Here is a 576,716-nt window from a genome sequence, read left to right on the forward strand (position 1 = left end):
CATTTCTATGCAGTGTTGCAGATGAAGCAGGATCCTAGTTCTATATATGCCTGAGGAGGTGACAGTTGAACTTCAAGATGTGATTCCTGGGGAAAGCTTTGATTCAGTATTCTGTTGTGTGGAAATACAGTGACTGAATGAGCCTGACAAGAGGCATGCTAATACTGAGTTTACAGAATTTTACATTGTAGCATGAAATATTTAAACTGCTTTATAGAAAAAAAAAAAAGGTATGAAGCCATGACGATTGGTGATTCTCATGTTTAACCTCCAGGAAGGGAGGTAGCTTTTTTTGACTAATTTTCCTTTGCTAATCAAGTGACTGCATTCCTACAACCTCTTCCAGTCAAGCGCTTTACCTTGACGGCACTGTTTTCTGCTGTACTGTATTCCGCAGGAGAGGAGTTAATTTCAAGCAGAGACTCAAGTGGTCCAGAAGAACAGACTGTAATTCTTATAGGAATCTCACATCAAGCTTTCGGACATAAAATGAGTTTTATCATAGAATTCAAAATAAAAATCTGTTTGTTGTGGAAAGGAGCAAAGCATTGTGATGTGATGTTGCTTGCGGTTTATATATAGATAGGTGTGTGTATATGAAAATAACCATTGTCATTTTTTTGTGAGGAAAAATTTTTTTTTTTTTTAGAGTGCCTTTTCATTGGCAGGGTTAGGGCTTAAGCACTCTGTGCAACTTTCTTTAAATTAGTCCCTTTACTTTCTAACTCTTCTTACTCTCTTACCTATTGGCGGGGTCCTTTTACAAAGGTGCGTATGCACCTACACACGTCCAATGCACGTCAAGTTGGAACAACCGCCCGGGTATGGTGTACCCCGGGCAGTAAATCCATTTTTGATGCGTGCCCAAAACACACAGTAGAAAATATTTTCCATTTTCTACCGCGTAGTGCTTACTTGGCAGTGATCGGCAGTTTACGTGCGCTGGTCGCTTACTACCCAGTTAGCGTGTGAGACCTTACCACTAATTCAGTGGGTGGCGGTAAGGTCTCAGGCAGAAAATGGACGCACGCTGGTTTTTAATTTTGCCACGTGTCCATTTTTGGCTACAAAAAAAATGCCTTTTTTCCAGGCGCACTGAAAAATTGACCTGCACATGTCCAAAACACACGCCTACAACAGTGCAGGCCACTTTTCGATGCGCCTAAGTAAAAATCCCTTCTATGTTCCAGCTTTGCTTATACCCTACACTGTCACTTAAAATGTTCTATCACATAGTGTGTTGATATTGTAAGTAGTATACTATGCCCTACTTTGTATTATTTGAATATGCTGTAATTGTCTATTGCTTATGTTTGATTTATTCTTACTGTACACCTCCTTGAGTGAATTCTTTCAAAAAGGTGGTAAATAAATCCTAATACATAAATAAGCATTTTCCCCACAGACACAATGTGAGAGCAACTTTAGTTAACAGGCCGCTAGGTTTGTAGCTGAAGAGATGGAAGGTGAAGTTTTATTCATTTGAATTTAGCTCAAGGCGATTTACATCCAGGTACATAGAGCTGAGAGTTGGAGAGGCCTGTTTACTAAACAGTTTTCTCCCATTTGTGTCTATGGGAAAAACACAACCCCCTTGGAGGTAATATGCAGCCCACAGTGGCCAACATATATTTTAAACACCAGCCACCATGGGTTTTTATGCCTGAATGTTCAGCACAGGGCAGCTATAAAGCCACCAGCTCTTATGAGTACTGGTGCTATTCAGATTGGCACTGAGATAAAGTTAGGACAACATTTTTCTGATCCTAATTGTATCTGGATAGTTCTTGGCTAGTGAACTGAATATCACCACTATGGGTAACTGCCAGCTGATTGGTTTTGCCTTGGCAATAATTAGATAGCACTGGGGCAAGGTCAGTGATTGTTTTTGGCAGCATTATCCACTTAATGTCACCAAAAATTACCAATTGGCCTCAGTTTATTCAGATTTGCTATACCACCTTTGCTAACTAGGGGGTCCTTATAAAAAGGCCCGCTTACATTTTTAGCATGCACTAAATGCTAGAGATATCCTTAGGAATATATGGGCATTTCTAATGTTTAGCGCATGCTAAAAACACTAGTGTACCATTGTCAAAGGACCCCCAGCACATCAAAGCAGACTTTGTGCTCTCGATCTGGGTAGTAGCACCTGCTGTCCAGATAAATATCAGGTCCTGGGTTTGTACCTGAAGAAATGGAGGGGTTAAGTGACTTTCCCAAGGTCAGAAGGAGCAGTAGCCCACTACTCTAACCACTAGCTTGTTCTGGTCTTTCTACTCTTGATTCCCTAACTTATACGTTTAAGTATCCTGTGCCTCCTGACAAGTGAGAGAAGCAAACATTTCAGGGAGAAAAGATAATCTGTGAAGGCATTGATCCAGTGTTTCCTATAGGAAAGTGGAGGAGCCTTTTCACAAAGTGATATGTCCACACTCATATATATCAGGGGATATAAGTTACTGGACATATCCTTTAACTGGGTAGATACGTGTTTGTTTGTTTTTTTAATTTAAAGATTATCTGTTATGGGTGTGTTTTATTGATTTATTTTTTATACTATTTAGAAACTTATTCTCCACGCATGGAGAAATTTAATTGCGTAGCTTTACATTTTTAAGCAGTCGGGTATTGTTGAAATTACTATGAATTTTTCCACAGAGGCATTTAAAGTTGGTGGGAGTGAAGTGTTTTATATTTTTAACTATATTGTTGATTTGTTTACGTACACAAATTTATTAACTGGTTAATGAAGTCCTGCAGAACAAAAAAGCTGTAATGTAACTAACAAAGCCTGTTTGCCCTGCAGAACGCCCATATTTTTGCTTTTAGGATATGAGAAAGGATTCTGTGTTACGAAGATGTATGTTGTAGTAGATTATAGTTGTAGCAATGGGCAGTAGCAGTTGGGGCTATGCACCTGAGTTTCTAGAGAGAAAGGTGGAGGTTTTCTTTCTTTGCACCTTTCTCTCTTCCTAATCTACTTTTGTACTTGCCCTGCTGAGTACAGATGGAAGAAGCAGAACTGTCAGTACCCAAGATGCACTGGGGTGGCCATTCAAAAAAAAAAAAAAAGCCTAATTTACCAAAAGCCCCTTTCCGTTGGGTAATACAGGCAAACTTTGGTAGCTCCTCACTGTTATACTGCCCAGTGTGGTTAACTCAGATGCCAAACACAATCTATTACTGACTTTTAGATTGGCAAAGAGGTGTGGTAGCCGTGTTAGTCCACTTTTAAAGGCAATTAATAGAAATAAAACATGGAAAAGAAAATAAGATGATACCTTTTTTATTGGACATAACTTAATACGTTTCTTGATTAGCTTTCGAAGGTTGCCCTTCTTCGTCAGATCGGAAATAAGCAAATGTTGGTAGATGACAGTATATATTAGTAAAACATCAAAGCATTTCAGTGGCAGTCTAACAGGATGGGGGTGGATAGGTGAGAGACAGGGAGCTATGCATGGAGACAGGAGGGTGACAAACAAAGCAGTACATTTTTATGGTTTATAATGGGCTAGAAAACCCAGACCTTATGGCACACATCCTTGCAATATATCCAGCTGCAAACTATGCCAAAACATTTCACAGGACGCCACAGTCAGTCAATCACAAAGAAAAAATATTCAACATAAAGGAATCCTTTACATGCTCATCTTTCAATGTGGTATATACATCAGTGTAAAAAATGTGATGAAGGGTGCTATATTGGAGAAACAAGCCAGATGCTAAAGACAAGATTTAATTTACATAGACATCATATGAAAAATACCAGTACAAACAAAGATGTCACGCCTGTGGGGCAGCACTTTACAAAACACTGTACCAGTGATTTCATAGTAAGAATCCTGAAAGGTAACTTTAAAACAATATAGAAACGTAAGACCTCTGAAGTCAGAATGATTAAATATTTTGACACCCACCAGACAGGACTTAACAAAGATCTGGGTTTTCTAGCCCATTATAAACCATAAAAATGTACTGCTTTGTTTGTCACCCTCCTGTCTCTATGCATATCTCCCTGTCTCTCACCTATCCACCCCCATCCTGTTAGACTGCCACTGAAATGCTTTGATGTTTTACTTATACATACTGTCATCTACTGACATTTGCTTATTTCCGATCTGACGAAGAAGGGCAACCTTGGAAAGCTAATCAAGAAATGTATTAAGTTATGTCCAATAAAAAAAGGTGGTATCTTATTTTCTTTTCCATGTTTTATTTTATTGATTACCTTTAGATTGGCAAAGAAACTTGGGTGTTTATGAATGGGATGTGTAAGAATTGAATGATTTATTTATTTATTTATAATGTAAGATTATCTTGTGATTTATATTTTTTGTTTTATAAATCAGAAATTTGATACCTCCATGTTGTGTTAACTCTGAGAGGGGGAGGGACTTTCTGAACTGGATAGGATTATAGCTTCCTGCTTTCAGGAAGGTGAGAATGACTCAGAGGCATTACCTATCTTGTAAGTTTTGATGAGCAAGCGTGCTGGTTCTTCATGAACTGTAGCCAAGGGTTTCTTTTACTAAGCCATGGTACTAATTCCCAGCACAGCAAATGTGATGAAGCCCATAAGAAAGGAATAGGCTTTGGTCACATTTGCCATACAGGAATCACTTCTACGGCTTAATAAAAGGGGGCCCAAGTTATTAATTTGATACTGTGTTTTAAAAGATTAGATATACCTCCTCTGAATTTTTTACACTTGTTTTACATATGGTACTTGAGTCATTAAAAATGTATGCAGAGAAAACTGTGTCTTTTGTATTGGTTTTCAACATATTTTACATCTACAAATGTTTGAATTCACTAATGAAAAATAGCATGAAATTGAGCTCAGTCCAGCCATCGATTGCTCCCTACCCTAATTCCCCTGCTGCCCCACATACCTGAATAAATAACTTGGTTTACAATAATCTGGGAATCATTAGTGAGGACTGATGAAACCGCATGATTGTTGAGTAACACTGGGAAATTGAAAGGGGAGGAGCATGAGAGAGGTGTCAGGCTCCCTGTGCTACTGTCCTGCTGCTGGAGATGGGAGCGGGAGAAAGGCCGGTAGGGAGACGAAAATGGGGAGTGGAGAACTGAGTTGGGGTGAGAGACCCCAGATGGGAAGAGCCTACATCTATATCAGTTTTCAGCCCCGTGGTTGTTCCTTTTCCTCTCTCCCCCCCCCCCCCCCTTATTCTGGCTAAAAGATTAAAAGCCCTCCCCCTCCCCACTTTTTAAGTGAACCCATGGGTCAGGTTGCCTACCCCATCCCCAGCTCCACATCAACACTTCTGGGGGCAATGAGGACAGGAGCAGTCCCCACTCAGTCCTGCTCCATAGGCTGATGGTTTTCAAAATGGCACCAGTTGACCCCTAGTGGTGGTTTCGTGGCACTACTGTGAGGGATCAGATCGGCAAATAAGGGTGCATTTCCAGGCATGTTGTGCTTTTTTTTTTTCCCCAACATGACTCCTTACTTTAGTACATAGGACTCTACTTGAGTAAAACAAGGAGACATAACCAGGGTACATAAACTAAATAGTTTTGTGAATAGCTGTGCTTTCGGCTGCCAGTGCGATACTGCCAACAGCCCGTTCAAACCGAATGGGCTGTGTCTGCATTGCTGTGCGGCTTTTGTAAAGGGCAGGGATAATTAGATTATGTTAAAGCTGGTAAAACATTTCATGGTTTTATATGGTATACCAGATTTTAAGAAACCGTTCTGAATTCTTGATAACATTGCATTTGGTGAATGGCAAACATAGCAATTAGAGACACACCTTTGTGTATGGTAGTGGGGGAGGGGTGAAACTTTGCAGCACACATGGTTACTAGGGCACACCCTTGTGTAACATGAAAGGAAGGAACTCCACTCAGTGTCCAGTCACAAGCATGATTTTGTGATGTGACTGTCCATAATATTCTTCTTGCACAGTTTGTTAAATATATCATCTAAATGGACTCAAATACTTATTACCTCATGTGCAAAGGTGGGGGCTACTACAGACTGATCTACTTGGAGTGGAGGAGTAGCCTAGTGATTAGTGCAGCGGACTTTGATCCTGGGGAACAGGGTTCGATTCCCACTGCAGTTCCTTGTGACTGTGGGCAAGTCACTTAACCCTCCATTGCCCCAGGTACAAAATAAGTACTTGAATATATGTAAACCGCTTTGAATGTAGTTGCAAAATACCACAGAAAGGCAGTATATCAAGTCTCATTTCCCCTTAATACAACATCTGCCCAGCACCATCCATTACCTATACATTGTCTTCCCTTGCAACTCTCTTTTTTTCTTTTTTATCTAAAGGACCTCAGAAGCTCAATATGTGAGATGGCCGCAATTCATTTGTCCACCCAGAGAGAGGTGCTGGCAGAGTTGCCAAGAGTGTCCTGTCATCAAAGAGTGAGATTTTTAAATACCCTGTCTAGGATATAAATTTTAGAACAAAAATAAGCATATTGTTTTGCAAAAGAAAGAAACAACAGAAAATATTTGTGTTTCTTTGGTGCCTCTGAAATTATATTGACAGTTTGGAGACAATATCAGGATTATTTTCAAAGGACTTTGCCTCAGTAGCTAAGCACTTACCTGGATAAATTCTCCAGTCTAAAAACTGCTCTCCACTCAGGTGCTGATGCACAAAAGTCCCCATAATAAAGCCATTGCTTTTAGATTCCCGGTATAAGTTAACAAGTTTGAAATAGTGGGAGATGCTCAAAGGAAGTCTCATGCAAACGAGCTGTTCGCAATTACAGCAAGCAGCTCAGTAGGGAAAGCGCCAGCGCATGCATAGAACAGCCACCCGTTAAGCAGTGCATGCGTAGGACAGTCACTCACTAAGTGTTGATGCTATTTGCATCTCCAGAACAGAGTGCGCTATGGATGTGTTTCCACAGCGTTCCACTGCTACACATGACTTTCATACAGGCATATAAGCAATAAACCACCTGGGCTGTGAAAGTTTTTTTGTGGGGTTCCACACCAACTTTCATGCCCTGAAAGTTATTGTTTATGTGTGCATATATAAAAGCCATGTATATCTTCTTTTCAAAAGTACAGGTGCTGTGGGAATGCCTCTACAACACGCTTTTTTGTTCCATGACAGCTTCTTCACAGTGCTGTTACTATTTCCATATGACAGCAGACTGCTCCACCAAGAAGCCACCGTCATGCTACAACATCTCCTGACCATCCGTAAAAATTTCCTCGTTAAAGGTAGGCACTCCTTCCAGTGAATTGCTCAGAAATGGCTGTGCATTGCTCAGAATGCACATTTAAATACTAATCAGCTCGTTGTAATACATTTGCATACAATTCTCGTTGACTGCTACCATAAATGGTAAAAAACATGCAGGTCCCCTTTGTACATTACTCGCTGAATAATGTCGATGCTAAACTGGATAAACTGGTCATAATCGGATGTTCTGAGCTGAGTAAGCTTTGTGCATTGGGGCCTCAGTGGCTATAAGTAAGAATGAGCCTTTGCAGAATGTGTATCTTTTGCTGCAGGAAAAAGGGACGGGGCTGAGGGAGGCAAATTTCACAAAGGGATTTGGTTCTGAAATTCCTTCTTGCATTATGTTGGCATACTTTGCATCTGTACAGGGCCAAATGTAAGATGTTGGTGCTCACAGGCAAGACAAAGAGTAATAGGGAGGGGAGGTTTCTCTCCCAGAGATCATAGAGCACAGTCCTAATGCAAGCAGAAGAGCTTGTCAAGTGGCTGGCAGGACAGAAAACTGTCTAATATAAATGCCAGTGTTTTGCTGGCTACTGAACACTCCCAAGCCTCTCCCCTCTCCCCCCACCTACTGGGGTTTGGAACCTCTGTCTATCTTTCCTTCCCTCACTCCCAAGCAGGTTTGATAACAGGAGATGGCATGAGTCTCTCTGTCCCATTATGTGGGTTGAAGCCAGTAGTCGGATCTTGTCGCCCTATCAATTTCATTGTTGTGGGTGTACCAAGATGGCAGCAGCTGCAGTGGGAAGCAATAAAAGCTCCTTGGGTGGAGTGGGTGAAGACCAGCTTCAGCCTTGTGACATCATGCCGTCTTCTGTTATCAAACCTCTTTGCTCCTTCCCCACAGATTTTGCATCTCTGCCTTCTCCCATGGCCCTTCAAACTGTTGGCTGCCTCTGCCTGGCTCTGTGGCCTTCCCTCTGCCGCACCCTGCCCATATGGAAATAAGAAGTTGAATCGGAGGGGGTGGAACTGACTACAGGAAGTTCCTGAGGCCCGCTAGAGGCAGCATGTGTTAATCACTGTGATGATCTTAGATAAGGTGACAGCAAAAGCTAGAAGGGTGCTTGAGTGCATAGGGAGAGGAATGACCTGTAAGAAAAAGGAGGTAATGATGCCCCTGTCTAGTGAGACCTAATTTAGAATACTGTGTACAATTCTGGAGACCATACCTTCAAAAAGATATAAACAGGATGGAGTCAGTCCAGAGAGCAGCTACTAAAATGGTCAATGGTCTTCGTCATAAAGCATATGAGGAAAGGGAAATGGGACTTGATATACTGCCTTTCTGTGGTATTTTGCAACTACATTCAAAGCGGTTTACATATATACAGGTACTTATTTTGTACCCGAGGCAATGGAGGGTTAAGTGACTTGCCCACAGTCACAAGGGGCTGCAGTGGGAATCGAACCCAGTTCCCCAGGATCAAAGTCCGCTGCACTAACCACTAGGCTACTCCTCCTCCTCTGCTGTCTACTTATCTCCCTACTCGCTCCGTCCATTTGCAGACCCAACAATGTCTGATCATTCCCTCATGTAAAGAAATCACATGCCAGAATCAGGTGCTGTATCTTCTCAGTACAGAGCCCTGAGCTCTGGAACCAGCTTCCCAAGCAATTATGATCCCAGTCATCCCTTGCCCAATTCAAAACAGACTTGAAGACTCATCTTTTTCAAACAGCATACCTATGAGGCAGTAGTTTTGACAGCCTTGAGAACATCCCTTTCCTTATGTGTGCTCCTATATCACCTTGCTTTCCTTTTTTGATTATTGTAGGTTTCCTCCCTCTCCTTCTAATATCCCGTCTGTCATTTCCTCTGTTTTCTCTTCCTTTGTATAGCCTGTAAGTTGCCCAGCTGGTATTACTGATGGGTGGAGTACCAAGTTCTGAATAAACTTGAAACTTGATATATGGCTTAAATACACAGACTCTTTCAATAGAAAGGAAGCTCTGGAACAAGGGGGCATAGGATGAAAGAGAAAAGGGATAGACTCAGAAATAACCTGAGGAAATATTTCTTCACAGAAAGGGTGGTGAATTAATAGCAAAGCATAAATTGGTATTAAATCCAGAAAAAACGATAACATCGTGGATAACGGGCTCTAGACCTGCTCCAACTTTAATACCTATTTTGTTTGGTATACAAATACCTATGGCACAATCATTTAGATACCTAGGTATTATTATTGACTCATCCTTATCCTTTAATGAGCAAATATCCGATGTAATAAAGAAATCTTTTTATCAACTACGTAAATTACGCTCGATTAGAAATTCATTAGATAAATCATCCCTGCGTACTCTAACTTATGCCTATACTTTATCATGTTTAGATTATTGTAACATAGTGTATGCAGGTCTCTCAAAACTCAATCTAAAACGTATACAGATGATACAAAATACAGCAGCTCGTATCATCTGTAGAGCGTCAAAATATGACAGGATTACTCCACTACTATATTAATTGCATTGGCTTCCAATGGAAGCAAGGTTAAAATTTAAAGTTTTGACATTAACACACAAAGCTTTTTATTCACTCAGTCCCTCATATCTATCTAACTTTATTATCTCTTATACACCAACTCAGACACTTCGGTCGTTGACAGATAATAGACTTGTAATTCTTTCTCCATCCAAAGCTAGATGGGAATCAACACGAGCATCGGTATTTTTCTTCCTAGCTCCGTCCCTTTGGAATTGTCTTCCTAAAGAACTTAGGCTTGAGGATTCTTACACTCATTTTCGCAAAGCTTTAAAAACATATCTTTTTCAAGAGTTAGTTAAGCATTTAAAACAGAAATAATGGAAAACCCAAATAAACAAAAAAAAACCTTTTAGCTTTATGTTTTTACTAATGTTTTTATAGTTATAGCTTTATGAAATCTGCATACATGTTGTCTTTTTGTAGTGCTTTCCTATCACCAATGGATTTCAGAGTGTGTTTTCTACTGTTTTAATATTATTTTATATTGTAAACCATTCTGATTTACCTTGTAATAAGTGACGGTCTAGTAAATGAATAAACGATAGAATGACCTCCCGGTGGAAGTGGTGGAGACGAAAACAGTATCTGAATTCAAGAGAGCTTGCGACAAGTACATAGGATCTCTAAGGGAGTGATAGGGAGAATAGATGGCATGGATGGGCAGACTGGATAGACCATATGGTCTTTATTTGCCTACATTTTTCTCTGTTTCTATGGAAAGTGCTATGGAAAGTGCTATTTGGCGTTTGTGATAATGATGGATTTCCTGACGTTATGCTATTGTATTTTAAATTTTTGCTGGTATTTATGTTTTTGAATCACAGAAGACAAACACAAATAGGAATGGAGGTGTGACAGACCCCGAATGATTTCCAGAGGACTGTGTCATGAGGAGCTAGCTAAACTAAAGGTGGACAAAACAATGAGGCCAGACAGCATACATCTGAGGATATTGAAGGAACTTAAGGTGGTTCTGGCAGCCCTGTTGGCTGACCTTTTAATGCTTCCCTAGAATTGGGAGTGGTCCCAGAGAACTGGAGAAGGAAAGATGTGGTCTCTCTCCACAAAAGCAGAAATAAGGAAGAGGTTGGGAACTACAGGACCATAAGTCTGACTTCTGTGGTAAAATTAATTGAAACACTTATAAAACAGAGAATAGTGAAGTTTCTGGAATCCAATAGATTATAGGACCTGAGGCAATATGGTTTCAGTAGAGGCAGGTCTTGTCAGACAAATCTGATTAATTTCTTTGAGTACCCAGAGAGTTAGATTGAGAGAGAGAGAACTAGATGTGGTGCATTTAGATTTTAGCAAAGCCTTTGACATGGTTCTGTATAGCCAACTAATAAATAAACTGAGTGCCCTCGGTATGGGCCCTAAAGTGACTGACTGGATTAAGAACTGGTTGAGTGGAAGGCGACAGAGGGTAATGGTAAATTGAGCTCACTCTGAGGAAAGGGACGTTACCAGTGGTGTGTTGCAAGGTTTGATTCTTGGCCCGGTTCTTTTCAATATGTTTGTAAACGACAGTGCTGAAGGGCTGTCTTGTAAGGTTTGCTTCTTTGCAGATGATACCAAAATCTGCAATAGGGTACACAGGCGGTCGGTGGCCCAACTATTTGGGGAGGCTAAAGGGGGTGGGGTTAGGGGTGGTGCCTGGGGTGGGGTTTACATCCATAATTGTCTGACAACACACAGAAAAAAAAATTGAGTACCGGCACCTTTTCCATTGTCTGCTAAAATTGACCCATGGTCCCCAAGTTTTAATGAAGGAGCTCAGGCTCTACACACCAATTCTGCCTTCTCATAGATTCCGTGTGACTAGTTGCAGGGGACCTGGCTATTGTGGGGTGGGTCCCTCAGTGATCACCCCACCCCTGAAGGCTGGCCTGGTATTTGAGTACCGGCACCTTTTTCGCTAGAAAAAGTACACTGGATATTAGATATGTATCATATGTCAAAGAATAAAGCATATATTAACCAATGTATACTATTCGAAAATATTATCAATTATTAAACACTGCTATTTCCATCCATTTCGAGCACTTACAGTGGTGGAAATAAGTATTTGATCCCTTGCTGATTTTGTAAGTGTGCCCACTGACAAAGACATGAGCAGCCCATAATTGAAGGGTAGGTTATTGGTAACAGTGAGAGATAGCACATCACAAATTAAATCCGGAAAATCACATTGTGGAAAGTATATGAATTTATTTGCATTCTGCAGAGGGAAATAAGTATTTAATCCCTCTGGCAAACAAGACCTAATACTTGGTGGCAAAACCCTTGTTGGCAAGCACAGCGGTCAGACGTCTTCTGTAGTTGATGATGAGGTTTGCACACATGTCAGGAGGAATTTTGGTCCACTCCTCTTTGCAGATCATCTCTAAATCATTAAGCATTCTGGGCTGTCGCTTGGCAACTCGCAGCTTCAGCTCCCTCCATAAGTTTTCAATGGGATTAAGGTCTGGTGACTGGCTAGGCCACTCCATGACCCTAATGTGCTTCTTCCTGAGCCACTCCTTTGTTGCCTTGGCTGTATGTTTTGGGTCATTGTCGTGCTGGAAGACCCAGCCACGACCCATTTTTAAGGCCCTGGCGGAGGGAAGGAGGTTGTCACTCAGAATTGTACGGTACATGGCCCCATCCATTCTCCCATTGATGCGGTGAAGTAGTCCTGTGCCCTTAGCAGAGAAACACCCCCAAAACATAACATTTCCACCTCCATGCTTGACAGTGGGGACGGTGTTCTTTGGGTCATAGGCAGCATTTCTCTTCCTCCAAACACGGCGAGTTGAGTTCATGCCAAAGAGCTCAATTTTTGTCTCATCTGACCACAGCACCTTCTCCCAATCACTCTCGGCATCATCCAGGTGTTCACTGGCAAACTTCAGACGGGCCGTCACATGTGCCTTCCGGAGCAGGGGGACCTTGCGGGCACTGCAGGATTGCAATCCGTTATGTCGTAATGTGTTACCAATGGTTTTCGTGGTGACAGTGGTCCCAGCTGCCTTGAGATCATTGACAAGTTCCCCCCTTGTAGTTGTAGGCTGATTTCTAACCTTCCTCATGATCAAGGATACCCCACGAGGTGAGATTTTGCGTGGAGCCCCAGATCTTTGTCGATTGACAGTCATTTTGTACTTCTTCCATTTTCTTACTATGGCACCAACAGTTGTCTCCTTCTCGCCCAGCGTCTTACTGATGGTTTTGTAGCCCATTCCAGCCTTGTGCAGGTGTATGATCTTGTCCCTGACATCCTTAGACAGCTCCTTGCTCTTGGCCATTTTGTAGAGGTTAGAGTCTGACTGATTCACTGAGTCTGTGGACAGGTGTCTTTCATACAGGTGACCATTGCCAACAGCTGTCTGTCATGCAGGTAACGAGTTGATTTGGAGCATCTACCTGGTCTGTAGGGGCCAGATCTCTTACTGGTTGGTGGGGGATCAAATACTTATTTCCCTCTGCAGAATGCAAATAAATTCATATACTTTCCACAATGTGATTTTCCGGATTTAATTTGTGATGTGCTATCTCTCACTGTTACCAATAACCTACCCTTCAATTATGGGCTGCTCATGTCTTTGTCAGTGGGCACACTTACAAAATTAGCAAGGGATCAAATACTTATTTCCACCACTGTACCAGCACTAAACCACATACACATCTATGGAACAATTCAACATCAGATCCTCCAAAATCTTCTAAAACCATGTCTGATGTTATGACAAACTAAAATTAAATTAAAGTGTTGATGTCACCTCAGTAAGGCCAACACATAATCCCCTCAACTGCAAACACTATGCACAAACCTGTGCAAAAACACACTCAGAACCTTACTGTACCATAACAGCACTAACTCCGAGGATCATAATATTACAATTCCTCATGTACAGCCACAAAAAAAACCCCTTAAGGGTGGTAGTGTTCACAATGAGCTCCTTTTATTAACGACCAGATAGAGATAAGAGCTTTCAATTTTGGCACAGTGTAAAGTCATCACAAGAACAAAATATAAGAAAACCAATGGACTGCATTAGGGACTTATAGCCCATTTAGTTATGTTTAAACAAAAGAGATCCGCATGAAACAAAATATTTATTTTTATTTTGACTTATAAAACTCTCTCTCTCTCTGCCCCAATCCAACATTGCCCCACTGTCTTGCCCCCCACCACTATCCAACATGTCGCCCCATCTATCTCTCCTCCCTTCATCATCCACTGCATCATCACCCCTCTGTCTTTCCTCCCTCACCAACATAGGCGGTCGGTGGCCCAACTGTTTGGGGAGGCTAAAGGGGGCGGGGTTAGGGGCGGGGCCAGGGGTGGAGCTTAAATCAATAATTGTCTGATAACATTTTAAAACAAAAATTAACACCATTTGTACTGAAATAAAAATATAAACACACGAAGGTATTAAACTAATATTATATATATATATATATATATATATATATATATATATATAATAGACTCCAAGAAGAAAATACTTATTTACTACCGGTCTAAACAGCCACCAACTCAATGAGAACTTTAACGGACTGCTCGACCTATTAAAGCTTTCTCTGAAGAGGTTCTGAGCATATTTCAGCTTCTTTTCAAGTTCATTTTTCTAATTTTTTTTTCACCCTATTTCCCTGTTACCTTCATCAACCGCCTGCTGGTCGCCATCTTGAATGAACAGAACCTTCCTTGATTGATGACACCACCAGTCGTAGACAGCCAAACACCGAACTCGTCGATTTCACCTACACAAACAGGAAAAAAAGCGAAGCTGGAGACAACAGCATGCTCCAGCATTCCCTCACATGGCTTCGCCCTCTTCTGACGTGTTTCCACAAGGGCGGAGCCATGCGAGGAAACGCTGGAGCCTGCCGCTGCTTGCAATGCCGGCGCCGCCCGCTCGAGGATTACACTATTTTAAGGTAGGGCGAGGGCAGGACGGGAACGAGGGCCATCGGGCTGACGTCAGATGATTGACGACGGTGACGGGGGAGCGGGGGTCTGGGGATCGGTTGGGCTGGGGAGGCTTAGCCTCCCCAAGCCTCTTATACCGGGCGCCTATGCTCACCAGTCACTTTCCAAGTTCTGTTCATTTCCTATTTCACAAAGGTAATCAATAGAAATAAAACAAAATAAAACATGAAAAGGAAAATAAGATCATACCTTTTTTATTGGACATAACTTAGTACATTTCTTGATTAGCTTTCGAAGGTTGCCCTTCTTCGTCAGATCGGAAATAATAATAATTTTCTTTTTCATGTTTTATTTTGTTTTATTTCTATGGATTACCTTTAAAAGATGACTAACACGGCTACCACACCTCTCTACTATTTCACAAAAAAAGTCTTGCTAAAAGAAACATCTATATATTTTCATAACCAGGTGACCAGGCAGTACCATATGTTAATGCATTGCTAAATCTCCTCCTAGGACTCTCGTTTACTACCACCCTCTCTTGTTTAGCAAAGCAATGAGTCCCAAATACTCCTCTCACTCCCCCCCCCCCCAACAACACATACCCGCTTGCTTGATTCGCTACCTCCCTCCCTGGCTCGGTCGGTGACTGACTAAAAAGAGCCGCGTGCTGCAACACTCAGGCTCACAGTCACAGTCCCAGGCTCTGCCACTGGAACAGATGGTGCAGAAAGTGTGTCACAGGGAGAGGTTCCAACAGAGCCGGAACTGCTGGGGAAGGAGCTGCCTTAGGGAGATAGCGAGCAGACAGCTGGTAAGAAAAGAAGTGAGCAGGCTCAGCAGGGGGTGAGCGCCGGTGGAAGATGCAATTTTGTTCCTGGCTGCCCCAGGGCGGAATTCAAGGAGGAGGCACGTGAGGAAGGTCACGGTTGGGTTGTGGAGGCTTAGCCTCCCCAAGCCTCTTATATGAGGTGCCTATGATAGGGTAGACACCCCTGATGGTGTGCATAGCATGAGGAAGGACCTAATGAAGCTTGAAGAATGGTTCAGAATTTGGCAGCTAAGGTTTAATGCAAAAAAAAAAAAGTAGGGTCATGCATTTGGACTACAAAAACCTGGGCATGATTGTATGTGATCATCTTAAGGTGGTCAAACAGGTAGAAAAAGGCAACAGCAAGAGTTAGAAGGATGTTTGGTGCATAGGGAGAGGAATGACCAGTAGGAAGGTAGAGGTGGAGATACAGAGAAGAGATTCTGGATGGCTGAGGCAAGGACAGGGGTAGGGAAGAGAGAGAGAGGAGATGCTACACAGCAGGCAGAGAGACAGGAGATTCTGGATGGGGGGAGACGAGATGCTGCATGGTTGGATGAGGGGGAGAGAGAGATACAGAGAGGAGATGCCGCATGGATGGCAGGAGAGAGAGAGAGAGAGAGAGAGAGAGAGAGAGACACACACACACACACACACAGGAGATGCTGTATGGATGGGGGAGAAAGAAACACAGGGAGAGATGCTGTATGGATGGGGATAGAGAGATGCTGCTTGACAGGGGGAAAAGAGGAAAGTGTTAGTGAAAGACTAGGGAATAAGAGAAGCAGAATAGGAGAGCCTGGAGGAGGGAAATCGATGGAAACTGCAGGTATATATATTTATAAATGATTTAGAGATGGGAGTAACTAGCAAGGTAATTATTCAAAGTCGTTAATTTGCGAGAGGATTGTGAAAAATTACAGAAGGACCTTACGAGACTGTTAGACTAGGCTTCTAAATGGCAGATGACGTTTAATGTGAGCAAGTGTAAGGTGATGCATGTGGGAAAAACCCCCCGAATTATAGCTACGTCATGCAAGGTTCCACATTAGGAGTTACGTACCAAGAAAGGGATCTGGGTGTCATCGTCGATAATACACTGAAACCTTCTGCTCAGTGTGCTGCTGCAACTAGGAAAGTGAATAGAATGTTGGGTATTATTAGGAAAGGTATAAAAAACAGATGTGAGGATGTTATAATGCCGTTGTATCGTTCCATGGTGCGACTGCACCTTGAGTATTGTGTCCAATTCTGGGCGCCGCATCTCAAGAAAGATATAGTGGAATTGGAAAAGGTGCAGCGAAGGGTGACAAAAATGATAGTGAGGATGGGACGACTTCCCTAAGAAGAAAGACTACGGAGGCTAGGGCTTTTCAGCTTGGAGAAGAGACGGCTGAGGGGAGACATGATAGAGGTATATAAAATAATGAGTGGAGTGGAACAGGTGGATGTGAAGCGTCTGTTCATGCTTTCCAAAAATAGTAGGACTAGGGGGCATGCGATTAAATTACAGTGTAGTACATTTAAAACAAATAGGAGAAATATTTTCTTCACCCAATGCGTAATTAAACTCTGGAATTCATTGCCGGAGAACGTGGTGAAGGCGGTTAGCTTGGCAGAGTTTAAGAAGGGTTTGGACGGTTTCCTAAAGGACAAGTCCATAGACCGCTACTAAATGGACTTGGAAAAAATCCACAATTTCGGGAATAACATGTATAGAATGTTTGTACATTTGGGAAGCTGCCAGGTGCCCTTGACCTGGATTGGCTGCTGTCGGGGACAGGATGCTGGGCTTGATGGGCCTTTGGTCTTTTCCCAGTATGGAATTACTTATGTAGTTATATTGGTTACCTATCTCTGCTCAGATAAAAGTTAAGATTCTGGCCCCCAGCTCTGGAACTCATTACCCTTTTTCTCTTTTGCAGGAAACTTCTTACTCCAGCTTGAAGAAATTGCTCAAAACCTGGCTCTTTTAAGAAACCTAGCCCACAACTACACAGTAACTTTGCTCCTCTACTGTTTCTTTCATTCCTTGCCGCTTCCTCCCCTACTCCTCTTTCCTCATTGCTTTCTCTCCCTCCTATCCTTCGTCCCTCTGCTTGCACATACATTAAGTTGTACATCAATATGTTTAAATAAATACATACTAACACTATAATGTTCCAAAGTGACAGCGACAAGGTTACATGGTGATTTGGTGATCAGTATCTGAGACAGTGTTTGTCCAAATTCTCTTTCAAATCTTAATGTAATGCCACGTTATGTGCAAGGAGTAAAAGATGGTGAGGTGTCTTAAATTAATCAGGTGGAGTTCAATGCTATTCAGGCATGGAGGGCAGGGCTGCCTGAATGTTAACTTGGTGAGTCATTGGGTGAATCAAATATCCCAGTGTTGAAACTGAGACATTGGAGGTGCTGGAAGTTTTCAGCCTGCATTCCAGTCAAGCAGGGACACTATGGGGTATTTTATTTGAGGTTGGCTGATACAGAAAACATGCTTTGATTGAAGTTTTATATGCACTATGGCAGAATGTGATTCTTATGTATTTATTTATTATATTTGTATCCCGCACTTTCCCACTAAAAGCAGGCTCAATGCGGCTTACATAGTAATAGGTAACACAGAATTTTGTTATGTAAAGTAGGAAATTAAGTATAACATAATAGAAGGATGGATGGGTAGTAAATGGATATGGATGGGTAGGTAGGTAGAGACAGGTGATAGAGAGAGGAGGGTAAGGTGGGAGATAGATTCTGGGTCAATGTCGTTTTCTCTTCAGTATATGTAAGGTAGATGGGTTCATGAGATTAATCTGGGTCTTTTGGGTAGGCTTGTTTGAATAGATGGGTTTTTAGTGCTTTTCTGAATGGTAGGTGGTCATGGATTGCTCGGATAGGTCTAGGGAGAGCGTTCCATAGACGGCTGCCCAGGAAGGAGAAATTGGATCCATAATAAGTTTTGTACTTGAGACCTTTACAGCTGGGGTAGTGCAGGTTGAGGTACGTTCGTGAGGATACAGATATGTTTCTTGCTGGAAGGTCGAACAGATTTATCATATAGTTCGGAGATTTTCCATGTATTATCTTGTGGATTAAAGTCTGGGCTTTGAAATTGATACATTCTTTGATTGGGAGCCAGTGCAGTCTTGCACGGAGAGGAGTTGCACTCTCAAAACGTGATCTGCCAAAGATGGGTCTTGCTGCTGTATTTTGGGCGGTCTGAAGTTTTTTTTAGGATATAGGCGTTGCAGCCTAAGAAAATACTGTTGCAGTAATCAGCATGGGTAAGTACCGTGGATTGCACTAAATTCTGGAATGTTTTCCATTGTGTTTACATTGTTTTCCAATGTGTTTACATTGCATAATATAGATGTATGCTCATTGCATTGATTTGTAATTAAAGGGCTTTGCATGTGTTTTACTTGTAGTTTATTGAGTAATAAGGGAATCATTTTGTTTGTTTGTTCTTTTTCTAAATTTTATTATATATTACTGATCTATTTTATCTTTCCATGTGTAACCTGGCTCTCACCCGTGTGCTAGCTCTGGCCCCAGGCCCCCAAAAAACAGCAAACACTTCACAGTTTTCACTCACTCTCAGTCCATTCTTATCACACACCTCATTTCCAGTCCAATTACAGTTCAGCTGGGGTGGGTCAATGGTCCAGAATAGCGATCCGTGGATTTGGGAGATACTTTTCCAGTTCTGGGTTCCACTCAGCACTTCAGTCCAGGAACCACACTGCACTCCAAAGGATTTACTAACAAATTCAACTTTATTGTAACTTCTGCAACAGGCAGTTTGCAATTTCAATAATTCTTCACTTAAGTCACGTATATAAATTCTTATTGGGTTATAAGAATCCAGGGGAACGGTACAATATAGGGGGTGAAGTACTTCATGAAAGAAGAGCGGGACTTGGGGGTGAATGTGTCTGATGACGTTAAGGTCTCCAAACAGGTAGAAAAAGCAATGGTCAAAGCCAAAAGGATGCTTGGCTTCAAAAGGAAAGGGATGACCAGCAGGGAAAAAAAAGAGGTGATAGTGCCCTTGTATAAGTCTCTGGTGAGGCCCCATTTAGAGTACTGTGTACAATTCTGGAGACTGCACCTATAGAAGGATATAAACAGGATGGAGTTGGTCCAGAGGGCAGCTATGAAATTGGTAAGTGGTCTCAGTCATAAAACATATAGGGACAGGCTTAGCAACCTCAACATATATGCGCTGGAAGAGAGACGGGAGAGAGGGGATATGATAGAGATGTTTAAATACCTCAGTGGTGAGCTTTTTTCAAATGGAAAACTCTGGAATGAGGGGGCATACGATGAAGTTAAGTGGAAACAGGCTTAGGAAGAATCTAAGAAAATACTCTTTCACAGAAAGGATGGTGGATTTGTGGAATGGCCTCCTGGTGGAGGTCGTGGAGATGGGGGACTGTATCAGAGTTTAAGAAAGCATGGGACAGGCATGCGGGATCCCTTAGGAAAGAAAGAGTTGGTGGTTACTGAGGATGGGCAGACTGGATGGGCCTTTTGGCCCTCATCTGCCGTTATGTTTCTAGGTTTCCGGTCCCCTTTAATACATCCATTCCAAGCCAAACAGATAGAAAATGTGACAGCAAAAGTTAGAAGGATGCTTGAGTGCATAGGGAGAGAAATGGACAGTAGGAAAAAGGAGGTGATGACATCTCTGTATAAAACTCTGATGAGACCTCATTTAGAATACTGCGTACAATTCTGGAGAATGCATCTTCAAAGAGGTAAAAACAAGATGGAGTCGGTCCAGAGGATGGCTACTAAAATGGTCAGTGGTCTTTGTCAAAAAGCATATGGGAACAGACTTAAAAATCTCAATAGTATACTTTGGAAGAAAGGCGGGAAAGGGGAGATATGCAGAGACGTTTAAATGCCTCTGTGCATAAAAGCACAGGAGGCGAGTCTTGTTCTACAGAAAGGAAGTCCTGGAATGAGGAAGCATAGGATGAGGGTGAAAGGGGACAGACTCAGAAGTAACTTGAGAACATACTTATTCACAAAAAGGGTGGTGAATTTTGTGGAATGGTCTGCTGGTGGAGATGGTAGAGACGAAAACTGTATCTGAATTCAAGAAAGCTTGGGACAAGTATATAGGATTTCTAGGGGAGAGGAAGGGATAGTAGATGGCATGGATAGACAGACTGGATAGGCCATATGCCTTAATTTTTCTCTGTTTATTTGTTTCAAGCAGGTGGCTTTAAGCATGGAAGATAACTGTAATTTTAGGGGAAGAAGTGAAGGACTCCTATCCCGAGGACTGTGTGGGCAGTGTGGCCACACAAGACGCAAGGGAGATGAGGGCACAAAAATTCTTCCCTGTTCATTGTCTCCCCTGCAATGGGCATTTTTAGGGGCACTAGGGGACATGCCACACAGGATGTGACTCTAAGGACGATGGCCCTACATATGTATATGCAGAGACGTTGTAAAAGCTGTTTTCTGATGCAAATCTTAGCATGACTGATCTGTCCATGTGAATGTTTTGTGCAATACTGAGTTAATTGGGTCAGTTTGTTAGTCAATAATAATTGTTAAGTCAGTCTGCAGGAAATCTCAGGCTCACCTTCCTGGGCAGACTCAATTTGATTGTGCTTCTTTTCTGTGTGTAAAAAAGAGTTACATAATCACAAAATGAGCAACAATAGTACCAGCGGCAACTACTTCCAATAAGAAAGAAATTAGGGAAAGAGGCAACAGTAGTTTACTTTGGGGGTAGGAAAGAGGGGGTGATGTGATGGCTTGACTCTTGAGGAGCGAATCTATAATCTGCGTGCCCCTTGCACTTGTAATTATGCATTATTCTTTTTGTTATGTATCCTATACTGTTTATTGTAAGCCACACTGAACTCAAACTTGTTTGGGATAATGTGGGATATTAATGTCACAAACAAATAAATAAATAAATAATTGTATGTAGCTGTAAAGAGGAGGCACTAGAACAAGCTAAAACATATGAAAAAAGCCATGCATGGCAGACTAAGGTCCACTGCGTATGGCATCCGGTCTCTGACAGTGGCCAGTTTGGGTCACAAACACTCAGTAAAACTTGGAGAGGAAAAGAGGGATGAGATACTAAAAGGAGAACAGAGGACAGGATGAATGAAGAGTGACAAGTGAAATGATCAAGCTTGGGATGAAAGAAGAAAAGATGAACCTGAAGAAATGAAAGAGAGGGAGGGACGAAACAAAACCCTAGAAAGAAAGGAATGAGAGACTATAGGAGAAGAGTACAAGAAGGATGGAGGAAAGACTGGAAAGAAGGAGGAGGCAAGACAGGATGATTGAAAGAAAAGGAGAAAGGAAGGGAAGAGTAGAGGGAGAACAGGCACATGGGAGAGCAGAGCAGTCACTGGAGGCAGAGCTGCCGAGAGACTGGGTCGGGCCCGGGGCAAGGCCGCCCCCGGGGCCCTGCCACCGCTCCCCCCCCCCAAGGCCGCCACGTTGCTGCCCCCTTCACCCGCCACCGGGCCGGGCCCTCTGCATTAAAATCACAGCGCCTCTTACCTCCGTGTGAAAACGCTGCAGGCAGCAGCAGATCGCCTCCCTTCGTGCCTTCTTCCCTCCCTGTGTCCCACCCTCACGAAAGTTATGTCAGACGAGGGTGGGACACAGGGAGGGAGGGAAGGAGGCCCGAAGGGAGGCAATTTGCTGCTGCCTGCAGTGCTTTCACACAGAGGTGAGAGGCGCTGTGATTTCAAAGCAGGGGGTCCAGCCCGATGGCAGACAGTCGATGACAGAGCCGAGGGTAGGCGTGTGGGACTGTGGCGCCGGGCCCCCCTTGGAGGTCCGGGCCCGGGGAATTTGTCCCCCCTGCCGCCACCCCCCCCCCCCCTCTCGGCGGCCCTGACTAGAGGCACTGGTTCTGACTTGAGAGCAGGGTAGAAAGAGAGAAAAGATTATTCTGATGCACATCATAACATTCAAAAAGAAAATGAAGGTGCCCTAGATTTGCCACAGAACCTCAAGCGTTGCTGCAGAGAATCAAGGGTCTTTCCTGCAGTTGTTTAATATTGAGAGAAGCAGAACTGAAGAGAACAACATACTGCCAAGAATCATGAGTATCCCACAACCAGCAGAGCCCTAAAGGATTCAGCCTCCTAAGGAGTCATGCCTCAGTTATGGCTGGCACTAAGTGATGGTACATAAGTATTGCCATACTGGGAAAGACCAAAGGTCCATCAAGCCCAGCATCCTGTTTCCAACAGTGGCCAATCCAGATCACAAATACCTGGCAAGATCCCAAAAAAGTACAAAACATTTTATACTGCTTATCCCAGAAATAGTGGATTTTCCCCAAGTCCATTTAATAATGGTCTATGGACTTTTCCTTTAGGAAGCCGTCCAAACCTTTTAAAAACTCCGCTAAGCTAACCGCCTTTACCACATTCTTTGGCAATGAATTCCAGAGTTTAATTACACGTTGAGTGAAGAAACTGTTCTCTGATTCGTTTAAAATTTACTACATTGTAGCTTCATCGCATGCCCCCTAGTCCTATTATTTTTGGAACGCGTGAACAGACGCTTCCTCTATCATAAATCCCCTCAGCCGCCTTTTCTCCAAGCTGAAGAGCCCTAGCTGCTTTAGCCTTTCCTCATAGGGAAGTTGTCCCATCCCCTTTATCATTTTCGTCGCCCTTCTCTGCACCTTTTCTAATTCCACTATTTTTATTTATTTATTTGTGGCATTCATACCCCGCTCTTTCCCGCTCGATAGCAGGTTCAGTGTGGCTTACAAAGTATGGTACAAAGTATCACGGAGATAATACAGGTATGGAAACAATGTATCACAGAGATGACATAATTACATAGAGTAGGTTCAGTGCGGCTTACAAAGTATGGTACAAAGTATCACAGAGATGATACAAAGTATGGAACAAAGTGTCGCAGAGATGACATAATTACATAGAGTAGGACAATAATAAGAGATGTGGGGAAGGGATTGGAGTGTGGGTAATACTAGTGGTGTGGAATTATGTGTGGAATTATGTTTGAGAATTAGGACGGGTCATTTGGGTAGGCTTGTTTGAAGAGGTAAGTCTTCAGCATCTGAGAACCCCCTCCCCCTCTCACCCCCTTTCTCCCATCTGAGCCCCCTCCCCCCGACCTGACCTGCCTACCAGCTCCATCGACAGATGACAACCCTCTTCTCCTGCCACCACCCTGCCTTAAAAAAAAAAAATCTGTGAAGCGGCGTCGCAGGCAGCGCCTCGCGTCTGCCCTGCTTGTAAAAGAAGCAAATTTCCTCCTCCTCGGGCCTTCCCTCACTGTGTCCCGCCCTCGCAGAAATAGGAAGTTACCTCAGAGGAGGGTGGGACATAGTGAGGAAAGGCCCGACGACGAGGCAGGATCAATTACGTTATGCGGATGTGTGGTCCATTAATACACGGAGTGCAGGACGACATTCAAGATGTGGTCATTGTTCTATCTGTTTCATGTTGATGGAAAATACTTGTTTTAGGTCATCTACAGGCAAGATATATAGTCTCAGACATGAAACGACATGTGAGTCTAGAAGTGTCATATACATATTCCGCTGTCCCTGTAATCTGCTATATGTTGGACATACTACACGTCAATTCAAAACTAGAGTCATCGAACAATGGCACTGTATAACTAATTCCAAATGGGAAGCACCCATGACTCACAACTGTAGCAAGGCTCATCATCAGTTTGACCAATTACAATGTATGGTCATTGATCAAATTAAAATGGGAATGAGAGGGGGGGGGGGATCTTAAAAATATCCTTTGGCGAAAACAACAACAATGGATATTTTTATTAAAAACAGTGGAACCAGGTCTCAACAAAAGCACTGAATGGAATGCGTATTACTAGCTTTGAAGGACCACCTTTAAAGGTGTGGTTAGAATATCACATTCTCTATTGGGATTGGTCTGTTTCATTGGCGTCCCATGATTTAAATTCTCAAGTACCGTACATTCCCTTGCACCATTTTGTGGGATTTACGTTTGGACTCAGTTCCTGTTGTTTGAAGTTATAGGAGTGCCCTTCCTGAAGCAGCTAAACAACTGGCAAAACAAGGCGCACTTGTTGAAGGGCAGAAAGTGTTTCTTTGTAAACTTTACAAATCGTGGCCAAAAAGTGGAGCGAAGGAGGACCGCCGTTTCCCCATTCTTGTGAGCTGGCTTTCTGAGAAATAGAATTGCCAAAGAGTTTGAATATTAATACACTAGTAAAAAAGGCCCTTTTCAGAAAGATATGAAACGGGTGCTAGCAAGGTTGTCCTCTAATAGCAATTATGTTTTTAAGGGACCTGTTAGGAGAGAGTATGTGAGAGAGAGAGAGAGAGAGAGAGAGAGTGAGTGTGTGATTGAGAGACAGTGTGTGATTGAGAGGCAGAATGTGTGTGTGTGTCTGTCGGTGTGAGTGAGAGTGTAGTGTGTGTCCCGTGTGCACCAATTATGCTCTGTCCCCTGCATTTATCCCTGTGCCCTGCCCCCTCCATCCATCCATGTGCAGCATCTCTCCCCTGCCTCCTCCATCCATTCAAGTGCAGCAATCCTCCTCTTTCCTTTGCCCTCCCTCCTCCACCTCCCTCCTAGTTCAGGCCCACCTCCCTCCCAGTTCCAGGCCCCCCTCCCTCCCCTCTCTCTCCTTTCCATCCCCCCTCCCTCCGAGGTCCAGGGCCATTCCTCCCTCTGAGTTCCAGGGCCGTCCCCCCCTCCATCCCTCCGAGTTTCAGGGTCCCCCCTCCCTCCCAGTTCCAGGATCGTCGTCCCTCTCTTCCTTCCTCCCTCCCTCCCTCCCTTCCAGTTCCAGGCCCCCTCCCTCTGATTTTTAAAACTCATCTTTACTTACCATGTCGGGGTTACGGCGGCCGGCAGCAGCGTTAAACAGCATGCAGGCTCAGCCCTTCTCTGTCTCTCAGCTCTGGTCCCGCCCTCATTTCCTGTTTCTGCAAGGGCGGGACCAGAGCTGAGAGACAGAGGGAGAGGTCCTGAAACTGGAAGGAAGGGAGGGAGGAAGGAAGGGACGACGATCCTGGAACTGGGAGGGAGGGGGGACCCTGGAACTGGGAGGGAGGGAGGGAGGGACGATGACCCTGGAACTTGGAGGGAGGGAGGGAGGGACGGAGAACGTTGGGGCGAGGCCTCTGGGCCCACCAGTCCAACAGCCACATGGTCGAACCCCCTCCCCCCGATCCACCGGCCTTGTGCTCCTGCCGTCATGTGACATGGGGGTGTGTGGCAGTGGTGGCACCTCCTGTGCTAGCCTCCAGCGTTCCCTGCGGGGGGGGGGGCGGATCAGTTGTGAGGCATTTTTTTCTCCTTTTGCGAGGGTTCTGTTGCTGTCGTCATACTGCGTATGGTGATGTCAGGCTGGGTTACGAAGCCTAGCAGACCAACTCCGAAGAAGTCACGGACACAGGCAGCAAGAGCAATAGAATGTTGGAGGTGAGAATTATTATATAGGATTACTTTCAAGTAAATAAAGCTTCACATTAATTCTATTCTTTGAATGCTGATACTTTGTTTTCCACAAATTTCATGGCTGGAAACAAAATAAAGACCAGATTAAAGCAATGCAGAAATATCCAGATAAAATCCTTTATCCACTTTAGCAAACTAACGCAATGGTCTCCTTGTTCTGCTTTCTTACAGAGTAAGTCGTTTTCATAAGAAATTGAAAGTGAAGGTAATCTGGACCGTGTCATTTTGGCTTTGCTTATACAGTAACCGCAGCCTGCAACAAACCAGGAAGTTCCCAAGTTTCAGTCTATTACTCAGCAATGCATAACAGATGTTGAAAATAGAAATAAACAAGATGACAGGAGCATGTGTTTCCCCAAGGGAGTGCATGGTTGGGGGAGGAGAAGATGAGTGAAAGAATGGAGAGGCTATGAGTGGTGGAAGGGCTGACTGAGAGGATGAGGGATTATGTGAATTAGGCAGCTGAGTGCAGGAAGTAGAGAGTTGCATGGGGGCAGAAATTTCACCCATCCCCACTGGAATCTAACCCATACCCACTCGTACCCGTTAAAATCCATTCCATCCTCACAATTAATCTCCTCCTTCCCCACCTGTACCTGAAAGAGTCAATATTATTACCTACTCTCATGCAACTCTCTGTTTTCTTCCAACTCCAACAGCCTTCCATGTTTTTGGGGGGGCAGTATTCAATATCCATCCTCCTAGAGGCAGTAAGTACTCCTGTATTAATTTTTTTTTGTGCAGGTCTCTAATGCTAATGGCAACATTAGCGCTAGACCTGTGTCGCATTAAATCTGGGCTTAGCACATGGGAAAGTCCCACATTAGAACACACCAAGCTCAGATTTTACCAAAATTTAGTAAAAGGGCAATGGGTCAGACCAGTGCTCTAACCACTAGGTTTCTCCTAGAAAAGGAGAGCTGAACATGTTCATGTTAGCGTACATGCACTATTTTTGTAGCATTTACATGTCGTAGAGCGCTCTGGCGGACAGATTATGTAGCTTCGATGTAGCATTTGCTGTTTATTGTTTATTATTTTATAATTCACGAAACTGCTTCTCCTATAATACAAATCAAAATGGTTTACAATACTAAGGTAATAATACTATGAGGTGGCAAGAGGTAAGTGCGAAATGGATAAAGATTTCTCTCTTCTGTAGTAGCAGCCAACCAATGGTACTGCTAAACATTCTCAAACTAAGCATTTGGGAAGGCCAATAAAGTAAATATATTTTCAGTCTTTTTTATACATTTAAAAATTAGTCTCAGATTGGAGGGTAAGGGTAATACATTCCACAGAGCAGGGGCAAGATATAAAAAGCCGATAGTCTAGTGGAATCTAATTTGGAAGAGGCCAACAGTGGAATTGATATACAATTCTGGTCCTGGGAGTGTAAGCTTCTTGTAGGAGTATAAGGGATTAATAAATCATAGAAACAGAGTGGGAATCCCCAACTTCAGGCACAGGCAGCTCCTTGTGACTCTGGGCAAGTCACTTAACCCTCCATTGCCCCATGTAAGCCGCATTGAGCCTGCCATGAGTGAGAAAAAGCGCAGGGTACAAATGTAACAAAAAAAAAATAAACTAAGGCCTTGTGAGTCATGTGGAGTACCTTAAATTTAATGCGATAAGTAACTGGAAGCCAATGGATATCTTGGAGTAGAGGGGTGAGGAGATTGAAATTCTGGGAATTATGCACCAAATTAACAACAGTATTGAATATGGTAGACTGATGTAAATTGCATTACAATAGTCTGCAAAAATAATACGAACTGAAAACTCTAATGTAAGTAAAGCAGATGTATTTAAAAAAGCATGAATGGCACGGATTGAGCATAAAGTCATACAACAAGATTTACAACTGATACCTGGGCAGAAAAGGAAAGCTGGGAGTCAAGGAAACAACCTAATATTTTAAGTGAGGAGTTGAGAAGAAGTGTATTACTCATGACTATAGGAGCAACAACATCTGGAGCAAAAGGTTTTCCAGTAATCCACACAGCCTTGGATTTTAGGAGATTTAAATTCATGTGATAAGACTCAAGACAAAAAGAAGTTGCAGCATTGGCTGAAGTAAGATCTGGGCTAGAAAGATTGGTATAGGAGATATAAGTGGTGCAGGCAGGACTGATTTTTGGTGGTGCCAGAGGCTAATATGGAGAGGCACTAGGCAGTGCAGATGTTGACACAGCCTTTGGTTCTCTTCTCTCTAGCCAGACTACCTGCCACTAAATGGGTAGGCCTGACTCCAAAGTGATGGGACCATGGACCATCCATGGCTACACACCCTTGGTTTTGATGTTATAAATACTGTTTCACTCCGCACTGAAACCTATGAAGGATAATAAACATTTTTTTTGACTGGGCAGCTAGGTGGGGAAGGGGGAAGGAGTCTGCAACAATCATTAGGTAGGAGTTTTCAAACAACCTGTCCTGGCTAGCCTGATTTTTTTTTTTTTTTTTTGTAACCTGAGACTCAAATAGAAAGTAAGGGAAGAAGCAAGCTTTTTTTCCAGTTGTGTAGTTGGGATGAAAATGAAAGAGCATGCAGCTTGTTCCACACATCTTAGAAAAAGAGTATGAGTCAGCAAACATGTAATGGCCAATATTAAAAAGGATTTTTGCAGTTAACTTTGAAGTTAACTAAATATATTTTTAAAATCCAGAGGCCGCTAATGTTTGACTGCATACCTTGATATCCAGCAAAAAGTTATGTGTTTAAGCAGTGGGATGCCAAAAGACATTCCAGGAATTATATAGATAACACTGATATTTAACACTATCCTGATAACTTTGTCTATTTAGTAGGACCACAGGCATAGTTGCCCTAACTTAAACAAGTAACTTATCCACAGAAATACCAAGTCTCACTCATTAGGAGTGTGTGATGTCCATTTGAAGGCTCTCACTCACACACTTTTTGAGACCCTTCTCATCAGCGCATCAGTTCCAGTGTACTCATCCTAACCCCTACTTTCATTAGGCAGTAGCATAGTTAGATTGCAGATTTTGGGTGGCCCTACAGAAAAAGTGGGTGGGTACAAAATGTTCTCTCCCCCCCCCCCCCCACACACACACTGGATGGTACCCAGAAATCTGCAGCTCAGCTTGGTAGTAGCTCCATGAGCCGCCAACATCGGTACCTGTGCATGCTTGTTTTTGGGACATGCACAGTTTTAAGTGCATGCATTGTTTATTCTATTTAATATACCGTTTTACTTGTAGTCAAATCAAAATGGTTTACAGTATGCAAATAAACAATGCAAACAATGTATAATATAAAAAAACACAAAAAATAAACACAAAACGTAGAACTCCTTTGTTTGATAGTAAAGCACACATACCCAAGACCAGACAATCACGCAGGCATACCATTCACTCACATCAAATGCTAACATATTAAAAATCCAGACATCATCTGCATATATTAAATAGTTATCTCTTCTCATTGCATTAAAAAAGGAACATGGACAGGTACCGGTGTTTGCAGTTCATGGAAATGCAGCCAATGCCAAGTTGGGCTACAGAGTTCTGGGCCCCATCCGGAGAGATATTCAGCTGGCAGGGCTTTGGGATCCCCACCACAAGGGTGTGCCACTGGTAGGTGGGCCTGCCCACCCCATGGCTATTCCACTGAGCTGTATGTGTGCTAAGAAATGTACACTGACTCCAAGAGATTGTATCAGAAGAGCTAGAGGGCTTAGGAACAGATTGAGTACAATATAGGACGGAACCCTGGAGAACTCCACAGGGTAGAAGAACTTTCCCTGAAAAGAACAGTAAAAGGAAATATAAAAAGATCTGTCAAAGAAAGGAACAAAGCCATTATAGAACCATTTCAGAGTTCAGTGTCATATAGGCATAACATTAGCAATGTATGGTCTATCAAACCAAAAGCAGCCATAAAGTCCATTGAAGTTATTAGTGTAATGTTTCCTGCTCTGATCACTTTAGTCTTCTTTAGAGGTGATAAGTTTGTTTTGCATATGTCTTGATACAAATGAACCTCATTCTGCTGCTTTCCAGTGTTTCACAAACATACAAAGTACCAGATATAGATTAAAAACAAAACATGAAGCATGCTTATCAATTACACAGGGCTAAAATATTTGTGTGCATTAAGTTTATTTTTTTTTTGTAAAATCATTAAAAAACATGTATAGAGATCCAGATTTACACCATTGAGAGAAAAAGCAACATTAAAACTGTACAGTCTTCCATGTTATTGCACTCACATTTGTATTATACAAGGTATTTAGAACAGTTGATAAAAGAAGTCATATAAATATGTAATTCTACAGTATAATACAATATTGTATCAAATCAACATGCATACTGCCTGCTCATACAGAATGCTTCAAACTCGCATTTATTCTATTAGAAAATAAAATCTGCATACATTGCAAGACCTTTTTGTGAAAGTTTCTAGCATCCCTTGGAATAAACATTGATTGTAAACAGTTATTATCAGTCCCAATGTCAGTAGGAATGATGAAGGCAGAGATAGTGCTTGCTTCCAGAAAGAGGAATTATCAGCATGCATGCATGCAAGATGACCAGTCTAACCCAGTATTTACCTGTCTACATTTCTGTTCTATTAGCTGCATAATGTAATCTAGGTACTAGCAATTGAATCTATCTGTCATTTTATGCAGGGGCTGCAGACACGCCTCATACTAATTGCAAAATTAAGATCTGCAACAAGAACTGGGAAAACACCCCACTTCCCCATATGCACTGGCTTATCTGATATAATATCACACATTCAAACAAAATGGATTTGAAACAAATTAAATGATGTCATTGAAAATTATCTTCCTGTTTCTCTTCCTCTCCCCTCTGCCCACAGATAACTAAGACGTCTTAATATTTTGTGTTCGTAACAAGATAATGCTAAACTGCCAATGTAGAGTTCCTAAAGTTTTGTGCTGTTTACAGAGAACCTTAGACATAAAATACCCTGCTAGGAATCACTCTCTATGTTCTGCTTATCTGCACGCTGGCTGCAAATTTCAATTTACCAAAATCGCTCCTTTAGTTAAGAGGGAATAGGCTTAGGAGTACCCTAAAGAAGTATTATTTCACAGAAAGGGCGGTGGAGGAGTGGAATGGCCTCCCGGTGGAGGTGGTGGAGTTGAGGACTGTTCTAGAATTTAAAAAGGCATGGGATAAGCATGTAGGATCGCTTAGGAACAGGAAGAATAAGGGGTTACAGAGGATGGGCAGACTGGATGGGTCATATGGCCTTTTCTGCTGTCATGCGTCTATGTTTCTAAAAGACAAGAGCCAGAATTGTGTTTCCTGTGCTAGGTAAAGAATGACTTGTCCCCATGGGCTCTGTCCCCATCTCTATGGGCCCCGTCTCCATCCCCACCCTGCCCCTGCACACTCTGTCCTTGTCCCCATGGGCTCTGTCCTCATCTGCAGAAGACTCAAACATTTATGATTTTATATTTAAATCTTTTTATTAAAGTATAAAAAGGAGCAATATTCTGTGCAACTGTTTATAAATCACAAACAGAAAACAATAAGAATGAGCAACCATAATAATCCCCCCCAACCCTTCCAACCCTAACAATAGCCAACTTCTACTACCCCAAGGAACCCTAATCCACCCTGTTAAAATGTCCAGGAGTACAAAATACAATCTGCTCTGTATGCCCTAGCGGGGGAGAAATATGCCCTATGATGCACTGTTATGATTTTTTAATCTGTGGATGAATTATAACTCATCACTACTACTACTACTTAACATTTCTAAAGCGCTACTAGGGTTATGCAGCGCTGTACAATTTAACATAGAGGGACAGTCCCTGCTCAAAGAGCTTACAATCTAAAAGACAAGTGAACGATCAGTCCAATAGGGGCAGTCAAATTGGGGCCATCTGGATTTGCTGAACGGTAGGAGTTAGGTGCCGAATGCAGCATTGAAGAGGTGGGTTTTAAGCAAAGACTTGAAGATGGGCAGGGAGGGGGCTTGGCGTAAGGGCTCAGGAAGGTTGTTCCAAGCATAGGGTGCAGCGAGGCAGAATAAGCAGAGCCTGGAGTTGGCGGTGGTGGAGAAGGGTACTGAGAGGAGGGATTTGTCCTGTGAACGGAGGTTACGGGCAGGAACGTAAGGGGAGATGAGGGTAGAAAGGTAGTGAGGGGCAGCAGACTGAGTGCATTTGTAGGTATGAAGGAGAAGCTTGAATTGAATGCGGTATCTGATTGGAAGCCAGTGAAGTGACCTGAGGAGAGGGGTGATATGAGTATATCGGTTCTGGCGGAATATAAGACGTGCAGCAGAGTTCTGAACAGATTAAAGGGGGGATAGATAGCTAAGTGGGAGGCCGGTGAGGAGTAAGTTGCAGTAGTCAAGGCGAGAGGTAATGAGAGCGTGGACGAGAGTTCGGGTGGTGTGTTCAGAGAGGAAAGGGCAAATTTTTCTGATGTTAAAGAGGAAGAAGCGACAGGTATTGGCTATCTGCTGGATATGCGCAGAGGAGAGGGAGGAGTCAAAGATGACTCCGAGGTTGCGGGCAGATGAGACGGGGAGGATGAGGGTGTTATCGACTGAGATAGAAAGTGGAGGAAGAGAAGTGGGTTTTGGTGGAAAGACGATGAGCTCGGTCTTGGACATGTTCAGTTTCAGGTGGCGGTTGGACATCCAGGCAGCAATCTCATGTAAGCAGGCTGATACCTTTGCCTGGGTCGCTGCGGTGATGTCTGGTGTGGAGAGATACAGCTGGGTGTCATCAGCATAGAGATGATACTGGAAACCATGAGATGAGATCAGGGAGCCCAGGGAAGAGGTGTAGATTGAGAAGAGAAGGGGTCCAAGGACAGATCCCTGGGGAACACCAACAGATAGGGGGATGGGAGTGGAGGAAGATCCATGAGAATGAACTCTGAAGGTGCGGTGGGAGAGATAGGAGGAGAACCAGGAGAGGACAGAGCCCTGGAACCCAAATGAGGACAGGGTGGCAAGAAGTAATTCATGATTGACAGTGTCAAAAGCGGCGGATAGATCGAGGAGGATGAGGATGGAGCAGTGACCTCTGGATTTGGCAAGGAATAGGTCGTTACAGACTTTAGAGAGTGCCGTTTCTGTCGAGTGTAGAGGGCGAAAACCGGATTGAAGTGGATCGAGGATGGCATGAGAGGAGAGAAAATCAAGGCAGCGGCTGTGAACGGCACGCTCAAGTATTTTGGAGAGGAAGGGTAGGAGGCAGATGAGGCGGTAGTTGGAGGGACAGGTAGGGTCAAGTGATGGTTTTTTGAGGAGAGGTGTGACTACGGCGTGCTTGAAGGTGTCAGGGACAGTTGCAGTGGAGAGAGAGAGGTTGAGGATATGACAGATGGAGGGGGTGACAGTATGAGAGATGATGTTAAGTAAGTTGGTGGGGATGGGATCAGAAGAGCAGGTGGTGCATTTCGAGGAGGAAAGAAGGCGAGCGGTTTCCTCCTCGGTGATGACAGGAAAGGAGGAGAAAGAGGCCTGGGTTGGTTGGTTGAGGGAGAGGGTTGAAGGGTGAAGAGGAGGAGATGGCTTGGTAGAGAACTCAAGGTTGATCTTTTGCACCTTGTCGCAGAAATAATCAGCCAGTGATTGAGGAGAGAGCGAGGGGGGTGGGAGCGGAGGGCACTTTGAGGAGGGAGTTAAGGGTGGCGAAGAGACGACGGGGGTTGGAGCTGAGAGAATTGGTCAGTTGGGTGTAATAGTCCTGTTTGGCAAGGAATAGGGAGGACAGGAAGGAGGATAGCATGAATTTGTAGTGGAGGAAGTCTGAAAGGGTGCGAGATTTCCTCCAGAGGCGTTCAGCAGATCGGCGCAGGAGCGAAGGTAACGGATGCAAGGGGTCAGCCAAGGCTGGGGATTAGTACGCTTAGTGGGACGGGAGGTGGATGGTGCGAGGGTGTCCAGAGCAGAGGAGAGAGTGGCATTGTAAGCGGAGACAGCCTTGTCGACAGACTCAGAGGACATGATGGAGGGGAGGAGATTAGAAATACTAGAGGATAGGGTGGGAGGGTCAATAGCCTGGAGATTCCTGGAGGTAGTGGTTAAGGTTGGATGGGGCTGAGGGGGGTGGGTGAAGAAGTGTGAAGGTGATTAGGTGATGATCGGAGAGAGGAAGGGCTGAAGCGAGGAAATTGGAGGGAGAGCCGGAAGAGGAGAGGACGGAGGGAGAGCCGGCACTTATCAGCAATCTTAGGATTCAGTCTAGCTCTGCAGTCCTTCCTGCAATCGGAGATGTGCTGATAGTGGGAATGTAAAGACATGGGGGAAGCCACTGCTTGCCCTGGGATTGGTAGCATGGAATGCTGCTACTATTTGGGTTTCTATACTAAAGTGAAAGGGCAAACAAAAATGTATGTACATACATACTCTCCTTTAATTTAAGTCAATAAATATTGGAGAGAAATGTAAACAACTGTAGCAGACTCCCAAAAGAAATAAATTACAGACATTTTTTTTTATTAAATGTACCAAGAAGGCAAGTTGGCATCAGACTTATAGAAGAACAAGCTGTAAGACCTTTTGTAGCACTCAGCTATTTCTGGGCACAGCTGATGTGAAAACGTCAATCATTTGCCAACATGTCTCTCTCAATCATTTTTTAACTTTTTATTAAATACACAACAAAAATAATAATATCCAAAAATATATAGCAAAAACGTGACTACTTATAGTCTTTGAGCAAGACTTAAATTCAGTTATGAAATTGTATTTTAAAAATGCTCAAAAACTATTTCTAGGGGCACGAGTTTGGATATATCCAGATGCTACGAGGTCAACCCAGGATAAACGGAGAAAATTTCTAGTACTGAGAGAAGAAGTTAAGACATTGGGAGCCAGTTTTTTGCTGGCTTACCCGTGCAAATGCCTGATAAAGTACTTGGACAATAAGTATATTTTCTATGAACCGGAACAATTGAAGAGATTTATCGATTTAAAGAAAATTGCCAAATGACTTTTGGGGTTGAGGGTAGAGTTGTAGTTCTAAATTACCTGTGGTTTCGTCCAGGTCCTAATTTCTAAAGTGAACAAATAAGCTGAAAGTTCTCCTCAACTTAATTGACTCCCCCCTTTGTTTCATTTTGTGGTCTAAGAATAGGAATATATTTTTCTTTAAAAGAGATGTTCTTCTTTTCCATTAATGTTATAATATCTCTGTATTACTTATGCAAGGTTATCTTGTATTAAAGTCTGAAATTATAAATTAAAAAAAAAGGTGACTACTTATCTTCAAAAGTGTCCACTGCATTGTGTGCTAGGCTAGCAACCAAACATAATACACCCAAATGCCTTTTTGAAGTAATAGCGTTTCGGTCAAAGTCCTCCATCTGGGGTTAATCACAAGCAGTCGCTAGGATTTCCAAAATTGCAGAACAGGGATAACCAGCAAAAAGTGTTCTACCCTCAGCTAGGTACTTGTGACCTGGATTGGCCACTGTTGGAAGTAGGATGCTGGGCTAGATGGACTATTGGTCTGACTCAGTATGGCTATTTTTACATGTGCAATGATTTACACCTGTTAGAGAGAAGGGGTGAGTGACTGCACCTATATTGTAGGTGTGATTTATGCCCCTTACCTTAGTCTCTTTTAAAGAAAAGTAGGCAACTATGTGTCTTTATCAATAGCGCTTAAGTAGAAGCATTCAAACCCTCTTATCCAAGGCACCTTATATAAGATAATTACCCTCTCTATGAATAATGTTAAAAAAGTATATACATTTGATAAACATCTGAAACTCTTGAAACGGGTTCACTAATCTAGAAGGTAGGTAGTACCAGCGTGCCCACAAATTTCTTTAATAATGGAGTAATTTTAAGAAATCTCAACCTCCACTTAGCTGTGTAAACCAGGCCCACCCACTTTGGGCTCAGGCCCACCCAGTAGCAGCACACCTATGCTGATTCCCTAGACCCACCAGCTGAAAACTACCAACTACTGTCCCTCCAGCATACCTTGTAAATAGCAGATGGCATGCAGGTGAGACAAGGAGAGACCAAATCACCTGTGAGACAGGGAGGGGTTCTTCTGCCCACCCATCTTGAGTCCAGGCCCACCCAAAGTTAGGTGTCTGGCTACGCCCCTGCACCAGGGCAGTAGTAAGGTAAGGGGAGGGGAAAATGTGACAGGGGGCAGAGCGAGGGTGTGAAAGGGGGCAGGGCAGGTGTGAAAGGGGGCGGGCAGGGTATGTGGTGGGGGCGGGCATGTCTTCCTTTTTGGGGGACAAAATATGGTAGCCCTATTGCTGTCCCCCTCCCTAAATGTGAAACCAGGAAGTAAAACCAGGCTCCATGTCAGCTCCCGGTATTTGGCCATTCTGAACCTAGCAGCAAGCAGGTCTTCATATATAAATTCTGAGCCTTCCTGAAAAAGAAAAGTACCTACTGTACCTATTAGGACACCTGCAAGCCTGAAGGTTATTGAAGTGGTGTACATTCAGGCACAGTAGGTATTTTTCAGGTCCTGGAGGGATCACATTTACAAAAAGAGAATTATGGTGGGGTTTGAACATGTCTCTTGCTTTACAGTCCACTACACTAACCATTAGGCTACTACTCTGTTCTGCAGGGACATCTGTGTGGCCATATTTTTGAAAATGATGCCAGGCAGATGTTTATGTCCCTGGCTTTTTGTCATTTAAAAGCTGGACATTTTACTTTGGAAAATGGCTATTCATTTCAGACATTTTCAGTGCAAAAACATCCATTTCACAGCCAAAAATGAACAGGAAATCTAGATGCAGTGGCATAGCCACAGGTGGGCCTCGGCTCAGGCCCACACAACAGTAGCACACGTTTAGCGGTAGCTGTTGGGGATCCCAAGCTCCACCAGCTGAAGACTTCCCCCTGATGGTAACAAAAACTCTGATCTCCATGATACTGGCAACTGCGCATGCTCAGTTTCAACGCATGCCTGCTGCAGACTGCCAAGGTAGACAGAACCATTTTCCTGCCAGCTGAGATATAGTTTTGATGTGTGTGTGTGGGGGGAGAGCAGTTGGTGCCCACCCACTTCTTGCCTAGGCCCACCCAAAATCTATTGTCTGGCTACGCCCGTCTAGATGTTTTTCTTGTTTGATTATGGCTGTGAGATGGATGGTTTGTTTGAATGTTATAAGCAGGACTTTTATATTGGACTTAAGATTTTTTTTTTCAAATGCCCTTCTACGGTTCTCTGGAAGGAGTGTAAGTAAAATACGAGGATACTTTTCACAAATACGAGGATACTTTTCACAAGTACACAGTTACCCAGCTAAATTATTTCCAAAGGTTACTCATGAGTCCATCTCCTTTCACGTTCATCCTATGCCCTCTGGTTCCAGAGCTTCCTTTCAATTGACAAGGCCTGCCTCCTGTGCATTTATGCCACAAAGGTATTTATGAAATGGCTCTCCCTGTCCTGCATGGCACCGAACTTTCTACAAAATACTAGTGTTCTTTTAAACACACAGACGTAAATGTCCATCTTCCTACCTAAATGACCTGTATAAATTTGACCTCTGTGTTTTAAGAAGTGTGTTTATGAAAGAAAGAGAGAAAAATATACATAGTAATATAACAGAGGAAGACAGAGAGACAAACCTGCTTATTTTCGAAGGAGAAGGGCGGCCATCTCCTAATGGCGGCCAAGTCGGTATAATCGAAAGCCAATTTTGGCCACCCTCAACTGCTTTCCATCGCAGGGCCGGCCAAATTTCAAGAGGGCGTGCCGGCAGTGTACCGAAGGCGGGACGGGGCGTGGTTAACAGATGGCCAGCCTCGGCCGATAATGGAAAAAAGAAGGCCGGCCCTGACGAGCATTTGGTCGACTTTACTTGGTCCATTTATTTTCAGGACCAAGCCTCAAAGAGGTGCCCGAACTGACCAGATGACCACTGCAGGGAATCGGGGATGACTTCCCCGTACTCCCCCAGTGGTCACCAACCCCCTTGCACCCTAAAAAAAAAAATTTAGAAACATTTTTGCCAGCCTCAAATGTCATACCCAGCTCCATGACAGCAGTATGCTGGTCCCTGGAGCAGTTTTAGTGGGCACTGCAGTGCACTTCAGGCAGCCAGACCCAGGCCCGCCCACCCACCCCTACCTGTTACACTTGTGGTGGTAAATGGGAACCCTCCAAGACCCACCCAAAACCCACTGAACCCACATATAGGTAGCGCTATAGAAATGATTTATAGTAGTAGTAGTAATATAGGTGCCCCCCTTCACCCATAAGGGCTATGGTAGTGGTGTACAGTTGTGGGTAGTGGGATTTGGGGGGGATTTGGGGGTCTCATCACCCAAGGGAAGGGAATTATGTACCTGGGAGCAATTTATGAAGTCCACTGCACTGCCCCCTAGGGTGCCCGGTTGGTGTGAGGAGGACCAGTGCACTACAAATGCTGGCTCCTCCCATGACCAAATGGCTTGCATTTGGCCGGGTTTGAGATGGCCGGCCTCGGTTTCCATTATCGGCGAAAACCAATGCCAGCCATCTCTAAGGGCGGCCATCTCTGGGGTCAACCCAAATGTTGAGATTTGGCCGGCCCCGACCGTATTATCGAAACGAAAGATGGCTGCCCATCTTGTTTCGATAATACGGTTGGGGACGCCTCTTTACAGTGCTGGCCTTAGAGATGGGTGCCGCCGTTCGATTATGCCCCTCAAAGTGACCCATCTGGCCTGCCCCGTATTCCTGTCCACACTCCAAAGGCATATACCAGATGTTAGCTGAAAGAGCTCAACTCCTTGTAGGACTTTACTCCTTAACCAAGTCAGTTTGTGTTTGATTCACCACTGGTTCTCTACCATCCTGGTAGACGATCATAAAAGATCTCTTAATTAATTCAACACCGCATCCTAGGCCCAAACCCATCAGCATCCCATATATTACCTCCATGTTTTACAATAATCTAGAAGATAGTTATCAAACTAGTGAGACTTTTGCATGAAAATGTGGTCTTAAAAATTACCAGAAGCGTTCAGATTGGCAGGTGTTGCTGAAGTTATTCTCCACATCTTCGCATGTTCTTGGATCATCACCACTATCAGGACAAAAACACAGATTTCACTCTAACACAGGCTGCAGAAGGGTCCCTTTTGCCAAGGCAAAATAACCCTTAATAAACCATATTCATTGGTTGCAGGAGCCATGTTGCGAGAAGTCCCACTGATGTTTTGCCCATCTTGATCCACGATTGTGATTAGGGATGAAAATTTTCAACTCCGGGTTTCTATCACAACATAGAAAAAAGTTCTCTTACCAACCAAGTGAATTTGATCTGTGTAATACTGATATTTTGATTTTGAAATTATGATCCCAAATTACAATTTCCCTCGATGATTGCTCTGGCGCATCAAACATGGAGCTCTCCTGTACCACAGTCTGGGATTTACTTTTGAAGATACAAACATGCACCACCAAAGTAGTCAAATCCAAAACATTTTAAGTTAAATATTCTTAAAACCATTGGAATATTGTTCTTTTACACTGGGTAGCAGGATCATCAGACAAGGTGGGTAAGGTGGGTTGCTACCGCAGAGGTACAAATTACATGAGGTCCTTTGTGATCCAAAGTTTCCTTGCAACAGAAGCATCTCTGTCCAGCACTAAACTCAGCTCATAAAAATAAATGCAATTTCAGCCTATGGCAATAAAAAGGCAGGTTCAAAAACTGCTTCTCAAAAGCTGCTGCTTAATGGCCAGCAGCAGGAAAAATTACACGTCATTTCAAACAGCAGTTCGGTGTTTCCGGATCAACAACTGAACTGGTCCCTCCGGGACAGATTTGATAATATTCCAGGCATCATAGTGCATAAGGCCTAGCAAAGGCTTTCCTCCAATGGCAAGAATTTCATCCCCAGCTTCTATTGTCCCAGCATGTTCTGCGGCACCACCTGAAGGTAAAACAGTTAACAGGAAATATTTAAAAAGCAGCACAGCATACAAATCAACACAGGAATATTACTGTACAGATACTGTAAGTCTATTGTACCCTGGTGACATTTATTTAAAAAAATATTAAGGCAGACCTTGTAAGAAACACAGTCTTTATTAATAGATTAAAAGCTCCCAGAATTTCAACATAAAATGCCCGACATGGCCATGTTTCGCCAGTATAAAAACGGCTACGTCGGGGCAGTAGGTCACCAGCTGATGTAAAATTCAAAAATCAGCCTGGCTGGTGCAGCTGTTAAAAAATAGCAAGCAAGATTCTGGGATCAGCCTCTCATAAAGATGCTGTGAATACAGCTATGTTTTAACAGCAGCACCAGCCAGGCTCATTTTGGAATTTTACATCAGCTGGTGACCTACTGCCCCTGACGTAGCCGTTTTTATACTGGTGAAACATGGCCATGTCGGGCATTTTATGTTGAAATTCTGGGAGCTTTTAAACTATTAATAAAGAGTGTGTTTCTTACAAGGTCTGCCTTGTTTTATCTTCCATATTGGATTTGGTGGATTGCCTGCCTTGCTGTTTTTTAACTTTTGAATACAAAAAATATTTACAATATCTTCCGTTCATCCTTCAGCAGGCTGATATTTGGCTCATGATGGTTCCTGTGTGCGTGTAAAATCTCTTACAACAGTAGTACTAGTAAAAATGTTTTAAATAATACAAGTAGCAGAAGTTTTTTAAACATTTCAAAGTTCCATCTACTCAGTCTTTCATGATAACCTTTTTTTAAATCATTTTTATTGAGTTTACAAGAAAATTTAAATCAATATAACATACAACAAAACCAAATGCATTACATATAGATAAATGTGACAATTTAAGTATAAATATAAAAATCTAATCGCTAGGAGTTGCTGATGTTTTGATGTAATGATCAAAAGGAGCCCAATGCTTCTTAAAAGTAGGTAATTGATGAAATTTAAAAGCTGCAGATTCTTCATAGTTTCTAATAGTACAAAGATGACTCCACCATTCACAAAAGTTCAAATGCAAATTATTTTTCCAATGAAATACTATAAGATGAGTGGCTAGAGCCATCATTAACCTTAATTTAGGGGTTCCCAAACTTATTCTGAGGGAACTCCAATATTTACCAATATTGCCCTGCGTAAAGAGATCTCCATTTCAGGTTTTTGTCTGCATGTTTTTTTGTAGTCCCCTATTTTGTATCAGATGAAGTTCCATATTCTGAGGTAAAGGATTCTACTAGCATAGAGGTGGGCAACCTCAGACCTTCAGGGCCGCAACCCAGTCGGGTTTTCAGGATTTCCCAATAAATATGCATGAGATTTATTTGCATGCATTGTCTCCATTGCATACAAATAGATCTCATATTCACAAATTCAGAGAACCATCGATCTGTGCTGGTACATATTTAATGTTTAAAAGTATGATGCCCAATTATGTGTTTTTGAATATCATTCTGGGAAGGATAATACTGGGGTAATCATGATTGCTGAGTTTACTTATTCATAGCCTGGGAAACTCCTAGTCGCCTCAACAGTAATTGAGACGGAGTGCAAGGCTGAAGATTTGCCTAGGGTAAATGCCTTTGTACCAGTCCTGTTTGCAAGCATCACAAAATTAAAATATATCATAACTTATTGCTAAATTGTTATTTATTTTGTAAACATTAAATACTTTTCTGTTCCAGAAATATTTTAGAATGTGTATAATTATATTGTATAATAGCATTTTCATTAAGTCATTTTGTACCAAATTTTTTGGGATTACGCAAGTTATAAAATGCTTATCATTGTGATTGTGCTGTAAGAACTTGAGGAAAGAGGCTTTCACAAACAGGGGGTGAAATCATAACAACAGTTCTTACAGTTCCACGTATTTCATTTTTTCCAGTAACTTCTTTACGGAATTGGCTGGCAATACCACAGCAGAATCACATGAAACAAAGTTAATTCTAATATGCTAACAAGATGTTGAAATCCACAAAGCTTTGAAAAGAGCTGATGCAAGCACATGACATCACCAAAAAAATACCTCATTTTTTTTATTTGTCTCCAATCTACACCTACACACACACACACACCTCCCCCTTCACTCACATCTTACAAACTCACAATGTAAGCACCCCTTTACTTTTAAAGAAGTGTGAGAATACAAGACAAAAATGTGTGAAGGCCAGTTATTTTTTTCATGGGAAAATGCTCGCATGAGCTCTGAAAAGAAGTTCAGCTGGCAGTGTTTGAAATATAAAACCAGGAGCTAGAATTACTAAAATATGCTAACACCATTAATGCACGTTACTGGTGACCAGTGAGCTCATTTTCAAAAGAGAAAAACGTCCAAAAAGTGGCATAAATCTGTGTTTGGACGTTTTTCTCACAAAAACATCCAAATTGATATTTGCAAAACCAATTTTTAGATGTTTTTCTATGAAGCCCATCAGAAGTGCGTTCAAATCACAAGGGGGTGTCAGGGGTATGTTAAGGACGGGAGCTGGGCATTTCCAACACTTGGATGTTTTTCAGCCATAATGGAACAAAACAAAATCATCCAGGACTAAAACTAAGATTTGTTTTTATAACGAATAAGGTACAAACCACTGGAGGGAATCAGGGATGACCTCCCCTTACTCCCCTCAGTGGTCACTCCCTCCAAAAATGTGATTTAAAACATTATTTGCCAGCCTCAGATGTTATAGCCAGGTTCATTAGAGAAGCATGCAGGTTCCTCAAGTAGTCTACAGGTGGGTGCAGTGCACTACAGACCGGTGGACCCAGACCCATACCTCCCCCCTACCTGTTACACTTGTGGAGGAAATTGTGAGCCCTCCAAAACTCGCTAGAAACCCACTGTACCCCCGTATAGGTGTTCCCTTCACCCATAAGGGCTACGGTAGTGGTGCACACTTAGGGGTATTGGTTTTTTGGGGAGCTCAGCAGAAAAGATAAGAGAGCAATGGTGAGATGTGTTCCTGGGAGCATTTTATGAAGTCCACTGCAGTGCCCCCTAGGGTACCCTATTACTTTCCTGGGAAGTCTACTAAAATTGCTGCTGGCTCCTCCTACATCCCAATGGCTTGATTTTCTGGTTTTTGCATTTGGACCTTTTTAAAAAAAAAAATGGGCCAAAAACCAAAATGTCCAAATCACAAAACAGTACTTTTGAAAATGATCTTCTTTCCTATTCAGATTTTGGGCGTTTTTTGCAAAGTGTCCAAAGTCAGAGTGAGACGTCATATCGAAAATGCCCCTCCATGTCCCACTGCATCAAATGGGACCTGCAGTAAAATAACTCACGTTAATGGCATTAGAGCACACTAATAGGGAAATGCACAATAGTAACTCTAGCTGTTTGTGAGTGTAAACCTTGATCGCTCTGTCACTTATTGACCCCCTAAGGCCCTTCGAGAACTACTCCATTCCCCAGTTTTGACATGTCTAGATTATTACTTTACCAACACAACTATATAAGTGCCAATTTGTTTATCTGCTTTTCATCTCATATACTTCTAATTATCATAAAGCTAAAAAACTCAATCATACCACTCCTACTCACTCAACACACATTCTTGACCATCTGTTCATTCAATTATTCATAAGTACATACATAAGTAATGCCATACTGGGAAAAGACCAAGGGTCCATCGAGCCCAGCATCCTGTCCACGACAGCGGCCAATCCAGGCCAAGGGCACCTGGCAAGCTTCCCAAACGTACAAACATTCTATACATGTTATTCCTGGAATTTTGGAGTTTTCCAAGTCCGTTTAGTAGCGGTTTATGGACTTGTCCTTTAGGAAACCGTCCAACCCCTTTTTAAACTCTGCTAAGTTAACCGCCTTCACCACTTTCTCCTGCAACGAATTCCAGAGTTTAATTACACGTTGGGTGAAGAAAACTTTTCTCCGATTTGTTTTAAATTTACTACACTGTAGTTTCATCGCATGCCCCCTAGTCCTAGTATTTTTGGAAAGCGTGAACAGACGCTTCACATCCACCTGTTCCACTCCACTCATTATTTTATATACCTCTATCATGTCTCCCCTTAGCCGTCTCTTCTCCAAGCTGTATAGCCCTAGCCTCCTTAGTCTTTCTTCATAGGGAAGTCGTCCCATCCCCGCTATCATTTTAGTCGCCCTTCGCTGCACCTTTTCCAATTCTACTATATCTTTCTTGAGATGCGGCGACCAGAATTGAACACAATACTCAAGGTGTGGTCGCACCATGGAGCGATACAACGGCATTATAACATCCTCACACCTGTTTTCCATACCTTTCCTGATAATACCCAACATTCTATTCGCTTTCTTAGCCACAGCAGCACACTGAGCAGAAGGTTTCAGTGTGTTATCGACGACGACACCCAGATCCCTTTCTTGGTCCGTAACTCCTAATGTGGAACCTTGCATGACGTAGCTATAATTCGGGTTCTTTTTTCCCACATGCATCACCTTGCACTTGCTCACATTAAACATCATCTGCCATTTAGCCGCCCAGTCTCCCAGTCTCGTAAGGTCCTCTTGTAATTTTTCACAATCCTGTCACGATTTAACGACTTTGAATAACTTTGTGTCATCAGCAAATTTAATTACCTCGCTAGTTACTCCCATCTCTAAATCATTTATAAATATATTAAAAAGCAGCGGTCCTAGCACGGACCCCTGAGGAACCCCACTAACTACCCTTCTCCATTGTGAATACTGCCCATTTAACCCCACTCTCTGTTTCCTATCCTTCAACCAGTTTTTAATCCACAATAGGACATTTCCTCCTATCCCATGACCCTCCAATTTCCTCTGTAGCCTTTCATGAGGTACCTTGTCAAACGCCTTTTGAAAATCCAGATACACAATATCAACCGACTCCCCTTTGTCCACATGTTTGTTCACTCCTTCAAAGAATTGAAGTAAATTGGTCAGGCAAGATTTCCCCACACAAAAGCCATGCTGACTTGGTCTCAGTAATCCATGTCCTCGGATGTGCTCTGTAATTTTGTTTTTGATAATAGCCTCTACCATTTTCCCCGGCACCGACGTCAGACTCACCTGTCTATAATTTCCCGGATCTCCCCTGGAGCCTTTTTTAAAAATGGGCGTTACATTGGCCACCCTCCAATCTTCCGGTACCACGCTCGATTTTAAGGATAAGTTTCATATCACTAGCAGTAGCTCCGCAAGCTCGTTTTTCAGTTCTATCAGTACTCTAGGATGAATACCATCCGGTCCAGGAGATTTGCTACTCTTCAGTTTGCCGAACTGCCCCATTACGTCCTCCAGGTTTACCGTGAAGTCAGTAAGTTTCTCCGACTCGTCCGCTTGAAATACCATTTCCGACACCGGTATCCCACCCAAATCTTCCTCGGTGAAGACCGAAGCAAAGAATTCATTCAGTCTCTCCGCTACGTCTTTGTCTTCCTTGATTGCCCCTTTTATCCCTCGGTCATCCAGCGGTCCAACCGATTCTTTTGCCGGCTTCCTGCTTTTAATATACCGGAAAAAATTTTTACTATGTTTTTTTGCCTCTAATGCTATCTTTTTTCATACTCCCTCTTGGCCTTCTTAATCTGCACCTTGCATTTGCTTTGACACTCCTTATGCTGTTTCTTGTTATTTTCAGACAGTTCCTTCTTCCATTTTCTGAAGGCGTTTCTTTTAGCCCTAATAGCTTCCTTCACCTCACTTTTCAACCAGGCCGGGTGTCTTTTGGATTTCCGTCTTTCTTTTCTAATTCGCGGAATATGTATGGCCTGGGCCTCCAGGATGGTATTTTTGAACAGCGTCCACGCCTGTTGTACAGTTTTTACTCTCTCAGTTGCCCCCCTAAGTTTTTTTTTTACCGTTCTTCTCATTTTATCATAGTCTCCTTTTTTAAAGTTAAATGCTAACGTATTTGACTTTCTGTGTACAGTTACTTCAAAGTTGATGTCAAAACTGATCATATTATGGTCACTGTTATCAAGCGGCCCCAGTACCATAACGTCCCTCACCAGATCATGCGCTCCACTAAGGACCAAGTCTAGAATTTTTCCTTCTCTCGTCGGCTCCTGCACCAGTTGCTCCATAAAGCTGTCCTTGATTTCATCAAGGAATTGTATCTCTGTAGCGTGTCCCGATGTTACATTTACCCAGTCTATATTTGGATAATTGAAGTCACCCATTATTATCACATTGCCCATTTTACTCATAAACAATTATCCAACTATTACATCTTCAATATTATATCATACTGGGTTGTACCAAACCGCTGTGAACAATGTTAAATCAAATACTTTTATATTTCTAAACCCTACCAAACATGAAATTGATACAAAATCACTGCTGTCTCTATTTGTGGCGTTATCACTTCTCGTTATTTGTCCATTTCCGTATGGACTAAAGTAAATGTGGGTATGAGAACTCAAAGATCCACTCGAACATATATATATCAAGTCCGTAAATTGATTTTTATGTGCCCTCTTCTGCTGTTCACCAATCACAGCTATTAAGGTAATCAACCTGCCAACAGACTTGTATGGTTCTTGTCTTATAAATATCCCATATCGCTTCTCTTGATCTTTACGACCGTACACGGTGCCGTGTTTCACTCTACAAGAGCGTCATCAGGGGTCTCTGGTCGCTCCTACCGAGCATCATCAGAAATCTGTGTAGTTGAAATGTAATTGTTATAAAATCTCTTTCAGTCATACACACATACATCCTTTTCATACTGGCCGAATTACCAGCGAGCCTGAACATTTAACTCATAAATTCTACTCAAAAAACAATTTTTACACAACTCTAATTCACTTTACTGACCTTAACGGGTGACTGGGACATCCAACATGAATGCTCTGCGAAGCAGGGCATTCACAAAAAAATGCCCACACATGCGCATAGCTGCATGCCGGGAAACTCCATTTAAATACCCTCGTCTATCACAGGCTTACCCATTCTATTTCTTTATTCAACCCATAGGGGGCCACAGTGTTCCACTGAAAGATCATACATTGCTCTTTTCTCATCAGTAACAGTGGAATATTGCCCCCCCCCCCCCCCCCTCGGTACAGAAATTGTTTGCAATACCACAAACTGCAAATCCTGTGTACAGTGACCTGAGTGTTGCCAATGGGAGACCAGAGGAGCCTCATCATGGAGCAAACGAATATTGCTTAAATGTTCTGCTATCCAGACTTTAACCTTGTGTGTGGTCTGGCTGATGTACCACAACCCACAGGGGCAGGTGATCCCATAAACTTGCTGTGTTGCAATCTGTACGATTCCTTAACTGGAACACTCGTCTTTGTGTATGTGGAATGCTCACATCCTTAATCTGCAAAACGTGTGTACAATATACACAATGCCCGCATCTATAATGCCCTCATCTTATATGCAGGAGATGAGAATGAGAGAGGGCATTATAGATGCGGGCATTGTGTATATGCTTCATACAGTTCCAGGGTTCTACTAGAGGGGCTTCCCTCTTTTGAATCCTCAAGTTACTTATATGCTCGGTTATTCGTTGCTTTATCTTCCTCGTTGTATAGCCTATATACCATTTTCCACACAGACTTACTGTACCATAGACTACTTGACATGATTCACAATCTGTGTTGGATAAAATCGTATAAGGTTTTCCCATTACAGGGTGTTGCACTTGCTGTGTTTGCCATATGTATTTACAATAGCCACACCGTAAACATGGTCTGTGTCCTCCTTCGGTTAAAGCAGTCATAAAGCAGTCATTTTACTATCATCTCTTGAACCCTGTTGTAATAGTTCCCCAGTATTTTTTGCTCTTGTATATGCAAATAACGGATCTTCTTTGAAATTGAGTAAAGATAATATCGACTAATGTTTTTTAATTATGTTTTTTACTTGTCCTGTACGGGAGGAATATGGCAACACACAAGTAAGCATATCCTGCTGATCTTTTTGTTTCATTTTCGGTTGTAGTAGCCATTGTTGATGTGTATTCAAAGCTCTTTTTTGTGCACCGACCCCTGAGGAACCCCACTGCTCACCATAGGAGCCAACTTTTCACAATTATTGGGGGTGCTAAGCCCAATGGAAATAACCCCTCCCTGGACACATACAAGGAATTTTCTCAATATTGGGGGTGCTCAAGCACCCACAGCACCCACAGAGTCGGCTCCAATGCTGCTCACCATCCTTTCCTCCGAGCGGATTCCATTTACCACCACCCTCTGCCACCTGTCGGTCAATCAGTTTTCTATCCAGTTCACCACTTTCGGTCCTAAGTTCAGCCTTTTCTGCTTATTCACGAGCCTTCTGTGGGGGACCGTATCAAAGGCTTTGCTGAAATCCAAGTAGATTACATCTAGTGCACGGCCTTCATCCATTTCTTTTGTCACCCAAAGAAGTCAATGAGATTCGTTTGGCAGGATTTTCCTTTGGTAAAGCCATGTTGCCTCAGGTCCTGTAACCTGTTCTCTTCTAGAAAGTTAACTATCCTTTCTTTCAGCAGTGACTCCATTACTTTTCCTACCACCGACGTGAGACTTACTGGTCTGTAGTTTCCCATGTCTTCCCTGTCTCCACTTTTGTGAAGAGGGACCACATCCGCTCGTCTCCAATCTCGCGGAACCTCTCCCGTCTCTAAAGATCTATTAAATAAATCTTTAAGAGGTCCTGCCAGGACCTCCCTGAGCTCCCTCAGTATCCTGGGATGTATCCCATCTGGCCCCATAGCTTTGTCCACCTTCAGATTCTCTAGCTGTTTATAAACTCTTTCTTCCGTAAACAGCGCAGTATCCACTTCATTCCCAAATATTCCTTCAGCAGCCAACCACGGTCCTTCTCCAGGATTTTCCTCCGTGAACAACGAAGAGAAGTAATTGTTTAGCACATTCGCTTTATCCTCCTCACTTTCCACATAATTATTCTCATTATCTTTCAGTCTCGCAATTCCATTCCTATCTTTTCTCCCCTCTCCAATACATCTGAAAAAGGTCTTGTCACCTCTCTACATCTTTAGCCATTTTTTCTTCCACTTGTGCTTTTGCTAGCCTATTTCCCTCGTCGCTTCTTTGAGTTTAATCCTATAATCTTTTCCGTGATCCTCTCATTACGTTCTTTTGTATTTCTTGAACAAAGCCTCATTTGCTCTTATTTTTTCAGCTACTTGGTTGGAAAACCATATAGGCTTCCTGTTTCTCTTAGTTTTTACTTTCCTTGCGTAAAGATCAGTCACCATATTTAAAGCAGCCTTCAGCTTTGACCACTGGTGTTCTACTTCTCCTACGCCTTCCCACTTCAACAGCTCCTTTTTCAGGTATTCCCCCATGTTATCAAAATCAGTACGTCTGAAATCCAGTACTTTGAGTTCTGTGCGTCCACACTGCACCTTCGCCCTTATATCAAACCATATGGTGTGATGATCACTATTGCATAGGTGGGCACCCACCCGGATATTAGAAACACTTCCTCCATTCGTGAGCACTAGATCCAGCATCGACCCTTCCCTCGTGGGTTCCATCACCATTTGTCTGTGCAAGGCACTTTGACAGGCATCCACAATCTCCTGACTTCTTTCTGATTCCGCAGACGGGACATTCCAATCCACATCAGACAAGTTGAAATCTCTCAACAGTAGCATCTCCCCTTTCACACCAATCTTTTGAATATCCTCTATCAGATCCTTGTCTAGCTTCTCTATTTGTGCCGGAGGTCTGTAGATGACCCCCGTGTGGCTACAGGTTCCATCTTCTCTTTCCAGGACAATCCATAAAGCTTCTTCCTTTCCCCAGGTGCCCCGCATTTCAGCCGCTCTGATATTGTCTCTCACATACAGCGTCACTCCTCCATCCGTTCGTCCCTCTCTAAAAAGATTATAGCCCGGTATAGTCACATCCCATTCATGGGAATCATTGAACCACGTCTCTGTAATAGCAACAATATCCAAGTTATCTTCAAACATCAGGGCTTGCAAGTCTTGAACCTTTTTACTTAGACTACAAGCATTTGTGCTCATTGCTTTCCATCTGCATAGAGAGTTTAGGTGGTTTTCTGTATTTAGATGACCTTTCCCTCTGCCATCAAATTTATTCTGGGGGTGACTTTCCGAATTCCCTTGTTTCCTTTTGTCACCTCCGCCTTCTAGTTTAAATGTCTAGAAACACACTGTCTGAATTTCTCCCCAAGGATCCCTTTTCCTGCCACCGAAAGATGTAGCCCATCATTATTGTACAGCCAGTTATTTTTCCACGTATTACCCCACGCCCCTATGTGACTAAAACCTTCTTCTTTACACCAAGACTCAAGCCACTTATTGAACTCCACTGTTTTGCATAGTCTTTCTTCTCCCTTCCCCCACATGGGAATTACTTCAGAAAAAGCCACAGTCCGAACCAAAGATTCTACTCCCTCCCCAAGCTTCTGGAACGCGCTCTGTGCTGTAAATTTGCTATTGTTGGCCAGGTCATTTGTCCCCAGGTGAATTACAACATCAATATTCGAAGCCTCACTCTCTTCTCGGATCACTTTCAGAATTTGGTCAGTACATCTGGCAGCTGAAGATCCTGGAAGGCATTTCATTAGGTTGGAACCCTTGAACTGTGTTCCTATGTTAATGCCTCTGATAATGGAGTCTCCGAGCAGTAAGAGTTTTCTGCTTTTCACCAATCTGTCATTTTTGTGGGGATGATTCTTGGGTTTTGCTATTTTCATAGCATATTTTCATATGTTTCATGAAACATATTAGTACCCAGTGCTTTTTTTGTAGGAAAAAAGGTACCGGTATTCATTATGGGTGGGGTCACCATCTATGACTCTGCCCCACATGGTAGCCACACCCCTTATATCAGCCGTGGCGCATATAAGCAGTATCATTAAAAATACTATACCAGTATAGGAGCAAAAAATAACTTGTGATTTTTTTCATTATAAATAATTTCTATAAGCTGTTACAGCTCTAGTATACCCAGTGCAAAATATGACAGCAGATGTAAATTCTCAAATTGGACATCTCCCAAATACTAAAATGAAAATAAAATTATTTTTTCTACATTTGTTGTCTGGTGACTGTTTTTCTGAACATGTTGGTCCCAGTCTCTGATTCTGAGGCTCTTTATCTGATCCCTTAACTCCGTTCCCAGGGCTTCCTTTCCATTTATTTTTTGCCCTACATCCATAGGTAAAAGCTGGGTTCTCTGCGGACTTGACTGGAGGAGGTATAGAGTGGATCCAGCTTTTGCCTATCATCCATGTGCAGATTTTCTCCTCTTTTCCCTCACCTTGTCAGTATGCATCTCCTTCCTCCCTCCATCACGTCCAGCATTTTTCCTCTCCTCCTCCATCAATGTCCAGCATTTCTCCTCTCTCCTCCCCTCCATCCATATTCATCTCACTTCTTCTCTCTTCCCTCCCCTCCATCCATGTCCAGCATTTCAATTCTCTCCTTCCCTCCATCTCCAAAATTTCTCCTCTCTCCCCTAAATCTATGTGCATCTCTGTCTTCCCTCCCCTCCATCCATGTCCAGTATTTCTCCTCTCTCCCTTCCCCTCCAACCGTGTGCATCTCTTTCCTTTCCTCCAGCATTTCTCATCTCTCCCCTCCATCCATGTGCATCTCCTTCCTGTCTTCCCTCCACTCCATCCATGTCCAGCATTTCTCCTGCCCTTCTCTCCATCCATCCATGTCCAGAAACTCTGCTCTCTCCCCTGCCCTCTCTTCCCATGTCCAGATTCTCCTCTGCCCTCCCATCTGTGGCCAATGATTATCCTCTCTCCCCTGCCCTCTCCTCCATGTCCAGCGATTCTCCTCTTCCCCTGCCCTCCATGTCCAGCAATTCTCCTCTGCCCTCCCCTTCCATCTATGTCCAGTGATTTCTCCTCTCTCCCCTGCCCTCCCCTCTATGTCCAGCGATTCTCCTTTGCCCCCTATCCTCCCCTCCATATCCAGTAACTCGCCCCAGGCCTCCACCTGCCCCCCCCTTTAAGCCCCTGTCGAGTTCCAGCACCCCAGCCCCACCTGCCCACCCTTAGCTTCCCAACAGCCCCCCCCCCCGTGATGCGTTTAAATCTTTTATTATTTTTTTTACATGAAGTCGCAGCGCCGGCATTAGTGAGAGGACCAGGCTCGCCTCCTCCTGCCTTCCCTTCATTCCCTTTCAGTGTCCCGCCTTCCTGTGACATAGTTTCCTGTTTCCGCGAGGGCGGGACATTGTAACGTCAATTTTTAAAAAAGGTTCCAGAGGAGATCCGGGAAATTATAGACCGGTGAGTCTGACGTCGGTGCCGGGCAAAATGGTAGAGACTATTATTAAGAACAAAATTACAGAGCATATTCAAAAGAATGGATTAATGAGACAAAGTCAATATGGATTTAGTGAAGGGAAATCTTGCCTCACCAATCTACTACATTTCTTTGAAGGGGTGAACAAACATGTGGATAAAGGTGAGCTGGTTGATGTGTATCTGGATTTTCAAAAGGCGTTTGACAAAGTACCTCATGAAAGACTCCAGAGGAAATTGGAGAGTCATGGAATAGGAGGTAGTGTTCTATTGTGGATTAAAAACTGGTTGAAAGATAGAAAACAGAGAATAGGGTTAAATGGTCAGTGTTCTCAATGGAGAAGGGTAGTTAGTGGGATTCCCCAGGGGTCTGTGCTCGGACCGCTGCTTTTTAACATATTTATAAATGGCCTAGAGATGTGAGTAACTAGTGAGGTAATTAAATTTGCTGATGACACAAAGTTATTCAAAGTCGTTAAATCACAGGAGGATTGTGAAAAATTACAAGAGGACCTTACGAGACTGGGCGTCTAAATGGCTGATGACATTTAATGTGAGCAAGTGCAAAGTGATGCATGTGGGAAACAGGAACCCGAATTATAGCTACGCCATGCAAGGTTCCACGTTAGGAGTCACGGACCAAGAAAGGGATCTAGGTGTCGTCGTTGATGATATGTTGAAACCTTCTGCTCAGTGTGCTGCTGCGGCTAAGAAAACAAATAGAATGTTAGGTATTATTAGGAAAGGAATGGAAAACAAAATGAGGATGTTATAATGCCTTTGTATCGCTCCATGGTGTGACTGCACCTCGAATATTGTGTTCAATTCTGGTCGCTGCGTCTCAAAAAAAGATATAGTGGAACTAGAAAAGGCGCAGAGAAGGGCGACGAAAATGATAACAGGGATGGGATGACTTCCCTATGAGGAAAGGCTAAAGCGGGTAGGGCTCTTCAGCTTGGAGAAAAGGCGGCTGAGGGGAGATATGATAGACGTCTATAAAATAATTTGTGGAGTGAAACGGGTAGATTTGAAGCATCCGTTTACGCTTTCCAAAAATACTAGAACTAGGGGGAATGCGATGAAGCTACAAAGCAGTAAATTTAAAATGAATCAGAGAAAATATTTCTTTACTCAACATGTAATTCAACTCTGGAATTTGTTGCCAGAAAATGTGGTAAAGGCGGTTAACTTAGCAGAGTTTTAAAAAGGTTTGGACTGCTTCCTAAAGGAAAAGTCCATAGACCATTATTAAATTGGACCTGGGGAAAATCTACTATTTCTGGGATAAGCAGCATAAAATGTTTTGCACTTTTTTTGGGATCTTGCCAGGTATTTGTGACCTGGATTGGCCACTGTTGGAAACAGGATGCTGGGCTTGATGGACCTTTGGTCTGTCCCAGTATGGCAATACTTATGTACTTATGTAGTATTGGTGATCCCTGTGGAACCCTGCACTCAGAGATCCAGGAAGCTGATGTTTGGTTGGACATCTTTACAATGCAGGATCTGGTCTTTAGGAAGCCATTGAACTATGTTGCCACTGCACTGCTGATTCCTATGTTATCGAGCAGTGTCATAGTGTGGTGTGGTTGAATGCACATGATATGTCAAATTGTAGTAGCAATACATTTTTTCCTTGGCATATTATGCTTCTGAATTTCGTTATCAGGGTGGTTATGACTCGTCTCAGTGCTGTGTTGTGGTCTGAAACCTGATTGGGATTTATGAAGAATTGAGAATTTTGTCAAGTATTCCATTAGTTGCTGTGTTACTAGACCTTCCACCATTTTGGTCAGTAGTAGTATTGAAGCTACTGGTCTATAATTTGTGATATCATTGATCTTGCTGGTAGTGTTTTTGGGGATAGGTGTGAGTACTATGTTGCCTTTGTCTGCTGGAAATTGGCCTCTTTCAAACATGTATGTGATGTGCTTGGTGAGGTAATCGATGAACCAGTCTGGTGGGTTTTTCATCATGTACTTCGGGCATTTGTCAAGTAGGCAATATGCATGCACGCATTTTGTCAATAGCGTCTTTACTGTGTCTAGTTGGGGTGGTTTTAACGTGGTCCATAATCTGTATGTTATGATGTGGTTGTGTGATTCGGAGTCCTGTAGGTAGTCTATGATGTTTAGTTGTGCTTTTGCAAGGCTTGATCTTGTGTTTATTTTGTTTTTGAAGTATTGTGCAAGCTCGTCTGCAGTTGGTGGTGTTTCAGGTGTTGCCAATTTGTTCTGGGTTTTCAGTAGTTTGCTCATGAGTTTGAATATTTTCTTCATATTGGTCTGGTCGAAGTTCGTATATGTACTGTAGTGTTCTGCTTTCACTTTCTTTATGCTGTTTGTGCTCTTCTCCATATGGTTTTGTTTGTGTCTGTTTTGTTTCTGGCCCATACTCTATTGAGTTTCCTACAGGGACGTGGTTGTTTTGTGATTTTTGTTTTGAGTGGTGCTATTTTGTTTAGTGTGTTTTCACTTGTTTTGTCCTAGTTTCTCATGAAGTGTTTATCCTCGGGTGGTATGTCATTGAGTTCATTTATTTTTGTTGCCCAGAATGAGTGGTTGTCTACTTTTCCTCTGGTTGTGAATATGTATTAGGTTCTTGGCTCTCTTTTTTGCCACTGTCTTTCCATTGTACTGTGAAAGTGAGCTTGTTGTGGTCTCTTCATGGTACCTCTTCTCATGTGTGGTTTGTAAATATGTGGTTGTTATTTGTTGAGAGTCTGTGGGCTAGTATGTCTAATTGATGTCCTTTTGTGTGTGATGAGACTCCTTGTGTTGTTGTGAAGTTCCATTGCTTTGTAAAGTTCATTAGTGTTCTGGTGTTTATATCACCTATTTAATAGGACATTTGGGTGATTGGTGCAAATGTTTGATACAAAGTCCGTGAAATCATCTTGGGCATTTGTCCAGCTTCCTGGAGGGCAGTAGAATAAAGTGATGCATAGTTAGTGTTTTGTCTGTGATTTTGCATACCAGGATTTCGATAGTTGAGGAAGGAACTGCCAATAAAATGCTTGAAACTGCAGGGGAGGGGGGAGGAGTATGGAGGAAGAAATGGTGGTAACTGTGGCAGCAGGGGTGAAGGAGAGCCTTGAACAAAAACTGAGATCCCCATTTTTGGCTTTTTTTTTTGCCCCAAAATCTCAGTTTATATTCAAGTACACATAGAGGCATATTTTCAAAGCACTTTGGGAGGCTAAGTTCCATAGGTTTCTATGGAACTTTGGGAGGCTAAGTGCTTTGAAAATGAGCCTCATGGTAAGTCCAAAATCCCTTCCCTCCCCCTGTTATTTTTGAATCTACTCCCTGTGAGCTTCCTATCATAATTTCTCATTACAGTACTTATTATACACTGAAAGATGCTTCTTGGGCATTCTTTAAACTTTTGAGGTACCTGAATGTCTATCATATTTATCCTCTCTTCTAGGGGAAGCAACTTAGATTCTTAAATCTCATTTCATAGCTCTACTAGACTCTGCAGTAGTATGGTATCCATTCACCAATAGTCTCTAAAAAGAGGCATCATCACCTAATTTTTCTACTGGCATGCCTCTTGCATCCTTATCATCCTCCTGGATTTGACTAGCACCTTCTCATACTGTTTTACTACATTTAGAGCACCCATAGCAAGAAAGTACCAGATTTTTATTCCTTTTAATTCTAGCCACCAGATGGCAGTGCTGTATCACTGAAGGTGACACTAGTTTATAAAATTTCTAAGCTAGGGAACATATCTTTCTGTGTTAAGTTTTGAAAATTGATTTGGGTTCATTCTTCTTTGGTTTAGTACCGACAACCACCCCCTAACCTTTATTTAAATTTAAAAAGCATGTGCATGCTGGAGTCCATATACTGCTATACATTTTCTTCTATATTTGTTTTCCAAGTATTTTTCTATTCTTGGCAAAATTTCCAGAAATGCAGGTGTGTATGATCGGAATGTTGTTACAGACATTTTGTTCTTCAAACAGGCAACTCAAAATTACTAAGCAGCTGAATTTGCAAACCTCTACTAAACAAAAATACACTATTTTTGGTAAGGTGAGAACAAAATGATCATTCCCCATCATCACAGAATTAGAAAACTCTATTAAAAGCTTAAGTCTGCAGCTTTTCAGCTGTTTCCTGCTTGGCCTTTCTCCAACCTGCAATCTGTCTCCCTCCAATTCTAGGAGGACAGAAGTTCAGCCCAGAGCCTTCCATGGTCATCACAGCACAGCCAGAAAAACAGGAAATGAGGGTGTTGCAGGGGGAACAAGCTGTAAGGATAATCTCATCTAAATAACCTCTCCAGCAGAGAAGTGCATGGTCATGTAGAACAGTTAGGGAACTGGCTAACCTGATGAACTGCTTCTGCAAAATATTTCACTGCTACTACTTGAAGTTTAAATTTAAGCTGAGGGAGTTTAGTGACAGTCTGTCTGAACATCAGTGAAATCTGATACAAAATGAAACCAGCAAAGAGGTTGATTAGAGTTGCTACCCTAATAAAGCTAAGTAGACATTTTAAGGCACATACTGCAGGGATCAAAATTGAGTGCAGCATAAATTTCAGCAGCAGCTGGTACATTGATATGCATCTCTGAAGGAGAGAGAAAACAGTTAATATTCAGCCCGTGACAGTCTCTGTTTTTTTTTTTTTTTTTTTAATGCTGACCACTGTAGGCTGAATTAGCCTGGATATTGAATGCCAGGCCACGTCTGGGCATTGAATGTCTGGGGTAAATTGGGCATATGCTATGTACCAGGTTTTATGCAGGTCCTGGTTTAATATACTGTCCGGGACAGGCACAAAGGTATCTGGCCAGGTCCTGACTCCTCTCACATGATTCTGATCTCCCCTTCTCCCCCCCCCCCCCCCCCGAACAGAGCCCTCTTTCTGATGTTTCCTCCCTCCCTCCCATTCCTGGGAACATCAACAGACCCCCTATCTTCCTCTCATTCTCGGGAACATCAACAGACTTCTCCCTTGGATCCCCCTCCCTCCCAGAACATCAACAGACTCCTCCTCCTTTGGATGCCCCCTTCCTCCCTCCCTCTCAGAAATTAGCAGACCCCTCCTTCAAATCCTCCTTCCTCCCTCCGAGAACATCAACAACCCCTCCAAAATCTCTCCTCTTTCTCTCTCCCCTCCCCTCCAAGAACATCAACAGATCAACCCCCAGGATCCCCTGGGCCCACATACCCAATTCCAGGTGGCCTAGTACAGAATGGACAGGAGAGATGCACACATGCTCCTGCCCATTGCAGCTGCCCCTTCAAAATTGATGCCATAACCCCTAGCAGTAGTCTACCGTGAGACTGCCTCTAGAGGTTATGGCAGTCATTTTGAAATTGTACCTCCTGCCCGTTTTCCACTAGACCACCAGGAATCAGATAGGTAGGCTCGGGAGGATCCTGGAAAGGGGAAAGGGGATTCTGTTGATGTTCCAGGTGGAGGGATGGAACATAACATAAGAATAGCCATACTGGGTCAGACCAATGGTACCCAAATAATAGCAGCATTCCATGCTACCAATCTCGGGGCAAGCAGTGCCTTCCCTATGTCTGTCTCAATAGTAGACTATGGACTTTTCCTCCAGGAACTTGTCCAAACCTCTTTTAAACCCAGATATGCTAACTAGAGAATGACAATGGGATGGAGACCCATGGTAAAGGGGATGAGAACAGAGCCTCTGGGGATGGGGCAGAGACTGAGGTGACGGGGACAAACTTTATCCCTGTGTCATTCTCTACTTTGAAGACTTTTAATGAACTAGACTGTTATTTATGTTTGAGCAATGCAGGCAAAAATATTTTGATTTCTTGGAAAAACAAGCAAACATGCTAGCCACAACTGGCAAAATTTGCATGTGGGATCCTGTCCATTCCTGCTACTAGCACATCTTCTATTGCGGGGATGACTATGGAAGACAGGAAAGCTAGAATGAATCCTGAGATTGTTTTTGACTTATTCATCCACAGATTTATTTATTTATTTATTTATTTATTACACTTATAACCCGCCTATCCAAACATCTAGACAAGGTACAATAAAACATTCATTAAAAAAAACCACGAACACCCCTCCGAGAGATACCACCTTGCAGTGGTGGAGGGGCTTCTGTGTTTCAATGACTCAGGGGGCTATGGTGAAGGGTTACCCATATCAGACAGGCCTCTGAGGAGAACCCAAAGAGTGTCCCAAACTAGGGAGAGTGGAAAGATAGCGACCTGAAGCTCGTAGGCTCAACGGCCCAGCTGTCCTCTGAAGTTCTGTCTCTGTTTACTTGAAATTTCCTCTCTGCAACTGCAGTTACCTTAACTGAGAAGAAGGGGACAATCGGGGGTCAGCCGCCAATGGCCAGAGTTTTGTCCCTTGTACAGCAAGTGTGGGACCGCTGTGCGACGAGCTGCCCACAGATGACTAGGTTGGTGAGTCCTTTGATTAGTGCCGGCGAAGAAACATCGAGCTCTTGGACCTGGAAACAACTTCATCGCTCCTGAGTCATTTAACCACCATGTCCAAAGGAGTGGAAGAGTGAGTTAGGAGTCCATGCTGAAACGGAAGTCGTTTACAGCTGAACCCGAGTCGGCAGTGCCACTCCTAAACCCAGAAGAGCTATCAGCTTGGAGTTTTTGGCTCCTGTGGAGGTTACATTGAATATCATCTGGAAGGCGCTCCAGGACCTAATGGTGGTAGTAAATAACTTTGCTTCAGACATAATCTTATTAGTGAGTTACATGGATAACCTAATCAAACCCTTTGAGAAAGAAAAATTGATACAGCAAATGAAGTTCTACAGGAGTAGAAAACGGTTAAGATTTTGAAAATGATAATAGACCAGAAATTTGAACAAAATTATTATTACAGATGATTAATATTGAGATTGTTATTTTCCCAGAGTTCCGGGTATGACTCCTAAAGATTTCCTCAGAAATATTTCCTGAAAATTTTGTTATTTTCCTTTGTAATGATTCCTTTTAGTAATATAAATTCAAAAGGAGTGAAGCCTGTGAAACTGGGATTACCTTAATCAGTGGGAATTGGATTAGAGACTCAAGTGTTCTCATTGTTAAATAATTTCTGGTTTTAAAAGAGAAAAAATGAAATTAGGTGTACTATTTCTATTAATATTGGACAATAAGTATGTTTCCAATGAAATAAATTGAATATACACCATTTTGGGTTTGAAGAAGCCAACCAGATGATCAATGTGGAATAATGATTCAGATAAATAATAACTGGGGATAATCAGGTTAATACCATGTTTTTTCTGTTTACTGTTGTTTAATTGATCTCCTTGTCTTGTTTCACTCTCCCTATTTTGTGGTCTAAGGACGAGTATAGAATTACCTGATTGAAATAATTCTTGTGTATTACTTTCTCTGTATTCCTGGCAAGTTATTTTATTGCTTGTAAATTTAAATTCTTATAAATAAATTTTTTAAAAACCCACGAACAATACACAATCTTACAAATCACAAACTATAAAACCTCAGAACCCCCATCAGCCAAATGCCCTAGAAAATAGCCAAGTTTTTAGCAATTTCTTGAACTGGGGAACAGATGCTGACTGGCACATAACCAATGATAACGAATTCCACAAACGAGGACCAGCAATAAAAAAAAAAAACTCAACTACGAATTTCCTCCAAATGTACCAGATGAAAGATGGAACCACCAGTAAATTCTGTTTTTTTTTTTTTTGTTACATTTGTACCCCGCGCTTTCCCACTCATGGCAGGCTCAATGCGGCGGGCAATGGAGGGTTAAGTGACTTGCCCAGAGTCACAAGGAGCTGCCTGTGCTGGGAATTGAACTCAGTTCCTCAGTTCCCCAGGACCAAAGTCCACCACCCTAACCACTAGGCCACTTCTCCACTGTAACGCCTGAGAAGGACAATAAGACTGCAAACTGCGCACTAAGGCCTCAGGAGCAACACCCTGCCACACTTGAAACACCAATAACAAAAGTTTAAATTCAATACACTGCACCACAGGCAACCAATGCAACAACTTCAACTGAGACGTAACATGCGCCTTCCAACCCAAACTCAAAAGAATCTGTGCAACCTACAAGGCCCGCAAAGTTGTACAAAGCATTACAATAATCAAAAGAAGGGGACACATAACTCTGCATCACAGTACAAAAATTCAAGTCTAGATATCATCCGCACTTTAAAGAAAATAACCTTAACCATAGAAGGCACCTGTGGTTTAAAAGACAGCCTTCTGTCCAAAATCACCTCTAAACTGCAAAGCGAGAAAATCACTGGCACAAAAACAGAACCAACTCAAATCCAGAAACAGGACATGGTTCTCCTAAACGGGACAACCACTAAATTTGCGTCTTCACTACGTTCAACAAAAGACCATTTGTATGAATCCAAAGTTGCACTCTCTGAAAGGAAGTCTTCAACAATGCAATAACATCATCTTTCTGAGAAGGAACAGGAAAAAAAAATTGAAGATCGTCCACATAAAGACGGTAACTAACCCCCAGGTCAACCAGCACCTGACACACAAAATTGCTGATAAGCAGGAGCCTTGTGGCACTCCGGAAACCACAGGTACCCACCGTGAAACAGAAGTATGCTGAGCCACCTGTCATTGTTGGATACGTGCTGTTAATATGTGTTGTAGCTTGAGGCCTATCCACTGGAATGGTGGTGGGCCAAGTTACTGGGCTTTGGCCAGCTGAGCAGCCCTGACTAGGCCTGAAAGCCCACCAATGGCCTTATAGATGGGAACCTGCAAAAGCAGGCCTGCATGATGGGTCTTAACAAAATCTGGTAGAACTGTTAAATTGAACATAACACCTAAGATGTAGAAATAATGGACAAAAATGGATGAAGTTTGGTTTTTAAAATGAAGTCTGTGTTTCTATGAGATGGCACTCAGATCATAAGATGATATGAAAGATGATATGAAACTGAAATGCTAGTATTGAGATATTTTTGTATCAAGAGAGAGAAAAACAAGTGTTGACAAAAGCGGAAATGTCACAATCAGGTGCAGATATTTTTGTAACAAGAAAAAAACATGTTGTTGACAATAACGGAAATCTTGCAATAGCTAAAACGGAAAGAAGAGGTGGGTACAGATGGGCATCTGCCGGAAAGGAAAGTGTGAATCAGAGGTTGGGCAATATTAAGGAAAAAAAGGGGTCTTGCCATTGACTTGCATGTAGACCTGCGCCTATAAAAGGGAAGAGATTTTGGCAGATCATTGGAACTTTCCCCAACACATCCTCAGAGCCAGAACTCTGTGCAGTTGAACCTAGAATCTGTCTGATGAATGTACCAAATTGAAGATTTGATTTTGGCTATTTCGGACAGAAGAGGGGATAGTGATGCCGATAGATCCCTCCCTTACAAAGTGGGTGATCTGGTGCACCGGCGTTATTATACGCACAAGACCTGGCGAGATCCCATCTACATTGGGCCCTTCAAGATAGAGGCTTTGTCAGCTACAGCTGCCAAGCTTGAGGACCATACATCCTGGGTCCATCTGAAAGATATACGAGCCTATCCGAATACCGAATCAGGCCTCCTTGATGTTTCCAGTTCAGCAGCCACTGGAGATACCTGCCCCACCGCGGACCCCATCTCCACCGCCACTGAGCCCAAGACCACCGACACCGCACCCAGCATCACTGTGTAATCACTTGGATCAACTAGACCAGAGACTTAATCAACTAGTTACACAAGACCAACCATCTCCCGAATCGCACCTATTAGATCTTGCTGATATCACCATCCATACGATTGCTGAGTCACCTGAGTCACCACCTGAACAACCACCAGTACTTGAACCTGCCTTTGAGTGGCCATCCTCACCACCACCTTCCAGTGTCCCTGAATTTCCACTTCCCTACGTTGATCTTCGTATCCGTCTCATCCGAATCCGCAACTTTGCAGGAGATTTGGATCTGGGTGAACCAGAGTCTGAGCACTTTTTAACTCTGCAGAATTTGTACAGCAACATCAGTGAGCTGCTCGACATTTTACACTTGTATTTCCCGAATCAGGCCAGATAAATGCCACGCCAAGTCCGGCCACAGTCCACTCCAGAAGAAAACATCCCCTTACAGACTATTCCCTTACAGAAAGTTCCAATCCCCTTACCACCTTCTTCAGCCACTCCAGTTGGTATACTCCTCCGCAGGGAATCAACCCTTCGCAGGGAACCAACCTCAGAGAACCTTACTGCCCTTGCCGACATCAAGGAACCAGATCCACAAAAAACTGAACTTTATCCTGTTGACAAGTGTGACTCTGAGCAGTTATCTGAAACCAATACCCATTGGTCCAACGACTTCGACAAAACTTATCTGGAAGACGACACCATTCCAGACGACACGGACGCAAACAGCACCGTTGCAAGTGTTGTTTCAGCAGCAGTAGTTACGGTGTTACATCAGTACACCCTCTTCTTCTGCTTTCCATCTGCTCGATTGTTTGCTGTTGGACTTGTGTGTTTTATCTTACTTTGTATAGGTTTGGTGTTGTTTCTCACTACCCTGTTTACCTATACTGCTGACAGACACCTCGTTGATCTTTGGATCACACTCAGTGCCTTTCCCACTGGCAACGTAACTTTGCCCGTTGGAAACGCCACGGTACTTGCAACTACTTCTGTACTTGCAACTACCCCTGCAGTACTTGCAACTACTTCTGTATTTGCAACTACTCCGGTTCCACCACCTACTACAGCAGCCTACACAGTGCCCCAACAGTATACCACATTCACGCGCTTGTTTGGACACAGATCCCTCCAAACGATCAAAAAGATCAGTCCCCTTGCCACCAGTTATCCCACCTCCTGGGCAGACACATCTGCCACAACAGACTTTTCAACTGGCAATCCTACAGTGCCTATTATAGGCGCAGGTCTACATGCAAGTCAATGGCAAGACCTCTTTTTTTCCTTAATATTTCCCAACCTCTGATTCACACTTTCCTTTCCGGCAGATGCCCATCTGTACCCACCTCTTCTTTCCGTTTTAGCTATTGCAAGATTTCCGTTATTGTCAACAACATGTTTTTTTCTTGTTACAAAAATATCTGCACCTGATTGTGACATTTCCGCTTTTGTCAACACTTGTTTTTCTCTCTCTTGATACAAAAATATCTCAATACTAGCATTTCAGTTTCATATCATCTTTCATATCATCTTATGATCTGAGTGCCATCTCATAGAAACACAGACTTCATTTTAAAAACCAAACTTCATCCATTTTTGTCCATTATTTCTACATCTTAGGTGTTATGTTCAATTTAACAGTTCTACCAGATTTTGTTAAGACCCATCATGCAGGCCTGCTTTTGCAGGTTCCCATCTATAAGGCCATTGGTGGGCTTTCAGGCCTAGTCAGGGCTGCTCAGCTGGCCAAAGCCCAGTAACTTGGCCCACCACCATTCCAGTGGATAGGCCTCAAGCTACAACACATATTAACATTGCCAATTTGGCTTTTAAGCATAATACGGAAACATTACTTCTTACAATGACTGATGAAATTCGTCTTGGTTTTGAACAGGGGCAGCAGTATTTGTTGATATCATTGGATGTTGCAGCTGCTTTAGATACGGTCAATCATGCTATGCTGTTAGAACGACTTTGTTCTTTTGGGATGGCAGGTAAGATTCTGGCCTGTCAAAAAGTCTCTAATGCTAACCGCTGTTACTACATCTTCCGGCAAAGGGCTCCAGAGCTTAAATATTCGTTGAGTGTAACAATATTTACTCGTATTTATTTTAAAAGATTTTCCATGTAACCTCAATGAGTGTCCCCCTAGTCTTTGTACTTTTTGAAAAAGTAAAATATTGATTCACTTCTACTCATTCTACACCCCTCAGGATTTTGTAGACCTCAATCATATCTCCCCTCAGCCAACTCTTTTTCAAGCTGAAGAGCTGTAACCTCTTTAGCCTTTCCTCATATGAGAGGAGTTCCATCCCCTTTACCATTTTGGTTGCTTTAACTTGAACCTTTTCTAATTCTGCTATATCTTTTTTGAGACACGGTGACCAGAACTGAATGCAGGTCGCACCATGGAGTGACACAGAGAAATTATAATATTCTCAGTCTTATTTACCATCTTTTCCCTAATAATTCCTAGAATCCTGTTTGCTTTTTTGGCCACCGACACACACTGGGCAGAAGATTTCAGCGTATTGTCTACAACGTAACCTACATCTTTTTCCTGGGTGCTTACCCCCCAAGGTGGACCCTAGCATCACGTAACTAAGATTTGGATTGTTCTTCCCAATGTGCATCACTTTGCATTTGTCCACATTAAATTTCATCTGATATTTGGAAGCCCAGTCTTCCAATTTCCTAAGGTCTTCCTGCAATTTTTCACAGACTGCATTATGTTTTAACAACCTTGAAAAGATTTGTGTTATCTGCAAATTTAATCACCTTACTTGCCGTTCTGATTTTCAGATAATTTATAAATATGTACAGATGCATGCGGTACTCCACTATCCACCCTCCTCCATTGAGAGAAATTGCCATTTATCTTTATTCTCTGTTTTCCGTCCAATAACCTATTCCTAATCTACAGCAGAACATTGCTTCCTCTCCCATGTCTTTTTATTTTTCTCAGAAGTCTCTCATGAGGAACTTTGTCAAAAGCTTTCTGAAAATCTAGATACATCAACTGGCTCATCTTTTATCGACATGTTTATTCACTCCTTCAAAGAAATGAAGCAAATTAGTGAGGCAAGACTTCCCTTTGCTGAAAGCATGCTGACTCTGTCCCATTAAACTATGTTTATTAATGTCTTCCATTGTTTTATTCTTTATAATAGTTTCCATTATTTTCACCAGGCACTGACTCAGGCTTACTGGTCTGTAATTTCCCGAATCACCCCTAGAAACCTTTTAAAAAATCAGCGTTACATTAGCCACCCTCCAATCTTCAAGTACTATGCATGATTTTAACAACAGGTTACAGATTACTAACAGCAGATCAGCAATTTCATATACGAGTTCTTTCAGTACTATTGAATGTATGCCATCCAGTTCAGGTGATTTACTACTCTCTAATTTGTCGACCTGGCTCAATACGTTTTCAGGTTCACTGAGATTTCTTTCAGTTCCTCCACATCATCACCCTTGGAAACCATTTCTGGTACAGGTAGATATGCATTTTTGTCTTGGTGGTGACTGTTTCCTTGTCTGTGCTCACCTCGCCCTCTGGTGGCCTGAACCGATGGCTGCTATGAACTGTCACATGTTCCAGACTTCAGCCCAGTCCGGTCCGGATCTTCCAGGCTGCCAGACTTGCTTTTCTTGTTTGTGCCTGAACAGCACCTGTAACTGCCTGGTGATTCCTGCAGCTGAATGTCAGCTGCTGATGGGCTTTATTAGCCACCTGGAAACTTCTGTGTTTGCCTTTGCATCATCTAAGGTCCCTGGTATGTGGGTGTGCTTTGTGCACTTCTGCGTAGTCCAGTTCTAGTCTGAGTTCCTTGTTTGGTTCTAGTTTGTTTGTGTGTAGTTAGCTTTGGTTTTATTGCTTAGTTTCTAGTCTTGTTTCTGGTCTGCATTTCCTTGTCTTGTGTCTGTGTTTCTTTCTCAGTGGCTGCTTGGCAGCTTTTAGTCCTGACTCTTTTGTGTGTTTCCTGTTGGTATCCAGTTCCTGCCCCGTCCTTTAAGTCCTGCCAGCTGCCTGCAGCCAGGGGCTCAACTCCTGGGGAACGGCGGTCAAGCGCAGGTAAAGTCTAGCTGTTCCTGCTCTGCCTGTTCCAGCTTGTTTGCCTCTGCTGTAACTCCAGTCCAGGGTTCCAGTTCTGTTCTGCCGTGTCTCTGGTTTGGGGGTGGAACTTGTAGTCTGTGACATCTTTCACTGTATATGTATGTTAAAACAGTGAACACTAAAGAAGATATAACATTATCTGGGGTTTTATGAAACAGCCATAAATGCACCACATCTTCATTATTTCTTTGAAATGTCCCACTCTGGTGTGTAGGCAGTTGAGGCATTGTATAACCTCAAAAGTTTCTCTCATATGTTGGCACCAAAGTATGTGGCCTAGTGGTTAGGGTGGTGGACTTTGGTCCTGGGGAACTGAGGAACTGAGTTCAATTCCCACTTCAGGCACAGGCAGCTCCTTGTGACTCTGGGCAAGTCACTTAACCCTCCATTGCCCCATGTAAGCCGCATTGAGCCTGCCATGTGTGGGAAAGCGCGGGGTACAAATGTAACAAAAAAAACCAAACAAACAAACAAACAAAAAAAAAATATATATATATATATGACTATGGTTCAGTGAAGTGCATTGCAGAATATCTTAGCTGTAAAGTTCAACGTTTCCTTTCGAAGAAAAGGGGGAAAAAGCTTCAGCAGAAAGCCCAACCAACCACCCGAAAACAACATTGAAAAACAACGTGGATGGAAAGAAATCAACAGGCTGTTTAATCTTCACGGGCTCCAACCCCCCCCCCCCCTTCTAACTCCAAAACTGTAATGTAAAAATGCTGACTTCACAGAACTGACAAAGTGGATCCCCAAACACGAAAACAGTTTTTACTTAACTCAGGCACATTTAGCCTTAGTATAATGGGATCACCAAGCCAGCTGAGGCATTGCCACCTTTGTCACTGTTCATCAGCATTTGATAGGGAGGTTGCAGATACTGAATGTCCATTTTGTTCATATTGGGTATTACTTTTAACATTTTGTTCCTATCTGTAATTGTGCCTTCTTAGGTGTGGAATTGAGAGTTCGAATACTGGTAAGAAAACATCTACATAAGCAGATATATATATATATATATATATATATATATATATATATATATATATATATATATATAATACAAGATGATCATGCAGGGGATGGGAAACGAAAGGATTTTGGATTTAGCTCATGCCTTTTCAGTAGTAGCTCAAGGCGAGTTACATTCAAGTATATTAGGTATTTCTCTGTCCTTAGGGGGCTTACTATCTAAGGGTTCAATATTCAGTGGCACTTATCCGGCATCTACCTGGATCAGTGCCACTCGCTGGGGCCATACCTATATTTTTACAGCGCTGCGTACATCTAGTAGCGCTATAGAAATGATAAGTAGTAGTAGTAGTAGTATTTTCCAGTCGCATATTCTACATACTGCCAGTACAAATCTTCACTAATTGTCCCTGCATTGTCCAGTTAGTGCCAAGGTGGTCTGGGGTAGAGCTAGAAGTTATACAGATATCACTGACATTCAGCAGCAGTCAATCTATACCTGAATATCTAGTACTTGTAACCGGGTATCAGCCACCACTGAATATTCTGGTAACATAGAAGATGATGGCAGATAAAGACCTGTACGGTCCCATCCAGCCTGCCCAACAAGATAAAACTCTTTGTATGTGATACTTTATATGTATACCTGTCCTTGATTTGTCCTTGCCATTTTCAGGGCACAGACTGTAGAAGTCTGCACAACAGTGGCTTAGCTTCCCAATTACCAGTGTTGCCACCCAATCGCCACTAAGCTTCTGTGGATCCATTCCTTCTAAACAGGATTCCTTTGTGTTCATCTCTACCACCCCCTGCGGGAGAGCATTCCAAGATCTACCACCCTCTCCGTGAAAAAATACTTCCTGACATTATTCCTGAGTCTGCCCCCCTTCAACCTCAATTCATGTCCTCTAGTTCTACAGGCTTCCTGCCTCCAGAAAAGGTTTATTTGCGGATTAATACCTTTCAAATATTTGAATGTCTATATCATATCACCCCTCTTTCTCCTTTCATCCAGGGTATACAGGTTCAGGTCCTTAAGTCTCTCCTCATACATCTTGCAACGTAAATCCCATACCATTTTTGTAACATTTCTTTGCACCACTTCAAGTGTTTTTAGATCCTTAGCAAGATACAGTCTCCAAAACTGAACACAATGGGGCCTTATTAATGACTTGTAGTATAACTTTAAACACCATGGCATTGTAAAGTAACACTGACCATTGGGGGGGGGGGAGGGGAATCTGTATCTGAGGGAATGCAAGGTGACTTGGTTCAAGATCAGAAGGGGCATCATTGGGATTTGAACAAGTGTTGGTTTCTTTCTTCAAGGGATGACTTGTTAAATAGAATAGCTTGAAAGCATCTGAATGGAAAGCTAAATGTTTTCAATTCAGTGTGGGATGGAGAACATTTTTAAAAACTTGTATGATATGGGTGTACTTGTACACATACATGAAAAATCTCAAGTTCAGAAGCAGGGCTCTTGCAAGGGGAGCGAAAGCAGGGTGACCACTTTGGGCACCAAACCATGGAGTTGCTATGCTGCCCTCTGGAATTTGCAAACACTGGAATTTATAAAGGAAAGTGAGGTGCCAAATGCAGGGCCGGCAGAACCTGAGACAACTTTTGCATCAGCCTCCTTCACTCAACCTACGCCTGTGATCAGGTCTTTCTCTCTCTCCACTCCCCCACAATACGATATTTATCCCTCTTTTTCAAGTACTTAAGCCTCACCCAGCGCATCCCAGGATGCACCAGGCAGGGCGCCACCATTTTGAAGGTGGCACTCACAGGAGGAGGGAGTGCTACTCCCTCCTCCTGCTTCAAAAGGTACAGGGGGGGCTTTAGACTACCAGGGCTTGGGGTGGCACTAGGCCATCAGGGCAGGTGGGGGTGGTACCCACTGGGTCACCAGGGAAACTGGTTTTCCACAGGAGGGCTGTGGGCAGGGCATGTAAGCATGCAAATGCATACTGGTCAGGGCTCCCCGTTCCTCCCTAATGCTCCATAAACCCTAACGCCAGCTCTGAGCTGGAGCAGCACCAATGTTTGGCACGCTGTCCGTTGAACATTGGGGAGGAATACCTAATGCCCTGTTTAGCATGCATTTGCATGCTACTTGTACTCAGAGCCAGTGAACTCGTTGTTACATACACTTGCCGGCTCTGATCATAGGGTGAAGGCAAGCACAGAGGGACCTACAGAGACCTCTCATCTGAGATAATCCCTTGGTTGTATTATGCCTGCCTTCCTTGTGTTACCTTTGCAGCATGCTTGATTCCATGAGACTCCAGTGGATTGGGAGGCTCAAACCCAAACATCTTGTGTTGAACTGAATAGTGCTATGGCCTTAGCTACAGGGCTGGCCCTCCACCAAAATGTTCAAACTCCTTTACTTAAGGCATAGAAAATAAACCTTGACTGTAGGTGCCCAAGTAGTCTAGTTCTCAAGGTTGATGTTGCTATAGCTCAGTGGAAGCTGATTCTGAACAAGCCGGAAACCTAAAGGACGAAGAAAAAAATGGCATGCCAAATATGTCATTCAACACGCTTTTAACCTACCTTTAAATATCCTTTTGATAAATAGAGGTCTGTCACCATAAATAGAGGCCTTTCCTCCATCAAGGCTGAAGCCCAACCCAGCAGAAGTCTTCAACAGGTCCACACAAATGGCATCATTTAGGTCCACATTAACACCTGAAAAATGATGATGTGCAAAACAGCAAAACAAAACATATATTTATATTTGTAATGTACATCATTCTCTTTGTAATGCAACCAATGCTTCAATTTTCTGTTTCAAAAATGTTTTATGAAATTTGAATAAAGCATAGCTTTAAGCAATGTTTATTAAAAAAAAAAAAAAAAAAAAAACCTTTCTCAAGGAGTGTTGAGGAAAAGTCTACCTAAATATCCCAGTTTTACTCACAAGAAATCTGTGCACCTTTAATCCTAATCACAGTATATTTGCTTTGGCAATAGCTATTCTATCAACTCTGACTACTGGACACATTTCCCTTCTTTACTCTGGATTTAGCAGTCAAAATAAATAAAAAAAATGTTTGCCTCCCAAAGTTTCCAAGAAATCAAGAAATAATGGATTACATACAATGATTATTTAAACATGTATTTAATAGTGTGTAATAGTTGTTAATAGTCTTCTAGAGAAGAAGAATGAAGTTGAAACTGCATTTCATGAGATTCTGACTAATCCAAAACAAATACATCATGAGTTAAGTAATTTAGCAAACATTTAAATCCCACCAATCTTATACAATCTTTCTTGAGCCAACTGTCCAACTATCTGTAGACTACTATAATACCTGTTTTTATTTCCATGGTAACATCTTTTCCAAATGTCAAGCATTTTCTTCCCATAGCAGCAGAGTCTAGCTTGGAAGAGGTTCTTTCTCCATCTTTCCCTTTTTTGATTACGACGACTGCATGTCTGTGCAGCTTAGCCTGATGCAGAGCATTCAAAGCATTGCCATGTACAGATCCAGCAAGAGGGGTGCCATTAATAGACAAAATACAGTCCCCTTTCTTAATGGTTCCTTCTTGAGATGCAACACCTTTTGAAAACACCCTATGGACCTATAGTGCAAAAATGAAAACAAATTTTTACCTTAAGAAAATCTGCATTCTCTCTCATAAGTACCTGGTTTATCTCCCAACTAGTTTTGCTTCTCATGTACAGTGCACAGCTGGGGGACAAAATTGCCCACATTCCCTGAAGGGCAAGATTTATGCTGTAAGACAGCACTCATATGTAATCTTCCCTTCGTAAGTTCCCTTCATAGCAAAACTTATTTTGTTTTAAGTATGTTTACCTAAAAGGCCCATTTAAGAAAAAAACTAGCCGTTAAGCCCGTTAAAACGGGCGAGATTTGTAATTCTCACCTCCATGTCCAGTAAACCTCGCTCCCCTCCCCCGATCCATGTCCAGCATCCATGCTCTCTCCCCTGCCCTCCCCCCCCATGTCCAGCAGCCCTCCTATATCCCCTTGCCTCCCCCCGTCCACCAACCCTGCTCTCTCCCCTGCCCTCCCCCCATATCCAGCAACCCTCCTCATTCCCTTGGCCTCCCCCCACCCTGCTCTCTCCCATGCCCTCCCCCCCATGTCCAGCAACCCTCCTCTCTGCCCTGCTCTCTCCCCATCTCCAGCAACCCTCTTCTCTCCCCCCTGCCCTCCCCCCCATGTCCAGCTACCCTCCTTGCTGCCGCTCCCTCCCCCCCCCGTGCCAGGCCCCCTGCACTGACATGAGAGCGCCTCTCACCTCCGTGTGAAAGTTTTGCAAGCAGCAGCAGATTGCCCTGCTGCTGCCTGCAGCGCTTCCACACGGAGGTGAGAGGCGCTGTCATGTCAGTGCAGGGGGCCGGATATGGAGGGGGTGGGAGCGGCGGCAGCGATGACAACGACGTCGGGGATGGGGGGGGAGGGTGGAGGTTGGTGTGCCGGCGGTGTTCCTTTCCTTCGTCTCCAGGCTCTCCAGTGGCAGCTGCAGGCCGGCAGCGTCCGTTTCCCTCTCTGTTCCGCCCTCTGATGTCATCACGTCTTGACGCGAGGGGGGAATAGAGAGGGAAGTCTCTACTGCGCATTTGCGGGTGAGTTGGTCACTTGTCATTTATATGTTTGATATTTCCTTTTTCATAGATTCCAGAGGCATAGAGATGAATGTCCCTATTCGCAAAGGTGCATTAGGCACTAACATGTGAAAATGCGTTGCAACTTAATAGGCCACACAAATAATGGGCACTGTGGTAAATAACATCCATTAATGAATGGGAGTGAAAGTCATTAGTGCAAGGTCCCTAGCAGAAGGAAATCCAGAACTAGTGTCCTTGATCCCTCCTTCTCAAAGTCTATGCTAAAAGCAGGTCTATGATGTCTCTTAAGTCTGTTGTTATAAATTGCTATTTTGCTTCTGTGATGTGTTGCTTTTCTTGTGTTCATGTCGATTTAATTAATTCACAATACTTTCCTTTTGGCCAGATAGTTTCATCCTGCTGCTCTTCTTCAGCTTTCAGTTCAACTGCAGCCAGCTGTAAGCATTCAATTGCAACTACATGGAAAATTTCCCCTCATTTTCATATCCTCCAACCAGCTCTGCCCAATCATTGCAGTAACAGTCCTTGGCCAGGGCCTGCAAATTATAGCTCCCTCCAGAACATAGCTAATGTGGACCTAATCTCCAACCACTAGGTATTGCCACTGGCTCCTCTCACTTACCCTCAGGGGCTGTAAACACTGCCTTCTAAAGTATTTCTAACCTTACTACTGAAAGACATGAGTGCCTGCCCATGTTCTCTCCACCTCCAAAATGGCTGCTGTGGCTGCCATTTGTTGGCAGAGAGGACATGGACAGGAGTTACTGGGCATCACTTCTGGCCTGACCACCCACAAGATCACCAGTGGAAGAATGGTACACCCAGGGAGGGAGTTGTTCATTCAGGCGACCCTCAGGGGGAGGAATGCTGGCTTCGGCCTAACCCCTGGTAAGCCTTTCCTCAGCTGAGAGGTGCCCAGCTCTACCACCGGCTGCCTTTCAGGTGCTGTGGAGGACTTGCAGCTCATCTGCATATCCTTACAGCCTTCTCTGGGGTGACACCCAGGTCCACTCCGATCCACTCAGGGCCTCCGCTCTAGGTGCCGCACGCCGGGGCATTTTTCTCTTTACATCTAATCTTCTTCCCAGTTGCTAAAGTACCTCAGTCATTTATGGCCCCTTTTCACATTCTCTTCCTAGCCCTGTCCCTTCCTCATCTTTTCCCTCACCCCCTACCTCTCTCCGCTACAGGAACTCACTGCCCATCCATCGACTTCATCACCTCACCTTCTCTCCTACCCTCTTCCTCCCTCTTAGCTTTTAATCTCCGCCTCTTTCTTCCGTCCATTTTGCCTTCCCCATTCCACCTAAATACCTCTCGCCTTTGACGCCTTCGTGGCCACACCTCTCCTACTCTCCTCTGCTCTCTTTTACTCCTTCTCTTACTCTCAGCCAGTGACATCAATCCCAATCCTGGCCCCCCTCACCAACTATTATCCCAACTCTACAGATCTCACCGCGACCTCTCTAATCTCATCTCTATTTCTCTACTCCCCTCCTCTTCTCTGCCCTTCTCTTGCGCCCTATGGAATGCCTGTTCTATCTGTAACAAACTCGCCTATATTCAGGACCTCTTTATCTCGCGTCACCTCCATTGCTCGCCATAACAGAAACCTGGCTCTGCCCTGATGACTCTGCTTCAGTCACAGCCCTGTGCCATGGCGGTTATCTATTTTCACATACTCCTCGCCCTGCTGGCCGTGGGGTCGGTGTTGGACTACTTCTCTCTCCCTCCTCCAGATTTCAACCCTTTCTTCCACCTCAATCTCACTGTTTTTCCTCCTTTGAAGTCCACTCTATCCGCCTTTTCTCTCCTCTGCCTCTTCGAATAGAGGTCATTTATCATCCCCCTGATAAGTCCCTTTCATTCTCTCTCAGTGACTTTGACGCCTGGCTTGCCTTCTTCCATGATCCTTCCTCCCCCTCTCTCATCCTTGGTGACTTTAATATTCCTGCTAATGATCCTTCCAACTCTTATATTTCCAAGTTACTCGCTTTAACATCCTTCTTTAATCTCCAACTATGCTCCACCTCCCCCACTCATCAAATGGTCACTGTCTTGATCTCATCTTCTCCTCCAACTATTCACCCTCTAGTTTCCTTGCCTCTGATCTTCCCTCCTCTGATCACCATCTTATAACTTTCACACTTAAATCTCCTCCCTCCCAGTCCCGTCCTATTTTATCTAATTTATCTAGGAATCTTCACGATATTGACCCTTCATCTCTATCCTCCCATGTTTCAAACCTCCTCTCTACTGTGGCACCATCCACGTCTGTCAACGAGGCTGTTTCTTCATACAACAATACTCTATCCTCTGCCTTAGACACTCTTGCACCTTTGATGACCCGCCCTATAAGGCGTACAAAACCCCAACCTCGGCTGACTTCTAATATCTGCTACCTACGTTCCTGTACCCGCTCCGCCGAACGCCTCTGGCGGAAATCTCGGGCCCTTGCTGATTTCTTACACTTTAAGTTCATGCTGACCTCCTTCCAATCTGCTCTTTTACGTGCCAAACAGGATTATTATATCCAACTGACCAACTCTCTTGGCTCTAATCCTCGACTTCTCTTCACCACATTGAACTCTCTCCTCAAGGTGCCCCCTCCCCCAACTCCCCCTTCATTATCTCCTCAGACCCTTGCTGAATTCTTTCACAAGGTTCAAAAGATAAACCTTGCTTTCTCTCCCTCACCACCTCTCCCTCCACTAGTCCGTTCCCCTCTCTCTCCTTCCCCTCATTCCCTTTCCTCCTTTCCTGAAGTTACTATTGAGGAAACTACACTTCTCCTTTCTTCCTCAAAATGTACCACCTGTTCCTCTGATCCCATTCCCACCCACCTTCTTAATGCCATCTCTCCTGCTCTTATTCCTTTTATCTGTCACATTCTCAACCTCTCACTTTCCACTGCGACTGTCCCTGCTGCCTTTAAACATGCTGTGATCACACCTCTCCTTAAGAAGCCTTCACTCGATCCTACTTGTCCCTCTAATTACCAACCCATCTCCCTCCTTCCTTTTCTCTCCAAATTACTTGAGCGTGCTGTTCACCGCCGCTGCCTTGAGTTTCTCTCCTCACATGCTATTCTTGACCCACTACAATCTGGTTATCGCCCTCTCCACTCAACCGAAACTGCGCTTACTAAAGTCTACAATGACCTATTACTGGCTAAATCCAGAGGTCAATATTCCATCCTCATTCTTCTTGATCTTTCCGCTGCTTTTGACACTGTCGATCACAGCATACTTCTCGATACCCTGTCCTCACTTGGATTCCAGGGCTCTGTCCTTTCCTGGTTCTCTTCCTACCTCTCCCTTCGCACCTTTAGTGTTCACTCTGGTGGATCCTCTTCTACTTCTATCCCTCTGCCTGTCGGCGTACCTCAGGGTTCTGTTCTTGGTCCCCTCCTCTTTTCTATCTACACTTCTTCCCTTGGTTCATTAATCTCATCCCATGGTTTTTCCTACCATCTCTATGCTGATGACTCCCAAATCTACCTTTCTACCCCTGATATCTCACCTTGCATCCAAACCAAAGTTTCTGCGTGCTTGTCTGACATTGCTGTCTGGATGTCTCAACGCCACCTGAAATTAAATATGACCAAAACCGAGCTTCTCATTTTCCCCCCCAAACCCACCTCCTCGCTCCCCCCGTTTTCTATTTCTGTTGATGGCTCTCTCATTCTCCCTGTCTCCTCAGCTCGAAACCTTGGGGTCATCTTTGACTCTTCTCTCTCCTTCTCTGATCATATCCAGCAGATTGCCAAGACATGTCGTTTCTTTCTTTACAACATCCGTAAAATCCGCCCCTTTCTTTCCAAGCACTCTACCAAAACCCTCATCCACACCCTTGTCACCTCTCGTTTAGACTACTGCAATCTGCTTCTTGCTGGCCTCCCACTTAGTCACCTCTCCCCTCTCCAGTCGGTTCAAAACTCTGCTGCCCGTCTCGTCTTCCGCCAGGGTCGCTTTACTCATACTACCCCTGTCCTCAAGACCCTTCACTGGCTCCCTATCCATTTTCGCATCCTGTTCAAACTTCATCTACTAACCTATAAATGTAATCACTCTGCTGCTCCCCAGTATCTCTCCACACTCGTCCTTCCCTACACCCCTTCCCGTGCACTCCGCTCCATGGATAAACCCTTTTTATCTGTTCCCTTCTCCACTACTGCCAACTCCAGACTTTGCACCTTCTGTCTCGCTGCACCCTACGCCTGGAATAAATTTCCTGAGCCCCTACGTCTTGCCCCATCCTTGGCCACCTTTAAATCTAGACTGAAAGCCCACCTATTTAACATTGCTTTTGACTCGTAACCACTCGCCTCCACCTACCCTCCTCTCTTCCTTCCCGTTCACATTAATTGATTTGATTTGCTTACTTTATTTATTTTTTTTGTCTATTAGATTGTAAGCTCTTTGAGCAGGGACTGTCTTTCTTCTATGTTTGTGCAGCGCTGCGTACGCCTTGTAGCGCTATAGAAATGCTAAATAGTAGTAGTAGTACTATGTGCAGGGGGAGGTAAGGGAGAGAGGATGAAACTGAGCAACAAATTTCAGCCATAGATTTGGTTTCAGCTGAAACTGAAGAAACCAATTTTGGTCACCCTCTAACTTAGATTCTGAGCCTTCAGGAACAGAAAATACCTGCTGTACCTGAATGCTTCGATAGCTGGCAGATGGGATACAAAAAATATCTCTGGAAACGTTTATTTTAAAATTTCCCTCCCTTTTTTTGTCCCATTTGGTATCTATGGGGCCCTTTTACTGAGCTGCGGTAAAAAGTGGCTGCAGAAGTGTAGGCACGTGTATTAGGCACGCGCCGGGCCAGTTTTTACCGCATCTGCAAAAAAGGGTTTTTTAAAAAAATGTGATGGGAAAAGGGCATGCGGTAAAACTGAAACCAGTGCGCATCTAAAACTGGCCTGAGCCCTTAATGAAACCCATTGATCTAGTGGTAAGGGTTCTCACACTACAGGCGCGGTGACCAGTCAGTGCATGCCAACTGCCAATTACCGCTAGAAACAGCGCCCGTGGGAGGAAAGATATTCAGCAGTGCTACCCAGTTAAGTGCCACCGAATATCAACTGCCAGCTAGTTCATCAGAATTTTATCCGGCAGGAACCTCTCCTGCCCGGTTAAACCCCTTCGAATACCGGGCCTCGTATTTTCAAAATGGCCATATTCCTTTTCTTTGTTAAAAACTGTATTAAACAGGACTCACAGTCTCTGACCACTCTTTTGGATTTATGAGATTGTATAGACTTATTTAAAGACTATTTATAGGTTGTAAAGAAACTGTACCTAAATGGTTGCAAACATTACAAAATACAGTGGCAAGACTAGTATTCAAATCATCCAAGTCTGATAGAATTACTTGTCGAATTACTTTGGCTACCTGTCGAAGCTACAGCAATCTTCAAATAATGAACACTGGTCTTCCTAATATTTTAAGGTCAGGTGTCGGAATATATGTCTAATCTTATTAATTTTTTTGTAAGGAAGCGTGATTATCTCTCTTGGCAGTTAGATTTGCAATTCCCAAATTCAAGAAATGTGGTTTATAAAACTGCTTTTTCATTAACAGTAGCACATCAGGCATCAAAGCGGTGGAATACTTTGCCTATTAAGATTAGAATAAAAGCACATTATAAGTTGTTTCACAAACTGAAAACTTCTATTACTTAAAAATTAACTGATGCTTTATTGACGTAGTTTATTGTATATTCCTTTCCTAGTTCCTCTTTTGTTAGCCATATGGACTTCACTGAGGTATGTGGCAAGTTACAAATGTAATATTTAGTTGATGTGCTGTAGCCATCACCAAGTCATTAGGGTTTCTTTTTATTGTTATGTGTATGGTGACAATATTCTCTGCAAAGATTCCAGACAAGATCAATCAATTAAATCCAACTAACAAACGAAGCAATTTCTATTTGTTAGAATTTGGACACATGTCACCAGAAAAGAAGCTGTTCTGCTTAGTATCTGTACTCTAACTTTATGTTTTCAAAAAGGTAATAAATAGAAATAAAACAAAACAAATAAAAGAAAATGAGATGATTCCTTTTTCATTGGACTAACTTAATCCATATTTTAATGAGCTTCTTGAGATCAGACTGGTTAGCTTCAAAAACTCATCAAAATATGCATTGTTAGTCCAATAAAAAAGGTATCATCTCATTTTCTTTTTGTTTTATTTCTACTTATTACCTTTAAAAGTGGACTAACACAGTACCCTGCCATGTTTTCAAAAATAAATGCCAGTTATCAGTAACCACACAACATTAAACTGGTTTTGTTTCAGCAATGATTTTTGGAGAACTGGCAAATTAGAATGGACTGCCATGACTCCTGTTAAATGAGCTCTTGATCTAATTTCCACCCTGTGTTTGCAGCCATTTCCCAGAGGCAAATTCTTGGTCTTTACTTACAGTAACTGATTTCTGTTCCAGGTCTGTTCCTCCTGCAATACTGAAGCCCAGCCCTGAGCCTTCTTCTTTATTTAGGACCACAAAGAAAACATCTTCTTTACTCTGTTGAGATAAGGAATATTCCCAGATCAACAACATTACAGACACACTTGAGAGTAAGAAAGATTTTGTTTTTGGTGTCATCTACCTATAGATCTCACAGGGTAAAACATCAGGTGGTACAGAAAGAAAATCAGAGAATCTAAAACAACATTGTTAAGATGGTTTTGGGTTTGGAAGCTGAACTTCAATGCAAAGTATAAAATTATACAGGTACGACAAAAAAAATATCCAGTAGCCACTCATCAATTTGGAGGACAATTCAAAATCATCAAACAGAAAAGAAATGTTTAAATATTTTGTAACTGGTTTCAAGAAAGCAGATAGCTAGAAATTCAAGGATAAGAGAGGACATGATATGGAATTAAGAGGGAAAAAGTAACAAAAGAAATATGATGAAAACAATCTATTTTTGTGAGAGGTGGTAAATACCTCTAACATTCAGGTAATAGCAAATAAAACCATGAGAGAAAGCATGCTTGGGCCACTAGATTAGCCAGATACCCAATTCTGGGTGGACCTGAGCAATGGCACACCTGTGATGTGGCTGGTGGGGATCCCTAAGCCCCGCAAGCTGAAGGCTCCTGGCATTTCTCTCCCTCCCTCCTTTGTGTCCTATTAAACACTTCATTTTTTTGCCAGCAGAGAGCAGTGGTTCATATATGCTGCTGCATCGGCCCTAGAGCCTTCCTGTTTCTGCATAGGCAAGACCAAAACTCAGAGAAGGCCTTTCCACCAACATAATAGGCTCTCTTGCAATAAAATTGGATTAAGCTCTGAGAAAAATAATCAGCAATACTGTGGCGCAGGAAATGAAATCCTAGCAACTGCAGTGGATTCCTAGTGTTAGAGTTTAGTAAGGCTTTTAGCAAATAAAAGAATGCCCTAATATCATATGTTCAGGTATGACAGAGTGCTGCAGACTGTATATTAGATGAATTTCATGCTGATTACACCCCACATGCTCTCGTCACTTCTCCTGTGCAAATGAAAAATCTTTTTGAGGCTGATTACTATGCAAGCCTTCTAGATTATCTTTTTTATTTGAATTACCATGTACAGTATGAAGGCAATCTTGTTTCTAAGTGAGTCCTTTTATTATCTGTGCGGAGGGCAGTATTGCTACATAGATGCTTTCTGCTATTAAATATTATCATCTTCCATTTCTTCACAGAACAAAAATACTTAGATTGTCAGCTCACATCTTGTCAACCACACAGGCTGATTTCAGTCCTGGTTATGCACCACTACATGCATGGAGGTGCTGTTCTTGTTTACCTAAGGAATGGAAATCCAGGCAAGCAACAGGTTAAAACCAGGACTGGATCAGCTTGTTCGACCAGGGCTGCACTGACAACTCTGGGAATAAGTACAGACACCAGCTGCTTGGGTCAGGCTGATGTCTGTTCCCACAGGGCTTAGGGGTGAAGAGTCATAACCATCAGTCAATGGTGATACCTTGTGGCTGAATTCAGGACTCAGGATTGCAGGTTATAGAAGAAGCCTTGGTGCATGACCCCTAACTGAAAAATTGAAACTGCAGGACTGAGCCAATACCAATAATTGGCTTTTTAATAAGCAATTATTGGCACTAATTGGACTTAATTGGCATTTATGTGCATAAATTTAGTCATGGGATCCATGCCTAAAATTTACGTGCAATCTGAAAAAGGGGGAGCAGAAATAAGAGGGTTATAGATATAATAGGGGTATTCCTAAAATTAATGTGCATTGTTATAGAATAATAGGGATATGCATCTAATGTAGGTACATATATTTGCACCACGTTTCAGTTGGTGCAAATGGCCACATCTAAAGTTAGGTGTGACTCCCGGGCGTAAGTGCTATTCTGTAAACTACGCTAAAGTTTAAGTGCGGTTTATAGAATAGCGTCTTTTTTGGCACTGATTTGTTAGATGTAATATAGAGAATCTAGCCCCATATGTTTTTTACATGTACTACCATAATCCAGTACATACATATACATGTTTTTCTTCATACTTCATATTATTAATAAATAGCATTGCATTAAAAAAAAACTATGACATTTTAATATAGCTAGGAAAAACAAATAATTTGCATGTATTGAAAATTTTAACCTAAACTTGTCATGTTTCACTGTAAATTGTGCATCACTCACCTCTGCTTGCACCTTGGCCTCCTGAATCAAAGCAATGATATCAGATTTTGACCTAACTGTTGACAGAATGGACTGTAATCTTTGCTGGTCTAAGGTTGAAACCATCAATTGATCCAAACTGGAAATAAAAGATAAAAACAAATAATTTCATCACATTTTCCATAATTCATATGACAGATGTACATATTTCAGATTATTTGTTTTTGTCAACTCTATTCTTAGATAATTCACTCGTCCTGCATCCCCATTACGCTGGTTTTCGTCAAAGTCATAGTACCTAATCCTTCTTAACTACTATACACAACAAAATCAGGTGTGCTATTATTGATCTGAATTTGATCTAGCTGCCCATGATTTAATTCTCCATCTTCATGACCATAGGGTTTCTGGTACTGTTCACACTTGGTTTAAATATCATCAGGAAGATCCTTCTAATTTACCATCACCACCTTTTCTATTACCTACACTTCTTCTTGTGGTATTCCACAAGGTTCTATTATCTTGGCCCTCACATTTTTTCAACATATTCCTCACACCACTTCCTTTCTTGATCCAATCCCTCCATTGTGGTCTACATTGTTATATTGATGACATTCAGATCCTTTTCACTCTACTCTTTTCTTAATCTGATATATCTCCTCTAGACAACTGTCTCCAACTGGTTGCCATCTGGCTTTTTCTCGATTCCTCAAAATATGAGTCAATTTTCTTCCCAAACCTGCACTTAGTTTGTTCCTCTGCACCTGTCATTCAGGGCTATCCCATACCCATATGTGTATTGTTGTGCATCATGGTGTTACTTCTGACCACAATCTTACATTTAAACTACAAATTGACTTGTTGTTTGTTCATCTTTTCTTGATCTTGATTACATCTGCTCAGTTAAATCCTCTCTCCTTCTTTTCCTCATCAAATTCTTATTACACTCACTTATGTCCAGGTTAGATTACTGCAAATCTCTCTATATCAGTTTGCCTCTCACCACTCTGTAAGTGTCTTTAGTTAGTTCAATCCACTGCAGTCAAACTTTACAAAACACCCATTGTACATAAGTACATAAGCATTGCCACACGGGGACAGACCAAGGGTCCATCAAGCCCAGCATCCCGCTTCCAACAGTGGCCAATTCAGGTCACAAATACCTGGCAAGATCCTAAAAAAAAAAAATCAATACATTTTATGCTGCTTATCCCAAAAATAATCTCTGATTTGTGGAAACAAGAACAGCATGCAGTGCTATTGCTTATTATGGGGACTTCTCATCCAGTCACAAAGGCAATTACAATCACAATGAGTGGGTGGAAGCCACTGGTTTGTAGTTCGAGACTTCACTTCTGCTCTTTTACATAGTCTTTGGGATTGGCGATAGTACTATTCTACCTCTCTCCGTTGGGAATAGGCCATTGGTTAGCATGAATGATATGTGGGAGTGAATTTGAGTTGTAAAGTGTGCTGGGGCATCTTTCATTAGGAAGTTGGGGCAGGTATCTAACATGCAGTAGACCCTGAAGAGCTTCTTCACAGAGTGAGCGACTACTTCAAGTGTGGGTGGAGTTAATGACATCCCGACTCTGTCTGCTATATTCCTGTTTGCTTTTCTTCTAGTTCTTTGATGTAAAGTTCTAGGTATCTACTGTTTTGTGTTAGTCCCTTTCTTAGGTCAATGATCTTTTTTTTTCCGAAGTATTGTGCTAAATTGATCGCAGATAGGGGCGTCTCAGTTTTTTATGTCACAGGGTTTGTCTCTATATTGTTCACTAGCCCATATAAGTTCTTTACGTTTCTATAGCCTGTTCCCACCTGCTCTCTGTAGTAATCAGGAGGGCAAAAGTAGGGGTTGAATAAAGGAAATTACATGATGCTTCACCTGCCAACTAGCCTTCTCAGTAGTAACCCCCACTCTCTGGAATGCACTCCCATAAAATTCTTGCATGAGGTAAAACCTCTCTCTATTTCAGGAAGCAAATGAAAGCCTAAGGGAGTCTTTTACTAAAGACTAGCTCAAGTTATCTGCAGCAGGGCCCATAGGAATAAAATGGGAACTGCTGCAGACAACTTAAGCTAACCTTTAGTAATAGTAAAAGACCCCCTAAATTTTCTACCAAGCCTTCAATGAAAGAATCAACTAACTAGCTAGTCACACCCACAAGGACTAACATCAGCTGCATTTACTGCAAGAGAACTTGCTTATCACACATACAGCTTTTTTGACTTGTGCTTAACACAACCTTCCTATCAGAAACAGATCAACGTCATCACGAACATATCTCAATTTACACGTTCCCAACTGCAAAGGTATCAAATACAAAACCTACTATGCATCAAGTTTCTCCTTTTTGGGTAGTCAACTTTGGAATGCTCTACCAAGACCCATCCGAGCAATTAACAACTATTTACCATTCAGGAAAATGTTAAAGTCCCATTTTTTTCAAGCAAGCTTACCCTAATGGACCAACTTAATTTTATCAGCCCATCTACAATACTCCTGCTCTGACGATGACACTGACTTTGACACCAATTATACCTCTCACCTTATTTTCAAATCCCTTATACTCAATTTCCAATCTTTTCACCATATCCCTCCCAATCTCCTTCCATTTTACCTTTCCTATCCTTTCCTTGTCTACCTTCCCTATTCAAATTCATATATTCTTGGGCATTGCTGCCACTGTGTTTATCACAGTTTATAATACTCTTCTTACATGTCCTTTGTAATGCTTTTAACTATGTAAGCAACTATGCTTATCACAGTTTATAATATTCCTTTTACATGTTCTTTGTAATTCTTTTTTACTATGTAAGCTGCATTGAGCCTGCTGTATGTGGGAAAGCGCGGGGTACAAATCTAATAAATAAATAAATAAGACTCTCTCTACTTTAGGAAGCAGGACAAAGTTTGGCTCTTCAATCATGCCATTAATGGAAGAACTAACTAGCTTGTTAGTCTCACTCACACAAGGAGTGACATGGGCTGCACATACTACCAGAGGCGTAGCCAGGTTTTGATCTCAGGGGGAGCAGACTTTTATAAAATAGGCGCCGGTTGGTGTCAGCTAGACAGCAGTGTCTGTGTTGTTGCTCAGGGGCTGTGGCGGGCAATGATTAATACAGACTGTCTCGGTTACGTCCTGGCTACAAGGAAACAGTAAGTTACATCAGGAGGCAGGATGCAGAAGAGGTCCCTGGACTGGCCAGAGCAGGCAACCTGTCTTCTTAACTTCAAATAAAAATATTCAAATTGTGACCATCATCTCAGGATTAGCACACCCAGTCCTTCCACTGCTAGACACCTTGTTTAAATCAAGATGGACTTTTGTTTGTGTGGTGACTCTACAGGATGTGAAGAACACTAGTCTTGAGCATTTTTATTTTGGGTGACTTGCCCTAGAGCCTACTTTCAAATAGGGCTAGACACTTTGTGAAATAACACAAACCCCTGCAAAAAGACACCCAAAACCTATACTGTAAACTTACCACACCATAACAGCCCTAACCCATCTATGAAAAGACAGTGCTAGAAATATTACAATGGGACCTAGAGAAGTGTGTCCCTAGGTGGTCCTGGAGTACCCCCTTGCCATTCAGGTTTTCAGGCTATCCACAATGAATCTACATGAAAAAGATTTGCATGCAATGGAGGCAGTATATGCAAATCAATGCCATGCATATTTATTGTGGATATCCTGAAAACCTGACTGGCAAGGGGGTACTCCAGAACTGCCCTAGAACACAAAACTTACCACACCATAACAGCCCTAACCCACCTATCAGAAGACAGTGTGTGTGTATATATATATATATATATATATATATATATATATATATATATATATATATGCAGAATAGGGAGCCACAAAAAAAACCCCAACAACAACAAAAATTGAAATAGAGGCACCCCCCCCCCCCCCAAGGAAGCCAGATTAAACAGTGCAATACTGGTCAAAAAAAGAGACAGAAATGCATTTTCTCCTGTACATTTTACAAAGCAGGTACATCTCAGTCCTTACAAAGTATTAAATAAAAATAAATTTTTTTCTACCTTTGTAGTCTGGGAATTTGGCTGGTTCCAATCTTTTTTTCCATGTTCCATGAGTCAGCCTTACAAATTCTTTTCCAGGTTGCCTTTCTATTTCTTCTCTTGCCTCTTGTCTTCTTCCTTTCCTTCTCTACATCTGTCTTCAAGTGCATCATCCTTTTTTCCTCTGCACCCCTATTTGTCCTGTCCAGTATGTCCCTTGTCCCTATCCTGCCCCCAAGTTTAGCATCTGCCCTTTCTGTGTCCCCATCTCCCCCCCCCCCCCTTTTTCAGTACAAGCCTACCTGGTCTCCTCATCTCCTCCTTTCTAGCATCTGCCGTCCTGGTGTCCCCACCTCTCCCTTTTTCTAACATTGTCCTGTGTCCCCATCTTCCCAGCATTACCCCTGTTACCATATTCCCCCTTTTCCAGCATTACCTCTTTGTCCCCATCTCACCCCTTTTTCACCATTGTCCCCATATCCCCCCTTCCAGTGGTTCCCCTCTGTGTCCCTATCTCCTCCTCCCCTTTTCAGTAGTGTCCCTATCTCCTTCCCTTTCCAGTAGTGCCCCTTTGTGTCCCTATCTCCTCCCCCTTTCCAGTAGTGCCTTCTCTGTGTCCCTATCTCCTCCTCCCCTTTGTGTCCCTATCTACTCCCCCCCTTTCCAGTAGTGCCCCTGTGTCCCTATCTCCTCCTCTCCCTTTCCAGTACTGCCCTCTTTGTGTCCCTATCTCCTCCTTGCTTGTTTTGAACCGAATGGTGCGCGGGGGGTGGAAATAGATTACTCAAATTGGCTTCACCCTCTCTTCTGCCCATCTCTCCCGTCTGTATGGTCACTTTTTACTTCCCAAAGCGTTCTCGCTCCGGCACCAGCGATTCACAATCAGCCTTCCAGCGTCGGGGCTTCTCATCCTCAGGCGCGTCCCGCCTACTCTAAGCAACTTCCTGTTTTCTGCAGAGGTGGGACGCGCCTGAGGAGAAGCCCTGATGCTGGCAGGCTGACTGTGAATTGCTGGTGCCGGAGGGAGAACACTTCAGGAAGTAAAAGTGACCTCGCAGACAGGAGAGCGCGGGCAGAAGAAGAGATAGCAAAAGATTAAAGACTCGGGAGAGAGCAGAAAAAAATATTTATTGGGTTAAAGCGCATAGGCGCCATTTTTTTAAACAGCTGTTTAGGGGAGCGACCGCTCCCCCTGCGCCCCACCTGGCTACGCTTCTGCATACTACTACTACTTATTTCTAAAGCGCTACTAGATGTACGCAGCACTGTACACTTGAACATGAAGAGACAGTCCCTGCACCACAGAGCTTACAATCTAATTAACATAATGCAGCAGGACATGTTTACCCACTCCTATCCTACTTGACATAATATTTAACCATCTCTCTGGCCTCATGTGCAACTCTCTTTAAATTAGTCATCTTACTTTCTAACTCCTCTTACCTATCTATATGTTCCATCTTTGCTTATACCTTTCACTATCAATTAAAATGTTCTATTACATATTGTGTTGACATTGTAAGTAGTATACCAAGAGGGGCATAATCGAAAGGGAAGCCCAAGTTTTCCTGAGGATGTTCTCACAGGACATCCCCAGACAGGAGCGGGGAAACCCGTATTATCGAAACAAGATGGACACCCATCTTTCGTTTCGATAATACAGTCGGGGACACCAAAATCGCAAAATTTAGGTCGACCTTAGAGATGGTCGTCCCCAATTTTCGGCGATAATGGAAACCGAGGATGACCATCTCAGAAATGACCAAATCCAAGCCATTTGGTCATGGGAAGAGCCAGCATTCGTAGTACACTGGTCCCCCCTCACATGCCAGGACACCAACCGGGCACCCTAGGGGCACTGTAGTGGACTTCACAAATTGCTCCCAGGTGCATAGCTCCCTTACCGTGTGTGCTGAGCCCCCCCAACCCCCCCCAGAACCCACTACCCACAACTGTACACCACTACCATGGGTGAAGGGGGCACCTAGATGTGGGTACAGTGGGTTTCTGGTGGGTTTTGGAGGGCTCACATTTACCACCACAAGTGTAACAGGTGGGGGGGATGGGCCTGGGTCTGCCTGTCTGAAGTGCACTGCTCCCACTTAAACTGCTCCAGGGACCTGCTGCGATGGACCTGAGTATGACATTTGAGGCGGGCATAGAGGCTGGCAAAAATATTTTTAAAGAATTTTTTGAGGGTGGGAGGGGGTTAGTGAACACTGGGGGAGTGTCATCCCCGATTCCCTCTGGTGGTCATCTGGTCATTTAGGGCATATTTTTGTGGCTTGGTCATAAAAAAAAAAAAAGGACCAGCTAAAGTCATCCAAGTGTTCATCAGGGACACCCTTCTTTTTCCATAATCGGTCGAGGACGCCAATGTGTTAGGCACGTCCTAGACCCGCCTTCGCTATGCCTCCGACACGTCTCCATGAACTTTGGTCGTCCCCGTGACAGAAAGTAGTTGAGGAAGGCCAAAATTGGCTTTCGATTATGCCGATTTGGGCGACCCTATGAGAAGGACGCTCATCTTGCGATTTGTGTCGAAAGATGGGCATCCTTCTCTTTCAAAAATAAGCCTGTAAGCCATACTCTGTATTGTTATTTAAATATTTTTACTGCTGTAATTGCCTTCAAAAAGGCAGTAAGTAAATCCTAATAAATATATTAAAATCAAATTGAACGCCCCCCCCCCCCCCAAAAAAAAAAAACATTCAAAGAAAGTTTATAAGGTTCTAAAACGGAATTTCTAGAGCATGGCTGCCCTTAAAATAGAAAGGCTTATCAGAATTCTCCTCTATTGGGCTGGAGAAACCCTGTTGAATTTCCATCTGTTCAAGGCCTGCTTTTAGGCTACATCCTCTTCCTGTGGGCATCTAGGGAGTAGCTTACATTTTTTTTCCAAAGGAATTGCTTTTGTTCGTTCTCCTTCCAGCTGACAGGTAAGTCTCTTGAATCAGATTGACATATTAAGGAGCAATTCTGGCTGAGAAGTACATTATATTACATATAAGTCATATATTCTCTAACTACCTTCACAGTTCAGTGTGGATAACAAAACTACGCGACTAGAAACAAAATCTAGGATTTACAAAATGACAATCAAGTCAATTTCCATTAATCATATTCCTACTATAAATCTGATAAAACATATTTTCGGAATAAAAACATTTTAAACGTTTTTCTAAATATAAAATAGTTTCTTAAAAACCTAATTGACAATGAGAATTAAGTTCCAAACTCAAGTGGCCTGGTAAGACAGCAAGGCTGACAAGAAATTAGAAGACTTGATCTTCATAGTTGCCAGAAAACCTAATATTAGTTTATTCCTTAGGGCATGCAAATTTCTTCCATGTGAACAGAGCCATCTATTCTGGTGCGTCAGCATGCAATAATATAAATATCAAGCTACACATTTAAACTGAATTCTAGTACTACATATGTCAGGCTTTCCCCCAGTCTTAAAGGTATATCCCCTAATTCTATAATCTCAGAGCCTAAATGTAATTGCCATCTTCGAGTTAAGATTATAAAATACTAGCATTTATGTATGTTAACATTCATGCGCATAAGTGCTGGTTGGGAACTAAAGGATAGATTCTATATATGGTGCCAAAAAAGTGCTATCATATAAGCTACGCTTAAAGTTAGGCACAGTTTATAGAATAGTGCTTATGCCAGTGAATTGCGTCCAAGTTTAGGTGCGGCCATTTGCACCAACTGAAATGTGGTGTAAATGTATGCACCAACATTAGGTGCATATCACTTTTATTCTATAACAATGTCCATTAATTTTAGGAATACCCCTGTTCTGTCTATGACTTGTCCATTTCTGTGCCCCCTTTTTTAAATCCCATGTTAAATTTAGGCATGGATCGCAAGCCTAAATGTATGCATGTAAAGTTCAATGGCTTGTTAAAAAGCTAATTATTGGCACTAATTAGCTGATATTCTACCAGCTTAGCGCACAACCCGCATAGCACACAATTGCAAGTGGGTGTACACATGGGTAGAACATGAGGGGAGGTCCCACTCTGAGGTGCATATCTTATACTATTTGATAATCTTCATGCTAACATTTATGCACACAAACGCCAACTTATGCCCTATTCTATAATGGAATATGGGCACCCAGATGCTGTTATACAATTCATGTGGAGTACCTTGCACCCAAATTTGGGAAACCTTTATAGAATTGCCCCCATAGTTATCAGAAACTCTATTTTCCCTCTTAAAACAACAGAGAACCTCTCTTTCCTTTTTGCTACTACTTTCTTAGCCCTCCTATCAAGATTAGCCAGACTTAGGTCCTGCTTCATATCACAGTAGATACCGGTCACCTGAAAATTCACCCCCACGATGATGGAACATGGATAAAAAAGTGAGGAATGCCAACAGATGATAGAACCACAGAATATCACATCAATCATTCTTTATTGGGGATTACAGGCTATGGAGACAACTAATAGTCTAAATTGGAAGTAAATCCATGGCATTTACTTCTAATTTGGATTATTAGTTGTCTCCATAGCCTGAAATCTCCAATAAAGACTGATTGATATAATATACTGTGTTTCCATCATCTGTTGGCATTCCTCGCTTTTTTGTTCACGTGTAAAATCCAGCCATTAGAAAGGACCTTTGCAGGTGTCAACATCCGCATAGCTTGCAAGTTACAGCAGGAATCTTAGTCTTTGCTCGCCTTCCCTGGGAAAGAGAGGACCCTTTTCTTCCTCCACCCAAGAAAAGAAACCTCTCCTGGATAACCACAAGCACAGCTGCCCTTTCAGAAGCACTCCCATCCCATCCCACCCCAGAAAACTCCTCCCAAGCCTACCTTCACATTTCCTAGTGGTTGCTCCTGTCCAGGAAGTGATGTCATTGCTCCATTCTCCTGCCTGTGAAAGTATTTTCTCTCACCTTCCCCCAATCCACCACATATCCTGTTTCTCTCACACTGTATCTCTCTCTCTTACTCTGCCATCCTTTGTTCAGCATCTTTTGTCCCCTCTCATTGCCACCTTACCCAGACTGTAGTTGTAATCAGCAAAGATGGTTGGAACTGGCTTTGTGCGCATGCTGCTGATTCCGCTGCCAGCTTGCCTCTACCTTCTTCTGAAAGAGAAAGCTGTATCAGAGGAGGATAGAGGTGGGGGATGGTAGCGGAAGTAGCAGCATGCATACAGTGCCAGTCCCATTCATCTTTGCCTTTACTTGCTGCAGGCCTGGCAAAGGTGGTGACAGGAGGAAACAAATGATGGACAGCAGGGTAAGAGAGAAAGGGAGTCCCTGAGGCAATGTTGGGGCATGTGTGCCCAAGGCAATCCTGGGGTGGGTGATAGGGAGAGCCCGAGGCAATGCTGGGGTGGGTGATGGGAGAAGCTGATGCAATGGTAGGGTAGGGTGGGGTGGGGATGGGTTGAGTCTGAGGCAATGCTGGGGTGGGGGAAAGAGAAACAGGGCAATAATGAATGGGAGGGAGGGAAGAGAGAGACAGGGAATTCTATTCAGGGTATTTATATCCCACTAAAATCAATAAAGAGCGGGTTACGTAAGTATACAGCATAAATTGGAAAGTTAGGAAAACTTACAAAAATTAGTCATTATAAATAACTAGAAATCATACGAACATGTACAGGTATGGAATTCCACAACTTACTAGCCCAAAAGAAAAACATTGTCATGGATCCTTTTATAACAAATTTTTCTAACAAATGAGAATCCCAACAACAAAGTAGAAAAGAAGGGTTAGAAAGCGACAGAGAGAGACAGGGAAATGCTGCATTGAAGAGAAAGGGAAAAAGGCAGGGGCATTGCTGGATGGGGTAAGAGAGAGAGGCAGGGGCACTGCTGGATAGGGTAAGAGAGAGAGGGGCAGGGGCATTGCTGGATAGGGTAAGAGAGAGAGGGGCAGGGACATTGATGGATAAGTTAAGAGAGAGAGGGGCAGGGGCACTGTTGGATGGGATAAAGAGAGGGGCAGGGGCAATGCTGGAAGACGCATAGGGAGAAAGAGAGAGACAGGGGACATCCTGGATGGTGGAGTGGGGTAGGCAATACTGCGTGGGGAGAGAGAGAGAAAGATAGAGTAATGTTGGATAGAGAAAAAGAGACACACAAAGGCAAAGCTGAATGGGGGAGAGAGAAAGACAAAGCAATGCTGAATGGTGAGAGGGATGGGGAAGAGAGAGAGAGACAAACAAACACAGTTAATGCTGCATGCCAGGGTCAGACAGTGCCAGAAAGAAAGAGGCAATGCTGGGTTGTTGGTGGTGGTGGTGGTGGGGGGGGGGGGGGGGGGCGAAGACAGCATTCCTCCCCCTGAGGGTCGCCTGATCCTAGCCAAAAAGCACCTGGAAACCTGGGCATACTGGTTTTGCATTAAGATAGTTTTCTTCTGGTTAACTATAAAGTTCTAATCAAGTTATGTATTGGGAGAGTTACTCTAGTATACCTCCTAGAATTTCTCTCCTCTCCTGGGTGTGATTGTTTTTATACTTACCGAGATATTTCTACAGGTGTATACAGAGAGCAGCATCTAAATTTTGCTCACAGACTGCAGCGTGAAAAAAAAATATGGTTCTGCAATACTAAGTTTACTAAATACCAACACACCAGAGTTACAAATTATTATGAGCACAATAAGTATATTTCAACAGGCTGCTTCATCTAAAACACCTTTAACTATAGACTGACATCTAAACAATGAGCGTATATGTGTTAACATAGTAATAAAGTGCTTAATTCAGCCTCTATTATGCAATCTTTATATTTCATTGTTCATAATGCAATGGACACCTGTAAAAAGTAATCATATAACAAACTCTACATCCTCTACTTGTTAGAGATGCCATCTATCTACTGGAATACTTCATAAGACTGTGACCTCAAACAACCTTATTGGACAGAATTATGGAACCTCATGAAATCAATTCTTTCAATTAATGTTCCTATATCATTTTATATTATCATATTTTGCTCTACTATCATGGTAGACAAACTTAATGGTGATGGCGATAAAAACTGTTCTTCACTGGAAATCAAATTCAAGCCTCTCAATATTTTACTGGTGAAATTACATGCGTTCTATATGAGGGTCTCCCAAGGCTAGCCCTGGAGTACCCCTTGCCAGTCAGGTATTCAGGATATTCACAATAAATATGCATAAAAGATTTGCATATAATAGAGACAGTGTAGATATCCTGAAAACTTGACTGGCAAGGGGTACTACTCAACTGGACTTGGACAACACTGTTCTATAATAAATTTTGAACACAGAATAGCAGAAACACAATCTGTCGGATTCTATACATCGCATCTTAATTTCTATGCAGAAATTGAAGCGTATTCTACAGCAATATGCATAACTTAATTGGTTAACTAGATAATCAGAACTGTCAACTAGATGTTAACAAGCAATTATCAGCACTAATTAGCATTAAGATTTATGTACACAACTCGCTATGTGTATTCTGTAATGTGGTAAGCGTAAATTCTAAGTTGCATAGTGGAAAAGGGGCATGGGCATGGGCGGGGCATGGGTGCATGTTATAGAATATGCACAATTTAGGCATCAGGATTTAAGCCAAGTAAAACATGGTGTAAATGGCCACAACTAAATCTAGTCGTATGGAGAAGCGCTCAGCATATTCTATATACTGCATGGAAATTTAAGTGTATTCTATAAAATTTAGGCATACTTTAGAGAATACGCCTAGGCGTATTTTTTTCCATGCGGAATTTTCAGGTGCCATATATAGAATCTAGCCCAATACCCTAAAAAAATATAATACCATCTGATCACCGATGATAGACTGGTCCGCCAACTAATAGTCAATAATTTTAATCTCTCCTTTAGTACGAACATAGAGATTAGATTACATTAAAATTATTAACCTACCAATTTAAGCCTATGTTATCTCATTTACGTATCACATCTAACAGTATGTTACCTTGCCTGGTACTCGCAGTTCACTTTATTATATAACAACATATTACAGTACCTGTATATCATTCTATAAACACATATATTATATTATTTTGCAATTTTACAATTTCAATACAAATCATTTGACCTTAAAAAAACCCCAATAAAAACAGAATTCAAGTTTCATCTTTCCAAGCAGGAAATAATGCACAAATTCTAACAATGGCCCCTTGGGTTTGGAAATAACTTTATAAATTGATTGCAAGGATTTGCATAGCTTACTCCATGCATTTATTTACTATAGTAAATAGAGAGTAAATGTGGTAGATAAGCCCCACTCAGTGCATCCAAGGATGTACCACGTGAGGTGGGGTGTGGTACCACCATTTTGCAGATGATGGCACTCAGAGGCAGGTGTGAGTGGGCATCTCCCCTGCCTTGTATGAGGTATGGGGATAGGGGGTGAGCTTCCACTAGACCATCAGGGCAATTTGCGACTGAGGGGAGGGGAGAGATTCAGAGGCCAATCGACCATCAGGGCATTTCTTTTTATTTGTGGAAGAGGGTCAGGTTGGGAGGGGGTTGGTCATAGGGGGGGGGGGGTCAGGGAGAGAGCCGCTAGACACCAGAGATATGTTTTTTGGGGGGTTGAGGGAGATGGAAAAAGTGTTAGGTTGGGAGTATGGGGCTGATGAATGCCATGGCATGGTTATTTGTTTATTTGTTACATTTGTACCCCACATTTTCCCACCTATTTGCAGGCTCAATGTGGCTTACATAGTACCGTAAAGGCGTTCGCCAGTCGGTTATTTATTATTTATTTTTTAAATTGCAACCCTTCTGTTAGTGTATGAGTCATTCACAACTCAGACACTGACAGGAATGTTGACATTTTACACCAAGTTGCAGATTACTAACATGATTTTGATGTGGCAATTTGCATGCTCATCAGTTTGAGCATGCTATGGCAATTTTTTGCCGTTAAGTTCACGGTAGATGGAAGAGTGAGCATTATCCCCTTTAATTTATTTGCATTGTACAATACACTACATGCTTATATACTACAATTACCAACTGTCTGGTTCATTGAGGATGGCAATAAGACCAGTCATTTCTTGGATGTCACAGTAATTCAACAAAAGAAATTAAACCTCCAGAAATATTGAAAATAATAAAGTTTCTAGCTTCTGATGGAACCTCATATCATCTGAAATAGATCTGATATCTGGAGGTAATACATTCCAAACGTTTGCTGCTTGATAAGCAAAATCTGATGTGAAAATCCATTTGTATTTTATGCTTTTTGCCAATGGAACATGAACCAGTGGCCTAGCCAGAAGGCAATTTTTGGGTGGGCCAACAGGTTGGATGGATGGGCACTTTTTTGAAAGTGAAAAAACAGCAACCTGATGCACCCATGCTCTATCTATACCCCACTCCATGCTCGACTTCTACCTCACTCCCCATAACTTCAATGAGGGTAGCAGTATAGGCTTCAGTGGCTGAAGGCCAATTGAGAGCTAAGGGAAGTACAATAGACTGCACTCCTCAGCCCCATTGAGCCATGGTCCTCCAAACACACATATGGTATTGAAGCCGAACACATTTGCATCCAGAGAACCTCCTGTCCCTCCACCAACAATGGATACAGAGCAGAGCAAGGACATTTCCCCATAAAACTCACCATACAAAGAAATTTTGTACAAATGTAATAATAATAATAATAATAATAATAATAATAGTGTAATAGTGTAATCTCAATAACGGACATATTATAAATTAATTAATTAAAAGAAAATCTATAAAACAAAACATATTATACATTAATTAAAAGAAAATCTATAAAACAAAAGTCATTCAGAACCTAGAGCAAATCTACCATGTCAGCACTAACTTCCAAAACAAGGATCCTACCAATGAAAAGGCAGTGCCTTAAATATTGTAGTGGGGTCCTAAAATACAAATACATTTATCAGGAAAGGTGAACAAGCCAAATTATTACACATTGCTAAATAGAAACTTCATGCTAACAGAATACCTCAGTCACACACACAGAACACAAATGCCAAATACAGAATAAATGACCACAAACTCTAGAAACACAAATTAAACAGAAACCCCTAGAAAACAAACCTTGCATGTAGTACAACACCAGAGAAACAAGAAAAAACGGCATTTCCTCCTGTGCAAAATATAAAGATGGCACATGCCAGGGATGGTGTTAGGGGTTGCAACTAGGGCAATTGTGCTTGGTTTCCTGGCCAGAGAAAGCCCAAAGCCTGCTGGAAGCTGAAGGCGCAGCCTAGTAATGGACTTTGGGGTCCTTTCCTAGATTTCTGCCTTGGACCCCAGCCATGTTACAGCATATTATATTCACAACATTGAAAATAAAATAATTTTTTGTTCCTTTTTGAGGTCTGTTCATTTTATTTTTCAAATCATATTGGTCCCAATCTCTGGTTTCTGCTTCCCTCTGTCTTCTATTAACTCACTTGCCAGGGTCTCCTGTCTATTTGACATTTCTTCTTTATCCATGTCCATCATCCATCTCCGTTTTCCTATATTTCCTTGTCCAGTATCTCCCCTGTGTTCATATCCCCTAATCCATCATCATTCCTCTGTGCACCTATTTACCCCATGTCCAGCATCTCCCTTCTGTATCTCCCTTGTCTGGTATCTCCCCCCTCTGTGTTCATATACCCCCATCCAGTGCCCATTATTGTATCTCTATTCCATATCCCCCCCTTGTCAGGCATTGCCCCTCTGTGCCCATATGCCATCCCCATACAGAATCTTGCATTTGTGTCCCTGTCCTCATGCTCCCTTCTGTATCTGTACACCTCCCTATGTCCCCTTTCTCCCTCCTCCACACCAATGTGTCCCTCTCTTCTCTGACCATACCCCAACCAGCTTCTCTTCCTCTCTCTTCCCTTCCCTTTATCCATCTGGCTCTTTCTCCCACTATGAGCTCAGCATTTGACCCCTCTTCCTTTATTCCCTTGTCTAGCATCTCTCTCCCTTCCCTGTAACCCCTCCCACTCCCATAGGTCCAGCACCTTTCTCCCTTTGCGCCAGCCCTCCTTGCAGGTCCACATCTCTCTCCTTTCCCTTCAGCCAATCCCTGCATATCCAGCAACTCTATCCCTTCCCTCCAGCTCCCCCTACATGTCCAGCACCTCTTTCCGTTTCATCCAGCCCCCCCCCCCCCATTCCTACATGTTCAAGTACCTCTCTCCCTTTCATCCAGCTCCCCGCTACATGTCCAGTACCTCACCCCTTCACTTCAACGTTCTGCATATCCAGCACCTCCCTTTTCCCTCCAACCCCCCTGCATATGCAGCACCTCTCCCCTTCCCTTAACCCCCTGCAAACCCAGCACCTCTCTCCCTTCCCTCCTATCTCCCCCTTCTCAAGTCCAGTATTTCTCTCTCCCTTCCCTCCAACCCCCTGCCCCTCGCTAGCCCAGCACCTTTCCCTTCCCTTCAGGCCCCTCCCTTCCCAGGGCCAGCACCTCTACATCTTCCTTAACTCCCCCCCCAACATATTTTCCTTAATCGTCTGCAAGTCTAGCACCTCTCCCTTCCCTTCAGCCTCTTCCCCTTGCAGGGCCAGCATCCCATTGTCTTCCTCACCCTCTCCCATCTCTGTCGCAGCGCTTAATGCTATTGGCACTGCCAGTGGCAGCAACTCACAGATGCGGCATCCTGCTCCTGCACCTCAAGTCTCCCACCCCCGTGGCAGCGCTTGCACTTTGCTATCGGCGCTGCCTGGCAGCAACTCACAGCCTTCCCTCTGCTGCGTCCCGCCCTGCGTAAACAGGAAGTTGCATCAGTGTGGCAGAGGGAAGGCCCTGGAGCAGGATGTCAGCAACGCGTCTGTGAGTTGCTTCCAGGCAGCGCTGATAGCAAAGTGCAAGGCACTGCGGCAGGGGTGGGAGAGGGTAAGGATTGGAAGACACGGAGGTGTTGGAACTGCAGGAGGGATTGTGCTTCTGGGTGGGCTTGAGGCAAAACTGGGTAGGCCTGGGCCCACCCATAGCTACGCCCCTGAAATAAAATATCAACTTTTCTCTATAATGAGACATTCTATGCTGAAGGGAAGACTAACAGTTGTAGAAGATGGAGCTAAGCCACGAATTATTCTGAATACCAAGATGCATAATTTAAAAGATATATGCACCTCTATCAGTGGATAATGCAATTTTTGTAAAAGAGGAGTCACCTAGTTGAAATTATGAACACCACATAATAATCTGGCTGCAGGGTCTGCAAATGCTTTATCAATCTTGCAAAACATCCAGCATATAGAATATTATAGTAGTGTAACTGTGATTAGATAAATGCCTAGCTAATAATCTTAAAATGATCAAACAGAAAACATCATCTTACTCTATGCAGTTATCAGTTTCCACAACATTTTCCTTATTAATAGATTGACATGTATTATCCAAAGATAAAAATGGATCTAAACTTTGTCGATTTATGAAAGGTGGTATAGCAAATACATTATAATAAATAGCTTGCTTACTATTTTTTGTTACAAATGTTCAGAATTCAGATAGGTGAGTGACAGAGTTCTAGCAACATCTGAAAAGTATTTTAAAACCAATTTAAAAAGGAACAAGAGGCCATATTTCATTTACTTTAATATTCATATAAACTTAATCTTAGCTTACCTGATTGACCAATTTTTTTCGAAGCATTTCTCATCCAGTATGTTGTCATATGTCATCTCATCATCTGAGGTTGACCCTGGTGTGCCAGAGTCATACGTGCAGAAACTATTCTCCCTTGAATCCAGTTTGCTCACTTTGGAAAGGCTTGACAGTGCACATTTACTGAGATTCGGAAAATTTTCAGTTGAAGAACCTGCAGACCTTCTAGGTTTAATTTCTATCTCAGTTTTGAAATGCGTGGTTACCTTAGGTTCAACTGAGAAGTCCTCATCACACAGCTTGTCAAGGTCTGGCATGCTCAGGGCTCTTAACTCTCTCAATTTAGAGCGTGATAAAGCTGATTGCCTACCATGACCTCCTGATGGTTTGCTTCTTCTGGTAGGAGGTGTGCATAATACTTTGTCCTGAATATTCTCTGAGCCATTTTTCTCTTTCTGAATTGTAGAAACTTCTTTGTTTTGGTCTGTTACATTCTGCTCAGAACATGTTAAGGTGATGCTTGAGGGTGATTTCTGCAGTTGTGATGATAATAATGCAGTTTCATTGTGGCTGTCACTGCATGAGCTTAAGCTTCGTCGCAGTGATCGTGCTGTATCAGGAATGCTAGTTGCTCCTGATGACACTGAACCAGAAGATCGTCTACCAACTGGAGGCTTAGCTGTAATACAAAAGGAATGTATATCGATAGCTTTAATAATAGGCTTATCAAAACTTGCCAAGTTTTCAAATGATTTGATTCTCTGCTTTACAGAGAAAGAAGAAGTAGGTTCATATGGCCAGTTTAACTCATAATAATAGTTTCTTTTAGTACTTTTTGATTTATCTGTGCCAAGATAATTCTTTTCATTTTTAGAAGGATGTTCTTCGTGATCTGATTTCTGAACTTGTTTGGAAAATTCTATTTGTCGCATTCCATCTTCTCTGGTCTGACAACTAATCAAACTGACATGACCCATTTTGAACTTTCCTGCTCGGGCGTTACATACAGAGGAACATGCATCAACTCTACTACTGTCAATATTTTGAACAGGGTTTTCCAGACACCTCATTGCACTATATTCTACTTTGTAATTACATGACAATTGTACAGGCATTGAATGTGTTCTTGTTACTGGTCTTAGAGCACGGTTAGGTGTTTCAGTTGTAGTGATGGCAGTTTCTAAGTGCCCAGTTATTTGACAGATCTTTTTATTTGCTTCTTCTGTCTTTTCTGTTGATGGTATCAATGATGTTGTAGATAATTTCACCTCTATAAAAGTGCGCTGCAGGTCCTGACCGTCTGGTTGCTCATTAGTTATGGGAAATGTTGAAGGCAGTAAAGAGGATTTGGTTGTATCTGCTCTTTGAGAAAAAAGTAAGCTTGAATCATCTCCACTAGAACTATGTTTTGGTATTAAAGACAGATCATTGAGATTTTCAGTTGTTTTATTTGTGCACTCAGATTTCTGTATTTCACTATAAGAAGTGGCTATTTTAGATTGATGCTCCTTTACTTTGTAATTATCCATATCTGTAATAGCTATTTTTTCTGAAAAGATTCCTGTTTCTATTTCATTTTGCTTGTCACATCTCCATGTATATGTTGCTGGTCTTCTATTGCCACCTAATTCTCTTTGTTTTCCATTTTTTTCACTTTCTACAAAACCGGTGCTCAGTGTCAGTAGAGACATTTTTTCAGGAACATTCATGGATGATGTTTTGTTTTTTTCACTGGCAAGTATTTTAGACAGAGGTGAGCTGGTTTTAACTGATTCTGTGGGTTTTTTAAAGTTTTGTGTTGGCATTCTCTTTGTATGAAGTTTGGGAGATGGCTGTGGGGAAATGGAAAGACTTTTATGTTCAAAAGTTTCAGCATTTGTAGTATTCACTTCGGAAATTTCTGTATTTGGTCTGGTCATACTTTTAATACATAAGTCTTCAAGTACTGAGCCTGATTTGTATCTATGAGCATTTTCAGGAAGTGTTTCAGTGGCAAGTCTTGGAGATATGTCCCTCATATCATAATACAAATTATACTGTGAGACTGGACAATGAGACACTGTAACTGTATTATCATAATTTAAAGTGGAACTTTTGGTTTTGGAATTAGAGTTTCCTGAGACAGCATGGGAAGTTGTAATTTCATTTTTGTCATGAAAATTGAGTGTATTAGTCCTATTAATTTCACTTGAATTAATCTGCAGTGCAGACTTAGGTGTTGTGATTGCATTTATTAATGGGATATCTACTTCATTTCTTCCTGTGTTATAAGTGTTGATGAAATTAACTTTTTCATTCTTGCTTGGATCCAAATTAAGTTTGTCATGAGGTCTAAATACTAGATTGCAAGAATCCACTAGATTATGTTTAGAGTTAGCTTTTTTTTCTTCCATTTGTTTCCCAAGGAGATCTGTCATGTATAGAGGTATTTCGCTGCTGTGTAAAGATGCACCTTCGGTGGAAGGCTCATTAATGTCCATTTTGTTTTCATCAATTTCTAATTCTGTCCTCTGTTCTATACTTAAGGCACCACTGTCCTGACAACTGTGTGATTCAGAATATCTGTCAATATTCGTTGGGTTTTCTTGTGTATCTTTATATAACACAGAATCAGATGATAGGGAATGTAAAAGAGGTAAATCAACATTATTTTCTTCCTTTCCTTGATGTGTCAAGTTTTGCAATGAACAGGAATACTCTTCTGGTGCACAACAATGTTTTTCTTCATTTCTTGTTGAAGAGCAAACCTCAGCAAAACATTCTGTCTGTAAACCTTTGGACTCAGAGCATGATGGGGACATATGATCAGGGAGTACAGGAAATTCAAGCTGCTGCCCTTCAATGTGTGGCAGATTATTATTTGCACAACAAATTTCAATTTGTTCTTCATCTGAATCTGTACCATTCTTATCACATAAAGGTGAATTACTTTGAAGACATGGCAACTGCAAACTGTCACTAGTGAAATCTGAAGGACTGTCTACTAGTGATTCAGAATCTGAATAGGAGTCCTCTGTAGTGCCATACATAGATTTGGGATACGGCTCGATTCTTTTTTCTTTCTCATGGTTTTCTAGAGGCGTATTTTCTTCATTCAAGCTGCTAAAATTCCTTGAATAATTATTTAAGCAGTTTTTATTCACCGTAAAAATTTTGCCAGCACTAAGAGAATCTAAAACAGAAAATTCCCAAATCCCCTCAGTGCAAGATGGCAAGGGAGTACATTTCGTATTGTTTTTATGGAACTCATTTTTTATTGCAGAATCAACCACAGAACCCTTCAAACAACTTTCCTCTGTGATCACATTGTTGCATCCTTCCTTATTTTCACCTCCATCTGATTCATTCACTTTTAGTGAAACCTGATAATTCTTATCCTCAGAATAATTTAATTCATTCATAAAATCATCAGTATCAGTGACTGGAACAACATTATGCTCCTCTTGACGTAAGGCATGACTGAGTTCTAAGGCATCTGTTACTAGGACCTCTCTGGTTTCAGCAACAGGTGAAGGCACCAAGTCAGGCAACACTATTACATCCTCTGTGGAGTTAGTTTTTCCATTTTCCAAGGCCTCTTCACATTTTCCACTATGTATTTCCTCAGCAGCTACTGTTCTACTGCAATACGTTCCTGGAGGCATAATGCTTGATAACCTATTCACAGCTGGAAACAGAAGTTAAGAAAAATTATGCAACCATCAATGTTCCATTATTCAAATAAAAATCTAAGGGACCCTTTTACTAAAGCTTAGTGCACGCTAACAGAATTAGCATATGCTAAATGCTAACAAGCTCATAGGTATAAAATAAGCTTTTTACATTTTGCATGTGCTAATTTTATTAGTGCACGCTAAGCTTTAGTAAATGGGCCCCTAAGTTTTTATAAAATGATAATTAAAAAAGTATTTTTTCAAATTTATTTTTACTATTGTATACATGGATACATTTTCAGTAAATGCACCTAATTGCAAAGATAGCACAAAATTTCACAAACAAAATAAACTCTGCACAATTTTTAAATGCAAAAAACATATGCAAATTGAGTCTGAATATCAGATTGTTTCATGGCTGGATTTACCCACTGCAAAACAGGGTGTAAATTTACAAGCTGCATGTAACTTTTGAAAATACAATTTACATGTATACTATCAAAAAGCCTTCCCCTAGAGTGCCTTTTTGTGTGGCCAAATTTAGGCGTGCTATGAACTTATATGCATAATTTAGGAGGCGGAAAGTACATTCAGTATCACTTTTACTAAAGTGTGGTAAAGTTTTACATTTGAAAAGACAACAGAAGTATGGGAAGACCAAAAAAAAAAAACTGAAAAAAAAGGAAACCTTTGAGTAAAAGAATGACAAATGATAAGTTTATTGTAAAAAATAAAATTACATTTGTAACTGGGAGGTTAAATAATCCTCAAAGGTACTTTTACTAAGCTGTGGGAAAAAGGGACCTACAGTAGTGGTGGGGGCTGTTTTTTACAAGCGCCAGGTCCATTTTTACTGCAGTGGGTAAAAAGCCCCCCACAAAAGTGGCCATGTGGCACAAACAACTCTTACCGAATGGCCATGTGGCAGGGAGCACTTACCGTCACCCACGGAGGTGGTGGTAAGAGCTCCTGAAGTAACCAGGCAGTGCACGGCGAAACCCAGTTACCGTTGGATTAGCGTCACACTATAAAAACCTTTTTCTGGCTCGCCGGAAATGGCACACACTCAAGCCAGAACTACCACCGGTGGCTGCATTGGGCTGGTGGTAGTCCTGAGTTAACATGTGGTAAGCTCATCCTGGACTTACCGACACTTTGTAAAAGGGCCCCTATGAATTTTAATGCTTTCACTGCTAAATGCTCCGAAAAGGTTTAGTATATACAGATACTTGTTTTTATCAATGTGACTCCTGAAGCAGGTGGTTGCACCAAAACAGGACATTGTGCCAAGCTCTTCTTCTGAACTCTCACCGTTTTTTGGGGATTTGTTTTATGCAGACCTGTTGGTCTACATTTTATTGCTTTTTTTTTTGTTTCTTTTTACAATAAACTTGCTATTTTTCATTCTTTGACTCCAAGGTTTCCTTTTTTCAATTTTTGTTGGTCCTCCCTACTTATTTATTATGACATTTATAACCCACATTTTTCCACACAATTTCAAGTTAAATATGGCTAACAAGCTAAAAAGAAGTCATTACAAAATATGAAATAATATTCATAAACTCACACTTATCAAGAAGGATAGAACCATAAATACAAAAAAAATTCAATAATAAAGCATACTGGAGAGAATGGAAGGGGGGAGGACCAAATACCAGGATCAACTGACAGAAATTTTTTGAAAAGGGAAGATTTCAAAAACTTACAAAAAAACAACAACAAGTAATCATGTTGGGATGTTATATTTTTTGGCAAGGAATTCCACCGTGAAAAAGTAGCTGAATAGGGCCTCAAACTACTTACTTACAGGTAAGAAAAAGAAGAGAAGAGGTACTTCTGTTTTCTTTTCTCATTTTTTCATAGGGGATTTTTTTCTCCTCTTTGGTGCTTTCTCAAAGTTTTACATTTACCACACAATAACCCCCAGATTATATATATATATATATATACAGTATATATATATATATATATATATATATATATATATATATATATATCACGTCAAGATTTCCACTTGGAAACTGAAGTGTATTCCATAACAATGTGCAGAAATTAATTAGGGGTCCTTTCACTAAGGTGCGCTGAAAAAATGGCCTGTGCTGGTGTAGCTGCATGTATTTGAGGCACACAGGACCATTTTTCAGCGCACCTGCAAAAACATTCTTTTTTTGGCTGAAAACGGACATGTGGAAAAATAAAAATTGGCGCACATCCATTTTGGGCCTGAGACCTTACTGCCACCCATTGACCTAGTGGTAAGGTCTCATGTGTTAACCGAGTGGTAACGGTCTACACGTGTATAATGCTGATTACCACCTGGTTACCGCCACGTGCCAGATAATTTCTGGCACGCTTAGTGGACGCACGTAAAAAATGAAATTACCACCTGGGCCACACGATAGTCAGGGAGTAGTTCAAAACTGACATGAGTAAGATACGTGTAGGTGCCTATACGGCTTAGTAAAAGGGCCCCTAAGTTAACAAGTTAATCAGTGCTGTTAATTGGATGTTAAAAAGCAATTATCAGCACTAACTAGCATTAAGATTTAGTTGCACAACTCGCTAATGCTCCAGTTTACTAAGCCATGCTAGCGGCTGTCCATGCGCTAGTGCCGACACAGCCTATTCATTTTGAATGGGCTGTGTCAGCATTACTGCACGGAGAGCTGTTAGCGCGGCTTCCTGTACCATGGTACACCTAAACTCTAAGTCACGTAGTTGAAAAGGGGGAGTGGCCATGGGCAGGGCGTGGATGTTTCTACTATCTATGTGCATTATTAGAGAATACACCTGCTCTGCACCTAATTTAGGAGTTGGGATTTCTGCTGTGTAAAACGTGGCCTAAATGGACACAACAAATTTGATCACGCTCAGCGTATTCTACAAACTGTGCAGAACTTTAAGCCAATTCTATAAAAATTAGGTGTACTTTAGAGAATATGCCTAGGCATATTTTTTTTCCATGCCCAAATTGGTGTGGTGAATGTAATGCATGTGCTGTGTTGGAGGTGGTCCTAGAAGCTTCTCATAACTACTACCACCACACGCACACAAGAAAATTCTACCGCATGGTAAGTGCAGTGATAAATAGCACAGATACACTTACTGCCTCCTACTTAGAAGGCTGTGAGTGTATCCTTGCTATCTGCATTGGTGACGGAAGCACACAGTAAGTTACAGTGTGTTAACTGCAAGGTGAGTCCACAGCCCATTCTGCATCAATTAGCTCATGCTGTCATGCCAGCATGGTAATGGTTACCTCAGCATCACATTAACAGTTACTGTGGGCCAATTCATACAATACTTGCCTGCCACACTTTAGTTAAAAAAAAAACTTTTAATCATATACAATCAACTTAAGTTTACAGTGGGCAATTTTATAATGCTTTTTTCCCCATGTGTAAAGCCTATTTCACATGCAAAAAAAAAAGGGGGTTTATGAAATTGCACAATCACGAATTAAAAGGAGGTGGGAGACTAACTGCTTTCATTGTTTATTAATGTGAGTGATAAGAATTTTATTATAATAATAAATATATGCATGGTGTGTGTCTACTTTTAGGCAATCTGCTGGTAGGTGTTCTTAGGTGAAATCAGGCTGGAACACAGTCGTATTTTATAAAATATGCATGTATACGAATAGAGTACACACACATTTACGCCATCTTCAGAGCTAGGGTAAATCTATGTGTGGGCATTTGTGCCCTACTGGGGCTGGATCTGGAAGCCTAATTAATAAAGGTGCATAGACACCTATATCACCTTTATAAACTAGACCTAAAATAGTTGCCTTTTCAGACTTCTCACAGAGGCATCCTGTAAAAAAAAAAAATCAAGTCCTAAACATTATATATATACACACACACTAAACTTGCATTAAAACTTGAACATGTATCCCATATTAACTGACAGAGAAGGACTTCATGCTTTTTAATGTATATAATGCTACTGAATGTGTTCTCCTAAAGCACTATTTTCTTGGTTTGCCTTTCTCTGAGCTACAGTAGAAATCCTGGCTCAGTGAGAAACCCCTTCAGTCACTGAAAAAGAATAATAAAACAGGAGTCCTAAAATAAATGAAGGATAAACAGCAATGATTTTTTAACATTTTGAAGTCTATTAACTAAACTGCATCAGTTATTTAATGTGGTAATTACCATCGTGCTATCAGCGTGCTGCCACATTAAACTGTTATCGTGCACTAATTACTGCTTTAAAGAACTAACATGAAAATTGACATTTAGGAGTATATAATGTTCAGGGACTGCACTTTGCAATTAGCATGAAGGCTGTGTGTTCACTGTTAATGTGGCAAATGACATTCAGATTCCGTGATCATATAACATCTGTCTGGGACCTAACTTTGTGTCTCACTGACAATGTAAAGCAGATGACATAGCAGCAACTTAAAGTTACATACGAGTAAAACTGAAGTATTGTGTAACATAGTCCTTAAAATGTCCAAATGGGTTGTGCCTCCTTAGGTATATCTTTCTTGCCAGCCCTCCACCCCCACCAGCTTTTATCTATAAATCTGGGAGCTTGTCAATTCTGTTTTTGGTTTAGTGTCCCACATCTCAATGGTATCAAAGATAAAGCTCTCTTGAAGCTGTTGTTAGTTTGCCAAATGCTTCCATTCCTTCCAAAAAGTTTAATACAGAAAGCTGCAGGTCATCCAAAACACAACAGCTGGGGCAATTTTTAGAATCTCTAGGTAAGAAAGGGCATCTAAAATCTTTTATCTCTGATAAACTGTCTATGATTTAAGATCTATTAGCTGGGCAGTTCACATACTATGTTAGATTAAATAATGGCTAACGGATTCTGATGATCTTTCCTAAAGCAAGTGTGTTTTCCAGGTTTTCTTATTTTCTGATAGGGAAGTGTGGAGGAGGGGCATTCTTCAGTCATAAGCTTATCTAGAGAAAAGTTGATAGCTATAAAATGCCCAGTTTAATTCTTGATGGGAACATCTAGTAACATAGTAAATGACAGCAGATAAAGACCTGTACAGTCCATCCAGTCTGCCCAACAATATAAACTTATTATACACGGTATGCGATACTTTATATGCATACCCAAGTTTGATTTATCCTTGCCATTTTCAGGGCACAGACAGTAGAAGTCTGTCCAGCGCTATTCTTGTACTAAAATTTCTGAAGTTTGGATGGCTTCCTAAAGGACTTGGAGGAAAATCCACTATTTCTGGGATAAGCAGTATAAAATGTTTTGTACTTTTTTGGGATCTTGCCAGGTATTTGTGACCTGGATTGGCCACTGTTGGAAACAGGAAGCTAGGCTTGATGGACCTTTGGTCTGTCCCAGTGTGGCAATACTTATGTACTTAAGTTAATGTCAAAGCCTCTTAAAATGTACACTCCAGCCCATCCATATCTATTCAGTCACGATCAAGGCACAGACTGTAGAAGTCTGCCCAGCACTGGCTTTGCTTCTCAATTACCAGTGTTGCCACCCACCCAAACTCTGCTAAGATTCCATGGATCCATTCCTTCTAAACAGGATTCCTCTGCAATTATCCCATGCGTGTTTGAATTCCATTACCGTTTTCATCTCCACTACCTCCTGCGGGAGGGCATTCCATGTATCCACCACCCTCTCTGTGAAAAAATACTTCCTGACATTACTCCTGAGTCTGCCCCCCTTCAACCTCAATTCATGTCCACTAATTCTACCGCCTTCCCTTCTCCGGAAAAGGTTTGTTTGTGGATTAATACCTTTCAAATATTTGAACGTCTGTATCATGTCACCCCTGTTTCTCCTTTCCCCCAATGTATACATGTTCAGGTCGGCAAGTCTCTTCTCATATGCTTTGCAAAGCAAATCCCATACCATTTTTGTAGCTTTTCTTTGCACCGTTTCCAGTCTTTACATCTTTAGCAAGATACGGCTTCCAAAACTGAACACAATACTCCAAGTGGGGCATCATCAATGACTTTTAGAGGGGCATCAACACCTCCTTTCTTCTGCTGATTATACCCCTTCTCTATGCAGCCTAGCATCCTTCTGGCAACGGCCGCCGCATTGTTTCTTCACCTTCAGATCCTCAGACACCATCACCCCAAGGTCTCTCTCCCGAGTCGAGCTTACTAATCTCTCCCCTCCTATCTGGTATCTCTCTTTTGGGTTTCTGCACCCCAAGTACACCACTCTGCACTTCTTGGCATTAAATTGTAATTACAACCAAAATTCATAAACCTGAGTAGTATTTTACTTAAATTAAGAATTTAGAAAACTGTATTTGGGATATAATTGTGATGGGTGCTCAGTTTTTGGTGCATTACACCGACCAAAGTCATCTCATTTGAAATATCACCAATCCACCATCATAGCACCATTCCTACCTACCTACCTATATTGATTATCTCTCATATCTCTAATTTTCTATTTCAATATTAGGTAATTGAATTTTATAAACCGTTCCACTTAGCTTTAAATGATGTGCTATTCCTGGTGTTATGGTGTACTGCTCCCGGGCAATAATGAATTAAGTGTAATGCTTTTCATTACTTGAAAGTCCCTCATTCCATTGTGAGAATATCTCTGTGAGATGAGAACATAAGAATCATATAGTCACAGAAATATGAGTCACAATGGACAGTCACAACTGAATGAGGAATTTTCAAGTATTGAAAAGAGTTACACTTAATTCATCATTGACCGGGAGCAATACACCATAACACCAGGAATAGCACATCATTTAAAGCTAAGTGGAACGGTTTATAAAATTCAACTACCTAATACTGAAATAGAAAATTAGTTTGTGAATGAAGAGAAATGAGAGATAATCAGTACAGGTAGGTAGGAATGGACAGTGGTGCTATGATGGTGGATTGGTGATATTGCAAATGAGATGACTTTGGTCAGTGCAATGCGCCAGACACTGAGCATTCATCACAATTATATCACAAATTTAGTTTTGGGGTTTTTTTTTTACTTTTATTTATAAATTTTTAAACAATGAACAAATGGATATAGAAACAAATCATTAAAGTACCATAAAAATCTCATGAATATAATAACACTGCCGATGACACAACAAAATTTAGTTTTTTTTAATTGTTAATTTAAGTAAAATACTATTGAGGTTTCTGAATTTTGGTTGCAGTTCAAACAATAGAAACTGAATAATTCTATAACCCAGTATATTTAATTGAAGATTAAATTTTAACTGCCAAACCTGCGACCATTTTTCTAATGTTTGGAGATCCCTTCTCATTGTTTCTACTCCCTCCAGGGTATCCACTCTACTGGCTATCTTTGTGTCATCCGCAAAAAGGCAAACCTTTCCTTCCAACCCTTCAGCAATATCTCTCACAAATATGTTAAACAAAATCAGCCCCAGCACCGACTCCTGAGGAACTCCACTGCTCACCTTCCTTTCCTCTGAGCGGGTTCTGTTTACCACCACCCTCTGCCACCTGTCGGTCAACCAGTTTCTTATCCAGTTCACCACTTTTGGTCCTAAGTTCAGCCCTCTCAGCTTATTCACGCGTCTTCTGTGGGGGAAATCCAATTAGATTACATATAGCGCACATCCTTAATCCAGTGCTTTGGTCAACCAGTTAAAGAAGTCAATAAGATTCGTTTGGCAGGATTTTCCTTTGGTAAGCCATGTTGCCTCGGATCCTGTAACCCGTTGGCTTCTAGAAAGTTAACTATTCTTTCTTTCAGCAGCGACTCCATTATTTTTCCTACCACTGCACAGGTCTTAATTGTATAAATTTGAAAAAACACTTTTGTACAACATTATTTACTTGAGAATGAAAAGTAAGAAGGGAGTCCAAAATGACTCCCAGAACTTTCGAGGTTCCTTCAAAAGCAAGAGAGATATTTCCCTCAAGTAAAACAGGAGGAGGAAAAGACGGACTTGGTGTTCCAAACCACAAGAGCCTGGTCTTAGAAGAATTAAGCTTCAACCAAAATCTATCAGCCATTAGCCCATGATTGAATCTTAGTCTCTCAAACATCACTTCTTGAATTTCTAACACATGTATTTGAATTCACCTCCTGAAGAATAAATATATCGTCTGCATAAGAATAGAAATATTCACCCTTATTCAACACCACTGAACTAATAAATATATTGAAAATCAAAGGGGACAGTGGTGCTCCTTGGGGGACACCACATTTAGAGAACCAAAATTAAGGAAGATTACCTCATACCTTCACTGCATATGAACAAATTTGACGAAAAATCTGAAACCATTTTAGCACACTTCCCTCTATCCTTAAAATGCATTGGGATGTTTTAGATTTTTTTTTATTCACCGATTTATTTTATCACTTGAATTGTGCTTTTACATTTGATTATATTTGTATTGTGTATTGAACTGTGTGTGTTTGCCAAATTAAACTACTTTTGCTAGGAAAAGTATAAACCCGGTAGACAATACTTCTTGAGAAATGACAGAGAAGAGATCTTACCTGATACTTTTTTGCACACCTCAAGTGTTATTGCTGTGGGTAAGTTCTGGACAAACGTGCAGATTTCCTGATGTGACATCCCATCGATTGGAGTATTATTAATAGATACAATCTCATCTCCCACAGCCAATTTTCCCATAGATTCCTAAGAAATGTTATATTTATAATCAGTTAACATTGCATTCCCAAGTACTTCCTCACAGAAGCAAAGTATTGTACAAGACAATACTGAAAACACAAGAACAAACAATACAAACAGCATATCTTGTATATAAAAATCAAGTGTCATAATTCTTTATGTTTTATTTTTTTATTGTTTTATATATTTTATTCTTATGTGTTTGGTTTGTTATGTTGACTGCTACTTGCTTATACTCAGACATAAATATAATAAATGAAAGTGAATTTTGTATATATCTTATGTTGTCAATATTTTAAAGTTGAAAGAAATCCTTTGTCAAGTTTGATGAAAAATTAGACGATCTTACATACATGTGAAAGGGTGCATACTAGGGCAACATAGAGAATTAAATGGTAAGAAACCGCCGTAGATCTGCCTGATCAATTTTGTTTGGATTCTTCAGAATGTTAGAAAATGGGGTGTACAGATATTTGTTCGAAACTAATAGAAGAGAGGCATGAGTAGATCATAATTACTGTTACATATTACACTTAAGGACAAGCCAGACAGTAAGTTGGATATCAACTGGTCAGAAGCAGTCGAAACAAGACCGAGAAGTGTGGAAGATGTGTCTGTCTTATGTGCCAATCGGCTGTAGAAGACATAATAAATTCCAATTAAAATAATATATTCCACAGGGATCTGCAATAAGACTACTTTTGTTTCTTACTTCTGGTAATGATTTGGAGAAAGAAAGAAAGAAAGCAGCAGCAGCAGCAGCAGCAGCAATATTGTGCTAACATGATAAACATGCCAGGTGGTATGGAGAAATGAATAAGATTTGACAAACTGGAAAAAAACAGTGAGGGGTAGGGAAGCTGGGTAAAAACGGGAGGAGGAGGAACTTGAAACCCCAAAACTGCAGAATTATCAACTATTGTGTTAGGACCTGAAGGGTTATAGGATTGGTGACTCCCTTCTGAGGGGCACAGAGACATGTATCTCATGCATACTACTACTACAAATCATTTCTATAGTGCTACCAGTCGTACGCAGTGCTTCACAACTGAACATGAAGAAAAAAGACAGTCCCTGCTCAAAAGAGCTTACAATCTAAATCAGGACAGACAGACAGAACAAATAAAGGATAAGGGTAGGACAGACAGATAGGACACATAGGGAAAAGGGACTATTGAAGAGAGGAAGACAATATAAAGGTTACAAGCAGGTGACAAGTTAGGAATTAAAAGCAGCATCAAACAGGTAGGCCTTTAGCCCACATTTGAAGGTGGCCAAGGATGGAGCTTGACGTAATGGCTCAGGAAGTCTGTTCCAGGCATAAGGTGCGGCGAGATAAAAGGAACGGAGTCTGGAGTTAGCGATGGAGGAGAAGGGTGCAATTAGGAGAGATTTGCCTAGTGAATGGAGTTCCTGGGAAGGAGTGTAGGGAGAGATGAGGGTGGAGAGGTAGTGAGGGGCAGCAGAGTGAATGCACTTATAGGTTAATAAGAGGAGCTTGAACTGTATACGGAAACGGATAGGGAGCCAGTGAAGTGACTTCAGAAGAGGGCTGATATGGGCATAGCGACTTTGGCGAAATATTAATCATGCAGCAGAATTTTGAACAGATTGAAGAGGAGAGAGATGGCTGAGTAGAAGACCTGTGAGAAGCAAGTTGCAGTAGTACAAGCGAGAGGTGATGAGAGTGTGGATGAGGGTTCTGGTAGCGTGCTCAGAAAGGAGAGGGCAAATTTTGGCGATATTATAGAGGAAGAAACGACAGGTTTTAGCAATCTGTTGAATATGTGCAGAGAAGGAGAGGGAGGAGTCAAAGACATAATGTCCTGGAAGGTGTGCTGACTGATGGGTGTTAGGATCCAAGACAGCATGGAACGAGACTCATCATGCCTACCGACTATTATCCAATGCTGCTCATCCATGTTGGCATGAATGCTATTGCCAGATATACCCTATCCAAACATATCAAAAGTGATTTCATGGCTCTGGGAGACAGGGTAAAGCAGGCACGTACATAGATGGCCCTTGTCTCAATCCTCCTAGTTGATAGAAACATAGTTATATGGTTTATGACAGCAGATATAGTAACATGGTATATGACAGCAGATAAAGATCCAAACTAAAACAGGAGGAGGCAAACTACCCTACATAGAGCACAGAACAGAGTTAGTAGAAGTAGAGATGAGCCACGGCTATCCAACAAAAATGAAAAGAGGCACTAGAGGTAAAACGTTGGTAATAATTTCATTAAAATTATGGTATAATCTACCAGTAAACATAAAATTGCAACAAATCCAAAATGGAAACTACTGTATACAGTCCACTACAGAGTACCACTATCCTGCGTGTGGACCCAACATGGAATCGTGTTTCGGCATAATGCCTGCTTCAGGGGTCACAGACTAAGGTAAAATCAATGAAAGGCACCTCTGTAGTCACAGAAGTGAACATCAAGAGCTCCAAAAGGCTTAGCTTCTGAGCAGTTATGCTGGAAACATGGTTCTGTGTTGGGATCCATATGCAGGATTGTGGTACTCTCTGGTGGACTGTATATGGCAGTTTCCATTTTGGATTTATTGTAATCTCATGATTACTGGTGGATTATACCATATTTTTGAAGTTTATTACATTATTACCAACGTTTTACTTCTAGTGCCTCTTTTCATTTTTGTTGGATACACATGGCTCATCCCTACTTCTACTAACTCAGTCCATCTAAAATGTCTAATAAGGCAGCCACTCCATGCAGGTTACACTGGTTACTACTACTACTTAACATTTCTGGTTAATGATCAAATATTGGCATCATAAATAGGGCAGTCGGCAATTTGCCACAATACTAATCAGTTATTTTTGGTTGAAGCATAAACAGAGCACAAGCAAAGGTAGAGATTGTATTGTACAGATGAATGCATAGTTTCATAGATGGTGACAAGAACATTTCATCTTCCCTGATCATGAGGTGATATTCTAAGGGCTGCTGAATACAGATGGTATCCACTTATTAAAAAAGGGGAAAGCATTTTCCAGGACACGAAAATTCTTGAGAAGGGCTTTAAACTAGGTGGTATTATCAACATATCAGAGGTTGTTAATGTTCTTTCTTCTATTTTGAATCCACATTCATCAACTTTCAAGCCAGCTTCTATCATGATTATTTGGCATACAAGTTAAACAAATATGGTGGAAATATACAGCCTCATCTTACTCCTTCGTCAACTGTAAACCAAACTGTTTCTCAATGTTCGGTCTTGCCTGCTGCATCTTGACCAGAGTAAAGATTACTTACTAGAGTAATAAGATGTTCAGGAATACCCATTTTCCTAATGACTTTCCACATTTTAGCACAATCAACACAATCATAGGCCTTATTGTAGTTGATAAGCACGTGTGCTTCCTTTGACATTTTCAGTTATCCAGTGGACATCGGCATTTACGTCACTTGCTCCCCAATCTTTCCTGAATCTTGCTTGTAGATTTATTTAGTTTCCTTCCCAGGTATGGCCCCAGCCTTCAATGAAAAACTTTCAGCATTATTTTGCTGTCATGTGATTCTAAAAAGATCGTATGATAGTTTGCACATTTTATTAGTTCTCCTTTCCTGGCAATTGGCATATAGAATGATCTTTTTCAATCTGCTGGCTATTTTGCAGTTTTCTATATTTGTTGGCAGTTTGATAAGCATACCTCAATCTTCCAAATCTTGTGGTAAACCAATTCCAATCCCATCTACTCTTGTGGCCTCTCTTTTGGACAGTGACATTAAGGTTGTTCTGACTACTACGTCTTCCAAAACTATGAGTTCTTGTGTGTAATCAATATCTCTTATAAGTACGTAAGTACATAAGTATTGCCACAATGGGACAGACCAAAGGTTCATCAAGTCCAGTATCCTGTTTCCAACAGTGGCCAATCCAGATCACAAATACCTGGCAAGATCCCAGAAAAGCTCAATATATTTTATATGCTTATCCCAGAAATAAGCAGTGGATTTTCCCAAGTCAATTTTATAATGGTTTATGGACTTTTCCTCTAGGAAGCTTTCCAGACCCTTTTAAAACCCCACTAAGCTAACCGCCTTTACTACAGTCTCTGGCAACAAATTCCAGAGTTTAATTACACGTTGAGTGAAGAAATATTTTCTCTGATTCATATTAAATTTATTACTTTGAAGCTTCATCGCATGCCCCCTTAGTCCTAGTATTTTTGGAAAGAATAAACAACGATTCACATCTACCACTTCCACTCCACTCATTATTTTGTAGACCTCTATCATATCTCCCCTAAGCCGTCTCTTCTCCAAGCTGAAGAGCCCTAGACGCTTCAGCCTTTCCTCATAGGGAAGTCATCCCTTTACCTTTATCATTTCCGTCGTCCTTCTCTGTACCTTTCCTAATTCCACTATATCTTTTTTGAGATGCGGCGACCAGAATTGAACACAATATTCGAGGTGTGGTTGCACCATGGACCGATACAAAGGCATTATAATGTCCTCACTTTTGTTTTTCAATCCTTTCCTAATAATACCTAACATTCCATTTGCTTTCTTAGCCACTGCAGCACACTGAGCAGAGCATTTCAACATATCATCAACAACAACGCAGAGATCCCTTTCTTGGTCAGTGACTCCCAACGTGGAACCTTGCATTACATAGCTATAGTTCAGGTTCCTCTTTCTCACATGCATAACTTTGCTCTTGCTCACATTAAACATCATCTGCCATTTAGACGCTCAGTCTCCCAAGGTCCTCTTGTAATTTTTCACAATCTATTCACGATTTAACAACTTTGAATAACTTTCAGGCTTATTTTCGAAAGAGGACGCCCATCTTTCGACACAAATTGCAAGATGGGCATCCTTCTCACAGGGTTGCCCAAATCAGCATAATCAAAAACCGATTTTGGGCGTCCTCAACTGTTTTCCATCGCAAGGACAACCAAAGTTCACAGGGGCGTGTCGGAGGCATAGCAAAGGCAGGATTGGGGCGTGCTTAACACATGGGCATCCTCGACCGATAATGGAAAAAAGAAGGGCGTCCCTGACGAACACTTGGACGACTTTACCTGGTCCTTTTTTTTTCACGACCAAGCCACAAAAATGTGCCCTAAATGACTAGATGACCAACGGAGGGAATCGGGGATGACCTCCCCTTACTCCCCCAGTGGTCACTAATCCCCTCCCACCCTCAAAATAATTCTTTAAAAATATATTTTGCCAGCCTCAAATGTCATACTCAGGTCCATCGCAGCAGTATGCAGATCCCTGGAGCAGTTTTAGTGGGTGCAATGCACTTCAGACAGGCGGACCCAGGCCCATACCCCTCTACCTGTTACACTTGTGGTCGTAAATGTGAGCCCTCCAAAACCCACCACAAACCCACTGTACCCACATCTAGGTGCCCCCCTTCACCCATAAGGGCTATGGTAGTGGTGTACAGTTGTGGGTAGTGGGTTTTTTGGGGGGGGGGGCTCAGCACACACGGTAAGGGAGCTATGAACCTGGGAGCAATTTCTTAAGTCCACTACAGTGCCCCCTAGGGTGCCAGGTTGGTGTCCTGGCATGTGAGGGGGAGCAGTGCACTACGAATGTTGGCTCTTCCCATGACCAAATGGCTTGGATTTGGTCGTTTCTGAGATGGTCGTCCTCGGTTTCCATTATCGCCGAAAATCGGGGACGACCGTCTCTAAGATCGACCTAAATTTCCAAGATTTGGGCGTCCCCGACCATATTAACAAAACAAAAGATGGGCATCCATCTCATTTTGATAATACGGGTTTCCCCGCCCCTTCACGGGACGTCCTGCGAGGACGTCCTCAGAAAAACTTGGGTGTCCCTTTCGATTATGCCTCTCCTTGTGTCATCAGCAAATTTAATTACCTAATTACTCCCATCTCTAAATCATTTATAAATATGTTAACAAGCAGCGGTCCCAGCACAGACCCCTGAGGAAGCCCACTATCTACCCTTCTCCATTGAGAATGCTGACCATTTAAACCTACTCTCTGTTTTCTATCCTCTAACCAGTTTTTAATCCACAATAGGCCACTACCTATGGTGTAGTCTATATCAGTGTCTCTACTGTACAGGTTTTCTGTATATCCCTTCTACCTTTGCATGATCTACAATCCTCCAATTAGTACAGGGGTGGGCAACTTTTATATACAGAGGGTCGCATGAATGTCATTACTATTCCTAGCGGGCTACAACACTATGTAATGTCAGAACTAGAGATTCATAGACCTTCTGTGGTAAATAAATAAGTAAAATGTTTACTAAAAATGAAAGAAACAAACTGCTAGAGTCGCTATTCTGAAAATATTTGCAAAGTACAATATTTAAAATTTCCAAAACTTTTCCCGTGATCTTGTGGGCCACATTCAGCCCCGAAGCTGCACAATGCCCACTCCTGAATTAGTAGTTGTCCATTGTCACCTTACAACTTGTAAATTCATGGTTGGAAGTTTTGATTTCAGATTTCTTGAAAAATAGTCCTTGTACTTCCAAATTTGTTTGCATCTTCAGTTTCTTTACAGAGTTTGTTGTAGTATTGGTTCTCATCTCTTCCAGCCAGTTTCTGGAAATCCCTATTTAGTTCTTTCACAAGATCTTTATTACTCTTCTTTTTTTGAGTCTTTCCTTTTCTCTGTTATTTCCACCATTTGCTCAGATAATAATTTGGACTTCTTTGACTTTCTGATCTTGACTAAATTCTTCTGTGATTTGTCTTTGATGATATCTTATTTCTGTCCATAGTTTTTCTGGCTCTCTATTGAATAAATTTAGCATTGCTTAACAAATATTTCTGCTTGGTGCTCATTGAGAAAGGTAGGACCACAGAAAATGGACACAAATAGAAATGACCTTGAACAATTTGTGAGGAGCCAGCTACATTATAGACGAAGTAATGGGGCCAGATGGGAACATCTATTAAGAAAACTAGGGGATGTTCTGGTTTCTCCACTGTCTGACATGGACTGGAGAACTGCAGACAACACAAAAGGAAAAGTAAGCAGGAGATCAGGAATTACAGGCCAGTTAGTCTGATTATGGTGGTGGGTAAAATTAATAGAATAATTCCTAAAACAAAGGTAGCACAGTTTCAGGAATACCTGGATTACAGGATTTGGGGCAGCATTTTTTTTTAACCAGAAGTAGATCTTATCAGGCAAATTTCATTAATTTCTTTGACTGAGTGACTAGAGAGTTGGAGCAGAAAAGAGCATGAGAAATGGTGTGCTTGGATTTCAGCAAGGCGATTGACAGGATTCTATGATGGAAACATAAATAAGTGACCAGATACAGGACCTAAAATTTTTGTGGTAGAAACTAGATGAATGGGAAGTGACAAAGGTAGTGATAAATGGAGTGTGCTACAAGCATCTGTCCTTGGCGAGCCTCTTCCAACAAAAAGGAGGTTCTGGAATTACAGATAACAGGATAGAGGCAAGAAGGGTAGACCTTCCAAGGTTAAGAAAAAGAAAAGATTTTTTTCAAAATTGCCTTCATTGATACAAAGCCCCCCAAATACTTTGTACCAATTTTCAAAGGAAAGCATGTACTTACTTTCCTTTGGAAATTGTTCTGGGGAAACAGTACTTATAAACTTGTACCCATTGCTTTTCTCTGGGTACATTTTCTACACAGATTTGAAAATACAATCTACACCAGTGGTTCTCAAACCTGGTCCTAGAGGCATCCCAGCCAGTCAGGTTTTCAGGATACCCACAATGAATATCCATGAGAGAGATTTTACATGCACTGCCTCCACTTCTATCTCATGAATATTTATTGTGCACATCCTGAAAACCTGACTGGCTGAACCACATTTAGGAACCACTGATGTACACATTATTTGCCTCCCTGACTTAAATATGTCTACTTTCATGCCTACTCGTATTTTGTGGCTAAAAATAAACTTATTAATTCCCATTGATACTTTCTTGCCAGGTAGGTCATTTCCAGACACCCAATGCATTGGGGAAAATTTTTTGGCTTATTTTCAGGTCATTTTCAACCTTTTTCCCATTTTCTTTTTGCTTCAAAATTTAATGTATGTTAAATTGATTTAGCATGCACTATATTTTTAAAGGCATGCTAACAAACCAAATGTATGCTAGCACATGCATACCCCTACCAACTAACTTTGTAAAACTTGACCTCCCCATCGTGAAATTGTTGAATATTTTGTCATTAAACTAGAACTATAAACCTGAAAAGAAACGGACAAGGATTTAGAAGAACAGGATAATAGTAGCTAAAGAAATATAGTTACAGTCTAGGAAAGTTGCTAACCACTACATAATTTGAAAGCAGGAAACCATTATTTTTCTGTTCTGGAGAACTGGCTAGGGATGCAGTGTGTTTGGAATGCCGAATAGCTTGTACATAATCTGACATTTAAGGACAATTTTAGAAGCCATTTGGATACATAAAACTTTAGATTATGCACAAAAACAGCTTGCAATAAAACTGCCCAGACTACATGTGGATACAGGTTTTTTACACACAGCTTACCAATGTCAAAGGCTTTACTGGTGGTGGAACTGGGACAGGGTTTAGACATAAATGCAAACGTTTGCATTTTCAATTTTTGAGAAAACATCATGCCTATCAAACAGCAGGTATACAGTGGGGGAAATAAGTATTTGATCCCTTGCTGATTTTGTAAGTTTGCCCACTGACAAAGACATGAGCAGCCCATAATTGAAGGGTAGGTTATTGGTAACAGTGAGAGATAGCACATCACAAATTAAATCCGGAAAATCACATTGTGGAAAGTATATGAATTTATTTGCATTCTGCAGAGGGAAATAAGTATTTAATCCCTCTGGCAAACAAGACCTAATACTTGGTGGCAAAACCCTTGTTGGCAAGCACAGCGGTCAGACGTCTTCTGTAGTTGATGATGAGGTTTGCACACATGTCAGGAGGAATTTTGGTCCACTCCTCTTTGCAGATCATCTCTAAATCATTAAGAGTTCTGGGCTGTCGCTTGGCAACTCGCAGCTTCAGCTCCCTCCATAAGTTTTCAATGGGATTAAGGTCTGGTGACTGGCTAGGCCACTCCATGACCCTAATGTGCTTCTTCCTGAGCCACTCCTTTGTTGCCTTGGCTGTATGTTTTGGGTCATTGTCGTGCTGGAAGACCCAGCCACGACCCATTTTTAAGGCCCTGGCGGAGGGAAGGAGGTTGTCACTCAGAATTGTACGGTACATGGCCCCATCCATTCTCCCATTGATGCGGTGAAGTAGTCCTGTGCCCTTAGCAGAGAAACACCCCCAAAACATAACATTTCCACCTCCATGCTTGACAGTGGGGACGGTGTTCTTTGGGTCATAGGCAGCATTTCTCTTCCTCCAAACACGGCGAGTTGAGTTCATGCCAAAGAGCTCAATTTTTGTCTCATCTGACCACAGCACCTTCTCCCAATCACTCTCGGCATCATCCAGGTGTTCACTGGCAAACTTCAGACGGGCCGTCACATGTGCCTTCCGGAGCAGGGGGACCTTGCGGGCACTGCAGGATTGCAATCCGTTATGTCGTAATGTGTTACCAATGGTTTTCGTGGTGACAGTGGTCCCAGCTGCCTTGAGATCATTGACAAGTTCCCCCCTTGTAGTTGTAGGCTGATTTCTAACCTTCCTCATGATCAAGGATACCCCACGAGGTGAGATTTTGCGTGGAGCCCCAGATCTTTGTCGATTGACAGTCATTTTGTACTTCTTCCATTTTCTTACTATGGCACCAACAGTTGTCTCCTTCTCGCCCAGCGTCTTACTGATGGTTTTGTAGCCCATTCCAGCCTTGTGCAGGTGTATGATCTTGTTCCTGACATCCTTAGACAGCTCCTTGCTCTTGGCCATTTTGTAGAGGTTAGAGTCTGACTGATTCACTGAGTCTGTGGACAGGTGTCTTTCATACAGGTGACCATTGCTGACAGCTGTCTGTCATGCAGGTAACGAGTTGATTTGGAGCATCTACCTGGTCTGTAGGGGCCAGATCTCTTACTGGTTGGTGGGGGATCAAATACTTATTTCCCTCTGCAGAATGCAAATAAATTCATATACTTTCCACAATGTGATTTTCTGGATTTAATTTGTGATGTGCTATCTCTCACTGTTACCAATAACCTACCCTTCAATTATGGGCTGCTCATGTCTTTGTCAGTGGGCAAACTTACAAAATCAGCAAGGGATCAAATACTTATTTCCCCCACTGTAAGTGTGTGAGTGTAGCTTTGGAGGGGCAATTTTCAGGGAGAAACTATGTGCATATATTTTCTTTGAAAACAGGTGAAATATATACTAGCTACACAAAATGGATTGTTACAAAATTACCCTCCAAGAAGGCAATTTTGAAAGCTACCTCATGGACCACTTAACTACTGTCTACCCATACATAAAAGATCCAAGCTGCAGAAAAATATGGATCGGTTTACTCACATCTAGCAGTGGAGTTAGGCAGGAATTTAAAGGAATGCACATGCACTTTTGAACTTTCAAAAGCTCACATGTTTTGGCCAGATTATGTACCCACTTTAAAAGTGGATGCAAGTGTTTGTGTACCCTTTTTCTCTATGAGCAATTTTAAAACTGAAAGTACACATGTACTTTCACTTTTCAAAACTAGTGCAAAGTCCGTGGGTAAGAAGCATGTGGACTTTGCAGCCATGTGGTAATATGCAAACTGAATTTAATATGGTATTTATATTCCACTTAACTGGCAATCTAATACAAGGCAAATTACATCAATTCAATAGTATTTTTGAGTCTGCAAAGTATAAATGACAGAATTAGGTATAAAAAAAATGACAATTTCATTTGTGTATTAGGTGATGATGCCCTTAAATACTCATTTGCCTGTCCCTGTGTTTTACACGTCATCCATTAAATTAGTTGAAACAAGAAAGAGTATATTGTCACAAAAACACTTGAATATTCAAATTACCCTTTCAGCAGCTCCACCCCGCTGTAAATCTGCTATCACAACTGCTAAGGGAATGGTTTTGATTTCCAGATTCATGCCATATGATTCATTTTCAGTACGAGTCAGATTAACTATTTCAAGAGTGCTTGACTTTGCACTCTCCACTTCCTCAGACTTTTTGTTGCAAGAACATGTCTTTATGATAGGCTTGTTGGGATAACAATGTTCCTCAGTCTTTTGCTTAGGGAGAGTAGGACATTCAGTGCTCATCATGCCCTTTACTCTTGTCAAAGCTTTGTGTTCTAATTTAGGAGATTTTTTTACTTCGAGTTGGCCCTCCAGGTGCTCTCTTACTCCTAAACAAGTGGGGTGAACCTCAGCCATTCCTAAAGAATCAAGTGGTTTGATGGGGGTAAAGGGCAAGTCTATCATTTGTTCCAGAGAACTGTCTTCAGACTCCATTGAGCTACCAAATGAAGGTGTAGCAGCTTTACTGCCAATTATTCTAGGTAGCTCACTGTCCTGACTTTCACTGTCCACCTCAACAGAAGATGTTGCAATGATGATGCCAGAGTCCTTGTCAGTATTTCTCCCAATGATGTTCTTAGGACTGGGTTTATGGCAGAGGTTATCTTCCTGCTTGATGAAATCTTCATCATTGCTAGCATCATCATCATCATCATAGCAAATAATCTTCCTCTGCCGCAGAAAGGGACCACGGACAGAATTAGGATTCCCATTAAGACTAATCTGATGGGAACATTGTACTTGCTTGTTGACAAGACCTGATGTCTTTCCATTGATTAGTGGTGAAGAGCTGCCTGATTTCATTTCACCAGCTTCTTTTGCATCTAGAAAAGAATTCATTACAATTGTAATTCAATTCAATGATTACATCTAATATAAGCAGATATTATATTTAATAACTAATGTGACACATTCACCCCCTAATTCTATAAAAATCACCAAAAATTGCATGCACAATTTTGGGCACACAATTAAATGAGCTCATTAGCACCAATAATTGGCTTTTTAACAAACAATTATAGGCTTTAATTAGATTTAATTGGAAGCGCCTAAATTTTATACGTGACGTGAAAAAGGGGGCACGGAAATGGGAGGATCATGGGTGTTCCTTACATTTACATGTGTTGCTATAGAATGAGGGGGAATACACGCCTAATTTAGGCATATACATTTGCACCATGTTTCAGTTGGTGCAAATGGCCCCACCTACAGTTAGGCACGATTCCTGAGCATAAGCGTAATTCTATAAACTGTGCCTAACTTTAAGCACAGTTTCATATATAGAATTCAACCATCAGTGTCCACTGTCCAACATTAAGGGCCAGATTCTATATATATATAGAAACACAGAAACATGATGGCAGATAAAGGCTATATGACCCATCCAGTCTGCCCATCCTCTGTAAGCCCTAACTCTTACTTTTCCTAAGCGATCCCACATGCTTATCCCATGCCTTTTTTAATTCAGAAACAGTCCTCGACTCCACAACCTCCACCAGGAGGCCATTCCACGCCTCCACCACCCTTTCTGTGAAATAGCACTTCCTTAGATTACTCCTAAGCCTATTCCTTCTTAACTTCATCATATGCCCCCTCATTCCAGAACTCTCCATCAGTTGAAAAAGGCTCTCTTCCTGTACATAAATGCCCTTGAGATATTTAAACGTCTCTATCATGTCTCCTCTCTCCCTCCTCTCTTCCAGCATATACATGTTGAGGTTCATAAGCCTGTCCCTATATGGCGCTTAAAAATTCTGAGCAAAGCTAAGCGTATTCTATAAAATGTAGGTGCAGTATATAGAATATGCTTAGTTTATACTATAGCACCTAAATCTACACATGGCCATGTACACCAATAAAAACCTGTTGTAAATCAGTGCATGTAGATTTAGGTGCACTGACCCATATTCTGTAATTATATGTGGAAATTTTGGAATGCCCACAAAACACCCATAAATACGCCCCTTTTAAGTTACACACATTTATTTTAAACTTCACGATTGCAATTTAGGCACAGTTCTTTATAGAATACGCTTAGTGATTTTCATACACAAAACTGTAATTATTGCCAATTAGTGCTCGTTATTGCTTGTTAAGTGCTGTTAAAAATGCTGATTACCTTGTTCTGCCAATTAAGATATGCATGTATGTCCGCACGGAATCTAGGCGCCATATATAGAATCTGGAGGTAAACGCAGACTGCTGGAAAACATGGGCTCTGTGCAATATAGACTATATCTAGAATCACTTCTGCAACTAGCTATGAGATTGTAAACTATGAATAGAACAAAAAAAGACTAGAAAACAAATATATTTCTTACTTTATAGAAGTTCCTTATATAACTGAAAAGCACAGTCTTCCCACATAGGGGCAAAAAATGTGCAATCAAGAAAAAGGCTAATCTGATTAATCTCTGAAACCAGTTTGATTATGATTCCTCTCAAACTTCTTCCAGTACTCAGGGTTAGTAGCAGTTAGGTGGCCCTCACAAAAATATTCCTCTAAGCTTTTTGCATTCAGTTACCATTTCCTGGAAGCGATTAACTTATGGTCTACTCTGGTGAAATCGGCAATGATAGGAACATAGCCTCCACTTAAAGCTGCAGTCAGGGTCCTTGCCTCTTTGGTTGCTGAAGCTTACTTGGAGTGCTGGGTGGAACAATGCAGTCATCCAAAGAGCTGCTGCTACTTTTCTGGCACAGCTGCTCTTCATCAATGGAGCCTGTTACCATCGAGTCAGAAAACGATGACTGATTTGGAACATCTTGTGTAAAGTACTGGGATAGCTCAGCTTCAGAGCCCAGGGAACTTTGCTGAATAATGGTAGCAAAAGAAAAGACATTGGACTTATTCATATATATATACCAAGAGTGATTCAACTGCTTTAAAAAAAAAAAAAAATAAATAAAATGTTGCATTGAAAAATTCAACATATATTTCATTATTTCATTTGGTGACTCAAATCCCATTTAAAGGGAAAGCCTCATAAGACACAAAGCATCCATTTAGGTGTCTGAGGAATTTTGATAATTGTTTGATACAGTTAGTTATACCTTCTAAGGTGATAATAACGGCTTCGGATTATCTGGCTCATTATCAATGTGTAGAATAACCTCCTTGTTAACTGCAAGGCACAAGCCCTGCCCATTCCCTGTGCAAAATGGTATTTTCCATGTTTATGCACTCATTATTGGCCACAGGATGCAGAAAGGGTTTCAGCGCTGATGCTAACGTGCCCAGGATACATCAGCGCAGAAAGGAGGCTTTTAGTTAATCGACAACAATGTAGGTAATTTTTTTAGTGATGTGTTGATGTCTACTAGGTGAGCACACCACCAGAAATGTAGCACCAGGTCTGCAGTGCCATAGAAAGCTAAGGAGAATCCCCAACCCCTCTGCCTCAGTTTCAACATCATTGGTGTCTTCAGACAAACCTATCCTCTAACTTAAATAAAAATCCCTGGTGTATAGTGGCATTCCCGCAGCCAACGTGATCTCCAGCCCCCCCCCCCAAAAAAAAAATCTCTGGTGTCAAGAAGCACTCTGAACTGACCCCTCCACACTCAACTTAAAAATACCTCATGTCCAGCAGCACCCATTCTTCCCTTCAGGGAGAACCTCCAAGGGGAAGAAGAATGCACATTCACACTTTATTTGATAGTCTGGGAGGAGACCACCAAATAAGGGAAAAATTCCCTTATTTGACAGTCAGACCCCGTGCAGTGCATCCCAGAGATTTTTTTTAAAGTGTGTGTGTGTGGGGGGGGGGGGGGGGGTGGAGGGCGGAGTGGATTTTTGGACGGTGGAGGGTGCTACTAGACACCAGGGATTTTTGTTTTAAATCAGAAGGGGGGCAGGAGAAGGGATCGGGTCAGGTTGCTGCTAGGGAATTTTTTTTTAAGTCAGAGGGAGAGGGGTTGGGGGAGGGCAGAAATAAGGGGAACTGCTAGACTACCAGTGATTTGTTGCAGGAAATGCAGACAGAGGCTTGCTTTATTTACTTTTTTAAATGTCACTCTTCCTGTCAGTGTGTGATTACTGCCATGTTTTAACATGCCAGTAATTTGCACACTCACTGTTTGTAGTTAATTTTATGGTAGAAGCCATGCGCCGAGCAATTGGTACACGACCCTCTGTGGTTTTCTGCATCAGTCCCTATATTAGCACAGAGTTAACACAGCTTAGTAAATAGGGCCTTAATTGTTTTGGTGATGTATTTGACAAAATAAGTTGAGGAGTGTGGTAGCCGTGTTAGTCCACTCTTAAGGTTATCAATAGAAATCAAACAAAATAAAACATGGAAAAGAAAATAAGATGATACCTTTTTTTATACCTTAATACATTTCTTGATTAGCTTTCGAAGGTTGCCCTTCTTCGTCAGATCGGAAATAAGCAAATGTGCTAGCTGACAGTGTATATAAGTGAAAACATTCAAGCATTACTATGACAGGGTGGGAGGATGGGGGTGGGTAGGAGGTACGCATATAAGTTGAAATCGTAGATAATCACAGCCATCTCCTCTGAAAGGAAATAGCTTGCAGAACTGAAGTAATCTTTGATAGGGCTTCCCATACCTGTTCTGGTGACCCCACAAGTCAGTCAAGTATTCAGGATATCCACAATGAATATGCATGAGATATATGGGGGCCACCAAGACAATTTTGGGAGGTCTTGGACTATAATGTTGCAAAAGGTTTCTCTGCCAGCATTAATTTGGTAGCATTATTGGTGAGTAGAATGACTTTTACCTTATGCCCTCAAACAGTATTTCTTGTGCACAATGATGTGCTACATAAAATGGAAGCAAGCAAAGCAAAAATTAACCCCCCCCCAACAACCCCCCCCCCAAAAAACAAAAACAGTAGCAAGACTTGAGAAATGCCAGGACCCCCCCCCCCCCCCAAAAAAAAAATATATATATATATGAATGATACATAGGGCATGTAAAAAACGAAAAAAAAGGAGGGGGGCAATTTTCAAATGCGATTCTGTGCACAATAAATCTCTCAGAAGGTGAAATGTATTCATATCTGTTAATTTCCTTTCCTCAAATCAGTGGCATAGCCAGAAGGCAATTTTTGGATGGGCCAACAGGTTGAATGGGTGGGCACTAGACAGTGGTGTGCGGGTAAATGGGTAAATGTTGGCTCTCTCCCCAGTCCACCTCTGAGCCTCCCCTCAAAATTGCAGAGCTGGCTATAGCCGGGGAGAGAGCCTTGGGGGGAGGCAATGCATTACTCTCTCCAGGAAAAAAAAATTAAATGATCCCAGGTTCCAATCTAATTCTCTTCTCTCCCCTCCCTCTATCCATCCATACCCAGCAATTCTCTTCTCTCCCCTGTCCCCTGCATCCATCCATACAGGGCTGTGCCTAGGGTCTCTGGCGCCCCCCTGCAGACTATCAGTTGCCCCCCCCCCCCCCCCGTGAAAATGATCGCTCACCACTTGCTACACTGACTGGAATTGTCAGCAATATTCTTAGAAACAAATTGCTATACATTGCAAAATAAGATAGCAGATGTAAATTCTCAAAGTGGACATATTCCAAACGCTAAAATGAAAATAAAATGATTTTTTTCTACCTTTGTCTGGTGACTTTCTTTTTCCGATCATGCTGGCCCAGTATCTGAGTCTGCTGCTATCTGTCCTCTTAACTCCATTTCCAGGGCTTCCTTTTCATTTATTTCTTTACTTTCCTCCTTTCTTCTTCATTTCTTGCTCTATATCCATTTCCAGCAATTTCTTCTCTCTCCCTGGGTCCTGTCCTCCCATCCACGTCCATCCTTGTCCCTCTCTGCCCTTCCCTCCTCCATCCATAGCCAGCAATCCTCCTCTCTCCCCTCCATTTCCAGCAAATTGTCCTCTCCCTGGGCCCCCATGTCCATCCTTGTCCCTCTCTGCCCTTCCCTGCTGCATCCATAGCTAGCAATCCTCCTCTCTCCCCTCCCCTTCCAGCAATTTGTTCTCTCCCTGGGCACTGCTGCTGCCCTCCCATCCATGCCTCTCTGCCCTCCCATCCATGTCCTCCCATCCATGCCTGTCTCTCTGCCCTCCCATCCATGCCTCTCTGCTCTTTCCTCCGCGCCCTGGGTCCTTTAAATCTTTTACTTCCGGTCGCAGCAGCGTCAGTGAAAGTGGAGCGCTGCCGACGTCTCCCTTCCCTTCGCGCTCTTGGTTCCCTCAGTGTCCGCCTTCTTCTGATGTCAGAAGAAGGCGGGACACTGAGGGAACCAATGAGTGCAAGGGAAGGGAGACGTCGGCAGCGCTTTCACTGACGCTGCTGCGACCAGGTAAAAGATTTAAAGACCTCGGCGGCGCGGGGCGAGGGTAAGCACCGCAGCGGCGCCCTCCAGAGTGGGCGCCCCCCTGCTGCGCTTACCCCGCTTACCGCATCGGCACGGCCCTGCATCCATACCCAGCAATTCTCCTCTCTCCCCTACCCCCTCCATCCATCCCCAGCAATTCTCTTCTCGCCCCTAACCCCTCCATCCATCCATCCCCAGCAATTCTCTTCTCTCCCCTGCCCCCCCTCTATCCATCCATACCCAGCAATTCTCTTCTCTCTCCTGCCCCCCTCCAGCCATCCATACCCAGCAATTCTCTTCTCTCCCCTGCCCCCCCCCAGCCACCATACCCAGCAATTCTCTTCAATCCCCTGCCTCCCTCCATCCCCAGCAATTCTCTTCTCTCCCCTGCCCCCCTCCAGCCACCCATTCCCAGCGATTATCTTCTCTCCCCTGCCCCCCCCAGCCATCCATACCCAGCAATTCTCTTCTCTCCCCTGCCCCCCTCCATCCATCCATAAACAGCAAATCTCTTCTCTCTCCTGTCCCCTCCATCCATCCATACCCAGCAATTCTCTTCTCTCCCCTGCCCTCCCCTCCCACTCCCATCCATGTTCAGTGATTCTCCTTCACCCCCATCCTCCCCTCCCATTCCATCTGCCCACCCCTCTTCTCCCCCTAACATCCCCCTTTTTCTTCCTGCCACAGCACCCTGCGTGGTTTAAATCTTTTTTTATTACCTCCATCAAAGCAGCCACGTCATTGAAAGCCCTGCCTGCCTCTAGCCTTCCCTTCCTGAGTTCGTTCCCTCAGAGTCCCGCCCTTGCGGAAAGAGGAAATGACGCCAGAAGGTGGGACTCTGAGGGAACGAACTCACGAAGGGAAAGCTCGAAGGGCAGGGCTTTCAATGACGCAGCCGCTTCGACGGAGGTAAAAAAGATTTAAACCCCGGGTGAGGGGATGTTGGGTGGGCGGGTGGGCCTGGAGGGAAAGTGGCTGGGCCTGGGCCATTCAGGCCCACCCATGGCTACGCCCCTGCCTCAAATCCTGCTATACTAGTCTAGACCAATGGGTTGCATCTTCCTATCAGCAAATGGAGATAGAGAATGGAAGTCTTTCAGTGACATTACCTGTACAAGTTGGTGCAATATGGAATTCTCCAGTAAAGCAAAGCCAAAGCAGAAGAAAATTACAACTAGATCTCACTACTTGAGACTTCTTGTGGAACACACTTGCAAACTCCAATAATAAAAATACACCGTAAGGCACTAAGGAAGAGAAAATTCCACCAAATCTTCCAGGGCCTGGACTGGTATAGCAGGTTTCAAGGAAAGGCAAGTGAAATGTATTCATACCTGTTAATTTCCTTATCATCCTGCTACCAGTACAGACCAATGGCTTGAAGAAAAGCCATATCCTACTGTGTAGGGGAAGACAAGGGCCCCTGAATCACAGCTCTGCCAAGCAGCATCACCTCTGGCCCAGCAAATTGCAACCAGAAACACAGTTTTCAGACTAGAATCCTTCAAGGATACCTGGTTGTAAGGGCTCAAAGAGAAATTCCACCAAAGTTGAGGCACTACTGAGGCAAAACAGTTGGGGAGGGGGGGAGAAATATGTTTGATCTTGTGCCAAAAACACATAATATCTGTATGTGTCACCACGAGCACCCCCCCCCTCCCTACACACAAACATTATCCTAGAAACAAGAAAAAATTGCCATCTGGACTTCAAAGGCGTTTAGACCTAACCCTTGTTCCAAAACCTCTTGCAGAAAGGCAAGAAGAGTAAACAACTCTGCCCACCACAGTGAGAGCTTGCACTCAGCCCTACAATTCAAAAATCTGCCAGACCAAGACATACGCCAGGGATGTGGACTGCGCCTGTGGGCTTTCAGCAGCATGGCAATGACTGAGGCCAAGGAACTTTTGTTCTTCAAGTAACACCTCTAAAGAGCCATGCAGTAAGCTAGAAAGGATCCCAAACCTCTATGCCCCTGCCTCAGTGTGTCCTGTCCCCATAGAAGAGGCAAAGAAGGCTTCACCAGCAGACAAATCAGATCTAGGTACTAAGGGTAATAGGGCCAGTCCAGAGCTACAAGAATGAGACGAAACAAATGCTATGGAGGACCTAGCTGACAGAAGGCCAGGGTGGGAACACACAGAGAGGCTTTCTTTGCAGCCATGGCTGTATCACGGCATGGATGCCAGCTGAACCGAACTCCTTCTGGCACTGTAAAATAGGGCACACTTCACATTCTGAGGTGACACCATCAGGTGGCAGCATGGAGGACCCCAGTGTTCCAACAGGAACTGAAAGGCCGAGGCACTCAGCTCCTATTATAAAAGTGAACTGTGAACTGAAGAGTTGCATGTTATAGTAGCTCTTATATCAGTGATGTTACTGAATGACTTCAGCTCTCTACCTCCATCTGCAGGTAGCGGAATGTAGCCCTTTCGTGTGGACTAGTCTAGCAGGATGATAAAAAAAAATTGTGGTTTTGAGAACTGTCTGCCACATATATGGATACAATTATGCGTGTATAATCACAACACACAGAACTGTATGTATTGGGAGATGTCCCTAGGAGTGGGGTGGAGAATGCACTCATAAACATGCAGCCCAATTTAAGTCAGTCTGCATACAATTCTGATCATATTTTAGAAAAGGATCTACCAACATAAACCCTTTTCTAAAATACATGCAGGAATACACGTGTATTTCCCAGTCTGTTCAGACGTGGCCGTTTTACAATGATGTACATTGATATACTGAACGGAGGAACCGCAGCACTGACGTGTATACTTGCCAGTTTACAATCCTACACACGGGCATGTTGCTAATTAAAAACAGAGGCTGCAATCCTTAATTATATACAATTTAGCAACAGGAGGGGCAGAACAAGGGCTGGGTGAAATGAGCAGTTTTGCAAAACGTGTACATGTGCAGGAGCTGCTGTAAATTCTGAAACTGAAATATCAAGACATACATATGTGTCCCACTTCTGAAATGGAGAATACATGTATAGATTTTGGTCCTGCCTCAGCTCAACCCTGGTCATCCCCTCCCCTTTGCAATCTATACCTAGTGCACCTTTCTGAAATCTGGTCTTATAGGTACATTTATGTATTCATTGGGATTTACTAACCGCCTTTATGAAGAGATTCACTCAAGGTGGTGTACAACAGGTACAGTTTAACATAAAACTTACAATTTTGTTAACAACATAACAATAGTAAAATAACCAAGAATAAACCAACTATAATAAATGAGGTAAACCTGAAAACAGTAAATTGAAACCTAATAATATAACTGCCACGAAATAGTATCAAAAATATACACATTTAACAGAACTGGAATTCAAATACCAGAAATATAATACAATGTTAGCATAATACTAATGATACACCTAATAAGCATTTATTAGAACATTCAACAGATATGATGCTAAAGATTTTCTATATGCAACATACGTGTGTACATGCTGGTATTCAAATAGGGCATCCAAAAGTGTGTGTGAATACACACTGAAAAATACCCACATCAACAGGAGGTGCAGATTTCTGTGCACATTTTTGCCAACTGAATTGATAAAGACTGTGGGTAAAAAGTAGCCACAGAATTTACACTTATGCACACTTTTTGAAGTTACCCCAAAGAGAGAATTTTGTGAAACCTCCTTATAAGGAGGAGACTCAAGACAGCTGTGATCACAAATATATCAGTGGCACTCCACACACGTTTAAACAGCAGGACAGTTTTTCGAGAATATATGAGATTACTGACTGGATCTAAACTAAACTTTTACAGATGATGAATATGGTTGTCTTTAAGCTCTGTGAACTTTGAATTACCCATCTGGAGGTGATGTTCCCAGCTAATTGAGAACACATGCTAAGGAAGTGAGCACTATGGCTCTCTGTGCCTCAATGGGCCTTTTAAGACTTAAAATGCTGAACTTCATCAATCCCAGTTCACCTTATTTACTTTCATAAGATTGAAAATACTCATTCCAACAATCGTAAAAGATGACAAATGATAAATGAGTTAAAGCAAACAATTTCCAGAAAAGTATGTACAGCCAATGGGCTGTGCACAGGGACAATCAATAATGGGACAAAATCAACTCCCAAACTAGTCATATTTCTCAAAATATTTGCTTGACAGCTTTTTGTGTATTTTTATTTCCTCTTTTGATTTTATTCTTATGCTTCTTATTTTGTTTGTTCTAACATACTACAATATAGCAAATGACAACTGAAAAAGCCCTTTTCGTCCATTCAGTCTCCTCAGACTGGGAATCTTCTACCACTTTGGCATTTCCAAATGCCTAAGCCAACACCAATGATCTCTCCCCAGACCTCTCAATCCTACTCCCCATCACTATCAACACACTCTACAGTTGTCCCACATATGCCATTCTCTTTCATTTTCCTACTCTTCCTTATCAGCCTGAACAATTTCAAGTGTATAGAAATTTTTGCACATGCCTCCTATGCTGACCAATCAAACACTTTATTTGGAAATAAAGGTTTAAACAAACAAAAACAAATATTTTCTTTTATTAAACAATAAAAACAAATTAGCTGGAATTCAAGAATACCACTTTCCATGCTTGTCTGTGATCTAATTCTCTAGTCAGCCAATCAAAAAAATTTTTGATCAGATTTATTCAACACATTTTTATTTTGATAAAAAAGCCAAGCTACCTTGTTTCCTCATAAGAACATAAGAGTAGCCATACTGGGTCAGACCAATGGTCCATATAGCCCAGTATCCTGTTTTCCAAACAATGGCCAAGCCAGGTCACAAGTACCTGGCAGAAACCCAAATCGTGGCAACACTCCATACTACAGATCCCAGGGCAAGCAGTTGCTTCCCATGTCTGTCTCAATAGCAGACTATGGACTTTTCCTCCAGGAATGTGTCCAAACCTTTTTTAAACTCAGATATGCTAACTGCTGTTATCACATCCTCCGGCAAAGAGTTGCAGAGTTTAACTATTTGTTGAGTGAAAAAATATTTCCTCCTATTTGTTTTAAAAGTATTTCCATGTAACTTCCTCGAGTGTCCCCTAGTCTTTGTACTTTTGGAACGTGTAAAAAATCGATTTACTTCTACTCGTTCTACACCACTCAGGATTTTGTAGACTTCAATCAAATCTCCCCTCAGCCTCTCTTTTCCAAGCTGAAGAGCCCTAACCTCTTTAGCCTTTCCTCATGCGAGAGGAGTTCCATCCCCTTTATCATTTTGGAAGGTCTTCTTTGAACCTTTTCTAATTCCGCTATATCTTTTTTGAGATACGGTGACCAAAACTGAACGCAATACTCAAGGGGGGTCTTTTACTAAAGATTAGCTCGAGTTATCTGCAGCAGGGCCCATTTTATTTCTATGGGCCCTGCTGCAGATAACTTGAGCTAATCTTTAGTAAAAGACCCCCTAGGTGCGGATGCACCATGGAGCGATACAAAGGCATTATAGTACTTTCGGTCTTATTCACCATCCCTTTCCTAATAATTCCTAACATCCTGTTTGCTTTTTTTGTTTATTTATTTTTTGCTTTTTTCTGTTTTGGTGAATTCCAGATATACTGTAGACCCAATATAATATGGTTCAATGTAATGTTTGATCGCTTATAATTTGGTCAAGGGTTGGATCCCCATCTGTTTTCTTTTGTTATTAAGAATTATTATTTTTTTATAAAACTTTTTTTAAACCGTTGTATTTTTTTCTTCCAATTGTGCATTGATAATGGTTACCATGATGCCAGCGCTGGATGGTAGATTCATGGTATCTGCTGTCACTGCATGTAATTATAAATGGGTAGAAGTGGCATACATCCTTTCCTTTAGCAGAATCTTCACTCATTTTCCCACCACTGAAGAGTAACTGGGCTAAAATTCTGAAACTCCTCTCTAATGCCACTCTTAAAAAAAGGGATAATTCACCCTTCTCCAGTTCCAATGGAGACACTCCTATCTCCAAATATCAGATGAATACATCCATCAGTAGACTCACCAGAACCTCGGTGAGCTCCATTAATATCCCCGAATGTATCCCAACCAACCTCATAGCTTTGCCTACTTTCAGGTCAGCAATTGCCACATAAAACCCATTTTTCTGGTCTGGCATCTAATTTGCTGCCATATGGCAGTTCTTCTCGAACAAATAGGAGGAAATATTTTTTCACTCACTGAATAGTTAAACTTTGGAACTCATTGCCAGAGGATGTGGTAACAGCGGTTAGCGTACCTGAGTTTAAAAAGGTTTGGGCAAATTCCTGGAGGACAAGTCCTTAGTCTGTTATTGAGTCAGTCATGGGGAAGCCACTGCTCACTCTGGGATTGGTAACATGGAATTTTGCTACTATTTGGGTTTATGCCTGGTACTTGTGACCTGGATTAACCACTGTTGGAAACAGGATACTGGGCTTTATGGACCATTGGTCTGACCCAGTATGGCTGTTCTTAACCCATCTCCCTCCACAAACTTCTCCTTTTCTCTTCTCAGTCTTACATTTTTCCTTCCTCTTTTCACTCAAAAGATTGGTTGAGGTTTGTGGCATTGAGCCATTTATTTCTTCTTTTTCATTTGTTAATTTCTCTTTTCACTAACATACCAGAAAAGTGTCTTTGTCAATTCACTCTACTGTCTTAGTTGTCTTTGCTCCTGCTTAAGGCTTTACCATTCTGACTACAGTCCCTGCATCTCTCAGCTTTACCAGATATGCTTCCCTGTGTTCTCTCCCTTGTAATTTTTGAATGCTAATCTTTTTGCCCTTACATGTTCAACCACCCTCTTGGAAGGCCAGACTAGTTTCATTGCTCTGCCACTTCTATGTACTTTCTTAGCAAAGATTTGTTTCTCTTACCATGTTTCCTTTTGGTTTAGAGCCTGATATTGTTCAAGCTAAAGAACTTTCCATCCTTCCAGCACTTTCTTAAGTTATTCCATCATTTTGTACTCCTGAGGTCCAAGAGTATACCAAAGCATTTGACAATCACTGAAATTCAGATGACCACAAACCTAGCAACAGAACCATTATTGCTAGTTACAGTATCATCCTATCCCTTATGGATTTCATAACCAAGAGCCCCTTGAAGAAGTCCAAGATTTCACGGTTTCTAACCCAGAACTTCCCAAACTGTGGGCCAAGCCACTAAGTGAGTCATGATCTGCGCGGGATCTTCATAGGCGCATCTGTGCCTCGGGGGGGGGGGGGGGGCTCAATTTTATTTGGCCTCAATCATGGAGTCAGAGCCACAAAAAGATTGATAAGCACTGTTCTGATTCTACATATGGGATGCTCCAAACTACATTTTGCAGATTAAAATCTTCAACCAGCAACTCCTTCAGATTATTATCCAACTTTGTCTGTCAAAGAGGTCTGCATACCACTATTGTACCAAAAGGGTTTTGAGATGAATACTTACCAGAAAGCAGATTATATATATATATATATATATATATATATATATATATAGTTTCCATTCTCTTACCCGGCTTACTGGTTCTAAGAAGCGTTTCATAGTCCAGCTGAGTGATGCTGACCCATTTCCTTGTCTTGGTTTCACAGTAGGGGATGGAGTTTTGAGTGGTATTCCTGTGGACAAAAACACTAGCTCAATAATTATATCCCCTGCATGCCCAGCTACATTTTCCTATAGGTCCAGATAAAGAGGAAACTCAATATGGATGGCAAAAAACAAGCTAATGTCAGACCCCAAATTAGAGGTTCTTAAGGTGTTTAGGGCCCATAATTGAAACTGGACATTTCACTGATCCTATATGGTGTAAGACTGTCTTTAAAAGGAGTGGGTCAAAAGCCCAGTACTTACTTTGAATCATGCACTGCCCCTGGAAATTCACATTTCAAACATCACTCAGGATTCATGTGATGTGCTTAAGACTCTTTTATTAGAAGCAATCTTATTTTTAATATGCTGATGTCAGACTTGAGTTCTTGTACCAAGTAGAGCGCTGCAGAGCCCAGTACTCAGACCAGGTTCTGCTTGGCGGCTGGACAACCCCGGGTTTCACCTGCGCTGACCACTGTTCCCCAGAGGTTGAGCCCCTAGGTGTGGGCAGCCTGCAGGACTTATGGGATGGAGCTGGAAGCGGAGTGATGAATGTATCAGCCAGGCAGGCAGCAGGTCAAGAGAGTAATCCAGGTACAAGCGGCAGTCAGTAGGCAGGCATTAGGCAAGAGATTATCCAGGTACAGGCAAGTCAGTAGGCAGGTGGCAGGGAAGAGAGTAATCCAGGTAGAGGCGAAAGTCAGTAGGAAGGCGGCAGGCAAGAGAGTAATCCAGGTACAAGCGAAGGTCAGTAGGCAGGCGGCAGGCAAGAGAATAATCCAGGTACAGGCGAAGGTCAGTAGGCAGGCGGCAGGCAAGAGAGTAATCCAGGTGCAGGCGAAGGTCAGAAGGCAGGCGGCAGGCAAGAGAGTAATCCAGGTGCAGGCGAAGGTCAGTAGGCAGGCGGCAGGCAAGAGAGTAATCCAGGTACAGGCGAAATTCAGTAGGCAGGCGGAAGGCAAGAGAATAATCCAGATGCAGGCGAAAGTCAGTAGGCAGGCAAGAGAGTAATCCAGGTACAGGAAAGTCAGTAGGCAGGCAGCAGGCAAGAGAGTAATCCAGGGACAGGCGAAAGTCAGTAAACAGGTGGCAGGCAAGAGAGTAATCCAGGTATAGGTGAAAGTCAGTAGGCAGGCGGCAGGCAGAAGAGTAATCCAGGTACAGGCAAAGTCAGAAACGAGGGACCAGTAGATAAGAAGCAGACTACAGAGTTAGAAACACCTACCAAAGTAGAAGCCAAAGCATGGAGTCCAGGGAGAGCTCAGCTGGCGTCTGACATCAGCAGGGAGAAGGGGCACAGCCACAGGACAAGAGCAGGGGAAGGAGGAACCAGAAGATCAATAGGAGAGAAGCAAGGGAAGCCAGACAGAGGAAGAACAGACCCAGGTGGGTGGAAGCAAAGCAATCAAGGAGCCTGGAAGCCAGGCAGAGAGAGAGAGCAGAAACAGGTGCATGGAGGCAAAGCAATTAAGGAGCCTGCAACCACTGCTTTCTGAACAAACCCAGAGAAGACTACACACACATGGCTCAGGCAGTGCCAGTCAAGTGTGCGTGTCGATGGGACTCCACGCAGCCAGAGGATGCCGCTTGCGTTGAGGTAGGGGACATGACAGCTGACTTGCATTATTCATGTCTCATAGTAACTACTATATTGCATAAAAGACTACCCATAAGTTACAGTTAATTCAAACTGCAGTGGCCCGAGGAACATCCAACAACTGATTTAGGAGTCATCTGGCCTGCAATACAAGAACTACATTGGCTTCCAATATATTGCTGTGGCCAATTTAAGGTCCTTAAACTGGCCTTGAATGCACTCCAGAATTAGGGAAGGGTGGCACAAAATATTCATTTCATTTTGTTTCTCATATTGTTTGCAGCATTGTTTATTTAGTGTTGTGTCATTAGTCTCCATTTTCATTTAGGGGCCAAAGTCATTAAGAGAGCACACTCTTTTGGAAGAGTGCACATTATCTGTGTATGCGCACCATGCATGCAGGACTAATGTGCATTGGTGATAGAAGTTTGTGGAAGTCTGTGAAGTTTGCCATAGTGCCTATTGTCACTGGTGCCCACCCAGTGCTCTGCATGCCACCAGTGGGTAAGCAGTAAAGGTAATGGGATTTGATATGGTGACTTTCTGTGATACAATCAAAGCAGTTTATATTTACTACATGCAGTGCTCACCTAGTGAACTGGGCTCTTTGTAATTTGGGGCTAACAGATTGAGCAGCCGCTTTAAACCCCACATTTTTCACAACCAGCAGGGGGCTGGTCAACCAAATCATTTTACCTATGTACTGTGTAACCAGTTTTCATGCAGCCTGTATCTTCGCATGGGACAGTGCGGTAGTACATTATCCTATATGCTCCATTGTAGCCTGCTTCTGTAAACCTTGTATACTTGGCTGCTCTTATGAAATCCTTTGATGTCATTGAGTCACTGGTGGTGTGTCAGAAGATGATGGTGTACTAGAAGTAGCTCCAGCAGTAATATATATAGCATTAGCATCTGCATTAATAGGACTCTCCTCATTAGACACCGGCTAGTTAATCTTCTCAGCTACCATAGACAAGTTATCATCAGAACTTTTCATTTCTAATCCTTCCATATCATCATCATCTGATTCAAAGATTGTTTTCCAACACAGACTGGGTATGTGTTGTGATGTGATGTATGCGACCGCAGTTATACCAGCATACCTGTGTAACTGCAGTTGTATAAATACAGCAGGGGCATACGTAACTGACAATTTTCTGTAAGTTGCATGGGTATGTGGCAGCTCCCCAATGCCCCTCTCATGCTCCGCCTACACGAACAGCCCCTTGTTTTTATGTACATACCACTTTCAAGTACTGTTACAAAACAGTGTTTTGTCTCCCTGCTATCACTTATGCACTTAAGTAAACAATTACCTGCAAAACTGCTAGGATTCTGTACATTTACATAATTAAGTGGCACATAAATGTGAGCACCAAATTGTAGAATTGCCCTTCCCGTGCCCTAATGTTCCAGTGATACTTGGTAAAAATATATTTTTCAAAATGGTTTATGTGTAGTGATTAGCAAGCAGGGGTACCATTTGCAATAACGCCATCTCATCCTCAATCCAGAAAAGTCCAAGCTTCTATTTTTCACTAACCACATCTAATGATTTCCATTCATCCATCTGTCTCTGCAACACCCCATCCCACAGCATTCAATCACCCATATTCTTGGTGTACTTATTGACACTAGACTTTCGCTTCAGTCACAAATAGGAGAGGTAGTACAATGCTCCTTATATAGATTACGACTTATCCGTTCAGTCCAATCTCTCTTATATCCCTCAGCATTAAATATCCTAGTACATTCACTCATCATATCACACATATCACAAATCGACTATTGTAATTCTTTGTACTAAGGCTCAAAGATCTACACCGTCTACAACTAATACAAAATATGGCCATTCGCATTATTCATAAAGCCAAGAAATTCAATCACATTACACCTCTTTTGAAGGCATCCCACTGGCTCCCTGTTACTCATAGAATTTTGTATAAGTTACTTTTACTGGTTTTCAAAACCTTAGTTTCCAAGGAACCGCTCTACTTATATTGATTTTTGTTGCAATATCTTCCTACTCACACCCTCTGCTCACAGGATCAGAATTTGTTTATCATGCCAAGTTACAAACAAATTTTCCATGAACACACTCGTGCTTCAATCTTCTCTGTCCAAGGACCATATCTCTAGAATTTCTCACCCAATTTTCTATGGCTTCAGACCTCATTACTAATTTTCAATACTGACCTTAAAATGTTCCTATTCCAAGGTGCATTCAACTAGTCTCTTCATTCTTAAAAGCACTCTACTCTTCCCTAGATCTACAAAGAGCATCCCTATTGTTTGTTCCTTCCCCATCTTTTTTTTAAATATATGGAGTTCCTCCTGCCGTCCCTCACTTTCTATGATTGTCTACGTGCATTCACTACTTTTTTGGTCTCTTTCCACTATATATTTATGAAATTGTATGCCGCCTAGATGGTACTCCCGACTAGTAAATCCTAATACACTTGAAACTTGAACTAAGCTAACAGTGTAACTATTAAGAATTTTTCTAGCTAGCTTCTTACACTAGAAGTCAGAAAATGCACTGTGACATCAGAGATTATGAAGAGTAATATTCTGGAAAGAAATTAACTTGGCAGAAAAAGCGACAGTGTTCAGAGTCTCCCTTACTCACTGGAGTCTCAGGTGCTGGGAAGAGTAAAAGACAAGGTGAGTCACAGCACCATTTTTCAAACTTCCACGATCCAGTCAGGGTTTAAGAAGCAGAAGACTGAGATCTTGTTGAGAGTGGACCCTCACCAAGCCAACCCTGCTGACGGCAAACGAAAGGAAAGCTGTTATGTCATGCTTGGCATGGGATTGGTAGCATGGATTCTTGCTAGTATTTGGGATTCTGCAGGTACTTGTGACCTGGATTGGCCGCTGCTGGAAGGATACTGGGTTAGATGGACCACTGGTCTGACCCAGTATGGCTATTCTTATGTTCTTATGTAAAGAGAGTACTAACTCTATGGTAAAGGAGGATCCTTTATGCCATCCTTCCTTCTTTCTTTGTACTCAGTTGGAAAGATGTGAGTGCAATCATCCCCTTTTTTTGTTCTGTATCTTTCCCTCCCATTCTCAACCATAAGGTTCCAAAATAATTTACAGAGTCATCAGTACTAATATGACATTTACTCAATATCTGGCCTCTTATGTTCCCAAGGCCTTTGTGTACAGTGCTCCACCACCAACCCACTGCATTAATTTGGTCAACAAGACTGACCTGGTTATGTGACCACCTGCATTTTAGATAGGATTTCTAGTTTTTAATGTACTTTTAAGCTGACTCATAGGGCAACCTTCATATCTACCAGCAGTAACAAAATATGGGAAAGTAAGATACACAAAATGGTCTGGGATTCTTTAGCTCTACTGAAAAGGGAAGCATGGCGATTCTTCCATGACAGTTCTAAAGTAACTTGCCAAACTAAAGATGTGTTGCCTTTAAGATTACAATTTGATGAAATGTCAGAAATATTTTGTTTTATGGTGTTAAATATTTTAGCAATTTCAGGCTGTTTCCATTCTGTTACCTTATTCAGTAGTATGCTTGTAAGTATTAAGTTTCTCATGTCTAACATATATCTAGAGCAAAGTAACCGAGGTTGATGGATCAAGAACTCAGCAGACCTGCGTAACATTTTCATCATGCATCAACTAACTGCATATCAGGACAGGCTCATATATTTTGTTATTAATCTTAAGAAAAATGACTGATCATGTAGAGAAGGGTGGCTGTGCAAATTTTTCTTTTATTCTTGAAGCATTTCAGATTGAAAAGAGTTACAAAATAGTATCAAGGTGAGAGCTGAGTGATGCTCTTACCATGATTTCTACTACAATATCCCCTGGATTCTATATATGGCACCCAAAATGAGGCACCGATATTTGGGTGCCGATCCAAGGTGTGTGCCCAACTAAATTGGCTAACGAGCCAATTAGTGCCAGTAACTGGATGCTAATTGGCACTAATTTGAATTTGGTTGCACATCTTGTTATGCGCTATTCTATATGTGCCCAAATTCCATAGTGCACAACTCAAAAGGGGCATGGCCAAGGGAGATGCATGGGCACGTCAGGGGCATTCCTAAAATTTATGCGTAGTTACAGAATACTGGGGATGTATGCCCAAACTGTGTGCCAGAAATTACACCTAGTTTTAGCAGGAATAATTTCTGGTGTTGAAGTTGGCACTCAATGCTATTCTATAAAGGGCACTCAATTTTTGAGTGCCCATTAAAGAATAGCATTGAACACCAATTTTTTCAGTGCCGATTTTTGAGCATCATTTATAGAATTTCCCCTATATGCATCTCTATGTTAAGGTGCGTGTAACCATCAGAGAATAATGAAATACTTGGCCTACATATTGGGGATGAACTAGAAATAAAGGAAAATTGCAGTGGCTGTAAATGAGGACTTCTTATGAGGATTGAATAGGAGATGAGAGAAGGAACATAAGAAAACGAGATCAAACTTGTAAGATAGTACGGTGCAATGTTGCAAACTATGTAGGTAGTATTGCACCTGCATACCTTGTAGCCAACTGTCAAAGGGAAATAATGCAGGTAAGTTTGCTGTTGAAAATAGTCTGTGCTCTCTTATTTCTCCAAGTGGTACGACACAGGAAAAATATCAGATATGCATCTGAAAATCGAAAATGTATATGCATTGTTATGCCCCTGACCTAGACATACCCACAGCACGTACTTGCATCCACTTTATTTGCTCTTCGGCAGACAAAATATTTTCCAGTCTTTGGTTAGGGTATTTCTTGCAGAGAAAATATTTTCTAAACAGACTCTGGTTAGGGTATCTTTCAAGGAGAAAATTAAATTTATGTTTATTAACTTAGGAAGATTTTATTGCTACTATGGTAATTATTATTTGTTGTAACCCACTTTGATCACCTTCTCAGTAAGGGGGTAATTTTATAACTGAACATTTGAAAAAAAAATAGAATGGAAAAGAAATACAAATTTTGACAGTAAAGGGATTTCAAAAAGGAAGTGAGAAAAAGATTAGAATATTAAACAAAACAAAACCATTCCAGCGCTGGATCATGTCTTGCTTGCCGGGAGGGGAAGAAATATGTCCACTGAATGTATAGGGGTAGATTCAAGAAAGAGTGCCAAAATTTAGGTGCCAGGATAACGCACGCTAAGTTTGAATTCTGTCATGCCATTTCCACATAGAACTGCCATTATAGAACACTAGCCTAAGCCCGCATTTCGTGCTACTTACGCCATGTCCAAGCCAGGTGTAAATGCTCAAGCCTAACTGTTGGCAGTTAGGTATGTAACGCCTAATATTCTATTACCTGCACAACTAACTCCTAGGCATGCCCTGACCTGCCCATGCCCCTCCTACATCCATGCCCCCTTTAAAATTGTGCACAATAGAATTTGCAAGCACAGCTTCTAGAATAGTGACTAAGTACAGTTGTGTGCAAATTGAAATTGGTGCCAATTAGCATCAATTAATGCAGATTAAACTCAATAATTGGCTGTTCCATTCAACAGCCAATTATTAAATTAAGTTGTGCACACAACAAACCTTATTCTATAGACTGTGCATGCAAATGTGCATGCTTAGCCTAAATTTGGGTATGCAAGTTTATAGAATTAGGGGGATAACATCCAATCCCATAAACAAAAATTAAAGGAATAAGAACATACACAGCTTGAAGAACTCTGTACCTACCTAAGACATGAGGTGAACCAGCATCCTTGCTCTCCCGATGAGCTGTATGAGAAATCGCTTCATCCATTTCATGCTCAGAAACCTGATGTTCAAAGGAGAAGAGAGAGAGATTGTTTGTAAATTGAAAACTCTCATACACAATCTCAACTGAAAATTTTAATTCAGTTTAAAAGAACTCGGTTTAAAGAATGTTATTTTAACAAATGCTGAAAGGTAAAAAAATTAAAAGTAACGGAATTCTCAGAAATCAGAAGACTTACCATGCTATTATACTCTGACATAACATGTCAATGACTCCCTGATTCTATAAAGGTCACCAAAAATTGTGTGCGCAAATTTAGGCACGTTCCCGATTAGCAAGTGCAATTCAATTGAACAAGCTAATTAATGCCAATAACTGGCACTAATTAGATTTAATTGGGACCAATGCGCATAAAGGTAGGCACAGGATCCATGCCTAAAATTTACGCATGGTCCAAAAAAAAGGGTGCGTGGAAATAGGAAGGTCATTGGCGTTTTGGGGTGGAACAAAGGCATCGCTTCCAGTTCCACACGTAATTACAGACTAATGGTGCTCTGTGTGTAAATTTAGGCATCAGCATTTCACTGGTGCAAATGGCCACACCTAAATTTATATGCGACTCTCCACTTAAGCATGTATTCTATAAACTGCGCTGAACTTCAGGTGTGACTTAAAGAATACCATTTATGCAGATATATAGAATCTAGCCCTAAATGATTTTCTATGGTATCATCTGGGTGTATATTTTTATTTATTTTTTGATTTTGCTCACACCTTTTTCAGTAGTAGCTCAAAGTGAGTTACATTCAGGTACACTAGATATATCTCTGTCCCAGGAGGGCTCACAATCTAAGTTTGTACCTGAGACAATGGAGGGTTAAGTGACTTGCCCAAGATCACAAGGTGCAGCAGTGAGATTTGAACCGACCACCTCTGGATTGCAAGACTGGTGCTCTAACCACTAGGCCACTCCTCCACTATATGTTGCCTCTAGAACAGATAAGTTATTTGAATTGAATTATCCTTTGTTAGAACAGAAGATCAGTAAAGACCTAGATTACTGGAATGAAATAGTAGCAAGTTGGATGGGGAGAATAGCACTGTTAAAAATGATGATAATTCCAAGCTTTGTGTTTCTGTTCACGGCTTTGCTGATAGCTATTCGTCAGTCTTGGTGGAAGAATCTGGAGAAGAAGTTGATATCCTTTGTTTGAGGAGGTAAAAAAGCAAAAATTGAATGGAAATGGTTGGCTTTGGGGTACTGAGGGAAAGGGGTTTGGATTTCACTGGTCTTATAAGATAATATAAAGTAGCTAAGGCTCTAAGACCATATTATTTCAGGTCACAAGACATACATTGGGTGAGATGGAGAAATTTATATTGCTCCTTTTGTCTGTGTTTGAAATTTGTTCAGGGATAGAATGGGCAGAATGGGAAGCAGGAGCATATTTTTCTAAGCCCCTTAATCAGGGAATGGATTTCAGGATTTGGTACAAGATAGGGTCCTGATGTCTGTGCATCAATTGGAGTGAGTCGGGGGTATTCACCTTCGGCACTTTATGATGGGAGAAGCCAAATACGGGCTCATCCTCTCGAGTTAGAAGTTATCATCTTGATGGTGTGGCAGGGATAGGAGACTACTCTCTTGGGTTTATAAGTGTTTGAGACAAATGGGAGTTGGTTCAGCATCATCCCCATAGTGCAGCATGATAAGAGTGGTTACAGTGTTAGTTGCAGGAGGATGACTGGAAAGTAATATATCGGGGAATTTCACAGTTGCAGTTGTCTGGAGGCACATGATGATTAAATTGATTTATAGAGCCTACTCCACTTCAGTAAGGGAGGTGAAACCCTTAAGAGGCCTGTGGCAGTGCTGGTGGGAGAGTTGTAATGAGATTGGTAACTTTTTCCATATGTGGTGAGATTGTCGGGTGATTAGATCCTTTTGGGAACAGGGAGCAGATAAAATGAGAAAGGTGTGGAAAGTGGGAGAGTGATGGACCCAGGGAGGTTTTTGTTGGGGTTTGGGGAGGAAGGTTGGAAAGAGGAATTCTGTGGCCTGATCTTGGAGAGAAGCGCAGGGCTCTAAGTATGATGAATGAATGGAGAAAGTGTGGACTGTGATGGGATACGATAAGCTTACATTTATGCTGCATAACAGATGGGCCCCTTTTTTTATTGGAAGCTGCTTAATTCTATTAGGCAGGGTATAAATTAAAAATAAATAAATAAATATATTCAATATTTACATACTTTGTAAGCCTTATATTCTACTTTATGCTTTCAAGTGGTAGAAGAGGTATAGAACATACATACATAGTACATACAAAGTAAAGATGGGATTGTATACCTCAGATGCTTGGAAGTCAATAGCAGGAGTGTCACAGGGTTGTTCCCCCCGCCCCTCCAATCCTCTAACATTTTGATGTCTACAGTTTTTTTGACTACTTTGAGGTGAGCTTATACTCGTATGCAGTCAACATAGCTATTATGATTCCCTCTTTATTATCATTTGAGGACAGTTTGGCAGACATGGGTGTTTTCAAAAGTCATAATGCTGGGCTAATTAGTTCAGACTGAAATTAAATACTGAAAAGACTACCCAGCCCATATTCAAAGCATTTTAAGCAGGCAGGCTTAAACTGCATAGGGCTGGCTGATTGCAGCACAGCATTTAACTGGTTAACGCCACTGAATATTCGAGGTTAGCACCTGGGCCAAAACCAGCTAACTTGTGGGCATTCTGGGAGCAGTATATTCAGCCTCTGACCGAATAAGATAACCACTTAAACTGGGCTGCATAAATAGAAGTCCTATCTTTAAGCGGTTCAGCTTATGCGGTCAGGAGCTGAATATTGCACTTAACCACATAAACTTTAATGGTGAACCTAAAACGGCCTCTGATAAGGAGGGCCATCTGCAAGGCCAGGGGCCTAATTATATCATCTAGAGGACAAGCATTCTTGTGCCAAGCTAATGACAATGACCATCTGGTTAGCTAAGTGATCCTAGCGGACCAAAACTTTACATCTACTGTCCACGTGCACACCTCGTGCCAGCAGTCTTTCTCAGCCCAGTTTGTCCAATCAGAGAACTGTTCTATTGTTCTACACATGATATGACATCCTCTATGCATGGTTGTAATCCGCTGTCACATTGGATACATTGGGATATAAATAATAATATTATTACTACTATTATTATTAATGCCATAGAGCAGTGGCTTCCAAACCTGGTCCTGGAGGCACCCCAACCAGTCATGTTTTCCGGCTATCCACAATGAATATTGATAAGAGAAATTTGTATGCAGTAGAGGCAGTGCATGCAGATCTCTCTCATGAATATTCATTGTGGATATCATGAAAAACTGAAAGGCTGGGGTGCCTCCAAGACCAGGTTTGGGAACCAGTGCCATAGAGTACACAGCTTTGAAGGGCTTTGGAAGTATACATGTATTTCATATTTTGGAAAACACACTCACCAAATGTCTAAACTCAATCAAAAATACAAAGTGAGACGCCAACTCACTGCAATTTAACACCACGACGGAATGGTGGGGGGAAAGACCTCAGATGACTGTGGTATCAATAATGTCTCAATAGCAAAATGTCATAACATTCAAACTACAGTTCACAGCTTCTATCGTTGGTCAGAAGCTATGAACTGTGGTTTGAATGTTATGACATTTTGCTATTGAGACTGATTAAGGGTACATGAAGGAATGTATACAACAGATCCCGGTCTACCTTAAAAAGCACAATAACCCTGATTTACCTTAACAGGAACTTAGCTAAGGAAGTCATTACAGAGGTCAGTTCTCAAAAAATAAGCTTAAAACCCAGGCCCAGAGTTCAGCAAAGAGGCCCAGACTAGGAGGAAGAAGCTCTAAGGAACATGCTCAAACTGTTTGTGTGTTATTTTGAACATTTTTCCTTTTGAAGCCAAAGTAAGCCAGGCAATCCATATGTTTTTGTTCTTGAATAACGAGCTGTGTGTGTTCAGAAACTGGTCTCAAATTGCTTGTTTTCATAAAGTGCTTCATCCCACTTCCAGAACTGATCGCTCATACTATCACTGTGGGGGGATTTATCTATACATCTCTGAACTTAACACCTGAAAAATAACAAATTGAGTTTTATAGTTAAGCTCATTAATAAATTCTCCTTGGATGTGTAATTTTGTACAATCAGCCACTTACATGTGTACGTGGTGTAACTTGTATGAAAAACTTGGCAGACAAGGCTCTTGAGTAATGTCGCTCTTTTTGAGCATGCTTTCTGTAACCTTGCCCATTTTAAAAAGGGACTCAAGCCATATTTTTTGAGCATGCTTTCCTAGAGCCTTAAATAGCCTTAAGAATTGCACAATAGCACAATATTCGGATACAATCTGGCTGGTACAGACGTATTTATTGGATTTTATTTTGCTGAGAATTATTATTAAATCTGTTCCTATTCATATTTGTTTAGTGATTTTAATTTGTTATCTATTTTAAGGCATCTTAATCTGTGGTAGCAATTACTGCGGCTTAACACAGGAGTTTACTATTGGGCTCATTTTCGAAAGAGAAGGACGCCCATCTTTCGACATAAATCCAAAGATAGACGTCCTTCTCACAGGGTCGTCCAAATCGGTATAATCGAAACCCGATTTTGGACGTCCCCAACTGCTTTCCGTTGCAGGGATGGCCAAAGTTCAAGGGGGTGTAGCAAAGGCGGGACATGGGCATGCCTAACACTAGGACGTCCTTGACCCATAATCGAAAGAAACAAGGACGTCCCTAAAGAACACTTGGATAACTTTACCTGGTCGTGTTTTTCTTAAGACCAAGGCACAAAAAGGTGCCTGAAATGACCAAATGACCACCCGAGAGAATCAGGGATGACCTCCCCTCACTCCCCCAATGGTCACTAACCCCCTCCCACCCTCAAAATACATCTTTCAAAATATTGATTGCCAGCCTCAGATGTCATACTCGGGTCAATCACTGCAGTATGCAGGTCCCTGGAGCAGTTTTAGTGGGTGCAGTGCACTTTAGGCAGGCGGGACTCAGGCCCACCCCCCTCCTACCTGTTACATTTGTGGAGAAAACAGTGAGCCCTCCAAAACCCACCACAAACCCACTGTACCCACATCTAGGTGCCCCCCCTTCACCCGTAAGGGCTATGGTAGTGGTGTACAGTTGTGGGTAGTGGGTTTTAGGGGGGGTTGGGGGGCTCAGCACACAAGGTAAGGGAGCTATGTACCTGGGAACAATTTATGAAGACCACTGCAGTGCCCCCTAGGGTACCTGGTTGGTCTCCTGGCATGTCAGGGTGACCAGTGCACTACAAATGCTGGCTCCTCCCATGACCAAATGGCTTGCATTTGGTCGTTTCTGAGATGTACATCCTTGTTTCGATTATCGCCGAAAATCAGAAATGACCAAGTCTAGGGACGACCATCTCTAAGGACGACCAAATTTCAGGATTTGGGCATCCCTGACCGTATTATCGAAACAAAAGATGGGTCCATCTTGTTTCGAAAACACGGGTTTCCCCGCCCCTGGATGGGGATGTTTTGCGAGGATGTCCAAATTGAAATGAGGACGTCCCTTTTGATTATGCCCCTCCACGTGGTAGCTGCAAATTTAATGCAGCACCAATTGGGGGAAGTCCCAGTATTTTCCACTGCAAATCATGCATTACCTGCTGCCCATTATCATGGAAGAACTTAGCCCCTCCTATTTAGCAGGCAGTAAGTGATCCTGCATTAATTCTGTGTTAGTCAGTTAGGATGCGCAAAGTGCAGTATGTTAACTATGAAACACCTCAAAAGAAACAGAAGAACAGGAACCCCCGCAATCACACAGATGCGTCAAATATAGTGAAGGTAACAAACAAGATGGAAGCTAGAGGATGTCCAAAATTTTAAAAGTTTATTAGATCCTTTATCTATCTATCGATCGATCGATAAATATATAGATGGATGGAAAAGGACACTATGAGGAGTCTGAAGATAGGATCAGTGTGGAATCTGATCTATAGGTGACCTCTATTAAAAGCAGAAACTATATAGCTTAGCCCAGCTCTTGAGACTCTAGAGGTCAGCATCACATGAGGAGTCAAGGGCCCTGACAATGAGTCATGTGCTGTTTAGCCATATACTGTTTATGGTTATGTGCTGTTTAGAAATGGGCTATAAAAATACCTGAGGGACCTCTATTCAGTGGCATCATCCGCGGATGCACGTGAGGTTTGCTCCCAAGCAAAATCTTGTAGGAAAGTGTGCAGTTCAAAAGGGGTATGTTTGTGGGCAGGGAAGCTGATGAATCAGAGAAACTGAATGAATTCTCTATAAACCTGGAGGATGTAATGGGGCAGTTCTACAAATTGAAGAGTAGCAAATCTCCTGGACCAGATGGTATTCATCCCAGAGTACTGATAGAACTGAAAAATGAACTTGCGGAGTTGTTGGTAATATGTAATTTATCCTTAAAATTGAGCATGGTACCAGAAGATTGGAGGGTGGCCAATTTAACGCCAATTTTTAAAAAAGGTTCCAGAGGCAATCCGGGAAATTATAGACTGGTGAGCCTGACGTAGGTGCTGGGAAAATGGTGGAGACTATTATAAAGAACAAAATTACAGAGCATATTCAAAAGCATGGATTAATGAGACAAAGTCAACATAGATTTAGTGAAGGGAAATCTTCGCTTACCAATCTATTACATTTCTTCGAAGGGGTGAACAAACATGTGGATAAAGGTGAGCCAGTTGATATTGTGTATCTGGATTTTCAGAAGGTGTTTGACAAAGTACCTCATGAAAGACTCCAGAGGAAATTGGAAAGTCATGTGATTGCTACTGCTTTGTTATTTTTTGAGGTCCGGTTGTGGACTCTATGTGCTGCCCTTCCTAAGGCAGCCAATAATTGGGCAAAACGAGGCGCACTTGTTGAAGGGTGACACGGGATGGTGTCATGAATTTATGTTGAATAATTGGATTATCTCTCCGACTACACTGTGAACAGCCTAACTTCCAAAGGATACTATAGTCTGATGGTGTCATGAACTTATGCTGAATAGTTGGATGACTGTTCGGATCACTGCTGTGATCAGCCTGACTTTCAAAGGACACCATAGCGTGGAGCCAAGCACTAAGGATAAGTGAATTAATACATTCCTATATTTCACTATATAAGGTTTTTTGTGAGGACAACAAGGAAATAACCATTCTTCTTTAATGTAGAATAGCTTGGTTGCAAGCCAAAGACCCTAGGTGGGGATGGAAGGTAGAGGCTTGATGTATTAGTGTGAGTATGGGGGGTTATCCTTATCTAATATATGTTGAATCGTGGGTAGCTCTTCCGGGTTTTTCCCAGTATTGTTGGTTTTGTAGTTTGATGTCTCACTTTGCTAATTAAAATATATAGTGAAGGAAAAAGGTTTTTTTTAGATCATTCGTTTTTCTCATGTATACATGAGTTTTTTGTATTTGTTTTTTTTTCCTCTCTGTTTTTCCTTTCACTGGGACCTATGATAGTACTCTACTCCTGACTTTAATAGTGGATTGAGCAATACTTTAAGTATTTTCCCTATTAGGAGCTTTGAGGTTCCCTGTTGATTAATTTAAAACTAAGGATTTTCGTGGGTTTAATCCTTTAACAGCAAAGAGAGACATCTACAAAACTTTTGTTTCAAACTCTCTTTTTTTAAGTGGTATTTTATGAGATGCCATTTATGTGCATATGTGGCCACCTATGTGGGGGAATTACTTTATAAAATGACCTCTTATACGATTCACTTCTGTAATAGGGTAGTGGTAATAACTTTCTCCCTTTTTAGAAGCTTCCATGCAAGACAGGACCCCCAGTGGTAACTTGCAAGTATGGCCATTATTGTTGTTTGAACACAACAAAGGACAAGTTTGAATTTGCAACTCACCTTTGGGTTGGGATGACGGCTGATGATGAGGCCAATGGGTCCTGGGCCACACTCACTCAGGATAGCATATGCTTCACTCAAAGCTGCATGCCTCAGACTCACTGAATCTGCTTCCAAGATCTGATCTCCCCGACTACAGACACAAATAAACCAACTTTTATTATTTGCACTAGACCATTGATCAATTTGAAAAGTATTTGCTTCAAATTTAAAATGCCTTGAAGGGTTCTATTTGTTGATAATTTAAAGAAAGCATCAGAAGCAATGAGCATTTTGGCATACATGTCCATGATAGAATTCACAGTTCAACCAAAGGGGTCAGTTTTCAGGATGCGTGAAAAACAACACTTTTATTTTGAGAATATGTTTGAAAATAGTAAGTTCTGTTCTAATGGCATAATATTTCACAGAAAAGACAGAAAATTGTGGCTGGCCTATTCCACAGAATTTTATCAGGATTAAAAATAAACAAGGCAATAATGCAGTAGAATGGACAAATTTTGCAACTTTTAGCCTGTTTTATAAACAAAGAATTCTTACACAGTTCTAAGCAGAAAACATACTCATCAACATAAATATGCTCCATAAGCTTCTACAAAGACAAAAATCCTATGAGCTGATAGTCAAAGCAAGCTATGTGTTTGCCAGTGGGTGGCAAATGCAATTTAACTTGCTTATCCACAGATTTTCACAAGTTATAGGGATATTTTGCCAGTTGTAATTTAACTGTCAGTCAGATTTTATCTGTATAATTAGGGGCCAGGTTAGGTGAGGAGCATGTGTGATGCTAGCAATTATATATCCAATATTCAAAAAAAGCTGAGCTCCTAAGTTAGGTTCCTAAAGCTGTGCCTTATTTTCAGTCAAATTTAGGAGTCAAAGTTTTCAGCTTAAACGTTAAGGGGTCCTTTTACTATGGCGCTAACAGATTTAGTGCATGCTAAATAATAAGATGCCCATAAGTGTCAAGCCTCTTAAGACTTGTTAACTGTAAAGTCTCAATATCTTGAAATATAACCTTGGCACACCAGCACACACCTGAAGTCTCTATTTTTCTGAAGTTTCCTTTATTGAATAAACACAGATAATTTACTCACAGTCAGATGTTCAGAAGTGTTGCCCCAGGGCACAGAGACAACGTAATTCTGAGAGCTGTATCAGTGGTTGGAGGTAGAAATCTGAAGAGAGGCAGCTTTATTGCAGAGGTGAGAAAATAGTTGAACAGGTAGAAGTGGCTCAGAGCTGGGTGACTGGAGAGTGCAATATCTCATTAGGAAGATATATTCAAAGTAAAAAACCAAGTTCATTCCAGGGAGTTTAGCAGGACAAGTGCTGTCTGAAGCAAGATGGAGAATGCCTCATGGCGAGGGAGAGGCTAAGGAGGGCTCACACAGGCCCAGGGAGGAGGGAGTAAATAGACCAATGGGGACAGAGCCTGCCATCGGGTAGCAAGGGGTGGTCCTAGAGGACAGCCCTCGATTGGAGGGAAAGGTCGTACCTGGCTGACCTCTCAGGACAGAGATAATAAGAATGACCAGGAAATGATAGCAAGTAGACAAAGGAGTCAAGCTTGGCTGACAAAGAGAGGAGGTCTAGGCAGCAGCACAAACCAATAGTAACAGTTCTTATACAAACAGGCATGTGTGGCTTCATTGCTGTGAACTACATTACACACAATGCATTGCTCACGTATCTTTGCAGTGAGAACTGCAGCAATGAAAATCCTTAGAAGTGAGAACAACAGTAAAGGCATTACACACATTTTAGGGTTACATTATAAACTAGTGCAAGGCTGTCAAAGGACAGAACAATAAGAATATAATGAGTATCTTATCATTTAGCATACGCTAATCATTAGTGTGTGCTAATTCAGTGTTTCAGGCTATCCACAATGAATATTTGCATATAATGGGGGCAGTGTATGCAAATCAAGTACATGCATATTCATTATGGATATCCTGAAAACCTGATTGGCAAGAGGTACTGCAGGACTGGACTTGGGAAACACTGAGCTAAATCTGTTAGCACGCCTTAGTAAAAGGACCCCTAAAGTGTACAAGTTTAGATCTGCCATTCATTTGCCTAGAGTTAGGAGCCTAATTTATCTGAAAATTAGTGGTAAGCTCGTAAGATTTTTTTTCCCTATCTTACATTTGCCCCTATTATCACCCAGTTTTTATGCTCCTGAATTTAGGAGTTTAGTGAAATTCTGAATATAAAGTCATAGTAAATTTTTGGAGAGGTCAATTTAGGAGCATAGCTCTCAAAGTTAGAGGCATAAATCTTTTGAATTTCAGGTCCTATGTAGCAGTGAAATTCAGACACTAACAGATAAGTTATTGTTTTGTTTTATCCTGCAGAACAGCACAGACAGATCTAATGAACAGTGCTAGAAGAGTCATCACTGACTACATACATTCAGTATTGTTATTTATATGGAAAGTGGTGCTGAATATATGCATTGATTTAAGCACTGGTGCTGGCACTTTGTTTGCGTTTGTGATGAACTTAAGCACATTCTTGGCCAATTCATTAATTCCTCTAAAACATACCATAAAAAGAAATGACACAAGTATGGAAAGACAGGGTGAATCTCTCCAACCATCAAAGAGCTAAGAATGAAACACCCCTATCTCACTGGGAAACGTGAAGCTCACACCGTGAATGCTGAAAGACTGTAACCTACCAGAGATCTAAAAAAAAAAACGAAACCGGGCAAGAGGTACAAATCTGTAAGTTTTAAATTAAGGATTGCAGAAACCAGTGGAAGAACACAAAACCTTTCTGAAAACACTGCTTGGTGGTCACGTGGGGTGCCTCGTCTCCTCTTTCTTCATCTGCAGACATCTGGTAGCATTCAGAAAGGGAACAGTGTCTAAGGATGTCATTAAAGGACATTCTCTTGTATTGGAAACATATTTTCCACAGTGAGATTTTGCATATAACCTTTTGATTTTGTATTTATTTACTTTGGTAGTGATTATATGAAATGTAATTTATATCAAAGGGTACTTGCAGAATGCAGACCAAGAAGATTATTATAGGTGATAGTATTTCAACAACCCATGTCCAATATTGGAGTAGACGTGCTAAGTTTGTATATCATGTGAACAAAGTTTCTACTGTCTGAAGTTTTGAGAGGGAACAATTCTGTTTCTAATTTGGAAGACAAAGTGTATTTTTTAAACTTGTATTCTTTATTCAATTTCAGTGGAAAACACTAGGTGATCAGTTTAGATGACAGTGTTACAAAATGCTCACCCCAAATCCACATTTCCCCTTTCCCCAACCCCCTCCCCCGCTCTCCCACCTCACCCACGTACAAACAAAGTAAACAAAAAGCAATCCTCAAAGGCCCAACTTTTATAGTACCCAACAATGTCAGCATCCAGTATGATAATAAACGGTAATGCTGTAAATCATAATTTCATAGGAAATAATGCACAACCTGCTCATATGGGGGGGGGGGGGGGGGGGAGGTTTACCCAGAAAGTTCTATTGCACTGCGGTTACTCTTCATGATAAATAATCTATTCTCCTTTAACTCAGAAACATGGTCAGAACTGAAAACACTCCACACCTTGGTGTATTCATGCCAACGACCACGAATTTCCAAAGTTAGCTTGTCATATATTTGGAGTTCTCTTATGATCCCTTGTCACAAGGCCAACAATGGACCTGATTTATCTTTCCAACCTCTGGCAATTCCTAGTTTTGCAGCCAGTATGCGTGGATGAGACATCCCTTTGGGTGGCCCGGAATTGATGAACCAAGTTGGTTAACAGACCTAACAGGTACGCTTGTTTGTTCAAAGTCCAATCCTCACCAGTGCAAGCTTATATTTTGTTCCATACCACTCACCCATACTTGTGGATTTTTGGGCAGTCTCACCATAAATGTTTGACTGTACCTTTCTTTCCACATTGTTTCCAGCATAAACCCTTACCACCATCTCTCCAATAATTTCTTTTGTAATTGATTATAAATAGTAACAGTTCAGCTGTAGAGGTAGACGGTTGATCAGGTTTGGACACGTGCTGAAGTTGTCCTTCATCTGAAGAGTATACTTCTATAGGTTCTGGTGAAGAGTAGCCCCACTGAGTATTTTGTGGGCGAGGTGAAGTCAAAGTACCTCGAGGACACTGGGGATAACATGTGAGGAACTGGCATAGGTGTAAAAATAAATTGTGGCTGAAGTGGAGCCAAAGATAGAGAAGGTTGTTGAAGTCCCTTTTGAAATAACTGAAGTAGTAAGGAGGCAACATCCTGAACTGGTTAGGAAGAAGTTGGAGCAGCAGACTGATATACAGGCTGTTCTTGTAAATGCTTTGTTTTTGATAGTTTCTTTGACTTTTTGGGGGGTTGGTTGAAGTGGCTGAGTGACTCTGACTCATGGTGAAAGAGTGGTATCATGGGAACGTTTTTGCGCTGTTGTGTGAGGTGAACTCCGTTAAGCAGAGGAGAACCCTTATTTTATCATCCTCACTTTAATATTCCCTTATCTCTCTTGTTTGTCCTGTTTGTCTGTCCTAATTAGATTGTAAGCTCTGTCGAGCAGGGACTGTCTCTTCATGTTCAAGTGTACAGTGCTGCGTACGTCAAGTAGCGCTTTAGAAATGATAAGTAGTAGATCTGACTATGGTTCGGTGACGGTGGTGGAACTGCTATAGGTTGCTTATGCGATACAGTGTGCTGGTCAGCAAATGGAGTTTTCCTATTAATAGATTTTGGGGTCACAGTGCTTGTAGTCAGAGTCTTTTGAAGCATACCCTGAGGGGCTACCTCGGTGGTGCCAGCAACCGTAGGTACTCCAGAAGAGTCCACTGGTCACAAGTGAACAGAATATGTTCCTCTACTCCCTCTGGTATCAAGATATGGCCCTTTGGGTTGGCACTGGTTAACTCCATGGTGAAGAGTATACAAAAATTGCACAGTTTTTCCAAGAGAGGCAACGTCCGTTGTGGTACATAAGGAGATTCTGACGTAGCACTGAGTGGGAAGAACAGAAACATTGGTAGTGGCTATTCTAGAATCAAGCTAAGGAGAGCACGTCCGGATATGCATCTTGCAGAGATGCCTAACCATCTGTTTCTGCATTATCCTGTGACACGGAGAAATAGTTAAAATTTAATGCAAAGACGTGCAGAGTGATACACTTGTGGAGCAGAAATCCAAATTTGCTGTATATAATAGGGAGAGAGAGGCTGATTTACACACTGGGTGAGGGACCTAAGGGTGGGAACAAAAACTGTTAGAATTATACATAAAGGATCCCTATATAGGAAGAGGATGGAATCAAAACAAAACCTAAATAACCTTAGCACTTTAAACAGGGGATAAAGAGGTGTAACTCTGGTCACCTTGTTGGGCAGACTGAATGGACCACACAGGTCTTTATCTGCCATTATTTACTATGTTACTATGTTCTGTTTATAAATTGTCATGGAAAGGGTTAGTGGATGTCTTGCATGCCCTTCTGCGGGAGGTAATGGGGACAAAAGCAGTGACAGAATTCATAAAAAGCATGGGATAAACACAGAGGATCTCTATATGGCAAGAGGATGCAATAAAATTATAGAACATTTCCACTTAAAGCAAAAGCTTAAATGACTTTCACACTTTAAAAATTGTTTTGGGGGGAAGGGTTGTGACCTGCATGGAGTGGCAAGTAAATGTTAGCAACCTATCTGGGCAGACTGCATGTGTCATGCTGTTCTTTCTCTGCCATCATTTAATTATATTACTATAGTGCTGCTTCTGGGTTCCTGAAGGTTCACTAGATTTCAAGTACCAAACCAAAATGAGGAACCAAAATCTACATGCTTCACTCTCTTGTTTTTCAACAGCTTTTAATTCAGTACATGCTGCCTTGGAAGAGGGACTGCCAAAGAAATTTATTTTTAGCATAGTTTACTTATTAAGTTAATTTCATTAATGATATGATTCACTGTTCAGAGCATTTGGCTAGCTATAGTAAACTTGTCATTAGGATAGCAGGCACATGCTGATGTTTTGGACTTTCTTTATTTCTCCCAATTTGTCTCTATTTATTTATTTTTCATCTTACTCTGGTGAGAGGAAAACAAAAAGTCAACAAGCTCTGTGGCACACTGCATTGCCAATCTGGCAGACTGCATAGACCATAAGGTCTTTTTATCATCTACTGTATTCTATGTTTCTTTCTTATTACATTTATACAACTTAGATGACTATAGCAGGCAAACAAAGTTTTAAATTGGGTGTACAAGATGATGTGGGGGGTTTTCCCCTCTCATCTCTCATACTCTAACAGAACAAAGTCCTGGTATGAGTCTGAACTCTATGGATCAACTCATTGTTTAAAGATTTTTAAGATTTCCATGTAGTCAGTATCTCTGCCATAAGTCTTAATACATTGTACATAAGACAATATTACAACTAGCAGAGTATTATATAATAAATGAAAACCATCATAAAAACAAAACATATGGAGTCACATGAAAGAATGCAATGCTCTTCCACATAACTTGGAAAAAGATAGTCTCTATGCACCATAAAAACCAATGTAGCTGTAGGGTAAACAAGCAAGCAGGGAGATACAGGACAAAGTGCCTCCCTTCACTTAATTAGAAAAGCCTTTCTTTCACAGAGCAGGGGGGCTAAGGGAGAAAACTATGCATTAGAGCTGTGTCCCAATGGCTGACAGCACAGCTTCTAACTTTAAAGAAATGAGGAAGTTTTGCTTACTGATGCAAATTTGAAGAATGCCGAACTTGTGCACCAATCATGGTAAGCAAAACAGACACGCATGTGTACAAGGTTCTGTGCTGAGGGCAGGTACTACTATGTGCATGACTGAGCAAAATACAAGTTTCAGCACATATCCATGCGTGAGCTGGAATGTTATTCTGCGGATAAATATCAGCCTCATAGAAACTTCTTCCACATAAAATATTTGTGTGCAGAACAGCGCAGTACATGCATAGATACAAATTTTTTGCTTGGACCTGTGCACGGAATGTCACTTTTCATTCTGTCTTAAAAGTTGCTCTCCCCAAAAAGAAAAAAATGCGGAGTACTTATAGTCCACTACTCTCCCTAAAACTAGGTTCAGAGCAGGTTAACAAAAATGCTATTAGATCCTCACAGACACTTCTACAGCAGAATAAATTAATCCTCTTCAGTGCTCACGTTCAAGTTCTAGCATTGTGCTTACTATAAAGTCTTCTGCATACTTCTCTGCATTGGGGCCAAATAGCTACTAGCCTCATTACTACTGTGTCTAGTGTCTAATGCAGGGGTGCTCAGCCCAGTCCTTGGGACACACCCAGCCAGTCAGGTTTTCAGGACACCCACAGATGTTCAGGGGAAGCCAAAACTTGCCACTGCTTACCTGTTGTGTTGACTCTGTATCACAATACCACCAGCATTAGCCCTCCCCAGCTGCTCCTTCTCCTGTGTGCCCTGCACTTTAAAATTGTTTGCAACTCTTTACGTTTGTATAATTGTACTATAGTGGTGCTATGAGGTTGTGATGAATAGTGTATATTATTTAACTACTTTAATAAAGATATCTATATATATAAAAGGCAACCCCAACGTTCTGAAGCCTCCATGGAAGTTGAGGCGCCCGAGATATCCGGTGTGCCCTGGAGTGTCTGCACTGCCCTTGCGTCAAAACGTCATGACATCGAGAGTGGAGCTATTGACACTCGAGGGCCGAAACGGCCCACAGCGAACAAGGCAAGTAGCTTCGAGGGACGGAGGGAGGGGGCCCCTTGCTAGCGCCCGTTTCATTCCGCTCAGAAACGGGCATTTTTTCCTAGTTTAAACATAAAATTGTTTTTAGAGCAATGGGAGCATCTCATTTTGCTGCTACTGCTCTGCCTATCTTATTTGGTTGCCGACACTGTGTGCTCCTCCGAGTCAGAGACTAATAACCATTCATGTCTAAATGTGCCACTTTTTTATGTTTGCATTGCTATACTGGGACAGTATGAAGGTCCATCAAGCCCAATATCCTGTTTCCAACAGTGGCCAATCCAAGTCACAAATACCTGGCAAAATCCAAGAACAGTAAAACAGATTTTATTCTGCTTCTCCTAGAAATAAGAGGGGATTTTTTCCCAAGTCTACCTTAATAATGGCTTATGGACTAATAGAAAATTATCCAAACCTTTTTTAAACCCTGCTAACTGCTTTTACCACATTCTCCGGCAATGAATTCCTGAGTTTAATTGAATGTTGAGTGAAGAAATATTTTCTCCGGTTTTAAATTTACTACTTAGTAGCTTCACTGTGTGTCCTAGTATTTTTGGAAAGAATAAACAAGCTATTTACCTCTACCCATTCCACTCCACTCAGTATTTTATAGACCCCTATTATATTTCCCCTCAGCCTAAGCGCATAACTTGCAGTATTCTGTAAGTTGTTTCAATGATTTTTATTGATGATTCCACATGGTAAACACTTCCATATTATTCAGTATTTATCTGGCAACAAACAATTCCATCTTATACATAGTAACCTTAAACTTCTATCATCAAAGTTTTTATTAATCTTTTCTCCCCTTTCCCTTCCCTCCCTTCTTCTAAAATACCTTTGAACATAATCCTTGTACAGTTAAAGATCAAGTGTGTAACGATAAACAATAAACTCAAACATTAAATTCCAATAATTATGTCTCGTGTATTACTCTGTGTAATATTGCCCTATCTATATTCCAACAGTGTGTGTTGATGATTCCACTTGATATACTCTTCCATAAGATTACACTAACTGATAATACACAAGTCCCTCCTATATGCAAGGAGTATTGCCCTAGCCAGTGCTATTCCCCACTTCCCTCCCACCTCCCTCCCCCCCATCTCTTATAGATCCCTCTCCTTGCTTCATGGTCTATCTTACTCTGCCTCTCCACGTAATTTAACTTCCAGAGTGTGGGATGTTGTCTGTTGCCCCATTTGACCTTCTGTGGTGATCCTCCCTATCTGTACTTTCCCCAACTAACCTCACCTGATCAAGGATTACTGAGACTCCCCCCTCCTTTCCTCTTGTACAGTATTCTGTAAGTTATGCATGTAGCTGACAGCCCATGTGATGACTCCCCTGCACTTAATGCTCTGTTACATAAAGGGTGTATGATTTACATAAAATTGACTAACTGTAAATTGGCATGGGAACTGGAGGTAGAGCTGGGGGCAGTGCCTAGGACTACCCATACAAACAGGAATTCTGCAGCCCCTGGGGAGGGGAGGTAGAGAGAAGGGGAATGCTGGATGTGGGGGGGAGGGAGTGGGGTTGGGAGGAAGGAAGAGAAAGGAGATGTTGGACTTGGGGAGCGGGGGGGGGGGGGTCCACTAACTTTTAAGGTTGCTGGGGGCACCAGAAAACCTAGCAACAGCCCTGTAACTAACTTTTTTATTTCCTCTAAATCCTTCTCACTCTTTTCCCCTCCCATCAGCCTTTTCCAGAGTCTTGCTGCTGGCACTGTCTAAAGAACTTCTGCTCTGTTTTCTTTTAGGACGGTGTTGCTCTCAGTGAGTTTCAGTTAAACAGCGTTCAAACTTCCACGCTATTCTTGCGAGACTATGTGAACAATCAAGAAGTTTGGATACCACACAGATCAAGCTCAGCAAAAGCCACACTGACGTTGGAAGGAAACAACAGCTGTCCCAGAGGCAGTTCCTGCCGCAAGACTCTGGGGAAAGTCCAGATGTGAATATTACTACTACTACTACTACTATTTAACATTTCTAGAGCGCTACAAAGTGTACGCAGCGCTGTACAAACACAGAAGAAAGACAGTCCCTGCTCAAAGAGCTTACAATCTAATAGACAAAAAGTAAATACACTGTATTTATTCATGTAAACAGCCTGCAGTTCTAAGATCTGAAATTTGCTACCTACTGCAGGCATTATAAAGGTTATTTATTTGCTTCTGTAAAGTACAATACATTTTTAAAAATTGGCATATTCTATAAACATTTTTCTTGTGCAGACAGCCAAAGACGACATTAGAAATATACTTAAGCAGGGTCACTTGCAGAGTAATACTTTCTTCAAGCTGGTTTTACTTTTTCCAAACAGAAAATCTCATTTGAATTATCTATACATCTACTCTCATATAACTTCTCCAACAGTTGATCTAAATTTTCCTAGGAGCCAGTTCTTTACAGTGTATTAGCTTTTTAATATACTTGTGTTTTATAGGTACTAGAATGCACCTTAAAACCTATGAAAATGATTATATTTTAGCATGATCACTCTCATTCTGGTGATCAATTTGAGGAGATAGCATTCATGTATTTTGCCTTAAGGTTTTATGAGATAAAATACATCAAGATATTTTGTTTGCAGTTTAGAACTGACCTTAGTCTACCATCCATCATGGCCACGGACCCTGGAGCAAGACTGTGAATGTAAATTCCTGGAAGGCTGTTTTCTAGTGTAAGACAACAGACACCAATCCCTAATCCAACGCCTGGTTCTGTGAAAATGAACAGAAAAAACATCTTTACCATTTTTGGTGATTATTAATGTTTCTTTGCAAGTAAAGTCTGTTTTACACACAGAAAATTATTTTTATGAAACTGTGTGAAGGTATACTGTACATACATGCATTAACATAATTGCCAAGATGGTGTGCACTTATACATGCACCACATATAAGTATTCCAGGAGACATAGCTTGGACGGAGCACAGCAGAGTTGCTATGTATGCACATATTTTATAAAACATGCCAAGTACATGTGTAAAATACACAGTCATTTACACCTGCCTTGGAGAAGATAAAAATGCCTGTGTCAGCATTTGCATATTATTGGGATTGGATCTGGGTACTTTTTTGGATTTCTCACATAGGTGTCTTCTTTAAAAAATTGAGCCCACTGATGGAACTGCCTTTATAGAATTAGCGCTTACCGCGCATCATCCTGCCACCTGATTTTAGGCGCCATATATGGAATTCCCACCATAATCATTTCCAGAGGCACAGTTTGGAAAGAGCATAGGTGGAGTTGTGATGTACATACATATTTATCTTTGGAGCAGCTACAGATTTGTATGTGTGAATCCACATGCTATTAGGACTGGTTCTGGGTGCTTACTTCATTAAGGGGTCCTTTTACCAAGCAGTGGTAAGTATTGTGTGCTCACTGCAGTTTAAAGGGAGCTTACTGCTAGGCGTGTGAGATGTCCCGTGGTATAATCCTGCTGTGCACAAGTTACCAACAGGCTAAAAAATAAATTTTATTTTTTGGCTGAGGGTGTGATCGGGAGGATGGAGAGTGAGCGTGTCTATGCTAATAGGTTAATGCAGCCATATTCCTGCGCTCTTATTAACGTGTGAGCCCTTACCAATACAAAATGGGTGGCGGTAAGAGCCCACGCACTAATAGCAACATAAGCGCATGGCCATTAATGCCAGCAATAGAAAATCGGCCATTTTGCAGCCAGGGCTAAAAGCAGGTGGGAAAGACCCACATAAGGGCGCTCTACAACCACTTTCTGCTGCAGCTTTGTAAAAGGGGCCCCCTAAGTGTGTTGCTTTTTAAAATAGGTGACTTTTTGGCCTTTTCACGTGGAGGGGCATAATCGAACAGGGATGACTATCTCTAAGGGCACCCATCTCTAAGGACGTCCCGGCGAAGGGGCAGGAAAACCTGTATTATTGAAACAAGATGAGCGTCCATCTTTTGTTTCGATAATATGGTCTGGAATGCCCAAATCTCAACATTTAGGTCGACCTTAGAGATGGTCGACCTAAATGTTGAGATGGTCGACCTTAGAGATGGTAGTCCCTGATTTTCGGCCATAATGGAAACCGAGGACGCCCATCTCAAAAACGACCAAATCCAAGCCCTTTGATCATGGGAGGAGCCAGCATTCTTAGTGCACTGGTCCCCCTCACATGCCAGGACACCAACCGGGCACCCTAGGGGGCACTGTAGTGGACTTCAGAAATTGCTCCCAGGTGCATAGCTCCCTTACCTTGGGTGCTGAGCCCCCCCAAACCCACTCCCCACAACTGTACACCACTACCATAGCCTAAAGGGTGAAGGGGGGCACATACAAGTAGGTACAGTGGGTTTCAGAGGGCTCACATTTACCACAAGTGTAAGAGGTGGGGGGGGCCTGGGTCTGCCTGACTGAAGTGCACTGCACCCACTAAAACTGCTCCAGGGACCTGCATACTGCTGTCATGGAGCTGGGTATGACATTTCAGGCTGGCATAGAGTCTGGCAAAAAAATCTTTTAAAGTGTTTTAGGGTGCGAGGGGGTTGGTGACCACTGGGGGAGTAAGGGGAGGTCATCCCCGATTCCCTCCGGTGGTCATCTGGTCAGTTCAGGCACCTTTTCACGGCTTTTTCTCAAGAAAAAATGGACCAAGTAAAGCCAGCCAAGTGCTCGTCAGGGACGCCTTTCTTTTTTCCATTGGCCGAGGACGCCCATCTCCTAATTACGCCGCAGTCCTGCCTTCGCTACGGTGCCGTGAACTTTGGTCATCCCCGTTACAGGAAGCAGTTGAGGATGCCCAAAATCGGCTTTCGATTATGCCGATTTGGGAGACCCTGAGAGGATGCCCATCTCCCGATTTGTGTCAGAAGATGGGCGCCCTTCTCTTTCGAAAATAAGCCTGATAGGCACCCCTTTTATACATTTCCCCCAATAAGGAGCCAGATTTAAATTTAATATCAAGAGTAAATAGATTTTAAAAAAGGGAACTATATCTTTCATAAACTTTCCAAGAATTTCAATAAATAGAGAATATAAACACAAGTGAGATGTACATTACTAATGGATTACTGAATGTAACTTGGCTAAAATCCTTGGCAGTGTAGCTAGCACATTATCAGCTACACAACAGATTGCTAATAATGCATGACACTGGTAAATTATCGTTAAATGGGCTTCTGGAGAAAAAGGGAAAGAAGGCAAGGAGGTAGGAAATAAATTTAACTGTCTATAAATAGAAAACTTACATCAATAACAAAATAAATTACAAGCAACCCAAACTGTTTTCTATTGTCAAGATTTATTTTTAATATTTTACCACCTAAAACTGCTAACAGGCAGATGATCAGAAGACTTGTGTTATTCCAAACAGCGCTCTAAAAATAGCGCCGGAACAGCACAGGGCTATACCATCCCTATGATCAGAGCTAATAGCATGCAAATTGAAGCACACTATTAGCTCTGATCATAGGGGTGAAGTGCGGGAGGACTATGCCCGAGAATGTACTCGGGCACAATCCTCCCACACTTGTTTGACAGGTCCGGCTTTTGACAGCCCGGACCTGTCAAACATTCCAAGGGACTACCCCTCCACACCCTCCTGCGACCACGACCTGCTCAGGCCCCCCCTCCCCTGGACACCAACACAAGAGGCTGGAGGTCCACTGGACCGCCAGTCCTAACACCAGCCCCCAACAGAAAAGAGTGCTGGAGGTCACCGGACCTTCAGCACATAACCTGGTGGTCTAGCGATGACCGACTGCAATCCCCCTGAACCCCTACTACCTTGAATGGAGAAGGGACGTGATCCTAGTCCCTCCTCCTATGAGCGCCACCTTCAAAATGGCGGTGTCCAGGGCTGGGCAGGGCTTCCATTCCATATAAGGGAGTTCTCCCTTATATGGAATGGAAGCCCCAGTGACCTCCAGCACATTTTTCTGTGGGAGGAGGGTGTTAAGGGGCTGAAGGTCCACCGGACCTCCAGTCCCTCGTGTCGGTGTCCAGGGGGTGGTGTGGGGGTCCACTGGAACCCTGGCTGACACAGCAGCATCCTGTCACCCGGCTGCTGTGCTGCCTCCCCTCCTGCCTGAATGCCAGCTCCAATCTGGCATAAGGTTTTGAGCGGTAGAACACTGTTGTTCAGCGCACTCTACCGTTAATCATGGGGGCGCCAGAAAGAAAGAGTGCACCAGCATACATTAGCATGCTACTTGCGTTGATCTGCTGCACGCTCTTTCGTTCCGGTGCTATGGGCAGCTGATCATAAGGCGCAGATAAATGCAGACGCTAGTCCAGTGCTAACAGCCTCTAGCACCCACATTTACCTTTGATCATATGCCCCAGAGAGAACTAATGCGTTTCCTAGCAATACCACTGATGACACACATTATTAGACATCTCTTGGTGTAGTACAGGTGTGTTGAATTAGCAGTATTTTACTTACATATGCACTTTCTCCATGCCTGCTGTGAATACTTAATTCAATACTTATTAAAATGTGTTAGGAAATGGGCTTAGTAAATTTTAACACAGAACATTCCTACACGCTAAGCCCATTTCTAATGCGACAGTGTTTAATGCATTTTATAAAATTATTTTTTTCAGGTCATGTGCTAATATTCACATCATCGCATATTACCTGAAAGAAAGATATCAAGGGGGCGCTTACCGCCTGCTATTTAGGAGGTGCTATGTGTTCCCACATTAATTTTGTGCTATATAGTTAACACGCACTAATATGAACACACTAGCTGGATACTGCTTCCCCACATATGACGCATCCCCTCACGAAAAAATAACAACAAAAAACCCCCCTTGTGATTAATGCATGCTTAAGGGCAAAATACCACAAAATGCTTTAATGTGTTTTAAGCCTTTTTTTTTTTACCCCGTGTTAATCACATTAGTGCTAAACACAGTTTTGTGGAGGAGTAGATTAATGGTTAGTGCAACGGACTGAGATCCTGGGAAACTGGGTTCAATTCCCACTGCAACTGCTTGTGACCCTGGGCAAGTCACTTAAACCTTCATTGCCCTGGTACAAAAAAATTTAGATTGTGAGCCCGCTAGGGATAGAGAAAGTACCTGCATATAATGGGTTCAGTGCTGTGTTACCTCTAGCGCTATAGAAATCTCTTCAAGATAGCCTATCCTAACGATTCAACCTAACCAAAGCTTGCCCACATGATTCTTGACAATTGTTATACGTTGACCGTGTTTCCCATTATCCTTTTTGCTACCACATCTCCATTCCTCTCCATCTTCCTACGCCTACCTCCCAACTCTCATTTCCTTCTGGACTCAATCCCTCCTATGCTCAATTTACTTATCCGTTAACCCCATTAATTGTACTACAAACTGTATATTCTTCTTACGAATTTGTAATTCTTTATATTGTTACTATGTAAGCCGCATTGAGCCTGCCATGTGTGGGAAAGCACAGGGTACAAATGTAATAAATAAATAATTATTATTATTATTAATAGTAGTCCCCTTAAAGTGCAGAGAAATACAATGATTGTAATTCACTTCAAATCATGGGGCCTTTTTACAGTGCGGCAACTTTTTGCACTTACTGTGCTTTAGCAGCAAAAATTAATGCACAGGAAGTGCAAGGGTCTTCTGCAGTTACTGAACTGAAATGCTCTTAGCTGTGCAACTAGTGTGGATGCTATTAGTGGCTCCTCTTAAAAAGGCAGTAAGGCCCCGATGCTCAGAAACAAATATGGGGGCTATTTATTTATTTATTAGGATTTATTTACCGCCTTTTTGAAAGAATAGAACAAACATGAGCAATAAGAAATTACAGCAGTAAAAATATTCAAGTAACAATACAAAATATGGCATGGTATACTACTTACAATGACACCACCATATGTAATAGAACATTATAACTGGTAGTGAAGGGTAAGGCAAAGTTGTAACATATAGATGAGTAAGAAAGTAGGAAGAATTTGAAAGTAAGGTGACTGATTTGAAGAAAGTTGCACATGAGGTCTCAGTTAGGCTAGGAGTGGCTATCCCCCAAACTATTCCCTCCTCTGACCACTTACATCCCACCTATCTGGATATCTCCATTCATTATTCTGTTATACCACAGCTTGTATTCTCTCTGCAATACCTTGTAACCCTATTACTATGTAAGCCGCACTGAACCTGCGGGAAAGCGCGGGGTACAAATGTAACAAATAAATAAACAAACATGTCCAGCTGCAGTATGTGCAGCCTGAGTCAATTCTTGTGTGTGTGAGTGAGACTATCAGGTTAGTTACTTCTTCCATTAAAGGCTTGGTTGAAGAGCCAAGCTTTCACCTGCTTCCTGAAGTACAGATAGTCTTGTGTTAAGCGGAGCCTTTCAGGCAATGCATTCGACAGTGTGGGGGCTAATCTGGAGGAGGCTTGCTTGCGGGTATCACATCGTGTAATGTCTTTTGGAGTGGGTGTAGTTAGTGAAAGTCCTTGGGAGGACCTTAGTGTCCTTGGCAGTGTGTGGAGGATCATCCTATTCTTCAGATACTCGGGGCCATTTCCTTTCAGGGCTTTGAAGATCAGACATAAGAGTTTTAAATTTAGCCATGTATTGTACTGGTAGCCAATGAAGTTTTTGCAAAAATGGTGTGATGTGATCATGTCGCTTGCAACCTTCTATGAGTCTTGCTTCTGCATTCTGAATCAACTGGAGCTGGACCATTCTATAATGCATTACAGTAATCCAGTCTTGATGCTACCATGGCATGCACAACTGGGGTAAGATTTACCTTCTCAATGTAAGGAGAGAAGCAGCGTAGCTGTCGTAAATAGTAGAAGCAGCACTTGAAGGTTGCTTGGATTTGGGGAATCAGAGTAAGTGTTGAATCTAACTGTATTCCAAGGTTCCTGACTTATGATTTGAAGGGGGAGTTCATACTTCCCAAAAGGGATTTTGATGTCAGGTATGTATCCACTTGTGTTAGGGACCCAGAGAAGCTCGGTTTTACTTGGGTTCAGGCAAAGTTTGTTGTGTTTAGCCCATTCTTGAATTGATGTTAGACAAGTTATCAGTTTATTCAAGGCCGTAGGTAAGTCAGGATCAATGGGTATGAGTAGCTGCACATCATCTGCATAGATGTAGAACTGAGTGTCCATTGACGAATCAGCTCAGCTAGTGGCTTGAGGTAGATATTGAACAGAATAGGTGACAGTATCGATCCTTGTGGTACCCCGCAGGTCAGTGTCCATGGTGGTGATGAGTTGCTGCCAAACATTATGGATTGTTGCCTGTCTGATAGATAGGGTCTGAACCAGGCAAGTACTGTACCATTGATACTACTACTACTACTACTATTTAGCATTTCTATAGTGCTACAAGGCATACGCAGCGCTGCACAAACATAGAAGAAAGACAGTCCCTGCTCAAAGAGCTTACAATCTAATAGACAAAAAATAAATAAAGTAAGCAAATCAAATCAATTAATGTGAACGGGAAGGAAGAGAGGAGGGTAGGTGGAGGCGAGTGGTTACAAGTGGTTACGAGTCAAAAGCAATGTTAAAGAGGTGGGCTTTCAGTCTAGATTTAAAGGTGGCCAAGGATGGGGCAAGACGTAGGGGCTCAGGAAGTTTATTCCAGGCGTAGGGTGCAGCGAGACAGAAGGCGCCAAGTCTGGAGTTGGCAGTGGTGGAGAAGGGAACAGATAAGAAGGATTTATCCATGGAGCGGAGTGCACGGGAAGGGGTGTAGGGAAGGACGAGTGTGGAGAGATACTGGGGAGCAGCAGAGTGAATACATTTATAGGTTAGTAGAAGAAGTTTGAACAGGATGCGAAAACGGATAGGGAGCCAGTGAAGGGTCTTGAGGAGAGGGGTAGTATGAGTAAAGCGACCCTGGCGGAAGATGAGACGGGCAGCAGAGTTTTGAACCGACTGGAGAGGGGAGAGGTGACTAAGTGGGAGGCCAGCAAGAAGCAGATTGCAGTAGTCTAAACGAGAGGTGACAAGGGTGTGGATGAGGGTTTTGGTAGAGTGCTCGGAAAGAAAGGGGCGGATTTTACGGATGTTGTAAAGAAAGAAACGACAGGTCTTGGCGGTCTGCTATCTGTTTCTGTCAGTCATGCTAGCAAGATATCATGATCCACAGTGTCAAAAGCTGCTGAGAAATCTAGCAGTAGTAACATCGAGGTGAGTCCCTTGTCTCGGTTTCTGTGAAGATCAACTAGCAGGGATATGAGGACCGTTTCTGTTCCATAACCGGGTCTGAATCCACATGGATCTAGCCAGTTACTCTTTTCTAACCATTCATTAAGTTGAACACAGACTGTTTCATTCTATGAGTTTCCCTAGAAACGGGATGTTGGATACTGGCCTGTAACTTTCAAGTTTGTCCTGATCAAGGTTGTTTTTCTTCAGCAGAGGGCGAAACACTGCCCTTTTTAATGCTGTTGGTAGTTGCCCATTAGAAAGAGAGGTGTTCACAATTTTTGTGGCGCCTTCTATAAGGCCCATACTTGCCTGCTGCACTATCTTTGATGGGCAGGGATCGAGGGAGCAGGTAGTTGGTCGAAGGTCTCTTAGAAGTTTGTCAAGGCTCTCCTCTGTCATTAGGTTAAAAGTGTTCCCCTGTCTCTATTAGGAAGGGGCGAGTTTGTGCATCCCTGGTTGACTGGTTGAGCACTGGGTGGGATTGCCTGTAAATCCTGGTGAAGACTTTTAATTTTGTTGGCAAAGTATGCAGCAAAATCATTGCAGTTCAGTTTAGACTGGGGAGGCTGGTGTTGTGGGGGTTGCACTAACAGCTAGAGGATGTTAGTGCTGGATTAGCACCCACGTTCTCTGGGCACAATGCTCAGAGGCCCCTACTGCGGGAAATACCAGGCTCACCCCAGATCAGCACAAATAGCATTCTAATGCAGTCAAAGAAATTTAAATTAGGTCTTTTTCTATTCCCTGCAATGCTCAGAGAACAGCGCCTTGAAGAAGGGCACCCTTACCATAGAAAACCTAACGCTAGCTTGGAGCTAGTGTTAGTGTTTTTGAAAAGAGGATTCATGCTGTGGTTGGACAAATGTACTACTCCAGGGCTCGAGAAGAGGCTCTGCAACTCGGGACAGAGGCTGGGCCATGGTAGCAGCAGCTTTGGGTGGCCGAGGCTTTGGAGATCATACTGCTGGTGGATGTAGCGGTGGCAGTGGAGAGGTGGTTTGCTTAGGCTGGCTTCGAAAGTCTCCTCCCCCCTCCCCCCAAAATTTCAATGTCATGGTGTTTTTATTTCTTTTCCATTTTTCCACTCCTCTGCCTCCCAGGCCAATGTACATTACTGGTAGGGCTTTATACTGCCAATCCCAACGTGCAATATTGTACATCTCCATTTTGAAACACCTGTCTGTGCACCCTTTTGGTCTCACTAGTTTCACAAATTTGGGTAGTGGCAAGGGGCAAAAAAAGTTAACTTCTTGCACAGAAATGTGCCAGGCACGGGGGTGGAAACTAATGGATGTCTTTCTCCTCCTGGACGTCCCATGCTAATGCTTTTGCGGGAGTGGAGGAGCGAATGCACCAGGCAGCAGACTCCTTCTTTATTTCCTAATGTTTGATGCTAATAGCACGCATATCATTTGCATACTATTAGCATAGAGCATTAGGAAGTAATTCTTCGGGACTGTTGTGATGGTCTTTTCTGGTGCTGTTTTGTACAGCACTGAAGTTTTGAGCATCTGCACCTAAGTGCTGCCATGTTAACTGCACGTGATACCGTAGCACATGGTAAGTACCTTGTAGTAACTGCACTGTGTGGTCCACACCCATTCTGTACTCATAGCCCATCCAATTCCTGCCACCTTCTTAACCTTCTTTTCAGATGTTATTAATTTATTCTGTATTGAAAGTAGTAGTGGACATGAGTTTTAAGTGCTATGATTATAAATTTGTTTTGAGAGAATGAGTACTGACACTTGTTCTGTGACAGTCTCTTACGTAGATATGAGCACTTTCATTCTTATTTACTACTACTACTTAACATTTCTAGCGCTACTAGGGTTACGCAGCGCTGTACAAATTAATGAATAAGGGCGGTCCCTGCTCAGAAGAATATGTTATTCAAGAGTATGTGCAAATTTCCTTAGACGTAATTGCTGTGCGTTTATATTTTTATTCTTTTAGTGTTCTTGCCCTCAGCTTGGTTAGGAATAGTTTCCTGTTGATTTGTGGGTTGTACTTTGAGATCCGCAGACACTATCACCCGAGATCTCTCTCCTGGCCATGCACATCAGCCCCTCTCCTCCTACTGTATACAGCTCCTTTGAATTTCTGAACCTATATCACTCTGTATTTTTTGCATTAAAGCTTATCACTACTACATTTCTTTGCATTAAAGTTTTCTGTTCACAAACTTTACATTAAAGTTTCTGTTTATATGTTTTATGCATGTATGCCATGCTATAATTTTATGAAAGACCTTTCCTGCATGTCAAACAATCTTTATACATGGAAAATCTTTACAAAATTACCCCTTAATACCAATTTTTACTAATGGCAAGCACTACTGAGCATTTACATATACAATAAATATAGCAAGGAACTGCTCTTAACCTTTATTAAGTGTCACATCCATGACGATTCTGTCTTTGGGTCCAGGACCTCGGCGACATGAGGAGGAGGAGGAATCTGCTTCTTCTGGGCATGGTAGAGGGATTCCTCCACAAATGCTTGAACTTGGGGAACTGGATCGACTCATTAAGATGGGAGTAGCACATGGGGTGAGACTTGGACTCCGCAACCTGGTGCGTACAGTTAGAGTTACCACACCTCTCCTAAGTTGCTGTAAAAATAAAAATGTGATTACTTTGACCCACCTTTCAAAAACAACATTCAATATAGAAGAAAAACCATAATAATGAGTATAAATTAGCAAAATATCATTATAAAGGCAGCAATGGTAAGATTATCAATCAAAGTGATTTGTAGTTCCTTTCTAATCACGTGATTCTGTTACCTTAAAGGTCTGGATGGCTTCTTGATGAGTTAGTCCTTGCAAAGATTCTCCATTTACATCTAAGATTTCATCTCCTGGGAATCAATGCAAAATCATTTTAGCATTTAAATATCTTTGAAGTATCTAATACATAAACACTTTTACAGTCTAATAATACAAATATTGTGTTGTCAGTACTTTCTTTTTCATAGTGAAATATGGACACTGCATTCAGATCAAAAGAAGACACTGAACTGTTTCTACATGCAGTGCATCCTTAAATCTCAAGGAAGGATAAAAACACATTTGCTAGAGTCCCAGGACAAGCTCAAGTTTCCATTATCTTTACTCAGCTGAAAAAATACCTCCAATGACTTGGACATATAGATAACACGACCAACAGCAGAATTCTTAAAGACATCCAATTTTGAGACCCAGTCTCTAGAAAAAAAAAGACCAATCGGTCATTCATCCCTGCAATTCAGTGGTGTGTGGAAGCAAGGCCCTTGACCCTGACACCTGGGAGCATCTGCCTAAAGTTACAGCCACTAGAAACCTGAACTCCACAGAGGACTTCAAAAATATGAGGAAAGACTTACATGGAACAAGAAACACAAGAAAATTTACAGAAAGAAACATCAAAGCTTCAATACAGCTGTATCTGTTTTCTGTTGCAGTCACTGTAGCACAGACTGCCATTCGTGTGATATATGCCCTTTATGGTCCTTCCTAAAGGCTGAGATATTGAAGTAGCCAAGATGACTTTTTGTTATAACATTATACATTATGCATAACTGCATAATATAATTAAATTTTGCACTATAAAACCTATAGTATAAGTCAAAGCACAGAGGAGGTAATTTTATAAATGGGCGCATGCAAGTGCCACCCTACGCCCAAATGTACTATGTGCTATTCTATAAAGTACTGCATAAGTGCTATGGTGCATAACTGCAAGGGACACAAGGGTGTGGCACCTAGTGAAGAAAGCAACTTATAGAATACTATACCGTCAGTTGCATGCATTGCATGGTGCACTTAAGCATGCCCATTTATGGAGGGGGTGTATCAAGATGGCGGTCTGACTCATGAGAGGTTTGGACGAATTAATCCAAAATGCCCCACACGAAGAGGAAGGGCTTAGTAAGATCTCAACCGCCAACAACCCTTACCTCTTCTCCTATACAGCTGACGCTCGACCGCTTCACATCGAGTCTGGCGCGTACGACTAGCATAGTGCTTCCTGCTGAGGATGTCAATGGAGGAGCACCGACGCCTCAAGGACTAGAAACATCTCTATCCTCGCCAGAACTCAACCCACCACCTTGTCCAGCTTCTGAGAGAAGTGAGCTGGAGGAACTGACAATATCAGAAGTCGGTAATGCTGCTCCCGTGGTTGGCGGCGACTTACCCCGAGAAGCTGAGTTTACTATCCTCGAGCAGAAAGCTCCCCAGGTGGTAACATTGGAACTAATTTGGGAAGCTATTACTTTATTTTTTGTCTATTAGATTGTAAGCTCTTTGAGCAGGGACTGTCTTTCTTCTATGTTTGTGCAGCGCTGCATACACCTTGTAGCGCTATAGAAATGCTAAATAGTAGTAGTAGTAAGCTATTCAGGAGCTGACTTGGGCAACAAAGAAATCATCTCAGGAAACTTCTTCAATAGTAAGCAAACTTGACTCTTTAAACAATGCATTTGAAAAATTTAAGAGTGATTCAATACTTCAAATGACTCAAATTCAGACGGACGTAACAAAATTAAAGGCGTCTACAACAGCATTGATCAAAGACAATACAATAATTGCAAGGAAAATTGAACAAATCGAAAATCACAATAGAAATTTGAACTTGAGGGTTTTGAATTTCCCAGTTGTCTCAGGGATATCTGCGCTGGAACTTTTCAAGAAATATTTGGTAGAAATTCTTCATTATTCACATAACTTGATACCTCCAATTAACAAAATTTATTATTTACCGAATTCTTTGAAAATGACGGAAGACAAACAGGAGACAGAGATACTGATACAAGCTCAAGAAGCAGCGCATGGAATACTCGATGTATCAGCACTCTTGGAGCAATCACTATCTGATATAAAATCCTGAAGCACAGTCTACTACTACTACTACTACTATTTAGCATTTCTATAGCGTTGCAAGGCGTACGCAGCGCTGCACATAGAAGAAAGACAGTCCCTGCTCAAAGAGCTTACAATCTAATAGACAAAAAAAAAAAAAGTAAGCAAATCAAATCAATTAATGTGTATAGGAAGGAGGAGAGGAGGGTAGGTGGAGGTGAGTGGTTACGAGTCAAAAGCAATGTTAAATAGGTGGGCTTTCAGTCTAGATTTAAAGGTGGCCAAGGATAGGGAAAGACGTAGGGGCTCAGGAAGTTTATTCCAGGCGTAGGGTGCAGCGAGACAGAAGGCGCGAAGTCTGGAGCTGGCAGTAGTGGAGAAGGGAACAGATAAGAAGGATTTATCCATGGAGCGGAGTGCACGGGAAGGGGTGTAGGGAAGGACGAGTGTGGAGAGATAGTGGGGAGCAGCAGAGTGAGTACATTTATAGGTTAGTAGAAGAAGTTTGAACAGGATGCGAAAACGGATAGGGAGCCAGTGAAGTGACTTGAGGAGAGGGGTAGTATGAGTAAAGCGACCCTGGCGGAAGACGAGACGGGCAGCAGAGTTTTGAACCGATTGGAGAGGAGAGAGGTGACTAAGTGGGAGGCCAGCAAGAAGCAGATTGCAGTAGTCTAAATGAGAGGTGACAAGGGTGTGGATGAGGGTTTTGGTAGAGTGCTCAGAAAGAAAGGGGCGGATTTTACGGATGTTGTAAAGAAAGAAATGACAGGTCTTGGCGGTCTGCTGGATATGAGCAGAGAAAGAGAGAGAAGAGTCAAAGATAACCCCAAGGTTTCGAGCTGAGGAGACAGGGAGAATGAGAGAGCCATCAACAGAAATAGAAAATGGGGGGAGTGGGGAGGTGGGTTTGGGGGGAAAAATGAAAAGCTCGGTTTTGGTCATATTTAATTTCAGGTGGCGTTGAGACATCCAGTCAGCAATGTCAGACAAGCATGCTGAAACTTTGGTTTGGATGCAAGGTGAGATATCAGGGGTAGAAAGGTAGATTTGGGAGTCATCAGCATAGAGATGGTAGGAAAAGCCATGGGATGAGATTAATGAACCAAGTGAAGAAGTGTAGATAGAAAAGAGGAGGGAACCAAGAACAGAACCCTGAGGTACGCCGACAGGCAGAGGGATAGAAGTAGAAGAGGATCCACCAGAATGAACACTGAAGGTGCGGAGGGAGAGGTAGGAAGAGAACCAGGAAAGGACAGAGCCCTGGAATCCAAGTGAGGACAGGGTATCGAGGAGTATGCTGTGATCGACAGTGTCAAAAGCAGCGGAAAGATCAAGAAGAATGAGGATGGAATAGAGACCTCTGGATTTAGCCAGTAATAGGTCATTGGAGATTTCAGTAAGCGCAGTTTCGGTTGAGTGGAGAGGGCGAAAACCAGATTGTAGTGGGTCAAGAATAGCATGTGAGGAGAGAAAATCAAGACAGCGGTGGTGAACAGCACGCTCAAGTAATTTGGAGAGAAAAGGGAGGAGGGAGATGGGTCGGTAATTAGAGGGACAAGTAGGGTCGAGTGAAGGCTTCTTAAGGAGAGGTGTGACCACAGCATGTTTAAAGGCAGTAGGGACAGTTGCAGTGGAAAGTGAGTGGTTGAGAATGTGACAGATAAAAGGAATAAGAGCAGGTGACATGGCAATAAGAAGGTGGGTGGGAATGAGATCAGAGGAACAGGTGGTACATTTTGAGGAAGAAAGGAGAAGTGTAGTTTCCTCTCTAGTAACTTCAGGAAAGGAGAAAAAGGAATGAGGGGAAGGAGAGAGAGGGGAACGGACTAGTGGAGGGAGAGGTGGCGAGGTAGAGTCTCATTCATTCTTGAGCAAGATTTGAACTCATTGATGAAAATTTACTTTAAAAATCCTTTGAATCTTTTCTGTGGGGCTAGGATCTGGATATACCCAGATGTGACTAAAACAACCCAAGACAAGCGAAAGTTATTCCTAGCTCTAAGAGAAGAAACTAAATCTGTAGGAGCAAAGTTTCTTTTAGCATATCCGTGCATATCTGTTTTTCCTTTCCTCCAGGGTATACATGTTCAGGTCAGCAAGTCTCTCCTCATACGTCTTGTAGCGCAAATCCCATACCATTCTCGTAGCTTTTCTTTGCACCGCTTCGATTCTTTTTACATCCTTAGCAAGATATGGCCTCCAAAACTGAACACAATACTCCAGATGGGGCCTCACCAACGACTTATACAGGGGCATCAACACTCCCTTTCTTCTGCTGGTCACACCTCTCTCTTTACAGCCCAACAACCTTCTAGATACAGCCACCGCCTTGTCACACTGTTTCGTCACCTTCAAATCCTCAGATACTATCACCCCAAGATCTCTCTCCCCGTCCGTACCTATCAGACTCTCGCCGCCTAACACATACGTCTCCCGTGGATTACTATTCCCTAAGTGCATCACTTTGCATTTCTTGGCATTGAATTTTAATTGATAATATTATACAATTAGGGACTCAATAGAGCTGCTGGAGCACTCGTATTGTCAATCACTAAATAGCCCCAGTCTTATTGAATACAAAATATCTTTATTAAACACGTGTGCTTCAAAACCTGCTCACGTGTATTTAAAACCTTTATTCACAAACAATATTCTCTTATATCTTTCATGCTCATTCACACCTTATAGTACCTGCATAGAAAATCTATAACAAGGAGGATTTATATATACATGACTTTCTTGAATATCATTACACACTGTGTCAAAGTTCATGATATCTCGTCTCTCAAAGAGGCATCACAGAATTAGAAATAAGAAACCTTTGCATATGTCCATTCACTCTGCTCTTCCGGTTTCCGGTTTCACATGAAGTTTCATGAAAGTTCAAGACAAACCCCAACACACTTCTCTGGGGGTAAACAACTCCACTTGCAATAGATTTCAGGCACTACATTAGCGGGATGAGACTTTTCAATCTCATAACTGCTGTTACTCTAGTCCTTAAGCAAGCATCGGCTCCTCTATGCAGGACCGCATTTCGTTCTCTTCATCAGGAGGAACCACCATATCCCTTTAACCAATTCTGTTTGGCAGCGTGCCAACAAAAGACTTTCTCAGGCCGGGACCCAACTGCCGTGGCTCTGAACTAACTCAATTTTAATTGCCAAACCTTAGACCATTCTTCTAGCTTCTTCAGATCCTTTTTCATGTTTTCCACTCCCTCCGGGGTGTCCACTCTGTTACAGATCTTAGTATTGTATTGTGTATTATATGAATAATAAGTATGTTTTCTTTGAACCTGATCAACTCAAATTCTTTTTGGATCAGAAAAAATTAACCAATTAGTATCTGATGTTTGGTTGAGCTAATATAGTATTAAAATGCTAGAGACCAGGCCATTTTTCTTCTAGAAGGTAAAAGGGAAACCACACAGAGTCAGCTCAGGGCTATGCCATACAGCTAAGCTGAAGAGCAGCCCAAACAGTAATCAACAGATTCAGCAAGGAAAGGGTAAAAGGGAAACCACACAGAGAGGCAATTCAGGGCTGTGGCACACAGCCTAAACAAAGAACAGCCCAAAACAGGAATCAAACAACAGTTTCAGCAAGTAAAGGGTTAAAGGAAAACCACACAGAGAGGCAGCTCAGGGCTCTGCCACACAGCCTAAATGGATGAGCAGGCAAAACAGGAACCTCAATACACAGAAGGAACTATCTTATATAAAAAAAAGTGGCCTATATCAGTGGTTCCTAAACTGTGGGTTGGGACCACAATTGTGATTACATCATCGGTGGATGGGTCACAGAAACAGAACTGCTCGCCCCCCCCCCCCCTTTCATCTAGACCCACTGTTATCATCTGGGGGTCAAGTGAATTTTTAAGTGGGATCATATTATATAAAAGTTTTGGAAGTACTGGTCTACATGATTTTACAGAGAAACAGAATACAATAGCAGATAAAAGATCTCTAGGCTCATGTAACTCTTGCCAATTTCATTTATAGTGCAATAATGAAGATCTCACTTGATCTGAACCTTCCCCTCCCCTTCCTTGCAATTTGGGATCCTATGTGCATAGCCCATGCTTTCTTGAATTTCATTCTTTTTGTTTATAATATCTCCCCTGGGACACTATTCCAAGCCTTTTCTACTCTTTCAGTTAAAAAATATTTTCTGATGCTGCTCCCAAGTTAACCATCCTGGAGCTCCATCCATGACCTCCTGTACTAGAGCATTTTTTCTTCCAAAAAAGTTTGCTGTTTGTGTCCATATTATATCTTTGAGGTATCTGAATGTCTCTATCCACCCTGTCATTTCTCCTGTAAGGTAGGTCTTCATAGATCATTATATTTCCACTAGTAAAAAAGCCCCGTTTCTGATGCAAATGAAACGGGGGGCTAGCAATGTTTTCTTCTGTGTGTATGTGGGAGTGTGTGTGTCCCTGCCCTCTGGCCTCTCTCCCCTCCCCCCTCTGAGTCCTTCACTGTTACAGAGCCAGCGATTTGATTTCGTGCTCTGCTGTTTTCCTTCACTGACTGTGTTACAGAGAGGGCGGGGCAGACACTCATAGGGAAACCGGATATCTCGCCCCCTTCACACTTCCGACTGGAGGCTTCATAGAACGTTGGTGTTGCCTTTTATATAGAGAGATATCTTTTGATGCAAACCCTGCATGATTTAGCAGCTTTTCTCTGGAGTGCTTTCAGCCTGTCTCTATCCTTCTGGGTGTATGGCTTCCAAAAACAGATATGGTATTCTGCTTGAAGTTTCAACAACAACCAGTACAGAGCATTATCCCCTCCATTTTCCTGTTGGATATGTCTCTCTGTATATACCTTACCACTCTTCTGCCCTCATCACTCTGTTTTGCAATCTTGAGATCATTAGACACAGTCATTCCAAGGTCAATTTCCTAGTTGCATAACAAGTGAGAAACTGAGGTACAGCACTTCTTTTGCAGTTTTGTATCTTAACTGCCAAACATTCAGCCACTTCTTCCTCTTTACCATTTGACTGCTCACAGAACTGTGTAAATTATCTGATTGGTTCAATGCCATTCAACGTTCGATACTTCCTGAAACAATTTCCCATGGGAACTATGATTTCTGGTTATTATAAAGCAATGTGATAAAGCACATTTTCATTTCATGAGTCACTGATATAATTTAATTGCCTATTCAACACTAATGCCTCTTTCCTTTGGAATTTACTCATGAGCCAAAATTAAATATAATATAGATATTTACTTTGAAGCATTGTAAGGGTTTGCAGTTGTATACAACACATACATGAGGAAGCATGTGTTGGCTAGAAAGCTAACTTTATTTATCTGATGAATGCTTTTGCACCCCAGTCCCTTAAATTTCATCAGCTTTTATTCCTCTTACCTTCTTTAAGTCTCCCGTCAGCAGCTGCTGCTCCTTGAGGGAAAATAGTCTTAACAAAAATCCCCATTCGTCCTCGAGCAGAATCCTGGCCACCAACAATGCTGAATCCAAGGCCCTTCTAACAGGAACAAGAGAGGATCATAAATCCAATGACACTGACTGAACAGAGTGCTTAACTTTCCAAGGACCCCATTAGCATAGATGCTACTCAGCAAATACAATCTCAAGAAAGATGAAGATTGAATTAGCTGAAGACAAATTGGTGCAGTGATTTCACTCTTTACTTGCCTCCACTCCTCTTTCCTTTCCTGTTATAATCGAATATCAATGCATTATCCATGAAGGATTAATGGTAAAATTTGAAATACTGGAAAAATGACATTTTCTGCTATCACATTTCTACTTTATGCCCACTGTTGCATTTTATTTTTCATAACAGTACCCATTTAAGTATTTCCATTCTGATATGTAATAAAAAAAATTGCTATTTTAGCAGTCATCTCCTGGCTTGTTTGCTTTCTTCATGATTGCACAAATCCTAAATTCTTGTCAGATTAATGGATATTCAGAAATATTATGATGTGCATTATACATAAAGAAAGAATGTTGTGGTTAATCTATTGTATAGTTTTAAGGTATAATAATCACAAAAGCTGATTGAAAATAGTAAAGCATAACTTGCAGTCTAGCCCAAAACCACAAAGGTAAGTTGATCTTTCAGGCTACAAAACTGAAGAGCAACTATATTTGCTTCATAGGAAAATGATTACTACAGTGCATAGAAGAGTGGAGCTAACTACAAGAATTCCACCAAAGTAGTTGGATAGAAATAATACTCATGGAGGAAGTGACGTCACCGCTGGGAAATGGCAGCTTGATTCCTTAGCTCCGCTGGAGCGGGAGCACAAATCATTGAAAAACCCGACAATTTTGGTTGAAAACCCTCACTGTTAGCATTTGATTCTTTCGGAGAGATGGCAGCGCAGAAAAAACTGCACAAATTTAAATACACAGCTGAGAAACGAGTTAGTGGCTCAAGCACTCTGCAGAAGGCGGCGGTACTCTGTTCCAAGATGGCAGAGGTGGCATCAGATTCAGACCCTGACCACGCAGAGCACATGGAGAGAGATGCAGAACTTACCAAACAAGACGTAGTGCGTTGGTTTAAAGAACTAAAAGTAGAAATGACTACGTTCAGGAAAGATATACAGGCTGCGGTTTCAGAATTGCGTGTTGAGGTTCAAGAGATTGGGACCCACCTTGAGCATACGGAGGAGCGGATGGATGGATGGCTTAACAGATGATTTGCAAATGCTGCAAGCAGAGCTGAAAGTGGAATTTAAAAGCAGATCAGATCTACAGTTGGCGCTAGAGGATCTGGAGAATAGATCCAGACGCTGTAATCTACGCTTTAAGGGGGTGCCCGAGGAGGCCTCTTACAAGGACTGCATGCAGGTAATTCAATAGATCTGCAACTTCATTCTGAACACAGGAGAAAATGCTCCAGGAGAGTTGGGAGAAAATATCCATCACTTTAGATAGAGCCCACAGAAGTTTGGGGCCCCAGAGAGACTCCTTGCCTAGAGACATTATTGCGTGCTTCCACGACTACAGTGTGAAGGAGAAAGTGTGGAGAAAAGGCGAGACGTTTAGGCGAAGTTGAGTGAAATAACTGCAAAGTTAAGGTTTTCCAAGATCTAGCCAAGGCTACTCTACAGCATCGGAGAGATGTGCGTGATGTCACTACTTATTTGCAGAAAGCTGGTCTGCGATACAGGTGGTTATACCCTTTTGGATTACAATTTTCTGCTGAAACCCAGACATGCAGAGCTCAGTCTACAGCAGAGGTTTGGAATGCGCTTTTGGAGCTGGGCCACTCAGATCTTCCTACATCAGCAACCACAACCCGAGCCCCAAGTTCGCCTACTAATTGAAAGTCAACATGGCAGAAGGTCCGTTGAGGTGGGGGCCACAGGACTTTGGGGCCATGGTCGGAAGCAAACGTTGCCACCTGACCTGAGTTCTGGATTGCTTCATTCTACAGTTATTCTTTATAGTGTCATGGGACCTCGTAGGTGGGACAGTGATGACACAAACTCATGAGGGGGGAGGTTTGATGTCCTATTGAACGCGCAGAGAATGAGTGAATGTGGGAGTATGGGGTGTGTGATTCAATGAATTCAGTGTGGGTATACTGCTGAGTACATGGGGGTTGGGGTAAATATTAGCTAACAGTTGGTGAACCGTCCTCTGGCGATGGCAAACTTCCTCAGTGAGTTCACTGGCTGGAAGTAGAAGCAGCCAGTCGACCGGGGTTAAGTGGAGAGGGGGAGGGTGGGAGGGATGTGGGTTGGGCTTGCGGGTGGAGACATGCATTGTTAATAGTTTGAATGATCCAGGGAAAAGAAGTATTATTTTTAGAGAGCTACAGCATCTCAAATGGGATGTGGTCATGCTCCAGGAAACTCATGTGAATAAGAAAGATACACTAATTCTTCGCCACAGGGAATACGGCGAGTGTTATACACACGCTGACCCCAGAGGGGGCAAAAAGGGAGGTTTGGTGATTTATATAAGGTCGGGGATACCTTTTACTAAAGAGAACAATTTTTGGATGACTTTGGGAGATGTTTGGTGGTCAAAGGCCGCTTATATGATGAACCAGTAACCTTTGTCAATCTGTATGCACCAAATGTAGGACAGGGGGAATTCTTTGATTATTTATGGGAGGCTCTTCCACATTTCGTCTCGGGGAGGGTAATTATGGGTGGTGACTTTAATTTAACCCTGACATCTTTAGATCACTCCAGGGAGGGGGGGGGGGGGGGGAGTGCTGCTTTGGCTCATACAAAGTAATTATTGCATTTGATTAAAGATCTAGATCTGCTTGACGTATGGAGACTTCAACATCTGGGTCAGTGCTCTCACTCCTTTTATTCACATGCAAAACAGACTTATATAAGAATAGACGCCCTTTGGTGTGGTCGAGCTTTGTGGGGTCAGGTGCAGGATACAGAGATTGGGAGCATACATGCTTCCGACCATGCTCCAGTTTGGGTTAACTTACTTGGCTTGAATGGAGAGCCACATCATACTTTTTGGAGGCTGAATGAATCGGTGCTGGGAGAAGAGAAGATCTGCCATGAAATTTGCGAGGTCATAAAAAATTATGTGAAACTTAATGATACAGGGAAAGTTTCTGATGGTATCCTATGGGATGCTCTCAAGGCAGTAGTTCGAGGACACCTTATAAAGTGGGGAGTGAGGCGGAAGCGAGAGCGATATATTAAGGAGCTGGAGCTTCGCACGAAACTAGTGCAGCTGAAATCTCAGCACCGGGGGGCGGGGGGAGATGCCAAAATATTACCTCAACTGTTGGCCTGTTACCTAGAGTTGCAAAATTTTCAGGTAGAACAGATGGAATTTCATAGACGGCTAGTCCAACAGAAATTTTATGAATTTAGCAATAAGGCGGTTAGAATGCTGGCCCAACATCTTGAAAAGCGCCAGATACAGCATACCATTACCAAAATCAAGGGATCAAGAGATGTTTTATACTATCAAGTCAGGAGATTAGAGAACATTTGTGCAGTTCTATACTAAAGGGGAGGAGGCCTCATTGTCAAAGATTCAAGATTATTTAATCAGGGATGGACTGAAGGGCTTGGTTGAAGCAGACAAAGATGGACTGGAAGCCCCAATAACTGTTGACGAGATCTTGGGGGTGATTAGAGGCCTTAAGGGAGAAAGGCTCCGGGGATGGATGGATACACCATGAAGTTCTATAAGATTTACTTTACAGAACTAGTTCCTCTTTTGCGGAGGGTGGGCAATTCTTGTTTTACTGGTCACTCACTGCCCCCTAGTATGCATGAGGTGGGGATCTCAGTAATTTTAAAGCCTGGGAAGGACCCTACAGTGTGTGGTTCTTATCGATCAATTTCCCTGCTTAACACTGATGTAAAGATATTAGCAAAGATTATGGCTGACCGCTCATTCACAGCTCATTCACACGGATCAATCTGGCTTTGTACCTCACCACCAGGTAGCTGATATCAGGTGTACATTAGGAATTCTTTGGGAGGCACAGGTGCAGGAGGTCCCATTTGCCCTGTTAACAACAGATGCTGAGAAGGCGTTCGACAGGATTGAGTGACCCTACTTGTGGGAGGTCTTACGCTTTATAGGGTTTGGTCCCAAATTCATTAGCTGGCTGCAGAGTTTTATGAGGCCCCTGTAGCTCGTGTCAAAGTTAATGGGGGCTATTCACCAACATTTCCCATTATGCGGGGCACTAGGCAGGGATTCCCACTCTCACCTCTGCTATTTGCACTATCTATTGAACCTTTTGCTCACCGAGTTCTGTCCTTGTCTGACATAAAAGGGATCCAGATTGGGGAAACGGAACATAAAATAGCCCTCTTAGCCACTTTGGAACAATACTTTGTGAAAGATTATTCCCTGAATGCAGTCCTTTGGGCCTCCCTTACTAGTAGAGCCTATAAGCAGATGACGATATCCCGTTTGTGTCACATTTACTATCCCTATGGGGTCTTTTGAAAAAGAGGCTGAGGGGCTCTCATGCTTCCTCATCGCTTGCGCATGTCACCTAGGAGCCTAGAGTTTTGATTGGTCGTAGGCGAGCCACATTTGTTGACTGGTCTCACTGCAGCCTTTCTAGGTTTCGCAATTTTTTGGATGTGGGGGAGATGCACTCTTGAGGAACTGCAGGAGTCCCATGGCTTATCCTCTTCAGATTTCTTTCCATACTTACAGGTTAAGCATTACATCTCTAGTCAGGGTTGGCTGTGGGTAGACCCTGATGAAACTAAACATTTTGAAAATTTGTGGGTCTCAATCAGGAAGCACAGGGGAACTATCACTCACATTTACCGGTTTATTAGAGGGTTTGCCTTTGTTAAACACCCCTACATGAAAGCGTGGGAGGAGGATTTGGTGGGTGAGTTAAGTATGAATGAGTGGAAAAGGATATGTCTGGAGGTAAATAAAGCTTCTATATGTGTTTTGATTTTTAAAAAATGCATTCAAAGTTCTAAGTAGATGGTATTATACACCGGCCAGGCTTAGAGCTATGTTTCCTGGAACCACAGATCTATGTTGGAGGCATGGGAAAGACACAGGGACTTTTTTTCCATATATGGTGGACTTGCAAACATCTACAGGGATTCTGGCAGGGAGTCACACAAAATTTGTCTGCAAACCTGGAAATTCTGTTCCCGTGTGATCCCAAGTGGTGTTTACTTGATTGGGGTAATTGTAGAGGCTCTAAATGGCAATGCCGCCTCAAAAGACTCTGCTTAGTTGTGGCAAAGACTGTTATTGCTGCCCACTGGAAGCAGAATAATGGACCGACACTTGTTAGCTGGCTCTCAAAACTCGATTTGTTGGGAGAATTAGAGAAATGGACTGAACACCGCTTGGGGCGATTTGACCACACAGCTGAGGAATGGGTACATCTGGATGGGTTATTGGGTAAAGATTTGGTAGATGGGGGGGGGGGGAGGGTTTAGGGTCTAAGGGGGCAACTTCGAGGAGTTATAATGGGAGCTTTGGCTCCACGGAATGGGGTGTTGAGGGGGAGAGGGTTGGGGGTTTGGGGATCACAGGTAGACCTGAACTACTGGCACTTGGGAAAAGGGAGATGAGATGAGCCCAAGAGGAACTAAGGGTCTCTTTAGAGCTTTTGAGTTGGTAATGCCATATCCCTTGTAAACAGTCAAGGGGTGGAGTAGCTAAAGAAGGAAAAACAGAATACTATTCAATTGGATGGCAGTAGTTCAGGTCCCCCCCCCCCCCCCAATTATAGGTTATTCAGCAATATAAAGCATGTACATTATCAGTCTTAATAAAGCCACCTCCTCTGATGCAACTTCTTGCTTCCGCAAGGGTCGGATGCATCACAAAAAGAAAGCCAAGTTCCCAAGGCAGGTCTGCTGCGATGACTAGAGCGCAGACCACTACCGGTATCACTACACCTTGCAGCAGGAAGACATCCAAGGCAAATGTGGGACTGCTTCTTTGGGGGAGGGAGACTAGGGAGATACTGGAACCAGGGACCTGGAGGGGAGGGGAGAAGAGAAGAGATATGGAAAGATGCTGGATGGAACAGACTCTGACCTTGAGAGGTGGAGGGAGAGGGAGAGATAGAAGAGCTGCTCTGATGGACTGGGGGACAGGGAAAGATGCTGGATGGAATAGGCATTGACCTTGGGGGGGGGAGGGGTTGGGGGGAGAGAGAGATATGCAAGTGCTGCTTTGATGGACCAGGGTGGGAAAAGGACAGGAAAAAGGCTGGACTAGGGGAGAAGAGACAGGGAAAGATGCAGGATATAATAAAAGAGAGAGGACAGACACTGGCCCTAGAGTAGGGGGAAGGACAGACAGGAAGAGGTGCTAAACTTAGGAGGGAGAGGGGGGGCGCAGAGAGAGAGAGAGAGAGAGAGATAACTGGATTGGGAGAGGGGAACAGATGCTGGATGGAAAAGAGGGGGAGAGACACTGGACGCAGGAAGGAGAAATACTGGACTGTGAAGGGGTGTGGGAATTGAGAGAGAAAGATACTGGCCACAAAGTAGGGTATGTAGGAGAAAGAGTAGAGTCAGAGACAGATAAGAGATGCTGGGCATTAAGGGAATGTAGGGACAGGGACACAGAAGGGCAATGCTGGTCAGAGAGTGGATAGGGATACACAGGAGCAATTGCTGATCACAGGGAGAGAGATAGAGACACGGGGGAAGTGCAGGACAGGTCAAGGTAGGCACACAGAGTGGAATTGCTGAACATAAGGGAGCATAGGGACACTAAGAGGGCAGATTCTGAACATGGAGGAAGGGATAGGGACATGGACACAGAGAGGTGATAATAGACAGAACAGCTAGGGATGAAGAGGGAAGATGAATAGTTGATATGGAGAGATAGGAAATGTCAAATGGACAGAAGACCCTTCAAAGACAGGAAAAACAGAGAAAAGCAGGAAAGAGGCCCTGGGACTAAAGCGAATAGGAAAATGAAATGCTCAGACAACAAATGTAGAAATAAAGCATTTTATTTAGAATTCATTAATTGGAATATGTTAGCTTTTGGAAATGTAAATAAAACAAGAAGAACAAAGTCCTCACAAAGTAGTCAATATAAAAAAAAAAAAAACAGGGAGGATGACAGAGGCAGGGTAATCTAAGAATGAGTGCCAAAAACTTCTAGTTGAAAAAAATGTACTTTATTAATGCACACAAGTCCATAAAGTCACAATCATGTGGTTATTAGTGCAAACATCCAATGATTGCAGACAGGGCCGCCGAGAGACTAGGCCTGGCCCGGGGCAAGGCCGCCCCGCCTCCACCGCTGCCGTCCCCCGTTGCTCCCCCCGCCGTTGCAGTCCGCTGTCTCACCTGCCTGCCTCCACGGCTCCGGGCCCCCTTCATTCAAAGCAGAAGTCGCAGATCGCGTCTCTTCTGGCCTTCCCTCCCTGTGTCCCGCCCTCGTGGAAACCGGAAGTTACATCAGACGAGGGCGGGACACAGGGAGGGAAGGCAAGAAGAGACGCGATCTGCGGCTGCCGCTTTGAATGAAGGGGGCCTGGAACCATGGAGGCAGGCAGGTGAGACCGCAGACTGCAGCGCCAGCGGCCTGACCCCGGCGCCGGGTCCTCCTTGGAGGCCCGGGCCTGGGGAATTTTGCCCCCCCTCTCGGCGGCCCTGATTGCAGAACAGGGTCTTAAATTGGAGATCAAAGACTCAACATGGCTGTATTTCAGCAAAAATGTCAGCATCAGGATTCATATAATCCAAATGAATCTCTCCATGTCACACGTTCATGAACTTCAATAGAGTAAATTAAAGTAACTGCACTGTTTGGCAGCTGTCCCTGTGCCAGGGAGCACACAATGTGTGGGTGATGACGATGCTGGGTCCTGCCTCCACCGTGTTGAGTCTTTGCTCTCCTACTGAGACCACTGTTTAGCAATCATTGGATGTTTTCACTTTGAAATGTAGTTCTAGTTGAAAAAATGTGCTTTTTTATTCTCTACTACAAGTTTTTTGCATTCATCCTTGGACTACTCTCTTTCTACGCTATCCTTGCTGTTTTGTTATATCAGCTTTTGGAAATATGCATTCTGATTTTTTGGATTTCAGTTTTTATATCTGTAGTATTGCTGTATGCAGAGAGTGATTTCATGAGGTTCCCAGTTCAGTGTTTCTGCCTTCACACCTCTATTACTGATCCGTGGTCCCTTGTTTCGTATTGTTGAGAGTCTGTCTGTGTTTTCTGTATTTGACCAAGGTGCGGTATTCTGCTTGCATGAATTCATTTAGAGATCTTGTTGTAGTCCTGTTTGTTCTGTTTACTCATTCGGCGGTGTATTGCTGTGTTAGGGCCCGCCCAGTGTAATATTTAGAGTGCTACCTTTTGAGTCCAGGGAGTAATGCTGTTATAGTACAGTAAGGTTCTAAGTGTGTGTTTGCAAAGTTTATGCATAGTGTTTTGCAGTGGAAGGACTGTGTGTTGGCCTTACTGGGGTGACGTCAACACTTTAATTTAATTTTAGTTTGTCATAACATCAGACATGGTTTTAGAATATTTTGCAGGACCTGATGTTGAATTGTTCCATAGGTGTGTATGTAGTGTAGTGTTGGTAAGTGGTTGAAATAACTGAGTTTAAAATATATGTCATTTATGACATATAAATCCATTTTTACATGCACATGAAGGCATTACTTGTCAATAACGAGCAGCTCTTCAGTCTCTTCTCCACCATGACAAATTGTATACACCAAATGCACTGCAAGAAAACCCTCACTCGCTAGCCTTCAATCTCACTGGTCCAGCATCTTCTTTCTCTCCCCTTTCACTCACTCTTTTTTCTGCGTGTTGTCAGACAATTTTGTAATTAGACTGCTGTACAGGTTCATTATTCTTCAGTAGATGCCTGTTGAAGCAATAACCAGCTACTCAGCACTTCAATAAATGACAACTAAGCAACAAAAATGGGAAAACCACACAATTTCAGGGTTTTTCTTATTGTTTCGGGTTAAAAATAATATGGAATGACATAGGAAACATTTTTAACATTTCCCATGTCATTTCAAAGCAATGCACATTATTACTCTTTATATTTGTTGAGAGTCTTACCTTGCCTTGTCCTTTCATCAGCACAATGTTAGAGATAATGGATGGCTGGGCCAGTCTCCAGGGTGACTCCACATGGGTTGTGCTCATTGAGCGCACTGATTTCCTTACAATATGGTATTCCTAAAATATTAATATTACAGGGTCAACAAAAACAAGCCCTTCAAACTGATAGGCATACGTTTTCAGCAGTGCACTTAATTGCAAAATTATGTGCACATTTATTTATTTATTCATTCATTCACAACATTTATACCCCACATTAGCCCGAAACAGATTCAAGTTCAATGTGGCTTACAAACAATAAAGTGAATAAAACATAATAATAATATACAGAACATAACACAAATTACAATAAGTTCAAGAAGCAAATTAATACATGTGCAGTAAGTAACCAAGGATTTAGACTATCTCAAGGACAAACAAATAATTGAGGGTGGATAGGCAAGAGCATAATTAGGCAGGACTAGATGGGAAACGAGATTAAGAAAAGGGTGTGGGTATATATATGACCCGTGAATTGCAGGAAATAAGGTAGAGACACCAGATGCTGATAGGCTCAAAGTGTGCCTGACAGAGATTAGAGGTTGTGTAAGGTTTCCTGATGAAGTTATAAGGAAACATGGCCAGTGTTGGGACCAAAAAAGATATATGGGACCAGAAGAACTTTTAAAGTATAGGTTGATGGAGCTGATGTCTGATATCCTATACTTCTTCCAATGATACTACTACTACTAAACATTTCTAAAGCGCTACTAGGGTTACGCAGCGCTGTATAATTTAACATAGAGGGACAGTCCCTGCTCAAAGAGCTTACAATCTAATAGACAAGTGAACGGTCAGTCCGATAGGGGCAGTCAAATTGGGGCAGTTTGGATTTACCGAATGGTAAGTGTTAGGTGCCGAATGCAGCATTGAAGAGGTGGGTTTTAAGTAAAGACTTGAAGATGGGCAGGGAGAAACCAATGATCAGTGGTTCTTCTTCAAAGCCTTCAGGATTTACAGCGAATTAATTGCTTGGAAGTTCAGCGCTGCTGATTAGGGGTATGCCATACTTTCAAGAGAGTTTTTGAAACAGATAACGGACCTGGGACTTCCAATGGCACTTTATAATTGTTCTGATTTTAACAACTATGATTGGAGAAGGACAATAGGGCACTGTGCATATTAAAATGTGGAGAGGGTAGGATGTTATGAGAACATCAAATAGAGTGTTTTACTAACTGTTAGAACATGAGCTTGTAATAAAGATTGTAATTTTAAATATATGTATGAATGGGTTTGGAATGTTTGTTTTGTTTTGAATTTGGTAAAGAAACATTGTATTAGCCAAGTGATATTGGTATTTTGATGTATTATGGCTAATTATTGAGAATTTAACCCTGAGTTTGGCATTAAGTATAGACTAATCATGTGCATTATTTCAAGTAATTCCTTAGAGAATGGGATTTAAATGGAGACATCATCAGCATATTTGTATGTTGAAAGACCATGTTTTTCTAAAAGATAACCAAGAAGTATCATCATAATGTTAAACAAGATGGGGGAAAGAGGGTAACCTTGAGGGACCCCAAAGACAGGAGACCAAGTGGAAGAAAATACACCTGATTGTTTGACTTTATACGACCTAGACCTTAAGAAGCTAGAAAATCAGTTCAGGACAACTCCACAGATTCCGTAACAGTCAAGAATATTTAAAAGAATATTATGATCAACAGTATCAAAGGCACTGGATAGATCAAACTGAAGTATCAATCAATATTTTGTTGCCAAAACTTAATTCTTTCCTAAAGTTAGCTAAGAGGGTGATAAGCACAGTTTCTGTACTTTGAGAGGGCCTAAAATCAGATTGTGAACTATGCAAAATGGCATGAAGCTGGAGATACTCCATAAGTTGGCACATGACAAGTCCTTCCATTACTTTAGCAAGAAGAGGAATTAAGACTAAACAGGCTAGTTTGGGTATTTTTAGGTATAGGAGTCAAAATAATATTGCCATTGTCAGAGGGAAAGAAACCTTTAGACAACATAAAAGTAAGATTTGAGTGCAAATGATGTAAGAATAAATCAGGAGCTGACTTTAGGTATGTAGGGCATGTATCAAGCAGACAATGTGAATTTGCATATTTGCATAATGCGTGATTGACCTGATCTGTAGTGATTTGATGAAAAACGGACTAGATTCTATCTGCTTGTGAATGAGGCAGTAAAGAATCATGTAAATAGAGGTAATGGTCTATAGATGAAGGAGTATTGTTAAGTTGTAGTCTGATTTTAGCTATTTTCTCTTTAAAATAAATAGCCAAGTGGTCAGCAGTAGGTGTGGGATCAGTTGAATTGGTTATTAGTTGAGTGTCCAATAAACTGTAAAGTAATGAGTAAATTTTCCTTGGGTTGACTACTGTATCACCAATGAATTTAGAATAGTAGGAGCTATTCTTGATCCACTCCAATCTGGCTTTCGCCCCCTTCATTCAACTGAAACAGCACTTGCTAAAGTCTCCAATGATCTATTCCTGGCTAAATCCAAAGGGCTCTACTCTATCCTCATCCTTCTCGATCTTTCTGCTGCTTTTGACACTGTTGATCACAGCCTACTCCTTGGAACGCTGTCCTCACTTGGATTTCAGAACTCTGCTCTTTCCTGGTTTTCTTCTTATCTCTCTCAGCGTACTTTTAGTGCATACTCTGGTGGATCCTCCTCTTCCTCTATCCCGTTCTCAGTGGGTGTACCTGAAGGATCTAACCTAGGACCTCTCCTTTTCTCCATCTATACTTCCTCCCTTGGTGCTCTGATCTCAGCCCCCAGTTTTCAATATCACCTTTACGCTGATGATTCCCAGATCTACCTCTCCACACCAGAAATCTCAGCCAAAATCCAGGCCAAGATATCTGCTTGCCTGTCTGACATCGCTACCTGGATGTCTCACCGCCACCTGAAGCTCAATATGTCCAAAACTGAGCTCCTTATCTTTTTTTTTTTTGTTACATTTGTACCCCGCGCTTTCCCACTCATGGCAGGCTCAATGCGACTTACATGGGGCAATGGAGAGTTAAGTGACTTGCCCAGAGTCACAAGGAGCTGCCTGTGCCTGAAGTGGGAATCAAACTCAGTTCCTCAGGACCAAAGTCCACCACCCTAACCACTAGGCCACTCCTCCACTAAACTACCTCTCCCCTTCCCCCACTCTCTATTTCTGTCGACAACATGCTCATTCTTCCTGTCCCATCTGCTCGTAACCTTGGGGTCATCTTCGACTCCTCCCTTTCCTTCTCGGCACATATTCAACAGATTGCTTAAACCTGTCGTTTCTTCCTCTATAATATCGCCAAAATTCACCCTCTCCTTTCTGAGCACGCTACAAGAACCCTCATCCACACTCATCACCTTTCACTTGGACTACTGCAACTTGCTTCTCGCAGGTCTTCCACTCAGCCATCTCTCTCCTCTTCAATCTGTTCAAAATTCTGCTGCACGACTAATATTTCGCCAAAGTCGCTATGCCCATATCAGCCCTCTTCTGAAGTCACTTCACTGGCTCCCTATCCGTTTCCGTATACAGTTCAAGCTCCTCTTATTGACCTATAAGTGCATTCACTCTGCTGCCCCTCACTACCTTTCCACCCTCACCTCTCCCTACACTCCTTCCCAGGAACTCCGTTCACTAGGCAAATCTCTCCTAATTGCACCCTTCTCCTCCCTCGCTAACTCCAGACTCCGTTCCTTTTATCTCACCTTATGCCTGGAATAGACTTCCTGAACCATTACGTCAAGCTCCATCCCTGACCGCCTTCAAATCCAGGCTAAAGCCTACCTGTTTGATGCTGCTTTTAATTCCTAACTTGTCACCTGCTCGTAACCTTTATCTTGTCTTCCTCTTCAATAGTCCCCTTTCCTTATGTGTCCTATCTGTCTGTCCTACCCTTATCCCTTATTTGTCCTGTCTGTCCTGATTTAGATTGTAAGCTCTTTTGAGCAGGGACTATCTTTTCTTCATGTTCAATTGTAAAGCGCTGCGTACGACTGGTAGCGCTATAGAAATGATTTGTAGTAGTAGTAGGTTTTCGCTTTGGAGATCATACTTTGTAGATTTTCAAAAGTTTTTTCCAAGTGATCCATTGTTCAGTGGATTTGTCCTTCTCTCCTGTCTTCTGCATTTACATTTCATTTGTGAAAGATCATCATTGAACCGAGTTAATCTTTACGGACGAGATTTGACAGTCACAAGTATCATTCCATTGCTGAATGAAATCAGGGATGGGTTTGAGGTAAGTAATGCAAAGAATGACTCATTGGACCAAACTTTTAAAAGGCCAATTTTACCTCTAGTTTTAAAGGAATGTAACAAATTTCAGGATTTGGAATGACCATTAATTTTCTTCCCGTGCAATTTAAAAAAGAGGCTACTGTGATCTGACCAAGGTATTGGGGTCCAATGAAAATCTGAGATGAAAAAAGTAGTTAGGTCTGTAAATTTAGTTGCTAATATATCTAATTGATTATTGATGATCTTTAACATGAGAGAACAGTCCGTTGAAAAGTGAGAATTATCAAACATTAAGGAATTCTAGGAAATTCTTGGTGTATGTCTAAATGCATGCACATAATTTAGCTCTTTCAGAACAAGATGCAAAGTTTTGTCAACAGCATGCTTTAGAAATCCATGTTGATGAAAAAAATATGCCTAGGCTTATTCTATAATTTAAATCTATTTTATTGATGGAATAACATCAAATACAGCAGTTAACTCACAATGAAACATTTCTTAAACATGTAGTTCCATACATTTTCTCCCCCCCCTTTCTCTTCCCTCCCCCCAACCCCTCCCTTCCCTTTACCCCAACCCCATTCCAATCCCAACGTTATGCAAAAACTCCAACAAGTGCTTACCAATATTAAATCTCTAACCCGCTTAATCCTTTATATAACATAATGTTGCCCACATAACAAGCACCGCTGTGTCGTCAAAAAGGTTCCAACAGTGCCCCACTCCTTTGATGTCTTGCTGACAAAGATGCGCAAGGGGCTTTTGGCTCTTATAGCCCCCCGTCGCAGTAAGTCACCACTGTGGAGTACATGTTCATTGAACCCTTGTTAATATTTACCATTAGGATTTACGCATATTATGACATTATATACTTGCAACAAATCAAACTCAAAACTTGAACATACCTTTCGACAGCACTCCCAATGCCAATTAAACATTATCCCGTATCAGTCAACCTTTTCTTCCCCCCTACCCCTCCCCCCAACTCCCTCCCTCTTACCTATCCCCTTTCCCCTTCACTATAGCACCACTTAGTAGCAAGTGAGCATGTGATAGACACAGAACATACCCCCCCTACACCAACTTGATATCCCAATCTTCTCATGTGGGTACTGTAGCGAACATGACAGTAAGAATTGAGTCTTCCAACCTCCTTTTCCACTCATCGCACCTTTAACTTCCAGCAATGACGGCTTACCACAAATTCTCGACCCATTCGTTCCTATCACAGCTCTTCCATGCACCCAATCTAACCTAAAACATTCAATACTTGACTCCGTGCTCTTGGGGATATTTTTTGCAAATAGGCCCCCCAGACTTTCATGAACCGCTGCCGCCTCTTTGGTGAGCTACGAGCATCCTGCATTTCCCATAACATCAGCTCATGAAGCTTGTTCCTCCAGTACCAATAAGAGGGGCCTTTATCCATGATCCAATGGTTGAGAATACATTTTTTCCCCAAAATGCAAACTTTGCTAAGAAAAATCTTTTCCTCTAGGGAAACTCTATTCAAAACCCTCACTGAACTAAATAAAACCCGCTCAAAGGACAGGTCCACCTGATATCCAAGGACCCAACTTAGGAACCGGGAGAGAGCCGACCAGAACCCCTGTATCACCCTGCACTGCCACACCCCGTGGAGAAACGATGCATTGTCCACTGCACACTTGGGGCATTCACTGGTTTCCACCACACCCGCATACCACGCCTGTTTAGCTGAAAAATATGCCCTATGGATAGTTCTAAAGTGGCATTCCTGTAACTCAGAACTATGCACCACCCTTACTCCTCCCTGAAGCGCGGCTAATATAATCCCCTCTATTATTCTACTTCCCGCCTCCTGGCTCCATTTCTCAGCTAATGGTTTAACATCTCTTTTAGGTTGTTTCCCTATCAGCACCTTGTGAAACCAGGACACTGATATTTGTCCAGCTGCATCCCCGGCCAGGAGCTCCCTGATACTCATCCCAAACTCTGGTAATAGGTCTGCGGCGGGGAGGCTATATATATAATGTGATAATTGGTAGTAAGCTAGTTTCGCTAATATTCCTCCAGTACAGAGCCTCTCAAATTCTAAATAAGTCATGACTTTCCCATCTCTCTGTAGGAAATACTCTAAAAGTATCACTCCCTTCTTCTCCAGGTCTCGAAAGACCTTATTTTCCCTCCCAGGCAAAAAATCCCCATTACCCATAATGGGCAGCAGTACACTCTGCTCCGGATTGTGCCCTAAAAGTCCCGCTACCTCTCTCCACAAATATCGCAAAGGCTGCAAAAGGCAGCTACGTTTTACCCCTTGCGGGAGATTACTAAATTTTGTGTGCAAGAGGTAATTAAGGTGCCAGGGGCTAAAGTACAGGCGCTCCAATTGTGTATCAGTGTATGTAGCCGTGCCCAAAACCCAATCTCCCAGATGGCGGAGCAGACATGCTTGGTTATATGTGCGCATATCAGGAATCCCCAGTCCCCCACTCACCTGGGTCCCGCCAAGACTATTCCACCTGAGTTTTGGTTTCCGCCCCGCCCAACAAAAACGATTTACCTGTCTCTGGTGGGCTTTTAAATCTTTTTTCCATAACCGTATTGGCAATGTTTGTAACATGTATAGCCACTTCGGGAACACCAGCATACGATACAAATGTATCCTTCCCATCAGTGACAACGGCAAGGAGGTCCACTTGACCAACTATACCTTTGTGTTCTGCAATAACTGAGGAACATTACAGGCGTACAGCCTTGCTGGATCTATTGTTAATTGGATACCCAGATACGTAAAGGATCCAGTCACCCAGCGCAGCGGGAACTGTTCCCAGTCTGCCCTCCTGACCTCCGGACTCGCCAGGGCCTCAGATTTCATATAATTTAAGTGTAACCCCGAAAATTCTCCATATTCCTTTATGCTTTCCATAAGATATCCCAAGGACCTCTTTGGATTTGTAATTAACACCAGCAAATCATCGGCGAATGCCGCAATTTTAAATACCCTATCTCGAATATGTACTCCTTGTATATCTGTATTAGTCCCAATCTCTCGTATCAATGGGTCAAGTGTTAACACGAAAAGGAGTGGAGAGAGAGGGCATCCCTGGCGCGTTCCCCGGCCTATAGGAAACCACTCCGACCCTAGACCATTGACCAAGACTCGCGCCCGAGGGTCATTATATAATGCCCTAACAGCCTGTAGAAAGAATCCATTCATCCCATACGCCTTAAGTGTTTCGAAAAGGAACCCCCAGTCCACCCTGTCGAAAGCCTTTTCGGCATCAAAACTAATTAACATTGCCGGTGTTCCCTCCCTCTGCACTTTTTCCAAAGCTAGAATTATTCTTCGCATGTTCTTTGCTATTTTCCTTCCCCTTATAAATCCCACCTGCGGTTCCTCCACCAAAGCAGGGAGATACCTGGCCAACCTATTGGCTAACAATTTAGCCAGAAATTTAGCCTCTGAATTCAAAAGTGATATCAGTCGGTATGATTCTGGGCGATTGGCTGGCTTACCCGGCTTTAATAGCACTGTTATGTGAGCCTGATTCATATGTAATGGCATGGATCCCCGCTGAACTGTTAAATTAAAGACCTCAGTCAGAATCGGGCAAACTTCAGTCTGCAATAGCTTATAAAATTCGTTACACATTCCGTCCGGGCCTGGTGTCTTCCCCAAGGGGCTCTGCTTAACTACCCACATCACCTCCTCCACCATAAAGTCTGCATTTAATACCCAGAGTTCTTCATCTTCTAATCTAGGTAGATCTATACCAGTCAGATAAGTCTCGCTAAGCGTGACTAAGTCATCTTGCGGCTGATACAGTTGCTCAAAAAATTTCTTGAATACTCCTGAGATTTCACTATCCTGATGTACCATGGCTCCTTGTTCATTTGCCAGCGTGAGCACCTTACGGTAGCCTGCCTTCCTGCCCATCACCTGTGCCAAAACCTTCCCTCCCTTGTTAGCAAACTTATACAGCCGATACTTATAATAGGCCAGGGACCTCTGAACTATACGATGCACTAGCTCATTAAGACTCTGTTGTGCCTCTAACAGCTGAACCCGAAGCCTTTGCGAATGTCCCTCACTATATTGTCGCCTCAGCATAGTTACTCTCTTCTCTAATCTAAGTATCTCTTGTTTTCTCACTTTCTGTTTAAAACTTGTGTATGCTATAGTCTCTCCCCTGAGAACTGCCTTAGCAGTCTCCCAGTAGAGCATTGGATCCTCCCTATGATTCTCATTGGTCTTACTGAAGTCTTTCCAACATTGAACCAAGTGGGGAAGAAACTGCCCATCCCGATATAACCAGCTTGGAAATTGCCACACCTTGTCGCCTCTCCTCCCCTCATCTAACTGTAATCTCACCATTACCCAGGCATGATCAGAGACCACAACTGGACCGATCCTAGCGGTATCCACCTGTGTGAACAAGTCCTCTGTGACAAATATATAGTCAATTCGAGACCAAGTGGAGTGAGCCCTCGATAGATGGGTATAGTCCCTCTCAAGCGGGTTAAGTGTTCTCCACACGTCCACCACAGCAAATGCCTCTTCTAGCGCCGCTATTCCCCTCCGAGGTCCGGCCAGCTCTCTCCCCGTTGGTTTAAACCTGTCCAGTGCTGGATCTGCTGCCTCATTAAAATCTCCCCCCATTATAATGGGTATCCCTCCCAAACCCTGCAATGTACGAATAAGCTGCGTATAAAATTGTTTTTCGAATGTGTTTGGTGCATAGATATTACAAAGTATAACCCGTTGTCTATCCAACACTACAGATGCCAGCACATATCTCCCTTTGTCATCTCTCACTACCTTGTCAACCTCCACATGTATTCCTTTTCTTACCAATGTGAGCACTCCTCCCTTCCCTCCCACTGCTGGTGACTCAAAAATTTCGCCTACCCACCAACGTTTCAATTTAGTATGTTCTGCCTGTGTTAAGTGTGTCTCCTGCAGAAATGCAATTGACGCCTTTTGATCATTCAGAGTTTTTAAAATTTTTTGCCTCTTAACTGGTGAATGTATACCCCCCACATTCCAAGTTAAAACTTGTAGTGGAGCCATATAGTCTCTACATATCTGTCAATGCCTCCATATGATATTCCTATAATCTCAACGGCGAGGTGTCCCAGCCACCACCTCCCCGGTGCGTCCTTCCATTTTATCACAACTATTTCATCACACCACTCATCCTTCACATCCTCACAGCATGCATATTTATGATCTGTGCCCCCCCTAATCCCTACCCCCTCTATTTCCCCCTGTATCCCATCCCCACCCTCCCCCCACCCCTCCCCCCTGTAACTCTTCAGAGTCTTCTTCTTGTCTCGGACTTCTCTCACTCCTGGAAGCCCCTGGCCCATCAGCACCTACTTATTTTTCGAACCCCACCCCTCAGGCCGCCACCCAACTCATGGTCAGATGGCCCTCACAAATCCCAAATCCCCCACAGCCACTGAAACTTCTCTGTGTTCTTACCATCGTAACTGTCCTACCAAGAAAACATTAACAACTAACTTACAACCACAACTTTCAAGTAACCCCCACATTGTTCATCACTTCTGGGTCCGTGGCCCCCACCCACAGAGAAACGTAGGAGGGGGCCACCCGACTGTCCAGCAAATTTCATACCCAGTACTATCTCATGTGTCGGGCTCCTTCATGTCCTTGTCTAGGAACTGCTGGGCCTCCTGTGTGGTCTGGAAAGAACGCCACTGGTTCAGATGGTGAATCTTCAAAATGGCTGGATAGAGCAGCATGAATCTGGTCTTCTTAGCAGCCAATGCAGAACAAATGGGGTGAAAACGGCATCTCTGCTCCTGTACTCCTGCTGAATAGTCTTGAAAGATCTTTACCTGGGATCCCTCATATATAAGGGAATCTCGCTTCAATCTGTAACCCCGCATGATTTCTTCCTTGTGCAGGTAATTGAGCACTTTAATGATGACGATTCTCGGTCTCTGCAAGTTTTGTTGCCAGCGCCCCAACCTGTGGGCTCGCTCAATACACAGCTCTCCGTAACTGTCAGAGAGAGCCAATTCTTTTTTCAACCACTGTTCCAGTAGATATCCCAGCGATTTCTCCGGAATCTTTTCAGGGATTCCCACGAGTCTCAGGTTACATCTCCGTGCACGGTTTTCCATGTCTTCTATTTTTTCCTGTTGCAGCTTAAGCTGATTCTGGAGTCTGGCAATCTCCTGTGTATTGTGTGCACAACAGTCCTCCGTTGCGGCTATTCGATTTTCCGCCTCTCCCACCCTCCTCTCCGTGTCTGCTGCAGATGATTCCAAGTTTTTTAATTGCCCCGCCAGCAGATCAAGTCTTGGGCTGAGGGCCGCACTCACCGCTGCTGTTATTTGTGCCAGCTGTTTATCGGTAAACTCTACCTCCACTGAACTTTTCAAGTCCTCCATTTTATGGTTGGGCCTGAGAGGTGTGGGCTTTTCTTTATCAAACTTTGTCCCCTTGCGAGTAGTCCCAGGCGACATGTGTTTCAAATATTGCTCCATACACAAAGCTCACCAGTTCACATGCGTCCTCCGCACAACTTGCCTCCCGAATTTACTAGACTTTAGTTGTCTAACTTCTGTGGGGACTTAGCTCCTATGTGTATTCTCAGCGGCCTCGGGGCACTCCGAAGTTCTTCTGGCACTCAGCCCGTACCTTCCGCGGTCTCTCAGGTTTGGAGATGGGGTGGGAGAAACGTTATACCACTCAAGGCTACCGTCTGAAACCTTCACCCCCAGACTGGGGGGGGGGGGGGGGGGGCAATCAGGAAGTATATACAGCACTATCCTGCCCGAAACTTGCGCCCACGATATGCCTCAGAGAGAAAAAAAAAAATGACAAAAACTTGTGCCTCCCCCAGACTCTCTGCTGTTCTCTGTCACTTGCCTGCTCAAGCCCGTCTGAGCCTCGCTTCTACTCCGGGGTTCGCGTTGCGTCTGAGGGATCTGCTGTGCCTGCTTCCGATTTGCACTGCTCTGCCTCCAGTTTTTAACAGGTTCTGACTTCTCCCCTCGCGTGCGTCCTTTCTCCCCCGATCACCGCTGGCCTCTGGGTTTCACTGGTTTCGTTTCTCTGCTGCCGCCGCCATCTTGAAAATGCGGGTCGTGAGAAACTCTGCGCGGGGGCTGCCAGCTTCTATGGTGGGGCCGTTCGTAGGTGCTTCCTGGTCTCCGCTACCCTCCGATGTCCCTTAGAGCCATCGGAAGCGGTGCCGGTGCCGTTGGTTTCGGGGCTTCGCTCGAGCGGTACGGAGCTCACAGCTCGTCGGCCATCTTGCCGCTCGGCTCCCTAGGCTTATTCTATAAAGTACGCTTACATTTCTGCATGGTTTATAGAATGCATCGAGTGCCCGTCCACATGACTAAATTTAGCAGCATGCCAAGCACTAATTCTATAATGGTATCTAGGTGCCAAGAATCCATTATAACGGAAAGGGGGAAAGGGAATGGTACAGCGCTGCGTAACCCTAGTAGCGCTCTAGAAATGTTAAGTAGTAGTAGAATAGGACTTGATATACCACCTTTCTGTGTTTTTTTGCAATTATATTCAAAGTGGTTTACATAGTATATGCAGGTATTTATTTTGTACCTGGGGCAATGGAGGGTTAAGTTACTTGCCCAGAGTCACAAGGAACTGCAGTGGGAATCGAACCCAGTTCCCCAGGATCAAAGTCCACTGCACTAACCACTAGACTACTCCTCCACTCCATTATAAAATACCAGCATAAATTGGCATCAACACACTTATATTTAGGCATGTCCACTTATGCCACTCCAAAAGCAGTCGTATATGGGCACACCTAAATGTGACAATTTACCATGCACCTTCCCTGTGAACATTACACTTGCAATTATACAGTAAGCAAGTTATATGCATCATTTACAGAATAGAGCTGAGCACTCAGCACTTAATGGGTGCAATGCACATTTACTCACATAAATGCTAGAATTCTATAAATTTAAGAATGCCAACAGTGTTTAAATTTAGGTGCCAAGTTACAGAATGAGGAGGAGAGAGCTGAGTTATATCTAGAACTCCATGTTTTATGAACCTCAGCCCTAACTAAGCTTTTGTAAGTTTACCTTACCAGTATTTAAAGCCATGGCTAATAACCATGATTTTATAAAGATTTATGGAATAAATTTAGAAATATATTGAAAATATAAAGGCTTGTTTACCAAGCTGTGCTAACATGTTATTGCATGCATGGTAACTGGTCGAAATCTTGTTTATCAGATGATAAAAACACAACACAGGCTATTGGGAACATTGACCCAAAGAAAATCAGGTACAATATCGACTGGCCATGGAAAATGAGAAACACTGAACTGTGGTGAGCTGTGGTAATTAGTTACACTTTACAGGCAACAACCACCAAAAGCATAACCAAGATAGGGCATCTGCTGTCATCATGCCTCTCCTACTCTTCTCCATATTCTCTTGCTCCTTCTCCTGCTCTCTGCTGGGGATATCAATCCCAATCCTGGTCCTCCATATCAGCTCTCATCCTATTCATGCAGGTCTGATTGTGATGTCTCCAATCTAATTTCTATTCCTCTCCTCCCCCCTTCTTCCCTGCCACTCTCATGTGCTCTTGGATTCCAGGGCTCTGTCCTTTCCTGGTTCTCTTCCTACCTCTCCCTTCGCACCTTTAGTGTTCACTCTGGTGGATCCTCTTCTACTTCTATCCCTCTGCCTGTCGGCGTACCTCAGGTTCTGTTCTTGGTCCCCTCCTCTTTTCTATCTACACTTCTTCCCTTGGTTCATTAATCTCATCCCATGGCTTTTCCTACCATCTCTATGCTGATGACTCCCAAATCTACCTTTCTACTCCTGATATCTCACCTTGCATCCAAACCAAAGTTTCAGCGTGCTTGTCTGACATTGCTGTCTGGATGTCTCAATGCCACCTGAAATTAAATATGACCAAAACCGAGCTTCTCATTTTCCCCCCCAAACCCACCTCCCCGCTCCCCCCGTTTTCTATTTCTGTTGATGGCTCTCTCATTCTCCCTGTCTCCTCAGCTCGAAACCTTGGGGTCATCTTTGACTCTTCTCTCTCCTTCTCTGCTCATATCCAGCAGATTGCCAAGACCTGTCGTTTCTTTCTTTACAACATCCGTAAAATCCGCCCCTTTCTATCCGAGCACTCTACCAAAACCCTCATCCACACCCTTGTCACCTCTCGTTTAGACTACTGCAATCTGCTTTTTGCTGGCCTCCCACTTAGTCACCTCTCCCCTCTCCAGTCGGTTCAAAACTCTGCTGCCCGTCTCATCTTCCGCCAGGGTCGCTTTACTCATACTACCCCTCTCCTCAAGACCCTTCACTGGCTCCCTATCCGTTTTCGCATCCTGTTCAAACTTCTTCTACTAACCTATAAATGTATTCACTCTGCTGCTCCCCAGTATCTCTCCACACTCGTCCTTCCCTACACCCCTTCCCGTGCACTCCGCTCCATGGATAAATCCTTCTTATCTGTTCCCTTCTCCACTACTGCCAACTCCAGACTTGGCGCCTTCTGTCTCGCTGCACCCTACGCCTGGAATAAACTTCCTGAGCCCCTACGTCTTGCCCCATCCTTGGCCACCTTTAAATCTAGACTGAAAGCCCACCTCTTTAACATTGCTTTTGACTCGTAACCACTTGTAACCACTCGCCTCCACCTACCCTCCTCTCTTCCTTCCCGTTCACATTAATTGATTTGCTTACTTTATTTATTTTTTGTCTATTAGATTGTAAGCTCTTTGAGCAGGGACTGTCTTTCTTCTATGTTTGTGCAGCGCTGCGTATGCCTTGTAGCGCTATAGAAATGCTAAATAGTAGTAGTAGTAGTAATGCTCACTCTGTTTGCAACAAACTTTCCTACATCCACGACCTTTTTATCTCTCGTACTATCTATCTGCTTGCCCTAACTGAGACTTGGCTTTCCCCTGAAGACTCTGCTTCAGCCACAGCCCTGTGTCATGGAGGTTACCTTTTCTCTTGTATTCCTTGCCCGGTTGGCTGCGGAGGTGGTGTTGGGCTACTACTTTCACCCTCCTGTAGATTTCAATCTCTTCCTCCACCCCAGGCTCACTGCTTTTCTTCCTTTGTAGTCCAGTCCGTCCATTTATTCACTCCTCTGCCTCTCCAAGTAGCAGTCATTTTTCGACCCCTTTCTAAGTTTCAGTCAGCCAATCACAGCTCATTTACCTGACATCTGTGTCAGCTAAACGAGCTGTGATTGGCTGACAGAAACTTGAAGGGACTTAATGGAAAGGGAAGGTGGTCTAGGCACCTGAATAAGTGGTGCAGTGGTTAGAGCACAGGTCTTGTAATCAGAAGGTGGCTGGTTCAAATCCCACTATTACTATCGTTTTAATTTGGATGTCCCTGACTGCACTTGCATGTTTTTTTTTGGACGTCCCTGACTGCACTTGCATGTTTTTTTTTTCTTCCGATTTTTGCTCTCTGCATGGGTCCCGCGCAGCACCAACTAAACTAAAATTGCTCCGGGGACCTGCATACTGCTGTCATGGAGCTAGGTATGATATTTGAGGCTGGCATAGAGGCATCTAAGGGGGACCACTGCACTACGAATGCTGGCCCCTCCCACGACCAAATGGCTTGGATTAGGTCCGTTTTTGAGATGGCCGGCAGCGGTTTCGATTATCGCTGAAAACCGCGGATGGCCATCTCTAGGTCCAGCGATCTCACCATTTGTGTCGTCTATCTCTAGAGTCGACACAAATGATGGGATTTCAGCGGGCCGAATCGTATAATCGAAACCGAAGATGGACGGACATCTAGTTTCGATTTTACGGTTCGCTCTGCCTCTTCACGGAGCCGTCTCCGGAGATGGACGTTTTTGCACATGGGCGTTCGCATTCGATTATGCCCCTCAATATGTCTTAGATCCTGAAGTGGATTGTTTCTTGCCCTTTCCCCTGTCAGAGAAACCACGTTTTTACCATAGCTCAGAGAAGTGGGGACCTGGATTTATGAAAACCCCAGAAACCTGATGTATGCCCAGATAAAGAGGCTACATGTGTCTTAACTGTAAATTGTGACCAATACCACTGTGCTGTTACAAGTTATACCCCAAATATACAAGCATATTTGAATACTTATGTTGGAAATCACCTTGGGTCTGTTGATAGGGATGATTAATAAAACTGACAAATATAGCATCTTTCCACATTAACTAACCTGCCTGACTCCTGTTGAATCTAGTTGTTGGGGCAGAGAATGCTTTCTCCATCCTCGGGAAAGTTTTCCTGGCATTCCACAAATTGGATCACCATTTTCCACAGTCAATTCATCATCTTCTCCAACAGATTCCAAACGGGGCCCACCACCTAACCAAAAAATAGCAAAACAATAATGTAAGACATTAGACACGGGGCATAGCGATCATATTGGCTATTCATGAAGATGCCCCTAGATATCTGGCCCCGAAATAAGTGCCCTACACTCCAAAACACAATCTGTACTCTAGCCAGAGGGGCTTACTGGAAGTCCCATCATTACAAATGGAGGTCAAGAGCATTCAGGAAGTATCAGACAAAACTATCTCCTGAAATACACTTGCTAGACCATTAAGGGTCTTTTTATAAAGCGCTAAAAAGTTGGCTTTGCCCACAATGTCAGAATAATAGATAAAACTGGGGTAGATGCATGGTTTTTCATTTACAATCCCATTTTACAAAGAACACAGAAATCCGAATTGAGAAGTCCAGGTCAGGTTTGATGACAGAGAGTATTCTAAAATATAGGAGAAATGAATATTTATGCACGGAGTGTATGCAACATAAATATCCATTTTGGAAAAAGAAAGTAAAACATTTCAATGGAATACCAACACATAAATGTGTAAGTTGACACACACACATTTTTGTTGTAGAATAGCAACATAAACGTGTATTTTGTAGCACATATACATCTATCTTTGCTATTTTGAAATATAAACTTGTATTTTTCCAGTGCTGTCTCAAAAAATAGTATCCCTTACCTGTATGGCTATGGGAAGGGGGGAGTAGACAAAAACCACTGGGGATTAAGGGGGCAACCTTCTCTAATCCTTCCACTGAGTGCTGCACAATAGCAGCAGATAGACAAATCCTAAACATGCTTGATAGCAGATGTAAATATTGACACTGATCTGTTAGGAAGCCAACATTTATTACTCTCCTAAAATGGGGAATAAATGTGTATTTCTAGGCATGCCCTAGTGCTGCCCAGCACACACCCAGACTATGCCCTTTGGCTTTTGCATGCACTTGGGTTTTTGATGAGCGTATCTTGGCTTTCTAAAATGGTATCTTAGACATTTATGTAAGATAAAAGTTTAAGTGCTGGTTTATGAATTGTAGAATGACTGCCTTAATTTTCATTTGATAGCAATAAGGGGTTAGATCTAGACATGTGGGGAATTAGGAGAAATGTTTGTAACCAGGAAATGTTAAAGGGTTTATTAAGGAGAGTGGGAAAGGGAAGGTCCTGAATAGTGATTTCATTTGTGAGCCTCATTGATTGTTTTCATTATCAAGAAGGATGTATATGAAAACGTATATAAATACCTGCAGCAGAGGCGGACTCAGTCCATCAATATGACATTTCTGGTGAATAAAGTTAAGATACATGTATATTGGCCATGCCTACAGTCGGGTTCAATATTATAATACTGAGACTGGAAAAATGTATTTGTTTGCAGCATTTTAGGTACATGTGGTTGATTCTAAAACATAGATAAACCTCTATGGTTTCTGTGATAGCTGGATAACAATGTTGTCTGACAACTATTACTTCACAATCACACTTCATGAGTTGTAAGTGTCAGAAAGGATGTCATTTTCCTTTATTCAGACAGGAATCATTTTTCTGCGTAATGCTGACAAAGATCTGCTACTATTAAAGTGCATTTAGCTAAAATGTGTATGATACAGAAAACCCCACTATACTATTACGTTCTCTTGTATACAATACTTCTTTTGAACACGTAATCGATAGCTCTATATTCCTTGCCAGCTCCAGTAGGAAACCTGTATACAGAATATGCTCTCCACTGTGGTGTTCTTTTGATCGTGTTCTCCTGAATTAATTATTATTTTAAGAGGCCTCTCAGGGAGAATTCCTGTTCTCTTCATTAAAAGATTCTGTACAGAAGCAGCTGATTTATCAGGGAAGTCAAGTCAGCCTTTAATCTATCTCTCAAGCATCAAGAATATGAAGTCTGGATATGTACATTGGTCATTCTTCTTCCAGTTCAATTTTGTTTTGATCTGCCAGGATTCCAGAACAAGAAAGCAGATGCATTGTTCTGGACAAAAGGAGAAGGAATACCTGATCAAAAGACACCAATTACAATACTTCAAGCACAGAAGTTTATTATAGGTGCTAGAAAGCAGATTATCCTGGAAAAACCAAGGAGGAATTAATCAGAGGCCAAATTATTCAAGACCGGAATGAGAGAATGGTGGTGTGTGAAGAGGAAATAGAGATGAGCTGACAAAGGGCTTGCCAGTTTAAGTAAGCCCAAAAGGGGCCCTACATATAAAAGTATTATGGACATGTCATGATTCCCAGCTAATTTTGTATTTCATAGTAAGAATCCTGAAAGGAAACTTTAAAACAATGCAGGAACGTAAGACCTTTGAAGTCAGAATGATTAAATATTTTGACATCCACCAGACAGGAATTAAAGATATGGGTTTTCTAGCCCATTATAAACCATAGAAATGTACTTCTTTGTTTGTCACCCTCCTGTCTCCATGCATATCTCCCTCTCACCTATCCACCCCCATCCTGTTAGACTGCCACTGAAATGCTTTGATGTTTCACTTATATATACTGTCATCTACCAACATTTGTTTATTTCCGATCTGACGAAGAAGGGCAACCTTCGAAAGCTAATCAAGAAATGTATTAAGTTATGTCCAATTAAAAAGGTATCATCTTATTTTCTTTTCCATGTTTTATTTTTATAGATTATTTATTTATTTTTTATTTTTTTTTGTTACATTTGTACCCCGCGCTTTCCCACTCATGGCAGGCTCAATGCGGCGGGCAATGGAGAGACTTGCCCAGAGTCACAAGGAGCTGCCTGTGCCGGGAATCGAACTCAGTTCCTCAGGACCAAAGTCCACCACCCTAACCACTAGGCCACTCCTCCACTACCTTTAAAAGTGGACTAACATGGCTACCACATTTCTCATAAAGAAAGGAAGGAAAAGAATGGGTGGAAGGAGACAATCTACAATCAGGGGTTAGGGGGAAAATGAAGAGCAAAAAGATGGGTCTTGAGGGCTTGTTTGAAGGCAGGGAGGGAGGGTTGATGCCTGATGTGCAAAGGTGGGTCAATCCATTTTCCAGTTCTATGTCCAGATGCCTTCTGCACCAGTTCTTGTTCTCCCAATAATCCAGTCTCTACAGGCACACTTTTCCTTTGGACACCACTTTATCAATGACCAGACATCAACACCTTACAATGGGTTTCTCTGTTGCGAGCTGCAGGGTGACTTTTTTTGTTAATCTCTTCATGGAATGCAGATTCAAACTACTGTAGAGAGAGCGTTCAGTGAAGAATGTGCAATACATACCATACCCCCTGGATTCTATATATTATGACTTAAGTTGTGCGCAAATCCGGTCGTATTCCAGATTTGCGTGTGTAACTTAATTAGTTAACAAGTCAATCAGTGCAGATAACTGCCACTTACTAAGCAATTATTGACACTAATTGGCATTATTCTGTAACGTGATGCGTGTAAATTCTAAGTTACATAGTTAAAAAAGGGGCCATTGCCATGTGTGTGGAATGGGCGGGTCATCGGCATTTCTCAAATCTATGCAAATTGTTATAGAATACACCCAGTCTGTGCCTAATTAAGGCGTCGGGATTTATACCAAAATTTGCTTGGCGTAACTGCCAATGACTAAATTTAGTTGTGTGGACGGGCACTCGGCATATTCTCTAATCCACATGGAAATTTAGACTTATTCTATAAAGTACGCCTAAATTTAGGAATACTTTATTTCAGTGCAGATTTTTCAGTTGCCATATATAGTATCTAGCCCACAGTTTATACTCGCCTTAGTTTTCAAAGAGGTAACCAATCGAGTAACAAACTGTTTTAACTATGAAGAGCTACTAGCCAAGGGGCTATTTCACTAAAGGGTTGCTGCATGGCAACCCAGAACTACCCCGGCCCAATACGGCTGCCGACAATAGTTCCGCCTCGAGCGTGCGCCATCTCTGGCGCAACAGAAAATAATTTCGTAATTTCTAGCATGGCACTAACCTGGCGCTAATCAATTACTGCTGGGTAAGTGCTCTCTCCGCATAGCCACACAGTAAGAATAATCTTACTGCGTGGCCATGTCTTTTTTTAGGGGCTTTTTAACTGCTGCAGTAAAAAGGGCCCTGGCAGACAGCAAAAATGGCCCCCACCGCTACCGCAGGGCCCTTTTTACCGCAGTTTCGTAAAAGAACCTCTAAATAGTTAATCCTAGTATAATTATCAAAGAAACTGTCATATGTCCTACTATTATGAAGTGCTTTTCATATATTCAAATACTGACAGTACCATCCATGCAACAGGTTCATTTCTTGGACAATAGGGTTTGGTAAAGAACTTTTCATGATTACTTCTAAAACTAAAATGTGATGGCACACACAATTTATTTGCTCTACCAAAAGATCAGGTTCATTGTATATTTTGCATATTTTTGCAATACACACTAAAAAAATATATAAATACAAAACTACAGCACCACTATATTAAGGGATACTGTAACTAAAAATATATTTAAAGGAAAATAGCATGATACATTTGGGTAGCTATAAGAACATATGAATACAAGTCTAGGGTCCCACTTCAGAGTACAGTATTTTTAATGTATGGTCTCTCTCTTTCTGTTTCCCATTCACTTTCAGGTATGGTATGCTCTGTAGGCCCTTGAAGGCTTTCTGAAGCAGAATTTGTTCTATTTCAATTCATACTTTCATTTCCCCAATAAAGCATTGGGATTACTTCAACAAAAGACAAAATCTGTGATTACTGTTATTGCCCCCAGCTCACAATGAAAATGCAACCTTCACAGCTTTAGTTTATGGCCCTGGCTATGTGATTACCTTCACTCAGACAGACATTATTTACTTCAGGAAATCTATCACAAAAAAGATTCCAGCAATGCTGGAGGAATTAAGTGTGCTTCCTGCAAGCAGTATTTTCTCTCACTAAGGTATAGAATTACATAGATAGCATCAGAAATACATACTGTAGGCTTCTGGTAAACGCTTTAAAAAATCTGAATGCAATCTAATCTATCATAAACATTTTATCCTTCATACTCAGGTGCTCTTTATTGGTTCATGCTTTTAAAGAGTTGATTTATATAGTTGAATTTCACAAGGCAATGTTTTAGTCTGTGTCCACAACATAACTGCCCTGCAATAGCAGAAAGAAGTCCATGCATGCTCAAAAATACGTAAAGTGTCTATCTGTAATCTAAGAAATATGTCCCATCATAATATATATTGAACTTCTGCACAGCCTCTTCAGGATCCCCAGTATTTCAGAGCACAAGGAATTAAGTTCATTGCAGAGACACCAAGCAAAACATATTTTTTTTCTTTCCATTTTCCCACAGTTGAGCCAGAATGGATTTACTTCCTTCTGTCATTGCAGGGAGGATAAATCCTTTGACAATTGATGCATCTGACAGATGAGAAATCTGTGGGATTTGGAAAGTATGCTTATACTCTAAGCATTGCTGTACTTGAACATAACAAAGGTCCATTAAGCCCAGTATCCTTTTTCCAACAGTGGCCAAACCAGATCAAAAGTACCTGGCAGAATCCCAAAAGAGTGAAGAGATTCCAGTAGCATAGCTGGAACATTTTTGCATGAGCCAACCGGTAGGTTGGATGGGTATGCACTTCCTCTCTCCTCCCTGCCTCACTTCTCGCTTTGCTTTCTCACTCCCCCCCCCCCCCCCCTTTATACCTTAGCTGGCAGGGATCACCAAGCTCCACCAGCCGAAGACTCAGTAGCTCACTAACCTTCTTCAGAACATCGTGGCAGTCCGCGGCAGCGCTCTGAGCTGCCAACACCAGCACTCTGCAAATGCTCAATTTTTCCACATGAACTGAGCATGCGCACAGTGCTGGTATCAATATTGTACCACTGCCAGCCACGATTTTCTGAAGGAAGACTGTGGGCTGCAGAGTCTTGGGGAAGTGTGCCACTGCTGGGTGGGTCTGAGGTGAAAGTGGATGGGTCTAGGTTCTCCCAAGCCCACCCATGGCTACACCCGTGGATTCCATGCTGCACATTCCAAGAATAAATGGTAGATTTTCCCGAAGTCCATCTTAATAGTTTATGAACTCTTCTTCCAAGAATTTTTCCAAGCCTTTTTTAAACCTTGCTACACTAACAGCATTTACCACATTGTCTGGCAATGAATTCCAGAGCTTAATTAATTTACTTATTAAGCTTTATTTACCACTGTTTTGAAAGAATTCACTCAAAGGCGGTGTATAGCAAAAATAAATCAAACAACAATACAAAGTATTGCATAGTATGCTATATTACAATGTCAACACAATATACAATAAAACATTTTAATAGACAGCATAGGGTGTAAGCAAAGATGGAACATTGAGGTAAATAAGGTAGAGTAACAGAGTAAGAAAATAAGGGACTAGTTTAAACACAGAAACATGATGGCAGATAAAGGCCAAATGGCCCATCCAGTCTGCCCATCCTCCATAACCGCTAACTCTTCCTTTTCCTAAGAGATCCCATGTGCCTGTCCCACGGTTTCTTAAATTCTGACATAATCCTCATCTCCACGACTGCCACTGAGAGGCTATTCCACACTTCCCCACCCTTTCCATGAATGAATACTTTCTTAGATTCCTCCAAAGCCTATTTCCTCTTAGCTTCATCGTATGCCCCTTCATTCCAGAGTTTTCCTTCATTTGAAAAAGGCTCACTGCTTCTACATTAATGCCCCTGAGATATTTAAACATCTCTATCGTATCTTCTCTGTCCCCCCTCTCTTCCAGCATTGTAACAGAAAGATTTTAAGGACTGCTTTTCAACTCTGCTTTGACCGACAGTACACGCTGAAGTTTCTGTTTTTGACCAAAAGTAACTTTTTCTTGTAAATGCAAAAACAAGTTGGAATGTGGAAGATAAAGCACGTTTCTGATTAATTTGGTTTGTGCAGGAGGGAGGTAGAGCATGTTTAAGGTTCAAGAGATAAGCCACCTGGCCAATGGTTTGTTTACCTGAACCAAGAGAATGTGGCTGCATTCTATTTTCCTTGGCTCTGAAAATTGAGTTTTAGCTTAATAAAAAGGGAAGCTTTTGACAGCAAAATCAAAAGCTCATCTGTGGATAGACGTATCGCACAGAAGGACCATTGTTCCTGGTCATAAGATTTCAGGTTTTTGCTGAACGGGCTTCTCAGCTGATGACAAGTGCCTAAATGTGGTAATCCATGACCAGTGGTGTATGTGTGTGTGTGTGTATATATATATATATATATATATATATATATATATATATATTTCTTAATCATTGTGTATATTTCTTAATCATTGTGTATCTAAAACAATAATGACTTATACACTCTCCGTTTGAAGTGAACCTCTAGTAAAAGTCTCATTTACCCAATACGAATCCAAAAGAATGCAGTAATTTACTTTCCGAGCAGTCTGTAGTGATTAAGTAAGCAGGATGTACTTTTAGATCAGAACAAGCGTATATATGATGAGGTTCATAAACCTGTCCCTATATGTTTTATGTCCAAGACCACTTACCATTTTCATAGCACCCTCTAGACCGACTCCATCCTGTTTATATCTTCCCTAGATATGGTCTACAGAATTGCACACAGTACTCTAAACAGGGCCTTATCAGAAAGAAAGTTGTTTGAACATTATCTTAGCTTGGTAAGATGGATAAACATGTCCTGCTATAGTATGTGCAGCCGGTGTCATTTACTTCTTCTGTTAAAGGCCTGGTTGAAGAACCAAGCTTTCACTTGCATCCTGAAGTAGAGATAGTTTTGTTTTAAGTGAAGCCTTTCAGGGAGTGCATCCCATAGAATGGGGGCTACTCTGGAGAAGGCTCACTTGCAGGTATCACATCGTGTGATGTCCTTTGGAGAGGGTGTGGTTAGGGAAACTTCTTGGGAGGACCTTAGGGACCTTGGAGGTGTGTAGAGGGAGATCTTGTTCTTCAAGTACTCTGGGCCATTTCCTTTAAGCGCCTTGAAGGTTAAACATAGAGTTTTAAATCTGGCTCTGTACTGGTAGCAAGTGATGTTTATGCAAAAATGGTGTGATGTGGTCACATCATTTACAACCTTCTATTAGTCTTGCTGCAGCATTCTGAATCAATTGGAGCTGGTGCAAACCCTTTGTAGAGTCAAAGAACAAGGAGTGGGAACTGGATCAGGCTTTCCAAAAGTAGACTCAGGACACCAAAGTAAAATTATAGATGTTTATTAGATCAGACTCGACATGGTACCATGTTTTGGCACTTACGTGCCTGCATCAGGACACTTAATACAGATGTTGATGTCATGTTTGTCCTTGGTAGCACGTTATGTAGAATGGACTTGAAAAGGCCTTTAAAAAGACCATTCCTCAATGTAGAAGCAGTGTGATAGCAAATAATATGCTGCTATAGTGCGCTATAGCGGCAGGAGGACTACAGATTGTGGTATTGCCTATGACACACAGTTCTACCTTAGAGGAAATATGGAAGGCTGTTATAAGGTTAGAAATCTGTTACAGGACATATGGATTCACTTGATAAAACAAAAGTAAAATTTAAGTATTAAGTAAAGTAACATTTAGATGTTTTGGATACTATTTCAGCTCAAAGTCAGAGTCTTAGAAACCAAGGCTGTAGTAGAGTACACACTGCGCTTTATAGAAAAGTCTTCAGAATACTTCCAGGGGTTGACCACATAAGTAGGGATTTAAAAATAAAATTTGGAACAGGATCTGCATGTGGGTCCTGGCCGATGGGACCACATCCAGGGTTGGTGGAAATAGGACAATCAATGGGATACTGTGTTAACAGGGTACAAATTGTATCGCAATGATAGAGAGGATCAAAATGAAAGGGGGGGGGGGGGGGGGGAATTGCGCTACATGTTAAAAAAAGGGAATTGAGTCAAATAAAATAAACATTCACATGAAAGATAGCAGCATGGAATCATTATGGATAGAAATTCCATATATGAAGGGAAGGAGTATTCTTGTAAGGCTGTACTATTGTCCACCAGGAAAGAATGAACAGACAGATGAAATGTTTACAGAGATTAGGAAAGCTGGCAAACTGGGCAATGCTGTAATAATGGGTGATTTCAATTACCCCAATATTGATTGGATAAATGTTACATCACGGAGTGCCAGGGAGATAAAATTTCTAGATGTAATAAACGACTGCTTCTTGGAGCAACTGGTCCAGGAACTGATGAGAGAGGGAGCCATTTTGAATCTGGTCCTTGGTGGAGTGCAGGGCATAGTGCGAGAGGTGGTGGTGTTGGGTCCCCTAAGAAACAGTGATCATAACATGATCAGGTTTGAGCTACTGTTTGGGATGAAATCGCAAAGGAAATCTACTGTAGCTGCATTTAATTTTTGAAAGGGTGACTATAACAAAATGAAGAAAATGGTTAAAATGAAACTTAAAGGACTGGTTGCTAAGGTTAGGACATAAGTACATAAGCATCACCATGCTGGGACAGACCAAGGCTCCATCGAGCCCAGCACCCTGTCACCAACAGCGGCCAAAAGAACAAGCAATTTGTCCCGCCCATCCTAGAAACACTATTGGGCTCAACACAACCACCAGCGGTAGTTTCACCTCGAATGTGCTCCATTTCTGGCGCTAAAGAAAATTATTCTCTAATTTCTAGCACGGTGCTAACCTGGCACTGCCCGGTTACCGCTGGATTACTGTGGGAACCCTTATTACTGCCACCTCAATGGGTGGCAGTAAATGCTTTCCCCTCTCCACACAGTAAGAATAATCTTACCATATATGGCCATGTCTTTTTTATGGGCTTTTTACCCACTGAGGTAAAAAGGGTCCTGATAGGTGGCAAAATCAGCTACCGCAGGGCCTTTTTTATCACAGCTTGATAAAAGGACCCCTAAGTTAGAAGCAAAGGGGCATTACTCGTTTATTACTAGTTTCTTGGATTCTGCAAAAACTAGAATATTTAAAAACCAAAATAATATTAACAGCCTATGAGACTGTACAGCTGTGTAAGATTTCATCTATTGCTAAATATTTGTTGAGTTTTTAAACAATGTAATGCCAAGCTGAAGTGAAAGAGTAGCCTAATGGTGCAGGTGAAGAACCAAGGTTGCCTGGTTCAAATCCCAATGCTGCTCTTTGTGATCCTGGCAAGTCACTTAACCCTCCAACTTCTCAGGTACAGACTTAGATTATAAGCACTCCAGGGACAGGATATTAACTACTATACCTGAATGTTAACTTGCCTTGAGCTACTATTTGAAAAGATGGGAACTAAATCCCCCCAAAAACTATCAAGAGCAACTAGCTTGTATCCTAAAAGAGAGTGAGGACAGTAACATTATTTATTATTTATTGCATTTGTATCCCACATTCCCCCACCTATTTGCAGGCTCAATGTGGCTTACATAGATTTCATAACATTGTCATAACAGGATATCGGACACAGTTAGTAATGTGTAGCGATTAAGGAAGGGTGAGGGAGGGAGAAAGGAAGGGAGTTGTTAGGGTAATTATAGAAGGTGTGCGTTCATAGTTGAGTGGACTTAGTGAGGTACTAGGTTCTCATTGTAGGCCTTGTTGAAGAAGAATGTTTTCAGCGATTTTCGGAAGATAGATGTTTCTTTGATTGCTTTCAGGTCTGTGGGTAATGCATTCCATATCTGCGTTCTCTTGTAAGAGAAGGTAGTGGCGTGCATCATCTTGTATTTAAGTCCTTTGCAGCTGGGGTAGTGCAGGTTGAGAAATTTACGGGATGATCTTGTGGCGTTTCTGGGAGGTAGGTCTACGAGGTTTAGTATGTAGATTGGGGTGTCTGCATGAATAATTTTGTGAACATGAAGACTCTCATGAGATTCATCAACCCAACTATAAGTTTTACTAATAAGGGATATTTACATAAAACCAAAATGTATTAAAGCATTCCTTCCTAGGAGATTTATTCTTTCCACTAGCTTAGAAGTTTAGTGTCATTAACCCACAAAATAAGATGCCAGGGTAAATGTAGCCATTGCATAATCCTAGATCTCCAATCAAGCCCAACATACAAGGGTCTTGTGAAGAAAGCCAAGGCTGTTGTGCTTGATTAATTTTCATACTCAACATATTTCCTCTGGAAGATGGGTTTTTCACATCTATGTCATAGTAAGGCTGCTTACCTTGAGACCGGCTCCTGTACTTCATAAAACCATTTCCAAGGGTTGGACTTTTACAGAGTCCTTTAGTTCCTTCTCCACAGCCTATGTCTTGACACTTATCTTTTTCTGTCACCTAAATACAAAAGAATAAAGAGAATCTCTTAAGGGAAAGCTTGCAGCTTTCATTTGTAGTACGGAATTAATTTCAACACAGATTTGCTCCTGTGTACTTGGCCCAAAAGCCTTCCTAAGCACATTTGAGATTTCCTGGAACTCTGACATTCAACTCCCCTGTAAGAAACCCAGGAAACATTAATACAAAATAAAGTATGGCAGTGGTTCCCAAACTGTGTGCCGGGGCAAATCCTGAACTCCCTCCTATCACCACCCGAACCGCTGCCGCTCCCTCATTATGTTGCTACTAATTGGAATTCCGGAAGCTTGTAACTCTTTAGGATTCCAGAATCTTCAGAACTTTTAGTACAGGAACAGTACTGGACAGCCTGAGAATGGCAAGGACAAATCAAACTCGGGTATAAAGTATCACATAACCAAGTAAAATGAGTTTATCTTGTTGGGCAGACTGGATGGACCGCTCAGGTCTTTATGTGCCGTCATTTACTATGTTACTGTTTGGGGTTCTACATGGAATGTTGCTACTAATTGGGATTCTGGAATCTTGTAACTCTTTAGGATTCCAGAATCTTCAGAACTTTTAATAAAAGAATAGTTCTGGGCAGACTTCTACAGTCTGTGCCCTGAGAATGGCAAGGACAAATCAAACTCGGGTATAAAGTATCACATACCATGTAAATGAGTTTATCTTGTTGGGCAGACTGGATGGACCGTTCAGGTCTTCATCTGCCGTCATTTACTATGTTACTATGTCTCTTTTTCTCTTCCCTTCCCAGTGCCCCGTGAGTCCTGCATCTCTCCTTCTCCTGGCTCTCCTCTGTAGCCCCAGGCCCCTGTACCTCTCTGGTAGCGGCGATTGAGACAGTTTTCCACAAACGTCGGAGCTGCCCTCTTCTCTGGAGCATTCCGCCTTTGATGTACCTTCTTGTTATCGCGTAGGCTGCCTGAGAAGAGGCCACGATGCTGACGGAAAACTTTCTTAATCATCGCCGCTGCTGGAGAGGTACAGGGGACTGGGGCTACGGAGGAGAGTTGGTGAGAGGGAGAGATGCAGGGCTCACTGGGAATGGGGAAGAGAGACTTGATTGGCGGAGGAAGGTTGAAGGGGAGAGAAGTCAGACTGTTCAGGGGGTGGGCAGGCCTGGAAGAGAGAGGAAGAGACGTGGCACTCAAGTGGGGTAGGGTGGGCAGGGCAAGATAGTACGGGAAGAAGGGAAAAAAGAGAAAAAAGAAGGGGAGAAGCTGAATATGGGGAGAGACAAGGACAAAGAAAAAATGCTGGGCAAGGAAGAACATTGGGACAGGAAAAGGGGAAGATGGCGACAAAGGGGGGCAGAGGAGGCTCCTCAGGGCTACTCCAGGTGAAGGTGAGCAGTGGAAAAAATGCGGGAGGGAGGAGCAGTAGAGAAATGTGGGGGGTGGAGACCTATGTGGCCGGGGGGGGGGGGGGGGGGCACGAAAAATTCTCGGACACTAAGGGTGCTGTGAACCGAAAAAGTTTGGGAACCTCTGCTGTATGGTGACATTCACCTAAATATTTCAGCTGAAAAAAAACCCTAAACAAACAAAAACGATGGCAGTGATTTCTAGATATATATATTACACACATTTTTGACATCTGAAGAAATAACTCACGTGGTCTCAAAAATTAGCATCTGATCACATTTTTTAATAATTCTTATTGTAGCCCTCCTCCTCTATCTTCACTGTGGAGACGGGTCTGGCTGAGGACTGCTGAGGCTGGTCCTAGCTCATTGCAGTCCACAAGAATCATTATAAACAAAGGGAAGTGTAGGATACTTAGAAGCATATTTTCAAAGCACATAGACTTACAAAGTTTCATAGGTTTCTATGTAACTGTGTAAGCCTATGTTCTTTGAAAACAAGCCTCTTAATCACATCTGGATTAAATTAAGATGCACTTCATTCTATGGTTTTGGTGTTTCAAGAAAAATAAGTCGTTACTTAAGATTCAACTTTATCAATGGAAATGATTTGACACATATTAGCCACAAGTCTTCACATTCTATCTACAATATACAGTTCAGAATGTAGAAAAGTAGAAGTTTGTTTCAAACACAACATACTCTACACTTTTAACATGAAGGATAAATTATAAAAACATCTATCTACAAAGAAAGAAAAAGAAATCACAGCATATCTACATTAGTCCATTAAAATTGTCACAACATGGCTAACTTGTTGTTCCATCATTGAAAGTAACATTTAAAGCTTTTAGAAGTTGCTGACCACAGTTATGGAATACACTCCTGGTACCACTTTGTTTGGAATCGGACAGTGACATTTCATAAAAGGAATAAAGCAGGTTCTGTTTGAATGCACTGTACGCAGGCTGCAAAGAGGAGAACATCAAGAAACTCCAAACTGCCCAGAATACTGTGGCCAGACTCATATTTGGAAAAACTAAATATGAAAGCGCAAAACCCTTAAGAGAGAAACTCCACTGGCTCCCACTTAAGGAACGTATTGCATTCAAGATCTGCACACTGGTACACAAAATAATCCATGCAGACGCGCCAATCTACATGTTAAACCTTGTGGACCTACCTCCCAGAAACACCACAAAATCATCCCGCAAATTTCTCAACCTGCACTTCCCCAGCTGCAAAGGACTAAAATACAAGCTAATGCATGATAACCACCTAATTTTATAGACTGGCCAGCTAACTTAGCAGAATATTTTATAATACTACAGTGTACTCCCTTGAATAGTCCTTCATGCAACTTAGCTGGAAAAATTTCTGGGGAGATTGGGGAGAACATTGCTACACATATAAAACTCGGAAAGATTTTTTTTTTTTAATGTCAGGTACTACAGATATTTTCCTGTGCCCAGGAGGCTTACAGTGTAAGGGGCCAATGCAGCAAACCACATGGTAGAGGCCAGCCGAACAAGTATTCTACCACAAAATTAGCGAGAAAAAAATACCTATTTGCTACTGCCTCCAGAACTGCTATGATACAAAATGGCAACACCTGACCCCTAGAGGTGTGTTGCAATTCACCTCTAGGGGTCACTGCAATCAGTGCTAGGGGTCAGGAACTGCCATTTTGGATTACGGTAACGCTGGAGGCAGGAGCAAGTGGGCATCACTCCTGCCTGTCCAGTCATTGAGGTGCATAGTCTAGGGGGAGAGGTAGGGGAGGGGAAGTACACTAGACTACCAGGGATGCTTGGTTCTTTTTAAATGTTGTGATCAGAGGAATGGGGCAGGGTGGGTGGGTCAAGGGTCGATAGATTACCAGGACTTTGGGGGAAGTGTTAGCTACCTTTCAGTTACCTTGTTGGGGTCAGGTCAGGTCATGTCAGGGGGAGGGGGGGCAATGCAGAATGCTATTGGGTCTGTTGAGTTGAAATGGGTGCCCTTCTTAAATGATGCCTCAGAGCTGGCAGTATTTTTGTTGTTGTTGTTCTGGTGGTATGGTAGACTTCAGCACACAGCTTTATACCATTACATAATAATAATATGCTGTGTACTGATGTCTACGTGTAAGTTAGGTTTTCAACGCTGGGACCCTCTCTGCATTTTGCAACCAGAAACGACAGAGTATCCACAGATTTTTGATGCATGCTAATATCTAAACAGTTCCTCTGCAAATGAATTTAAGCTAATATTTTGCTGAGGATATAATACAAAATCTATTCTTTCCCAGAAAGACTGTTGGCAACTCTTTAGCATTAATTTCACACATATTTGACTTTCTTAAAATAAGAAACTGTGCTTGAGACTTGAATATTAAGGTGTAGTTTCAGTGATATATGGAAATGAGCTTTGTGACAGATATCAAGTACCTTTAAACCTTAAATCCTCTACATTTCGCAATCAGTTCAGCCTGGTAGCTTAAAGAATATAACGTGGTCTGGAATTTTTAAACCTGAACTTCAATGCCAGATAAGTTTCCAAGTTTCCAGTCACAATACTCAAATTATTCCACCATTTTTTTCTCATTTTAAGACATTACCTCACAATATGGCATTAAATATAGTACTATAAATTATATTAAAAGCCCAGAAAATAACTTTATACTGTTCCTATTTGAAATAAAAGCCATCTGAAGAATTTAGGCTGGAACCACTGAAACACTTATTTTATTATTTTATGTCACTGGATTGGAAATAAGTGATAAAGGGAATTTTCAAAGGCATTTCCATGCAAAATAGAGGGTTTTATGTGTAGAAACAGACAATTTTCAAAAGCCCAATGTGTGTAATGTGTTATTGGGAAGGCATTCTCAGCAGTGAGTTTAGGGTGCAGAGGGCACTTACATGCATATTTTTGGATTTCTAGAAGTATATGAATAAAATGTCATTGAAAAACAGCAGGGACAGATTTGTGTGTATACTTTTCCAAAATCAATTTTCCAAAAGACATTTTTCTCCTTGATGCAATGTCTGAGGGTAAAAGGTGCCTGCAAACTTCACATTTATGTGCATTATTTGAAAGCTGTCCCTATTATGGCCATGCTTAACCCAAACACCAAATGATAACAAAAAAAAAACATCAAACCAAACTCAGGGGTGCACACACAATGGGATCTGTATTCTCAGATTAAAGACTGTTCCCCTGATAACTGAAATCAAGAGGACAGGGGGTATTCAAAAATAGAAGTATAGTAGATGAGGGTTGTAAGATCCTTCTGGTCTCGAGGGTGACCAAAATCGGGATTCTTGGTTTAGACCAAAACTGAATTTACAGCCAAAATTTGCAGTTCCAGTTGAGAATGGGTCCTCTCAGGTAAACCCTCCAGCAGAGAATGGGGCCCTCCCAGGCTAACCACCCCACCCACCCCAAACTGCAGCAGAGAACGGATCCCCCATATCATACACCCCTCTGACCACAAACTGCACCACACCACCACCCATAGGCCTTCACTGGGCCTACCTCTAGAAGCCCTGGTGGTCTAGTGGCCTCTTCGAGACAAGAGCAATCCCAGTTGTCTTGCCCCTACCAGCTCCAGCAGTCAAAATGGCTGCTGCAAAGTCTCAGAACAGTCCACAGCTGTCATTTTGACTGCAGCACTGGTGGGAGCAGGAAGGCCTTCGGATGGTGGGAGGTGGCACTTGGGGTGAATGGTCGTGTTGAAGTCACAGGGGAGAAGGAAGTACATTTTCAGCTGAAACCGAAACATGGCCAGACCTGGATTTTCGGTTAGTTTCAGTGCTGAAACCAAAAGCAAAATTTGATTGGCCTAGAGCTACTATATATTGTGTTTCCTGCTGTAGCATAACTGGATCCACTTGATTTCTGACTTTATCCTCACAACACTAGATCCTCTGTGCTTATCCCAGACCCTTTTTTTTTTGTTAATTTTGATATCATTTTTGCCTTTTCCCTCAACCTCCCCCATAGGATGCTGATGTTCCTCAGTTTACTTCAGTAGTTGCTCAAATCATAACCCCTTGGTCTAGAACAGGTACAGTATATGCCCAACCTCGACCCTCACCCAATCGGGTTTTCATGATTTCCCCAATGAATATGTATGAGATCTATTTGCATACAGCCCTGGTCTACAACTTCCTTAACAACGGAAAAAGTTTCCTTCTTGTGCATTTATTTATGGCATTTGTACCCATATTATCCCAAACAAGTTCAGGTTCAATGTGACTTACATCAAACTTTTAAAGCAAATTACAAAGAGAGAACTATAACGAAAACACAAAACAGTGATAGGAAAAAACATCCAAGCAGTAAGATGAATCATTTTGAAATAACAAATTAACTAAAAGAATAATAAATCACAAACAGTGGTGAGGAATTCACTAAACAAAAATGCTTTCAACAATTTACGAAATTTCATGTAGTCAATAACATATTTGAGTGACACTGGTAGGGAATTCCATTTCCTAGTACCCTGGTATATGAAGCTTGCATCATGAATAGATTTGTAACAAAGATTTTTACAATAAGGAAAATGGAGAAGATAGTCTCTCGACATCGGATGAGAATTACATAAGCGTAATTCTAACAAGTATTACATATAATCAGGTAAAAGACCAAATAAAATTTGATAAACAAGGACACATAGTTTAAATGTAACTCTTGCATTTATTGGAAGCCAATGCAGTTTGATTAAAAGAGAAGTTGATTTGGTGAATAGAGGGGCTTTACATACAAGATGAGACAAAGTATTCTGAGCTGTTTGAAGTTTTTTGATAAGAGAATTTTAGGCCTGAGTAAACAGCATTACAGTAATCAAATTTGAACAGCACTAAAGATATGTATTAGAGCTGTACCAAAAAGCATATTTTGCTATTCGGCCGAATTTGGATAATGGGCATTGAGCTTTAATATAGCAAATAACAAAAGAAGCCATGTGAAATCAGAGATCACGTGTTTATTTCAGTAGGATTTAGCACAGTAATGCACCAGATTATTCATATTCAAATGTAAATCGCTATTTGAATGCAAATAATATAATCAGGGCGCTAATCAGGGCTGAATGAAATACAAATATTCGGTACAGCTCTATTATGTATACCTCTGTGGGTTTTAGAAGCAGTTATTAAGGTGTGCTAACAGTTGAGCTTTAACTGCACCTTAGTTCACTGTGGGAGTCACTAACCTGCCGGATCTCAGTACTGTAAGCTTAGAGACTCCTGCAATAAATGAATAATGCTACTTGCGATCAACCTTGTAAGCAGTGTGATGTACATTACCCAGGAGAAGCAGGCCACGAACCTGTAGCGCGATGCTCCTGGGCTGCATCTTAAAGGGCCTGGGCAATAAGTCACGGCAAAAGGGGATCCCGTCAGATGGATATACTAAATGAATAATAATATCAAAGATACACACATAAAATGAAGCATATGAAGTGTATAATTTGACAAAAGTAAAAAAAATTAATGAGTAAAACAGAGGGTTTTGAGCCAATGAAGAGTCCAAACCCAGAGAGTCACAGAAAACACTGAAACAGTGACCGGGGACATACAGAGGCTTTTTCCTCCATTAATTATAAAAATTAGTGAGCACCATGGTATAGCAACCACATAAAAGGTGTTTTGAAGCAATCTTCTTAATTTTGTGGTTGAGTCCTTTCAATTTAAATAAAGGAAACATTTCATTCCTCTCCTTGCTTTCACAGCCATGACAGACCTAAGAAATATTCACATACACAGGGAGGAATGCAACTTTTGTTGTTATTTCTCTTAAAAAATACCATTTCTACACACAAATGTGAACTTATGCAATACCTGCAATCTGACAGGCACATTATTTTGAAAATGATTTCTTTAAAAGGGCAAGTTAAGCTTGAGCTAGGCTACTCAAAGTAGAACTGGGAACTACTTTTCATCAGTATGGACCCCAAGTTGTACAATGACATTTATTTTTGTTACCCTTAAACAGAAAAAAAATGCGCCTTCTGCATAGGCTGGATAAAATCCTATAAGGTTATTATTTCTGAAGTGAATTTAGATGGAATTTCAAGAGTATACATCTGGATATAAAAACCTGTCAGCTAGCTCATCCTATTTTATATATGGCTCAAGCATCTAAGACCATATGAAAGATCTCTGTGGATTGAGGTGTCTAAACAGAATTTCAGTGTCACCTAATTTGTTTCCAATTTCCTACACATTCCAACACTGCAAAATAAATACTCAGCAGGTGTGAAATAAAATAAATCTCATAATACAACTAGGTTCTTAGCTCTAGGTTAATTTCTATTAACCTGAAAGCTAGGATACTGTTCTTTTCATTTTAATAATACAGAGTTTATTTGTAGTGTATGAAACAGAATCATTTCCAAAACTCTTGGCAGATGGCCACAGAACCAAAAGAAAATTGTAAGGTCACCACATCTGCTGGCGTATATGAAATAAAACTTGCACTGAAGAAAGAACTATTCAAGATGCAAATGTAATTATAGGCTCCTGAAATATCATGTTTCTTTTGATCTGTACCTGGCCTGCATTTACTGCTTGGAAGAGCTGACCCACCTACCCAGTGGCTTAGGAAGGGGGGGCGGTGGGGCAGTCCACCCCGGGTGCACGCCGCTGGGGGGGGTGTCGGCTCCGCTGGTTCACTGCTCTCTCTGCCCCGGAACAGGTTACTTCCTGTTCCGGGGCAGAGAGAACAAGGAACCAGTGGAGCCGATGCAGCTCCCAGCGACGACGTGCACTCGGGGCGGAGCGCCAGTGGTAAGAATGCGCTCCAAGGGGGGAGGGGTGCGCAGCGGCGACCTGCCCCGGGTGTCAGCCGCCCTCGCTATGCCACTGCACCTACCCTTTGATGCCAATATATGTCCATTGATGACACATTTATGTAAATAAAGAAAAAAAAGAGTCCTTGCAACTGGAAACAGTGTTTGAACATTCTCTCTGAAGTCTGCATTCCAGTGCAGGGTACTCCTGTGGTTATGGGGTAAGTGGAAATGCCTGAGGGGCCCTTTTACTAAGGTGCGCAGAAAAATGGCCTGTGCTATTGTAGACGTGTGTATTGAATGCACACATGTCCATTTTTCAGTGCGCCTGCAAAAAAGGCCTTTATTTTGGCCAAAAATGGACATCCGGCAAAATGAAAATTGGTGCGCATCCATTTTGGGCCTGAAACCTTACTGCCACTCATTGACTTAGAAGTAAGGTCTCACACTTTAACTGGGCGGTAATCGTCAGTGCGTGCAGAATGCTGATCACCACCCAGTTAGCACTGCATGCTGGAAAATAAAATATATTTTCCGGCGTGCGTACTGGATGTGCGTAAAAATGAAATTACCGCCCGGGCCAGGCGATAGCTGGGCGGTAGTTCCAAATTGGCACGTGTAGGCGCCTACACAGCTTAGTAAAAGGGCCCTCAGTGACTAACTAAAAGAAAATAATGTTATCCATCTGCATTAGCATGTCTGCCATATTATTTGTACTTGTGCTGTTCTAGAAGACATCCAGAATCTTTTAAGTTGAGACTGCCTGTTATAAATTGGTAGATAACTAACATCTTGCTTACTATCTCTTCTGTGGATTTAACACAGATACTTTACTTCCATGGTTTTTCCAATGTAACCTCCACTTCTGTCCATTACAAATGAAGTCTCCTTGATTTTATCGAATGATACCCTGATGTTGCACTGACAGCTGTACCATTCAAATTTTTTATAAAGATGTTTGAGCTTTGTGACCATAAAAATTTCCAGGGACGATATTTAAAACCTCTTAACTGGCCAGGAATGGCACCTGGCTGGTTAAATGGTATTTAACCAGCTATCCCGTGATATTCAGTGGGAGATAGCTGGCTATCTCCCGCTGAATATTGCTGGTTAGCACTTAGCAGATAGCTAGTTATATCACATGATATAACCAGCTATCCATCAATATTCAAGCTCATCGCCGGGTAAGTTTGGTGGCCAAAATAGCAGATATATGTTTGGCTGGTTTAACCCACTATGTTTCATGACCTTTTACTACCTTTAGAGATATTGCATGCTTTGTTAAAAATTTGTGACATGCCACAGTATGCGGAAGAGGCTAAGGCTCAGTTGGGCGATAATTTCTATCAGAAATTATCTTGTGATCCCATTCAACTTTAAAACTGGCTATGGCTAAAATCATATTTGTTACTAAAGCAGAACTGTTTTGGAGCCTTTATCTAAGGGCCTCTTACCAAGCTGCGCTAGTGGTCCCTGGTGCGGTAATGAATGGGCTTGGTCAGAATTGCTGAGCAGGAAGTGCTAGCATGGCTTGATAAAAGAGGCCCTAAATTTGTACATTATTTTTTAAAAACCTTTTCTGGGGGAGACCACATGATGTGGATACATATCAAAACATGGCTGCATTACACATAATGATATATATTTTTTTAATCTGGTCATCTACAGTAGATCAATTATAATTGTTTTTGACATGGCTTAATTTGTTGGATAATAATTTGCAATTTGAAATGCATTATGATTATGAGAAAATTTCAGATGTATGACGTTTTTAAACAAGATCAAAGTCTGCACACTACAGTTTTCTCTAAATTCACTGATCACAATAATGATTTTACATTATTCCAGTTGTCATCCTCGGAAGTTCAAGTACTCATTACCTATTAGCCAATTTCTCAGAATTTGTCAAATATGCATGAATAATATAAACATGAAACTAAACAACGTTGAATTAAATTTGAGACTAGAGGTTACCCTTCAACAGTAGCTAAGAAAGCATACTATAGAGCTTTATATGCCAACAGATAGCTCTTATTGCAACAAACCCACAGAGAAGAAATGCATAAACACTCTACATCATTCAGTCAGATCTGCTCAGGTGGCTAGAATTATATGCAAACATTGGCATATACTTAAATTACATCCAATATTTCAGGCAGCACCCTGTATAGCATTTTCCAGGGGTCCTAATATAAGAAATTGTGCTGTTAAATCTTCATTGCAAACTTCTCTGCAGTCTGATAATGCTATACATCGCCCATGTTTACATTGTAGCTATTGTGAGATGTCTTTATGTATCACTCAATGAATGCATCCTCAAACAAACAAAATGTACACATTAAAATCAGAAACTACTTGTGATTCTGCTTTTGTAATTTATATTATCATTTGTCCTTGCTGGTTGGACTATCAGGAAAATCAAAATCCGTCTTATGGCGCATCGGAGCCAAATACATATAGGAGGAGATTCTATATATGGTGCCCACAACAATCAGCACTGAAATCAGTGCTGACTAAGCGTATTCTATAATTGGCACCTAGATTTAGTTGATATTTCAGCACCGATATCTGTAAACATCCGTTTCCGCTAATGAAAACCTGGTGTAAATCAGCGTGTAGATTTAGGCGCACTGGGCCATATTCTATAACTAGGTGCCTAAAGTTTGGAATGCCCATGAAACGCCCATTTCCCTAAGTTCAGCGCACATTATTACAGAATACGCTTTTGTGCACCTAAATTCTAATCAGTGCCAATTAGTGCTCATTATTGCTTGTTAAGTGCTGTTATCGGTCCTCATTTGCTTATTAAGCCAATTAAGTTTTGTACGGTATTATAGAATCCACGCCGATTTTGCCGCCTAAATCTAAGCGCACTATATGGAATCCGGGGGTATAGCCTCTATTACTACTCCCTTAGTTCAGCATTTTTTTTTTTAAGATAAACACATGCATTTGATCAAATTAGGTGTTTTTTTATAGAATAAATTCAAGAATCTCCAGTTGGAGGTAAACAGGTTACAAAGTCTCACTGAGAGTCCCTTTTACCAAGCTGTGGCAGAAGACGGCCTATGCTGGCATTGGCACATGTTTTTCACGTGCGCCAACGCCTCCTTTTACTGCAGTGGGTAAAAGGGAATTCTCTCTTTCCTGCAGAAAATAGCCGTACAAGTAAAGCACTTGCCGCACGGCCATTTCAGACGTGAGCGATACCGCCACCCATTGAGGGCTCCCATGCTAAACTTGGCAGTAACCAGGCAGTGTGTGGCACTGTCCGATTACCGCCGGGTGCACTCTGGCGCTACATTTTTGTAGCGCCGGATATGATGCGCTAGGGGTGGGAAGTACCACCGGGCTGCTGCAGTTGCCAGGCGGTACTTCCTGTTTAGTGAGCTGTAAGCCCACATTGGGCTTACTGCTGCTTAGCAAAAGGGGCCATGTGATACAGCAATACTGGATACAGCAGTTGGGAGCTGCTACAGCATGGAGTTTAAATGATATGGTTGAATGGAATATGATTATATGAAAAAAACATTTTATAATAATTCTTTTAAGGGTTCTGTTTGAAAATGGACATCAGAATATTGGAAACAATTTAGGAATTTCATTAAGGAACCATTGTTTTGCGTTTGTGAACGACATAAAGCTGACTGAATACATCACCACATTTTTCACGTCTGTTTCTTCTGTTGATACAGAGGTATAAAAAGAAATATCCATGAGATCAGTAAGCTCTGGGGACTTTTTATTAAAAGCAACACAGTCGGAGGTTATTGTCTGCAGGATTAGGGAAGCACTATATCGTCCTCGATGAAGAAATCAAAATGAGGCACTTCACTGGATAAGCATACATTTACCGAGTGGCGCAGTAGATAAGTTGATTGGTCTATTTTAATAGACAACGAACTGATAGTTAGAAATGGAGAGCACTGTTCACTTTTACAGAAAGCAAGGCAGTTAGGATTTTTTTCAGTGTTTTTTGTTAAGTACAAATTCAGATAGAAAAAAAAATAAAGTAATATATGATATGACAGAGCAATACAGGTAGAAATAGGTAGTAAAAAGAAAATAGCCAGACAATGAAATATATAAAAGTAGCCAGAAATAATTCAGCAGTTTAGAGGTTTTATTTTTCATGTGCACATCTCCACATGTATATGTGAGACAGTTTTAAACCTTTCTTACTGGGTTTCAATTAGCCTCTGGACTTTGCTGGGATTTTCAGTAAAAATATGCACATACTTTCACTTTGAAAATTATCCCAGGATAAGAATCTGCAACATACTTACACTGACTGCACTTGTGCAAATACGTTTCCTGGTTAAAATAGCACACACTTTTCAAAATTCATCGGTATGCACATAGTTCCAAATCTTGTCTCCAGGAATTCCTCTCTCTACAGTGGGTAAACATACATGCAAAGTTGTACTACACATATACGGGGTAGGTAATTTTACAAAAGCCTATTTCCCTAGGTAATGCACAGTTTTACCCATGGAAATAGTTCTTTAAATTGTCATATTTAAGTCCAATTGAGCTCCTTTAATCTAGGCACATTAGATACTACAATGTGTTAGAGTTCCTACAGCAGGATGGTGATGACAGAAAGTTCTCTTTGTTTCTAACTGAAATATATTGAGATAAGGGAACTTTAAAAGTGAGAATGTGGAAGAATGGTCATTATTTGCCAAATAAGTATAAGGAAGAAGGTTCTTCTGCAAAGATGCAGAAATGATGACAATTAATGGTAACAATGTTTCCTTAGCGTTCCAGCCCAGGAACTCATGGGTTATGCACGCCTTCCAGCAGGTAGAGACTGAGAACTCTGAGGTGAGCCCTTCAGTCTCTGTTAGAACTTGTTTCTTTATTTCTCTCTCTCTCTATGTATATATTTTTTTAAAAAAGGCACTGGTTCTCTAGTCTTCTTCTTCTGGGAACTGGAGAATTTTCATTTTAGTGGCTGAGCTCTGTGCACATCTCAGTCAGTATCAGGGATGTTGCACCCGGGGGGGGGGGGGGGATACCAGTTCCCTCCCCCTAAATTCCTCCAGTGGCCCCCGGAGGCTTAACATTATTGGAGCTGAGGAGTGCTCAATCTCTCCGGTGGGAGAGCATTGCAGCCAAAGGAGAGGCAGCCACATTCTCCGCAAGAATCCCAGTGTGCGCCGGTGTTCCAATCCCGGGGAACGCTGGTCTCGTCAGAGTTTAAAAAAAAAAAAAAAGAAAAGAAAACCGAGCAGGGAGCAGGTGATGAGAGCCATGCCATGTCAGAGAAACTGAGGAGGTGCACTGTCTGTCACCGCCAGGGGGTCAGGGCTTCTGGATCGTTTATGTACTAACTGTGGTAGAGTCTTCTGCAGTAGCCAGTTCTACTCCCTCCGTTTACGTAGTACCGAGAGCGGTTCCCTCTCCTTCCTCTTTTTTGGCGGCTCGTGCAGCAGACAGTTAATGCTCCCGCCTTGTCAGGAATGGCCGCCATTTTGCCAACCCCTGTGTTGCCTCAGCCTGCTGCCCGTTTGGCTGCAATGCACCCGACCCGATGGGGTTACAGGAGGGAGGTTTCCCTCCAGAGTCTGTACTGCAAATATATCAGGCCCTTTTTTTTAAGCAGGTGGATACTTCATCCTCTCCTTCTGGGTTGCGTCTGGCTAAACAGGTGGCTCCTGCAAAGAGGACCAGAGGGTCTTGGGGCTTAGAGGAGGATCAGGCCTCAGACCAGGACTTGGATATGCCCTCCCTAGAAGAGACAGATGGGTTAGATCAGCAGTTAGAGGATCCCAGTTCATCCGACACAGGGGCGGGCTCTTCACTCCCAGGTGAGGATCCCTCAGTCACTCGAATTTTCCACAAAGAAGATGTACAGGAACTCATCTCTTTGATGGCTTTGACTTTGCATTTTGAAGAGGATCAGCCCACAGCCCTGGAGGGACGTAAGGTAGATCGGCTGGTGAAAGGTATTAGGCAACCTGGGAAAACTTTTCCTATGCATCAGGACATTAGAGACATCATTCAGGCTCAGTGGGAAGTTCCAAATTCTCCTTTTTGGTTAGTTAGGTTTATGGTTCGTCTTTATCCAGTCCCAAATGCTGACAAGCTGCTTCTGAAGATCCCTGTTGTGGATGCTGTAGTGTCGGCGGTCACTAAGCTCAATACAGTTCCAGTAGATGGAGGCACAGCTCTTCGAGATGTCCAGGATCGTCGAGTAGAGGCCCTATTGAAGAGCAGTTTTGACGTTGAAGAGTAGTTTTGACGTCTCTTCCTTAGCGGTGCAAGCAGCCATTTGTGGCTCTTTGGTGGCTAGAGCGTACTTTCGGTGGGCCACGTCTTGGACAGAACTTCCGATGACTTAGCCTCTATAGATGCAGAGGTGCCCAAAATAGAGATGGGTTCGGCCTTTTTGGCAGACATCTTGTATGATTTGCTACAAGCTTCTTCTAAATCTATGGCCTTAGGGGTAGTGGCTCGCTGTTCTCTTTGGTTGAGAGGTTGGTCAGCAGATGCGGCTTCAATGTCCAAATTAAGTAAATTTCCTTTCAAAGGTACCTTTTTGTTTGGGGACAAATTAGACAAGTTGGTCCAAAGTTTGGGAGATACAGAAGTCCTTCGTCTTCCGGAAGACCGACCTAGAGCCTCTCCTCGGGGTCATACTGTTAGCTGTGGGCGAGGGCGAGATTTCCGCTATTTTCAGTCAGGTAGAGGTGCTCAAACTCAGAGGTCTCAGTTTTTCCAGAGAAATCAGTCCCTTTGAGGATCCACCAAGGGGGCAAGAGACCCCAGCTCTTTTTTCCGGTACTCAGCCCATCTGGCCCAGCGAAGGTGTGAAGGTCCCTCCTCTGATTCCTCTGGGAGCTTGGTTAGCACAGTTTTATTGGAGGTGGGCCCAGATTACCACAGATCAGCGGGTGTTAGAGGTTATTTGAGAAGGGTATGTCTTAGAGTTTCCTTGACCTCTTTCAGACACCTTTCTAGAGTCTCCCTGCCAGTCTCGCATCAAGGCGGGTGCAGTTCGGGACATTCTATTGAGGCTCCTGCAACTAAAGGCTATTTGTCCAGTTCCTATCTCAGAGGTCAGGCAAAGCCATTATTCCATTTATCTTGTGGTTCCAAAGAAGGAAGACTCTTTCACCCAATATTGGATCTCAAGGCGGTCAATTGAACCCTCAAGGTTACCAGTTTTCGGAAACCCTTTGCTCGGTGATAGTTGCTGTCCGGCCAGGAGTTTTTAACAGCACTGGACCTGACAGAGGCATATCTGCATATTCCGATTCATCTCATGCACTAGCGTTTCCTCCGGTTTGCAGTCCTGGGCCAGTACTTTCAGTTTCATGCGCTCCCATTTGGCCTCGACACAGCTCCTCGTACATTTACCAAGGTTATGCTAGTCTTTGCTGTGGCCCTCAGGAAGGAGGGCATCTTGGTTCACACATAGATGACTGGTTGATTTGAGCAAAGTGGTACCAGGAGAGTCTGCAGGCTACAGATCAAGTGGTCCAGTTTTTACAGTCACTTGATTGGGTGTTCAATTCAGCCAAGAGTCCCTGGTATCTTCTCAACCCCTGGAGTACTTTGGAGTGTTGTTCGATACACCGCGAGGTCAAGTTGCAGAAATAGGTTCATACCTTGTTGCACAGTCATGTTCCCTGCACCCAGAACTATCTGCATGTGTTGGTCTCTATGGCGGCAGCTATAGAGGCTGTATCTTGGGCCAGGGCACATATGAGGTCTCTTCAGTCTTCCCTCCTGTCTTGGTGGTCTCCTCAAACAGAGTCCCTACAGATGAGATTGCCTCTATGGCTGAAAGAGCGCAGCAGCTTATTTTTGTGGATGCGAACGACCAATTTAACCAAGGGGATGTCATTGGATCCACCTTGGTACGCTGCGTACGCCTTGTAGCGCTATAGAAATGCTATAATAGTAGTAGTGGTGGTAACTATGGATGCCAACCTCAAGGGTTGGGGAGCCCACTGCCTGGGGAGATTTGAACAAGGTCTCTGGTCTCCTCAGGAGGCATCCCTATTGATCAAATCTCTTAGAAACCAGGGCAATTTGGCTAGCTCTTGAGGCGTTTCTTTTCCTGATAAAAGGCGAATCAGTACGCATTCTGTCAGACAACGCAACAGTGGTGGCATATGTCAATCAATAGGGAGGAACAAGGAGTCAACTCTTGCAACAGGAAGAATCAAAACTCATGGCATGGGCAGAGCTTCATCTGGCCGCCCTCTTGGCATCTCGTGGCAGGGACGGAGAACAACCATGTGGATTTTCTCAGTTGTCACATCCTGGATCCGGGAGAATGGTCTCTTGGGCCGCAGGTGTTTCAAGCAATAGTGGATCAGTGGGACCAGCCAGTCATGGACCTATTGGCCATGAATCTCAACGAGTGTCACGTTTGTGACCATTTCCTTGTCTGTGCTCACCTCGCCCTCTGGTGGCCAGAACCAGTGGCTGCTATGAACTGTCACACGTTCCAGACTTCAGCCCAGTCCGGTCCGGATCTTCCAGGCTGCCAGACTTGCTTTTCTTGTTTGTGCCTGAACAGCACCCGTAGCTGCCTAGTGATTGCTGCAGCTGAATCTCAGCTGCTGCTGGGCTTATTAGCCATTTGGAAACTCTCTGCTTTGCCTTTGCATCGCCTAAGGCCCTGGTTTGTTGGTGCTTGCTGCACTTCTGCCTAGTCCAGTTTATAGTCTGTATTCTTGCCTGATTCTAGTTTAGTCTTTGTGGAAGCTGCTTGTACTTTATTGCTTGTTTCCTAGTCTTGTTTCTTGTTTGTATGTCTGTCTAGTTCTAGGTTGTCTGTGTTTCTTGTTTAGTGGCTTACTGGCAGCTTTCTGTTCTGTCTCTTATCTATCAGTGTTTTTTCCTGTTTCAGTGGCTGCTTGCAGCTTTCAGTTCTGTCCCTTTTCTGTCTTAGAGTCCTAGTCTAGTATTCTGCCTAGCCTCCCTGTGTATTCAAGACCCTGTGTGTATCCGGCTGGTTTCCAGTTCCTGCCCTGTCTGGTAAGTCCTGCCGGCCACCTGCACTCAGGGGCTCAACTCCTGAGGAACGGTGGTCAAGTGCAGGTGAAGTCCAGCTGGCCCTGTCAGAGTTCTGCCTTATCCCTGTGTGGGGCGGTTTTGCCTGCCACTACCGCTCCTCGGCAGTGGCCCAAGAGCTCACAAACCCAGTGTTTCCATGAGAAGCGTGATGAGAAAGTGCCTTGCTTCTTCAGTCGCAGAAAGGATCCAAAAGTGGAGGGAGTAGATGCTCTTCTTCAGCCGTGGCCTTCAGGCCTTCTCTATGCGTTTCCTCAATGGCCTCTTCTGGGAAGGCTTATCCAGAGGATCGAGGCACACGTAGGTTAGGTGATCCTATTAGCTCCAGATTGGCCTCGAAGACCATGGTACACAGATCTCATGAGACTCCAAGCTGCCCCTCCCCTTTGGCTTCCGGAGAATCCCAACGTGCTCATTCAGGGGCCAAATCTTCATCCAGACCCAGCTCAGTTTTGTCTTACGGCCTGGCTCTTGAGAGGGCATGGTTAACGAGGAGGGGTTACTCATCCAAGGTCATTTCAACCATGCTCACTCATGTCGTCATATGATGTCTCTGATTTATATTAGGACGTGGCAAACTTTTGAGGCATGATGCATTGATCGGAACATTTCTCCTCTACGGGCTTCCGTTCCACACCTCATGGAATTTTTGCAGCATAGCTTTGATAAAGGCTTGGCACTCGCTTCTCTCAAGGTGCAAGTTGTGGCTTTGTCTTGCTTTCAGGCACGTGTTCAGGGCAAGTCCTTAGCTACTCATCCAGATGTTTCTCATTTTTTGAAGGGAGTAGGTCTCCTTCATCCTCCTTCTAAGTCTATCTTTCCGACCTGGGAACTTTTCTGAGAAGTTCTGAGAGAAGAGGACATTTCTCTGGTAAGTGAACACTATTTTGCTCTGTGCTTTGGGAACTTAAAGATTGGGGTTTAAAGGAGGAATTGTAGGTTAGTGATAGGCAAAATACAAATATAAAAAAGCAAATTTTATCAAATCTCCATAGTCTTTTCCCCTTAGTTTTAAAAACTTTGTACCATAGCATTAACAGATAGACTCTAGCTGGCACTGCAGGATCTAGTTTAGTCTTCCCAGCCACCCCTAGGACAACTCTTCATTTATAGTCAGTTATTGTAATTAGGGTAACAAGCAAGGAGTGCTCTTACAGAGTTTTAAATACATTTCATTACCATCTAAGAAGGAAACACTAAATAAATCATACAATATACTATATAAACTAAAAGACATTTAATACTGAATCAAGTTTTAAATTATTGAAAAACTCAAAAAAGCTAAGATGGAGTCAGCAGTCCAGCAGCGAGAGGGGTGCTATCCAGTCTTTTGCATTGAGTGTCACATGTATGATTGTCTCCCACTTGGTGAGATGTCATGTGTGTGTGCCTGATGCAAAGAGCTCCTAGCTCTCAGAGAACGTGCCCGTTCTCTTCAGGCTAGAGTAGCAGACTTGGTGAAGCTAAGGGAGACAGAGAGGTACATAGAGGAGACCTACAGTGATTTTGTAGAGAAGTCCCACCTCCAATCTGGTAGCCCCTGCGCTACCTTGGAGGAGGGAGGTCTCCTAGAAGGAGAGCATCACCTTGGTGAACAAGGAAGTACTCCTGGAGTAAGGACCTGCCCACCAGGGGATGTGTCTCCAAGTGCTGCCTGGGAGGAAAGGGTTAGGACAGCTGTTGTAGTTGGTGTATAGGCATATAGATAGCTGCGTGGCTGGTGGATGTGAGGATCGCCTGGTGACTTGCCTGCCTGGTGCGAAAGTGGCGGACTTCACACGTCACCTAGATAGGATTTTAGATAGTGCTGCGGAGGAGTCGGCTGTCTTGGTACATGTGGGTACCTATGACATAGGAAAATGGGGGAGAGAGGTACTGGAAGCCAAATTTAGACTGTTAGGTAGAAAGCTCAAATCCAGAACCCTCTAGGGTAGAATTTTCTGAAATGCTACCCGTTCCACGAACAGGGCCCGAAACAGGCAGAGCTCCAGAGCCTCAATGCATGGATGAGACGATGGTGCAGGGAGGAGGGTTTTAGATTTGTTAGGAACTGGGCAACATTCTGGGGAAGGAGGAGCCTATTTGGAAAGGATGGGCTCCACCTTAATCAGGGTGGGACCAGCCTGCTGGCATCTGCATTTAGTAACATAGTAACATAGTAGATGATGGCAGAAAAAGACCTGCATGGTCCATCCAGTCTGCCCAAGATAAACTCATGTGTATACCTTACCTTGATTTGTACCTGTCTTTCTCAGGGCACAGACCGTATAAGTCTGCCCAGCAGTTTTTCCTGCCTCCCAACCACCTGTCCTGCCTTCCATCACCGGCTCTGGCACAGACCGTATAAAAAAGTCTGCCCTCCGCTATCCTCGCCTCCCAACCACCAACCCCTCTGCCCCCCACCTGCTCTGCCACCCAACTGTAGCTAAGCTTCTGAGGATCCATTCCTTCTGCATAGGATTCCTTTATGCACATCCCACGCATGTTTGAATTCCGTTACCGTTTTCATCGCCACCACCTCCCGCGGGAGGGCATTCCAAGCATCCACCACCCTCTCCGTGAAAAAATACTTCCTGACATCTTTTCTGAGTCTGCCCCCCTTCAATCTCATTTCATGTCCTCTCATTCTACCACCTTCCCATCTCCGGAAAAGATTTGTTTGCGGATTAATACCTTTCAAATATTTGAACGTCTGTATCATATCGCCCCTGTTCCTCCTTTCCTCCAGGGTATACATGTTCAGGTCAGCAAGTCTCTCTTCATACGTTTTGGAACGCAAATCCCATACCATCCTCGTAGCTTTTCTTTGCACCGCTTCCATTTTTTTTGACATCCTTCGCAAGGTACGGCCTCCAAAACTGAACACAGTACTCCAGGTGAGGCCTCACCAACGTCTTATACAGGGGCATTAAAACCTCCCTTCTTCTGCTGGTCACACCTCTCCCTATACAGCCTAGCAATCTTCTAGCTACGGCCACCGCCTTGTCACACTGTTTCGTCGCCTTCAGGTCCTCGGATACTATCACCCCAAGATCCCTCTCCCCGTCCGTGCCAATCAGACTTTCCCCGCCTAACACATACGTCTCCCTTGGATTTCTACTCCCTAAGTGCATCACTTTGCATTTCTTCGCATTGAATTTTAATTGCCAAACGTTAGACCATTCTTCTAGCTTCTTCAGATCTTTTTTCATGTTTTCCACTCCCTCCGGGGTGTCCACTCTGTTGCAAATCTTGGTGTCATCCGCAAAAAGGCAAACTTTACCTCGTAACCCTTCGGCAATGTCACTCACAAATATATTGAACAGAATCGGCCCCAGCACCGATCCCTGAGGCACTCCACTACTCACCTTTCCCTCCTCCGAGCAAACTCCATTCACCACCACCCTCTGGCGTCTGCCCGTCAACCAGTTCCTAATCCAGTTCACCACTTCGGGTCCTATCTTCAGCCCATCTAGTTTATTCAAGAGCCTCCTGTGGGGAACCGTGTCAAAAGCTTTGCTGAAATCTAAATAGATTAAGTCCATAGCACGTCCTTGATTTAATTCTCCCGTCACCCAGTCAAAGAATTCAATGAGATTCGTTTGGCACGATTTCCCTTTGGTGAAACCATGTTGTCTCGGATCTTGCAACTTATTTGCTTCCAGGAAATTCACTATCCTTTCCTTCAGCATTGCTTCCATTACTTTACCAATAACCGAAGTGAGGCTTACCGGCCTGTAGTTTCCAGCCTCTTCCCTATCACCACTTTTGTGAAGAGGGACCACCTCCGCCGTTCTCCAGTCCCTCGGAACCTCTCCCGTCTCCAAGGATTTATTAAACAAATCTTTAAGAGGACCCGCCAGAACCTCTCTGAGCTCCCTCAATATCCTGGGGTGGATCCCGTCCGGTCCCATGGCTTTGTCCACCTTTAGCTTTCCAAGTTGTTGATAAACACTCTCTTCCGTGAACGGTGCTCTATCCGCTCCATTCTCAGGTGTACTTTTGCCAGTCCCTAGCGGTCCTTCTCCAGGATTTTCTTCTGTGAAAACAGAGCAAAAGTATCTATTTAGCAAATTGGCTTTTTCTTCATCATTTTCTACATAGCGTTTTGTTGTATCTTTTAGTCTCACAATTCCGTTTTTAGTCTTTCTCCTTTCACTAATATACCTGAAGAAGTTTTTGTCTCCCCTTCTTACATTTCTAGCCATTTGTTCTTCCGCTTGCGCCTTCGCCAGACGTACCTCTCTCTTGGCTTCTTTCAGTTTCATCCGGTATTCCTCCCTGTGTTCCTGTTCTTGAGATTTTCTATATTTCTGGAACGCCAACTCTTTAGCCTTTATTTTCTCTGCCACTTGCTTGGAGAACCATATCGGTTTCCTTTTTCTTTTGCTTTTAGTTACTCTCCTTAAATAAAGGTCTCTGGCCCTATTTATTACTTCTTTCAGCCTGGACCACTGTCCTTCCACTTCTCGTATGTCCTCCCAGCCCATCAGCTCCTTTCTCAGGTATTCGCCCATTTTACTAAAGTCAGCACGCTTGAAATCCAGGACTTTGAGTTTAGAGTGTCCGCCCTGCACTTCAGCCGTCATATCAAACCAAACCGTTTGATGGTCACTGCTTTTCAGGTGTGCACCCACTCTGACATTTGACACACTATTCCCATTTGTGAGCACCAGATCCAACGTTGCTCCCTCCCTCGTGGGTTCCGTCACCATTTGTGTGAGTAGAGCACTTTGGAAAGCATCCACAATCTGTCTACTTCTTTCAGATTTGGCAGACGGAACCTTCCAATCTACATCTGGCAGATTAAAATCTCCCAACAACAGCACCTCTCTTTTCTTCGCCAACTTATGAATATCAGCGATCAGATCTTTATCTAGTTCCTCCAATTGTGTCGGGGGTCTGTAGACAACGCCCACGTGGACAGAGGTTCCATCCTCTCTTTTTAAGGTGATCCATATCGCTTCTTCCTTTCCCCAGTTTCCTGTCATTTCAGTCGCTGCGATATCATTTCTCACATACAGAGCTACTCCTCCACCTTTATGCCCCTCTCTGTCCTTCCTAAAAAGATTATAGCCTGGTATGTTTCCATCCCATTCATGGAAAACATTGAGCCATGTCTCTGTGACTGCAACTATGTCCAAGTCTGCCTCCAACATCAGGGCTTGAAGGTCATGAATTTTATTGCTTAGACTATGAGCATTTGTGGTCATCGCTTTCCATCTACATTTCCTAGTATGTGTTTTGGTTTTAGTGATTTGGGGGTGTCTTTTCTCTTTGGGTACCTTCTTATCTTTTTGTTCCACCTTCCTTGGTTTTTGTTCTGCCTCAGTTTTATTTTCAGGAACATCGCAATGCTGTAGTGGAGCAAAAGAATTTTGTAGTGGCAACACTTGTGCTGGTGGATGCTTTTGTGTCACATGACGAAGTCTGCCTGAGCTACTGTGAACCATCTGTTATGTGGTTTTATTCTTTGAGGCAGTGGTGAGAAGTTATGATTCTGCACAGTCCTATAAGTTGCTTTAATTGCATCTAATTCTTGCATTACTTTACAGAGCTCTTGTTTTAAAGTAGATAGCTGAAGACAGATAGGACAAGCTTTCAGTCTCCAGATGATTTGCCTTGAAACTAAAGCACCACAATTATTGCAGAGAATAAAAGTCATCCTGATTGGTTGAAATGGGTATGAACAGGTGTGCTATGTTGGAGTTAACAGGCTGCAAGATTACCTGTGTATGATTGAGGAGTAAAGTTAATGAGGTTTGGTTTGGCTATAAATGAGTGGCAAACCCTGGGGTGGGTGGGATTATAAATCCCCAAGTGTCAGCTAACTGAATTAACCTTTAAAATTGTCTAAGAATTATAACTTTTTAATCTAAATATTCCCAATAATTACAGCTGTGTAAAATGTTACTTTTGAGTCTCAAATGAATTCAATGCTGTTTTAACAGCCTCTCCTCTCTCTTCCTATCAATCAGAGCTTGGCAGGACAAGATAGAAAGAAAGAAAAGGTTTCACAGGGCTAATTAATTAATTAATTAATTAAGCAATAAGCATTAAATTTAAGAGAAGAATCAGGTATCTCACCTCTAGCCTGAAAGTTGAGAAGTTTGGACTATTTTATAGTCAGAATTTACTTTAGTGTGCAGGGGTCCAAATAACCTCTAGCCTGAAAGTTGAGAAGTTTGGACTTTATTTTAAAGTCAGAATTTACTTTAGTGTGCAGGGGTCCAAATAACCTGGAAAAATTTCAAACACAATTGGTTTGTCTCCCCCTTCAAGGCCAATCTAGCTCCTGTTGTGCAGTGAAAATTTAAAAAGGAGATAGAGCAGTTTTTAAACTAAAAACGGGGGGAAGGCCGACAGTTGCTCAAAAGCGCATGGTTCGGGATAAGGTATCTTTCAAAGATATCACCAAAACAGGGACGATAGGCTATCCTGATAGTGAGGTTGCAAAAGAGACCGTAGTAGATCAGGTGTCCTTAAATAAAAATAAAAAACAAAGATTGCAAATTAATACTGTCAAGTACTGAGCATGATGTAAATAGGAACAACAAACATAGTTTGAAATGTCTATATGCAAATGCCAGGAGCCTAAGAAATAACATGGGAGAGTTAGAATATATTGCACTAAATGAAAAATTAGATATAATAGGCATCTCTGAGACCTGGTGGAAGGAGGATAACCAGTGGGACACTGTCATACCGGGGAACAAATTATATCGTAGTGATAGGGTGGATTGAATTGGTGGAGGGGTAGAATTGTATATTAACGAGAGCCTTGAATCAAATAGATTGAAAATTCTGCAGGAAACAAAACACTTCTTGGAATCACTACGGATTGAAATTCCATGTGTAAAGGGGAAAAGGATAGTGATAGAAAAGTACTACTGTCCACCTGGCCAGGATGAACAGACGGATGCAGAAATGTTAAAAGGAAATTAGGGATGCTAACTAACTGGGCAACACAATAATAATGGGTGATTTCAATTATCCCAATATTGACTGGGTAAATGTAACATCAGGGCATGCTAGGAAGGTAAAATTCCTTAATGAAATCAAGGACTGCTTTATGGAGCAGATGGTACAGGAGCCAACGAGAGAAGGAAAAATTCTAGACCTAGTCTTTAGTGGAGCGCATGATCTGGTGCAGGAGGTAATGGTGCTGGGGCCACTTGATAACAGTGATCATAATATGATAGGATTTGATATTAGCTTTGAAGTAAGTATACATAGGAAATTAAATACATTAGCATTTAACTTTTAAAAAGGAGACTATGATAAAATGAGAAGAACGGTGAAAAAAAAAAACCTTAGAGGAGCGGCTGCGAGGGTCAAAAATTTACATCAGGCGTGGATGCTGTTCAAAAACACCATCCTGGAAGCCCAGGCCAAATATATTCCAAGTATTAAAAAAGGAGGACGGAAGACCAAACGACAGCTAGCATGGTTAAAAAGTGAGGTGAAGGAAGCTATTAGAGCTAAAAGAAAATCCTTCAGAAAATGGAAGAAGGAACTGACTGAAAATAATAAGAAATAGCATAAGGAATGTCAAGTCAAATGCAAAGCGCTGATAAGGAAGGCTAAGAGGGACTGCGAAAAAAAAGATTGCGTTGGAGGCAAAAACACATAGTAAAACGTTTTTTAGGTATATTAAAAACAGGAAGTCGGCAAAAGAATCGGTTGGACCACTAGATGATCGAGGAGTAAAAGGGGTGGATCAGGGAAGACAAAGCCGTAGCAGAGAGATTAAATGAATTCTTTGCTTCGGTCTTCACCGAGGAAGATTTGGGTGGGATACCGGTGCCAGAAATGGTATTTGAAGCTGACGAGTCGGAGAAACTTAATGAATTCTCTGTAAACCTGGAGGATGTAATGGGGCAGTTTTACAAACTGAAGGGTAGCAAATCTCCTGGACCAGATGGTATTCATCCCAGAGTACTGATAGAACTGAAAAATGAACTTGCGGAGTTATTGTTAGTAATATGTAATTTATCCTTAAAATCGAGCGTGGTACCGGAAGATTGGAGGGTGGCCAATGTAATGTCGATTTTAAAAAAAGGTTCCAGAGGAGATCTGGGAAATTATAGACCGGTGAGTCTGATGTGGGTGCTGGGCAAAATGGTAGAGACCATTATAAAGAACAAAATTACAGAGCATATTCACAAGCATGGATTAATGAGACAAAGTCAACATGGATTTAGTGAAGGGAAATCTTGCCTCACCTATCTACTACATTTCTTTGAAGGGGTGAACAAACATGTGGATAAAGGTGAGCCGGTTGATATTGTGTATCTGGATTTTCAGAAGGTATTTGACAAAGTACCTCATGAAAGACTCCAGAGGAAATTGGAGAGTCATGGGATAGGAGGTAGTGTTCTATTGTGGATTAAAAACTGGTTAAAAGATAGATAGAAAACAGAGATTACAGTTAAATGGTCAGTATTCTCAACGGAGAAGGGTAGTTAGTGGGGTTCCCCAGGGCTCTGTGCTGGGACAGCTGCTTTTTAACATATTTATAAATGACCTAGAGATGGAAGTAACTAGTGAGGTAATTAAATTTGCTGATGACACAAAGTTATTCAAAGTCGTTAAATCGCGGGAGGATTGTGAAAAATTAGAAGAGGACCTTACGAGACTGTGAGACTAGGTGTCTAAATGGCAGATGACATTTAATGTGAGCAAGTGCAAAGTGATGTATGTGGGAAAGAGGAACCCGAATTATAGCTACGTCATGCAAGGTTCCACGTTAGGAGTCACGGACCAAGAAAGGGATCTAGGTGTTGTCATTGATGATAAGTTGAAACCTTCTGCTCAGTGTGCTGCTGCGGCTAAGGAAGCAAATAGAATGTTAGGTATTATTAGGAAAGTAATGGAAAACAAAAATGAGGATGTTATAATGCCTTTGTATTGCACCATGGTGCGACCGCACCTCAAATATTGTGTTCAATTCTGGTCGCCGTATCTCAAAAAAGATATAGTGGAATTAGAAAAGGAGAATTAGGAGTAAGATGTTACATTTTTGAGGTAGGTAAAGAGGAGTGTGACTTGGGAGTACTTGATCAAATCCAATGATCTTAAGGTGTAAAATAGGTAAATATGGTGATAGCAAAAGCCATGAGGATACTTGGGTGCATAGGGAAAAGGATGGTTAGCAGGAAAAAGGAAGTGACAGTGCCTCTGTATGATGAGACCTCTAATGGAGTACTATGTGAAATTCTGAAGGTCACACCTTCATGAGAATATAAACAACACGGAGTCGGCCTGGAGGGCAACTACTAAAATTGTAAATGGTCTCCTTTAAAGCATCTAGGTCAGACTTAAAGATCCAAATATGCATACTCTGGAGGAAAGATGGGAGACGGGAGGCATGATAGGGACTCCAAGATATAAATGTACAGGCATGCCTCTTTCAACTGAAAAGAAGCATATCAATAAAGGAGAGTAAGATAAAGTTTGAAGGGGACAGGATAGATTCAGGAGTAATCTATTTTTTGATGGAAAGAGTGGTGGATGGGTGCAATGACCTCCCAGGGGAGATAGTGCCAATGAAGACAACGTCGAAATTCAAGAAAGAATGGGACAAAGTCAGAAGAACTCCAAGGATAAGGAAGGGATTGTAGAGCTAAGCAGATGGTATGGATGGACTGACTAGACAGGAAATGATGGAAGATAAAGACTATATGCCTATGTTTCTATGTTATGAGACAGAATAAAAAAGAAAGAGGATCTTTGCAGGCAGCTTTCCTATTTTTCAACTGGAGTCAGTTTTAACTGTGCCAACTCCACTTCCATGGAAAGTAAAGGAAGCTGTGCAGCAGTGGCAAACCTCCAGTCTGGACTTCCAGTTTGAGTACAGTTAAATACATTTGGGTCAGAGGCCTGCCAGGTTGAATGAAATATACTGTATCTATGTCTCTGGTTGGTTTGGAAAGCATCAATGGAGTGTTTATAATGTGTCCTTTTCCAGCATACTCTAAATATCATTTTCAGTCCCTGCCAAAGATTTTTTGCTAGGCATCTACCAATATCTGTTTTATGGTAATTTCTATGCAGGGGTTTAGTTTTTTTTGTTTTGTTTTATTTTTTTACGTGAATGGAATTCAAAGGCCTTTGCAACAGGAATCACTAAATATATGTAAACTATTTTATTATTTGCAACTAAATAAGGGCCCTGTTTACTAAGCCACGCTGTAGGTGTGCTAACGTTTTTAGCATGCGCTAATGCTAGAGACAACCATATATTCCTATGGGTGTCTCTAGTGTTAGCACATGCTCATTTTTAGTATGCGCTAAAAACACTAGCGCACTTTAGTTTCAGGATAGTGTTATTGAAATCCTCATGGAGAAGGCAATGCGTTATGTATTTATTTGGATTTTGCTCACACCTTTTAAGTATACTGAGTATTGTAATTTCCAGAGCATATATGCAGGAAAGTTTTCTCATTGTGTAGCTCCACTACATGTGGAGCTTGGAGGTGTTGTCAGGGAAAGGCTAGGTCAAGAATAAAAACCGCAAGCAGAATACTGGATTTTCAAAACTAGGCACCTTGTTTTTATCAGAAAAAAGTACTTGCAAAAAAAATTAGGGGTAATCTCTGTGGGTAGCTTTTCCCCTTGGCAATTTTAAAACTGCAGGTACATACTTGCCTTTGATAAATTGTACAAAGACTGAGTAAAATGTACCCATGGCATTTAGATAGTTTGAAAATTGTTGACATAAATCTACATTGCTATCACACATATGCTAGAAGAGCACAAACCATTGTGGGAAAATCACTACATTCAAGGTCTTTTCCTATAGAGAAAGAACTGGAGAAACACTTAGTGACTTTTCAACATACTAAATTATCTCAAATAACACTGCATAGCAAAGCCTGATGTGATCTGCCATTTCAAGCTAAGTCTACAAGGGTAAAGATCTAGGCATATCATGTGTACAAAGGAATAAAGGCCTTTTGCTAAAACTAAAGATGACATCAGGGATTATCCAAAAGGGGGTCATTTTATAAAGTATTTTTGTTCTTCAATGGGCAGTAAAAATATGCACTGTGCAAGCCAGTGTGTACTTGTATAGTAGACGCGAATGGGGTGGATTGTGGGGAGAGCATGCTAACATTTATACTTGCACCTTGAATGTAGGTGCTCTTGTTGCAGGATTTGTGCTAGTATTTTATAGTCACAGAGGTACGTACTCATTTAACCTAGACGCTCTGTTATAAAATTACCCTCAAAGAGTGCAATTCTACTACTACTACTACTTAACATTTCTAGAGTGCTACTAGGGTTACGCAGCGCTGTACAAATTAATAACTAAGGACGGTCCCCGCTCAAGAGCTTACAATCTAAAGGACGAAATGTCAAGTTGGGGTAGTCTATCAAGTACACATATAATTCATTAGAACGATGGCATATATGCACATGTTCTGTAAATACACACATACCTAACAAAGTGCATATTTTATAACTAGGTGCATACATAGGCAGAGACAGTCACACTTGCACAAGTAACTTATAGCATAAGTTACATGCATATCTCCTGCACTTAGGTGTATCTTGACACAAGCTGAACAGATGGCTTAAGTGCTCATACCTAAGTTGTAAGCATGTATTTTTGCTGTTATGCTAGTAGTCTATAAAGGAAATTAGGCACCTACTTCTACCAGGCACCCTCTGGGCTCCTATTTCTAAGCCCCCAATTATAGAATTGCCCACAAAGTGTCTTGCACATTCTGAATCTATCTTATTAATGCTCCTAATGAGTACAGACTGAACCCTACATGCAAAATGATTCCTTGACTTGTTGCCCCTAACAAAATTGTATAGTTAAGAGATCTGGTTTCTGAATTAAAGAGTGGTTGATAAGATTTCCTATTTTTTTGGATGCATATTTCAACAGAAAGTCTGGTTATAACATGCACTCTAAACTCCATCCTGTGGTCGACTCTACAGCTGCTTGGAGATTTAGACACTTTCTTCTTACTGGAATGTGCATTGTGTGATTGCTCACAGATGAGCATGATATCTCAGTTCCTGTTTTGCAGAAAACATTTTGGCCCCAGCTTATTTTTTACTTGTGACATTGTCAGAACCTGGTGCTCTGCAAGATTAGGAATAAACTTGTAGGGTTTGGGGTTCTCATGGAATATGTACCCAGTGAAAACTGGCAAAGTATTTTAATCTACTAATCTATAGAAGCACGGTGTACGATTCTAAACCACTTTTGCCTCACATTCTCCTTTTTATCATACCCAACACTGCAAAATTAATTTTGGCACATACAGAAAGAATAAAACACAATAACTTGTGTTTGACCTTATGAGTTAAGGTCATCCTATTTCTGCAACATTAAAGTTTAGAAGATCTTTGTGGGACACAGCAATTACTGTTTGCAATCAGAAACCAGAATTCAATCAAACAGTTCAACCATCTCATCACAACAAAGTTGGCAAATATTAGAATGATAAATCAAAACATGCACATACAGTACATGCAAAGTTAGCAAGTCCATCCCAATAAAAACCTCTTCCCCCACTTTGAAGTAAACACTACAGCAAGCTAATGAACGCAGCAGACAATCAAAAGGTAATCGTGCACAGTTGTAAACCTGCCTGATGTGTTTTCTAACTTCAAAAAATATAAATTTTGCTATATACTCTGTGTGTTTGTTTGTTTGTTTGTGTGTGTGTGTGTGTGTGTGTGCATGCACATACGCACCAAACAGGCAATTCTCTGAGCACGTGCACTGAAAAGTATCACTTATGTGTGTAAGTATACTACACACTATTCTATAAGGGTGCACACAAGTGCTATAGCGTGTAGCTGGAAGGGGGCGAACATCACACAGGCAGAGTATGGGAGGGGCATAGGTGGAGCTGACATCTACAACGTTCTGTAAATTGGGCAGGTAAGTTATGCACTTTAGATGCCAAACTTAGGCACAGCCATTTACATTTGCCATTGACCTGGTGTAAATGAGTGTACCAATCAAGGTTTAAGTTAGTATTCTATAAGGGAATCTGGATGCCTACACGTCATTATAGAATAGGCTTCCACCACACAGCACTGAGGCACCTAAGAGGGTGCCCAACTAAAGAATTGCCCACCAAATAATTTTACATAAGATACATGATCAGCCTATACACTATGGTAGTTTCATTAATAGGGCTGTACCAAATATTCATATTCGATTCAATTTGGCCCCGAATACGTTATTCGTATTTGGCTGAATAATGATTTAAATTCAAAAACAAATAATATGGGGCTCTACTGTGCTAACTCCTACTGAAATAAACACTTGATTCTCTGATTTCATGTTGCTTCTTTTATTATTTATCTATAAAGGGGCATTTTTGATAAGACGTCTAAATCCGATTTTGGAAGTTTTACTGAAAACATCAAATCAAGTGGCAAACATGGCCATTTTCAAACCAGAAAAACATCTATTTTTTTGGTTCAAAAATGACTATTTCTTAGACATTTTGTAGATGTTTTGTGCTCAGTGCACTTTACTTTTGTGATCATTAAAAAAAAACGTTGAAGAAAAAAATACACAAATACATGCCACTGGGACATCTGGGAAGCCAGCAATCTTACTAGACTGGCATCACAGACATCCAAGCAGTAGCAGTGGGGCAACCTAGAGGGCACTGCAGTAGACTTCATACAAAAGGTTCCAGGTACACATCTCACTGTTACCCCCTTATATTGTATGGGGAGCCCTCCAAAACCCAAAACCTAATGTACCCAACTGTAACCACTACAAGAGCCTTTATGGCTGCAGGTGTCACCTATATATGAGTACAGTAGATTTTTAGTGGGTTATGGATGGCTCACACTTTCCACCACTTCGGGAAGTCTTGGAACCTTAGTTTCCCCCAAACTACGAACCAACTTATCAAGGTCCTCCCCAAATAAAGAGCCCCGAAAGGGAAACTTACTGAGCTTAGACTTCGAGGCTGCATCTGCTGCCCAGCCTCGCAACCAAAGAGACCTCCACGCAGCTACTCCTAAAGCTATCGATTTGGCTGATGCCCGCAAGAGATCATACAAAGCATTAGCTAGAAAAGCTGAGCCCATCTCGAGTTTAGCCATCTCAGCATCAATGGCTGATAAATCATCCAAGGACCTATCAGGGGTTAGATAGATTCCTAAAGGACAAGTCCATAGACCGCTATTAAATGGACTTGGAAAAATTCCGCATTTTTAGGTATAACTTGTCTGGAATGTTTTTACGTTTGGGGAGCGTGCCAGGTGCCCTTGACCTGGATTGGCCACTGTCGGTGACAGGATGCTGGGCTAGATGGACCTTTGGTCTTTCCCAGTATGGCACTACTTATGTACTTATGTACTTATGTACCACCGAAAGCATGCTCTGGCCACTAGGGAACCGCCGATGGCCGCCTGCGTACAGCTAAGGCCAACACATTGAAGCTACTCTTCAGCAATGCTTTCATATGGAGGTCTTGCACATCCTTAAGTGCCATGCCCCCATCAACGGGCACAGTATTCCGCTTGGTGACCGCAGACACCACTACATCCACTACAGGCGGTTTTAAAAGAGATTTGTCCACCTCAGGAACCAGATAGACACGTACCATGGATTTAGCTGGTCTAAAGGCCGTGTCAGGAACATCCCACTGTGCCTAAATGACATCTCTGATGTCCTCATGCGTAGGAAAAGTTCTGCCTGGCTTACGGATCCCTTTGATTAATAGGTCCATCTTGCATGGCTCTGAAGCAGGAGTGTCTTCTTTGTCAAAATGCAAGGTAGAGGAAACCAAAGAAATTAACTCCTGCAAGTCCTCTTTGTGAAAAATCCTAAGAACAGAAGGATTCTTGCCATGAATAAAGGGATTGGATTCTGAATCCCCCAGACCAGGATCCTCATCCAGATTGTCTGCCTGAGAGAATTCCTGGTCCTCTAAAGTTTGCATATCTAAGCCTGGGTCAGACTCTAGGTCATCCTCCAGAGTCCCTATTCCTCTGGCCCGTTTAGCGGCTACCAACTGACCCTCTGAGGGACTCTTTTCTGAAACCCCAGGAGAAGGGGAAGTCTGCTGTAGCATTAAGGCTTTGTACATTTGCCGAACAAATTCTGGGTGAAAGTCAGCCTGTAACCCCACAGAAACATGAGAATTAATCTCCAAAATAACTTGGAGAGCCAGAACCTGCGCAGAAACAGGCTGTTCTGCCTGCCCGGCAGGAGTCGTCAAAATGGCGGCCGTTCCTGCCGAAAACGGGACCGCCGACTTTTCTTTTACCGCCTCATTGACAATTGCCGACAGCACTTGCACAGGACCCAACTGCAGGGTTCGCTCGACAGCAGTGCAGTACTTACAAACACTGCTTGAACCCAAACCGCGGTGCTGACAAACTAAACAGTGCCTGAGCAACTTCGGCAGGAAGGAGGAGAGAGCAGCCGAAAAACAAGCCCTGGAGAGCCGGTATTCCCATGAACACTTACAGGACAATGTCCCAAGCTGCACAGTTAATCTTTAAATTCTCTTGTGAACCAAGAGAAAATGGCTGCCTCTCCCTGCCTAGACACTCTTCCCCTAAAGAGGCTAAGGCTCAACCAGCACAGCACTGAAGACTGTGAAAGGGAGGATTGGGGTGAAGGGGGAAGGACCCAGCCACCCAGGTGTAACACCCCCACGGCTGTAATAGGCCCCCACGGACCTCGGCCTCCACAGAACAGGTTATTCTATACAGCCCAGGCACACAGAAGTAAGGAAAAAATAAAGGACTCACCACAGAAAGAAAGGAAAAGAAAATTCAGAGAGACTGAATGGCTCTCAATCTTCCACCCGCTGGAGACTGAGATTACTGGATCTTTCTAGTCCTACTGAGAGCTCTTATAGGCTCACTCTGTTCAATCAGAATTCTGAGTCTCCACCTGCTGTAAGGCATGCACAACCCATCAGTCACAGTCTGGGCCGGTCCGGAAGAATGCTAAGGAAAGAGGGAATTGAGTCAAACAAAATAAACATTCTACATGAAATGGAGAGCGGGATGGAATCTTTATGGATAGAAATTCCAGGTGCGAAGGGAAGGAATATACCAGTAGGGATGTACTACCGTCCACCGGGACAAAATGGACAGATGAAAATATGTTTATAGAAATTAGGAAAGCTAGAAATTTGGGCAACATTATAATAATGGGTGATTTCAATTAACCCAGTATTGACTGGATAAATGTTATATCAGGGAGTGCTAGAGAGGTAACATTTCTAGATGCAATAAACAACTGCTTCTTGGATCAACTGGTCCAGGAACCAACAATCTTTAGTGGAATGTGGGGTATAGTACAAGAGGTAACAGTATTGGATCCACTGGGAAACAGTGATCATAACATAATCTAATCTGAGCTGTTATCTGGAGTGAAGTCACTAAGGAAATCTACTGTAGCAGCTTTTAATTTTCGAAAGGGCGACTATGACAAAAGGAATAAAATGGTTAAAAAGAAGCTGAAAGTTTCGGCCGCAAAGGTTTGGACTCTGAATTAAGCATGGACATTGTTTAAAAATACCATTGTGGAAGCCCAGACTAGATTATTATTATTATTATTATTATTATTTATTTGGATTTTGCTCACACCTTTTTCAGTAGTAGCTCAAGGTGAGTTACATTCAGGTACACTGGGTATTTCTCTGTCCCAGGAGGGCTCATAATCTAAGTTTGTACCTGAGGCAATGGAAGGTTAAGTGACTTGCCCAAGATCACAAGGAGCAGCAGTGGTATATTCAGCAGATGTATTCTACGTGTTAACAAAGGTAGAAAAAAAGAGCAAACGACAGCCAGTGTAGTTAAAATGTGAGGTTAAAGAGGTTATTAGAGCCAAAAGAATATTCTTCAAAAAATGGAAAAAGGATTGGAATGAAGAAAATAAGAAGCAACATAAGGCCTGTCAAGCCACATGCAAAGCATTGATAAAGAAGGCTAAAAGGAATATGAAGAAAAACTTGACGCAGAGATGAAAACTCATAGTAACACATTTTTCAGGTATATCAGAAGCAGAACATGTGCAAGGGAATCTGTGGAACCGTTAGATCAGGAAGAAGTAAAAGGAGAGCTCAGGGAGGACAAGACTATAGCAGAGAGATTGAATAAATTCTTTGCTTTGGTCTTTACGGATACTGGACCTAATGGTAGATAGAAGGGAATGGAGAGGGAGCGATACTGAACCCAGTTGGGAGAGCAATGCTGGACCTGGTCAGGGAAGGGAAGAGGAAGGGAGATATGCTGTATCTAGGGGTGGAAGGGGAGAGGGAGTGTGTGTGCCAGGAGGAAAAGTATGTGCTCTGAGAGGGAGGAAAAGAGAGAGTGAGACTGTGCCTGGAAGGGTGATTATAAGTAAGTGCCATGGGAGATGGAACATGCAAGGAGGAAGAAGGGAAGGAGAGTGAGTAGGAGAGGTGATGGGAAGGACAGTGAAGATGAGAGACAGGAGGGAGGAGATAGACAAAAATAGATGGCTTGGGGAGGGGAAGATAAAGGAGATAGATAAGGTGAAGGGAAGAAGGGATAAGGCAAACGAGGAGGAGGGGGTGAGGAAGGGAAAGATATGAGAGCTAAGAGAAGGGTGGGGAGATTCAGAAAGGGCCTAAGTACAGAAAGAATGAGAGAAGGAAAAGATGCTGTGAAGGAAGAGATGCAGGAAAGAGGTGAATGATGATGGAATTATTAAAAAGTGGAGAAGAGTGGTTGAGTGGAGAGGAGAGGCAAGGAGCGAGGAGAGTGTGTGAGAGAACTAGAAGGGAGCCAGAGAAAAATGGAAGAATATAGGTAGAATAAAGAAAAAACAAGAAAAGAGGAAAAACAAAAGGAACCTATAATACGATCAAAAGAAAGATGACAAAGAATGGAAAAATCTAAGGAAATGTTGTTAGAATAAAATGAGTAACAGAAGAAAAAAACTTAGAAATCAAAGGGGAGAGACAATGTAGCAGATTAAAATAGGAAGATAAAATAAATAAGGAAAGGAAATAGAAATAAAAATAAATCTATATAACATGATAAGAAGAAGAAGAAGATGAAACATTAAAGAAGACTATAAGAACAGATTAAGAAATACAATAAAATATAATACTTTCACATCTTTATATCACCTTGCTGCAGCTAGAACTGATGGGAAGGTTGAAGAAGAAAACAGTGTGTGTCAGATGAGGGAGGAAGAAGAGAAAGCCAATAGATGCTAATATCAGTTATGGGAGGAGTCCCCCCCCCCCCCCTCCAAATAATCTGAGCTCCCTATGCCTTGCCTCTACAACAAAGAAGGCAAACTATGACTATGGATAAAAAAGTCTAAATAATAGTTTGGAAAAAAAAAAACCCAGATACAATCAAAACTCTCTAACACACAGTAACAATGCTAGCCTTAGCCCGAATGATTTTTTTTCTGTGCAGATCAAAATAAATGCACTTAGCTGAACACCTCACCAGCACACACATATACACATCATTCCACTTCCTGCCCCCCATCCAAGGCCGGCTTTGCAAAGTGCTTCTTCATCAATTTGAATGAGGTTTGACTGCACCATATAAATGAAAAATGATATTGGTCCTCTGTGGATGATTACATCATTTTAGGCTTCTGTTCCTTATCTTTCTCCACCAGGAAGATATGTTTCAACTACAGAAAATACACACAGAAGACCCTATAAATTGTAATTGAACAATGCACACTGTAACTTAGGTTAGACAGAGGCTGAAATAGAAGGTAATGAGATTATCCAAGAAACACTTACAGTTGCCTGGTCTTGGGAAGATACACAGCATCCTTTGACATCTTCAGCTGCTGGCTCTTCATTCTCTTTGTTATCCAGAGAAGGAGATAAGTCTTGGGATAAACAGGTGCTAAATATATCCGGTAAACTGGAAGATGGGTATTTGCAAAAATCCACTTCTGTACCATCCTATATGGATACAACATATATTAGATAACAGGCACTTTAAAGGTTTCAAAGAAAAAGAGGATTTTTCTTGGTCATGGTATTTAATGTCAAGTTCAGAACATACAACACATTCAGATAAGCCATTTTTCAGTCCCATTACTGATGCACAGGAACAGTCTTGCTTTTTTAAGTACTAGATATTTCCTTACAAGAAGTGCTATGCTAACTTATCCTAACCATAAGATTTTTTTTCACATTTCACTGAACTCGCAAAAAGGTCGGAAAATGTGGGATACAAATGCAATAAATAAATAAATACATATACTGCTAAATCAAAATATATCAAAGTGGGTCATAGATAAATTTAAAAAAGGGCAAAAAGCCTAATAGCTGATCATTATAACAGTCTTAGCAATATTCATAAAACACAGGAGAGTAGATAATACCGTATTTTTCGGACTATAAGATGCACTTTTTTCCCCCCAAATTTGGGAGGAAAATGGGGGGTGCGTCTTATAGTCCGAAGGTAGAGATTTGGCTGGCTGGCTGGCTGGCTGGCAGGCAGGCAGGCAGGCCGCCCGCCCTCCCTCCCTCCGAGTTCGGGATCGCACTCCCCCCGGCCCTGTCAATTTGCTTTTTCCCTCCTCTAAAACCTTCAATTCTCGGCGACCATTTTGAATCTCGCCGAGACCGTCAGGCAGCAATGCATACAGGAGGATGGAGAGCAGCGCGCTGGGCAGGAAAGAGGGGGCTCTTTCCTGCCCCAACGTCACTAGACCACCAGGGAAGATTGCGTTAAGGGGCGAGGTGGTGACAGGGCCGGGGGGGGGGGAGGAGGTAACCCTGAGGGCGATCCCGAACTTGGAGGGAGGGATTTGGATAAGACGCACCAGAGCACCTAGGTTTTAGAGGAGGGAAAAAGCAAATTTTTTTTTTCCTATTTCCCTCCTCTAAAACCTAGGTGCGTCTTATGGTCCAGTGCGTCTTATAGTCCGAAAAATACGGTACATATGAAGTAAGACACACATTTATTAACTGAACTCAGTTTTTAAAAAGCCTCACTATAATTATATATAATGCTGTACTATTCCTAGAAGAAAACCAATCCTTTGTAGATTGTAATACATCTTATTAGACCAACAAAAGAACTGCCCAACAATGTACATGAGCTTTCAAGGCTGTGGAGATCTCATCTTCAGATACTTCTGAACACTGAGACCTTATGCACATCATCATCCTTGCACAACACAATTATACTACAACTAGAAGGCTGTGACATAGAGGGGTCCTTTTACTAAAATGCAGGAAAAAAGGGCCCTGCAGTAGCAGCAGGGGCCGATTTTCCCACGTGCCAGGGCCCTTTTTACCGCCCCACAAAAATGGCCATGTGGCAAGATAACTCTTACCGCGTGCCCATCCAGCAGGCAGCACTTACCGCCACCCACTGAGGTGACAGTAAGAGCTCCCGCCGTAACCTGGCAGTAACCGAGCAGTGCATGACAATGCCTGATTATTGCCAGGTTAGCGCTGCACTAGAAAAAAGAATTTTTTCCAGCATGTCGGAAATGGTGCACACCCAAGCTGGAACTATCATCGACAGCTGTGTTGGACCAGCGGTAGTTCTGATTTAGAGTGCGGTAAGCCCACGTTGGGCTTACAGACGCTTTGTAAAAGGGCCCCTAAATGATAAGGCTGAATTGGTCCACTTATTCTACTGCTCAAATTTCTACATCTAAAGTGCTTTAAAAATGCCTTTTTTTCTGATCTTATGAACAAATTTGTTAGCAGCCCTCAAGAATCTATGGCTTCTAAATTGCAGAAAAATTTAGAAGGATAAATGCAAAGCCATGGAACCTAAATTGGCGGATGGGCTGGCTACAACAGACAAAATTATGGCACTACCTGGAGATGAGTATTCAGTGCTCAACTTACTGAATGCAAACTTAGATAAACAGCATGCAGTGAGAGAGTCTGAACTGGCACTCAATACTCTGACAGAAATACACTGAAGAAAATTATGATTCTTATCTTACATTTCATCTACAAAATTAAACTACTTAAAAGCCTACTGAGCCAAGCAAAAGAGAACTCAAAGGTCACAAACCTTTTTGCTTAAAGATTTTTTGACTAAGCATGCAAAACATCCCTTGCCGGCTGCTGTTGTGCCATGTTAATATAAACCCAATGTTGGAATTGGGAGTGGGATTTGGATGTGCTGAGAGAGGTCCTGGCTCTTGTAGTGAGGATCTGGTATGAGAAAGCAGCTGTTTTGAAAGGAAGCAGTCTGTTTTTACCTGCAGTTGGCTAGCAGGAAATTGAGTTGGCTCCTGGTTTGAGCAATTTTGATGTTCTTGGGAAGCAAACATAGAACCTCATGATTAATTCTCCAGTCTACAGGCTCCCACCATGAATAAGGATGAGTGTGCAAGTATTGAGTGGCACCTCAGTATCAAATTATTTCAGGTGGAAATTGGATATTAATGCAGTGGGCTGATAACCTGTGGAATTGGGTTCAATTCCCAATACAGCTCCTTGTGAACCTAGGTATGTATCCTAACCCTCCAATGTCCCAGGTACAAAACTAAGATTGTGAGCCTACAATGGACAGAGAAAGTGCCTGCATGTAATATATGTAAACCACATTGATTGTATATCAAATCTGTGACCCTTTACCCTATAATGTATAGAGAGAAAGAGAACATTGAAGAAGTGATTGGAATCCTGCTGTCTGTAAAGTTGTATTATCCTCTTTGCTGTCCTACAGGCTGAAATAATTTGTTGTATGTGATCTAAATAATGCAAGACAGTTTGGATCTAATCTGGAGTGAAAAGCATAATGCATGACTACATAGGTAGGGTGAGAGAGGCCCTAAGCAAATCGTGTCCAGATAATGTTAATGAAATCCAAAAAAGCTCCTCTGTGCCCCATACCTTATAAATGTATGCTTCTCTTCCCTGTTTACTTTAAAATAATTGTTCAAGGTAAAAGTGAGCTATTAGTCTTGATTCAGTCAGTGACAAGGTTTGTAAATCCTCCCATCAGCAAAAACAGATAAAATAATTGTGGTATCATTCTATTCTATACATTATCATTATCACTGTTGATATTATTATTAGAAGTATTAGTAGCATTGTTTTTGTTATGTTTGCTATATCTGTGTTATTTTACACCCCTTTGCTGAAACACAGGTAGGGTTGGGTTCTGGTTTTCAATAAACTTTTTCTCTGCATCCATATGTGGCTGACTGCACTTCCTGTGGCTCATTACTACACTTCTGTGCATTTTCCCCTCTGCTTTGTTACCATGAAATTAGAGATTTGTGTTCTACAGTGTCTTGTATTTAAAGGGGCTAGTTTTTTAAAGACACTTTCATATCTATCTATATCTACATATCTCTGTTCTATATATATATATATATATATATATGTGTGTGTGTGTGTGTGTGTGTAAAGCCACAAAAGCATGGCCTTTTGTAAAATTCTGGTATAAATATGTTCACTGACATATGGTGGCTTGTACTTTGCCAGTACATATGTGCAGCAGTAAGTTTGATAAGAGCATGAATGGAATTCGCAAGTGTGCATGTAAATTATAAAATAAGTAATTTAAATGGGTGATTAAAGAGCTCATTTGCAAAACACTTAGACTTACAAAGTTCCATAGGTTACTATCAGGCTTATTTTCGAAAAGTGATCGCCGGCGATCTTCCGACATAAATTGGGAGATGGCCGGCGATCTCTCAAAAGTGGCGAAATCGGTATAATCGAAAGCTGCTTTTTTGACACCATCGCTGCTTTCCCGTCGCCGCACCAGCGAAAGTTCAAGGGGGCGCGTCAGCAGCATAGCAAAGGCGGGACATAGGCGGGCATGGGCGTGGCTACCAGATGGCTGGCTTTTGCGGATAATGGAAAAAAAAGCGGCGTTAAGCAGTATTTCGCCAGGTTTACTTGATCATTTTATTTTCACGACCAAGCCTCAAAAAGGTGCCCCAACTCACCAGATGACCACCGGAGGGATAGGGGATGACCTCCGCATACTCCCCCAGTGGTCACCAACCCCCTCCCACACTAAAAAAATAAAAATCTTTTTTTGCCAGCCTTTCGCCGGGTTTGAGATCGCCGGCATTTTTTTCCATTATTGCTGAAAAACAAAACCTGCCATCTCAAACCCGGCGAACTCTGGCATTTGGACGGGCTAAATCGTATTATCGAAAAAAAAGATGGCCGGCCATCTTTTTCAATAATATGGTTCCAGCCAGCTGTTGCGCCACTGCCAAGATAGATCGCCGGCGATCTATTTTGCCGGCGACGTTCAATTATGCCCCTCTATGTAACTTTGTAAGTCTAAGTGCTTTGAAAATATGCTTCTTTATAATTTAGGCACAGACATGTCTGCAAAGTAGACACAATCCCCCAGATTCTATATAGTGCGCCTAGTGTTCCGCACCAAAATACAAGTGGATTCTATAATAGTGTGTGTAACTTAATTACCTTAGGGGCCCTTTTACTAAGCTGTGGCAAAAAGTAGCCTGCGGCAGTGTGAGCACATCTTTTGGGTGCACGCCAGGCCAGTTTTTACTGCGTACTAGACAAAGGGCCTTTTTTAAGGGGCTGGAAAATGGACGTGCAGCAAAATAAAAAGCAGCACATGTTCATTTTCGGCCTGAGAAATCATCGCCACCCACTGACTTAGAGGTAAGTTCTCATGCACTACCCAGGTGGTAGCATGCAGTGCCCACCCACAGCCATTTATCGCCGGGTAAGCACCACCCAGCAGAAAATAGAAAATATTTTCTACTGAGTGTTTTCGGCACATGCCAAATTCAGAATTACCACTCGGGGCACGCAGTATCCGGGCGGTAATGCCGATTTGGTGCGCATTGGATATGCACAGGCCCTTACATGCCTTTGTAAAAGGGCCCCATAATAAGCCACAGCATTGTTAACAGCACTTAACAAGCAATATTGAGCACTAATTGACAATAATTAGAATTTACACTCACAAGTTGCTAACCATATTATGTAATGCAGAGTGCCTAAACCTTAATGTGCGCAGATAAAAAGGGGCATGGTTAAGGGCAGAGAAATGGACATTTTGTGGTCATTCCAAAATTTACCCACACTTTTACAGAATATGGCCCTCTGCACCTAAATCTACGTGCCGGGATTTATGTCACATTTTTATCGGTGTAAATGGAGGCACTTAGATTTAGGCGCTAGGATATCAACTAAGTGTATTCTATATACCGCGCCTAAATGTAGGTGCCGCTTATACAAACGCTTAGGCGGAAATGTTTTCCACATGGATTTTTTTAGGTGCCATATCGAGAATCTGGCCCAATATATGTCGCATATGCTATAAATAAGTACATCTTTATAAAAATACCCTCAAAGTGTCAGGACCATAAATCTGCAATATAGCAGATACAAGGTGTTACCACACAAACTGTCACATTCTTGCCTATTTGAGGGTGTTCAGACCCCAACTTTACTGCCTGGCAATGGAAATGAGAGGCTAGGAAATGATGGTAAACTGGGAACTGTGGTGCCATTTTCTATGCTTATTTCATTTGCTCATAAGCTATGCTGGTTACTACATTCTCCAAAAACAAGAAAAAAATATTTACTACTATTATTTGCCTTTCTTAGGTTCTAACCAGGCTAGCATACAACTCATTTATGGGGTCTTTTACTAAGCCGTGGTAGCGTTTTTAGCTCTCAGTAGAAATCAGCTGTCGGTAAACGCCAAGACACCCATAGTAATATAATGGGCATCTTGGCATTTACCACCAGCTGATTTCTAGCGTGCGCTAAAACATTACCACAGCTTAGAAAAAGACCGCTCAGATGGCAAAGATTGGTGTAGGTGGTGGTAGTATGTACAAATGGTTTTGCTCCTATATCAGAATATGCTTTTCAGGTGAAAGTAGTAAAATGGTTTAGATTTAGCTCATGACTTTTCAGTAGTAGCTCATGGCAAGCTATATCCAGGTACAGTAGGTATTTTTTTTCTGTCCCTTCCTCGGATGCTTTACAATCAAACTTTGTGCCCGAGGTACACAAGGGTTAAATGATTTGCCCAAGATCACAAGGAGCGGCAGTGGGATTTAAACCGGTCTTTCCTCATTCTCAGTATGCTGCTCTAACCAGTACCCAAAATATAGTGGCTAGATTAATTTTAGGTCAGTGAGAACCATTATCCTTTCATTGGCAGAGCTGAATTGGCTCCAAGTAAAATTTGAGGTAAACATTTTTCTCTTTGGTGTGAAAAGGTTTATTGGATTCACTGAAAAGGAGAGAATACCACAGAGGAAAATGAGTGAAATGTTGCACATGTAGGAAAGGGAAGAGAAGAGGGGAGACAGGCTGGACATGAAGGGAAGGGAAGACAGGTTGGACATGAAGGGACAGGAAAAGAAGAGGGGAGACAGGCTGCACATGAAGGGAAGGGGGAATATGGGCTGCACATGAAGGGGTGGGAAGAGAAAAGGGGAGATAAACTGCACATGAAAGGAAGGGAGTAGAAGAGGGGAGACAGGCAGCACCTGAAGGGAAGGGAGTAGAAGAGGGGAGACATGCTGCACATGAAGGGAAGGGAGTAGAAGAGGGGAGATATGTTGCACATGAGGGAAAAGGAAGTGGGGAGACAGGCTGCACATGGAGAAGGAAGAGGGAGAGGTAAAACAAGATAGATTGGAGAAGGAAGCAGAGAAATTGAAGAAAGCTGAACATGAAAGCTCAGTGCCAGACAGACACAGGGCAGGAGGTGAGAAAAGAAATAGCAATCGGAAAGGAGGCCCTGGAAACAGAGTTAAGAGCACATACAGAGGAAAGCAGAACTAAAGATTGGGAACAAGATGACTGGAATAATAAAATCACCAGACTACAAAAGTAGGAAAAATGATGTTATTTTCAACTTAGTGACTGAATTATCTTGATGATGAGAATTAACATCTGTCTGTTTTATTTTGCACTATACAGGAGGACATGAATTTATTTCTATTTCTCTGGTGTTACACAACATGCAGAGTCTGATATCTCTGCTTTCAGATTTTTGTCTGCATGTTTTTTGCAGTTCCCTATTTTGTACCAGGTGACAATCATGTTCTGTAGCTGAGGTGAAGGATTCTGCTGGCATGTGGTGTCTGTGTAGGAATGATTCTGCTGGCATGTGGTGTCTGTGTAGGAATCTGTAACAGTTCATCTTGTTCCAGTTTCTTAATAGTAGGTATATTGATGATCTAATGTATTTCAGTAGCATAATTAAATTAAATAACTACTTCTGATGGTTACAGGTACAGATGGGGATGGAGGAGATTACTTGTGGGGATCAGTGGGGATGGAATGGTTCTTAGTGGGGATGAGTGGATATGGGTTAAAATCCAGTGGTGTATGTTGAAACTTTTTGCACCTTGTAAGAATGCAGGTAAGAATCACTGCCCTAGGTGAACCTTCAGCCATCCCCCAGCTCCACAGGGTTGACTCAAGGCCCTACACTCCTCTCCCCTTATATTCCAACATTTTCCCTTTCCTGCCATCCCCACCCTATCTAGGCTGTGCCTGGGCAGGCATGCAGCAGAAGCCCATGCTTAAGGGCTGCCAGATTCTTTACCTTCTGATGCCTGTTGAAGAGGGTGGAATACAGCAGGGATTGAGTATGGCCAAATGTTGAAAGGCCCCACGCTGTACAGGCTGCTTATCGCTACCCTCAACAGCACCCTAGTCTAAATAATGGTTAAACTAGCCCTATGTACAGAGATTAAAGATTTTAATGGGGAGAGACAGGCACTTAAAGCAGAGATTTAGGAATCTGTTTGTTAATGTTACCGTTACAGAAAGCACTACAAAGCTTATTATAGCATTCTGCCTGGAATCTAATAAAAGTTGACCTTTGTAAACACTTGATTGTGAGTTCAATTTCTTTTGTAGTGCAAGTTATAATAAAGCTTTAAAAATTAAACAATTCTCTCTATATAGGATGCCTATAGACTATAGGAATGAATAGGATTGAAATTACCAACCCTGCTGGCGACAACAAGCTGCACTAGACCCGCTGCCGAACGCAAAACAGCAACGGCCTCCTGATGAGAGAGTCCCACTAAGGACTGGCCATTGATCATCAGAAGCTCATCACCTGATCTCAATCTACCATCCCTAAAAGAAAAAAAAAAGGAAACAAAAGGCAGCAATTAATTTATTGCTTAATCAACAGATTTTGCTCTTCAATTGAGATAGCAGAATTCTACAGATCAGGATAAGATCTCAAAAAAACAAGGGTTCTCCTGGCGTTTGCTACAGAGATCACCGACTGTTCCCAAGGAAGCAAAGTAGTCAACTGTACTTATAGGAAGGAAAAGTCAATAAATATGGTGAAGTTAAGCATGATACCAAAATCAGAAGCTTGATCCGTGCGGAAATAGGAAACCAGTGTTCTGAGTGAGATAAGAGGAGGAGTAACATGGTCAAAACAAGCAGAGTCATAGAGGAGTTTAACAGAGGTGGACTCCTCCTAGTATTTTATCCTACACACTTCTGCATCTCCCTCATCAGACCAAATTGGGCTATTACTGTAGGTGATAAAGATGAGATGTCTGGCTAAAACCAATGAGATAAGCCGCTAATATTCAGCATACACGAAGTTAGGACAACAAATTTGAAGTTAACCATATATACCATTTTAAATATCAGTTTCAGAGAGTTTATGTATGTGCCACATGACAATTATACTTAAGAACATAAGAGTAGCCATACTGGGTCAGACCAACGGTCTATCTAGCCTAGTATCCTGTTTTCAACAGGGGCCAAGCCAGGTCACAAGTACCTGCCTGAAACCCAAATCGTGGCAACATTCCATACTACAAATCTCAGGGCAAGCAGTAGCTTCCCCATGTCTGTCTCAATAGCAGACTATGGACTTTTCCTCCAAGAACTTGTTCAAACCTTTTTTCAAACCCAGATACACTAACCACTGTTACTACATCCTCTGGCAAAGAGTTCCAGAGCTTAAATATCCGTTGAGTGAAAAAATATTCTCTCCTATTTGTTTTTAAAGTATTTCCATGTAACTTCCTCAAGTGTCCACTAGTCTTTATACTTTTGGAACAAGTACAACATTGATTTACTTCTACTCGTTCTATACCACTCAGGATTTTGTAGACCTCAATCATATCTCCCCTCATCCATCTCTTTTCCAAGCTGAAGAGCCCTAACCTCTTTAGCCTTTCCTCATATGACAGCAGTTCCATTCCCTTTATCATTTTGATCACTCTTCTTTGAACCTTTTCCAATTCTGCTATATCTTTTTTGAGATACAGCAATCAGAACTGAACGCAATACTCAAGGTGTGTATGCACCATGGAGCAATACAGAGGCATCATAGTATTTTCAGTCTTATTCACCATCCCTTTCCTAATAATTCCTAGCATCCTGTTTGCTTATTTGGCCGCCACCACACACTGAGCAGAAGATTTCATCGTATTATTTACAATGACATCTAGATCTTTTTGTTGAATGCTGACCCCTAAAGGTGGACCATAGCATCAGGTAACTATGATTCGGATTATTCTTTCCAATGTCCACATTAAATTTCATCTGCCATTTGGATGCCCAGTCTTCCTGCAATATTTCACAGTCCGCACATGTTTCAACAACCTTAAATCGTGTCATCTGCAAATTTAATCATCTCATTCATTGTTCTGATTTCTGCATCATTTATAAATATGTTAAATAGCACCCGTCCCAGTACTGATCCATGCGGCACTCCACTGTACACCCTCCTATATTGAGAGAAATGACCATTTAACCCTACCCTCTGTTTTTTGTCCAGATAACCAATTCCTAATCCACACCAGAACACTGTCTCCTATCCCATGATCTAATTTTATCAGGAGTCTCTCATGAGGAATTTTATCACAATATTTTGAATGGCCATATTTCTGAATTAGCTGGCATAGAGCCCCTTTTACTAAACTGCACTAGCAATTTCCGATGCAGCAAATGTGACGCAGCTCATTCAAGTGGGCTTCATCGTATTTGCCTCGTAGGAATCACTAGCATGATTTAGTAAAAGGGGACCACAGCACTGAAAATCATTTTCAGGAACGCTACAGTGTAATAGCATATGAACTAAGTACATATGGATAAACCACAGACACAAGTAGTCACTGTACCTATGCGCAGAGCCTCCTTCTTCCACGTGTGCAACAGTGATGCCATGAGGGGACCTCTTCGATCCACGGCCTCCTGTGATCTGGATTCCCAGTCCATCAGCCCCTTTCACCATATGCATCTTCCATATACAACAACCTTCACGCTGCGGGGAAAGTAAAGATCATTATTGACCTTTTATTTGAAGGTATTCCAACCTTACTTAGGGGCTCTTTTACTATGCTGTGGTGAAAAGTGGCCTTAGTGCACCTTTATGTGGGTTTTTCCTGCATGCTAAGGCAATGTTTGCCACAGCCGAACAAATGGCCCTGACACACCCCCTCCCAAAAGTAAATAAAAATATTTTTTAGTGCATAATAAGTACATGCAGATTTGGCATTTACAGCAGGATGCCTGAGTGTGTCTCATGGTATGCCATTTTAAGTTGCTTTAGTCACGTGTTAGTGCCTAACACAGGTTAGTAAAAGGGTTCTTTAAATAGCAGGAAGACAGAATAACTAAAGATAACTAGAACAGCATTATACAAGGGTCTGTGTCAAAATCTCCATCGCAGTTCATAGATGAAAGCAGATACCTAGTGGAAAAAACACATCACTCAGCTGGGTTCATAGATCTTGTCCTGTTACAAACCTCCCTTTGCAGAGTTGCAAGGGTTATAATAACCCATTAATTCTAAAGTGATATTTAAATTTTATAAAGCAAATTTTCAGGTATTCTGGGTTTTATTTTGTATTTGTTATATAGTATTTGCTACAGTTAAGATTAAAGTGGTACAAAAATACATGGAAAATGTATAATGTACTCTTATGTATCAAGCAGTATATCACTGACACTGTCCTGGTCGCAGTGTATGTAAAATAAATATAAAGCAACATATCCCATGCAGATAGCATAACTACATGTGACAAATTTCTAAACACATCTATCATGGACTACCAATGCGCACCAAAAGCTACTATAAAATTAATCTAACACATCCTAACTCATTTCCTCAACAGTACCTTACATTTAGAAGGAAGGTTAAAAACCTATTTAAAACATTTGTTTTACAAGAAAATTAATATTTTAGGGTGTGAATGTTTTATGTAGAGTTTACGTAATTCCCAGAGATTGTTCTGGCCTCTTGACTTTTGCAACCAGCTTAGAACTGTGATGTTATGGTAGGATGTAACTTTGAAATGTAATGTAACTATTTCAGCTTCAATAATGACATCTATCTACAAATCATGGACACTGCTATGGGCACCAGGATGGCACCTTGATATGACAACCACCTTATGGTAGAACTGGAAGAGACATTTTTGAATACATATCAGACTAAACCCTTTAAATATGGTATATTGATGACATTTTTATGATTTAGACTGAGGGAGAGGAGAACAAAACACAATTTTACAGTCCTTCAATCAGATTCAAAATGGACTACTCCACAGAGGAAGTTAACTTTCTGGACACCAAACAATGGCTATATACAAACATATATATACATGAAAACGACTGAAAGATGCAGCTACCTGCACAATTCAAGCATTCACACTTCACATACAAGAAGTCCATTATAATACTACCGAATATTCTCTGACTCAATAAACACCTCAAAATCCTGACTGAATCCTTCAAGCAAAAGAAGAACAAATGGCTAGAAATGTAAGGAGGGGTGACAAAAATTTCTTCAGGTATATTAGTGAAAGGAGGAAGACTAAAAAGGGAATTGTGAGACTGAAAGATGCTGAGAACCACTATATAGATAATGATGAAGAAAAAGCAAATTTGTTAAATAGATACTTTTGTTCTGTTTTCACAGAAGAAAATCCTGGAGAAGGACCGCAATTGACTGGCAAAAGTACATGTGAGAATGGAGTAGATATAGCACCATTCATGGAAGACAGTGTGTGTATGAACAACTTAAAAATCTAAAGGTGGACAAAGCAGTAGGACCAGATGGGATTCACCCCAGAATATTGAGGGAGCTCAGAGAGGTTCTGGCAGGTCCTCTTAAAGATTTGTTTAATAAATCCTTGCAGACGGGAAAGGTTCCATGGGATTGGAGAACAGCGGAGGTGGTCCCTCGTCACAAAAGTGGTGATAGGGAAGAAGCTGAAAACTACAGGCCGGTAAGCCTCACTTTGGTTATTGGAAAAGTAATGGAAGCCAAGCTGAAGGAAAGGATAGTGAATTTCCTGGAAGCAAATAAGTTGCAAGATCCGAGACAACATGGTTTTACCAAAGGGAAATCGTGCCAAACGAATCTCATTGAATTCTTTGACTGGGTGACCAGAGAATTAAATCAAGAACGTGCTATGGATGTAATCTACTTAGATTTCAGCAAAGCTTTTGACACGGTTGCCCACAGGAGGCTCTTGAATAAACTAGACGGGCTGAAGATAGGACCCGAAGTGGTGAACTGGATTAGGAACTGACTGACAGGCAGATGCCAGAGGGTGGTGATAAATGGAGTTCGCTCGAAGGAGGGAAAGGTGAGTAGTGGAGTGCCTCAAGGATCGGTGCTGGGAGCCGATTCTATTCAATATATTTGCGAGTGACATTGCCGAAGGCTTACAAGGTAAAGTTTGCCTTTTTGCGGATGACACCAAGATTTGCAACAGAGTGGACACCCTGGAGGGAAGTGGAAAGCATGAAAAAGGATCTGCAGAAGCTAGAAGAATGGTCTAACGGTTTGGCAATTAAAATTCAATGTGAAGAAATGCAAAGTGATGCACTTAGGGAGTAGAAATCCACAGGAGACGTATGTGTTAGGCGGTGAGAGTCTGATAGGTACAGACAGGGAAAGGGATCTTGGGGTGATAGTATCTGAGGACCTGAAGGCGACGAAACATTGTGACAAGGCGGTGGCCGTAGCTAGAAGATTGCTAGGCTGCATAGAGAGAGGTGTGACCAGCAGAAGAAAAGAGGTTTTAATACTCCTGTATAAGACATTGGTGAGGTCCCACCTGGAGTATTGTGTTCAATTTTGGAGGCTGTATCTTGCGAAGGATGTTAAAAAAATGGAAGCGGTGCAAATAAAAGCTACGAGAATGGTATGGGATTTGCGTTGCAAGACGTATGAGAGACTTGTTGACCTGAACATGTATACCCTGGAGGAAAGAGAAGCAGGGGTGATATGATACAGACGTTCAAATATTTGAAAGGTATTAATCTGCCAATGAACCTTTTCCGGAGATGGGAAGGTGGTAGAACTAGAGGACATGAAATGAGATTGAAGGGGGGCAGACTCAAGAAAAATGTCAGGAAGTATTTTTTCATGGAGAGAGTGGTGGATGCTTGGAATGCCCTCCCGCGGGAGGTGGTGGAGAGGAAAACGGTAACGGAATTCAAACATGCGTAGGATAAACATAAAGGAATCCTGCTCAGAAGGAAGGGATCCCCAGAAGCTTAGCCGGTGGTAGGAGGCAGGGCTGGTGGTTGGGAGGTGGGGAGAGTGCTGGGCAGACTTATACGGTCTGTGCCAGAGCCAGTGGTGGGAGGCGGGGCTGGTGGTTGGGAGGCAGGGATAGTGCTGGGCAGACTTATATGGTCTGTGCCAGAGCCGGTGGTGGGAGGCGGGGCGGGTGGTTGGGGGGTGGGGACAGTGCTGGGCAGACTTATATGGTCTGTGCCCTGAAAAACACAGGTACAAATCAAGATAAGGTATACACAAAAAATGGCACACGTGAGTTTATCTTGTTGGGTAGACTGGATGGACCGTCCAGGTCTTTTTCTGCTGTCATCTACTTTGTTACTATGTTACCTCTAGGAAGATTGCCTCTTTACTTAGCACATCCAGGGAAAACCTAGTGCAGTGCAATGAAAAGAAAATCTTAGTCCCTCTTGTACTGACATACAATCCAGAGCTGGAAAAACAGAAAAATCATAAAGGATCTACAGCCATTGTTCTAGAAGGATGACTTACAGATCCAATGCGGTGACCTGCGGTGCTTCCAGAGAGAAGCTCTGGTGTGGGAGAAGAAGACGACCCCTTGCGTGAGCTGATTCAAAGAGTTAATCAGTTGGAACGAAGGCATGAGGAATCGGGCCGACGGACGTGGGAGCCGGAATGGATGGATCGTGCAAAACATTATGAAGCGCCTCCTTGCCTAGGTCAGATATAGCCAGAAGAGCTCCTATGAGAACAGGGGGTGGAGACGTGGTGTGTTTTCATTGTAGGAGCAGGGACACATTGCTCAAAACTGTTTGAGCGAGAAAGCACAGACTCGCCAGCCATGGAGCAAATGAAGTCCAGTGAGAATAACACCAAGCACCAGTACAGAATCCAAAGAGAGAGTTGAGAGGCTTGCAGTGGGGTCTAAGGGTATTGTGCAAGTCTCTGCTCCACTAGAGCTGGCCTTCTAACCTCCTTATCTGAACCAAAAATTAGTGAAAAGCAAGCTCCCAACAGAAGCTCAAAGCTTGCAGTATTCCAAGCTGAAAATTGTGCCAGCACATATCACAGGACCCCACAAGTTACCTACATGGGAAAACCATTCAGTATTAAGGGGATTATGCATGTGCTGTAGTATATGTTACTAAATGCAGAAATAGGAAGAAGGGTGCTATGTTGAGTAAAGAAGTCAGATGTTAAAGACAAGAATTAATTCACATAGAAACCACAAAACAAACCAAGGTGGCAGCTCTGTGGGTGAGAACGTCTCAGGACCAGAGCATGGCATTCATGACCTTATGGTTACTCAGAATACTAAGAGGAAACTTTAAAACAATTCAGGTACATAAGGTTTATGAAATTAAAGTGCTTTTAAACTAAAAAGGAGAAATTAGACCTTACCTGCTAATTTGCTTTCCTTTAGTCCCTCCGGAACGGCCCAGAATGTGACTGATGGTTTGTGCACGCCTTCCAGCAGGTGGAGACTGAGAAAAAAAACTGTGACTCTAGAGAGAGAGAGCCAATAAGAGCCCTTGGCAACAAGAGAAAGATCAGGTAACAAAGTACCAAAGCAGAAGAAAGTAAAACAATAAGTAAATGGTCTGTGCATACAAAAGCCTGAGCAGCCACCGGCACATTGCCAACACAGGGTGTGTGCCACCAACAATAATGTGACCAATGACATGCCCCTGCATATCATGCACAAAAGGTTACATACTGAACCACAGAATTTGTTTTCTTTCCTTTTTTTTTTTTTTTAACAATGAAACCAGAAACCAGCAACACAGCTCCCAAGAAAACAATATCACTTGAAGACACAGACTATCTAAAGGGAGGGATCTGGGCCGGTCCGGAGGGACTAAAGGAAAGCAAATTAGCAGGTAAGGTCTAATTTCTCCTTCCTTAGCATCCCTCTGGACCGGTCTAGAATGTCACTGACAGGAAGTAACAAAGCAGTACGATTATGGGAGGGACCCTAACAGCCCCGCCGTCAAAACGTGTGCCCCGAAAACAACTTGCTGATGACTCAGGAGGTCCAATCGATAGTGCTTAGAAAAGGAATGCAAAGAAGACCAAGTCGCCGCCATACAAATGTCCTCCAGAGGCACCAGACAACGCTCTGCCCAAGAAGTAGCCTGACCTCTGGTAGAGTAAGCTTTAACTCCTTCTGGAACAGCTTTCCCAGAAAGAAGGTAAGCTGATGCAATAATTTCCTTAAGCCAATGAGAAATAGTGGTCTTAAAAGCCATAAGCCCTTTGTGTGAATCTCTGGTCGGACCGACAAATATGCTCCATAGACTTTACATAATGCTTCAGAACTCTGACATCCAAAAGCTTCAAGAGACACTGCTCTTCCGACCCGGAGAAAGAACCTAGAACATCACCAGTTGAGATGAATGAAAATGAGTCAATACCTTGGGCAGAAAAGAAGGAACTGGTCTTAAAACCACTCGATCTCAGCTGAATTCCAAAAACGGAGACCTTCATGAAAGAGCCTGCAACTCCGAAACTCTCCTAGCTTAGGCAATAGCCCCTAAAAACAATGCCTTCAGGGTTAAGTCCTTCAAAGTACAAGAAGACAAAGGCTCAAAGGGAGGCTTGGTAAGAACCGAGAGCACCAAATTAAGATCCCAGTGGGGAAAAGAACAGCGTGACAGAGGACGCAGGAGGCTAATCCCTCTTTAAAAACGGAACACATCCAGGTGGCTAGCCAGCGATCTTCCTTGAACATGACCTCGAAAACATGACAGAGCTGCAATGTGCACGTTAAGAGAAGCCAAAACGTGGCCTTTGTCAAAACCACACTGCAGAAAATCCAAAATTTGCAAGACATGCGCGGGAAAGGGAGCTATCCAGAGTTCCTCACATCAGGCCTCAAAAATCCTCCAGGTCCAAACATAATTCAAAGAGGTAGAACGCCGACAAAAGCAAAGCATAGTAGCAATTATGTTAGCTGAGTATCCTTTCTTGTCAGTCTCACCCACTCAAGAGCCAGGTCGTAAGACAGAATCGACCCAGATCCAGATGAAACACCGGGCCCTGAGCCAAAAGATCCTGCTTGACCGGGAGCTTGAACGGATCCTCTACTAGAAGCCACTGAAGATCAGCGTACCACGGTCTGTGAGGCCAATCCGGCGCCACCAAGATCAGATGGCCCCTGTGCATCTCGACTCTCTGAAGTAGACGCACTATCAATGGCCAGGGAGAAAAGGCATAAAGAAGACTGGTCGGCCAGGGAGCAAACAGATCCATCTTGGGGAACCCCCCCAATGGTTCACCACCGCCCGATACGCCACATCGCTTAGAGCCCACTCCCTGAAAAACTGAGAAAGTCTGCCTCAACATTTTGAACTCCTGCTACATGAGCCGCTGACAGCACCACCAGATGCACCTCCGACCACTATAACAGCTGTGCCACTTCTTGCTCCAACTGCTGACTCCTTGTTCCTCCTTGCCGATTGATGTAAGCCACCGCTGTGGTATTTTCTGACATCACGCGGACTGCCTCGCCCCTCAACAGATGAAGAAAGGTCTGGATTGTTAGTCTAACTGCCCTAGTCTCCAATAGATTTATTAGTACATAAGTACATAAGTAGTGCCATACTGGGAAAGACCAAAGGTCCATCTAGCCCAGCATCCTGTCACCGACAGTGGCCAATCCAGGTCAAGGGCACCTGGCACGCTCCCCAAACGTAAAAACATTCCAGACAAGTTATACCTAAAAATGCGGAATTTTTCCAAGTCCATTTAATAGCGGTCTATGGACTTGTCCTTTAGGAATCTATCTAACCCCTTTTTAAACTCCGTCAAGCTAACCGCCCGTACCACGTTCTCCGGCAACGAATTCCAGAGTCTAATTACATGTTGGGTGAAGAAAACTTTTCTCCGATTCGTTTTAAATTTACCACACTGTAGCTTCAACTCATGCCCTCTAGTCCTAGTATTTTTGGATAGCGTGAACAGTCGCTTCACATCCACCCGATCCATTCCACTCATTATTTTATACACTTCTATCATATCTCCCCTCAGCCGTCTCTTCTCCAAGCTGAAAAGCCCTAGCCTTCTCAGCCTCTCTTCATAGGAAAGTCGTCCCATCCCCACTATCATTTTCGTCGCCCTTCGCTGTACCTTTTCCAATTCTACTATATCTTTTTTGAGATACGGAGACCAGTACTGAACACAATACTCCAGGTGCGGTCGCACCATGGAGCGATACAACGGCATTATAACATCCGCACACCTGGACTCCATACCCTTCCTAATAACACCCAACATTCTATTCGCTTTCCTAGCCGCAGCAGCACACTGAGCAGAAGGTTTCAGCGTATCATCGACGACGACACCCAGATCCCTTTCTTGATCCGTAACTCCTAACGCGGAACCTTGCAAGACGTAGCTATAATTCGGGTTCCTCTTACCCACATGCATCACTTTGCACTTGTCAACATTGAACTTCATCTGCCACTTGCATGCCCATTCTCCCAGTCTCGCAAGGTCCTCCTGTAATCGTTCACATTCCTCCTGCGACTTGACGACCCTGAATAATTTTGTGTCATCGGCGAATTTAATTACCTCACTAGTTATTCCCATCTCTAGGTCATTTATAAATACATTAAAAAGCAACGGACCCAGCACAGACCCCTGCGGGACCCCACTAACTACCCTCCTCCACTGAGAATACTGGCCACGCAATCCTACTCTCTGCTTCCTATCTTTCAACCAGTTCTTAATCCATAATAATACCCTACCTCCGATTCCATGACTCTGCAATTTCTTCAGGAGTCTTTCGTGCGGCACTTTGTCAAACGCCTTCTGAAAATCCAGATATACAATATCAACCGGCTCCCCGTTGTCCACATGTTTGCTTACCCCCTCAAAAAAATGCATTAGATTGGTGAGGCAAGACTTCCCTTCACTAAATCCGTGCTGACTTTGTCTCATCAGTCCATGTTTTTGTATATGCTCTGCAATTTTATTCTTAATAATAGCCTCCACCATCTTGCCCGGCACCGACGTCAGACTCACCGGCCTATATTGAGCAAGATCTCTCCTGAGGAGACCACAGACCTTGAGCATACTGTCCCTGACAGTGAGCTTCCCATCCTGGAGACTGGCATTTGTTGTAACCACCTTCCAAGTTGGGCTGGTCCAGAGGCATTCCCTTGGTCATACTGCCATCTCGCAGCCACTAACGTAGGACGCTCTTCACCTGAACCGGAAGCGACAATTTCTGATGTAGAGCGTACTTCTACTTCTGTGTCGACCACCAAGAAAGAAGTGACCTCTGAAGCGGCCTCATGTGAGCCCTGGCCCAGGGCACTGCCTCGATCGCTGCCACCATGGAACCCAGGACCTGAAGATAATCCTTGGCTGCTGGCCTCGGTGACTGCAATAAGTGACGAAACTGAGACTGCAGTTTGAGGACACAAGCCGGCGGAAGAAAAACACGGCCCTGCAACATGTTGAAACAGACTCCCAGGTACTCCAATGACTAAGATGGCTGCAGATGGATCTTTTGTGCACTGACTACCCAACCTAAGGACTTCAAGAAGTCTACTACTCGAGCTGTCACCTGAACCCTCTCCTGGTAAGACTTTGCTCTGATCAACCAATCACCTACATAAGGATGAACTAGAATGCCTTCCATTCTGAGTGCTGCAGCTACTACCATGACTTTGGTAAACATCCGAGGAGCAGTCATAAGCCCGAAGGGAAGAGCCCAAAAATGAAAATGCTGGCCGAGCACCACAAACCGAAGGAAACGTTGGTGTGCCGGTCAAATAGGGATATGCAAGTAGGTTTCTGTGAGGTCAAGCGACGTCAGAAACTACCCGGTCTGCATCGACACAATGATCGACTGCATAGTCTCCATATGAAACGAGGGCAACCTGAGGGCTCGAGTGACCGTCTGGAGATCTAAAATCAGCCTGAAGGAAACCTCTTGCTTGGGAACCAGAAAGTATATGGAGTAACATCCTAGACTCTGCTCTGCCAAAGGAACTGGACAAATAGCCTGAAGGTCGAGAAGTCGGCGTAGAGTGTCCCTGACAGCCCTGGTTTTGAGCAGAGAATGGCAGGGAGACTCCACGAAAGCTTCTGACAAAGGGCGAGCAAACTCTAAGGTGAACCCCGTCGCGAATACTACTACTACTATTTAACATTTCTAAAGCGCTGCTAGGGTTACGCAGTGCTGTACAGTTTAACAAAGAAGGACAGTCCCTGCTCAAAGGAGCTTACAATCTAAAGGACAAAAAATTCAGTCAATCAAATTGGGGCAATCTGGATTTCCTGGATAGACGTCCAATGGTTAGGTGCTGAAAGCGACATTGAAGAGGTGGGCTTTAAGCAAGGATTTGAAGATGGGCAGGGAGGGGGCTTGGCGTATGGGCTCAGGGAGTTTATTCCAAGCATAGGGTGAGGCGAGGCAGAAAGGGCGGAGCCTGGAGTTGGCGGTGGTGGAGAAGGGTACTGAGAGGAGGGATTTGTCCTCAGAGCAGAGATTACAGGGTAGGGGCGTAGGGAGAGATGAAGGTAGAGAGGTAATGGGGGGCTGCAGATTGAGTGCATTTGTAGGTTAGTAGGAGAAGCTTGAATTGTATGTGGTACCTGATCGGAAGCCAGTGAAGTGACTTGAGGAGAGGGGTGATATGAGCATAACGGTCTAGGTGGAAGATAAGACGGGCAGCAGAGTTCTGAACGGATTGAAGGGGGGATAGATGATTAAGAGGGAGGCCAGTGAGGAGTAGGTTGCAGTAGTCAAGGCGAGAGGTGATGAGAGTGGAGAGTTCGGGTGGTGTGCTCGGAGAGGAAGGGGCGAATTTTGCTGATGTTATAGAGGAAGAAGCGACAGGTTTTGGCTGTCTGCTGGATATGGGCAGAGAAGGAGAGGGAGTAGTCGAAGATGACTCCGAGGTTGCGGGCAGATGGTCTGAAGTAATTTGGGCCCACCTCCCATAAAACTGCGTCAACCGAGCTCCTACCTGAACCGGAGGCTGGGCCTGCATACCTTCATTGCTGAGGACAGGAGGAAGATGAGAAAGAATTTCCCGTTTCACGACCGCCTCTACAACCACCCCAAAAGCAGTAGGTCCTCTGAAAAAAAAGTATCATTGAAACGGAACTACTCTGCCTGGTCTATACCGAAAATCACAGCCCCTACCATGACGAGGAAAAAACCACCACGTCCAGGCCCCCTGGGACAATCCTCAGGAAGTCTCAGAAATTTAGCCTCACCCAGGCTACGCAGCAGCTTATCCAACTCATCGCCAAAGAGAAAAGAACCCTTAAAACGAAATTTACTACGCTTGAACTTAGAGGCCGCATCCGCAGACCAGCCATGAAGTCAAAGACAGCAACGGGCCGCCACAGAAACAGCCATAGACTTAGAAGAGGCCAGAAGCTAGTCGTAAAGAGCATCCGCCAAAAAGGCCGAACCCATTTCCAACTTTGCCACTACGGCATCTATCGCTGAAAAATCATCAGAAGATCGGTCCAAGACCTTTCCACACCAAAGAAAACAGGCTCTTGCTACTAAAAAAGCACAGATAGCAGCCTGCACTGCCAGAGCAGAAACATCAAAACTATTCTTTAACAAGGATTCTACACGGCGATCCTGGACATCCCTCAAAGCCATCCTGCCATCCACGGGAACTGTATTTTGTTTAGTGACTGCGGACACTACGGCATCCACCACTGGAGGGCGTAAAAGATCCTTGTCTGAATCTGGAACAGGATAATGCCTGAGCATGGATCTAGCAAGACGAAAGGCAGAATTGGGAACCTCCCATTGTGCCTGAATGATGTCCCTAATAACCTGGATGCATTGGAAAAGTCTTACCTGGCCTACGAATAACTTTCACCAGTAAATCCACCTTTCTGGACTCTGCCATTGGAGTCTCCTGCTCCTCAAATCGCAAGGTAGTGGAAACCTGAGAAATAAGCTCCTGCAGGTCATCTTCGGGAAACACCTATGTCTCCTCCAAGGACGGCATTTCCTGGTCCAAATCAGAAGAAAAATCCTCTTCTAAATCTCAAAACTGCCTGGGCCGCTTAGCAGCCGCTGATTGGCCCTCCTGAGACCTCTTCACTGAAGCCTCTCCTGGATCAGCTTTGTGCAATAAAAAAGCTTAGTACATTTGTACCACAAAGTCAGGCGGGAAGCCACCTTCACCCGCTGAAGAAACAGGAGTCTGAGGCAGAGCCAGTAGAGTGGCCGGTAAAGCAGGAAGGGTTGCAGCATTTAGAGGGGAAGACAAAATGGTGGCATTTCCCGCTGAAATCGGCGCTGCCAGTGAGGCTGACCCAACCGCACTTAAAACTGCCGAATCGGACTCCCGCTAACGGTGCTAACATTTTTACAGCCCCTGCTCTGATGAAGCATCTACCGCGGTGCAAAACTCGAGCCGACTCCCTGCCGCTGATAGACTGAACAGCGGCGGAGCTTCCCTCCCATCGCGTCTGCCTAAGCCAACTGCAAACCAAAACAGGAGCCAGAAAAAACAGCCATCGCGTCTGCCTAAGCCAACTGCAAACCAAAATAGGAGCAAGAAAAAACAACAGCAAACCATCACAGAGAGAAAACAGAAGCTGTCTTGCTCGTTTAAAGGGAAAGTAAAGGGCAGAGAACCAAAATCAAAGCTCGTTCAGCTTAAAAGAACACTAGGGAGGACATGGGGGAGGGACCCGGCCACCCGAGTTTGACACCCTGAGGCGCTAAGATACCCCCACGGGCCTATGCCTCAAAATAACAGGCTTTTTTAAATATATATATATCCGGATGCACAGAAGAAATAAATTCACCCAAACCAAGAGCCATATGTCCCTCACTCCACACCCTAACCCAGCGTCTGGGCTTATCAGGGATCTCTGGTATCTAATGGGGCAGAAGTGATGCTTGCTTACTCCTGCTTCATGGCTACTGGGGTGTCAAAATGGCCATGAAACTTCTAGCAGTAATATCACAGTATTATCACTGTGATCAGGGGAATAATGATAGTTCAGGCAGCCCAGCCAAGTTAAAGATTTCCTATGGGCTGCATGGAGCCCTTCCCCTCAAAGGACTTCAGAAAGGCAGGAGATAGGAAGGAATTGGGACCCACTTGCCTTTTGGCAAGGGCCCTGTAAGGACCAAGCCATGCACCTCATCTTTACTGCCTGTTGGGGGGGGGGGGGCAATGACTGGGGGCTGCAGCGGTTCACACTCTGTAAACAAGGCAATTAGGCTTTACCAAGTAGTGTAGCCTTAGCCTGCATGGCTGGGAACTAGGACAGGGACCAGGTGTACCTGCCCACACAAATTATCTGTTGGAGGTAGAGAAAATACTGCCATTTTCCATACAGCACCAGCCCTTATGCAGGGAAGTCAGTTTCTCTACCTCTAGTTGCTGGTTGGAAGCGGATACAACCCGAACATACAGAATAGTGCAGCTGGACTCTAAGGAAGCATGAGGTAACACAATGGGTCTCCAATATGTGCAAATTTGTTTCATGCATATTTGTTGTGGTAATCCTGAAAAATCAACTAGCTAGGCATGTCTCCAAGAGAGGGCTGAGAAGCACTGATTTGAGATATTTGCCTGCCATTAACTTCATTTATCATTCACCAGACTCAGATATGCTACAGAAGAGTCACCAGTGCCTGATGATCTAGCCCAAAGCAGCACCTGCAGGGCCGTGCCAAGGGTCTCCGGTGCCCCCCTGCAGACCATCAGTTGGCGGCCCCCCCCCCCCCCCATGGCACAAGATGCAAAGCTTTGAATTGTTTTGCGTCATCTGCAAATTTAATTACACGTATATTCAAGATCTTAAATTCAATACAAGCAAGCCGATGCAAGGAAGGCAAAGCGCTATCGGACCTCTTCTTATAGAAAACGTCTTTTTGCAGCAATGTTTTACAACAATTGAATTCTCATTCATATTTTGTTTGGAAACCTTGAGTATAAACCTCTAAAATACTCTAAGCAAAAAAATGTTAAGAGTTTGAGGAACTAGCTGAGCAGATCACCAAGAGAAAAATCACAAATCTGACGTAAAAAAATCTTCATATTGTGACAGTAATGACATGTAACTGGACGCTCCGATTTCAACAATGTTTTGTTACACTGTATTATAATATAAAAAAAAATCTATAAAAAGTTATTGTAACAACAAGAAAAATATTTGTTTGCCTAGGACCCACTAAAGGATAAATCCTTCCCTGTTGGCAGCTATTTTGGGGTAAGGGTTACTCGTATGGATGTGATACCAGCTAAGAATGGACACAATGAGTCTAAAGAATTGTCAAAGTGTAAATTCACTTGCCCTAAGATGGGACTTGATGCTTCTGGTTAATTTACTTTTCAGTCACTATAATAGTGCCACACTGACATGACCGCTAAGAACAAAGCAGACATAGGAGATCATCGTCTCCCTCTCCTGGTCTTGAATTACACCCTATCCCACACCGAAAAAAATATATCTATTACGAGAAGCCATTTAGCTTCGTTTACACAGCTGTAGCAAGTGGAGAAAGTAATGTAAGCGTTTGACTCCACAATTTATTCAAATCGAGAGAGAAAGAATTGAGAATCCGATATCGTAAGCAACTGATCACTCTTGCTTTAGATCTCCTGCTACTTCCAACGTCAGGTGGGTCTGAAGCAGTCAACCTAGAAGCAAAGCTCTTACCTTTCCGGGAAGCTGCAGACAGCTGACCTCCCCAGAGGATCCAAGCAGCGGCTCTCTCATTGCTCTCAGCACTCCAATGCGGGCCACGGTCCACGGAACTGCAAAACTGGGCAGCGGTCCAAATAAATCGGACGGACGTGTCACGTACACAGAGGGCGCGAGCGCGTGGGAAGAGCTGGGCATGCCAAAGAGTGAGCACTGCGCGCGGGAAGCCTGCAGCAGTGCATAGGCGCCGACGCGGTATTTTTTTTTAATACAATTGGTCCGGACGACGCGGTGCCCTTGAAGGCAGGCGCCCCCTGCCGTGATTACCCCGCTTACCGGGTTTGCACGGCCCTGAGCACCTGGCCTTACTTTCAGCATCTCACAACAGCTGGAGATACCAGTGTTAGTTCTAAAATGTGGAGAAGCTTTTCACTGAGTACAGATGTAATCACATATACCTCCTCCTTCCTAGCAGCAGTATGAGAACTGGAGTGTATGAATTAATGGACATTACATTGGACATAGATAGCCAAGCCCTGCTTTGTGCAGTAAAAACGCTGTACACAGCACCTCCTCATCTCTCTTTTCAGCCTCTGGGGCAGGGGGAGCTTTCAGTGTTTCCCTAGATTTCCATTTGGCCATATGAGTTTGCTCCATGTCCCTATTTTTCATTTATTTATTTATTTATAGCATTTATACCCCGCTCTTTCCCGCTTGATAGCAGGCTCAGTGCGGCTTACAAGCTACGGTGCAAGATATATAGATATAACACAATGTGTGTTACAAGATATGGTACAGTGTTACATAGATACACAACGTATGATACAAAGTATCAAGAGATGTTTAAGTCAAGCTGAGTAGAACAAAGGGGGGAGATGTGGGGAGAGGATTGGAGTACGGGTAGTGGTGGTGGTGGTGTGGAATCAGTATATATGCTATTCATGTTCCCCTAATATTGATTTTAACAAATGTTTAGTTCAAACACCACAAATTTTACATTTTAATCTACAACCTTTTCTTCTCTTTTGCTGGCTACAGATATTTGTAGAACATGCATTGAGCTACCACATGTGTTCTACCCAGCGAAAGTGACAAACTATGAAAAAAAGTACATAAAACCTATAGTGCTACTAGTTATAAACTACCAACAAGTTAATGTATTCTGAGGCAAAAATGGAACAGCAGCAGGTGGCCATGACAACTCTGCTAGCAATTTGTAAGAGTTAACAGTGTACATTATACATATTTTTATACAACCAGCTTTTCTTAAAATATTGTCTCACCCAGCAACAGTATGCATTGTAAAATAAAGCAGTTTTTGTTAGCTGAAATTATTTTTACTATGCTAAATGTTTATTTGAATTTAAAACGTCTACAGTATTGAATGCAGACAGAATTTGGGAGGGAAATTCTATGGAAAACATTCCCTTATGCCGCATATCTTACTCATATGCCTACTCCGTGGAGGCTGGCATATCGTACAACGTGTTTGTTAATGTACATGTGCTGTGGGCTTGAAAGGTTTGAGAAAGACTGCCTTAGAGTATCACTCTATCATTATCGCACCATATAGATAATATTCTTGTATTATAAAATATGAGACTAATTTTATTGGACTGAGAGTGCTGTCCTTTAGATCTGAAGACATGAGGTTAACTTACGTTATCACAGTTCAAACTATTCAGTGGCTAATCAATTTCAAACCACTGTGAATGCTATTTTGTAAAAGCATTACAAAACTACAATGCCACATTTTTTGTTTAATGGATTCCCAAGATCTTTGGAATGTGAATTATGAAGTGTGTTATTTGGCCAGCAGTAGCTCTGCATTATCTACATTCCAACGTGATCTGCAAATTCTTCTGCAGAAGGAAGCGCTATAATAGTTTCTAGATGGTTTCTATGAGAAATCATTAATGAAGAGTACCAAATAAAATTGGCATTAAAAAAGAAAAGAATTATCTAATTTAGAACATGAGAAATGCATGTTATTATGATTTGTTACAACCTCACATCTTTTTTTTCCCTTTGGCACAAATAGAGTTGTGGACTATTTTTATATTTTCTTTGGGAATGGGAGGAGTAAACTAAATAATATATGATGGTATTAGAATTTTTACTATGCATTTTAATAATAGAATATATTTATTTATTGCATTTGTATCCCACATTTTCCCATGGTATGGCATGTTCACTGTAGCATACATATTGCTATATTAACAATATACTTTAAGAACTCACAGGTCAATGTTCAGTACATGGCAATCAGTGAGTGCATTAAAAAAAAAAAAACACAACACAAACATTTTCAATGGGTCACAACAAATTTTCAGTGGCAGTGTGGGCTCAAGTGCTGCTCAAAATCTGGGAATGACAGGCTCACCACAATTTAACTGGGCTGGAGCCTCTCCTGCCTTGTTAAATTGTTCTGAACATAAACCTGGGTCACATAAGTTAATAGGTATCATTGGGCTACCTTATTGATTTAGTGTAGTTTATTAAAGACTGCTGGGTGCTGACACAAAACTGATCATCTTGGTTCTGAGAATGCAAAACTCCACTAGCAAAAAAGCAAGATTCCTACTACATAAGAACATAATGTGAAGCACTTACAGCTGTTACCAGGGCATGGTCATGGTTCATCAAATCTTAATATCCCACTAAAAATCCAACATGTTTTCCATTTTTATTACTCATATGCAGGGCAATTCTAGTGTAAACCAGCAGCAGCATGCCTACATTTAGGCATGTGAACTTATGACAGGTCTAAGGCTGACGTAAATGCGAGCACCTGAATGTGATATTTATGAGCTTAAATGATGGTATTTTTGAAAACTAAGCATATACATGTCATCCCTGCCTATGCCCCACACATGCCCCTCCCCTGCGAACACCCCCTTGCAATTATACACTAAGTGGTCTTTTTACTAAGGTGCGCTAATGGATTTAGCGCATGTTAACAATTAGCACATACTAAATGCTAAGAAACCCATAGGTATAAAATAGGTATAAAATGGGCTTCCATTTAGCGTGCACTAAATCCATTAGTGCATCTTAGTAAAAGAACCTCTAAGTAAATTGTGTGCTAAGATTATAGAATAGCACTAAGCATATGGCTGCCATTTATGCACATAAATATACCCTTATATGCATGGATGGTAGCACTCTATAAATTTAAGTGCAAATTGTACTTAATTTTAGGCTATTATAGAATTAGGAGGTTAATATTCCCAGTAATTGATCCTCTTCATTCCTTATATGCAAACCCCTCAGATCAGAACAAGGAAAACATAAAGGGGTTATGGACTTGATATACCGCCTTTTCTGTGGTACAACTAAAGCGGTTTACATTTTTTGCTGTACACCACTTTGGGTGAATTTTAAATCCTAATAAATATATAATATGCAAGTACTTAAGTACCAAATGAGCAGGCCAGGAGAGTGAAGGAGGAGACTGATCTCCAACAGTTCCCCACTAGAACATAAATTACATAGGGCCTGATATTCAAAATGTGCTACGAGTTTGCTGGTAGATGGCAAAACCTTAACTTACTTTTCTGTGTATTTTCAGCTCTTATATGGATAAAATTGGGGTATTTAACTCACTAAAGAGCCAGTTTTTAATGACATAATAAGGGGTCAGAATTGGGGAGGGACAAAGGCAAAGCCGGAACGGTAAGTTCAGAGCAATATTTGGCTGTTAAAAGATAACTAAATGGACAGCTGTGGCATAGTCACCACTTGTATGTATTTTCTGTGGCACTAGTTAACTGGTGTTTAACTTTAAATGCTGACCACTCCAGAAGAATATGAGGCTCAGTGTATTCAAAGAACCAAAACAACTCACAATCCAAGAATTTTAACAGAAAGCAATAAGAACATTAAAAGGGGTAGCCGTGTTAGATTGGTATAAAAAAAAAACTGACAGAGGCAGGTGGCATCTTATAGAAAAGGGGTGAGCAACCATAGTCCTCAAGGGCCAGAACCCAGTCAGGTTTTCAAGATTTCCACAATGAATATGCACGTTATCAATTTTCATACAATGGAAACAATCCATGCAAAGCAATCTCATGCACATTCACTGTGGAAATCTTGAAAACCCAACTGGGTTGTGGCTCTCAAGGACTGGGTTGCCCATCCTGTTATAGAATAACAAATTTATCGAGGCATGAGCTTTTGAGGACCAGAGTCCACTTCATCAGATACACGTCAATGTAATAAAATCAGCAGGCCAAAATCAAAAATTGGGCAACAGGTTGCATTGTGAACTGTTTCAATGTCCTATTCTATTTTCTGAAGTATCTTGTACTCCTTTTTGACATTAACCGTTATAATAAAATGTGGTAAATTAGAGCCCCCCCCCCCCAAAAAAAAAAAGCAGGTTGTCCAGTTGAATGTTTGTGGAGTTCCTTTTCTAGGTAATGGGACAGATGGTGAAGCAATTGGTTAAGGAATTTGCAAAAAGGCCATGTGTTCTGGATCCATGCCCAGCAATTCTAATGAAAGAAATGCCAGATGCTCTTTATGATTGGATTACGCATTTTGTCAATCAGCCTTACAAGAAGGACATTTTTCAACCCAGATGGGTTACATAATGTTGGCTCCCCTTTTGAAGGGGATAAATTAAAGATTGCTTCTTCTGCAAATTACCAGTCTGTGGCTATCCTTCTGGTTTTGAGTAAGATTATAGAGGCTACTGTGGTTATGCACATTCCAGAGCACCTTATTCAATATCAGTTGCTTGACCCAAAGCAATTTAGGTTTCATGCACCATTTATCACTGAGACGTGCTGGCTGCACTTATGACAAAGTTAAGATCTTTCTTGGATATGGGGAAACTAATATTAGTCATGCAGTTAAATCTCTCAGCAGCTTTTGATTTAGTAAATCATATCATGATTTAAGATTATGTGAGATTGGAGTGGCAGATGTAGTTTGAACCCATTTAATGGACGTTTAAAGAATAGAAACCTTCAAGTTTCTTGGCAAAAGTTTTATTTATTTCATTTTTATTTATTTATTTAAGCATTTAACTCATATCGTTTTCCAAGGTGAGTTACATTCAGATACAGTAGGTAAGTTTGTACCTGAGGCAATGAAGGGTAAAGTGGCTTGCCCAAGGTCATAAGGAGCCACAGAGTAGGATTTGAACTGGGTATCCTCATTCTCAGCCAACTGCTCCAACCATTAGGCTACTGTTCCACAGAGATCTCTTATCTCCCGTTTTATTCAATTTTTAAGTAAGTTGGGTCAAGTGCTGAAACTTTCTGATATCTTCAGTATATGTTGATAACATTTTATTGCTGATAACATTTTATTCCTATATATCAGTACATCTCTGACACATACGCTTTTTTTTTTTAATAAGTTTTGACTTGATGCTAGCAAATGGATTGAAAATTCAGCCTGATAAGTCTTATCGGTTAGTGGTTAATCGGTGGAATCTCAGTTCATAATGGAATTTCAGTGCTTGGCAGGCACTGAAATTCCATTATGAACTAAGATTAAGATATTAGGAGTAATTGTGGATTAAATATGGGGTAACATGTGAATGGAATAACAAGGAAGGCATTTTTAAATCGGAAGATGTATTCCAGATCAGATCTGTTTTGAATTCATAATATCTTTAGCTGATAATTCAAGTGAAGGTAGTAACACAATTAGGGCCCTGTTTACTAAGTTGCTTTAGGTGTGTTATCATTTTTAGAGAGCGATAATGCTAGAGACACCCATAGGAATATATGGGTGTCTCTAGCATTAGCATACGCTAAAAACGCTAGCGTGCCTTAGTAAACAGGATCTTTAGGTTACTGTAATATTGTATTGTTAGGTCTCTCTGAAAAGCAATTATATAGGTTGCAAGTAGTCCAAAAAGTAGTGGTGAAATTAATTCTGGGCGGTAGAGCAATAATCGTGCTACCCCATTTTTTATTAGTTTTCACTGACTCCCAATAAAGGCAAGGCCAAGAATAGAATTTAAATTGTTGACTTTTGTGCATAATGGTCTTGCCCTAGAATATCTTAATGATTTTATTTCTTAACATATACCATCAAAACCACATCAATTGAACCAGGCCTTACACTTCTTTCTAAGAGTATATGTAGTAAGACAATGACAAGGCATAGATCTATAAAGAGTAGACAGCCTGAATCTTTGAATACCTTACCTAAATCCTTGAGCTCTGTGGTTGGTAAACGGCATTTTTGTTACAAAGAATGTGAATGGTGTTCTTAGCTAAGTCATGGGTACTGAATTCGAAAATGAAATCAGTTTTTGCCTATCAGGCTCAGTTTTCTTGTGACATGCTACCCTTTTTATAAAAATCCTTGAAAACGCTGCATTTTGGTACCCTGCTGTGCAGGGCCACCGAGAGGGGGGGGGCGGGGGGACAAAATCCCCAGGGCCCGGGCCTTCAAGGGGGGCCCAGTGCCAGTCCCACCCGCCCTCTGACCGTCTGCCACCGGGCCGGCCCCCTGTATTTAAATCACCGCGCGGTGCGACTCTCCATCTCACCTCCTGTGAGGCGGAACCCCTCCCTTCCTTCCCTGTATCCCGCCCTCGGGGGAGCAGCAGCAGCAGCGGCAACCTCAGAGGGGGGAGGGGAGCAGCAACCTCGGGGGCGGGGCTGTGGATTAATTTAATTCAGCAGTTGTAATTGTTGGAAAAACAACTGAAATATACTAGGAATTACAATACAAAACCCTTAGTTTAGAAAGCCACCACCAGGAAATAAGGGAGGTTTGGCAACATTGCCCATGAGTCAGGCTCGAACATGTTCAAACACGTTCTGTTGCATCAGTTGCCACCTGCATCTCAGCATTGAGAGTTCAGTCAACAATTGCTGTTGGAAGTGACTGCTTGTAGTTCTACATTTGTGAAGGTTTGTGTTTTGTGTCATTTCAGAAGAAATGCCTCGTACCTGTGCAAATAGTCCAAATTCTTTTTGTTATATCTGTGGAGAGTTTACTCTGAAATCGCAAAAACGAAAACTTAATCCTCTTGTAAAAAAAAGTGCTACGAACTATATTTCGGGTGTAAGATTGGTGAACAGGACCACAAATGGGCTCCCCACATTTGCTGTTTGATGTGTGTTACACTCCTGACAGGCTGGTTAAAAGGAAGACGTCGCATGCCCTTTGCTGTTCCCATGATTTGGAGGGAACCAACGGATCACACAACAGAGTGCTATTTCTGTCTGACAAAAATAGCAGGAATCACCTCAAAAACAAGGAAAACTGTGCAATATCCTAACTTACCATCTGCTATAAGACCTGTATGTCACAGTGAAGAATTGCCAGTACCAGTGCCTCCTGAGAATTTGATAGTGAGTGAAGATGAATACAGTGACGAACATGCAGAAGACAGAGAAGGGGATATGCATACCGACCCATCATTTCAGGACCTCTGTGAATCAAATGTGCCCCACTTTTTGACACAAGGGGATCTCAACGATCTTGTTCGTGATTTAAATTTGTCAAAGCAACAGGCTAAGCTTTTAGGTTCGAGATTAAAAGGATGGAATCTTCTTTCTTGCGATACGAAAGTGAGTGTTTTTCGTGACCGACATGCTATTTTTTCTGAATATTTCTCCAAGGAAGGTGACATGGTCTTTTGTAATGTCCACCAGGACATTTCTCAAATGGAAAAGCGTTATCAAGGCAAATGGAATGCCGCAATGTTGTCCGACTACTGCTGGACCTTACAGAGAGACGTTCCCGAGGCAAAGTACCACAGGAAATCAGGAAGGAAATCTTTTTAGGTATGTTTCTTCACTTCTCTTTACTCTTATGTTGCTTATACCTTTGATTTCTTTGTGAACTGACACAGTTTTTTTGGAACTCTTGTAGCAGAAGCGTGTCATTTTGCCAGATACATATAATAGCCACATACGTCGACACAAGCATTTACAAAAACCATTATCACATGAAAACTGAGGCTGATACAGAAATTCTGAAATGAGATCTGGATTCAGGGAAGAATTATCTTCCAGAAAATGTATGTTTTGTTCTTGTTACAGGAAAAAAGGTTTTTTTGTAGACCAGTGCAAACTTTTAGATGTCAATTGAAAACTTGATTGTTCTGAAAGTATTTTTGTATGAGATCATAAAGTGTATGTCAGATATGGTTGCACTGTAAATAGGAGGTTGATGTTTATAACTTATTGCTTTTTTATTGTTGACTGCCTTGAGCTATATTGGTTAAACGGATTACAAAAGCCCATATTAAATTAAATTCAATATGTGATTAAAGGTAAAAATCATTCAATCTAAATCGGTGTGCTTGAATATTATGATTATTTTCTCTTTTTTTTTTGTTACAGTTGTACCCTGTGCTTTCCCATTCATGGCAGGCTCAATGCGGAGTACATGGGGCAATGGAGGGTTAAGTGACTTGCCCAGAGTCACAAGGAGCTGCCTGTGCCTGAAGGGGGAATCAAACTCAGTTCCTCAGGACCAAAGTCCACCACCCTAACCACTAGGCCACTCCTCCACTTCCTTTTAGCATCCAACTGCTCTAAATGCAAGTATTGGCCTGCTTATCCGACATTGCTGCCTGGATGTCCAACCGCCACTTGAAACTGAACATGGCCAACACCGAGCTTATTGTCTTCCCTCCCAAACATACTTCTCCTTTCCCTCCACTCTCCCTGTTCTGGGGCAGAGAAAGCAGGGAAGCAGCAGAGCCGACGCAGCTCCCAGTGACGTGCACTGGGGGCAGATCGGCCCTCTCGCCTGCCCCCCGCTGAAAGGTAGGGTGCTTTTCGGGGGGGGGGGGGGGGGTGCGCCGTGCCCTGCACCCGGGGGGGGGGGTGCGCAGCGGCGACCCGCCCCGGGTGTCAGGCACCCTCGCTACGGCTGCTGGACATGCTTCCCTACATTTTACTGCAAAGGTTTTGCACTTACCACACAGTGTTTGCTTTTATTTGTTTAAAAGAATATAGCCCATACTATCCTACTAAGTGGGTAACAATAAGGTGCAATTATGTCTTACCTGATAATTTCATTCTTTTAGTTGGCTGCACTATTCTGTGGGTGTTATCCCTTCCTACCTGCACATGGAAGTAGAGAAAAAACTAGGCTTTTCCAGTGAGCTCATTGGTGTAACCTGCTGGTATACATCTGCTAAAGTAGCAGAAGATCCCTTTATCCCTTTAAAATGTGCACCCATGTCCTATTAACAAATAAGACATAATAGGAATATGAATGAGTAAAGGGCATGTACGTAAGTACATAAGTAATGCCACACTGGGAAAAGACCAAGGGTCCATCGAGCCCAGCATCCTGTCCACGACAGCAGCCAATCCAGGCCAAGGGCACCTGGCAAGCTTCCCAAACGTACAAACATTCTATACATGTTATTCCCGGAATTGTGGATTTTTCCCAAGTCCATTTAGTAGCGGTTTATTATGGACTTGTCCTTTAGGAAACCGTCTAACCCCTTTTTAAACTCCGCCAAGCTAACCGCCTTCACCACGTTCTCCAGCAATGAACTCCAGAGTTTAATTACACGTTGGGTGAAGAAACATTTTCTCTGATTTGTTTTAAATCGTTTAAATTTGTTTTAAAGAAGATAGTGACAAATAAGTAGCAAAAGCCTTTCATATACAAGGGAGGCATAAAATTCCAGATAAGAAATTGATAATTGAAACATAGGATGGGGCCTATGGACAAGATGGTTTACAGCCAGTATAGAAAACTAGTAAAACAGACAAATCCAGATTCTGTAGCATTGAACTGGAAACAGTCACATATCTCATTGCTGGGTGTGAAAAGTTGATGTTAAGAATTCCTGTACACAGAAAGGCACAATAAGGTAGCACATCTCAATTACTGGTAACCATTGAAGTACTTATTGGATTGACTATTACTGGATTTTTTTTCTCACTTTCCTATCACTTTGCATTTTGTTTGTCTGCTGTATGCTAAGACCAGGTTAATGGTCTCACTTTAGCTTAATATACCTAGCGATTGTTATACATTCAAGTCTATATACATGGAAGATGCTAATATACTTGTTGATCGTTATGTGTTCAAGACTATGTATGTGGATATTGTGATCCATCTTGGATAAAGGCAGGATATAAATGTAGTAAAATAGATAAATAAAAATGCAATGCCAGAAAAAATACTGGGACTGCAACCTTCACAAAAATGTGGAGTGTGAATAAGTTATGATCATCTGGGACATTTCTACTCCCACCAAAAAAAAAAAACCTGATGCAAGAAAACCAGATATTGTGGTTAATGACAACAAAACAAAAACAGCATTATTCAGAGAAGTGTCAGTGCCAAGTGACTATTCAGTAATGTGCATGAAGAAGATACTCAAGTGCCAACAAATGCAGAAACCAAGAGCAAGTGGCAGAAAGATACAGAAATTATTCCAATTACTTGGTGTGTCAGACCTGATTGAAAAGAATTTCCAAGCACATCTTATATGCTGCTTGTGCATATTATGAACTCCAGGAACAGGCTCTCTTTGGTACAAATGCAAGTTCTGAGATGAGAGATTGATATCATCTCAATCATAGTCTGGCACCGGAGTTGGGTTCATTGTTGTCATAATGGGGGCAATTCTATAATTTACAGCCCATATATATGGGCATACAGAAGGCACCAGGTAGGAGTCTTTCTCTAAAGGAAAGCAGGCACCTACTTTTATTTATAGAATACTAGAATAACCGTGAATGTACATGCCTATAAGCCAGGCACGTGCCCTTAAGCCTGCCATACATCTAGCTTGTGTGTGCTTAAATGCCAGAGATTCACATATATGTGTGAGTCCTGCCCATGCTGTGCCCAGATTCTGCCTATGTGTACACTCACCTGTAAAACATACACTAAGATATGCACGTATTTACTGAATAGTACTTAGGCAGAATTTTGGCAGATATGTGTGTACCTGTAAGTGCATTCATTCCACTATGCTAATAAAATACATAAATAATTGGCACATAATTGTGCACATGTGCTCAAAACTAAACACACTGAATAAGCCCTAGTAGGAGGACCAGAATAAAGGTTCACATCACACAACGGTTGTTCTAAAAAGAAATATTTTGCTGATTGATTTGAAGAGATGAATCAATATAATACAAAAAAAACAAAACGAAACAGGCAGTCGGGAATAGTATTTGGTACAGTCCCAATATCTAACCTTCTTGACTCTAAATCCCATGAGACACTTGAGACTCCTGGTTTCCCAAGCACTTCTCCCATGAGACTTGGCATGCTCCAAGGATGGATGGAGAGAAAAGAGAGCCAACCCAAAAAACAAATGTGTTATTGTAAGATGACTCTGACAGATCCTCCAAAAGTGTCATAAACACAAATCTTCTCCTATCCTGATCACATTCCATCATTGTCTGTGAAGACTAAATTTACTCAACCTAAGTTGTTTTTTTTCCTTTTATTTATTTATACTTTATTTATGTAAGCGTATGTGGTTACAATAATAACAAATAGTCAACAGTCTTATTTATCATTTTGTCATAAATCCCCATGTTACACTTACTTATCCCCCCTCAAAAACTAAATAAACCACCCCCCCCCTTCAGGTTCCCTCTCTCACCCCCCATACCACCCTCTCCTTCACCTGGAGGCCATCAACCATTCAAAATTCTGCTCCAAGCAGTCGGTGTTACAGTGTCCCAGAAGGGGGACCAGCACTGCAAGAGGTGGTCCCCTCGCTGAGGCCAAATCCCTTACGCCCCTGTGTTCCATCGCACTCAGGGAGATCATAAGGGACCGCCACTGTTGAATCGAGGGACAGTCGGGAAGTAGCCAGACACTCAATAAGGTTTTTTTCCCCCATCAGAACCACCCGCCTTAGGAAAGCTGTCAAGCCTGCCCTATGGGGTCCCCCTACATGGTACACATCAAGCAACAATGTGGGGGAGGGTCGCCACCTATCCTTCAAATCCCAGACACATAGGCGCAAAGGGTCATCCAGAATGCCAGGACCAGAGGACAAAATCAGAACATATGGCCCAAGTGGGCCCCAGTTCCCAAACACTTTGGACAATCATCACAGAGGCACAGGGTAGCCCTAAAGGCCCTATGCGGTGAGATGTAGAGGCGCATGGTAAATTTATACTGCAGCTCCCGAAGATCAGAACTTCCAAAAGCCCCATAACAGATATGTAGGCTAGTTTGCAGTGTTTTATCGTGAATCTGGTGTCCCAATTCCCCAAACCAACTCTGCATCCAGCCCCCATAGCACACCCCAGGCAACGCCTCCCTTAATTGACTATGAAAGTATTTCAGGGGAACAGCCAATTGTGCTTCTAGGTCATATATCTTACCTGGTTGTTCCCATTTTGCCAGCGACAAGGAGGCCCGTGGCAACGAGGCAATATAGTGACGCAGTTGTAGATAGGGGAGAAAGGCCCGAGGGGTCAGATGTTTACTTGCACACAAATCATTAAAGGCTTTACATGTGCCATCTTTATTTAAGACCTGAAAGAGAAAAATAGTCCCCTCCTCCCTCGGAAAACCACCGAAGACCTACCCACCGGGAAGTCTGCATTCTCCCAAACTGGCAACAAGGGGGATACCTGAGGGACAAGGTTATGAAGTCTGCAAATCCATCGCCATGCCCTCCATAGGGGAAGGAAGAGGGGGGGGGGGCGAAGCTCGGCCTCGTGGCCGCTCGACCAAGGGCCGCGTGAAGCCAATAACTAAAATGATGCGGGCTCACCAGCATACCTTCTGTAACCGGGAAGGAAAAAAGGTCATACCCCTAAACCAATCACTCAGATGCCTCATACAGCCAGCCACTGAAAACACTTTAATACTTAGCGCTCCGAGACCATTCTTGGCCATAGGAAGGTAGGTTTGCAAAGAAGAGACTCAGGCTCGCCATCCATTCCAAAAAATATTCACCAGCAGCCGATGCAACAAACGCTCATCGCGTTGCAGAAAAAAAGAGGGACAATACTTGAATAACAAAGCCATTTTGGAACTATTATCATGTTGGGCAATCCTTCCCCACAGAGATACAAGAACATGTTGCCACACCCACAAAGAAGTTGGTGCTGACGTCCACAGCAGAGCCAGATTGATATCATAAAGTTGTTTCAAACCCTAATGCCTAGATATTTGATATAGCCAGCTGCACATTTTAATGGGAAGGGTCCCACCCAGGATGGAGAAGGGACTGAGCAGAGACTGGGTGTGGACTGCACATTGTAGTTAATATATGCTGAACTGTGCAATAACTGTCACTTATGAAGTTAGTGCGGATGTACTTAACATCTTAACAGGAAACGTTGAATTCATTCAAAATGAGTGCAGATGAAGTTAATGCACAGTAATGGACTTCACTGTGCAGTAACTGCAGGAAGAATGCTAGACATGCCCCCAACAGTTACTGCATAGCCCAGGTTGGTAAACCTCAGTCCTCGAGTGCTGCAACCTAGTCTGGTTTTCAGGATTTCCCCAGTGAATATGAATGTGTTCTATTTGCATACAACTGAGGCAGTGAATGCAAAGAGATCACTTGCATATTCATCGGGGAAATCCTGAAAACCCAATTGAGTTTTGGCCAAGGACTGGGGTTGCTCAACCCTGGCATAGACTTTGCATTTACAATGTGGTAAATGCACTTTAGTAAACAGGCTCCTAAGCTAGCAAGGACTGTATCAATATTGTAGCATAATTAACAGTATAAGACCAAATTGATTTGCTCCATTGTGATTTTCTACTTTAAGCAGATAAGCACATAGCACAATAACACAGTACAGTACAATGCAGATTATTTGGACGATCCTCTGCGGGGAATGGTCCAGATAATTATAAATCCGGATAACTGGAAAAAAAAACCTTTGGAATATTAAAATTGCTCACCAGAAGGATATGGCACTGTCTGGAGCTGGATAGAAAGAAGGCCCCGCGAAGCTCCGCTGAGTAGTGTGAGCCTCATATTGATGCAAATGCACATATGGCACACAAGCACTCACAATACAGTGGAGCTTCATGGGGGCTTCTTTTTAGCCACTTCTGGACAGTTCCGAATCCTTCTGGTGAGCAATTTTAATTTTTCAACTATCTGTGGGAAATGGAGACTAGGGGGTGATGCCAGTTCAGATAACTGGACATCTGGATGATCAGTGTTCGGATAATCGGCATTTTTCTGTACATCAGAGCAGATAAAGACCCGCACGTTTTATCCAGTCTGCCCAACTAGGTAGCCAGAGCCGCACCCACCACTCTGTACGGCCCCAGTCACCCATGTAACATAGTATTTAACAGTATTTTTCCTATGAAATGTATAGTCTACATACGAAGGATTACACACTATGGAATGGTAAAATTCTTTGATGTGAAAGCTCCCATCATATGGGTCAAAAAAAGATGGGCTTCAACCTAGTTTCACTATCTAGAAAAATGTCTATTTTTTGAGATGTGGTGCTACATAGACATCACATCCATTGCCTCAATTTATCTTGCCTTGCTTTCAAGCCAGTAGTTTGCAGTGACAGTTATGGCTGAGCAGAGGCAAGGCCCATCACATCATCTTCATGATTCTGGCAGCAGTGATACTGGTAGAAAATTGCAAGAGAAATGTAAAGCTAATGTTGGAACATACAGTATTGAGCCCACAAAGAAAGAACATGCATACATCAGGAAAAAGTATGGGAAAATGAAGTCCATCAGTGACAAGGCAAAAAGATATGGTGTCTCTCCAGCAGAAAGTGAAGGTGTTTAAACTTTTTTTTTTGTTACATTTGTTCCCCGCGCTTTCCCACTCATGGCAGGCTCAATGCGGCTTACATGGGGCAATGGAGGATTAAGTGACTTGCCCAGAGTCACAAGGAGCTGCCTGTGCCTGAAGTGGGAATTGAACTCAGTTCATCTTGCTGCCTAAACATTGGTTATACCTATAGCCTGGGTGCAACCTTCCATGCTGACACCAGGGCTCAAGGTGCGCTCCTGGGGCCATCATGTATCCCATTCTCCCTACAGTTGTTTCTGGATGTTGGGGAAGATCACCTTCCAAGGCCCTAAGTTCTTTTGAGATCTGGTCCACTAAGTCCACTCCTCAGCCACCACCTAGCAAGCTCCTTCATGCCAGCTGGCTGGCTAAAAGGACACTGTACCAGATTTCTGTAAGTCTAATCAAACACAACCAAAGCACACCTATTTACTCCCTATAAAGCAAAGCAGTGTACAATAAAATAAAACACTTAGGGAAACAGGCAAGAAATTTATAGAATGGAAAGGCAGGAGAGAGAAAAAAAAAAGAGGAAAACAGAAAAAGTTGAAGGCTCAGAGAATATTGCTTAGTCAATAGCAGACTATTATTCATTTTCATTTTGGTACAAAGGCCAATTGCAGTTTTGGGGGTAACATGTTCTGAAGTGAGACAAACCAGTCAAGCATAACATGCTCAAAAGCCAGTAACAAAAGGTATTAAGTTATTCCAGTCAAAAAAGTATTACCCATCAAAAATGTAATAAAAAAAAAAACAGCAGCAATGGGAGTCCTTAATTTATTTTTAACTGTCACCTAGATTTTTTTTTCTTTAAATGGTGCTTTTAATTCTTGCTTTAACATGCAAAGACTGGTAGTTATTCATATTAAACAACATGAAATTCACATCATCAAACAGATATTCCAGATAGTAGACCTGACGATTCTGTTATCTCCTTGGGGCTATTAAGAAAATATTTACTGACATCAGTTTCTGGCAGAAACCTTGCTTTCTTTTATTCATCTAGCAGAAGCACCTGAGAACAACAATTTGCATCATCTAACAGTCATCTAAGAGATGGGTGTCTGTAAACCATCACTACACAACCTACACTTCTTGATCACCATCACCCTCTCCTTCTTTTCCACATCACATTTAATTAATTTTGCAATCACTAGAGATAGAAGAAAGGCCCAGGTTGGCATTTACAAACTCTCTCCCTGTGGGCTACACTCCACTTTAAAGGGATTCAGATGCCTTCATGGTTATGTAATACATCTACTTACAGAGATGTGAAAAAGTATTTACCCTTTCCTGATTTCTCCTATTATTGCATGTGTGTCACATTGAATTGTTTCTGATCTTTAAACAAATTGTAATATTATACAAAAGGAACCTGAGCAAATATAACACAGTTTTTAAAAGTATTACTTAATTTATTTAAGAAGCAAAGTTATCCAGGACTCATGTGAAAATGTAATTTCCCCGTAAACAGTAACTGGTTACACCACGTTTAACAGCAATAACTGCAAGATATTGTGCCCATCAACAAGCAGGTGGAGATAGAGAACTTAAAACTGAGCTGAGACATATCTCTCTTGGCATCCTGTCCAGCTCCTCAGTATTTATGTATTCAAGCAGTAAGGAGAAACTCAGAATAAACACAACAACCTTAAACAACTTGCTAACCTAACACTAGCCAGATAAGTTACAACCTGTACAGAACAAGAGATAAGCAGGAAGCACCATGCAAGATGATAATCATTATTTGACCCATTACTTCACACCAACTAAACATCTCATAAACCTCGGGTGGACCTCTGGAAGAGTGGGAAGGACTAATGAAAAGAAAATGATCAGGTAAGACGTAACTTCTTATTCCATTAAGTAGCTTCTCACTATTCTAGAACCTGTGGAATGTTCAAAAGCATCAGCACTCAGAACATCAGCCCTCGAATGTCCTTCACACCCTCACATACACCATGGATATATTTTCCAAGCCTGAAGCAACGTAGCAATGACTGAATCAGAATAAACTTTTTGTCTCGATTGAGCCCTTTCAATGGCCAAGCAGTAAGACCATAGGAGCACAGATCCTCCATGAGCAACTGATCTTGCTTCAGTAGGCTGTGTACCTGCAGAAGATGGAGAGGAACCCTGTCCAGCAGTCAGATCAGGTCCATGTACCATGATCTCCACAGCCAATCCTGGGCTATGAGAATTATTTGACCCTGGTGCAATGCGATCCTTTTCAACATGTGGCCTACCATGGGCCAAGCAGATTAGAAACACAGTAGATGTGTCTCTAGCCAGGGCTGCAGTAGGCCATGGATCTCCATTGAGACCATTTTTTTCCAAAAGCTGAAGAACTTGGGCACTTTGGAATTCCTTTTTGTCGCCATCAAGTCCAGAAGTAGAGAACCCCATCAGTCCACTACCAGCTGTAACCCCTGGCTGGAAAGTTCCCATTTTCCTGTGTCGAAGAAGTGCCTACTGAAAAAGCCCACCTCCACATTCAAGGATCACGAGATGTCAGTAGCCATCAAGCACAGATGATTTTTCTCTGCCCAACTCATAAGGGTGGCTGCCTCCATCACCATTGGACGACTGTGGGTCCCACCTTGCCTGTTGATATAAGCTATCGCTGTTGCATTATTGAAGAAAACTCGGGCTCAGGCCTCCACCAGAAAGGCAGTGAACTCTTGTATGGCATTCCGCACTGCTCTGAGTTTCAATTGATTTGTCAACCACTGAGACTCCTGTTCCATCCAGGTGCCCTGTGCCAGATGGAACTTGTAACGAGTTCCCCAATCTGAATTGCTGGCTACGTTGTCATCACCTCCCATTGCGTTATAGAAAAGGGAGCTCTGATGCTTAAATTCCTGGGTGACAACCACCACTGTGTACTCTGTCTGGCAACCAATGTCCAAGGAAGATGAAGTTCATACTTCTGTGACACCGGAAACCATCAGCTGAGAAGAGATTCCTGTAATGGCCGCATACGCATATGCGCCCTTGACCATGTCACCACATCCATTGTTGCTGTCGCTGTCAATGACCCCAGAACCTAGATGTAGTCCCAGGCCCTGGGCTTGCCTTGACTGAGGAGAAGATGAATCTGTTGAACCAGCTTCAATCTCCTGCGGAACACTCGGAGGCAGCAGTTTAGAACTTTGAGTTGTAAGGCCGGACGAAAGGTGCCTTCCTTCTTTGGGACAATGAAGTAGACAGAGTATCTGATTATCACTGTTCAGCCTGGGAAACTGGAACAATGACCTGGAGCACTAGCAAGAAATCTACAGTGGCCTGAACCTCGATTACCTTGGTTCCCTTTTGACAAGAACCCACTGGTCTGATGTGATTTTGGCCCACTCCTCCCCAAACTCCTGAAGATATCCGCCCCCCAGAGGAAGTGAAGAGTAGACCAGCCTTGCATCATTGCAAAATTCCGGAGGCATTGGGCACTCTAGCTGAGAGGAGGACTTCCTGTCCACACAAAAGAAAGATCGGTGTGTGAAAGCAGGACTTCTGACCATATTGCTGATGACCAGGCTGGTAAAATTTGCTGTCTCAAAATCAATAATCCTCTGAAGATGAACAACCAGAGGCTTTTCACTTATCCTCCAGCAACCGCTGTGGCTTGGTTTCCCCCAGTCCTTTCACCAAGTTACAGAGATCTTCTCCAAATAGCACTTGCCCCAAAAGGGCAGTTTAACTAGACATAACTTTCACATTGCATCTGCTGTCCAATGCTGTAACCAGAGTTGCTGATGTGCCATGACAGCAAAAGACATGCTGCGGGTGCAACCCGTAACAAGTCATAAATAGCATCCACCAAGTAGGTCAACCCCACTTCCAGCTGGGCATTATAGCACCCATTTCGTGTTGCCAACTGTTGATGCCACTTCAGGCATGCTCTTGTCATGAACGAGCTGCACATTGTCGCTTGAAGGCCCAAAGAGGTCACTTCAAGAGCTTGTTTCAGCAAGCCTTCTACCTTATCCTGTAGGTCTATTAGGGCAATGCCCCCTTTCACCAGCAAGATGGTCTTCTTAATCATCACTGTAACCAAGGAGTCTACCCTGGGGAAGCTGCAATTTATCTTTCTCCTCTGGAAATAAAGGGTAGAGGTGAGCCATGGCTCTTCCCACTCTCAGTCCTGTGTCCAGCGAGACCCATTCTGATGTAATCAGATCCTGAATGTCTGAATGCATTTGGAAGACCTTACAAGGAGCTCTAAGCCCTCTCATAATCAACAAAGATGGAACTCCTGGCACTGAAGCAGAAGGCTCCTCAATGGAAAGCACTGCCAGTGCCTCAGAAATAAGAGCTAGATTATTAAATGCCAACTAAAATGTTTGCAGACTGTGCAGAATACTGGGTATGACTGACCTTTGGCTTGACCAAATATGATAGTATCTCCTCCTTTTATGTTAAACTTCATTGGCTGCCTGTTGAAGCCAGACTTCTTTATAAACTGATTTGATTTTTTGTTTAAGGTACTACATGGTTCAGCACCTAGTTACTTACATTACATTCTCACTTCCAATTTGCTGCCTCTACAAGAGCTAGAAGATGTAATTGTTTGTATCTATTTTCTTTTCCTTCCCCTAGAGGAAGGAGAAGATTATGAATGTTTGAAATGTAGCTGCCAAATGCTGGAAGTATTTTGCACAGATATTTATGTCCTCCCATTTGGATGTTATGTTACTGAGCTCCTCTTTATAAAACACTAGCGCTTCAATATTTTTTGGTGCAAGGGCCCCATTTATGGAATTCACTGCCCCCCACTGAGATTACTAACCTCCCTGCCCCAGTTTAAATCTACCCTTAAGACTTTTTTGTTTAATGATGTCTACTGCTAAATTTCATTCTGTTCATCTGAAGACCTCTGGGGGCCTCCCCTGTGAAGATCTTTTCCTTTTCCTCACAATCCTATTAATAATGAAGTTCTACATGATTCCCTTTACTTTCTGCCTGGTTTTGTTTGATTATTCTTCTCCTTCTAATTGATATTAGATTATAAACGCCTAGATAGCTTGGCCGTAAGGCAGGATGAAAATATGAATAAAATTTGAAAAACTTGAAACAACCTCAGTACTTTTGGATCATACCTTTCCTTGGGAGGGAGCACTCCCTCCTCTAATGGCTCCTTCAACGATGGTACTACTACTACTAACCATTTCTATAGCGCTACTAAATGTACGCAGCGCTGTACATATTATATAGATATGTACTTTCTCTGTCCCTAGAGGGCTCACAATCTAAGTTTTTGTACTTGGGGCAATGAAGGGTTAAGTGACTTGCCCAAGGTCACAAGGAGCTGCAGTGGGATTGAATCCAGGTTGCCAGGATCAAAGTCCGCTGCACTAACCATTAGGTCACTCCTCCACATAGACAAGGCAACATCAGATAAGGATGGAGAAGCAGAGATAGCCTTCATCTGCCCACTCCTGGAGGTCTAAACAAGATCTCATAGGAACCGGAGGGGCAACAGGGCAAGAACCTGAAGCACCTTGCGGCAACTCTGACTATAATAGCTCCAATAAATAAGCCTGGTGTAACAGCAATATATACTCTAGAGAAAACAAAGATCCCGATGCAGCTGAATGCTCTGCAGGCCCCTGAGACTATAAAATGGTGGCTGTGCTCTGCATGTGATCAGACAGACTGCTGGAGAGCCCAAAGACCCCAGCATATTCAGATGCTGCGCCAAATATGAAGATGTTTTGCCACTGACAGTTTCCTCCACATCCCAATGGATTCCCAGCTTGCATGCACTGCAACACCTCAATACTGGCTGGCAAGTCTCACAGTGGGTACACCACTTAACTGACTCTGCAGGAGTTGCCATTCACCCCTACTGTCAGAAGCGCAGAATGTGTCCCATGCGGTGAGTCAGGATTCCTCCCCTGCACCAAGTAGAACTTGCAGCCCTCCAAGCGGTTCCTAGTCAAACTTTAGTCGGACTTGCCACTGCCGGCTGCTCCTTCCAAGCTCACAGTTTCCACAAGTCTTGCCACAGATGAGAAAGGCTCAGGACTGATACTTTGTCCTACGCTCTCCAGCAAACCTCTTTCTTTCTTTTTTTTTTTTTTGTTTAGGTTGTTCTGCTGGAAAAGGAGATTGTCATGGCCCCAGCTTCCCCTGGTCCCTGGACTGTCTCTATGAGGTGGAAGCCACCCGTGCTGCTGCTTCCAGTGATCCAGGATGCCTCGCCGGTTGTGTGGGCCTCTCCCACATGGGTGACTGGTGCCAGGCAGCGATGGCTCTCCTAGGTGCACACACGCACTGAGGGCTGAAAATTTAAGCGAGAAGATCACCTGGACACCCGATGATGACATCACCTGCCAGGGCCCTTAAAAGGAATCCGGGGACTCTCCTTCACCACCTTTAAAACAGGTCTCCTAGCTTTGCCCTGTGTGAGTTGCAGCCTGTCCTTGTTCCAGTACATCTCTCTAGTCTGCCTAACCTTGTTTCAGTCCTTCTCTCCAGCCTGCCTGCCCTTGCTCCAGTCTGTGTCTCCAGTCAGCCTGTCCTTGTTCCTGCTCCCTTCCTCGGATTGACTTCTCAGCTCAGATCCCAGCTTGTTTTCTCTATTCTTCTGGACCACCGTCTGCCCTGACTCCTGCTTGCCTGACCATATCTCAATTGCACCCTGCCAGAACCGTTTGGACTGTCTTGAGCCTATTCTGTACCATTGTTGGTATCAGGACCAGCATGTCTGCTTTGACCCCTGTTCAGTACTCCCTACTCCCCTGGAGAACCTCTAGTCTTGGTCAACCTGATCCTAGCCTGGGCGTGAGTCACCTGCTGCTAGTCGGGCCTACCTAGCCTCCAGATTATTTAGGTAGCATAAACTCGGCTGCAGCCCAAGGGCTCACCCTCCCTGGCCCATGACAGAAATCTCCACAGGAAACAGGGAAGAAGTGAAGAGAGGGAAAAAGTACATTCATGGGTAACCAGAGACAGGGATCTGAAGACCTCCAGATATGACTGCAGACTTAAACCACCTGCAAAGCTCAACTAGGACCAGTTTGCCCAACTGGACCAGAAGTAAAGCACTCAGAACCAGAGGCTGAAAAGACTGTCCATTCACCTGCTGGAGATAGAAAATTCTGAGGAGCTGGACTGGATGCTATTAGAGATATATTTATTTATTTTATTACATTTGTACCCCACACTTTCCCACTCAAAGCAGGTTCAGCTCAGTTTTCAGTTCTCTATCTCCACCTGCTGGTTGATGGACACAACTATCCCACAGGTTCTGGAATAATGGGAAGATACATAATGGAAGTCAGAATTTTGACTAGACCAATCTAAAACTTTAATTTTGTTTCTCCTCAGCCATTGTCAACTGGCTTTTGTGTTCTAGATAATTGTCTCCCTTTCTTGGTCCGTAACTCCTAACGTGGTTCAATGGAATCCAAGAACTTTAGGAATGGCTTTGTAATTCTTTCTAAACTGATATATTTCAACAACTTTTGTCTCATCTCTTCTGGAATTTCCTTTAATTGTGACATAGTCTACATGCAGAAATTTTGCAGTAGCCACTTCACTCTCACAGTAAGATTCAATATATAGTGAGATTTAGATTCAACAGGGCTGGTAGAAATCAAATCAGGCTATATTCAATCAAATGAATCTAATTATCAATTAAACTTGGTCAGCTGGTTGATGAAAGTAGCTAAGGGGGCAGCTAATTTTTAATATGGGCATTGGATAAACGTTGTTCCTTAAATAAATGAAGTTATAATTTAAAAGCTGAGTTGTATTTACTCAGGTTCCCTTCATCTAATATTACATTTTGTTTAAAGATCAGAAACAATTCAGTGTGACATATGTGTAATAACAGGGGAAATTGGGAGGGGGTAAATAATGTTTTCACATTATTGTAGGTTCACTATGCAGCCACAAGTTATTCTGGTCATTCATGCGATTTTTACTGCACTGCTCCACATTATCTTGAGGATACTTTTTCAAGCTATTTTTCAAGCTATTTAGTACATAATGAAGTTTCTCTTGCTTATTTGGGCTTCTTTCAACTTATTAAGAACATGCGACTAACAAGGCTGGAAAGTTTTGGTCCTTCATTTCCAGCTGCTCCTCTACACCCATGGGGGCAATTCTATAAAGGTCACACAAATCTGAACACTAAAATGAAGGGCGCTCAGCACAAATTCAATTAAAGAAATAGTGAATAACCAGCATTTGTGCGTAAAAATGTAGGCAGCACCACTTGCACCATGTAAAAAGCAGACATAAATGTCAGCATTTAAATACTGTACTTTAGGGAGTAAAATATAGTATTCTATAAGTTGCACCCATACCATGCTCTCATCACATCCATGCCTTTGCTATCTAGTTGTGATTTGGATCACCACTTGTAAATAGTGCTTTTCTAAGATTACTATCTGTATGTGTAGGTGATTGACACATTTAGGGGGGTATTTAGAAAAATTGCATTAGGACAGTAATCTGTGTTAATTGCCCCTTAACAAGTGATAGAGGGCTCTAATTTGGTTTTTGGCCCTAACACAGCACTATTTAGGTTACCCCGTGGTACTTAGTAATGAGATGCAAAACATGTAAATGCATGTAAAGCAGCTTATTACTATGTAAATTCAATAACACAGCTTGCAGTGAACACCAGGTGCACTCTGCAAGCTGAAATATAGCCATTAAAATAACCCCAGCTTAAGGCTATGGCCCAATGCTCCCAGGTCATATCTGAAAGGGGCCACCATAGAGAACATATGATGCCCCTGAGTGCACGCCCCCAGCCATACTCCCCTTCCAAAATCACCCACAGCTGTAATACCTCCTCTCAAAGTGGCCCCTACATTGTGAACCCCCATTGGCAGCTTCTTCCCAGTTCAAGGCCCCCTGGAATTGCCCTCACCCTGAAGAGGAGCCCCAGAGGTGACCCCACCCAAAAGTGACCTCCTAGGCTAAGCTCTCCCACCTGAACCCAATCCCAAACTGAAGGTCCATCCTCTGGCAACAGCCCTCACCCATCCACTGGTGCTCCACCCTCCCAGGCCTACCGGGACCTTTCCCTAGTGTCTAATGGGTTCCAAGCAGGAGTAATCCCCAGTCACTCCTGCCATCTCTGGCGCCAGGTTCAAAAGCACTAATAACCCCTAGCGTTACACAGTGCTTATGTGGAGAAAAATTAGGCAATGGCTATGCTAGGGGGGAAAAACCCACCTCCCCCTCCCCCATGTCTGAGATTTGCCACCCACTGAGTAAGGAAACTGAAATACCAAGTCTATGCATGTGTCTTTTATTATGAAAAGACAGCAAAGTTTCTTGGTAACAGTTCAAGTACAAAGACCTACTGATGCATAACAAATTCTGACTTATGAAACAAAACACTGACCAAAGTATCAGTCTGCCCCCCTCCCTATACTTAATAAATGCAATACTTGGGCTATCTAACCTTATTCTTCCAGGTTGGAATGTCTCTCCCCCACGCAGACTACAAGCTAAGTCCCTAGACAGCAAGTCATGTGCTGCCAGCTGCTTGACAGCCAAGATGAACAATATCGCTGGGGAAAAGCCAAAGTCCAGCACAGTCTGTAATTCATCAGTTGCTGCCCTAACAAGAGGCTCAATATCAGGAAGCTCTCAGAGGTTGGAACCTCTGAAGAAAAAACAGAATCAGGCAGCAGGGCCAGAACACACCGAGAGAGCTAAGATTCAAGCAAGCAAGGCAGAGTTGTGCTTTTTAATTTCCCTTTGCAGAGCACCTTAGGTTGCTAGCCCTTGTGTTATTGGTCCACACTCTTCATTGATACTGACAGGACTCCTCAGGTAGGCAACCCCACGTGGAGAATCCTGTGCTATAGCAGAAAGACATGTTTTGTCTGTACCAGCCAGTCTTTGTACTTAAGGAGTAGCTTCAAGTGCTCCATTGCAAACCAGTTTGGGTCAGTACACTGTAGGGATATAAATACATCTTTGGCCTGTCATACACTACTGTGTGGCAGAGACTGCTGTATAAAAATGAAATGGACAGGATCCATTGTAGTTGATTCTGGCTTCATATGCCAATAAAATGTTGGGCAGGTAGTGCCCTACACTACCGGTAGGGGTCACGTTTTTGTATAAGGGCCAAGATTTTATGTCAGGGATGGGCGAAGTCAAGGTCCCAATTTAAACCCAATGGATAAGTGGTGGAAAGAACTGAAATGAGCTGTTCGGGTAAGGAAGCCCTCAAACATAACAGAGTTGAAACAGTTCTATGCAGAAGAATGGGCCAAGGAAGTGTCAACAGTTACTGAATGAATGGGCTTGTATACAAGGATACTTATTGTTGAATCTTTTTGTTGACTAAAAAGTCAAATACATATCCTTTCTGTCTGAATTTATTCAGTGTGTTATCTATCTGCCTTATCAGGTTTTAAATCAGGATCTAAACATTAGGCTACTCCTACCCCCAACCGAAGATCCCCCCCCCCCCCAGTGACTGGGAGCTGGAGGTCCAGTGGACCTCCACTCCCCCCCCCATGACCTCCCCCCAGGTTCAAGGAGGGCTGGAGATCCAGTGGGTCTCCAGCCCCCCCTAACATTAGCAAGGGGTCCATGGTGGTCCAGTGTCAATCCCCCTACCTTGAGTTGTGAAGCCCCACCCAGCACATCCCAGGATACAATGTGCAGGGCTGGGTGTTGCCATTTTGCAGGAAGAGGCTTCGAAGGAAGAGGAGGGATGCAGGCTACTCTCCCTCCTCCAACTCAAGGTAGGCGGATTGACACTGGACCACCAGGGACCCCTTGCTAATGTTAGGGGGGCTGCAAACCCACCGGATCTCCAGCCCTCCCTGAACATTGAGGGGGGGGGGGGTTGTCGAGGGGACCGGAGGTCCGCCAAACCTCTAGCCCCCATTTTGCCTTACTCAGGGCAAGGGTAGTTGGAGTCTGGTGGTCCCATGGACCTCCAGGCCCTATGTTTGACAGGTCTGGGCTTTTTACAGCCCAGACCTGTCAAACAAGTGCAGGAGGATTGTGCTAAGCGTATGACCAGGCACAATTCTCCCGCACTTCTACCCCATGATCAGAGAGAATTGTGTGCTTAAATTTGCATATCATTATCTCTGATCATAGGTCTAATAACGCCCCGTGCTGTTCCAGCGCTATTTTTAGAGCGTTGTTTGGAACAGCGCGGGGCTTTGGATCATCTGCCTGAGAGCTCCTACTAAAAAAAAAAACCTCTAGGGTCCTCTATACTATTAACATAATTCATTCTGGAAACCTCACAAAGTGATACTGTTACGCATGGATCAAAGCAGCTTCTTACAGTATAAAAACATGTCCTATCAAAAAGGGACACACAGAATTAGTGCAACATCTAAGGCAGCGATTTTCAACTAGTGTGCAGTGGATGGTCCGCAGGTGTGTGCGGGACTTACAGTGGCTATGGTGGCTAGCACGAATCCTCAAGCCCCGCCAGCTGAAGATGTCCCCAAAGATGCCCAGAAGCTCCTAAGCACAGCTCGGAAGTCAGCAGCTGCTTCCTGAGCTTTCAATTCCAATACTCTGCAAATGCTCAGTTTTTGCCTATGCGCAGAGTTCTGGCATCGGGGACGTCTTCAGCTGGCAGGGCATGGGGATCCCACCAGCTCAGTACTTGTAAGCTTGGAACCAATTGTTTTGAACCTATTTCTGTAACATGCATGGCACCCATACACTTTACATTGATGTCTCTCTTTCATATTTGAATTTGGAAGAATTTAGTGGAAGTGCAGTTCATTGCAAATGAATCAAATTCTGCGCTAGTTCTCATAGAATTAGTTTACGAATGTACATTTTAATATTCATTATATTTGTCTAATTTACACATTAAGGGGCCTTTTTACAGAGCAGTGGTAAGCCCAACACAGGCTTACCACACGCTAATCTGGAACTACTGCTGGCCATGCAGTGGCAGTAGTTCCAGCCCTGGCGCGAGCCATTTGCTGTGCTACTGAAAATAGCTATTTTCCAGGTGGCACTAACCCGACGGTAATCGGGCAGCACTGTGCGTTACCTGGTTACCACCGGGTTAGCACAGGAGCCCGTAACACCAACTCAGTCGGTGGCATTAATTGCTCCCCCCTGCATGGCCACTCGGTAAATGAAATCTTACCACATGGCCATGCCATTTTTTGGCCTTTTTATCTGCTGCAGTAAAAAGGCCTGCAGCACACGGCAAAAAGGGCCCCTGCTATTAGTGCAGGGTCCTTTTTACTACAGCTTGGTAAAAGGACCCCTGAATCTGCTGTTAGTGTAGTAATTCAGCGAGTAAAGGAGCTCTCCTTCATTCTTTAGTGCTTTGTCCAACAATTGTTTTTCTTCTCTGGGTCAGGGTAAGTGAAGTGCTAATCAAAGCTGTTCTTGAAGCCTCTTCGTTCAACTGCTGGATTTTTCTTACTACTGTTTCTTTTTTGTTTGTTTGTTTTGTCATTTCTTACGAGCTCTTAAATTTTTATCTTGCCTTTATCAAACAATATTATAGACTAGTGTTTTTTTTTAAGTGTATGTGTTGGGGGGGGGGGGGGCGCAACTCGAGGGAAGCGGGGAGAGGGTAGAGAGGACATATAATCCTGTAAAAACTGAGGGTGTGCCTTGACAATTGTTAGTGTACCCTGAGTTGAAAAAGATTGAAAATCTCAGATCTAAAGAGTCTCTGCACTGGGTGGCAATAAACTCAAAATACAATTTCTTCCCCAACAACCTCCCCCCCCCCCCCCCCCCCCCAAGACTCTAAAATCATGTTTGAAGTTTCTTTCATTTCTCAGAAAAGAAAAGGCATTGTTGTGTTATCTGTATATAAAGGATACCGCCTTGGAAATGCCCCCACAACTAATAAACAGAATCTGTTCTCACAGAAAACAAAAGGGGAATGCCAAAAAATAAGCAAACAGAAGGAAATCTGAGAAATGGTATATAAATAGTGGAGGATGTGGTTAGAAATTTAAATAAGCATAAACACAGCTCTGGAGCAACAAAAAAAAACCAAAATAATTATCTCAGGTCTTAAAAGAATGAAAGAAAATATACATTAATTTTGACAGTAAGTCCCTGTTGCCCTTAAAATATAATATCCACACTGAGGGAGAAAAGAACCATTCAATGTACCCCTCCGATTTCATAAAATATTGTTTTCTTCCACTGAGTGGCATACCTTTGACAAATTTTCTAAGGAAGACTATAAAGAGAAGTATGGTTCCCTTAGAGTGAAAATGTGAGAGGAAAACAAGAGGGAACCTGAATCCCATTTAAGAGCAATATTGTGGGGGAACATGGAAGAAATGTTTACCTTTTTGTAGATCGAAACAACCAAGAAAGCGAACAGATCCTCACGAAACCGTGAGTAGTGGGAAAAAAAAACAGTGAGGTGAATCCAAGGAGGATAACAAAAGTCTTTATTGGGAATAGCTAAAATACGACCTGACACGGCAGTGTTTCGGCCCAAAAGCCTACCTCAGGGGTCTTGATGAATCTCTAATGTTATAGCATAGTATTTAACAACAAGAAAGTAAAACAAGGTCCTGGCTCTAAAAACCTTTGGTTATACTCTATTTTGCGAGAACACTGGCCGTATTGTAGCTATTCCCAATAAAGACTTCTTTGTTATCCTCCTTGGATTCACCTCACAGATTTTTTTCCACTGCCCTTTTGTAGATGACATTATCCACAAATAAGTACGCAAAGAAATAAGATGGGAGAGTTAGAACATATTGCACTAAATAAAGAATTAGATATAATAGACATTTCTGAGACCTGGTGGAAGAAGGATAACCAGTGGGACACTGTCATACCAGTGTACAAATTATATCGTAGTGATAGGGTGGATCAAATTGGTGGAGGGGTAGGGTAGCATTGTATGTTAAGGAGGGCCTTGAATCAAATAGACTGAAAATTCTGCAGGAAACAAAACACATCTTGGAATGCCTATGGACTGAAATTCCATGTGTAAAAGGGAAAAATAATAGTGATAGGAGTGTACAACCATCCGCCTGGCCAGGATAAACAGATGTAGAAATGTTATCAGAAATTAGGGATGCTAACAAACTGGGCAACAAGATAATGGGTGATTTCAATTACCCCGATATTGATTGGGTAAATGTAACATCAGGGCATGGGTAAAATTCCTTGACGAAATCAAGGACTGCTTAATGGAGCGGCTTGTACAGAAGCCAAGAGAAGGAAAAATTCTAGAACTAGTGGAATGCATGATCTGGTGTGGGAGGTAATGGTGATGGGGCCCCTTGATAACAGTGATCATAATATGATAAAATTTATTAGCTTTGGAGTAAGTATACACAGAAAATCCAATACATTAGCATTTATCTTTCAAAAAGGAGACTATGATACCGGTGCCAGAAATGGTATTCAAAGATGACGAGTCGGAGACACTGAATGAAATCTCTATAAACCTGGAGGATGTAATGGAGCAATTTGACAAACTGAAGAGTAGCAAATCTCCTGGACCAGATGGTATCCATCCCAGAGTACTGATAGAATTGAAAAATGAACTTGCTGAACTATTGTTAGTAATATGTAATTTATCTTTAAAATTGTGTGTGGTACTGGAAGATGGGAGGGTGGCCAATGTAACGCCGATTTTTTAAAAAGGTTTCAGAGGAGATCCGGGAAACTATAGACTGGTGAGCCGGATGTCGGTGCCGGGCAAAATGGTAGAGACTAATATAAAGAACAAAATTACAGAGCATATTCAAAAGCATGGACTAATGAGACAAAGCCAACATGGAGGGAAATCTTGCCTCACCGATCTATTACATTTCTTTGAAGGGGTGAAGAAACATGTGGATAAAGGTAAGCTGGTTGACATTGTGTATCTGGATTTTCAAAGGGCATTTGACAAAGTATCTCATGAAGGACTCCAGAGAAAATTGGAGAGTCGTGGGATAAGAGGTAGTATCCTATTGTGGATTAAAAACTGGTTAAAAGATAGAAAACAGAGAGTAGGGTTAAATGGTCAGTATTCTCAATGGAGAAGGGTAGATAGTGGGGTTCCCTAGGGATCTGTGCTGGGACCGCAGCTTTTTAACATATTTATAAATGATCTAGAGATTGGAGTAACTAGTAAGGTAATTAAATTTGCTGACGATACAAAGTTATTCGAAGTGGTTAAATCGCAAGAGGATTGTGAAAATTACAAGAGGACCTTATGAGACTGGGAGACTGAGGATCTAAATGGCAGATGACATTTAATGTGAGCAAGTGCAAAGTGATGCATGTGGGAAAGAGGAACTCGAATTATAGCTATGTAATGCAAGGTTCCACATAAGGAGTCACCGACTAAAAAAGGGATCTCAGTGTCGTCGCTGATGATACATTGAAACCCTCTGTTCAGTGTGCTGCGGCATTTAAGAAAGCAAATAGAATGTTGAGTATTATTAGGAAAAGAATGGAAAACAAAAATGAGGGCGTTATAATGCCTCTGTATTGCTCCATGGGGCAACCTCACCTCGAATATTGTGTTCAATTCTGGTCGCCGCATTTCAAGAAAGATATAGTGGAATAAGAAAAGGTGCAGAGAAGGGCGACGAAAATGATAATGGGGATGGGACAACTTTCCTATGAGGAAAGGCTAAAATGGCTACGGCTCTTCAGCTTGGAGAAAAGGCGGCTATGGGGAGATATGATAGAGGTCTATAAAATAATGAGTGGCATTGAATGGGTAGACGTGAAGCATCTGTTTATGCTTTCCAAAAATACTAGGACTAGGGGGCATGCGATGAAGCTACAAAGTAGTAAATTTAAAACGAATCGGAGAAAATATTTCTTCACTGAACATGTAAAACTCTGGAATTCATTGCCAGAGAATGTAGTAAAAGCAGTTAGCATAGCGGGGTTTAAAAAAGGTTTGGATAGCTTCCTAAAAGAAAATCCACAAGACATTATTAAAATAAGCAACATAAAGACATTATTAAAATAAGCAGCATAAAGAAAATCCACAAGACATTATAGAATAAGCAGCATAAAATGTATTGTACTGTTCTGGGATCTTGCCAGGTACTTGTAACCTGGATCAGCCACTATTGGAAACAGGATGCTGGGCTTGATGGACATTCAGTCTGTCCCAGTATGGCAATATTTATGTTCTTATGTGCATGTCTTTGAATCATTTAATTAAATTGAAATATATTCCACAGGTATTGCCAAAAGAAAACACAGTGCATCAACAGATCAACATGTAAATTATATATTATATTAACATCTGTTGTGGCATTGTCCTTATTTCAAGGTCACAAAGGTGTGTCCATACAGTTAACAGCCTTGAAGCAAGACTAAGAGGAACTTCACAGAGCCCCATGGTATGCATGCCCCAGAAGCTCCAAGCGGAGACTCATTTTCCTGAGTTTTATTGCAGAGGACCATAGAATAGACCCAGACTTAGAAAAAACAGACTACATTTATTATGAAATTAATCTCAACAGATTTGGACTTTGAAATGCCTGGATGATTTTGGCTTTGCATTTAAAATCTGTGACATGCCTCGGGCTTCATCTCATCTTGAAATGTGCAAATGCGGCACATCATCCTTGCGCCATTAATTTCCTTCTATTTAACTATGGAGATGCAAAGAAAAGCAGCTTAAAATCAGTCCAGATCTCAGCTGGATATTGCTCAGTAACATTTCTGCTATAAGGAATGAGGAGGCACTAAGCAAACATCCATTTATCAGTGACCGGAGAACCAAAGAAAAACATCTAAAAGCTTACAAAGCATATGATGATTGATCAGCAGAGAGACAATAAGTAGAAGACATACAGTACATCTGAGTTGACCAATGGCTGAAAAGCATTTAAGTTTAGCTATAAGTCCAAATTCAGTCATTTACCATATTACAAGTACTCTTAAATGATAGGATTGCAGTAGTCACAACTGCTACCTTTTCTGCAGTGAATGGGAAGACAGAATGAGATCAGAAGAGAGTAAATTTGAAAACGAGAAAAAAACTTGTACGCTGACAAAAATGGGCTCCATGCAGTACGGTAGTTCTAAAGAAAGAATATAGGACTAGTTCTATATATGGCGCCTGAAAAATTGGTGCCAAAAATATTTCTGCCTACATGCATTCTTCTAAACAATGCCTAAATCTAGGCGTGGTTGATAGAATACACCTAGCAGCCATGCCTGTGCCTAACTCTAGGCACGTCCATTTATGCCAAGTAAAACTTGGTGTAAATACTGGCGCCTATGTTAGGCATGGAGCAGGTGTATTCTATATCTGTGCGCATAAAATTTGGAAGGCCCACGGTCTGCCCATTCCATGCCTTCTTTTTGGCAACATGTATTAGAAATTACGCACACCACTTAGCAGAATATGCCTAGCAAGTTGTGCGCATAAATTCTAATTAATACCAATTAGTATCAATAACTGCTTAAGTGACAGAGCACAGAAAAAAGAGTGATGTCAGAGATATGCAAATTTGTGGTGCTGAGTTATGGTATAATGGGGAGTCATGACGTGACTAAAAAAATAATTAGTGTAGAGTCCCCTAGGTTCTGCTCCCTTAAGGATCTACAGAGACTTCTAGTGTCTCTATTGCAATAGTATATATTGACTTTTTGCCTTTAAAATAATCCCACAGCTTCCATCATGAGAGGTGATTTCTCTTGCTCATGATTGATAGTAATGGGAGGGAAAACCTCTCAGTAGGAAATTGTGCAGGTAAGGATGCCAAGCCCAGCTTCAGGTCTTTTGTCTTTGGGTCCAGCTTCCCCAACCATCGACCCATTACAGTAAAGGGAAGGGATTTGGCTCTTGCCTGCCTAGCTACCCATCTGAATAAGAGGGAAGAGGGTTTTAGACTAGCACATCCACTGCACCTGTAGTGAAAGGCAATTAATAGCACCTATAAAGCCGCTGCTCTTGCCCCTGGTGAAAGCAGGGACGTGAGAACCAGCCAGCCAGAGCCGTAGCGAGGGGAGCTGACACCCGGGGCGGGTCGCCGCTGCGCCCCGGGTGCAGCATGGTGCACCCTCCTCCCGCTGGAGCGCACCCCCCCCCCCGGAGCGCATACCTGCGGCAAGGGACGGGCGGGACGGCCGATCCGCCCCGACTGCACGTTGCTGGGGTGTGTCGGCTCCGCGCTGGTTCACTGCTCTCTCTGTCCCGGAACAGGAAGTAACCTGTTCCGGGGCAGAGAGGGCAGTGCACCAGCGCGGAGCAGACACCCCCCAGCGGCGTGCACCCGGGGCGGACCGCCCCCCCCCCCGCCCCCCTTCCTACACCACTGCAGCCAGCACCATACCCTACCAAGCAGAAATGGAGAAAACTTTAAGAGAACAAGTCTTAAGGAATAAGAGAGGACAGAGGTGGGTCCCCAAAGATCTACAAGGATTTAAAAAAACATAAAGTAGCTAGATCCATCAGGGAAGGAACCACCTACTAAGGATTTTATGTATTTATTTATTTATTTATTTATTGCATTTGTATCCCACATTTTCCCACCTATTTGCAGGCTCAATGTGGCTTACAGAGATCTATTATGGCATTGTTATTCCAGGATATCAGGTACAGTTGGTGATGCAAAGAGATTTAGGATGGGAGAGAAGTTCTATGTATTACAAGGCTCAGAAAGTTCTTCCTAACTAAATAGACTTACAGAGTACCTTATCTCTTGAGGAGAGTCCCAGACAGAGCAAAGCTATAAAGGACTTTCTGCAGGAACCTCCTGTAGCCCAGAACGTTCCTAAGAAAACCTAGGGGTCCTTTTACTAAGGCACGTTAACAGATTTAGTGAGGGATAAATGATAAGATGCCCAAAGGAATACAATGGGCGACATAGCATTTAGCACATGCGCCTTAGTAAAAGGACCCCCTACTGTTGAAACTTCTCAGCAGTAACTATGTATAGGGAGAGGTAGAAGTTGTCTTATGTGTTTTTCTGAAAAAAAAATAATGTTTAAGTAAACCCTTTGGTGTAAAACTGAAATTTTGGCTTGGACTGACTTATTGGATGAAAGAAGAATGCTGATGGAGTTGAATAAGTTTGCCAACTGACCTCCCAGCTCAAACTATAGAAATTACTTAAAGCAATTGTTCTCTCTCCAGTCCTCAGAGCACACCCAGCCAGTCAGATTTTCAAGATATCCAAAGAGCTACCTTACGTCCGGATTTCCCCAGACATGTCCTCCTTTTCAGGGGACTGTCGGGGGTCTGTATGGTTTTTCCCAGACAGCCTATTTGTCCAGGTTTCTGGGATGGTGGACTGACTGGCAGGTTGACAGATGAAGAGACGGAAGGGCCTCCCCGAGCCTACCGTAGCGCAACCTGGTGGTTTAGTGGCCTCTTTGGGGAAGGAATAAAACTCCACTCTTTCCTTCCCATTGCCCTCCCTACTACCACCACTTCTTGAAAATGACTGCTGAGACTTCAAATGGCATCCTCGCGAGACTTCGTGGAAGTCTTGCAAAGCCACCACTTGAAGTTTCAGCAGCCATTTTCAAGAAGCGGCAGCAGTGGAAAGGGCAACAGGCAGGAGAGTGGGGTTCTTTCCTACCTCAAAGAGGCCACTAGACTACCAGGCAGGGTTGCCAGATGGGAAAAATTTTCCCCACCCAAAATCAGCCCTAAACCCACCCAAAGTCAAAACCCGCCTCCAACGTCATCGACCCCCCCCCCCCCACGCCCCTGGCGTCACCTCTGACATTGTTAACCCCACCCCTGATGTCACCTCTGACGTCGTTAACCCTGACCCCGATGTCAACCCCGCCCCAGAAAAGCTTCTATTGGACCAAATTGGACCAATAGACCACCCGGAAAAAGCACCCAAACCCGCACAGCTGCAACGAAAAAGAAGCCCAATTTCCCGCAGCCTTCGAAAATTTCCCGCATCCTCGCTTAAAAACCAGCCCAATTGGGTCGGAAACCGACCCATCTGGCTACTTTGTCACCAGGGCTGCATGAATGGGAGGGAGATAAGGGGACAAGCTGTATGTAGATGAGAGGGAAGGGAGAGGAGAGAGGGACATGGTGTACGTGGAGGGAAGGGAAAAGGGGGAAATGCAACACATGGATAGAAAGGGATGGAGAGGTGAGGGGGACATGCTGCTCATAGATGTTTGCTTCTTTGGAAATGTACATCTTTTCTCATTTTGTATTTAGACTACAGAAGAAAATATATTTCCGTTACTTTTACCAGTATTTTCACTGCTTATAGAATCTGGCTTTCTTGGGGGATCAAGGTGACTATGCAGCAGCGTCAGGGGCAGGGACAGGGGCTGGGGGGCGGGGCAGCATTTTATTTTTTTTGTGTGACTTCTTGTCTCTGCAAATATGATAACCCTATTCAAAATGCATATGCATGAGATAGATTTGCATAGCAAGGAGGAAGTACATTCACATCTATCTCATTCATATCCCTTGTGAATATCCTGAAAACCTTAGTTGGATATGCTCTGAGGACTGGGTTGAGAACCACTGACTTATAGTAAACCTACCCTGATGTTCACCAAACAATGTTCGCACATGCTTACTGGAGATACTCCCTTGTATACAGCAAAATAATAAAGCTGAAAAATATGTGCACTGAATACAAATCTAAATTGTATATTTCTCATGCAATTATTTCTTCACCACAGATATTTAAGGGGCCCTTTTATTAAGCTGCGTTAGATGCTAATGCGCGCCTAACTTGGCTAAAAAAAAAGGCGTACCATGGGACATGCTCAGGTCTCCTGCAGTAAGTGCTATTTTAGCATGCGCTAATACATGTGCTAAAAACAAATTCACATTTTTTGGGGAAGGGGCATGTCAGGGACATCCCTGCACTAATCAGCCACTGTAGCTATATTACTGCTTGCTAACTGGTTAGTACAGGATTATTACTACTACTACTACTACTATTTAGCATTTCTATAGCGCTACAAGGCATACGCAGCGCTGCACAAACATAGAAGAAAGACAGTCCCTGCTCAAAGAGCTTACAATCTAATAGACAAAAAAATAAATAAAGTAAGCAAATCAAATCAATTAATGTGGACGGGAAGGAAGAGAGGAGGGTAGGTGGAGGCGAGTGGTTACAAGTGGTTACGAGTCAAAAGCAATGTTAAAGAGGTGGGCTTTCAGTCTAGATTTAAAGGTGGCCAAGGATGGGGCAAAACGTAGGGGCTCAGGAAGTTTATTCCAGGCGTAGGGTGCAGCGAGACAGAAGGCGCGAAGTCTGGAGTTGGCAGTAGTGGAGAAGGGAACAGATAAGAAGGATTTATCCATGGAGCGGAGTGCACGGGAAGGGGTGTGCGAGCCCTTGCTGCCTATAAAATGTGTAGCGGTTAGTGCTCACATGGTAATTTATTAAAAAGTATTAGGAGGGAGAAGTTTCCCTAGAGGAGTCATCAATACACCTTGTGACCCAGGAGACGGCTAAGGGAGGATTCAGACACTCAGGGACCCATTGAGGAATCACCCCAACCAATGGAGATAAGAGACAGCAGAGCCTGACTCAAAGAAGCCACTGCAACACATGGAGGTAGAAGAAACTAGTGGAAATGCACCAGACTTTGAGAGCTTAACAGTCCTAGAGGAGGACAAAAGTATGGAGATAAGTCCTTGATTAACTCCTTTAAAGATTTGGGAAGGATTTACCATCAAAGCAGACTATACTTCAAGAGTGTTGTTTTAGCAGCTGTAGGAGGGCCAGCAGGGCTGCCGAGGTGGGGAGGGGCAAGATTCTTCTGGCCCAGCACCAGTGATCAAAAAGAGACTGCTCTGCCGACCTTCTTCCTGCCGTATCCTGCCTATGCGGAAACAAGAAGTTATTTCACAGGAGGCGGGACACAGCAGGAAGAAGGATCTGTAGCTGGCAGAGCACTCTTTCTCTCATTCGCTGCTGCAGGAGGGAGGTGGCGGTGACAGCGAGGGGAGTGGCAGGTAGGGGAGTGGCAGTGGTGGTGGCGACGGTGGGGGGGATCAGTGGCAATGGTGGGGGGGAAGGGGAAGCAGTGGGCCTCTGAAGATTGCTTGCCTGGGCCCAGCTTTGTCTTTTGGCGGTCTTGAGGGCCCCTGTGCTGTTAATACACTTCAAGGGAGGAGATTGCTATAGCCCTGAGGCTGTGACTGAAAAGCCTGGACCTTTTTGTTCTTGAATTGCTGTGACGCTGAATATTCACTTGAAGTCAGGTAGAAGCAGGTACATACCTAGTAGAAGAAACTGTGGCCTAGAAAAACATTTTGAATGGTAACAATATGAGTTTGCATTTCTTTACAAAGGTTGTATAATAGATGCTTACCTGAATAAGAAGGTGATGGCTCAGGGAAGCCTGCACCCCAGTCCCACTAATTAAGACTGGTCAGGCTACTTAAGAGCTAACTGAGCATCTCATAAATTGGCTATCCAGAAACAGTACAGAGGAAATGGAGACTATTCCAACCTCTTGAACTGTTGTTTACACAAGTACTTACTGATTGTTGTTTTCTTGGAGAGGAAATAGCCTATCCTACATACAGTGACAGAGCTCAACAGACTCCAGTATCAGAGAATTCAGCCCTGAGAACTACCACCTCCATATGCAACCAAGAATCCTTTTAGTTTTGCCATCACCTCTTCTACCTGTTTAGCCACCTTAAGACCATCTGATATGATCATCCCTGGGTCCCACTCTTCTGTCATGCAAAGAAATCCTTCATCCCCTATACTGTAGCCAGGGGTGTGCTGGGAAATTTTTAACAACAGACTCTTTCTCCGGACGTAGCCAGCTCTGCAGTTGGAAGGGCCAGGGGTGGCCGGGGAGGTGGGGGGAGCAACACTTGCCTCTCTCTCCTCCCTCCCTTCGTGTGGGCACGCTAGGTATACTTTTGCTGGCAGCCAATAAATGGACTGCCACCACTCCCAACATCTTGCTCTGAGCAGCATGCTGGAACTTCTCTCACATGCTCGAGAAGTCCCAGCCTGCTGCCCAGAGCTGGAAACAAGGAGCGGGAAGCAGCAGTAGTCTATTTACTTGGCTGGCAGGGCTCAGCATCCCCACCAGCAAAGTAAAAGATAATTCAGCAGGGAGCCCAAGCCCACATTTTGGGAGCCAGTTGTTAAAGTAGCCATGGAGGGCCCTACTTTAACAACCAGCTCCCAAAATTCTTAAAAACTTAACAACCGGCTCTTGCGAGCCTGTGAGAGCCTGCTCCAGCACACCACTGGGCGTAGCCAGACAACAGATTTTGGGTGGGCCTAGGCAAGAAGTGGGTGAGCACCAAGTATTATCCCCCCCCCCCCCCCCCCCACACCAAAAAAAATATCTCAGCTGGTGAGAAAGCACTTCTTTCCACCTTGGCAGTCTGCAGCAGGCATACACTGAAAACAGCATGAGCGTTTTTGTTACCATCAGGGGGAAGTCTTCAGCTGACGGAGTTTGGGATCCCCACCAGCTGCCACTAAATGCGTGCTACTGTTGGGTGAGCCTGAACCCCATGTGGGTGGGCCCTGGCCCACCTGTAGCTACGCCACTGTACTGTACTACCCCCTTTAGCCTTTGCAGCCCAAATATGACCCTGCATGTTTTACCATTAAATCTGCCAAATTCTAGACCATTCTTCTCCAGCTAATTGGTCCAATATTAAAGAAGATCTTTATGAATATACTGTGCAGTTTTCAATACAGTTCACACAGTTGTTAATATTTGGGGATATTGATTTACATCTTGAGGCTTTAACAAACCATCATATTTCAAATTTTGTAATGTTTTTGAACTCTCTACAACTTTTATAATGAATATTCCTCAGGCAACACATGAAAAGGGAAATATTTTAGATCTTATTGTTAATTCCCCTGGTTTCTTTAATTCTGAGTGGATTTCTAGTTGTTGCTGGTCTCCTGTGGTCTGTTCGGATCATCATTTATTAGACTTTACTGTTAACTTTCCCACAACTAATTTATGACCTAAAGCTCAACTGAGAGAATTTAGGAGTAGAGGCAGAACAGATAAAGAGACATTCTGGAATCAGATTGTTTCTAGCCTTTGTACCATACAGTTAAACCCTATTAATCTGTTGTCAAATGAGTGGTCTCTATAATGTTGCAGTTCTCATTCACATTGTGCCTGTGGGCTCTTCTTGCTGATTTAAAAAAAAAATTTTTGATTGTTTTATATTTCAACATACTTTTTGGAGCCGTCTGCCACACAATTAATTTCTAAGGGCCCCTACCAAGCAGTGGTAGAAGGGGCCCTGCAATGCCGTTGGCACACTGGTTTTTTATACGCCGAGGCCCCCCTTTTACCGCCGTCTGGTAAAAGGGAATTTCCAGCCAGGCAAGGAAATACCCGTGGCAGCAAGTGAAACAATTGCCAAACAGCCATTTCCTGGGGGAGTCCTTACCGCCGCCTATTTAGAAGGTAGTAAGAACTCCTGTGGTAGACCGGCAGTAACCAGGCAGTGCCCAGCGCAGTCACATCACTGCCAGGTAAGCCCCTGGTGGGCTTGCCGCTCCTTTGTAAAAAGACTCCTAAGTGTTTAGGATTCCTATATGTGTTAAGTGCTGATATATATATATATATATACATATATATATATATATATATATATATATATATATATATATATATATATACACAAACACATATACATATATATACACACACACTTTTCTTTTATAATAGAGAGATAATATTTTGAAGAAATTTTATTTTTAAGAGTGACATTTGTTACCTGTTTTGATCATATACTTTTGAGCATCATTGAAGTCTGGATGGTAAATTCTGACAGCTGGATCGTCTTGCTCCAGTGATCCTAAAAATTAGGTCCAGAAGAACTTATGCCCCTTGGAAGCATATTTTCAAAGCAATTAGACTTACAAAGTTCCATAGGTTACTATGGGGCTCATTTTCGAAAGACAAAAACATTTAAAAAGTGGTATAAAACAGCTTTTGGCCATTTTCTTTGCCAAAACATTCAAATCGCTATTTTCAAAACCTATTTAGCAGATGTTTATCTAGGCAAATCATCTGTAGTGCATCCAAATCACAAGGGGGCATGTTGTAGGTGGGATTAGGGCATTCCTAACACTTGGACATTTTTCTGCCATAATGGAACAAAACCAAAACGTCCAGGACTAAAACTAAGATGTTTTGAGCTAGACCTTTTTTAATAAAGACTAAGCCACAAAAAAGTGCCCTAAATGACCAGAGGACCACTGGAGGAACAAAGCAAATGACCCCTCTTACTCCCCCAGTGGTCACTGACCTATTCCCCTAGTTGTCACTGACCCCCCTCCCATCCCCCAAAGATGTGAAAGAAACAGTACATGCCAATCTCTATGACAGCTTCAGATGTTATGGCCAGTCCGATTAGGGCTGCAAGCAGGTCCCTGGAGTAACCTAGTGGTCAGTGCAGTGCACTGTGGAGAAGGGGACAAAGGTCCATAATCCACTCTAACTGCTACACTTGTGGTGTAATGTGTCAGCCCCCAAACCCCCCCCCCCCAAAAACCTACTGTACCCACATAAAAGTGACACCTGCAGCCATAAGAGCTATTGTAGTGGTGTATAGTTGGGTACAGTAGGTTTTTGGTGAGTTTTTTTTTTTGGGGGGGGGGGGATCACCATACAATATAAGGGGGTAACAGTAAGATGTGTATGTCATGACTGTGGCCATACCCCCATGCCTCAACCTACCTTGCACTCTTTGGTGGTCAGGCTCTGTGGCTTGTTTGGGTCACCAGCGGCCTGTCACATCGGGCCACCTGCCTGGTGGTCCACGGTACCCCGGGGTACTTCCTTGGCATGATACGCTGCACTAGATAGAGGCAGCTCTTGTAGACACATGTGTGCACAGAACTTGGCAGGTTAAGAGTCAGAGGCAGGCCTCATAAGGGATCCCGGGGCCCTTCTCTCTCTTCAACAACGGCTCACCTAGCCCAGATTATCTCAAGTCTTGTTCCTGCCTTGTCTCCAGCCACAAAAGGCTCTCTTAAGAGACTCCTTCTGCCCTGCTTTGGTAGGGCGCCCCCCCCCCCCCCAGGGTTCTTTTCAGGGCCTTGCTTGGCATCAACTGCATCAGGCCAGCCCCAAAGGGCTCTCTTAAGAGCCACCTTATGTCATGTTTTGGCAGGGCACCCCCCAGGGCTCTTTTCAGGGATATTCCTAGGGCTCTCTAAAGCCACATTGTGGTCCAGTGTCTTTCTGGGTGTGTCTCATCTGCCATCAGTTGAAGCCACCCAGCCCTCAGGCTGGGCAGGCAGAGCAAATCCAACCGCAGCCCAGGGGCTCACCTTTTAGAACACTGACAGATTGCAGAAGCTATGAGTTTGAACGAGCCACCCACCCTGCAGTTGATTCAGCAGCTTGCTCTCCAGTTCCAGCATCTTTCTTGGTTTGTTCAGGATCTGACCACCCATATGGACCACCTCCAGATATCAGCATCAACCCAGGCCATGGCCTCTCCAGCAATGACCACCATTGCAGCTCTGGTACCCATGCTCACAGCATCACGCATTAGACTTGTGGTTCCTCCCAGATATGATGGGAGCCCCAAAACCTGCAGGGGCTTTATCAACCAATGTCTGATCATTTCTGAACGCCAAGCCAGGGACTTCGTTTCCAGTAGAGCCCAGGTGGCATACATGATATCCTTGCTTTCGGGATGATCTAGTGCTCAACAATCTGAAAAGCTTCCTAGAGCAATTTTGAAGAGTCTTTGAGAAACCTGGAAGGACCTCCTCCACAGCTTCTGAGCTTCTTCAGCTGAAGCAAGGTTCACAAACCCTTGGAAACTGCATTGGAGCTAAACTGGAACAATGAGAGCCTTGTGGCGGTCTTCTGGCAAGGGTTAGCGTCCCAAATTAAAGATGAATTGGCAGGACAGGATCTTCCTACTTCACTGGATGACCTAATCTGCCTTTGTAACCATGTAGACATCTGGTTCCAAGAGTGAACCCGGGAATGACATTCTTCCCGTTGGTCAGTTCCCTAGCAACTAGTTTCCAGCGAGCCATGCGTTCTACCAACAATCTTCACCTCCAGAATCCAGGGAACCCATGCAGGTGGATCGTTCATCTCTCTCGGGACAAGAGAAACAGAGATGCCAGATGCTGAATCTGTGCCTCTATTGTGGTAAGAAAGGACATCATGCCCTAAAGTGTCCCAACAAGCCAGGAAACATTTGGGCCTAGCCCTGACCAAGGAATCAGTGCTAGGTTCATCTATTCTGATTCCCTACACTCAATTTTTAGTTCCAGCATCTCGCGAGTTGGGCCATGAACTGACTATCACCGAGGAGGTCATCATTGATTCTGGAGCCAGTGGGAAATTTATTGACAAGGCTCTCATTCATCATTATAGGATCCCTACCAGTGGCGTAGCCAGACAGCCAATTTTGGGTGGGCCTGAGCGTAAAGTGGGTGGGTACAAAATTATCTCTGCTCCGCCATACCTCCACCTCAAAATATAAATACTTTAGCTAATGAGGATCTTCAAGCTTTGTTAGCTGAAGACTTTCTCCAAAGGCAATTAATACCAATCGGTCCAGCACTTTTCTCCCTTCCCCGCCTCCAGTCTACGGTCTGGCACCTCTCCCTAGCTCCAACCCATTGACAATTAATACCTTTAATTAAATTTAGATATTAGATATGTATCATATGTCAAAGAATTTTAGATATTTAATATGTATCATATGTCAAAGAATAAAGTGGTTGCTCAAAGCATCAATCAATGCGACAATCGCTCAACTGCAAAACACTATGCACAAATTTGTGCAAAAACACACTCAGAACCTTACTGTACCATAAATATTACACTGGACAGACCCTAATACACCAATATACCGATACGGAAAATGCAGACCGTCAACAATATGAAACAAGGGATCATATCACAATTCTCATGTAGAGCCACAAAACACCTTTTTAGGGTGGATAGTGTTCACAATGAGCTCCTTTTATTAACGACCATATATAGATCCTTCAAGAGGTAGTGTGTCATGATTTAGGCTCTACACCCTTTCTGATGTTTTGGTGCCACCTCAGTAAGGCCAATACACAAATTCTCCACTGCAAAACACTATACACAAACTTGTTCAAAAACACACTCAGAACCTTACTGTACCATAAATATTACACTGGGCAGACCCTAATCTAATATAATAAAACGCACCGTGAACGTTCTGAAGACAACGTTCTGTGAAGCCGGAAGTTTGAAGCCGGAAGCTTCAAGCTGAAGCCTTGAAGCCTTGAAGCCATCTGACGTCACTCCCAGTGAAGCCTTCAAGCCAGCCAGCCGTCTCTGCCCCGCCCTCGCCTCAAACCAAACAAATCGGGAAGCGAAGCGTCAGGGAAGGAGGCGGCGCTCCCGACGTAAAGCTAGACGTCGGGAGCGCCGCCTCCTTCCCTGACGCTTCGCTGCACGAACCGCCACGGAGGTAAAGTTAAAACGAAGAAGAAAAAAAAAAAAAGGAAGCATGGATGCGAACGGGGGGGGGATGCATGGATGCGAAGGGGGGGCATGGATGCGAGGCATGGATGCGAAGGGGGGGGGGGGGGGAGAAGAGGGCGGGCCAGGCTGGGACATGGGAGAGAGAGTAGCATGGATGCGAGGGGGGGGTCATGGAAGGGCAAGAGGGGACTTGCTGGAAAAGGATGAATGGAGGCGGCAGGGGACAGAGGAGCATGGATGGGCATGGATTGGGAGGGCACGACTCAGGGACAGAGGGGAATTGCTGGAAAAGGATGAATGGAGGCGGCAGGGGACAGAGGAGCATGGATGGGTATGGATTAGGAGGGCAGGGCACAGGGAGAGAGGGGAATTACTAGAAATGGATGAATGGAGGGGGCAGGGGAAAGAGGGGCATGGATTGGGAGGGCAGGACTCAGGGAGAGAGGGAAATTGCTGGATAGGGAAAAATGGAGGGGCCAGGTGACAGATGAGCATGGATGGGCATGGATTGGAAGGGGCAGGACACAGGGAGAGGGGAATTGCTGGATAGGGATGAATGGATGGGACAGATGGGCATGGATGGATATGGATTGCACAGCAGGCCTCAGGCATAGAGGGGAAATGCAGGATAGGGAAAAATGGAGGGGCCAGGTGACAGAGGAGCATGGATGGGCATGGATTGGAAGGGCAGGACTCAGGGAGAGGGGAATTGCTGGATAGGGATGAATGGAGGGGACAGATGGGCATGGATGGATATGGATTGCACAGCAGGCCTCAGGCAGAGAGGGGAAATGCTGGATAGGAAAAAATGGAGGGGCCAGGTGACAGATGAGCATGGATGGGCATGGATTGGAAGGGCAGGACTCAGGGAGAAGGGAATTGCTGGATAGGGATGAATGGAGGGAACAGATGGGCATGGATGGATATGGATTGCAGAGCAGGACTCAGGCAGAGAGGGGAAATGCTGGATAGGGAAAAATGGAGGGGCCAAGTGACAGAGGAGCATGGATGGGCATGGATTGGAAGGGCAGGACTCAGGGAGAGGGGAATTGCTGCATAGGGATGAATGGAGGGCACAGATGGGCATGGATGGATATGGATTGCAGGGCAGGCCTCAGGCAGAGAGGGGAAATGCTGGATAGGGATGAATGGAGGGGGCAGGTGACAGACAAACATGGATGGCCATGGATTGGGAGGGCACGACTCAGGGACAGAGGGGAATTGCTGGAAAAGGATGAATGGAGGGGGCAGGGGACAGATGGCCATGGATTGGGAGGGCACGGCTCACACACACACTCGCTTGGTGTCATACACTCACTCTCACAGAGAATCTGTGTCTCACACACACACTCTCTCTCTTGCCCACACACACACACTCTCTCACACTGTGTCTCACATACAGACTTGCACACACTCTCATTCTCACACACACTCTCTCACAAACACACTCACACCCAGACTCACTCTCTCACACACTCACACTTTCACTCTGACTCTCAAACAGTCACTCTCACATACACTCTCCCAAACATACACACTCCAAGGAAAACCTTGCTAGCGCCCGTTTCATTTGTGTCAGAAACGGGCCTTTTTTACTAGTACACCAATATACCGATACGGAAAATGCAGACCATCAACAATATGAAACAATTCTCATGTAGAGCCACAAAACACCTTTTTAGGGTGGATAGTGTTCACAATGAGCTCCTTTTATTAACCACCATATATAGATCCTTCAAGAGGTAGTGTGTCATGATTTAGGCTCTACACCCTTTCTGATGTTTTGGTGCCACCTCAGTAAGGCCAATACACAAATTCTCCACTGCAAAACACTATACACAAACTTGTGCAAAAACACACTTATAACCTTACCAAACCATAACAGCACTAATTCCAAGGACAGGACGAGCTACAACCTTATGCGTGGAAAGGCAGCACTAAAATTACACCGGGTTCTAAAACACCAGTACACAACCTAGTGAAACAAAAAAAACAAAACAAAAAAGGCTGCAAATACTACACGCTAGCAGAATACTGCACCTTGATCACACATGAAAAACACATGACACAACAGATATGAAGGCAAATTTCTGAACTGGAAAGTTACCTCAAGAAGTCAGACTCAGCATGCAGCAATACTAGAAAAACTGAAACTTACATGCAAAATATCACAGATGCACATTTCCAAAAGCTGACATATTCCAATTAATAAATTCTGAATTAAAAAATGTTTTCTACCTTTGTTGTCTGATCATTTAGTTTTTCTATTCGCGTTGGTCCCAGTGTCTTCTGTTTTATGCAGTGTCTTCTTTCTATTTGATATTTTCCACTCACCATGTCCACCATCCTCCTGTGTCCTTATGTTTTCTCCCCCTGCCCTCCCCTCTCCTCATCCATGTCCAGCAATTTCCTCTCTCCCCTCTATCCATCCATCCATCCATCCATGTCCTGATGTCCAGCAATTTCCTCTGTCCTCTTCCCTCCAGCGATCTGTTATCTCCCCCCGCACTCCTCTCCATATCCAGCAAGTCTCCCTGCCCTCCCCTCAGTTCCCCAAAAGCCCTCCAAGTCCTCTCCGTTCCCCCCTCCCCTCCCACCCATGGCCAGTGAGTCTCCCTGCCCTCCCTTAGCTCCCCAAAAGCCCTCGGAGTCCTCTCCGGTCCCCCCTCCCTCCCACCCATGGCCAGCGAGTCTCCCTGCCCTCCCTCAGCTCCCCAAAAGCCCTCAGAGTCCTCTCCGTCCCCCCTCCCCTCCCACCCATGGCCAGCGAGTCTCCCTGCCCTCCCTCAGTTCCCCAAAAGCCCTCCGAGTGCTCTCCGTTTCCCCCTCCCCCTCCCCTTCATGGCCAGCGAGTCTCCCTGCCCTCCCTCAGTTCCTCAAAAGCCCTCCGAGTCCTCTCTGTTCCCCCGCCTCCCGCGCACACGAACCAGTCCTTTTTCTTTCAGTAGCAGCGAGCGACGTGAAGGCACTGCAACGCTCGCCAGCTTCAAGTTCTCCCTTTCCTCTTCACACAGTGTTCGTCCCGCCTTCGCGGAAACAGGAAATACGTCATCTTAAAGGCGGGACGGACACTGCGTAAAGAGGAAAGGGAGAACTTGAAGCAGTGTCTTCACGTCGCTCGCTGCTACTAAAACAAAAAGGACAGGTTAAACATTTGCGGGGGGGGGGGCGAACAGAACTGAGGGGGGGGGAATGGAGGAGCAGAGGAGGGCTGACGGTTGGGCGAGAGAGGGAAGGAGGAATGCCACGCGGGGCCTCAGAGCGACTCGGGGTGCACCATTCCTGGGTGGGCCTTGGGCTTAAGTGGGTGGGCCTGGGCCCACCCGTGCCTACGCCCCTGATCCCTACCCAGGATCTCCCTCAAGTCATACCGGTCTCTTCAGTATATGGAAATATTCAAGGGTGTCTCAAAGTTAAGACAATTCCCCTACGCCTTAGAACTGGAATTCTCCACAGGGAAGCTATTGCTTTTTATGTTCTTCAGGCATCTGTAAATCCTATCATCTTGGGACTACCCTGGCTACAGGAATACAATCCAGGAATAGACGGGGAGGGAGCTCACTTGCTGTCCAGAGTAAACCTTGTCAGCAGCGCTGCCTAGAACCTGTATCTCCAGCATTGCCCCTTGGTTGTTATGGAGATGCGTATTTCAGATGGTCTACATTATGACTTATGCTGGTGTAATTTCCAAGAAGCAAGCTGAGACACTTCGTCCTCATCAGGAGTATGACTGTCTGATTCTGATCTCCTGTTGGGTAAGATAGCAACTCAGGGAAGGGTTTATCCACTTTCTGTTCCTGAGACCCAGACTATGACAGCCTAAGTTGCAGTAAAAACTTACAGAGGGGCTTCATCCGTCCATCTACCTCTTGGGAAGAAAGATAGTACCCTATGCCCATGCATCGATTACCGAAGACTGAATGCCATCGTGGTCAAAAATAAATACCTGCTTCCACTGATAACCAAGCTATTCAACCATCTTCAAGGAGCCCACATCTTCACAAAGCTGAACCTGAGGGAAGCCTATAACCTGATTCGCATCCATGCGAGAGATGAGTGAAAGATGGGCCTTTAACACAAGAGGTGGTCATTATGAGTACTTGCTTATGCCATTTGGGCTCTCTAATTCCCCAGTCGTCTTCTAGAACATTGTGAACGACATCTTCCAGGATCTGCTACAGAGATACGTCTTGGTTTATTTACAGGACATACTGATTTACTCCAAGACGCTTGCCCAACATCAGGAACAAGTTAAACAGGTCCTGCAATGTCTTTGTGAGAATCACCTGTACACTAAACTGAAAAGTGTTCCTTTGAGCGGAATGAGTTGCCTTTCTTGGGCTATATCATATCTGATCAGGGTCTTAAGATGGATCCCGCAAAGCTGCCATCTGTGACTAGCCTCACCCCCAGGGGCAACAAGCCTTACAACATTTCCTGGCAAACTATTATTGTCAGTTTATTCATGACTAGTCCATCATTGCCGTGCCCTTTACTGCCATGACTTGGACGGAAGCTAATATATAGAACTGGCCTGAGGAGGTGATACTAGCTTTCGATCTCTTTAAACAAACTTTCACTGCAGTCCAGGTGCTCCGTCATCCTGATCCTGAGAAGCACTTCTTTGTAGAAGTCAATGCCTCCTCTTTGGGGGTTGGGGGCTATCCTCTCACAGTCCAACACCAAGGGTAAATTGTTACTTTGTGCCTTCTTCTCCAGGAAATTTACACCTGCAGAGAAGAAATACACTATTGGAGATTGGAAGTTATTAGCCTTTAAGATGGAATTGGAAGAATGGTGCCATCTCCGTGAAGGAGACAAATATCCATTCACTGTTGCTATGGACCACAAGAATCTCCTGTATCTCGTCTTGAAAGATCCACCCCTGCCAGGCTCGATGGTCACTCTTCTTCTCCCGATTCGACTTTCAGGTAAGTCTTTCTCTGGCTGAGAAGAGTATAAGGGCTGATGCCCTTTCTCAATCCTTTGAGCTTACCGAGTCTGGATCTTCAGACCATTATGGACCCAGTCAAGTTCCCGGCCGCCACCTCCATAGCAATACCTCCAGGCAAAACAGTGGTGCCCAAGCAAATCCGGGACATGGTGTTGATGGGGGCACAATTCCATACTTGCTGGTCATCCTGGAGGTTGCAGGACGTTGGAACTCATATCCCATACCTACTGCTGGTCACAGTTAAAGAAGGACGTGCACAACTTTGTGAACTCTTACCCAGTCTGTGCCAGTCATCAGCCATCTCTTTCGTGCCCGTGAGGGCTGCTTCAATTCCTTCCGATACCAGAGGCACCGTGGGTCCACATAGCCATTGACTTCATTATGGATCTCCCCAAGTCAGATAGATTCACCACCATATGGGTAATCGTGGATCGGTTCTCCAAGATGGCCCATTTTATCCCTTTACCCAGATTACCCTCCATGCCCTTGTTGGCGCAGTACTTCTTCAAGGAAGTATTTCGTTTGCAAGTCCTACCAGAAACCATAGTCCCCAACTGGGAGAGTTCAGTTCACGTTCACGTTCAGGTTCTGGTGGAATCTATATGAGGCTTAAAGTTAGATTTCTTGTCAGGCTATCATCCTCAAACCAACAGCCAGATAGAGATGGTTAACCAGTTACTTAAGTCCTTCCTGTGCAGCTATGTGTCTGCTCAGCAAAATGACTGCGCCCAGCTGTTACTGTGGATGAAGTTCAGTTACAACAACATTGTGAGTAAGTGTTCTGGCACACCACCATTCCAAATCAAGTTTGGGCGGCAACCAAGGATACACTTGCCCATACCTCAAACATCTACAGTGTCAGCTGCCGAAGCCACAGCTAGGCCTCTCTCCAACTTCCGGAGGAGCTTGCGGGATCACTTGGTCCATGCCTCTGAGAAGTACAAGAGGCAGGTGAATAAAAAGAGAAGCCTTACTCCTCAACTCTGCCCTGAGAATCTGGTCTGGTTATCTACTCAAAACCTCCGTATCGAGACCTCTTCCACCAAGTTTGCTCCTTGATTCATTGGGCCATATCCTATCCATCAGGTTGGTCCTGTCACGCAGCAACTGAAACTAACCCCCCCCCCCCTCCAATCTGTGACTACATGACCTATTTCTCGTATTTCTTCTTAAGCCTCTCGTTCTGAAGTGGAAACACAGAACCCCTCTACACTGGCTTCCATCGCTGCGGACCTGGATATGGAGTATGTAATCCAGAATGTCTTTGGTTCCAGGAAAGTGAAGGGCAGACTCTAATACCTCATTGTCTGGAAGGGTTATGGACCCGAAGAGAACTCCTGGGACCAGCAAGCCAGGTCTATGTTCCATTGCTCCTGCAACAGTTCCATCACATACTTCCCTATAAGCCCAAACCTGGACTGAGGAGTAGGGGGCCTTTGGGGAGGGGGTACTGTCACAACCATAACTGTACCCCCTGCGGCTCAACCTACCTTGCGCCTCTTCTGTAGTCGGGGTCAAAGGCTTGTTTGGGTCACTGGCGACCTTCCAGTCATGTGGGGCCACCTGCCCAGCAGTCCCCGGTGCACTTCCTTGGCCCAGCACTTTGCTCTTCATGCTGCATTGGCTGGAGTTGGCTCCCCTAAGTGCATACGCATGCAGAACTCGGCAGGTTAAAGAGTCAGAGGCAGGAGGTGGGCCTGGGCACCTGGAGATGATGTCATGAGGCTGGGGCATCAAAAGGGATCCCGGGGCCCTTCTCCTTTGCTTCTGAATGGCTCACCTAGCCCTGCCTTGCCTCCTGTTCAGTCTCCAGCCTAGTTCATGCCTTGTCTCCAGCAGCCCCAAAGGGCTCTCTCAAGAGCCACCTTCTCCCCTGCCGTCAAAGGGCCCCAAGGGCTCTTTTCAGGGCCATTCCCTGGCTTCGACTACATCAGGCCAGCCCCAAAGGGCTCTCAAGAGCCACCTTCCACCCTGCTTTGGCAGGGCACTCCTAAGGGCTCTTTCTAGGGCCATTCCCAGGCCTATATTCTAGGCCAGCCTTAAGGGCTCTCTATAGAGCAATGCTGTTGTCCAGCCTCTTTCTGGGTCCGTCTCCACTGCCGCCAGTAGGAGCCACCCAGCCTTCGGACTAGGCAGGCAGCACAACTGCGGCCCATGGGCTCATCATCCAGAGCAGAGACAGTGTACCGAGGAGCATTTATATAAAGTTCACCACAGTACCCCCTAGGGTGCCCCACTGCTCTGCTGAGATGTCTGTGTAGCCAGTCTACTAAGAATGCTGGCTCCTCCTACATCCCAATGGCTTCATTTTGTGCATTTTTCACTTGGACTTTTTTTTTCTTCAAAAATGGACCAAAAAGATAAATGCACAGAACAGAAAAACACCTAGCAGGTGGCCATTAAAAAAAAAAATTGATATATTCGCCACTTGGATTCTGGACATTTTGAGCAAAACGTCCCTTCACATAACTTTGTAAGTCCTCTAAGCGCTTTGAAAATAATCCCCTTGGTGTTCTCAAAATTTACAGAAACTGAAAAAGACTTTAAAGAGGCATATTTTCAAAGCACTTAGCCTTCCAAAGTTCCATAGGTTTCTATGGAACTTTGGAAGGCTAAGTGCTTTGAAAATATGCCTCATTGTCATCTTATAAAATGAGCTTTGGCGGAAATCAGGAGACCCTCACATTAAACTGTCCTGTAAAGCTTTAATGAAACAAAGTTGAAAGTCACTGAGACTAAAAAAAAAAAAAATTGCGAACTTACTTGGTAGATATTTTCCAGACCAAAATTTACTATTTCATTTGGTGAGGAATCTTTGCTCCCTTCCTTCTGTTTCTATGTAATCTAAAGCAGATGATTTAGCACTTTACTAATAAAATTAGGACAATTCAGCAATCACTGGGATGGGGGTTATTATTCTTTCTTGTTTCTCTTAGGTCACACTACATCTGGAAATGGGGATAGCTGCTGAACCTGTATGGACTAACTTTAAACCAGCTGAAAATACAAAGAAAAAACTATCCTACATAAATTGTAATCATCCCACTGTATGGAGGATATCTGTCCTTTTTTCTAGCAGAACCCCCAACACAAATACACCCTTCTCAAATAATTGAGTGGATAATTTCTTTAATGGATAAATTACTTTTTTAAGGCAGATTTCCAAGTTCCTTAGGGAAGATTATTCTAATATCTATTCCCAAAGCAAAGGGTCTTGACTTCAATTTGCCTACTATTATTGCAAGCATTCAAATCTTTGCCAAATAGTTAGGTTTGGTTGTCTCTTAGCTTTCATGTTAGATTTGCATAATTGCCTGCATCCATCCCAATTTGGATTCAGAAGTTCTTAGAGCAAAATGATTCTGCTTATTTCCTTAGTTATAAATGTGAAAAGACAATTAATTTAGGATCACAGATGATACTTTTGCAGAATGACATTTCTTCAGCTTTTGATACTGTTAGCCACTCTTTATTGCTGGTCAGGCTGAGTGAGTTGGGTGTCTATGGACTGGTTCTTAAATGTTTCAGTGAATTTTGAGATAATAGATATTACGGTATCCTGTCAGTGACCTGGAGCCCAAACTATGGCGTCCATCAGGGTCGCCTTTGTCACTCAGGTAGTGATTTATTGAGATTAGAAGACATAATTTACTCTAAGGCAGATACTTATATTAGATGATTTAGTCTAAATGTTTCTCCGATTTAAAGAATGCATTCATCCTGTGGAAAATTGGATTTCAAAGCTTTTCTTAAAGTCAAATAAGCAAAAAAATTTCTTTTGGTTTAGGCAATGTCCACAATTCTTTACCACCAGTTATTCCATTGTCTTCGCTCTCAATAGGTTTTCGAGATTATACTGGTTACATTTGTGACCCCTCCCCCACTCCTGGGTTCAAATAAAATATAGTCTGAGCCGAGTGCTTCACCCAGGGCAGAAGAAGGGCACAAAAAAAAACTTTGAAATAACGATTAATTAGTAAAAGTTCAATTTATTCTAATATGCACTTAAATAAACACAATAGATTCCACCCCTCAGTAACCTTAACATTACATTTCTTTATTTCCTATAGGTTTCTCTATTCTCTATGAGGCTCAACTTCAGAAAGACTGCACATTAGATAAGTATCAGTTCAATTTCCTACACTAAAAGTTAAACATGCATGCAAAAGATTATATACTAATATGAGTCCCTTATATAGAATTGATTCTTTGCTTCTTTTCTTCTTTTTCAGGTTTTGGTTTTTCCTCCGGAGACTTCAAGGTAAGTATACTACTTTTCTCTTTATTCCATTAAAGTTCAAAAGGATACTTTTATTTATGTTCCCTCAGCTGGCTTTGTATCTTCTCTCTTCTGCCAATCGTTGGGTACCATAAGTTTGCTGCAAAGTTGAACCCTGGCCAGGGTGCAGGAATCAGGGACTGAAGACACCTACTACTCTAATCTATAAATAAATCAATAACCCTAAAATCTAACTGATCCCCACAATACAGGTGCCTGCCTACTGCACACATTTCCTATCTAGCTTTAAAAGAAAACATATAATTATTAATCCCTATTCTATTTACCTCCCCCCATCAGAATTTAAACAACATCAGCATGTGCTAAGTGGTTCTTTAAAATTACAGGGTTGAAATTTTTAAAAAAAACCTTTTTCTTTATAATCAATTAGAAACTTAAACTTGCAGGTAAGCTTTTCACTTTTTAACTCTTTCTAAACCATTTATGTTCTATAGAGTTCTAAAGTGCTATCAAGCTACCCCTAGCTCAGGACCCCTTTCTCAGAGAGCCCAGAACACATTAATCTGAGGTCAAGATTGAGGGATTTAATTCACTTACAATCCCAACTCACAGTCAGTCATCAATTTTTCCCTAGAGCCCTTTAAAACGCGGCGGGCTTTCAAATTAAATGTACCACTGTTAATCTCTCACAGCACACTCAGATCACACACAACTTTAAACACTTTTACTTAAATTTTAACCCACAGTTCTCTCTCAGCTGAGCACAGCTCTTAAACACAGCTCTGCCCTGCTCAGCACTCACCTCCCAACTGCCCAGCAAGCCGTTTCCCAGACAACCAATTGCTCAGCTGAGTGATGTCTGAGAGTGATGTCACTGAATAGAACCCTTATTCAGCCCAGTTGAGATTATTTAACCCCTTGGGTTACATTCGGCCTAGCCAAGTAAAAAAAAATGTATGAAATAACATTTTTTTTTTTTTTTTAAATCATTCCATCCACTTCATATCCCCCCACACTTCAATATATTCAACAATTTTCATTTCACCAGGTAATTGTTCTTTCCCTGAGAGTTTTTATATTCTGGTATACCAAAGCAAATTTTCTTATAATTTTTTTTTTTCTCTCCATGTGTTTGATGGCAGAAATAATGAGATTTCTCTTTCTGTCAATCAAGCTTCTTCCTCTTCTTATAATTGTAGTTTATTCCTTGAGCCCGTTTTTCTCCCAGTCTCTTTGAAATTCCAAATTTCTTCAACTTTGCCTTTTCCGTCTTCTTTTCCCTCTTTTCACCCCCGGAGAATTCATATGAAGAGAAAAGAATCTGGTATCTTCCATGGAACATTTCTATAAAAATAACTGCACCCAAGTAAATAAACAATAACAGCCTTTGAAAATCTCTGAGCACACGTGAGCATTTGTTTTTATTAAAACCTCTCCTATTACACCAGATGGGCTGGAACGGACTTCCCACTGGAACACTCCACGTTTCAAGTACTGAGCGTTGGCTATTAATGATTCTCCTTTGTTTTAAAGATATTTCTTCCATTGCTTCTTTAATCACACAATTTCTCTGTGATTTACCCTGTTTCTTCCTTTTCCTTCTCTTCTCTTTAACAGTTAATGGAAACCTTAATTTTGTCAGAGTCTCCATTTGTTGTATTTCTTCCACTGTAGCTGGTTCCATGGTAGTTTCTTCCACCTCTGTCCCAGCCCCTGGGGTCTCTAACTTTGCTTTATCCCCCGCCGCTGCAGCTGTTCCTGAACTGCCTTCCGCATTCCCTTCTGAGTTTTCAGCCCCCTTTTCATCAGCTGTTTCTTCGTCTTCCTCCTCATCGCTGCTAAATTCACTTTCACTGCTCTCGCTGCTTGGCTCCTTCTCTTCTTCTTTCTCCTTTGCTTCTTTTTCTTGTATCCTGTTTTCTTCCTTTTGCTCTTCTGTTACTTGCTCTTCCTCTTTTATTATTCTTACTTCCCTTCCTTCCATCTTCTTTTCCGAACTTATTAGTTGTTCATTCAAGTTAACTAATTGCTGTTGCCCCTCTTCCACCACTTGCTCTTGTTCTCTGCACCGTTCTTTGTTTTCTTCTACAGTTTGTACCAGGTACCAAACATAATAACACTTTCCAGAGTTCAGGCTTTTATCTCTCTCTTTTTCCGGGCTCCAGCCTCTTTGACCAAGCTTTGCCGTACTCAAGGATCTCTCCATATTCTCAAAACTTAGGTCTTCTTGCATTTCCAGTTTGGCGCCACAATATCTGCTAATATGCCCAAGCTGCCCACAACGATAGCAAACAGGGATTCTCTTTCTCTGCTGAGCTCCCCAATAGGATCCCCTCTGATTATTTCCATCCTCTTCATGAAATCTTTCCCTTTTCCTGAACTGATTCACGGATGGTTCTCCGTATTTTTTGTTCTCCCATGTTCTCCTATTTTCTTCCCAGCTTTCATTCCATCTATTCTCAGCTCTCCAAGATTTCTTTTGTTGGATTATTGGTGCTTTCTCTTCTGGTCTTTCCACTATATTTCTTAATTCCTCAATTTGTCTTAGTAGTTCTTCCATGTTCTTCTCCTGTCGCCTGATGTGTGGTCCCAACAAGGAAACAAAAATTCCCCTTCCCCCACACAGCAGTGGCTCCCCTTGCAATCAAAATATTGTGATAGTTCTCTCACCCGGGATGAACAATTACCTTTACACAAATTACTTCAGAAATAGCAAATATTTTTCACCATATATGCACACATATACAGTGGGGGAAATAAGTATTTGATCCCTTGCTGATTTTGTAAGTTTGCCCACTGACAAAGACATGAGCAGCCCATAATTGAAGGGTAGGTTATTGGTAACAGTGAGAGATAGCACATCACAAATTAAATCCGGAAAATCACATTGTGGAAAGTATATGAATTTATTTGCATTCTGCAGAGGGAAATAAGTATTTGATCCCCCACCAACCAGTAAGAGATCTGGCCCCTACAGACCAGGTAGATGCTCCAAATCAACTCGTTACCTGCATGACAGACAGCTGTCGGCAATGGTCACCTGTATGAAAGACACCTGTCCACAGACTCAGTGAATCAGTCAGACTCTAACCTCTACAAAATGGCCAAGAGCAAGGAGCTGTCTAAGGATGTCAGGGACAAGATCATACACCTGCACAAGGCTGGAATGGGCTACAAAACCATCAGTAAGACGCTGGGCGAGAAGGAGACAACTGTTGGTGCCATAGTAAGAAAATGGAAGAAGTACAAAATGACTGTCAATCGACAAAGATCTGGGGCTCCACGCAAAATCTCACCTCGTGGGGTATCCTTGATCATGAGGAAGGTTAGAAATCAGCCTACAACTACAAGGGGGGAACTTGTCAATGATCTCAAGGCAGCTGGGACCACTGTCACCACGAAAACCATTGGTAACACATTACGACATAACGGATTGCAATCCTGCAGTGCCCGCAAGGTCCCCCTGCTCCGGAAGGCACATGTGACGGCCCGTCTGAAGTTTGCCAGTGAACACCTGGATGATGCCGAGAGTGATTGGGAGAAGGTGCTGTGGTCAGATGAGACAAAAATTGAGCTCTTTGGCATGAACTCAACTCGCCGTGTTTGGAGGAAGAGAAATGCTGCCTATGACCCAAAGAACACCGTCCCCACTGTCAAGCATGGAGGTGGAAATGTTATGTTTTGGGGGTGTTTCTCTGCTAAGGGCACAGGACTACTTCACCGCATCAATGGGAGAATGGATGGGGCCATGTACCGTACAATTCTGAGTGACAACCTCCTTCCCTCCGCCAGGGCCTTAAAAATGGGTCGTGGCTGGGTCTTCCAGCACGACAATGACCCAAAACATACAGCCAAGGCAACAAAGGAGTGGCTCAGGAAGAAGCACATTAGGGTCATGGAGTGGCCTAGCCAGTCACCAGACCTTAATCCCATTGAAAACTTATGGAGGGAGCTGAAGCTGCGAGTTGCCAAGCGACAGCCCAGAACTCTTAATGATTTAGAGATGATCTGCAAAGAGGAGTGGACCAAAATTCCTCCTGACATGTGTGCAAACCTCATCATCAACTACAGAAGACGTCTGACCGCTGTGCTTGCCAACAAGGGTTTTGCCACCAAGTATTAGGTCTTGTTTGCCAGAGGGATTAAATACTTATTTCCCTCTGCAGAATGCAAATAAATTCATATACTTTCCACAATGTGATTTTCCGGATTTAATTTGTGATGTGCTATCTCTCACTGTTACCAATAACCTACCCTTCAATTATGGGCTGCTCATGTCTTTGTCAGTGGGCAAACTTACAAAATCAGCAAGGGATCAAATACTTATTTCCCCCACTGTATTTCAGCTTTCCCAGTTTCACTTTATTTTTAAAGTGAAGGCCCTATCTTGCCCCTCTGTTTCACTTTGTTGATAAAGTGAAGGCACTATCCTGCCGACTACGCCATTTTTGTGACCCCTCCCCCACTCCTGGGTTCAAATAAAATATAGTCTGAGCCGAGTGTTTCACCCAGAGCAGAAGAAGGGCACAAAAAAAACTTTGAAATAACGATTAATTAGTAAAAGTTCACTTTATTCTAACATGCACTTAAATGAACACAATAGATTCCACCCCTTCAGTAACCTTAACATTACATTTCTTTATTTCCTATAGGTTTCTCTAGTCTCTATGAGGCTCAACTTCAGAGAGACTGCACATCAGATAAGTATCAGTTTAATTTCCTAAACTAAAAGTGAAACATGCATGCAAAAGATTTTATACTAATATGAGTCCCTTATATAGAATTGATTCTTTGTTTCTTTTCTTCTTTTTTCAGGTTTTGGTTTTTCCTCCGGAGACTTCAAGGTAAGTATACTATTTTTCTCTTTTTTTTTCATTAAAGTTCAAAAGGATACTTTCATTTATGTTCCCTCAGCTGGCTTTGTATCTCCTCTCTCTTGCAAATCGTTGGGTACCATAAGCTTGCTGCAAAGTTGAACCCTGGCCAGGGTGCAGGAATCAGGGACTGAAGACACCTACTACTCTAATCTATAAATAAATCAATAACCCTAAAATCTAACTGATCCCCACAATACAGGTGCCTACTGCACACATTTCCTATCTAGCTTTAAAAGAAAACATATAATTATTAATCCCTATTCTATTTACCTCCCCCCATCAGAAATTAAACAACATCAGCGTGTGCTAAATGGTTCTTTAAAATTACAGGGTTGAAATTTAAAAAAAAACCCTTTTTCTTTATAATCAATTAGAAACTTAAACTTGCAGGTAAGCTTTTCACTTTTTAACTCTTTCTAAACCATTTATGTTCTATAGAGTTCTAAAGTGCTATCAAGCTACCCCTAGCTCAGGACCCCTTTCTCAGAGAGCCCAGAACACATTAATCTGAGGTCAAGATTGAGGGATTTAATTCACTTACAATCCCAACTCACAGTCAGTCATCAATTTTTCCCTAGAGCCCTTTAAAACGCGGCGGGCTTTCAAATTAAATGTACCACTGTTAAACTCTCACAGCACACTCAGATCACACACAACTTTAAACACTTTTACTTAAATTTTAACCCACAGTTCTCTCTCAGCTGAGCACAGCTCTTAAACACAGCTCTGCCCTGCTCAGCACTCACCTCCCAACTGCCCAGCAAGCCGTTTCCCAGACAACCAATTGCTCAGCTGAGTGATGTCTGAGAGTGATGTCACTGAATAGAACCCTTATTCAGCCCAGTTGAGATTATTTAACCCCTTGGGTTACACATTTTTACCAATAGAGCCTCAATTAACTAGCTTGACTAAGAAAACTTTCTACAACCAAACAATTAAGACCTATTAAATCTTATTTTCTTGAGAAACATTCTAGGCTTCTAATCCAAGCACTGATCCTTCCTTAGGCTAACGTAATGTTTTGCATTTAGCAATATTATCATAAGCACTGGATACTGCACCCTTGAGTGACAAGACAAAGGACTCCACTCCAGTAGGAAGCATAGAAATCTATAAAATAGTTGGATTTAGCTGCAGTAGTAGTCCTTATTTTCTTCTACTGTTAAACTTAGGGTAAAATGCAAATCAGTCAAATTAGTGTTTCTAAACATATAATAAACAAGTCCACTTTCTCTTCTTGTTGGACTTTTTTCTTATATCCCTGTGAGAAAGCTCTAAAATAGTAGTGGTTCAACTCCTGCTTTATATGCAAATGAGCTCCAAGGTTCCTCAGCTCAGTCACTCTCTCTCTCTCTCTCTTCCTCCACCAGTATTCCAAACAGCTAGTTCAAAAAAGCAAGACTTTAGCAGTTCAGTCCATTTTTATGTGAATGCTAAAATCTCCAGTAACATTCAGGTCAGATAATAACCTTTTGTCTCAGTCTGTTCCCCAGGTTTAAGATTGGCCAGCTTTAACCAAAGAGCATCCAGTTGTACTGAAGTGCAGGCAAACATTCATCTGGACTCCTGCTTAAATAAACGGACCCTCTTATGCTTGGTTCTGTCACTGTTCCAACACTTGCCAGAGAGCAACCAAAGAGAGGGTCAAAAAGTACACAGAGTAAAGCAGCACAAAAAAAAGCACAAAAGGGCCTTAAGAACTGGAACAATGGTACAACCTTTAATTAAAAAAAAAAGGACCTGACACAGGTACAATCAGCTTTAAAACCTGCAAAGACTTATTGCAGCTGACCCCTGAGGCAGGCGCGGTTGAGTGCCAAGACACGGCCCGTGACAGGTCATTTTTTATTAAAGATTGTACCATTGTTCCAGTTCTTGAGGATCTTCTGTGCTTTTTTGTGCTACTGCTCCAACACTTCCATTTCATCACAGTCTCGGTTGACAGGAAAGTTTTCAGCTGTTTCTAGTTCCATAGGCTCCTCCTGACTCTCGTCAGCAGCATCTCTGTATTCTGTGGTTGCTGGTAGAAAAGCTCTATCCCTTCTGATGGTCTGAGGTCATCTTATCTGGCTCCAGGGGAACTAGAGCTTCTCCTCCTCCTCCAGGGAACATACATGTCTAATATCCTGGAAACTCTCATACCCCGGCTCTTAAAGGGCCCTTTCTCTCTACCTTCTTTTCTGATCTGAGAAGATTTCCTTTCTCCTACCCTTGGATCCTTATCATAACATCAACATTCTCCTTTAATAAGCTTCAACTTTTGCAGAATACAGCTGTCAGGCTAATCTATTGTGCTCAAAGATAAGACACTCCATTATTTCTGAAAATATATTGACTACCTGTTGACATAAGAACCATACTGAAAGTTGCATGTATGGTCTACAAAATCGTAACAGGTCAGGCTCCTACTCATTTATCTAGATCCACAGTAACATTCCAATGCTATAGAAATATTCAATTAATTCATTCATTCAAATCTTGCCAGAAAACCATCAGTAGCAACTCGTTTCACATAGGTTTTCCACCTATGATTTGCTCAATTTGGCATTGGTTCTCTAAATTTTGGCAAACCAAAACATTTATTGAAAAAATAACTTTTTAAATTTATAAAATTCTCCACAAAAATGTTAAAAGTTTTTCAATAAACAGTAAGAATATATCAAACATGAGCAATAGACAGTTACCCAAATAACAATACAAAGTATGGCACAGTATACTACTTACAATGTCAACACAATGCGTATTAGAACATTTTAATTGACAGTGTAGGTTGTAAGCAAAAATGGATCATATAGATAGGTAAGAGAGTAACAGGAATTAGAAAATAAGGTGACTAATTTAAAGAAAGATGCACATGAGGTCAGGGAGACGGTTAAATATTATCTCAGCTAGGGTAGTAGTGGAGTTCTTTTCCTTTTTATAGCCTGTACACCACTTAGTTCTGTTTGTCAGTTAGAGCAGTTTAGCAAATTTTTAATAAACTATAAGCCATCTCTGCTACTGCAGTGTTGGGCTGATACTTACATTGGAGTATTTGCATTTAAACTAGGGTGGCACTTTCCAGCCCTGAGCGACGCCTATGCTTAGCCACACCAAAAAACTTTTCCATTGCTGTTTTTCAGCCTTTTACATAACCCAGTCTGACCATATAAAAGCCGGTATTAGTACCAAAGGTGTCATGCCCCCTTCTCAGCTCTGAGAGCACTGCCCAATAGTGAAGGATACTGGACTGCTGCATTTAAGTGTGTGAGCATGACATCAAAATTCTTGCTGAGAGAACGCATCTACTGTCGAATTAGATCCAATTAAAAATGTGACATCTGATATTTTGCATGGTCTGGCCTATCTATTTATCACTCAGCTGGTTTTCCTGTTTTAAATACATGCATTGAGCCTCTGCTCTCAGAAGCATCCACTGTTTGATTTCTCAGCTACCAGAATTAGCTCCAACTGTGGAACTCATTGTCAGAGAGTGACATGTATTCAGTCTCTCAATCTGTGTGATGGCTGTTATGACATTATTTTCCTGGATAAGGAAAGTCACATTTCCTTTTTTAGTAGAGGAAGGAAGTGCAAGTTTCTTTAGACATTCAGCTTTGCTCTCTATTACTAATGAAGTGCACACACAGAGCCTAGTGTTTGGAAGCATTTTTAACAAAACGATCACTGTGAAGATCCAGAGTATCTCTCAGCAGGTATTGCAGTCAGGACCAGGCTGATGCTACAGTTTCCAGGCAGCCCATAAAAAATGAAGGTTTTGCATGGGAGGCCTCTGTGGCCGGGGTGCAGGACAGTCTTGTATTTTCAAAGAATTTCTCTCATGAACTGCTAAGGAAGAATACATTTTCTATACATATAGCCAGACTGAAAACCAAGACAAGAGCATTTGGCTAGATTTCATAAATAATACATATGTGTTGATCTAGGATTTAAAAATGGGACATACTGGTGGTATGGGGTATTATCAGGGCTTTACTGGCACCTTTTCCACTGTCTGCTAAAATTGACCCATGGACTCAAGTTTTAATGAAAGAGCTCAGGCTCTACACACCAATTCTGCCTTGTCATAGGTTCTGTGACTGGTTGCAGGGTCCTAGCTATTGAGGGGTGGATCCCTCAGTGATCACCCCACCCCTGAAGGGTGGCCTAGTATTTCAGTGCCAGCACCTTTTTTGCTAGAAAAAATGCACTGGGTATTATAGCCCTACTCCCACCTTCCCCCTCAACTCATCCTATCTTCTGCTCTTTCAACACCTCTCTCTCCATCCCTTCTATTATTTTCACAATTCTTTCCATCCTTGCTCCCTTCCCCACCATCTGCCACAAACACACAAACGTTCCTTTCTACTTGCCCCCTCACATTTCTGGATATCTTTTCCTTCCCTCACTTAAGTACACCTCCCCATTTCCCTCATTAAGGGGCTCTTTTACAAAGCGGTGGTAAGCTCAATGTGGGCTTACTGCATGCTAAAACGGAACTACCACTGGCCCACCGCAGCCTCCAGTGGCTAGCTGGAGCATGCGCCATTTCTGCCGCTCAGTAAAAAAATGTTTTGCTCTAGCACGGCACTAACCCGGCGGTAATCGGGAATTGCCACGTGCTGCCCGATTACCACTAGGTTATCACAGGAGCCCTTGCCGCCACCTCAATGGGTGGTGGAAAGTGCTCCCCACCACATGGCCATGCAGTAAGGGTTATCGTACCATATGGCTGTTTGGGGGGGGGCTTACCCGCTGCGGTAAAAAGGGCCCTGGTGCATGGGAAAAATGGTCCCTCGCTACCGCAGGGCCTTTTTTCCTGCAGCTTAGTAAAAGGACTCCTAAGATTCTTTCCACTGTCCACAGATTCCTCTGTATCATGCTAACATTTGGATTCCTCCCCATTTCAGAGCTGCCAGTTTACAGGGAGACATCTCCCCAGTTCTAGTTCTCAGCTTGCATCTCAAAACAGTGCGGTATTTCTAGTCCCTGATTCTGTCCACTGAACTCAGTGCTGCGGGTCCCAGAATGCATTACAATAGGATTGTTAGTATCCAGAACTAGCCTAAAATCTCCCTCCCTCTACTATTTTCCATTAGGTTCTGTAACATTCTCCTATTTTCCATCCCCCCATATCTCCAGCTCTCTTTAAATTTTTACCAGTTTCTTATGGCATAATAGAATTGGCAGAGTTATGATAGGGCAGCAGGGTGGGGGGTACAATGAATATGTATTCCCTGTGCCACTAGCACCTCCCCTTCCCCCATGGTGCATGCCTCCTTTGTCAGGAGGATATATAGGAAAAAGAGAGAGATGAGGAGGAGGAGCAGATTCAGAATTTTGGACAGTTACTCTCCATGCTGCCAGCCTGCCATCAGTGCTACTGATCTGAATGGGGAAGGGGGGGGGGGGGGGGGAAATGTTGTTCAGAAGCTGAGAACTCAACTTATCCTGACTTAGGGATAATTTTGTAAGCCTTTTCTGTATGTTAAACAGCATTTTACATATATTTATTTGGATTTTGCTTACACCTTTTTCAGTAGTAGCTCAAGGTGAGTTACATTCAGGTACACTGGATATTTCTTTGTCCCAGGAGGGCTCACAAATCTAAGTTTGTACCTGAGGCAATGGAGGGTTATAATTGACTTGCCCAAGATCACAACGACCAGCAGTGGGATTTGAACAGGCCACCTCTGGATTTCAAGACCGTTGCTCTAACCACCAGGCCACTCCTCCATATAGAAATATGTGCTTATAAAATTGCCCATGTGAACACATGCATAAAAGTACATAATACTGAAGGCACAGCACATATTTTATACTGTATATTAGCATGCATTTCAGGAGTAGATCTCCGAGATACACACACAGTATGAGCAAATGCAACAACACTTTTTAGGGACTACAGGAGCCAGTTCTGTGGGTGCTTGAGCACTCCCAATACTGAACACACTACTTTACTGTGTACAGGGAGAGGTAGTTTGCATTGGGTTTAGCATAGCCAACCATTTTGAAAAGTTGGCTTCTATGTAAGGAACCATCCTCTCATCCGGGAGGAAGTCAATGGATACTTTTGGTTGAAGAAAACATCAGTCCCTCACCTACAACAGCCCGCCGATCTCTCCGGTGAGATTGTGGTATACGAAAGTAACACAAAACTACTGAGCAGCACATTGTGAGCAAGCACAAAACATACCTAGGGGTTCTCTAGGGTGCTCTATCGGCAGCTCAAATTGCTGGCATGAACAGTATCCAAGCAGATTTCCTCACGCAAACAATGCTAGGTCCATAAAAATAGGAAATCGCTGGCAAACCTTTGAAGGCTCACCTCCAGGTGGTGGGACCTCTTCATGTATCTGATGGCATCTCCAGGAACAGCAAGGTAAGAAGGTTTCTTCAGCAGGTGAAGAGAACCAAATTCAAGTGGCATAGATGCACAGTCATAGACCTGGCCTAAGGGTAGGCCTCTCTATGTGTTTCCTCCCTGGTTGATGGTGGGGTGACTCAACAAGCAGAATCCTATCCAGCACAGATGATATTAGTGGCAAAAGTCTAGCTCTGAAGAGGTTGAGTATCGAGAGCCACTGGCCAAGGGTCCTGCATCAAAGCCCAGTGGTTTTAGAGGACCCAGGATCTCTTTTGCTAATGGCATGACCTTTAAAAAGAAGCACTTGCGCAGGAAGGGCTTCTCATCAAGGAACACAAGTTAATAAAATGTGATGTACCAATACACTCATACACTTTGAAGTCTCAACACAAAACTGTGTTTTGGCAAAATGCCTGCCTCCGGAGTCTTTGCTATTGCAGAGATACAGATTGAGTGTACTAGGCAAATAGAACTAATTGGACACAAAACAGTCTTTAAAAAGACACTTTGTCGTTCTGAGAAACTGCCAAATTGCTATATGCTGGTGCACTAAAGAAGCTTACAATTGATTCTATTTGCTTATTGAAGTAGAGATAAAGATAAAGCTGGTTGCAATTCTTGATGAACAGACATATGTCTCTACCACAACAGACTGCTGGTCATTTCATGGAAAGTTTTACATTGGTGTAAGTTTAACTATCCAATGAATTGATAGAGTCTTTAGAGAGGAAGTCTGTTTGTCTGGTCTTAAGTCTGAAAGGTTCTCACACATTTACCCCTCTGTTTACTAAGCCACGCTTGTGGCTGCCATGCACTAATGCCAACACAGTCATTCACTTTGAAAGGACTGTGTAGGCATTTCCACGTGACAGCCACTAGCGCAGTTTAGTAAATGGGGGGGGGGGGGTTAATGTATCAGTTCTTGAAGATATTCAGAGTTACCATCAGACAAAAAAATTGTTAGAACAACAACAGATAATCATTCCAACTCTGTGAAAGTCTTCTCTGTAATTGGTCAGCATGACAATGATAATGAAGATGAAAGTGATGAATTAGACACCACTACTACTAATGAAGATGATAATGACAATGATGATGATAAAGCATTCTTTACTATATCTAAGTCAAGTGTTTCAGACAGAGATTCCCTTGATGAACATCTGCAGACCCTTTCAGAAGACATCGGTAGTTTTTCAGCCTGGTCTAATTTGAAGGAACTTTTTATCAGACTGATCACTCCACTTCCTGCCAGTGCAATCCTTAACCTTTTTAGCTGTGCTGCCATTAATGACTCACAAGCACACTCACATGTCTAACAGTCATTTTCAAAATTTAGTTTTATTCCAAGCAAAGTGGATTGAATTCTAGAGCAATATAGTTATTGGGATAAAAACGTTAATATTTGCATTCATTGCAGTTGCAGTATTTTTACTTTTTACTCAAAAAGTATTATATTAGACAACAACTTTTTTACTTTCACTTGTAAATGTGTTCTTCACTGTACTTTTTACTTAAGTATTAAAATGTACATTTATTTTTACTTGAGTAATTTGACTTAGTACTTTGAACACTGCAAATAACACCAACTTAAATGCTCAGTACCACTTGCTTCCCATTTCTATCACTGTAAATCTTAAATCGAATCAGTTCTGTATGAGTTTGCATGAAAGGATTACCTCTGCTTTACTCCTAGAACAAAGCAGAAAGCACACTGATATTTATTCAATTGGAGTCTCTTGGGAAATACTGATAGATTTTCTTAGCCTGCAGTGATAATACTTTGGCTACCAGCTGTAGGTGATAAATGATGTTTGCAGTATCAAAGCTCAAGTGCTTTATCAGTAACTAGTGAAACTTAAATTACATTTCTTGCAGTGAAATGAGAATATTACATTTTCTGCACCAAACTCCCAAAGCCTGACAGTTGTTCCTTATTCAACAGGGCTGTAATGGCACAATACATTTATCTACCATGTGCAATACAAAATTTTCAGCAAACTTCTCAGCAAATTTTCTGTGTGTTTTTTTCTCTCTCTCTCTCTCCAAACCAGAGTGTCGGCCATGAAATGCAGAGATTACTTTTTACAAAATAAAAAAAAAACTTAGTGGCCAATATTCAAAAGAGCTTATCCGGTTAGCTGGACCTGCTAAGCCCCAGTGAGCCCAATATTCTGCAGCATTATCCAAACAGTGCTACTGAACATTTTCCTCTGATTGTTAGGGCACTATCCCAATAGAGTTGGGGCAGTTTGTGGGTGGAGTCGGAGATGGGGAGCAGTCTGTGCCCAAATGCCAGCGGTCAACTAAGATATTAGGATTAACCTTAAACTCCTCACCGTCATTTGAACCTCAGGTGAACAATCTGTATAAAATGCTATTTTATAAATTTAGCCAACTTAGAGCTGTTCATTCCTACTTTTACGGCATTGATAGTGCAAAATCTGATATTGTCTCAACTACACTATTGCAATACTATCTATGCTGGAGTCTGTTAAGCTTTTGAGAAAGCTCCACCTTTTACAAAATACTGCAGCCACATTATTTTAAACAAAAAAAAAGTTTGATCGAGTTACTCCATTGTTTCTAAATCTTTACCGGCTTCCAGTTCGAGCTCTGCTGCAGATAATTTGAGCTAAGCTTTAGTAAACAACCCCCTACATACACTGATGCCTGTGAACATAACTCATGATTTCTTTTTCTTGTGGTAAATGGTCACTTAGATTAAGAGACTACTGCTTGTAACACTTCCCTTCACTCAAAGAAATTCATTTTAAGAAAATGCTTGAGAATTCCTTTTTATTTCACAGAGTTCATTCTTCGAATAATTTATCTTTGTCATGCAGCAGCCTTATTATAAATTGTGTAAACATTTGAAAATTTATTTCAAAAATATTGGGGTTAAATTGGGATGCCTGAATGCTTGTTTGGACTAATTTCATTGTAATTATTTAATTGTATTTTCTATATATGCATGTAAACCACTTTGGACCAGTTTCTTGGGATCAAGTGGTCTACAAGTGCTTTAGATTAGATACTGCTGAATTTAGTGCTATCTAGATAGCCACAGTGCTGATTGCAGACTCTAGATATTTAGCAGCAGCCACTATCTGGACACTGCCTCCGAATATCCAGTTTTGTTTTTTTTACCCACAGTGGCCATTTAAAACATTTGAAAGAGTAACACCTCTTTGTGAAACCTTTCCTGGAAACAAGCAAGATTCGGGAGATACCCTCTGAAAGACCCAAGGAGGCGAATTCTATGCTCTCAACATCCAGGCCGTGAGAGCCAGAGATTGAAGGTTGGGATGCAGAAGCGACCCCTCATTCTGAGTGATGAGGGTCGGAAAACACTCCAATCTCCACGGTTCTTTGGAGGACAACTCCAGAAGAAGAGGGAACCAAATCTGATGAGGCCAAAAGGGAGCAATCAGAATCATGGTTCCACAGTCTTGCTTGAGTTTCAGCAAAGTCTTCCCTATTAGAGGTATGAGAGAATATGCATACAGAAGGCCTTTTTCCCCAATGTATGAGAAAAGCATCTGACACTAGTCTGTTGTGGGCCTGAAGCCTGGAACAGAACTGAAGGACCTTGTGATTGATCGGAGTGGCAAAAAGATCCACCAAGGGAGTGCCCCACACTCGGAAGATCTTGCGGACTATCCCCATGTTCAGAGACCACTCGTGAGGTTGCATTATCCTGCTCAGCCTGTTAGCAAGACCGTTGTTAAGTAGCTTGGAGAAACATGCTGTGACGGCGAACCCAAAGCCACATCTGGACAGCTTCCTGATACAGAGGGCGAGATCCGGTGACCCCCTGCTTGTTGGTGTAATGCATGTCTTACTGAATTAAGATTACTTGGTTGGACAACCGATCTTTGAAAGCCTTTAGAGCGTTACAGATCGCTCTTAATTCCAGGAGGTTGATCTGCAGACCCTTTTCCTGAAAGGACCAGGCTCCCTGAGTGTGGAGCCCATCTACATGACCTCTCCACCCAGTAGAGATGCATCCGTCATCAGCACTTTTCGTGGCTGAAGAGTTTGTAATGGTCGCCCCATAGTCAAATTGGATCAAATCGTCCACCACTGAAGAGAATTCCTTAAGTCGGTGGACAGTTGGATTACATCCTCTAGATCCCCTGCAGCTTGAAACCACTGGGAAGTTAGGGTCCACTGAGATGATCTCATATGTAGACATGCCATGGGCTTTACATGAACTGTGGAGGCCATGTGCCCCAGAAGTCTCAACATCTGCTGAGCCGTGACCTGCTGAGACACTCAAACCATAGACACCAGGGACAGAAGGTTGTCTGCCCTTGCCTTGGGGAGATAAGCTCGAGCTGTCTGAGTGTTCAGCAGAGCTCCAATGAATTCCAATTTTGGGACTGGGGTGAGATGGGACTTGGGATAATTTATGATAAACCCCAGTAACTGAATAGTCATTCGCATGGACTCCAGAGCACCTTCCTTCGAGGTGCTCTTCACCAGACAATCATTGAGACAAGGAAACACATGCACTCTCAGTCTGCATAGCGACTCTGCGACTACAACTAGAAACTTTGTAAACACTCTAGGCGAAGACGCCAGGCCAAAGGGCAGTACATGGTACTAAAAGTGCTGTGTTCCCAGCTAAAATTGAAGATACTTCCTGTGAGCTGGAAGTATCGAGATGTGTGTGTAAGCATCCTTTAAGTCCAGAGAGCATAGCCAATCGTTTTCCTGAATCATGGGAAGAAGGGTGCCTAGGGAAACCATCCTAAACTTTTCTCGGATCAGAAATTTGTTCAGGGCCCTTAGGTCTAGGATGGGACGCATCCCCCCCCCCCCCCCCCCCGTTTTCTTTTGCACAAGGAAGTACCTGGAATAGAATCCCAGCCCTTCTTCTCCTGGTGGAACGGGTTCGACCGCTTGGACCTTTAGAAGGACGGAGAGTTCCTCTGCAAGTACCTGCTTGTGCTGGGAGCTGTAGGACTGAGCTCCAAGTGGGCAATTTGGAGGCTAGGATTCCAGATTGAGGGTGTATCCTAAACAAACTATTTGAAGAACCCACCGAGGTCGGAGGTTATAAGAGGCCACCTTTGGTGAAAAAACAATAACCTCCCCCCAACCGGCAAGTCGTCTTGGACGGACACGTTTACTGAGGCTATGCTGAACTGGAGCCAGTCGAGCGCGCTGGGACTGAGCCTGGGCAGGCTGCCGAGAAGCAGGAGTGTACCTACGCCTAGCATAGGAATAGGGAGCACTCCTCTTCTCTCCAAAAATCCTCCTAAGTGAGGAGGTAGTAGCAGAAGACGCCCCGCGGGAGATAGAATCCATAGCATCATTATGCTTCTTGATCTGGTCAACTAGATCCTCTACTTTCTTACCAAAAAGGTTATCCCCCCCCAACAAGGAACATCCGCCATCCGCTGCTGGACCAAATGATCCAGGTCAGAGACACGCAGCCATGAGAGTCTGCACATCACTATACCTTGGGTAGCGATCCTGGATGCTACATCAAAAACGTCAACCGTACACCTGGCCAGGAATTTTCGACGCACCTTCTGCTGTCTGACCACCTAGTGAAAAGGCTCGGCCTGCTCTGGAGGGAAGGCATCAACCAAGCTACACAGTTGCCTCACTGAGTTCCGCAAATGGATGCTCGTGAAGAGCTGGTAAGATTGAATTTTGGCGGCGAGCATAGCAGCCTGATATGTCTTCCTCCCAAAAGAATCAAGAGTCCTAGTTTCTCTGCCTGGGGGGCGCCGAGGCATAGTCCCTAGTACTCTTGGCTCTCTTGAGGGTGGAGTCCACCACCATGTTCACCGTGGATCCGATACTGGGATTCAGCTTTTTTCAGGATCACGGGGTTAGACAGAGGGAACGACCAGTTTCGCATAAGGACTACCCTCAGTACATTATGCAAAGGAGCCGTTACAGCCTCTCTAGGCAGAGGATAGTCCAGGACCTCGAGCACCTCAGCCCTGGGCTCATCCTCAACCTCCATAGAGAAAGGAATAGCCGTAGCCATTTCCTGGACAAAGAGGTAAATGATAGACTCTCCAGTGGAGAAAGTCTCCTTTCTGGTGGAGGGGAAGGCTCAGAGGGAATCCCATAGGACTCATCCAAGGAAAAGTACCTGGGATCGTCCTCTTCCTCCCACGAACGCTCCTCTTCAGTATCAGACAAGACCTCCCTAAGGGCATTCCGAGACTGAACCTGCCTCGACGTCGAGGAACGACACCCTTGATGATGATGTCGAGAAGTCGACGCCCGCCTAGACTGCAGCAAAGTTCCTCCACCAACGTTGAAGGGGAGTCAACCTGGGTGGCAGCCGACGTAGATGCCGCAGGTGGCACCAAGGCCGGGGACCTCACCGCAGGAGAAGGGCCAGACACTGCTGCAGCAGACTGATGCAGCAATCCCTCCAGAAGCTCTGGAAGCAGGGCCCGGATGCACTCATCGAGAGCCGCCATCGGAGAAGGCTGCGGGGTTGGTGGAGCAGCTGGTGGCAGAATCTGTCAAGGCTCGTTAGGAGGTATCGGGCTGCCAAGAGATCGACACATTGGCACCTCTTGAATAGAGGGGGAGCGGTCCTCTTGACGCCAACACTTCTCGACGCCCTGGAGCTCCCGGAACCGTGTGTCGAAGTAGAACTTTGAAAATTAGCACCATGGCCAGCACCATGAGTTGGTCCTACCATCAACTAACCAAAATCAATATCTTTTAATATAAAGAAGTTCTGAGATTAAGGGAGGGAAGTTATCAATGTGGGCTGTTATTTTACTGTTAACCCTAGTTATTACTAAGTATTAAATTTAAAACAGATCAGAGAAAATATTTTTTCACACAATGTGTAATTAAACTCTGGAATTTGTTGCCGGAAAATATGATAAGAGTTAGCTTAGCAGGATTTTAAAAAAGATTTGGACATTTCCTAAAAGAAAAGTCCATAAGCCATTACAAAGATGGATTTGGGAGAATTCACTGCTTATTTCTAGGATTAACAGCATAAAATCTGTTTTACTCCTCTGGGTTCTTGCCAGGTATTTCGACCTGGGTTGGCTACTGTTGGAAAACAGAACACTGGGCTTGATAGACCTTCGGTCTGTCCCAGTATGTTCTTATTAGTAACTAGATCTCAATGCATAAAATGGGACTTGTGCTAAAATAGCACAAGTTAGTAGTAAAATAACACACCCTAAAAGTAGCCCACTTTGAGAAATATACCCCTAAGTAGTTTTAGTTTAACTATTAATATTATTATTATTATTTATTGCATTTGTATCCCACATTATCCCACCTATTTGCAGGCTCAATGTGGCTTACATAGTTTTGTTAACATAGTCATTGCAGGTTCAATGTGGCTTACATAGTTTTGTTAACAGTCACTGCAGGGTGACAGATCCATTTAATATTGTGCCGAGGTTAAGTAAGGGTAGAAGGAAAGGGGTGATTAAGGTAGTTATAGTAGGTAGGCTATCTTGACTATCAACCTGCAAATTAAAGTCCACAACAATCATCAGATGTTGAAAGTATAATGCACATTCATAATAAAATGAAACAATATATCCATACCTAAATGCTCCAACCCCCTACAGACTGTTTTAAACTCCAAGTCCCACCTTGATTTTAAAGTTCATTTTTAAAAGCAATTGATTCCTATAGGGCCCTGCACAGAGAGTTGTTGACCCACTAAGTATCCCTTACCTCCACTCACCACCACTCCCCCCTCCCCTCTTCCCTACCCTGGATTGCATAAAGATCTGAACATTCAAAGGACAAAAGTTATATAGCAGTCCCTCTTTGCCTAAGTAATCACATTTCTGTGATAGCCAATAATCTAACTTCAGAATACTCACCATATCCTGCACAACAATTTTATTCTGAAAAGAATATGCATTCACCAAACCACAATTTACCAAACTACCCATCTCACATTTCAAAATATCAAGCATAGATCAATAGTATGTAAACAATGACTCTGAGGGGTCTGATAGTGACACCCCTTACCTCTATGATTAGCACACTGTCTTCAATACAAAATGTTCAAAAGTTGTTTATCCATCAGACCACCTTATCCTCAAAATAACTACAAAAACCTTAACCAAAATCTAAAAAGTTCTCTCTGCTCCCCATACACTGCCCAAGAAGATCACTAAGGGGCATAAGCCTCAGGAGCCACCATTTGCATCAAATGTTACTTACAAGGTGAAAGTCTGCCACCTTTGGCAGTGTGTCTCTCAACCATCCTGCACAACATGTAGATGGAAAGTATTCTTTCAAACTCCCAGAATGACATGTAGCTTGGAAAAAAAACAGCATGCAGAGAAGGCAGATTACATCAGCACAAATGGAAGCATGAAGGTAAGGAAGCACAGAGCACATATTTTAGTTTTTGTTAAAGGAATCCAAAACCAAACACCTACCTTTCCAGAATGTTCATTTTGCGTAGAGTCTTGTCTATCAATCTCAAAGTGATGGGACCAGCAATGTCCACCTGAGGGAGAAGTTCCTGCACTTAGAATTTGATGTTTTTTGTTGTCACCTGCATCCCGAGCCTCATGCTGTGAACTATCCAACGCCACTGGGCTGTAAAGTCCATTCTCATGATCAGAATCTTTGCTGTCTTTACTGTCATTATTAGCACCTAATCTGGAGATGACGCCAAATTTCCGGGTTCTCTTTCCATTCTGGGTTGTTTTGGCATTTGATTCAGAGGTAGGATGTACTTTTAATTCACAGCTGCTGCTGTTGCTGCCATTTAAGGGAGGAAGAGGCGCCTTGCGTTTAATGCGACGCAACATGATCAGGTAGATGTATCCGCCATTCCAGCATTGATCGGCCAGGTAACTGCAAGGGAAAAAAATGAGCACTGTTAAGGTTAAAACTACCTTTAAAAAATGTTATCTCATGGTTCATAAATTACAAAAATGGATAAATGTTGAAGTATAATAAGTTACTGTTTTAGCATTGATATTGTGTTGGTAACTATAGGATGCTAGAGTTATGTACATTGTTTGTACCAGACTTTATGGTTCTGCTTTGAGTTACATATGTATTGTATTATTTATCAATGCTCAATAAAGACTTCTTTAAATTAAAAAAAATGGTATCTCACACACCCTGCATAATCCATAAGTCTCTGGCAGATAGATGTCCCTTGTGAAAAATGGTTTAAATAAAATGTATCATCACTTTTAACCATGCTCTATTATGGTGCTCACTGAACTTTTTCAAGTTAGATTTGGATTTTTTTTTTCGTTAGATGTAATTTGCCTTTTCCAAATCTGAGCTCAAAGCAAAATTTCAATTAGGTGTACAAGTTAATTCCTTGTCCAAGGGGATTTACAATCTAAGTTGTACCTGAGGCAATAAAAGTGATTTACCTAAGGTCACAAAGTATCCATGGGAAAAGCACGGATTTCCCATTTCTCAGCCATCTGTTCTAACCACTATGCTATTCCTGCTCTAACATGGTTATATATCATTGTGAGGGGGTTTATAGAACATACTGCCCCTCACCCTTAAGAATAGACCCTTAGATAGCCTGAGCCACCTTAAGAACATTAGTCCCGCCCGGGAGGAAGTGAGCTAGGGTAGAGTCGGAACTAGGAAGTAAAAAGGACAGGGCCATAATGAGGTTAAGGACGCCCAGGGAAGGAAGAATCGAAACCCAAGCATAGGCCACTACAATTTACATTTAATAATTATGACCTGGCTGAGGTAAGACACTTTTGTTTCCTGTTTGAGATTTGCAAGCCTTGCTCTGAGGTCTGGCTGGAGCCAGACCATAAAATTCAGAGAACTAAGCAGGACTTACAGGCTGTGTTTGGGGCATGGCAGCCCCACCAGCGACAGACTGTGTTCTGGGCCTGCCAGACAGAGGCCTGCTTAAGACTGTGCTTCTTGAACTACAAAGGCATTTTCCTTGTGTTCCTGACCCTGTGACGCAACAGGCCTCAGGATTCAACTAAATAAACACTTGTTTTCATTTATATCCCTTTGTCCAGCTGTGTTATTTCACAGGCCCATCCTCAACCTTCACTCAGGGTATCACAATCATCTATAGCCTAAACCCCCCCCCCCCCCCCCCCCCCCACACACAAATTTTGTTCTGAATCTGCAAGACAGATAATAGCCCTCTACCTGATTTTGGGTGCTACACTCATGCGCTCTAATACCTAGATGGCTGTGCCTTTAACCCAGCATTCAGTCAGAAATTCACGCATTCTAGTCCCTGATTTTGTTTCATCTCTCATTGACAACTTTGGCAACTCAGGTTGTTTTCTTGCTTCTCACACCACTCCTCTTTAATTCAATAAGGTAGGACAAACAAGACTTGTGTTAAATTCTCTACTTCCACACAAACAGAGCACTGCATCAACAACCTTCTAATCAGGATAATATAAGGGAAGTTTAAAATTATTCAGAAACTTAAGACTTTTAAAATTAAAATGATCACACACTTTGAAACTAACAAGGAACTTAAGATCTGGATTTCACCTTCTGGTCACCCTTTCCCTCCTCTTTCCCCCCTCCCCTTCTTTCCCTTCAAACTGTCAGTGGAATACTTTTATTATTTATTTACATATTCTAGCATCATCTTCTTTGCTCATTCTGTCCTGACCTTGGGAAGGGATTTTGAATTCTGAAATAAGAACTGAAATGTATTGAAGCTAGTACAATAAGGAGAAATTATGTCTTACTTGATCATTTTCTTTCCTTTAGTCCTATCCAGACCATTGGGAATAGTTGTACATGTCAACCAGTGGATAGAGACAGAGAAAAAAAAGAAGTTCTTTGTAATTCACCCCTCAAGGGTTATCACATAACCCTGGAATGTTCAGTATTTTGACTAGTCAAGCAATGGTGCTCCCAATTATAGCACCAATCAACAGGAATCCTCATGGTAAAATTATGTCTTACCTGATAATTTTCTTTGCTTTACTGCAGCAGATGAATCCAGAAACTGATGGGATGTATGGAAGCAGTTCCTAAATAGGGAAGGAAGCCACTGCTCCTACAGAAAGAACGAACACCCCAAAACTGGTGTCCGACTGTGCAGCCATGTCCAAGTGGTAATGCCTGGAAAAGATATGCAGGGATGCTCAAGCAGCTGCCCTACATATCTCCTCCAGGGAAAAACCCAAACCTCCGCCCAGGAGGTCTCCAGCGCATGAGGCAATTGCCTGCAGTAAAACTGGAGAGCTACGTCCCACCAGCAGATACGCCCAAGGCAAACAAGTCCCGAATCCACCACAAAATTGTCACTTTCGAGGCAGCATTGCCCCTACTGGGCCCCAACAGTAGCACAAAAAGATGATCAAATCACTTGAAATCTTTAGTCACCTGCAGGAAGGGAGGCATAGCCCTGTGGATATCCAAGCACCGCAGAACCCCAAAGTCCTTCAGGTGATCCTCCTCCTGAAAGGAAGGAAGCTGGACTGATTGACATGAAACGCCATGATGACCTTCGGCAAAAGGACACTGTCACCCTCAATTCTGTGAACTGAAGGAAAGGATCCCAACACGATAACACCTGAAGCTCTGAGACTCTCCGTGCCAATGCCATAGCCACCAGAAACACTATTTTCAGAATGAGATCCTTCACCGAGGCCTTGTGCAGTGGCATGAACAGAGTCTGCTGCATGGCCCAAGGCACCAAGCTAAGGTTCCAGTCTGGGCAAGACCAACAAAGTGGCAGGTTGAGGCAATGGACACTCTTAAGAAACCACACCACATCCTAATGGGAGGCAAGGGGGGACCCCAACATGTGATCCCTTATAATAGGTGAGAGCCATGACCTGCATCTGGAGTGAGTTACAGGCTAGACCTTTCTGCAGACCAACAAAGGTGCGCCAGATGAATGCATACGCCGTAGTCATAGACCATTTCCGTGCCTGTAAAAAAAGTCAGAAGGTAGGGATGAACCCTGATCCCTTTCTTGTGCAGAAATGCCACCATGACCTTCGAGAAGGTCCGGAGGGTCGTGGCCAGATCAAATAGAAAGTCTGAAATTTAAAGTGGCGCCCCAGGACCACAAACCACAGAAACCTCTTGTGCACTGGCCAGATAGGGATATGGAGGTAGGCCCCTTAAGAAACGCCCCCAGATGCACTGCCGCCAGTACAGACCTCAGCGTCTCCATGCAGAAATGCTGGACCTTCAGGAATTGATTCACCCCTTTCAGGGTCAGGAATTTGGAATGGAAGTCTCAGGGTCAATTTGGATCGAATAGTCCACCAGAGCAGAGAGAGAACAAGGTCTGGAGACACTCGGATGACATCTTCCAGGTCTCCTGTAGCCTGATACCATTGGGAGGCTAGAGTCCATTAGGCTGATCTCATGTGAAGGCATGACATGGGTGTCACATAAACTGTGGAAGCCATGTGTCCTAACAACATCAACATCTGCTGAGCCATGGCTTGCTGAGAGACCAAAGTGTCTGCGTTCAGCCCTTGGAGGAAGGCTCGAACATTTTACATATCGAGCAGGGCTCCAAAGAATTCCAATTGTTGTGCAGGGTGAAAATGGGATAGTTTACAACAAACCCTAGTAGTTCTAGCACCCGAATAGTTCTCCACATGGACTCCCAAAAAACATCCTATAATGTGCTCTTCACCTGCCAATCGTCGAGGTAGGGGAACAAAAGGTCCCAGTCTGTGTAGCGATGGTACAACTACCGCTAAATATTTGATAAAGACCCTGGGAGGAGTCCTTCACGGGGGATCCAAGATGGCTGCACGTATTTGCGACTAGCTGCAGAACTCGTTACCTTACGATGCCTAAGAGACGTGGGAAGGCGGCTGTTTGAGCCCCCCAACCTACTTCCACAATGCCTGGACCGATGGATCGGTTCATGAGACTGCAGGGAGCTGGTAATGATGTCGGAAGCGGTCCCTTACGAGACGCTGGCGAATTGGAGGAGTTATCGGCGTCCCTTGGGCCTGATACTACCTTAAGTCCCGACGATACAGTTCCACCCCCACAGCTGTCAATAACAAGTTCTCCGATTCCTGGAGCAGCAGCATTACCGCAAGTAAGTGGATCAATGCCGATGGTGCTGGGGACTCAACTACAACTGTTTGAATCGGAGGAAAAGAGGTTATCTTTGCCTCTGGATGATACTTTTTCGACAAAAGAACCTGTGGGGAATTTGGATACGGATCGAGAGAGGAAAGCTGAACAGAAAATTGTTTTTCCTATAGGACTTACTACCAAGCCGTCTGAGGTAACGCTTGATTCACTATGGGATCTAAAGTCCCAATTGGGGCAAATGTTTCTTGAACAAACATCTAACCTTACTCAGAAAATAACTTTAGTGGAGCAAAAGATGGAAAAACAAAAAATGATTTGATAATATGAATACTCGAATAGACAAAATGGAACAGGAAGTAAAGAAATTGGATAATGTTCCATCTTTAATTTTGAAAGATGTTTCTAATTTAAGATCCAAATCTAAAAATTTTGAGAACTATATTAGAAGTCATAATCTTCGTTTCATTAATTTTCCTTTGATTCCAATGGTGAAACCAGGTGATATGTTAAAAAGATACTTACAAGAAATTTTGTGTATACCAGAGTCTAACTTACCACCTTTCACAAAAGTATACTATCTACCAAAAAAATTATCCGACCAACAACAACAAGAGGTTCAAAATTTGGATATTTCAGCTCTCTTAGAGACATCTGATACAGAATTAGCTACGGCAGCAACATTAGTTGCTACCGTCGCTTTGCTTCCAGACAAACAATGGCTATTCCAATTGTTTTTTTAAACATAAGGAAAAAACATTTTTGGGTTTACGTATTTCCTTATTTCCAGATTTGTCGAGAGAGACTCAAAAAGGAAACAATTTCTCATAAACCGGCTGTCATGCAAGCAGGATGTACCTTTTTTTTTTAGATACCCCTGCAAGTGCATAATTAGACTTGGTACTAATATATATTCATGGACCCGTCTCAGCTTTCAACTTTCATCACCTCCAAGAGAACTGGAAACTCGAAAGAAGATATACCAACATCTTTGTAGATGCTAAGTATCTTTAATCTTGATTTCTTATTAATCTCCTCAGTTTTGAAATCTTGGATCCCTCCTAATTGTGGACTTGAGTGACAATATTGAATATATATATAAATTTTTCTTTTATTTGATTTCCTTTACAAATGTCACTATCTTTTCAAGGTTTAATTCTTGATACTATTGTTGTAAACTATAAATAAATAATAAAAGATAAAGACCCTGGGAGCTGACACAAGACCAAAAGGTAACACACGATACTGGTAGTGATGTGTTCCCAGCCGAAACTGAAGATGCATCCCAATACTTCCAGCCCACCGGAAGTAAGTATATGCATCCTTTAAGTCCAGAGAGCATAGCCAACTGTTTTCCTGAATCACGGGGAGAAAGGTGCTTCAGGGAAATCATCCTGAACTTTTATTTTTACCAGGAATTTGTTCAGGGCCCTTAGGTCTAGAATAGGACCTCTGTCTTCTTTTGCATGAGGAAGTACCTGGAATAGAATCCCTGCCCTTCTTTTCCTGGTGGAACGGGTTCGGCTGCATGGGCCTGTAGAAGGGTACAGAGTTCCTCGGCAAATACCTGCTCATGCTGAGAGCTGAAGTAATGAGCTCTTGGTGGGTAATTTAGAGGCTTTTTAAGCCAATTTAGTACATATCCAAGACGGACTATTTGGAAAACCCACTGGTCGGAGGTGATACGGGGCCACCTTTCGTGGAAAAACTTCAGCCTCCTCCGAACTGGCAGGTCATCTGGTATGGACACTGACAGCAGCTATGCTTTGCTGGAGCCAGTCAAATGCTCGCCCCTTGCTTAGACTGGGGAGCAGCAGGGGCCTTAGGCGCATGCTGTTGATGAGAACGAGCACACTAGGGTTGAGCCTGAGCAGGCTGGTGAGAGGAAGTGACATACCTATGTCTCTGTGAGTAGTAGGCACCTCTCCTCAACTTGCCAAAAGACCTCCTAGCTGAGGAGGCTGGTGCAAAAGATGCCCAGCGGGAGAGAGAAGAGATGATATCGGAATGCTTTTTGATTTGGTGAGCAACCTCCTCAACTTTCTCTACAAAAAGGTTACCCCCCAGCATGGAGTATCCACCAACCTCTGCTAAACCGACTGTTCCAAGTCAGAAACACGCAGCCATGAGAGTCTGTGATGTGCTATACTTTGAACAGAGATCCTGGAAACTATGTCAAAAGTGTCATAGGCTTCCCTGGCCATGAACTTTCGACACGCCTTCTACTGCTTGACCAACTGGCACACTGACTTGGCCTGCTCCAGTGGGAGAGAGTCTGCCAAGTCTAACTTGAACACAGAGTCCCACAAGCAGATGCTCGTGAACAGCTGGTATGATTTTATACGGGACACGAGCATTGAGGACTGGAATATCTTCCTCCCAAAAGAGTCCAAGGTCCCAGCTTCTCTGCCTGGGGGCACCAAGGCATAGTCTCTACAAATCCTGGCTCTTTTGACAGCGGACTCCACTACCATGGAATTGTGAGGCAAATGAGACCTATCAAAACCAGGTGCACTGTGGATCCGGTACTGGGTGTTAATCTTCTTGGACATGACAGGGACTGGCAGAGGGGAATCCTAGTTCCTATTGAGTACCTCATGGAGAGGGAGAGTCACAGTCTTCCTAGGAGAAGATGGTAGTCAAGGTCCTCAAGCATCTTAGCCCTGGGCTTGTCGTTCACTTCCAAACAAGATGGAATAGCCTCAGCCATTTCATTTACAAAAGAAGGGAACAAAAGGCTCTTTGGAGGAGACTTTCTCCTTTCAAATGGAGGGGAGGGGAGGGTTCAGAAGGGATGCCATAGGACTCATCCTCCGAAAAGCACCATGGATCCTCCTCTGACTCCCAGGAGTGTTCCTCATCAGTGTCCGTCAAAAACTCTTCATGGGAGGGCTGAGACTGAGCCTGCCTTGACCTGGAGGAAACATGTCCCTGAGAGGGGCGTCAACTCTGGCGAAGATTTCTCCACCGATGTTAAGGGGGTACCGACTTAGGTTACAGTCGACACGTGGCACTGGTGCCTGTACTGCAGGCTGAGGGCCAAACGGGGCCGCAGCAGGCTGGACGGTAGGTGTAAGCACCCCCAACACTGATGCACACCGCTGCAAGATGCCATACAGCAACTGAGGGAGCAAGGCCCTGATACACTCATTGAGGGCCAACACCACTAAAGACTGGGGTGTCTGAGACAGGCTGCAGAACAGATGGGGCTGAGACAGGAGACGGATCCTGGCTGCCTGGAGACAGGTGCACCAGCACCTCCAGGATAGAGGGGGAATGATCCTCCTGGTGCCAACGCTTCTCGGGTGCCAAGTCCCTCGACTTCCCAGAGCTCCCAGCACCATGCGACAAGGATGACCGATGCCGATGCTTCTTGGTCTTCACCCAAAGCTCGGTGTCGAGAACGACATTGAATTCTCACATCACCAGGTTGAACGCTGGCCGGTCCCACGGGCCCTGTCCATCAGTCGGCATCGAGGCAGGTGGAGACCTACTCAACGCACTACTGCTCCCAGTGTCTCTGGGTCTCGAGGCAGCTGTAGGGATTGATGCTCCATTCAACGTTGACGCCGCTGATGCAGACATCGAGGACCAGGCTCCAAAAATCTTTTCTCGTTGAGCCTCTTTTGACAGTTGCGTCCTTTTCTTCATATGAAAACAAAGGACACAATCAGCAGGGCTATGGCCAATCCCTAGACATTGCAGACACCAAGAATGGGTGTCCGTGCCAGAGACTGTATGATTGCACCAGGTACAGCGCTTAAAGCCACTGGGAGCTTAAGAGACATGGACAGAAAAACTTCCGACGCTAAATGAAAAGACACGATGGTGCCTGAAAAAAGGGGCAAGGCACCAGGAAAAATAGGCGGGGAAAACCCGACCGGAAGCCAGGCTTAAATGTGGCCTAGAAAACGGAAAAGAAAGGAAACTTAAAAATGGACAAAATCTACTATAATAAAACTCACCCTCAACATTCTGAGGACACTGACATCAGTGAAGCCAAGCCCTGACTTCCTTCAAAAAGGTTCGAAGGTTCGTGGTGGTGAAGCCACCAAAATCGCTCCAGGCCCCGCCCTTGAGGGCGGAGCAATGGCAGAACAACGAACAGGTTGGCAGGGAGGGAGGCAGAGGGGGGGGGGGGTGGGACATCGCTCCGGGCCCCGCCCTCGCGTCAAACGTCATGACACTGGGGGCGAAGCAATGGCAGAACAACGAAGGGGTTGGCGACGAAAACCTTGCTAGCGTCCGTTTCATTTGCTCTGAAACGGGTCTCTTTTACTAGTAAACTATAAAGTACGTCAAGAGAATGGAAAAAACAAATGCCTAGCAAGGCGCGTGAAAAAAACGCTGAAAAAAACACCGAAAGACACCAAAAAAAGGATCCTCGGTAGCCACGCACGAGCGGTAGGGGAAATGCACCTAAGCATGCGTGGTGGAGCATGTCTCGTGCTCCACAAAAGCTCTTATGGTTTGTCATAAAGCCTAAACCGGGCAACCTGGCGCCACGTTACCCACTTGTGAGAATTAAGGGAAAATTAGGTTCTTACCCTGATAATTTTCTTTCCTTTAGTCATAGCAGATGCAGCCATTACAGATGGATTGTGTCCATCAACCAGCAGAGGGAGATAGAGAGCACACTTTTTCAGTGCCTCATACCAGCTTGCTCCACTGCCTCTCTTCAGTAGTTGAAGCTTCCAAAGCAGTATGGCAAACCGCAATGGGAATTAACATGAGCTTTCCTCACAGCGAACGATGACCCTACAACAAAGGGCATTAACTCAGAATGGAGGGAATGAAACATCCTCCCGGAGGGCATAAACTCATCCTCCACTGAGACATAACTGGAGGGAATAAACTCATCCTCCAAAACATGAAACTGGAGGGAATTAAGTCATCCTCCTTTAATTGAACAAAAATCCTGAAGACTGTTTTCCGACTTTCTCCCAAGGACGGAATCTCCAGGAAACATGGAACAAAACCTGAAATAGATTTACAGCAGATAGCAATCAGACAGGGAGGGATCATGGCTGCATCTGCTATGACTAAAGGAAAGAAAATTATCACGGTAAGAACCTAATTTTCCCTTCCTTGTCATCAAGCAGATGCAGTCATTACAGATGGGATGTATCAAAGCAATCCCTAGATAGGGTGGGAACAAGCCACACCACGCGCCAGCACTTGTGCTCCAAAATGTGCGTCCCTCCTGGCAGCCACATCCAGCCTGTAATGTCGGGCAAAAGAGCTTAGAAGCCCATGTTGCTGCACTACAAATCTCTTGAAGAGAGAGTGCTCCAGTTTCAGCCCAAGAAGAGGAAATTCAACCTTGCCATGCAGGGAGGCCAACGCTGCCACTTGCACCCGCAGGGAATTATAGGCCAAGCTTTTTGGTACACCATCCTGCAAAAGGTCCAGAATCAGCGAGACAGGAGCCCACAGGGGTGTGATCTCTTTGGAAGCACACCAGACTTCAAACTGGCGCCAAATCCTGGCATAAGCCACGGAAGTGTAACGCTTGCGGGCTTGTAGGAGAGTGGTAATTACTTTATTGGAATAGCCTTTGTCTCTCAATTGCGCCCTCTCAATCGCCAGGCCAGAAGACCAAATCGGCCGGCGTCCTCCATGGTCACTGGACCCTGTGACAACAGGTTGGGAACCAGAGGTAACTGAAGGGGATCCTCTATGAGCATCTGTCGGAGGTCCACATACCAAGGCCTCCTGGGCCAATCCGGGGTGACGAGAACCACTTCTCCTGGATGCAGCTGAATCTGCAGGAGCACTCGCCCTAACAAGGGCCACGGAGGGAGCACATACAGTAGGCCCGGAGGCCAGGGTTGAGCCAAGGCATCCAACCCCGCCGAGCGAGGATCTCTCCGTCTGCTGAAAAAGCATGGGACTTTGGCATTGATGCTTGTCGCCATTAGATCCATCATGGGCTTGCCCCACTTGGCACATATCTGCAGGAATACTTCGTCTGCAAGTTCCCACTCCGCTGGATCGATCTGATGCCTGCTTAGATAATCGGCTTGCACGTTGCTCTGACCTGCAATGTGAGCTGCCGACAGAAACTGTAGATGCAGCTCGGCCCAGTGGCAAATTTGTTCGGCCTGCGCGGCTAGAGCTCTGCACTGAGTGCCGCCTTGTCGATTTATGTAGGCCACTGCTGTTGTGTTGTCCGACATCACTCTGACAGCCAATCCTTCCAGGGTCACTTGAAAAGCCAGAAACGCCTGAAACACCACTTTCAACTCTGGCGGTTGATGGACCACTACTACTACTACTACTACTACTATTTAGCACTCCGACTCCTTGGGTGTCCATAGACCCTGGGCATGCTTCCCCTTGCAATATGCGCCCCAGCCTTTCAGGCTGGCATCTGTCACCACTAGGCACCAATCGGGGAGCACCAGCGGCATTCCTCGCCGCAGCATGCTGTCTGAGAGCCACCACTCCATACTGAGTCGGGCCACAGGGAGCCAAGAGAGTCTGCATTGATAATCCTGAGATACTGGAGACCATCTTTGGAGTAGAGCATACTGTAGAGGTCTCAGGTGCACTCTCGCCCAGGGCACCAGTTCCATGGTGGCCGTCATCGATCCAAGCAGCTGGACAATGTCCCAAGCTCGCGGGCGGGGCATCCTCAGGAGCAGACGGACCTGATTCTGAAGCTTGCACCGCCTTAGCTCGGGTAGGTACACATACCCCAAGGCTGTGTAGAACCTGGCCCCCAAATATTCTAGAGACTGCGAGGGGGTCAGGTGACTTTTGGCCAAATTGATGACCCAGCCCAGAGATTGAAGTACTGAGACCACTCTGGCTGTTACATGCTGACTCTCTGCAGCAGAGTTGGCTTGAATGAGCCAGTCGTCCAGGTACGGGTGAACCCTCTTGCCTTAGAAAGGCAGCTACTACCACCATAATCTTCGAAAAGGTGCGGGGAGCTGTGGCGAGGCCAAAAGGCAAGGCCCGGAACTGGAAATGCTTTCCCATCACCGCAAACCTCAGAAATGTCTGGTGCGGGGGCCAAATTGGTATGTGCAAGTAAGCTTCTTTCAGGTCCAGAGACGTGAGAAACTCTCCAGGCTGTACCGCCACAATGACGGAGCGCAGGGTTTCCATGTGAAAATTCCGCACTCTCAGGGACTTGTTTAATTCTTGTAAGTCCAGAATAGGGCGAAAAGACCCTCCTGTTTGCGGCACCACAAAGTAGATGGAGTAGCAGCCACAGCCTTGTTCGGCGGGAGGTACCGGGGACACGGCCCCTATCTGAATCAGACCTTGCAAAGTCTCCTCTACCGCCGCCCGTTTGGCGGCAGAACCGCATCGGGACTCCACAAACACGTCTCTTACAGGGGCGTCAAATTCTATTCTGAAACCATCTCTGATCAGGTCCAAGACCCACTGATCTGAGGAAATGTTGGCCCACTCCTCGGCAAAGAGGGAAAGACGTCCTCCGATGACAGGACTCGAGGAGAGGGCCGGCACACCATCATTGAGAGGGTCGCCCCTGAACTCCAGGCCTTGAGCCAGTGGCTGTGGAACGTTTGTCTGAGCGAAAGGAGTTCCTCTGCTGAAAATGGGCACGAGAAGTGAACCCAGCAGAACACCCCGGGCGGTACCTTCTAGCTTCACGGAAGCGAGGTCTGTAAGAGGAGTGGACCGCCGCCCCCTTAGAGGAAGGCCGAGGCCTATCTTCAGGCAAGCGCTGGGGTTAAGCCTCACCCAGGCCCTTCACAATTTTCTCCAACTCCTCACCAAACAGGAGAAGGCCTTGAAAGGGCAACTTCACCAACCTTTGCTTAGAGGCCATGTCCGCCGCCCAATGCCGTAGCCAAACAAGACAGCGAGCCGCCACTGCTACTGCCATGTGTTTAGCTGAAGCTCTGACAATATCATAAAGGGCGTCAGCAAGAAAGGACAAGGCCGACTCCATCCGCGGAGCCACATCTGAAAAGGGCTCCGCTCCATCACCGGGCTGTTCCACTGCCTGTTGCAACCAAGCTAGGCAGGCTCTAGCAGCATAACAACTGCATGCAGACGCCCGAATAGTGAGACCTGCAATTTCAAATGACCGTTTAAGTGCTGATTCCAGTCTACGGTCTTGAATATCCTTCAGGGCAACACCTCCTTTAACAGGGAGGGTAGTTCTCTTTGTCACAGCTGTGACTAGGGCATCCACTTTAGGCATAGCAAAGCGAGCCATATGCTCCTCACTCAGAGGGTATAATTGCCCCATAGCCCTGGAAACTTTCAAAGGTCCCTCGGGGTCAGCCCATTGAGCCAAAATAAGCTCTTGGATGGAGTCATGCAAAGGAAAGGCTCGAGCAGGCTTTTTGGTACTAGCCATCCTAGGATTCACAGAGGAGGCTGTGCCACTGGCAGGGTCCTCAATAGAGAGAGCCTGCAGGGGGCATCAGAAATAAGCGCTGGCAGCTCATCACGGTGGAAAATCCTCACCGCGGAGGGATCGTCCAGATCCTGAGTCACTTCTGCACCAGACTCTGGCTCCTCAGACCATGAAGGCCTGCCAGAGTCCTCCGAATCCTCGCAGCCCGACCACGGGGGGGGGGGGGGGGGGGGGGGAATGGAGGTGCAGCACTCTCTGAAGGGGAAAGAGCCCTTCTGCACTTCATATTCTGCCAATTATCAGGGAATAACACCTCAGAGGGCATACCCAGGCTAGAATCCACCGGGGGGGCATTAGAAGAGGCCCCTGCAGGGCTTTGTGGAGAGCTCTTTTAAGCATGTATGTTTTATGCATTAATAAGACAAAATCAGGGGAGAAAAACTCACCCTGGGCACCCGGATCTCTGCCGGGGCTAGTAGCTCTCATATCAGCCTCACTCTGAGGCCTCCCTCCCCCGAGCTCAGGACTCTCCGTCTCAGCAGAGGTCGCGCCATGTGGTAAATTCAAAATGGCGTCCGCTGCCAGCTCAGAGCACGAAGAATCGTCGCTCGCCATGCTCGGGCCGGCTTTAACGTCTGTACAGCACGATTTACAGAGCCCCGTTGCTGATCTGCACTTGCCACACTTGGAACAGCGCTTTACTGTCTCCGCAGCCATCGCCGAAAATGGCGGTAAAATTCAAAATGGTGGTTCGCGCCAAATCGCCCCGATCGCGGGCCCACCCCAGAGGAGTCAGAAACACACTTACCTCACTGGACCGAGTATCACAGCTCCAGTCCCACAGAAAAAGGCAAGGAAAAACCTCTGTTCCTTTTTTTTTTCTTTTTTTAACGCTGTGAGGAAAGCAGAGGTAAATAGAACTCCGGAGGCTCAGGTGAGTGGGAAAGGCAGGGAAAGGGCGAACCTATGTGCCTGCATCCAGGTGGGGAAGGACAGGGAAAGCTAAGCAATGTGTCCACATCCACGGAGGTATGGGTAAGGCAGGGAAAGGGCGAACCTATGTGCCTTTAAAGTGAAGCTGCTATAGCCTCCAACACCCCTGCTAACAACTGGCAAAAGCACAGGAGCAACCTCCAGGCAGATTTTAGATGGAGCTCGGAGAAGCTGCAGCCACTCTGCTAGGGGAGATAGAGAATACTGAAGAGAGGCAGTGGAGCAAGCTGGTATGAGGCACTGAAAAAGTGTGCTCTCTATCTCCCTCTGCTGGTTGATGGACACAACCCACCTGTAATGGCTGCATCTGCTTGATGACAAGGAATGCCCTGCTTGTCCTTGGAGAAATATGAAATATGAAAAACAAACCAAAAAAAACAGGAAAATGGTAAGACTCTAATTCCCAATATAAGCCTCAATAATAGACACACATAACAAGGGAGGTTTATATCAGAATAGAATCTGCCAAATCTGCTTTTGAGCCCTCAAAATTTTAATTAATTTATTTTTGTTATCCACTGACTAACACTTTACAACAGGACATCACACCACAAAAAGATGTACAATAGCAGTTACCATAAAACACCTCATCTTCTCTAGCACGTTTTTCTAGACACTTTTTTCACTTAAACACTTTGTATAACATTTCAACCCTATTAAAATCACTCCACCAAAGAAATGCTCAAATTCATGCCATATCTGTTCTGCAAAGGCTTTATCTAACAGCCATGACAACTGTTTGCAAGACCAAAGGCAGTCCTCACCATTATGAACCCCAAAGCACCTGTAGTAAAGTCATGCTAGCTTTGTTATATGTACCATTAACAACACTGACAAGGGTGGCTTCAAAACACAACCTAGAACATAAGGGAGTTGATATTCAAAAGCACTTAGAATTAAGCATAAGCCCTAATGCTGCCACATAAATGCTTCTATTTGAAAATAAGCCATCAGAAAGTGGATAAACTTTGGCCATATAATATACAGCCAGAATTCATCCATATAACTTAAGAAGGCGCCAGAGGCAATTTAGAGGCAATGCCTAACTTTATACAGATAGCAGCAATATTCATCTATTGGCATAACTTATTTGTTTTCGTATGAATGCAGAATAGGCAGCCCTAACTTTAAACAGATAACCTATCTGTATATAGTTACAATCACATTTTCTGACTTATACAGATAGGGAAAGGGAAATGGGACTTGATAAACCGCCTTTCTGTGGTTTTTGCAACTACATTCAAAGCGTTTTACATATATTCAGGTACTTATTTGTACCTGGGGCAATGGAGGGTTAAGTGACTTGCCCAGAGTCACAAGGAGCTGCAGTGGGAATTGAACTCAGTTCCCCAGGATCAAAGTCCACTGCACAAACCACTAGGCTACTCCTCCACTACAAATCTAGATCTATAGATAAGCTTATCATGTAATCCGTTGGGTTGGTCGTGAGCCCTTGGGCCCTGGCCGAGGCCAGCAGGGCGCCGACCCAGGCCAAGGGGAGACCGACCCACCACCGCACACCCCAGCTACACAATACCCCCTAAGCTACCCCTCCCCACAGTCCCTCAGGAAGAAGGGAAATAGGCATACAGGCGGGCCTCGCGGCCGAACCGGAACCCACGCACACAGAGCCACTCGTGCGAGCCTCACGGCTGAACTGGAACCCAATCACACACAGGGAGGGGTGAAAGAACCCAGAGGGCCCCAAGATGCCAGACACGCGCTGAACACCAGCAAAAGGCAGAGGGGGAAACAAAGAACCAGAGCGGGCCACGCCCACCCAGGGGACTAGCGCAGGACAGAGTAACTAACACAGCAACCCCCACCCCACCAGGGTAGGAGCCCCAGGCAGAAGCCAGAGGAACCAGACACAAAAGGAAGGCAGAAAGCCTTTGCCTCAAGCCCACTGTAGACAGAGGCACACAGAACACAAAGGGTTAAGCTTGTAGAGCCAGCAGAGAGAGAATGCCATAAATCAACAAACAATCAGAGAGAAAGCTTCCCCTCCCGAGAGGGAGCGGGGCCCATCCAACAAACACACTGGCAGAGGCAGGAATACAATACACACAGTACACAAAGGGTTAAACTCACTGAGCCAGGAGGCCAGGACACTGGGAAGAGAAATCCTTAAAAACAAACAAACAAAGGAGAACGCTCTCACTCAGCCGAGAGCCCCCGGAGGCTGAGCAATGCCCAGCCCCCACTAAACAAACGAGCAGCTAACCCTGATTACAGAGCTACGCGCACACACACACAGCAGCAGCTAACCCAGAGGGAAGGAAAAGAATACTCTAATACAACACAGATCCCTGTCAAAACCTAGAGCACGTTCTGAGAGAAAACTATCAGGCTTTCCTGTTACCACCAAGTAAGTAACGCAAAAGCAGAGAAACTCTTCAGCTGCAGGCTAAAGTACTATCCCCTGACGTCAGCACAACCCCTGGCAGCCAATCAGAAGAGACGTCCCCCCCTCCCCCTCAGCCAAACCGGCAGAATCATAACATATCATTTATATCTTAAATGATAATCACCCTGCCAAATATTGACCTTATATTGTCAAACCAACCACTTAGATTGGATTTATTCAATTTTATATACCGCTTTATACCATGGTGCCAAAGTGGTTCACAATATTTTAAAATTGCAAAATATACCAACTACATATATAAATAGCAGTTACATCAGAATTTAAAAAAGATAAAGTCTATAATTGTTCAAAGCATTGATGGAACATCCAGGTTTTTAAGAGCTTTCGAAATGTTATATATGAGGAAGCATTTTGAAGTTCCACAGATGGGGACCAGCATAAGAAAATACACGTTTCCAAGTGGATAAAAGTTTCACAACACTGAGGTTAGAAAGTTGCAAGGAAGTCTTCTGTGAAGAACATAATTCTCGTTGAGGAGTATATTTCTGCAACTTATTACAAAGACAGACAGGGCATCTTAAACAGAATGATTTGTAGACCAAACACAATAACTTAAAACTAATAAAGTACAGAAGATATATGATCGGGTCACTTGGACCTAGTTATCAAGCATGCAGCTGTATTTTGTACTAATTACAAATGTTGGAAGCTAGATTTACTTAATCCAATCAACAAAGAGTTGCATTAGTCAAGCCTACTTGTGACAACTTCAGAAATCTGACCACCTTAAACAAAATGTGCAATGGCTAGCTAAGGCATTTTAAACAGAACTGAAGAAATAATGTTTTTATACCTCACTCCTGAGACTATTCTGGCTGCACAAATTTGGACCAGCTGCATACATTATTGAAATTGTTTTTGTAATACTCACCAGAAAGGAATACTCCAGTTGTCTAGCCAAGTAAATATCACTACTTCAATCATATATTTCATTTGATTACACAGCTCTTCAAAAGAAATTCCAGGTGAGGTTCAATTCAAATATAAAACATTTCACCACACAGTCTAAAAATAAAATCAATCTCACAATGAAGTACCCATTCACTCCCAACCCCCCTTCCAATTTCCATCTATCTTATATTTGGCTCAAACGCAGCACCCATCTAACATTCAGAGAGCACAAAACTACAGCAAAGGTCAGTCTGGAGGAAAATAATTGTCCTCAGCTGGTCCATAGTCAAAAGAAGAGCTGGCAGATCTAGATGCCACTTTATGCCGTTTTTGAGATGTTTTTCTCTTTTGAAAAGGAGCCCAAAACGTTACAACTGCAGTTGATATATGAACTTTAGTTTTACTTAACTCGTTAGTAGCAATTGCACCAATGAAGGCACAACATGTGACTCATTCGCATAAAGTTCCCTGGTTTAATGATGAACTTAAAGAACTTAAACGTAAACAGAGTAAAAGAGAATGGAGGAAGTATCCATCTAGAATTACATTAGAAGACTATAATTTGAAGGCCCAGTCTTACAGTACAGCCAGTTTAAATGCTAAAAAACTTTATTTTAATACCAACATTGAGACAACTCCATTGGAATCCAAAGAATTGTTTGTTTTGGTTAACTGTCTGACATCTGACCTAGGCCTTTAAATCATTCAGATGTATCTCTAACTAGTCAGGACTTGTAATAGGTTTCAACACTCCAGTGGCTAAAATCATTAAATCAATTTAAAAGAGAAAAATTACCAGTAGAAATGATGTGTCCATTGTCAGATGGCAACTTATGGAATAATTTTAAACTAGTTACACCTTAACAAGTGAAGAAAGCTTTTACAAGTGTCAATTCATATTTGAGGTCTACAAAATCCTGAGTGGTGCAGAACAGGTAAAAGTGAATCGATTTTTCACTGTTTCAAAAAGTACAAAGACTAGGAGACATGATATTACATGGAAATACTTTTAAAACAAATAGGAGGAAATATTTTTTCACTCAAAGAATAGCTGAGCTCTGGAACTCATTGCCAGAAGATGTGGTAACAGCAGTTGGCATATTTGGTTTTAAAAAAGCTTTAGACCAAGTTCCTGGAGGAAAAGTCCATAGTCAGCAATTGAGTTAGACATGAGGAAAGCCACTGCTTGCCCTGGGATTGGTAGCATGGAATGCTGGTACTAATTGGGTTTCTGCCAGATACTTGTGGCCTGGATTGACCACTGTTGGAAGCAGGATACTGGGCTAGATGGACCATTGGTCTGACCCAGTATGGCTATACTTATGTTCTTAACACATCAGATTACAGATTAGTAATTCAAAGTGTTATCACTCCATGTTTTGATTACTATAACGGTTTATTGATTGGACTGCTTAAAGCTCTCAAAGTCTTACAAGTAGCACAAAATGCTACTGCACAAGTCCTTAATGGATGTTCAGGTTTCATTCAAATTTTTGCAGTCTTAAAAATATAATTAGAAAAAAGAATTCAATTTAAAGCTTTACTATTAGTTTTTAAGATATTGAACAATAGTGTTTCTTCTATTATTGTGCAGATTTACGAATTTATGAGCCACCTAGAACGTTAAAATCAGCTGAAATGGCCCTATTGGAAATACCTTCATTTCATATAAGACTGGAGGAATATCAATCTTCTATTTTCAAAGTGATAGGGCCAAAGCTTTGGAACTCCTTACCTCTCAAGTTAAGAATGATATGAAACATAGAGATATTTAAGAAGAAATTGAAGACAAAATTGTTTCAGCAGACTTATGATACTGACTAGAATTACTGGTGACTGGTTAGATTGTCTTCAATAGTAATAAGGGAGCTTAATTGTTTGAATGCTTTTATGTTTATTAGCAAATTACATTTTATTTGTTACCTGTCAAAGATGTTTAGATCATGCAGGATACAAAGGAGAAATTAGATCTTACCTGCTAATTTGCTTTCCTTTAGTCCATCTGGACTGGCCTAGATTGTGACTGATGGTTTGTGCTCTCCTTCCAGAAGGTGGAGACCGAGAACTCTGACTCTCGTGAGAGCCAATAAGAACTCTTGCCAGTTAGAGTGAGATTCAGTATTATCTTTACAAAGCAGGATAGAAGGAGAAAAGCTTCTGTGCAACCGAAGAACTCAAACAGCCACTGTGTGAATACAGGAAAAGACCTGCAGACCTTCAACTCATAGCCAATTGGTCTTTATTGGCTGGCTGGCTGGTTTGTTTGTTTTTTTAAATCATCATCATCAAAGTCGACAGACAAAGCAGCTGTTCCCTAAACCACTGGTAAGGAGGGGTCTGGACCGGCCCAGAGGGACTAAAGGAAATCAAATTAGCAGGTAATATAGTAACATAGTAAATGACGGCAGAAAAAACCTGAATGGTCCATCCAGTCTGCCCAACAAGATAACTCATTTTACATGCTATGTGATACTTTATATGTATACAAGGGTTTGATTTGTCCTTGCCATTCTCAGGGCACAGACCATAGAAGTCTGCCCAGCACTGTTCTGGTACTAAACGTTGTGAAGCTAACATCGAAGCCCCTTAACATTTACACTCCAGCCCATCCACATCATTCAGTTACGATAAGGGTGTAGACCATAAAAGTCTGCCCAGCACCGGTTTTGCTTCCCAATTACCGGCGTTGCCACCCAATCTTCACTAAGATTCCATAGATCCATTCCTTTTAAACAGGATTCCTTTGTGTTTATCCCACGCAAGTTTGAATTCCATTACCGTTTTCATCTCCAACACCTCCCGCGGGAGGGCTTTCCACAGATCTACCACCCTTCTAGACATTACTCCTGAGTTTGCCCCCATTCAACCTCAATTCATGTCCTCTAATCCCATACCATTTTTGTAGCTTTTCTTTGCACCGTTTCCAGTCTTTTTACATCTTTAGCAAGATAAGGCCTCCAAAATTGAACACAATACTCCAAGTGGGGCCTCACCAACGACTTGCAGAGGGGCATCAATACCTCCTTTTTCTGCTGGTTATACCCCTCTCTATGCAGCCTAGCATCCTTCTGGCCACAGCCGTCACCTCGTCACATTGTTTCTTCACCTTCATATCCTGTGACACCAACACCCCAAGGTCTCTCTCTTGAGTCAAGTTTACTAATCTCTCCCCTCCTATCTGGTATCTCTCTTTTGGGTTTCTGCACCCCAAGTGCGCCACTCTACACTTCTTGGCATTAAATTTTAACTAGATAAGATATTCAAGTAATACCAGAGTTATTTGTGTATTATCTCAGAAAAAAAATGTTTGTTGTATAATTTTTTTATATTTTTATTTTGCAGTGCTCAGTATGTGTTGTTGTGCCTATACCATTTGCCACGGTAACTAATCAGCACATCACAGCACTGACCTACCTCCCTTCACCATCCTTATTAAATGCTGTAAGTTATAAAGTACGGGAACAGGTTGTAATGTCCACTTATTTCAAATCCATAAAGCTTTTAATGTGGAAAAGATGAAAGGTAGAACCCTTGTGGTGTTGTGCTGATAGTAACCGTGGCTCTCAATCATCTTGCCTGTGCTCTGTGGTTTAAAAATAGTTCTGATTCTATTAACTTCAAGGTATCCACACTCTATTGGCTATCTTTGTGTCACCCGCAAAAAGGCAAACCTTTCCTTCCAATCCATTAGCAATATCTCTCACAAATATATTAATCAGAATAGGCCCCAGCACCGACACCTCAGGAACTCTACTGCTCATCTTCCTTTCCTTTCCTCCGAGCGGACTCCATTTACACCACCCTCTGCCACCTGTCGGTCAACCAGTTTCCTATTCAGTTCACTAATTTTGGTCCTAAGTTCAGCCCTTTCAGCTTATTCACGAGTCTTCTGTGGGGGGCCATATCAAAGGCTATACTGAAATCCAAGTAGATTACATCTAGTGCACGTCCTTCATCCAGTTCTTTGGTCACCCAGTCAAAGAAGTCAATAAGATTCGTTTGGCAGGGTTTTCCTTTGGTAAAGCCATGTTGCTTCGGGTCCTGTAACCTGTTGGCTTCTAGAAAGTTAACTATCCTTTCTTTCAGCAGAGACTCAATTATTTTTTTCCCACTTCTTCCCTGTCTCCACTTTTGTGACAAGGGACCACCATCCACTCATCTCCAATCTCACAGATCTAATTTCTCCTTCCTTAGCATCCCTCCGGACCGGCCCAGAATGTGACTGATGGGACGTAACAGAGCAGTACATTTAAAGGAGGGACAGTAAGAATCTAGCTGTAAGAGCTGTGGCTCCAAAAAAATAAATCGCATCCAGATACTTTATATGCCACCTATAATGTTTTGAAAAAGAATGCAAGGAATACTATGGGGCGCCTGACATAAAAACAAAGGAAGAACCCAAGAAAAAACGCTGTGCTCATGACATTGCCTGTCCTCTGATAGAATATACCATCAGACCCTCCAGAACTAGCTTCTTGGAAGAAGACAAGCCAAAACCATCCTCTCTTTAAACCACTTAGGAGCGGAGAGTGTAGATGCTGCAATCCCTGAGTGGGACCCCCAATCAGAAGAAATACGATCTCATTGTTGAACCTCCTCAATGGATTGCAAATAGTGATTCAGGACTGACTTGACATACACAGGTGGCGCTGGACTTTCATTCCTGAGGAAAAACCCCAGCCTGGAAAAACTACTGTATGCCGGAAATGAAATCCAGCTAATTCCAAAAGTAAAAAGAGAGCGGCAGGAAAACGGGTACCACACTGAACACACATAGTAGAGTCAATGGTCCGCAAGAATATTGTCTCGAGTGACAAATCCTTTAGAGAGTAGGCCTATCCAGGCCCAGAGGATGGCTTAATGAGGACTGAGAGAACCAAGTTGAGATGCCAACGACCTAGAAGGACAAAATAAATTCACACCCAGAAGGAAACGGACACCATACTGAGAAATGCCTGCAACTTTAGTATACTGTAATGGCCTGAAATATGAATAAGCATTCATCTACAGATAGTAGATACAGAATCTGCCTACTGAAGAAAGCTGAGCAATCTGAGTCAAACTCATGGAATCAGTGACCACAGAAAATTGTGTGACATCCAAACAAATAATAACTTATAGAAACTCCAACTCCAGGCTCTGCTCATTCTGCCTCGCCTCACCCTATGCTTGGAACAACCTTCCTGAGCCCTTACGCCAAGCCCCCTCCCTGCCCATCTTCAAGTCTTTGCTTAAAACCCACCTCTTCAATGCTGCATTCGGCACCTAACTCTTACCGTTCAGTAAATCCAGACTGCCCCAATTTGACCGCCCCTATCGGACTGTCCGTTCACTTGTCTCTTAGATTGTAAGCTCCTTGAGCAGGGACCGTCCCTCTATGTTAATTTGTACAGCGCTGCGTAACCCTAGTAGCACTTTAGAAATGTTAAGTAGTAGTAGTAGTAAATGGAATAGCAGTGTCTGAACTAGAGAAAGGGTCACCCACCAGGACCCAGGAAATTCTGGAATAGTTAATCAGAGTTTTAAAAAAACCTCTCAGCAGTAGAAGAAAATAGAGCAGAAGGAGCAAGATTAAGTAAAAGAAAAAGGTAGTATAGCAGGCAAACAAATTCAGAATGAATTCATCCCTCCGGAGGTTAAATCTCAAAGCCAATTTATAGAACTGCCACCATAGAGTCTAAATGAAGTATAAAATGGCAAGCACCTCGGATGTTACCAACATCCAAGTTCAAATGCTGATCTGTTGAAGGTCACTCTTGGCATGATTTGTCAGGCTGGAGTACAAGCCATATTTTCACACCGTCTCAGTGCTACTTTGGCTCCTTTTAAGCCCATCAAGTCAGATCAGCGATAGAAAGGCAGGGTGCTGTATCTTTAGTACAAGAGAAGGGTGTGCGCTTTGCTCCCCTGAAGATAGAGAATTATTCCTTTCTGGACAAGGCAAGAGAACACTGAAGAATATGTTTGCAAACTGAAGTCCCAATACATTTTAGATTGGTAAATCACTACAAATTAAGCACTTTTCTATATGCGTTTACATTATGTTGCCTCTGAAGAGGTGAACCTATCCTTAGGCACTTATTTCCTTCAGGTATGCTAAGTATTAAAATGTGTTGCCTATAGAAATAAGGTTTTTATTTTCAGTTCTTCAAAAGAATACTGAACCAGACCACCACAGAGAAAAGTTGAGAAGCAAACTCCTAACAATGAGACCATGAGAGAAAAAAACGGCCTCTCTACCTCGGCAGTTCTGTTTCTAAAATGGCGGCGCTTCATGCTGACGCTGACCGAGCTCCCTCGGTGGTAAAAGGAGAAAACCGCAGCTTTATAAAGGGAACTGCCGAATCGGTAGAACAAGAAACTGTTGAAACGTACAAATCACCAGCTGCCGAATTTACTTTTTTTTTTTTTAAAGGGACCCTGATGCGCCTCAGTTTCTCTGCCATCACAGGAACCGGCAAACTCAGCTTTTTTTTTTTAGTAAACCTTGAAACTCTCCCAGCAAGGAAAGACAGCCAACTAGCAGCGAACCCAAAATAAAGGCAAGGCTGCTGAAGAACGCCTAAAATAGAGCTGCTTTGCTTGTCTTTTTTTTTTTTTTTAGGCAGAATCAGTGTGGCTGTCTCTCCCAGCTCTCAGGACACCCCTTCCCATGAAGGGGCCAAGGCAGTGCAAAATCCAAATTTCAGTCACTCGAAGCACTAAATCAAACATTTGGGAAGGTTTTGGGGAGGGAAGGACCTGGCCACCCGAGTTAAGCACTCCCGAGGCTTACTGAAAAACCCCACAGGCCTCAGCCTCCAACTTGGAGAGAAACACTAGAGCACAGAATGCATAGAATATAATAAGATTTTTTTTTTAATACAAAAGGGAGAAATGAGAAAAAGACTGAAGGGCTCACCTCCTTCCACCTGCTGGAGACTGAAAATACTCAATCTCACTCTAACTGGCCAGGGCTCTTATTGGCTCTCATGAGAGTCAGAGTTCTCAGTCTCCACCTGTTGGAAGGCATGCACAACCCATCAGTCACATTCTGGGCCGGTCTGGAGGGATGCTAAGGAATAATGTAAGTAAATAAATAAGGGATTTCAAGATGGTAGTAGATTCTGTTGATGAAGGCGAACAATAAAAGAAGTGTTCAAACATTGTCTGAGACATTCCAGTTCTCCAAAAGAGAATATTTTGCTTACTTGCAAGTTAGACATTACATGTTAGATATGGGATCTGATAACCAAAAAAGCTGGATGAGAGCCTCATCTAGAGCAGGGTTCTCAACCCCGTCCTTGGAACACACCTAGCCAAGTAAGGTTTTCAGTAGACCCACAATGAATAGCCGCAAGGCCACAGTCATTCGGTGCCTTCAGTTAATCCAAAATGTTGCCATTCAACTCATCAAGGGAGCTAAAAATATGATCATGTGATGCCACTTCTTCAAGGAGCTCACTGGCTACAGGTCGCACACCATAGATCATAAAATATTACTCCTGGTCTTTAAAAACATTCATTCAATCTAACTTCCCACTCTTTCTGTTATTCATACTAGTCCTCTACTCTCCTAGTCAAGCTCTCAGATCCAGCAAGCAACATCTTGTTGTACCATCATTCAGAGAGATAAAATATGATTGCATTAGATATAAAATCTTTAGTATCATGGGCCCTAGTCTCCGGAATTCTCTCCTCATTAGCCCAGTGGTAGTTCCCACCCCCAGCGTGCATCATTTACGGTGAAACAAAAATATTTTGCATTTTTTGTAGCGCCAGGGCTTACCTGGCAGTAATTGGGCAGCGCCTCACACTTCCCAGGTACTGCTGGAGCCATTACCATCACCTAAATAGGTGGCAGTAAGGGCTCCTCCACCCCCAGAAATGGGTGCACAACAATCTCTGTGATTACAGCAGGGCTATTTTTTAAATTTATATCCTGCCTTTCTACAATTCTAAGTGGGTTACAAAGATACTCTAAAGCTCACAATAAAACTATACAAAATCACAAAATAAACATATGTACATCAAGACATAGCTGCCAAGCAAACAGCTTGAAATTTTACTGAGGTATAATCATTGCTCCAATAAAAAACAAATGAAAACGTTTGCCATGGCTGTTGATTGTGGAAAAATTCATGACAAATTGGATTGCATTTTTCTGATCATGTGATGTATAAAGACTATCACCGACGCCACTGTGTTCTTTTTCAGATGCAGAGCATTGAAAGATGAACTGACAGTTTTATTTTCATGTCCCTGATTTAATACTGGCAAAACATGAATTAATGTCAAATGTGAAAGTTAATTTTTGCAAGAAGAATGCTGTAAAGCTAATTTTTGTGGGAACATTTGAAAGACAGTACAAGTTTTTTTGATATTTTGTGTGAAGTGTGTACTTCTGGCTTTTTGTTTTGTTTTGGGCCAATGATTATACTTCAGAGAAAGTTCAATGCTGTCTGCTAAGTGTTTCCTAATATGATAGTCCATCTCACTTAGGGGGTCTTTTACAAAGCAGCGTTAGTTGTTTTTCGCTCGCACTACAAATCAGCTGGCACTAAACACTTGTTCAGAACCCTTATTTTATCATCCTCACTTTTAATATTCCCTTATCTCTTATTTGTCCTGTTTGTCTATCCTAATTAGATTGTAAGCTCTGTCGAGCAGGGACTGTCTCTTCATGTTCAAGTGTACAGTGCTGCGTACGTCTAGTAGAACTATAGAAATGATAAGTAGTAGTAGATGCCTATCATATTCCTATGGGCATCTCAGCATTTAGCACTAGTTAAAAATGCTAATGCTGCTTTGTAATAAGATCCCCTTATTTCTGCTATGTTTAAGAAGTCTGGTGTGTTGTAATGGTGACTGTGCTAGGATGTTACCTGGCTTGGTAGCTATATCTTGATGTACATATGTTTATTTTGTGATTTTGTATACTTTTATTGTGAGCTTTAGTGTATCTTTGTAACCCACTTAGAATTATAGACAGGCAGGATATAAATTTTATAAATACATTTAAAAAAAAAAAAAAAAAACATTTTTGGTATGAGGCTGGTGTCATTATTTGTTACTACCACACTAAAAACATATACCAGTACAAATAACAACAAATGATAACCAGCAAAAATGGGCATGCCACTGTTATATGGCAAAATGATGCACACCAAGAATGCTAAACTACTTCTGAATGACAGGACTCATAGAGTAAGTCCCTGTGAGGAGTCACTGAGGGGAATGACTAGGAGGTCCCTGGGTGGGAAGGAAACCCAGCACACGGGAGTGTTTATAAAATGCAGAGGAAAAGTGCCCTGGTATAGAAGAGTGACAGGGGAGGTGGATTAACAGATAATTTGCCCTTGGGGGGGGGGGGGGGGGTCTGAGTTGGTTTTGCTTTTCTTTGTGGATTTTAAGATTTCTGACTAGCAGAGCTAGAAGGAGAAGTTTAAGGAGTTGGGGGACTGGAGGCTAAAGAGAGCCTGTCCACAGACCAGGGTGATCTGAGGACAGTGGACACTGCTGGGGAAGGATCAACCCAAGAGGGTTTGAAAGGATAAGAAAGTGCTTCTTGGGCTGAGAAAGGAAGCAGTGATTGAGATCAAAACGGCTCATGCAGACTGCACAGGGGAACTTTATATATAACTAGGGTACATACATCCGGGTTTCCCCGGACAAGTCCTCTTTTTAGGTGACTGGGTTTCCGGGCAAATTTCCTAAGTCAGGAGAATTTGTGACTGACTGGGTTTTAAAAATCTGTCTTTTACAACAGTGGCAGAGCCACGGACAGGCCCACCCAACAACCTCCCCCCAAAGTCTGGCATGTATGTCTCCCTCTTCCTCTCATCCTGGCAGACCGAAACCTCTTCTCTGGTCCCTTCCAACGGCGGTCCTTCAATCCTCAGATATGTTGCTGGCAGTGTCAGTGATTGAGGCACCCACTGCTGGCCATCTCCTCAAGTCTTCACTCTACCGCATCCCACCTTCTGTGTTGCAAATTCCTGTTCCCGCACAGGCAGGACATGGTAGAGAGAAGACTTAAGGAATTGGCCAGCAGTGGGTGCCTCAATCACTGACACTGCCGGCGGAAGGAGATACAGCTTGCTGATAGGTTTTGGGACACCCTTCATAATTTCTGCCTTGGGCACCAGAAAGTTTAACACCGGTCCTGGTTGCTCAGATAAAGCTTTCTGTCTTTCATTTGAAAGATCTTTAGCATGCATCTATGATTTAAGGTGTCCTTGAAATGGCAGCCTAAATCAATCTGAAACACACTGACTGTGCTCATCTGGAAGTATTCACAGGTGTGTCATTGGTGACTTTAAATTGTGCAGTGCTGGGGGACCAAGGTGACTGGGCAGATGGGATGGGGCCGGGGTCAGGCTGGGGCAGGGTGGCATTTTAATTTTTTGTGTCTTCTTTTTTGTCTCCACAAATATGGTACATATCTTCAACTGCCTTGAATATCTCTGTAAATATACCTGGAGGGGAAGGAGACAGGATTCCCTTTGAGGAACCACAGAAGAGATCAAGAGAGGTTTGATGCATTATCTGTTATTGGATTATTTTTCCTATTGAATTGACTGAAGCTGCTGGTTGCAGAATTAAAATTAAGAGTTTGAGTTATTTTATTATGAACTGTTGACTGTGGAGTTGTCATTTCAGACTGAACTGTGTGTAGCTGTGCCTTCAGGACAGCCTAGGCTTAACTGCCAGCCTTGCTTCTCACAGAGGGTTTGAACCTGAGACTGGGGGAGAAGAGGGTCATCGCACCCACTAACACTTCTTTCCCCAAGTGGAGGTACCGCACCCCAAGTGAAGAAGTGAGGGTCCGACAGACTGCCTTTGCGAGGCTCCAGCCCACTCTGACTCCGGACCTGAAAAGCGCCCAGGTATAGGGGTATTACATATATATAAATAATTCTCATCTAAAACATTCTGAAGCTCACTCTGTGGCAGGGAAACACAGAAGTCGTGCACTGTTGGTAGGCTAGGCTGTCAGCACCACTCACTGTCACTCATAGACAAGCCCTCAGTCACGCCTCTTCCGCACATAATTCTCAACCCCAACATTCTAATGAAGCTGCAACTTCCGCTTGCATGGTGGTGTAAATCGGAATTTTCCCCATGACTGTCTGCCCCGCCCTCGTGTCTCAACGTGATGACGTCGAGAGCGTGGATATGACACACCGATTCGCATCGCTGAGCCCTACACCCCCCTCCCATGTTGCCACCGCTACCACCCTCCCCCCCCCCCCCCCGAATGTCGCCGCACCCAGTACTGAAGCCTCCACCACACATCGCCGCCGCCCCCCCCCCCCAGGGGGGCTGCATTCAGCTCGGCCTTAGTCTTCCATGTTTTCTGGCACAGCGACATCTATAGAACTTGCGCCAGCGGGTCCAGTACGTCTGCATGCAAGAGTTGCAGAAGTTGTGCCCGCAGCCCACCGGTGACCGTGGGAATTGAAGAACCGACAACAGATGGAGCACTCCAGGTCCTTGACACTCACCCACACCATCTCCTCCTTGGCCTCCATCTGCACCTGCGACCGTGACCCCCCCCCCCCCCCCAGTCCGGGAGCGAAAGCAAAACTTAAAGTGAAAGAGCGGCGCACCGAGAGTCACGATTTCCAGACAAATGCTCTGCAATCGCACTACACCTGACCTTACCACGCACTCATTCCAGAATCCACATCCTTTTCTGCCAACAAGTAAAGCAAACACACTAACACAGCCTTTTCAAAACCACACAAAACCGCTCTCTGGGTGCTGCTGACATAGACGTCTCAGTTTCCATCTCTGTATAAGAGGGCGAAGTTATTCACTGTCATAATCTATTAACATTACTTATTTTACTGTACCTGGTAATGGTAGCCCACGTTGATAACTCCCCCCCCCCCCAATTGCATGTATATGTTGTGCCCTCCACTTATCTTTTTGTGGATATTTGATTATACCTGTTTTCATGTTGATTCTCTTTTCTTTGATTTTACTCCACTTTCATATTTTATGCATTTTGAAATTGAATGAATATAACAAAAAGTATATCCTAAGGGAGGATACGATAAAAACATTAAAATTACTTTTATAGGTAGATATAATGTAGAAGAACCAAATTATTTTCAGTGGGGTATGCTGAGAAATGACATCTGTCTCACACACACACATACTATGTATCTCACACACACACGCGCGCGCGTCTTGGGGGTCCTCAGACCTGCGAGGGGGGGCCTGAGACCAGAGGGGGAGGGGGGGTCCCTAAGACCAGAAAGGGCGGTCCCTAACACCAGAGAGGGGGGGAAGGGGGTCCCTAAATCCACAGAGAGGGGGGGGAAGGGGGGTCCTCAGACCACAGGGGAAGGGGTCCTGAGACCTGACAGGGGGGAAAGGGGAGGACACTCACTGTCTCACATACGCACTCGCACACACTCATTCTCACATACACACACACTCTCTCACAGACACACTTGCACCCACTCTCACTCTGTCACACACACACACACAGTTGCACATTCACTCTCTCTGTCTCAGTCAATTTCACACATACTCTCTCAAACATACACACTCCAAGGAAAACCTTTCTAGCGCCTGTTTCATTTGTGTCAGAAACGGGCCTCTTTTACTAGTAATAAATAAATGCCAACACAGTCCATTCAAAGTGAATGGGCGGTATCAGCATTACTGCACCGGCAGCCACTAGCATGGCTTTGAAAACAGGGGGGTTAATTTGCAGGTTACTATAAGGTAGTAGAGTTGGTGTCACTCCTGAAGAAGCTGTTGTGAAACATCAATCACCAATTCAGATATGTGGCCTTTTCCCAGGTTGATATATTGTCTATAAATGGAAAAATAAATTAAAAAATTTTTGTAGTGAAAATACAATTTTTGAAAGAGATAAATTGATAATAAAATATGAAGGAAAACAAATATAAAAATAACTGAGTGGTTTTTCTAACTAATGAGGAAGTTGCTCACTTAAGTCCTATTTGAAAACTGGGGACATTTGATTTGAGCATCTGAAGTCTTTTCCTCTCTTTTAATAGAACTATAATTCATTATAAGTGATTATTTGATCAGTAACTTAATATTAGAAAAGTACATCTTGAACTATTGTTGAATTGAGGATTGTTCTTAGACCAAGATTGTAGCCATCTTTACTTAGTAATCTGCAAATCTAGGGCTTCTTTTACAAAGCCACACTAGCGATTCCTATGGGCTTTCTCTCATTTGCTGCATGCAGTGCGTACCGAGGGGGGGGGGCCTGTCTGCCCCGGGTGCAAGCCGCAGGGGGGTGCAGAGCGCCTGTTGGCTGAGTCCGCGTCGTTCCCTCCCTGCTGCTCCCTCTGCGCGGAACAGGTTCTTCCTGTTCCGGGGCAGAGGGAGCAGCAGGGAACGAGCGGACTCAGCCAACAGGCGCGCGGCACCCCTCCCCAGCAGGTAAAAATGCACCTGGGGGGGGGTGTAATTTCACCGGGGGGGGGGGCACTACACCCGGGGGGCGCATCCGCGATCCGCCCCGGGTGTCAGCCAGCCTAGGAACGCCACTGCTGCATGGAAATCGTTAGAACGGCTTTGTAAAAGAAGCCCTTAGTATGCCATTTCTGTATGGCAAAACCAATTCAGTACAAAAAAAAAAAAACCCTGCTGCTTCAGTAACCCAAAGCAGAACTTTGATTTTCAGGAATGCATACCTAGGTGAAAGGTCTGTGGGTGAAACAAGCATACTCCTTTACTGTGTACCGGGAGGGGTAATTTACATTGAGTTTCATACCCCCCAATCATTCTGAGAAGCTGGCTCCTATGAATGCATGACAGAGGCAGGTGTCCAGGCAGTATCCTTTATAAAATGAAAAAGTCTCCATTTATAAAGCAGTAAACACCATTTGCATCTGAAATGCAGCCTCTCCATACCCAGATGACAAAAGTTTGGCTGATCAACAGATCTTACATTTAATTCTAACCTATGAACACACAGAGCAACTTCAACTACTCGACTTCCGAGGGAAGGGTAGGAGAAATAGTCTCTAAATGTAGACTTTGATTAGTCTATCAACAACATCATTCACTTCCAAAGGCAGAACAGTGATGGCTTGTTTATGTTTGTAGAATCTGGAGGAAGACGTGCATAAACTACATTAATTTCTCACTTGCAGTGTCATTCTGCTTCTCTTATTTTATACGATTTGAAGGGCAGTATATCAACTAATAAACTAAACTACTTGCTTTTACATCTGCATAAGCACTCACCAATGCTACAATGCTTGCCATAGAGTAGCACCACTCACAGATGAACAGAAATACTAAGAATTAGGAAATACTAAGAATTAGTTACTAAGCAGCAATAAAAACACATTTTACCATAACACTATATAACTAACCTGTGCTATCTCAGTACTGCAGGATGGCAACTCCAGCAGTAAATATAAATTACATAACTGCTGCCAAGATCATCATGGGGTCTGTTCACTAAGGCATGCTAGCGTTTTTAGCTCGTGCTAAATTTTAGCATGTGCTAACGCTAGAGACACACACATATTCCTTTGGGTGTCTCTAGGATTAGCGCACGCTAAAAACACTAGCGTGTCTACAGCGTGACTTAGTAAACAGGGCCTCATGTGTTCCTGTCTGTAATAATGGATTCACTCACCCCAACAAGCACCTCACTCCCTTGTCCCGGACAGAATGCAAGATCCTCAATCTGAATTCAGCTTCCCCAAAACAGACTTCTGACCCCCCCCCCCCCCCCCTAGATCTATCAGGGCTATAATGTAGCATGCAAAATTAAACAAAAGCTGCAATATTTGATTTGAATAATAATGAGTTGCTTTGCATGCATTTGCATCTCCTTATAATGTAACTCGTTGCAGTAAACTAAGGGTAAATATTGTAGGATTTTTCCAATTAACACGTTAAATAGCACAAATCCAGTGTTATCCCTTTAGTTTATATTAGTAACTACTATGGTAGATACAGATGCACTCAATGCCACCTACTGAGGTGGTGTTAAGTGATCTGCATTATCTGCTGTTATAACAATTAAAAAAAGGTAGAAAATTTTGTATCAATAAAGGGGAAATGGGACTTGATATACCTAGCCTTTCTGAGGTTTTTGCAACTACATTCAAAGCAGTTTACAATATTCAGGTATTTATTTTTGTACCAGGGGTAATGGAGGGTTAAGTGACTTGCCCACAGTCACAAGGAGCTGCAGTGGGAATCAAACTCAGTTCCCCAGGATCAAAGTCCACTGCACTAACCACTAGGCTACTCCTCCTCTACCGTGAATGAAAGAATGAAGTGACTGACTAATATAAAAGCCAATTTATCCCACCATCTGAGGATCCAACTTTTCACAAAAAATTTATATTGAGGAATATATTTTGTGGGGCCGATATTCAGACTGCAGGAGTTAGCCCAGCTACCTCTCGCGGTCTGCGATGTTGCTGGATATTCAATGACGGGCTGTTTCCTGTGACTGGAGTGGAGGAGTGGCCTAGTGGTTAGGATGGTGGTCTTTGGTCCTGGGGAACTGAGGAACTGAGTTCAATTCCCACTTCAGATACAGGCAGCTCCTTGTGACTCTGGGCAAGTCATTTAACCCTCCATTGCCCCATGTAAGCCACATTGAGCCTGCCATGAGTGGGAAAGCGCAGGGTACAAATGTAACAAAAAAAAAAAAAGAATGGCATTGAATATCTGTTTTATTTTTGGCCAGTTTGAACTTAACCGGTCAAGCTGATATTCGGTGCTGGCCTGTCAAGTTCAAACTGGCCAAAGAAATACCAGGTATGCGTGCATCCAAACATGACCACCAACTCACGCTGAAAATAGGAAGATAGCAGGTTATATTGCGTGACATAATCGGCTAACTGCTAAGTGGCTAAGTACCATTTAACCGAGCAGGTACCATTTCAGGCCAGTTAAATGGTTTTCAATATTGGGGGGGGGGGGGGAACAGTGTATGTAAGTAGTGTTTCCCTCCAGTGGCGTAACAAGGGGGGGGCAGTGGGGGTGAAAAGAAAGGGGAAAATGGGAGTTAAAGCCGCTGCTAACCCCGCGAGTACCTTAGCGCTCCGTCAGCCGACTTTAGAAGATTTCGGACTCCAGACTCGTGGACTCAGGTCCCTGCCCAGGTTGGATCCCCAGTTCATTCTGGAGATCTTGGCGTGCAGGCGGAGGCGGTGTCATTGAGCCCGCCCACCAGACTGCCCTCCAAAACCGGGGGGAGTAGCGGACCCGACTGGAGAGCTTCCTTCAGGATTGTGCGAGGCTGATAGCGGACCAATCGGATTCTCGACGCCGGAGGACATGACATCACAACGGAGGGAGAGAGAGGTTAACTCTTTCTCTTCCCTCACCCTGGTGTCCTCCCCCAGCAGTTCTTGGAGTGAGTGTGAAACCGGCAGTCGTAACAGTAGAGTCCCTCTGGGAGGTTATTCAAACCACGAACACGTCCCTGCTTCAACTTTCTTCTTTGTTTAAAACGGAAGTACAGGACTTGAAATTACACCAACAGACGTTGGAAACGAAGAAGCAAGCACAGGAAGACAAAAGTGAGTCTAATTTACTTGAGATTAAAAAATTACAACTAGCTGTCGGTAATATAGCTATAGAAAGAGACATTGCTCAAAGGAAATTTGAATATCTGGACAATCAACTTAGACATAATAATCTAAGATTTCTAAATTTTCCAAGGACGCCCTTGATACCTCCAGTAGAAATGTTGAAGAAATATTTTTCTGACATATTAAAAATTCCTACTGAAGCTATACCACCAATAATAAAAGCATACTATATTACCGGAGCAAAACTTCCTCAGTGGAGATACCAGAACTGAATCTGACTCAATTGCTTGAAACTTCTATAGAATCTATCACTGAGCGTACAACATACTGAGACTGTACTTCAGATCAATTGCAGCTCAATTTTACAGTGCAAAAATTTAAGTTTTCCCGGACATTAGTAAAGCAACTCAAAAAAGAAGAAAATAATTTTAGGGGTTGCGGCCCCGAATTCTCTCTCTTGGGGGCACCTTTAGACTTAAATTTGCATGTCGATGTCTTATCTCTTTAAATAGGAATCAGTATGTATTTTTTGACCCGGATAAATTGAGGCAACTTGTTATTGTTAAAGAAAGCGGTGGTGTTGGTGCTTCGAGTACACCAGTGGTGAGCTGAAACCACTGGCAGAGACCTTAGATTCTTCCCTCTCAATTAATGGTTTAAGAGATTAATGCTCTGTATTTACTTCATAATTATTACCTTGTATCTTGACTACAACTTGTGGACTAAGTATTAAAATATTTTTCTCTCTTTTTTCTCCTTAAAAACTTGGAGGAAAATGTAAATTTTCTTTAGTAATTTTTTTTCTTATTTTGCCAGCATTTATGTTGAATGAATGTATTATATTTGAAATTATAAATAAAGAATTAAAAAAAATTATTATGTAAGAGTAATCAAATTTATACTGTTTACTCAGATATATGCATCTGAGTATTTTAAATTTTCAGCTTGAAGCCAAATTTCAATCTACAAACATTGACAGCTTCAGAATATTCTTTCACCACAGGATCAGATAAGTATTTCAATGAATACTTTTACTAAAATTTCCCATATTGCACATTAGTGGAATTGGTTCTAACAAATGTAAAATATGCCTGCACACAACAAAAATATTAAACTTTCAAAAATAAAACCTGTTCTTCACAGATGTTGTCGCTGCTTTCTTGCATTGGGTACGACTGAAGTGTAATTCTGCTCTCAGGGGTCCTTTTACCAAGCAAAAGACCCCAGGCACACATGGCCATGCGTTAAGAGAACTCTTACCGCATGGCCATGCGACAGGGAGCCCTTACTGCCACCCACTGAGGTGGCGATAAGGGTTCCTGCATTAACCCTGTGGTAACCGGGCAGTGCACAGCAATGCCCGATTACTGCCGGGTTCCTGCCGCGCAAGCCATTTCCAGGGGTTTTCTTTTTTTCCCGGAAATGACGCACGCTCGGGGGCGTGACTACTGTCAGCAGCTGCGTTGGACTAGCGGTAGTCCCGGAAAAGCGAACGATAAGCCCGCGTTGGGCTTACTGCCACTCTGTAAAAGGGCCCCTCAGTTTGGAACCAGCAACTTCTTTGAAGAATACATTGTCAGTTACTACTCTACCTTAAACAAAATGAAAGGAAGCAAAACCCTATTCTTCCTGTGTATGTGAGCTAAATCAGTGTCTTTTTAGGCTAGGGCCATGTATAACTCTACTTTTCAAAAGAAACAAAAAGCAATTATCCCTAAACTAGACCTCTCATTTACAAAAAAAATTACAGAAAATGTTTTCTGTTGATTTCAAAAGCACTCTCCCTCAAATTGAGCACTCAGCTTTTCCATTCCAAGCTTATAAAAATTCTAATGCTGCTAACGTTAGAACATTAGTATTAATAAACTCTTCAGCACCGCTAAGTTTACAATTCTGTTAAGAATCTTCAGTTTTGAAATTTCCAGCAGAATCAGGACTGGAACAAAACTACAAAAATTCAGCACAGCTTTGGATTATTTAGCAGATCCAAATTAAACTGTTCTTTCCTTGGAAAATAAATGAATATTCCAGCCAAACAAGGTTATTGATAAAGAACAGCAGAAATTCAGTTCAGCACTGCTACACAAAAATTCACAACCTCAGATCAAGCAAAGCAAATAACTCCCTTAAGTTCTCAATTTCTCATATTAAACTGATATTAATTAGTCTCAGCATTTGATGTTACTTTTCAATCACATCAAATCAGTTTTAAATCTCAAAATACACTGTCAGGAACTCAACAATTTCCTTTAAATATTTCCCAAACTCACTTCAGCAGTGAAGTTTCAAGGAATAAAAGCAATTATTGTTTTCTTTCAAGTAAACAGAATCAAATCCGTTTCAGTTTTTCACTCTCTCAAACATTTCTGTGCTAGCACTGAAATCAAAGCTGTCTTACACAGCTCTAATTATACTCTGTTCATTTACAGTATAAAACTCAGAGCATGTCAACAATTAATTTAAACACATTTATACCCCACATTTTCCCACTAGTTGTAGGCTCAATGTGGCTTACACATAACCGTAGGTAGGCTGCAGTTCAGAAAAGTACAATTAAACAATGTAATAGTAAGATAGTAATCAAATAGGTATCATATAAAACAACAAAGCTAACAAGATAATACAAGATAAAAGGGTCAATGAAGTTTGTTGAAACCAAGAGGTAATTTAGGTTGAGTCTGGAAGGTAAGCCTTCTTGAACAAAGTGGTCTTCAGTAATTTTCTGAAATTTTGATGATTCTGAGTTGATTTGATTTAAAGAATATGATTTGAGTTGATTTAATGAATATTAAACAGGTTCTGACCCAAATACATGTCTCAAACCCAGCTGTCCTTTTTCCCCGCAGCCCCCCATTTCTTCAGCCAGATTCAACAACCAACAGTTAGTTCTCTTTCAAAATTACTTCTCACTGCTATGCTTGTGCACCTGCACATGGTTCTAGAACACTGCAAATTAAACTTCTCCAATTCTTCCACACCACATTCATGATACATTCATACTGTCAGCTTTGTTGCAGAAGTCATACTTTCACTTGCACACATTCCAGCACTTTCCCAAAACTTCTTTTAATCTCCCCTTATTCTCATCCTTACTGCAATTTCAAGTTTATGCAGATTTCCAAGAATTCTTAGAAATCCTTAAACATTCAGCCACAAGTTACTCACGACTGCCATGCCCCTCGTTTACTGTTCCTGGTCCCGTACACAAGCTTCTCACCCACTGCACACCCGGATAACTTCTAGCCTCTCACTCTCTCACCTTTGTCACATTTCCAGGCTCTCTTAGCTAATCACGTGCCTGTCTCTTGGATCCATTTCACGCCACACAACATCCAGGGAATTTCCTCAGGTACGCTTCACCTCTGACATCCGGGCACCTCTCTCCCTCCATGAATGCACACTCACACTAACAACGCGCACACACTCTGTTCCGTGCTCATGCTGCACCAAGGTACAGAGTGCTGTCAGCAAAACTCCCAATGGCAGCTACTACTGCCACATTCCGCACCCTCTGGCCAAACTTAGCTTCACCCCAAGATCGGAGCAACGCACATGCAAACTGTGGAGCTCCTATCTGCTCTGTTCCAAAGCACTTCCAGCTCAGAGGCAAACATGGTCCTAAACTCCACACAAGCAACAACCTCGAAATTACTTTACTCACTCTACCTCAGGTGAGTACTTTTATTTAATTACTCTATACCCTGTTACATCTGGAAATTTTGTTTCATAATATTTACATTTAAGCTCAACAACAAACAAGATGTTACTTGCTGAACTAAGAAGACTACTTTTCAGAATGCGTGAGCATATGTGTAGATCCAACTGCTTCACCCCCCCCCCCCCTAAAAAAAAACAACCCTATCAGAATCACCTTGAACCTCTATCAAGTACTGAAAATTTGGTGTGGATAGGACACAACACAAAATTTATTAAGGGGGAGACAGACATTGAAAAGTAGGGATGCAAATTTTTAGTATATATGCTCCTAATTGATTTTGTTAATTTCCAGCTTTCTATAACTATGTGTATTTTAAGTAAATTATAAAGTGTTAGTTGATCAAGTCAATTTTTCAGTATCACCAGTCATAGCTATATCTTACTACAAATCAGGGGCGTAGCTAGGTGGGGCCACGGGGGCACGGGCCCCCACAGGTTTAGCCCTGGCCCCCTCTACTTTTGACCCCCCCCCGCCGCCGCCGACCCTCCCCGCCACTTTCGATCTCCCCTCCCGCCGACCCTCCCCCACCACTTTTGATCCCCCATGCCGCCACCAGGTACCTTTGCTGGTCTTCAGTGCCAGTCTCCAGCGCTGTCGCTGATCTGTTTCTGTCAGTCCTGACGTCCTGCGCGCACGTCCTGTATGCAGCCCCGTGCAGAATGTGAATGCAGGACGTCAGGAGTCAGAAACAGATCAGCGAAGGCGCCGGAAACCGGTGCTGAAGAAGACTTCAGCTGGTGGGGGTTGGGGACCCACTGGGCAGCGGTGGGAAGGGGGGGGTTGAAAGTGGTGGGGGGGTCGGCGGCGGCAGGGGGAGTCAAAAGTGGCGGGGGGGGTCAGCAGCTGGGGGAGGCGGGCTAAACTGTGCCCCCCACCTCGTGCTCTGGACCCTTTCCTGCTAAGGTCTGGCTACACCCCTGCTACAAATGACATGCCAAAAAAAGACATCATCTTTCTGATCAAGAAATCCTTTTTTAACTACAAGTTTGTGTCATTGATTCTGACATCATACACTGAAGCAGTAGCCATAATCTTGATATAAATAAGGGGAAAGGACACAAGATGGGGAAGGAAGGAAAGAAAGGAGTAGATCTGGTTACACAGAGAGAAGACCATATTTTGGATGAAGGGAAGACAGAGAGTACAGTTGATTTAAGATGATGCAGACCAAATCTGAGCAGAAAGTAAGGACAGCAACAGAGAGAGAGAGAGAGAGAGAGAGAGAGAGACAATGGGATGGGATGTGCTGAGGGGATCCAGGAATGCAGATGATGAGAGGGTGATTGAACAAGGAAAAGAGCTTGAATTAGCAAACAGGTAAGAGAAGAGGAGGAGGAGGTGAGTGCAAAGTAGAGAGCTGCATGGGAATGGGGACTGTGGGAATCCTGCAGAACCCATAGGAATCCCACAAGGATGGAAGAAGTTGCCACAGGACTCCAGCAGGAAAGTAATTAAATCAGACTACACAAACAGCATGTGGCAGAGCTATAACTTATGAGCTTCGAACTCCACCCCCATGATCCTCTAGCAACAACTAGGCTCCTCCTCATTTTAACTCCTTTATTGCAAAAGTTTCCTAACTAGGGCATATGGTTGTGTCCTAAATTCACAAGGCTCTACACATTAGCTATTGTCTCTTTCAAGCCAAATGTCAAAACTTTTGCAAACTACTGCAATCTGCAAAGGACTTCTGGAGTCTTTTGATCACAATAAAAAAAAAGGCTAGATAATCCAATTTATTGTATTGTATTGTGATTTATGGACCAATTTGTCACCAGGCTTAAGGATCATTCCTTTCAACTACAGTCAAATTCCATAAAAACATGGAGAGTATTCATGAACAGCAGGAGAAAATTGCTTCCATCTTTGAGTGGCACAGCCAAACTGTTTTTCTCAATTTGTCTTCTCTGGGGGGAAAAAAAAAAAAGAAAAAGAAAAAAAAAACCTAAACAAAACAAAGAATGTATACTTCAATTGCTGAAAGGTTCAGAGAAGAGAGAAAGTAATACATTTTGCTTTAATTCTTTAGTCTGCCACATTATGTGAGTGAATAAGCAAACTGGAACACAGCCTGAGGAATCCTCAGATCTGATAAGAATTAGACTGCAGTGCCTTGCAGTCAGCTAGTGAAACTCAACAGGATCTTTTAATCAAATCTACAGAAAGGGACTGATTCTCTATTGTGTGCATATTGCAGGGAAAAAAGTGTAGGTATTGTTACTTTCCTCTGCCACACTGATGATTTTTGTGATTACAAAAACATCATTTGTTTCCACAGCTAATGGTGCATACACTAATGCCCTCATGATCAAACCCCGATGCTATTTTAGATAACGCTCTAGAAATAGCGCTGTTCCAACGCCGTAGTAACACGATGCAACGTTATGGCATGATCAGAACTTAATACATGCAAAAATAAGCAGTGGTGTAGCGGCGCAAATCTCTGTAGACGGCGTAGTCAAATGAGGGTAAGTAGCTGGGATGCATGCGCACCAATGTAACGCGCTAATCAGACGCGCTAGTCAACGAACAGCATCCATAGAAACTTCTTCCATACCTGCAAGAAGCCCATGGTTTCTGTGGGATTCCTGCAATCCCCATTCAACTCTCTAAGATGTGGTTTACATAATAACATCCAGATTGCATAGAATAATTTCTACTTGCACGTCTCTCTCCTACCACGAGGTGGTGAATTACTGGTCAGTCCTACACCCCCTGAACACCTACATGCACAAAAGTGGTTGCATAGTTTTATTTAAAAAAAAATAAAAAAAATTTCATCATGTAAAACAACTTTTACACGTATATATGGGGCAATTCTATAACTTAGTGGCAACACTTATGCATCAGAGACACCAACATTGGCAGGTGTGTATATAAGACCACTAGGCATCATTCTACAAGATTGCACCTAAGTGCTATAGTACATAACTACAAGAGGGGGTATACATGGCGGAGCATGGGAAAGCTTTAGGCATGTCTCCAAATTACATGTGTAACTTATAGAATGCTATGTAAACTGCTTTGATTATAACCAAAGAAAGGCGGTATAGCAAATCCCATCCCCTTATGCACTTTGCATGATGCACTAAGGTGTGCCCATTTACATCTGTCACAGAGCTAGAGTAAATGGTCATGCCCAAATTTTGGTACGCCAATTTCTTTATATGCTAATATTCTTTAATAGCATCTTGGTAGGCAGATGACAAATTAAACCGCAGGATATCCCAGATAAGCAAAGCAAATTCTGGTTATATTCTTGATTTTGCTTTTGTTCTTCAGGATTTGCCCCAAATAAACAGCTGCCCCAATGAACCAGTGTCCCAGTTAACTGGAATCTACTGTAGTAGGTTTTCAGGGAAGATTTACATTTCTCAAAAGATAATTCAGTTCTAATTAAGTGTGGTAGGTTTATTCCACACTGTTGGATCTATTACTCTGAAGGCAGAATTTTGGGTACAGTCCAATCTAACTTTGGTATGAAATGCTACAGTTAAAAGGAAATGTTGAGGAGAATGAAGCATTTTCTCTGAGAAGTACGGAATAAGCATGCTGGATAAGAATAATAGAAGACTGGTATACAAAGCCAGGTGGGTGATAAGTATCTTGAACCGAATCAGGTAAATAACAGAGCCAATGCTGCTACTACTACTAATCATTGCTATAGTGCTACTAGATGTAGGCAGCGCTGTACACATTATATGCAGGTACAGTTTGAAAGAGAGAAGCAACATAATCATATTCTCTTATCAAAAAGCAGTCTGACATTTTTTTATATTTATTTTTTAAAACATTATTTACATCAAGAATATTCTAGAAACAAAAAAAAAATCATTACACAAAATATATGGGAACCCTTTTACTAAGCTGCATTAAAAAGTGGCGTGCACTATTTTTAGCATGTGGGTTTCCCGCGCGCTGAGGCCACTTCAGCATGCGGCCATTTTACATCTGCACTAAATTTCCCAATTAGCATATGGCCATTGGCATGGGAGCCCTTACAGCCACCTATTTTGTAGATGGTAGGGGCTCCCGTGCTAATCCTGCGCTAATCAGGCAGTGTGCAGAAATTACCTGCGCTACTTGATTAGCACAGGGCACGCCTACTCTTCGCCTCCAAACACACCCCCTTGCTACAAAATATTCTTTTCCATGTTTTATTTTGTTTGATTTCTATTGATAACCTTTAAGAGTGAACTAACACGGCTACCACACCTCTCTACTTGCAATGATGCGAATTTCACATCCCGTTTGAGCTAGTTGTTGATTCAAATTTTGTCAAGAGCCACCAAAACTTTCCAAATTTCTTCTATAGAAAATACATCAGGTCCTGCTGAATTAAAAGATGGAACAGATACCTGAGCTCCAATTGCCTTAAATGCAGGAGCACCTTCCAACTTTTGCTGGGATTGTTGCTAGATTGTGGGGCCAACCCACCCAGCAAGGTAGGTTTCAATGCGGCTACCAGGCTTCCTGCCACAATGATAGAGCGGTATCAACAAACTGTGCAGATTCTGCTGCAGTCTCACCTCCTCTCATGGTAGCTGGATTTTCTGGAGGTATTTGCTCCTCAGGGGACAGCGAAATGCTGTGTTCAAGAGGAGCCAAAGGGACTGTCTCTCCTCCAGTCTGCTTCAGTGAGCCATCCCCAGATGATGAACTATGGCGTACAAAAGCATCCATTGTAGAAGAAAGTGGCAAAGACAACACTTGTGCTACAGAAACAAATGCCCTTTATATATTTTAAACTAATAAACAGGCTCAATTCAAATCCAATGAACATTTCATAAGCTCAAAGTCTATGATATCAATCAACAGCAAATCTCAAGCTTATATATAAATATATTTTTAAGGACCCCCTTTATGTTTTTTTAGGCATAGTAAGGAGCTCTTACACTCAGATCCTCTCTTAAGACGCCGTTTTGGATTCGCCCATCTCCTGATAGCCTGAGTAATATTTAAGCCCTGAAGAACCGCAGTAATCTAAACAAGAAATAATTAGTGCAAGAATTACTAAACTAAACAGTGCTTTTATACTGCAACCACCTTACTGTTCTATGCGGTTTACATCAAAAAGTAGCAATGCAGCAATGACAGATCAAGAAAAGAACGAACAATGTAGTTGCTCTAGTCTAAAGTGAAGTGGAGGAGTGGCCTAGTGGTTACAGCACCGGTCTTGCAATCCAGAGGTAGCCGGATCAAATCCTGCTGCTGCTCCTTGTGATTTTGGGCAAGTCACTTAACCCTCCATTGCCTCAGGTACAAACGTAGATTGTGAGCCCTCCTGGGACAGAGAAATATCCAGTGTACCTGAATGTAACTCACCTTGAGCTACTACTGAAAAAGGTGTGAGCAAAATCTAAATAAATAACATTAGTGATCTGTGAATTAAAGTTAAGGTCTTTATCAAATATGCATCTTTCTGAATCTTTGAGAGTAGTACATCATTAATCAAATAATGGCTGGCTGAAGTGGAGCCAGAGATGAAGAGCACCAAAAAACGTATTTGTTTCTGTCATGTAAGTATATTCAAAGATACAAAGAACAATTTCGAAACAAGATTTCTTTAATGAGGTCTCTTAAACTGTACTCCAAGGAGCACAATCCTTAGATTGATTGGCTTCCTAACTTGTGTAAATGTTGCCATGAGGACTTCTTTAGAATTTCTCAAATATGTTTTACACTACTGTTTCCCAACTTTTTTGCACCCATTCATGAATACATTGTAAAAAAGAAAATGTGGTGCAGCACACCAAGCTCCACAAAGCAGGCAGAATGGACATGGAAGAAGACTCCAAAGCTCTCCCCACTATCATTTCACTAGTCAGAAGAGTCCTCCCCTTGTTCCCAAAGCTGTGGGGAAATTTACAAGTCAAATTCCAGCGTTTAGTTGAGCCATTAGAAGTCTCTGCTATCTACTCAATGCAAACCTCAGAGGTCTCTATCAGTGGTGTTGCTAAGACTGAATGGGCCCCAAGCAGAAAAATTAAGATAGGACCTGATACCATTATCTCTTCCAAGATGGGATGGGAGTGGCGAGTGACCAAAAATCTGTAATGGAAGTGTGAAATGGAAACCTCAAGAAGTCAGAGTCTACATGAGTAAAGGAAACTGAATTGCAAGATATCAGAGTTGTACATTACCCAAGGCGGACATTATTTGAACTAATATATTTAGAAAAAAGTATTTTTTTTTTTAACCTTTGAGCACTTCCAGTAGAGCTGCTGTGAGAGGACTTCCAGAGCTGGACAGAACTTCACTGGTAAGTTACTTGCTGGGAAATTGCTTTTAAACTTGGCGAAAGGTAGACATAGAGGGGCATTTTCGAAAGACACGCCAAAGTCTTTGTAAAACGTCCAAATACGGAGGCAGGAAAAAAGTCATTTTCGAAAAAAGATGGACGTCCATCTTTGGGTTCGAAAATACCATGGTCGTCCTTGGGTTTGGATGTCTTTGATTTTTGGCCATTTTGGAACGCAAAGACGTCCCAGTCTAAAACGTGCAAAGTAAAGCCATTTGGATGTGGGAGGGCCAGCATTTTTTGTAGACTGGTCCCCCTGACATGCCAGGACAGCAATCGGGCACCCTAGGGAGCACTGCAGTGGACTTCATAAAATGCTCCCAGGTACACAGCTCCCTTACCTTGTGTGTTGAGCCCCACAAATCCCACTACCCCCAACTGTACACCACTACCATAGTCCTTACGGGTGAAAGGGGACACCTATATGTAGGTACAGAGAGTTTCTGGTGGGTTTTGTAGGACTCGCTGTTTCCTCCACAAATGTAACGGGGGGGAGTATGGGCCTGGGTCCACCTGTCTGAAGTGCACTGCACCTACTACTAACCTCCTCCAGGGACCTGCATGCGCTGTCATGGACCTGAGTATGACATCTGAGGCTGGCATAGAGGCTGGCATGTAATATTTTTACTCTTTGCTACCTGAGGTTTCTAGTTTATTACCAGAGTACACTCTCTAGAACTAATTACATAAAGTACTCCTTACACCTTAAGTATCTTAAACTTATTTCTTTATTATATTACACATGCCTAACACTTTTAATTTGGTAGACTGTTCAACTCGTAGGCAGAGGAGTATTCAGAGTGTTTATTCATGGAGAGAACATAACCGTTATTCTGGTAAAATTAATAGGAATTATAAGAACCTGATAAATACACAGACATCTAACTTAGAACAGTCTACATTTATACCATAAGTACATAAGTAATGCCATACTGGGAAAAGACCAAGGGTCCATCAAGCCCAGCATCCTGTCCACGACAGCGGCCAATCCAGGCTAAGGGCACCTGGCAAGCTTCCCAAGCGTACAAACATTCTATACTTGTTATTCCTGGAATTGTGGATTTTTCCCAAGTCCATTTAGTAGCGGTTTATGGACTTGTCCTTTAGGAAACCGTCCAACCCCTTTTTAAACTCTGCTAAGCTAACCGCCTTCACCACTTTCTCCGGCAACGAATTCCAGAGTTTAATTATACATTGGGTGAAGAAAAATTTTCTCCGATTTGTTTTAAATTTACTACACTGTAGTTTCATCGCATGCCCCCTAGTCCTAGTATTTTTGGAAAGCGTGAAAAGACGCTTCACATCCACCTGTTCCACTCCACTCATTATTTTATATACCTCTATCATGTCTCCCCTCAGCCGTCTCTTCTCCAAGCTGAATAGCCCTAGCCTCCTTAATCTTTCTTCATAGGGAAGTCGTCCCATCCCCGCTATCATTTTAGTTGCCCTTCTCTGCACCTTTTCCAATTCTACTACATCTTTCTTGAGATGCGGCAACCAGAATTGAGCACAATACTCAAGGTGCGGTCGCACCATGGAGCGATACAATGGCATTATAACATCCTCACACCTGTTTTCCATACCTTTCCTAATAATACCCAACATTCTATTCGCTTTCCTAGCCGCAGCAGCACACTGAGCAGAAGGTTTCAGTGTATTATCGACGATGACACCCAGATCCCTTTCTTGGTTCGTAACTCCTAACGTGGAACCTTGCATGATGTAGCTATAATTCCTATTTATTATATTAATACAATATCTGTTGTTAATAAGGTCTTAATTATTCATGATTTTTTTTTAGCAAAATCATTCAGGTTTCTTGGTTATCACTGAAACCTGGATATCTATGATTATCTAAGACTAAGTCCACCTGGATCTAAAGTTATCCATCTTCCAAGATTGGGTAGAAGGGGAGGAGGAATTGCAATGCTGTATAAAAGCTTTTTTACTGATAGAAAGCTAGTCTCCTGGAGTGCCCCTCAGTTAGAGGTTTTAGCTTATGAAGTAACTAACAATTCTTGTTAAGGATCACAATACTTTACTTTCTTTTATTGCCCCCCTGGGAAATGGAATTTAGCTAGGGAAGCCTTTATGGATTTTCTTTTTAAAAATGCATTAGGATATGAGAATAATTTATTAATGGGAGATATTAATCTTCATTTAGAAGAAAAAGCAGATCCAGCTGTTAAGGATTTTATTGATTTTTGTTTTTAGATTCATTAGGCTATATGCTGCCAGAATTAAGCTGTTTCCATAAAAAAGGTCATTTTCTTGATGTAGTAGCTTTTTCAAGAACCAAAGATTCATTTACATCTGTTATTGCATGTGATAAGGTTCCACGGTCTGACCATTACCTCTTTGGGTTAATTCTGAATTGGAAAGATCAAAAACATTGTGTTAGACAATCTAAACAGAAAATCATACGGAGAGGTAGGATTGATGTATTAGAATTTTGGAAAAAGATAGATGAAGTACAACAAGGTGATTCTGATTGTAATATGCAATGGATTGATGACTGAGATCAGATTAGCAAAAATGTGTTGGATGAAATAGCTAAAATGCAAACCAAATAGAAAATCTGAAAAATGGTTTACTAGAGAACTTTTAGAACTAAAAAAGGAATGCAGAAAACTGGAAAGGCAGTGGAAGACACATCCTACAGTAGAGAATAACACCTTTAGGAGGTCTAAAATACCTGTTTATAAACAATCTTCAACTAAAACAATGAGAGACTATTAAATTAATTCAGCCAGATAATTTGGATACCTCCAAACGTTTTAAATTAGTTCACTCTCTTACATCTGTGACAGATTATGTGGAAAGCAGCAGCACTGTTTTTCCTAGTACCACTGAGTTGGCTGTCTACTTTAAGAACAATATAAATAATATTAGAAACTAGTATAAAAGGCCCGTTGCAGTAGGCAATGAAACGGGCGCTAGCAAAGTAATCCCCCCCTGCAGCGTCCTCCCTGTCTCCCCTGCCCCCCCCTGCAGCCACCCATCTGGTCTCAGGACCCCCTCCCCACCAACCCTCCTCTGCTCCTGCAGCCACACATGTGCAGCGGCCCTCCTTTCTCCCCTGCTCCCCCTGCAGCCACCCATGTCCAGCGACTCTCCTCTCCCCCTGCCCCCCTGCAGCCACCCATGTCCAGCAACCCTCCTCTCCCCCTGCAGCTACCCATGTCCAGCGACCCTCCTCTCCCCTTGCCCCCCCTGTAGCCACCCATGTCCAGCGACCCACCTCTCTCCCCCTGCCCCCCCTGCAGCCACCCATGTCCAACGACCCTCCTCTCCTTTCCCCTTGCCCCCCCTGTAGACTCCCATGTCCAGCGACCCACCTCTCTCCCCTGCCCCCCCTGCAGCCACCCATGTCCAGTGACCCTCCTCTCCCCCTGCCCCCCCTGCAGCGTCCCTTCTGTCTCCCCTGCCCTCCCCTGCAGCCACCCATCTGGTCTCAGGACCCCCTCCCCACCTCCCTCTTCATTGCCCCCCCTGCAGCCATCCATGTCCAGCGACCCTCCTCTCCCCCTGCAGCCATCCATGTCCAGCGACCCTCCCCTCCCCCTGCCCCCCTCCAGCCACCCATGTCCAGCGACCCTCCCCTCCCCCCTCGGCACATCACCCAAACCCCTCCCCCCCCTCGCCACCAATACTAACGCTGTCTGGCCGCTGCTGCGTCTCCTGCGTGTTTCCTTACTCCTCCCCTTGCCTTGGAATCAGCTGTCAGTGACATCACTGACGTCAGTGCATTCTAAACTGCCTAGCAGACCACCTCCGAGGGAGCCACGGTACCAGGCACATTAGAATGTTGGAGGTGAGATTATATAGGATACATTAATTGACAGAAAGGATATGGATACATATTTACATTTAACTGGCTCAGGGATTCCACCAGATAGTATTTTCAACTCTGCTTTAGGTATTAATAGGTTAAAAAACATCCCAAGTCCTAAAAAAAATTGTTCGTTTGATATCTGCCCAGCATATTTGTTAAGATCACCAAGCCTTCATTTTTTTTTTTTTTTTGCAGTTATTCACAGGTTGGCTTCATTTGCAATTTAGATTGGGCAGTTTTCCTATGTCCAAAGTTGAGATTGTTTTTACCCCTATTTTGAAAAATCCCCAGGGAAACATTCAGGAACCATCGAATTATAGACCAGTGGCCTCCGTCCCCTTGTTTATCAAGGTGATGGAGGGCTGGGTGACTGAACAGCATGTCTCTCACTTGGATAAATTCTAGATATTGAATAATTTCCTTGGAAATACTTTTAAAACAAATAGGAGGAAATATTTTTTCACTCAATGAATAGTTAAGCTCTGGCACTCTTTGCCAGAGAATGTGTATCTGGCTTTTAAAAAGGTATGGATAAATTCATGGAGGAAAGTCCATAGTCTGCTATTGAGACAGACATGGGAAGCAACTGCTTACCCTGAGATTTGTAGTATAGAATGTTGCCACAATTTGGGTTTCTGCCAGGTACTTGTGACCTGGCTTGGCCACTGTTTGGAAAACAGGATACTGGGTTAGATGGACTATTGGTCTGACCTAGTATGGCTACTCTTATGTTCTTATGAATTTCCATAAAAATATCAACACAGAAACTATAATTATAACACTGATTAGTGCAGGTCAGAAATTACTGAGTCAGGGTCAAACGCTTTTGATGATTCAATTTGATCTCTTTAGTGCGTTCGATCTGGTGGATCACAAGATCCTGCTTTGTCTTTTGGATTTTTTGGGCATTTCTGGTTCAATGTTGACTTGGATGGGTGGATTCTTGAAGAGGGTAAAAAAGCAGGAGGAACTGGCATCTTGTGGGGTGCCTCAGGGCTCCCCACTGTCTCTGACATTATTTAACATCTTGATGCAACCACTAGCTCAAGCTTTATAAAATTCCAATATTTATTCCTGCATTTATGTGGATGATATTACCATCTTGATACCTTTTATTGTGGGTAATTCTCAGCATGAACATTACCTTTATTAGATGATTAGAATTGATGGATTCATGGGTTCTATTTTATAAATTGAAATTAAACAAAGGTAAAAATAGATTTTTCTGGGTGGGTACACCAGCAGTGTTGAGTGATAACATTATTCAGATTAATAAACTGGACGGTAAAATTAGAGGGTTCTTCTAGACCTGGGAGTTGAGGTAGCTAGTGAATTATCATTAAGCAACCAGGTTCACAAGGTAGTAAGAATTCTTTCATGTTGCTTAGGAAATTGTGAATTATTCGTAAATTTTTTGATGTGTTGGTATTTAGGTTGTTGGTCCAGAAACTGGTACTCTCACAATTGAACTAATGCAATGGGTACAAAATGCTGCAGTGTGAGTTATACTTGCTGTGGATAGGTACAAACATATCACTCCCTCTTCTGTCACAACTGCATTGGTTGCCTTTAGAAGCAAAGTCTCAATTTAAGATAGCTGTTCTAGCTTTTAAGGCATTGCATGGAGAACTCCCAGCTTATTTGATGGTTTGTTTTTCTTTTTTAAATCAAAATATTTTAAGGCCTACTAGAAATCAACATTTGTTATGTTTTTCTTCAGTTCAAGGAGTTAAATATAAGAGACTGTTGCAAGCTTCTTTTGTGTATCAGGTGGCATCATGCTGGAACTCTCTCCCCCTTTTTATTAGAAGGACAGAGGACTATCAACAGTTTCGGAAATTGCTCAAGATGTTTCTATTTAAGAAATATTTTTAGGGTTTAGAGTTATGATTAACTTGCTTATTTGATATATTTTGATACTGAAGAATGATTCAGTTCTTATTTAATGTTACCCGCATTGAACTTTACAGTTTTTGTGGGTTATAAGACCCTAGTGTAAGGGAAAGTAATGGAACACAGTAAAAACATCCAGGGCTACAATTTAGATGTTTTGATCTAGACCTGTTTCAATCATTACTAAGACACAAAAAGGTGCCCTAAATGGCCAAATGACCACTGAAGGGATTAAGGCATGACACCCCAGTGGTCAATGGCCTCCTACCACCCCCCCCCCCCCCCAATGTAAAAGAAACAGTACAGCTTCAGTTGTTATGGTCAGGCCTATTAGAGCAGCAAAACAGGTCCCTGAAGTAGCTTAGTGGTCAGTGCCCAACTGCTCTGCTGGGGATATCTTTGTGGCCATTCTACTAAGATTCCTCCCCTCCCCCCCAATGCATCCCAATGGCTTGTTTATGATATATACATTTTTCTGGTTCGAAAATCACTATGTTTTGCCACTAGAGTTTTGGGGCCTTTTCAGCAAAACATCCAAAATCAGATTTAGATGTCATATCGAAAATGCCTTTTTATGTCTTCCAGAATATCAACTATTTTGTAACATTTTTACCTGTTATCTAGAAAGAGAGCATATGACTTAGGGGTATTCATTTTGAAATTTAGTGTGTCATACTCTTTTAGTGTTCTGTACCAAGAGATCTTAAGATGTAGCAGATGCATAACTAGAGTCCAAAATAAAAGGATATAGACATATCGATTAACATAGCTTTTTGTTATCCTAGTTGTACCCCACAGAGCCTGCTATAACTTAACATCTTCTCAGCTAAGGCTTCATAAAAACATAAGAATATCCAAACTGAGTCAAACCAATGGTCCATCTAGCCCACAAGTACCTGGAAGAAACCCAATTAGTAGCAAAATTCCATGCTACCAATCCCAGGTTAAGCAGTGGCTTCCCCCATTTCCATCTCAATAACAGTCTATGGACGTTTCCTCCAGGAACTCATTTTTAAACCCAGATATGCTAACCGCTGTTACACATCTTCCAGCAGCGAGTTTCGGAGCTTAATTATTCTTTGAGTGAAAAAAATATTTCCTCCAATTTATTTTAAAAGTATTTCCATGTAATTTCATTCAGAGTACCCCTGGTTTTTGCACTTTGTTTTGGTTTTGGTATGCCATTTCTGTCTTGACTATAGTGGAAGCTTTAAAAAGCAAGGACTGGGGGTATAAAGGCTTTTTAATGCATACATGGCAGTATATGCATGTAAAATGTTACTTACAAAAATTATTCCATGCTTAATTGGACACAACTCTGTCGCAGGTGTTTTCAGGGGTGGAGTTTGGGTAGAACACAGGCAGAATCATGATTTGCCCTTGTTACTTATAAAATACACTTTTTAATGTATTGTTTGTGCATACATTTACACCAGCTTTATTATGGTCATGATTTCAGCTGCTTTTGTTGGGCAATTTTACAAATGCACCTAGGTAGCTATGCTTCTTTGTAAAATAGGCACCCACCTGACCTACAGCCTAGGTGACCTTTTATGAAATTACTCTCCATGTCTCTGTACAACGCTACACAGATTACGATAATACTAATATTGGGTTAGGAGTACAGGAGCCAAATAATAAAATTAGGGTTTATCAGGAAAGCTATAACATTTGCCTATGATCAAAACCATATATAGGTGATTGTCAAGTGGGTTTCCAGCCATCATTACTATAAGTCTTATCCAAGTGATAGACACTGTAGTTGGAAGTCCCATAAAAAAAAGAAGTCTTAAGTTAAAAACTGAAGGGAGAGCAGTGATATGCTGGAGGAAGACCAAGGAAGCTCTCAAAAGCCTGTGCATAAAATTCCTGTTTCTTGCTCAAAGGACTACTGATTTAGAGAGGGATAAGAAAACTGACAAATGCCACTGGAGATCCAAAGGTGAGCAAGGCCCATGTAGTGCAAGTGGCCTAGTAGTTTCAGCAATGTATTGAGAATTAAGGGTTCTATTCCCACCTCTGCTACTCACACGTGTTACGATCTTGGGCAGGCCACTATCTCCCATATTATACCTGAATATTTATCACCACTGTATAGCACTGAGTATATCCAATAGCACTATAAAAATTATGTGGTCCATATTCAAAAGGGTTTAACCAGACAGAAGAGGCTCCTGCCCATTTAAACCATGTTGAGCTGGCCAGCTACCAATATTCAGCAGTACTTAACCGGGTTGGGCTGCTGAATATCTCCACTAATCAGCCATTTCCTAATAGGTTAAGTCAAGGCTAGTCTGGGGGGCGGAAACAGCACCTAGCTGATTAGCAGAGATTTTCAGTCTGCTAACTAACTAAGCAAGCACATAAAATCAGTGCATATGCCCCAGCATTGAATATCCAGGATTAGTTCAGTCAGAGGATGGGAGCAGCTTACAAACTTCTTAATGCTGAAGACTGAATATTACCCCTATAAATATTACCACCAGGAATTACTTAGCCTCTGGTTGCCAAAAAGACTGAGACGCAAAGCCTAGCAGAGCACGTGCCCTGACTGGAAGCAGTATCTAAGAAGAGCAATGGAGGCGCACGGATACTGGTACAACAGACTCCTAGGATCTGTCCACTGGAAACTATGTTTGTTTGCCCTTCCTACTGCTCCACTGGTGCCTGCTCTATGCCCTGTTTTCCAGCCTACCTCCTTGGTTCCTACCCCATACCTGGCATTCCTGATGTCAGTCCTGGTTCTCCTAGCACATACATTTCCCTTGCGAGTACCATATAGTTTTAACAGATGTTCCCTGATACTATGTCTCACCAAGTGAAAGAGGGCTAGGAAAAGCACTTATGAAATTGGCAATACATCACTGAGGAATGCTAACAGCCCATTCCAACACTGTGGTAAAGGAGAAACCCACAGGAACGATATTACTAGTAAAAGTGTTGGCACCAATCAACTGTTCTGTACTGTATACAAAAAAAAAAAAAAAGTAAGATCCTCAAGTATAAACAAATGGCATCAGAAATCAAGAAAATGTAGTGGAAAGACGCAGAAATTATCCTACTCACACTGGACGCCATATAAGTTCCAGGAGTAACTTATATTTGGCACAATGCAAATGCTAAGATTCTATTCTATTCCATTTCGGTATTTATAATCCGCCTTTAAGCCCAGTGGTGCAAAGCGGAGTACAATAATAAAAGACGTCCAATCAGAAGGAATTTACAAAAGCAATTTCATACAAACTGAGCACTAGCAGCATATATACCATCTTCCTTGAAGATCAACCCAAGACAGTTTACCAAGTGATCAAATAAACTAAAAGTAGAATGACAATAATATCAAAGTAAGTTTGCAATAGTATGCATGCACATAACACAATTCTCAAACAAGAATTATCTGCAAATGATTTTTTTAAATATGATCACTCCTATATTAAATGGTAACACTAACTGTACCTTTTTATATATGAGTTTTGAATGTAAAGCACTTCAAAGTTCTACAAGAGATAGGTGTTTCATAAATATAGATATCAACTAAAGATTGTGTTAAACTTTTCCTACTGTAAAAACAACATGAGCAAATATGCAGCTGAATGGCATTCCCTTTACAACCAAATTTGGAAAAAGTGAAGTTATTTTCCTGTAGCAGATGTTCTCCAAGGACAGAAGACCAGGTATTCTCACACGCAGGTGACATCATCCAACAGAGACTGATGCAGACGCTGACTAGCATATAGATGTTTCAAGAAAATTCTAGTAAAATCCCATCACGCATGCGCAGGTGCCTTCCTGCCCGACACACAAATGTGAATCCCTAAGTCAGGTAATATAGCTAAAAAAAACTTCAACTCCTAGGGGAGGTGAGAGGGTATGTGAGAAAACCTGGACTGCTGTCCTCGGAGAATACCTGCTACAGGTGAGTGAGGAAAAATTATGTCTTGCCTGATAATTTTCTTTCCTTTAGTCACAGCAGATGAATCCAGAAACTTGTAGATTATGACCATCTACCAGCAGGTGGAGACAGAGTACCAAACTGAACTCTGCCACATATGACAGTATGCTCCTTGGTCAGTCAATTTTTCTCATAACAAAGAAGAAGGAATAAGGCAGCAGACATTTCTCCCTCCTCACAGAAATGAGGCATAAACCTGTCAACTAGCAGAACTATGCACAGGCAACCATGGCAAGAAATGTAAGCAGAAAAACAGACAACTGATATTGTCAACCTCGTGAAAGAGTGGGACTCTGGATTTGTCTGCTGTGACTAAAGGAAAGAAAATTATCAGGTAAGACATAATTTTTCCTTCCTTATCAGCAGCAGATGAATCCAGAGACTTGTGGGATGTAACAAAGCAGTACTGTGCCCCATATTCAGAGATGGAGCTATGCTCTACAGTCAGAAATGGTGCTGTGTCCTACAGCTATAGATGGCTCCATGCTCTACATTAAGAGATGGCACTGTGCTCTATGTACAGAGCGAGAGCTGTGCACTAAATTCAGAGGGAGAGAGCTTTGCTATAGGAGTGGAGGAATGGCCTAGTGGTTAGAGCACTGGTCTTGCAATCCAGAGGGGGCTGGTTCAAAGCCCACTGCTGCTCCTTGTGATCTTGGGCAAGTCACTTAACCCTCCATTGCCTCAGGTACAAACGTAGATTGTGAGCCCTCCTGGGACAGAGAAATATCCAGAGTACCTGAATGTAACTCACCTTGAGCTACTACTGAAAAGGGTGTGAGCAAAATCTAAATAAATAAATACAGAGACATTCAGAGACAGATATGCACTCTACATGGTGGTCTTCATTCAGTGATGGAGCTACATGGTGGTCTTCATTCAGAGATGGAGTCATGCTCATCAGGCAAAAATGGATCTGCACCCAACCTGCCTATATGGAGCTGAGCTCAACAGTCATAGATGGAGCTGCGCTCACTAGGCACAAAAGAAGACAAAAAGCAAAACAGCGAAGATGACTAACAAAAACAAAAATAATCCAAAATTAAAAACAAAAAAAGATCAAATTTGTATTTAAAAATACAAATACATAAAAGAATTAAAAAATGAAAAAGACGACACTTGTTTATAAAAAAATTAAAACACTTTATTAACTAAAGGATAGCAGGGAGAAAGTGAGGCAAAAAGCATCAGAGCACTCCATACTTTGTTACAAGGATCATTTAACGCTACAGTTTTAAAAAGAGACACACATATTTTCTTTATAATTGGATAGAATTAAAAATCAACACACGGTGAGAAGACTCCTGACGCAGGCCTGCATGGCCGAAACACAGCTGTGTCGAGTCCCTTTCTCCCTGCTATCCTTTAGTTAATAAAGTGTTTTAATTTTTTTATAAACAAGTGTCGTCTTTTTCATTTTTTAATTCTTTTATATATTTGTATTAACAAATTTGATCTTTTTTTGTTTTTAATTTTGGATTATTTTTGTTTTTGTTAGTCATCTTCGCTGTTTTGCTTTTTTGGTGTTTTTTGCGAAGACTGGTTTCTTCTGTTTTTTTGTACTAATAAAAGAAGACTTAGCACATAAAGATGAAGCAGTACTCAATGGGCAGTGATGGAGCCGCACTCAATGTGCAGTGATGGAACTGCAGCCAGTCATCAGAAATGGAACTGTGTCCCTCAAAGGTGCCGCGGCCACCAGGCACAGATGGTTCTGTTCCAAGTCCGGACTAAGACTGTGTTCCACAGTAGGCTCTGAGTCTCACTTAGTGGTCACTGTTGATTTCAATTTTACTTTTGTTACTGTTTTTAATCCTGTAGAATTTTGTAAGTGTTGCTATTATTAATTTATGTACCCTCTCTACTCCTTGTTTTTCTCTCTCTATGTTGCTGTTAGTGCGATTGGTGTCATTTTCTGTCATACCAGCTGGAGTTCCATTCCAGCTATTTGTTTAGCCTGTACACCACCAAGTTCTGCTAATCAGTTTCGAGTGTTATAGAAAATTTTTAATAAACTATAAAAAAGGAGAGTTTTGTTCCACGTTCAGACATGGAGTCATTCCAACCAACAGAGAGGAAACTGGGAAGAGCATTCCAAAATGGAAGTGAGCTGAGACCGGGACAAGCAAAACACAAGTGGACCATGCTAGATATAGTGATGTGGTCACCAGGTGTAGCCAGAGCTGTACTCCACAGCCAAATACTGAGAAGCGCAGCACAGGGAAAGGGAAAATTGTGCATGTAAAATGCTACTTACAAAAATTATTCCATGCTTAATTGGACACAACTCTGTAGCAGGTGTTTTCAGGGGTGGCATTTGGGTAGAACACTACGACTACGGAGAGGTAGGCTGCCGGGGGCAGATAGATAATGGTCCCACTGAACCACCAGAGCATTTTTGTGCAATGTGGGGGAATGGGAGGGGTAAGCTAGCGATCCCAGTGGACCACCAGGGTTTTTGGCCTTTGGGTGTTGGGGGTGGGCTTAGGTTTGACAGGTCTGGGAGAAAATCCTGGAGCTGTTAAACCTCTTCTGCTGTTTGACAGATCCGGGCTTTTGACAGCCCAGACCTGTCAAACAACTTCTGCGGGAGGATTGTGCTTTGGGCGCATGCCCAGGCACAATCCTCTTGAAGTACCCCTATGGTCAGAGCTAATAGTGCTCATAAATTTGCATGCAATTAGCTTTGATCATAGGAGTGTTACAGCCCTGTGCAGTTCCGGCACTATTTTTAGAGCGCGGTTTGGAACAGCGCAGGGCTTCTGATCATCGGCCCATGAGTGCAGCAGCATATTGTGCAACGTGCATGTGTACCCCACCTGTGTGGACAGACACAGCAACAGCCAAAGATCTAGTATTAGTTTGTGGATGATTATTTTTTTTTATTATTTGTAGCATTTGTATCCCACATTTTCCCACCAATTTGCAGGCTCAATGTGGCTTACATTTGCCATAATGGCGGTTGCCATTTCCAGGTAACAGAATTACAATTGGTAATGCGTTAAGTTGCATACATACATGGAACAGATCATGATATAGATATATCGTGTGCATATACATGTTAAGGAAGAATAAATTGTGGTAATTCATGAAGGCTCCTGAGTAATAAATTGGGATGTAGCATACTTTGGGTCATCGACTATGGCGAGACCATATTCGACAAAGATTGAAGTGGTAGTGCTTATTCATTAATGGCAAAGAGGTTAATCAGTCAAGTGATAAGATTTCAGTTATGTCTCGGTCATGTAAAGTCTTATTATTTAGTATTTAAGATGGATGTTTGTGGTATGCCTTCTTGAACAGATCTGTTTTCAGTAGCCTTCAGAAAATAGTTAGGTCTTGCGTTGTTTTTATGGCCTTCGGTAGTGCGTTCCATAGCTGCGTGCAGATGTATGAGAAACTGGCAATATTCAATCTCCCTAAGTTATCTAGATAGTAGACTGAATATTGCTGCCATCTGGATAAATTCCTGTGCTGTCCTCCTTATCTGAATATTCATTGCTGTCCACTGTCTAGATACTGGCACTGAATATCCAGATATTTTTGACTGCTGCAAATTCCTCCAAAGACACCCAGAACGTCCTGCTGTCAAGCTCAGTTCTCACCAATGCAGGTATTTATATTTTAAGTTGAAATTGTGGGGGGGCAGAGACGACATTTTATGCTTACCCATTATACTTGTAGGCTGAACCAAAATTTGCCATCTGGCAAGTTCATTTGATGTCTATTAAGGGGCAAAAAGCATGAGTTATTGCCACCTTAATAACAACCCCTCAATATATGCTGCAATAAGGGAAGTTAAACATGCATAGTGAAGAACATTTTTAACACATTTTTTTAAATATACATCTAAGTATATTAAATATGCTAATATTGATGACTGTATAAATGTGCAACCTACACAGATAGTTTTGCTTTAAATAACCAAATGTACTTTCATAATTGTTGGGCAGAGGGAAGAATTTCAATAGCCAATGTAACTGCAATGTCATGGGCACCTTTTATCTATTGACCTTGTAGCTAATTTTCAGAAGGAAACTAAATGGATACTTTCACTTTCAAAATTGTCTTAAAGGTCTGCAGGTCAAAAATACCTGTGAACTTCACATCCACAATTTGTAGAAGCTAAAATTTGCTAGCAAATAATGTTCACAGATTTGGAAATTAAATTTATATGAACTGTTAGCCAACCTGTTCATAAAGTTTCTATCTCAAGATATCAAATAATTGCATCATTTCCAATGATTATCATAACACTGCACTAGTAACATTGTTATTTCCACTTTGTAATCCTTAAATCTCATTCATTGTAATAAACTTTTCTAATGCATGTAAGCCACATTGAGCTGAAATTGTTTTTGGATAATGTGGGATACAAAAACTAATTAAAAATAAATAAACCTCACCCTCTCCCTACTCCTCAGTTTCTCCTCTCCTCAATCTGGCTAAAAATGTACAAACTATGGAAGTCGGTGCCTACCTAAAGTGGGCAGATGAGGGTATTTTTCAGAAAGATCTGTTTACTTAAGTAAATGGCTTTGTTAAATGTCCTCTGGGCATCTAAGTGTAATGCCATTTGTCACTCCAGGTATTAAAGGGCTAAATGACGGCAGATAAAGACCTGTACGGTCCCATCCAGTCTGTCCAACAAGATAAACTCATTTTATATGGTATGTGATACGTTATATGTATACCCCCGAGTTTGATTTGTCCTTGCCTTTCTCAGGACACAGACCGTAGAAGTCTGCCCAGTACTGTTCTTGTACTAAGTTCTGAAGCTAACATCAAAGCCCCATAAAATTTACACTCCAGCCCATCCCTATCTATTCAATCACAATCAGCACTTTTTTTTTAATGCTGACTGATGAGGTTAAAATAACGAGATATTCAGTGCTGGACTAATACATTTTTCAATTAGCTTTCAGAGGCCAAAACATCCTTCCTCAGGTCAGTACAGTATACTGCTGTTACAGTATCCCAGGGGCGTAGCCAGACACCCAGTTTTGGGTGGGCCTAGGCCCAAGATGGATGGGCAGAACTCCGCCTTGTCCCACAAGTGATATGGTCTCACCCTCGCTCACCTGCATGTCATATGGTCTCTCAAACATCCCCCTCCCTGCATACCTTTGAAATAGCAGATTTTCACTGGCAGCGAGCAGCAACTAATAAACACTGTTCATGTTGGCCCCACAACCTTCCCTCTGATACAACTTCCTGTTTCTGCATAGGTGGGAATACATCAGAGGGATGGGGCCGGTGTGGGGCCGGTGCGAGCAGTATGTATCAGTTGCTACTTGCTGCAGGCAAAGATCTGCTAGTTACAAGGTATGCAGAACGGACAGTTGTTGGGAGTTTTTGGCTGCTGGGGCTTGGGGATCCCTGCCAGTCACATCATAGGTGCAGTATCCTGCCTTGACCAGAGGATGGGGGTTTTGGTCTCTGAACGTTAGTCAAAAATGTATTAAAATTAGTCCAATAAAAAGATCACTTTATTTCATTTTCTATTTATCACTATAGCTACACAATACTACTATATCATAAAGCCAAAAAAAAGATTTTTTTTCTACTTTATCATCTCTGGTTTCTGCTTTCCTCATCTTTTCTTCACTCTCTCCCTTCCATCCAGCGTCTGCTCCCTCTCTCTCCCTTCCATCCATTATCTGCCCGCTTTCTCTGCCCCTTCCATCCAGCTTCTGCCCTCTTTCTCTCTCCCTTCCATCCAGCTTCTGCCTACTTTCTCTGCCCCTTCCATCCAGAGTCTGCCCTCTCTTCCATCCTGCATCTGCCCTCTCCCCCTTTCCACATGGTGTTTGCCCGCTTTCTCTGCCCCTTCCATCAACTGCCTGTTGTACTGGAAGAAGGTGGGACTTGGGGTAGTTTATGACGAATCATAGTAGCTCCAGCACCTGAATATTTCTCTGCATTGACTCTGCAGAGACCGTGTTTCATGTGTTTTGTGTGAAGCACTGCGTACATCTAATAGCTCTACAGAAATGATAAGACAGTAATAGTTGTAGTAAATGTTTACTTATTTGGCAGGATATATTGCAAAGGGTCAGGCATTGAGTAATTATTAGCCTTATTACCATTGTTTTACATATGCTGTTCACTGGTGCCCAACCCAAGGCTTTCCACCAGGGGCGTAGCCAGACCTTGTGGTGGGAAGGGGCCAGAACCCAAGGTAGGTGGGGGGGGGGGGGCTCAGGCCAAACCAGGGCCCAGAGCAAATCTGGGGGGGGGGGCCCATGGCCCCATGTAGCTATGCCACTGCTTTCTACAAGGTTAGGTTTTGCACAAAACCCTTTCTACATCATGCGCTCACAAAATTGTGTGCTCAACACAAGCTAATTCTGCAGAAAGCTTGAGTGCACTTTACTGTATTGGCCAAAGATGTGCCCAGTCACTTACACCCAATATACATCCACTAGTGTCCAGTGCATCCAAAGATTTTGGAAACTTCTGTGAGCCAAAAATCAGACTGAACAGCCCAATACTATCCATATTAGAACAGACTAGATTTGGAGCAGGGAAACAGGAAAGCCAAAAAAGACCAAAATATTATCCAGATAGTGGCACAATTTAGCCACTATCTGGACACCTTATACATTTAGGTTAGAGACCTACCAAACAGCAGTTTATCAACATTTTATTAAACTAAACAAAACTTCTTTTGCTGGTATACCTAAGGTTGTGAAACCCTTGATGTGATAAGAACTTTCTACTCCAAATCAGAATCTCTTTATCCAAACCATCAAGCTGCACCTCCACATTCACAGATAAACCAAAAATCTAATGAGACCAAAAGCTATTCATTAGTTTATGACTCATTCTACACACCCTTGAGCAAGTCCTTTCCTGTTCTACATTCTACATGTTATGGCACATACAAGATTTATCATTTAGCTACAGTTAAAAACAAATCTATTGAACTGTGAAGATAATGAAAACAAATTTGTGATCTTCTAAAGATACTCACCATGTTAATAAGCCTGAGGACTGTCATAGGACTCTTCTTTTGACTGCAAGCAGTTTTTTTTTAGTCCCAGTTATGCTGCCAAGATCAATCACCACTTCCCCTAGCCTGCCATCAACTACAGCTTTCAAAACAGTCCCAAAATTGTGCACAACTGTGAGAACACACAGTTGAACAGACCAAAATTAATGGGCTGTGTCAGCATAAGCGAACAGCATACACTAGTGCAGCTTAGTAAACAGAGGGTTAACTAAGATGCGGTAAGAACTAGCATGCGCTTATCGTAACAAAATGGCTTACTGCGAGATGCGGTCTGGTGCCCTGTGGTCAGTTCCAAATCAGCACGCACTAACCACACACTAAAAAAATGTTGTAACATTTTTGTTGGGGGGGGTGTGTGTTGGGGGGGGGTCGAGAGTAGGCATTCCTGCCCTACTCAGCGCAGCTACATTACTGTGTGCTAATTGGTTAGCAAAGAATTAGTGCATGAGCCCTTACCACCTACAAAATAGGTGTCAGTTAAGTGCACACTCGCTAAACTTTAAGGGCCTTGTACTAATGGCAACATGAGCACAAGGCCATTAATAGAAAAAATAGAAAATCAGCCATTTCCCAGCTGCAGTAAAAATGGCCTTAGCACGTGGGAAAACCCACAGCTCAGTGAAAGGACTCAAGTAAGGAATGGCAAAAAAGCTGGCATGATTTGAGCTAGCCTGAGAGTGGCAGCACTGTGGCTGATTTTGGACAATCCTGAGACAAATATTAGAGCAATGGTAGAAGTGCAGGGGTTAGGGGAGGTCAGTTGAAAGTAACTGATACGAGATTAACATATAAGAATTTGTACACTTATCTATCCAGTTTAGTAGAAAGTCAAACCTCAACAGGGCAAAATAGATTGGCCAATTGGTTATTAGGGGCATAGTTATCAATGTGGTCTACAGTTAAGATGGGCTATTTTACCACTAGCTCATGCTACTTTTGTAAAGGCCACTTTTTATACAATGAGACCTAGTTACTAATAACTGGGGTTAATAGTAAAATAACATGCCTTAATGGTAACCCATGCTGCTAACTTCTCCCCTTAGCATCTTAATAGGTCTTAAGGACTGGACCACTTCTGTGGTAGGTTCTGTATTCTGTATCAAAGCACAACTGAAAAGCATTGAAGCTTCATGTTTTAAATGAAATTACTAAGTAATAAAATCACTGCTAACCCCAGTGTCAAACTTTTTCCAAGCATTTCATCATTTCCTATTTCTATGTCAAATAAAAAATTATATCAAACTTTCTTCCGGACACCTAAACCACGTCCTGTGGTTACTACTGTTTTCAGAATCTACAGCCACTTTTCCCAAAACCAGGGAAAAAAGGGGGTTGGGGGGGGTTGTTCTTTTTAAGTTTTCGAGCACGACCACTGCACCAGGTTCTGGAAGGAATCAAGGACTTTGGAAAGCCAACCTATATTGCCACAGGAGAGAAGAAATGGTGAGAAGTGACAGGGTTCCTGAGGCTTCTAGAATTGCTTGGAAGTGTAATCTGGAATAGGGAACCAATTCACCACTGCTTCTACAGAGAAGGAGAAAAAGAGTGGGCAGTAGAACAAACAGATAAAGCACAGGATCCTGGTCGTGAGAAGCAGGAGGGTACATGCAGGATGTCCCTTGCATCTACAAAGAGAGAGAACAGTGGTGTCTCTCAGTGGAGTATCTGTACAAGGTGCATCTGTTGCGTATGCACCCCCGTACCCTCAGTGTGGATATCAGATTAAGGTTTGGAACGCACTGAAAGCGCTAGAATGAGGTTTGGAATACAACAAGAGAGGCTACTGGAGCACCAGAATGAGGCTTGAAGTTCTGAGAGAGAGGCTGTCACTGTACAAGGGAAGTCAGCCCTTAGGACGTATCGAGGTTGGCTCCACCTGTGCGACGCAAGCACAGCACAGATCCTCGCTGACGGTTGCTGATACAGATGCTTGACAAAATCCAGGACACTGTAGCAGACACTACAGCAAACCCAAGGCAGAAGTGACAAAGACCAAGCCCAGCAGCACAGAGGCAGCTAGGCAGGCTGCAAATAAGGCAAGGCAGGAACAATGGAACAAGACAAGGCAGGAAACAAGCAAGCAGGAACACAGAAGTCAGCAGGACACAAGGAAGCCTGTTGCCAATGCACTGGTTCAGTATAGAGACCTTCATTAAATACCTAGGCAGGATGTGATGTCATTAGGCAGTGCCACATTGCAGGGCTATTAAAAAGGAAGTGCCGAGTTCCAGGAAGCAGAAAAGATTCCAAATATAAGAGAGGCTGCTGGGCCATAGGAGACTTCAGGAAACAGGTGAGGGGCATGACAGGCTACTGGAGCACCAGAATGAGGCTTGGAATACATAGAGAAGCAGCCAGAGGGCTCACAGTTGGAAGATCTCACTATCACACCCCTGTCAAAAATTCCTGTCTATGCCACTGGTGTCTCCAGCCAGAGGAAACCATCTGAAGGAGTTTAAGGAGTAAAAGAAACAAAGAGGAGTCTCTAAAGAGGGGAGAGTCCTGAGAGACAAATAAGTGACTGTGTTTGCTGTTATTTTGGCTTTCTGCCTGTACCATTGTTATTGTTGAGATTTTTGTTCCTTTTGTTTAAAGGCTCAAACTACCTTTTTGGTTCAGATCCCCAAATTCTGACGTGAATTACTGAATGCAAGTGGAAAGCAGAGTGTATGAATTTTTACACCAATAGTACTCCCCTTCCCCCAGTGATTACTAGTCCCAACCTAGACCTACCAACAAACTTAATATATATTTTATATAAAGTTCACCACCTAAGACTGATCCAGGCAGAGGTTACACAAACAAAAAGGGAAAAATCAGAAGAATCAATTAGTCAAAGTCCCAATTAGTCACAGGTAGGACCTTTCTCATTGTCCTTCACTTTAATTCTCCCCGGGGTCCTGGGTGGACATCCCTGCTACTTTATGTCTTCAGGGTCCTGGACTGGGTAGCCTAGATTTTCTGTAGTCTCTTACACAACACTCACAGAAACACTTCCTAAAATTACAATTCCTTCCCTGAACTTTGACCAGGTTCATTCAGTATGAGTGACCACTAGACCTTCAATAAGAGAAAGCCCCACACACTCCTCAAAAATAACTTCTTTGAGAGATTTAAAATAGGAAAGATTTGTTCTCACAAACATTTTTCTACAAATCTTTTAAAACACTTCTTTTCAATACTTCTGCTCTGAGTGTTGGGTATCAGTGGGGTAGCCCATTGATACCCAATCTTGGGTGGACCTAGGGAGGGCTGGGGCCCACCCAAGATTCTGGAACTCTCACTGTGGCTGGTAGGGAACCCTAAGCCCCTCCAGTTAAAGACCACCTACTCCTTGGGCAGCTGGCTTCACTATCCTCAAGCTGGCATCAACACTGGCCTCTCTACACATACTCAGTTTTTATGCATGTGCAAGCATTGAGCATGCATGGCCCTCTGGCAGCGGCAACCACCAGCGGAGAGTGCAGTCGACTGCTGCTTGGAAGAACACTGGCAATTCGAGGGGGAGAAGGTCTTCAGCATGGCGATCCCCACCAGCTCAGGTATTTTGAGGTTGCAGGGGGAGTTTAGATCGCTTCTTTTTTTTTTCGCGCTGCATTGGTGTTTCCTATTTTTTTTAAATTTGTGTCAGTTGGAAACGTTACTCTTCTAGATGGTGGTTACTACGATTTTTGCAGTATCCAGCCTACTACAAAAATTGGTATACTGATTCATGCCTAACTCCTGAAGCAGGCACTCTCTGTGCTGAAACTCAGGACTGCATATCAAGTCATATTTATGGTTTTCTTTATATTATAATTAATATCCCAGAGTTGGAAGCTCAGTGGTCACTCCCTTTTTTCTGTTTTTTGTTCAGCATCAAGAAAGAACCACTTCCCTACTCACACCCTATGAAGGTAAAGGAAAAGGTGTACTGGGAAGGGATTTAGAAAAATAAAAGCCACCGTACCATTAACATTCCTCCTTTACCAAATTACATTTAGATGTAGGCATACGCTATACCCAGGGCTGGTGGAACACGGTATGAAGGGTATGCATGGCACGGGGGCGCCAACATACGAGGGGTGCCAGAAACTGTAGTGTATACCCATTGTGCTGCGCTCCACTGGCCATTGCCGCTGTACACTACAGCCCTCCCAAGACCGACCTTGAAGGCCAGGGCCTGCCTTGGAGTTGTAGTGGACTCTGCGGCTATGTGGGCAGGAAAGAATCCTATCTTTCCTGCCCACTGCCACTACCCCATCTCTGCTTTGCTCTTCTGAGCGGTGGGTGGCACCGATGTGTTTTAAAAATGGTTGCAAAGCTTCCGGCGGCAACACCACCCATGAAACAGAAAAGCAAAGTAGAGACGGAATAGCGGCAGTGGGCAGGAAAGAGTGGGATTCTTTCCAGCACCGCCAGTCACAGAGGCCACTACCCCACCAGGGCAGGCGGGCCCTTCAAGGTAGGACTGTAGTGTGTGGGGCTTGTGGTATGCAGGAGGGAAATGGCGGCAACTACGGCGGTATGGGGGGGCAGGTTTTGGCACAGTATAAGATAAACCAATGGACTGCATTAGGGGCTTATAGACCATTTAGTTATGTTTAAGCAAATAAGAGATCTGCATGAAAGAAAATATTATTTTGACTTATGAAAACCACTGTCCCTGAAACATGCTCAAAACAGAATAATCCAGTTATACAAAAAAGATGAGGTGAAGATGTGAGTCCATGTGTCCCAATGAAAGAAGAGTTTAATTTTACTTCCAATCTTTATAACACCAGGCTTCCCAAGGCAGATTACAGCAACAGTTAAGATGAACCCATCAGTAAACAGGATATCCTCACTGAAATATGGCCATCTATTACCGTATTGTATAGAACAGTGTAGAAAAAGGAGCACAAAATATAGCCTTTATTAGCTCTGATTCCACCAGCTACAATAATTTTTCAAGCAGTCTCAGTGATATTCAAATTTATTTCATGATATTTATATCTACATATGGGAAGCTTTCAAATAAATTAAAAAGCTGTCAAGTAAAAAAACAAAAAAACTTTTGTTCTTCACCATTTAAGGCACTGGCGAGGTGGCAGAAGGGGGGAGGGAGAAAACAGAAAGGAGATGCTGGTCTGGGGGGGGGGGGGCAACTAATAGTTTGCAGGGGGGCACCAGAGACCCTAGCACCGGCCCTGACTATACCATATAAAACTTAGTTGACCTGTTTAGCTGTAAATCTATATATTTTTCAGTGAAGAAATAAACCAACAAGAAGCTAAATCTGAATTTTCAGTGAAGCAGCTGCATTATTACTCTATAGCACTTCTTTCCTGAAAGCTCATGAACCATTAGGAATGAGGTTTATTCTGGTCCTGGTACACAGAAAACTAACTCATTTGGAGAATTGCCCCTGAGAGAAACCATAAATCGGTTAGTCTATAAGATGTTCTCTGTCATTTTTAAAATCCAGTAATGATAATGTGAAATATTTTAAATTCGTTGATACTGTGTCATACGAAGCTGATTCAAAAAAGGTATGTATGTTACAATAAAAATGAATACAACACCAAAAGTTAATATGGTTACTTTAAATTTCTTCCTTTTGAAAATTTGTAATTATATTTGAGTTATCCTAATTACGCCGCTAGCTTAAAAATTAAGCACTGTTATTATGGGAAGTTCAGACTTTCTATTGCTACAGCAGCTGCATGTTAAAACGCAAGGCACAGCCTCAACTGCTAATGATACCGTCACAGAGAGCAATAGGGGTGCTGGAACTGAGAACTGTTTGTGGCCCTCAGAGATTTGCTGGCCCTAGGATTTTGGCCTAGGGCTGTATGAAAATCCAGGTTTGATTATATAGCTGGTGACAGTAAAAGTGCACAGAAGTGGTGCTATATGGGTAAATTTGACCCTACCTTCACTCTATCCACATCAACGATTTGAAGGCTTGACTTTTAACAAGTTACCCTAATATAAAGTGGCTTTCTAGGAGTGAGGAATGGTGAACACTGACAAGTTTAACATCCTATTGTGGAAATTCTAAAAAATGGCATCTAAAGTTAGGAGCTAATTCCGTGCCTAAATTTCAGGGCCAAGACACGCTAAACAGATGCAAGGTGCTGAAATGGCAGACTGGCGCTGAAATACACTTATGTGCCCAGTTATAGGATAGCGCCTAAATGCAACTGCACAGGGGGTGCTCCCATGGGAGGGGCATGGGCAGATCAGCAGTGTTCTGAAAAATTGCCCACGGTATTACAGAACACCACAGATACCTGGTTTCAGTTGGTGTAAAGTCCTCGTACACAAAGTTGGGCATGGAATTCAGCGACCAACACAATCCTATGAAGAGCGCTAATCCCAGAGTGTCCTTTCCAGAACAGCGCTAGGCACTGATTTTTTTTGGCATTACTGAATCCGGCCCTATGCCTTCATTGTGGTATTAAAATAGATAAATATATTCCACATATGAAATGGTTTAAATCTCATTTATCAGAAGACTGCAGGGAGGGGTGAGTAATGTAGACTGACACACATTAAGTCACCTATTTCTTCAAGAGACTCCCATAAATAAGCTGCTTCTACCTTTTATTATTACAGGTACTGCAACATGCTAGAACTCTTTCCTATGCACGGTCACACCTTACCCACGCAATACTCAGGAAACCCAAGCAAGCAGGATGTTGAGCAATTTCCGATTCCTACTGCTTGGGTGGTTTCCTTGCATGCATCCCAGCCTCATCCAGCTGCACTATATATGCATCTTCTGTTTTGACAGTATAAAGGGAATACAGTCTTATACTCAAAACTGAAATCATTTATCCGGTATCTAACCTGCTCAGTGCACTCACACAGAAAAACAAAATGCATGTCTTCTTTCTTCTGCAGAGATTTATGGAAAGTATAGTGTTGCAGCAACAAAATTTAGGGGCTATCGAGAGCTCCATGGGAATATATAGCCCAATAAAAGCCAGTTTCAACTGAGCAGAAAGTCTACAAAAACAGCAGGAAACTGCTGGGCCAAATATACAATTAAAATGAAAAAAGATCAAATGTGAGATTCCATTTCAGCTACAACACCTTTAACAAGGAAAGCATGAGAGCAATTTAACCAGTGATATAGTAATGCTCTATACACACTGGGCCAGATTCTGTAAATGACGTCTACAATCTAGACGCATCCAATTAAAGTGCCTAGTGCTATTCTATATAATGCACCTAAAGTTAGGCGCAGTGTATAGAATAGCACATAGGAATGGGGAACATGCCAACATTCAGATGCGGCCATTTATGCCACTAAAAACTGGGTGTGAATACCAGCACGTTATAGAATTCCCCAAATTCCATAACAACGCACGTAAATTCGAGTAACGCCCCTGACGAGCCAACACTCCTTCCATGGCCGTGCCACTTTTTCAGCTACGCACGTTAGAATTTACGAACATCTCTTTTCAGAATATGCCTAAAAAGAACAGCATGTAAATTCCAATTATTGCCAATTAGTGATGACACTTGGTTGTTATAGGTCAATTATCATCACTGATTGGCTTGTTACTTGAGTAGTGTGAGTAAATTGGGTGCATGCACAATTTAACACACGCTACTTGCCACACTTTATAAGGAATTCAGGGGACTGTGTAGACATCTGAATAAAATAGCTGTTATAGAATAGTCAGATAGGTTCTGGCAAGTCCTCAAAAATTGAATAAATCCTTGGAGACAGGAGAAGTTCAATTCTGGTCGCCACATCTCAAAACAGATATAAAGGAATTAGAGAAGGTGCAGAGAAGGGCGACGAAAATGATAAAGGGAATGGAACGACTTCCCTATGAGGAGAGGCTGAGGAGGTTAGGGTTCTTCAGCTTGGAGAAAAGGCAGCTGAGGGGTGATATGATAGGAGTGTACAAGATAATGAGCGGAATAGAGCGGACAGATGTGAAGCATTTGTTTACACTTTCAAACAACAACAAAACCAGGGGACACAAGATGAAGCTAGAGTATGGTAGATTTAAAACATATAGGAGAAAGTCTTTTTTTTAATTTAATTTTTATTAATTTTCTTTAATACAACAAGTTTTAACACTTGACAGGCAATACAGATAGGAAACTATTCAAATGAGGAATATTACATTTTGTAGTAAAGATTACACTTCTTTAGACCCCAAATACTCAGAGGGGGTGTGTATCTAAGAAAAAACAGAAGACATTAAACAAAGAAAAAAAAATCTCAGAAGAAATCTGCTTAACACGTTTCCCTATTCAAATACAAAATTTTTGTTTATCATGTAATGGAAATTCACGGTTGACCAATTGTTTTCAAATTAATAAATGCCTTCAATTGTTCCGGCTGGTAAAAAAACATATTTAAGACCAGCATATTTAATAACACATTTACATGGGTAATTTAAATAGAAGGAGGCCCCCAATTTTACCACATCAGATCTCATTGATAGGAATAATTTCCTTCTTTCCTGTGTTTGTTTTGTAATGTCCGGATACACCCAAACTTTTTTCCCCCCGGAACAGAGACTGCATTTTTTTTTTTTTTTAAGTACATGCGTTTCACCGCTTCCAAGTCTTGTTGAAAAATGAAAGCTACTATTAAAGTAGTTCTTTCAGAGTCTTCATTTAAAGTCGTTTCTAATATCTCAGAAATATTCAATTTTCCCTCTTCTTGATGTTCCCATGGAATAGCTTGTAGTGGATTTTCTGGAGTTTTTTCGTTTGTATCTAATATACTTTATTAAACGGAGGTATGGTTTCAGGGGTAAAGTTCAAAATTTCTTGTAGATATAGTTTAAAGGCATCGTATGGGGTTGTACCCATTTCTTTTGGAAAATTAAAAAATCGTAGATTTAGCCTACGATTATAATTTTCTATCTGCTCTAGCCTACGATGTCTGGAGAGGTTATCTTTTATAACCATTGTTGAGACTTCTTGTAGTTTAGAAACGTCTTGTTTAAGAGCATTTAACTGCTCTGTTGTCTCCTGCTTTGTTGTATTAAAGGAAAGCGTTAGGTTTTCAACAGTACTTACTAAGGTTGTTATTTCATTAGATGACTTGGCAACTGTCCTTTCCACTCTCTGGAGAGCTTCCCAAATGCTCTCCAGAGATACCGGCGCTGGCTTGAGTCTAACAGCCTGGAGTTTCTCAGAATCCAGGCCTCCTGAAGGATTCGCTTCTGCTGTTCCTCGAACCGGGAGCAAACACTCAACCACTTCCGGGTCGGGCTGTACCCGTCTGAGAAGACGATCCTCTGGGTGCGGCAGCAGATAAATCTCCGGAGGGGAAAGGGATATTCCCAGCCCCAGGTCGCTAATGGTGTCTTCTCCCATAGCAGCAGCGGGGCCCCTCTCGGTAAGTTGAATATGCGGCCTTATGGTGTAGCGTTCGAGAGTCTGCTGCGATGGGGACAATGTCTTAGCAGTCGAGGCTACTGCTTTGACGGTCCCCTTCCGTTTCGTGTGAGGCATCACAAACAAGAGGAAAATGGTAGGGAACTCTTTCACCCGCGGCTCTCAGCGTGTCGCCATCTTGACATGCCCCCCTATAGGAGAAAGTTTTTCTTTACTCAGCATGTAGTAAGACTCAAACTCGTTGCCGGAGAATGTAGTGACAGCAGCTGGCCTTACAGAATTTAAAGGGGGTTTGGACAGATTCCTGAGGGAAAAGTCCATTGAACATTATTTAAAAAAAATTGGGGGGGGGGGGGGTTACCGGGTTCTTGAAGCCTGGATTGGCCGCTGTCAGAGATAGGATGCTGGGCTTGATGGACCCTTGGTCTTTTCCCAGTGTGGCGGTGCTTACGTACTTATTGTAGAAGAGCGGATGTGGTCCCTCTTCACAAAAGTAGTGACAGAGAAGAAGATGGAAATTACAGACTGATAAGCTTCACTTCAAATTACTGGAAAAGTAATGGAAGTGATGCTGAAAGAAAGGATAGTGAATTTCCTGGAATCCAATAGGTTACAAGATCCGAGACAGCATACTTTTACCAAAGATAAATCATGCCAAACGAATCTAACTGAATTCTTTGACTGGGTAACCAGAGAATTGAATAGAGGGCATGCGCTAGATGTAATCTACTTAGATTTCAGCAAAGCCTTTGAAACGGTTACTCACAAGAGGCTCTTGTATAAACATGACAGGCTGAAGTTAAGACCCAAAGTTGTGAACTGGATTAGGAACTGGTTGACAGAGGCCAGAGGGTGGTGGTTAACAGAATTCACTCGGAGGAAGGTAAGGTGAGAGAATTGGAGTGTCTAAAGGATCAGTGCTGGAGCCAATTCTGTTCAATATATTTGTGAGCGACATTGCTGAAGGGTTAGAAAGTAATGTTTGCCTTTCTGTGGATACCACCAAGATTTGCAACAGAATGGACAGCCCAGAGGGAGTGGAAAATATGAAAAAGGATCTGCAAAAAGTTAGAAGAATGGTCTAATATTTGGCAATTAAAATTCAATGCAAAGAAGTGCAGAGAGATGCACTTAGGGAGTAGAAATCCAAGGGAGCTGTATGAGCTAGAAGGTGAGAGGCTGATATGCACAGATAGGAAGAGGGACCTTGGAGTGACAGTATCTGAGGATCTGAAGGAGACAAAAACAGTGCGACAAGGCGGTGGTCGTAGCCAGAAGGATGTTAGGCTGTTGAGAGAGAGGTGTAACCAGCAGAAGAAAGGAGGTGTGCATGACCCTGTACAGGTCAATGGTGAGACCCCACTTGGAGTATTGTGTTCAGTTTTGGAGGCCGTATCTTGCTAAGGATGTAAAAAGATTTGAAGTGGTCCAAAAGAAGGCAACAAAAATGGTAGGAGGCTTGCGCTAAAAGATATATGAGAAGAGGTGGAAGACCTGAATATGTATATCCTAGAGGAGGGGAGGGACGGGGAGATATGATATAAATGTTTAAATACTTGAAATATATTAATATAGCAACAAATATTTTCCAGAAAAGGGAAAACGGTAAAACTAGAGGACATGAATTGAGGTTGCGGGGAGGTAGACACAGCAGTAATGTCATGAAATTCTTTTTCATGGAAAGGGTGGTTGATGCCTGGAATGCCCTCCTGAGGAAGCTGGTGGAGAAAAAAAACCATGACGGAATTCAAAAAGGCATAGAATGAACAAATAGGATTTCTAATTAGAAAATGAATGGTATAAAAAAAAAATTTAAATAGCTGCATGTGTGTTGCATATCGAGTGGCACTTTAGATGGCGACTCTGGCTGTAAAGAACTATGGCCGGTGCTGGGCAGTCTGAGTCCCATATATGGCAAACCGGTTTAGGATGGGCTGAAGAGGGCTTTGAAAGATGCGCCAATAATTTGGAACGTGAGGACAGTACCAGACAGACTTTTATGGTCTGTGTCCTGCAATTGACAAGACGGATTTGCATAGGCCAGAGTGGGCTTCGATGGCAACTTCAGTAGTTGGAAACTAAGGACAAGGCCAGGCAGACTTTAACAATCTATCTCCCAGAAATGCCAAAGAGAAACAATGATCAAGTATTTTATATCACATTCGTTGCTGGTTTAATCATGATTTGATAATGAGTGTGACTGCTGGGCAGACTGGATAGACCATTCAGGTCTTTATCTGCCATCATTTACTATGTTGCAATGTTACTATATTTGCCATTTAAAGTACTACGGGTAAGCAAATCTTTACAAGAAAATTGGTCTGGATTTATCCATGAATCATAACATAAGTGTTGCCATACTGGGACAGACCAAAGGTCAATCAAGCCCAGTAGCCTGTTTCCAACAGTGGCCAATCCAGGTTACAAGTACCTGGCAAGATCCCAAAACAGTAAAATAGATTTTATGCTGCCTATCCTAGAAATAAGCAGTGGATTTTCCCCAAGTCCATCTTAATAATGGCTTATGGACTTTTCTTTTAGGAAGTTGTTCAAAACTTTTTTAAACCCAGGTAAGCTAACTGCTTTTACCACATTCTCTGGCAACAAATTCCAGAGTATAATTACATGTTGAGTGAAGAAATATTTCTCTGATTTGTTTTAAATTTACTACTTAATAGATTCATTGTGTGCCCCATAATCCTAGTATTTTTTGAAAGAGTAAACAAGCGAATCAAGTCTACTCATTCCATTCCACTCATTATTTTATAGACCTCTATCATATCTCCCCTCAGCCATCTCTTCTCCAAGCCGAAGAGCACTAGCCAATTTAGCATTTCCTCACAGGGAAGTCATCTCATCCCCTTTATTATTTCTGTCGCCCTTATCTGTACCTTTTCTAATTCCACTATATGTTTTTTGAGATGCGGCGACTAGAACTGCACATAATATTCGAGCTGCGGTAGCACCATGGAGCAATACAAAGGCATTAAAACATTCTAATTTTTGCTTTCCATTTCTTTCCTAATAATACCTAACATTCTATTTGCTTTCTTAACCGCCACAGCACACTGAACAGAGGATTTCAAAGTATCATCAATGATGACACCTAGATCCTTTTCCTGTGTGGTGACTCCTAATCTGTAACCTTGCATCATGTAGCTATGTAGCTTGGGTTCCTCTTTCTCACATGAATCACTTTGCACTTGCTCACATTAAATATCATCTGCCATTTGGATGCCCAGTCTCCCAGTCTTGTAAGGTCCTCTTACAATTTTTCACAAGCCTCTTGCGATGTAACAACTTTGAATAACTTTGTATCATACTACTACTACTACTTATTTCTATAGCGCTACTAGACATACGCAGCGCTATACACTTGAACATGAAGAGACAGTCCCTGCTCGACAGAGCTTACAATCTAATTAGGCCAGACAAACAAGAGATAAGGGAAGATTAAAGTGAGGGTGATAAAATAAGGGTTCTGAACAAGTGAATAAGGGTTAGGAGTTAAAAGCAGCATCAAATTTAATTACCTCACTAGTTATCCCCATCTCTAGATCATTTAAAATTATGTTAAAAAGCAGCTGTCCTAGCACAGACCCCTGTGGAACCCCACTATCTACCCTTTTCCATTGAGAATACTGACCATTTAACCCTACTCTCTGTTTTCTATCTTTTAACCAGTTTTTAATCCACAATAGGATATTACCTCCTATCCCAGTGGTTCCCAACTTGATCCTGATCCTGGAGGCACCCCTGCCAGTCAGGTTTTTAGGATGTCTGCAATGAATATTCATGAGAGAGATTTGCATGCAGTGGAGGCAGTGCATGCAAATCTCTCTATGAATATTAATTGTAGATATCCTGAAAACCTGACTGGCTGGGGTGCCTCCAGTACCACGTTTGGGAACCACTGTCCTATCCTATGGCTCTCTAATTTCCTCAGGAGTCTTTCATGAGGTACTTTCTCAAATACCTTTTGAAACTCCAGATATACAATATCAATCGGTTTACCTTTATCCACATGTTTGTTCACCCCTTCAAAGAAATGTAGTAGGATTGGTGAGGCAAGATTTCCCTTCACTAAATCTATGCTGGTTTTGTCTCATTAATCCATGCTTATGTATATGCTCTGTAGTTTTGTTATTTATAATAGTCTCTACCATTTTGCCTGACACCAATGTGTGACTCACCTGTCTGTAATTTCCCAGATCATCTCTGGCAACCTTTTTAAAAATTTGCATTACATTGGCCACCCTCCAATCTTCTGGTACCATGCTTGATTTTAAAGATAAATTATATATTAGATTTACTATTTTTGTAGTCTGCTATAATCCAGGGCAGATTACAATAAAAGAAATCCATAAAATAAACAACAAACAAAATACACAATAGTTCTGCAATTTCATTTTATCAGTACTCTGGGATGTATACCATCCAGTCCAGGTGATTTGCTACTCTTCAACTTGTCAAAATGCCCCATTACATCTTCCAGGTTTAGAGATTTGATTCAGTTTTTCTGACTCATCAGCATTGAATACCATTTCTGGCATTGGTATCTCTCCCATATCTTATTTATTTATTTATTTGGACTTATTTACCACCTTTTTGAAAGAATTCACTCCATATCTATCCAGTCACGATCAGGACGTAGACCGTAGAAGTCTGCCTAGCACTGGTTTTGCTTCCCAATTACCAGTGTTGCCACCCAATCTCTACTAAGATTCCGTGGATCCATTCTTTCTAAACAGGATTCCCCTATGTTTATCCCATGCATGTTTGAACTCCAACATCGTTTTCATCTCCATCTCCTTCCGCGGGAGGGTGTTCTATGTATCCACCATCCTTTCCATGAAAAAATACTTCCTAACATTACTCCTGGGCCTGCACCTCAACTCATTTCCTCTAGTTCTACCGCCTTCCAGTCTCCAGAAAAGGTTTGTTTGCGGATTAATACCTTTCAAATATTTGAACGTCTGTATCATGTCACCCCTGTTTCTCCTTTCCTCCAAGGTATACATGTTCAGGTTGGCAAGTCTCTCTTCACAGGGTTTGCAACACAAATCCCATACCATTTTTGTAGCTTTTCTTTTGCACCACTTCCTGTCTTTTTACATCTTTAGAAAGATACGGCCTCCAAAACTGAACACACCATTCTTCTCATTTTATCAAAGCTAAATGTTAATGTATTGGATTTCCTGTGTGTACTTACTCCAGACATTATATCAAATCTGATCATGTTATGATCACTGTTGTCAAGCAGCCCCAACACCATTACCTCCTGTACCACATCATGCGCTCCACTAAGGACTAGGTCTAGAATTGTTCCCCCTCTTGTTGGTTCCTGAACCAGCTGTTTCATAAAGCAGTCCTTGATTTCATCAAGTAATTTTACCTTCTTGGCATGCCCTGATGTTACATTTACCCTGTTAATATCAGAGTAATTGAAATCACCCATTATTATTGTGTTACCCAGTTTGTTAGCCTCTCTAATATCTGATAACATTTCTGAATCTCTCTGTTCATCTTGACCAGGTGGACTGTAGTACACTCCTATCATTATCCTTTTCCTCTTTACATATGGAACGTCTATCGATAGGGATTCCAAGATGTGTTTTGTGTCCTGCAGAATTTTTAGTCTATTCGATTCAAGACTCTCCTTATCATACAATGCTACCCCTTCACCAATTCGATCCACCCTATCACTGCAATATAACTTGTACCCTGGTATGACAGTGTTCCACTGGTCTCAGAGATGCCTATTATATCTATTTTTTCATTTAGTGCAATATATTCTAAATCTTCCATCTTATTTCTTAGGCTTCTAGCATTTGCATATAGGCATTTCAAACTATATTTGTTGTTCCTATTTACATCTTGCTCAGCAGTTGACAGTGATAATTTGCAATCTTGAAAATCCATGCTTTTTATTTAAAAAGACACCTTGTCTACTATGGTCTCTATTTAAACCTCGCTACTGGGATATCCTGTCTTCCCTGTTATGGTGATATCTTTGAAAGATACGTTGATCCGAACCAAGTGCTTTTGAGCGACTGTTGGCCTTCCCCCAGTTTCCAGTTTTAACAGCTGCTCTATCTCCTTTTTAAAAGCTGTTGCCAGCAGCCTGGTTCAACCCTGGTTAAGGTGGAACCCATCATTCCAGAATACGCTCTCCCTTTCCCAGATTGTTGCCCAGTTCCTAAAAAATCTAAAAATCCTCCTCCCTGCACCGTTGCCTTATGCACGCATTGAGACTCGGAAGCTCTGCCCCTCTCTTGGGTCCTGCACACGGAATGCAGAGCACTTCTGAAAATGCTACCCTGGAGGTTCTGGATTTGAGCTTTCTACCTAAGGAGCCTAAATATGGCTTCCAGAACCTCCCCCCCCCCCCCCCCACACACACACACATTTTCCTATGTCAATGGTACCCATGTGAATCAAGACAGCAGGCTTTCCCCAGTACTGTCTAAAATCTTAGGTGCCGCATGAGGTCTGTGCTCCAGACAGGCAAATGACCAAGTGATCCTCACATCCACCAGCCACCCAGATATCTACATGCCTAATGATCGAATCTTCAAATACAATGGCTGTCCTAACTCTTTCCTCTGGGCAGAAGCCCCTGGAGATACATCCTCAGTGTGAGAGGATGATGCACCACCTGGAGGGCAGGTCATGGCTACAGAATCACTCCCTGCCTCTTCACAGTGATATTCAGAAGACCTTTCTCTTCCATGGCAGCATAGAGGCTGCCAGACTGCAGGTGGGGCTTCTTTACTATGTCTCTGTAGACCTCCTCTATAAACCTCTCTGTCTGCCTCAGCTCCTCCAGGTCTGAAATTCTGTTCCCCGAGTGCTAGGAGCTCTTTGCACCGAGTACACACATAAGACTCCTCAACAACTGGGAGATAATCAAATGTGATAATCAAACAACTGACTTTGAAATCCAAATTGAACTGGAAGAAAATGTGCCCAAAGTGGCAAAATCCATAACAGATTTCAGCCAAACCTTGATGGATTTCCACATAACCCATAGTTATAGTAGTAGTAGTAATGTTTGGATGCTTTTTAATTTAAAAAGCCGGTAGATTCCATGTTATAGATCACAAAGAAGGAGAGAGGAGTCAGAATCCATGGACAGGCATAGAACAGAATCAGGTGGAAATCTGGTTTGCTTCTGAATCAAATTAATTTCTACTTCTTAGGGACATCTTTTGATAATCCTTGAACTGATTCAATGATTAATAGCTCAGCGTACAAAAAATGTCAAAACTATTTCCAAGCACTAACATTTCCATTTGTGAACTATTTACTTATGAAAGCCCAGACAGAATTCATGCTTTCCATCCCATCCCATCAAATAAAAAAAAAGCTACCAGCAAGAAGATAGTTATTACAAATTAAAGGCTAATTCTATAACTGTGCACCCACATTTGCATACCTCACGCACGTGTAAATATACAGAATACCAGCTCTTTCACGACTAAAAGTACACTTATGCACACAAGTGGCATCACTGTGAATATGCACTATTCTGTAAGTAGCACATGGAAGCTGCATGGCATATAAATGCAAGGGGGGGGGGGTCGCCTGGGTACAGCATGGGAAGGACATACGTGGTGCTGCTACTTACACATACAGCTTACAGAATATTGTAAGTTACACACCCTCTTGCTGCATTTATGCCAGATCTATGGCTGGTGTAACTGTGGGCACCTAAATTTTAGGCTTGCCAATGCTACATTATGCTAGTACTCTATAATGGAATACAGGCATCCAGATGCCATTCTAGAACAGGCTCTCACTATGTGGCATCGGAGCACCTAAAAGGAGGTGACTACTTATAGAATTTGCCCAATTTGTATAGCGCAAACCATTACGCACTAGATACATATGAACTTCTTTATATCTTAGGATGACTTTTACAACTAACAGAATTAGGTTCCATTCAGTATCAGTGGATGTGTTACACAAATTTATGCTGGCTACCCATGGTGCAGAGCATTTTTTAAAAGTTAGAAATACTGATTTTTAAATCACTACCAGGAAGAGAGTCATAATTCTTGAGGAGTCTGTTGGCTACATTGCGCTTTGTAGATGCCAAGACCTTAACAATTTCATGTGCTGCTGAGCTCAGACTCAATAAGCCATATACACTTTCTCAGCGGCAGACACACTTTTTGGAATAAAATTCCAGAAAACATTTCACGACATCTTTTTTTTTTTTAGGGTGGGTGAGAGGTTACTAAACTGCAGTAAAAGTTGACATTTTACCTCAGCTTAGCTTACTGCAGGAGACACTAACCTGCAGTTTCTCAGTACTGCAGGTTAGTGACTCCCACAGTCAACCTTGCAAGCTGTATTATTCATCCTCCCCAGGGTATCATGCCTCAAATAATGCGGGCTGATGCTCCAGAAAACATGTTTAAAGGGGATACTTTAAAGCGCCTGACATGCATGCACTACCCACACTGCAATGCCACCCCCCCCCCCCCCAAAGGGTTTCCCTGATATGTAAGGTAAGGGAGCAAGAGCAATCCTCAGTCACTCCTGCCCTAGATACAAAAGTGTACCAGCTGATTCCTAGCAGTAGTACCACCAAACTACACCTAGGAATCAGCCAGCACCATTTTGAACCTACTACTAGAAGGGGAAGGAGTGACTGGAGATCACTCTTACGCTAGACAAAAGGTCAACCACTCCCCCCAAGGGTAATGTAATAACTTCAGGAGGTGGGGAGTGGTGCACACACATCTAGCACTTACCACTGGTCCCTTTAAGAATGCTCCCCAGGGTATTGAGCTATGTGCTCACAGCCTGATACTCTGGGGAGGAAAAATAACAAGGTGTTTGCAGCAAAACCTACAGGCTCTACCAAAATAACAGGAGTCCACAAAGAGACCACACAGATCCACAACAGAGCAGATGCAAAAAGAGAGCAGATCCAAATCCAATATATAAAACAATGCCTTTATTTAAAAATACCCAATATGGTCCACATTTCACCCATGTAAGTGGCTTCATCAGTGGTTACAATACACCAGGGAGGAGTGCCTGGGATGCACACTCCCAATCTAAATGTGTTAGTGCTCAGCACAACAGCTTGCAGTACAACTAAACAAAGGCTTTTTCTTCACAGTTGTAGCAGTGCACATACTAGTCTCTGCATCCCAGGCTCTGCTCCCTGTTGTTTTGTAACCCCTGATGCAGCCTATACATGGGCAAAACGTGGACTACGTCACGTATGTTTAAATAAAAGTATCATTTTATCTATCGCCCTTTCCTCTCTGAGCACACCACACGAACTCTCGTCCACGCTCTCATTACCTCTCGCCTTGACTACTGCAACTTACTCCTCACCGGCCTCCCACTTAGCCATCTATGCCCCCTTCAATCCGTTCAGAACACTGCCGCACGTCTTATATTCCGCCAGAACCGATATACTCATATCACCCCCTCTCCTCAAGTCACTTCACTGGCTTCTGATCAGATACCGCATACAATTCAAGCTTCTCCTCCTCACCTACAAATGCACCCGGTCTGCGGCTCCTCACTACCTCTCTACCCTCATCTCCCCCTATGTTCCTGCCCGTAACCTCCGCTCACAGGACAAATCCCTCCTTTCAGTACCCTTCTCCACCACTGCCAACTCCAGGCTCCGCTCATTCTGCCTTGCCTCACCCTATGCCTGGAACAATCTTCCTCAACCCCTACGCCAAGCCCCCTCCCTACCCATCTTCGAATCTCTGCTTAAAACTCACCTCTTCAATGCTGCTTTCGGCACCTAACCTTTCGAGAAATACAGTATGCCCTATCAGATTGACTCTACACTTGTCTTTTAGATTGTACACTTGTATTTAGATTGTACACCTGTCTTTTAGATTGTAAGCTCCTTGAGCAGGGACTGTCCTTCCATGTTAAATTGTACAGCGCTGCATAACCCTAGTAGCGCTTTAGAAATGTTAAGTAGCAGTAGTAGTAGTATTGGATTTGGATCTGCTCTCTTTTTGCATCTACCAAAATAATATACTTTTACTTAGCTATGATATCCCTTGTTGCTAGAAAGAAGTACCTTCCCCTGTGACCAGTGTATTAATTTGGGGAGGAAACTTGTTTTGGAGGGAATGTACCATGGGTATTAAACCCTGAGCTCAGTTCAAATCTTTGGCTCCTATCGTCCTCTGACAAATGACTCGCATGTGAGGAGAGAGTATCCAGCCTAAAGGCCCTAGCCACCTAAGCCCAAACAAGTACAGAGGACAGAGATAACTTTGGCTGCCCTAATCAGGACAATCTACAAGAAAAATCTAAAAGCTTTGCAATGACAGCAGCCACATAAGCTCTGTTGTCATTGCAATGACATTAAGACTGCTGTGATGGACAGTGGGAATAAGGAACCTATTGTATCCACTCCTAGGATGAAGGAGCAAAGGATAAACTGGGCATAGTTCTGCATTACCAACAGGGTGACCGGGACCACTTGTGTAGGAGTGGAGGAGTGGCCTACTGGTTAGGGTGGTGGACTCTGGTCTTGGGGAACTGAGGAACGGAGTTCGATTCCCACTTCAGGCACAGGCAGCTCCTTGTGACTCTGGGCAAGTCACTTAACCCTCCATTGCCCCAGGTACAAATAAGTACCTGTATATAATATGTAAGCTGCATTGAGCCTGCCATGAGTGGGAAAGCGCGGGGTACAAATGTAACAAAAATAGAAATAAAATCTATGCCAGCTCCTGGAACAGCTCCACAGACTGAAGAAACAAAAACCACTTACAGTAACAAGTCTTCAGGAGAACATCACCAGATCGGGCCACCTAAGCACTACTTTGGAATTTCAGAATCTCTGAGTCTCTCAGCATCTCCAATGACAGAGACTAAGTTATAATCTTATTTGAAACATATTTATACTACTTGCTACATTGTTATCAAAGAAAGTTAAAGGAGTGGATATTCACATATTCTTACATGTAGAAAGGTTAGAAGGGAGATATAGAGATGTAATTGTAAATAATGTTTATTTAATGTCTCTGCTTTTCTTATTATCCCGGTTATTTGTCAAAAAAAGATTTTCAAGTAAACTCGTTAGTTAAGAATACTAACACCAGAGTTGTTTCACGTATTCACTTGAGTGAGGAGTGCAACAATGTGTGGACAATGAAGAGTTATGCTAGCCCTTGCTCTCAGTGAAATACAAGCCAATGGCTCATAATAAGAGCTAGGCCTCTTAAAATCAAAATCATCTCTGATACAAAAGAGAGCTAGCTTGTAAGAATCAGTGATCACCTTTGACACAGTTACATTTCACTGTAGCAAGTGCTGAGCTGGCAAGGGAGGGGGGCATTTGCTCTGGGACTGGCACCTGCAAGACGTCATGAGCAAGATTGCCATGGTTATGTAGAGATAGTACTGGGTCAGCTGCACCCCGGGTGAGAACATCCAAAGGAGGGGGCTAGGGAAAGTTTGGGGACAATGCAAAGTCATCTAATAAGATGCGCTCTGAGCATATCTTGTTTATACTTAGAGCTTGATAGTATGTGAAGTCATTTTGATCAACTGATAAGGTCCAAGAACCCTGGTGACAAAGCTGGGGTCCATTGAAATGAATAGGTTGAAAATAGTATAAAAATGGGAGTCAGAAGGGTATTAGATGAGACAACAGAAGGAAGGCTACAAGAGAAGGCGGGTGACAGACGTGTCATGTAATGCTGCTCCATCATATGACTGCCTGACTTGCCTGTATTGCTATTGGTAAGATTGAAATAAACTATCTTCTTATATCCCAGCGAGTCCTTCTGATTATGGAGTTCGTTAATTCCTGGACTGTGTAAGAGCAGTCTGGGGGAGTATGAGATCAGAATAGGTGGTGGAACACGCAAATTATTAACACTATCTGCCTACAGCATTTGTCGGTCCCGGCCCTGGTCCCAAACCAATACATTTATTGAGCAGTTCCCCCATAAATTATCTGGGCGTACACAAATGACCAGCTCTTATATATGCATTTGCATGCTTTGCATCTCATTATTATGTATGCTATACTAACAAACTAATGTGTGTTTGGTAATATAACATGATACAGCCATGTACCCCCTAATTCTATAAAAAAGCACGAAAATTGCATGCACAAATTTTACAAGCTAATTAGCGCCAATAATTAGATTTAATTGGCATTTACACGCAACCTAAAAAAGGGGGCATAGAAATGGGAGGGGGCGTGGGCATAAAGGGGGTGTTTCTAAAAATGAATGTGCATTGTTATAGAATAACAGGGATACATGCCTAATGTAGGCGCGTATCTTTTGCACCATGATTCAGTTGGTGCAAATGGCCACGCCTAAAGTTAGGTGCGATTCCCGGACATAAGCTCTATTCTATAAACTACACCTAACTTTAAGTGCAGCTTATAGATTAGTGCTTGTTTTGGTGCCATATATATATCTAGCCCTTAATGTGCATTAAGGAAATAATGAACAATATTTACATCTTAACAAGTTAGTATGTACCATGGAGGGTGGGGGGAAGTCGTCAAGGAGCAGTAAAAAGCAAGCTTTTACCACACCTTGATTTACCCACAGTGCTGTTCAAACCCCCATTCCACCCTACCAGCAGGTCCAGTGGTCTTCAGGCAGAAGCGATCCCCAGTCACGTCAGCCCTGCTGGCACCATCTCCAAAATAGCATCCTAGTGTTAGTCTTGTGCTACTACCACTAAGGTTTATGGTAGGGAGCACAGGGATGGTGGGGGACCCTTTGGGAGATGTGATCAGATGGGGGGGGGGGGGGAGAAGAACCTGCCCTTTAGGTTCCCACCCAGGAGCATCATACAGAGGCTTTGAGGCCCGATACTCCAGGGCTGCTGGAACAATGGTGCAGGCAAAGTGGTTTGCAAGCATTGTTATTCATTTACCACAGTAGTCAGCAACCTGTGGAAGGTTGCTGACTACTGTGGTAAATCAAGGTGCAATAAAAGCTCGCCTTCTACTGCACCTTGAGAACTTCCTCCTAAAGGAGTAGTTAATAACATGGATTAAAATGCAAATATTATGCATTATTTGTTAATGGGTGCTGGAAACATCAAGTGGTGTTGGGTCCCCTGGGAAACAGTGATCATAACATGATCAATTTGAGCTGCTAACTGGGATGAATCTGCAAAGGAAATCTACTGTAGCTGCATTTAATTTTCGAAAGGGCGGCTATAATAAAATGAGGAAAATGGTAAAAAGAAACTAAAAGGATCGGTTGCAAAGGTTAGGACACTAAATCAGGTGTGGATGTTATTCAAAAATACCATCTTGGAAGTAAAACAGGCCATTACAGCCCAAAGATTGCCCTTCAAAGAATGCAAAAAGGACCCAAAAGAAGAAAATAAGAAACAACATAAGCACTGGTAAGTCAGATGCAAAACATTAATAAAGAAGGCTAAAAGAGAATATGAAGAGAAATTTGCCACAGAGGTTAAAACTCACAGTAACAACTTTTTCAGGTACATCAGAAGCAGAAAGCCTGCGAGGGAATCTGTGGAACCATAGATCATGAAGGAGTAAAAGGGGCGCTCAGGGAGGACAAGGCCATAGCGGAGAAACTGAATAAATGCTTTGCTTCTGTCCTTGCGGAAGAAGATGGAAGAGATCTGCTTGTACCAGAAATGGTTTACAAGGGTGATGATGCAGAGGAACTGAAAGAAATCTCAGAGAAACCTGGAAGATGTACTGAGCCAATTGATAAGTTAAAGAGTAGTAAATCACCTGGACCAGATGGCATACATCCAAGGGTACTCAAAGAACTCAAGCATGAAATTGCTGATCTGCTGTTAGTAACATGTAACCTGTCATTAAAATCATCCATAGTACCTGAAGATTGGAGGGTGGCCAATGTGACGCCAAATTTTTAGGGGTGATCCGGGAAATTATGCACCGGTAAGCCTGACATCGGTGCTGGGCAAAATAGTGGAAACTATTATAAAGAATAAAATTATAGAACACGTAGACAAACATGGTTTAATGGGACAGAGTCAGCATGCGTTCAGCCGAGGGAAGTCTTGCCTCATCAATTTGTTTCATTTCTTTGAAGGCATGAATAAACGTGTGGATAAAGGTGAGCTGGTTGATGTAGTGTATCTAGATTTTCAAAAAGCTTTACATAAAGTTCCTCATGAGAGGCTCCTGAGAAAATGAAACAGTCATGGGATAGGAGGCAAGGTTCTGGTGTGGATTAGGAATTGGTTATTGGACAGAAAACAGAGGGTAGGGTTAAATGGTAACTTCTCTCAATGAAGGAGGGTGAACAGTAGAGTGCCGCAGGGATCTGTATTGGGACCGGGACTATTTAACATATTTATAAATGATATGGAAATCGGAACGACGAGTGAGGTGATCTGTGAAATATTGCAGGAAGACCTTAGGAAATTGGAAGACTGCAAGGTGATGCACATTAGAAAGAATAATCCAAATCATAGTTATCTGATGCTAGGGTCCACCTTGGGGGTCAGCGCTCAAGAAAAAGATCTGGGGCTAGGTGTCATTGTAGATAATATGCTGAAATCTTCTCTTCAGTGTGGGCAGCAGCCAGAAAAGCAAACCTGATGCTACAAATTATTAGGAAAGGGATGGTGAATAAGACCGAAAGTACTATAATGCCTTTATATTGCTCCACAGTGCATCCGCACCTTGAATATTGCGTTCAGTTCTGGTCGCCATATCTCAAAAAAAGATATAGTAGAATTATAAAAGGTTCAAAGAAGAGCGACCAAAATGATAAAGGGGATGGAACTCCTCTCGTACGAGGAAAGGCAAAAGAGGTTAGGGAGGTTAGGGCTTTTCAGCTTGGAAAAAGAGACGGATGAGAGGAGACATGATTGAGGTCTGCAAAATCCTGAGTGGTGTAGAACAAGTAGAAGTAAATTAATTTTTTACTCATTCCAAAAGTACAAAGACTAGGGGACACTTGAGGAAGTTACATTGAAATACTTTTAAAACAAATAGGAGGAAATATTTTTTCACTCAACGAATAGTTAAGCTCTGGAACTCTTTGCCAGAGGATGTGGTAATAGCAGTTAGCGTATCTGGGTTTAAAAAAGATTTGGGCAAGTTCCTGGAGGTAAAGTCCATAGTCTGCTATTGAGGCTGACATGGGAAGCAACTGTTTGCCCTGGGATTTGTAGTATGGAGTGTTGCCATGATTTGGGTTTCTGCCAGGTACTTGTGCCACTGTTTGGAAAACAGGATACAGTATGGCTACTCTTATGTACAAGCTGCAACCCGATGCTCCTGTACTGGAGCCTAAAGGGTTGGTGCCAGTACCCCTGATCACAACCCCCCCCCCCCCCAACACCTTGGCATTTTTCATGGTGGTCCAGTGGTCTTTGGTCAGGAGCGATCCACAGTCGCTCCTGCCCTGTCAGTGCCATCTCCAAAATGGCACCCATAGTGGTAGTCTCACGCTACTACTGCTATGCGTTATATTTCCATATAATAATGTAATGTTTATTGTTAAACTATTTTAGATTGCTTTGGTGAAGCATGTCTTCAAACAGTATAGACTGGGTAAATTACCAAACAATTAAAGTTGCTGTTTGTTTGTTTGGTTTAAGTTTACACCTATTTCATTAGCTCAAGGTGCATCGTTGATTGGCTTACCGTTTTTCAAAACTGTTTATTGAAAATTGGTCAGTTCTCTATTAGTTTAGGAGTGAGAAGCTATAGTGGCTGAACTGTTAAGTACATTTCTTGAATATCATTAACTGTCTCAGTGAATTATAATTTGGATTTAGAATTTACCACAGTACCAAGTACTTGTGCTTGTCTCAGATGCCAAGATCTCTTTATCTAAGGGTAAAGTCCTACTTTTGTTACAATCTGATCTTATAGCAGCCTTTGATACTGTTAATTATAATATTCTTTTTTATAAGTTGAAACTCTTGGTATCTCAGGCAATGTATCATGATTGTTTAGTGAATTTTTGTTTAACAGGCATTATACTCTTAAAATGAATGTAGAGTACTCTCAGATGGCTGGTTCCCCCCCCCCCCCCCCCCCCCCCCCCCGGGGTGATCCACAAGGTTTCCCATTTACTCTATATTATTAAATGTGCATACGTTTTTTTTTTATTTTGGCTTTCCTTCTTTAGATGTAAAGTTTTACTATTATGCTAATGACATCCTCCTTTTAATCTCAGTTAAGTGATGACCACATGATCACCTCAGTTGTTTCCACTTGTATCTCAAGGATCGAACATTACAGTTCAGTACATGGCTTTAATCTTAATAGGGAAAACAACAAACTGTTATGGTTGGATGACTAATTCTATCTCAGAAAATTTACTGTTACCCAATGGACTGTCATTGAAGGCAGAACATACATCCAAGGTTTTAGGTTTTATTCTGAACACCACTCTGTCCTTTTGAACTTCAGGTTAATCATTTTGCGCAGGCTTTGTTTGTTTGTTTTTTATTTCACCAGCTTGGCACTGTTTGCTACTTTTTTAAACAAACATTTTTCAATTCTTGCTCTAGCTCTAATTAATAGTCTACTCTTCTCTCTCTCTCATTAAATTATTCTCACCTTCAGATTTTGCTGCGAAACTGAATTTTCATTTAACGAAATTTGATAGAGCTACATTTTATTTTTATTATCCACTTTGAACCTTTTTCGAAGTTGGCAGAAAACAAAAGCCACGTTACATTACAATTACATTTAGGTACACTAAGGACCCTGTACACCACAGTGTGCTACAGTAGGTGTCTCAAGCATTTAGCACGCACTAATTTTTAGTGAGCGCTAGAGTGGGTGTCTCTAGCATTTAGCACGCGCTAACTTTTAACGAGCGCTAAAAACACTAGTGCATCTATAGCACGGCTTATTAAACAGGGCCCTAAGTATTTCTCTATCCCTGGAAGAAGGGAAGGGGTCTTGATATACCACCTTTCTATGGTTTTTGCAACTATATTCAAAGTGGTTTACATAGTATATAAAGGTACTTATTTGTACCTGGGGCAATGGAGGGTTAAGTGACTTGCCCTGAGTCACAAGAAGCTGCAGTGGGACTCGAACCCAGTTCCCCAGGATCAAAGGCTGCTGCACTAACCACTAGACTACTCCTCCTCCCAATCTAGGTTTGTACCTAAGACAAGATAATGGAAGGTTAAGTGACTTGATCAATAGCACAAGGAGCAACAGTGGAATTTGAAATAGGCTTTCCTGTTTGTCAGCCCAGTGCTCTAACCTCTAGGCTACTCAACAGCAACAATAAAAATGGTTTTCTCTTACACTATTTAAAAGTAACAAAATTAAAAAAAAAGCTGGGGGAATGTTGTATGAGCATGAATGGCAACAAACTAGCCCCCAGATTCTATACAGCCTGCCTAGAGTTCCACGCTGAAATCGGCGCGGATTCTATAACAATGCACGTAACTTAACAAGCTTAACAAACTAATGAGTGCTGATAATAGCCTTTAAACAATAATGAGCACTAAATGGCACCGATTTGAATTTACGTGCACAACTCACTAAGTGTATTGTTTAACGAAGTGTGCAGAACGTCTAACGTGCACAGGCAAAAAGGATGGTTATGTGGTTATGGGCAGGGAAATAGGCATTTCGTTGACGTTCTGAAATTTATACGCGTATTTATAAATATGGTCCAGTCCGCGTAAACATATGTGCCAGGTTTTACGCCACATTTTTGTTGGTGTAAATGTATGCGCGTAGTTTAGGCGCTGAAATATCAACTAAGTTTATTCTATAATCAGCGCCTAAATGTACATGCTGATTATCATGCGTTTAGTTGGCAGTGATTTCAGCGTCAATTTTTTAGGTACCATATATTGAATCTCCCTCTATATGCTCTTCTGTCCCTTCATATCATATGTTTTCAACAGAAAATGGTTCATTTCCCTCACAGTCTGGTTTTCAAAATGATTTAATGTTCAGTAAAACAACGTGGATAATTTGCCTTCGTATACCATATTCCTTCAACATATCTTGCAGTACATCACAATCAACCCGGGGAATTATCAATCAACACATCAAGCCAACAATGCTGTGAGAAGAGTAAAAAGCTGCAGTGGGGGAAGGGAGGTACAGAGGAGTGGCCTAGTGGTTAGGGTGGTGGACTTTGGTCCTGGGGAACTGAGGAACTGAGTTCGATTCCCACTTCAGGCACAGGCAGCTCCTTGTGACTCTGGGCAAGTCACTTAACCCTCCATTGCCCCAGGTACAAGTAAGTACTTGTATACAATATGTAAGCTGCATTGAGCCTGCCATGAGTGGGAAAGTGTGGGGTACAAATGTAACAAAAAAAAACCTACCCTTTCTAAACTGAAACATGCTGTTAAAATTAAGTTACAGAGAAGATACATACATCACTTGAAAAACTGTATGATAAATACTTAGCCACTACAAATAACTGAATAAAACTGTCTAGATTGGGTATTTTTATGTTGTCTTATGCTGATGATATTTTTCTTTTATGCCCGGAGCTACATTCTTTTGAAGACCCATTACAACTGACAAAACATAATATTGCATTAATAGATACCTCATGAAAGGCTCCCAATGAAATTAGAGAATCATGGGATAGGAGGTAATGTCCTACTGTGGATTAAAAACTGGTTTAAGGATAGAAAACAGAGAGCAGGGTTAAATGGTCAGTATTCTCAATGGAAAAGGGAAGATAGCCGGGTTCCGCAGGAGTCTGTGCTGGGACCGTTGCTTTTTAATATATTTATAAATTATCTAGAGATGGAAATAACTAGTGAGGAAATTAAATTTGTTGACACAAAGTTATTCAAAGTTGTTAAACCGCATGAAGATTGTCAAAAATTGAAAGAGGATCTTACAAGACTGGGAGACTAGGCATCCAAATGGCAGATGACGTTTAATGTGACCAAAGTGCAAAGTGATGCATGTGGGAAAGAGGAACCCGAACTATAGCTACCTAATGCAAGGTTCCACATCAGGAGTCACAGACCAGGAAAAGGATCTAAGTGTCATCATTGATGATACTTTGAAATCCTCTGTTCAGTGTGCAGCAGCGGCTAAGAAAGCAAATAGAATGTTAGGTATTATTAGGAAAGGAATGGAAAGCAAAAATAAAAATGTTAAAATGCCTTTGTATCGCTCCATGGTGCAACTGCAGCTTGAATACTGTGTGCAATTCTGGTCACCACATCTCACAAAAGATATAATGAAATTAGAAAAGGTATAGAGAAGGGTGACAAAAATGATAAAGGGGATGGGATGACTTCCCTATGAGGAAAGGCTAAAGCAGCTACGGTACTTCAGCTTAGAGAAGAGACAGCTGAGAGGAGATATGATAGAAGTTTGTAAAACAAAGAGTGGAATGGAATGAGTGGACGTGAATTCCTTGTTTACTCTTTCCAAAAATACTAGGATATGGGGGCAGGCAATGAAGCTATAAAGCAGTAAATTTAAAACAAATCAGAGAAAATATTTCTTCACTCAACATGTAATTAAACTCTGGAATTTGTTGCCATAGAATGTGGTAAAAGCAGTTAATTAGCAGGGTTTAAAAAAAAAGTCCATAAGCCATTATTAAAATGGACTTGGAGAAAATCCACTGCTTATTTCTAGGATAAGCAGCATAAAATCTATTTTACTGTTCTGGGATATTGCCAAGTACCTGTAACCTGGATTGGCCACTGTTGGAAACACAATACTGGGCTTGATAGACCTTCGGTCTGTCCCAATGTGGCAACACTTGTGTTCTTATGGATTCACAACAATTAAATTAACAGAAAACAAAATTGATATGGTTTGGGGATTTTGCTTCCATACCAACTAAGGAAGTCACTCTTTCATCAGATGAAATTTTAAAAATAGAAAATAAAAGCTATTTATTCTATATTAAGAGCTTGAACTTTTAGGATTATTGCTTTGATTATTCTTCTCCCCCCACCCCTCCCAGTTAGATTACTGCAACTCTCTACATAACATTGTTTCAGTCACGTTGCAAAAACAAATATAGTAACATAGTAAATGATGGCAGATAAAGACCTGTACGGTCATCCAGTCTGCCCAACAAGATAAACTCATTTTAAAGGGTGATACTTTATATGTATACCCGAGTTTGATTTGACCTTGCCTTTCTCAGGGCACAGACCATAGAAGTCTGCCTTTCTCAGGGCACAGACCATAGAAGTCTGCCCAGTACTGTTCTTGTACTAAGTTCTGAAGCCAACATCGAAGCCCCTTAAAATTTACACTCTAGCCCATCCCTATCTATTCAGTCACGATCAGGGTGTAGACTGAAGAAGTCTGCCTAGCTTCCGTTTTGTTTCCCAATTACCGCTAAGATTCCACAGAACCATTCCTTCTAAACAGGATTCCTTTGTGTTTATCCCATGCATGTTTGAATTCCATTACCGTTTTCATCTCCATCACCTCCCGCGGGAGGGCATTCCATATATCCACCACCCTCTCTGTGAAAAAATACTTCCAGACATTAGTCCTGAGTCTGCCCCCCTTCAACCTCAATTCATGTCCTCTAGTTCTACTGCCTTCCAGTCTCCGGAAAAGGTTCATTTGCGGATTAATACCTTTCAAATATTTGAACATCTGTATCATATCTCCCCTGTTTTTCCTTTCCTCTAAGGTATACAAAAGCGGAATATAAGACTTGGAATAGAATAGTTTAAAAACAGATTTACCTAAATGATACATTTGAATATATTGGTGACTCTGATCATATAGGAACTTAGCCACTGGAGACCATATTCACTAAGACATGGAAGTGGGCTGCGGCAGTGCGAGCACATCTTCTGGGCACGCGCCAGGCCAGTTTTTGCTGAGTCCTGGAAAAAGGGCCTTTTTTTAAGGGGCCGTAAAATGGACGTGTGGCAAAATAAAAACCAGCAGTGTCCATTTTCAGCATGAGACCTTACCGCCACCTATTGACTTAGCAGTAAAGTCTCACGAGCTTCCCGGGCGGTAGGTATGCAGCATGAGCATACTACCATTTACCGCCGGATAAGCATCATGCAATAGAAAATATTTTCTACCACGTGTTTTCGGTAATGCTGATGTTCGTAGGTCCTTACACGCCTTTGTAAAAGGGCCCCTAAGAGATTTCTTTACATTACATCCCCAGGGGAACATGTGGTAGAATCAGAGGAACTATCATCGCACATTTAGGTGTTCCTATATATTAATAGATGGTATGTACATACACAACTGCCTCCCTTAGCAGTAAAGATAATGCAAATACTTGATTGCCCTCAACTGGACAAGAGCAATCAGTTAATAACATGTACACAGTAAATTAACAAAGAACATGGTATCATAAATACTTATCTGCTGTTCAGGACCTCACTAGTTGATCATACCATGATGATGTTTTTTCCGAGTCCACCTTCCCCTTGGATGTACCTATCCCGTGACTAACAAAACCTGTGCTGAACTCCAATGCTCCAATACATTCACACTCACACTATATCATATCACATCCCTTTGACTCTGGATGAAAGGGAACCTATATCTAAACATACACCCAAAAATAAGTCATCATTTTGTTTGCTAATCTTCTAACACATATTACTCTAATCTCATTGCAAATTACTTACAATCTGAAAACTTCAAACTTTCGCATATGCTCCTTTTATATCTGTTTTCCATTGGCCATAGCCCAGTCCTTCCTAGCACATCATTATAACCATTCAATGTCTCTATTTAACACATGAGGCTGAATAGTATCCCAAGAAATGATGAACTGTTGTGTGTGTGTGTGTGTATATATTATTGCTGTTTTACTTACAGCAAAGAAAAAGATCAAGCATTGCTAGTATCCTTCAAAGCTCCAACTTTTACTACAGTATACATAAATGCCTTCTCTCCCCTTCCTTCCCTTTTCACTACTCCTTCTAACTGCCCCTGCCTTCCAAACCAAGATCAACTTTTATTCAAGCATGCCTCTGGCAAAACTCTGAAGTGAACAAGCCCTGCTTGTATAGCTTAAATGCAGCTGCAAATCATGGTTTTAATTTAAAATGAATTTTCACAAACACGTCCATTTAAAACAAAAACAAAAACAAAACTCTAAACCTGATGAATGCCAAAGTAATCTTAGCACTTGAATTGGTAGTTGATTTGCATGTCTCCACAGTGCTAAGAACCAAGCCACATTTTTCTCTCTAATTCTGAAGGAAACAATCTCAGAATAAGCTGAGGTTGTGTTAAAGGATACTTTGCTGTTATGTTTTCAGAGTGGAAATGCAGGGCGTTAACTGTAGCTCACAGCAAAAATACCAGCTGCAGGGAGCTATCAAGTAATAGCCAGAATATCCTTCAAAAATTATCTCGGGAACAATTTGGCAAGGTACTTTTCATGTGTGCTTTATGCGAAATAGGTTTGGCAGTTGTTGAAACAGATGTTTTAATTATAGTGGACTCACAGTTTGGCATTCTCACCTATGTCATTCCTCTTTTATTCTACAGGGGTAGTACAGTGCAAAGCTTCTTTGGTGGGCAAAACTGGACATTCACTGGGCAGTGGATTGACAGCCAGGGAAGTCTAGTTTAAACCCCACAGATGCTCCCTTGTGACCATGGGCAAGTAGCTTAAACCTCCATTGCCTCAAGGACAAACTTACCCCCCTGCTTACTAAGCCGCGTTAGCGGTTGCCAGTGCGCTAATGCCGACACAGCCCATTCACTTTGAATGGGCTATGTTGGCATTGCCACACGGCTTAGTAAATGGAGGGGGGGGTTAGATTATAAACTCTCTGGGAAAAGGGAAATACCTATTGTACACAAATGTAACTCATAGTAACATAGTAGATGACGGCAGATAAAGACCTGCATGGTCCATCCAGTCTGCCCATACAAACTCATATGTGTATACCTTACCTTGAATTTGTACCTGTCCTTTTCAGGGCACAGACCATATAAGTCTGCCCAGCAGTATTTCTCGCCTCCCAACCACCAGTCCCGCCTCCCATCACCGGCTCTGGTACAGACCGTATAAGTCTGCCCTCCCCTATCCTCGCCTCCCAACCACCACCCCCTCTTCCCCCCAACTGCTCTGCCACCCAATTTCAGCTAAGCTCATCTTGAGCTACTACTCAAAGGCATGAGCTACATTTAAAACAAATGGCAAGTAACCTCAATTATTTCCAGAAATGCATGTAGTGAAATTGGTAACGATGATGTGTAGAGGCTCAGCAATGGAGAACTCCATGCAACATTTTTCGGTGTTCAATATAGATTGGAAAGAAATCAAAAATAGTTTTGTCTTCAGTGTCTTGTAGAGTTCAAACACATTCCAACCAAGGACATCAAGACAGCAATAGAACGTACTAGAGTTATTAAAAATCTTCCAACAAACACGTGTTGAGGATGGCTAGTTATAGGGGTGTCCAATTAGGAAAACAGATATTTAGGTCTAAGTTTAATTTAAAAAAAAAACCCTAGTATTTTAGAAAAGGCTTGATGAACATGGAGGGTTTCCTAAAATACTCCCCCCTCCCCAATTCTATAACTTAGCATTTAAAGCCAGGTGCAGCAGATTGCACGCGCAAGTTAAAGAATACTAGCACTTATGTTTGTATAATGTGCACCTAGACATGCAAGTGCTAGACACTATTCTGTAACTTACACATAAAGTCACTATCCCAAAAATTCTATTTTGTGCGAGTTGATTTGTGCACACAAATCTGAACGTATTCTGATTTGTGCGGGAAACATAAGGACAGAGCCAGGCGGACTTCTATGGTCTATGTCCCAGAAACATCAAAGAAAGACCATGATCAAGTAAATAATATCACATTCATTGTTGATTTAAATCTTGAATTGATAATGAATGTGACTGTTGGACAGACTGGATAGACCATTCAGGTCTTTATCTGCCGTCACTTACTATGTAATTGGTTAACAAGTCAATCAGCGCTGATGATTGGATGTTAACAAGGGGAAAGGGGATGGGACTTGATATACCAACTTTCTATGGTTAAGGTCAAAGCAGTTTATATATATACAGGTACTTATTTTGTACCTGGGGCACTGGAGGATTAAGTGACTTGCCCAGAGTCACAAGGAGCTGCAATGGGAATAGAACCCAGTTCTCCAGGTTCTCAGGCCACTGCACTAACCACTAGGCTACACTCAGCAAGCAATTATTGGCAATCATTGGCACTAATTAGAAATTATTTGCACTACTCACTATGCATATTCTATACAGTAGTCCACGTAAATTCTGCCACTTGGATCTCAAAATGGGATGTGGCCATGTTAGGAGAATGGGCGGGTCATGGGCATTCCTAAAATTTACGCAGTATACAGAATAACCCATTCCAACACCTGTTGGCGTGGGCATTTACACCAGCTTTTCATTGGTGTAAATGGTTGCGCCTAAATTTTAGTCATATAGACACCACTACCTGTAGTCTGCAAACCATGCCTAACTTCATATGTGGTTTATAGAATAAGTGTAGGTGCATTTTCCATCGGCACCGATTTTTTTGGCACCTAACACAGAATTTGACCCTTAGAGTGTGAGGAGAGGTACACATGGGCAGAGCAAGGGTGGGTCTCTCAGTTATGTGCATAACTTACAAATATTGTAAGTTGCATGCTAAAATGCCACATTTAGGCACCAACAGTCTTGTCTGCCATAGACATGGCATAACTGTTCACACCTACTTTTAGGCATACCAGTGCCCACGTTAGTATTCTATAACAGAATCTGGGTGCACAGATACCATTATAGTATTAGCTCTAAACACATGGCATTATAGTGTGCCCAAATTGTGATGCCCAGTAATAGAAATGCCTCCATATGCTACAGTCAAGCAGAATTGGGCAATTCTGTGAACTAGGCACTTAAATAAAATAAATGTATTAGGATGTATTAACCTCCTCTTTGAAGAAATTCACTCAAGGCAGTATACAGCAATAAGTCAAACATAGGCGAAAGACAATTACAGCAGTAAAAATATTCAAACAACAATACAAGGTACAGCATAGTATGCTACATTACAATGTCAATACAATACACAATAAAACACTGTAATAGAATATGGTGTAAGCAAAGATGGAACATATAAATAGATAAGATACAGCAACAGGAGTTAGAAAATAAGGGGACTAATTTAAAGAAAGTTGCACAGGAAGTCTGAAAGGTGCTTGAATATTATCTCAGCTAGGGTAGGAGTGGATAAGCATGTCCTGCTGCCGTATGTTCAGTCAATAGAAGCCAACCGAAGTTCGCTTTCGGATTTAGTTATAGTGCCAAAATCAGTCCAAAATCTGTTTTCTGCCTGGTTTCGATTTCAGCAGAAAAGTTATTTTAATTTTCGGCCCTGTTTTCAGTTTAATCCATAAAATGACCAAATGATTTTGGTGGAAGTCGAAAATTTCTGCTTTGTTCTATTTGTCTCTCTCCTCCTGAGCAGTTGTTGTCCCTCCTCCTGGACTCTCCCCCCCCCCCCCCCCCCCCCACCTCCAAAATGCCTCATCCGCAACCCGTAAACTACCCTGGGCCTAGATTATAATTCCTGGTAGTCTAGGGGTGTAGTTGGGGCAGAAGCGATCTCCAGCCCATTCTGGCTCTGCTCTCAATACCTGCAACTGGGGCATCACTCCTGCCCTGACTACAGCACTAGACCACCAGAGAACGTAAGGTGGGTATCCGAACAGTTCCCACCCACCAATTCCCCCCCTCAGACAATTCCCACCGGGACAATTCTCACCCAAGAATTTTCCCACCTGGTCATTTCCCACCCACGACATCCTTTTTTTTTTTTTTTTTATCTTATAGTCTTTTCTTTTAATTCTACTAGCATGGCTTTATCTTCCTTTCTTTTCATTCTGCTAGCACGACTTTTTTTCGCCATGACAGTGCATCACGTTGCGTTATCATGCTGTGTGAGGTGCTGCTATTTTTGGATGGTGACAGGAAGAATCGTCCATATGGAAGGCGCCGTGTTGTATTGAGAAAGTGGGAAGGTCTGGGGTTGTGGTGCTATGAGGATCATTTGTGCAGCACCAAAGCATATGGATGTACACAGAGGAAGTATAACAACAGTGTGTCATTTTGAGGGGCTGATTATTATAGGGACACCTAGCACGTGTTGTGGGCAACATTCAGAGTTACTTATTTACTTCTTCTGGAACATTTAAAATCTTTTTTTTTTAGTTTACTTTTAGGCAGGGTGCAGTTAGAGGGCTCCAAATGAACTGCATGTCTGGAAGGGGAAGGAGATTAAGAGGGGCCTAATCGAACGCAAACGCCTATCTCCATGGGCGTTTATCTCCGAGAACGGGTCTGTGAAGGGGCGGGCCGAACCATATTTTCGAAAAAATGGATGTTTTTCAGCTGGGCGTTTGTTTTTTTTTAGCGATAATGGAAACTAAAAATGCCCAGCTCAAAAACGTCCTAATCCGAGCCATTTGGTCGTGGGAGGGGCCACAATTCGTAGTACACTCGCCCCCCTGACATGCCAGGACACCAACTGGGCACCCTAGAGGTCAGTGCGGTGGACTTCAGACAACGCTCCCACATGCATAGCTCCCTTACCACGGGTGCTGAGCACCCAACCCCCCTCCCCCAAAACCCACTACCCACAAATGTACAACACTACCATAGCTCTTAGGGGTGAAGGGGGCACCTACATGTGGGTACAGTGGGTTTTGGAGGCCTCCCATTTACCAGCACAAGTGTTACAGGTGGGGGGGGATGGGCCTGGGGCCACCTGGCTGGTGCACTGCGGTACCCACTAAAAGTGCTCCAGGGACCTGTATACACGTAGGCCTCTAGGACTTGTTGCTGCTGTATAACATTGGCACACCAGTTGACACCTGAAGACTAATCTCTCCGAAAACGTCCTTTATTGGAATAACCGCGTTTACTCACAGTTAACTGCAGATCAGAGGTTGTGCCCTACTGGCAACGAGTGTCCCTGGTACTGAGATTAGCAGTAGGTCAGAGCTGGCAGAATGCTGTACAATGCCCTCTTTCAGCCACATTCAAGGTAAGAACTACGTTCTGTAACGTGGCTAACACAGGAAAGGGAACTAAAACTGGCTTACAAAAATGGCCACTACCGCATGGACTACAACAGGAAACACAACAGGGCACACTCTGACCTAGTAGGCAGGGGGAAAAGCACCATGGGAGAAGAGCCTACCAACTACCAACATCGTGAGACTGTAACACAAGCTAATGAAATCACGGAGCCCAATACCCTACACAATGCAATGCTGATGTGACCCTGTAGTGCACCCGAGAGCCACATCTGACCCAGGGAAAGGCTGTGACAGGATCGAACACATTCTGCTGTCATGGAGGTGGGTACAGCATTTGAGGCTGGCATACAGGCTGGGAAAAACGTTTTTAAAGTGGGGGTTTTTTTGGTGGGAGGGGGTTAGTGACCACTGGGGGAGTCCGGGGAGGTCATCCCCGATTCCCTCCAGTGGTCATCTGGGCAGTTGGGGCACTTTTTTGGGACTTGTTTGTGAGAAAAAAGGGTCCAAAAAAAGTGACCCAAAATCGCGGTCAAAACGCCTTAATTTTTTTATTATCAGCTAAAGACGCCCATCTCTCCTCAGCTGATAACCACGGCCCAGTCCCGCCTCCACCACGCCTCCGACATGCCCCCATCAACTTTATTTGTTTCCACGATGGAGTGCAGTTGGAAACGGCCAAAATCGGCTTTCGATTATACCGATTTGGGCGCCTTTGCGAGAAAAACGTCCATCTCCCGATTTGGGTCGAAATATAGGCATTTTCTCTTTCAATTATAAGCAGGTAAGTGTCCTAGTGCGGTTTGTTCATTTATTTATTTTAGTTTATGGGTGGGAATTGTCCTCCCTAGTCTGGTGGGAATTGGCTCGGTGGTAATTGGCCTATGTGGGAATTGGTAGGTGGGAAGTGACCTAGAACCATAAGGTGGTCTGGGGGGAGGGGCTATTCTTTATAGTCTTTTTTTTTTTTTTGCACTGTGATTGCAAGTAATGCAGTTATGATCTTGCACAACAGTTTATATGGTAAATAGAATGCTCCAAATAAATGCTTTAGATGCAAAATTTTAACAGGAATTTAAGTCTATAAATTTGGGATGACATGCTCCTTGGGAATAAGCTTCTCTGCGGAGCCATCCATTTGCAAACACAATACCTAATTTTACGTACTTTTTTATTTTTCATTAACATATAATTTGGTGCCTCTGTACTTTTACAACTACATGATCAGGCACCCTTAGTCTTAATAACAGCATAAAAACAGGGTGAACAGATGCACATTTTCACCTAGTAATCAGAAATGTAAGGGGTATTTTTTAAAAAGGCACACTAGGATTATTAGCACACGCTAAATGCTAGAGACGCCCATAAGAATATATGGGCACCTCTAACATTTAGCGTACAAACACTAGCTCGCCTTTGTAAAAGGGGCCCGTAGTTAGTTAAGTTTAGTGGTAAGGAAGCCAGGGGGTCATCTAAAATAATGATGCCCTGATTTTTCACAGTGGGCCTCTATGTAAAAAAAAAGAAGAGCCATAAAATTTGTAAATATTGTGAATATGTTGTATTAGGAATTATAGGATAATTATTAGCATTTATAGCTAAGGTAGGTCTCCATTCAGGAGACAAACATATGGTAAATATACAATATAAGTGGTGAGAAGGGTTTCCAAATAGGAGACATCTGAGAGTTGTGGTGAAATGGTTAATAAATACAATTTCTTGGTTAATGTGGTGTCTCCAAACCGGAGATCACTCCTATTAGTAGAGTGTACTGGTTAATAAAGGATGAAAATATGGTTTCTTATGCTACTACTACTAATAGCATTTATATAGCGCTACCAGACGCACGCAGCGCTGAACATTTGACATAGAGGGATAGTCCCTGCTCTGCACTATTATTAATTTTGCTCCGCTATGCTCCAAGTTAATGTTGCTTAATGATATTGTGTTATGGGTAATAATAAAGGAGATCTCTGTTAAGCAGGGTCCCCTTCCTGTCTCACACAGAGACACAGCTGCAGCTGATTTTTGTGGAAGCTTCTGTTTCTTCTGTTTCACTAGGAAAAACAGGCAAGTAGAGACTGACACAGTTACCGTTATCGTGGATATACCTCAGTAAACCACGGTAATGGCAACACTGAAAATAAATTCCCATGGATGCATGAACAAAACGTTTTATCGCTCCGAAGGAACAGTAAAAAGACTTTTTGTTTTTGTTACTGCAGTAAAAAAAAAAATTCTCTCCTCACCGGGGGTGTCATCACTTACATTTTCCTGCAGTCAGCCAGCAGCGTCAGCGATTCACACAGTCCAGCTCCATGACCTTCCTCTTGTCAAGTCCCGCCCTCTCTATTGCAACTTCCTGCTTAGCGTCAAACAGGAAGATGCAGTAGAGAGGGTGGGACTTGACAAGAGGAAGGCCACAGTGCTGGTCTTTGTGAATCACTGTCAGTTGGATAGTCAAGCGGCCCAAAATGTTGAAGGACAGCGGTGCAGGGAGCCAGAAGGGAGTGAGTAGGAAAAAGCTGACCGAGAAGGTTAGATTGAGAACCAGATACAACATGACGGCTGAAGCCCATGAGGTTAGTACTCTCCCTTTCCTTTCCTCCGTGCAGCCATCATCCCCGTTCACCCAAACAAAGCAATCAAACCTTTAAGCTTCTCTGTCCACATTGTCATTCTTTATTGTTGGTAGCATTTTTATTTGATCTCATTTATATTTTCAAGCATGCCAGCTTGAGCAGCATACGGATGTACAAAGAGGAAGCATTGGTTTTCATCCGTTAAGAGTAGTAATTAGTTCTAAATTGTAAATCATTGTGTCATTTGGAGGGGGTGGTTATAGGGCACCCTGTATTCATGCAGAAATGTTTTCACCTAGTAAAAGATTTGATTCTTTCATGTTTTATTTGGATCCCTCATATACTCTGTGGAGCTAGCATTTATGTATATCAAAGGGATTTTTTTTGCCTATGACGAAAAAAATATACCCAACATTTACATACATAAAAACTCCACCCTTGTTATTAACCTATAACTATTGGGTTGGAGGTTGGGCTTGAATCGGAGGCTTTTTCCTTTACCCTTTCAAACAATACAAATGCACCTCACAGAGTTATAGTTGTTTTCCTTTGAGAGTTTTCTTTTGCCAATTACCTTGAGAGTTATATTTATATGACTTCATCTAGTAAAGGGCCACCAAAACAGTCATGTTATGAGTATCAGGTGCTTGACAATCAAACTTACTATTTATAAATACAAAGTTTTAAAAATCATTCAATTAGGTTAAGACCTGGGAAATTTTAATATATTTTTTTCCTGTGCCTACATCAACAGAAGAAGATGGCATGTGGGAACTTGCTCCTTTTGTTTCGTGGAATGCAGTGAGGTATTAAATAATGAGGGAAGGGTTTCCTTCATGCAGAAATTATGTCCAGAGTCAATCTAAATGTGGCAACATTGTCCAGTTTGAAGTTTGTACAGATGGGAGTTCAAGCTCGCAGGGACGGGGAAGGGGCAGAGATAGAGCTTACGGGGATGGGGCAGGGACAAACTTTGTCCCCATGTCATTCTCTACAAGCAAGCTTTCCCTGATTTTAAGGAGATCATTAGGTGACCAGCCCTCATGCCCAGTTCATGCTTCTGCATTCTCCCCTTCATAAAATTTTACTATAACGTCAAAATTTTCCCTCTGGGGATCGCAACACCATTGGGAGTGGCTAGCACTCTCCTGCCACCTTTTTTAATCAAATCAAGTTTGATATTTTGCTTTTCTTAAGGGAGCATGCCTGTATCTGAAATAATTGTGTGGCTCTTGGAGATTGTATTGTTTCTTGTAATTTCCTCGGGGGCCCCCTAGTAAGTATCCCAGGATCAAAACCTTTGGATCCCTGTATATTAGGAGAGTGTTATGGATGAGGACACCCAAGTGATACCCATAGATCCCTAGGAAATCATTTCTTCCTTAGAGGGGGAAGGAGTGGCATCATGAGAATTTCAGCAGCAGTTTGAGCTGTTTTAAATTCTCTATGCTGCACACATTTCATTCAGTTCTTTGTTAGTGCTTCCATTGCTGGCCTATGGCAGCTCCGACAGCCAGTAGGAAAAGGTTGCCTGCATTCCGTTCTAGCTCTCATCTCTAAGTTTCTATCCTTGATTAGACAGACACACAGCTTGGAGACAATTTCTGTTTAGGCCTTTTTTTGAACCTGTTGTTTTTCCCTGTATCTGCACCTGCCAGGAAATCACATGTTCACACCAGAAGTTTCCAGAGATGTATAGAACTAAGAACAATAAGGTAGAAGGGTTTTATATTTTGGGGAAGGATCTGATGGCAGTAGTGACCTCCCCTCTATGTGTTATGAGCTCCCTGTTTGCCTGCCACATTTGTCTTGGGTTCCATCTCCCACCTTTGACCATGTCAATAGGGAGATCTTGTGCTAGGAATATGTATGTATTTATTGGGATTCAGCTCACACCTTTTCCAACAACAGCTCAAGGTTAGTTATATTCAGGTACCTAGGTATTTCCATGTTCCTGGAGGGCAATGGAAGGTTAAGTGATGTGCCCAAGGTCACAAGCAGCAGCAGTGGGATTTGAACTATGGTTTCTACGGTTGTCATCCCAGTGCTCTAACCTGTAGGTTATTCCTAAAATGGTTAATCAAATGGATAGTCAGAGAGTATAGCACTAACAGTCAATTTTAGCAACCACATACATTAGGGACAAAAGGATGATATTCATCTTCAGCCTCTTTCAGGGCCCACTTCCATGACAACCATGAGCACTATTATGAATCGGGACTGAATTTAAAAAAGATTTGTGAAGCCTCTCACGGTTTTTTTGTTATTTTGATGCTGAAGAGCTCTTTAAGGCTTGCAGGTGCAAGTACATCAACATGAAAACTCTTCCTCATTTGAAGCATCCATTCTGAAAACAATACAATGGGATTCTATTTTTCTGTCTACCAGTTCACAAACAGTAGCTCCCTCAAGTCAGGAGTTTAATCTGTTTCTGTAATCCATAACCAAGTTGTAACAAATTGTATTTCCATCTTTCATATCGTATTGTAAGCCACACTGAACCCGCAAAAAGGTGGGAAAATGTGGGATACAAATGCAATAAATAAATAAATTAATAAATAAATGCACGGTTGATAATCAACTACTACAATTATTACCCCTCCAGCACATTGAGAAATAGGGTCCAAGGGAATCTGTATATTTAACCCCCAAAACCCAGATGAAAGGATCAACTCATTTGGTGACCCTTACTATTTATAAATGACCTAAAGAGGGGGGTAACTAGTGAGGTAATTAAATTTGCTGACGACACAAAGTTATTCAAAGTAGTTAAATCATTGGAGGATTGTGAAAAATTACAAGAGGACCTTACGAGACTGGGAGACAGGGCGTCTAAATGGCAGATGACGTTTAATGTGAGCAAGTGCAAAGTGATGTATGTGGGAAAGAGAAACCCGAATTATAGCTACGTCATGCAAAGTTCGACGTTAGGAGTCACAGACCAAGAAAGGGATCTAGGGGTCGTCGTTGATGATACGTTGAAACCTTCTGCTCAGTGTGCTGCTGTGGCTAAGAAAGCAAATAGAATGTTAGGTATTATTAGGAAAGGAATGGAAAACAAAAATGAGGATGTTATAATGCCTTTGTATTGCTCCATATTGCGACCACACCTCGAATATTGTGTTCGATTCTGGTCGCCGCATCTCAAAAAAGATATAGTGGAATTAGAAAAGGTGCAGAGAAGGGCGACGAAAATGATAAAGGGGATGGGACGACTTCCCCATGAGGAAAGGCTAAAGCGGCTGGGGATCTTCAGCTTGGAGAAAAGACGGCTGAGAGGAGATATGATACAAAGGTCTATAAAATAATGAGTGGAGTGGAATGGGTAGACGTGAAACGTTTTAAACGCTTTCCAAAAATACTAGGACTAGGGGGCATGCGATGAAGCTACAAAGTAGCACATTTAAAATGAACTGGAGAAAATATTTCTTCACTCAACGTGTTAATTCAACTTTGGAATTCGTTGCCAGAAAATGTGGTAAAGGTGGTTAGCTTAGCAGAGTTTTAAAAGGTTTGGACGGCTTCCTAAAGGAAAAGTCCATAGACCATTATTAAATTGGACTTGGGGAAAATACTTCTGGGATAAGCAGCATAAAATGTTTTGTACTTTTTGGGGGTTCTTGCCAGGTATTTGTGACCTGGATTGGTCACTGTTGGAAACAGGATGCTGGGCTTTATGGACCTCTGGTCTGTTCCAGTATGGCAATACTTATGTACTTCCACATATTCAAGAGGATTGACATGGAAACAGAAATACTGTTTAATAAAACTGCTTGCGTTCCATTTATTCTGCTCTTGAAACTATATCTACCACTTCTGCCAATTTCAATTACATTCTTTAATAAAATGACACGTAAAAACAGAGGAGGGGAAGCTCCAGGCTTCAGTAAGAAAATAAGGCAGGCATCTTAAAAATGCAGGAAAGTTAAATCATGCTTGCAGATCAGATGTAAGGTATACCTAGGCCCTGTGACTGGAGTTTGTAAAACAGATGAGTCACCCTTATTTCAGCAAAACAAGAGGTGCACAAAAGGCAACCCATCTACCCACCTCAGGCCTATGTCCCATCACAACCATGTATCATCCCGTCACAGATGCAACATATTCGTGTGGCCATAGGATGTTTTCTTTTTCAAATTAATGCAATTTAAGCCATTAAAGCAACAGTTTGATGTGCTCAGCTGCGCTACCAAAGAGACCATCGCAATGCATTATGGAACAATTTTCTGGTGTGAATTCTGGAAATAAACTGGAGGGGATTCTATTGAATCATTACTTTCATTAGTAGGATGAATATCCATCCACTTGGAGACTCAGAAATACAGGTTAACAAGTTACAGGTGATATCTTTTTATACAATTAACTTATATATAGTTCTTAAAAGCCAGTCAAATGCATTACATTCACATAATAAATATCACCTATAATTGGTTTGATCTCTTTTCTGTGTATTGACAGAATTCAAAGAAGTCTGTCAGCAGTAAGACCAGAAGATATATTACATTTGGATATTTATATCCCACACTTGCCTCTAAGTTCAATATTGCTTACAAAAATTAAGAGACTGAGCATTACCCAGGAATTATATTACTGAAACAATAACATAACTAATTGTTAAAAGTTGTCTATAACAATAATATTCTAAAATACAATTTAATATTTCTAACCTCTGATTAGCCCCGAAGATTTCAATGCAGTTTACAAAAAGAGATGCAAGCAATACCTAGTGAAATACATTACCAGAATGAAGATAACAACCTAAAGTCATTCACAAAGATTCTGGATATAGAAAAGACTCCTATAACAGGTATTCATAATATAAACTTACTAGATAGAAAAAAAATCATTAATAGTTTACATCACTCGATATACCACTCTTCAAAAGACCAGTGGTTTACGATCAAAATCAAATAAAAAGAAAAGAATTCCATAGAATAAAGCTCAAACGCACCATACACACAAAAGAAACATAGCTACACATTCCCACATACACACAAGCATACAAAATCTGCAGGTTAACTGTTAAGATACCCCAGAGTCAGCCCCTCTGAACCAAAGGGTTGCATAAAAAAATAAGATTTTAATCTCAACTTAAATTGGTTCAAGGAGGTCTCCATTCACAAAGGTAGAGGTAAATGGTTCCACAGGTACGGTGCACGTCAAAAATAAGCACTACCTTGCGTAACAGAAAGGTGTGCCTGCTGCATGCTAGAGAGGGGCAGTAGGGCAGTCAACAGAGCACAAAGCTTGTCGATGATGATAAAACTGAATCAAAGGGACTAAATAAGCAAGTGAGCCTCCATAGAGCACTTTACAGGTTAAGATCAAAGCTTTGTAAAGGGGCCTAAACTCCACTGAGAGAAAATGGTGCTTGACATATAAAGGTATAACATGGTCTCTTCGCCCAACACCTCCTAACATTCCAATACCTGCATTTTGCAAAGTACGCAACCTTTTTAAAAGGTAGTGGGCAATACCCAAATAAACAATGTTACCATAATCTAGCTTTGAATGAACTAATGAATGCAGAAACAAATGCAAAGTTGCACCATCAAAATACTGGCGAACCTGCCTCAACCTGCGCAATGCATAAAACCCAGAGCAAATCATCAGACACACCTGCTGTTCAAAATGCAAGTGTGTATCCAAAACCACTCCCACATATTGGAATGAATCATATAAAGCCACCCTATCTTCAAAAAAAAAAAAACTAGGGACAACAGATGGTGTGTGCAAATGCCCCGCTAACCAGCAAACCTTGGATTTGTCAATTTTCAATTGCAGACTGTTCTCCTTCAACCAAATTGAAATAGTGGCCAAGCAATTGTTCACAGGGTCAAGGTTCGGTGTATGAGGATCACAATAACATACTAACAAGATGATATCAGCATAGACAAACGTCAAACTGAAAGGTTTGGATCATTTCTCTGAGTCATTCACAAGCAATTCTAACAATGGAAAGGATTTCCTATAACAGATATTCATTGAATAAACTTGCTAAATAAACAAGTCTAACATTTTTCTAAAACAATTATGATTCTGCTTAGATATTAAAATCAATGGTAACGAGTTCCACCAGAAGATAGCTTGATAGAAAATATAGGATGTAACAAATTCCTTTGTATCCAACCTTCTTGGAATACAGATAATGCAGATAATAAAGATATTGTAACCTTAGCATTTCTAGAAGGTAGATCAATTGTAACATATAATTTGGGGCTGAACCAAACACAATCCGCTGAACCGATGTATAGGCTTTAAGAACAATATGTGCCCTAACTGGCAGCCAATGGAGTTTCAAGTACAATGGTGTTACCCTGTCAAACTTGGAATATCTATAAATTAGGTGCACATCTGTATTCTGCAATGTTTGCAGTTTAAGAATTTGATCATTTGCTCCTATAAAAATTAAATTACAGTAGTCCAGGTGAACAAGCACCGTGGATTGTACAATCAATTTAAAGGAAAAATGAGCTAAAGTAGGTCTATTTTTTCTTAATTTCTATAACAGACATAAAACGTTAGTAGTTATGGCAGATATCTGTTACTAAAAGATAAGGTAACTGTCCAAGATTATTCCCAATATTTTAAGATTGGGTTCAACATTAAAGGACATTCCCTTTACAGGGTTCAACTTTAAAGGACCTTTATACTCAAACTCTGACAAGTCATTATCCTACATGGACAACCCAAAACCAGGAACTTAGTTTTGTTCCCATTTAGTTTGTTTTTTTTTTGTTACATTTGTACCCCGCACTTTCCCACTCATGGCAGGCTCAATGCAGCTAAAATCTCTAGTTATCTTAAAACAACAAACCTCTGAAATAAGTAAATCTTTAATAACTTATGAAATCAGATAAAATGGAGACCACTGCCTTAGGTTATTACAGTTTATCTACTTGTTGTGTATCAAGGAATAATTATTAGTTGTACTGCTATTGCTACCTCACTGTTCTGACAAGTACTGATGAGTTTTGTTGCTAAATTTTAACTGCTTTGCCATAATAATTATTATATATATATATATATATATATATATATATATATATATATATATATACACACACACACACCAATAAATTGTTATATATTTCCAAAGTGTTGCATTCGTTCCTCATATTGCCAGCAAAATCTTCGTGAGAACTCTTTTCTTTGTTCTGGGACCAGTTTAGGGAAAATCATATGCCAAACAGATAAGACAAACTACAAATTCTAACCAGAGTAATTGTTAGCTAATTAGCATATCCACTAACCACCTAACTAGCCCTACAGAATATCAAGGGTTTATTTTTTATGCTGGAGGTAGAAGACCCTAGAAAGACAGTTAAGGAAAAACAGAGAAAAGCAGAAAAGAGACAAGCAATGTTCAGACAACAAAAGTAGAAAAGTACTTTTTCTGAATGTATTAATTATAGTACATCAGCTTTGGAAAAATGTGCATCTCTAATATTTTCATCTCAGTCTATATAGAATGTGCTCACTTTTAGCTGTCTGGAGTTCTGAAGGGGTCCCCCCCCCCCCCACCCCAGTCCCGAGTATCATGGGACAAATGGTGTTATAGGGGGTCCATCTTTATTTTTCTGCTGAGGTCCATTCAGTTTTAGCTATAGAACTGCAACGAACCCTTCTACACCTTGTCAGACCTGGCACTGAAATTCTAGAATTGTGCTCATGTTAAAGGGGTCCTTTTACTAAGGTGCACTAATAGATTTAGCACACGCTAATGATTAGTGCACGCTAAATGATAAGACACCATAGGAATATAATGGGCATCTTATTTAGCACATGCTAAATCTGTTAGTGTGCCTTAGTAAAAAGACCCCAAACTCTTGTCTAGTTCTCTGCAGTGGGGCTGAATGGTAAATAGACTCATTACCATTCATTTTAAAACGCTGTATGCCAGTGTCCTACTCATGGATTCTGGCCATGTTATCTCTGCATTAGAAACTTCTCTGCATCATGTGGCCATAAAACTGCGCACAGTTGCCTTGTTAACCATGCACTTTCACCTACTCTAGTTTTCTGCATCTGCCCCTCAGAGCAGCCAAGAGACAAAGCTGCCCCCCCCTGGCCCGCACACTGCCCTCCCTCCCCAGCCCACACCTCCACCCCCCAGGCCTGCTTACTTGGACGTTTCTGACTTTTGGCGATTTTCGAAATCAAAGATGTCCATGTCAAAAATGTCCAAATGCAAGCCATTTTAATGTGAGAGGAGCCAGCATTTCTAGTGTATTGGTCCCCCTGATATGTCAGGACACCAACTGGGCACCCTAGGGGGCACTGCAGTGGACTTCATAAAATGCTCACAGGAACATAGCTCCCTTACCTTGTGTGCTGAGCACCCCCAAAACCCACTACCCACAACTGTACACCACTACCATAGCCCTTACGGGTGAAGGGGGCACCTATATATGGGTACAGTGGGTTTGTGGTGGGTTTTGGAGAGCTCACTGTTTCTTCCACAAACAGGTGGGGGGGGGGGGGGGTATGGGCCTGGGTCCGCCTGTCTGAAGTGCACTGCAGTAACCACTAAAACTGCTCCAGGGCCCTGCATGAACTGTCATGGACCTGAGTATGACATCTGAGGCTGGCACAAAATATTTTTAAATTAGTATTTTGAGGGTGGGAGGGAGTTAGTGGCCACTAGGGAAGTAACGGGAGGTCATCCCCGATTCCCTCCGGTGGTCATCTGGTCATTTCAAGCACCTTTTTGTACCTTATAAAAAACACATCTGGGTGAAAACGTCCAAGTGTTCGTCAGGGACATCCTTGCTTTTTTTCAATTATGGGTCAAAGACGTCCAAGTGTTAGGCACGCCCAAGTCCCACCTTCGCTACACCTCCGACACGCCCCCTTGAAATCTGGACGTCCTTGCAACGGACTGCAGTTGGAGAAGTCCAAAATCGGATTTCGATTATACCGATTTGAACATCTCTGTGAGAAGGACGCCCATCTTCCGTTTTATGTTGAAAGATGGATGTCCTTCTCTTTCGAAAATGAGCCTGTTAAGACCACAAGCAGTCAGTGGGATTTGAAAAAGAAAAACATGCGTACACATATTTTTTGATTTGGCTCACACTTTCAGTATCAGTAGGCAAGTTGCTTTCAGATGCAGTAGGTATGTCCCTGTTCCTAAGGAAATGGAGGGTTAAGTAACTTGCCCAAAATCACACGAAGCATCAGTGGGATTTGAACCTTGGTTTTCCTGGTCTGCTGCTCTAATCCTTAGCCTACTCTTCTAGGCTGCTTTTCCCATCATAAAAAATGTATGCATATGGCATTTAAAAAGCTACAGTTTTAGATCATGAGTCACTAAACACTCAGTCAAGAGTGTTTACTGTAACAGTCGTGGTGTTGATCCTTGTTATACAGAACTAGGATACTGAAGAGCCTATTACTCCCACCAGGTCTTAGAACAAAATCCCACATTAAAATCGGTGAGTCATCAGGCTCATTCTCTGAAGGTAAAGCACTGGAGATAGGAGAAGTTCACGTGTATCATCATGTTGTTAGCATAAGCAGCAGAGGCACAGTGAAAGGAACAAACAGCAAGATAGAGAGAATACACGGGAGACAACAGCAGGCCCAGGATGTACTTAGGAAGCAAGCAGAAGGACTGGTTACACCAAGAGGAGAGAGAGCAAGGATGAAGGAGAAGACAAGAGAAAGAGCAAACATGAGCAGAATTAACCCATTAGTGCCCAATGTTCCCATATGTGGGAACAAATATGGGAACATTGGGCACTAATGGGTTAAAGGTGTATGGTGAAACACATTAGCTGAGGTATCAGATTGACAGGTCAGAGAGCAAAGAAAGATATGTGGAGAGTAATTTTATAACAGATCATCACTTAGGCTGGGAGGTCAAGTACGCACATATTTTAGCCTGTTTACAAGAACATGTAAACACCTATGTGTTTTCATAAAATTTCCCTAGAAAAGCTGCAGAACTTATGGCTAAAATGAAGGTGCAGGCATAAGGTTCTTTGGAAGCAGGTTCGTGGATACATAAACCATGCTTCTGGAGGAGTGGCCTAGTGGTTAGGGTGGTGGACTTTGGTCCTGAGGAACTGAGTTTGATTCCCACTTCAGGCACAGGCAGCTCCTTGTGACTCTGGGCAAGTCACTTAACCCTCCATTGCCCCAGGTACAAATAAGTACCTGTATATGTAAGCCACATTGAGCCTGCCATGAGTGGGAAAGTGCGGGGTACAAATGTAACAAAAATAAAAAAAATAAAATACCTGTTTGCCACCTGCAATGGTTAATAATTTAATGGTTAAAGCTTTTATATTCCGCTTGTATCCAAGGCAGATCACAATAAATACATATATAATAAAAAATTGTTACACCCACAGATAAACATAAGATAACAACAAAATTTCCACTCAACCTCCTCACATCTCCAAGAGAAACCCCTCCCCCCAAAACTAGCACAGAGAACAATATGCATCACACAACAGTCACTCATCCTGCCTCATCCATTAAGGCTGCATGTATCGCAAGAAGAGATGTCCCTTCAGTTATTTCTTAAGTACTGCCATGTTTGTCATCTGCCTCAAAAAAAAGGGGGTAACTTGTTCCAAATGTCAGGCCCCACTAATGAAAAGGATCCTTTTCTTGTCTGTTCAAAGGGTACCTTAGCCAAATTAGGAACACACAACAAAGATGTCTCCTCGGATCGCGAAGGCTGCACAGGTATATTCATCTGCAAAACATCTGCTAGATAACCAGCAGAATTCCAAAGTACATTATGAACACATCTGCACCAGAGTCATGTAAAACTGTGCACATTCTTAACATCACAAGTACTTTAATGTGGGGGTAATTTTATTAGCGGCCTTTCTAAAATTACCCCAGCAGTTTTAAGAGTAATACAGAGCAGGTGATGTAACCTGTCAAAGTATGGTTAACATTTTTTTAAAATAATTCAAAACTCAATTAAATCTCTGTAATTCTTGCAGCATAATTCGCAAAAGTATTTTTGCTTTATGCACAGAAAAGCAAAGTTACTTCCCTGAAGCAGGTATTCTTCCAAGAGCAATAGGCCAATTATTCTCACATGTGGGTGATATGCACAGGGCCCAGTGCGGAAACACTGCCTAGTGTACTATTCCTTTAAGAGCTTGAGGCAGCACCCCCACATGCATGCCCAGGTGTCTCACATACTCTCCCACTTCCTAGGGGAAGTGGGAGAGTATGTGAGAATAATTGGCCTTCTATCCTCGGAGAATACCTGCTACAGTAAGTAACTGCTTTCTTCACGGTCAAGCAGGCCATATAATTCTCACATGTGGGAATCCCTAGCTACCAGGCTTACAAAAAATAACATTAGGATGAAAGGGACTCACAGATCAACTAACCTGAACCTATATGCATACTAGTCGTGAAGGTGCAGCCTGGAACAGAATAAAACGGGCCCAGGAGGGTTGAGTTGGGATTCTAGACCCCAAACAAATTCTGCAGGACTGTCTGACCAAACCAGCAGCCGCGTCTGGTGTTCTGCTCAAGGCAGTAGTGGGGTGTTTATGTCACATTTGATATACTGTCAAAGCGGTTTACATATACTATTTTTGCAGGTACTTTTCTGTCCCCTGAGCCAATGGAGGGTTAAGTGACTTTCCCGGAGCACCATGCTGTAAATGGTGGCCCAAGTCCAAATTCTGGCTGCTTTCTAATGCAAAAGGTAGGAACCCATACCTCCCAGTTTGTTCACATCCTACATGGTAACCCAGTTGTCTGTTTGAATTTAGATAATTTAGTTCAGCAGCTGAACTCTAAAAGTGTTCCAAATTGCCTGGAACTCCAAGAAGTTGGTGTGCAATGAAGTCTCCTGGGTGGACCAAACACCTTGGGTATGAAGCCCATCTACATGTCCCCACCCCCACCCCAGGGTGGATGCATCCATGGTCTAAATATTCCGAGATGGGTGAACTTGAAATGGTAGTCCCTGGGTTAAATTGGATTGAATGTCCACCAAAGAAGCGAGCGAGTCAATTAGGGAGTGATTTCAATTACATCCACTAGGTTGCCCCGGCACAGAGACCACTAGGAAGCTAGGGTCCACTGGACATCCCTGAAATGGAGGTGTGCCATGGGTGTCAAATTAACTGTGGAGGCCATGTGGCCTAACAGTCTCAACATCTTCTGAGCTGTAACCTGTAAGACACTGGGAGCTGAGGCAAGGTCAAATGTCAGAACCCAGTATTGGAAGTGGTGTTTTCCCACAAGAAATCTGAGATACCTCCTATGACTGGGGAGTATCTGGGTGTGAGTATAGGCATCCTTCAAGTCCAAAGAGCATAGCCAATTGTTTTCCTGAATCATGGGGAGAAGGATGCCCAGGAAAAGCATCCCGAACTTTTCCTTAACTAGATACTTGTTCAGGCTTCTTAGGTCTAAGATGGGGCATGATTCTCCCTCCCCCCTTTTCCTTGGCACAAGAAAGGGCCTGGACTTCCCTTCTTCCCCTGGTGGAGTAGGCTCGACTGCATTGGTATTTAGAAGGAAGAAGCACTTCCTTGTGCAGAGATAAGATGCCAGGATGGACAATGTTGAAATATTATCAGAAATTAGAGAGGTTAACAAACTAGGGAACACAATAATAATTGGTGATTTCAATTACCCCAATATTGACTGGGTAAATGTAACATCAGGACATGCTAGGGAGGTAAAATTCCTTGACAAAATCAAGGACTGCTTTATGGAGCAGCTGGTACAAGAGCCAACAAGAGGAGAAACATTTCTAGATCTGATCATTAGTGGAGCACATGATGTGGTGCAGGAGGTATTGGTGCTGGGGCAGCCTGATAACAGTGATCATAATATGATCAGATATTATATTAGCTCTGGAGTTAAGTATACACAGGAAATCCAATATGTTAGCATTTAACTTTCAAAACGGCGACTATGATAAAATGAGAAGAACGGTGATAAAACTTAGAGGATGCAGCTGCAAAGATAAAAAATTTACATCAGGCGTGGATGCTGTTCAAAAATACCATCCTGGAAACCCAGGCCAGTTATATTCCATGTATTAAAAAAGGAGGAAGGAAGGCCAAATGACAGCCAGAATGGTTAAAAAGTGAAGTGAAGGAAGCTATTAGAGCTAAAAGTAAACTTCAGAAAAGAACAGAGTCCTGTTGTGTGTGCTGATGTGCAAGGCTATATACTGTCTGGATATTAGAGCAAGCCTATGTTCTAAAAGATCAGAAACGCAATCCAAACCATGTATTCATGAGCAACTGTTGACTTTCCCTATGACCTAGTTTAAATGCTGCTCCACTCCCCTGCCACTTATAAATGTTAGCACCAAAAGTCTGGTTCCATCTTGCACATGAGCGAGCCTATCCTTTCAGAATTGGCTCTCCTAGGCTCTCCATTCCCCAAAATGTTTTTCAGTTTCTAACAAATCTCAAAACCTCTTCCATGCATCATACATTGAGACCACTTGAGTTCATCCTGACTTCTGGGATCCTGCGAACAGAATGAGGAACTTTTCTGAGAAAGAAGCACTGGAAGTTCTGGATATCCATTTCCTACCTAAAAGCTTAAATTTGGCTTCCAGAACCTACCTATGTTGTCATTACCCACATGTACTACAATAGCAGGCTCTTCCCTATCGCTCTCTAATATCCTATCTAGGTGATGTGCCAGATGGAAAATTTATATAGCTGTTGAATTGGGAGAATAGAATAATTCTGGAGTTTATCTAATACTAGCTGTCTAAACAGATCTTCAAAAATGAAACAAACCACACACAGCTGTTAGTAAACATTACCCAGTGGCAGGTAAACAGGCATGAGGAGGTAGGATGATTGCCTAAGGTCACACAGAGGGACAGCAGCAAAGCAGACAATAAAATCTAAAATTCTAACCTGCACATAGAACAGAAAAAGCATAGCCAAGAAACTGAACGTTATTATGCAACCAAAAATTCCAGGTCCAGTGAAGTGTTTGTGCCAATTGAGACTTGGATTCAAAAGTTGGAATAGGATTTTTTTGGAGTTTTTTTGCAGTTTAAAAAAAACCCACTATATTGTGTGATCTCCTTCCTCTGAAATATAAAGTTAATTCATAGTCCAGCTGTGCTTTACCTTTCCTCTCTAATATGTTTATTCTCCTGCCTGCCTCCTCTGCTCCAAAACAAAATCATTTTCCTTCTTTCATCAGGCAACTTCTGGGTTTCCCCTTGCCTTTTCTTGGACCCCACTGAAATCAATTCCTATAAGACAAAATGTTCCTCCTCTTTTCTAGTGCTGTATGAAATCTAAGACTGGTTTAACTTACTTTTCGAATTATTAGCCTCATTTACTAAACTATGTTAGTGCAGATTAATGTGAGTTAACACACATTTAATACAAGCCCTCTTACTCTCAATGGGGCCTATTTACTAGCTAACCACAGGAAGGGCTATAAACCAGGCGCTCACATTTACATGTGTGTTACATACATGTTTAGAATAATGATTTGTACCCGCAGTATTATTCTACAAATACCCACTTCATTTACATAGTGCGTATTTGGCAGAGGACCACATATGAGGTGGAACACAGCCACATTTAGGCACCCACACTTACACCATCTCTATGGCTAGCCTAAATGCAGACACCTAGATCTTAATCAACTTCCAAGGCTCCAAAATCTTTAAAGCGGGAGTCCCACAATCAATGCTATTATATTCTCTATGCTAGCGGGAAACTTATATCACAATGTTAATCAGGAAATGTAGTGTGAACAAATACCACTTTCTTCCAGACCTTGGTGGTAACTCATTTCACATAGGATCACAGTCCTATGACTGGAGGAGGCTTGGTCAGGTGATTTTGACAATTTGACAATGACTTGGCGGTATAGGTATGCAGGTTAAAAGGTTGCTTTTTTTTTTTTTATTTACCACTACTTTTGATGATTTATTTTGTATTTTTAACAGAATATCTTTTGTTTCAGAGACAGAGGATTAACTCTGATGGGCCAAACAAGACTAACGTTGGTTGTGGGTCTCTCTGTGCAAGTTAAGATATTTTTTTATAAAAATCACTGAAAATGATTGGGAAGCAAAACCAGTGCTAGGCAGACTTCTACGGCCTACGCCCTGATCGTGACTGGATAGATATGGATGGACTGGAGTTTAAAATTTAAAGGGCTTCGATGTTAGTTTCAGAACTTTTAGTACAAGAACAGTGCTGGGCAGACTTCTACAGTCTGTGCCCTGAGAATGGCAAGGACAAATCAAACTCGGGTACAGATATAAAGTACCACATACTATGTAAGTAATAAATTTGTATAAGACCAATGAAGAAGTAGGTAAGACACAGAACTGTGATCCTATGTGAAACGAGTTATCACTGAGGTCTTGAAGAAACTGGTAGATGTTCATACTGTATTTTCTGATTAAAACTATAAGTTTCCCGTTAGTGTTGAGCATATTATGACACCTAGATCTTAGGCACGCTGATACCAGGTTACACTAATATTCTATAATGGAACATAGGTGCCTTGTTTCCATTATAGAATAGTTTCATACTGTACCACCTTAAGGTACCTAGTTCTAGAATTGCCCCCATGATGACTTAATGTACATTAATGTGAGTTATAAGCTTAGGACTCTATTCAGTAAATAGTGCCGAAATTTGGGGGCCGAAAAAAATACATACTGAGCTCTATTCTATAAATGAGATTCCGAGTTGGGCTCAAGTTTTTACACCAACTAAAACCTTGTATAAATCCTTGTGTGGCTAGCCCAAATTGTATAACACTGTGCACATCTTTAGTGAATACCCCTGACCTGCCCATGTCTCTCTCATGATCACTCCTCCTTCCACATCTTTATAAAATAGCGCTTACCAAGAAGCACACGCAAATCCAAATTGTTGCCAATGAGTACCAATGATTGTTAGTACCCAATTACTCACACTAATTGGCTTGTTACTCAATTAAATTGTGTGCACATTTTGGCGCACACCCAAATTTGAGCGTCATATATAGAATCTGGGGGTTAGCGCCTATGTTGTAGAATTGCCACCTAGCACATGCCCATTATATGGATGTTTTCAATAATGGCCATTATGCATATATGTGCACATATAAGTACATAAATGCCAAAATTCTGCCTAAGCAGTATTCTGCAAATACCTGATTAGCTTATAGTTCATAGCACATACTTGCAAAGGGTGGGGGGTGTATATGTGGCCTGAGCATGGATGGGTCTCAAATTTACATGTATATATTATACAATAATATAATTTACATGCACATCTATGGTATTTAAGCACTAGTACACCAACTCTATGGCTGTCTTAAGTGCTTGCACCTAACAGGTGAGCATGAGTATACCTAATTAGGCTTGTTTTCTATAAAAGAAAGTAGGCACCTAGATTCCTTTACAGAACAGACTCCTACTAGGCACCTTCTAGGCACCTAATTTTAGGCACCCTGTTATAGAATTGCCCTGTATGTTACTAAATAAGACCTTATATTTATATACTGCTGGTCTATGGCTAACATTTGCCTCCTCTTTCTTAAACTCTTTTTGTTTGAATGGTGGTACACCAAAAATTAGAATAAAAAAAATAATATTTGATATTCCTTCAATCAATCAGACCAGTCATTGTAGAGAGAGTCCTGAGCCAGGGACTATGCATTAGCGCTCTTTGTAGAACCCTGCAAACGGGTCCTAAACCAAGCAAAGGACTTCTTCCCCCCCCCCCCCCCCCACCACCCAAGGGGCCATAAATACTTTCTCCACCGTATCCACTACTATGCTAGGGAGAGTAAGGCTTGACTCAGGACACTGCTCATGGGCAAACAACAGCCTTACTGTTGTGCCGCATTTTTAATTTTGTTTGTTGTTAGGCACTTTACAGTAGGTCAAAACAGAAAAGCTATGTAAGTTATACAAGCATTCTTTATATATATACCTTTGGTATTATACATACACTAGCTACACAATGGTCATGGATAAGCTTGTATAGCAGCGGCATATAGTTTCCTTATCTAATTTCTTTATCTAAAACACCAAAACAGTCTTGCATGTCTTTCACCCCTACTACCCCCTCCCCTTCCAACCATCCAAAACAATGCAAGTGAACAGCCTGCTAAGATTTTCCCATGGCAAACTGACAAGAGGTAGACATAGTACTTGCACATAAACAGTGAGAAAAAAGCAAAATGAGTTTAGCCATATTAGTTTTAAAGTTAAGGCTACCAAGTTGTCTGAAAGGTATTCTGATATGTGTTTGCTGAATTTAGAGAAAAAGAAAAAATACAAACTATATGAAACCCAAAGTGTGCTTTTTTTTCTTGACCCTCTTATTTATACTTTTGAGGAACTTCACTTCCATATGTCTCTTCCTGCACGCTCTAAGCATGCTCTAAGGGCTCTAAACACATCTAAACTCTCTTTAACTTCTGTAGCTCCACACATTGGGAGCTCCCACTCAACGAATAGTTAAGCTCTGGAACTCCAGCGGTTAGCATATCTGGGTTTAAAAAAAGGTTTGGACAAATTCCTGGAGGAAACGTCCATAGTCTGCTATGGAGGCAGACATAGGAAGCAACTGCTTGCTCTGGGATTTGTACTATGGAGTGTTGCCACGATCTGGGTTTCTGCCAGGTACTTGTGACCTAGCTTGGCCACTGTTTGGAAAAAGCTGCAGTTCTAATCAAAGGCTTGAGACCCTCCCCCAAGCTTCTTCAACGCTCTCTGTGCTACAAACTTGATTGTTGTTTGCCAGGTCATTTCTCCCAGGTATATAACACCACCAGTATTAGAATCCTTAACTTTCTTTTCAGATCACATTCAGTAATTGGTTGGTACTTCTGGTAGCTGAAGATCTGAGAGGACATTTCACTAGGTTGGGACCACTGAACTGTGTTCCTAAATTAATGCCTCTTATTATGGAGTCTCTTAGCAGTAAGAGTTTTCTGCTTTGGGCCAATCCATCATTGTTTGGGGGGGGGGGGGGTGTCTCTTAGATTGAGTTGCACTGCTTGATTCTGGCTCCTCCTCAGTTCTTAGCAACATAATGCTCCAATACAGCAAAGGAATTATACAGTGGTAAAGGTTGGGAGGATGAATGTCTCTGTGTCACGGGTCATAGTCTACCTAAGCCTACTGTGACCCATCTATTCCTTTTCTGCTTTATTCTCCATGGCACCACTGGTAGTAAATTGACTGGGAACTGGGTAGTCCTGGATGCTTCCTTGATTGCAGCCAACTCCTTTTTTAGTTTGTTGATTTCATCCTTCATAGCTGATATTTGGATACAGATGGGGCAAGCTCTTAGGTACCACTGTCTTAGGACTAAGGCACCACACATATTGCATTGAATAAAAGACATGTTGATTTGCTCAACAAGTGTTAGGTGTACCATGTTAAGATAATTTAGTGAAGATAATTGCCTCTTGGTTTTCCTATATAGAGAGTCTAGGGGTGGGTTGGAAAGTGATGAGTATGCAGGGATTATAAAGTCAGAGGACAGAAATATAAAACTTCTAGAAACCAATACAGCTCCAAGTCACAGGAAAGGAAGGTTAATTTTATATATATATATATATATATATATATATATATATATATATATATATAATAATAGAGGACAAAAAATCTATTAAGAAAGGGGGACATTAATGAGCAGAATTGCAGTGATGCATACTCGATCAGTGGTTCCCAAACCTGGTCCTGGAGGCAACCCAGCCAGTCACATTTTCAGGATATCCACAATAAATATTCACAAGAGAGATATGAATGCAGTGGAGGAAGTGCATGCACATCTCTTTCATGAACATGCATTGTGCATATCCTGAAAACTTGACTGGCTGGGGTGCCTCCTGGACCAGGTTTGGGAATCACTGTTCTAGATTCCACCTTAAACATCATCCAAATTACCTTTGACCCTCAATTATCCTTTACTGCTCATATTTTCTCCATTGTTAAAACTTGTTCTGTTATTTGCATCTCATTAGATTAGTTTATCTTTTTTTTAGACCATTCTTCCCTACTAACCTTGGTATATGCCTTGGCTACTAGCAGAGTGGATTATGTGACTTCCTGTTTAATGGGCTTCCTCAGTATTCCCTGCATCACCTTCAATCTGTTCAAACTGCCACTATAAGATTAATAAAGCAGATCAATCAGTGATATGGTTCAAAACTTTATTTTCAGAGATTCGCCCGACACAGACTGTGTTTCGCCCACAAGGGCTGCGTCAGGGGCTCTACAAAAGCAAATAAAATCAAATACAATTAAAAACATATATATTTGTATAATACTATATCATAAAGCGTTAATAATGAAAAAGAAACCATATCAGATATATAAAATCAATCAAACACTTGGAAGGAGAAATCAAATATTGTCGAGGAAATAAACATAAATACTTGCATAAACCTATGTTTACAAACATACAAATTTGAATAACACAAATAAGACATAACCATAAATTCTCTGTTATGCATATGATAATAATCTGAAATAGAGATAACTGATTTAGATAGCATAAAAACAATAGTCCAAACAATAATTAGCATAATGAAATATCATTTATACTTACATATATAAAGAATCAGACTCACAACAACTATAACTAAATACCTCATACAATTTTATCACTCAATAAAACTCACAAAAAAAAAAAATATATATATATATATATATGGCGATATATATTTATAATACATTTAAAATGTCAATTATAATTATATATATACAAAAAAGGTAAAATAAAATATTAAAAGGACCAAAATAAATCATATGATTCAACAAGATAACGGCCACACAGAAAAGATTCTATGGCAGTACTTATTTAAAATGTCATTTGTTATCAGTTATCTCTTTCAGAAAGGAATGGCATATATGTTGGATGAATACCTTAATATGAGAAGTCTATTACTATAATGTTACTTGAAAACATACATAATCAAAATAATAAAAACACAGATAACTCACAATAGTCCAAGCAGGACATGAGATTGAAACGTAAAAAACCAGCAGGGTGCTTTCCTCAGTCAAGATGAGGACACTGCAAACAAATTGCGAAAAGTGAGAGGAAAAAAAAAAAAAGAAAGAGATAACTGATAACAAATGACATTTTAAATAAGTACTGCCATAGAATCTTTTCTGTGTGGCCGTTGTCTTGTTGAATCATATGATTTATTTTGGTCCTTTTAATATTTTATTTTACCTTTTTTGTATATATATAATTATAATTGACATTTTAAATGTATTATAAATATATATCGCCATATATATATATTTTTTTTTTTTGTGAGTTTTATTGAGTGATAAAATTGTATGAGGTATTTTGTTATAATTGTTGTGAGTCTGATTCTTTATATATGTAAGTATAAATGATATTTCATTATGCTAATTATTATTTGGACTATTGTTTTTATGCTATCTAAATCAGTTATCTCTATTTCAGATTATTATCATATGCATAACTGAGAATTTATGGTTATGTCTTATTTGTGTTATTCAAATTTGTATGTTTGTAAACATAGGTTTATGCAAGTATTTATGTTTATTTCCTCGACAATATTTGATTTCTCCTTCCAAGTGTTTGATTGATTTTATATATCTGATATGGTTTCTTTTTCATTATTAACGCTTTATGATATAGTATTATACAAATATATATGTTTTTAATTGTATTTGATTTTATTTGCTTTTGTAGAGCCCCTGACGCAGCCCTTGTGGGGCGAAACACAGTCTGTGTCGGGCGAATCTCTGAAAATAAAGTTTTGAACCATATCACTGATTGATCTGCTTTGTTTGTCTCCACGTTGGATTTTGCGGATCGCTTGCCATCTTGTTTCTTAGGACTATAAGATTAATTACAGGGGTACCAAGTATGGAGCATGTCACACCTCTATTGAAAGAAGCTCACTGGCTACCTATCAGTTATTATGTAAAATTTTGACCCCGACACATAAGGTTTTCCATTCAGGTCTGCCTTTTTACTTTCCTAGACAGCTAATTAATTCCTTATGCACCAGCCATTCTCTACAATTTGAAGGTCAAAACCATCTTGTATTTCCACCTCCTTCCAGGAGGATGAGGATAGAGTCTACTATACATATATTGTAGTATTCTTTTTCTTAGTACCACCTTTAAGTGCATCAAATCAAATCTCATAAAATTTAAGAAGGGTTTTAAGACTTACTATTGCAGCTTTCCTGGAGAAATAGTCAGCTTTGGGGCCTTGGCTCAGCCTGGCTTTTCTTTTATTATGTCTTATTCAGGTTCAAGCTTGTTGTCTGGCCTTTCTTTTCTTTCTTTTTTTTTATTTGTTTTTTTATTTCAAATTTTTTATTGTATCTAATGGCTTTTATAAGTGAATCAGCCTGTAAACTGCTCTGGTTCTGTTGTGTGAAGGATGGTATATCAAGTTTAATGAACAAAACTGAGAAAATAATTTTAACTCTACGTACACAAAATTAGGTTCCATATTATGAGTCATCACCTTTGAAAAAAACTTTGAGTTCTTGTGGATAATACAATTAAATCTTCACATCAGTATGTGGTGGTGGTGGTGTATCTTGAGTATTGTATGCAATCCTGATTGCCTCATCTCAGAAAAGACAGAATGGAACTAGAAAAAAGGTACAGGGAATGGTAACTGAAGTAAGAGAATGGAACAACTCCCCTTGAAATAAAGGCTGAACACGTTAGGGATTTTCTGCTTACAAAAGAGAATTGAGGCTATATAGAGGTCTATGTGTTAAAAACAATTCTGTTTGACTATTTGTCCTCTGTGGAGCCTTCAATGCAGTGATGGTGTTCCTATATGATTTATACCCTAGAAGAAAGGAGAAACAGGGGTGATATGATACAGATGTTCAAATATTTGAAAGGTATTAATCCGCAAACGAACCTTTTCCGGAGATGGGAGGGCGGTAGAACGAGAGGACATGATATGAGAGTGAAGGGGGGCAGACTCAAGAAAAATGTCAGGAAGTATTTTTTCATGGAGAGAGTGGTAGATCCTTGGAATGCCCTCCCGCGGGAGGTGGTGGAGATGAAAACGATAGCGGAATTCAAGCATGCATGGGATAAACATAAAGGAATCCTGTGCAGAAGGAATGGATCCTCAGAAGCTTAGCCGAGATTGGGAGGCGGGGCTGGTGTTTGGGTGCTGGGGCTAGTTCTGGGCAAGACTTCTATGGTCTGTGTCCTGAAAATGGGGCTAGTTCTGGGTAAGACTTCTACGGTCTGTGTCCTGAAAATGGCAGATACAAATCAAGGTAAGGTATACACAAGAAGTAGCACATATGAGTTTATCTTGTTGGGCAGACTAGATGGACCATGCAGGTCTTTTTCTGCCGTCATCTACTATGTTACTATGTTATATGATTTATCAAATGTGGATGGAACGGCTCCAAGTTCATAATTTTGCAGATGTTCAGGGTACCAAGTTTTGTAATACTTGGGAACCTTTTTGGCAGACACCATCTGCACAAGCATGCAAGTAGGATTTTGAATATTTGATTTACAGAATATTAGCAATGGGATTTCTTATTATACTGCTATTTGCCATGGTGCCATTGGGCAGGAAGAGGGGGGAGGGCAGGGTTGTTAAATTACAAACTATCTTGGTTTGCTGGGAGTTTTTTTGTTGAACTATTGGATAAGAAGCTGCTGTCTTGTATCTTCTCATGTTGGTTTGTGTGATACAGTGAGTGAGGGTTGAGGGTGGGCCTGCACAATAACATAGCCGGATAAAGGTGTAAAAATGAAACAAGTGCTTTATTAACAGAAACCAGAGGCCTGATACGTCACAGGGTCAGGAACAGAAGATGAAGTCTCTTTAGCACAGATAACACTGTCTTAAGCAGGGCCTGTGGCTGACAGGGCCCAAAACACAGTCTGTGGCTATTGATTGCCACATCCAAATACAACCTGTAAGTTCTCTCCCTCTCTCTAAACGTCCAGGTCTGGCTCCAGCCAGATCTCAGAAAAGGACTTACACGTCTCGAATTCAGAAGTTGGCTTAGCTCAGCCAGATCATGGTCGCTAGACATAGGTTGTAAAGGGATATGCTTGGGCTTCAGTTCTTTCTTTCCTTGGCCTCCTTAATTTCACTCTAGCCCTAACCTTTTATACTTCCTGGTTCTGACTCCATCCCTCCCCTGGGCAGGACCAGTGGTTTTGTAAAGTGGTTCAGGCTGAGGGACTATTTTTCAGGGTGAGGGGCAGTATTCTATATAATTTCTAATTTAAGTTAAATAGAGATCAGTCTAAATTTCTTGAGGTAACCAACCCCTTCGACCATATCGTATAAAATAATTTTACCAAGACCATGTGTCCTACCCCGTAGACACTACATTTAGGGTACCGGGTGTGTTAACAGTCACCTCACGTTCGAGCCTTGGGTTTCCTCAGCAGTGAAAAAATCTTTCAGGTCTCCTTACAAGCTGAGAAGAATCAGATCATATTTCTTGCCTGACATCTTCAGACTGCTAGTTCAATTCTTCGTTTTAACTCAGTTCGATTACTGTAATTTCATCTATGCTGGATGTAAGGAGGGTGTCCTAAATGGCTGCAAACAGCCCAAAATACAGCAGAGCTAGGCTTTTCCTCAAGGTATCGCATTTTGACAGAGCCACTCCATTATTATGCAAGTTGCACTGACTGCCCATTAAAGCCAAGATTATTTTTAAATTATGTGTTTTTGTCTTTCAAATATTATATGGCATGACACCGTATTACATGCAGCCCTTAATAACTATTCCCCTATGCAGTATAACCTCTGGTTCTAGGGACTAGAATGTAAGAGAGTGCACTATAAGTCAACTCACTCTCAAACTTTAGATACCAAGGTGATAAGTGGTGGAACTCGCAGCCAATGGCAACCAAGTGGTCAACCTGATTACTTGGTATTTTGCAAAATACATTTGAGAGGTTGCTACCCATTGCTGGAGTGAGTTAGATTCTAACTGGCCATCAATAGTTTATTATTTAGTTCTTATTTGTGCTACTCTGCTCTTGATTTTTTATGATATTGTAAACCTTTCCTGTTATTTTATTTATTGTAAGCCACATTGAAATCAAGTATGTTCAGGATAATGTGGGTATAAATGTCAAAATAAAATAAATAAATAAATAAATATACCCCTTCACAGTTTGTTCAATAAACATGATTTAAACATAATAGAGATCTATAAAATTATGATTGGAGTAGAAGTGAGAAATAGTACTAAAATGTATTTATTTATTTATTGTTCACTTATATCCCTCATTTTCCCACTCATGCAGGCACAATGTGGCTTACAAACATTAAATAAAATACAGAATAGGAAAACTTAGAAGAGTATACAAGGAGTATGCAGGGGGAGAAGCATCTAACAGTGAACTGAGGGAAGACTTCATGAAACTAATAGCACATTGAAAACAAATCAAATTATTTTTTACTCAATGTACAATTAAGTTGTGGAATTTGCTGCTGCTGATGTGGTCAAGGTAGTTAGCATAGCTGGGTTTAAAAGGGATTTATACAAGTTATTGGAGGAAGAGTCAATAAGCCTAGTTATGTAGCCTAGGGAAACACACAGCTCATCTCTAGGTACGGACAGAGAACGGATCTATTCTTTGGGATCCTGCCAAGTACTTATGATCTGTGTTATATTATGTTATTTACTTCCATTTATCTATCATATTCCCTCTGTTCTCAACATGATAAATATATCACAGTTGAAACATAAAATAAGAATAAAACCCACAAACAGTTTTTTCTCTCCTTTTCTGTAAGCCCCATCATCTCTTAACCTTCATCAGAAAAGTATCAGTTTGGCTTTAGGTCACTATACGATACATAAACACTATTAATTTCTATGTTGGATCTTATTAAGTCCAGATTCGATAAGGGCAGTAGCTTATTTGGCATTTGATTCTGTAAACCATGATATTTTATTAAATTGGTTACAATCTCTTAGTCTTGAAGGTATAGTCCTTCAATGGTTTTCTTCTTATCTCTCAAATAGAAGATTCTCTGGAATAGAATATCAACAGAAATCAGATTGTTTTGACTGTACTACAGGCTTCTTACAAGGGTCAGCACTATCAGCAACTTAGTTTAATATTTTTTAAATCCTTTATGTAATCTTTTAGGAGGCTTAGAGTTACATTAAAGGATATATGTTGATGATATTCAATTTTTTTTAAGACTGAATCAACTGAAGAAAGTATTGATTTTATTTGTCTATACCTTCGTACCATCAATTGTTGGATGAAAGCAAATCACTTAAAGTTGAACATCACGAAGGCACAGGTTATATTCTTAGCCAGTCATCCCATAGATAATTAACCTACTTCTTGACCATGCACTAACAATGAGAGTAAATACCAAAGATAGTTGGTATCTTTTCAGAGTTAAAACTGATAAGGCGTTTGAGAGATTACCTTAATGTTGATAAATTTAGATTGGTTGTGCAGAGTATAATAGTTCCACATTTTGATTATTACAATAGTCTGTTTGGACTATCAAAAAAAAGTTATACGATGTTTGCAGGTGACACAAAATGCAACTGCCCATGTTTGTATGGTATAGCTAGGTTCGATCATATGTCCCCTGTACTTATGAAACTCCACTGGTTACCTACTGAATTTCAGATCCAGTATAAAGCATTATTGCTGTTTTTTAAAGTATTGATTAACCAAGTTTCTGCAGTGATTGCATCAGCTTTACATTTGCATCAGCCTGCTAGATCTTTATGATAAGGCTCAATGAATTTGCTAGAACTTCCATCCTTCCGATCTCTTTATTTAGATGAATATAAGTCATCAATTTCTTATATCTCTGGACCTCAACTCTGGAATATTTTGCCTCTGCAACTTAGGGTGCTGAAAATATAGAAGAATTTTAAAAGGGCTTGAAAACCTTTCTATTTCAGCTTGCCTTTGGAGGTGGTGAGTGAAGCCAGGAACTTGTCTTTTTAATTTATGCTGTTGAATGTTTGTAATTTAAGATTTTAAAGTGTATTTGTCTGGATTTTTGTATTTTGAATATTTATGTATGTTTGATTGTAATCTGCTTAGAATGGATTGAGCAGAATAATATTTTTTAAATAAATAAAAAAATAAAAACCACTAAATTTCATAGAAAGCCATCTCTTTATTGACCTGAGAAACAAACCTGCAGAGAACAATGCAACATAGGGGGCTGCCTCAGACAACACCCAGTTGAATGTTCATTCCAGATGGACCATAAGGAACTACCAACAGACCTGTATGACGCATCTTATGTTTTTTGTCCCTGCTTGTTGACACCATCAAGTTTGGGGTCACAATCTGGGTAGATACACCTGAGGATGTCATTGTCCCACAGTGCCCTGGGGTTGCACACTTTCTGCAACTATGCAAATTGGTGTCATGACCACAAGAAAGATTGGTGAGCACCTTTCTTTTTTTTTTTTATTTGTAAGAAGTCTTTTATTGAAAATTTGCAATAAACAATGTACAATAATCATCGCTCTACATTGGTGTGTTTACAATATAGTCTCAGCAAGGTGAAATCCAAGTAGGACAATGAACTGCCACAATACAACAGTAAAATATAACTGTAGAAACTTCAACTTTATGTTATTATGTTTTAATAAGGAAAACATTCCCCTCCCCCTAACCCTCCTCTGAACAGTCGCCCCCTTCCAAAATTGAAACCTACCCGATCCCTCCCTCCCCCTGCTTTTTCCCTGCCCTTCATAGCTGTCTCACTTTGCATCATTCAAACTTCTCCCTTGCATCTGCTCTAATCATTACCTACTGCAATAGCAAAGAACTGCCATATATCATGCCACTTGTGCAGTTGATGTCTCCTGACTGCCAAGAGTCTTTCCATCTCACACACATGTTTCAATTTATTGTGCCATCTCTTAACCGACGGGACCCCGTGGTGCTTCCAGTGCTGAGCAACGGTTACTCGGGCAACACACACCGCCTGCCTCAACAGCTTATGCTGCGCTGCCGGCATGCCCTCTACTTTTGCAGCAAAAAGAAACACCGTCGGGGCCCACGGAATGGGTGTTTGTAACCAGCTCTGCAGCCTGTTTTGAACCGCTTTCCAGAAAGCTCTCACTTTATGGCAGTTCCACCAGAGGTGCCCCATCGTCCCCCTCATGCCACACCCCCTCCAGCAAAGACCTGATGTGTTTGGGTATATGCGCTGGAGGCGATCAGGAGTAAGGTACCATCTGTATAGCACCTTCACAGCATTTTCCTTTAACGGGACATGTGTGGAAACCTTTGTCGCTTCACGTTCTATTCTCTCCCACCCCAGCACATCCAGTGTCACCCCCAACTCCCTCTCCCAGCCCCTCCTATGACATTCATACACAGGGTGCTGCATAGTGATGTATTTGTAAAGTGTACCTATCAGGCCTCTAGAAGTGGTTAACTTTTCACATATCTCCTCTAAGTAGCCTTTGGGCTGCTTGAGTACCGTAGCAACGGCCTTGGTGCGAAGGAAGTGAGTTAATTGGTAGTATGCAAAATCATCTCTCAACACCCCAGGGTTTCGTGATTGCAGCTCTCCAAATTCAAGAAGAGTGTCCCCATCAAATAGCTGGTCCCATGTTCGTAGCCCTTCCCTGTACCACCGCATGACCGAGCCCTCCGTCGTCCCAGGCAGGAATAATGGGTTGTGTGCTATAGGTGCCAAACGAGTCAAGGTACACTTACCCCCCAGAAACAGCTGGTCCCAATAATGAAGGGTAACCTCCACCGAGGGACAGACGCTCTCGGCAAGCTTGCGAAATGTCTTTGGTAACCACATAAGCGCTCCCAGCGGTGTCGTACCTGCGGAATGTTGTTCCAAGTGCACCCACTGTCTGTCTGGGTATGCCTGATACCACTCCAAAGCTACCTTTCCCTGGGCCGCCCGATAGTACCAGAAAACATTCGGGACCGCCAGTCCCCCGCGGCGTCTCCCTTGGTACAACAGGGCACGGGACAACCTAGGATGCTTTCCTGCCCAGACGAACCGCACAATTCTATCTTGCAATGAGGCTAGAAATCGCCTGGGCATCATTACAGGCAGCACCTGGAATAAGTATAAGATTCGAGGTAAGACGTTCATCTTAAGAATTGCTATACGACCGAACCAGGAGACCTCTAAATCACCCCATCGTTCCATATCTGCTGCAAGGGCTCGAACCAGGCCTCTATAGTTAGCGGAGAATAAATCAGACAGGTTGGAAGTGAGATTCACCCCCAAGTATCGGATGTGCCTACCCGCCCACCGAAAAGCATGAGCAACTTTAAGTTCTGCAACTGTATCTTCCGGTAGGGAGATATTTAGGGCCTCTGATTTTGTCATATTGACTTTAAAACCCGATACTACAGAATACTCCTCAATAAGCTGAGTAAGTCTAGGGAACGCTTCACGGGGACGGGTTATATACAGCAAAACATCATCCGCAAAGAGTGCCATTTTATGCATTTTCCCTGCCACAGTAGGCCCTGCCATCAGCGGATCTTCCCGAACCCTAGAGGCAAATGGTTCCATAACAAGTGCAAACAAAAGGGGGGAAAGAGGGCAGCCCTGTCTTGTGCCCCTGTGCAAGGAGAAAGAGTCTGAGTGACTGCCGTTGATCTTAATGCAAGCTCTAGGAGAGGAATAAAATGCTTGTATCCAGCCCCTAAACCGCGTGCCAAACCCCAAAGTCTCCAGGGTCCTATACATAAAAGGCCAGTGGACCCTGTCAAAGGCCTTTTCTGCATCTAGGCTTAAGAGGCATAATGGTCTCTGATTTCGCTTGGCCAGGTATATAAGATCTAAAGTGCGTCTGATATTGTCCATCGCCTTTCTATAAGAAACAAAGCCCACTTGATCAGGGTGCACTAGGGTTGGCATCAACGGTGCAAGCCTATTAGCAAGGACCTTAGCCAGAATTTTGACGTCGGCATTTAGGACAGATATGGGCCTATAAGAGCCACAGTCAGTGGTATCTTTGCCGGGCTTTGGGATCACCGCTATCCAGGCCTCCAACATTGTCCGCGGCAGATTTCCCCCCACCCCCACCTGGTTAAACATATCAGCAAGCAGGGGGGCCAATTCAACGGCGAATGTCCGATAGAACTCGTTGGGAAATCCGTCAAGCCCCGGAGACTTGTTGGAGGGCATGCCTCCAATCGCCTCCTGGACCTCTTTAGGTGTAACAGGCTTCTCCAACAATTCCTGGTGTTGCTTAGCTAGGGGGATGAGGTCACTATCTTGCAGGTAATTGTCTATTTTTTCCCCAGGAGGTTCAATCTCCTGCTCGTAGAGCTTCTGATAATATTCTCTGAAGCGCTCACGAATGAGTGCCGAATGACGCAACAAATCACCCCCTCTGTCTTTCACCTGCTTAATCATTCTATCAACTTTCTGTCTTCGCAGTCGCATTGCCAATAGGCGCCCAGCTTTGTTAGTTAATTCATACGATTGTACCCCTTGTCTCGCCCTTATTAACTCAAGTTGTTCCGAGTACATCAAATTCAATGCCATTCTCTCCCTACACAGGGCATCCCAGATTTGTGGCGTGGGACCAGCCTTGTGCTGTTGTTCCAGTGCCTGTATACGCCCTATGCACGTGTTTAAGCGGGATCTACGGGCCCTTGCGCGAGTACTAGCCAATTGCAAAAAATGTCCTCTGGACACCGCCTTTAAAGCGTCCCACACTACATGCATCGGTGGGCCAGAAGCTAAGTTGTGCTCGAGGTATTCTTTAAACACCTGTCTGTAGCCCTCCACCACCTGCTCTTCCTGCAACAGGCTCGTGTTCAGAGACCAGCGTCTATCTTTCACTTCAGTTTGAATATTTGGGAGAGTGACCCATATTGGGGCGTGATCAGATATCGTCATACTACCAATTCCAGCATTTGGGCTTAATTCCACTAGCGTGGTATCTAAGAAGATGTAGTCAATACGGGAGTATGTTTCGTGCACTGGAGAATAATATGTATAGTCCCTTTCTGTATGGTGTGTCAGTCTCCAAAGATCTAAGAGCCCCAGGGAGTAGGCCAACGAGACCAGCGATCGCGCTTCTTTGCGCCCCTCCGTCCTGACAGCCCCCGAGCGATCTTGTCCTGGGTTCATAACAGCATTGAAATCACCCCCAAGTATAAGCGCCCCAGTAGTGAAGGTCCCCAATAAGGCTTGTATTTTGTGAAAAAAATCCCCTTGTCCAGAATTTGGGGCATATATTGATGCCACCGTGAGGACTACTTGGTCTATCTTAAGTTGTAGAAATAAAAAACGCCCCCCAGGGTCTCTTTTAGTCTGCATCACCTGGGCCCCCAGTGAAGATTGCAGTAGTATCGCCACTCCTCCCCTCCTTGAGTCCACCCCGGATGCGCAATAGACTCCTGAGTAACCAGGGCAGGAGAGAAATTTCTCATGTTTGCGACGCAGGTGTGTTTCTTGCAATAAAACTATGTGTGGTTTTAACTGATGGAGTTCTCCATAGAGCTTCTGCCTTTTTTGGGGCATGTTAAGTCCCTTGACATTATAGGAGACTATCTTCAGCTCAGGACTCATGTCTTAACGTGTAAAAAAGAGCTAAAGTCTGCAGAGAGTAAAAGCAATGCACCTCCCCCTTGTGAGCAGCACAGGTTAGTATAGCAGTAGTTATGACCTATGTCTTCCCTCCTCCCACCCCCCTCCCTTGTCCCTCTATCCCCATCCCTCCCCCCACATCTCCCCCCTGTTACACCAGCCAGGAGTATATAACCCCTAGATGGGATCCGAGTAAGTGGGTCACAACACTCCCGACACCCCAGCCAGACATCCCCTCCCCCCGCCCAGTTGCTTTCCAGCATTCAACCGCTTTTGTATGCCCTCCTGCCCATCCCCCTTCACCATAGTGTTGTTTCCTGTAAAGTGTATCTATACACTTCCAGCTTCAGCCAACCGCATCATGTCATTCATGCAATCCAGTCAGACCTACAGTCCCACAAGCCTCACCTCACAGCAAGAATTAGCTGGCCATACATCAGACTTGGTCGCCGATTAGAACAAGTCCTGGCAGACCAATGGTAGTCTGGCATAGTGGCACATGTCTTTGTCCAGTTACTCAGTCCAAATGTCTCTTGTCTCTCCTGGAGTCAGTCCAATCATCTCTTGTTGTTGCCTCGTCGCGCTGGCCCCGATGCTCTTTGCCAGCCCTGAAGCTTGGCCATGGTGGATGATGCCAGCTCACCTGGTGGGGTAGCCGAGTTCACCAACTCTGCTGCGTGTAGGGCCTCCCATGCTTCTTGTAAGGATCTCACACGGTATTTGCTACCCTTCAGGGCAAAGTTCAGAGAAAACGGGAAGCCCCATCTGTATTGCACTTGATGTTTTGTTAGTATATCTAGGGCTGGCTTCATTTGTCGTCGTTGCTGCAGGGTATATTGCGACAAATCTTGGTACACCAGTACCTTTGCGCCTCCAAACTCCAGGTTCTGCGCCTTCCGCGCCTTAGTCATGATCAATTCCTTGGTTTCGTATTTGTGGAAGCGGACAATAATATCTCGCTGCTGCTGTTCTTTGCGAACTCCAAGCGCTCTATGCGCTCTGTCCAGTTCCACAATATTCTCTCCCGCTTCTGGGCCAAGTAATGAGGCACATATCGTCTGCACGATCTGTGTAACGTTCTCTGTTTCTCCTCCTTCTGGCACCCCTCGAAACCTAAGGTTGTTCCGCCTCCCTCGGTTTTCCAAATCATCTATCTTATATTCTAGGTCCAATCTGTGTTTGTCCAGTTCAAGCAGCTTCTCATTATGCTTAAGCAGTGTCTCTGCCTGTTCCTCTAGCTTAAGTTCTGCATCTTCCACCCGCCCCCCCAACTCACGGAGGTCTGTGCTCAAGGAATCCATGCGTTCCAGAATTTCATCCTTCGACTGCTTTATCTCCGCCTGAATGTTCGCTAAAAACCTCCGCAGTTCAGTTGGGATACTTTTTTTGGAGGGCGGGTGTCGCTGCTCGGCCTGAGACTGGGCCGATTCGGAGTCGGAGCGCGAGGCTCGCTCTGGTGACTCGTGGCGTTTGGCGCTTTTTCCCGCCATGATTCGCTCAGACCGCTCGCTCTCTTTTTTTCGCGTAGCGGGAGTTTTGCTCATCGCCGATTTTGGTGAAGGGAGAGTTTAATAAGCTGGTTTCGCTAAGTTCTCACGCTCGCTGCCGTTTTTTTATGGCTGTTTAAAGCTTAAATCAAGCGCGAGGAGACGGAGCTCTCAGGCTAGGCTGCCATCTCTCCCGGTGACGTCACTTCCTCCTGGTGAGCACCTTTCTAAAGGTTATAGTAAAACCCACTGGTTTTAAATAGATTAACTTTGTGGTATTTTATATTTGTAGATGCTTATCAATATATTTATATCTGAAAGAAGAATATTTGAACTGCAGCATATTGCGATATAAGTACTAGCAAAATTATTCAGCAGAACAGTATAAACCCATGAAACCTCTATTCAAATAGTAACTACAGCAAAACAATGAGAGGCACTGTTATGCAAAGAAATGGACTTTTCAACTCTGAAACTTAACACAGCTTTATACACAGGATTAATATGAGACAATAAGGAAGAAATCTAAAAAATGTTCACCAGGCAAAATAAAATACAATGCACTATAAGCATGTAAAAAGCTTCGCTGTGTCAGCACAATCCTATTCCGAATGTGCTAGTGCCATTTTTATTCATCAACACTGCTTACGTTTAAAAAAAAAAAAAAACCTTGCCAAGCAGCTCCATCCACCATCACACAATTGTCACATAAAACCACATTTTATGGTTTCTTTATGGGAGATTTTCCCTCATCAAGCTACATCAATAAGACAAGCTTTTAGAACTATACAGGTTGTAACAGTCAAAGCTCAGCTTCTGCATTTATAAATGAAAGCATTATTAGTGCTGTTAGAAGCATATACCAGAGAGATACATGTGGAAAATAGTGATGTGCTTGGGAAGGAGGGTGGAGGATGTCTTATATTTGGTGGAGAATGTCTTTTATTTGGTGGTCAATATGCAACTCCAGGGATTTCATCTGTGGGAATTGGGGGGGGGGGGAGTCATTGAGGGTTTACTGTCCCTGAAGATTTCCAGGAGAAAGGGGTATGAGAGTACTGGCAAACATATTAAAGTTTGATTGGGTTATCCTGGTTCATGAAGCTTATTTAAATCCATATTAAGTCTTGTTACTATTAAATAGGCCATTCTGCATGCAATACAGTTGATTGAGACATTGGGGCTTCTTTGTTTTGCAATATCTAAAATGAACCGGATATTTCAAATAGCCTCTGTATACCCCAAGTTGCCTGGAATCATCAAAATAAAGGTAAGAAAACTTGCAAAAACAGCCTGCACGCCTACTTGTACAGTTTTGAAAATAGGGCATCTATTGGTTAATGATTTCACTGGTCTACTTTCCAAGGGAAAGGGGGAATCAGTTTATCATGTATTTGAGTCCCTAATAAATTGATGTTCTATCCACATCAAATTTTCAGGACATCTCAGGAGACACAAAAATCTGCAGGGTCAATTTTTTGTATACAAGTGGACACACTAGCTCACACATTGCAGAAAGCAGGCTCCGCATTACTGCTGCATGGAACGTCTTGCTTCCCAATTCTTCTGACATAAAAGAAATCCACAGAAAACCTGTACAAGAAGGATGTATAGAGACAGTTGTACACATTTCATCCACACAGGCAAAGTTAAAGGATTGAGCACACAACCAGCAGTAATTATTTGCATATGTTTTCACTTGCACAATAATTTTCTGTGGAATTTTTCCTCAAGCAGAAGTCACAGGAAATTAAAGCCTTAGGCAAAGGATGAGCTGTTTCAAACCGTATGAACATTGCAGGTGTTGTGAATTCTTGTTGGGTTTTTTTTTCTTTATCCTTAAATCTAGTCCTTAGACTGTGGTATGGGGGAGATGGTTGAAAAACTATTGCCCAACACAAAACTGAACAGTAATTTTCAACACTCAATCACTGGTCTGACATTGCCCCTAGAGAAGAAAAGTTCTTAATCCTCTGTCAGCTAAAATCACAACCCTTCTAATGTTTTTACTCTTCATGGTCCAAGGTTTTACTTCTCTGTCCTCTCTGGCAGTGTGCCTATAGCCTTCCCAGTGACAACTCCACAAAGTTTATGTTTATTTAAAATTTGATATACTGCCTCTACATCACAATAGGTCAAAGCAGTTAACAATAAAGTATCAACATAAAATCATGAAAGGAACACCATTCTAATAGAAAGAAAACATTCATACAAATGCAAGTTAAAGAGAGAAAATCACAAAAACACAGTTAAAGATCATCAGGCATGGTGTGTGCAATCCAAATCAGGAAATATAATTATTCAGAATTAGTTTGAAAAGCCAATTGAAAGAAATCAGTCTTAAAGTTTTCTAAACTTTGGAAGGGAAAGTGATTATTCAGAATTAGTTTGAAAAGCCAACTGAAAGAAATGAGTCTTAAAGTTTTCTAGGTTTTGAAAGGGAAAGTTCCAATCGGATAGTCACTGATAAGTTATTCCATAAATATGGTGCCAAAAAATAAAATGAAGAATGCCGAGTCGACTCATATTGTGCTTGTTTAGGGGATGGAAGCAACAAATGATTAGTGTCAAGCGAGCGGAGAGAACAAGATGGTGTACAGGGAATAATCAAACGTGAAATATATGCAGGACTACCAGAATAGTGTGTCTTAAAAGTCAAAAGCAAAATCTTAAACCAGATACAATACAAAAACTGGTATCCAATGAAGTTCAAGAAAAAACGGAGTAATGCGATCATATCCTTTTGATTCAAACAAAGATGAATAGAGAAATTATTAGTTCTTCACACTATTCCAGGATGAGCGGGTAGTTATGTCCATCGACCAGCAGGTGGAGATAGAAAATACAAAACTGAGCACCACTACATAGCGCCCTGCTAGCAGCTCAGCTCCTCAGTATCAGTCCTCAAGCAAGGAAGAAAGAACGCCCAATCAGGCGCATGGTCAGCAACCAACACATCCAGCCCCAAGAACCATCCGAAGACAAGGTCCCTGGAAAACAGGATACAAAGACCGTGCATAGAGCCACCAATCAGGGCGTTGAACCACGGGAGGGCTCCTGGAATAGTGTGAAGAACTAATGGAAAGAAAATGATCAGGTAAGTCCTAATTTCTCCTTCCATTACGTTCATTCCCACTATTCCAGGATGAGTGGGATGTTCCAAAGCTATCCCTACGAGGGTGGGAAGCTGAACCTGCCACAAGCAGAACTGACACTCCAAATGCAGCCGCTGCCTGCATGGACCCCACTACACCATCATGCTACTGAAGGAAAGCAGAGAAGCCCATGCCTCTGCCCTACAAATATCCATCAGAGAAGACAACGAAGCCTTTGCCCGAGACGTAGTCACACGCCCAGGACAGTATGCCTTCCAACACGAGGAGAAGAGCCTCCCAGAATACAAGCAGAGACCATGGCCACCTTCACCCACCGGGAAAAGGAAGCCTTGGAAGCCATGAGATCCAACTGCTGTTTACCAAACTGCACAAAAGGTCTATACGAAAGGCGGGAACCTTGAAAAAACATGAGAGCCCTGTGAAAGTCCAGAAGCCTGCAAGAGGCATACAGACGACTAAATAAAAAGAAACCAACAAGCACTCGGGCAAGAAGGACGATACTGCCCGAAACAAGACCCCGCCTCCAAAACAAATATGGTGAAAGGGTCCTAAGAAGGAGCCTGAAGTTGCAAGAAGCAACAGGCCAACGAGTTCTATGTGAAAACTATCAGGATTACCTAGCGACGGGGGCACAAATGGAGAGTGCTGCAGCACCCGAAGGACCAGCATAAAATCCCATTCAGAAAAGGCACGCGAGGGGCAGCGTAAGCGACCCTCACCTCTCTGAAAACGAATCACAACCGGAAGAGCCGATAAAGAAGCGGTCTGCCAATGACCCTGAAAGCAAGCCAGGGCTGCCACTAGAACCCACAAAGAACCCAGCGCTAGCCCTTGATACTTCCTCCCGCAAAAATGCCAGGAAATGGCCCAGGGAGGAAGCAAAGTACTGGCAGGCGCCAAGGAGAAGAAGAGCGCTTCCTAGCCTGCAGCAGGAAAGCCAGGACTGAAACCGACAATCCTTCTTCCTCAGCCGAGCCCTCTCAAGAGCCAGGCCGTAAGACCAAAAGGAGAAGAATCCTCCATGACCACCAGGCCCTAACAGAAAACCTCAAACTTAAGGGAATCGCATTAGCTCCCCAACTAGGAGCTTCACAAGATCTGCATAGCACTGGAGTCCTGTCCAGGCTGGAGAACAGAAGCACTGTATCCCAAAGGTCTCCCACTCTCCCGGCCTAACTTCAGCACGGAGGAAAGGCGTACAGGAGTCCCTCGCTCAAACACAAACGCAGCAGGGTGTCCAGACCCAGAGAGTCCTCTTCCCTGTGACGGCTGAAGAACCGAGGAACAGTGACATAGGAATAGGCCAAGAGAACCAAGCCCCATCGACACATCAGCAGCTGTAACGGCTCGACTGACAGCTCCCAATCGCTGGAAGTCCGAGCGTGTCTGCTAAGGTCGGTCCCCACGAGAAGAACCCCTCAAAACTGCCGAAAGGCACAATAGGTATCTCTCTGCCCCAGCCATTAACCAGCTGGGCTCCAGAGCCAGCAGACTGCTAGGAGTCTCCCCCCCCCCCCCCCTAGCTAGTAGAAGAGGCTAGTGCCATAGCAATGTCCAAAAAGGCCCAAACCAAAGCATTCCCAACAGCATGGCAAAAGCCTCCAGAGCTTAACGCACCCCTCACAGCTCCAGAGGGCAATGCGCCTCTACTGGAAACCAAGAGCTGTGCCAGGGGACCCCTGCAAAGGGCCCCTCCAGCCCAAGAAACTGTCAACCGTAAATCCCACTTCCCAAGGCAGGAGAAGGGAGGGCCTCCCTAGGGTCAACGACTGGTGAAGCCACAACTACTACTACTACTTAACATTTCAAGAGTGCTACTAGGGTTACGCAGCGCTGTACAGATTCACAACCACCTCAGGTCTGTCTGACCGCCAGGGGCAAAGAAGCCAGAGGCTGTAACCCTCTGAAATCGGAGACCAGGAGCTGAACAGCGCCCTATAAATTGGCTGCATCCGAGGGTAAGGTACCACTTCCAGGGCCGCTGTCACAGAACAAAGGAGCTGCACAAAATCCCAGGCTGGAAGTTGGGAACAAAGCAGAAGCGAAGAATCCAGTGTGCTAACTTAAAGCGCCGTCCCTCTGTGAGAAACACTCAAGCTCACAGAGAATCGAAAAGAACACCTAGATGCTCCAAGTTGGTGTGCTGGTGCCAGCCGCCCCCACTGAAATTGAACACCCAAACCAGAAAAAAAAACAAAGCAGGAGGCAAACCATTGTTGAAGGAGCCTCTACACAGGCTTGGGAAGAGGAGGCTCGGATTAGCCAGCTGTCCAAGTACAGGAGGAAACGAAACCTCCGTCTCCGCAGAAAGACCGCTACATGCACAACCTAGGAAAAGGTCCCCAGACCGTGAGGAGACCAAATGGTCAGAACCGAAATTGGAAAAGAACTGCAGAAGCAGCCCCAAAAGGGGAAGGTAATTACGCCTCCCTGGTCTCAACAGCAGAGACAACTCTCTCTCTGAACGGACAGGAGCACAGACCTCAGGGTCACCATCCGAAAACAGACACCGGTGGACCCCTAGAAATCCCAATTGGTTTACACTGCTCCCATCTTCCTGGGAACCTCAAAATAGAAGGAGAACCGACCAGACCGCATTCGGCGGGAGGGATGAGAACAATGGCCCGAAGAGCCAGCAGCACCTCAACTGAGCTTCTGCTCTGAGCTGCCAGAGGCCCCCCGACAAGGAGACTGTAAGAAGAGAGGAGCTACCGGTGGGGATAACTCCAACTGGAAGCCATCACCCAGAATAACCAGCTCCAGAGCTGAGGAAAAGGTAGACCACACGTCCCGAAAGGCCTGAAGCGGCCCCCTATATGCCCGGAGGGACCATCCGGCCTGGCTATATTGGGATTGCCGGAAGACAGCAGCCACTTACGCTGAGTGCCCTGCTGGCTCTTCGTCCCCCAGAAGGAAGATTGCCGGGCCCAAAACTGAGCCCGCTGGCCAAAGGTCTGATGACCAGACCAACAAGAAGCTATCATGAAACAGGGCACATGCTGAGCCCACAAGGCAAGTAGAGGAACAAGGAACGTCTTCTGGAGGACGCTGGGGCCCGTCACCCAGCTTCTGAACCAAATTGCTGAGGTCATTCCCAAAAAGAAATGTCTCTCAAAAGGGTAACCTGACCACGCAGGAATTTGAAGTTGCAACGGCCACCCACCCCCACAGCCAGAACGGACGCCTCACGGAGAGCGTGAAAGACATGCCTGTAGCTGAAAAACTGACATAAACAATGGCCATCAGACAGGCTAAGCCCACCTCCATCCACGCAGCCCGAGATTGCCCCGGGAAAAAGGACTGTTGATGTCACTGAAAACAGGCCTGTGCCACCAAAGGGCTACAAATAGAAGCCTGCAGCTCCAAAGCAGTCACCTCAAGGTATGCTGGAAAGCCTGTTTCGGCTTCCTATCTAGCAGATCCCTCAAGGCAAGGCCACCAACCACCGGGAGGGTAGTACTCTAGGTGACTGCAGACACCGAGTCCAACTTAGGTAAAGGAAAATCTCCTCCTTCTGGCACCAGAGAAAAAGGATGGGCTACGGTCCTCCCAACCTGTAGGCCTGTTTCAGACGCACTCCACCTTGCGGCAAGCAGAACCCGAATGTCCAGGTGAATGGAAAAATACCCTGGATGGTCCCCTGAGGCTCTTCATAAGGCTAGCCGCCTGACTACCTCCCGGAAACTCCCCAAGGGAGCGCCGCAAGTGCCTCTGAAATCAAGGGGTCGCCTCCTAGCAGCCCAACTGCAGTGAAATCTGAGACTAAGTCTCCACGGGGCAGCAGTCGCGATCCCTGGGAACAGACAGGGAGATCCCCATCTCCTCTCTCTCCCCAGAGCTGCCAGGTCTGCTGAAGAAAAGGCTCCAAGCACCAGCCCAAGGGCCGGTGGAGCAGACGAAGGGTTGGCCCTGACCCAGCCCCCCCCGTTCCTGCCTCCTTCTGAGGCGAAGCACCAAGGCCCTGCATCGAGGACCAGAGCCAAAAGAATCACGCTGGTGTGACCGAATGTGCCCTGTATGTGCGAGCCCCGAATCAGCTCATCCACTTGAGAACCGGACTGCACATCGTGCAGAGGCCCAAAAAGGAACACCGCTCACTGCAAGATGGGCAGCAGGTCACACACTAAGCGGGCGTTACCATGGCCAGAGACTGCCGGTGCGCGGGAAACACGTGGCGCAGCGCGCTACACACCTGCTTTTTTTTTTTTTTACATTCAGGTAGATTAGGCAGTTTTCTGTCTTTGGAGGAATCACAGTCTGTTTGTATCTGCCAAAGACTTCAAGGAGCAGTTGTGAGATTTCAACCAGGCTCCCCTGATCTAATCATTAAACTGCTCCTCCACTTCCTCCATGGGTTTTTTTTTTTTGTAGCACCGACACACGTGCTCCCATCGATGTCCCAAGGCCTGAAGCACAGCAGAAAGGACCCACCACCCGGGGACACAGTCACCCTCCCCTTTCAGAGCAGGGCACGGCAGCAGCACCGGCCTGCCAGACTCACTGTGTTGCCTCAGCTCCTCATCTTCTGAGCAGACTGGTTGCTGAGCAGGCTCTCACACAGAGGGAAAACAGGGAAAAGGCTCAGAACACCCCAGGGGGAAAGCACGACAGGGACCCAGCACCACCAGGTATGTCTGCTCAACTGCTCACTCTGCTCAACTGGGAAGCAACTGGAGCAGGAGCAAGGCCTCATAACCACAGACAGAGGAAGTCTGTCCATCCACCTGCTGGAGATAGAAGATACTGAGGAGCTGAGCTGCTAGCAGGGAGCTATGTAGTGGTGCTCAGTTCTGTATTTTCTATCTCCACCTGCTGGTCGATGGACATAACTACCCACTCGCCCTGGAATAGTGGGAATGAATGTAATGGAATGTGGGGTTTTGAAGGGTCTGGAGTAGACACCGTTGGAACTGTGGGAGATCTGCATAAACAGAATTACAATAATTTAGACAGGAGATCACGCAGGCATGAAGTAAGGTATGAATGGATTTAAAGTCTAAATAATGTCGGATGGAACGCAGACGACGCAACCAGAAAAGGCCAGATTTCACAACATTAGTAATTTGCTTATCAAATAAGAGTTACAAATCAATCTGAACCCCTAAATAATAGAAAGAATCAACAGCAATAATATGATGTCCAAAAAATTCTAATTGAGTCAAAGGTGCACTAAAGGGATCTGTGATCCATCATGCCATTGTTTTTGCTGGATTCAATACACGTTTATGGGATGATAACCAAACAGACAGTGCAGAAAGTGCCTTATAAAGGGGCTTTAGATCTACTGAATAGAATATGGTGATGTAGGGCATATCAAGGGTATATCATCAGCATAAATAAAAAATTGAATATTGTGATCTTGAAGTAATGTTGCAAGAGGACTGAGGAAAATATTGAAAAGCAGTGGTGAAAGAATTGAGCCCTGTGGATAGATTATAACAGAGATATATCATTTGTAGTAGATGCAGAAAAGAATCGTTGTTTCCGTGCTTTCATTGATATACGTCACCTTCCTATATATGATGAATCGGGTGGAAGGTGGGACAGATTCCCTACCCTATTCAGTTCAACAGTTTTCTGGTGTGTTCATTCTAGTCCATAAACCACCTAAATGGTGCAAATCAATCAATGTGACACTTAGCAATGTAAACTAACTATTAAAAGTCCTTCACTGTGTCAACAACATCTAACAGAAAAGGTCGCCTATGCTTGACTTCCCAAGCAGAGACTATCCAACTCTTTGTGGCCCTGTTGTACCATCAGTTGTGTCAAGAAGGCTTCAATTCTGATTCACTGCAGAATTCACTGATCAAACCAGAGTGTAACAGATAAGTTACTACTGAAAGTTACCAAAAAAAGGTGTGCTGTAGGTGTAGAGGGTTACAATATTATGAAGATGCATATTTTCCTGATAAAATTCAGTGTCTCCCCCAGGGAGATATAAAATGATGCTTCATATAAGTACAGATGCTGAAAAGAACCATTGTTTCAACTATCCATACATCAAAGATCTTTACTCACATAATCCTTCTTACTGCTTTTAATTTCAGCTCAAGTATTCAGAAGAAGCCAACACAGAATGCTATCAGGATATAGCTGTAGGATCTGTGCCTCACTCTAAGCCATCTATGTACCAACTAGCCGTTAAGCCCGTTAAAACGGGCGAGATTTCCAGCTACCCTCCTCCCTCCGTGCCGGGCCCCCTGCACTGACCTGACAGCGCCTCTCACCTCCATGTGAAAGCACTGCAAGTGAGTGCAGGGGGCCCGATACGGAGGGGGGCGGGAGCGGTGGCGGGGATGGGGGTAGAGGGTGGTGCGCGCGATGTTCGTTTCCAGGCTCCAGCGGCAGCGTCCGACAGTCCGACTCCGTTTCCCTTTGACGTCATCACGTCTTGACACGACAGTGGGACAGAGAGGGAAGTCTCTACTGCGCATTTGCAGGTGAGTCAGTCACTTGCCATTTATATGTTTGATGAACTATGAAATCCTCCGGTAATATGTAATACTTATCCATTCTAACACCTGCATCAAATTGCTGTTTAACACAAAATGCACTAAACAGGGACCCTCTTAACAAGATGTGGAATGGTAACATGTCAAAATGAGCAAGGTAAACAGCTACTGAGATGTGATCTGCATTAGTAAATGCATCTGTATTAACTGGGCCAAAGATATAGGTCCACTTAACATGAAATGCAGATTTGAAGTGAATTGACACACAGCCTCTCTGCCACCCTCTCTCCATCCCTTAAAGTCAGTGGTTCCCAAACCTGGTCCTGGAGGCACCCCAGCCAATCAGGTTTTCAGTATATCCACAATGAATATCCATGAGATATATTTGCATGCCGTGGAGGCAGTGCATGCAAATCTCTCTCATGAATATACATTGTGGGTATCCTGAAAACCTGACTGGCTGGGGTGCCTCCAGGATCGGGTTTGGGAACCACTGCCCTAAAGTGGTTAATCTTTACCATAACACTCATCCAGTCCTCTAGTGCTTGTACAATTCAAAATAGAGTGGTAATTTCAATGCAGAATGCATACTACCAGATGTGAAGCTGAAGTCTTGATATGATCCATCAGTAAAGCAGTTTCCTTAGTTGAATGTTAATGCATATTCAACCCAAATTGGCCAAATCTAAAAACACAAAGCTTTGAATCCATTAGAAAATGCTCTATTTTCTTTCAAGTTTACTATCCATACTCTGTCCCATTCATAGTAATTTTAATGCAGATTATGCACAAAATCCTATTATTATTCATAATCAGCAGTTTTTAAAAATCATTTTAATTATTGAGATTTATTAACAGCCTTTATGAAGAGATTGGGTGGGCTGTTTTGGTCCCGGAGCATTCCCACGCGGTGCACTCACTCTATCCGTAATTTCTGTCCCTCCACCTCCAGGCCCAGCTCCCAAGGCAACCAAGACTCCATCAAGTCCCAAAGTTCTTTTTCTTTTACAGATTCAGGTAGCCCAACCATCCGGATATTATTGCGGCGGCTCCTATTCTCCTGGTCCTCCACTCTTTCCTCCAAGCATTTACAACGTTTCTCCAGCTCTGCTACCTGGGAGGTCATGGCATTCATCATATCTTCCTGCTGCGAGATTCTGCCCTCCGCTTGCTGTAAGCGTGTGTTGTGTGTAGCCATACCCTCCCTCAGCTCATCCAATGTAGCATGCAATTTTGATAATTTATCGTCCAATATATCTGCCATGTTTCACATAATTTCTTTAATCACTGCATCCTGCAGCGCTAACACTGGCGGTGTGGTAACCTCCCCTGTGGCTCCGTGCTCAGACGCCATCTTGGCCGCGTGGGTATTTTCGCGCTCCCTATCAGGCCGCGGGGTCTTTGCTGGCATATCCACAACACTGCCCCTTCAGAACGTCCCGGCTTCTCCACAACAAGTGTCTGGTGTCGAAGCTCAGCAAGCCGCCAATTCTGGGGTCCGATGTGTGGGGGGGGGGAAGTGGATATTGAAGCTAATTTTGGAATAGAAGCAGGGAGAGCAGCCAACAGGCGTCCGCTCAGGTCGCAGCCATCACGTGCCCCCCCCCCCCCCCACACACACACATACACACAGATATGATGCTAATGCTGTTCCTACAATACACATCTTACTATGTAGCCAGGGGCCAAATGCAGATATATACAGACGGGGACAAGATGGGCAATACATAGTCAAAAGGGATATATAGACGGGTGGATGAACTCAAGGCAAGTTCTGTGAACATTTAAACCATTGACGTAGCTACATGGGGCCACGGGGGCCTGGGCCCCCTCAAATTTCCTTGGGCCCCTGGTTTTGCTGGCAGGGGTCCCCAACCCCCGCTAGTTGAAGCTTTGTCCAGCGCCGCCGCGTTGCCTGTCCTGCTCTTTCTTCCCCCTCACATCCTGCATGGTCCTTTTAGTGAAATTGACAGTTAAACAAGATAAAAAGATCTCATCTAAACTATAGGACCAAATATATTAAAAGTTTGGGAGAACAGTAGGCATAATCACAATGATTTTAGTGACAGACTATGCTGTACAATTTGATTTCTTGACTGTTACAGCATGCACCTAATACATTCATCAATTAAAAGCATCAAATAAATCTCTGTATTTGAAATAAAATGTGTGCATTCTATGGCAGATCTATCTGGACAAATATATACCCACCTGAAACAGAGGTCAGACCCACCTCCATCAAATGAATCCTACCTCACTATGGTCCTTTTACTAAGGTATGCTAATGGATTTAGCATGTGCTAAATGCCTAGATGCCCATAGGTATAAAATGGGCTTCTTAGCATTTAGAACATGCTAATCATTAGCATGCGCTAAATCCATTAGCGCGCCTTAAGGACCCCTAAATTTTCTATTGCTGTATGTAGCCAGCATAGCACATCAAAATAAAGAAAATCAGTTCACCAGATACATACCTACCACAAGGTTCAAACTAAGATTGAAAAGCAGTGAACCAACAAAAAGCACAGAAAAATACTGAGGTACAATGGGCTCTCCTAAGCACATTTTATTAATATCAAGATGCTGTCATCCAAATCTCTAACAGACATTAAAGCTCAAGCCTGTACAGTATCATGCTCTTGATAAATTCCACAGCTTCTTTTCATAATGCATTTCTGCCCTGAAAGCTATTTATACTGTCCATTAGCTATCATAAGCAGGACTTGCCACATTTCCCTCCATACTTCTAAATGATTTACAGCAACATCAGGTATTTCACATAAGAACAAAAATAACACAATACAAATGGCATTTGGATAGCCAACTGCAGCCCAAGAAACCGTTTAATGCTAAACTGTACTAAAGGACATCAGATTATCAGGAAGGAAGTGCCTCCAATGACCCTTCCTAAGCACAATCATTAGAATTAATTTGTTGTTATAAGTTTCAAACCAAAGCACCGTCTACGGCTATTAAAACTGATGTGGAACAGAGTGTCCTTGAAGATATTTTTAGACAAAACCAGGAGTTGTTCAAGTTAATAACCACAAAACCTGTAAGAAGTTGTGCTCCTGCTAGACTTCACTTTGCAGAAATTATAGCCCCATCTTAAAAGATATGATGTGATACACAATTATGCTTTTCAAAGTGATACCAATTACTTCCTTTAGTGAAATAATTTATTTGGGGGTTTTTCTATCCAGTATAACTCAAGCTTTGCGTTTTATATTTATGATTAAGTTATGATTAGTTTGAAAAAGCACATTTTTTGAACAATTAAGGCCATAAATATTTTGTATGTCACTATGGACTGATGCTAGTTGCTCTAACATAAAACCTTTGATTTGTTTGCATAAATTGACTAATAATTAGAGATGTTTAACATTTTACCATCACAAACGTCAGCCTAGAAGGAGGCATGAAAGCATATTTGCACTAGATGAAGAAGGAAGGAGGGAGAGATGTGGAACAGGTATGAAAAGTGGAAAGAAAAGCTTGGGAAGGAGCAAGAACAGATCAGACCAAGAAAAAAAAAGACAAGAGATAAACAAGGGTAGGGAAGAAGTTGCCAGCAGAGATAGAATTAGGAGTTGAAAAAATACTGGGATAAAGAAGGAGAGTGCATAGCACAGAAGAGAGAGAGAGAGTTGCCAGAAAAGGCACAGGACGACTGTACTGTTGGGAATAATTAAAAGCATTAAAAAATTGTGTGTGGGGGGGAATCTTTCATTACAAAAAGATGATTAAAATGATTTCATAAGCTTTTGAAATTTATAACAGGTTCATCAAATTGTTGGCACCTCTTTTAAAAGATGTTTGGATCCCTCTGTGATAGATTTTCTCTTCAAATGATAGATGAATACTCAGCTCTTGTGGTTATGATTACATTTAATTCCAATTTAAGCAGAATATCTGCAACCACAGATGTAACACACATGGATTTCAGTCACTGAAGAGTTGACTTTCCTGTGCCCTTGCCCCTGTGTGGCAGCATCAACATGTAAGCATGTGTAGTTCCGTCAGAGCATGTGCACTGATCACTTGGTGAACCATCTAGAGGTTTCTTCCCAAGTAGCCAAACCGTTTAAGCATACTTTAAGAGTCTTCATCTATTGACTGAATGATCAATGCTCGTGTTTATTTAAAACTTGCTACACGGCTTTCTCAGACAAACAGGTCAAAGAAGTTTACATTCATAAATTTAAGGAACTCCATAAAATTAAATAGGAAAGAAGCAATCAAAAGAATTCATTCACAGAAAAACTAAGAGTCAAAAACATAAAACAGGAAAACCCAGTCAGACCCAGGACAACTAGGTAATAAAAGTCAAATTAAAAAAGTGAGCTTTCATTGCATATTTAAATCTTTTAAGAAAGAGACTTCCATACATAAAGAAGCGGACAAAGAATTCTAAAAACTAGGTGTCAAAAAAGGAAAAAGACAAATTTCTGGTTGTTTTCAAATGAGCTCATGTATAGAAATAACCACATGCTCATATAATGATCTAAGAGCTCAACCTGGAACACAGGGAAATGTCAATGCAGACAGGTAATGAGGGATACCTTCATATAAAGGGGAAAGGGGAAATGGGACTTGATATACCGCCTTTCTGAGGTTTTTGCAACTACATTCAAAGCGGTTTACATATATTCAGGTACTTATTTTGACTAAGATCTTAGACTAGAACCTAAATTGAACTGGAAGCCAGTGCAACTTAATTAAAAGTGGTGCAACGTGATCAAACTTACAGGCTTTGCATAACAAGTTACATAAGTACATAAATGTTGCCATACTCAAACTGGGACAGACCAAAGGTCCATCAAGCCCAGCATCCTGTTTCCAATCCAGGTTACAAGTACCTGGCAAGATCCCAAAACAGTAGAATACTAGAAATAAGCAGTGCATTTAACCCAAGTCCATTTTAATAATGCCTTATGGACTTTTCTTTTAGAAAGTTATCCAAAACATTTTTAAACCCAGCTAAGTTAACTGCTTTTACCACATTCTCCGGCAACAAATTCCAAAGTTTAATTACACGTTGAGTGAAGAAATATTCTCTCTGATTCATTTTAAATGTACTACTTTGTAGCTTCATTGCATGCCCCCTAGTCCTAGTATTTTTGGAAAGAGTAATGAAGTGATTCACGTCTATCTATTTTTTTTTTTTTTTTGTTACTTTGTACCCCGCGCTTTCCCACTCATGGCAGGCTCAATGCGGCTTACATGGGGCAATGGAGGGTTAAGTGACTTGCCCAGAGTCACAAGGAGCTGCCTGTGCCTGCAGTGGGAATCGAACTCAGTTCCTCAGTTCCCCAGGACCAAAGTCCACCACCCTTACCACTAGGCCACTCCTCCACTGGTATAAATTAAACTCATTAATCTATTCCAGTCCACTCATTTTATAGACCTCTATCATATTTCTCCTCAGCTGTATTTTCTCCAAGCTGAAGAGCCCTAGCCGCTTTAGCCTTTCCTCATAGGGAAGTCGTCCCATCCCCTTTATCATTTTCATCACCCTTCTCTGTACCTTTTCTAATTCCATTATATCTTTTTTGAGATGCGGTTACCATAAATGCACATAATATTCGAGGTGCGGTCGAACCATGGAGTGATAAAATGGCATTATAACGTCCTCATTTTTGTTTTCCATTGCTTTCCTAATACCTAACATTCTATTTGTTTTCTTAGCCATCGTCACAAACAAAGCAGAGGGTTTCATCATATCAACAATGACACCTAGATCCCGTTCCTGATCGGCGACTCCTAATGTGGAACCATGCATCACAACTATAGTTCAGGTTCCTCTTTCCCACATGCATCATTTTGCACTTGCTCACATTAAACAACATCTGCCAATTGGATGTCCAGTCTCCTAGTCTCGTAAGGTCCTCTTGTAATGTTTCACAATCCTCTTGCAATTTATCAACTTTGAATAACTTTGTGTTATCGGCAAATTTATTTACATCACTAGTTATTCCCATCTCTAGATCACTTGAGACATAATTTTGTCCAATCCTGACAGCAAAATGAGCTTTTAATAGCAATCTCTATCCTCAGTAACATCTCATAGAAGGCTGCCTGCTGCTCCCCTAACCTCTTCTGCATTAGACAGATAGAAGTCCACCTGATGTCAACACCCTACTTTGAACACAACTCATGCCTACCCAGTACTCTTTGGTGGAAATGCTCTGCTATTTGTTGGCACTTCAGTACCTTTTAAGGATATTTCCCTTTCTCCCCAGGCCTAGAGAGTCTCTGGCTACCAGGTGAAGTAAGTGTGCAAAACATTGGATAAAATAAAAGCTTCTTTCAACCATATTCTTCCTGCCATCTGTTTTGAAATAGCCAGGAACCATGATTGTCTCCCTCTGGCCCTGCTGCCAACCCTTCATCATTTGCCATTATTTCCATCAACATAAAAAAAAAAAACACACAGATTTAGGTATCAATTAAACTCATTAATGAAGAAAAAAATTGTATATAAAAAACATTTCTAGTATTTTAAGTGTGCCACCTGAACTGGGGAACACCACAATCCCATCATTGCACACTGAGTGGAATGAATACTAGAGTCCATGAACAGTCTGCTTCAAACCACCTCCTGCCTTTAAAGGTTTAAACGATCTTGAGAATGAAGTATCAAATCGTAAAACCACTGTTACCAACTGCTATCAATAAATGTCAATAAATATAGTTCATCTCACTTGGTATTGCAACGGTCACGTATCTGCACAGTAGTGGCTCCATGATGCCACAAAGTTAATGTTCTTCAAATCAAACGGCTCTCTCTTATGGGAAAAATGCTGCAGTGAGTGCTCCTCGGTACTCCCCAATTCCAGCTATGTGTCCAATGTTAAAACAATGATCCCCAACACAAGCTGGATTTTGTGGATTTGAGGTGTGGATCCTCTGTTTTATGGAAGGAGATAAGGGATTAAGAGTATGTCTATCTTATTTTAAAATGTCATTGTATTGCATTTTTTTCTCAATGAATATTTTATTTCCCCACCCACTCCAAAAGATTACACAGCACGTTATTAACTTCAAGTTATATCAACTTATATACATTTAAGTAATAATGAGCATTTTGCGCACAACACCGTTCACAAATTTTCCCCTAACCTACCCTCTCTTCCAAAACTATATACCAACAGGCCCACAGCATAATGCCCTAAACAGTCTTTTAAACATCTCACTTGGCAGCATCCACCCTCCTTAACAATCCCAATAACCTCAAAGTTCCCAAATTTTAATCCCCCCTCATCCCCTTCCTTCTACTCCCCCCCAACAGCAATTAAGAGGCCCTTTTACTAAACCATAAAACGCGCATCAGTTCGTAGTTAGCGCCCGGCTACCCCGTGGCCCGGGCGGTAATATCATTTTCTAAGTGTGTCCACTACGCGCAGCGGAAAATAATTTTTATTTTCTGGTACGCACCGGAAACCAGGCAGTAATCATCATTCTACGCACATTAGACGATCACCGCGTGAGACCTTACCGCTAAGTCAATGGGTGGTGGTAAGGTCTCAGACCCAAAATGGACGCGTGTAAATTTTTATTTTGCTGCATGTCCATTTTTGGGAAAACTTTTAAAAAAGGTCTTTTTACAGGCGCACTGAAAAATGGATCTGCGCATGCCCAAAACACGCACCTACACTAGCACAGCCCATTTTCAGTGCACCTTAGTAAAAGGACCTCTAAGTGAGAGCAAAGTAGCTCTGTAGTATATCTCAACTTCTTTTGTGAGACCAAAAACAGTCTTTTCTCTGAGCAGTCAGATGCTCCATCTGACATGGACGATGTAACCTCTCTTTCCATTCTTCCATAGTAGGAGCTGCAGTTAATATTGATGCTATGAGTTTCCATCTAACATCATCTAATAAATATAGTTTTTCATGCAAAACAAACTGACTGAGCATCTTCAAGGGGAAGGCATCAACCTACAGTTACTGACATATAAGTAAAACCAAAGATTTTCAGCATGACATGATCATTTAAAACTTTGCTCTACTTTCCATGCGCTGTAAATTAGGATGTGTTACTTGGCCCACAGATGCATTATGGTATGCCTTGAACATGTGACCCTCCCCTCCCTTCTACACATAAAAATCTGTGAATTACATCTATAAAGTACACATGTGGATTATTATACAACATCAGAGTACCACTCATTTTAACACACATGTAAAAACATTATTTTAGCTCCTGAAAAATATTTAAAAATGAAAAAATGAAGTCCAAACTTAAAACTAAATTATAGCTGCAACTTTTAAAAATAATTTTGAACCATAAACTATCCAATACTCTAATCCTCATCTTAAATGCTGGGGTGCCCAACAAAAATAATTATTTTGGAGCACTGCAATTGAGGGTGGATTGTAAACTCCCATTCCTCTCTGGTTCCTATGATATTAGATCTCGTGTTCACATCAGTCAGCCTGTCAGTTTTTATTACTTTTGCTTTCCTCACCAATGTCTATGAAGGATGAGATCTGGCACCATGTGCAACTCCAGGGAAATATTAATGGTCGTAAAGGGAGCTTACTAACAGTATTGTAAACACCCTAAAGTTCACTGTAATAAGGCGACTGCACATCAAATGCTGAGCTTTTGAAATTAAGAATTTGGCAAAAATGAATTATTCCTGAAGCCGCTCTCTGGGCAGGGCAGCTGGCTTACAAAAAACTATTGCTCTTCATTCATAAAGTGTTACTATATTGGTAGCTGATGATTAAGAGTGGGAACTTCATACCAGGGTTGCCATCCCATGAGAATTGCCTTGGAGTCTTCCAAAACTGAAATCTGGAAAACACAACTGCAAATAACCCTGGAGAAAGATCATACCAATATCTCAAACTTAACATTAAAATTTGAATGCAATATATATGATCAGCAACATATTAGTTACTCATTCCTAGCAACACTATTATCCATCAGTGTCACAAGTGTCATTAAAATGGTCAAAGACATGTATGTACCTCTGGACCAACAGTACAGCAATACTTTAAAAAAAAAAAAAAAAAGACAAAAGTATACTTAAAGGTTCATTTTTGTTAAGTCATTGAAATGGGAACTGAGACATCTCGATCAGGGTGTGCTCACGAACGTGAAGCCTCTGGTAAAATACTTATAAGGACAAGCAGAAAGGCATGTGCATTTTTCTATCAAGTCCAGCAGGAGCAGCCATTTTGCAATTAGGATATTGAAAAAATAAAACATCTCTATCTTGCACCTATGCACACTGCAGCCAGGAATATCACAGGTTCCTGGCTGCAGCAGCACAGATAGTGGGCCCCAAATCAGGACTACTGTCTCTTAAAGGGGCAGATGGTGGGATATGTAAGCCGTTTCCCAGCTCTTACTGAGGGTTACCCTGGTGACTAGTCAAAAGCTCTGCCTGTCTCAGGGCATGAAACGATAAGTATTTCTGAGAAAGCTATGTTATATATCAAGACAGCTGGCTTCCCCCCAACGTTGCCTAAAATCTTATCTAGCTGATGTGTGATGTCTGCCACCTTTATACCAATTGTATTGTCTGCCACTGAATTCACTTTTAACAACTTTCAAGTGCACTTTTACTTACATGTCACCTGTGTAACCTTGGGTCCAGTAAGTTGGTGTGTCATTTTGGGCCACTTAGCAGAAGATACCTTTGTGAAAGAGGAGTCCTGGTGAGCTAGAGGGAGGAACGATCCCAAGGGCCCTACTGTCTGACATGCAAACACACACTTTCTGCCGTTCTGCACCAGAACAACTCCAGGCAATAGTGCCTTACTTTACAAAAAAAATTGCCTGGCTACCTTCCACAGTCTGAATATTGGGCCAATATTCTCACAAAATTTTCTGGCAACACTTGGATTAAGTACCTCAATGTGCATACATTCTGGACCTAGTTTCAAAATCCTAAAAATCCATACACTTCACTTCTAAGCATGGGGGCTAAGGCATGAGGAACATGCAAATTCCCAAAAGTGTCACAAAAATTCTCAGTGCCTCTGTTCAGGATACACTAAAGCTCGGTCCCTCGCAGATTAGCATGGACTTCCAAAGCTATTAGAAAGGATGCATCCTCTAGGTCCCATAAACCTCAGGTATACCAAAGCACTACTGCAGCTTGAAATCTTCAGACAGACCTTAGCTGAGCTCCTCCAGAGTTCTTGCTGCAGTAAGGTTGCTAGCTGGACATCGAAAATCTCTTCAAGAACCCTATGACCTGTTTGTCCTCTCAGTTCCTCTTTTACAGGTTAAGCCAATCTGACCTTGGAAACCCCCTTTATTTCTATTTAACGCCTAGCCAGTTATGGAGAAATAGTCCCTGCTGCTTCTCAGCAGCCCTGGACCCCTAAGGGTTCTCCACAGTGCTCTCAATCACTGGCAAATCTCTGCAGACCCAGATTAACAAAGCCTTCTACAGTTTCCTCCAAACACACACACAGAACACCCACTATCTTAGATGCATACCTAAGACCATCCTTCATTGACTATTTTAGTAGCCGCACTCTGGACCAACTTTATATCTTTTTGAAGGTACAGTGTTCAGAACTGCACACAATGCTTTAAGGGCCCTGTTTACTAAGGTGTGCTGGCGTTTTTAGCGCGTGCACAAAATTAGTGTGTGCTGTGTAGGCCCCCATAGGAATATTGTGGGCACCTACACAGTGCACGCTAAAAGCATTAACGCGACTCTAGCGCAGCTTAGTGAACAGGGCCCCAAATGAGGTCACACCAGAGACTTATACAGAGGCACCATCATCTCCTTGTTTCTTGCTTGCCATTCCTCTCCCCATGCACCCAAGCATCCTTCTAGCTTTTGCCATCACCTTGTCTACTTGTTTGGCCACCTTAAGATCATCAGATACAATCATCCCCAAGTCCCACTCTTCACTCCCTTACACTATACAGTTTTTTGTAGCCCAAATGCATAACCCTGCATTTTTTAGCATTAAATCTTAGCTGCCAAATTCTGCACCACTCTTCAAGCTTTGCTAGATCCCTCCTCGAGTTATCCACATCATCATGGATGTCCACCCTATTGCAAATTTTGGTATCAACCGCAAAGAGGCAAACCTTTTTCAGACAGCTCTTCTGCAATATTGTTTACGCAAACACTAATATTGTAAAGCGCTGCGCTATAGAAGTAATTTATAGTAGTAGACCACAAACCGATCCTTGTAGTACACCGCTGGTAACATCCCTTTCCTCAGTATGAACTCCATTTACTATACTACCTTTTGTCACCTTCCACTCAACCAGTTCCTTTACTTTGCAGAATATAAGAACACATGTAAAGTAATTATCCAAATTATAATACAAGAAAACTAGTGAATAACATAACCTAAATACAATTATCAAAATAAAAATATCCTTCCTATTACATTTAAAAATGTCTTTAAAAGATAATGTCTTTCTACACAAAAAAATAAATTTTAATTGATCTAATTTATAATGGGAGCTCATTCCAAATAAGTGGAGATTGATAAACTAACCAAGTCACTTTAGGGCCCATACTGAGGGGCACTCAATTATTTATAACTCACCTATGCAGAATACCATCAAAGGCTTTCCTAAAATCTAAGTACACCACATCTAGAGCTCCCCTTGATTCAACTGTCTAATCACCCTTTTAGTAAGGCATGCCTAAAAGTGGCCTGCGCTAGTGGAAGCGCGTGTTTTGGACACACACAGGTCAATTTTTCAGCAAGCCTGGTGAAAAGGCTTTTTTTTGTGTGGCCGAAAATGGACGTGTGGCAAAATTAAAACTAGCGTCCGTTTTCAGCCTGAGACCTTACTGCCACCCATTGACTTAGTGGTAAGGTCTCACGTGCTAACCAGGTGGTAAGCGGCTAGCTTGTGTAAAGTGCCGATTACTGCCAGGTAAGTGTCACGTGGTAGAAAATAGAAAATATTTTCTACCACATTTTAGGCGCACATCAAAAATGGAATTACCGCCTGAGGCATGCTGGGCAATAGTTCCAATTTTGTGCACGTTGGCACCTACTCACCTTAGTAAAAAGACCCCATAGTAAAAGAAATCACATTCATCTGACAAGACCTAGCTCTAGTAAAACCATGCTGCCTTTGGCTTAAAGATCTTAGTATGTATACTTTGGAAGAAAGGCAGAAGAGGGGAGAACAGATAGAGACATTTAAATATCTCTGTGGCATAAATGAACGGGAGGCAAGTCTCTTTCAATTGAAAGGAAACTCTAGAATGAGGGAGCATAGGATGTAGGTGAAAGGGAATAGGTGTAATCTAAGGAAAAGGTGGTGGATGCGTGGAAAGTACTTCCAGTGGAAGTAATGGAATCGAAGACTGTATTTGAATTCGAGAAAGCATGAGACAGGCACATAGGATCTTTTAAGGGAGAGAAAGGGATAGTATAGTTGGGCAGACTTAATGAGTCATGTGGTCTATATCTGCCGTCATTTTTCTATGATTCTATTTTCCATGTTTCTACCTTATTACTCAATACAGACCAGCAGCAGGGGCTCCAGAAATGTTCTCACTCTAAAGATAGAGAGATATGATCCCTACCACACCTGTGTATATTATACCTTATGAACTCCAGAAGGAAGTTCTATTCAGCACAGTGCAAATATTCAAACAAGTACTAGCAGTAAATTTGAGAGATTGACATCATATCCTACACAGCCTGGCTTACAAGTAACGTTCACTCTTGTCATGGTATGCACAAAAGAAGTTATTCAAAAAAAGAGGATACAAACTCAAAATCTTCAATCAATACTTAAATATTATTTGCAGTAACTCAGTTCAGTAGGTGTAGCACAATGGATACTTAGCATATCGTATATTAAACAAGAAAAAGAAAACTCAGAGCTCCCCAGGTTGAAAAATACCTCTGTGAGAAGAAAAAAAAAGCTCACCCTAATGGGAGTGAAATATTATCATTGGTTTCTAGGAATTCATAGAAAAAAAAGGGAAGTCATAAAAAAAATGCCAAATCTGGAGAAAAAAATGTCTACCCTCCCCCCTATAAAAAACAGGAAACACCATTAATATGTAAACCTTTAGTATGCAAAGTGCTACATCCACAAAAATTGGAAAAATAAAAAAAAATGAAGTATAGAGCTCATTTGGGGAGACACTACACTCCTAAGAGTCATTTCTTGTCTGTATATAAGTCTCAAGTACATATGAAAACACTCAATCGGGGTCCCATATGTAAAAAGCATCAGGAAGTAAAGGCTATTAACGCCATCAGAGCATATTCTTGGGTAATGCACTTATTTCCCAGAGCAGCAGTTCATGTGAAATAATACCCAGCATCTGGTGAATTAAAGCTCTTGTTTCTAACTCTTAAATGAAGTGCACAAGAATCAAGAGTTTTAGAACCTTCCATCTTTTCAGGGACAGAATATCTTAAGTGCTAGGGTCAAATGTACATATATTTGCCCCCCCCCCCCCCCCCACCACCACCACACCTCCCCCCAAGACACAAAAATGGGAGTAACCTCTTTACAGCACTCTGCTAGAAGATATCCACACACAGATAACAGGCACTTGTCAGTTCTTCAATAGGTGTCTATTGTTGGTGAAAACACTCCATGTTCAAGGATAGTATCAAAGCCATTCCTTTTGCAGTAACTGATGACCCTTTAATATTCAGGGGTTGATATTCAGTGCTATTTAATCAAGTAGAAGAGGCTCCTCATTGCTGTGTGGCTCAGGCACTGGTATTCAGTGGCACTTAACCAGAGAATGCCACTGTATATCAGCTCTGACCACCATGGCATTAGCAGGTTAGTGCCAGTGAAGCCCAGGGGGCAGAGTTCAGGCGAACCTGGAAGTTATCCGAGCACCACTGATATTCAGTGCTTGTGTCTGGATAACTAACGAGACAAGGAGAACCACATGTAATGCTGCCCCTATGCCCAGTTAGTTGTATGGGTACCAGCACTGAATATTAAGTGGACCTGGATAACTTCCAGCAGCACTCAAAGACCCAAGTATTCAATGCCGGTAACCAGATTAGGCCTAGCACTGAGTATCTGGGTCTAATTAAGCTCGCAGCAGTCAACACTTAAAAAAACAAAAACAACTGCCCAGTACTGGCTGAATATTGCCTCCTCAACATATAATCCAAACAGGAAAGAGGGGGGGGTCCACGCAACTTCCACAAAAAGTAAAGCAAACCCAACAAGAGCAAAAGTGAGAAAAGTTCAAAATAACCAAGGCAAACAAGAAATAAGAGCATCCAAGGGTTTATTTGCCAAAGTAAGCTGACCCAAAAGACCCTACATGGGCCGTGTTTCGGCTAAATGCCTTCCTCAGGATCTAAAAACATAAAAATTACAAATAAAAACACAGCATAATAAATAATAGTATGATGATGTACTAATACTAGGAATCAAACATATAAATGGCAAGTGACCGACTCACCTGCAAATGCGCAGTACAGCCCGAACGTTGAGACGTCAAAAGTCCAAGCCCCGCCTCCAACAGCTCCAGAACCAGAAAGGAGGAGGAGTCAGAGGCGGGGCGAGGGGCGGAGAGTACACTAAACAGCCCCAAAGGTACGTGGAGAGGACGGGGTGTGGGAATCGGAGGGGGCGTGGAAATCAGAGGGGGAAGGAGGAACGAATGAAGGCCCCCCTCCCCGACGTTGCCGATGCCGCTGCTCCTGCCTCCCTGTCACAGTAACACCTATACAACACGGCCGAGACCACAATCAAGTCAAGTGCAACGGGATAACAATTACGCTGCGCGCGACACAAATGCGAGAGGTTCGCCAACCCACGCGACTCTTCCATTCATACTTCCACAGCCGGCCAGCGCCCTGCCTTCCTCTCCTCTGATTGGCGGAGCCCCGAGGGGAGGAGCCATGGCGGCGGTGACGTTTCACCCCAAGAGGCGTGGCCCCGGACGCAGACATCGAGTGCTGCGGTTTCGGGGGGAGGAGCCATGGCGGCGGTGATGACGTTTCACCCCGAGAGGCATGGCCCCGGACGCGGACATCGAGTGCTGTGGTTTCGCGTGGGGGTAGGGGGGGAGGCCAAGGGAAAGAGGAGGGTTGCTAGACATGGGGGGAGGGCAGGGGAGAGAGGAGGGTTGGTGGACGGGGGGAGGCCTGGGGAGAGAGGGCTGCTGGACATGGGGGGAGGGCAGGGGAGAGAACAGGGTTGCTGGACATGGGGGGAGGGCAGGGGAGAGAGGAGGGTTGGTGGGGGGGGGGGAGGCCAGGGGAGAGAGGGCTGCAGGACATGGGGGAAGGGCAGGGGAGAGAACACGGTTGATGGATGGGGGGGAGCCCATAGAAAAAAAAACTCGCCTGTTTTAACAGGCTTAACGGCTAGTACAAATATAAATAATAACAGTTTGAAAGAAATGAAAGAGAAGAGTAGATCCAATATATGATCCCAGTGAAGTGCAAAGATCACTCAAAATTACTGAATAATAGGGAATAGTGACATAAAAAAGTGATCATAAATATCTTGTGTATATTAAAATATACATAACTGTGGAGAAAGTAAAAGAAAACAAACCGCATAAACCATAAAAATATGTATCACATACAGTAGTGGTTCAGATAAGTCTGCTCCACAGGGTGTATAAATGGAAAAACCATTAAATCGCTTGAGTAATATACGCTGAAACAAAAATTGCAAAAACTGATTGCTCAAAAATATATGACACCTAACACATAAATGATTACCGGAATTATACAAAAAATGTTAATTATATTTATATGTGCAGAGGTTGATAAGCAAGTAAAAACAGATGAGTAAAGATCATTTTGAAAATATGTGAAATCTAAAATAGTCATCAGAAGATATGAACCATAAGTACATAAGTATTGCCATACTGGGACAGGCCAAATGTCTATAAAGCCCTGCATCCTGTTTCCAACACTGGCCAATCCAGGTCACAAGTACCTGGGTAGATCCCAAAACAGTAGAATATATTTTATGCTGCTTATCCTAGAAACAAGCAATGGATTTTCCCCAACTCATTTTAATAATGGCTTATGGACTTTTCTTTTAGGAAGCCGTCCAAACCTTTTTTTAAACTCCGCTAAGCTAACTGCTTTTACTACATTCTCTGGCAACGAATTCCAGAGTTTAATTACACGTTGAGTGAAGAAATATTTTCTCCGATTCGTTTTGAATTTACTACTTTGTAGCTTCATTGCATGCCCCCTAGTCCTAGTATTTTTGGAAAGAGTAAACAAGTGATTCATGTCTACCCGTTCCAAATCATTCATTATTTTATAGACCACCATCATATCTCCTCTCAGCCGTCTTTTCTCCAAACTGAAGAGACCTAGCCGCTTTAGCCTTTCCTCATAGGGAACTTGTCCCATCGCCTTTATCATTTTCGTCACCCTTATCTGTACCTTTTCTAATTTCACTATATCTTTTTTGAGATGCGGTGACCAGAATTGCACACAATATTTGAGATGTGGTCGCACCATAGAGTGATACAAAGGTGGTATAACATCCTCATTTTTGTTTTCCATTCCTTTCCTAATAATACCTAAAATTCTATTTGCTTTCTTAGCTGCCGCAGCACATTGAGTAGAAGGTTTCAACGTACCAACAATGACTCCTAGATCCTTTTCCTAGTCAGTGACTCCTAATGTGGAACTTTGCATTACGTAGCTATAGTTCAGGTTCCACTTTCCCACATGCATCACTTTGCACTTGCTCACATTAAACGTTATCTGTCGGCCGGTGGGGGGGGCGTGTCAAGATGGCGGCCTGATGGTGTGGAGAGTTTGTTCAGAAACGCTGCTACTTAGATTCCTGAAATAATGCCTCACACTAAACGAAAAGGGGTGATAAGAAGCCAATTGCCGCTGGCTAGAACATCTTCCCCCTCGCAGCAAACGCTGGATAACTTTCTACATCAAATACCGTTTGATACCGGATTGGTGAGTCCGTTGAAGAGCCTGGGAGAAGGAGCACCCGGGTCCTCTGGACTAGAGATATCGCTCACACCACCGGAGCTGAATCCTCCTCCTTGCCCGGCCGGTGCAGTGGATGATGGGAGCGTGACTAACGCGGAAGGCACTGAAGCCGCGCTACCAGTCGGCGAATTGTCTGCTGTGGAGGCTGGGGAGGCCGGGAGGTCCGAGAGAGCTCAGGAGGAGGCAACCCTAACGGCTGTTTGGAGAGCAGTTCAAGATTTGACTGTGGCTGTAAAGAATTCTACAATTGAAATTCACCAAATAGTGAGTAAGATTGAGAAAGTAGATGCCTCATTGGAGCAGGTAAAAATGGATTGCGCAAGCCAAGTGAATCAGTTCAATACAGAAATGAAAGAAATTAAGGTTTCAGTAGGAGCCTTGATTGAAGAAAAAGTTAAGATACAACGAAAGATTGAGCAAATGGAAAATCATACTAGAAGATTGAATCTAAGACTATTGAATTTTCCACGTTCTTCATTATTGAATCCAATTGACCTATTTAAAAGTTACTTGCATGAAATATTACAGATTCCTGCTACTAGTATTCCTCCGTGCAATAAGGTTTTTTATATACCTGTTAAGAACCAAGACTTTAAAGGTCAAAAAGAAACAGAACAAAATATAACTGACTTTCTGGAAAATTCTACCTGTGAGATTAAAGATTGAGGAACTCTGATAGTTCAATTTATTTTTGAGCAAGACTTGAACCATGTACTGAACTTATACTTTAAAAATACTTCCAAATTATTTCATGGACAAAAAGTTTGGGTATACCCGGATGTTTCTAGGTCTACTCAAGATAGAAGAAAGATGTTTTTGAGCTTGCGCAATGAGTTAAAAAATTTGGGAGCTACATTTATGTTGGCATATCCCTGTAAATGTAAGATCACATATTTGGGGAATAAGTATATTTTCCTAGAACCATCGCAGCTACAGCTGTTCTTGGACCAGAAAAAACTAAGCAGTCCGTTAGAGAAATAATAACTTTCAGTTATAAATAATATACGGTTATCAGGTTAAGCCGAGTTTTGTTTTAATAGATGCTTATAAAATCTCCTTTGTTACCTATCGCCCCCCCAACCAACCAATGTTGTGGTCTAAGGAAGAGAGAATATTTAATTGCTATATTAATTCTTGTAATAATGTGGCTCTGTGTTTCTGTACAAGAAAAATTTTTTTGTTTTTGCTTGTTATAAAAATTCAATAAATAATTTAAATATAAACGTTATCTGTCATTTGGATGTCCAGGCTCCCAATCTTGTAAGGTCCTCTTGTAATTTTTCACAATCGTCTTGCGATTTAACAACTTTAAATAACTTTGTGTTATCAGCAAATTTAATTACCTCACTAGTTACTCCCATCTCTAGATCATTTATAAATATGTCAAAAAGCAGCGGTCCCAGCAGAGACCCCTGGGGAACCCCACTAACTACCCTTTCTCCATTGAAAATACTGATCATTTAACCCTACTCTTTGTTTTCTATATTTTAACCAGTTTTTAATCAATAATAGAACACTATCTCCTATCCCATGGCTCTCAGTATTGGCCCTCTGTAATATCTTCCCCTTCCTTGCTGCCCTTCTCAGTTTATGTTTTCTTTAGCTTTCCTATTTTTATTTTAGTTCCTTACTTGTATTGTAAACCACTTTTATAGGTCTCCATTCTAGTGGTATATCAAAATTATGAACAAACTTGAAACTTGGGAAAAAAACCTTGAAACTACCACAAACCCCTTAATGTTGTCATATGGTAGCCTGTTTCTATATTTTAACTTACATAAGCACGCACCTGTGGAACGCACTCCCACAAGTGGTGAAAACAACTTACGATCACCTAAAATTCAGAAAATTATTAAAGACTATTCGGAAAGGCATATCCGACTGACCCAACTTAAATGACTCAAACCTGCAACACTTCACTATCAAAGATCGTATTGGACACTAACAAACCCTTTTACCTCAAACCCAACTTGATTGAACCTTATCTTCCCTATCCCACTACAACATTTTGTACTTATCCCGTACCAGACTTGGCGAATGCCTTCACAGTATTATGTAAGCCACATTGAGCCTGCAAATATGTGGGAAAATGTGGGATACAAATGTTATAAATAAATAACTGTGTTAAATGCTCAATGAATTTTAGTAAAACAGCCCCTTAATCTTCTAGAGAAAGTTATACAGTCACACTCATTTCAGTAACCAACTCTCTACACTTTGTCACCCAATATCATACTGCTTGAAGGGGCTACTACAGGAAGCATTACATTTTTCAATGAATTTTCTATCAAATGTATTCCCAATTGAATTAAAAAGCAAATGTTTCAGATATATGGGAAACTGGAATGGAATCCTTCATAGGACAGAAAGTTTAAAAAATAATTGTATAGCAGCATATTAATTGCTACATTATTAAATACCCAATATGGTAACTTGCTAATTAACATACAGTTAGAATGTGTCAGACATTCAAGGGGTTGAGATTGGGACTTTTAGAATTTGGGAACATATACAAATTTTGCGTTTGGAGCGTTACTGCAGCCAAATTGGTTTACTGCTTATCACTGATTGCAACATTATATTTCTACCTGTACAAAACCGCTTTATCTATCAAACACTCTTAGATCTATTTCACTTTTTAAAATGATGGACTGGGACAGACTTTCAGTATTGGAACTTTACAAAGTTCTTCTACAGATCTCACCTCAAAAACACGTCAGAATTGACAATAAAATGGTGTGTAGATCTAAACATAACACCTGCTTCTATAGATCTTTGTAGATTAATTTCTAAAATGCCAGAATTGATAATTAATGCTAATTTAAGGAAATACAGTTCAGGGTGATTCACCATGCTTACATCATTCAAACTCAAACTTTTTAAATGGGCAGGACCAAATCATTATTTCCTAAAGAAGCTATTTTGTAGACGTTTACCTATGCAAGTCGTCTGCAGTGCGTCCAAATCACAAGGGGGCGTATCGGGGATGTTTTGAAGGTGGGATTAGGGTGTGCCTAACACTGACATTTTACAGTCATAATGGAACAAAACGAAAACATCTAGGACAAAAACTTCAATGTTTTTAGCCTAGACCTGTTTTTGTAATGAATACGACAAAAAAAGGTGGCCTAAATGACCAGATACCACTGGAGGGATTTGGGGATGACCCTCCCTTGCTCCCCCAGTGGTCACTGACCCCCACCCACCCTAAAAAATGTGAATAAAAATAGTACTCACCAGCCTCTATGACAGCCTCAGATGTTATAGATAGGTCCATGCTACTGTAGACATATGGATCCAAGCCCATACCTCCCACTACCTGTTAACTTGTGGTGGAAACTGTGAGCTTTCCAAAACTCACTAGAAACCTACTGTACCCACATATAGTGGCCCCCTTCACCCGTAAAGGCTATTGTAGTGGTGCACAGTTGGGAGTAGTGGGTTTTGGAGGGCTCAGCAGACAGATAAGGATGCAACAGTGAGATGTGTTCCTGGGAGCATTTATATGAACACTTCAATAATACACCCATGTCCCATCAACCACTGCAGCTGCAATGATAATCAAGCGAGCAAAACAACAGAGTGGCACTCGCTACCCTGTATATACCAGGATATAGCCATATCATGGGAACCCATATGTCTATGAATTACAAAATTAATTTCTCTTATTTTTTTTTTTTAAAGCATTGAAAAAGAAGCACAGAGTGCACCCAGAACCCCGGGCTGAGGTCTTCCAAGGGCAGGACTTCAGAACTGTGTCGTTGACTAAAGAAAGAAAATTATCAGGCAAGACAATTTCTCCTTTCTTAGCATCAGCTCTATTGTTCTGAGCCAATGGGGTGTATCAAAGCAGATCTATTGGGAGGGGAAAGACAAGGTCCCCCAAATGACAGCTCTGCCAAAGTCCGAGTGGGCTCTGGCCAACATATCTAACCTGTAGTGCTTAGCAAAGAAATGAAGCAATGACTGAGTTCCCATCCTGAAGATCTCAGGGGATACTGCCTTGGCCTCTTCCCTGGAAGTGCCCTGAGCCCTGGTACAGTGGGCCTTGAGCCCAAAGGCACTGGATGATTTTTCCTGATTTAAGCAGAATCAATAGCTGCCTTAATCCACCTCACAATGAAGGCCTTTGAGGCTGCTTGGCCCTTCCGAGAGCCATGGAAAAGTACAAACAGGTGGTCTGACAGATGACTCATTCGTCTCCTTGAGAAGCATCCTCCAGACATACAGTTTGTGAAGCTGCCGACCCTTCAGTGACAATCCCTGCACCCCCATGGATCAAACCATGGGCAAACAAAACTCCTGATTCACATGGAATGGAAACATCACCTTTGGAAGAAAGGATGATACCATGCACAAGGACGCAGAATCCTCTGAGAAGGAGAGATAGATATCCTGACACAAGGCCTGCAATTCAGAAACCCTCCTAGCAGAGATTATGGCCACCAAAAACAGCATCTTGAGGGTAAGATCCTTGATGGAAGTCAGGCATGGGGTCTAAAACAGAGCCTCGGACAGCACCTGGAGGACTAGATTGAGGTCCCAAGACCTCAAAAACTGAACTACCTCTCTAAGCAAAGCCAGAGGATGCTCTTCCTCTCCCCCCGAAAGCAACACAGCCACATGGACCCTCAGGAAGCTCAAGGCCAGCCCCTGTTCCAGTCCCTGCTGCAGAAAGCCAAAAACATCAGGAATCTGAGCCCTTCCAGGGAATACGGACCACTCCCTGCACTAGCCAGACCATCTATGCTGCCTCCGGTTCTCTGGGTGCACCTTGAGGGAAATTCCCTACTTAGTATTTAGAATAGCATTAGCCCCTAATAAAGGGCATGAAACTAGCCAGGCAGTTGAATTAATAATGTATTTAATTAGAACAACATTTTTTATATGCGCTGTCAAAGCGAGCACTTTTGGAAATCCTGGGAGCTACAGAGGGAGTCTGTAGGGAGTACACCCAAACAGGGTGAACATACAAGAGAGGTGGGGGGATGAGGACCCACAGCTTTCGGGCAAGGCCCCACAGGACTGATCCAAAGACTCACACAGTGGCACTAAGAAATATGACTGGAGCTATGGAGCTAAGCTCCGAGCTCAAACAGGTATGATCCTGAGACTGTGACCCTGGAGCAGCCATTAGGCTCGACCATGCTGTGCAGCCACGGCCAATAGAGCAGGGAGCTGGGACAGGAGCACTGTCAGCACAACCTACCTCTTGCTGAAGGTACAGAAAAATACTGGATTGTTTGAGGAAGCACCTCTGCTTATGCTGGTCATGTCACTGGCAGAATTCAGTTTTCTCTACCTCCACCTGCAGGTAGGAAGGGATAACATCCATTGGTTCAGAACAGTGCAGCTGATGCTAAGAAATGTCTTTTGTCTAACCTCAGTAGTGGGCAGGTAGACTGACTGATATTGGTCAGGTTTCTCCTTCTGGTATCATCTAGAAACTGGAAAACATAGCAGTGACTATGATCATTATTGGGAGTGCACAGGATGTACAGGGACACTCCCCCTGGCTATAAAACTTGAATGCAAACCTGGCTGTCTTTTGCTTTTTTTCCTGTTCCTCCCTGGCCATTGAACCTAGCAATTAAGGGAGAGCCATCTAGGCCAGACAATCCTTAGACTGATGTTGTGCTATCTAAGGCGGTGTATAAACAGTCAAGGGAATAATCAAGACTATATAGGTGACAGAACCACTTAAGTTGGATGGCTGGAAGCACAGGAAACCCTCATTACCCTTTTGAACTTCTGAAGAGGAGGAGATGGGTTTATTCTTGTGTCTAACAGCAAGGCATCCTAGAGCATACTGAATGCCTTTAACTGACTAAGGAAAATAGTTGGTTTGGACCAACATAAATGGAGTTGGCTGAGTTACTGAGTGAGTGAGTGAGTGAGTGAGTGAGTGAGTGAGTGAGTGAGTTGGAGAAACCTCTGAGAGAACTGCATAATAAATCATCCTCCTACTGAAAACCAATTTCGGCCCTTCTGTTTATGTACTGGGTTCCTATCAATCCAGGCATATGTTAGGTGACCGCTTAGGCAACACATACAAACACCCAGGTTACAAGTGCACTGTATTTCACCCTGGAAATTTCATCCTATACCTACGAGTCAGACTTGGAATGCACTTTGGAAACATCTGTATCTGAAGTACAGCTTCCATGGTAAATTATGCCTTTTTCTGCTTTAGCTCAGTTCTACAGAGTTTACCTTCACATCTACAGAGTTCAGACTAAGGTTATGAAAGAAGTAAATACAGACATTTCAAAAGTTCAAGAAAGTTTTTGGGATCTCGACATAAATAACAGTTGTCTGCACAAGAGGCAAAGTTTCCTGAGTATGATAACATCTGCTACTGGAAGTCGTTTACACTGAACCTTTCACTTGGAAAACGGAAAAGGGTGGGGGGAGAGAGGAGAACAGAAATCTGTCAACTTGACCTGAAATTCAGTTCAACTATAAAAATCACACTGGTTTCCCAATCACTAGCCTATGTTTAAAAAAATATATATGTGTTCCAGAGGTACTTAACAGTCATAGAAGTTAATACACCATAGATACCATATAATGCGGAATTGCTTATGTCACGGTTTGGACCCCACTTTTTTAATCACATATTATACAGTAATCCTCATATAATGAGGAGTTAACAGATTTTATGGGAAGAGGGTTTTCCTTTCTTGTATTGCTTTGAGTTTTGTTTTGTGAACCTGTTGATATACTATAATAGTATAGAAAACGTCTTAATAAAAAACAAGGTCAAATAACCTAGACCAAACATCTACATGATATGGAGTCTACAGTGTAGTACCAAAGGTATTTTAGTCAATGGAATTGATTAACCAAACATTCAAATATGTCTTCCATCTCAACATATCCCATGAGGAGCAGCCACAATGGACTCTTCGACACCTTCATGAAGAGCAAAGTGGCTGAAGTCCTGGTAAATAAATTAACTCATTTGTTTGTCACACTGGCCTCTATTTTGGAATTAGAAAGAATCAGGAAATAAAACACTTACACTGTTTCATGACTGGAGACTTGAAATTTTTTATGTGGATAGTTTCATAATTACATTAAGTCCTTCAAAAATGTGATTTAAGCGAAGTGGCATACATGCAAAAGTGTAAGAATCTTGTTCAAAGTCACTTAACTTTCTGCTGAGGACTGGTGCTCATCACACTGAGGAAATACATTACAATAAAAAGTACTGTAGAAGCATAGAGACAACATACCACAGAAAGGTTCCAAGTGTTATTAGAATTGACAGTCTGAATGGATTTAAAAGCCTTATTTCATTTTACAATTAAAGATTTTATGCTTCTCAGGTACAGAAGGCAAACATGGCTACAAAAATCAAAACTATAAATCAACTGTGATTACAAATAACTGGCTCTGCCAGATTTAGATAGACACTAGGAAAAAATGCCCGTTTCTGAGCGGAATGAAACGGGCGCTAGCAAGGGGCCCCCTCCCTCCATCCCGCGAAGCTACTTGCCTTGTTCGCTGTGGGCCGTTTCGGCTCTGGAGTGTCAATAGCTCCGCCCTCGACGTCATGACGTTTTGACGCGAGGGCGGTGCAGACACTCCAGGGCACACCGGATATCTCGGGCGCCTCAACTTCCGTGGAGGCTTCAGAACGTTGGGGTTGCCTTTTATATATATAGAAGATGTTTACCAAATCCATTGGTTCTAGGAATATAATATGCATGAGACTAAATCAAATTGCTCAGTAATAAGGCCAAAAAGGGGGTTACTTCTAACTGAGTCCAGTGCTCCGGCCTAAGAGGGTCTTAGAGGCTGGAAAAAATAAAGAAAAATTATAAGTGCTGAAAAAGAATTAAGAGGACTATAAGAAATAGCAACATTTTTAAAAAGGCACAAAAGTAGCAGAAAAATAGCACTGAGGAGATCAGACATGTCCTTGCTCCACAGAAAAAACAAGACTGAAGGTCCTCTGTGTTGGGTGAGAATGTACTTGCACATGTGCAGTGGGGCCACTGCCAAAGGCCTCTTAAGAATACAGGGCATTGGGCAGTATCTGCACCGAGCTCCTTCGGGATGATGTCATTCAAGTGTAACGATACTACTGTTCTGCCTGTCCTGGGAGAATATCACTTTAAAAAATGTTATAAATGACCAGTCAAAAAAACAAGTCTTGCAGCACACCATTGGTAATATCCCTTTCATCAAAGTGAGCTCCATTTACCACTACTCTCTGTCGCTTTCCACTCAGTCAGTTCCTAACCCAGTCACTCTAAGGTCCATACAAAGAGCACTCAATTCATTTATAAGTTATATATAAGGAACAGTATTCAAAGGCTTTGTTAATATCTAAGTATACCACATCCAGAACTCTACCTCGATCCAACTCTATTGTCCTCCCAGTCAAAGAAATTAATCTGGTTTGTCTAACAAGACCTGACTCTAGTGAAAGCATGCTGCCTGGGATCCTGCAATCCATTGGATTCCTGTAACATCACTGTTTCAGAAGAGTTTCTATTCATTTACTTACCACACACAGATCGGTGCTGCTCACTAATAATGATACTCTCAAAAAACAAAAACAAGCAGTATCATAGTGTCTACAAGGGGAAAAGTCTCAACTGTTACGGCAACAATTCAAAGCTATTAGTTGCACGTACAAAATAAGTCATCATCGACTTAAAAACCCCCGTGTAACTTTTTTTTATATATATTTTGTTTCTAATTATTAAATTTGTTCTTGCTTCATCTCAAATTACACGGGGGGGGGGGGGGGGTTAAGTCGATGATAACTTTTTTTGTACGTGCAACTAATCCTTTAAATTGTTGCCGTAACAATTGAGACTTTTCCCCTTGTAGACACTACGATACTGCTTGTTTTTGTTTTTTGAGAGTATCTATTAATTTACTTACCACAAACGCCAGACTAACCAGCCTCTAGTTCTCAACCTCCTCCTTACTTCCACTTTTCTGGTGAGGGACCACATTGACTCTTCCCCAGTCCTCTAGGACCACACCCAACTCTAGAGAAGCACTGAAAAGGTCAGACAGCAGAACCATCAGAATTTCCCTAAGTTTCTTCAGTATTTTCGAATGTATGCCATTCGGCCCAAACATTTACTTTTCCTCACAAACATGTTAGGAACCACAGTACCTTCTAATGGAATTCCCCATGAAAAACCCCTTACCAGGGAACTGGGAATAGGAAGAATAAATAAGTTGGAGGGAGGACAAGTTGAACTGCCCTATTGACATTCCTGGAATAAAAGTACTACTACTAATCATTTCTATAGCACTACTAGATACACATTATATGCAGGTACTCTCTCTGTCCCTAGAGAGTCTTCATGCAAGGATTCCAGGGGTGATCCGGGAAATTACAGACCGGTAAGCCTGAATTCAGTGCCAGGCAAAATAGTGGAAACTACTATAAAGAATAAAATTATGGAACACATAAATATGGGACAGAGTCAGCACGGATTCAGCCAAGGGAGGTCTTGCCTCACCAATTTGCTTCATTTCTTCGAAGGCATGAATAAGCATGTCAATAAAGGTAAGACAGTTAATGTAGTGTATCTAGATTTTCAGAAAGCTTCTGACAAAGTATCTCATGAGAGAATCCTGAGAAAATTAAGGAATCATGGAATAGGAGGCAATGACCCCCTGTGAAGAATTGGTTATTGGACAGAAAACAGAGAATAGGGCTAAATGGCCATTTTTCTCAATGGAAGAGGGTGAATAGTGGAGTGTTTTCCATTTGCTAATCCTAGTCTTATTAACAACCAGGTTGGACTTTTGTAATATTGTGTATTTAGGGTGATCTCAATCACTTCGCAAAAAATTCCAATCTTTGCAAAATACAGTCATGTGTCTCCTCTGTCACCTTCATAAACATGATCATATCTCCCCTTATTGTCAACAATATCACTGGCTTCCAGCAGGTTATGGAAAACAGAGAAATCAAAGTACCTCCTCACACAAAGTAGCAACTGCTCCTACCTGTACTCCATTTGGTCACTGGTTTTTTTTGTGTGTTTTTTTGAGAGGGGGGGGGGCTCTAGTGCCTTTTGCTGTCTTTTCCTATTTCTCAGACCATAGCTTGGCACAACCCTAATGCCAGCTCTAAGCACGGTTTTCAGTGGCAAGAGCGCCCTTCTTTCACGTACTGTCCTCTGAGCATTGGGGAGGAATAGGGAATCAGCTCATTAGCATGCATTTGCATGCTATGCTGGGATCTGGCGAGTTTGTTGGTTAATGCGCTCGTCGCTCTCAGCATTCTGTATTAGCAAATGTGGGCCTAGTCTGGCGCTAATGGCCTCTAGCACCCACATTTGCTTCTGAGCATCAGAGCCTCAGATTTTAAGAATATGGAAGCTTCTGTGGGCCATCAGCATCTGAGCTGTTCCAGCTTTGATCTTTCAAGCTTTTTAGAATTATCCATGGAGAACTCAGAAAATCGCCATGATTGTTATTTTTGCTCTAGAGATGGACCGCAACAATATATTGCGCCATTACTTCAGAAATATTAATGACTTGTTCTTTGGGGCTACATGATTTGTCTAGAGTTTCTCAAAAGATGCCAGGAGATTTTGGCTCTCCCCACCATAGTAGTGACTCTGGGGGCAAATGTTTTACTGATATTTCCTTGTCAATCTGTGGTTTTGTATCAAAATAAGTCATACTTGTTTTTTGACCCAAAGTAACTTATGGAATTTCTTGAAGCAAGAAAAGAAGTTCATGTAGTAGTTTGATTCTTTAGGGTTTTTGCTTTTGTTACTTGTAGTGGGCTGATACTATAGGGCTGGGAGTAATGTAGGGTAATTTCCTTTTGATATTTCCTATTTTAGATCTTGGAATCCTATTTTCCTGTTATTGACAAACGTTTGTCTTATTTTTTCCTTGATGTTTTGGAGGATTTACCAATGCCAACCCCTAAACGGTTATCTTATGTGGGGGATCTTGGACTTCACAGTTTCCCTTATTTGTTTCCCCATCCTTTCTTTCCTATTTATATCGTAGTTCTCCCCCTTGCCCTCCTTGCATTTCTTCTTTCTGATTCTTGCTCTTTTACTTTGATTGTAAGCCGTTTTGATGGGCAGGATAGTAAGTCATTGAATAAACCTTAAACCTTGAAATCTTGAGAATTATATATATTCTTCTTGCTTAAATTCGTATCATGGATTGCATTGAGATGATCAATGACCGAAATTAGTATAAATTAAAAAAATAAATAAATACTTATACATAAAAATCCACTCTATTTATTTTTGGCAGGGACTGGTTTCCCAAATAAAAACCATGGGGTTAAACCCCACTAAGCTGACCAGCTCCACTAACCAGCCATTCCTTAACCAGCTAGGTTAAGGGCAGTCTGTGGGCAAAGCTAACACTTAGTAGGTTTGTGGTAATATTCAGTCCACTAACCAGATAAGTCCGCGCACAAAGTTAGGACAGGAAAAAGGCTGACCTAACTTTATGTGCTAAGTTAAACAGGCACCAGTCTAATATCATCAATGTCCAGTTAACTTCTGAGTCAGTGCAGATAACTGGATGTCCAATGCCAGGAGCTGTGCATGCTCCAACACTGAATATTCAAGGGTTAGCTCAGCCCACAACTGAAAGCGACTTACAAGCCACACAAGTCGAATATTACCCCCCCCCCCCCCCCCCCCCCCCCCCCCCCCCCCCCAATATTACCCCAGCTGAGAACCTGCTGAATTAAAAAGATGGCAAAGCAAGTCCCAAGAGTCCCACACCACAGTCTTCCAGGGTGGGTCTTGGACTAGTATAGTAGGACTCAAGGAAAGGAAATTAACAGATAAAAATAATTTTCACTTTCCTTATCCTGCTACACCAATCCAACGAGTGTGATGTACCAAAGTAGTCCCTTAAAGGGTGGGGAAGACACAGACCCCTGAATAGCTGCCCTGCCGAAGGTATCATCAACCCCAGACATTAAATTGCATTAAATTTGCAATGTCTTCCAAATGAGGACAGTGAAGACCACTAATATCTTCTGGCTAAGGTACCTAGACCTCTGCCCGGGCAGTTGTCTGAATGCAAGAAGAGTGCAACCAAAGTCCCTATAGGACCACCTTATACTGGGAAACAAACACCTCTAGCGCCAAGGGAACCAACACATTAAAGGGGCCTAAGAGGCTGCTTTTTTCCCCACATAGGACCTGAATAGCATACATAATTTATCAGAATTGCAAGGAGCTCATGACTTCCCAGCAGCTCCACAGAACTCTCTGGATGATCAACTTGTGGACCTTCCTAGCAGATAGGAAAGAGATTGAAGTTCTGAGGATCTACTTGCTGAGCCAATAACCACCACAAATAATATCTCAAAGGAGAAATTCCTGAGGAAGGCTCAACTCAATGGCTGCAAAATGGACCTCTCTGGAGACTGGGACCAACTAAGGTCCCCCTGAGAAAGGGCTACACAAAGGGAGCTTCACTCCTCACAATGTTTCTGTGTTAGGATGGCCTGCCACAGCACAGCTTGGGTCTGGCTTGAGGCACATCACAGAACCACTACACCTTTAGGGGAGATGAGGAATAACCCCTTCTCCTTTTTTTTAATACTAGGTAGAGCAGTTCTGAGGTGGCCATACCATTAGGAAAACCAAAATACAGTTGCAGAGTAGCAGACGTGATAGGATGAACCTCCCCAGTCTGCCCTCCATCAAGAGCAGGCCTGGGATACTAATTTTATATAGCACATTCCTTAGTAGAAATTCAAATCAAGTTGCCTTAAGGAGGGCCCACAACCTAAGCTTGGACCAGAGACAATGGAGGGTGAAGTAACTTGCCCAAGGCCACAAAGAATGTCAGTGAGCCCTAGATTAGGCAATTCCTCAACTTTTTCTTAAACAATGCTTGCTGAGATCCTTCAGCCTCCCACAAGCCTAGAGGCCACTGTTGTTCCCCAGGGGAGGACAAGTAGGATCCACAGAATGCAACCCCCTTGTTACATTCCAGCAGCAGCAAGGAAGAATACACTGGCAACTCTACAGGGAGGGGACTCCTATGATCTAAGCACACAGAGTTCTCCCCCCTCCCCTGAACCCATCTTGCCCATTTTAACATGTTTTTTTTTTTTCTTTTGACCAGCCAAAAGTGGAAAAGAGCCTCATTAGGGGGCGGGGCATCACGAGAAAAGACAGGGAGGGCAACAGATGTCCCTGTAAGACTGCAGTCCACTGTCTCAGGGCCCCAGCAGCAAAGGCCTGTGGGCCAGAGAAACTTGAATGATGAAGAAAAGGAAATGTAAGAAACTGGAACAAACCTTATGTAGAGAGACTACTGCTTTCCAGAGAAACTCATGTTTTTTTTTTTCTTTTGACCAGCCAAAAGTGGAAAAGAGCCTCATTAGGGGGCGGGGCATCACGAGAAAAGACAGGGAGGGCAACAGATGTCCCTGTAAGACTGCAGTCCACTGTCTCAGGGCCCCAGCAGCAAAGGCCTGTGGGCCAGAGAAACTTGAATGATGAAGAAAAGGAAATGTAAGAAACTGGAACAAACCTTATGTAGAGAGACTACTGCTTTCCAGAGAAACTCAAAAGTCATCACCTCCAGTCAGTTCAACAGCTGCAGTGGCAATACTGAAGATGTCAAAGTCTCCATATTCAAGGTTCCTTTGGCTCCAAAAGATTTTAAAGGAACATTTAAAAATACTGCAGCCATATCTTCAACCAGGGCATCCTCCAAGCACAAGCACAAGGTAATAGCCACCAGATAAGATTCACCACCATGGGCTCTCCTTGAGTAATCTGCCCTATGACCTTGGAAGTACTTCCAGACTTCCTCCCTCTGTTGTGGCTGATCTTCTCTTGCTTGCCTGGGTCTCAGAGGCACCTCTGGTCCTAAAGGGCTGAGCAAAATATTGCTTCCAAGTTAGGACTCTTCCTTGCTCCAGCAGCAGAAATGCTGAAAGGTAAGGGTACTGGAAAATTTGTAATAGCTGCTTGATGTGAAAAAACATTAGCAGGCAGGAGGGGCGAGGAATGCCCGAAAGCCTGCCATTAAATTTAGAAACAGAAAAATCTCACTAAGGATAATTGTAGTGGTTAAAGTGAAACCAAAAACGCAAGCAGCTGTACTGCATCCAATTCAGATGCCATCTTGGCCTCCACCAACAGCATTTTTTTATGTTCACATCCCTAGGCCTATCTCATATAGAGATCAGCATGATTTAACTGGGTAAGAGGGCTCCTACCCAGTTAAATCACACTGCTCAACTCCAGCACTGAAATTGAGTGGCACTTAATCAGACAGTGCTGCTCAATATTAGCACAGACCACTGTTGTGTTGTCCAGTTAGTGCTGGGGCAGTCCAGGAGCAAAGTTTTTTTTTCTCTCTCTATTTTTTCCTTTATGAGGGATAGACATGACCACACACATGTAATGGGCTAGATTCTATAAATTGTGCTCAAAATTAGACGCCAAAAAAAAAATCAGCACTAAGCATTATTCTGTAAAGGGCATGTGCCCTTACAGTATACTGCTTAAGCATGAATCTTGCACCTAACTTGGGGTGCCAGACTTACACCTGATGAAACCTGGTGTAAATGCTGGCATCCAGGTTAGATGCCATTGTCTAGTATTCTATAACGATGCACACTGGAAGTATATGGAACTATTTTTGTCCAATATCCAATCTCTTTTTATATCTAATCTTATGGAATCTATTGTACGCATTTAGAGGACTTTCTTGAACAAATTGACATTTTACAACCTTATCAGACCGGGCTCAGAACAGGTCATAGTACTGAAACAGCTCTCATAGGACTTACAAACTTTATTAAGCCACACTTTGCTCAGAACATGTTAGTTGTGCTTATCTCATTTGATCTGTCGGTGGCTTTTGAAACTATTAACCATGACTTACTTCTTACCTACCTACAGGAAATAGAAATTTCTGATGCAGTCTGTGTCTGGTTTGTTTCTTATCTTTTGGATGCACTAACGTAGTGCAATGGAACAATTTTCAATCTCAATCCTATTCACTACCATGTGGAGGGCCCCAGGGTTCACTGTAGCACCCATACAATTCAACATCTTTATGACCCCTTTACTTTGCCTGGCTCTTTGGGTTTTACCTTTTACGTATATGCAGATAATATTTAGCTATTACATTGTATTGCTAATACTAGTTCGCAGGATATTCAGAATCTTACCTCTAAATTGGATAGGCTTGCAAACTGGTTTAACATGCATAATCTAGGGGGTCTTTTACTAAAGCTTAGCTAGAGTTATTAGCAGCAGGGCCCATAGGAATAAAATGGAACCTGCTGCAGATAACTCAAGATAAACTTTAGTAAAAGCCCCCCTTGGTATTGAATCCATGTGAGAACTGGCCTCTTTGAGCTGAAAGATCCACTGTTTATGGCGAGCAGAAGAATTACATTGACATTTGATCAAAATTGTAATTTTCACACCGAGATCTCTAATGTAGTTCAGCTGAGTTTTCTTTTCTGCTTCAGCCCTTCATATCTTAATACACTCTTTTGTAATCAGTCAACTTGATTATTGTAATGTTCTCTATAATGCTATGTGAATAATAAAGATCAAATGGTTACCAATAGTTCAAAACATGGTGGTAAAATTGCTGAATAATTTTAGGAAATATGATCAAGTTACCTACCCGTTTACTGAAATCTGAGCATTGGTTTCCAATTATGTATAGGATTCATTTTAAAATTCTCTAATTCACAAGATTCATCATACAGGCATTCAACTTTATCTATCCAAACTACTGAGTCCTTATATACCTACGCGATCACTCGGACCAACTTCACAAAATCAAACAGTAGGTCCATCATTTTGGAGGAGTCACTGCACATGTTCAAAAAACAGCTCAAATATTTTTCGTTCCAGGATGCTTTTGGAGCTTAGTTTGTTCCCCCCCCCCCCCCCCCCCCCCCCGTAGGCCCATCGGTTGGAGCCAGTTGATCAGTACGAGATATACATATGTTTATGCTTTTTAATTTCCTTTTTTTGACTTGTATCTTTGATGCTTTCTCTTATTCTATTAATTATGGTTTTCCTTTCATACTTCATTTTATATTGAATTGTAAACCACTTAGAAAGTCATCCATAAGGACAATATATCAAATTTTAAACTTGGAAACACACCCATGCTTCTCCTATGGCCACACCCCCTTTCAAGATATGCACTATGGGTGTTAGATGCACTGCCTTAAAGAACAGCATGCTCAGAAGGAATGGATCCTAAGGAGCTTAGACGAGATTGGGTGGCAAAGCCGGTGGCGGGAGACAGAGATGGTGCTGGGCAGACTTATACGGTCTGTGCCCGGAAAAGGACAGGTACAAATCACAGTAAGGTATACACAAAAAGTAGCACATGTGAGTTTATCTTGTTGGGCAGACTGGATGGACCACGCAGGTCTTTTTCTGCCGTCATCTACTATGTTACTATATGTTACTAACAGCATGCAGCCAGATGCACATACATATTTTAATGAATGCTAATTATCAAAACTGGTTATTAGCACCCAATTGATGTCACTGAGCTTGTTAAGCAATTAATTTGTGCAACTGTTAGGACCTATTGTTTTGCTTTGTTTCTTTTCAAGTGTCAATACAAAGGAACAAAAGATAAAAATTCCTTCCGAGGAGAACATGGCAAGCAAAATATCCACCTGTTTTGCTGTGACTGCTGCTGTTCTTCATTGCACCTAAGAAGCTGCTGTCCTACTCTTGCCTAATGGTTAGCCAACCCTGCACAGATTTACATATCTAAAGTTATACAGTCAACCACTGGGAATTTTCTTTCAAAAAGCACTTATGCAGCTAGTGTTGCGCTGCCCACATAAGTGCTTTTGAATATCAACCTCATAACGTACTTTGTATTCAAAAACCTACAACCCTCAGACCTGAAGAAATATGCTCCTGCCTGATGCTGGCCTGCATAGACTGAAGCACTATCACAGTTGTGCAACTTAGGTTATTGTTTTAAGAAAGCAATTTTGACACTTGGAAATCTTTCTTTTTTGCTTTGGGAAACAAACTCTTTAGGGCCTTATAGAAAGAAGACTTTGCTAAGTCCGCTTCTTCAACTACCACCCCCGAGACTAGGAAGCAGAGTGATGGTGGCAGCCGAGCCTCGAAGTGATTTTTCCGAAGCTGGTATTTCTACTTCAGAGGCTGGGAGAGGCCCTGCCGATTTTTCTACCCCAGTAGAATTAACATCAGCAGATGCAGTAGGGGGTTGAAACCCCCCCTGTTTTCTCCAGTTCTGGGAACTGCTCCTGTGAGCCTCGAGGTGAAGCAAAGAGCAGCGGTAGTAACTGTTGAAGAGCTGTGGGACGCTATCCAGACATTGAATGCTTCGCTCCTCCAGGTAAACAATTCATTTAAACAAGAATTATCGGTTTTGAATCAATCCAAAGACTCTGACTGAGAGAGTTCAATCACATGAACAAAGAACTGATATGCATGATAGTGAAATAAAAAAACTACAAAGTTCCATTGGAACGCTTATTCAGGATAGAAATATTATGGATAAGAGGATAGAATATTTAGATAATCAGATGAGGAAGAACAACCTGAGATTCCTTAAATTTCCAAAATCACCATTGATTGCTCCAATTCAAATGCTGAAGAAATAGTTTACTGAAGTATTAGCAATTCCAAAGGAGACATTACCACCTATTGTTAAAGCTTACTATATTACCCGACTTACAACTTCTCCTTCGGATTCTCAACAGCAATTAAATTTAACAGAATTTCTGGAAAGTTCCCTTGAGACAGTAACAGAGCGAACAACTCTCATTGTGACTTTTGCTTTTGAAACCGATAGAAATAACATACTTCGACTATATTTTAGACATATTTCTTGGTAACAAAATACAAATATTTCCTGATTTGAATAAAGAAACCCAAAAAAGAAGACAACAATTTATGGATTTGAAATCTAGAGTTCTTGCTTTGAATGGGACTTTTCTTTTAAAATTTGCCTGCAGATGTTTAGTTTCTTTAAATTCAATTAACTATAGGGAAGGGAGTTCTATGGGATAGAAGGTATATGGTCAATTCGGGGTAGGATCAGACTGCTTGAGCACCGGGGGGGGGGGGGGGGGGGGGGGAGAGAGGGGGGAGGAGGGGATAGGGAGGGGTCAATATGAAGATTGGTCTGATGGACCTCATGGTATAATATGTGTTTTGCTAATGTTGGGAGTAAAAGGTATGAGACAAATTGATCGGCGGGATTGGAAGACACATTAGTTGTCGTTAGGTTAACACGATCTGGGGGATGGGGTAGGGCCATATTGTTAAAAGATTGATGAAGATGTGTTTCGTTTTAGACTTGTTGACTGTATGTTTAAACAATTGAAATTCATCAATAAAAAACTCTTGAAACTTAAATTCGATTAACTATGTTTTTTTCGAACCAAGGAAAATGCAGGAATTTATAATATCCCATGAACAAGCAGACGTTCGCAGTCTGGATGCACCAACCGTTTGAATGCTGGAAATCACTAGCGGACTTTTTTCTTCCCCCCTCTTAGTTATATTAATTTACCACTATGTTTATTATTATGTCCTAGTATCTTGTCCAATTATATTGTGAACGAATTTATATGTAATTTTCTTAAAAGTTTTTTTTATTTCCTCTCATTCTTTTTTCCCTTTTTGCTTTTAAGCATTTATGTTATGTAAATGTAATATGAAACTTATAAATAAAGAATTTAAAAAAAAGGTGCTAAGCCCAGATTTCAGTGCATCTTAGTAAAGGGGCCCCTAAGTGTAAGAAACCCTCTATTACTAGAATATATTCTACTCATATACCAGTTTACACTAAAAAGTTACCCAAGGGAATGAAGGTGGTCAGAAGACAAAAGAGCAGACCAGAGATGTCACCAATCAGACCATCATTATGAAACTAATTGGTGATATCTCCGGGCTGCTCTCTTTTCTTCTAACTACCTTTGCTCCTTTTGGTTGCCAAGGTTTATGTTTATGTTTGACTCTTGATATAATGCCCGATTAGTAGGCTTTCTGAGTGGTTCACAAAAACCATCAACAACTCTCCCAGTCATCCGGGGACACGGCAAAGTAGCAGCAAAAAAAAAGATCTCTCAAAAATTAGCTAAATGCATCCGCAAATAAAAATGTTTTTAATTTCTTTTTCAATATTTCAAATGATTCATCCAGTCTTAAGAGTGCAGGAAGGGTGTTCCAAATGGAAGGCCCAGAGACAAAGAAAATTTTCGTTCTAATGGTGTCCAAGCTGATATTACAAAAGGATGACACTATCAAAGATTTTGCTGTAAGGAACACAATAGTCTGAACATAATGGGTGGGGGGGAGGGGGTTCAAAAGTTGTGAAAGATATTCTGGAAAACCAGAGCTGAAGATCTTAGGAGCTAATAACAGAATCTTAAATGTTATCCTGTGGCGAACTGGTAGGCAGTAATCTTGACAGGGTAATGGTGTCACATGCTCATATTTCCTGGAGCCAGTCATCAATTTGACAGCCATATTTTGAATTATCTGTAACATTTTAATATCAGAAGCTTTGATACCATCAAGTGGAGAATTACATTAATCTAGGCAACTAATTAGAAAAGCATGTGCAAGAATCCTCAGGCTGCTGTTGTAAGTAAACGTCTTACAGAATAAAGCCTGCATAATTGTGAAAAACAACACTGAACCATTACTGCAGTGTGCTCCTTGAAAGTGAAGAGCTAGTCAAGTTGCACTCCCAAGACTCTCACAGAAGAACCGAAGGAGAGGGGACAACCGGCAATCATAGGCGCAGAAAGTACAGGTGTAGCTGTTCAAGCAAACAACAGAAGAGTTTAATTACAACCTGGGGATGGGATAGGACGACTTCCCTCTGAAGAAAGAGTAAGGAGGCTAGGGCTTTTCAGCTTGGAGAAGAGGCGGCTGAGGGGAGACATGATAGAGGTTTATAAAATAATGAGTGGAGTGGAACAGGTGGATGTGAAGCGTCTGTTCACGCTTTCACAAAATAGTAGGACTAGGGGGCATGCGATGAAACTACAGTGTAGTACATTTAAAACAAATAGGAGAAACTTTTTCTTCACCCAGCACGTAATTAAACTCTGGAATTCGTTGCCGGAGAACGTGGTGAAGGCGGTTAGCTTGGCAGAGTTTCAAAAGGGTTTAGACGGTTTCCTAAAGGACAAGTCAATAGATCACTACTAATGGACTTGGGAAAAATCCACAATTTCGGGAACAACATGTATAGAATGTTTGTACGTTTGGGAAGCTGCCAGATGCCCTTGACCTGGATTGGCCGCTGTTGGGGACAGGATGCTGGGCTTGATGGGCCTTTGGTCTTTTCCCAGTATGGCATTACTTATGTACTTACGTTAATAATTAGCTACTTCTCAAGAATAAGATTACAGTTGAAAGCTGCGCAATTCCTTGAGGGTTGGTACAATCCAGAGTACCAAGAATCTGTATGCCATCAGCATACATAGAAGGCATTAAATCCAATGATTGGATAACACCAACCAATAGAGCCAAGTAAATATTTATTTATTTTATTTACATTTGTACCCCGCGCTTTCCCACTCATGGCAGGCTCAACGCGGCTTACATGGGGCAATGGAGGGTTAAGTGACTTGCCCAGAGTCACAAGGAGCTGCCTGTGCCTGAAGTGGGAATCAAACTCAGTTCCTCAATTCCCCAGGACCAGAGTCCACCACCCTAACCACTAGGCCACTCCTCCACTAAGGTGCTAATAGAGATCCCTGTGGGACCCCACAAGGCAGGCTATAAGATTGTAAATCACAATTACACTAAAAATTTAAATATGATGCACAGATGTCCATTAACTATTTCCCAATCCAGTATCTGAATTTCAATATATTTACTGTCACAATGAAAAATCATGCTTTTCATGAAAAGTACAGGAAAATGTTTTACAAATACTCGTTTTAAGGGTTTTGTCCAAATTTAATTTTGTTTGGTTTTGGTGTGTCCTGTCTTAACTTGTTTGTAAGCTGCAGAAAGTAAGGACTGTACAGCACTGCCTTCGTCTGGTATGTGCTACACAGGTCACAACAATAATAATGAACCGTTTAGTGGTTTTGGAGAGAGATCTGACACAGAGATCACAACCTCATGGAAGATGATAGATCATAAACAAAAGTTTCTGCCCTGCTTTCTCCACTTCGGTACCATGAAAAAAAAAAAACCCCAAAGATAAACACACAAAAAGAAAAACAACAGAAAAGAAATCGTTTTAAATTCCGAGCAGCAGAAGCATTAACAGTCTTTACAGCAGAGCGGTCAGCAGCTTTCTATTCTGCAGCTCTGTGTCCTGCTCAGATTGTTCAACTGTACACCCAAAGGCAACGTCCATTGCAAATTCCAGTCAAACATTACAATAAATAAGATTACACAACTACATATAGGGGCCATCAGCGCACACATTCTGCACCAACAAGCTCCAGGCGGTAAACTCCTTTAAACTCTCAACTAAGGCATAAAAGTCATCCATGACATTACAACTGCAGCGTCCCATGCCCCCCCCCCCCCCCCCCCCCCCCCCCCCCAGTTCTAATCGCAGTTTAAGTACACTTCGTATCTTGGTTCCATAAACAACCCCCTAGCTTGACTGCTTGATGTTCAAATTTTCCCCTCTTTCCTTGATTACATAATTTTACCTTTCAGGCGCAGAACACTGCGTTTAAGATAAATTATTCGGCAAACCACAGTCAGACACAGCGTTCAAACACACTAAAATGTATTACCATTTGTCCGCGTTTACAGAAAGATTATTTCATACCTCCTATTTTTTAAATCTCCTTCAATTTCCCCCCCCTGTTTTAAGCCTCCACTGTAGCTCAATTTCCTTGAATTCCTTCTCCGGAACAGCAGTTGACAGTAGGTTAATCTGCGGTAGGAGGCTTTAGAAATATGACGCTTCCAATTAGGACAATCACCTGCTGGCAGCCCTGTCGAGGGGGGGTCAGTGAGAAAGGTGAGTCCAGCTGCTGCCAGCGGTGCACATCTGCCAGCCGTCTCTGTGAGCCTGCTTGCGGGGCCGCTCTGCTTCCCAAGTTTCCAGAGCGCCAAATGAAATATCTGTGGGAGAGTCGCTGCACCCTGTAGACGAGGTTAGCGAAAGGCTTGTAATATAATCCTAAAGCTCACCACTTGCGACCATTCTTCTCTCCAGATTCGGCTGCTCCGCCTTACTACCGTGTTATTCTAAATTTGAAAAGCATGTGGTGCACAAAAGTCAACTTTTTGTAGATTAATTTTAGATTCCTAAGTAATCCTTGCTGACAGTATGCTGATTGCAGAATAGCCCAAAAGTATTAAAAAAAAAAAAGTATGCTTTTGTAAAATGTCAACTAAAACAGTCCAGAGAGCAAAATGTTAGAAAAAAATGAAAAAAATATACAGAAGTAAATTCTCTTTTTCCTATGGATCTTTTTATGCCCTCTGACCGTGATCATCCAGAATGCTTTTCAACTAATTTCAAGTTGTTTAGATTTGTGCTGCAAAAAAAAAAAAAAAAAAAAAAAAATCAGTGCTTTCAACTAAACTCATCGAACTGCTGAGCTACAGTACGCTCTGACTGCACAGCCCAAGCATTTCCTTTCTACTTTCGCCTGATTCTCGCTCCTCCCCTTCTGCAGCTTACTTCGATCAACAAGCTCGTCCCAGGAGAGAAACGCAAACTCCTGCCATCCAGCCAGCTGCAAAGCGACTAGGAAGCCAATCTAGTCTCCTACACTGTTTACATCGCACCCAGAGAGTGCTTCCTGTCTTAAATGAAAGGGAACACAAACCTGGCTGGGAAGGGCTGTTTGTTTTTGATAAGGAGGAGGGGAAGGAGGTGCACACTTCCTAAAGGAAGCTTATGAAAGTATTGATAGATATTGATATTTTAATACAAATTTGGGTGTTTTTCCATTTCAAAAAATCAACTAAGACCTGTATTTTTTATCTTCAATTAAATACTTGTCCTTCAATTATAAAGAAATGTACAAACCTTTGGTCTAGTTTGATCATTTTTGCATACAGTACAATTTGTATATAAATCTATTTTATGAATATTAAGAATTAACTTTGCATTTATGTTTTCTGCCCTTGCTTCTAAGGATAGAGTTTACACTAGTATTCTATGATTTAGCTTTGTATCTCATCTAAGGGTATTCATTACTCCTTCAATTATGCCCAGATGATCGAAAACCCTGCACTGTTCCATTTATTGGGGCTTTTTCTTTTTTTTTCTCTTTTTGCAGGTTGTGCATTGTTCCGATTTGTGTGCGGTACCTGCAAAAAATTGTGCTCCCATGTTAACCCTGCATTATTCAGTTAGTGAGCACTAATATGGGAATGCCCCCTCTCCACCCATGACATGCCCCCTTCTAAAAATATACAACTGTATGCAAACAGACAAAATACCACACAATGCTTTAACAAGTTCTGCAATAGCCTGCATGTGTTAGTTGCAATCACAAAGACATGGCTCACAGAGAACCATGACTGGGATATTTTATTTTTTGTTACATTTGTACCCGTGCTTTCCCACTCATGGCAGCTTACAGGTACTTATTTGTACCTGGGGCAATGGAGGGTTAAGTGACTTGCCCAGAGTCACAAGGAGCTGCCTGTGCCTGAAGTGGGAATCAAACTCAGTTCCCCAGGACCAGAGTCCACCACCCTAACCACTAGGCCACTCCTCTGGGCTACAATCTGTTCAAGAAAGACAGAGTAGGAAGAAAGGGAGGAGGCATGGCATTATATTTATTTATTGGTATTTATATCCCACATTTGCCGAAAACTAATATCAGTTCAATATAGCTTACATATATAAGCATAAAGTTGCATTACAGATAAACATAGCATTGAGTAAGAATAAACAGGTATTGTGGGGAAGAACAGCAAAGGTATCCCTGTAAGACCCCTAGGGAACTGGAATGGAGAAAGGGAGAAGGGGTGGATGGTGGGGATACCCTAGTCGTGAAATAATTAAACTGAGTACTGCATGAATAAATAGCTGCTGAAGATAAGGCAGTGTTTTGGGGAATTTACTTTTCTTTTTTTTTTTTAATGAAATGTATCATTGGGGTAGTTCTGTTGACTGCAGTGGTGACTTCCTCATGGCAGCGTGTGCAAGAACTAGAAAAGAGCAACCGGAGTGTTGAACTGGGACTTTTCAAAGCTTATATTGCAGACACGACAGTATTCAGCTGCATTATGATCATTTTGTAACAGGAACCACAGCACAACCAAGAAAAATGGAAATGGAATCCCTACGTAGAGAGCAAAACAATCCAAGAGTAGGGGTGAACTAAAACAACACGTACAGCCAAACGAATAATATGTGAAACTTTAATGGACACTCATTCATGAGACCCGACAAGGAGCTGTGTTTCGATGGGAAACACCCGTCTGCCTCAGGGGTCGCTCACTAAATGTAAAAATAGGAATGAAATTATTTTTAAAAATTCAATATTAAAAACAATAAACATGTTCGTAATGTATAAAACTAACTTACAAAGCTGACTCATAAGTATGTATATAATTAAACAGGTAAAAAAACATAACTATCATATAAATTTTGTTAGTAAAGGAGAAATTAGATCTTACCTGCTAATTTGCTTTCCTTTAGTCCCTCCGGACCGGACCAGGATTGGACTGATGGGTTGTGCTCGCCTACCAGCAGGTGGAGACTGAGAAAAAACTCTGACTCTAGAGAGCCAATAGGAGCCCTGGCCATGTGACCTTAGCCTCAGTATTTGAATAACAAAGCAGGAAAGAAAGAAAGACCTTCTGTGCCGTATGGAATCCTAGCAGCCACAAAGCACTCTGCAATGCCAAGTATCAGAGCTCACCAGCAACTCTCACCAGAGAAGTGGTATGGCCCAATATGTATTACAGCTCACCAGCAACTCTCACTAGAGAAGTGGTATGGCTCACTTGTACTATAGCTCACCAGCAACTCTCACCAGAGAAGCGATATGGCTCACATGTAATATAGCTCACCAGCAACTCTCCCCAGAGAAGTGGTATGGCTCACGTATAATATAGCTCACCCGCAACTCTCACCAGAGAAGTGGTATGGCTCACTTGTCTTATAGCTCACCAGCAACTCTCACCAGAGAAGTGGTATGGCCCACTTAAGATTTTATATATATTCCATCAACTGAGCTTACCAGCAACTCTCACCAGAAAAGTGGTAAATCATATTTAAGGTTTTATAGATTTTCCAGCAACTGAGCTCAGCCACAACTCTCACCAGAGAAGTGGTATGGCGTATTTAAGGTTTTATAGATAGATTCCAGCAATTGAGCTCACCAGCAACCACCAGAGAAGTGGTATAGACCACGTAAAGTTCTGTATATATATATAGTATTGTTCCACGAATCGTAAAGGAATGAATACACTTCCTACTGAATACACTTCCTACTTAATAAAAGAAGCTAAAGAGTAGAGAGAACATGGGAGGGGCCTGGTCCGGTCCGGAGGGACTAAAGGAAAGCAAATTAGCAGGTAAGATCTAATTTCTCCTTCCTTAGCATCCCTCCGGACCGGACCAGGATTGGACTGATGGGAAGTACCAAAGCAGTAATCTGAAGGGAGGGACCCTATGAAAACTGCAGAGAAATGTTCATGCTGCATAGGCCACCTGGCGACAACTAACATGTAGTGTGTCCCAATGAGCAAAATAAAATGAAACTAGGACTAAGTTGCCAACTTACCAATGTGCACCGAGAGCACCAAAAATCGCCATAGTAAGAATAGAGCCCGCTTCTGAAGTTGTGGAATATGTTGTAATACGCTGTGGAACTGCCCTCTCAGCGAGAAGAGAAATAGACACTCTCATTTCCTTGATCCTTCGCGATATAGCGGGTTAGAAACAATGAAAAACTTTTACGCCTACTGGCTAGAAGGACAAAACCAATAAGAAAAAACCGATTGGGAAAGGTGAAAACTTTAAACTACAGCAGACCGAAAAGAAGTTACCAACCGTAGAAGTATTCCACACATAGATCTACTTGCTGCAATGGCTACTGGGAAACACTGCTTGAAGAGGAAAACTTTATAGAAAAAGTTATGGCTACTAGAAAACAGAACTTTAAGAGTCTGTTCACCTAGTTCACCTAGCTGGTGGACGAAGCGGGAGGTACAGGTGCAGGACTCCTTTAAGAAACCGCTTTGACAGTGGATGCTGCATAAGCGTGCGGTTGTCAACAGTATCATGCATCACTGATAGAGCTGCCAAATGAACTCTAATGGATGAGTAAGACAGACAAGATTTCGCAAGATGCAGAAGATATTCCAAAACATGCAAAATGGATACTGTTTGTGGAATGAAGTGGCGAGAGGAGTACCACAGAGTGAACCGTCGCCACTTTGATTCATAGGACTTTAATGTAGATTTCTGTCTGGAAGCAATTAAAACTTGAAGTACTTCCTGCGAAAATATCAAAGATGTTGCAGACCCAGTAACCACGCCATAAGTTTGAGTGACTGGGGGTCCGGATGTAGAAGGGTGCCTTGGTTCTGCGTAAACACCTAGTGAGATGATGGAAGAAACGCATAAAGAAGGCTGAAAAACCCCTGCTGGACGTTGGCATCTGTCCCTGTCTCCGTCAAGACTGTTGCTGAACGGAAGAAGCAAGAAATGTTCGTGAGCCTGAAGGCAAAAAGAGATAGCCCTGAAGTGTCGCAGTGAGGAAGTAAGGCTGAAAAAATGAGAGTCCATTCACCTAAATGCAGGGTGACACAACTAAGAAAAAATGAGTACAAACTCAAGAGTATACTCTTAACTCCTCCTTGGCGGATGACATAACCCATTGCCATGGCAAGGACCAACATAGCTCTCTCCGCCTTGTTTGTCAGTAGGGAAAACAAAATTCACCCGAAGGTAAAACGAATTGCTGAGGTCCCCCAGAAAAAAAATATATACAAACAAGCTTCTGCCAAAAAGTGTACTGCACGAAGCATCCCAATGACAGAACTAAGGTTCTTGAGATAACTAGATGACACTTAAATAGTGCGATTGATGACCCTGAGATTCGCAATAGGATGAAGGAAAATTCCTTCTTGGGCATTAGAAAGTAAAATTGCATTCTGCAGAATAGAGCGAGGAAATGGCCGAAGGCCCAAGGTCACCAAGAAAAATATAAACTGGGATGTTTGCAGAGGAGACAAAAGACTGTGCGCCAACCTGACTAAACAAAGAGAAAATCAGAGATATCTGATGAGAGATCAAATGAGAGATCAAATGAGAGGCCTGGCTACAATCACCACCCAACCTAGAGACTGTAAGAAATGCAACACCCGGTGCGTGACCTGAGAACTCTGCTGATAAGACTTTCTCCAATTAGGCAGTCGTCTAGGTAAGAATGAAATGACCCTAAGAGCGCAATGAACATCCTCTTAGATCTATAAAAGAACGGAAGAGAGAGTACTGCTGAAAATGACCGGTTAATGCATAAGCAAAAAACTAGCCATTCTCTGGATCCTGAGGAGAAGAGGAAGGGTGACCAAGGACACCAGTTAAATAGGGCTACAAACTCCAACCCTATCTCTATGGCGTTCCATAGTTGGGTAAGTTCTGAATATAGAAAGTTCTGAATATAGGAGTCCACCAGCTATGGTAGTACGCTCCGGACAGAAAAAAATTGTCCCAGTATGAACGTCTGATTCACCGGCCTGTAATTTCTTGGATCTCCCTAATCTACATACCACTAATCCACGTACCACGGTCATGCGTCCTCCCTCACTGAGAGGTAGATTGTAAGCTCCTTTGAGCAGGGAACGTCCTTCTTTGTTAATTTGTACAGCACTGCGTAACCCTAGTAGCGCTCTAGAAATGTTAAGTAGTAGTAGTAGTACCAGACTCACACCCAATAGATATGAATGTTGAGCTTGTTTCAGGTTAAAACACCGAACCTAGGCCCAGGGTCCCCGGTGTTTCTAGTGGTGAACAGCCATGGCAAATATTGTATGCGTTAGTTTGCAGAATTACTGCAAAGCCTTGCTTTTGGAGCAGAGATTTCTGTTCGATACTCTCGTGAGAGGTTTTTTTTTTTTTGTTTTTTTGTTTTCTTTAATGCTGTTCTGGCTGTAGAAAGGTGGACATTTGAGCTTCCCCAGAATGGCAAAACTTATGTACCTATGCCCATTAGATATGAATGCTGGACTTGATGGACTTTAGGCCTTACCCAGCATAACCATACTTATGTACCTATGGTATAAATACACAGGAAGTGAGTGAATCCCCTTCCAATTGAAAGAACACTCTGGAGTGAAGGCGCATAGAATGAAAATGAAAAAGGACAAACTTGGAAATTACCTGTAACGAAAAAAGTGAAGTTGTGCCACAGCCACTTGGTGAAGGCAGTGTAGACAAGACTGTATCTGAATTCAAGAAAGCTTGATATAACATCAGGTCTCTAAGGAAGAGGAAGACATAGCAGATGGTATGTATAGGCATACTGGACCAAACCAGGATGTTTATAATCTGCCAATGCTGAACTGATAGAGTAGAGTAGTGGAGAAGAGAACCAACTGAAAGTAACAGGATAGATCATAAGGAATGCCAAGCCAAATGCAAAGCGGAGATAAGGAGGGCAAAAAAGGACTTTGAGAAGAAATTAGCATTGGAAGCAAAAATACATAGTAAAAACTTTTTTAGATACATTAAAAGCAGGAAACCGGCCAAAGAGTCGGTTGGGCCGCTGGACGAAAATGGTGTTAAAGGGGCGATCAAGGAGGACAAAGCCGTAGCGGAGAAATTAAATGAATTCTTTGCTTCGGTCTTCACCGAGGAGGATTTGGGGGGGACACCGGTGCCGGAAAGAATATTTGAAGCGGGGGAGTCGGAGAAACTAAACAAATTCTCTGTAACCTTGGAGGATGTAATGGGTCAGTTCAGCAAGCTGAAGAGTAGTAAATCACCGGGACCTGATGGTATTCATCCCAGAGTATTAATAGAACTAAAAAATGAACTTGCGGAGCTACTGTTAGAAATATGCAATCTGTCCCTAAAATCGAGTGTAATACCGGAAGACTGGAGGGTAGCCAATGTTACTCCGATTTTTAAGAAAGGTTCCAGAGGAGATCCGGGAAATTATAGACCGGTGAGTCTGACGTCGGTGCCGGGCAAGATGGTGGAGGCTATTATTAAGAATAAAATTGCAGAGCATATACAAAAACATGGACTGATGAGACAAAGTCAGCACGGATTTAGTGAAGGGAAGTCTTGCCTCACCAATCTAATGCATTTTTTTGAGGGGGTAAGCAAACATGTGGACAATGGGGAGCCGGTTGTTATTGTATATCTGGATTTTCAGAAGGCGTTTGACAAAGTGCCGCACGAAAGACTCCTGAAGAAATTGCAGAGTCATGGAATCGGAGGTAGGGTATTATTATGGATTAAGAACTGGTTGAAAGATAGGAAGCAGAGAGTAGGATTGCGTGGCCAGTATTCTCAGTGGAGGAGGGTAGTTAGTGGGGTCCCGCAGGGGTCTGTGCTGGGTCCGTTGCTTTTTAATGTATTTATAAATGACCTAGAGATGGGAATAACTAGTGAGGTAATTAAATTCGCCGATGACACAAAATTATTCAGGGTCATCAAGTCGCAGGAGGAATGTGAACGATTACAGGAGGACCTTGCGAGACTGGGAGAATGGGCGTGCAAGTGGCAGATGAAGTTCAATGTTGACAAGTGCAAAGTGATGCATGTGGGTAAGAGGAACCCGAATTATAGCTACGTCTTGCAAGGTTCCGCGTTAGGAGTTACGGATCAAGAAAGGGATCTGGGTGTCGTCGTCGATGATACGCTGAAACCTTCTGCTCAGTGTGCTGCTGCGGCTAGGAAAGCGAATAGAATGTTGGGTGTTATTAAGAAGGGTATGGAGTCCAGGTGTGCGGATGTTATAATGCCGTTGTATCGCTCCATGGTGCGACCGCACCTGGAGTATTGTGTTCAGTACTGGTCTCCGTATCTCAAAAAAGATATAGTAGAATTGGAAAAGGTACAGCGAAGGGCGACGAAAATGATAGTGGGGATGGGACGACTTTCCTATGAAGAGAGGCTGAGAAGGCTAGGGCTTTTCAGCTTGGAGAAGAGACGGCTGAGGGGAGATATGATAGAAGTGTATAAAATAATGAGTGGAATGGATCGGGTGGATGTGAAGCGACTGTTCACGCTATCCAAAAATACTAGGACTAGAGGGCATGAGTTGAAGCTACAGTGTGGTAAATTTAAAACGAATCGGAGAAAATTTTTCTTCACCCAACGTGTAATTAGACTCTGGAATTCATTGCCGGAGAACGTGGTACGTGCGGTTAGCTTGACGGAGTTTAAAAAGGGGTTAGATAGATTCCTAAAGGACAAGTCCATAGACCGCTATTAAATGGACTGGAAAAATTCCTCATTTTTAGGTATAACTTGTCTGGAATGTTTTTACGTTTGGGGAGCGTGCCAGGTGCCCTTGACCTGGATTGGCCACTGTCGGTGACAGGATGCTGGGCTAGATGGACCTTTGGTCTTTCCCAGTATGGCACTACTTATGTACTTATGTACTTATGACAAACACGAGTAGATGGTTTGAGGACCGTCCACTATCTTTAAGTGAAAGGATGACTTTATTCTCTAAGTGACCATATGTCCTGTAAAAACCAGAAGAAAGCTAAAATGAAAAATGAGAGGCTTCAAGGCAGTTGGAAAAGAAGGGAAGACATGAATAAAGCATGCCTGCTAAGGCAGCTGAGTGACTGGGAGCTTGGTAGACAGGACTGTCCCTCAGAGAATATGAAAGAGCTGATATATCCCCATGGCATCTGAACAATATACTGTATGCCTCTAGAGAAGGCTTCTTAAAGTCGGAAAAAGAAAACACTGTGTAACACTACAGCCATTGAGAGTGTCTGTTAAGTTCTTAAAACACTATATAACATCATACGCATGGAGTAAAATGCTTGAAAGGAACTAAGATATTATGGTCAGAATTGCAAAGTACCAATCAATTGACTCTTAGACAATGTAGTCCTATTCACCAGGGAATGAGAAAGACAGAAATTTACTCTATGCCTATAGAGAAAGTTTCTAAAGTTCTTAAAACACTGTATAATACTACAGCTATTGAGGAAAATGCTTGAAATGAATTATGATATTATGATAAGATGCAGATTTTCCACCAGGCAATGAAAAATGACTGAGCACCAGAAAAAACTAGTGTTAACAGCCCCATGATACATAGAAATTTAAAAGAAGAAAAGCTTGTTATATATCCATATATGAAAGGAGCCCCCTTTCAACCAAATATTGCCTGCTGATGTGAAGAGCATTTTAGAATACGCCGTTCAGCACATACAAAAGTGTACACATCTTGGAGCCGAACTGCTCTATGAACTGCAGCCTTACCTTCAGCAGAGAGATCCCCGACTGATAAGATGGAGGGAGAAACAAAATGGCCGCCGTTCGCTCCACTGGCCCTGTGGCGATCGTCGACAGCGCACCCGACACCTCCGAACAAGCGGAGCCCAGTGGAACGGCGAAGAAACAACAGCCGGCGAAAAAGGCCCCGAAAAAACTGGAGGCAGCACCGGACCCGAAGAAACCTTGAAGGGAGAGCAAAATTTACATGTTCCGGCTGCGTGAACTGCGCGACGCTGACCGACAGCAGCTGTTTGAACTTTTAAGCCATATCGGAAAAAACAGGTGGCCGCGCTTACGCGGTTCGCACCTTTCTTTTTTTTTTTTTTTTTCATTTGTTTAAACTGCCGCCGCCAAAACGCAAGAAAATGGAGGAAATTAAATCTGACGAGAAAAATCGCTGTTTAAAGTCACAGATACTGAATTATTTTCTTCTGTTTGTTTTTTTTTTTTTTTTTTTATAACCCCTCAATCATAATAAAACACTGGAGCTGCCTGCTCGTTAGAAGTCTGGGGAAAGAAAGGCTGCTTCTTTGAATTTACTTTTATTTGATTTAATTCTTTTAAAGCAGCTACCTGTTAAAAGTGGCTGCCTCTCCCAAAGACGGTACACCTTTCCAGAGAAAGGGACGGCCCTTCCCTGCTAAGCCAGGGAGATGGGGAGGAAGGGGGGTGGACTCGAGACACCCGAGTTTAACACCCCCGAGGCTGTCAAAGAAAGAAGAGAAAGGAAACCCTGTCAAGCCTCTAAATAAGATTCCAGGCACAGAAGAATTATCACAAATATCTGTAATATCTAAAGAGAAAAGGAGAGAGACTAATGGGCTCACTTCCTACCTGCTGGGAGACTGAGAAAATACAGAGGCTAAGGTCACATGGCCAGGGCTCCTATTGGCTCTCTAGAGTCAGAGTTTTTTCTCAGTCTCCACCTGCTGGTAGGCGAGCACAACCCATCAGTCCAATCCTGGTCCGGTCCGGAGGGATGCTAAGGAAATTAACATTAAAACACTTAAATATTTTGTGTGTGTGTGTATATATATATATATATCCATGCATATATACATACACATATGCACACAAACACACACACATACTTGTGCCATGTGAATGAAAAGTAACCTCAAGGAGGATGTCATATATAAGCTGGTGCAAAATCAACTATGTAGAACACTGGAGATATATATATATATATATATATATATATGAAAAAAATGTATGAAGCTGAATAAGACATCAACTACTTAAAAATTAAATGAAACATTAGAAAAAACATCAAGTATCCATCTCAAATTTTAAAAAATATATATAAATGAACTATAATAAAACAAAGAATCATGGATGTATGTATGTATGATACATACAGCACATCAAAAAACAATAGTGATAAAATATATAATGAAAAACTATACCAAAAATAAGCTAAACTAAAAAAAAAATAAGCTAAACTAAAAAAGAAAGGAAAATTACACACTACCCTAGCATATCCTTTCTATAGATGCATATGTGGGTAAAAACCTCCTTTTTCTAAACACAGAAAAACAGTACTCATAACTTTAAAAATATATATTACCTATAGCTTTAAAAAAATATATACCCATATATAAATATATGGGCATGCTGATACCTTCTATAAACCCAAGACAACTTATAACTTGAAAAAAAGCAATATGAAACCATCACATGTAGACATTAATTTCTATTATACCCTTTGGTACAAAAAATTATGCCTCACACTGAATAGGGTACAAAACGAAACCATTTGCTTTACAGCTTTCTATTTCTACTCGATATATCCTAGTTGAACCATACAGCGACCGTAAATAATAGACTTACTATATGACTCCGCTGTGATTAACCACAACACATCTCCAACAGGGTAATGTAAAAAAAAATGTAAACACACACACTTCTAATTCCCATATTTAATAAGAAACCTTAAGTATATTGAACCCTACATAACTGCAGTCCCGAGTTGGAAAGAACATCTATCTTGAAACCAAAAACACGGAGAAGAACTTAATATTGGGCTTGGCATTTAGCAAAGACAGCTGTGTTTCCCACAGAATAATGAGCCAGGACAAAAACCACGCTCGCTCTTTGGGCCCTGTTTTCTAAGGTGTGTTAGCGTTTTTAGTGCATGCTAAAATTAGCACACGCTAAATGCTAGAGACACCCATATAATTCCTACGGGTGTCTCCAGTGTTAGTACGCGCTAAAAACGCTAGCGCACCTATAGCACAACTTAGTAAACTGGGCCCTTTATCTCTGTTTCAAAAAGTAAGTTAATCAAATATAAACTCCCTCCTGCAAACACCTGACAAACTCCACTGTGAAGAACAATCCAAACTCTGCCAAATTCCTAACACGAGACAGTGTCTGGGCTCATTAATAAGCACTAATCATGAATATTAAAATTAGGGTCCTGTATAAAGAAAAGCTAAACTAGCTTCTAAAAAAAAAAAAACACATATCACCAAATTAACCTTACAGAAGTATGAAAAAAATAAAAGATGGAACTACATAAAAATATGAACTATAAAAAAAAGATAACATATGAAAAAAATATTATAACGCCTCTGTATCGCTCCATGGTGCAACCTCACCTTGAGTCGCCATATCTCAAAAAAGATATAGCAGAATTAAAGGTTCCAAGATGAGTGACCAAAATGATAAAGGGGATAGAACTCCTCCCATATGAGGAAAGGCTAAAGAGGTTAGGGCTCTTCAGCTTGGAAAAGAGATGGCTGAGGGGGGATATGATCGAGATCTATAAAATCCTGAGTGGTGTACAATGGGTAAAAGTGAATCAATTTCTCACTCTTTCAAAAAATGCAAAGACCAGGGTAAACTCAATGAAATTACATGGAAATACCATTCAAACAAATAGGAGGAAATATTGTTTCACTGCTAGAGGATGTAGTAACAGCAGTTGGCATATCTGGGTTTAAAATGAGGTTTGGACAAGTTCCTGGAGGAAAAGCCCATAGTCTATTATTGAGATGGACATGGAGGAAGCCACTTCTTGATAGCATGGAATATTGCTACTAATTTAGTTTCTGCCAGGTACTTGTGACCTAGATTGGTCATTGTTGGAAGCAGGATACTGTTCTTATGTAGGTATGTTAGTCACAGGAGGAAGTGCAAAAGTGGCATTGTGAGACTCAGTGGTGAAGGGGAGGAATATGTAGAAGCTGATAAAAATAAGGCGGAATTGCTTAACAAAAATATATCTATTCTGTGTTTGCAGCTGAAGGGCCGGGAGAAAGGACCTCAGAAGACAAACACACATAGGAATGGAAGAGTGATAGTCTCTGAACATTTTCAGAGGACTGAGTTCATGAGGAGCTGGCTAAACTAAAGGTGGACAAAGCAATGGGGCCAAATGGCATACAACTCGCTAAATGTATTCTGTAACGCAGTGCGCCTACCTTCTAACATGCACAGCCCAAAAGAGATGTGGTTATAGGTGGGGAAATGGGTATTTCATAGGCATTCCAATATTTATGCACATATAGAATATGGCCCAGTGTGCTTAAATCTACACGCCAGGATTTACGCCATGTTTTCGTTGGTATAAAAGGACATGTGTAGTTTTAGGTGCTGGGATATCAACAAAGCGTATTTTATATACCGCGCCTAAATCTAGGTGTCACTTATAGAATATGCTTAGGCAGAAATGTTTTCTGCGCAGATTTTTTTTTAGGCGTTATATATAAACACCTAACTTTCAGGGTCATTTATAGCATAGCACTTAGTGTGTTATTTTTTGGTGCTATTTATAGAATTTGATCCTCTGTGAATAATAATGGAACTCTTGACTGCTATAAGTATGGGGGAAAAAGCAATAAAGCGCTTCTTGCAGATCTGGGAACCTTTTTTAAATTCTCACTCTTCTAAGTAGACAAGGCAAAATGGGGTAATTGGTGAGTGGGGGAGAGTATCATTAGAGTATAATGTTAAATACTATCATTTGAAGGCTCCCTTTACAAAGCCACGCTAGCGAATATGGCGCAGCAAATGTGACGAAGCCCATTCAATTCCTATGGGCTTCATCGCATTTGCCGTGCGAGAATCACTAGCGTGGTTTTGTAAAATGAGCCCGAAGAGAATCTTGTGAGTGATGCAATTGCAAGCTTATATTTCTTGGTGTGTTTTAGTAACAGTTAAAACAAGAATGCGGTGCAGGAAACGGATTGTTGGGTGTGTGGACGTAGGTTTTTTCCATATCTTTGTTCTTCATTTCTTGAAGGTTTCATTTTACAATATTACATTTTTACAGTGTCTTTCACCTGATGCTAGGCGACGGGGAGGACGCCGCTTGTTAGAGCTCTGGGTCCCCTCGGGTAACAACAGCCCCTAGCACCGTCAAAATCGAGTCAAAACCCACAAAAAAAGCAACAGTAGAAATCGGAATACTCACGCAATAAGCTGCAGGAAAACCAAGCGGTACGGCGGTCGGAATGGCCACGAAAACAACTCGGAAAGAGGGAGCCCGAAGCCGCGTGGGAGAAAACAAAATGGCGGAGACCGGCGCGACTGGCGAGTCCGTGAGCTCAGCCTGGGCGGCGGAGATAGCAGCTGAGGTCTCGGCATTGCTGGAGGTGTCGGTAGACAGGAAGCTGCAGAAAATATCAGATCAGATTGGGCAGATGGACGATAAACTGGAAAGTCTGCGAACCGATTTGACGGGATTCCAGCAGAGGATGTCCGATGTAGAAGATCAATGTCTGCAAACTGAAAAGCAGCAAAAAGAACTGAAAGATAGATTGGACAAGTTGGAAGCAAAAGTAGAGGATCTGGAAAACAGATCGCGGCGCAATAACTTGAGGCTGATCGGTTTGCCAGAGTCGCTCCGAGAGGTGGAGTTGGCGGGATTTCTGGAATCATGGCTGCCAAAAGTGCTAAATAAGCCACAACTGGAGAAGGCATTGAAAATAGAGAGAGCACACAGGCTGGGGAGAGCCGAACAGAATGCGGAGAGACCGAGAGTGGTAATCTGTAAGATACTTAACTATGCACATAAACAAGAAATATTGAGGGAATGGAGACTAAAAGGAAAGATTTTATATGAAAACAACAGCGTGCTCTGCTTTCAGGATTTTTCAACCGCAGTTGCAGCCCAACGTCGACAATTTACTGAAGTATGCAAACGCCTCTATGCAAAAAAAGCAAGATTTGCTCTGATGTTCCCGGCAAAATTAAGAATACAGCAAGAGGGCAGATGGCATGTTTTCAGCTCACACGTGGAAGCTTCACAGTTTGTCAACCAAATGCTGGGAAGCGGGGGAGCAGAGAGTGAACAGACACAAGTAAGAGGCCAGAGGAGTCCATGAAGAGAACAGCTCGCCAAGGCAGGCGAAAACAATAGAGGAAGACGACAGTAGGAGACACAGTGGAATATTCAAAGCCACAGGGAACTTGGACTCACATCAAGACAGATGATAAAATCTAAGAGCCAAGCAGGGACATTAGAGAATAATATGCTGAGCACTCAGGAGCATAAGCTGGGTAAAGTATAAAGAGAAGTTGAAAGTTGAAGCTGTTTAATAGGTTGATTATAACTGTTATAAGTGAATGAGGGCTATATCTGTTACAAGTCCATGAAAAGAAACGTTTAGCCAAGAAAGGCTAAAATTCTAGAAGAAGAAGACAGTGGAGGACATAGTGGAATACCCAGAGTCAAAGGGAACTTGGACTTACATAAAGACAGTGGATAAAAACTCTGAGCCAAGCAGGGACATTAGGGAATCATATGCTGAGTGCTCAGGGTTATAAGCTGGGTAAAGTATAAAACAGAGTTAACAGTCTGAAGCCGGGTTCCAAGATGATTCTATCTGTTATAAATAAATGTTGGTTATATCTGTTACAAGTAAATGAGAGATAAAAAGATAGAAGTTATGGGGAACAGCAGAATAACAAGGAGGACGGTGGGGGGGGGGGGGATGAGGGGAGACAGGGGCGTGACCAGTTCTCTAGCGAGAACGGTAGTCTGGTCCTTCGGGAGCAGCATGAAGGAAAGGGGACAGGGACGGGAGGGAGGGGGGAGGGGGGTAGCAAGGGGTTTAGATGTTTTGGTTATAAAGTTTCCTTTTGTTTTAATCTCTTTTCTCACAACACAGGTAACAGCGAGAGGGCGGAGACAGGAAGTGGGTAGACGCGGAGAAGGGGGAGGTACCCAAGGGCTGGGGGGTGCATCCTCACCAATACGAGATATGGAACAGAGAAATGTCAATAAGAATGTGAAATGGGATCGATTAAATTAGTTTCATGGAACGTGGGGGGGATTTCATCACCCATTAAAAGAACCAAAGTCCTGCAGGCTATGCGACGGCATAAAGCAGATGTGGTCTTTCTCCAAGAAACACACTTAACAGCGGTGGAACATAGTAAATTTCAGAAAGGCTGGGTGGGGGAGGCGGTGGGGTCCCCGGCGAAGGGGAAAAAAGGGGGAGTGTTAATGCTGTTTCGAAAAGGGTTGCAGATACAAATAAAGTCGGTCAAAAGAAGTGAGGAGGGTAGATATGTGCTGGCGGAGGTGGAATGCGGAAACAACAGGTACATTTTTTGTAATGTATACGCACCAAATGTCTTTGACCACAAATTTTATAAAACCCTAATAGAACTGCTGAGCCCCTTCCAGGAGGGCAATATAATACTTGGAGGAGATTTTAATTTGGTATATAACACCCAGATGGATAGGTGTAGCTCTGGGACTAACACAACAAGTAACAGTGATAGAGGCCTGCCCTTTCTGTGCTCGACTTTAGACTTAATTGATATATGGAGGGTACTACACCCGACACACAGAGATTATACGCATGTGTCCAGGGCGCACTTGACACAATCTCGTATTGATTACTTCTTGATCTCTCGGGGCCTATTTGCACAAACACCAGCAGCAGAAATAGGACCATGCGAAATATCAGATCACTCACTCATATACATACAGCTGCAGGTGTCTAGAAATTGGGGAGGAGGGAGTAATTGGAGGTTCCCCTTTGAATTATACCGGGATCCACATTTTAAGGAATATATAAATGGAAAGTGGAAGGAGTTTGAAGAGCAGAATAGGAGCCACCAGCAGCAAACAAGTTTATATTGGGAGACAGCAAAAGCAGTAATGAGAGGGGAGATAATAGCATATAGGGCCCGAGCCAAGAGAATGAGGGACAAAGAAATCCTCCGCTTGGAAAAAGAGATAAGAACTAGGAGGCTGCGATTTGGGGAGACGATAAAGGAAGAGCAGAAAAGAGCACTATTAGCATCTCAAAGGGAGTTAAACGAATTATTACACCAGAGGGCTAGGAAATCACAAATGTATTATCAGCACCAGCTCTTCCAGTATGGGAATAAGGCGGGAACTTTATTGAGTAGGTTAGTAAAGGGGCAGAAGGGGCCTACTAGGATCCTACAAATTAAAGATGGGAGAGGGCAGACAATCCGGGAGACTGAAGGGATCATAAGCAGATTTAGGAACTATTATAAGGCATTATATGAAAAACCGTCAGACATAATCCCGGATAGTGAGGTATACTTGGCTAACCAAGAGCTGCCTAGGGTCTCAGAGACGCAGTTGGAAATACTGAACAACCCCATAGTGGAGGGAGAGTTGATGTTGGCACTGCAGCAAAGTAAAATACATAAAGCGCCGGGGCCGGACGGGTTTAGTATGGCCTTTTATAAACTAGTACAGGAACAGGTGACAAACCCATTGATGAATCTCTTTAATGAAATGATAACATCAGGAACCTTGTCTGATCGGCTAAATGAGGCGAAAGTAATAGTATTATTAAAACCCGGTAGGGACGAGAGGGAAGTGGGGTCATATAGGCCAATATCTTTGATAAACTGTGATATAAAAATCTATGCGAAGATATTAGCTAATAGGTTGGCTAAGGTGCTTCCAGACTTGGTAGCCTCCCCCCAGGTAGGTTTTGTAACAGGCAGGTCAGTGGCAAGTAATATCAGAGCACTACTAGCTTCCCTGGAGACAGTGGAGAAGCAGAAAAGGCCTTCTGTGCTGGTTAGTTTCGACGCAGAGAAGGCCTTTGATCGAGTGGTATGGAACTTTATGTTTGAGGTATTGAAGAAAATGGGGATAGAAGGGGCATTTAGGGAAGCGGTGGGGGCACTGTACTCTAACCCACAGGCCTATATGTGGATAAATGGGGAGAGGTCGGACTTGTTCCCAATTAGGAGAGGCACCAGGCAGGGATGTCCTCTGTCGCCTCTGCTCTTTGTTTTGGTTCTAGACCCTCTGATCAGAGAAATTAGAGACCATCCAGAGGTGACGGGGGTAAAGTGGGGCCCGCAAGAGTTTAAAGTCTCAGCTTTCGCAGACGATATCTTAGTACACCTTACCCAGCCTAAGCAATCTTTAGAGGCTTTGTTAGAGCTCTTCCAGGAGTATGGAGATTTCTCAGGATTTAAGATCAATTACTCGAAATCATTGGCGCTGGCAACTAATGAAAGAGTGAGAGGGATATGGAAAGGAACATTTCCTTTGAAATGGGCAGTGGAGTCACTTCGATACCTAGGAGTGCGGATCACCATGCACACTACAGCCTTATATCATACCAACATAACTAGATTAGTAGACGCTATGAAGGAGCAACTAGGGAGGTGGAAAGCTTTACCAATCACATTACATGGGAGGATACACTTGTTTAGAATGGTGGAGTTCCCCAGGTGGCTCTATACTTTTCAGGTGCTACCTTTGAAACTAAAGAATAAGGATTTGAATCGGATCTACAAGTACGTAAGGAAATTCGTATGGAGGGACTCCAAACCTAAGCTTCCTTTGAAAATATTAATGGGCTCGTGGAGGGAAGGGGGGTTGGGCCTTCCGGATCTCAGGCGCTATAACCAAGCTTGTTTGTTGAGACACTTGGGAGACTGGTTGTTAGACAGGCAGGATTTCACGCCTAGGAGACTGGAGCAGGAATACTTTAAACCATATCATTTATATTACCTGCTGCAGTGCCCAGGGATAGCTATACCTAGTCAGGTGGGCAATAGCGTGTTGCTAAGACCCATTAGAGAGATATGGAAGGATCTAAATAAGAGCTGGGGGTTGGGGGCAGAGACATCAGATCTTTTACCGTTACAGGGTAATCCCCAATTTAAACCGGGATCAGAAAATAAAGTGTTTCTTAGATGGGCAGGACTAGGCATAACAAGGTTAGAGCATGTCCTGGATTCTCGGGGACAATTACTGGGTTTGGGAGCCTTGGGAGTAGGTATAGACTACAGCCACACATTTGCATATGGTCAGCTAGCTCACTATGTTCGTTCCTTGGACGCAGCACAGTTGGGAGGCAGACATGGACGTAGAGTCAGAGAATTCTATGGTTCCGTACCTGGAGAGAGGTTATCGGTTTCAGGGCTGCAGAAAGCCTTGTGGGAGCTGGGAGGAGGTAAGGATATGGACAAAATACAGCAGAAGTGGGCGCGAGATTTGAAACAGCCTAACCTGCAAATTAACTTCCGGAAGCTGGTGGCACAAATACCTTCAATATCAGGGAATGCAAATTTGAGAGAATGTCAATATAGAATTCTACATAGAGCATACATGGCCAAATCTCAGGTGTTCCAAATGGGGGGGATCCCGGATCCATTGTGTTCCAAGTGTAGGCAGGGAAAGGGCACGCTGTTTCATTATCTATGGGATTGTTACAAAATACAAAATTTTTGGAGACAAATAGCTCAATACTTGGAAAAGGTGTTGCAGCATAAAATTCAGTTTTCCCCCAAGGGGGTCTTGCTAGATCAATATGAAACATTAGCAGTCCCGCAAAAAGGGGCTCGGCAGTTCATCCGCAAAGCCAGCATACTGGGGAAGAAGCTTATTCTGAATGGTTGGATGACAGAGGAACCGCCAGACTATTGGCATTGGAGAAACCGACTATATGACCTGCTCATGCAGGAAAGGAGGGAGGTGGGATCATCCCCAAAGAGAAGAAAGGTGTTCTTAGGAATCTGGGAAATGTACATACAATCATTATCCTCCAGAGCACGAAGTTTTCTGTTAAATAGACTGTAAAGGAAGAAGGGAAGAAGAAGAGAAGGGAAAAGGGAAACGGATAAAGGAGGGAAGAGAAAGGAGAAAGAAGAAAGGGGAAAAGGGGTTTTTTTTTTTTTTTTTTTTTTTTTTTTTTGTTCCTTTTGGGATCATTAGAGAATGGAATGAGGATGCTATTGGAAGATGTGGGCTATGTAATGGGGAATGTTGAATAAATGGAGTATAATGTATGGTCACCAATAACATGTTGAACTATATAAGTAGCAGGATTAGGGAGGGGGAAGGGAGGTTTGGGGATAAAAGAAAAACTTAATTGACTGGAATGTAAATGATTTACTTGCATTTGTACAATGCTCATGTTGAAGTTTTGTTGGTTTGCATTGATTTTCAGTCAATAAAAAAGATTTAAACCCTACAGTGTCTTTCACCTGCACAGGAAGATAAACTAACACATTACAACCCCCCACCCCTGCTAAAGTGCACTTCCATGTGGTCCTTATGAGTTTTTTCCCAAGTTACAAAACTATTTTAAACAGGGCCGGTCTTAGCAAGTGCGGGGCCCTATGCAGACCAATTTGGTGGGGCCCCATCCTAGCCCCGCCCAACCGTAGCCCTGCCCCACCCTAGCTCCACCCCATTGATAAGATTATTCCATTTTTAGAACATTTTTTTTATTTATGAAATTTCAAATAAAGACAAATGAAGCAAAACTTGTACAAAAAAACTGATTGAAATAATAAGCTCACTGCTATCATGAAACCTCTCCTCCCCAGAAATTATTCAGTTCAAGTCCACTACAATTAGTTCCAATTCTCATAACAAAGGAGAATAAAGGAAAAATATTAAGAAAAGATTCAGTACTTTCAAATTCCCCTATTACTCTGTAACCCATATATGCAATAAAATAAAAATGAAATGAAAAGATATACAATAAAATAAATTGATGTGTAAAATATAATGTACAATATAAAAACATAGACCACCAAGGTATTAAAATTGTTTTAAATTATATACCACAACTCTTTGACTCAAGAAGTCTCTGACTCTGTATGTCATCCATAATTGTCTGACAACACACAGAAAAAAAAAAGTAAAAATAAAATAGTCACAATTAATACCTTATACACCAATATACCAGCCATACGGAAAATGCAGACCGTGAACAATATGAAGCTAGCAAGGGATCATAATATCACAATTCTCATGTAGAGCCACAAAACACCCTTTTAGAGGTAATGTGTCATGATTTAGGCTCTACACCCTTTCTGATGTTTGGTGCCACCTTAGTAAGGCCAACACACAATCTCTCCACTGCAAAACACTATACAAAAACTTGTGCAAAAACACACTCATAACCTTAAACCATAAACAGCACTAATTCCAAGGACAGGACGAGCTACAACCTTATGCGTGGCGTGGAAAGGCAACTGTAATTACACTGGGCTCTAAAACACTAGTGCACAACCTAGTGAAAAAAAACAAAAACCAAAAAGGGCTGCAAACTATACGCTAGCAGAATACTGCACCTTCCTTGATCACACCTGAAAAACACATGAAGGCAGAATACTGAACTGGAAAGTTACCTCAAGAAGTCAGACTCAGCATGCAGCAATACTACAAAAATTGAAACTTACATGAAAAATATCACAAATGCACATTTCCAAAAACTGACATATTCCAATTAATAAATCCTGTAAATAAACTGTTGCTTTCTTCCTCAAAAACTCAAAGCAGTTATTACAATCACACAAGCAAAAACATTTTCTATTGTTAGTTGTCTTGTGACTTATGAAACTTGCCACCAACAAAAATCTTAAATAATTAAATAAATAACCACTGACTTGAACCTTTATTATGCATTAAAAAGTTTGGTTTAGAGGTTCTGCTATGTAGAAGACCTGGGTTTGACTCCAGTCTCCAGAGACCAGAGCTAACTTAGCTAAGCTTCTAACACACACCTAAGCACACAGGGTTCCAGAAAGAACTTGATGTCTGTTTCAACCAAAAGTCTAGCAGCTAGAATCATCAATCATTCATACCTTCCTTGCCCGAATCACTCTGGGCAAATTTGCTCTAGGCAGCAGTGGTGGGGTCTGGTCAGTGGGGTGTGGGTTGCTCCACTTGAGACTTTCTTCAGTTCTTCTTGACTTGCATTTCGGACAGCACAGACAGGCAGCACTTCAAGAAGACTCCCCAATTGACGATGGCTCACCGAGGCTCCGAGTCCGACCACGCTCCAGCTCCTTTTGACCTTTTCCGTTTCTCTTCCCGCTCAATGACTCCCGCCCCACCCGCCCTCGCGGAAACAGGAAATAGCATCAGAAGGAGGCGGGACATTGAGCGGGAAGGTGGAAGGGAAAAACTGGGAGCCATTCGTTGTACCTGCTGCTGTCTGTCTGTGTCGGGCTGGGCCATCGGCGACGAGTTCTGCACTTCTGTCGCGTTGTGCTGCGCTGCTGCTGGGACTGGAAGGCTGGAGCTGATGGTGGGCTGAGCGGGGGGTGGGGTGTGGGCACAGTGGCGGTGGGAGGCAGAGCGAATCGGTGCGAGCGGATCACGATTGATGATGATGATCCCCCATCATGCATGCGGTCGGAGCGAGGGAGAGGCGCGGGGCCCTATGCAGCCACCTCGGTCGCCTCGGCCTAAGACCGGCCCTGATTTTAAATTCTAAAACTCTAGTGGGGAAACTTGCTATTTAATCTTTGTCAATCAGGAGAAACAGAACTCCAAACCAAATCTATTGACACCAGGACTTCTTTTATTAAGAGTTAAAAGTTGTAGCATTGAGTTGAAGTTTGAATACATGATTCAGTTTTATCCAATACTGTGTAATTAGAGTAATCCATTTGAAGAATATTAAATTATTAACATCTGGCTCCAAGCCAGCTGGAATGGCCTTATGCTTATGGGTACCACTTCCCAATGGCATTTAACCCAGTGTGTTAGTTCTAGCAGTCAATCTTTCAGCACTAAAGGATTATTGTGCTCTTCCCAAATAAGCATGATGATAGAACACAAAATTCTTGACCAGCCTAAGTAAGCCCCACTTATTACATGGTTTTGAATGCAAAGTATAAATAGGAATGAAATGAGATCTGATTTCAGAAATAGAAATGCAATCTCTTAAGAACCCTCAAAATTCTGCTGCTATGCCTAAAATAATACTGAACTGGTATTGGGATGACTAGTCTTTTTAGCTTTAGTTTTAATTTTGAATTTGTCTCCATCCATCAGTATCAGGATCCCTCTTTCTCTAAGAGTTCAAAATTCAAATTCAAATTTTCTTGACACAAGGGGTTTTCTTACTCCTTTACTAGAAGAATGCTTCTGTAGTATACCATCCTACAGAACAGGTCTTCTGAGATAGAATGCCCCTCAGGAGTCCTGCAGAGCTCGTGCTTATCCCTGGTACTATTCAATAATTTTTTTGTTTACTTTATGCAAACTGTTACACTGCTTGGGAATACAATTTAGAATTTACACAAGTACAGTGGAGCACCGTTAGTACGTGGCTATGTAACCGCGTACTATCGGTACGATTCTTACCAAAACAATAAAGAAATACTATAGTGTCAAAGACACTAAATTTTATTTACAGCATTGCGTGTATTTACAGTATTTCAGCAACAATCTACAAAACACAAAATAAGTACCTTTAATGTGCTGTACATCTGTTGCTCATGTTTTTCAGTAATCTTTAGCTGTTTTAGGTTACTAATACGTTTTTTTTTCTTGCAAAATCAGTCATTCGCCTGAGATGCATGATTTCAAAAGGTTCAGCCACATGTTCTTCCATAAACCTGATAACTTTATCAAGAGCAGCAATTGCATGAGTAAGCGTAATTTTCATAGTCGGTGCATCATCATTTTCATCATCCTCGTTGTCACTTTGGTTGTTCTCTGGGATATCACAATGTGGTTGAACAGCCTCTGACAGAAATTCCGTATTAGGAACACCAGCATCATTATTTTCGACCCACTCCAACCAATCATTAATCATTTCAGCAAATGTTTCTATATCAATGTCCTTTAACGTATTGTAGATACAGGCTGCTTTTTGCTCATTTGTCTGGTTAAAGTTCTCGATAAAATCTGTTTCAGTGAAGCCTTCAGAGCCTGATTCACTGGAAGACTTGCTTTCAGCAAAGGCACCATCCAGGCCTCTCATCCCACAGTTTTCATTTTGATGTTATTTATGCTGGCTTAGTTGGTTATTTGTAGTGCATTTGTAATATTTGCACAAATGGGGCACACAATTGCACAAAATAGCCCATTATTGCACACAAAAAACTACTGCTGTGAGTGACCATTAGTGGTCTTCTGCAACTACCACGTGGGTGTTTAAATTCTGAGGGCACTCCTCTCTTTTCTATATATTTGGTACTCTCTCCTGGTTGTGAATGACTGATAACAGACATTTATAACAGTCAAAGAAAATATCAAGGTTAATCTGGCACTTTTCTCACTGTCTTCCATTATATCTAACAAACTTTTGTGAGGGGTTGCCGCCACAAAAGTGCCTCTGTACATGTGACCAAATGTGGTCAAAACGTCTTCCAGAATTAAAAAAAAATCATTGGGCATTCCCACACATAATGTTTAAAGGTTCCTTTTCACATTATTACACTTAGGACAATTTCCATCCATGGGAAATCCCATTTTCTTCACTCTGGATGGGTGAATATACATGGCAAAGAAGGAATTTATAATAGAACTCTCACAGTTGTGCACCTTCTGCTAATACAGAGCCACTCTTCAAATTTTTTTTGGAGCTCCTTTACTGAATAACCTCCAAACTCTTGACTCCACTTTTCTACCACTACCTGAATGGAGAAAGCCCCAACATTTTCTTTAGTCTCTCATAATATCTACCCAATAAACCTTTAGTGACAGCAGGGAGAGGCCAGTTTTCATCAAAGAGAAAATCCTCAAAACATGAACCGTATTGAAAGATTAATTAACAAACATAATGGCGTAACTGCAAATAAGAATACTAATACTAATCCCCAGTTTGCAACTCATAAGAATTCTTAATGGTAGCATAATCTAAAGAATCACTGCATCTTCTTCCACTAAATGTGATATTGTAATGAGCCCTTATTTTCTCCAACACTTACGTCAAGGAGTGGACAGCCCAGTTGGAAGTTTGCTTTACTCACAATTGGCAAATATTTAGAACAGGGGTCCTCAGACCCAGTCCCTTGAGATCCACAACCCACCCTGGTTTTCAGGATTTCTACAATGAATATGTATGGCATCTATTTGTATACAATAGAAGTAGAAATTAGACCTTACCTGCTAATTTGCTTTCCTTTAGTCCCACCGGACTGAACCAGGGTTGGACTGATGGGTTGTGTACACCTACCAGCAGGTGGAGACTGAGAAAATTCTGAGAGTAGAGAGCAAATGAGAGCCCTGGCTATATGACCCTAGCCTCAGTATTTGACTAACAAAGCAGGAAAGAAAAGAAAGACCACCCTTCTGTGCACCGTGGAATGAAAGCAGCCACAAAGCACTCCTTAAATGCTGTGCATTAGGGCTCACCAGCAACTCTCACCAGAGAAGTGGTATAGCCCAGTGAAAATTTTATATATAGAAGCATTTTTTCTGTTTTGTTTTAACTACAAACTTGCACAAGAACTCTGTCTGTGAACTGACCGAAGTAACTTCCAAACAGAAGAAAAAAAAATTTGAAGTCTTAACAGAACATGGGAGTGGCCTGGTCTGGTCCGGAGGGACTAAAGGAAAGCAAATTAAAAGGTAAGGTCTAATTTCTACTTCCTTAGCATCCCTCCGGACTGGACCCGGATTGGACTGATGGGAAGTAACAAAGCAGTAGTCCTAAGGGAGGGACCCGAGCAAACCCGCTGTGAGTACTCGAGACACAAAGATACCCTCCTGCCGGCACTGTACATCAAGTCTGTAATGTTTAGAAAAGGAATGAAGAGAAGGCCATGTCGCTGCCTTACAAATATCTGCCGGAGGCACCAAAAAACACTCCGCTCATGAATCGGCCTGCCCTCTCGTGGAGTGAGCTTTAACACTGTCTGGAACCGCTCTACCCGCAAGAATGTAAGCAGAAGCTATCATTTCTTTAATCCATCGAGATAACGTGGGCTTAGAAGCAGCCAACCCCTGACGACTGCCGGCAAAAAGAACGAAAAGACGATCCGTGCGACGAAAGTCTTTAGTAACTGCGAGATAGCGTTTAAGCACTCTCTTAATATCCAAAGTACACAATTTCTTCTGCTGCTCTGTACCTGAGATGGATTCCAAGACAGGAACAAAAAACGATTGGGAAAGATGAAAACTGGAAACTACTTTAGGTAGAAAAGAAGGAACTGGACGTAAAACCACTCTCTCCTTAGAAAATTCCAAAAATGGAGACCGACAGGAAAAAGCTTGCAACTCCGATACCCTCTTTGCTGAAGCAATGGTCACTAAAAACACAGTCTTAAGAGTCAAATCCTTAAGAGAACTCGCAGAAAGCGGCTCAAAAGGAGGACCAGTAAGAGCCGAAAGCACAATATTGAGATCCCACGGTGGGAAGACTGATCTGACTGGAGGACGAAGCAGGCTAACTCCCTTCAAAAAACGAACGACATCTTGAAGACTAGATAAGGTTTTACCTCTAATCAGACCTCTGAAACAGGAAAGGGCTGCCGCCTGAACCTTAAGAGAGGAGAGAGACAAGCCTTTATCAAAACCGCGTTGCAAAAAATCTAACATCTGCGCTACAGAAGCTCAAAACGGAATACCAGCATCCGAACACCAAGCTTCAAAATCCTCCAGGTGCGGGTATAACTTAGCGAAGTTGAGCGCCGACAAGACCGAAGAATGGTAGCAATCACTGGAGTCGAAAAACCTCTTTTAGCTAAGCGAGCTCGTTCAAGAGCCAAGCCGCAAGACAAAATCGAGCCGGATCTGGGTGCGATATTGGACCCTGGAAGAGCAGGGACTTGTGGACCGGAAGACGAAGAGGAGCTGCCGACTGAAGACGCTGAAGGTCTGCGAACCAAGGACACCGGGGCCAATCTGGAGCCACCAGAACTACCGGACCCTGTGTTTCTCGATCCTTTGGAGGAGACGACCTAATAGAGGCCACGGAGGAAACGCGTAAAGCAGACCGGAAGGTCACCGCTGTAGAAGAGCGTCTATTCCTGCCGCTCTTGCGTCCCCTTCAGCGACTGAAGAAGCGAGGTACCTTTGAGTTGAGACTGGAGGCGAAAAGATCTAGTACTGGAGTGCCCCACTTTGCCACTATCAACTGAAACGCTCGATCGCTGAGAGACCATTCCCCTGGATTGAGAGTGTGGCGACTGAGAAAATCTGCCTGAATGTTTTCGACTCCTGCCACATGGGAGGCTGAAATGGCACAGAGGTGAACTTCTGCCCACGCCATAAACCTCACCGCTTCTTGACTCAAAAGATGGCTCTTTGTTCCCCCCCTGGCGGTTGACATAAGCTACTGCTGTGGCATTGTCCGAGAGAACTCGTACCGCCTTGCCCGCGAGAAGGGAACGAAACTCCTGCAGAGCCAGACGAATAGCCCTGGTCTCCAAAAAATTGATGGATTTGGACGCCTCCAGAGGAGACCAGAGCCCCTGGGTCCACCTGTCTAAGCAATGAGCTCCCCAGCCCCGGAGACTGGCATCTGTTGTTAAGGGCACCCACTGAGGCGATTCCAATGGCATTCCTGTGGAAAGATTCCTTGTCCGCAGCCACCAGAATAGAGAGCTGCATTCTTGAAGCCACAGAGGTAACCTCATCTGGAGGAAGTCTGGCTGAGAGGACCACTGGGATAGGAGGGACAATTGAAGAGATCTCATGTGAGCCCTGGTCCATGGAACTACCTCTATGGTCACTGCCAAGGACCCAAGGACTTGTAGATAATCTTGAGCACACAGGTCGCGACTGTGAAGCAAACCCCGTATCTGAGACTGCAGTTTGAGAATTCTGCCCTGAGGAAGCAAAACTAGACCATGCGCCATGTCGAAAGTAACTCCTAAATACTCCAGAGACTGAGAAGGAACCAAACAGCTCTTGGCTGCATTGACCACCCAACCTAGGGACTGTAAGAAACTGACTACTCGATCTGTGACCTGGTGACTCTCTTGATAAGATTTTGCCCTGATTAACCAGTCATCTAGGTACAGATGGACGAGGATCCCCTCTTTCCTGAGAGCCGCTGCCACTACGACCATGGCCTTGGTGAAAGTGCGAGGAGCTGTCACGAGGCCAAAGGGCAGAGCTCGAAACTAGAAATGACGCCCGAGAATCGCAAAACGCACTAACTTGTGGTGAGCTGGCCGAATAGGATTCAAGGCCGTTAAAAATTCTCCAGCCCGAACTGCCACTATGACAGACCGAAGAGTCTCCATACGAAAACGTGTGACCCTGAGAGCCTGATTGACAGCCTTGAGATCCAAAATAGGGCGAAAAGAACCCTCCTTCTTGAGAACCACAAAGTAAATGGAATAACGACCCTGTCTGCACTCGGAAGGATGGACTGGAACAATAGCTTGAAGATCCAAGAGCCTCTGTAGAGTCTCCCGTACAAGGCCCACCTTTTCACGAGAGCGACAGGGAGACTCCAGAAAGGCGTCCGAAAGAGGCCTTGCGAATTCTAAGGCATAACCTTCTTGAATAACTTCCAAGACCCACTGATCGGAAGTAATGTGGGCCCACCTCTGATAAAACTGAGAAAGCTGAGCTCCTACAGGAACCAGAGGAGAGGCCCTCGCACCTTCATTGGGAAGTACGGAAGGAAGTCCAAAAACTAGCTCCTGAAACTCGAGCTCCTCTACGGAAACCCCAAAAGGACTGAATCCTACTGAAAAACTGAGATCTCTGAGCCTGAGCTCGCCGCCCAGTTTGAAATCTACGGAAATCCCTCGTTCTACCATGACCAAACAAAGAACCCCAACTAGCTAGACAAGGTCTGTCCTCTGGAAGGCGCAGAACTTTAAAATCTCCCAAAGAATGTACCAACTTATCCAAGTTTTCATCAAACAAGAAAGAACCCCTAAAAGGAAACTTACTGAGCTTGGACTTCGAAGCAGCATCCGCCGACCAACCTCGTAACCAAAGAGATCGACGACCCGCAACACCCAAAGCTAAGGATTTAGAAGATGCTCTCAACAGATCATACAAGGCATCTGCCAGAAAGGCAGAACCCGTCTCAATCTTAGCTACATTTGCATCTATTACAGCAATACCGTCCGAAGACCTATCCAGGACTCTCTCCGCCCAGCGAAAACAGGCTCTGGCCACCAAAGAATCACAAATAGCCGCCTGCACCTGCATCAAAACTATTCTTAAGAAGAGAGTCCAACCTTCTGTCCTGAACATCCCAAAGAGCTATTCCTCCATCCACAGGAACCGTGTTACGCTTGGTAATCGCCGAAACCACCGCATCAACCACAGGAACCTTAAGAATAGCTTTGTCTACTTCCGGCTCTGGATAAAGGAGGGACATAGATCTGGCTGGTCGAAAAGCAGAGTCTGGAACCTCCCACTGAGCTTTAATAACATCCCAAATAGCTTGATGCATAGGAAATGTTTTTCTAGAAGCTCTAGTGCCTTTAACCAACAGGTCAACCTTATGAACTGCTGAAACCGGAGGTTGGTCCTCAAAATGCAAAGTAGAGGAAACCAAAGAGATAAGCCCCTGCAAATCATCCTTATGAAATACCCTAGCTACAGAAGGATTTTCCCCTTGGGAAAAAGTTACAACCTCAGGACCAGGAGATTGATCCTCCCAAACATCCTCAGCTAAGACGTCGTCCTCCTCCAATAAAGGAATCTCCTGATCCTGGTCAAAATAAAAATCTGTCTGAGAATCACAGCCTCTAGACTTTTTTGCAGGAGGAACTGAGGAGGGAAAGTCTGCAGACACTCCTGCTACTGAACCAGCCTTCTTCATTAAAAAGGCCTGGTACATCTGAAGAACAAACTCAAGAGGAAAACCCCCTTCCTGAGTCCCTCCAGACTGTACCAGAGTCCCTGCCTCCGTTTCCCCTAACGTTCCTGAAGAACGAGAAGCAGAACACTCACGAGGAGTAGTGACAGCCGTATTCAAAATGGCGACCGTTCGCGCCACTTTCGCGGGTCCCGTATCTAGTGCTGAAACAGACGTGTCTGAGGAGACTGTGGTGGGATGTGCAGAAGCAGCAGCAGACAAAGAGACCAACGGAGGAACAGATGACAAAGTATCCTGAACTACTGTACAAAATTTACAAGAACCCGAAGCGCCCACTCCATGGCGCTGGCACACTGTACGCCACTTCAATTTCTCCACCATAGCGGAGGCGAGTGTACCCGAGAGACGAAGTGATGCGCGCTCTTTTATTTATTTATTTTTTTTAACCAGGCACCGCAACAAAAAGAAATGGGACTCTGCCAAGAAAGAATACCAAAATAAAAACAACTGCCCGTTTAAGACCTCAGGCAGCAAATTCTCACTTTCTGAATTTTTTTTTTTAAACAGCTGATCAAATTCACTCCGCTATGGAGCTGACTGCTCGTTAGCACACAGGGAAAAAATTGTTTAAACAAACGTGGCTGCCTCTCCCAAAGGCAGTACACCTTTCCACAGAAAGGGTAGCCCTTCCCCAGAAAATGAAGGGAGGTGGGGAGGAAAAGGGGGGAGGGACTCGGGACACCAGAGTATAACACCCCAGTGGCTGAAAGGAAAACCTCAAACAGAATTCCCCAGGCACAGAAGGAAAATAGAATAATAATATTAATTCTGACACAAGAGAAAGAGAGAAACTAAAGGGCTCAACTCCTACCTGCTGGAAGACTGAGAAATACTGAGGGTAGGGTCATATAGCCAGGGCTCTCACTGGCTCTCTACGCTCAGAATTTTCTCAGTTTCCACCTGCTGGTAGGCGTACACAACCCATCAGTCCAATCCTGGTCCTGTCCAGAAGGATGCTAAGAAAGTAGTGAATCCAAATAGATCTCATACATATTGTGGAAATCCTTGAAAACCCAGTCTGGGTTGTGGATCTTAAGGACTTGATTTGAGGACCCCTGATTTAGAACAATACAAGGGCAGGCCAAATTTCTTATGCATTATATCCCAAACCCACCATGTAAGCTTCATTCAACTGAAACAGTCTTTGCTAAAGGCTCCAATAACCTGTTCCTGGCCAGATCCAAAGGTGTCTATTCTAGCCTCATCCTTCTTGATCTGCTGCTTTTGACACTGTTGATCACAGCCTACTACTACTACTACTACTTAACATTTCTAGAGCGCTACTAGGGTTACGCAGCGCTGTACAATTTAACAAAGAGAGACAGTCCCTGCTCAAAGAGCTTACAATCTAATAGACAAGTGAACGGTCGGTCCGATCGGGGCAGTCAAATTGGGGCAGTCTGGATTCACTGAACGGTAAGGGTTAGGTGCCGAACGCAGCATTGAAGAGGTGGGCTTTAAGCAAAGACTTGAAGATGGGCAGGGAGGGGGCTTGGCGTAAGGGTTCAGGAAGGTTGTTCCAAGCATAGGGTGAGGCGAGGCAGAATGAGCGGAGCCTGGAGTTGGCGGTGGTGGAGAAGGGTACTGAGAGGAGGGATTTATCCTGTGAACGGAGGTTACGGGCGGGAACGTAAGGGGAGATGAGGGTAGAGAGGTAGTGAGGGGCAGCAGACTGAGTGCATTTGTAGGTAAGAAGGAGAAGCTTGAATTGAATGCGGTATCTGATCGGAAGCCAGTGAAGTGACCTGAGGAGAGGGGTGATATGAGTATATCGGTTCTGGCGGAATATGAGACGTGCAGCAGAGTTCTGAACAGACTGAAGGGGGGATAGATGGCTAAGTGGGAGGCCGGTGAGGAGTAAGTTGCAGTAGTCCAGGCGAGAGGTAATGAGAGCGTGGACGAGAGTTCGGGTGGTGTGTTCAGAGAGGAAAGGGCGAATTTTGCTGATGTTAAAGAGGAAGAAGCCTACTCCTTGATACTCTGTCCTCACTTGGATTTCAGGGCTCTGTTCGTTTCTGGTTTTCTTCTCATCTCTCCCATCGCACTTTTAGTGTATAGGCTGGTGGATCCTCCTCAACTTCTATCCCACTACCAGCTGGTGTATCTCAGGGCTCTGTCTTGGGACCTCTTCTTTTCTCCATCTATATTTCTTCCTTTGGTGCTCTGATCTCATCCCATGGTTTTCAATATCATCTTTACGCTAATGACTCCCAGATGTACCTCTCCACACCAGAAATTTCAGCAGGAATCTAGACCAAAGTATCAGCCTACCTGTCTGACATTGCTGCCTGGATGTCTCACTGCCATCTGAAACTAAACATGACCAAGACTGAGCTTCTCATCTTTCCCCCTAAACCAACCTCTCCTCTTCCCCTATTCTCTATCTCTGTGGATAATACTCACATCCTCTCTGTCTCATCAGCTCGTAACCTTGGGATCATCTTTGACTCCTCTCTCTCTTTTTCTGTACATATCCAACAGACTGCTAAAACCTGTTTCTTTCTCTATAATATCACCAAAATTCATCCTTTCCTTTCTGAGCATACTACCAAAACCCTAATCCACATTCTTTTCACCTCTCGCTTAGACTATTGCAACTTGCTTCTCACAGGTCTCCCACTAAGCCATCTCTCTCCCCTTCAATCTGTTCAAAATACAGCTGCACAACTTATATTCCGCCAGTGCCACTAGGCTCATATTAGCCCTCTCCTCAAGTCACTTCATTGGCTCCCTATCCATTTCCACATACAGCTCAAACTCCTCTTATTGACTTACAAGTGCATTCACTCTGCAGCTCCTCACTACCTTTTGCTGCTCTGATAGTAGTGATAAGCTATAAAATCCCCTAACTTCAGTCACAGGCATCACTATGGGGTGGAACAGGGTAGCATGTGACACCCAAAAAAATTGCCTTTCCATTCCAACGAGAACCAAGCATCACCTCCCTAACGTCCTCTCCCCCTCCCCCAACCCCGCAGGCCTACAAACTTGCTCTGGTTGATGGCCACAAATTAGGTTGCCTCTGGCCGGCCCCGAGGGCCTTCCCTCTGTTGCAAGAGGGTCTAGGGAGGTGATGAAAGATAGAGAAGGGATAGGAGACTGGGGAAGGAGAAAGACAGAGAAAGCAATGGGCTTTCTGGACAGAGGATAAGAGAGAGATGTGAAAAGCTGGTAGGTATATGAGAGGTGAAAAGAAGAAGACTAAGGACGAGAAAATGAGAGAAAGAGAGAATAAGGAGCAATTATATACTGGTGTATATAGAGGCAGAGAAGAGAAAAGAAAAAAAAAACAATGAAAAAAATCAGTGCCAGATACATAGAGAGAAGGAACAGAAGAAGGACAAGAGGAGAAAGAAGAAATGGAAAGAACAACCTGGAAAATAATTTAAGAGAAAACCAACACTAAAAGTGGAACAGACAGGGACCAACCCAATTAGAAAAGTGCCCAGACAACAAAGGTAGAAAAAGAAACCCAATTAGAAATATTTAAGGATTGGATTTATCCACTTCGGAAAATGTACATCTTTTCTATTTTTGTATTTAGCTACAGGAGAAAATGCATTTCTGTTTCTCTTTTACCACTGGCTTTCTTGGGGTGAAGGGGTGTCTCAATTTCAGTTTTTGTTTGCACATTTTCTGTGATCCCCTTATTTGTATGAAATGAGGGCCTGTTCATGTGCTGCGTGTGTGACTAAGGTTAAGGGTTTTGCTAGCAGAGGGCCATATGAATGTCAGTGCTATTCCTAGCTGGCTGCAACATTACATAATGTCAGAACCGGAAATACCAAGAGCTACATAGACCATCTGTGATAAATAAATAAATAAAACAAACTAAAAATGATGGAAACAAACTGCTAGAGTGGCTGCTCTGGAAATATTTGTGAAATACAGTATTTAAAATTGCCAGACTGGTTAATGACACACAGTAACACATTAAAGGTTAGATTATATACATCATGCCTAAAAAAATTGGGGAAAAAAAAAAATGTGCCTAGGTGTATTCAGTAGAGTATGTCTAAATTTAGGTGCCATTTATAGAATACACCTAGCACCCGTCCATGTGACTAAATTTAGTTGCAGGCAGTTATGCCAAGTAAAACTTGCTGTAAATTCGAATGCCTAAATTAGGCATAGACCAGGTAAACTCTATAACAATGCATGTAGGTTTTAGAAGCACCCACAATCTGTCCATTCCACACCCATGGCCATGCCCCTTTTTCAACTATGCCCCTTAGAATTTACGCACATTACTTTACAGAATATATTTAGTTTTGTGCGTAAATTCTAATTAGTCAATTAGTGTCACTAATTGCTTGTTAATTAGCAATTATCAGCGTTGATTGGCTTGTTAGCTTAAGTTGCGTGCAAATCCAGAATATGACCGGGTTTGTGAATGTAATTTAAGTCACACTATATAGAATCTAGGTATAAATGACAGCAGATAAAAAGGATAGTAGCAAAGTTCAAATCTTGTTCTAAAAGGTGACGATCAGGCTCATTTTCGACAGAGAAGGACATCCAAAAAGTGACATAAATCGGCACTTGGACATCCATCTCACAGAAACATCCAAATCAGTATAATCAAACCGCATTTTGGACGTCTTTCTCGGAAGTCTGTCGGAAGGACTTCCAAATCTCAAGGGGGCGTATCGGAGGCATGTTCAAGGCAGGATTTGGGCGTTCCTAAGACTTGGACGTCTTTGAGCCATAATGGAACAAAGCAAAAACATCCAGCACTAAAACTTGGACGTTTTGAGCTGGTTTTTGTTACAAATAAACCACAAAAAGGTGCCCCAACTGACCAGATGACCACCGGAAGGAATCGGGGATGACCTCCCCTTACTCCCCCAGTGGTCACTAACCCCCTCCCACCCTCAAAAAAATCTTTAAAAATATTTTGTGCCAGTGATCCAAGATGGCGTCTAGAGCAGATGTGCGTTTTGATAGCTCCTGATTTCCAGCAGAATCCTCAACGGGGAAAACCTTTACCCAGAAATGGGGAAAAGGAAGGGTAAAGCCCCTATGCCTACCTCCATGGGTGGGGCGAATAATCCCCCCATGCGACACTGGAAGAGCTCGGGCTGCAAACGCGGGGGATTCAAGGCAACACTTCGAGAGGACCAACAGATGAACAGGACCACAGCGTAGAGGGAGTGACGCTTAGCCCTCCCTCTATTACAGCACCTCCGAGACTGGGAGGAGAGTCGGAGTTGACGGTGATACAGCAAACAAACATCCGGAAGTGGTGGTATTTTGATAGCTGAACGTGGAGGCCCCGCAGCCGCATCAACCTCTGTGTTAACAGCACAACAGGGAAGACAGGGGTGTTTTTTTTCTCACCTTGTAAGATTACAACGTAACTCTCTCAAAGGTAATGGCGAAACAACAAGACCAGCTGAAATCACATTTGAGTTATTATGGAACGCAATTCTACAACAAATTTCAACTTCTATGAGTGGCGATATGACGGAGATGAAACAAACAGATTTATATATCCGGTAAGATAGAGGAACAAGCAACCAAATCTTAAGTTCTGGAAACTGAGGTACATTCTTCAAAAACTCATATTATGTCGATAATAAAAGATAATAACTACCAAACACGTAAGATTGAATATTTGGAGAATCAGGTTAGAAGGAATAATCTATGAATTTTAAACTTTCCTAAGTCACCTCTTATTCCAGCGATAGAGATGTGGAAAAAATACCTTAGGGAAGTTTTGTGTATATCACCGGATGGTTTTCCCCCAGTGATAAAGGCTCAATATATAACGGGAATAAGAAATATAAATAATTCCCCACATCCTGATTTGAATTTAACAGAATTTCTAGAAAGTTCCATGGAAGTTATTTCTGAAAGAACAACAATGCTGGTGATGTTTGCCTTGGAATCAGACCAGAACAATATTTTTAGATTATATTTTCGTCATATTAATGATCTTTTCCTAGGATCTAGAATTCAGATATTTCCAGACTTATCAAGAGATACTCAAAAAAGAAAAGAGTTTTTGGCATTAAAACCAGAACTGTTAACATAGGAGGAACTTTCCTCCTTAAATTTCCTTGTAGATGTATTATCTCTTTAAGTTCAACTAATTGCTTTTTTTGAACCCGGGAAATTATTGGAATTTATAAATAGTAAGGAATAAATTGTGATTATCCTTGAAAGTTACGCTACTCGGCTGTCTATCCTTGTATTTCTTCTGCTCTAATTAGTTATTATGTGTAAAGCTGATTGACTGACTAATTTTCCTAGTACTTGGATTATATTATGGACAAAGATAATATTAACATTTTCTCCTTATTCTTTTTCCTAAATGATGATGTAATCTCAGGGTTTTGCTGATTTGCTCATAGCTGTGTAAATGAATACATGTAAATGAAAAATTCATAAATAAAAGATTTTTTTTTAAACTTTGACGTTTTGAGCTGGACCTGTTTTTGTTACGAATAAGCCACAAAAAGTTGCCAGAACTGACCAGATGACCACCAGAAGGAATCGGGGATGACCTCCCCTTACTCCCCCAGTGGTCACTAACCCCCTCCCACCATCAAAAAAATCTTTAAAAAATATTTTGTGCCAGCCTCTATGCCAGCCTCAAATGTCATACTCAGGTCCATCGCAGCAGTATGCAGGTCCCTGGAGCAGTTTTAGTGGGTGCAGTGTATTTCAGGCAGGCGGACCCAGGCCCATCTCCCCCCCACCTGTTACACTTGTGGTGGTAAATATGAGCCCTCCAAAACCCACCACAAACCCACTGTACCCACATGTAGGTGACCCCTTCACCTGTAAGGGCTATGGTAGTGGTGTACAGTTGTGGGTAGTGGGTTTGGGGGGGGGGGGCTAATTTCTTAAGTCCACTGCAGTGCCCTCTAGGGTGCCCGGTTGGTGTCCTGGCATGTCAGGGGGACCACTGCACTACGAATGCTGGCTCCTCCCACGACCGAAGGGCTTGCATTTGGGCTTTGGGGCTGCAACAATGTGGCAAAAGGCGGGGTATAAATGTACTGAAATAAATAAATACATGTAATAAACGACTGCGCTTCTTGGAACAACAGGTCCAGGATCAGACGAGAGGGGGAGCCATTTTGGATTTGGTCCTTGGTGGCATGCAGGGCATAGTGCAAGAGGTGGCGGTGTTGGGTCCCCTGGAAAACAGTGATCATAAAATGATCAACTCTGCTATTGAGACAGACATGGGGAAGGAACTGCTTGCCCTGGCATTTGTAGTATGGAATGTTGTCACGATTTGGGTTTCTGCCAGGTACTTGTGACTTGGCTTGACCACTGTTTGGAAAATGGGATGCTGGCCTAGACGGACCATTGGTCTGACCCAGTATGGCTACTCTTATGTTCTTATGCTAAAGACATGCCTGGTCCATCCAGTCTGCCCAACACACCACACCTGGAATTCTGTGCAGGTCATAGTCATTCATGATTAAATATTGGTTAGCAAATTGCCATTATGTCAACCACATATAAGGAGTTAAATATGATAAAACCAAAAGTACTGCTAACAATATTTAACTTGCTAATTTCAAAATTAAGATATCTTCCCCCTCCCTGAGATGCACTACACCCTCACACATAGCATATGATAATAGTGATATACAATATGCAGACGATCTTAATCTGTATTTTGCCATTTCCAGGACACAGACCGTAGAAGACTGCCTGGTACTAACCTTAGTTCCCAGCTACTGGAGTTGCCAGATCTTTTGCAAATACTGTTACAGAACTTGTTGGAGCTATACAATACCTGCCTTAAAGACAAAAAAAGGAAAACTAGAGGCATTTTAACTAAAACTAAGGATCTAAGCCAACATAAAACCAAAACCAACTTGCAACATAATAAATAGTATTGCGACCACATAAACTTCCTATGGTTTTACGGGCATAAAATTCAATGGCAGGCCACATTTGGTCCATGGGCCACAGGTTGCTCACCCCTGTGCTAAAATGTAGTCTCTGAGCCCATTCTTTTTAACATTTTTGTAAACAATATAGCCAAAGGGCTATCTGGCAAGGTTTGCCCCTTTGCAGACAAAATTAAAATCTACAACAGGTTAGACACCCCTGATGGTGAGGATAACACGAGGAGGGACCTAGCAGAATGGTCCAGAAGTTGGTAGCTAAGATTTAATGCTGAACAATGCAGGGTCATGGATTTGGGCAGCAAAAACCCAAGGGAGAGGTACAGTTTAGGGGTGGAACTTGGGTAGAAAAGGCGATGGTGAAAGTTAGAATGATGCTTGAGTGCATAAGGAGAAGAATGACCAGCTGGAAAAAGGAGGTGATAATATAAGTCTCTGGTGAGATCTCATTTAGAGTACTGTGTTCAATTCTGGAGACTGCACCGTCAAGAAGATATAAACAGGATGGAGTTGGACCACAGGATGGCTACTAAAATGGTAAACGTCATAAGGAGTATAGGGACAGACTTAAAGATCTCAATATGTATACTTTGGAAGAAATGCAGAAGATAAACATGATAGAGATGTTCAAATACCTCTGTAGAATAAATGCACAGAAAGCTCTGGAATGAGGGGGGCATAGGATGAAGTTGAAAAGGGCCAGAATCAGGAGTAACTTGAGAAAATACTTCTTCATGGAAAGGGCAGTGAATTTGTGGAAAGGCCTCCCAGTGGAGGTGGTGGAGATGAAGACTGTACCTAAATTCAAGACACCTTGAAATAAGTACACAGGATCAATGTTTCTGTGTAGGAATCTGTAACAGTACCGCTTTTTTCAGTTTCTCACTAACAGGGTGGTGTTCTGGGGCCCAGTGTAATATTCATAACATTGTCTTTTCACAGGTGGTACAGGGCTGTTATGGTGTGATAATTTCCTGAATAGATTTTGAGTGTCTTTTTGCAAAAAATGCTGATGCAAAACATATTCCACTTGTTTTATTTTGCAAAGTGTATGGCCTTTCTGAAAGCAGTCTCTGGGGCCAGAGCCACCAAAGGTGGCCCTTACCACCCCAAATTTAAAATGATCAGGATTAATGGTCTCCAAATCCTGTACAGTCACCACATAAACAAACAAAATGTCTGGAAATGGAAGGAGCGTGTGCTGTTCCTGATAATCACAATTTAAATATTTTTGTACGGTGACTTGTAAAGGGGAGAGCCCCATTGTTGGGAATATGGAGTTTGTAATACAAAAGGAGGAGTGGCCCAGTGGTTAGGGTGGTGGACTCTGGTCCTGGGGAACTGAGGAACTGAGTTCAATTCCCACTTCAGGCACAGGCAGCTCCTTGTGACTCTGGGCAAGTCACTTAACCCTCCATTGCCCCAGGTACAAATAAGTACCTGTATATAATATGTAAGCCGCATTGAGCCTGCCATGAGTGGGAAAGTGCGGGGTACAAATTAAAAAAAAAAATTGAAGCTTCAGGGTTTATATTGAGATTCTGACCAATAAATCCTGACTCTTCTCCCACATAGAATTTGTTAAATGATACTATCAGTTATAATGGCGGTTTTACTGGGTAACCGAAATTGGCTGGATGGGGGAAGGTTTCTTTATTTACAAAAGGTCATGGTGTCTTGTTGGTACTTTAAAGTGGAGGAAAAGAGGGGTATACCCCAAACATGTCTATCTACAGACACACTGACTTAAGTTCAAAGTTTACAAAAAGAAGAGATGAAATCAGAACACTGCAAAGTCCACAGACCTAATGCCAAGTACACAACCTTAAAACATGTTGTAGGATTATGGGAACAATTAGCTCAGTACTACATGTACATAAATACATTTCTTCCAGCATACTTGCATCAGTTTCCTGTCTTTCACAGAGTCCTGTCAAAGCCTGCTAGCAACCACATGCCAGATTTTTTTTTTTAATACAAATTCAAAGATACCATTTCACCTCTGTGAAAAAAGTGCTTCCAAGAACCCTGTGACTTCCTTTGATAAATACAAATCCGGCTTCCAGATCTAATCACTAGGATTTTTGAACGGCCTAAACTTCTGTGGGACAACTATGTGAGGGTATTATGTCTAAAATTTTTAGCATAATCCAAACTTTAAAGCCTTGTTTGTTTTTAATTGTGTTGAGGAGTGCTTTCTTTGTACAGGAAACTGAAAGTACCTGTTTATTTGGCTTTTTTATTCAAAGAAGATCTTTCATCAGATCTGGAACTGTTGTCAGCACAGTGGCTTCAAAAGTTCAAAAAAAAAAAAAGCAAGCTCCTGTGTGAAGTTTCTTTCCCAACCTCAAACTCATTCACATTCACACTCTTCTCACTCACCATACATTTTCTCTCTCTTATACAGTCTGTTTTCCCCACAACAGCCCAGTACACTCCCTTTTCCTGCCTCCAGGCCTAAGCCTCCTACTTTGTTCACCTGCTTCCCTGACACAGCTACCACTTCTTTCTGTGTGGCCTAAGAATATTTCTCTTCTGCCATTCGGCCCACAAGGAATAGCACAGTTTCTTCTTCCTTCCAGCAAGGCCACATCTCACACTTTCTGATGTTTCCCTGGAGATCTGGCAACTTAAGCAAATTTCCACTGTCTCTGGGTAAAACCTGGAAAATTCCAAGGTATACCTATCATACTCAACAGCAGAATACTGTGTACCTACATGTAGAAACCATGGGGCCCTGCCTTAAAATACCCACAGTGACACCCATTGGCTGTACTAACGAAAAGACAATATGCCCTCAACTTTACCATGATATCACTGGTTGCTAGAGAGAAGGTTTTTCCACTGAGAGGAGGAGGTTTGTTTTGGAGAGAAATTCCCTGGATATAAAACCCTCAGCTCAGTTTGAATCAGTGGTGTGCTGGTAAATTTTTTTAACAACGGGCTCTCTGGACGTAGCCAGCCCTGCAATTTGGGGGGGGGGGGCAGGGGTTGACTGGGAAGCAACATATTTCTCTCTCTCCCCCACAACCATGCTGGTGCACTATGCATACTTTTGCTGGCAGGGATGCTGAGCCCCACAAGCCAAATAAGTGGACTGCCTCCACTCCCCACTGCTTGTTTCTGGCTCTGAACAGCATGCTGGGACTTTTTGCGCATGCCTGTATTTCCAGTAGGGTACCCAAGACCACTATCATCTACATTGCATCCTGGAACAGTTTCAGAGGCTAAGAAGAAACAAACTGTTTATTGCAACAGGTCTCCTGGGATGATCACACAACCCACCGACTAAACTACCTAAAGCACTACAATGGAACCTCAGCATTCCTGTTCACACTTGTAAAAGCTAAGACTGTAAGTGACAACACCTATTATACCTAAATATAACTTGCCTTGAGCTACAACTGAAAAGGGCATGTGCTAAATCCAAATAAATAAATTCAAAACATACTTATACTACCTGCTTTACTATTATAAAGGAAAACTAAGAAGATGATATTCTTATATTCACGCAAAAAGAAAAGGTTACAAGGGAGATGCAGCCTTTATAAATATTGTGTACATGTTGCATTTGGCAAGTGACTGCCTCTGCTGCAGTTATTGTCCCAGTTATTTATCAAAAAGTTTTAAGTGAACTTGTAGGTTAAGAAAACCAAGACTAGATTGATCTGAATTATTGACTGTGTGAAGACTGAAGTGTGTGTGGACTAATTGCTTACAGCCTCCCAGCATTTATCAGGCATTACCTTGGTCCCAAACAAAAGTTTTTATGAGAGAGGTCCCACCACACAGTCTCCGAGCATTTAATGGGATCCAATGTACATATGTGACAAAGATGATCATATATACATCTTATTGTCAGCCAACTGAACAGGACCATATGTATCATAACTGAAACCCTAATCTCAGTTCCCCTCCCTTAACTTCCTTTCTTTGAATTATCACTCCCCCACAGATGACCCCGTATGCTTGTTGAAGCTATTTGTTCTGCATATTACAATGCCTTCTTAAAACCATCTAAGACACACCTCTCCTGGTGGCTCTCCCCAAGGAGCTTTGATAACAGGACAGGCATGAGCCTATCTGACCCATTATGTGGGCTGAAGCCAATAGGCAGAGCTTGTCACCCTATCAATTTCATTGTTTTGGATGTACCAAGATGGCAGCAGCTGCACTGGTGAGAATTAAAACCTCCTTGGGTGGAGACTGGCTTCAGCCTTGTGACACCATGCCATCTCCTGTTATCAAACCTCCTTGACACTCCCTATGGCCAATCTTCCCAACCAGCATCTGTCTTTGGATACCCACAGAAAATCACAAACCAAGTTGCTTGTGTTCCCACTTATCAATGTGTATGATATAAATCAACATGACAATGGTTCTCAATAAGTAGGTTCAAGACAGGCAAAGGCTACTTACTAGAGCCTAAATGTCAACCTATTCTTTGTGACCTTGTGGAAAGATGCACATTATAAGAGGAGGGGGTTCTACAAACTAAAAGGAAGACTGAATACTGGAATGAGTTAATGACTATTTCTAGGCTTCAGAATAATTCTCATCACTATCACAATTCAAAACCCTCCACCTCCCCAGCATGACTGAATAATATAGTTGCTAATAGAAGAAAACAGGATAAATTAGAATTGAATATAATGGAACATCAAGTTTCTGTTGTGTGTGAAGTGTAGGATACAACATCTGAATAGCGGCCTGGACATGTCTCTCTTCTGAATGCCTTAAATAAAGGCAATACACAGGCAAGTCAAAATCAGTGCAAAAGTTAGTTCAGGTACTTCTATTATCATGACATCTGCTCACCAGAGTAAGATACAGTACAGTTCCACCACAATGAACCATTATTTGGTCATCAATGTGAAGTCTTCAATGTCCTTCTCCTCAACAGTAATGATGATTTCTTTTAAAGTGCCCCATTGTTCAATCAGGTTTTTAAAATGGCCTTCTCCGCAGAAAAGTTTAATAGTAAATAATGGAAGTTAAAAACCTTCAAGGTCCATCCAAGTCTGCCTAACAAGGTGGCCAAAATTGCCTCTGCCACTCTGTGCAGGTTATACTCCTTGACGACAGTTGGCAATTGGTTACCATGCCTATTGCATATTGGCAGTTCTACATGAACCATGTGTATCACATATAGCAGTGTTCCCAATCCTAGTCCTGGAGGCACCCCAACCAGTCAGGTTTTCAGTATATCCACAATGAATATTCATAATGCTATCTTAGGTTAATTTCAATAAATAGTTGCAGCAAATTTATATAATGTACTCAACAACTGTTACAATTATATCCATCTTTATTACATATTTAAATATCATAAATCTAACAATTATTGTCTAAAATTCCCAATATATCCAATCATTCATCCACTCACACAATCTTAAATCCCTAAAATCAGTAACATTAATATACCATTGCAGTGCCCAGAATAATTGTGTCACTCATAATTGCACCAAAATTTCAACAACAATATTATTATAGAGCCTGTCAATTACACAGTCAGAGAAAACTTCTTCATTAACATATTCTCTCAATCCACTTGTTACCAGTCTTTGAATTTCTCTATATCTTGCCTTTCAAAGACCTTTCAAAGACCAGCCCGCTGCTCATAAAACAGTTCTCCACCACACCAGGCTCAAACCAAAGTCTTGCTTCACAGCGTGAACCACTGCTGATTCACTGTTCTCTGTTATAGCAGGCTCACAACACAGTTTCTCTCACAGCGTGACTCCAATCTTCACGAAACTACTGCTGAATCTTTAATCAGTAATTCTTTCCTTCAACTTCATGCTGCCTCTCACGAGCGTACATCACTTGTAACATCTCATTTGCTCATTGAGGTAGTATTGTACAGACCCAAACATGATCTCTCTCATGAATATTCATTGATGATATCCTAAAATCCTGACTGCTTGAGGTGCCTCAAAGACCAGGTTTCGGATTCACTGACATATAGGTAGTTCTATATGATGCCACAATATCACACCACCACACTAACCAAGAAACATAACACCCACCATTATGCCAGATAATATAAACATGATAAAAAATATGCATACTTGATCCTGACCTGTCTTTCCCATTTTTGGAACAGCCTTTAGAAGTCTTCAGATACTGGCCTTACTAATGGTGGAATGGAGGAGTAGCCTAATGGTTAGTGCAGTGAACCAAGATCCTGGGGAACTGCATTTGATTACCACTGGAGATCCTCGTGACCCTTAACAAGTCACTTAACCCTCCCATTGCCCCAGGTACAAAAATATAGATTGTAAGCCCACTAGGGATAGAGAAAAGTACTTGCATATAATAAATGCAAACCACTTTGGTTGTACCACAGAAAAACAACATATCAAAATCCATGAACCTTTACCATTTCACTTCCCAACTAGTTGCTGTTGAAGCCCACTCTAGCTCATCCTGATCTGTCTTGCCATTTTCAGAACACAGACCTTAGTATTAGTATTTCCTGATATTACTCCTAAATCTACCACTCTGTAACTTCAGTTTATATCCCCTAGTTCTAAAACTTCCCCATCTCTGGAAAAGATTTGTTTGTATATTAAAACTTTCAAGCTCTTAAACATCTGTATCATATCTCCCCTATCCATCCTTTCCTCTAGGGTATACATATTCAGATCTCCAAGTCTCTTCTTATACATCATTTGGTGGAAACCCACACAATTTTGGTTGTCCTTCTCTGAACCTTTTCAAGTCTTATGTCCTTGGTGAGAATCCACCTTCAAACCTGAACATAACTCTAAGTGGGACCTCACTGATGACTTCTACAGGAAATTAGCACTTCCTTTCGTCTATACCACTTAGAATCCTTCTGGCTGTGGCCACAGCCTTGTTACAATGGTTTGCCAGCTTGAGATCATCAGACACTATCACCCCAAAGTCTCTCTCCTAGTCCATGGCTTACAATGCTTTGAATCCTCCTCTGAGAAGTTCAGAGAGAAGAGGACATTTCTCTGGTAAGTGAACGCTATTTTGCTTTGTGCTTTGGGAACTTAAAGATTGGGGTTTAAAGGAGGAATTGTAGGTTAGTGTTAGGCAAAATAAAAATATAAAAAGCAATTTTATCAACTAATCTCCATAGTCTTTTCCACTTAGTTTAAAAACTTTGTACCACAGCATTAACAGATAGAATCTAGCAGGCTCTGCAGGATTTAGTTATAATGCCTTTGTATCACTCCACCTCGATTATTGTTTTCAATTCTGGTCCCCGCATTTCAAAAAAGATATAGTGGAATTAGAAAAGGTGCAGAGAAGGGCAATGAAAATGATAAAGGGGACGGGACAATTTCCCTATGAGGAAAGGCTAAAACGGCTGGGGATCTTCAGCTTGGAGAAAAGACGGCTGAGGGGAGATATGATAGAGGTCTATAAAATAATGAGTGGCGTGGAACGGGTAGACGTGAATCGTCTGTTTACTCTTTCCAAAAATACTAGGACTAGAGGGCATGCGATGAAGCTACAAAGTAGTACATTTAAAACGAATCAGAGAAAATTTCTCTTCACTCAACGTGTAATTCAACTCTGGAATTCATTGCCAGAAAATGTGGTAAAGGCAGTTAGCTTAGCCAAAAGGTTTGGATGGCTTCCTAAAGGAAAAGTCCATAGACCATTATTAAATGGACTTGGGGAAAATCCACTATTTCTGGGATAAGCAGCATAACATGTTTTGAACTTTTTGGGGGGATCTTGCCAGGTATTTGTGACCTGGATTGGCCACTGTTGGAAACAGAATGCTGGGCTTGATGGACCTTTGGTCTGTCCCAGTATGGCAATACTTATGTACATCTCTAACTAAAAAAATTTTTACGTACTAAAGAAACTAAGAACAATTCAAAATGATTTTGACTGTGATAAATTTAGGCTGTTAACTCGGGCCTTAACCTTGTCAAGATTAGGTTACTGTAATGTTATATTCAGTGGTTGCTCTAAAACTTTAGTAGGATGATTGCAGCTTATCCAAAATACAGCAGCACATCTGATTTGCTCAGCTGATAAATTTACACCAGCTACCCCTTTGTTGATTGAGCTGCATGTCTTCCAGTAAAGGCGAGGATTAAGTTAATTACAATAGTGTTCAAAATTACTTACTGTGATGCACCACAGTATCTATCTGATCTTGCGCAGCTACTACATGGCAGTTCATCTACTAGCATGATAACTCACGACCATATGTTGTTAAAGTTTCCAACAATTAGCTCAATAAGATTTAAGAAGCTATTTAACTCCTCCCTCTATTTTTTAGCTGCATCTTGGAGGAAGTCCCTATCTTTAGAAGTCTGTTTGCTCAGGAATTATCAACTATTTCGTAAAGTTCTCAAAAATATTTTATTTTATGAATATCTGAGAGAACATTTATAATTTTTTGCAATATGGTCTTTATAAATTATGATTATGTTATTATATGATTCCTGAGGTTTTGTCTCAGCTTCTTTTTTCAAACTGTGATCCGCAATGAACTAAATATACGTACTTGCGGACAACAAGTCCTCTGTAACATAACATAATGCTTTTCTAATAAAAGGGCGAAAGTGCTTAGCAAGCTTAGCCAGTCAGGTGTCATTTTGCTGAGGTTAAGCAAGCACCGTGACTTTGCTCCCAAAATGTTTTGCCATTTTCTAGGAATGTGTGTGTGTGAGTTATTCTTCCCTTGGCCTCATTCAGGGACAGGAAGTAAGAGCCATTTGGGGTTCTCAAGCAAACAGTCTTTAGTAAGGACTGTAGCTTTTCCTCAAATATTGAGTAGAGTGATGTGGTAGTTGTGTTCGTCCACTTGTAAAAGTAATAAATAGAAATAAAACAAAATATAGGAAAGAAAATAAGATGATACCTTTTTTATTGGACTAACAATACATTTTTTGATTAGCTTTCAAAGGTAACCCTTCTTCTTCAGATCAGATCCTGCGAGACTGTCATTGGAATGCTTTGGTATTTCACTTAAACATATTAATCAAATTACATTGGCTTCCCATCAAAGCGAGAATCACCTTCAAATTATGTGCATTTAGCTTTCATATCCTAACGGCACAGCTGAAAGAAACACTAAATATGAGGCAAGAAACTCTCTCAGACTACACCTCCCAGATTGAAAAAAAGCAATCTACAAAACTGTCCACTCTGTAGACTTACGTAGGAACCAAATGGTGGAACGCCTTACTACCCAAAATAAGAAATATACAGGAATATACTAGATTCCGCAAAATCCTCATATTCATTCCTATTCAAACAAACCCTCAGAAAGAACAACCATATCTCAAACAACTAATTATTACCTGAATTTCTCTATTTACCATTAACTTTCTCTTTGCTTCATGTACAATTTCTCATTCATAATAGATTTTCTAAATGTTAAACTTCCATAGTTATCCCAATATGTTTATGATACTGTATGGTAAAATTGGATTCTTACAACAAATTACTTTCTTATGCATTATTCTTTCTTATGTATCTTATACTGTTTATTGTAAGCCACTTTGAACTCAAACTTATTTGGGATAATGTGGGATATAAATGTCACAAATAAATAAATATACATACTGTTATTTATCAACACTTGCTTATTTCTGATCTGAAGCTAATCAAAAAATGTATTAATTAGTCCAATAAAAAGATGATATCTTATTTTCTTTTCTATGTTTTATTTCTATTTATTGCCTCCTTATTGAAAGGATGAGGAAAGCTACATACTACAGAGAACTTTAATAGGTGGCTTAAAACCTGGTGTCAAAAAGGTGGTTTTGGTTACATAAAGGGCTGCAGCAATATATGGGAAAAAAAAAAAAAAAAGGGCAGTGATAGACTATCAGGTGAATTTTCGAAAGAGAAGGACGCCCATCTTCCAACACAAATCGGGAGATGGGCGTCCTTCTCTCAGGGTCGCCCAAATCGGCATAATCGAAAGCCGATTTTGGGCGTCCTCAACTGCTTTCCGTCGTGGAGACGACCAAAATTCATGGGGGCGTGTCGGCACCGTACTGAAGGCAGGACTAGGGCGTGATTTAGAGATGGGCATTCTCGGCAGATAATGGAAAAAAGAAGGGTGTCACTGACGAGCATTTGGCTAACTTTATTTGGTCCATTCTTTTTCACGACCAAGCCTCGAAAAGGTGCCCGAACTGACCAGATGACCATCGGAGGGAATCGGGGATGACCTCCCCTTACTCCCCCAGTGGTCACCAACCCCCTCCCACCCAAAAAAATTTTTTTTTACATTTTTTCCAGCCTCTATGCCAGCCTCAAATGTCATACCCAGCTCCATCACAGCAGTACGCAGGTCCCTGGAGCAGTTTTTAGTGGGTGCAGTGCACTTCAAGCAGGCGGACCCAGGCCCATCCCCCCCTACCTGTTACACTTGTGGTGGTAAATGTTGAGCCCTCCAACCCCCCCCCCCAAAACTCACTGTACCCACATGTAGGTGCCCCCCTTCACCCCTTAGGGCTATGGTAGTGGTGTACAGTTGTGGGGAGTGGGTTTTGGGGGGGGGGTTGGAGGGCTGGGAGCAATTTGTGAAGTCCACTGCAGTGCCCCCTGGGGTGCCCGGTTGGTGTCCTGGCATGTGAGGGGGACCAGTGCACTACGAATGGTAGCTCCTCCCACGACCAAATAGCTTGGATTTGGTCATTTTTGAGATTACGTCCTCGGTTTCCATTATCGCCGAAAACCAGGGATGACCATCTCAAAAACTACTTAAGGACGACCATCTCTAAGGTCTACCTATGTGTCATGATTTGGACGTCCCCGACCGTATTATCGAAACGAAAGATGGACGCCCATCTTGTTTCGATAATATGGGTTGCCCCGCCCCTTTATTGGGCCGTCCTGCGAGGATGCCCTCATGACAACTTGGGCGCATCATTCGATTATGCCCCTCCACATCTTTCTGTAGCAGGAAAGAGGATCCTTACTGAGAAATTCAGACAGTATTTTTCTAGGCACGTAAACTAAAAGATGAGGGTAACCAACAAAAGCAGAAGAGTCTAGGAAGTCACCTCTACTAAAAGCAAAAGTAACAGCAGAGGGGAAAATAAAATAAGCCATCTTAGCAACTCACATATCAGCAATAAAGAAGAAGGGGAAACTAGGCAAAATGATAAACAGATGATGAGAGACAAAAAATGTAGCTGGAAAGCTATAATAACAAACGCTCGCAGTCTAAGCAGCATAGTTCACACCAGCGCAGATGTTACAGGCAGACTTAGATATTGATACTAACACAGAAACATGGTTACGTGGCTCCTATTCAGCAACCAAACCAGGCTATAGTCTATTTAGGATGGACAGAGATGCTCAAAAAGGCGGAGGAACTGCTCTGTATGTGAAAACTATTAAAGCAACTGAAATGCATGGGCCCTGAGGAAAGGAACAAGCAACAAGGATTATCTTGCAAAAGAAACATGGAATCTCTATCCACAAGGGTGGTGTCTACAGACCTCTGACACAATCAGAGAAGCTGGATAAAGATCTGGTCATAGATATCCAAAAGCTGAGAAGGAAAGGGGAGATGCTGTTACTGGGAGATTTCAACCTGCCAGATGCAGATTGGAAAGTCCCATCCATGGAATCAGGCAGAATTTGAGAGATCATGGATGCACCAAACCCTAAAGAAAGCCACAGCATGATGGCTGAAAGATCAGTTCCACAAGACCTGGACAATGGCAACAATCATGACACCACCCATGGAAGCCTAAGAAAACATACTTGAAAGGTATTAATATACAAACAAATATTTTCCAGAGATGGGGAAGTGGTAGAATTACAGGACATGGAGTTAGAACATAAGAATAGCTATACTGGGTCAGACCAATGGTCCATCTATGCCCAGTATCCTGTTTCAAACAGTGGCCAATCCAGGTCACAAGTTCCTGGGAGAAACCCAATTAATGCCAACATTCCAATCTACCATCCCAGGGCAAGCAGTGGCTTCCCCCATGTCCATATCAACAACAGTCTATGGACTTTTCCTCCAGGAACTTGTCCAAACCTATTTGAAAACCAGATACTCTAAGCACTGTTATTACATCCTCTGGCAAAGAGTTCCAGAGCTCAACTATTCATTGAGTGAAAAAATATTTCCTCCTATTTGTTTTAAAAGTGTTTCCATGTAACTTCATTTATTGTCTCCTAGTCTTTGTACTTTTTGAAAGAGTAAAAAAATGTATAGTAATTGACCACATTCCAGAATCACTGCGTGGCGGGGTTAGAGACCAAAAACTAGTCCAGAGAGAACAACGTTGGATCTATAGGTTAGGATCCCTAGCCCCAGTGGGTTTGAACAATCGGGTGGAATGGAAGGCTTTTCTATAGAGAGTTTTCTATGCAGTATTTAAAGGAATAGGGTAGTCTAGCAGTAGGTTCCCTTTAAAATTCCTAGTAGAATTTGAACGGTAGATAAGGTTGGCGTCGGTTTAAAACCTAGCCACCATCTTAGTTTAGAAGATTTCATACAAGGTAGAAGCCAAAATGGTATCAGGTATGTGCAAAGACTAACTAAATGCGAATCCACAAATTTTCTAGTTTCTCTATAAAATTTTTAAGGTAATGCTGTTTACTTGATTGCAGGGTATTGTAAGAAACTAAGGGTCCTGCTCCTTATGAAGCATCAGCGAAACAGGAGCTTGCTGTTGGGCGTACCTATCAGTTCGAGTGCAACAGCAGCTAAGTGTCTGTTTATTTCTATCAAAAAATATAATATACTATAAAATAAAATATGAAAAGAATTTAAGAAAAAAGAAGATAAAGGGTGAGGTTTTTGACTTATGACGATGCTCGCCAGCAGTTTTACGAAAGAAAAAGTCTAATTTCATAAGTAAATGCTGAGCAGCGTGGTCCACTATTCAAAATCAAGGCAGTGGTTACCAGGTATCCGAAGTCTTTTCCTCTTTGTCCCTTTGATGATACAGAGATAGATTTACTTGTGAGTTGAGGATATTGAATTATATTCGTTAAGCAAGTACCAGGTCGTGTTTGAATTAGAACAAATTAAATGTTAGCAATATTGTTGATCAAAACATATATTATTCCAAGACTGTGTAATGTATAACTGCCTATATGTGATTGGTACAGTGACAAATTGCCAACTGCTCTGTTTTTGATACCAGTGTTTAATCATGAAGGACTGTAACTTGCATGGAGTGGTGAGTGCAGGCTCTGGCCACCTTGTTGGACAGACTAGATAGACCATACAGGTCTTTATCCACCATCATTTACTATGTTCCTATGGATGACGTCACCCACTTGTGAGCCTGATTCAGTCTTGCTTAATCAGCAGAAGAAGCTAATCAAAAAATGTATTGTTAGTCCAATAAAAAGGTATCATCTTATTTTATTTTCTATGTTTAATTTTCTTTTATTTCTATTGATTACCTTTAAAACGGAACTAACAGGGCTACCACATCTCTGTAAACTCATCTTAGAAATAAGTGACTGGTGAGGAGCCATGGAAAAGACATGAATTTCTGCTCCTTTATTGTTTATCTGGTAGAGTCTGAGTTACTACAAGATTCAGCATTACAAGAAACCAGTAGACCAGTAGTGAGTGTAGCTTTAGGAGATTTAGAAACTCAGAGAAATCGCTTATTTTTACAAACCAGTTACTGGATTTCATTTAATACAACAGACCTGATATATTTTACTGCCCTCTACAGGAATTCTTTTAAAAAACAGTCCCATATAACCTATACTGCACCTGTGTGCTGATAACCTTTTGCTAAAACTTTGTAAAGAACTAACAAAACATGCCAGCAACAGAATAATCTTCAGATGCTTTGGCTTAGAATTATTATGTGACTATTCAAAAGTTCAATAAAACACCTGGATAAAGGCATATTATATTATTTATTGCTTTTAAACTCCCTTCAGTTCAAATTACTCTTTGTGACTTCCACCAGAGGGGTTGTTACTAAGAATTAAAGGAACAACACATGATTTTTGCCTCTTAACATGTACTAAATGGCAAAATTGTGTATTATTTTACCATAACACATATTTTAACTCTCCTCTTGTTTTGTTTGGGGGGAAATTTTTGTATTATTTTACCATAACAAATGTTAAAGCCAATATGCATTACATAATTAAATGAAAAGCAAGCTGTGTTATTTGTGGAAAAATATGGCCCATTGTTCCCAAGGAGTCTTCTTAAAGGGGCTGAAGTATCAATAGTAAGTATTAACCCCTCCTCCCCCCCCCCCCCCCCAGCAAAGACCCTTCCAAAACCACGTTGATAACCCTTAGTAAATATCCCATAGGCCCTTCTCCACCTCCCCACCCCCAACC

General features: G+C 42.4%; 2 protein-coding genes across 2 annotated transcripts in view; one reads left to right on the forward strand and one right to left on the reverse strand.

Annotated features, from left to right (window-relative positions):
* The window catches only part of PMAIP1 (phorbol-12-myristate-13-acetate-induced protein 1), a 3,550-nt gene extending 2,876 nt beyond the window's left edge, over positions 1–674 (forward strand). The window contains exon 3 of the mRNA XM_030192999.1: positions 1–674. This exon is cut by the window's left edge and continues 163 nt beyond it. The gene's annotated coding sequence lies outside the window, so the exon portion shown is untranslated.
* Positions 675–38,594: 37,920 nt separating this feature from the next.
* Positions 38,595–345,638, reverse strand: PDZD2 (PDZ domain containing 2). The gene is made up of 23 exons (XM_030193000.1): positions 345,219–345,638; positions 259,298–259,440; positions 257,150–257,282; positions 248,982–249,149; positions 212,944–213,055; positions 201,708–201,856; positions 186,255–186,374; positions 177,105–177,222; positions 169,661–169,734; positions 169,258–169,486; positions 159,333–159,450; positions 148,983–149,115; positions 141,037–141,118; positions 133,659–133,762; positions 122,517–122,688; positions 119,869–120,698; positions 108,781–108,925; positions 96,704–100,349; positions 80,087–80,204; positions 77,848–77,949; positions 70,126–70,396; positions 69,365–69,499; positions 38,595–39,827 (listed from the first exon to the last, which is right to left on the reverse strand). Exons 1-23 carry the CDS (start codon positions 345,594–345,596, stop codon positions 39,661–39,663), a joined length of 7,647 nt encoding a protein of 2,548 aa, XP_030048860.1. The 5' UTR covers positions 345,597–345,638; the 3' UTR covers positions 38,595–39,660.
* Positions 345,639–576,716: the final 231,078 nt, after the last annotated feature.

This window comes from Microcaecilia unicolor, chromosome 2, assembly GCF_901765095.1.
Source record: "Microcaecilia unicolor chromosome 2, aMicUni1.1, whole genome shotgun sequence".
Lineage (NCBI taxonomy): Eukaryota > Metazoa > Chordata > Amphibia > Gymnophiona > Siphonopidae > Microcaecilia > Microcaecilia unicolor.

Coding starts and splice junctions, on each gene's coding strand:
- PDZD2 (XM_030193000.1), bottom strand. CDS start 345,596: ATGTTGCGTCGCATTAAACGCAAGGCGCCTCTTCCTCCCTTAAATGGC. Junction 169,487..169,660: donor AAGCCATCCAGACCTTTAAG/GTAACAGAATCA, acceptor TTATTTTTACAG/CAACTTAGGAGAGGTGTGGT. Junction 39,828..69,364: donor TATCAAAAGGATATTTAAAG/GTAGGTTAAAAG, acceptor TTTTACCTTCAG/GTGGTGCCGCAGAACATGCT.